This window comes from Athene noctua, chromosome 5, assembly GCF_965140245.1.
Source record: "Athene noctua chromosome 5, bAthNoc1.hap1.1, whole genome shotgun sequence".
Lineage (NCBI taxonomy): Eukaryota > Metazoa > Chordata > Aves > Strigiformes > Strigidae > Athene > Athene noctua.
Window position 1 is genome coordinate 26,178,849 of NC_134041.1, and position 520,030 is coordinate 26,698,878.

A 520,030-nucleotide genomic window follows, 5' to 3' on the forward strand; every position below is an offset into this window, starting at 1 on the left:
CGGCACTAGTATCTACTGCCTTGGTACAATTCTGGCCAGTTGCTGAGAACATTCCTCTAACCAGGTAGCCTTAAACTACCCCCTCACTTGCCTCTTTGCTATTTACATGGTCAATCATTTTCTTCCTGCCTTACTGTCTTACCCCATTCCTTCTTTTCTCTTTCCACTAACGTAAGGCCCATTCTGCTAGCCCCTAGCTGTGGTTCATCTTCAGTGTATGCATCCACTGGCATACGGCACAAACACAACCACCAGGCCAAGCATCTTCAAGAGAAAGGCCTTTTTTCCATCCCTCCTATCTTCAACTGTGTCCCCTCCACAGTCAAGCAGTTTCAGTATTTCAATTCAATCTCATTCCACACCTGCAGTCCCAGCTCCTCAAATTCTCCAGCCCTTGTTCCTCCTTGCAAAGGAACCCTTGAACAATTCTCATTTCTATCATTTCACAAATGCAGAAGTTTCTTTCCCGTCGTCGTCCTCTAATCCTTTCATTTGTCCAGTGGATCCCATCCACATCATACACTTTCTCTTGCCCCTTTTGCCCTCCACAGTCCCATCCCTCAGCTAATCAAAATCTCTTTCAGTCTCTCACCTCTTAAACATTCCCCCCATCTCTCCACTTCCTTCTCTACCTGCTGCTTTTTCCTTTCTCTGCCAACTAACTGTTTACTTTTCAGTTTACTATTTACATAAAACCACTGACTGGAGTTCACCTCTCCCGACGCCACTCATACTCTGTCAGCATACTGCTCCTGGCAACAGAAATTCAGGTGTTCAGCAGCTAATCTACTTTTACAGCCACTGCTCTACTGTTCTTATCTGCTTCTGGCTAAGCTATGATTCAGCTTGTCCTTGGTTCATTTCATGGGTACCTGGCTGTCAGTTCAAGACCAACAAACACCACAGAACTCTAAATTTTTCACCCGTCTTTTCTGCTTTGCTGTCTTTGCTTCATGGACAATAGCACCATCCGGTTCAACACACAGGTGCCAGCCTCCCTATAGGCTGCCTTTACAGCCTCGGGAGTAAGCTGAACCTCATACAACCTTCTCTTTCTAGCCACGTCATTCAAATGCCTTGCTACTCCTCTTAAAACTTTTATTCCAGTTACCAATATGCCTTTTTCTCTAGCCTGATCTATTTACAGGAGCTCGTAAATACTTCCTACTATTTTTTCCTGGGAAAAACAGGAGGCACAGGTGGGAAATCTGACACTCGAAGGAAGCAGATTTGAAATTATCTGTTCTGACTGGAACTCTATGTACTTCTTGGAAACATAGGAAGGGGAGCTTCTAAGCACTATCTCTATGCAGGACAGAATTTGCTTATCTTTCTTGACTGTGGGTTCAGCACCGCTGCATTGCTTTATGTCATGGAACTTCACAAGAACACGATTTGATGTAAGTCTCGGGGCAGTTTTAAAAGTCTTTAAAACATCAATCTGGATACTACATCAAACCAAGTTCTTACATCATTGCCTCTGATCCTGAAGAAAATATAGAAACATAACAAAACAATACGAAAGCTAGAGCCAGCTCCTGAAGATCTGGCTCAAACTGCCACAGCTGCACTGATTCCAATGAAGTGAGGACATTTTCTATCAGCTGGGGACTTGGCCTGACAGAGGTGAAGCACTGGGCAGCATGCCAAATTGAGTGCGTGTGCATTTAAGCTCAATCTACTTACCACTAAAGCCTTCATGCTTTGAAATGTACCTTTGACAAACAGTACAGGGCTGGAATTCCTGCAGACATGCAGACAAGTAATTTCTAACCTAGCTGAGAAAGCACTACAAAAATAAGACCCAAACCTATATTCACTTAACTTCTCAGGAAGTTTCCGCTAACTTCCGACAGATCTTCATTAGTCAAAATACTATGACTACTAATTTGGAAGACCTGAGATAGGTTCCTAGCAGCAGAAACAAGCCATAGCCCAGTCTGAAACAACTGCTAAATGTTCAGCTTCTCAGGCCATAAGCTAAGATCCTTACTCCTGCACTAAGTATCATCCGACCCCTCGCCACAACTGGTCAAAGCTTGTCTGCATGTCAAGAAAAGAGTCAACACAAGGAGAGAGTTATTTCAGATGACCCAGGCAGTCAACTTCAGCGTTTTGGGTTTTTTCAACAGTGAGAGCAGTCAGTGCTAAAAGTTACTATCCTAGCGATTCGTGTGGAATTCAGCTCCCTGGAGCAGGCTCCAAAGCCCATGAGCAGCCTTCCAAAACGCCACCGCGCCAGCTTTACTTACGCCTATCCAGTTTGCTCCTTCCTTGGCAGCGTGCTGAACCTGCACTCGTTTCAGGGTGACATGGAAAACGGCTCCCTCTTCCACCTCTTCATCCACATCCTGAATTGCGCTCTGCCAGGGAAAGGAGAAAGGGGGAAAAAAAACAAAACAAAACAAAACAAAAAGAGAGAGAGAAAAAGAACATTTTCACTCCTCTGCTAACCGCACTCTACCCCAGGTGCTGTACTGCTTCACACAGACCTGAGGGCAGAAGATGGGCTGCACAAAGTAAATACAACAATCAAAGCAATACGGGATACTTTCAGATTGAGGATATGTTCTGGAGATACTCTTGGCAAACTGTCCTCTCCTGTGGTATCAAGATACCTTGACTTCCCATTCAACTGTTTTTCCTAGACTAGCACGTACTTTAAATAGTTGTATAAAGTCTTTTCTAAGGAAACGGTTTGGGTTTGATTAGCAATCTTCTCTTCCCTCCCCTCCCCCCTTTCCCAAAGCAATTAATCTCTTTGGCCTTTCATTTATGGAAGGAATTGCACTTTTTAAAACTGCAGAATTACTTAGGCAGGCAGCCTTTAAATGCTTGTTAGCTTCGAAGTTTAAAATACACCAACCTTTTATTTCTTTTGACAGGACGGATCCAAAGAGCCGGTGGTTTGCTTTTCAAAACCTATTATTCCAAGCTACGAAAAACTTTACGGAGTCGAGGCTTTAAAACTCACAAACACTAGAAAGCGGGTTAAAAAAAATAACAAGGATAACAGAAAAAGAAGTAGCGCAACGTCCTCCAAACTTGAAGCGAACAGGTGCTGCAATGACTCCTCGTTCCCCAGCTGATTACCCGGACAAAAGCGCAGGCAGAGCCCCCGCGTCCCCGCTTCTCCCGGGGGTGGGGGACTCCCCCCCTCCGGAGCACCCTCCCGGCCCCAGGCACGGGCTCACGGTTCCTGGGGAAGGCAGCATCGCTCCGAGCGGCGACGAGCAGGGAGGCGGCAGCGCGCTGCGGCTCCGGCGAGGCTGCGGGGAGCGGCGCGCCCGGGCCACCCCGCCGGCACCGGCACCCCGCGGGCAGGGCAAGGGGCGGACGGGACGCCCGGTTACCATTTTCGCTTTCCACAGCAATTTCATTCTCGGCGCCTTCCCGGGCGCCTCGACGGGGCACGCCGCCGCCGCCGCGGGCCGGGCCGGGCCGAGCCGTGCGGCCCCTCGGCTCCGCGGCGCGGGAGGCGGGAGGGCGGGCGGCCGCGCCAGGCCCCGCCTCGGCCCGGCCCCGGCCCCGCCGAGGGGCTTCCTGTTTACCGCCGGCCGACAAGTTGCGGCGGATTCAGTCGTCCCTGCCCGGCGCCGCGCCGGGAGCGGCCGCGGGGCTGCCGCTCGCCGGGGCTCCGCCGCCCGGAGCGGGGCGTTCACCCGCCCCCAGCTCCCTGGAAGAGGGACAAGGTGCGGCGCGTCCCGCTCGGCTTCCAGCGGGGACGGGGCCGGCGGGCAGCGCCTCCTTCCCGCCGCCGCCCGGGTGCAGCCGCACCGGCAGCGCCCGGTGCCCGCGGGCGGCCGGGGCAGGTGCCCAGCGCGCAGGGCCGGGCCGGGCCGCCCGGGGGGCTCCCTGCCCGCTCCTGACGGGGTTGGAACTGTTCTAGCACTTAGAAAGGCAAACGGCCAGAAGGGGGATTTTAGGGCAAGCTCAAGCTGGACAAGCTTACTTCCCCAAGCTTGCAAGGAAGGAAGTCAGAGGCTGTAGGGAACCCCAGCCCTGCTGCGAGCGGCGGCACTCCAGGTTGTCGCGGCCCTGCTCTGCGCTCGCCCGCCGGGCAATTCAGGTGGCTCAGACAGGGGCAGAGCAAGGGCCTTCCTCCTCCTCCTCCTCCTCCTCTTCCTGCCCACCCCAGGCAGGCCGTGCCAGGGCAGGCAGTCCCCACCATGCTGGCTCTTTACATAGACTAAACCCACAATATCCTTATTTTTTTTCTGTGGGAGCCCCTTGCTCACACACAAGCCCCTCTGAACCATGACCATCCTCTTACGCAAGCACTAGCTGCAGAGATCAGCATGCTAACACAAGGATCTCGACCACCTTAAAAACACTGACTTAAGTTGCCTATTGAGCTGTCTTTAGTTACCGGGATTTTTGGACTTACAAAGGAAAGCAGAGAGGAGCTGAAGGCACCAATTACTGTGCAAGGCAATGAAAGCAGTGAGACCTGAACCAGAAAGCTCAGACCTCCTGAACCTCAGCACTAACAGCCAGTGTATTCACGTATTTACACACAAGTGTTACTGGCAAGTCTCTCAGGAGCAGTGCTGGTTCGGAGAGACTGTTACCACTTGCAGCTGTTAACGTGAAGCAGCACATGAAAGCAAGGAACATTATTTTAAGCTACGAAACCAAGATTGCATTGTGTTGTCACGGTTGAAGTGATCAGAGGATTTGCCAGGCGGAGCATTGAGTTTATTTGTGTAACACCAAAGTGATCCAGAATATGCTGAGGCAGATACAAACTTCAATAATCTGACCAGAAACCCCCAACCCAATATTAAAGAGTCTGTGTTTCGTAGAAACTTTCAGTATTTACTTGATTGAAATCTTAATCTAGTTATTTTGTTTACTTATCCCTTAAATGAGTTGACATGAGTAAGCTTCTAGAAGCTGTTTCCGTTACCTAGTTTAGCTGCAAGAGGAAAACTGCAAGATGGCCAGGGCAATACACAGTGCAACTTAGTCTGACAAATTAATTTCATCTTTCTTTAGCCCCTACCTAGGATGCTAGTTCAGAAAAGCACGTAAGCAGGAGCTTTACTTCAGCATGAGCCTAAACCATCCACATCAAAGCAACTAAATTCTTAAGATTCTTTGATGAACTGGAGCCTAGACCCTGGAATCAGAATGAGTTGCAGGCTCAAACCTCCACGGGACTGAGTCTTGTCCCCACAAGAATTCCGTCAGACATTGCATTGCGTAGAGCCCTGCAGTCACATTTGCAACAGATTTTCAGTGCAAAAGTGTTTATCCAAATCCTCTGCCAATTCTCATATTTGCAGTTTTCTAGTTCCTTGGAAGTCTGGATTCTGTTGCTAACGGCCTCACTTGGGAGAGGGATAGGTGTAGGTTGGGGTGGTTTGCTCATCAAAGCAGCTGCCAGGGGATGGGATAGTGTTTTCCAACATCGTGTGCCTTTCTTATGCCGCAGTATTTGCTTGCTTTCCAGCTAACCAAAGAGGTCAATTCAAATATACTCCCTCTTGCAACGGACGTCGTCCATATTTATATCCTCAGATGTCATCGCTACAACCGTGTTGTTACATGGAATACAAGAAATTTCTCTCAGACTGGTAGAACCTTTCAAAGTGAATGGAACATGCTGTACTGACTACAAATTTAACAGAAGGACCCAACTCCTGTTATTAACTTTTACCAAAACATGCGTGTCTGTGTATGTGTACATAACATATATGTGTTTATTTGATCTTTGAGAGAGAAAGGATTGTGCTCAGTCTGGGCTCCTAAAAATCTGATTTCTATCCAGATACTGATTATTTCATACTGAAAAGGAGGAAAAGCGTATGTAATGCTTAACTTCCCTTTAGTTGCATTCTAAGACCATTATGTAGTGTTCAGCCCCTTATGTAGACCAAGAGACAGGATCAGAAGGCACAGGAGAACATGAAGACAAAGCAGGCTCTGATTAGTCTAAAAGATGTTCTGTAAAGATTTCAAGGACTGAGAACAGCATGAAAAAGCATGAGAACAGTCTGCAACTCGGTTTAGTGGAACTTCTGGTTTGCTCTTTTAACAGACTTTAATCACAAACTCGATCTACACCAATGAGCCACACTCGTGGTTAACTTTGTGTTAAATATTTGGTTCCTTCCCAATCATGTTCACATGCGATAGCTACATTCCTGCCATAATCAAGGTCTGTGCCTGCCCTTTCTACTGAATCAGAGTTGTTCCTCTAAATACATCTGAGCACGTATTCCTTCCCCCTTGCACCAAGAAGGAAATGCAAATCCACTTGTTAATGCAACCTTACGCTTCTCACAGTGAAATGTTATCTAAGAAGATCCTTTGTGGTCTGGAAAGTTCTCAAACAGCAGATCATTGACCACTTAAGCCCAGTGAGAACTTGCTGACTGTCCACAGAGAAATAAGTTAGTCACAGAGTGATGATTTTTCCTTGTTTTCAACTGTTGCTACAGCTGGCATGCAGACACTTTCATGAGCAGATAAAGCAAAAGACCTATAAACCAGCTGGAAATAAAGAACAGCTAGTCCTACTGCCTCTGCTAGGGGCCCAGCGGAAGGAGAAGAGGAAACAGAAGCCAGCGGTACCCAAATAAGGGAAATATTTGGGAGAGCAAAGGAAAAGGACAAAGTAACCAGGCGATGTAAGAATCGTCGCAGACAGCTTCTCTATGAGAGAAGGGCATCGCGCAGCCTAAAAGGAAAGAAGCCAGGTACCAGAGCGCTGCATGCAAATTAGCCTTACTGGGAAGGGCTGCTCAGTGGGAGACAGGAAAGGAAAACACACAACTGCCTCCTTATTTTTTTTCCAAAAAAGGGAGAACGCTCCTTGCATTACAGAAACCATAAGTTAGGCCGTGGTTTCAAGATGTTCCTTTCAATGGCAGTACCAGCTCAAGCAGTTTCCACTGTCTGGTGCTTGATCGCGCCAGGGGCTAGACCTGTTTGCATGTTGGAAATGCTAGACATTTCCTAGTAACCCTGCCTTTGCATTAAGTGTTTTTCCAATATTACATAGTTTTCTTTTTTTCTGTTTTGGGGTTTCTGTTTAAGAAGCAGTGGCTACCACCTCAAGGGCACTACCTGTACATGTGCACCTGTTAACTGGAAGAGAGGATTCCACGAGACAGGCTGTCTGTTCATCCTGTAGAAAATAGGAGAATCTATCGTATAGAATAAAGCCTGTCCAAAGAGACGCCCCCTGCAGTGGATGATGCATTAGAAGGGCATGCTTACAAAAGGAAATAAATACTGTTTCTATTCATACTATCTCATTAATTATTATTTGTCTGGTTTCTTTATAACCACATCTAGTTCCCGCTTTCTGTTTATGGCATATGCCCTCAATTTGATAACTAACAGGTGCTGCAGACTACAGTTCTTGAGATTGAAACTATTAAAAAAATCACACACAGGTGAGCCACAAAAGCTACAGAATTTAAGCAGACTATAGAAATGCAAACACGTATCGGTTTGATATTGTGATTTACTGGCTGTGGACTCTGGCCTGTAGCTTGGCTGCAGAGAGCTCTTTGCCACAGTTACTGTAGGAGAACCACCTGGTAGTACTCCTTTACATTGTGCACGCCTGAGTTCCTGCTTTCCACTCAATTGCACAGTTAGTTTGTCAGAGAGTGCTTTAGACCTGCTTAACATTCAGCGTGCTGCAATCTCTGTAAAGGACTAAAGGTCCTTTACAGCACAAAGCACCTCACAGGCACTTACCTCATGCAGTCTGTTCCATCAGCACAGGGGCAATACGTTTACGTGCTGCGTGCTGATGTGGAGGGTAACAGAGGGGAGGCAGGTCCTCCATGTTCCTCTTTTGGAAATAAATTAACTTGGAGATTTATATTCTTTAGATGAACGGGTGCCCTGTCAGTACATGTCAGCCAGTAAGAAAAATTGTTGGGATCAAAAATTAAATTTGAATTTCAAACCACTAACTAATCAAAGCACAAGCAATGTTACATTATACACTGTATGTCTGATCTTCCACTGTCTGCAACCTTTGCGATCCTTATTCCTGTGCAAAAAAGGAAAAAACGTGTTCCCCGCTCGCTCTGAACAGCGTTGAAAGATGTGGCAATGCAGTAGCAGCTCAGTAAAGAACCAGATAACCAAGTTCATCATAATCTGTCTTGGCTGACACTAGAACTAAATAGGTGCCTTTGAGTAATCGGAAGTATTAACCAGCTTCATTGTAAAATGCCAGAGGAAATGCAACAGAGCTCCCATACAAAAAAAAAAAAAAAAAATTACTGATTCATAAGGCTGCATAATTAGCAATGCTAATTCAAAAAATTATGTAGTTAAGGAAGCAGATCCAGCCTTCCCTTGACCTCTCATTTCAGATGTGATTGCAGTTAGATAGGCATGCACTGTTTCACAAACTGTGCAGTCCAAGAGGAGATGGCATGCTTTTGTATAGTCTCAGATCTAGGGGGCATATCTCCTTCAGGAACAGCAAGTCCTTGGCCTGCCGTTTGTTAAGACTTCAAAGCAATGCTGCTTGCAAAACCGTGGTCACATCACTGGTAAACTGCACCGCCTGCAACGTCATATGGAGAAACAACAGCGTGTTTTACTCCCTGTCCCCTGAGCCTTTTCACTCAAGAGGAGGGTAAGTAGTGCCAGCGTACCTCAGGGTCTGCTCTCATACCCGCCCCCTACTCAGTCTGCAGAAACCTCTCTTGGTTCTTTGGAAACAACCTGGAGGAGCAGAGACAGCGGGTCCTAGGAACTGGAGTCTCAGTCGCACATATCGCAAAACACCCAGAAACTTTTCTTAGGCCTTAAGCGCTTTACCAGCTCCTCTGTTCTTTTTCCAGCCACATGTGTCCCTGCTGCTTCAAAGCAGTATCTTTCTCTAGTTTCGTGCTCTATAGCTACTCAGGTGTTTGCAGCAAATCCTCTTGGCTGCCCCCTTCACAAGCTTTGAAGGAAGAAACAAAACCCTGAAGTGCATGCTGAGTACGTGGTTTTCTAAGGCTTGTAACTCAGTCAAATCAAAGCCATATTAACAAAGGGAAAGTTGCCTATGCTGTTGAGATCGTTCCGTTTGTAAACAGTGGGACCGTGCTTCTTTACCTTACTACGCTTCACAGAGGAATAAGCAAGTGTTCATGTAAAGGAGAGGACAGGGAGATGGAGTTCACTGATTTCTTCCTTTTTCAAAGAAAGGACTGATTTTCCCGCCTGTTACGCACACACACACACACACTTCCATTTGGTATCATCACTGTTGTAACCACAGAGTTTTCTGCCACAGCAGAAAATTCCGATGCACATTGTGATATAAAGAGGTCATTTTGATTGCATCAGCTGAATTAAGGAAAAAAAACCTTTCCTGATTTGTGAATCAAGTGGCTCTCATATACAAGTGTCACTCAAAAGATTGCCTTCTTTTTTGCACAAACAGATATTGGGTTGATTTAGCACAGTTCTCGTTTTCCCTAATTGCTCTCTCATCTCCATAAACAGGCTGGTTGTCCATAAGAAGCTTCTTGCTTCCAATACATCTACAAATTTGTTATTTATGTTATTGGCTAGTTGGTAGTCAATCCTCCCCCTCATTCCCAAATTACTTGCCATAGTTCATGTTCTTTTCTAGCAAGCTTCAGTTTCCAGAACAAGAAGTGTAACTATTTGATTAGTTGATGAGCTCTCAGAACTTCCCATTTACAAACATAACTTTCTTTTTCCCTCTGCCCAGTTTCAGTTTGCTTTGGTTACAGGTATGCACATATGCCTTTTATGGCCCTGTTGCTGTCTGCTTCGACAGTATAAATCTCTGTTGACTATGAGGATTTTCATCTCCTTAATTTTCACTCTAGAGTCTTTTTCATTTTTCCTCTTAAAAAAGAAATATTTCCTTCCCTAGAAGACTGTATCACTCTGGTATCCTTTAATCCAAGCACTCCCCAGAGGACTCTGGGTTTAATAATTATATTGGAGTGCCTGTTACTTAAGATACTGGGAGTACTTCCCACTCTATCCAGGGCCTTCCCTTCCTCTGAGCAGACTTTTGCCAGGCAGCTCTGTATTTATATCTAACTAGTTCAAAGCCCAAGGGCTTTGTCCCTCCCACCCACTGAGTTATAATCAGAGGGCATGTCTTCAGTTTGACGCATTCATTTCATGCATACATAGTTTCCAGAAAGAGTAAATGTAGAGTTTCAGTTTAAATGCTGTTCCTACAACAAATCCTAGTAATCGTGTGTTTTCAATGGCATGATACATGTTAGAGGTCACAACTAACATGTCCAAAAGTAACTCCATGGCTTAGACTTAAAGCATGAGGAAAATCTGCACAAAGTAGTCTTGTGAACTGTGAACCCCAAAACAAAGTGTGGCATTTCCGAACGTTGTGCACAGACTCAACACTCTTAACCTCTAAGAGATGGTTAAAGTAACAGGGATAAATTAATCATAAATCCTTGTATTACTATCATAGTTGATCCTATTTGCTTTTTTATTCTAAATGACCCATATTAAACTTGAAAACTGTGTCCTCCTTTCTTGCAGGACATATTTCAAACTACTCAGAAATTCCTAGACCCCATTTCAAGAAGCCAGTCATATATATAAGAGAGCTCTTTTGGATGCTGAAGACTCTTGAACACCAGGGACAGATTTCTCAATCAGATCTAAGACCAATTCTTCCAAGCGCTCAGGTAAGATGGGCACTCGCTGCAGTTCTCTGCTCTCAGATCTCAATGCTGTGAGTCTAAGCCAACAAAGGATTCCCACTAGCGTAACAGAAAGCAGAACATAGGCTTCAATTCAGCTGAGAGTGAAGACACGAGAAAGAGCCTCATTTTCCAGTTGGCTTGGGACCCTAACTTTTCCCCAGTGCTCAAGTAACAACAGTAAGACATAGCTGTCATCTTTTTTCTTCTCTTCATTCAGTTAAAAGGCAAATAGCTGCAGTGAAGCAAGAATTCGGCTTATCTATGGGGTACTTTAGTATTTATTTAGTATTTAGTTTTTTGTTTAATGCTACATTCGTTCTATCTGATTTCACCAAATCCCACAAGGATTTTATTGCCCTCTTAGAGCCCTGCTACAGAGCCAAGTAGGCACCATTAAATCAGATGCCTACTCCATAGCTTTCTTTTGAGCTCTGTTTAGATTTGCAGGGAGGAGCAATGAACAGGAGAATTGCAAACAAATATGTAACCGTTAACTTTAGAAATATATATATATACTAGTCCCTCTGTAACCATGTAATGAGTTTTCATTATACATACCACTTGAACAATTAAAATTTCAGGGCTTTACTAACTACCACAGCCTTGAACACAGCAATCTCTAAATTAGAAAGGGTATCTTTCAAGTGCCGCGCAATAAAATCCAGGTTTGCGGAGGCTGGGGTTTGGGGGTTTTGAGTTGTTTTTCTGTTTGTTTTTACACCATCTCTAAAATATCCCATAGTCAGCTATAACCGCCTGTACACCAGTGACTTGCCTCCTGCACACTCTCTGCATCTTCTGCAGGCTGCACCTGTGTCTCGGTTTCGGCTACGTGTTGCTCAGGTGAGCTTCTATTTCGTCTTCTCCAAAATCTCCGAAACAGGTTCCTGAAGAACAAATGTCATACTTGTTTGGAAACAACAGAAAGGCAGTTTTGAAACGCAGATAGCAATACATTTACTATTAATGTCCATTGTGTTTCTCTCTCTCTTGTGAGTCACGACAATTGACTAAAATCCTTACACAGCTAAGGAAGATGCTCAGGCATGTTGAGTAGATGCAGTGCATCTAACCCATGGCATGGTTACATGCACCCAAGCCCCCTTCCTAGCTCACTTAAATTTCTGCTTTCTCTGACACTAGAGTAAGTACCGCTCTTGCAGTGGCCTAAACCAGTAACCTAGACAGCACATCTACTTCTCCCTCTTTACACTGCATACACTTTGAGCTCCACCAAACCATTTGGAAATGTGCACCTCATAGTCCTGCGTATTGGTTCTCTGATGAACATTCTTGTAAATAACCCCAAAAGTCACAAGGGCTTTAGAGACTGCTTGGGGTGTCCAGGCTCAAAGCCCACAGTTAAACATCCCCCGGCGTCTCTAAGTATTCCAAAGAACACCATATTCTGGCCTCCTCTTTCTTCTTGTTGACATACAGCCAGCACTCGTCAGTCCGTTTGATCTGAATCACCAGGCAGCTAGTTGGGGAGGCAAGAGTAACTTTCTTCTTCATCACAGGATTTTGAAAAGAAAGCTTGCCACATCCCTGGAGTGGAAACTCTGGACCAGTCCTAAAAGGCCAGTGAAGGAAATCAGACGAGTATTTACTGAGCTGGAGCTGCTGAGATGGTAATTATACCTTTTGGGTTTTGGTGGTGTTTTCTTGTTTGCTTTGCCAGATTTCATAAGGCTCATCTGCTAATCAATTCCTGAAAATCATGGCTGGTTTTATTATACAGTTTGTCCTGTCTAGGGTAAGGGAGCAGAGCCGGAGAAATATTTTCAACTTATGTTTTTAGCAAAAAGGCTAGTTTGTGGAAAGGAAAAATGTTCCTAGGCTGCAAGGGCGCTTCGTTCTGTGTGTCACTAAGTTGCTATACGCTGCTACAAGTTTCAGTACGTTTTTGAGGAGACTGTCCCCTACTGTTTTTGGGGTTCAAGTGCCAAATAAATCGAAGGGTTGACTTAAGCTAATACTTCCCCTTTTCACTCAGGACTGTCGGCTATGTAGCTCATAAACGGGGAGATTTTTCAACAGAACATGAATCCAGGAGAGAAAACAATTTTCCAAGAATACCTGACAAATCAGGGGACTGTGGTAAAGCCCTATTGCTGGCAGAGACAGAACCACACCTGCGCTAAGTGTCCCTACCACATGCGGGCTGGTGAAGAAGCGAGAGTCCCTTACGCAGAATTTGACAGGGTCTTTGGCTTCCCTTACAGATCAACAGCAACTCTCCGAAACAAACACCTCCTCTTCTGTGAACTGAGGAGTTCCTCAGGCAGCATAGTCCAAAAAGGCCATGCTACAGACTGTACTGAGCGAGGCTACCATCCCGAATCTGTGCTGTTTGGGGTGGGTGGTTATCTGGATGCAGTTACAGATGCCCATGCAAACATCGGAGGCATCGTCCTCTATGCAAATTACTCTCCTTGTAACGAGGTTTACCACTGCTGCGTAAGTAAAATCTACAACCTTTTGTGGAAGTATCCAGAAATCACGCTCTGCATCTATTTCTCTCAGTTTTGTCTCACTGAGGACGGTTTCCCCACGGCTGCGTGGAACGGCGAAGCTTTGCGGAGCCTCCCCCAGCCTGTGGCCTGGGGTGACTCTGCAGAGACTGCCTGGGGGGGCACGGTGTTACCTCCTCTGCAATTTTGTGTATGGCATCCCAGGGTCAGCCCTTCATCACTCAACTCCACCATCAAGAACCCTAGCAGATCAACAAAATCTGCATCCAGTTAACAACTTAACAGGAATTACACCCTATTTTAGGAAAGCCTTTCCACAGGCGAGGCAGGGAAACCCTGCTGTGCAGCAGAAATGAAAGGCCTTTTCTTCTCCTAGTCTGGCTTCCCAGCAGCCTTTCCAAGCGATGAAAGGCAGACTGCTACCTCCCATGTCTCAAAGCCCCTTGGTGCTTTTCCCAGGCATGTTTCTGCCCTTTCAGAGGGAACATCTATACCCCAGACCTAAAAATATCGTAAGGCATTTAAAAATGCCAAAGGAATAATTCAGTGACACTCATAATCCTGAATTTTTTCCAAGCAGCAGGCACCTGCTCTAAAGACGATACTAGCTGAACTGCTATCAGGCTATCAAACTGAGATCACAGATGGAAAAAAGGAAAAAAAAAAAATCAATAAAGTCACCTCCTACAAAAGTTAACCCACAGAATAACTGGTGGTCTCGAATAGCTGATTCTGAAGATAGTATACTTTTATTTTATCCCTGTTCCTTTCAAACATAATTCTATCGCACTAAAACCAAAACCTTGGTATCTTCTGATTACCTCCTGGGAGTAATTTGTTTGTTGCCCTTAAGCCAATTGCTACCAGAAACATGTGAACAGTCCACAAGCTACCGCCACAGCCAGACTTGTAGCTTCCCAGCTGAGGCAACTTTGGGGGAACACATGACATGTCCTAGATTCCTCCTCTGTCAAGAAGGTGGTTCTGCAGGTAAGGCTGATCTATCGATAAAGTTTTCCCACCGGCCGTTTCCTTAATAGGAGAGGGGTTTATAGACACTTATTTATGTGTGTGTGTGCGTGTACTTTACCCCCCCCCCGTCTTGGGTTCCTCCCTTCCATTAAGAGGAAGCTCACAAAGCTGTGTAATTTTGTAATTGATAGCAAGTATCTGATAGGACAATAGAGATAACAGATCTACACAGTCCAAGCGTAACTCGAAAAAGAAAAACAAAGTTTCTATCATTTAGAGCAGTGTTTTCACTGTGTGATTGAGTACATTTGTTATGACACTAAAGGTCTTGAAGAAGGGAGCAGCTGAAGTCAAGATCATGCTGTTGCCTGGGGAAACCGGGGTTCCTTCCTAGGTAACAGCCATTGCCAAACACACACACTGGCTAATTTTGTGAGGCAGTGCTGCTGCTCCTTTTTGACTCTTTTTGTGGCATCTCTTACTTAGTTACGCATATCCGAGTAGAAAAAAAGAGGTTGCTTCCCCGTGTGACCTTAACCACCCTTGACTTCAGCAGAGGTGATCCCCCTTGGAAACGCAGAGGTTCTTCTGAGCCTCAAACGACGTTAGAGAGGCAGCACTGCGCTAAAACCCGCCAGATCCCTTACTTTTACAACGCCTAGGCGCGTTTTTAGGAAAGCTTTCTTGCATGAGACGGAATCCCTCTGCACCTTCCGATTAAGTATTAGCTAGCACGGCCACAAGCAGGCGCCTGTGCTGTAGCATCGGGGCGATTACTTTTCTTTCGCTAGATTTTGGAGAGCCGCTGCTCTTTTCGAACTCTTGTGGTAAGCAGGCGGCGTTTGAGCTTGGACTTCCAAGCTCAGCACCAAAGCCTGTTCCCCAGTGCCGGAGCACGCCGCGTGGGCACTACCTGGCGCCACCCGCGCTCCGTGTCCCCCCCCCAGGCCCGTTGGAGGGGGCGGCGGGCTCTCGCTTCGGCCAGAGCCGTCTGAGAACGCTCCCTAGGCTGAACCCGCACGGCATCGCGCCCTGTCGCTGTGTTCGCAGCACCAGCTCGCTGTCGGGGCTCGGCAGGAGCGCGCTTGCCCGGAGCCCGAAGGCGATGGCCACTCCGCGTCCCGCGGCGCCCGTCCGCGAATGACGCGGTAACCACAGCAACCGGGCGCCCTGGCACGCAGCCGACCAATGGCAGCTCGCTTCCCGCGTGGCTCCACCCCCTCGCGCCCAACGGCCGGCGCCTGCGCAGAGCTCGCGCCCCGGCGGAGGGCGCGTGCATAGCGCTCGCGCCCAACGGCCGGCGCCTGCGCAGAGCTCGCGCCCCGGCGGAGGGCGCGTGCATAGCGCTCGCGCCCCGGCGGCGCCTGCGCCTGCGCGTGCGCGGGGCGGGGCGGGGCGGGGCGCGGCGGCCATGGCGAAGCACGCGGTGTCCTCGGCGCGGTTCCGCCGGGTGGATGTGGACGAGTACGACGAGAACAAGTTCGTGGCTGAGGAGGAAGGAGGCGACGGGCGAGCGGGGCCCGATGAGGGCGAGGAGGACTCGTGGCTGCGGCAATATCCTTCCGCCGCCGGGCGGGAAGTAGTGCCGGCAGGAGCGGGCGCGGCGGGGAGGGCTGCGGGGAGCGGCGGCCGCCGGCGCTGCCTTTTGCGGGAACATCCGTGCCCGGCGCTCCCGCCGAGGGGCGACCCGGCCCCGAACCGACCGGAGGGCGGGCAGGGGCTGCGGGGCGGCCGGGAGAAACTGCGAGGGAGCGCCGTGTGCAGTGAGATCATTCTTGCCAGCCACGGCAGACAGAGAAGGAAACGCCCAAGTCAAGTCAATCAGATAACAGGAGCCACTTTACTGCCGGGGTGGTCCAGGGGTGGGCACACAAGGCATCGAGTGGGTGTTTCATACACCGTGTTACCCTCAAGCTGATGGCATGGTTGAGCGAATTAATGGCTTGATCGAGAGGCATGCCGGTGTTTCACGACCTACCCGGGATGTAAGGTTGGCGTAAGCAGTTGTTATTGTTAATAACTGCCAGGGACATTACGTGAACCCAAGAAGACGAGCATTTTGTCCTACGGGATTATCAGGTGACGATGCTCCTATATTTGACAATCATAAGGGCCGGTTCCCCCTGGAAATACATGCGGGCCAGCCTGCCGTGGGGAAGTTGCCCTCTTGTGGCATTGTGCTTGTGACCTTGTTAAAATCTAGGGGGTTTCCATGCCTGGGAGGCCTTAGATAAAGGTGGAAAAACTCACCAAAGCAGTGCCTGATGGATAATCCCTGATTTCCAACTTGATGCCCGGGTTCTGACCCCAGGCCTAGTTCAGTTTCTTTTGTTAAGAAAACACCTTCCCCAGGCTGCAGGCGCAGCTTGGCTGCAGCTGGGCTTTCCTTGGTGGGCACAGGGCTGCTGAAGTCTCTTGGAGAACGGCTTGCAGAGAGCAAGGCCACGGGTCTCTGCAGGAGCTGATTGCAGCCATCTGAGGTAAACAAAGGAAAAAACCCAGGGTACAGTTATGCTTACAAAGGACTGTTACGTTAACAAAGAGAGAAACTGAGGTACACAATGGCCTTGAGTGTGATGGTAAACAACCCTGGCAAAGAGGGCAGGCCAGAAGAAGGAAGGTGTTGTGACATGCCTGAGATGCCACAAGGGGCTGGGACATTATAATGTAGCCTTTTACATGTATCCAATAGATTTGTGAGTAGTATGCATGATTATTGTAGAGTGCTTAGGTAAGGGGTGATTTCTTTCAATAAAGTTGAAGCTTGCTCTGTCATTCACATTGAATCGGCTGCTTGCTTCCTCCGCCCGCCGCAGAAGTCAAACTCCCTTTAACGGCCGCAGCTGACTGAGAATGATGGACACAACAGCAGGCTGCTAACAGCAGAATAATTCATCAGACCTGAGGTACTGGAGGAGGAAATGTCTAGCTGTTGAGCTTACTCCTCTTCAGCTGATCCCATCTCCCATTTCAGTTGGTTTTGGTTGGGGGGGGCTCACAAATCCTCTTGTCCGTGTCACTGCTAACGTCATGCTGCCACGTGCTCCTCACCCCGCTTCCCGCAGGTAGAAAAATGCTGCCCGCTAGCCTGCCCCATCCCTCTCAAAAAGCACAACGAGGGACTGAAAGAAAAATTAACCTCGTGCAGTTCCACTAACAGGCACCACAAGACAATCTGGTTTCAGGGAAGGAGAGCTTCAGTCTGCCTTGTATCTCAGCAACACAGAGGGAACTGTGCAAAAATCCTGACTGGGTTGCTTTCATTTTTACACATTTATATCTAGAGTCTCTCCGTTCCTCTAAAAGCAATGCTCTCGACACGACAAGCAGGCTTGGGCCCTGCTGGCAGTGTCAACAGTCTCTCTCAGGCTACTTCTGGCAACAAGGCACAGACTGTACCTTTTTCTGAGACACATCAGCGGTTCCTACGGGAGCGATGCAGGCGTCTTCAGGCTCAGGGTGATTAAACTCGCATGATGGAACACTGGCCGAGTCTGTGCTGTCACCAGAGCCCCCACTCGGAGCAGATTTGGGTTGCTCCCTGAGGGGTGTGTTATGGGCCAGTGGATCACTGGTTCCTGGGGGGGTGAAAGAGGATTGGGCACTGCTTTCCGACTTGTGCCCTTTGCACGAGGCAAGGGAAGTGAATCAGTACAGGTACATGACTTGTACATGATCAGTACAAATGAATTAATGGCCAAACTCTAGGGCAACCCGTGCAGAAAGACTGACGTTAAATCTTTCTGATAGTATCAGTTTGGAGTTAAACTCTATTAGTGCTGGACCTGTTACGGGCGGCAAAGTAAAAATACCTCCCATGCAGATTCCAGCTGCAACTAAGTTAGTTGCAAAAGTTAGAGATTTAGGTGTAGGAGTTGAAAGCCAACCACCCCAGAAATCCATCTCATTTCTCCCAGACAACCTGTCTTAGTTGAACTGCCAACAGTGGGAGCGGTATCATTGGTATTGGATACACCAATAAACAAGCATACCTGGAAAGCCAAAGATGCTCATGGAAAGGAGCACAAAATTAATACAAGGTGGATTGCCCCATCTTTCTAATTATAACCCACTCCCGGTTCACAAAACAAACCAAGAAGCTTTTCCTTCCTTTTTCCTGCAGGCCAACGCTCCTGGAGACAGATGCCCTGAGGCACGAGGAGGGATCCTTATGTAAATCTAAATTTTTGTGCAGTGCCGATGTTCATTGCCTTACTAACGCTTTTAGGATGTATTGTCTATCATTGCAAAAATTGCTTTGGGTGACCATTCTCCTCTCCCTTGGTTCCGAGGGAAGGTCCCTTTGCTAATGGGGCCTGCACTTTAAAAGGTCATTACTGGACCCATGAAGGCGAGGTGGAAGTACCAAGGCCTAAACCACGCCTGCGCGCTAGGCTGGGGGTGTGGAATTTCATTTTCCTGCTGCGTAGGCAGACAACCCGCGCCCCCCCCCCGCGAGTCAGAGTGCCATCTTCAGCCACAACAGCCACCGGAATATATACCCTGTTGATACTTAATTGTGTGGCAGGTGCTCTGTTAGCTCTTGCTGTATTTTTCCCTTGTGGTATGTATGTGGTCATCCTGTAAGCGTCCGTGTAAACCGTCTTGCAGTTGTACCTGTTCGTGTGAACCACCACCTTCTCCCCCCAGTTCCCAAAGGCTGGAAGCACATCCCTCGGCCCGGCCTGGGACACATTTTGTTTGAATATGTCTGCTTAAAAACTGTTAATCGATAGTGTTGTTATTACTGTTGCCTTTATCACGTGCTTGGTTAGGACTGTGCTTTATTTGTTATTTGCAGTGTTGCTGGTGGTTTACCTTTGTTTGACTCTAGGATAGAACTCCACCTGCACACACGCTCTGCCACAATAATTCTTAATACCCCCTCGTGTTAGAGGAGGTTATAGAATCAGGATGCAGGAAGGGAGCTGCGTACTCGGCCGGGTTCAGAGGGCGGCTTTGCCACTGGTTTGTATGAAGCCCTCCGGCAGGACTGACAGGCTCAGGCACTCCCTGCAGCCCGGGACCTGCACCGCTGCGTGTTTGCGTGGCAGCTCCGTCTGGGTCGCCACGTTCTTTCTGGTGGTGGTTTTGACGCGAGTGGAGACCATGGTTCAGTCTACTCGGGGAGGACGATAAGATGAAACTGGCTCGGGTAAGTTCCAGACCCAGGAGATGGACTGCGCCCTGTCCGCTGGCCCTGCCTGCGCAAACTGAGGCGCCAGGCTCGGGTTGGTGTGCGTGACTGATGCACCGGGATGGCTTTTGCTTTGCCCTGGAGCTCTCGGCAAGCTCACCGCACTCCTGCAATGTGTGACTGGACTACGTATGGCTCGTGGTGAGCTGCTGCCCCTCCGTGGGTAACGTGGGTGAGAGACTGGTTTACTTGGACAGCCCTTCCAGCCACCGTGCGGAAGAAACACAGAAGCCGTCCTCATAGAAACTTTTAGGAATTCAAAAGAAAATGCACGATTGCAGAGTAAAAAAAGGTATAGGAAGGTTGCAGCTGAAGGGTTACGGCTAAAATATGGCATTTCAAGTTCTCTGGGTGGCAGGGGAGATGAGTTGTGGGAGCTGGAAGAAGTTGAGAACAGTTAAAACAGTAAAAGTGATGAAGTTGGAAAGAGTGGCAGTGAGGGAAGTGGTGTGAGGTAGGAAAAAACCCCACAACTGACATGCAGTAATAAAGTCTTAAGAGAAGAAAACAGATTCACTCCAGGCAAATATTAGTGGAAAAAAAGTTTATATACTTATTGTATAAAGATTACAGGGAAGCAATTAAAAAAATCTTTTTCATATACAACATTTTGGAGGGTGTAATTTTAAAATCAAGAACATTCACCTTTCAGCTTAGTACAGACATACCCCCTCTGAGTGAGCAGTGCTGTGCTTTGCAAATGGTACTGCACAGACATCAGTGCACGCTTACACTGAAACGCAAAGAAAACTGAACTTCTGTGGTAATCTTATCCTAACTCTGGGCAAAGTTTAAGGCTCAGTTACAAACTCGCTTCCTTCACCCTCCTAACAGGGAAACAGTGGGAGTTCTTAAACTATTCAGACTAGGACCTACATGGTGCTACTTGTAAACAGAGGTGATAAAACTTCACGCAGAACATAGTAAAGCAAACACTGCGTCATGAGTTTATCGCTAATTGCGCACAGTTTTGAAAATCTCTGCTACAGAACCGGTGGGGAAAAAAAAGACCCAGGCATGTATATAATTAAGTATTTGAGTTTGTTTTAACTCAGACTAATGTATCTCAAAGACAGCCTATTCAGTAAGAGCTGCTTACAATCCAATGTCTCATTTATGGCTTTTAAAAATAAAACTTCTAACTATCCTTTCAAGGAAGGCTGTATTCTGGTAAGAGACTCAAGAAATATGTTCTTTAAAGTCTCACAGAGAACAGATGATAGCATGCCAGCTGAATTCTTTATTGCAGCTGAAAGGATGTACCGTTCAGGAAACTCATTTAACAGACATACATCAAGAGCAAGGGAGGTGCCTGTAGATGGCCCATAATAATGCTACGAGTGTATCAAAATCTCTGGGGGGTTGGGGTAATGTTTAAGACCCGGTTATCTCCTCTCAATACCCACTTTTAAAATAAAAGGTCATGTAGTTGCCCCTCATGAAGGAAAACGTGAGTTAAAAGTTTTGCTCTTGAAGAGTGATTGCACGTTACAAAGAGGTACATCGGTCCTTCCAGAGTACAGGCAAAAGGCATCGATTTCTGTTCAACGGGTTAGCAAAGTGAAAGAAAAACCGCCCTGTAGTGGCATTAAGACCAGACCTAAATCCAGACAAGTAGTGGTTCTTTGCCTTGTTCATGAACAAACCATGACATTCATCCCAAAGCAAGTGCAGTCCATTCTTTTAAAGGTCTTTGGAAAAAAAATCCCAAATAGGTAATTTTCTGGCATGGAACAAGCGCAAAAAGAAGTTTGCCAGCTGTGTGAAAGCAACAGACCCACTTGCAGTTTCTACTGTCTCCAGGGATGAGTGTTTTGGGGATGCACCCGCCCTGCTTTTTCATGAATGTAAATCCCTCCTGAAGGCAGCAACTGCTTGTGGCACTTGGCTCACCCACACCTCCTGCAAACCAGTGTTCCCGTCAGTCAGCTGGAGGCGGCTGGGACCTCCTCCTTGGTTCAGGCAGAACTGTATCGAAACTTTTCTTCTCCAGTTTTATAAAAATAAATTCAGACCTTCTTCTGTGTAATACTGGCACAAAGGAAAATGTTTTCTCGCAAAGAGAGTTGGCTTGTGTGGTGTTCTTAAGACAAACGTTGCAGTCCCGTTTTCCCCTCTAGGTGGGGCTGTCACCTTCCTCGGCTCATGTGCAAAACAAACCCCCCAAAAATTCCAGTCTGTACCGTTGTGGAGAAATTGTTGGAAGATAACAGTCACATGGTCCTTGATACTGAAATGAACAATTCTCTGCTGTTTGCCTCTGTAGAAAGAACTGTTGTTCAGCATTCCTCTCTGACTTGCCACTGCATAGAGAGCTATTGTTCAGCAAATTCTTTTAACTAGAGATAAGGCGTGATGTTGAAACCTCAAGTAGTAGGTCCACGGCTCACGCCTCTCGCGTGTGCTTCTTACGTTGTACCAATGAAATATGAATAATAGCGTGTGGACAGTAGCATAGAACCAATCACAGTTTGTTTGCCTTCGCATAGTCACTCTCTAACAGTACGTAAGGTGCTCTGTACTTAATAAAATTGGATCGAGCTTGCAAACCCTATTGGTATTATTCTTGATATCCGGGCTCTATCCATCGGCAGATGGCGCCCGAACAGGGACCTCGTTATTCTTAACACATCGACCGAGACGTGGCGATGAACGGAGAACTTCGGATAGAAACGGCGCAGAGAAACACAGAAGCCGGCACATAGACGCACTTCTGGAGTTAGGAGACGGTTCTGCAGGCTGTCCTCTGCGAAGGTAAGCTGCTATGGCACAAGAAGTGGAAGCAGCGATATGGCTCCTCACAAGTATACTCTCCAAGAGAGGTAGTGATATGAGCCAGTCCAAGCTAAAAGACTTGGTGCAACGGGCGCAGGAGCCACAGCTTTGCCTCAGCGCCTCTATGTTATTTAATCCCTCTGAATGGAGGGCTGTAGGAGATTTACTGTGGAATTTTACTATAGAGGGTGGAAAAGCAGGAAAAAAAGCAAAGGAACTTGGATCGGTGTGGCGGGAAGTGATTAATGCTTTACAAGAGATGAAAGCTGAGCGGAAGGTGGCCGCTGCAGCAATAGAGGTGGTACAACCAGATAAAGCAGAAGTAAATAAAGCAACCACCCCACGTCGTCCGGTAGCGAAATTTTTTGGTCTCGATGTCACTAAGCTGCCTGTTCGTGGTACGTCGGGTTCCGTTGCTGCATCCGCAGCAGAAGTTGCGGCTCGTGCAGAAGGGGGTGGTACAAGCAGCAAAGTTTCAGTTTCAACTGAGAGTAAAGCGCAAGTGAAAGAGATTGCCCCTCAGATGAGGGAAATGACAAAAGAAGAGGCGGAGCAAAGCGGATCTAGTTGCCGCCCACGATCATATTCGTCCCTTCCAGTTTCACACTCCTCCTCCTCTTCTTGGTCATCATCCAACAACTCTGGCAGTAACACGCCTCCAACAGTTCCTGCTGCAGGCGATTTAGAAAATGACCAACTGTTACATCAACTAATGAAAAAGCTGGAGGAGCTACATCCCTGTATTGACACAAAAAAGGACTCTTTAAAATCTACCACTTGGTGGCACTCCAACTCAGGCCCTGCACTTCCTTCTGCACCACCACCACCACTGCCACCACCACCAACCACAACAAATACAGCTCCGACTATACAACGACCTCCATCCTATCCAACCTCCGACACTGATCCTGTGCAGCGACGATGGACTGGAGTAGTCCGAGATGCTATTTTAGAAGGAGACTGGCAGACAGTTGGATCTTTAGCCTGCCCCGTGGTCACTGAAGGGGGAGTCGGGAAGTGGGAACCACGTGATTGGAAAATTTTACAGCAAGCAAAACAAACAGTAACCACTTAGGGATTAAAATCAGAAGCGGCAAAGAACATTATAAAATATATACTTACAGCGGATTTGATGGTACCTGCTGATTGTCAGAACATTGCTTCACTTTTATTGACTCCTTCTCAATATTTAATTTGGGAAAGAACATGGAAACAACTTGTAATTACTGAACTCAATAAGCATCAACGTGATCAGAACGATCCCTTTTATGCTGTGACTGTAGATACGTTAACGGGTCAGGGCGCATATGCCACCACGGCCGTACAGGTGACTTTCCCTCCAATTTTTCACCACATGTCACAACAGCTAGCCCACCGGGCTCTTCTGCAGATACCTGAAGGGAAAAAAAAAACAGCTCCATTTGCGGCTGTTCGACAAGGACCTGTATTGATCGACTATCTCAAGCTATAAAAGATCAAGCGCACTTACCTGATGAAATGAAAGACTATGTTTCGGTTGTTTGCTTTTGAAAATGCCAATACCAGAACAAGGACTATACTAGCAGGTTTACTAAATGGAGCTCCTGCTGATGAAATGCTACTACCTGCTTCCAGGGCAGAACAGAATGCCCAAGCAGCTATGACTGCCTCTGCTGTAAAAGGTGTTTTACTAGCAGAAAAAGAAAAACCAGTAGTTGCTGCTGTCACTAAGATAAGTAACAAAATGCCAGAAAAGAAAAAAATCATTCAGAACATGAGACCATGTTATCATTGTGGAGAGAGTGGACACTTTAGGAAGAATTGCCAAAAAATAGAGCGGAAAGGCTAGCCACAGCTTGTTTGAACTTAATAGATCAGCTCCAGCAGCAGGCCTTTGATGTCGAGTTGCCTAAAACAGTCTAGTATAGAAAAGAAAGCATAAAAGCCAGTAAGTGAAAGCAGAACAGAGCTGGCCTGAGCAAGGCGGTCACTTGGTTCAAAGTTCTTATGCACTGTTTCATTGTTTTGCTTTCCTATCTTGAGTGGCCTGTTGTTTCCGTTTCCTCTATGCTGTCCATACGGTTTGTCAAGAGAGTTTGTTACACCCTAACACAATACCTTCTTGACCTGGCATACCCACCAGCTGCAAGGCCAAAAGCTGAGCTAATGCCCAAGTACCACAAACAAGACTCTTCGGTCTGCTGAATTTTCAGCCTCACTTGCTAGGAAATGACAGCTTGTAAACCTGATGTGTTTACAACCCAAGGGATGAGGAGGGGCGAGTTAGAGGCGTGGCAGCTGGCTGCACCTTACGCGGTCCTGCACACTGCTGTCACACCCGGGTCCCACTGACACAAGACCTGCTCAGTCGCCATGAGCGCATGAAAGGTAACACATGGCCAAACACCAGGCAAAGGTCTGCCAAAGGCCAATTCCTCCCCGCTGCAAATTCTTTCCCTCAGTAAAGGTGCCACGGATACCAGTTTCTCTCTAAGAGTCTGAATGGAGATGTACACAACGAGAAGATCAGGAGAAAGTGTAAATTATAGGCTCTGCCTCTCCAAGACTCATTTCTAAATGCAGGTCAAGTAAATTTAAAGGAGTGTCAAAGGAAACAAACTTGTATAAGACAAAAAGTAAAGAAGCCAGGTGAATTAGATGCTCTGTCAGCATGCAGTTAACGATTTAAAACAATTTAAAGAGGTGTCACCCACTGTTGCCGGGGTGAATTATGCCAGTCTTTTCTACAGTATTAATTTGCAAAATACATTCAGAGTGCAGATGAAACAATTCTTTAGACAAAGGCTGCACAGTGCAAACAAACTCCATGCAGTAAATTACAATACTGCAGCACTGAAACGCCGTCAGAAACAAGAGAATAAAGCCTGTGCTCCGCAGCGACAGTTCTTACGCGCAGCTTAGGCACGTGCCGAGGGAGACACCCATGACAGGCCACCGAGAGCTCAGGCACTGTCATCTTCAAAGCTCACGTTCTCACAGCCAGATGGACTACGCAAAATGGAACTCAGATGGACTAACTGAAACTCCTTCCAAACAGCTGCCTGGACTTTTTTTTCTTGCATATCAGAACTCAAAACTCTAGATTGAAAACATCCATTCATTCTTCTTTCAGACCCTAGCCTGCAGTGGTGCTGATGTGAAGTGAATGGCTACTGCCTGTTCTGAGGAAACTGGCCACAAGAACCGAGCAGGAAAGGACAGTTAAGAGCTGATAGTGCTCTTAAATTCATCATCTCCCCACCTCATCTTGATCATGCCACTGGTATGCGGGAGTCCTGTCGTATCTCCTCTCGCATCAGGTTCAAATTTCTCACCTTTAAGTTAGTTTTACTTCCGCCCTTGATCTCTGCTTTCATTTCCTGCAGCTTGCCATGAATTCCTGCTAGTCTGTTCTTTCCTGTGTCTGCTTAGCTGCATGTCCCTGTTCTCCACCGCCTCCTGCTCGAACCTTTGCAGTATTAAACTCAATTGAACCATGTCCCCATGATTATTTTCCTTCTCTAACCTGAAGGCAGCTGGGCAGATTGTTTCTATTATCAAATGCCCTTTTGCTAACCTTAATTTTCACATTAAAATCCTGCAAGGAATTTTTGCAAGTGTGAGCAAATGAGACTAATAATAGGCCAGACTTTATCCTCATTTACTCTGTTTTGCCTCTGCATTCAGGGAAGTTATTACACAATAGATATTGAATTTATAATCCAGCCCTACAATTATTCCTTTTTCTGACACCTTAGGAAGGCTTTTTTGTTTCTCTAATCTCTTTCCTCATTAATAATCCTCATGACTACTTATAACAATAGCAGCAGCAAGGACAGCTTCAGACAGAAGTCTGCATTTCTAGCTGATGGTGTCTCCTTAATGTACTGCAGTGGTCTGCATCCCCAGCCAGGTTTTTCAGCTGGTAAAACAAGCACTGCTTGTTTGATTTATTCAGGTTCATATTAACACACCAGATACCCTTTGCCCCATCGTACTCACAGGCTCAACCTCTTCACCACGCTTTTCCGAGGTTTCGGCGGTGGGGTGCCAGTGTCAGCAGCTGCTTCAATCTCGCGTGCAAGGTTGTAACTGCAGAACAGAGGGCACCAGGTTAATTTTGACAGACAAGACGATGAGTTATGTATCTCAAAGCAGTAATATTCAAGATATTTGAGAAGCCTTCAGTTATTCCCACTTCACCGAAGGTTGCAACCCCACAAAGAGGAACACAGCGCTCTCTACACTTTACCCCGATGAAGGGGAGATTTCACTTCTTTACAATAATTTTAAAAATTAGTGCTTTTTTGGATAACATTCATCATTTTATTTTAAAAAAATAGTCAAGAAAATACTTAGCATGTGAATCTTGGATAAGCTGACTTTTTTTCACTATGACTCAGTACAATGCAGTATGTATCTATGCTTACACTCTTAGTGCAGCAGAGTGGTATTCAGATACCTAGTGGAAATATTAGAGTGCAGAAAATAAATTGCCTTGCGTTGGTCTAGCAGCATGTACCGTAGCACAGAACTCAGCAGGGCTGCAAAACCCACCCCAAACACCCGGGAGATGTTTATCTGATGAGCGCTCAGCCAGCTCTGCGTTGCCTTGGCTACCTGCTGCCTGCATCCACCAGCCCAACGCTCAGTGCCTGCATCTCGACCTCCCCTAGGATCGGCCTCTGAGCGTGCCTCTGGGCATACAGACAGCCCAGACACAACAGACTATCAGATTTCAAAGTCAGAAGCTTCATTTCCAATCTCAAAAAAAAAAAAAAAAAAAAATCCAGTCTCCAAAAACCCCTGCTAAATGTTTAACAGGGTTTCTACAGCTGGTTAGCAGAAGACAGAGGTACTTCCACTCTCCTGGAGCAGCAGTACATGTAAGTCCCTGTAAGAGGACAGCTCAAGGCTGACACAACCTCCCTGCAGGGGGGTGTGGGCTAAGAAAAGCCTGCTTCACCGGCTGGACTAAGAACCTACCTCTCCTCCTCAGTTAAATGCTCTTGTCTGCTCCACCACCGGAGGAATTTTGGGTCTGGTGTCAAGCAGTAGCTGTTACATGCCGACTGCAAGAGCATAATTTCGGCAATTACTTCAAATTCCTAAAAAAAAATAATCAAATGGGAATTCTAATTAAAAACCAACACAAACCCAAATTCACTCATTCATATACTAAGCACAGGCAACAACAGATCCAGGACAAACTTCGTTTGACCTGAAGTTCAGTTTCAGTTGAGTGACTATTTCCAGAACCAGTTTTTCAAACAAAGAAGTCTTTTTTTTTTCCCCCCAGCATCCAAAATGTTTACTGAAGTGTGACATTTTCAGAGAAGCACAAATCAGAAGACAAGCACAAGGAATCGCACTTCACCACAGCGCTTTTCCCAAGTACTAACTGAAGTGCAATGCCAGTGCAAACCCACCGAACGGCAGCACTGCTGGTTGTTCCTCTAGGAACGAGGGTAGCAAAGGGTCATAAAGTCTTCAGATTACCCCACCTGCTGACCCCTGCTCGGGCCAGACCAGTTGTGAGAGACAAACCATGCCCTGTGCTTAGGTGGTTCTCAGACAGCAAGCGAGGGTAAATAATTAGGGGTGCCTGCGACGAAAGCAGAGAGTCTGATTCTCCCCGGCTTTTCACGTTGTGCACTCACACTTGCACCAGAGGAACGTGAAATGCTACCCGTAACACGTGTGACTAGAACGTGCAGCTCTTCTCTAACTCCACCTGCACACACGCTCTGCCAGAATAATTCTTAACACCCCCTCGTGTTAGAGGAGGTTATAGAATCAGGATGCAGGAATGCAGCTGAGTACTCGGCCTGGTTCAGAGGGCGGCTTTGCCACTGGTTTGTATGAAGCTGGACCGATGACCAACCAGAAGCTCCCGTATCCCGTTATTAGTACCCTGAGCCATGCAGCTGTACATGCAAGGCAAGTCCAAGAAGTGGTTTGTAGAGCTGGGAGCAGTTAAGGGGAGGAAATGGCTCCATCACAGCCAACTCCCAAGACTGCTTTCAGACCCCAGAATGGAGATTTGGCATGACTTCATTCAGACAGAACCTTTAACTCCTACATAACATAACTCATCTCTGACCAACGAGGATCAGGCTGAACAGAAAGACTGACAGCTTTTATTTCTCTGCCTCATCTGCAGCCTTCACCTACAAATAGTTTACTGCAGCAGAAGGAAGATATTTACAAACTGTATCTTCTGGAAAGCAAAGGTCTCATGCCGCCAGCTCTGTTTCAACACACAGGTCATACACATCTGTCACATTCCCATGAACACCATAGGGAGGGAATGGGCATGCCCCGCATGTAATTCCCACGGAAGTAAGTGGCCTGCAGCTCCTCTTCCCCTACTGCACACATCCAAAAAGTAGGTTCTCGTTCTGCAGTTTGTTCACAGTTCGGCAGAAGCTCGCAGCATTTCAGGGGTCTATTCTTTCCTTGTGAACTTGCATTAAAATTCACAGCTGTTGTATATGCCCGAGCAATGACAAACGGCCTCGCCAAGAGAACGCTCCAGAAGAGGGTATCAGTAAACTAAAAATCACAGAACATTCAACTTACCCTTCGTCTCTTCTCAAAATTGATCAGGCCGCCCTGTTGGAAGGAAAGAGCAGGGATCAGAATAGAAGAACACAAGCTTAGTTGAACTTAATCACAAACAGCATGAAGTAGCAAGGCTAATGTAAAGCGCAGACGTGCCCCGAGCAAGGACCTTCTCAAAATACCTGTTTCCAGATCTGGTATAAACCACAGCACTCATACATCTGAGTCTCCAAGGGACAGCTGTCCTCACGGCCTATAGGGCAATCTGCCCCAGAAAAAAAGCCCAATGCAAGAATGCTCATAAAAGCTGTGTTGAGATCCGCTCTGAAGAATGCCAGTGGGATTTTGCACGGCAGAAACAAACTTGGCTCTTGCCTGTGCTGTGACTTTAGCAGTGTTCCCAGGGAGTTTCAGAAACACCAAGTAAACACAAAGCACGGACAGGAGGGAAACTGCCCAAAAGAAAATGGATGTACAGCAACCTTACGCAGGCCTGCTTCTGTGCAGTTCTGCCAAACAAACCACCACTAAAAACCCCAGCAACCACTGCCAGCCCAGGGAGAACTGCATTTGCCCATTCTTATCATAAATACCAACACCAGCACAACAAAGGCTGCAGTGTCTCTACTAATGGTTTCAAACACCTTTGAAAACTGGCCCCATCCTCAGTCTCCGTTAAACAACCAGACTCTCTTGCAGTCCTTTTTCCCTTCCTATGCTAAATTGGTTCCCCCTGCTTGTTCAGCTAAAGAGAAACGAAAAAAACCCAAGTCTTCAATCACTTTAGGGCTCAGACACACCCAAGTCAATACCAAAGCTCTTCAGTGATCAGTCTGCAGTGCTGAATTTGTGATTGTGTGTATTTTACCAGTTATTCACATAAATCTGCATGCCTAAAACGTTGTTTTCGGAAAAATGAAACAGAATAATGGAAAGCCTACTTTCTTCACGTTTTCTAACCTAAGAAAACAAGACAAAATACAACGCTAAGCTTGTCCCTTCAGATAACAGCACTCCAATTCACACAAGAGTCTTGTTGCTGATAAAACTGCATATGGCTTCCTTTTTTTTGAAAACAGATTCCTCCATTTTTAAGAGCTGCAGAAGAACCCGGTAGAAGATACAGGAACAGACACGCTCAGTGCTGGGAAGGCAGGGAGGATATTTAGGATTCAAGAAATTGCCTTAATTTACCTCGATATAGTCCTGAAGGGCTGTGTCAAGCTTGATGAGATCAGTGAGGAAGGTACCAAGAAAAGGTACCGTGCCTTGCATTACTGCCTGCAAATGATCAGAGCAACGTTGGATTAAATGATTGAGAAACGGTAATAATCAGAATGCTAGAATAGGCCTGTATAGGAGAATGAAATAAAAGCAGTCTGCTTAACCAAACAGTGGTCTTACCTTTTCTTTCATGGCATCCTCCTCAGTATCTAATCTACAATTCAAATCAAACTCGAATGACAGTGGGATGCTCTCACAGACATTGCCAAGTGGTTTTCCATTACCATACTGCCACCACACCCTGGTTTCTAACAGTGGGACACCAGGAAACCCCGCCTGTGGAAGCAGCATCGAGCAGCAGGGACAGGGTCCCTCGGCTACCTGCTACAAGAGAAGGAGCCGGGGCATGCTCCCGGCTAGCCTGTTGAAGCAGTTTCTCTCTCTGCCTCATTCCAGTGGATTTTTACTTAATGGTGCATGCCACCTGACAGTCCAGTCAAATCAAGTCACAGTTATCCTCCTCTAAGAAGGGACCATCTTCCTCAGCCATTCCTTTCATTTTGAGAGTAATTATTCACATTTTAAACTTCCTAGGCTGCTAGCAGTTGTAGAATTCAGGCTGCTTCTACACTTGTGAAGGAAACGCTTGTTTCTCCCATCCAAGGGATCCATACTTTCTCCAGTCAAACAAATAGACAAAAAAAAAAAAATCACATTCAGCACTTTTGCCTCCCTATCCCAGATTTCTCTCCCCCTGTCCTTTTAAATCTTTGCCACCTTTGAGACAAAAGGCATTTTCAGCAGCAGACTGGAAACTGGACACGTTTTACAAAGCAATCTCTGTAAAAGTCTGTGCAATTTTCAAGCTGGCATGTCAGAAGCTTCATGAGCTTGCTTCAAAGTAAATGCAATTGCTGCTCTGCCAGAGCTAATTTTCTTTTATCACAAGAATTCCAGTACTTACATTAGGTATCTTACTACATGAAAAAGTTTCCCTGTATTTCTCTCTAAAGGGTAACGAGAGTAGTTAACAGAATTAATTTCTTGTAGGACAGAAACAAGGCAGTTGAAAACGAAGAACACATGTCTGTATTCACCAATCTTTTTTACTCTTCTATGTGACAGATTTAGTAAACTTCTGGAAGACCTGAAACTGAGGCCAAACCCTTGTCTCAGGGCCCACCCCCAACAGCTGGTTGGGATGTGAAGCAAATGCAAGCGGGAGCAGCAAACCTGCCCACCCAGTTATCCCCTTGCAGGGGGCAGGGGAAGATTGGTGCCAGGGAACATGACGCGGCCCCTGCGTACAACCACCGAATCCTGAAATCTCGGAGCGTTCCCAGCATCAGATCTCTGAACACACTGGCTATGCTGAAGCTTTGCATATCCGTTTCCTCCGGCCTTTCAGTACACAGGCGGGTGTTACTGGAGTAGGAGGACAGCTGGGCTGCACTAAAAACCACAGCGGTTACAGCGTGGCAGCTCAGCGTAGGCCATACGGCTTGAGCGGGGTGCAGCACGGATCCCGCTTTGGAACCATCTTTATATACAGATGTATGGGGCGGGGGGGGGGATATCATCTATACATATCTGCACTTTATATACACGCACACAGAGTATTACCTGCTTACTGCGACCCACAGCATAAGTGAAATACAGCTTTGCACAGGAACAAACGCTCTGACTGCCTATTCAGTCTCCACCTTTCGCTTCCCTCGCTTTGCATCAGCTAATCTATAGCACCGATGTGATTGTTTTTCTTGACAGAGGCACTCTCAAGGTCTTTACCTACTGCACGCTCTCTTTGTTAAATACCTTTCTAGTTTTTGCTTCTTATATCATTCACCACTCAGGGTTAATCACGTTATCAGGTCAAAAAGGGCAGGAAAAGGACCCCAAACGCACCATATCTTTTTGAAGTTGCAGCCGCCTCCGTGTGCTTTCCTGATTTTCTTTCACACCGCTGTCCAGGTTGGCAAATTTGGATGTTCCTTCCTGTGAGTTACAAGAGAATTAAAGGCAATTAACAAAGGATCTAAGCGATAAGCTGGCAACTATGTTTGTGTAAAATAATTGCAAATACATTTAATGGGGCAAGCAAAAATATTTGCTGTATAGGTACATGCACGTGTACATACATGTGCTAATTTTCTGGGACTTGTACACTGACTGGGAATTGTGGACAAAATCCCACAAAATTACTAGAAGGGAGTTTTTCAGCAAAGTGGCTCTACGCTGGTCAAAGCTAAGTGCTGTTGAAAATCTCCTGGGAGTTTAAATCAGAGAAGCTTAGATGCACCTTCAGGTGGCCAGATGCTTCTCTGAACTCTATCCTGACACTCTCGACCTCAGGATTTCTGTTTAATTTCCTAATCAGGACTGCTACAAGTAAACATCTCTATCTTATGTAATGCTTTCTTGTTTTTCTCATGCCGCAACAGAGATGCAGCAACTACCCTCTGTAGCTTATTGACTAATCCAAAACCACGCAGGAAAACAAAGTAATAGGTTTTCATCTCCACAAGTCAAGCTCTCCTGTGAATGGAGGAGCTATTTCACAATAGATCTGTAGCCTTTATTTCCCTGGATCCCTACGGGGTGCTGGGAGTTACTGTTACTGTCTCCAGTGGTTGGACAGATGGGGCATGAATGATTATCAGTCTTTTTAAGAGGCACAAAACAACAGCCTGCACTTGGAAAGATCCTTTCATCACAACGTTTACTTCTCTCAGTCACAGTGAAGGAACAGATCAAACTCAAACTGTATTTCCTTCCTCGGCTGGAAAACAAGAGCAAATGACAAACGAGTGTCGTCTCAGTGTCTTCAAGATACTGAAAGATAAACTGGAGATCCTCTAACAGCAGCCGGCGGGCAGGCACAGAACCTGAAACTGCAGCTTGCAGCAGAGCCATTGTTCGGGGAGGAGAGAACACAGCGATCCCTCTCCGTGCCAAACAACCTGTGTCATGTGCCATTTGGTCTGCTTTACACTTACATTTGTAGGATGGATAGGCAAGGGCAAAGACAGCTTCCCTACAGACACTATTGACAGTGAAAGGAAACAAAGACTTTAGGGATTCAGTGGACATTCATCCTCCAATCGTTACAAAACGGTCCAAAAGGAGGAGTAGGAGAGAGGTTCTAGCTATTCTGTGGAATTTTTCTCCTCTCACTGCTTTCAAAATGTTTTGCAGATCTCCATACGGCAGCTGGAGAGGGTGATTTGCTAGGAGCCAGAAGGTCTGGGCTCAGATTGAGTTGCTGTTGTGTCTTTTTAGTACTTAGGTTAACAAGCTGTTGTGAACACACATTTTCCCTCTATGCCTATTATTATCTCACCTGCTTTAAGATTTAGCTACAGGTGTTGATAAACGGATGATAAACAAAAGAGATTGACAGGTTTGAATGTGTTCACCCACCACTCCTGAGCAAAACACTGTGTCAAATAACAAGGCAAGGGGGTAAGGTACAAATGCCAGACTGACTGGATAGAACTGCCAAAAAATCAACTGGTCGGGAGGCAGTCTATAGAAACATTTTCATGCAGACAGAAAAAACAGCCACAAACATTCCATAGTTTCTACAGAATATAACCTTTCCCTGCTATTCTTCCTCACCCCTCTCAAGATCCTGAGCTTGTTGGGGTTCGCCCAGGAGAGTGCTCCGGTCAAACTGCTTCAGACAGAGCCTGCTTTGTTGTCCATCTGGCCACACACAGAGCAGGAAGCCTGTTCCTTCGAAATTCCCAGCCCTGTTTTCCAGTTCCAAGAAAGGTATGGGATAGTCGGATAAACATCTTGGTTTAATTCCTCAGCTGAAGCCGAGTGGCATTGTTCCAGTGAAGTCAAGAGCACTACAGCGGTGCAGCCCAGTTGAGAATCTCATTGGGAGCTGCTCTGCACTCACCAGTGCAAACCAGAGCCTTTCCAGGTCTGCTCAGAGGGTGCACCAGCTAGCAGTTCGGACAATCACCCTGCCCAAGAGACGTCGAACTCCAGCAGCAGTGGGGGCTCCAAGGCTCCTGACCTGCTGTCCTGTGAACAAGCCCTCACAGAAACTGTGCTGCTGCACCCTGCTCTGTGGGGGTATCCAAGCTCAGCAGGCTAACAGGAGCGTAGGTGCTTTCAGGAACAACAAAATCACCTCTCATCCCAGCAGAAAAGCACAGGTTTTACAGACCTCTCTTCCCTGAAGCACTGCATACCGTAGTTCGGGGAGAGACGAGCTTTGACGGCTCCTTAGAAAAAGGGCTAACCTCAGCTTTGATTGAGATCACAAGCCTTGCAACTCAAGCTAATTCTCACCTTCAGCAGCAGCTGCCTGCTTGTCAAATAATTGTCGTGGTCTGAGAAGGTATCACACAGCTCTTCGAACATCAGCATCATGTCCCTGTACAGGAAAAGATTAAATCTTTTAGGTTATCAGAAAGCACTCTAATACAGATCAGATTACTGGTTTTTTCCTCATGAATCGTTAACAGTTGGGCATGTAAGAGATACCACCACCAAAACGCATCCAGTGAGATGCTGCACATCAACTAGGAACTTTCCTGGGATCTCCTGGTGCTCCCCGGTAACGCCAGCCTTATTTGACGGCAGCACAAGGAATGCCACAGGTACGCCGATCCTGGGCAGGGCTTTCAGTCACACTGAGGGGTATCAGATTGTTGTAAGGAAGCGGGTAAATGGATACAAAGCAACAGAAAAATAGCTGTGAGAGGTATCCCAAGTACTGTGTTTTTGCCCTGTGCCACGCACTCAGGAAAGCCAGAAGCCTGTAATTGTGTGAGCCCCTTTCTATTACCCCACACTATAAACACAAGATGGCAACATCCTGATCAGGAACAGGAACACAGGGCAGCAGAAGGAAAGACCCACCTCTCCTAGTGGAAATGCAGAAGTATGCTGTGTGGCAGAGCAACGTTTCTCTTTTGTTTATCAAAGACAAAGGAAAAAACCATAAATCTGTTTGTCACCAACTGAATGAGCAGAACACCATCTTTCCTACACAGCTTTCTGGTGTCTGTCTGGCATGCAGTAAATATGCCAGTTGCACAAAAAGGTATTTCCCTGTAAGAAACACCATCTTCAATACAGGCTTGGATTTTGTAGTTTGGGGATATGTTTTAAGGAAATGTCAGGACCAAGAGAGGATTAATGAAGGTTTGTGGCAACGTTGACCTCCTCCAACTTCACAGTAGAGGAGACAACTGGCAAGCATCATGGTGGCCTTTTGCTGACCTTCCAAGAACCGTGTGCTTGTGCTGAGTCAGTAGGTAGTCCCATAGTTCTTCAAAATAGGTTGTGGAAGATCCAGGACAGAAGAGACCCAGTACCCCTGAGGGCAGGTAGTCCCGTCAGTATGAAAGAAGAGCTCACAGCAGCCAGACCCAAAAAAAGGGGTCTGAGCCTCACAGGAATGAGAGTATCTTCTAAGAGAACACTTGTCCATGAAGGAGCAGAATAGGAAGACTGAGAAGAACAAGATGGAAAGAAAGAGCACGGAGCTTTTTGTCTTTGTTTGGGGCTAGCCACAGGGGCAGAGGGGGATGCTTACTTTGAAACACACGCCCAGGTCTTCTTCAGCCGATAGATGGAGCTGGATTGCAGTGCTGAAACGATGGCCCTCAAGGAGGAAAAATTCTTCAGGATCCTACATTCCTGTGAAAGGAGTGGTTAGAAATACAGGAGCATGTAATGTCAGCATAACGAATATGTTAGTGCTCTTCTGTTTGACCGGTGTCATGCTCGCTACACATTCTCACTGCTAAGCAGGCAGCTGTACAAATATGGAGCATCAAAAATACCACTCCCCCCCGCCACCCCCCCAGCCAACAAACACTTTATGGGCTTTGGCATTTATATCTTGCTTTCCTCACTTTCATGTATTTGTGGTGATGTTGCAGTGGTACAGCTTCCAGTTGTCCCAGTAAAAATAAAAGTGGAACTGAGTCCATGAAGCCAGGCTAAAAAGCACAAATCTTACACTTCTTAAAAAACTCTTTAGAGTTACCAATCCCTTTTACCCTTTAGAGGAAAAAACAGGCTTTGCCTCTTTATAGGTGGTATTTAAAATGTAAACCCTCAATCATCTAAGCGTCAATTAAAAATGAAGACATGCAAAGGAATAACCTGTTATTCAAGTACGTGCACACTGTTCAAGAGAAAAAAACTTCCCAGCTTTTCCAGAGTCAGTACCAAATCCTAACAGAGGGACTGGTTCATAGGCATTTCTTACAGTTTCTCTGGGGGAAAAGGTTGGATGGAAAAGGATACTGAAAAACCTAGTTCTCAAAAAGACAGCACAGATTCCTGGTAAAGCAGATGCAAGCAAGGAGGAGAGGGAAAGTCTGGCCTGAGACTCTTCAAGGAACTCCTGTAAATCTGTTGGTGGCTCATGAACTAGAACGCCCGGGCACCACAGACTTAAACTCTTGCAAATACAAGCTCTCACTAACAGGTGTCTGTACAGGCAAATTAACAGACAAAACACGTGCCCATTTGACTGTTGCATGTAGATGAGAATATATCCAAATCCAAACTACAATTCCACTTTGCAAATTTTGACGGGACTCATTATTACACTAATAATGCTGAATATGTAAAGGATCCTTACAGTGAAAATAGACATACTTTATTTCCTTTGTAGGACTGAATCAATGTAAAGCAACCTTAACATAAACAGAAGTCAGACCTTGGTATATCAGCAACTCTGTTCACAAGTTGCATTAAAATTGACTGCACGACTAAGGCAAGTACATTTACTCCCATTTATTTACCTAAAAAAAAATATAAAAATCTTTGGGCAACTTAGGAGGCTACATTTAACAAAGCGTGGTTTAAGAAGACTGACTAGGCACACAGCAGCACTTGAAGCAGGTTAGCAGTTAGGCTAGATGAAGACCAAGTTCACAATCACGTGGTAGGACATGCAAGACCTGAAAGCTCTTCTTGCAAACTTTGCAGCCAAAGGAACCACGTAACGGCTCTTCTTCAGAGACCGACACATTTAAGAACAAGACCCTGCTTTCTTTAAGTTCAACTTGAAATTCAGACCGGGGAGAACATGGATCGAGAGGCACAAATTCTCAGCACTGAGATTTCTCAAACACAACAGGAGTTTGCACTGGAAGATCCAATTTGGAACCATCTTGACTTAACTGCACGTTGCATAATCTAAAGCATATTGTTGCAGGACGAGGTTGTGGGACAAGACACACACCAATATGGTTAACAGTCAAGCTCCAAAGTTTATTAGAAAAACAAGTCCTTATATATTCTTGTACATTCTAAAAATAACGGTAAATGCGTGTGCTGCTCTAGCGCATGCTCATTTCAAAAACTAGTTCCTGTCAGCACTTTCAATAAGGACTACTAACCGCGGGCAGCCGGTAGATAAGTTTCTGCTTTGCTATTTTAAAGGAATCCCTTCTTATCTGTTTCTTCCATAACAAGCACAAATTCTTTTGCTTTTAGCCATCATCAATCTAGACGCCATTAGTCTTCCAACACAAGTGCATCACTAATTCAGACGTCGTTAATCTCCTAACCCAAATACTGATGATACATCTACATTGTCAGTGACGCAGAAGGTTCACGACCAGGCATACGCACCCACAGCACATTAGGAATTCAATCCTGGATTTGGTGTTCTCAATGATTTAACTGATTGCAGACTAAACTTTAGCAAGCTTTCATTTATATATAGGAAGAATTTTTAAGACTGCTCTGAATAACATTGTTTCATGCTGTGCCCTTCACAGGGCGGAAACCAGAAAGAATACTGCGCAGAAGCAACTTTGATTTTAAAAGATTAAGCATAACAGGGTATTAACGATTTCAATGTTCCTTTTCAGTTTTAAAGAAAAAATCGTGTGAGTAAAATTGGCTGCTCCTGCTCAGGAACCCCAGATCTAGGTGGAGCAGAGAGGGCTGGCAGTTCAGAAAAGTATTCAGTTTATCCTGTAAACCAAGAAACTGGATCCAAAAGTCACGAACAAATAACAAACGTGGAACTCCACGCTGCTTAGTTACAGAGTCAGCAGTCCGTGAATAACTGCACTTTAATGAGTGGATTATTTTCTAATTCAGACATCTAACTATTCAAAACATTCATTTGCACGCAAAAAGCAAGCAGCTTTCTTCAGAAGTGGGCAGCTAAGCAGATATGCAACTAGCTGTTCGACATGTGCAATTATTTTGTAGAGCGTGCTCCTGCATTTTTCACGTGCTTAGCTAAGACTGAGCATTGAATTATGTGTATGAACTAAGTACAGGGAGAAGCACTGAAGCAACAGAGGTGGAGATCAAAGTGCTCCATCCACAGAACAAGTATGCCGAGAGCGGTCCCTGTCCTGGCTTCCCGGGCCTCCCTGCTCCCTGGGACCAGCAGGAAGCTGCTTCGTACTTGCTCGCCCAGGCTGCAGCCCAGGCTGCCCCACGAAGGCCCCTTCAGCTGGTACCCTCTGCAGCTTAAAGATCTGCCCACAGACAATAGGAATCAAACTTCCTAATCCATTCACAGGGGCTATAAAGCAGCCATCAGACGAGAACAATGAGTCAAGGGAAGTGCCAAAAGAGGTGAAAGACTTCTTCCCCACACCAGCCTCCTGAACCATGCAGCTGCCAAAGCTCAGGTGCCAGGACTAACAACGCTGCCGCTGGGAGCATACAAGTGCAGGGTCAAGGTTGGAAAGCCTCTGCTTGGCTTGAGCTTTTTATGACTGCTTATTTTGTATAGCTCAGAAAGAATCCACGTGATTCTTAAAACACAAGGCAACGCACATCCATATGAAAGTGCTTTAGATGTTCTCTTCAAGAGAGATCCGGTTTGCTGCCAGCTGCCCAGTGCTCTGAGGGGAGTTAAAAAGCTTACAGTAAAATGTTAAAGATAAGATCTAAGAAATTAGCGAACTGGAGTTATGTAAAGAAGTCATGAAAAACCCTTTCGCACAAAGATTAAGAAACACACAATCTGCTACAAGACAAAGGAATCGAAGCCAAGAGTATAAACGGGTTAGAGAAACACGCGAGACAATGATGAACCAGAAAGGTAAGATGAGGAGGAGTCTGGTACCATATTGTAACTCATTTTTTCTGGTCACTGCTTGCACCCCTCACCCCCTCCAAACTCAGCTGGTTTGCATACATGATGGGAACCATGAATAACTCAGTAGGCAAATGACCTTTCAGCCTCAAGAAATTTCAAAACAAGAGAGTACAAACGGTAATTTCATTTTTTCCATGTTGAAGAGGCTACTACTTCCTAGAAGTGTTAGCTTTCTCTGCACTTACTTCAAACCTTGTATTTGCTTTACTTTCACATGTACACACACACATATGTAAAGGTATAAGGCACAAACAGTTGTGCTGTCTTCCACCACATCTGATTTCAAGTCCCATGGCGTTCATCGACGCAGGAGAGGGAGCATGATGCTCACCGGCTGAACACGAATGGCCAAAGGCAGGCAAGTGCAAAGCTTATCCTGACTGTGCCTGCTGCTTGCACCGCTGCCAGTCCGACTCCTTTCTTGTTAGACTTTCTTCTGCAAACAAGTCTAACCTTTGGATGGTATCAACCATCACTTCTCTTCCTTCCCTGATACGAGCAGCATTTAGTTCCAGGGAAGTGAACTGGTTGAATTTATACCCATCTTCCCATAAATGTTGCATCATCAAGTACGTGGCACTCCCCATCTGCAAGACACAGGACCTGCCTCACCCATTAATTAGCACTCCCCAACCAAAGAGACAAGCACCAACCCCACTTCCATGGTGGGGAAGCAACTGAGGAAGGGCAACACTTCATCTACTGTTACAAAGAAAGGCAGTCAAAAATAAAAAGCATTAGAGCTAAGATGGCCTGGGACCAACGCATCCAACACCTTCCTCCCCTTCCAACTCCCCCACTCCAAGGCACCCACACGAGAAACATTAAACAGTCTAGAATAAATGCCTTACATGTGCAGTATGAATCCATTTCTCAATGATCTTGGCTCTTTGCTGTGATTTGAGCTCCTTGTCCTTCAGGATAGTGCTGACCACACATTTGGTAACGACATTGAACTGTGAGATGGTAGCCCTGATGGTCAGCGCCAGGTGCTTATATTCTTTCTTATTCCTTCGAGACCAGATGCATCCCAAACAGTGGTAGGGCACAACCTTCTTGAAGAGTTCCTAGAGGGAAATAGAGGTGTCTAGGTCAGCAGGGTTCTCCTAAATCTCTACTATCCACAAGAAGAAATGCATGTTTACACGGATCTAAATCTAATATGGCATTAAAAGGTAAATATTTGTTTTCCGTTAGTTTGAAATACACGCTTTGGCAGTATGTACACTTTCTATTTTTTATACATAAAGTGTATATACTTTAATATATATATATATGTCTATTGTATATTTGGCAGAAATAGACACTTTATAGGCTTGATGCCCTAAAAGAACTGACAGCTAAACACTCCTGGGAAAACCAAGGGGAAATTCTTTTCTATCGTGATATTTTGAAGGAGATTGATACAGACAAATCATATCAGAGCACTGCATTTAAGAGTACCTATACATCTTTAGTATACGTCATAAAAATGTGCTATTTCTCCGGTGTACAAATACTGAGCTTTGCAGAAAAGGCTACACAGTATACATTCACGCTTATTTTAATTTAAAAAAAAATAATCTTTGGAATGACTGAAGGAAAAAGCCCAATGAATGAAGCAAGTTTGGATAACCAAGCAGAGCTGTGTTCTGTGTCCCAACAACAGACCTTTTCTGGAACACTATACTTACATTGACATATCTTTAAAAAAAATTTTTAGAAGCCCCACACTATTTACCCCAGCATTTCAAGTAGTACATATACTCTACATACTGCATCCATGTACGTCAACTGTTCTGCCACAAGGTCTGCCTGGAAAAAAGAGAATTCTTCTGGCCTGCTGATGTCCATTTCCTCTTCATCACGTAGGTTACAGAGGGAAGCAACACGGAACCCATCTGTCCAGGATGGAAAACACGACTTGGTAAATTTATACAGCAAACAGTGAATCAAAGCAGATGTTTGTTTATTTTAAACCACCACTCTCTATATTATAGCAGAACACACAAAGGGTCCTGCCTGACCTAATAGCCCCACTGTGCTGCATATTTTTGTGAGAAAGATGATGACCAGAAGATTAAATTGGCAAAGAAAAGGTGGAAGGAAAAGAGAACTGAGCTGTTCAGGGTCTCTTAGCAGAGAAGTGACTTAACCCATTCACTAAACATTCTTCTGAAAGAAGAATGCCCCAACAAAAATTTCTTATTAACATTGCAGAATTCTGTTAATCTACCTTTTAGTATTAATGCATCTTATAATCTGAAACACCAAAAGTAAACCAAACTGAAAAAGAACAAGACTGCAGTTATATCCCCAAAATATTGCATTAGGAGTGCTCTTATATCCAGATTCCAGCTCCCATGCGGGGAACTAAAAGGAGAGATCAGATTTCTTGGCACCATTTGTGCTTACATAAACTACACTGAAGAGAGTTTATTCCAGCATCCCTCACCTTCCCTCTCTGGGATTTCTGCCCAGAAAAGGGAGAACAGTGAGCACCTACAGCATTCAGCTGAATGCTGCTTCTAAATCTGCCCTGGGCAGCAATGAAGAGGTGAGAGAGGAGAGCTGTCCTCATCAAGGGACCAGATCCAGTGCAGAAGGGAAAGGATTTCACAGATGTTCCCATGTCACCTTTTGGCTCCCACAGGTTGAGAACAAAGCCACATTAAAACACAAAGAAATATGCCCTTGTTTCCCATGGTAGAGGAGGAAGCCAAACAGAAAATCTCTGAAAAGAAATCCTCTTCCTAATCCCTTTTACTGTAAGGTGACAGTAACTCCATGAGAAGGGAGGGAAAAAAAATGGACTTGTTGAAGACTAACAGTGAAAGTGCTGAGTTTACTACTAGTGAGATTTCATTAACAAAAACAACCAGTGCATTTCAGAGTGTGTTGTGCAATACTTCATAACCAGTTAAAGCAGAACAGATATTAAAGCGACAAAAGCAGACTGCGATATTTTATCATTGTTTTTTGAAATACTTCAGTTTTCCTTTCTTTGTTTATTAGCAAAACCTAATCATCAATGTAAATTGCTACAGTTCTGATGTGACAAATTATTAACTAGAGGCTCTATCCAGACTTCCATCTGCACATTCCAACTGCACAATTTATTGACAGAGCTAAACGCAATAAAGGGAGACCTCTGTTCCACCATTATTTTTCCGTGACTGTTTTGTAACACTGCGCATAATTAAATGGATTTCTACCAAACTGTTACGAGAGTTACACCTTCTTCTCCCTCTTTCTGGCTGTGTAACTCCTCATTTTCCCTTCCGCCTTGAAATTCAGTGAAAATCCTCATCGCAAAGTTGCAACCCTACTCAAAATCTCCCAGTGCCTTTAAAATCAGGTCCTGGAGTGCAAGGCAAGAATTTGCCTTTGCTTTTTTCATGCCTTTTTTTCTCTTTTCTCCTTCACCTTCATAAATGTGTAACCAGTCTTTTCCCTGCTGTCCAAGAAGCTGGAATTCTCTCGTACTCAAGTATCTCATCATCTTCAAATCGCTGATCCGTTTAGGTCCCCCTCAAAGCCCAGCTGCCCTCTTGACTTCACTGACAGCAACCACGTGCCCCTTTTGAATTTGCAGTCTCTGACTCACCTTGATTTGCATTGCTCAAGCAGCAAGAATTGAGGCCAGAAATGGCTTTTATCTACATATCTGATACTGCAGTCTAATCTACCGGCATGGCTGATGGCAGCGCTGAATGGAGGTCTGATTACGCCAATCAAACTGTAGGATTAGGACCCAAATTTGTAAATTCATAGCACAATATGAATGCTTTGGGACAATAATTATCAGCAAGCCTTGATGCCAGACCACACATTAAGAGTTTTGCAAGAAATCGCAGAAATAAACAAAGATGGAGCTCTGATAAAGTAAGCGACAAGTCTAAAACTCTTCTAACCCCACAGGTTACTTGCGGTCTCCTCCTCTTATTTTATTCTATAATTAACAGCCTCTATTCTGCTGCAATTTGGAAACTGCTATCATTCAAACTCACCCATCTGTAACTCAGAAAAGAACCTTTTCAGCTGTTATGTGAGGAAACAAATGCAGAAGCAGGGCTACTGGGAACTTCTGTTCACTTTGAACTACAGTCAAACCCAAATATAGCTCTCGTGAGCTTTCCTTGTTTGACCAGGGGGAATCAAACCCAGGAAAGGACACAAATAGGCACCTATCAGCAATCCTGTTCATTTACCCATGTCCAATAAGGAAAACGCCTGGGCTCTCCGCAGTACTTCTTTTCATGTATGAGTTAATGACCGAGTTAATTTGGCATTTCACAGTATTACGCTTTGACATGGTATTTCTGGAACATCCGTCAGACGTGATTTTCGTGGGATGAAATGGGGTTTTTTGCTCTCATTTCCTTTAGCCTTTAGTACATGAATCATTCCCTCTTGCCCCTCTATGAAAGCTGGAAGTGGGTCTAGTTCTCATTCTATGTGAGCTCCTAGGATTTTTCGGCTTATGCCACAGGAAGCTTTCTGACCGGGATAAGGGTATGTGTCAAGCTTGACGCTGCACGCAGCGTATTTGTGTTACTACAGTTCACTATTGTTTCAGCGTCTGTGACCCCCGATAACGTCAGTTTTTCCTCTGTCCTTGGATACCAGCAGCCGACCACTCAAACTGGAAAAAAACAGCCACAGACACTTCCTTTGTCATGATGGTACCTAGGAAGAAAAGCTGCACGACAACAAGGTTTGCGACTCAAGCTGTCTTTTGTCACAGCTCTGTATTTTTCTTTCTGCTGGTTTGGGCTTTTCTTGGTGCATGTGTGTTGAAATGAAAAAAACAGCTAGAGACCTGCTGTGTGTTTTAATTCCATGACATGGGAAGGGCGCTGACAATTAACGACTTAGTTGCTGCAGTAATCTCAAAGTTTTGGCTAAATATTAGACAAGTGCTGGATTTCCCAATCCACCCCACAATGAACAGGCATAGGCACCTACACTATAGGACTCTTTCATCCCGCACAGAACCTGCAGCCTCACAGAGATTTTTTTTTAAAGAAAGAAACAAGAAAAAAGTCCCTGGTGAGCCTCACAATATAATCAATTAGCCTACGAGTTAGTGAAGTGTACTCCACACAAACCCCTGTGTCACCATACAGTCCGGGAGAACAGGAAGGCAGAAGGGAAAGGTAACTTACCGTCCTTTTCCACTTCTTGGTTCTGGAACTTCTCCAAGAGGTTCTGCGCCCTCCTCTCCAGGTCAGAGCCAGGGATATTCTTCTTCAAGTAATCCAACAGCTTCATCAAACATGGGTAGTCAGGCGGCTCTCTGAAATCCTCCGTACACTGATCAAGCCAGGCTCCTAAGATTGATGCTACTTCACTAAGAGCAAATACACAAGAACGCACTGGTTGTAAACAGCATGTATTGATGCAACCACAGGTGTCTGTGTCTAATACAACAATAAAAACACAGGCATTCATACCCCACATGAAGGCAGTATGAAGACTTTTTTGAGCACAGAATTTAATTTTTATACATGGAATCTTATTAAGATATCACTCAGATTTTGCCAGGGACCTCATGAAGTTGCTCCTGATTTGCCCTCCCCCAAGTGGATCTGATTATAGTCCCCAAATGAAAACGAATAAAGAATCAAATCCACTTAAGCTATATGGAGACTCTTCTATTAAATTCAGGACATCAAAAATTGATAGAATAGAACAGATTATTTCAGTTGGAAGGGACCTACAACGATCATCTAAGTCCGACTGCCTGACCACTTCAGGGCTGACCAAAAGTTACGGCACGTTGTTAAGGGCATGGTCCAAATGCCTCTCAAACACTGACAGCCTTGGGGCGTTGACCACCTCTCTGGGAAGTCTGTTCCAGGGTTTGACCACTCTCTCAGTAAAGAAATGCTTCCTAATGCCCAGCCTGAACCTCCCCTGGCACAGCCCTGAACCATTCCCATGCGTCCTGTCCCTGGATCCCAGGGAGAAGAGCTCAGCACCTCCCTCTCCACGTCCCCTCCTCAGGAAGCTGCAGAGAGCCATGAGGTCGCCCCTCAGCCTCCTTTTCTCCAAACCAGACAAGCCCAAGGTCCTCAGCCGCTCCTCACAGGACATGCCTCCAGCCCTGCCACCACCTTGGTTGACCTCCTCTGGACGCATTCAGGGTGGCAGCTTCCCCGTGGAAGCGCTAAATCAAACGCTTCCTTTGCTGCCCTTCCTCCCATCAATTGCTGCTGCCAAGTCTAGGGACCAAGCTGAAGCTGCATTGTCCTCCAACCCATACTACTCACGATCTGCTGTCTTAGGAGAAAGACTGAAGGAAACCTTGGCTTCTGTGAAAAAGCCATCTAAGCCTGAACCTAACCCCCATGAACATACACAGTGAGATTGCCTCATCTGTGAAGATAACACCCTAACCGTGACATGTGCAGCACGGGCAGCGCCCAGTATCGAGCTTGAAGCGCCAAGACAGCTGAACCCAGAAGACAGACTGGCCTTGCTAATCTCAGGATGAAATGCGTTTAACAAAAAAATGTATCAGCAGAACCTTGAGTTTACCCTTAGCTCAAAGACAGGGAGGGTTTGTCAAATTACACCATGCAAAAAGGTTATGCTCGGTTATGCTGGAAGAGGAACGCTTAAGGAGTTAGAGGAGCACTGGATCTTGTTCAGGAAAGTTATCGCACGCCTTCTTGGACACATGTAGCTAAAAAGACACCAACTGCAGAGAACTGCCCATGGACAAGCCTAACACAGACTGAGAGGGATGAGGGGAAACCAGAGCTGATGCATCAATGCGGTTTCAACCCTGCCTGAAACGGAGGGAAGCGATCTGTTTATCTCCTTTTCCTGGTTTATGCAGGTTTTAACCCACACCCACCTATTGGGATCGGTACATAGATACTCCACAAATGGATGCTTATGGGAAATTCTTTAAATCCTGTCTTTGCAGGGACTTCCCATCATTTCAACTTGATTTTGTAACAAGATGTAAAATTCATGCTATGGATTTCCAGAGATAACTCACAATGCTGTTGACAAATTTCAACTGAGTGTGAAAAAAACAAAACAAAGTCTGCCGAAATAATCAAATTACTTCAAGTTTTAAGAAACTTCAAGCCTGGATAAAAAAAGTAACTATCAACTTTTCTTTTTTTCTGCTGCATTTTCTGTGAGATCTGTGGTTCGTCACAGCAACGTGCCGGTAGCTCACCATGTCTATGTTGGTGCACTACGACCACGGGCCACAGCACATATTACAGGCTGGGAAGACACAGACAGCATCTCAAAAAACGATGTAAAGAGAATTTTATTCGCATGAGCTGACAGAGGGATTAGGGAAAAGGACTTTTGTGTGCAGTCACATAACATGACACACTGTCCACAGCCACTGCCTCATAATCACCTACTGTGACAGAGTAGGACATAACGTGAAAGGGAAAAAAGCCCCTTGTTCCAGAGTAAAAGGCAAAAGAAACCTCTAAATTTCCTGAGAAAAGGAAGTCCTGAAAATTTCCCCCTTGACAAGGAAGCCATCCCTGTATTTCAAATCTCTTCCAGCCAGTAGTCACATAAATGGTGCTAGGAGGATAAGCAAACCCGTTCTTTACCCCTTTAACTGCACTTCAGAACAGATTTGCTCTTTTTCTTGCAAATTTGGATGACTTCAGAATTTAAATCTCACTCTAAAAGCAACACTGTAGATCACAGGGGCACTAGTGGCAAAGAAACACGCATACACACGCTGCCTGAAACAACCCCAGCTTCGGTCTGCAGACACTGCTGTCATGCACAATGAAATCAGTCACAAGCCATAACCATTTACCACCAGAGGTAAAGCAGGGGAAACAAACACTCCTCCTTTGTTGAATCAACTAACTCTTGGCCTAGATGTGTTCGTCTCATGTTGAATTCTGAGACAATTTCCCTGACAGAAAGATCTCTGCGTTATAGGGCTGGATATCTTACCAGACCGGTGATATGTGGCCTTTACACAAGCCTCTTTAAGCAAGCCAACAGTGCTCTGAAATTTCAAAGGAAGCAACATCTATGCTGCCCACAGCCTCCCCCAGTACCGAATCCTGACTGGGGCTTCCTGTGCAAAATAACAGTGAAGAAACACACTTACGTCCCCAGGACTGGTTTGGATTCAGAGGAATCCTGGCTTACATCCTCTTCACAGCCTGAGGGCTCTGGGTTTCCGCACCTGAAAAAATGAGACGGGTGTTTAGAGGAACTCCTACTGAATAAAAGCAAAATCCTAAATAGCATAATTCATATACAAGTCTCATCAACAACTAAAAAGCTCAAACTACAAATATGGAATCTAACACTTGGGCAAAACTAAGGAGCTTGAAGATTATTTCACTTAGGAGGAAACAAGTCCTCAAGAGACAGACAGTTCACTTACATGAAGCAGCCTGCACACAGGAGGAATCAACCAAAACATTTTCCTTGCTCACAGGTCCAAGACCCTTTCTGCCTGTTTGCACTCCATCCTTGCCCAGAGCAATATTCCAGGGCGCAATGAGGCTGCAACACAACCACTTTCTCCAACGCAGCTTCTCTTTCTCTAGTAGTTGCCATTTCTTCCTACTCCAAGAGGGATTTCCCACAAAGTTCTCGAGGTGACAAGTGCCCACTTGTGCCAAAACTACTGACACACTTGTCACGAGTGGGAAGGGCCCACGGCACTCTGAAAATTACCACTGGGAAAGAGGAAACCATGGGCACGACTCCAAAAGTGCAAAGCAAAATCTCTCACCTACACAGGCAGCGCATGTGCCTCGAAGGCAGGATTATGCCCTTCATTCTCAACGGCAGTGCCCCCTGTTTCAGACATACAGCTCCATAACGGAGTTCATGGTTCCTTACAGCCAGCTTTCATGAATGAAAGCGGACAATTACGCACAGTCCAGAATAAGGCAAGCTGATTTTACGCATTCTGTGCCCAACTAAGGGTGTCAGGCACCTGAAATTAATCTGAACAGTCAGAGGAGAGTAAGTGCATCTTTAAGTGCTTGTGCTACAACATCCTCGTAACATCAGATAGAGAACACCTAGCGGGCTGCCAGTTTGTGTCCAGGAGGTTCATGTCAGAACTCTTAACAAAGTCATCCAAAATGTTTCAAAGGACAAAAAGAAGAGGTGGAAGTATCAGTCTAAGGCTTCACACGCAAGAATCCCAGGTCTGTACAGATAGCGTTTGCAATTCAAAGAAAAATTCCATTCAATTCAACTCACTATTTATTTATTCCAACTTTTTCTGTTAAAAACGTGTCTTTTATAAAAGTCAGTAAAATAAATCATACACAAAATATTACTGGCTAAAAGGGACAATCTATACGCACACAGCTGTTGGCTCCTCTGATAAATCTGTGCCTCTTTGGCAATTTACAGGCCTAGGAAGCAAGACACTCTCACGACACACTGTCACTTGGCAAGTCAGCTCCTCTTTAAAGTTACTAGCACCCCCACAAACTTGCTGTCCTTTCGTATTTTATTCTTCAAAGATACCTGTGCCCGAAACATAGAATCCAAAACTGAGGGTATAGGAAGAATTACCCATTCAGAAGAATGAATTCCTCAACAGTTTTACATTCTTGGATACGTGCACTGTCAATTTGTATTGCTCCCCGTGCTCTATGTCAGAATTAGTACAGACTGAGAGGTAAAGCTCACGGTAGTAAATCTAACTGTACGGTCTGCTCCCCAGGGTGGCTGCTCTTTCCTCGTCTGACTTCTTACCTGGCTGCAAAGTTACTGCACTTGAGCAACCACAGCTATTATCACAATCACAGCAGGACTGGCACTTAGGCATTTCAACATCGCTATTAATTGAGCCACATAACGTCCCTACAAAGCAAGTAGGATCATACCCCTTTCCTGACACAAAAGAAAAGCACAGATGGCTTATCCGTGCCTTGTTCCTTACCTACCTAAGCGGGAGAGCCAAAATCAAAAGCTAGGAGTTCTTACGCTACTCCTCTGTTCTGATTACTATAGGCCAGAACAACTGATTCTGTACATCATGGAGTCATAAGTGCTGCTGCGGGCACGAGGGGTGGTGACTTACAGGTATTGCTGTCAGGGAAAGCGGGGGAAGATGTTCAGGAAAGAAGAAACCGTCTTCTAGAGAAGCCGATCTCATGAGCTCCACTGCCATCAGAAAAACAGCTGAGATGACCAAGTGACAACAGCCCTGGTTTGCAGCAGGTCCTATCCACTTCACCAAACGCTTAGGGCCGCGCTCTGTAGTTAGCTGTGAGAGCTTAGCCCTCCAATGGCCGTATTTTTCACATCTACAGAAACCTTCCCTGATACCTGTTCCAATAACCCCACTTCACAAAACCCTCGTGCAATAACGGTATCCCACACTCCCACTGATATTCCATGAAGGGCCATGCTCTCAGTAAAAACCTCTGACCACAAGCATCCAGCCAGACACACTGATGTGTCAGCTCAAAGAACATCTGTACTCTGTGCTCCTGACAACCAGGCACTTGGCTTTTAAAGTTCAAATCCTCAAAAAGACAGATATAGTGGCTCAGGTCTATCCTGTTAATAGCTGCAAAATGGACAAGCATACCAGGAGGACCTCTCCTTCCTCAAGTTACGAGATCACGAGAGGAGTTCAAATATGAACACAGATTTCACATGTAGACAATGAGCTCCCACAAGGCTCTCAAACGAGGCTGTGCCACAAGCGCACTCAAGCCCTGGCACGGGACTTGCAGGTCTATTCTGAGATACATAAACACACTGAGTGTTCTCCATCTCATAACCAAGCTCCTTTGGGTCCATGACACGGCAGTTGGGGGACTAATCCCAACCTGATTTACACTGGTGAAATTATTCTCCTCATCCCCAGTACAAATGCTTCATCTATTCTGCAGGAAGGGTACTGCTGTAGCTCATATTCTGTGCCTGGACTGACTGGGAAAGGGGAAAGTCAAATGGGTTGCCCAAAGCTGGAAGAGACCCTGGAGCTCATTTTGCATGGCAGTGTGGGAACCTGCTGGCTGCCTACTACTGCCTCTACCCATTACAGAACACTGCCTTCTTGGTGCTTGTGATGAATTTTTAACTACCAGCTGTTCTTTGATGACTTCTCATGGCAAAGGGGAGGAAAATACTGATAGCTCTCTGTCACAGCAGCCAGGAAAAAAAATCAGAGAATTGAGCTCCCACGTTGAGTCTCATGGGGCAAGAGGAACAGCCCAAATCAGTAGAGCTTCTAGCTTGCTGTCCTTGCTAAGTGCTAAAAAAAACCAAACCTAACAAGCGATAACATGTGTTTCTAACTAAAGCCTCAGAGAGTCCTGTGTCATTTACAGACATTAATTAAGCTCTACATCTCTTCTTGTCAGAGACAGCTACTGAAATGCTCACAGCCAAGGAGCTTTTACCAATTTATCTCTGGTGCTTAAGCAAAACAGTTGCTGCGTGAGTGACGGAAGGCAAAGCGACCTCACTGTCCAACCAATCCATTCAGACAACGGAGGACAGGAAGGTGTTCAGTATGTTAACGGCACATTTCTGGACTGGGGATGCTTGAACCCTTTTAAGCCAGACTCAAAACCCCCCTAATCCCAACACACAAGCCATCAGAAAAGCAGGGAGGTAAGCAGTGGGAAGACCACGCTCGGTATTGTAGAACAGAATTGAATCGACAGTCTGCCTGAATCTCAGGAATTAAAACAGTGCAGCGTATTTCTCAGTCTTGATCGGACTGTGTGACATGTGGACATGACAGAAGAGTTCCACATTTTTCTTCCACCTCAAAACAAAAGGAAGCTAAAGGCTTCTTCTTCAGTGACGCCTTGAGAAGTCAGTGCACTGATAAAAAAAACTAAGGTCTTCTTAACTGGTGGAAGCTGAGACATTCATAGAAAAACAATCCTCAGTAACGCTGACAAGAATAGAGCATCTTCATACTGTAATCAAATATAACGTTGCAGCTACTCTTCACCGCCACAATGCATGCAAACCACAGATCACACCGCTGTCAAAGAACAAATGCTGAAGACCTAAGGCACATTTTTACACCCGACATCTACAGATAAAATCCACGTTCATATGGTGCTAGGAGGATAAGAAAACCCCTTTTTCACCCCTTTAACTGCACTTCAAAACAGCTTTGCTCTTTTACTTGCAAATTCAGATGACTTCAGAATCTAAATCTCACTCTAAAAGCAACACTGTAGATCACAGGGGCACTAGTGGCAAAGAAACACGCATACACACGCTGCCTGAAACAACCCCAGCTTCGGTCTGCAGACACTGCTGTCATGCACAATGAAATCAGTCACAAGCCATAACCATTTACCACCAGAGGTAAAGCAGGGGAAACAAACACTCCTCCTTTGTTGAATCAACTAACTCTTGGCCTAGATGTGTTCGTCTCATGTTGAATTCTGAGACAATTTCCCTGACAGAAAGATCTCTGCGTTATAGGGCTGGATATCTTACCAGACCGGTGATATGTGGCCTTTACACAAGCCTCTTTAAGCAAGCCAACAGTGCTCTGAAATTTCAAAGGAAGCAACATCTATGCTGCCCACAGCCTCCCCCAGTACCGAATCCTGACTGGGGCTTCCTGTGCAAAATAACAGTGAAGAAACACACTTACGTCCCCAGGACTGGTTTGGATTCAGAGGAATCCTGGCTTACATCTTCTTCACAGCCTGAGGGCTCTGGGTTTCCGCACCTGAAAAAATGAGACGGGTGTTTAGAGGAACTCCTACTGAATAAAAGCAAAATCCTAAATAGCATAATTCATATACAAGTCTCATCAACAACTAAAAAGCTCAAACTACAAATATGGAATCTAACACTTGGGCAAAACTAAGGAGCTTGAAGATTATTTCACTTAGGAGGAAACAAGTCCTCAAGAGACAGACAGTTCACTTACATGAAGCAGCCTGCACACAGGAGGAATCAACCAAAACATTTTCCTTGCTCACAGGTCCAAGACCCTTTCTGCCTGTTTGCACTCCATCCTTGCCCAGAGCAATATTCCAGGGCGCAATGAGGCTGCAACACAACCACTTTCTCCAACGCAGCTTCTCTTTCTCTAGTAGTTGCCATTTCTTCCTACTCCAAGAGGGATTTCCCACAAAGTTCTCGAGGTGACAAGTGCCCACTTGTGCCAAAACTACTGACACACTTGTCACGAGTGGGAAGGGCCCACGGCACTCTGAAAATTACCACTGGGAAAGAGGAAACCATGGGCACGACTCCAAAAGTGCAAAGCAAAATCTCTCACCTACACAGGCAGCGCATGTGCCTCGAAGGCAGGATTATGCCCTTCATTCTCAACGGCAGTGCCCCCTGTTTCAGACATACAGCTCCATAACGGAGTTCATGGTTCCTTACAGCCAGCTTTCATGAATGAAAGCGGACAATTACGCACAGTCCAGAATAAGGCAAGCTGATTTTACGCATTCTGTGCCCAACTAAGGGTGTCAGGCACCTGAAATTAATCTGAACAGTCAGAGGAGAGTAAGTGCATCTTTAAGTGCTTGTGCTACAACATCCTCGTAACATCAGATAGAGAACACCTAGCGGGCTGCCAGTTTGTGTCCAGGAGGTTCATGTCAGAACTCTTAACAAAGTCATCCAAAATGTTTCAAAGGACAAAAAGAAGAGGTGGAAGTATCAGTCTAAGGCTTCACACGCAAGAATCCCAGGTCTGTACAGATAGCGTTTGCAATTCAAAGAAAAATTCCATTCAATTCAACTCACTATTTATTTATTCCAACTTTTTCTGTTAAAAACGTGTCTTTTATAAAAGTCAGTAAAATAAATCATACACAAAATATTACTGGCTAAAAGGGACAATCTATACGCACACAGCTGTTGGCTCCTCTGATAAATCTGTGCCTCTTTGGCAATTTACAGGCCTAGGAAGCAAGACACTCTCACGACACACTGTCACTTGGCAAGTCAGCTCCTCTTTAAAGTTACTAGCACCCCCACAAACTTGCTGTCCTTTCGTATTTTATTCTTCAAAGATACCTGTGCCCGAAACATAGAATCCAAAACTGAGGGTATAGGAAGAATTACCCGTTCAGAAGAATGAATTCCTCAACAGTTTTACATTCTTGGATACGTGCACTGTCAATTTGTATTGCTCCCCGTGCTCTATGTCAGAATTAGTACAGACTGAGAGGTAAAGCTCACGGTAGTAAATCTAACTGTACGGTCTGCTCCCCAGGGTGGCTGCTCTTTCCTCGTCTGACTTCTTACCTGGCTGCAAAGTTACTGCACTTGAGCAACCACAGCTATTATCACAATCACAGCAGGACTGGCACTTAGGCATTTCAACATCGCTATTAATTGAGCCACATAACGTCCCTACAAAGCAAGTAGGATCATACCCCTTTCCTGACACAAAAGAAAAGCACAGATGGCTTATCCGTGCCTTGTTCCTTACCTACCTAAGCGGGAGAGCCAAAATCAAAAGCTAGGAGTTCTTACGCTACTCCTCTGTTCTGATTACTATAGGCCAGAACAACTGATTCTGTACATCATGGAGTCATAAGTGCTGCTGCGGGCACGAGGGGTGGTGACTTACAGGTATTGCTGTCAGGGAAAGCGGGGGAAGATGTTCAGGAAAGAAGAAACCGTCTTCTAGAGAAGCCGATCTCATGAGCTCCACTGCCATCAGAAAAACAGCTGAGATGACCAAGTGACAACAGCCCTGGTTTGCAGCAGGTCCTATCCACTTCACCAAACGCTTAGGGCCGCGCTCTGTAGTTAGCTGTGAGAGCTTAGCCCTCCAATGGCCGTATTTTTCACATCTACAGAAACCTTCCCTGATACCTGTTCCAATAACCCCACTTCACAAAACCCTCGTGCAATAACGGTATCCCACACTCCCACTGATATTCCATGAAGGGCCATGCTCTCAGTAAAAACCTCTGACCACAAGCATCCAGCCAGACACACTGATGTGTCAGCTCAAAGAACATCTGTACTCTGTGCTCCTGACAACCAGGCACTTGGCTTTTAAAGTTCAAATCCTCAAAAAGACAGATATAGTGGCTCAGGTCTATCCTGTTAATAGCTGCAAAATGGACAAGCATACCAGGAGGACCTCTCCTTCCTCAAGTTACGAGATCACGAGAGGAGTTCAAATATGAACACAGATTTCACATGTAGACAATGAGCTCCCACAAGGCTCTCAAACGAGGCTGTGCCACAAGCGCACTCAAGCCCTGGCACGGGACTTGCAGGTCTATTCTGAGATACATAAACACACTGAGTGTTCTCCATCTCATAACCAAGCTCCTTTGGGTCCATGACACGGCAGTTGGGGGACTAATCCCAACCTGATTTACACTGGTGAAATTATTCTCCTCATCCCCAGTACAAATGCTTCATCTATTCTGCAGGAAGGGTACTGCTGTAGCTCATATTCTGTGCCTGGACTGACTGGGAAAGGGGAAAGTCAAATGGGTTGCCCAAAGCTGGAAGAGACCCTGGAGCTCATTTTGCATGGCAGTGTGGGAACCTGCTGGCTGCCTACTACTGCCTCTACCCATTACAGAACACTGCCTTCTTGGTGCTTGTGATGAATTTTTAACTACCAGCTGTTCTTTGATGACTTCTCATGGCAAAGGGGAGGAAAATACTGATAGCTCTCTGTCACAGCAGCCAGGAAAAAAAATCAGAGAATTGAGCTCCCACGTTGAGTCTCATGGGGCAAGAGGAACAGCCCAAATCAGTAGAGCTTCTAGCTTGCTGTCCTTGCTAAGTGCTAAAAAAAACCAAACCTAACAAGCGATAACATGTGTTTCTAACTAAAGCCTCAGAGAGTCCTGTGTCATTTACAGACATTAATTAAGCTCTACATCTCTTCTTGTCAGAGACAGCTACTGAAATGCTCACAGCCAAGGAGCTTTTACCAATTTATCTCTGGTGCTTAAGCAAAACAGTTGCTGCGTGAGTGACGGAAGGCAAAGCGACCTCACTGTCCAACCAATCCATTCAGACAACGGAGGACAGGAAGGTGTTCAGTATGTTAACGGCACATTTCTGGACTGGGGATGCTTGAACCCTTTTAAGCCAGACTCAAAACCCCCCTAATCCCAACACACAAGCCATCAGAAAAGCAGGGAGGTAAGCAGTGGGAAGACCACGCTCGGTATTGTAGAACAGAATTGAATCGACAGTCTGCCTGAATCTCAGGAATTAAAACAGTGCAGCGTATTTCTCAGTCTTGATCGGACTGTGTGACATGTGGACATGACAGAAGAGTTCCACATTTTTCTTCCACCTCAAAACAAAAGGAAGCTAAAGGCTTCTTCTTCAGTGACGCCTTGAGAAGTCAGTGCACTGATAAAAAAAACTAAGGTCTTCTTAACTGGTGGAAGCTGAGACATTCATAGAAAAACAATCCTCAGTAACGCTGACAAGAATAGAGCATCTTCATACTGTAATCAAATATAACGTTGCAGCTACTCTTCACCGCCACAATGCATGCAAACCACAGATCACACCGCTGTCAAAGAACAAATGCTGAAGACCTAAGGCACATTTTTACACCCGACATCTACAGATAAAATCCACGTTCATATGGTGCTAGGAGGATAAGAAAACCCCTTTTTCACCCCTTTAACTGCACTTCAAAACAGCTTTGCTCTTTTACTTGCAAATTCAGATGACTTCAGAATCTAAATCTCACTCTAAAAGCAACACTGTAGATCACAGGGGCACTAGTGGCAAAGAAACACGCATACACACGCTGCCTGAAACAACCCCAGCTTCGGTCTGCAGACACTGCTGTCATGCACAATGAAATCAGTCACAAGCCATAACCATTTACCACCAGAGGTAAAGCAGGGGAAACAAACACTCCTCCTTTGTTGAATCAACTAACTCTTGGCCTAGATGTGTTCGTCTCATGTTGAATTCTGAGACAATTTCCCTGACAGAAAGATCTCTGCGTTATAGGGCTGGATATCTTACCAGACCGGTGATATGTGGCCTTTACACAAGCCTCTTTAAGCAAGCCAACAGTGCTCTGAAATTTCAAAGGAAGCAACATCTATGCTGCCCACAGCCTCCCCCAGTACCGAATCCTGACTGGGGCTTCCTGTGCAAAATAACAGTGAAGAAACACACTTACGTCCCCAGGACTGGTTTGGATTCAGAGGAATCCTGGCTTACATCTTCTTCACAGCCTGAGGGCTCTGGGTTTCCGCACCTGAAAAAATGAGACGGGTGTTTAGAGGAACTCCTACTGAATAAAAGCAAAATCCTAAATAGCATAATTCATATACAAGTCTCATCAACAACTAAAAAGCTCAAACTACAAATATGGAATCTAACACTTGGGCAAAACTAAGGAGCTTGAAGATTATTTCACTTAGGAGGAAACAAGTCCTCAAGAGACAGACAGTTCACTTACATGAAGCAGCCTGCACACAGGAGGAATCAACCAAAACATTTTCCTTGCTCACAGGTCCAAGACCCTTTCTGCCTGTTTGCACTCCATCCTTGCCCAGAGCAATATTCCAGGGCGCAATGAGGCTGCAACACAACCACTTTCTCCAACGCAGCTTCTCTTTCTCTAGTAGTTGCCATTTCTTCCTACTCCAAGAGGGATTTCCCACAAAGTTCTCGAGGTGACAAGTGCCCACTTGTGCCAAAACTACTGACACACTTGTCACGAGTGGGAAGGGCCCACGGCACTCTGAAAATTACCACTGGGAAAGAGGAAACCATGGGCACGACTCCAAAAGTGCAAAGCAAAATCTCTCACCTACACAGGCAGCGCATGTGCCTCGAAGGCAGGATTATGCCCTTCATTCTCAACGGCAGTGCCCCCTGTTTCAGACATACAGCTCCATAACGGAGTTCATGGTTCCTTACAGCCAGCTTTCATGAATGAAAGCGGACAATTACGCACAGTCCAGAATAAGGCAAGCTGATTTTACGCATTCTGTGCCCAACTAAGGGTGTCAGGCACCTGAAATTAATCTGAACAGTCAGAGGAGAGTAAGTGCATCTTTAAGTGCTTGTGCTACAACATCCTCGTAACATCAGATAGAGAACACCTAGCGGGCTGCCAGTTTGTGTCCAGGAGGTTCATGTCAGAACTCTTAACAAAGTCATCCAAAATGTTTCAAAGGACAAAAAGAAGAGGTGGAAGTATCAGTCTAAGGCTTCACACGCAAGAATCCCAGGTCTGTACAGATAGCGTTTGCAATTCAAAGAAAAATTCCATTCAATTCAACTCACTATTTATTTATTCCAACTTTTTCTGTTAAAAACGTGTCTTTTATAAAAGTCAGTAAAATAAATCATACACAAAATATTACTGGCTAAAAGGGACAATCTATACGCACACAGCTGTTGGCTCCTCTGATAAATCTGTGCCTCTTTGGCAATTTACAGGCCTAGGAAGCAAGACACTCTCACGACACACTGTCACTTGGCAAGTCAGCTCCTCTTTAAAGTTACTAGCACCCCCACAAACTTGCTGTCCTTTCGTATTTTATTCTTCAAAGATACCTGTGCCCGAAACATAGAATCCAAAACTGAGGGTATAGGAAGAATTACCCGTTCAGAAGAATGAATTCCTCAACAGTTTTACATTCTTGGATACGTGCACTGTCAATTTGTATTGCTCCCCGTGCTCTATGTCAGAATTAGTACAGACTGAGAGGTAAAGCTCACGGTAGTAAATCTAACTGTACGGTCTGCTCCCCAGGGTGGCTGCTCTTTCCTCGTCTGACTTCTTACCTGGCTGCAAAGTTACTGCACTTGAGCAACCACAGCTATTATCACAATCACAGCAGGACTGGCACTTAGGCATTTCAACATCGCTATTAATTGAGCCACATAACGTCCCTACAAAGCAAGTAGGATCATACCCCTTTCCTGACACAAAAGAAAAGCACAGATGGCTTATCCGTGCCTTGTTCCTTACCTACCTAAGCGGGAGAGCCAAAATCAAAAGCTAGGAGTTCTTACGCTACTCCTCTGTTCTGATTACTATAGGCCAGAACAACTGATTCTGTACATCATGGAGTCATAAGTGCTGCTGCGGGCACGAGGGGTGGTGACTTACAGGTATTGCTGTCAGGGAAAGCGGGGGAAGATGTTCAGGAAAGAAGAAACCATCTTCTAGAGAAGCCGATCTCATGAGCTCCACTGCCATCAGAAAAACAGCTGAGATGACCAAGTGACAACAGCCCTGGTTTGCAGCAGGTCCTATCCACTTCACCAAACGCTTAGGGCCGCGCTCTGTAGTTAGCTGTGAGAGCTTAGCCCTCCAATGGCCGTATTTTTCACATCTACAGAAACCTTCCCTGATACCTGTTCCAATAACCCCACTTCACAAAACCCTCGTGCAATAACGGTATCCCACACTCCCACTGATATTCCATGAAGGGCCATGCTCTCAGTAAAAACCTCTGACCACAAGCATCCAGCCAGACACACTGATGTGTCAGCTCAAAGAACATCTGTACTCTGTGCTCCTGACAACCAGGCACTTGGCTTTTAAAGTTCAAATCCTCAAAAAGACAGATATAGTGGCTCAGGTCTATCCTGTTAATAGCTGCAAAATGGACAAGCATACCAGGAGGACCTCTCCTTCCTCAAGTTACGAGATCACGAGAGGAGTTCAAATATGAACACAGATTTCACATGTAGACAATGAGCTCCCACAAGGCTCTCAAACGAGGCTGTGCCACAAGCGCACTCAAGCCCTGGCACGGGACTTGCAGGTCTATTCTGAGATACATAAACACACTGAGTGTTCTCCATCTCATAACCAAGCTCCTTTGGGTCCATGACACGGCAGTTGGGGGACTAATCCCAACCTGATTTACACTGGTGAAATTATTCTCCTCATCCCCAGTACAAATGCTTCATCTATTCTGCAGGAAGGGTACTGCTGTAGCTCATATTCTGTGCCTGGACTGACTGGGAAAGGGGAAAGTCAAATGGGTTGCCCAAAGCTGGAAGAGACCCTGGAGCTCATTTTGCATGGCAGTGTGGGAACCTGCTGGCTGCCTACTACTGCCTCTACCCATTACAGAACACTGCCTTCTTGGTGCTTGTGATGAATTTTTAACTACCAGCTGTTCTTTGATGACTTCTCATGGCAAAGGGGAGGAAAATACTGATAGCTCTCTGTCACAGCAGCCAGGAAAAAAAATCAGAGAATTGAGCTCCCACGTTGAGTCTCATGGGGCAAGAGGAACAGCCCAAATCAGTAGAGCTTCTAGCTTGCTGTCCTTGCTAAGTGCTAAAAAAAACCAAACCTAACAAGCGATAACATGTGTTTCTAACTAAAGCCTCAGAGAGTCCTGTGTCATTTACAGACATTAATTAAGCTCTACATCTCTTCTTGTCAGAGACAGCTACTGAAATGCTCACAGCCAAGGAGCTTTTACCAATTTATCTCTGGTGCTTAAGCAAAACAGTTGCTGCGTGAGTGACGGAAGGCAAAGCGACCTCACTGTCCAACCAATCCATTCAGACAACGGAGGACAGGAAGGTGTTCAGTATGTTAACGGCACATTTCTGGACTGGGGATGCTTGAACCCTTTTAAGCCAGACTCAAAACCCCCCTAATCCCAACACACAAGCCATCAGAAAAGCAGGGAGGTAAGCAGTGGGAAGATCACGCTCGGTATTGTAGAACAGAATTGAATCGACAGTCTGCCTGAATCTCAGGAATTAAAACAGTGCAGCGTATTTCTCAGTCTTGATCGGACTGTGTGACATGTGGACATGACAGAAGAGTTCCACATTTTTCTTCCACCTCAAAACAAAAGGAAGCTAAAGGCTTCTTCTTCAGTGACGCCTTGAGAAGTCAGTGCACTGATAAAAAAAACTAAGGTCTTCTTAACTGGTGGAAGCTGAGACATTCATAGAAAAACAATCCTCAGTAACGCTGACAAGAATAGAGCATCTTCATACTGTAATCAAATATAACGTTGCAGCTACTCTTCACCGCCACAATGCATGCAAACCACAGATCACACCGCTGTCAAAGAACAAATGCTGAAGACCTAAGGCACATTTTTACACCCGACATCTACAGATAAAATCCACGTTCATATGGTGCTAGGAGGATAAGAAAACCCCTTTTTCACCCCTTTAACTGCACTTCAAAACAGCTTTGCTCTTTTACTTGCAAATTCAGATGACTTCAGAATCTAAATCTCACTCTAAAAGCAACACTGTAGATCACAGGGGCACTAGTGGCAAAGAAACACGCATACACACGCTGCCTGAAACAACCCCAGCTTCGGTCTGCAGACACTGCTGTCATGCACAATGAAATCAGTCACGAGCCATAACCATTTACCACCAGAGGTAAAGGAGGGGAAACAAACACTCCTCCTTTGTTGAATCAACTAACTCTTGGCCTAGATGTGTTCGTCTCATGTTGAATTCTGAGACAATTTCCCTGACAGAAAGATCTCTGCGTTATAGGGCTGGATATCTTACCAGACCGGTGATATGTGGCCTTTACACAAGCCTCTTTAAGCAAGCCAACAGTGCTCTGAAATTTCAAAGGAAGCAACATCTATGCTGCCCACAGCCTCCCCCAGTACCGAATCCTGACTGGGGCTTCCTGTGCAAAATAACAGTGAAGAAACACACTTACGTCCCCAGGACTGGTTTGGATTCAGAGGAATCCTGGCTTACATCCTCTTCACAGCTTGAGGGCTCTGGGTTTCCGCACCTGAAAAAATGAGACGGGTGTTTAGAGGAACTCCTACTGAATAAAAGCAAAATCCTAAATAGCATAATTCATACACAAGTCTCATCAACAACTAAAAAGCTCAAACTACAAATATGGAATCTAACACTTGGGCAAAACTAAGGAGCTTGAAGATTATTTCACTTAGGAGGAAACAAGTCCTCAAGAGACAGACAGTTCACTTACATGAAGCAGCCTGCACACAGGAGGAATCAACCAAAACATTTTCCTTGCTCACAGGTCCAAGACCCTTTCTGCCTGTTTGCACTCCATCCTTGCCCAGAGCAATATTCCAGGGCGCAATGAGGCTGCAACACAACCACTTTCTCCAACGCAGCTTCTCTTTCTCTAGTAGTTGCCATTTCTTCCTACTCCAAGAGGGATTTCCCACAAAGTTCTCGAGGTGACAAGTGCCCACTTGTGCCAAAACTACTGACACACTTGTCACGAGTGGGAAGGGCCCACGGCACTCTGAAAATTACCACTGGGAAAGAGGAAACCATGGGCACGACTCCAAAAGTGCAAAGCAAAATCTCTCACCTACACAGGCAGCGCATGTGCCTCGAAGGCAGGATTATGCCCTTCATTCTCAACGGCAGTGCCCCCTGTTTCAGACATACAGCTCCATAACGGAGTTCATGGTTCCTTACAGCCAGCTTTCATGAATGAAAGCGGACAATTACGCACAGTCCAGAATAAGGCAAGCTGATTTTACGCATTCTGTGCCCAACTAAGGGTGTCAGGCACCTGAAATTAATCTGAACAGTCAGAGGAGAGTAAGTGCATCTTTAAGTGCTTGTGCTACAACATCCTCGTAACATCAGGTAGAGAACACCTAGCGGGCTGCCAGTTTGTGTCCAGGAGGTTCATGTCAGAACTCTTAACAAAGTCATCCAAAATGTTTCAAAGGACAAAAAGAAGAGGTGGAAGTATCAGTCTAAGGCTTCACACGCAAGAATCCCAGGTCTGTACAGATAGCGTTTGCAATTCAAAGAAAAATTCCATTCAATTCAACTCACTATTTATTTATTCCAACATTTTCTGTTAAAAATGTGTCTTTTATAAAAGTCAGTAAAATAAATCATACACAAAATATTACTGGCTAAAAGGGACAATCTATATGCACACAGCTATTGGCTCCTCTGATAAATCTGTGCCTCTCTGGCAATTTACAGGCTTAGGAAGCAAGACACTCTCACGACACACTGTCACTTGGCAAGTCAGCTCCTCTTTAAAGTAAATATAATCTACACAAACTTGACTGGGAAAATGCAGTAAATATTCTCCTCCCAAAATAAGATCACCTCCGATCTAATCATGTCCCAATTAGAATTCAGTGTGAGAAAACTAATCTTGTGGGTTCTAAGCATTTATACAGATACAGCAGATGTGATTTAACAGTCTTACCCTAAGCTATTCCTAGAATATCATCCAGTTCTTCTGCTGTCTGCAAATACTTATGACTGCATGTTCACGTGAAGTACTAGAAGGGGACAGTGAATTCTTTCTTATGTTTGTACAATCCCTGTCTCAAATCAGCAGCTCCCAAACAGGAGAGTGTAGGTCCAAAAATATCAGTATCCAGAAAAACATACTAATCTATTCTAGGTATGACTTTGCAGCCCATGCATTCTTTTTTTTTTTTTGAGGGGTGGGTAGAGGGAAGCTGTACTAATTTTCTTGCGTTGGTCCTAGTTTGGATCCTTAGCAGTCAGACACGGCACACTTTTGCTGCCTGATGACTACGCTTTAATGACAGCTGGGATGTGGGCAGCATGCATTTACACATTTTATCTTTATGCTGAAATTCTGAATTTTGCAGGACTCTTGACATCTTTCCATTGGGTTATTACGTCCATGTCCTCTAAAAGTAATGGGAGAAATTGCTGAGCACATCCCCCTATCATGTAAATGATGGCTCAGTTCCCATTGTATACTGGCTCTTACCTCTCAAGAATTTCCAGTACTTCCTTAGCAGAAGCAAAGGCACGGTATGTAGACAGAAATATACTGGTGTAGGTGAAATCCCTGTCTCCAAAAGCTGTCAGAAGATTCTTCACAAGTCTGTCCAGAGTCCCAGCTTTTATTGTCCGGATTTTGCAGGTTTCATACTGGCTGACAGTATGTTCTGGAGGGAACTCGTCCCCTCCAGCCTACAAAGTTGAAACAAAACAATCACAAAAATCAGACAGAAGCCAGATCCCGGACACAGCTTTCACAATGAAACAAAGATTAAATTCCATCTTTCACCTCAATACTCCATCTTTAGTTACTACGTGATTTTGTCACTTTTGGCTAAATGAACACCAAATGCCGTATCGAATAGCAGAGGTTTTCAGTAAGTTTATCTTGAAGATAACTTCTACGCTCCACACAATCTTTTACAGTCCAACTGCTATTAAGTTAGCTTATGATCCCATCAGATATTATCATCTGAAAGAAAATCCATCACACCACAAATAATATTATTACTGGGAGGAACAATAGTGGTAACTCAGTGCCCCATTAACTTCTGAATAAACACGAAAACTGACCACAACTTTGGCATCAGCACTTGTGATTCCCTTTCTGAAAATACCAACTTTGGGTTGCCACACAGAACCCAAGGTCATGAACACATCTGGATGTGAAACATTTCATGATACTTTTGCAAGGAGGGTGCCAACGTCATCTTGCAAACTTACCATTAGAACATTTCCATCTTCTCTTACAGTTTTCATTTGGCACAAGATTTGTCAACAAATTTGGGGTTTGGTGTTGGGGGGAGGGGCTTAGACAGCATTTGGTTGTCATGCTTACAGACTGGTTTAAGTCTGAAATAACTAGAAACATTCCCTTCAATTCTGCCATTATTTAGAGGACGGTTCAGAAAATTATTTTTGTGACTACTTTAAATACTGATTTGTTAAGTATGTGGGATAAAAACTTTAAAATGAGATTATAAATCAAATACATCAACAAGAGCAATCAAACAGAAGATTTCCCTCTACCTCTTGAGTTGACTGTCTCTGGGAAGGAATGTTCAGATCACTAACCTAAGAAAGGCCGAACTACAGAGGCAGCATGGGGAGGTGTACAGTTCTCTTTCTGTTGCTGCTGTTTAATGGGGACCAAACTGACTGATGGACTGCATCCTCAGCTTGAGGAAAACATGCCGTGACACACCTGCTCTTTTACCTCAGTCACAGTTACATGACGTGCATAATCACATATCACCAGCACTAATGGAACTCCAGTAACAAAAAAGTAATTTTCCTTGAGAGAAAGAAATGGCTTGAGCCCATTCGAGTGTCCGCAACCATGAGTGAAATGAAAAATCCTGTCAAAAATCCCCAGACATCACTATGATTTATGTAAATAAACTATTGGAAGATCATCTGAACGAATGAAATACCTTTTTGAAGTAGTTACTTTTATTCACTTCCACTGACTTTACAAAGTCAAATCCTAGCTAGGATTAATGGCATTATGCAAAGGAGAAATCAAGCCGTCATGAAATATTTCAAGGGGGGGGGGGAGGGAATCTTAAATCTTCTTAGGTTAGATTAGATATATCAGTAGAAGAATACTACAGGAAACAAACTTGCACTGGACATGAACACACAACACTCTAGTACTTAGTCTTTGCATCATCAACTCTCCTGCAACCTCAGGATAAAAACTAAGGAGTTCAACCATTTTCATCGCAGCATTATTCCGCTGCAGATTTCCTCCTTACATACTCACCCACAGCATGTCTTCAGCTGGGACTGCTGTGATGGTTCTCTTCGGAATCACAGCCTCCCCTCCTAGTAAGAGCTTCTGCTGTATCATGAGATCACGCAGTAACAGCATATCATTAGGTCACATTTCACAGCCTTACAGTAACGGTTTATAATTTAACAGCTCTTCTGAGTTTGGAATATCGAGTCGGTTATTTGTACAGACTGAGAGGCTCCCCTAAGTAACAAGACAATCCATATTCTGAGTTTCTCCATGGTTCCTTGATGTGTCTCAAATTCATCCCGACCAACCACCACCAGGACTGAATATGAAGTTCATGGACAGTTTGACCAGACGTTTTGCTCCAGAAACTGCCTGCTAAGGTATGAGTTAGAAACAACAAGGCTAACGATATTCCAACATTAACACAACACCTTGGGACTAGACTGAGGACATGAAGACGGCATCTTAATGACTTAGAGTCACTACCAACTCTGGCTTGGTATATTGACAAAAGCACAAAGAAAAAAGTTAACCTATTCATAAAATAATTAGGAACGGATCACCCATCCACTTCATATTTACATCACGACCTTCCATTGCTTTTGAATTATTTACAATAGACACCCTTTTTTGTTTAAAACAAGATAGAGGTCTTTAATATTAGTCTAAAGCCCTGCTACTCTGGCACGAGGACATCTCATTTCCCAGCTTAAACAAGGTCCAACAAACTCTTACTGCTACATTAAAATACAACCTCCTGTATTAAAAAACAAAAACAAAACCCCAAAACCAAAACCAAACAAACAGACCAGACAGGAAAAGAAAAATCAGGAATAACAGCAGTATCCCACAGTGTTCTGGGCTTTCTAACAAGAAGTGGGCCCAGGCACAGATTTTTGGCAGAAAAGTGCCTCTGTGTCTGTAGGAAGGCCTGGAAGAGCCAGGATCATCTTGCACCATCAAGACACAAAGACCTGTCAACAGCCCGTAAAGAGTATAGATGCAGTAGGTAAGCAGAGGCCCTAGGAGACTTGCAGCCACATCTCAACTGCAAAATGGCACCATTCCACCCTGAGTTTAAGACACTGAAAGAAGCCATTCCCAGAGGCCCTTTTCTGTCCACCTGCTGCAGCCAAGTGGGCTGGGAAAGTGGTCCAGCCAAAACAGAGCCCTTTATTTCACCTCGTAGGCTCAGGTTTAACCCGCACAAGTTCACCCCACGGCTGCAGAAACACACAGGCTGATGCAGGGAACACAATCTTGGGTGCAAGCTGTAAGAATTTCTGGAAGCACTGTGGGTTTACATCTGCTCAAACAGACTGGCAACTTGGGCTTGTGTCATGAACCCATTCATACCTCTTATAAATAGACAAGGCAACACACAGTACTACTGCACCAAACCCCACTGTTACCCCAAACGCAACCCCACAGGGAATGAGTGAAATTACACCAGAATAACTTGAAAAACTTTGTTCCGTGGATCTCATGGCTGATATAAAGGTGTATAATCTGTTATACACCTGACTTAAAGGTACATATAGAATTATATATGGCATCACCATTACAGAAACACTATAAGAATACTGTTTGTTATTGGTGCTATACATCGCCCGCCTCCATTCAAATTTTCCCGAAGCAAAACTTGCTCAGGAGAAAAAAAAACACTACATTTTCTTGCTGACTTTTCATCGTACAATTAAAATAGACTTTTGACAATAACCACTTATACAATGCAACCACTTTCAAACAGGGAAGAACGCCTGCACCACCGTATTTAACTATTAATTTTCTATCCAGCAGATTGTCCAAACCATGATGTACTGATTTACGGCCATATTCTACTCAGCGTGTGTAAAGGCGTCTCATTCACTAAGGTGAATGTGTACCAAACAAGGGCTGAATCTGCTCCCAAGTACGATACGCGCACAAATTTCTCTGCTAATTGCAACACTGCAACTTCCCCAAGATATCATACTGGGAGAAAGTTAAAAAAAAAATAAAAACAAACCCCACACCAAAAACCAAAGCAAACCAAAAAACCAACACCAAACCCTGAAAATCTAAAACTGAGTTTGTCAGCAAAACATTAAACTGCTAGAAATCATTTTAAGAGACTTGTAGGGATTGTTCGTGCTTATATTATTTCACATATTAAAGCTGCAGCAGCAGCTCCTCTTCAACAGGTACTTAAAAATATTTTATCATCCCTAATTTTTTTCAGTGATTTCAAGATTCAAGATGAGCAGATTTTCAAACAGTTTAAGCCCACAGCTTTTTTAAATCAGAGCAGTTATCTTCATGAGATCACTGTCTCCTACCCACCTAAATCACACCTTCCCCACGCCAAATACAGGCACCGCTGCTGTTCTCCAGCCATACAACAGCATTTCTGACTTGATCGATGAATTAAAACTTCTTGCTGCTTGACTATCATTTCTTACACCCGTTCCTTGGTAGTTTGGGGCTGGACACTACCAGATGCCCAGCATGGGCACATTAAGCTCTCGGAGACAAAGCTTGAAGACATGAAAAAGCCCCACGCGCCATCATTACCATCAACCTCTAGGTTGACCTTTGTCATCCTTATAGAAAACAGGTAAAAATTCATTTGGTTTTTTGGGTTATATATAGATTAATTTTAATTCCTATCTCATTCTCTCTAGGAAGCAGACTTATTCTTTTGTTGTTCTCATATGGCTGACAAAACTTGATCTGTTTGTGTTCACTTCCTTTGTGAGGCTTGACTTCACCAACTCTTAGTTTAACTCTTAGATACAGCTTTCTCTGCTGACAAGAGCTTTTCTCTATTTCTCAAAGTCTAACTCCTAAAAAAAAAAAATAAAATCTTTCTTAGATCATTATTCATGCACCCTGGTCTGAAAGGTTTTTTCCCTTATTCAAACTAGAAGTCAAGGTAGTGTTTGCAGTTTGGTCTCTCCAACTTCCAAGCTCATACATTCAACTATCTGAACTTCCTACCTTACTTGACTTCACCAAACACATTCCACAGTTTCCAAGTGTGCCACTGTAAAGCTAAGCATCTCACAGACCTACTCTACTTACCTTTCTACAGAACTTAAGGCAAATCGCACTGACACAGCATCACCTCATACTGGATGAAAGAACTGGCCGGCACTAGTATCTACTGCCTTGGTACAATTCTGGCCAGTTGCTGAGAACATTCCTCTAACCAGGTAGCCTTAAACTACCCCCTCACTTGCCTCTTTGCTATTTACATGGTCAATCATTTTCTTCCTGCCTTACTGTCTTACCCCATTCCTTCTTTTCTCTTTCCACTAACGTAAGGCCCATTCTGCTAGCCCCTAGCTGTGGTTCATCTTCAGTGTATGCATCCACTGGCATACGGCACAAACACAACCACCAGGCCAAGCATCTTCAAGAGAAAGGCCTTTTTTCCATCCCTCCTATCTTCAACTGTGTCCCCTCCACAGTCAAGCAGTTTCAGTATTTCAATTCAATCTCATTCCACACCTGCAGTCCCAGCTCCTCAAATTCTCCAGCCCTTGTTCCTCCTTGCAAAGGAACCCTTGAACAATTCTCATTTCTATCATTTCACAAATGCAGAAGTTTCTTTCCCGTCGTCGTCCTCTAATCCTTTCATTTGTCCAGTGGATCCCATCCACATCATACACTTTCTCTTGCCCCTTTTGCCCTCCACAGTCCCATCCCTCAGCTAATCAAAATCTCTTTCAGTCTCTCACCTCTTAAACATTCCCCCCATCTCTCCACTTCCTTCTCTACCTGCTGCTTTTTCCTTTCTCTGCCAACTAACTGTTTACTTTTCAGTTTACTATTTACATAAAACCACTGACTGGAGTTCACCTCTCCCGACGCCACTCATACTCTGTCAGCATACTGCTCCTGGCAACAGAAATTCAGGTGTTCAGCAGCTAATCTACTTTTACAGCCACTGCTCTACTGTTCTTATCTGCTTCTGGCTAAGCTATGATTCAGCTTGTCCTTGGTTCATTTCATGGGTACCTGGCTGTCAGTTCAAGACCAACAAACACCACAGAACTCTAAATTTTTCACCCGTCTTTTCTGCTTTGCTGTCTTTGCTTCATGGACAATAGCACCATCCGGTTCAACACACAGGTGCCAGCCTCCCTATAGGCTGCCTTTACAGCCTCGGGAGTAAGCTGAACCTCATACAACCTTCTCTTTCTAGCCACGTCATTCAAATGCCTTGCTACTCCTCTTAAAACTTTTATTCCAGTTACCAATATGCCTTTTTCTCTAGCCTGATCTATTTACAGGAGCTCGTAAATACTTCCTACTATTTTTTCCTGGGAAAAACAGGAGGCACAGGTGGGAAATCTGACACTCGAAGGAAGCAGATTTGAAATTATCTGTTCTGACTGGAACTCTATGTACTTCTTGGAAACATAGGAAGGGGAGCTTCTAAGCACTATCTCTATGCAGGACAGAATTTGCTTATCTTTCTTGACTGTGGGTTCAGCACCGCTGCATTGCTTTATGTCATGGAACTTCACAAGAACACGATTTGATGTAAGTCTCGGGGCAGTTTTAAAAGTCTTTAAAACATCAATCTGGATACTACATCAAACCAAGTTCTTACATCATTGCCTCTGATCCTGAAGAAAATATAGAAACATAACAAAACAATACGAAAGCTAGAGCCAGCTCCTGAAGATCTGGCTCAAACTGCCACAGCTGCACTGATTCCAATGAAGTGAGGACATTTTCTATCAGCTGGGGACTTGGCCTGACAGAGGTGAAGCACTGGGCAGCATGCCAAATTGAGTGCGTGTGCATTTAAGCTCAATCTACTTACCACTAAAGCCTTCATGCTTTGAAATGTACCTTTGACAAACAGTACAGGGCTGGAATTCCTGCAGACATGCAGACAAGTAATTTCTAACCTAGCTGAGAAAGCACTACAAAAATAAGACCCAAACCTATATTCACTTAACTTCTCAGGAAGTTTCCGCTAACTTCCGACAGATCTTCATTAGTCAAAATACTATGACTACTAATTTGGAAGACCTGAGATAGGTTCCTAGCAGCAGAAACAAGCCATAGCCCAGTCTGAAACAACTGCTAAATGTTCAGCTTCTCAGGCCATAAGCTAAGATCCTTACTCCTGCACTAAGTATCATCCGACCCCTCGCCACAACTGGTCAAAGCTTGTCTGCATGTCAAGAAAAGAGTCAACACAAGGAGAGAGTTACTTCAGATGACCCAGGCAGTCAACTTCAGCGTTTTGGGTTTTTTCAACAGTGAGAGCAGTCAGTGCTAAAAGTTACTATCCTAGCGATTCGTGTGGAATTCAGCTCCCTGGAGCAGGCTCCAAAGCCCATGAGCAGCCTTCCAAAACGCCACCGCGCCAGCTTTACTTACGCCTATCCAGTTTGCTCCTTCCTTGGCAGCGTGCTGAACCTGCACTCGTTTCAGGGTGACATGGAAAACGGCTCCCTCTTCCACCTCTTCATCCACATCCTGAATTGCGCTCTGCCAGGGAAAGGAGAAAGGGGGAAAAAAAACAAAACAAAACAAAACAAAAAGAGAGAGAGAAAAAGAACATTTTCACTCCTCTGCTAACCGCACTCTACCCCAGGTGCTGTACTGCTTCACACAGACCTGAGGGCAGAAGATGGGCTGCACAAAGTAAATACAACAATCAAAGCAATACGGGATACTTTCAGATTGAGGATATGTTCTGGAGATACTCTTGGCAAACTGTCCTCTCCTGTGGTATCAAGATACCTTGACTTCCCATTCAACTGTTTTTCCTAGACTAGCACGTACTTTAAATAGTTGTATAAAGTCTTTTCTAAGGAAACGGTTTGGGTTTGATTAGCAATCTTCTCTTCCCTCCCCTCCCCCCTTTCCCAAAGCAATTAATCTCTTTGGCCTTTCATTTATGGAAGGAATTGCACTTTTTAAAACTGCAGAATTACTTAGGCAGGCAGCCTTTAAATGCTTGTTAGCTTCGAAGTTTAAAATACACCAACCTTTTATTTCTTTTGACAGGACGGATCCAAAGAGCCGGTGGTTTGCTTTTCAAAACCTATTATTCCAAGCTACGAAAAACTTTACGGAGTCGAGGCTTTAAAACTCACAAACACTAGAAAGCGGGTTAAAAAAAATAACAAGGATAACAGAAAAAGAAGTAGCGCAACGTCCTCCAAACTTGAAGCGAACAGGTGCTGCAATGACTCCTCGTTCCCCAGCTGATTACCCGGACAAAAGCGCAGGCAGAGCCCCCGCGTCCCCGCTTCTCCCGGGGGTGGGGGACTGCCCCCCTCCGGAGCACCCTCCCGGCCCCAGGCACGGGCTCACGGTTCCTGGGGAAGGCAGCATCGCTCCGAGCGGCGACGAGCAGGGAGGCGGCAGCGCGCTGCGGCTCCGGCGAGGCTGCGGGGAGCGGCGCGCCCGGGCCACCCCGCCGGCACCGGCACCCCGCGGGCAGGGCAAGGGGCGGACGGGACGCCCGGTTACCATTTTCGCTTTCCACAGCAATTTCATTCTCGGCGCCTTCCCGGGCGCCTCGACGGGGCACGCCGCCGCCGCCGCGGGCCGGGCCGGGCCGAGCCGTGCGGCCCCTCGGCTCCGCGGCGCGGGAGGCGGGAGGGCGGGCGGCCGCGCCAGGCCCCGCCTCGGCCCGGCCCCGGCCCCGCCGAGGGGCTTCCTGTTTACCGCCGGCCGACAAGTTGCGGCGGATTCAGTCGTCCCTGCCCGGCGCCGCGCCGGGAGCGGCCGCGGGGCTGCCGCTCGCCGGGGCTCCGCCGCCCGGAGCGGGGCGTTCACCCGCCCCCAGCTCCCTGGAAGAGGGACAAGGTGCGGCGCGTCCCGCTCGGCTTCCAGCGGGGACGGGGCCGGCGGGCAGCGCCTCCTTCCCGCCGCCGCCCGGGTGCAGCCGCACCGGCAGCGCCCGGTGCCCGCGGGCGGCCGGGGCAGGTGCCCAGCGCGCAGGGCCGGGCCGGGCCGCCCGGGGGGCTCCCTGCCCGCTCCTGACGGGGTTGGAACTGTTCTAGCACTTAGAAAGGCAAACGGCCAGAAGGGGGATTTTAGGGCAAGCTCAAGCTGGACAAGCTTACTTCCCCAAGCTTGCAAGGAAGGAAGTCAGAGGCTGTAGGGAACCCCAGCCCTGCTGCGAGCGGCGGCACTCCAGGTTGTCGCGGCCCTGCTCTGCGCTCGCCCGCCGGGCAATTCAGGTGGCTCAGACAGGGGCAGAGCAAGGGCCTTCCTCCTCCTCCTCCTCCTCCTCTTCCTGCCCACCCCAGGCAGGCCGTGCCAGGGCAGGCAGTCCCCACCATGCTGGCTCTTTACATAGACTAAACCCACAATATCCTTATTTTTTTTCTGTGGGAGCCCCTTGCTCACACACAAGCCCCTCTGAACCATGACCATCCTCTTACGCAAGCACTAGCTGCAGAGATCAGCATGCTAACACAAGGATCTCGACCACCTTAAAAACACTGACTTAAGTTGCCTATTGAGCTGTCTTTAGTTACCGGGATTTTTGGACTTACAAAGGAAAGCAGAGAGGAGCTGAAGGCACCAATTACTGTGCAAGGCAATGAAAGCAGTGAGACCTGAACCAGAAAGCTCAGACCTCCTGAACCTCAGCACTAACAGCCAGTGTATTCACGTATTTACACACAAGTGTTACTGGCAAGTCTCTCAGGAGCAGTGCTGGTTCGGAGAGACTGTTACCACTTGCAGCTGTTAACGTGAAGCAGCACATGAAAGCAAGGAACATTATTTTAAGCTACGAAACCAAGATTGCATTGTGTTGTCACGGTTGAAGTGATCAGAGGATTTGCCAGGCGGAGCATTGAGTTTATTTGTGTAACACCAAAGTGATCCAGAATATGCTGAGGCAGATACAAACTTCAATAATCTGACCAGAAACCCCCAACCCAATATTAAAGAGTCTGTGTTTCGTAGAAACTTTCAGTATTTACTTGATTGAAATCTTAATCTAGTTATTTTGTTTACTTATCCCTTAAATGAGTTGACATGAGTAAGCTTCTAGAAGCTGTTTCCGTTACCTAGTTTAGCTGCAAGAGGAAAACTGCAAGATGGCCAGGGCAATACACAGTGCAACTTAGTCTGACAAATTAATTTCATCTTTCTTTAGCCCCTACCTAGGATGCTAGTTCAGAAAAGCACGTAAGCAGGAGCTTTACTTCAGCATGAGCCTAAACCATCCACATCAAAGCAACTAAATTCTTAAGATTCTTTGATGAACTGGAGCCTAGACCCTGGAATCAGAATGAGTTGCAGGCTCAAACCTCCACGGGACTGAGTCTTGTCCCCACAAGAATTCCGTCAGACATTGCATTGCGTAGAGCCCTGCAGTCACATTTGCAACAGATTTTCAGTGCAAAAGTGTTTATCCAAATCCTCTGCCAATTCTCATATTTGCAGTTTTCTAGTTCCTTGGAAGTCTGGATTCTGTTGCTAACGGTCTCACTTGGGAGAGGGATAGGTGTAGGTTGGGGTGGTTTGCTCATCAAAGCAGCTGCCAGGGGATGGGATAGTGTTTTCCAACATCGTGTGCCTTTCTTATGCCGCAGTATTTGCTTGCTTTCCAGCTAACCAAAGAGGTCAATTCAAATATACTCCCTCTTGCAACGGACGTCGTCCATATTTATATCCTCAGATGTCATCGCTACAACCGTGTTGTTACATGGAATACAAGAAATTTCTCTCAGACTGGTAGAACCTTTCAAAGTGAATGGAACATGCTGTACTGACTACAAATTTAACAGAAGGACCCAACTCCTGTTATTAACTTTTACCAAAACATGCGTGTCTGTGTATGTGTACATAACATATATGTGTTTATTTGATCTTTGAGAGAGAAAGGATTGTGCTCAGTCTGGGCTCCTAAAAATCTGATTTCTATCCAGATACTGATTATTTCATACTGAAAAGGAGGAAAAGCGTATGTAATGCTTAACTTCCCTTTAGTTGCATTCTAAGACCATTATGTAGTGTTCAGCCCCTTATGTAGACCAAGAGACAGGATCAGAAGGCACAGGAGAACATGAAGACAAAGCAGGCTCTGATTAGTCTAAAAGATGTTCTGTAAAGATTTCAAGGACTGAGAACAGCATGAAAAAGCATGAGAACAGTCTGCAACTCGGTTTAGTGGAACTTCTGGTTTGCTCTTTTAACAGACTTTAATCACAAACTCGATCTACACCAATGAGCCACACTCGTGGTTAACTTTGTGTTAAATATTTGGTTCCTTCCCAATCATGTTCACATGCGATAGCTACATTCCTGCCATAATCAAGGTCTGTGCCTGCCCTTTCTACTGAATCAGAGTTGTTCCTCTAAATACATCTGAGCACGTATTCCTTCCCCCTTGCACCAAGAAGGAAATGCAAATCCACTTGTTAATGCAACCTTACGCTTCTCACAGTGAAATGTTATCTAAGAAGATCCTTTGTGGTCTGGAAAGTTCTCAAACAGCAGATCATTGACCACTTAAGCCCAGTGAGAACTTGCTGACTGTCCACAGAGAAATAAGTTAGTCACAGAGTGATGATTTTTCCTTGTTTTCAACTGTTGCTACAGCTGGCATGCAGACACTTTCATGAGCAGATAAAGCAAAAGACCTATAAACCAGCTGGAAATAAAGAACAGCTAGTCCTACTGCCTCTGCTAGGGGCCCAGCGGAAGGAGAAGAGGAAACAGAAGCCAGCGGTACCCAAATAAGGGAAATATTTGGGAGAGCAAAGGAAAAGGACAAAGTAACCAGGCGATGTAAGAATCGTCGCAGACAGCTTCTCTATGAGAGAAGGGCATCGCGCAGCCTAAAAGGAAAGAAGCCAGGTACCAGAGCGCTGCATGCAAATTAGCCTTACTGGGAAGGGCTGCTCAGTGGGAGACAGGAAAGGAAAACACACAACTGCCTCCTTATTTTTTTTCCAAAAAAGGGAGAACGCTCCTTGCATTACAGAAACCATAAGTTAGGCCGTGGTTTCAAGATGTTCCTTTCAATGGCAGTACCAGCTCAAGCAGTTTCCACTGTCTGGTGCTTGATCGCGCCAGGGGCTAGACCTGTTTGCATGTTGGAAATGCTAGACATTTCCTAGTAACCCTGCCTTTGCATTAAGTGTTTTTCCAATATTACATAGTTTTCTTTTTTTCTGTTTTGGGGTTTCTGTTTAAGAAGCAGTGGCTACCACCTCAAGGGCACTACCTGTACATGTGCACCTGTTAACTGGAAGAGAGGATTCCACGACACAGGCTGTCTGTTCATCCTGTAGAAAATAGGAGAATCTATCGTATAGAATAAAGCCTGTCCAAAGAGACGCCCCCTGCAGTGGATGATGCATTAGAAGGGCATGCTTACAAAAGGAAATAAATACTGTTTCTATTCATACTATCTCATTAATTATTATTTGTCTGGTTTCTTTATAACCACATCTAGTTCCCGCTTTCTGTTTATGGCATATGCCCTCAATTTGATAACTAACAGGTGCTGCAGACTACAGTTCTTGAGATTGAAACTATTAAAAAAATCACACACAGGTGAGCCACAAAAGCTACAGAATTTAAGCAGACTATAGAAATGCAAACACGTATCGGTTTGATATTGTGATTTACTGGCTGTGGACTCTGGCCTGTAGCTTGGCTGCAGAGAGCTCTTTGCCACAGTTACTGTAGGAGAACCACCTGGTAGTACTCCTTTACATTGTGCACGCCTGAGTTCCTGCTTTCCACTCAATTGCACAGTTAGTTTGTCACAGAGTGCTTTAGACCTGCTTAACATTCAGCGTGCTGCAATCTCTGTAAAGGACTAAAGGTCCTTTACAGCACAAAGCACCTCACAGGCACTTACCTCATGCAGTCTGTTCCATCAGCACAGGGGCAATACGTTTACGTGCTGCGTGCTGATGTGGAGGGTAACAGAGGGGAGGCAGGTCCTCCATGTTCCTCTTTTGGAAATAAATTAACTTGGAGATTTATATTCTTTAGATGAACGGGTGCCCTGTCAGTACATGTCAGCCAGTAAGAAAAATTGTTGGGATCAAAAATTAAATATGAATTTCAAACCACTAACTAATCAAAGCACAAGCAATGTTACATTATACACTGTATGTCTGATCTTCCACTGTCTGCAACCTTTGCGATCCTTATTCCTGTGCAAAAAAGGAAAAAACGTGTTCCCCGCTCGCTCTGAACAGCGTTGAAAGATGTGGCAATGCAGTAGCAGCTCAGTAAAGAACCAGATAACCAAGTTCATCATAATCTGTCTTGGCTGACACTAGAACTAAATAGGTGCCTTTGAGTAATCGGAAGTATTAACCAGCTTCATTGTAAAATGCCAGAGGAAATGCAACAGAGCTCCCATACAAAAAAAAAATAAAAATTACTGATTCATAAGGCTGCATAATTAGCAATGCTAATTCAAAAAATTATGTAGTTAAGGAAGCAGATCCAGCCTTTCCTTGACCTCTCATTTCAGATGTGATTGCAGTTAGATAGGCATGCACTGTTTCACAAACTGTGCAGTCCAAGAGGAGATGGCATGCTTTTGTATAGTCTCAGATCTAGGGGGCATATCTCCTTCAGGAACAGCAAGTCCTTGGCCTGCCGTTTGTTAAGACTTCAAAGCAATGCTGCTTGCAAAACCGTGGTCACATCACTGGTAAACTGCACCGCCTGCAACGTCATATGGAGAAACAACAGCGTGTTTTACTCCCTGTCCCCTGAGCCTTTTCACTCAAGAGGAGGGTAAGTAGTGCCAGCGTACCTCAGGGTCTGCTCTCATACCCGCCCCCTACTCAGTCTGCAGAAACCTCTCTTGGTTCTTTGGAAACAACCTGGAGGAGCAGAGACAGCGGGTCCTAGGAACTGGAGTCTCAGTCGCACATATCGCAAAACACCCAGAAACTTTTCTTAGGCCTTAAGCACTTTACCAGCTCCTCTGTTCTTTTTCCAGCCACATGTGTCCCTGCTGCTTCAAAGCAGTATCTTTCTCTAGTTTCGTGCTCTATAGCTACTCAGGTGTTTGCAGCAAATCCTCTTGGCTGCCCCCTTCACAAGCTTTGAAGGAAGAAACAAAACCCTGAAGTGCATGCTGAGTACGTGGTTTTCTAAGGCTTGTAACTCAGTCAAATCAAAGCCATATTAACAAAGGGAAAGTTGCCTATGCTGTTGAGATCGTTCCGTTTGTAAACAGTGGGACCGTGCTTCTTTACCTTACTACGCTTCACAGAGGAATAAGCAAGTGTTCATGTAAAGGAGAGGACAGGGAGATGGAGTTCACTGATTTCTTCCTTTTTCAAAGAAAGGACTGATTTTCCCGCCTGTTACGCACACACACACACACTTCCATTTGGTATCATCACTGTTGTAACCACAGAGTTTTCTGCCACAGCAGAAAATTCCGATGCACATTGTGATATAAAGAGGTCATTTTGATTGCATCAGCTGAATTAAGGAAAAAAAACCTTTCCTGATTTGTGAATCAAGTGGCTCTCATATACAAGTGTCACTCAAAAGATTGCCTTCTTTTTTGCACAAACAGATATTGGGTTGATTTAGCACAGTTCTCGTTTTCCCTAATTGCTCTCTCATCTCCATAAACAGGCTGGTTGTCCATAAGAAGCTTCTTGCTTCCAATACATTTACAAATTTGTTATTTATGTTATTGGCTAGTTGGTAGTCAATCCTCCCCCTCATTCCCAAATTACTTGCCATAGTTCATGTTCTTTTCTAGCAAGCTTCAGTTTCCAGAACAAGAAGTGTAACTATTTGATTAGTTGATGAGCTCTCAGAACTTCCCATTTACAAACATAACTTTCTTTTTCCCTCTGCCCTGTTTCAGTTTGCTTTGGTTACAGGTATGCACATATGCCTTTTATGGCCCTGTTGCTGTCTGCTTCGACAGTATAAATCTCTGTTGACTATGAGGATTTTCATATCCTTAATTTTCACTCTAGAGTCTTTTTCATTTTTCCTCTTAAAAAAGAAATATTTCCTTCCCTAGAAGACTGTATCACTCTGGTATCCTTTAATCCAAGCACTCCCCAGAGGACTCTGGGTTTAATAATTATATTGGAGTGCCTGTTACTTAAGATACTGGGAGTACTTCCCACTCTATCCAGGGCCTTCCCTTCCTCTGAGCAGACTTTTGCCAGGCAGCTCTGTATTTATATCTAACTAGTTCAAAGCCCAAGGGCTTTGTCCCTCCCACCCACTGAGTTATAATCAGAGGGCATGTCTTCAGTTTGACGCATTCATTTCATGCATACATAGTTTCCAGAAAGAGTAAATGTAGAGTTTCAGTTTAAATGCTGTTCCTACAACAAATCCTAGTAATCGTGTGTTTTCAATGGCATGATACATGTTAGAGGTCACAACTAACATGTCCAAAAGTAACTCCATGGCTTAGACTTAAAGCATGAGGAAAATCTGCACAAAGTAGTCTTGTGAACTGTGAACCCCAAAACAAAGTGTGGCATTTCCGAACGTTGTGCACAGACTCAACACTCTTAACCTCTAAGAGATGGTTAAAGTAACAGGGATAAATTAATCATAAATCCTTGTATTACTATCATAGTTGATCCTATTTGCTTTTTTATTCTAAATGACCCATATTAAACTTGAAAACTGTGTCCTCCTTTCTTGCAGGACATATTTCAAACTACTCAGAAATTCCTAGACCCCATTTCAAGAAGCCAGTCATATATATAAGAGAGCTCTTTTGGATGCTGAAGACTCTTGAACACCAGGGACAGATTTCTCAATCAGATCTAAGACCAATTCTTCCAAGCGCTCAGGTAAGATGGGCACTCGCTGCAGTTCTCTGCTCTCAGATCTCAATGCTGTGAGTCTAAGCCAACAAAGGATTCCCACTAGCGTAACAGAAAGCAGAACATAGGCTTCAATTCAGCTGAGAGTGAAGACACGAGAAAGAGCCTCGTTTTCCAGTTGGCTTGGGACCCTAACTTTTCCCCAGTGCTCAAGTAACAACAGTAAGACATAGCTGTCATCTTTTTTCTTCTCTTCATTCAGTTAAAAGGCAAATAGCTGCAGTGAAGCAAGAATTCGGCTTATCTATGGGGTACTTTAGTATTTATTTAGTATTTAGTTTTTTGTTTAATGCTACATTCGTTCTATCTGATTTCACCAAATCCCACAAGGATTTTATTGCCCTCTTAGAGCCCTGCTACAGAGCCAAGTAGGCACCATTAAATCAGATGCCTACTCCATAGCTTTCTTTTGAGCTCTGTTTAGATTTGCAGGGAGGAGCAATGAACAGGAGAATTGCAAACAAATATGTAACCGTTAACTTTAGAAATATATATATATACTAGTCCCTCTGTAACCATGTAATGAGTTTTCATTATACATACCACTTGAACAATTAAAATTTCAGGGCTTTACTAACTACCACAGCCTTGAACACAGCAATCTCTAAATTAGAAAGGGTATCTTTCAAGTGCCTGCAATAAAATCCAGGTTTGGGGAGGCTGGGGTTTGGGGGTTTTGAGTTGTTTTTCTGTTTGTTTTTACACCATCTCTAAAATATCCCATAGTCAGCTATAACCGCCTGTACACCAGTGACTTGCCTCCTGCACACTCTCTGCATCTTCTGCAGGCTGCACCTGTGTCTCGGTTTCGGCTACGTGTTGCTCAGGTGAGCTTCTATTTCGTCTTCTCCAAAATCTCCGAAACAGGTTCCTGAAGAACAAATGTCATACTTGTTTGGAAACAACAGAAAGGCAGTTTTGAAACGCAGATAGCAATACATTTACTATTAATGTCCATTGTGTTTCTCTCTCTCTTGTGAGTCACGACAATTGACTAAAATCCTTACACAGCTAAGGAAGATGCTCAGGCATGTTGAGTAGATGCAGTGCATCTAACCCATGGCATGGTTACATGCACCCAAGCCCCCTTCCTAGCTCACTTAAATTTCTGCTTTCTCTGACACTAGAGTAAGTACCGCTCTTGCAGTGGCCTAAACCAGTAACCTAGACAGCACATCTACTTCTCCCTCTTTACACTGCATACACTTTGAGCTCCACCAAACCATTTGGAAATGTGCACCTCATAGTCCTGTGTATTGGTTCTCTGATGAACATTCTTGTAAATAACCCCAAAAGTCACAAGGGCTTTAGAGACTGCTTGGGGTGTCCAGGCTCAAAGCCCACAGTTAAACATCCCCCGGCGTCTCTAAGTATTCCAAAGAACACCATATTCTGGCCTCCTCTTTCTTCTTGTTGACATACAGCCAGCACTCGTCAGTCCGTTTGATCTGAATCACCAGGCAGCTAGTTGGGGAGGCAAGAGTAACTTTCTTCTTCATCATAGGATTTTGAAAAGAAAGCTTGCCACATCACTGGAGTGGATACTCTGGACCAGTCCTAAAAGGCCAGTGAAGGAAATCAGACGAGTATTTACTGAGCTGGAGCTGCTGAGATGGTAATTATACCTTTTGGGTTTTGGTGGTGTTTTCTTGTTTGCTTTGCCAGATTTCATAAGGCTCATCTGCTAATCAATTCCTGAAAATCATGGCTGGTTTTATTATACAGTTTGTCCTGTCTAGGGTAAGGGAGCAGAGCCGGAGAAATATTTTCAACTTATGTTTTTAGCAAAAAGGCTAGTTTGTGGAAAGGAAAAATGTTCCTAGGCTGCAAGGGCGCTTCGTTCTGTGTGTCACTAAGTTGCTATACGCTGCTACAAGTTTCAGTACGTTTTTGAGGAGACTGTCCCCTACTGTTTTTGGGGTTCAAGTGCCAAATAAATCGAAGGGTTGACTTAAGCTAATACTTCCCCTTTTCACTCAGGACTGTCGGCTATGTAGCTCATAAACGGGGAGATTTTTCAACAGAACATGAATCCAGGAGAGAAAACAATTTTCCAAGAATACCTGACAAATCAGGGGACTGTGGTAAAGCCCTATTGCTGGCAGAGACAGAACCACACCTGCGCTAAGTGTCCCTACCACATGCGGGCTGGTGAAGAAGCGAGAGTCCCTTACGCAGAATTTGACAGGGTCTTTGGCTTCCCTTACAGATCAACAGCAACTCTCCGAAACAAACACCTCCTCTTCTGTGAACTGAGGAGTTCCTCAGGCAGCATAGTCCAAAAAGGCCATGCTACAGACTGTACTGAGCGAGGCTACCATCCCGAATCTGTGCTGTTTGGGGTGGGTGGTTATCTGGATGCAGTTACAGATGCCCATGCAAACATCGGAGGCATCGTCCTCTATGCAAATTACTCTCCTTGTAACGAGGTTTACCACTGCTGCGTAAGTAAAATCTACAACCTTTTGTGGAAGTATCCAGAAATCACGCTCTGCATCTATTTCTCTCAGTTTTGTCTCACTGAGGACGGTTTCCCCACGGCTGCGTGGAACGGCGAAGCTTTGCGGAGCCTCCCCCAGCCTGTGGCCTGGGGTGACTCTGCAGAGACTGCCTGGGGGGGCACGGTGTTACCTCCTCTGCAATTTTGTGTATGGCATCCCAGGGTCAGCCCTTCATCACTCAACTCCACCATCAAGAACCCTAGCAGATCAACAAAATCTGCATCCAGTTAACAACTTAACAGGAATTACACCCTATTTTAGGAAAGCCTTTCCACAGGCGAGGCAGGGAAACCCTGCTGTGCAGCAGAAATGAAAGGCCTTTTCTTCTCCTAGTCTGGCTTCCCAGCAGCCTTTCCAAGCGATGAAAGGCAGACTGCTACCTCCCATGTCTCAAAGCCCCTTGGTGCTTTTCCCAGGCATGTTTCTGCCCTTTCAGAGGGAACATCTATACCCCAGACCTAAAAATATCGTAAGGCATTTAAAAATGCCAAAGGAATAATTCAGTGACACTCATAATCCTGAATTTTTTCCAAGCAGCAGGCACCTGCTCTAAAGACGATACTAGCTGAACTGCTATCAGGCTATCAAACTGAGATCACAGATGGAAAAAAGGAAAAAAAAAAAATCAATAAAGTCACCTCCTACAAAAGTTAACCCACAGAATAACTGGTGGTCTCGAATAGCTGATTCTGAAGATAGTATACTTTTATTTTATCCCTGTTCCTTTCAAACATAATTCTATCGCACTAAAACCAAAACCTTGGTATCTTCTGATTACCTCCTGGGAGTAATTTGTTTGTTGCCCTTAAGCCAATTGCTACCAGAAACATGTGAACAGTCCACAAGCTACCGCCACAGCCAGACTTGTAGCTTCCCAGCTGAGGCAACTTTGGGGGAACACATGACATGTCCTAGATTCCTCCTCTGTCAAGAAGGTGGTTCTGCAGGTAAGGCTGATCTATCGATAAAGTTTTCCCACCGGCCGTTTCCTTAATAGGAGAGGGGTTTATAGACACTTATTTATGTGTGTGTGTGCGTGTACTTTACCCCCCCCCCGTCTTGGGTTCCTCCCTTCCATTAAGAGGAAGCTCACAAAGCTGTGTAATTTTGTAATTGATAGCAAGTATCTGATAGGACAATAGAGATAACAGATCTACACAGTCCAAGCGTAACTCGAAAAAGAAAAACAAAGTTTCTATCATTTAGAGCAGTGTTTTCACTGTGTGATTGAGTACATTTGTTATGACACTAAAGGTCTTGAAGAAGGGAGCAGCTGAAGTCAAGATCATGCTGTTGCCTGGGGAAACCGGGGTTCCTTCCTAGGTAACAGCCATTGCCAAACACACACACTGGCTAATTTTGTGAGGCAGTGCTGCTGCTCCTTTTTGACTCTTTTTGTGGCATCTCTTACTTAGTTACGCATATCCGAGTAGAAAAAAAGAGGTTGCTTCCCCGTGTGACCTTAACCACCCTTGACTTCAGCAGAGGTGATCCCCCTTGGAAACGCAGAGGTTCTTCTGAGCCTCAAACGACGTTAGAGAGGCAGCACTGCGCTAAAACCCGCCAGATCCCTTACTTTTACAACGCCTAGGCGCGTTTTTAGGAAAGCTTTCTTGCATGAGACGGAATCCCTCTGCACCTTCCGATTAAGTATTAGCTAGCACGGCCACAAGCAGGCGCCTGTGCTGTAGCATCGGGGCGATTACTTTTCTTTCGCTAGATTTTGGAGAGCCGCTGCTCTTTTCGAACTCTTGTGGTAAGCAGGCGGCGTTTGAGCTTGGACTTCCAAGCTCAGCACCAAAGCCTGTTCCCCAGTGCCGGAGCACGCCGCGTGGGCACTACCTGGCGCCACCCGCGCTCCGTGTCCCCCCCCCAGGCCCGTTGGAGGGGGCGGCGGGCTCTCGCTTCGGCCAGAGCCGTCTGAGAACGCTCCCTAGGCTGAACCCGCACGGCATCGCGCCCTGTCGCTGTGTTCGCAGCACCAGCTCGCTGTCGGGGCTCGGCAGGAGCGCGCTTGCCCGGAGCCCGAAGGCGATGGCCACTCCGCGTCCCGCGGCGCCCGTCCGCGAATGACGCGGTAACCACAGCAACCGGGCGCCCTGGCACGCAGCCGACCAATGGCAGCTCGCTTCCCGCGTGGCTCCACCCCCTCGCGCCCAACGGCCGGCGCCTGCGCAGAGCTCGCGCCCCGGCGGAGGGCGCGTGCATAGCGCTCGCGCCCAACGGCCGGCGCCTGCGCAGAGCTCGCGCCCCGGCGGAGGGCGCGTGCATAGCGCTCGCGCCCCGGCGGCGCCTGCGCCTGCGCGGGGCGGGGCGGGGCGGGGCGGGGCGCGGCGCGGCGGCCATGGCGAAGCACGCGGTGTCCTCGGCGCGGTTCCGCCGGGTGGATGTGGACGAGTACGACGAGAACAAGTTCGTGGCTGAGGAGGAAGGAGGCGACGGGCGAGCGGGGCCCGATGAGGGCGAGGAGGACTCGTGGCTGCGGCAATATCCTTCCGCCGCCGGGCGGGAAGTAGTGCCGGCAGGAGCGGGCGCGGCGGGGAGGGCTGCGGGGAGCGGCGGCCGCCGGCGCTGCCTTTTGCGGGAACATCCGTGCCCGGCGCTCCCGCCGAGGGGCGACCCGGCCCCGAACCGACCGGAGGGCGGGCAGGGGCTGCGGGGCGGCCGGGAGAAACTGCGAGGGAGCGCCGTGTGCAGTGAGATCATTCTTGCCAGCCACGGCAGACAGAGAAGGAAACGCCCAAGTCAAGTCAATCAGATAACAGGAGCCACTTTACTGCCGGGGTGGTCCAGGGGTGGGCACACAAGGCATCGAGTGGGTGTTCCATACACCGTGTTACCCTCAAGCTGATGGCATGGTTGAGCGAATTAATGGCTTGATCGAGAGGCATGCCGGTGTTTCACGACCTACCCGGGATGTAAGGTTGGCGTAAGCAGTTGTTATTGTTAATAACTGCCAGGGACATTACGTGAACCCAAGAAGACGAGCATTTTGTCCTACGGGATTATCAGGTGACGATGCTCCTATATTTGACAATCATAAGGGCCGGTTCCCCCTGGAAATACATGCGGGCCAGCCTGCCGTGGGGAAGTTGCCCTCTTGTGGCATTGTGCTTGTGACCTTGTTAAAATCTAGGGGGTTTCCATGCCTGGGAGGCCTTAGATAAAGGTGGAAAAACTCACCAAAGCAGTGCCTGATGGATAATCCCTGATTTCCAACTTGATGCCCGGGTTCTGACCCCAGGCCTAGTTCAGTTTCTTTTGTTAAGAAAACACCTTCCCCAGGCTGCAGGCGCAGCTTGGCTGCAGCTGGGCTTTCCTTGGTGGGCACAGGGCTGCTGAAGTCTCTTGGAGAACGGCTTGCAGAGAGCAAGGCCACGGGTCTCTGCAGGAGCTGATTGCAGCCATCTGAGGTAAACAAAGGAAAAAACCCAGGGTACAGTTATGCTTACAAAGGACTGTTACGTTAACAAAGAGAGAAACTGAGGTACACAATGGCCTTGAGTGTGATGGTAAACAACCCTGGCAAAGAGGGCAGGCCAGAAGAAGGAAGGTGTTGTGACATGCCTGAGATGCCACAAGGGGCTGGGATATTATAATGTAGCCTTTTACATGTATCCAATAGATTTGTGAGTAGTATGCATGATTATTGTAGAGTGCTTAGGTAAGGGGTGATTTCTTTCAATAAAGTTGAAGCTTGCTCTATCATTCACGTTGAATCGGCTGCTTGCTTCCTCCGCCCGCCGCAGAAGTCAAACTCCCTTTAACGGCCGCAGCTGACTGAGAATGATGGACACAACAGCAGGCTGCTAACAGCAGAATAATTCATCAGACCTGAGGTACTGGAGGAGGAAATGTCTAGCTGTTGAGCTTACTCCTCTTCAGCTGATCCCATCTCCCATTTCAGTTGGTTTTGGTTGGGGGGGGCTCACAAATCCTCTTGTCTGTGTCACTGCTAACGTCATGCTGCCACGTGCTCCTCACCCCGCTTCCCGCAGGTAGAAAAATGCTGCCCGTTAGCCTGCCCCATCCCTCTCAAAAAGCACAACGAGGGACTGAAAGAAAAATTAACCTCGTGCAGTTCCACTAACAGGCACCACAAGACAATCTGGTTTCAGGGAAGGAGAGCTTCAGTCTGCCTTGTATCTCAGCAACACAGAGGGAACTGTGCAAAAATCCTGACTGGGTTGCTTTCATTTTTACACATTTATATCTAGAGTCTCTCCGTTCCTCTAAAAGCAATGCTCTCGACACGACAAGCAGGCTTGGGCCCTGCTGGCAGTGTCAACAGTCTCTCTCAGGCTACTTCTGGCAACAAGGCACAGACTGTACCTTTTTCTGAGACACATCAGCGGTTCCTACGGGAGCGATGCAGGCGTCTTCAGGCTCAGGGTGATTAAACTCGCATGATGGAACACTGGCCGAGTCTGTGCTGTCACCAGAGCCCCCACTCGGAGCAGATTTGGGTTGCTCCCTGAGGGGTGTGTTATGGGCCAGTGGATCACTGGTTCCTGGGGGGGTGAAAGAGGATTGGGCACTGCTTTCCGACTTGTGCCCTTTGCACGAGGCAAGGGAAGTGAATCAGTACAGGTACATGACTTGTACATGATCAGTACAAATGAATTAATGGCCAAACTCTAGGGCAACCCGTGCAGAAAGACTGACGTTAAATCTTTCTGATAGTATCAGTTTGGAGTTAAACTCTATTAGTGCTGGACCTGTTACGGGCGGCAAAGTAAAAATACCTCCCATGCAGATTCCAGCTGCAACTAAGTTAGTTGCAACAGTTAGAGATTTAGGTGTAGGAGTTGAAAGCCAACCACCCCAGAAATCCATCTCATTTCTCCCAGACAACCTGTCTTAGTTGAACTGCCAACAGTGGGAGCGGTATCATTGGTATTGGATACACCAATAAACAAGCATACCTGGAAAGCCAAAGATGCTCATGGAAAGGAGCACAAAATTAATACAAGGTGGATTGCCCCATCTTTCTAATTATAACCCACTCCCGGTTCACAAAACAAACCAAGAAGCTTTTCCTTCCTTTTTCCTGCAGGCCAACGCTCCTGGAGACAGATGCCCTGAGGCACGAGGAGGGATCCTTATGTAAATCTAAATTTTTGTGCAGTGCCGATGTTCATTGCCTTACTAACGCTTTTAGGATGTATTGTCTATCATTGCAAAAATTGCTTTGGGTGACCATTCTCCTCTCCCTTGGTTCCGAGGGAAGGTCCCTTTGCTAACGGGGCCTGCACTTTAAAAGGTCATTACTGGACCCATGAAGGCGAGGTGGAAGTACCAAGGCCTAAACCACGCCTGCGCGCTAGGCTGGGGGTGTGGAATTTCATTTTCCTGCTGCGTAGGCAGACAACCCGCGCCCCCCCCCCGCGAGTCAGAGTGCCATCTTCAGCCACAACAGCCACCGGAATATATACCCTGTTGATACTTAATTGTGTGGCAGGTGCTCTGTTAGCTCTTGCTGTATTTTTCCCTTGTGGTATGTATGTGGTCATCCTGTAAGCGTCCGTGTAAACCGTCTTGCAGTTGTACCTGTTCGTGTGAACCACCACCTTCTCCCCCCAGTTCCCAAAGGCTGGAAGCACATCCCTCGGCCCGGCCTGGGACACATTTTGTTTGAATATGTCTGCTTAAAAACTGTTAATCGATAGTGTTGTTATTACTGTTGCCTTTATCACGTGCTTGGTTAGGACTGTGCTTTATTTGTTATTTGCAGTGTTGCTGGTGGTTTACCTTTGTTTGACTCTAGGATAGAACTCCACCTGCACACACGCTCTGCCACAATAATTCTTAATACCCCCTCGTGTTAGAGGAGGTTATAGAATCAGGATGCAGGAAGGGAGCTGCGTACTCGGCCGGGTTCAGAGGGCGGCTTTGCCACTGGTTTGTATGAAGCCCTCCGGCAGGACTGACAGGCTCAGGCACTCCCTGCAGCCCGGGACCTGCACCGCTGCGTGTTTGCGTGGCAGCTCCGTCTGGGTCGCCACGTTCTTTCTGGTGGTGGTTTTGACGCGAGTGGAGACCATGGTTCAGTCTACTCGGGGAGGACGATAAGATGAAACTGGCTCGGGTAAGTTCCAGACCCAGGAGATGGACTGCGCCCTGTCCGCTGGCCCTGCCTGCGCAAACTGAGGCGCCAGGCTCGGGTTGGTGTGCGTGACTGATGCACCGGGATGGCTTTTGCTTTGCCCTGGAGCTCTCGGCAAGCTCGCCGCACTCCTGCAATGTGTGACTGGACTACGTATGGCTCGTGGTGAGCTGCTGCCCCTCCGTGGGTAACGTGGGTGAGAGACTGGTTTACTTGGACAGCCCTTCCAGCCACCGTGCGGAAGAAACACAGAAGCCGTCCTCATAGAAACTTTTAGGAATTCAAAAGAAAATGCACGATTGCAGAGTAAAAAAAGGTATAGGAAGGTTGCAGCTGAAGGGTTACGGCTAAAATATGGCATTTCAAGTTCTCTGGGTGGCAGGGGAGATGAGTTGTGGGAGCTGGAAGAAGTTGAGAACAGTTAAAACAGTAAAAGTGATGAAGTTGGAAAGAGTGGCAGTGAGGGAAGTGGTGTGAGGTAGGAAAAAACCCCACAACTGACATGCAGTAATAAAGTCTTAAGAGAAGAAAACAGATTCACTCCAGGCAAATATTAGTGGAAAAAAAGTTTATATACTTATTGTATAAAGATTACAGGGAAGCAATTAAAAAAATCTTTTTCATATACAACATTTTGGAGGGTGTAATTTTAAAATCAAGAACATTCACCTTTCAGCTTAGTACAGACATACCCCCTCTGAGTGAGCAGTGCTGTGCTTTGCAAATGGTACTGCACAGACATCAGTGCACGCTTACACTGAAACGCAAAGAAAACTGAACTTCTGTGGTAATCTTATCCTAACTCTGGGCAAAGTTTAAGGCTCAGTTACAAACTCGCTTCCTTCACCCTCCTAACAGGGAAACAGTGGGAGTTCTTAAACTATTCAGACTAGGACCTACATGGTGCTACTTGTAAACAGAGGTGATAAAACTTCACGCAGAACATAGTAAAGCAAACACTGCGTCATGAGTTTATCGCTAATTGCGCACAGTTTTGAAAATCTCTGCTACAGAACCGGTGGGGAAAAAAAAGACCCAGGCATGTATATAATTAAGTATTTGAGTTTGTTTTAACTCAGACTAATGTATCTCAAAGACAGCCTATTCAGTAAGAGCTGCTTACAATCCAATGTCTCATTTATGGCTTTTAAAAATAAAACTTCTAACTATCCTTTCAAGGAAGGCTGTATTCTGGTAAGAGACTCAAGAAATATGTTCTTTAAAGTCTCACAGAGAACAGATGATAGCATGCCAGCTGAATTCTTTATTGCAGCTGAAAGGATGTACCGTTCAGGAAACTCATTTAACAGACATACATCAAGAGCAAGGGAGGTGCCTGTAGATGGCCCATAATAATGCTACGAGTGTATCAAAATCTCTGGGGGGTTGGGGTAATGTTTAAGACCCGGTTATCTCCTCTCAATACCCACTTTTAAAATAAAAGGTCATGTAGTTGCCCCTCATGAAGGAAAACGTGAGTTAAAAGTTTTGCTCTTGAAGAGTGATTGCACGTTACAAAGAGGTACATCGGTCCTTCCAGAGTACAGGCAAAAGGCATCGATTTCTGTTCAACGGGTTAGCAAAGTGAAAGAAAAACCGCCCTGTAGTGGCATTAAGACCAGACCTAAATCCAGACAAGTAGTGGTTCTTTGCCTTGTTCATGAACAAACCATGACATTCATCCCAAAGCAAGTGCAGTCCATTCTTTTAAAGGTCTTTGGAAAAAAAATCCCAAATAGGTAATTTTCTGGCATGGAACAAGCGCAAAAAGAAGTCTGCCAGCTGTGTGAAAGCAACAGACCCACTTGCAGTTTCTACTGTCTCCAGGGATGAGTGTTTTGGGGATGCACCCGCCCTGCTTTTTCATGAATGTAAATCCCTCCTGAAGGCAGCAACTGCTTGTGGCACTTGGCTCACCCACACCTCCTGCAAACCAGTGTTCCCGTCAGTCAGCTGGAGGCGGCTGGGACCTCCTCCTTGGTTCAGGCAGAACTGTATCGAAACTTTTCTTCTCCAGTTTTATAAAAATAAATTCAGACCTTCTTCTGTGTAATACTGGCACAAAGGAAAATGTTTTCTCGCAAAGAGAGTTGGCTTGTGTGGTGTTCTTAAGACAAACGTTGCAGTCCCGTTTTCCCCTCTAGGTGGGGCTGTCACCTTCCTCGGCTCATGTGCAAAACAAACCCCCCAAAAATTCCAGTCTGTACCGTTGTGGAGAAATTGTTGGAAGATAACAGTCACATGGTCCTTGATACTGAAATGAACAATTCTCTGCTGTTTGCCTCTGTAGAAAGAACTGTTGTTCAGCATTCCTCTCTGACTTGCCACTGCATAGAGAGCTATTGTTCAGCAAATTCTTTTAACTAGAGATAAGGCGTGATGTTGAAACCTCAAGTAGTAGGTCCACGGCTCACGCCTCTCGCGTGTGCTTCTTACGTTGTACCAATGAAATATGAATAATAGCGTGTGGACAGTAGCATAGAACCAATCACAGTTTGTTTGCCTTCGCATAGTCACTCTCTAACAGTACGTAAGGTGCTCTGTACTTAATAAAATTGGATCGAGCTTGCAAACCCTATTGGTATTATTCTTGATATCCGGGCTCTATCCATCGGCAGATGGCGCCCGAACAGGGACCTCGTTATTCTTAACACATCGACCGAGACGTGGCGATGAACGGAGAACTTCGGATAGAAACGGCGCAGAGAAACACAGAAGCCGGCACATAGACGCACTTCTGGAGTTAGGAGACGGTTCTGCAGGCTGTCCTCTGCGAAGGTAAGCTGCTATGGCACAAGAAGTGGAAGCAGCGATATGGCTCCTCACAAGTATACTCTCCAAGAGAGGTAGTGATATGAGCCAGTCCAAGCTAAAAGACTTGGTGCAACGGGCGCAGGAGCCACAGCTTTGCCTCAGCGCCTCTATGTTATTTAATCCCTCTGAATGGAGGGCTGTAGGAGATTTACTGTGGAATTTTACTATAGAGGGTGGAAAAGCAGGAAAAAAAGCAAAGGAACTTGGATCGGTGTGGCGGGAAGTGATTAATGCTTTACAAGAGATGAAAGCTGAGCGGAAGGTGGCCGCTGCAGCAATAGAGGTGGTACAACCAGATAAAGCAGAAGTAAATAAAGCAACCACCCCACGTCGTCCGGTAGCGAAATTTTTTGGTCTCGATGTCACTAAGCTGCCTGTTCGTGGTACGTCGGGTTCCGTTGCTGCATCCGCAGCAGAAGTTGCGGCTCGTGCAGAAGGGGGTGGTACAAGCAGCAAAGTTTCAGTTTCAACTGAGAGTAAAGCGCAAGTGAAAGAGATTGCCCCTCAGATGAGGGAAATGACAAAAGAAGAGGCGGAGCAAAGCGGATCTAGTTGCCGCCCACGATCATATTCGTCCCTTCCAGTTTCACACTCCTCCTCCTCTTCTTGGTCATCATCCAACAACTCTGGCAGTAACACGCCTCCAACAGTTCCTGCTGCAGGCGATTTAGAAAATGACCAACTGTTACATCAACTAATGAAAAAGCTGGAGGAGCTACATCCCTGTATTGACACAAAAAAGGACTCTTTAAAATCTACCACTTGGTGGCACTCCAACTCAGGCCCTGCACTTCCTTCTGCACCACCACCACCACTGCCACCACCACCAACCACAACAAATACAGCTCCGACTATACAACGACCTCCATCCTATCCAACCTCCGACACTGATCCTGTGCAGCGACGATGGACTGGAGTAGTCCGAGATGCTATTTTAGAAGGAGACTGGCAGACAGTTGGATCTTTAGCCTGCCCCGTGGTCACTGAAGGGGGAGTCGGGAAGTGGGAACCATGTGATTGGAAAATTTTACAGCAAGCAAAACAAACAGTAACCACTTAGGGATTAAAATCAGAAGCGGCAAAGAACATTATAAAATATATACTTACAGCGGATTTGATGGTACCTGCTGATTGTCAGAACATTGCTTCACTTTTATTGACTCCTTCTCAATATTTAATTTGGGAAAGAACATGGAAACAACTTGTAATTACTGAACTCAATAAGCATCAACGTGATCAGAACGATCCCTTTTATGCTGTGACTGTAGATACGTTAACGGGTCAGGGCGCATATGCCACCACGGCCGTACAGGTGACTTTCCCTCCAATTTTTCACCAAATGCCACAACAGCTAGCCCACCGGGCTCTTCTGCAGATACCTGAAGGGAAAAAAAAAACAGCTCCATTTGCGGCTGTTCGACAAGGACCTGTATTGATCGACTATCTCAAGCTATAAAAGATCAAGCGGACTTACCTGATGAAATGAAAGACTATGTTTCGGTTGTTTGCTTTTGAAAATGCCAATACCAGAACAAGGACTATACTAGCAGGTTTACTAAATGGAGCTCCTGCTGATGAAATGCTACTGCCTGCTTCCAGGGCAGAACAGAATGCCTAAGCAGCTATGACTGCCTCTGCTGTAAAAGGTGTTTTACTAGCAGAAAAAGAAAAACCAGTAGTTGCTGCTGTCACTAAGATAAGTAACAAAATGCCAGAAAAGAAAAAAATCATTCAGAACATGAGACCATGTTATCATTGTGGAGAGAGTGGACACTTTAGGAAGAATTGCCAAAAAATAGAGCGGAAAGGCTAGCCACAGCTTGTTTGAACTTAATAGATCAGCTCCAGTAGCAGGCCTTTGATGTCGAGTTGCCTAAAACAGTCTAGTATAGAAAAGAAAGCATAAAAGCCAGTAAGTGAAAGCAGAACAGAGCTGGCCTGAGCAAGGCGGTCACTTGGTTCAAAGTTCTTATGCACTGTTTCATTGTTTTGCTTTCCTATCTTGAGTGGCCTGTTGTTTCCGTTTCCTCTATGCTGTCCATACGGTTTGTCAAGAGAGTTTGTTACACCCTAACACAATACCTTCTTGACCTGGCATACCCACCAGCTGCAAGGCCAAAAGCTGAGCTAATGCCCAAGTACCACAAACAAGACTCTTCGGTCTGCTGAATTTTCAGCCTCACTTGCTAGGAAATGACAGCTTGTAAACCTGATGTGTTTACAACCCAAGGGATGAGGAGGGGCGAGTTAGAGGCGTGGCAGCTGGCTGCACCTTACGCGGTCCTGCACACTGCTGTCACACCCGGGTCCCACTGACACAAGACCTGCTCAGTCGCCATGAGCGCATGAAAGGTAACACATGGCCAAACACCAGGCAAAGGTCTGCCAAAGGCCAATTCCTCCCCGCTGCAAATTCTTTCCCTCAGTAAAGGTGCCACGGATACCAGTTTCTCTCTAAGAGTCTGAATGGAGATGTACACAACGAGAAGATCAGGAGAAAGTGTAAATTATAGGCTCTGCCTCTCCAAGACTCATTTCTAAATGCAGGTCAAGTAAATTTAAAGGAGTGTCAAAGGAAACAAACTTGTATAAGACAAAAAGTAAAGAAGCCAGGTGAATTAGATGCTCTGTCAGCATGCAGTTAACGATTTAAAACAATTTAAAGAGGTGTCACCCACTGTTGCCGGGGTGAATTATGCCAGTCTTTTCTACAGTATTAATTTGCAAAATACATTCAGAGTGCAGATGAAACAATTCTTTAGACAAAGGCTGCACAGTGCAAACAAACTCCATGCAGTAAATTACAATACTGCAGCACTGAAACGCCGTCAGAAACAAGAGAATAAAGCCTGTGCTCCGCAGCGACAGTTCTTACGCGCAGCTTAGGCACGTGCCGAGGGAGACACCCATGACAGGCCACCGAGAGCTCAGGCACTGTCATCTTCAAAGCTCACGTTCTCACAGCCAGATGGACTACGCAAAATGGAACTCAGATGGACTAACTGAAACTCCTTCCAAACAGCTGCCTGGACTTTTTTTTCTTGCATATCAGAACTCAAAACTCTAGATTGAAAACATCCATTCATTCTTCTTTCAGACCCTAGCCTGCAGTGGTGCTGATGTGAAGTGAATGGCTACTGCCTGTTCTGAGGAAACTGGCCACAAGAACCGAGCAGGAAAGGACAGTTAAGAGCTGATAGTGCTCTTAAATTCATCATCTCCCCACCTCATCTTGATCATGCCACTGGTATGCGGGAGTCCTGTCGTATCTCCTCTCGCATCAGGTTCAAATTTCTCACCTTTAAGTTAGTTTTACTTCCGCCCTTGATCTCTGCTTTCATTTCCTGCAGCTTGCCATGAATTCCTGCTAGTCTGTTCTTTCCTGTGTCTGCTTAGCTGCATGCCCCTGTTCTCCACCGCCTCCTGCTCGAACCTTTGCAGTATTAAACTCAATTGAACCATGTCCCCATGATTATTTTCCTTCTCTAACCTGAAGGCAGCTGGGCAGATTGTTTCTATTATCAAATGCCCTTTTGCTAACCTTAATTTTCACATTAAAATCCTGCAAGGAATTTTTGCAAGTGTGAGCAAATGAGACTAATAATAGGCCAGACTTTATCCTCATTTACTCTGTTTTGCCTCTGCATTCAGGGAAGTTATTACACAATAGATATTGAATTTATAATCCAGCCCTACAATTATTCCTTTTTCTGACACCTTAGGAAGGCTTTTTTGTTTCTCTAATCTCTTTCCTCATTAATAATCCTCATGACTACTTATAACAATAGCAGCAGCAAGGACAGCTTCAGACAGAAGTCTGCATTTCTAGCTGATGGTGTCTCCTTAATGTACTGCAGTGGTCTGCATCCCCAGCCAGGTTTTTCAGCTGGTAAAACAAGCACTGCTTGTTTGATTTATTCAGGTTCATATTAACACACCAGATACCCTTTGCCCCATCGTACTCACAGGCTCAACCTCTTCACCACGCTTTTCCGAGGTTTCGGCGGTGGGGTGCCAGTGTCAGCAGCTGCTTCAATCTCGCGTGCAAGGTTGTAACTGCAGAACAGAGGGCACCAGGTTAATTTTGACAGACAAGACGATGAGTTATGTATCTCAAAGCAGTAATATTCAAGATATTTGAGAAGCCTTCAGTTATTCCCACTTCACCGAAGGTTGCAACCCCACAAAGAGGAACACAGCGCTCTCTACACTTTACCCCGATGAAGGGGAGATTTCACTTCTTTACAATAATTTTAAAAATTAGTGCTTTTTTGGATAACATTCATCATTTTATTTTAAAAAAATAGTCAAGAAAATACTTAGCATGTGAATCTTGGATAAGCTGACTTTTTTTCACTATGACTCAGTACAATGCAGTATGTATCTATGCTTACACTCTTAGTGCAGCAGAGTGGTATTCAGATACCTAGTGGAAATATTAGAGTGCAGAAAATAAATTGCCTTGCGTTGGTCTAGCAGCATGTACCGTAGCACAGAACTCAGCAGGGCTGCAAAACCCACCCCAAACACCCGGGAGACGTTTATCTGATGAGCGCTCAGCCAGCTCTGCGTTGCCTTGGCTACCTGCTGCCTGCATCCACCAGCCCAACGCTCAGTGCCTGCATCTCGACCTCCCCTAGGATCGGCCTCTGAGCGTGCCTCTGGGCATACAGACAGCCCAGACACAACAGACTATCAGATTTCAAAGTCAGAAGCTTCATTTCCAATCTCAAAAAAAAAAAAAAAAAAAAATCCAGTCTCCAAAAACCCCTGCTAAATGTTTAACAGGGTTTCTACAGCTGGTTAGCAGAAGACAGAGGTACTTCCACTCTCCTGGAGCAGCAGTACATGTAAGTCCCTGTAAGAGGACAGCTCAAGGCTGACACAACCTCCCTGCAGGGGGGTGTGGGCTAAGAAAAGCCTGCTTCGCCGGCTGGACTAAGAACCTACCTCTCCTCCTCAGTTAAATGCTCTTGTCTGCTCCACCACCAGAGGAATTTTGGGTCTGGTGTCAAGCAGTAGCTGTTACATGCCGACTGCAAGAGCATAATTTCGGCAATTACTTCAAATTCCTAAAAAAAAATAATCAAATGGGAATTCTAATTAAAAACCAACACAAACCCAAATTCACTCATTCATATACTAAGCACAGGCAACAACAGATCCAGGACAAACTTCGTTTGACCTGAAGTTCAGTTTCAGTTGAGTGACTATTTCCAGAACCAGTTTTTCAAACAAAGAAGTCTTTTTTTTTCCCCCCAGCATCCAAAATGTTTACTGAAGTGTGACATTTTCAGAGAAGCACAAATCAGAAGACAAGCACAAGGAATCGCACTTCACCACAGCGCTTTTCCCAAGTACTAACTGAAGTGCAATGCCAGTGCAAACCCACCGAACGGCAGCACTGCTGGTTGTTCCTCTAGGAACGAGGGTAGCAAAGGGTCATAAAGTCTTCAGATTACCCCACCTGCTGACCCCTGCTCGGGCCAGACCAGTTGTGAGAGACAAACCATGCCCTGTGCTTAGGTGGTTCTCAGACAGCAAGCGAGGGTAAATAATTAGGGGTGCCTGCGACGAAAGCAGAGAGTCTGATTCTCCCCGGCTTTTCACGTTGTGCACTCACACTTGCACCAGAGGAACGTGAAATGCTACCCGTAACACGTGTGACTAAAACGTGCAGCTCTTCTCTAACTCCACCTGCACACACGCTCTGCCAGAATAATTCTTAATACCCCCTCGTGTTAGAGGAGGTTATAGAATCAGGATGCAGGAATGCAGCTGAGTACTCGGCCTGGTTCAGAGGGCGGCTTTGCCACTGGTTTGTATGAAGCTGGACCGATGACCAACCAGAAGCTCCCGTATCCCGTTATTAGTACCCTGAGCCATGCAGCTGTACATGCAAGGCAAGTCCAAGAAGTGGTTTGTAGAGCTGGGAGCAGTTAAGGGGAGGAAATGGCTCCATCACAGCCAACTCCCAAGACTGCTTTCAGACCCCAGAATGGAGATTTGGCATGACTTCATTCAGACAGAACCTTTAACTCCTACATAACATAACTCATCTCTGACCAACGAGGATCAGGCTGAACAGAAAGACTGACAGCTTTTATTTCTCTGCCTCATCTGCAGCCTTTCACCTACAAATAGTTTACTGCAGCAGAAGGAAGATATTTACAAACTGTATCTTCTGGAAAGCAAAGGTCTCATGCCACCAGCTCTGTTTCAACACACAGGTCATACACATCTGTCACATTCCCATGAACACCAAAGGGAGGGAATGGGCATGCCCCGCATGTAATTCCCACGGAAGTAAGTGGCCTGCAGCTCCTCTTCCCCTACTGCACACATCCAAAAAGTAGGTTCTCGTTCTGCAGTTTGTTCACAGTTCGGCAGAAGCTCGCAGCATTTCAGGGGTCTATTCTTTCCTTGTGAACTTGCATTAAAATTCACAGCTGTTGTATATGCCCGAGCAATGACAAACGGCCTCGCCAAGAGAACGCTCCAGAAGAGGGTATCAGTAAACTAAAAATCACAGAACATTCAACTTACCCTTCGTCTCTTCTCAAAATTGATCAGGCCGCCCTGTTGGAAGGAAAGAGCAGGGATCAGAATAGAAGAACACAAGCTTAGTTGAACTTAATCACAAACAGCATGAAGTAGCAAGGCTAATGTAAAGCGCAGACGTGCCCCGAGCAAGGACCTTCTCAAAATACCTGTTTCCAGATCTGGTATAAACCACAGCACTCATACATCTGAGTCTCCAAGGGACAGCTGTCCTCACGGCCTATAGGGCAATCTGCCCCAGAAAAAAAGCCCAATGCAAGAATGCTCATAAAAGCTGTGTTGAGATCCGCTCTGAAGAATGCCAGTGGGATTTTGCACGGCAGAAACAAACTTGGCTCTTGCCTGTGCTGTGACTTTAGCAGTGTTCCCAGGGAGTTTCAGAAACACCAAGTAAACACAAAGCACGGACAGGAGGGAAACTGCCCAAAAGAAAATGGATGTACAGCAACCTTACGCAGGCCTGCTTCTGTGCAGTTCTGCCAAACAAACCACCACTAAAAACCCCAGCAACCACTGCCAGCCCAGGGAGAACTGTATTTGCCCATTCTTATCATAAATACCAACACCAGCACAACAAAGGCTGCAGTGTCTCTACTAATGGTTTCAAACACCTTTGAAAACTGGCCCCATCCTCAGTCTCCGTTAAACAACCAGACTCTCTTGCAGTCCTTTTTCCCTTCCTATGCTAAATTGGTTCCCCCTGCTTGTTCAGCTAAAGAGAAACGAAAAAAACCCAAGTCTTCAATCACTTTAGGGCTCAGACACACCCAAGTCAATACCAAAGCTCTTCAGTGATCAGTCTGCAGTGCTGAATTTGTGATTGTGTGTATTTTACCAGTTATTCACATAAATCTGCATGCCTAAAACGTTGTTTTCGGAAAAATGAAACAGAATAATGGAAAGCCTACTTTCTTCACGTTTTCTAACCTAAGAAAACAAGACAAAATACAACGCTAAGCTTGTCCCTTCAGATAACAGCACTCCAATTCACACAAGAGTCTTGTTGCTGATAAAACTGCATATGGCTTCCTTTTTTTTGAAAACAGATTCCTCCATTTTTAAGAGCTGCAGAAGAACCCGGTAGAAGATACAGGAACAGACACGCTCAGTGCTGGGAAGGCAGGGAGGATATTTAGGATTCAAGAAATTGCCTTAATTTACCTCGATATAGTCCTGAAGGGCTGTGTCAAGCTTGATGAGATCAGTGAGGAAGGTACCAAGAAAAGGTACCGTGCCTTGCATTACTGCCTGCAAATGATCAGAGCAACGTTGGATTAAATGATTGAGAAACGGTAATAATCAGAATGCTAGAATAGGCCTGTATAGGAGAATGAAATAAAAGCAGTCTGCTTAACCAAACAGTGGTCTTACCTTTTCTTTCATGGCATCCTCCTCAGTATCTAATCTACAATTCAAATCAAACTCGAATGACAGTGGGATGCTCTCACAGACATTGCCAAGTGGTTTTCCATTACCATACTGCCACCACACCCTGGTTTCTAACAGTGGGACACCAGGAAACCCCGCCTGTGGAAGCAGCATCGAGCAGCAGGGACAGGGTCCCTCGGCTACCTGCTACAAGAGAAGGAGCCGGGGCATGCTCCCGGCTAGCCTGTTGAAGCAGTTTCTCTCTCTGCCTCATTCCAGTGGATTTTTACTTAATGGTGCATGCCACCTGACAGTCCAGTCAAATCAAGTCACAGTTATCCTCCTCTAAGAAGGGACCATCTTCCTCAGCCATTCCTTTCATTTTGAGAGTAATTATTCACATTTTAAACTTCCTAGGCTGCTAGCAGTTGTAGAATTCAGGCTGCTTCTACACTTGTGAAGGAAACGCTTGTTTCTCCCATCCAAGGGATCCATACTTTCTCCAGTCAAACAAATAGACAAAAAAAAAAAAAATCACATTCAGCACTTTTGCCTCCCTATCCCAGATTTCTCTCCCCCTGTCCTTTTAAATCTTTGCCACCTTTGAGACAAAAGGCATTTTCAGCAGCAGACTGGAAACTGGACACGTTTTACAAAGCAATCTCTGTAAAAGTCTGTGCAATTTTCAAGCTGGCATGTCAGAAGCTTCATGAGCTTGCTTCAAAGTAAATGCAATTGCTGCTCTGCCAGAGCTAATTTTCTTTTATCACAAGAATTCCAGTACTTACATTAGGTATCTTACTACATGAAAAAGTTTCCCTGTATTTCTCTCTAAAGGGTAACGAGAGTAGTTAACAGAATTAATTTCTTGTAGGACAGAAACAAGGCAGTTGAAAACGAAGAACACATGTCTGTATTCACCAATCTTTTTTACTCTTCTATGTGACAGATTTAGTAAACTTCTGGAAGACCTGAAACTGAGGCCAAACCCTTGTCTCAGGGCCCACCCCCAACAGCTGGTTGGGATGTGAAGCAAATGCAAGCGGGAGCAGCAAACCTGCCCACCCAGTTATCCCCTTGCAGGGGGCAGGGGAAGATTGGTGCCAGGGAACATGACGCGGCCCCTGCGTACAACCACCGAATCCTGAAATCTCGGAGCGTTCCCAGCATCAGATCTCTGAACACACTGGCTATGCTGAAGCTTTGCATATCCGTTTCCTCCGGCCTTTCAGTACACAGGCGGGTGTTACTGGAGTAGGAGGACAGCTGGGCTGCACTAAAAACCACAGCGGTTACAGCGTGGCAGCTCAGCGTAGGCCATACGGCTTGAGCGGGGTGCAGCACGGATCCCGCTTTGGAACCATCTTTATATACAGATGTATGGGGCGGGGGGGGGGATATCATCTATACATATCTGCACTTTATATACACGCACACAGAGTATTACCTGCTTACTGCGACCCACAGCATAAGTGAAATACAGCTTTGCACAGGAACAAACGCTCTGACTGCCTATTCAGTCTCCACCTTTCGCTTCCCTCGCTTTGCATCAGCTAATCTATAGCACCGATGTGATTGTTTTTCTTGACAGAGGCACTCTCAAGGTCTTTACCTACTGCACGCTCTCTTTGTTAAATACCTTTCTAGTTTTTGCTTCTTATATCATTCACCACTCAGGGTTAATCACGTTATCAGGTCAAAAAGGGCAGGAAAAGGACCCCAAACGCACCATATCTTTTTGAAGTTGCAGCCGCCTCCGTGTGCTTTCCTGATTTTCTTTCACACCGCTGTCCAGGTTGGCAAATTTGGATGTTCCTTCCTGTGAGTTACAAGAGAATTAAAGGCAATTAACAAAGGATCTAAGCGATAAGCTGGCAACTATGTTTGTGTAAAATAATTGCAAATACATTTAATGGGGCAAGCAAAAATATTTGCTGTATAGGTACATGCACGTGTACATACATGTGCTAATTTTCTGGGACTTGTACACTGACTGGGAATTGTGGACAAAATCCCACAAAATTACTAGAAGGGAGTTTTTCAGCAAAGTGGCTCTACGCTGGTCAAAGCTAAGTGCTGTTGAAAATCTCCTGGGAGTTTAAATCAGAGAAGCTTAGATGCACCTTCAGGTGGCCAGATGCTTCTCTGAACTCTATCCTGACACTCTCGACCTCAGGATTTCTGTTTAATTTCCTAATCAGGACTGCTACAAGTAAACATCTCTATCTTATGTAATGCTTTCTTGTTTTTCTCATGCCGCAACAGAGATGCAGCAACTACCCTCTGTAGCTTATTGACTAATCCAAAACCACGCAGGAAAACAAAGTAATAGGTTTTCATCTCCACAAGTCAAGCTCTCCTGTGAATGGAGGAGCTATTTCACAATAGATCTGTAGCCTTTATTTCCCTGGATCCCTACGGGGTGCTGGGAGTTACTGTTACTGTCTCCAGTGGTTGGACAGATGGGGCATGAATGATTATCAGTCTTTTTAAGAGGCACAAAACAACAGCCTGCACTTGGAAAGATCCTTTCATCACAACGTTTACTTCTCTCAGTCACAGTGAAGGAACAGATCAAACTCAAACTGTATTTCCTTCCTCGGCTGGAAAACAAGAGCAAATGACAAACGAGTGTCGTCTCAGTGTCTTCAAGATACTGAAAGATAAACTGGAGATCCTCTAACAGCAGCCGGCGGGCAGGCACAGAACCTGAAACTGCAGCTTGCAGCAGAGCCATTGTTCGGGGAGGAGAGAACACAGCGATCCCTCTCCGTGCCAAACAACCTGTGTCATGTGCCATTTGGTCTGCTTTACACTTACATTTGTAGGATGGATAGGCAAGGGCAAAGACAGCTTCCCTACAGACACTATTGACAGTGAAAGGAAACAAAGACTTTAGGGATTCAGTGGACATTCATCCTCCAATCGTTACAAAACGGTCCAAAAGGAGGAGTAGGAGAGAGGTTCTAGCTATTCTGTGGAATTTTTCTCCTCTCACTGCTTTCAAAATGTTTTGCAGATCTCCATACGGCAGCTGGAGAGGGTGATTTGCTAGGAGCCAGAAGGTCTGGGCTCAGATTGAGTTGCTGTTGTGTCTTTTTAGTACTTAGGTTAACAAGCTGTTGTGAACACACATTTTCCCTCTATGCCTATTATTATCTCACCTGCTTTAAGATTTAGCTACAGGTGTTGATAAACGGATGATAAACAAAAGAGATTGACAGGTTTGAATGTGTTCACCCACCACTCCTGAGCAAAACACTGTGTCAAATAACAAGGCAAGGGGGTAAGGTACAAATGCCAGACTGACTGGATAGAACTGCCAAAAAATCAACTGGTCGGGAGGCAGTCTATAGAAACATTTTCATGCAGACAGAAAAAACAGCCACAAACATTCCATAGTTTCTACAGAATATAACCTTTCCCTGCTATTCTTCCTCACCCCTCTCAAGATCCTGAGCTTGTTGGGGTTCGCCCAGGAGAGTGCTCCGGTCAAACTGCTTCAGACAGAGCCTGCTTTGTTGTCCATCTGGCCACACACAGAGCAGGAAGCCTGTTCCTTCGAAATTCCCAGCCCTGTTTTCCAGTTCCAAGAAAGGTATGGGATAGTCGGATAAACATCTTGGTTTAATTCCTCAGCTGAAGCCGAGTGGCATTGTTCCAGTGAAGTCAAGAGCACTACAGCGGTGCAGCCCAGTTGAGAATCTCATTGGGAGCTGCTCTGCACTCACCAGTGCAAACCAGAGCCTTTCCAGGTCTGCTCAGAGGGTGCACCAGCTAGCAGTTCGGACAATCACCCTGCCCAAGAGACGTCGAACTCCAGCAGCAGTGGGGGCTCCAAGGCTCCTGACCTGCTGTCCTGTGAACAAGCCCTCACAGAAACTGTGCTGCTGCACCCTGCTCTGTGGGGGTATCCAAGCTCAGCAGGCTAACAGGAGCGTAGGTGCTTTCAGGAACAACAAAATCACCTCTCATCCCAGCAGAAAAGCACAGGTTTTACAGACCTCTCTTCCCTGAAGCACTGCATACCGTAGTTCGGGGAGAGACGAGCTTTGACGGCTCCTTAGAAAAAGGGCTAACCTCAGCTTTGATTGAGATCACAAGCCTTGCAACTCAAGCTAATTCTCACCTTCAGCAGCAGCTGCCTGCTTGTCAAATAATTGTCGTGGTCTGAGAAGGTATCACACAGCTCTTCGAACATCAGCATCATGTCCCTGTACAGGAAAAGATTAAATCTTTTAGGTTATCAGAAAGCACTCTAATACAGATCAGATTACTGGTTTTTTCCTCATGAATCGTTAACAGTTGGGCATGTAAGAGATACCACCACCAAAACGCATCCAGTGAGATGCTGCACATCAACTAGGAACTTTCCTGGGATCTCCTGGTGCTCCCCGGTAACGCCAGCCTTATTTGACGGCAGCACAAGGAATGCCACAGGTACGCCGATCCTGGGCAGGGCTTTCAGTCACACTGAGGGGTATCAGATTGTTGTAAGGAAGCGGGTAAATGGATACAAAGCAACAGAAAAATAGCTGTGAGAAGTATCCCAAGTACTGTGTTTTTGCCCTGTGCCACGCACTCAGGAAAGCCAGAAGCCTGTAATTGTGTGAGCCCCTTTCTATTACCCCACACTATAAACACAAGATGGCAACATCCTGATCAGGAACAGGAACACAGGGCAGCAGAAGACCCACCTCTCCTAGTGGAAATGCAGAAGTATGCTGTGTGGCAGAGCAACGTTTCTCTTTTGTTTATCAAAGACAAAGGAAAAAACCATAAATCTGTTTGTCACCAACTGAATGAGCAGAACACCATCTTTCCTACACAGCTTTCTGGTGTCTGTCTGGCATGCAGTAAATATGCCAGTTGCACAAAAAGGTATTTCCCTGTAAGAAATACCATCTTCAATACAGGCTTGGATTTTGTAGTTTGGGGATATGTTTTAAGGAAATGTCAGGACCAAGAGAGGATTAGTGAAGGTTTGTGGCAACGTTGACCTCCTCCAACTTCACAGTAGAGGAGACAACTGGCAAGCATCATGGTGGCCTTTTGCTGACCTTCCAAGAACCGTGTGCTTGTGCTGAGTCAGTAGGTAGTCCCATAGTTCTTCAAAATAGGTTGTGGAAGATCCAATACGCTATAAAGGACAGAAGAGACCCAGTACCCCTGAGGGCAGGTGGTCCCGTCAATATGAAAGAAGAGCTCACAGCAGCCAGACCCAAAAAAAGGGGTCTGAGCCTCACAGGAATGAGAGTATCTTCTAAGAGAACACTTGTCCATGAAGGAGCAGAATAGGAAGACTGAGAAGAACAAGATGGAAAGAAAGAGCACGGAGCTTTTTGTCTTTGTTTGGGGCTAGCCACAGGGGCAGAGGGGGATGCTTACTTTGAAACACACGCCCAGGTCTTCTTCAGCCGATAGATGGAGCTGGATTGCAGTGCTGAAACGATGGCCCTCAAGGAGGAAAAATTCTTCAGGATCCTACATTCCTGTGAAAGGAGTGGTTAGAAATACAGGAGCATGTAATGTCAGCATAACGAATATGTTAGTGCTCTTCTGTTTGACCGGTGTCATGCTCGCTACACATTCTCACTGCTAAGCAGGCAGCTGTACAAATATGGAGCATCAAAAATACCACTCCCCCCCGCCACCCCCCCAGCCAACAAACACTTTATGGGCTTTGGCATTTATATCTTGCTTTCCTCACTTTCATGTATTTGTGGTGATGTTGCAGTGGTACAGCTTCCAGTTGTCCCAGTAAAAATAAAAGTGGAACTGAGTCCATGAAGCCAGGCTAAAAAGCACAAATCTTACACTTCTTAAAAAACTCTTTAGAGTTACCAATCCCTTTTACCCTTTAGAGGAAAAAACAGGCTTTGCCTCTTTATAGGTGGTATTTAAAATGTAAACCCTCAATCATCTAAGCGTCAATTAAAAATGAAGACATGCAAAGGAATAACCTGTTATTCAAGTACGTGCACACTGTTCAAGAGAAAAAAACTTCCCAGCTTTTCCAGAGTCAGTACCAAATCCTAACAGAGGGACTGGTTCATAGGCATTTCTTACAGTTTCTCTGGGGGAAAAGGTTGGATGGAAAAGGATACTGAAAAACCTAGTTCTCAAAAAGACAGCACAGATTCCTGGTAAAGCAGATGCAAGCAAGGAGGAGAGGGAAAGTCTGGCCTGAGACTCTTCAAGGAACTCCTGTAAATCTGTTGGTGGCTCATGAACTAGAACGCCCGGGCACCACAGACTTAAACTCTTGCAAATACAAGCTCTCACTAACAGGTGTCTGTACAGGCAAATTAACAGACAAAACACGTGCCCATTTGACTGTTGCATGTAGATGAGAATATATCCAAATCCAAACTACAATTCCACTTTGCAAATTTTGACGGGACTCATTATTACACTAATAATGCTGAATATGTAAAGGATCCTTACAGTGAAAATAGACATACTTTATTTCCTTTGTAGGACTGAATCAATGTAAAGCAACCTTAACATAAACAGAAGTCAGACCTTGGTATATCAGCAACTCTGTTCACAAGTTGCATTAAAATTGACTGCACGACTAAGGCAAGTACATTTACTCCCATTTATTTACCTAAAAAAAAATATAAAAATCTTTGGGCAACTTAGGAGGCTACATTTAACAAAGCGTGGTTTAAGAAGACTGACTAGGCACACAGCAGCACTTGAAGCAGGTTAGCAGTTAGGCTAGATGAAGACCAAGTTCACAATCACGTGGTAGGACATGCAAGACCTGAAAGCTCTTCTTGCAAACTTTGCAGCCAAAGGAACCACGTAACGGCTCTTCTTCAGAGACCGACACATTTAAGAACAAGACCCTGCTTTCTTTAAGTTCAACTTGAAATTCAGACCGGGGAGAACATGGATGGAGAGGCACAAATTCTCAGCACTGAGATTTCTCAAACACAACAGGAGTTTGCACTGGAAGATCCAATTTGGAACCATCTTGACTTAACTGCACGTTGCATAATCTAAAGCATATTGTTGCAGGACGAGGTTGTGGGACAAGACACACACCAATATGGTTAACAGTCAAGCTCCAAAGTTTATTAGAAAAACAAGTCCTTATATATTCTTGTACATTCTAAAAATAACGGTAAATGCGTGTGCTGCTCTAGCGCATGCTCATTTCAAAAACTAGTTCCTGTCAGCACTTTCAATAAGGACTACTAACCGCGGGCAGCCGGTAGATAAGTTTCTGCTTTGCTATTTTAAAGGAATCCCTTCTTATCTGTTTCTTCCATAACAAGCACAAATTCTTTTGCTTTTAGCCATCATCAATCTAGACGCCATTAGTCTTCCAACACAAGTGCATCACTAATTCAGACGTCGTTAATCTCCTAACCCAAATACTGATGATACATCTACATTGTCAGTGACGCAGAAGGTTCACGACCAGGCATACGCACCCACAGCACATTAGGAATTCAATCCTGGATTTGGTGTTCTCAATGATTTAACTGATTGCAGACTAAACTTTAGCAAGCTTTCATTTATATATAGGAAGAATTTTTAAGACTGCTCTGAATAACATTGTTTCATGCTGTGCCCTTCACAGGGCGGAAACCAGAAAGAATACTGCGCAGAAGCAACTTTGATTTTAAAAGATTAAGCATAACAGGGTATTAACGATTTCAATGTTCCTTTTCAGTTTTAAAGAAAAAATCGTGTGAGTAAAATTGGCTGCTCCTGCTCAGGAACCCCAGATCTAGGTGGAGCAGAGAGGGCTGGCAGTTCAGAAAAGTATTCAGTTTATCCTGTAAACCAAGAAACTGGATCCAAAAGTCACGAACAAATAACAAACGTGGAACTCCACGCTGCTTAGTTACAGAGTCAGCAGTCCGTGAATAACTGCACTTTAATGAGTGGATTATTTTCTAATTCAGACATCTAACTATTCAAAACATTCATTTGCACGCAAAAAGCAAGCAGCTTTCTTCAGAAGTGGGCAGCTAAGCAGATATGCAACTAGCTGTTCGACATGTGCAATTATTTTGTAGAGCGTGCTCCTGCATTTTTCACGTGCTTAGCTAAGACTGAGCATTGAATTATGTGTATGAACTAAGTACAGGGAGAAGCACTGAAGCAACAGAGGTGGAGATCAAAGTGCTCCATCCACAGAACAAGTATGCCGAGAGCGGTCCCTGTCCTGGCTTCCCGGGCCTCCCTGCTCCCTGGGACCAGCAGGAAGCTGCTTCGTACTTGCTCGCCCAGGCTGCAGCCCAGGCTGCCCCACGAAGGCCCCTTCAGCTGGTACCCTCTGCAGCTTAAAGATCTGCCCACAGACAATAGGAATCAAACTTCCTAATCCATTCACAGGGGCTATAAAGCAGCCATCAGACGAGAACAATGAGTCAAGGGAAGTGCCAAAAGAGGTGAAAGACTTCTTCCCCACACCAGCCTCCTGAACCATGCAGCTGCCAAAGCTCAGGTGCCAGGACTAACAACGCTGCCGCTGGGAGCATACAAGTGCAGGGTCAAGGTTGGAAAGCCTCTGCTTGGCTTGAGCTTTTTATGACTGCTTATTTTGTATAGCTCAGAAAGAATCCACGTGATTCTTAAAACACAAGGCAACGCACATCCATATGAAAGTGCTTTAGATGTTCTCTTCAAGAGAGATCCGGTTTGCTGCCAGCTGCCCAGTGCTCTGAGGGGAGTTAAAAAGCTTACAGTAAAATGTTAAAGATAAGATCTAAGAAATTAGCGAACTGGAGTTATGTAAAGAAGTCATGAAAAACCCTTTCGCACAAAGATTAAGAAACACACAATCTGCTACAAGACAAAGGAATCGAAGCCAAGAGTATAAACGGGTTAGAGAAACACGCGAGACAATGATGAACCAGAAAGGTAAGATGAGGAGGAGTCTGGTACCATATTGTAACTCATTTTTTCTGGTCACTGCTTGCACCCCTCACCCCCTCCAAACTCAGCTGGTTTGCATACATGATGGGAACCATGAATAACTCAGTAGGCAAATGACCTTTCAGCCTCAAGAAATTTCAAAACAAGAGAGTACAAACGGTAATTTCATTTTTTCCATGTTGAAGAGGCTACTACTTCCTAGAAGTGTTAGCTTTCTCTGCACTTACTTCAAACCTTGTATTTGCTTTACTTTCACATGTACACACACACATATGTAAAGGTATAAGGCACAAACAGTTGTGCTGTCTTCCACCACATCTGATTTCAAGTCCCATGGCGTTCATCGACGCAGGAGAGGGAGCATGATGCTCACCGGCTGAACACGAATGGCCAAAGGCAGGCAAGTGCAAAGCTTATCCTGACTGTGCCTGCTGCTTGCACCGCTGCCAGTCCGACTCCTTTCTTGTTAGACTTTCTTCTGCAAACAAGTCTAACCTTTGGATGGTATCAACCATCACTTCTCTTCCTTCCCTGATACGAGCAGCATTTAGTTCCAGGGAAGTGAACTGGTTGAATTTATACCCATCTTCCCATAAATGTTGCATCATCAAGTACGTGGCACTCCCCATCTGCAAGACACAGGACCTGCCTCACCCATTAATTAGCACTCCCCAACCAAAGAGACAAGCACCAACCCCACTTCCATGGTGGGGAAGCAACTGAGGAAGGGCAACACTTCATCTACTGTTACAAAGAAAGGCAGTCAAAAATAGAAAGCATTAGAGCTAAGATGGCCTGGGACCAACGCATCCAACACCTTCCTCCCCTTCCAACTCCCCCACTCCAAGGCACCCACACGAGAAACATTAAACAGTCTAGAATAAATGCCTTACATGTGCAGTATGAATCCATTTCTCAATGATCTTGGCTCTTTGCTGTGATTTGAGCTCCTTGTCCTTCAGGATAGTGCTGACCACACATTTGGTAACGACATTGAACTGTGAGATGGTAGCCCTGATGGTCAGCGCCAGGTGCTTATATTCTTTCTTATTCCTTCGAGACCAGATGCATCCCAAACAGTGGTAGGGCACAACCTTCTTGAAGAGTTCCTAGAGGGAAATAGAGGTGTCTAGGTCAGCAGGGTTCTCCTAAATCTCTACTATCCACAAGAAGAAATGCATGTTTACACGGATCTAAATCTCATATGGCATTAAAAGGTAAATATTTGTTTTCCGTTAGTTTGAAATACACGCTTTGGCAGTATGTACACTTTCTATTTTTTATACATAAAGTGTATATACTTTAATATATATATATATGTCTATTGTATATTTGGCAGAAATAGACACTTTATAGGCTTGATGCCCTAAAAGAACTGACAGCTAAACACTCCTGGGAAAACCAAGGGGAAATTCTTTTCTATCGTGATATTTTGAAGGAGATTGATACAGACAAATCATATCAGAGCACTGCATTTAAGAGTACCTATACATCTTTAGTATACGTCATAAAAATGTGCTATTTCTCCGGTGTACAAATACTGAGCTTTGCAGAAAAGGCTACACAGTATACATTCACGCTTATTTTAATTTAAAAAAAAATAATCTTTGGAATGACTGAAGGAAAAAGCCCAATGAATGAAGCAAGTTTGGATAACCAAGCAGAGCTGTGTTCTGTGTCCCAACAACAGACCTTTTCTGGAACACTATACTTACATTGACATATCTTTAAAAAAAATTTTTAGAAGCCCCACACTATTTACCCCAGCATTTCAAGTAGTACATATACTCTACATACTGCATCCATGTACGTCAACTGTTCTGCCACAAGGTCTGCCTGGAAAAAAGAGAATTCTTCTGGCCTGCTGATGTCCATTTCCTCTTCATCACGTAGGTTACAGAGGGAAGCAACACGGAACCCATCTGTCCAGGATGGAAAACACGACTTGGTAAATTTATACAGCAAACAGTGAATCAAAGCAGATGTTTGTTTATTTTAAACCACCACTCTCTATATTATAGCAGAACACACAAAGGGTCCTGCCTGACCTAATAGCCCCACTGTGCTGCATATTTTTGTGAGAAAGATGATGACCAGAAGATTAAATTGGCAAAGAAAAGGTGGAAGGAAAAGAGAACTGAGCTGTTCAGGGTCTCTTAGCAGAGAAGTGACTTAACCCATTCACTAAACATTCTTCTGAAAGAAGAATGCCCCAACAAAAATTTCTTATTAACATTGCAGAATTCTGTTAATCTACCTTTTAGTATTAATGCATCTTATAATCTGAAACACCAAAAGTAAACCAAACTGAAAAAGAACAAGACTGCAGTTATATCCCCAAAATATTGCATTAGGAGTGCTCTTATATCCAGATTCCAGCTCCCATGCGGGGAACTAAAAGGAGAGATCAGATTTCTTGGCATCATTTGTGCTTACATAAACTACACTGAAGAGAGTTTATTCCAGCATCCCTCACCTTCCCTCTCTGGGATTTCTGCCCAGAAAAGGGAGAACAGTGAGCACCTACAGCATTCAGCTGAATGCTGCTTCTAAATCTGCCCTGGGCAGCAATGAAGAGGTGAGAGAGGAGAGCTGTCCTCATCAAGGGACCAGATCCAGTGCAGAAGGGAAAGGATTTCACAGATGTTCCCATGTCACCTTTTGGCTCCCACAGGTTGAGAACAAAGCCACATTAAAACACAAAGAAATATGCCCTTGTTTCCCATGGTAGAGGAGGAAGCCAAACAGAAAATCTCTGAAAAGAAATCCTCTTCCTAATCCCTTTTACTGTAAGGTGACAGTAACTCCATGAGAAGGGAGGGAAAAAAAATGGACTTGTTGAAGACTAACAGTGAAAGTGCTGAGTTTACTACTAGTGAGATTTCATTAACAAAAACAACCAGTGCATTTCAGAGTGTGTTGTGCAATACTTCATAACCAGTTAAAGCAGAACAGATATTAAAGCGACAAAAGCAGACTGCGATATTTTATCATTGTTTTTTGAAATACTTCAGTTTTCCTTTCTTTGTTTATTAGCAAAACCTAATCATCAATGTAAATTGCTACAGTTCTGATGTGACAAATTATTAACTAGAGGCTCTATCCAGACTTCCATCTGCACATTCCAACTGCACAATTTATTGACAGAGCTAAACGCAATAAAGGGAGACCTCTGTTCCACCATTATTTTTCCGTGACTGTTTTGTAACACTGCGCATAATTAAATGGATTTCTACCAAACTGTTACGAGAGTTACACCTTCTTCTCCCTCTTTCTGGCTGTGTAACTCCTCATTTTCCCTTCCGCCTTGAAATTCAGTGAAAATCCTCATCGCAAAGTTGCAACCCTACTCAAAATCTCCCAGTGCCTTTAAAATCAGGTCCTGGAGTGCAACGCAAGAATTTGCCTTTGCTTTTTTCATGCCTTTTTTTCTCTTTTCTCCTTCACCTTCATAAATGTGTAACCAGTCTTTTCCCTGCTGTCCAAGAAGCTGGAATTCTCTCGTACTCAAGTATCTCATCATCTTCAAATCGCTGATCCGTTTAGGTCCCCCTCAAAGCCCAGCTGCCCTCTTGACTTCACTGACAGCAACCACGTGCCCCTTTTGAATTTGCAGTCTCTGACTCACCTTGATTTGCATTGCTCAAGCAGCAAGAATTGAGGCCAGAAATGGCTTTTATCTACGTATCTGATACTGCAGTCTAATCTACCGGCATGGCTGATGGCAGCGCTGAATGGAGGTCTGATTACGCCAATCAAACTGTAGGATTAGGACCCAAATTTGTAAATTCATAGCACAATATGAATGCTTTGGGACAATAATTATCAGCAAGCCTTGATGCCAGACCACACATTAAGAGTTTTGCAAGAAATCGCAGAAATAAACAAAGATGGAGCTCTGATAAAGTAAGCGACAAGTCTAAAACTCTTCTAACCCCACAGGTTACTTGCGGTCTCCTCCTCTTATTTTATTCTATAATTAACAGCCTCTATTCTGCTGCAATTTGGAAACTGCTATCATTCAAACTCACCCATCTGTAACTCAGAAAAGAACCTTTTCAGCTGTTATGTGAGGAAACAAATGCAGAAGCAGGGCTACTGGGAACTTCTGTTCACTTTGAACTACAGTCAAACCCAAATATAGCTCTCGTGAGCTTTCCTTGTTTGACCAGGGGGAATCAAACCCAGGAAAGGACACAAATAGGCACCTATCAGCAATCCTGTTCATTTACCCATGTCCAATAAGGAAAACGCCTGGGCTCTCCGCAGTACTTCTTTTCATGTATGAGTTAATGACCGAGTTAATTTGGCATTTCACAGTATTACGCTTTGACATGGTATTTCTGGAACATCCGTCAGACGTGATTTTCGTGGGATGAAATGGGGTTTTTTGCTCTCATTTCCTTTAGCCTTTAGTACATGAATCATTCCCTCTTGCCCCTCTATGAAAGCTGGAAGTGGGTCTAGTTCTCATTCTATGTGAGCTCCTAGGATTTTTCGGCTTATGCCACAGGAAGCTTTCTGACCGGGATAAGGGTATGTGTCAAGCTTGACGCTGCACGCAGCGTATTTGTGTTACTACAGTTCACTATTGTTTCAGCGTCTGTGACCCCCGATAACGTCAGTTTTTCCTCTGTCCTTGGATACCAGCAGCCGACCACTCAAACTGGAAAAAAACAGCCACAGACACTTCCTTTGTCATGATGGTACCTAGGAAGAAAAGCTGCACGACAACAAGGTTTGCGACTCAAGCTGTCTTTTGTCACAGCTCTGTATTTTTCTTTCTGCTGGTTTGGGCTTTTCTTGGTGCATGTGTGTTGAAATGAAAAAAACAGCTAGAGACCTGCTGTGTGTTTTAATTCCATGACATGGGAAGGGCGCTGACAATTAACGACTTAGTTGCTGCAGTAATCTCAAAGTTTTGGCTAAATATTAGACAAGTGCTGGATTTCCCAATCCACCCCACAATGAACAGGCATAGGCACCTACACTATAGGACTCTTTCATCCCGCACAGAACCTGCAGCCTCACAGAGATTTTTTTTTAAAGAAAGAAACAAGAAAAAAGTCCCTGGTGAGCCTCACAATATAATCAATTAGCCTACGAGTTAGTGAAGTGTACTCCACACAAACCCCTGTGTCACCATACAGTCCGGGAGAACAGGAAGGCAGAAGGGAAAGGTAACTTACCGTCCTTTTCCACTTCTTGGTTCTGGAACTTCTCCAAGAGGTTCTGCGCCCTCCTCTCCAGGTCAGAGCCAGGGATATTCTTCTTCAAGTAATCCAACAGCTTCATCAAACATGGGTAGTCAGGCGGCTCTCTGAAATCCTCCGTACACTGATCAAGCCAGGCTCCTAAGATTGATGCTACTTCACTAAGAGCAAATACACAAGAACGCACTGGTTGTAAACAGCATGTATTGATGCAACCACAGGTGTCTGTGTCTAATACAACAATAAAAACACAGGCATTCATACCCCACATGAAGGCAGTATGAAGACTTTTTTGAGCACAGAATTTAATTTTTATACATGGAATCTTATTAAGATATCACTCAGATTTTGCCAGGGACCTCATGAAGTTGCTCCTGATTTGCCCTCCCCCAAGTGGATCTGATTATAGTCCCCAAATGAAAACGAATAAAGAATCAAATCCACTTAAGCTATATGGAGACTCTTCTATTAAATTCAGGACATCAAAAATTGATAGAATAGAACAGATTATTTCAGTTGGAAGGGACCTACAACGATCATCTAAGTCCGACTGCCTGACCACTTCAGGGCTGACCAAAAGTTACGGCACGTTGTTAAGGGCATGGTCCAAATGCCTCTCAAACACTGACAGCCTTGGGGCGTTGACCACCTCTCTGGGAAGTCTGTTCCAGGGTTTGACCACTCTCTCAGTAAAGAAATGCTTCCTAATGCCCAGCCTGAACCTCCCCTGGCACAGCCCTGAACCATTCCCATGCGTCCTGTCCCTGGATCCCAGGGAGAAGAGCTCAGCACCTCCCTCTCCACGTCCCCTCCTCAGGAAGCTGCAGAGAGCCATGAGGTCGCCCCTCAGCCTCCTTTTCTCCAAACCAGACAAGCCCAAGGTCCTCAGCCGCTCCTCACAGGACATGCCTCCAGCCCTGCCACCACCTTGGTTGACCTCCTCTGGACGCATTCAGGGTGGCAGCTTCCCCGTGGAAGCGCTAAATCAAACGCTTCCTTTGCTGCCCTTCCTCCCATCAATTGCTGCTGCCAAGTCTAGGGACCAAGCTGAAGCTGCATTGTCCTCCAACCCATACTACTCACGATCTGCTGTCTTAGGAGAAAGACTGAAGGAAACCTTGGCTTCTGTGAAAAAGCCATCTAAGCCTGAACCTAACCCCCATGAACATACACAGTGAGATTGCCTCATCTGTGAAGATAACACCCTAACCGTGACATGTGCAGCACGGGCAGCGCCCAGTATCGAGCTTGAAGCGCCAAGACAGCTGAACCCAGAAGACAGACTGGCCTTGCTAATCTCAGGATGAAATGCGTTTAACAAAAAAATGTATCAGCAGAACCTTGAGTTTACCCTTAGCTCAAAGACAGGGAGGGTTTGTCAAATTACACCATGCAAAAAGGTTATGCTCGGTTATGCTGGAAGAGGAACGCTTAAGGAGTTAGAGGAGCACTGGATCTTGTTCAGGAAAGTTATCGCACGCCTTCTTGGACACATGTAGCTAAAAAGACACCAACTGCAGAGAACTGCCCATGGACAAGCCTAACACAGACTGAGAGGGATGAGGGGAAACCAGAGCTGATGCATCAATGCGGTTTCAACCCTGCCTGAAACGGAGGGAAGCGATCTGTTTATCTCCTTTTCCTGGTTTATGCAGGTTTTAACCCACACCCACCTATTGGGATCGGTACATAGATACTCCACAAATGGATGCTTATGGGAAATTCTTTAAATCCTGTCTTTGCAGGGACTTCCCATCATTTCAACTTGATTTTGTAACAAGATGTAAAATTCATGCTATGGATTTCCAGAGATAACTCACAATGCTGTTGACAAATTTCAACTGAGTGTGAAAAAAACAAAACAAAGTCTGCCGAAATAATCAAATTACTTCAAGTTTTAAGAAACTTCAAGCCTGGATAAAAAAAGTAACTATCAACTTTTCTTTTTTTCTGCTGCATTTTCTGTGAGATCTGTGGTTCGTCACAGCAACGTGCCGGTAGCTCACCATGTCTATGTTGGTGCACTACGACCACGGGCCACAGCACATATTACAGGCTGGGAAGACACAGACAGCATCTCAAAAAACGATGTAAAGAGAATTTTATTCGCATGAGCTGACAGAGGGATTAGGGAAAAGGACTTTTGTGTGCAGTCACATAACATGACACACTGTCCACAGCCACTGCCTCATAATCACCTACTGTGACAGAGTAGGACATAACGTGAAAGGGAAAAAAGCCCCTTGTTCCAGAGTAAAAGGCAAAAGAAACCTCTAAATTTCCTGAGAAAAGGAAGTCCTGAAAATTTCCCCCTTGACAAGGAAGCCATCCCTGTATTTCAAATCTCTTCCAGCCAGTAGTCACATAAATGGTGCTAGGAGGATAAGCAAACCCGTTCTTTACCCCTTTAACTGCACTTCAGAACAGATTTGCTCTTTTTCTTGCAAATTTGGATGACTTCAGAATTTAAATCTCACTCTAAAAGCAACACTGTAGATCACAGGGGCACTAGTGGCAAAGAAACACGCATACACACGCTGCCTGAAACAACCCCAGCTTCGGTCTGCAGACACTGCTGTCATGCACAATGAAATCAGTCACAAGCCATAACCATTTACCACCAGAGGTAAAGCAGGGGAAACAAACACTCCTCCTTTGTTGAATCAACTAACTCTTGGCCTAGATGTGTTCGTCTCATGTTGAATTCTGAGACAATTTCCCTGACAGAAAGATCTCTGCGTTATAGGGCTGGATATCTTACCAGACCGGTGATATGTGGCCTTTACACAAGCCTCTTTAAGCAAGCCAACAGTGCTCTGAAATTTCAAAGGAAGCAACATCTATGCTGCCCACAGCCTCCCCCAGTACCGAATCCTGACTGGGGCTTCCTGTGCAAAATAACAGTGAAGAAACACACTTACGTCCCCAGGACTGGTTTGGATTCAGAGGAATCCTGGCTTACATCCTCTTCACAGCCTGAGGGCTCTGGGTTTCCGCACCTGAAAAAATGAGACGGGTGTTTAGAGGAACTCCTACTGAATAAAAGCAAAATCCTAAATAGCATAATTCATATACAAGTCTCATCAACAACTAAAAAGCTCAAACTACAAATATGGAATCTAACACTTGGGCAAAACTAAGGAGCTTGAAGATTATTTCACTTAGGAGGAAACAAGTCCTCAAGAGACAGACAGTTCACTTACATGAAGCAGCCTGCACACAGGAGGAATCAACCAAAACATTTTCCTTGCTCACAGGTCCAAGACCCTTTCTGCCTGTTTGCACTCCATCCTTGCCCAGAGCAATATTCCAGGGCGCAATGAGGCTGCAACACAACCACTTTCTCCAACGCAGCTTCTCTTTCTCTAGTAGTTGCCATTTCTTCCTACTCCAAGAGGGATTTCCCACAAAGTTCTCGAGGTGACAAGTGCCCACTTGTGCCAAAACTACTGACACACTTGTCACGAGTGGGAAGGGCCCACGGCACTCTGAAAATTACCACTGGGAAAGAGGAAACCATGGGCACGACTCCAAAAGTGCAAAGCAAAATCTCTCACCTACACAGGCAGCGCATGTGCCTCGAAGGCAGGATTATGCCCTTCATTCTCAACGGCAGTGCCCCCTGTTTCAGACATACAGCTCCATAACGGAGTTCATGGTTCCTTACAGCCAGCTTTCATGAATGAAAGCGGACAATTACGCACAGTCCAGAATAAGGCAAGCTGATTTTACGCATTCTGTGCCCAACTAAGGGTGTCAGGCACCTGAAATTAATCTGAACAGTCAGAGGAGAGTAAGTGCATCTTTAAGTGCTTGTGCTACAACATCCTCGTAACATCAGATAGAGAACACCTAGCGGGCTGCCAGTTTGTGTCCAGGAGGTTCATGTCAGAACTCTTAACAAAGTCATCCAAAATGTTTCAAAGGACAAAAAGAAGAGGTGGAAGTATCAGTCTAAGGCTTCACACGCAAGAATCCCAGGTCTGTACAGATAGCGTTTGCAATTCAAAGAAAAATTCCATTCAATTCAACTCACTATTTATTTATTCCAACTTTTTCTGTTAAAAACGTGTCTTTTATAAAAGTCAGTAAAATAAATCATACACAAAATATTACTGGCTAAAAGGGACAATCTATACGCACACAGCTGTTGGCTCCTCTGATAAATCTGTGCCTCTTTGGCAATTTACAGGCCTAGGAAGCAAGACACTCTCACGACACACTGTCACTTGGCAAGTCAGCTCCTCTTTAAAGTTACTAGCACCCCCACAAACTTGCTGTCCTTTCGTATTTTATTCTTCAAAGATACCTGTGCCCGAAACATAGAATCCAAAACTGAGGGTATAGGAAGAATTACCCATTCAGAAGAATGAATTCCTCAACAGTTTTACATTCTTGGATACGTGCACTGTCAATTTGTATTGCTCCCCGTGCTCTATGTCAGAATTAGTACAGACTGAGAGGTAAAGCTCACGGTAGTAAATCTAACTGTACGGTCTGCTCCCCAGGGTGGCTGCTCTTTCCTCGTCTGACTTCTTACCTGGCTGCAAAGTTACTGCACTTGAGCAACCACAGCTATTATCACAATCACAGCAGGACTGGCACTTAGGCATTTCAACATCGCTATTAATTGAGCCACATAACGTCCCTACAAAGCAAGTAGGATCATACCCCTTTCCTGACACAAAAGAAAAGCACAGATGGCTTATCCGTGCCTTGTTCCTTACCTACCTAAGCGGGAGAGCCAAAATCAAAAGCTAGGAGTTCTTACGCTACTCCTCTGTTCTGATTACTATAGGCCAGAACAACTGATTCTGTACATCATGGAGTCATAAGTGCTGCTGCGGGCACGAGGGGTGGTGACTTACAGGTATTGCTGTCAGGGAAAGCGGGGGAAGATGTTCAGGAAAGAAGAAACCGTCTTCTAGAGAAGCCGATCTCATGAGCTCCACTGCCATCAGAAAAACAGCTGAGATGACCAAGTGACAACAGCCCTGGTTTGCAGCAGGTCCTATCCACTTCACCAAACGCTTAGGGCCGCGCTCTGTAGTTAGCTGTGAGAGCTTAGCCCTCCAATGGCCGTATTTTTCACATCTACAGAAACCTTCCCTGATACCTGTTCCAATAACCCCACTTCACAAAACCCTCGTGCAATAACGGTATCCCACACTCCCACTGATATTCCATGAAGGGCCATGCTCTCAGTAAAAACCTCTGACCACAAGCATCCAGCCAGACACACTGATGTGTCAGCTCAAAGAACATCTGTACTCTGTGCTCCTGACAACCAGGCACTTGGCTTTTAAAGTTCAAATCCTCAAAAAGACAGATATAGTGGCTCAGGTCTATCCTGTTAATAGCTGCAAAATGGACAAGCATACCAGGAGGACCTCTCCTTCCTCAAGTTACGAGATCACGAGAGGAGTTCAAATATGAACACAGATTTCACATGTAGACAATGAGCTCCCACAAGGCTCTCAAACGAGGCTGTGCCACAAGCGCACTCAAGCCCTGGCACGGGACTTGCAGGTCTATTCTGAGATACATAAACACACTGAGTGTTCTCCATCTCATAACCAAGCTCCTTTGGGTCCATGACACGGCAGTTGGGGGACTAATCCCAACCTGATTTACACTGGTGAAATTATTCTCCTCATCCCCAGTACAAATGCTTCATCTATTCTGCAGGAAGGGTACTGCTGTAGCTCATATTCTGTGCCTGGACTGACTGGGAAAGGGGAAAGTCAAATGGGTTGCCCAAAGCTGGAAGAGACCCTGGAGCTCATTTTGCATGGCAGTGTGGGAACCTGCTGGCTGCCTACTACTGCCTCTACCCATTACAGAACACTGCCTTCTTGGTGCTTGTGATGAATTTTTAACTACCAGCTGTTCTTTGATGACTTCTCATGGCAAAGGGGAGGAAAATACTGATAGCTCTCTGTCACAGCAGCCAGGAAAAAAAATCAGAGAATTGAGCTCCCACGTTGAGTCTCATGGGGCAAGAGGAACAGCCCAAATCAGTAGAGCTTCTAGCTTGCTGTCCTTGCTAAGTGCTAAAAAAAACCAAACCTAACAAGCGATAACATGTGTTTCTAACTAAAGCCTCAGAGAGTCCTGTGTCATTTACAGACATTAATTAAGCTCTACATCTCTTCTTGTCAGAGACAGCTACTGAAATGCTCACAGCCAAGGAGCTTTTACCAATTTATCTCTGGTGCTTAAGCAAAACAGTTGCTGCGTGAGTGACGGAAGGCAAAGCGACCTCACTGTCCAACCAATCCATTCAGACAACGGAGGACAGGAAGGTGTTCAGTATGTTAACGGCACATTTCTGGACTGGGGATGCTTGAACCCTTTTAAGCCAGACTCAAAACCCCCCTAATCCCAACACACAAGCCATCAGAAAAGCAGGGAGGTAAGCAGTGGGAAGACCACGCTCGGTATTGTAGAACAGAATTGAATCGACAGTCTGCCTGAATCTCAGGAATTAAAACAGTGCAGCGTATTTCTCAGTCTTGATCGGACTGTGTGACATGTGGACATGACAGAAGAGTTCCACATTTTTCTTCCACCTCAAAACAAAAGGAAGCTAAAGGCTTCTTCTTCAGTGACGCCTTGAGAAGTCAGTGCACTGATAAAAAAAACTAAGGTCTTCTTAACTGGTGGAAGCTGAGACATTCATAGAAAAACAATCCTCAGTAACGCTGACAAGAATAGAGCATCTTCATACTGTAATCAAATATAACGTTGCAGCTACTCTTCACCGCCACAATGCATGCAAACCACAGATCACACCGCTGTCAAAGAACAAATGCTGAAGACCTAAGGCACATTTTTACACCCGACATCTACAGATAAAATCCACGTTCATATGGTGCTAGGAGGATAAGAAAACCCCTTTTTCACCCCTTTAACTGCACTTCAAAACAGCTTTGCTCTTTTACTTGCAAATTCGGATGACTTCAGAATCTAAATCTCACTCTAAAAGCAACACTGTAGATCACAGGGGCACTAGTGGCAAAGAAACACGCATACACACGCTGCCTGAAACAACCCCAGCTTCGGTCTGCAGACACTGCTGTCATGCACAATGAAATCAGTCACAAGCCATAACCATTTACCACCAGAGGTAAAGCAGGGGAAACAAACACTCCTCCTTTGTTGAATCAACTAACTCTTGGCCTAGATGTGTTCGTCTCATGTTGAATTCTGAGACAATTTCCCTGACAGAAAGATCTCTGCGTTATAGGGCTGGATATCTTACCAGACCGGTGATATGTGGCCTTTACACAAGCCTCTTTAAGCAAGCCAACAGTGCTCTGAAATTTCAAAGGAAGCAACATCTATGCTGCCCACAGCCTCCCCCAGTACCGAATCCTGACTGGGGCTTCCTGTGCAAAATAACAGTGAAGAAACACACTTACGTCCCCAGGACTGGTTTGGATTCAGAGGAATCCTGGCTTACATCTTCTTCACAGCCTGAGGGCTCTGGGTTTCCGCACCTGAAAAAATGAGACGGGTGTTTAGAGGAACTCCTACTGAATAAAAGCAAAATCCTAAATAGCATAATTCATATACAAGTCTCATCAACAACTAAAAAGCTCAAACTACAAATATGGAATCTAACACTTGGGCAAAACTAAGGAGCTTGAAGATTATTTCACTTAGGAGGAAACAAGTCCTCAAGAGACAGACAGTTCACTTACATGAAGCAGCCTGCACACAGGAGGAATCAACCAAAACATTTTCCTTGCTCACAGGTCCAAGACCCTTTCTGCCTGTTTGCACTCCATCCTTGCCCAGAGCAATATTCCAGGGCGCAATGAGGCTGCAACACAACCACTTTCTCCAACGCAGCTTCTCTTTCTCTAGTAGTTGCCATTTCTTCCTACTCCAAGAGGGATTTCCCACAAAGTTCTCGAGGTGACAAGTGCCCACTTGTGCCAAAACTACTGACACACTTGTCACGAGTGGGAAGGGCCCACGGCACTCTGAAAATTACCACTGGGAAAGAGGAAACCATGGGCACGACTCCAAAAGTGCAAAGCAAAATCTCTCACCTACACAGGCAGCGCATGTGCCTCGAAGGCAGGATTATGCCCTTCATTCTCAACGGCAGTGCCCCCTGTTTCAGACATACAGCTCCATAACGGAGTTCATGGTTCCTTACAGCCAGCTTTCATGAATGAAAGCGGACAATTACGCACAGTCCAGAATAAGGCAAGCTGATTTTACGCATTCTGTGCCCAACTAAGGGTGTCAGGCACCTGAAATTAATCTGAACAGTCAGAGGAGAGTAAGTGCATCTTTAAGTGCTTGTGCTACAACATCCTCGTAACATCAGATAGAGAACACCTAGCGGGCTGCCAGTTTGTGTCCAGGAGGTTCATGTCAGAACTCTTAACAAAGTCATCCAAAATGTTTCAAAGGACAAAAAGAAGAGGTGGAAGTATCAGTCTAAGGCTTCACACGCAAGAATCCCAGGTCTGTACAGATAGCGTTTGCAATTCAAAGAAAAATTCCATTCAATTCAACTCACTATTTATTTATTCCAACTTTTTCTGTTAAAAACGTGTCTTTTATAAAAGTCAGTAAAATAAATCATACACAAAATATTACTGGCTAAAAGGGACAATCTATACGCACACAGCTGTTGGCTCCTCTGATAAATCTGTGCCTCTTTGGCAATTTACAGGCCTAGGAAGCAAGACACTCTCACGACACACTGTCACTTGGCAAGTCAGCTCCTCTTTAAAGTTACTAGCACCCCCACAAACTTGCTGTCCTTTCGTATTTTATTCTTCAAAGATACCTGTGCCCGAAACATAGAATCCAAAACTGAGGGTATAGGAAGAATTACCCGTTCAGAAGAATGAATTCCTCAACAGTTTTACATTCTTGGATACGTGCACTGTCAATTTGTATTGCTCCCCGTGCTCTATGTCAGAATTAGTACAGACTGAGAGGTAAAGCTCACGGTAGTAAATCTAACTGTACGGTCTGCTCCCCAGGGTGGCTGCTCTTTCCTCGTCTGACTTCTTACCTGGCTGCAAAGTTACTGCACTTGAGCAACCACAGCTATTATCACAATCACAGCAGGACTGGCACTTAGGCATTTCAACATCGCTATTAATTGAGCCACATAACGTCCCTACAAAGCAAGTAGGATCATACCCCTTTCCTGACACAAAAGAAAAGCACAGATGGCTTATCCGTGCCTTGTTCCTTACCTACCTAAGCGGGAGAGCCAAAATCAAAAGCTAGGAGTTCTTACGCTACTCCTCTGTTCTGATTACTATAGGCCAGAACAACTGATTCTGTACATCATGGAGTCATAAGTGCTGCTGCGGGCACGAGGGGTGGTGACTTACAGGTATTGCTGTCAGGGAAAGCGGGGGAAGATGTTCAGGAAAGAAGAAACCGTCTTCTAGAGAAGCCGATCTCATGAGCTCCACTGCCATCAGAAAAACAGCTGAGATGACCAAGTGACAACAGCCCTGGTTTGCAGCAGGTCCTATCCACTTCACCAAACGCTTAGGGCCGCGCTCTGTAGTTAGCTGTGAGAGCTTAGCCCTCCAATGGCCGTATTTTTCACATCTACAGAAACCTTCCCTGATACCTGTTCCAATAACCCCACTTCACAAAACCCTCGTGCAATAACGGTATCCCACACTCCCACTGATATTCCATGAAGGGCCATGCTCTCAGTAAAAACCTCTGACCACAAGCATCCAGCCAGACACACTGATGTGTCAGCTCAAAGAACATCTGTACTCTGTGCTCCTGACAACCAGGCACTTGGCTTTTAAAGTTCAAATCCTCAAAAAGACAGATATAGTGGCTCAGGTCTATCCTGTTAATAGCTGCAAAATGGACAAGCATACCAGGAGGACCTCTCCTTCCTCAAGTTACGAGATCACGAGAGGAGTTCAAATATGAACACAGATTTCACATGTAGACAATGAGCTCCCACAAGGCTCTCAAACGAGGCTGTGCCACAAGCGCACTCAAGCCCTGGCACGGGACTTGCAGGTCTATTCTGAGATACATAAACACACTGAGTGTTCTCCATCTCATAACCAAGCTCCTTTGGGTCCATGACACGGCAGTTGGGGGACTAATCCCAACCTGATTTACACTGGTGAAATTATTCTCCTCATCCCCAGTACAAATGCTTCATCTATTCTGCAGGAAGGGTACTGCTGTAGCTCATATTCTGTGCCTGGACTGACTGGGAAAGGGGAAAGTCAAATGGGTTGCCCAAAGCTGGAAGAGACCCTGGAGCTCATTTTGCATGGCAGTGTGGGAACCTGCTGGCTGCCTACTACTGCCTCTACCCATTACAGAACACTGCCTTCTTGGTGCTTGTGATGAATTTTTAACTACCAGCTGTTCTTTGATGACTTCTCATGGCAAAGGGGAGGAAAATACTGATAGCTCTCTGTCACAGCAGCCAGGAAAAAAAATCAGAGAATTGAGCTCCCACGTTGAGTCTCATGGGGCAAGAGGAACAGCCCAAATCAGTAGAGCTTCTAGCTTGCTGTCCTTGCTAAGTGCTAAAAAAAACCAAACCTAACAAGCGATAACATGTGTTTCTAACTAAAGCCTCAGAGAGTCCTGTGTCATTTACAGACATTAATTAAGCTCTACATCTCTTCTTGTCAGAGACAGCTACTGAAATGCTCACAGCCAAGGAGCTTTTACCAATTTATCTCTGGTGCTTAAGCAAAACAGTTGCTGCGTGAGTGACGGAAGGCAAAGCGACCTCACTGTCCAACCAATCCATTCAGACAACGGAGGACAGGAAGGTGTTCAGTATGTTAACGGCACATTTCTGGACTGGGGATGCTTGAACCCTTTTAAGCCAGACTCAAAACCCCCCTAATCCCAACACACAAGCCATCAGAAAAGCAGGGAGGTAAGCAGTGGGAAGACCACGCTCGGTATTGTAGAACAGAATTGAATCGACAGTCTGCCTGAATCTCAGGAATTAAAACAGTGCAGCGTATTTCTCAGTCTTGATCGGACTGTGTGACATGTGGACATGACAGAAGAGTTCCACATTTTTCTTCCACCTCAAAACAAAAGGAAGCTAAAGGCTTCTTCTTCAGTGACGCCTTGAGAAGTCAGTGCACTGATAAAAAAAACTAAGGTCTTCTTAACTGGTGGAAGCTGAGACATTCATAGAAAAACAATCCTCAGTAACGCTGACAAGAATAGAGCATCTTCATACTGTAATCAAATATAACGTTGCAGCTACTCTTCACCGCCACAATGCATGCAAACCACAGATCACACCGCTGTCAAAGAACAAATGCTGAAGACCTAAGGCACATTTTTACACCCGACATCTACAGATAAAATCCACGTTCATATGGTGCTAGGAGGATAAGAAAACCCCTTTTTCACCCCTTTAACTGCACTTCAAAACAGCTTTGCTCTTTTACTTGCAAATTCGGATGACTTCAGAATCTAAATCTCACTCTAAAAGCAACACTGTAGATCACAGGGGCACTAGTGGCAAAGAAACACGCATACACACGCTGCCTGAAACAACCCCAGCTTCGGTCTGCAGACACTGCTGTCATGCACAATGAAATCAGTCACAAGCCATAACCATTTACCACCAGAGGTAAAGCAGGGGAAACAAACACTCCTCCTTTGTTGAATCAACTAACTCTTGGCCTAGATGTGTTCGTCTCATGTTGAATTCTGAGACAATTTCCCTGACAGAAAGATCTCTGCGTTATAGGGCTGGATATCTTACCAGACCGGTGATATGTGGCCTTTACACAAGCCTCTTTAAGCAAGCCAACAGTGCTCTGAAATTTCAAAGGAAGCAACATCTATGCTGCCCACAGCCTCCCCCAGTACCGAATCCTGACTGGGGCTTCCTGTGCAAAATAACAGTGAAGAAACACACTTACGTCCCCAGGACTGGTTTGGATTCAGAGGAATCCTGGCTTACATCTTCTTCACAGCCTGAGGGCTCTGGGTTTCCGCACCTGAAAAAATGAGACGGGTGTTTAGAGGAACTCCTACTGAATAAAAGCAAAATCCTAAATAGCATAATTCATATACAAGTCTCATCAACAACTAAAAAGCTCAAACTACAAATATGGAATCTAACACTTGGGCAAAACTAAGGAGCTTGAAGATTATTTCACTTAGGAGGAAACAAGTCCTCAAGAGACAGACAGTTCACTTACATGAAGCAGCCTGCACACAGGAGGAATCAACCAAAACATTTTCCTTGCTCACAGGTCCAAGACCCTTTCTGCCTGTTTGCACTCCATCCTTGCCCAGAGCAATATTCCAGGGCGCAATGAGGCTGCAACACAACCACTTTCTCCAACGCAGCTTCTCTTTCTCTAGTAGTTGCCATTTCTTCCTACTCCAAGAGGGATTTCCCACAAAGTTCTCGAGGTGACAAGTGCCCACTTGTGCCAAAACTACTGACACACTTGTCACGAGTGGGAAGGGCCCACGGCACTCTGAAAATTACCACTGGGAAAGAGGAAACCATGGGCACGACTCCAAAAGTGCAAAGCAAAATCTCTCACCTACACAGGCAGCGCATGTGCCTCGAAGGCAGGATTATGCCCTTCATTCTCAACGGCAGTGCCCCCTGTTTCAGACATACAGCTCCATAACGGAGTTCATGGTTCCTTACAGCCAGCTTTCATGAATGAAAGCGGACAATTACGCACAGTCCAGAATAAGGCAAGCTGATTTTACGCATTCTGTGCCCAACTAAGGGTGTCAGGCACCTGAAATTAATCTGAACAGTCAGAGGAGAGTAAGTGCATCTTTAAGTGCTTGTGCTACAACATCCTCGTAACATCAGATAGAGAACACCTAGCGGGCTGCCAGTTTGTGTCCAGGAGGTTCATGTCAGAACTCTTAACAAAGTCATCCAAAATGTTTCAAAGGACAAAAAGAAGAGGTGGAAGTATCAGTCTAAGGCTTCACACGCAAGAATCCCAGGTCTGTACAGATAGCGTTTGCAATTCAAAGAAAAATTCCATTCAATTCAACTCACTATTTATTTATTCCAACTTTTTCTGTTAAAAACGTGTCTTTTATAAAAGTCAGTAAAATAAATCATACACAAAATATTACTGGCTAAAAGGGACAATCTATACGCACACAGCTGTTGGCTCCTCTGATAAATCTGTGCCTCTTTGGCAATTTACAGGCCTAGGAAGCAAGACACTCTCACGACACACTGTCACTTGGCAAGTCAGCTCCTCTTTAAAGTTACTAGCACCCCCACAAACTTGCTGTCCTTTCGTATTTTATTCTTCAAAGATACCTGTGCCCGAAACATAGAATCCAAAACTGAGGGTATAGGAAGAATTACCCGTTCAGAAGAATGAATTCCTCAACAGTTTTACATTCTTGGATACGTGCACTGTCAATTTGTATTGCTCCCCGTGCTCTATGTCAGAATTAGTACAGACTGAGAGGTAAAGCTCACGGTAGTAAATCTAACTGTACGGTCTGCTCCCCAGCGTGGCTGCTCTTTCCTCGTCTGACTTCTTACCTGGCTGCAAAGTTACTGCACTTGAGCAACCACAGCTATTATCACAATCACAGCAGGACTGGCACTTAGGCATTTCAACATCGCTATTAATTGAGCCACATAACGTCCCTACAAAGCAAGTAGGATCATACCCCTTTCCTGACACAAAAGAAAAGCACAGATGGCTTATCCGTGCCTTGTTCCTTACCTACCTAAGCGGGAGAGCCAAAATCAAAAGCTAGGAGTTCTTACGCTACTCCTCTGTTCTGATTACTATAGGCCAGAACAACTGATTCTGTACATCATGGAGTCATAAGTGCTGCTGCGGGCACGAGGGGTGGTGACTTACAGGTATTGCTGTCAGGGAAAGCGGGGGAAGATGTTCAGGAAAGAAGAAACCGTCTTCTAGAGAAGCCGATCTCATGAGCTCCACTGCCATCAGAAAAACAGCTGAGATGACCAAGTGACAACAGCCCTGGTTTGCAGCAGGTCCTATCCACTTCACCAAACGCTTAGGGCCGCGCTCTGTAGTTAGCTGTGAGAGCTTAGCCCTCCAATGGCCGTATTTTTCACATCTACAGAAACCTTCCCTGATACCTGTTCCAATAACCCCACTTCACAAAACCCTCGTGCAATAACGGTATCCCACACTCCCACTGATATTCCATGAAGGGCCATGCTCTCAGTAAAAACCTCTGACCACAAGCATCCAGCCAGACACACTGATGTGTCAGCTCAAAGAACATCTGTACTCTGTGCTCCTGACAACCAGGCACTTGGCTTTTAAAGTTCAAATCCTCAAAAAGACAGATATAGTGGCTCAGGTCTATCCTGTTAATAGCTGCAAAATGGACAAGCATACCAGGAGGACCTCTCCTTCCTCAAGTTACGAGATCACGAGAGGAGTTCAAATATGAACACAGATTTCACATGTAGACAATGAGCTCCCACAAGGCTCTCAAACGAGGCTGTGCCACAAGCGCACTCAAGCCCTGGCACGGGACTTGCAGGTCTATTCTGAGATACATAAACACACTGAGTGTTCTCCATCTCATAACCAAGCTCCTTTGGGTCCATGACACGGCAGTTGGGGGACTAATCCCAACCTGATTTACACTGGTGAAATTATTCTCCTCATCCCCAGTACAAATGCTTCATCTATTCTGCAGGAAGGGTACTGCTGTAGCTCATATTCTGTGCCTGGACTGACTGGGAAAGGGGAAAGTCAAATGGGTTGCCCAAAGCTGGAAGAGACCCTGGAGCTCATTTTGCATGGCAGTGTGGGAACCTGCTGGCTGCCTACTACTGCCTCTACCCATTACAGAACACTGCCTTCTTGGTGCTTGTGATGAATTTTTAACTACCAGCTGTTCTTTGATGACTTCTCATGGCAAAGGGGAGGAAAATACTGATAGCTCTCTGTCACAGCAGCCAGGAAAAAAAATCAGAGAATTGAGCTCCCACGTTGAGTCTCATGGGGCAAGAGGAACAGCCCAAATCAGTAGAGCTTCTAGCTTGCTGTCCTTGCTAAGTGCTAAAAAAAAACAAACCTAACAAGCGATAACATGTGTTTCTAACTAAAGCCTCAGAGAGTCCTGTGTCATTTACAGACATTAATTAAGCTCTACATCTCTTCTTGTCAGAGACAGCTACTGAAATGCTCACAGCCAAGGAGCTTTTACCAATTTATCTCTGGTGCTTAAGCAAAACAGTTGCTGCGTGAGTGACGGAAGGCAAAGCGACCTCACTGTCCAACCAATCCATTCAGACAACGGAGGACAGGAAGGTGTTCAGTATGTTAACGGCACAGTTCTGGACTGGGGATGCTTGAACCCTTTTAAGCCAGACTCAAAACCCCCCTAATCCCAACACACAAGCCATCAGAAAAGCAGGGAGGTAAGCAGTGGGAAGACCACGCTCGGTATTGTAGAACAGAATTGAATCGACAGTCTGCCTGAATCTCAGGAATTAAAACAGTGCAGCGTATTTCTCAGTCTTGATCGGACTGTGTGACATGTGGACATGACAGAAGAGTTCCACATTTTTCTTCCACCTCAAAACAAAAGGAAGCTAAAGGCTTCTTCTTCAGTGACGCCTTGAGAAGTCAGTGCACTGATAAAAAAAACTAAGGTCTTCTTAACTGGTGGAAGCTGAGACATTCATAGAAAAACAATCCTCAGTAACGCTGACAAGAATAGAGCATCTTCATACTGTAATCAAATATAACGTTGCAGCTACTCTTCACCGCCACAATGCATGCAAACCACAGATCACACCGCTGTCAAAGAACAAATGCTGAAGACCTAAGGCACATTTTTACACCCGACATCTACAGATAAAATCCACGTTCATATGGTGCTAGGAGGATAAGAAAACCCCTTTTTCACCCCTTTAACTGCACTTCAAAACAGCTTTGCTCTTTTACTTGCAAATTCAGATGACTTCAGAATCTAAATCTCACTCTAAAAGCAACACTGTAGATCACAGGGGCACTAGTGGCAAAGAAACACGCATACACACGCTGCCTGAAACAACCCCAGCTTCGGTCTGCAGACACTGCTGTCATGCACAATGAAATCAGTCACAAGCCATAACCATTTACCACCAGAGGTAAAGCAGGGGAAACAAACACTCCTCCTTTGTTGAATCAACTAACTCTTGGCCTAGATGTGTTCGTCTCATGTTGAATTCTGAGACAATTTCCCTGACAGAAAGATCTCTGCGTTATAGGGCTGGATATCTTACCAGACCGGTGATATGTGGCCTTTACACAAGCCTCTTTAAGCAAGCCAACAGTGCTCTGAAATTTCAAAGGAAGCAACATCTATGCTGCCCACAGCCTCCCCCAGTACCGAATCCTGACTGGGGCTTCCTGTGCAAAATAACAGTGAAGAAACACACTTACGTCCCCAGGACTGGTTTGGATTCAGAGGAATCCTGGCTTACATCTTCTTCACAGCCTGAGGGCTCTGGGTTTCCGCACCTGAAAAAATGAGACGGGTGTTTAGAGGAACTCCTACTGAATAAAAGCAAAATCCTAAATAGCATAATTCATATACAAGTCTCATCAACAACTAAAAAGCTCAAACTACAAATATGGAATCTAACACTTGGGCAAAACTAAGGAGCTTGAAGATTATTTCACTTAGGAGGAAACAAGTCCTCAAGAGACAGACAGTTCACTTACATGAAGCAGCCTGCACACAGGAGGAATCAACCAAAACATTTTCCTTGCTCACAGGTCCAAGACCCTTTCTGCCTGTTTGCACTCCATCCTTGCCCAGAGCAATATTCCAGGGCGCAATGAGGCTGCAACACAACCACTTTCTCCAACGCAGCTTCTCTTTCTCTAGTAGTTGCCATTTCTTCCTACTCCAAGAGGGATTTCCCACAAAGTTCTCGAGGTGACAAGTGCCCACTTGTGCCAAAACTACTGACACACTTGTCACGAGTGGGAAGGGCCCACGGCACTCTGAAAATTACCACTGGGAAAGAGGAAACCATGGGCACGACTCCAAAAGTGCAAAGCAAAATCTCTCACCTACACAGGCAGCGCATGTGCCTCGAAGGCAGGATTATGCCCTTCATTCTCAACGGCAGTGCCCCCTGTTTCAGACATACAGCTCCATAACGGAGTTCATGGTTCCTTACAGCCAGCTTTCATGAATGAAAGCGGACAATTACGCACAGTCCAGAATAAGGCAAGCTGATTTTACGCATTCTGTGCCCAACTAAGGGTGTCAGGCACCTGAAATTAATCTGAACAGTCAGAGGAGAGTAAGTGCATCTTTAAGTGCTTGTGCTACAACATCCTCGTAACATCAGATAGAGAACACCTAGCGGGCTGCCAGTTTGTGTCCAGGAGGTTCATGTCAGAACTCTTAACAAAGTCATCCAAAATGTTTCAAAGGACAAAAAGAAGAGGTGGAAGTATCAGTCTAAGGCTTCACACGCAAGAATCCCAGGTCTGTACAGATAGCGTTTGCAATTCAAAGAAAAATTCCATTCAATTCAACTCACTATTTATTTATTCCAACTTTTTCTGTTAAAAACGTGTCTTTTATAAAAGTCAGTAAAATAAATCATACACAAAATATTACTGGCTAAAAGGGACAATCTATACGCACACAGCTGTTGGCTCCTCTGATAAATCTGTGCCTCTTTGGCAATTTACAGGCCTAGGAAGCAAGACACTCTCACGACACACTGTCACTTGGCAAGTCAGCTCCTCTTTAAAGTTACTAGCACCCCCACAAACTTGCTGTCCTTTCGTATTTTATTCTTCAAAGATACCTGTGCCCGAAACATAGAATCCAAAACTGAGGGTATAGGAAGAATTACCCGTTCAGAAGAATGAATTCCTCAACAGTTTTACATTCTTGGATACGTGCACTGTCAATTTGTATTGCTCCCCGTGCTCTATGTCAGAATTAGTACAGACTGAGAGGTAAAGCTCACGGTAGTAAATCTAACTGTACGGTCTGCTCCCCAGCGTGGCTGCTCTTTCCTCGTCTGACTTCTTACCTGGCTGCAAAGTTACTGCACTTGAGCAACCACAGCTATTATCACAATCACAGCAGGACTGGCACTTAGGCATTTCAACATCGCTATTAATTGAGCCACATAACGTCCCTACAAAGCAAGTAGGATCATACCCCTTTCCTGACACAAAAGAAAAGCACAGATGGCTTATCCGTGCCTTGTTCCTTACCTACCTAAGCGGGAGAGCCAAAATCAAAAGCTAGGAGTTCTTACGCTACTCCTCTGTTCTGATTACTATAGGCCAGAACAACTGATTCTGTACATCATGGAGTCATAAGTGCTGCTGCGGGCACGAGGGGTGGTGACTTACAGGTATTGCTGTCAGGGAAAGCGGGGGAAGATGTTCAGGAAAGAAGAAACCGTCTTCTAGAGAAGCCGATCTCATGAGCTCCACTGCCATCAGAAAAACAGCTGAGATGACCAAGTGACAACAGCCCTGGTTTGCAGCAGGTCCTATCCACTTCACCAAACGCTTAGGGCCGCGCTCTGTAGTTAGCTGTGAGAGCTTAGCCCTCCAATGGCCGTATTTTTCACATCTACAGAAACCTTCCCTGATACCTGTTCCAATAACCCCACTTCACAAAACCCTCGTGCAATAACGGTATCCCACACTCCCACTGATATTCCATGAAGGGCCATGCTCTCAGTAAAAACCTCTGACCACAAGCATCCAGCCAGACACACTGATGTGTCAGCTCAAAGAACATCTGTACTCTGTGCTCCTGACAACCAGGCACTTGGCTTTTAAAGTTCAAATCCTCAAAAAGACAGATATAGTGGCTCAGGTCTATCCTGTTAATAGCTGCAAAATGGACAAGCATACCAGGAGGACCTCTCCTTCCTCAAGTTACGAGATCACGAGAGGAGTTCAAATATGAACACAGATTTCACATGTAGACAATGAGCTCCCACAAGGCTCTCAAACGAGGCTGTGCCACAAGCGCACTCAAGCCCTGGCACGGGACTTGCAGGTCTATTCTGAGATACATAAACACACTGAGTGTTCTCCATCTCATAACCAAGCTCCTTTGGGTCCATGACACGGCAGTTGGGGGACTAATCCCAACCTGATTTACACTGGTGAAATTATTCTCCTCATCCCCAGTACAAATGCTTCATCTATTCTGCAGGAAGGGTACTGCTGTAGCTCATATTCTGTGCCTGGACTGACTGGGAAAGGGGAAAGTCAAATGGGTTGCCCAAAGCTGGAAGAGACCCTGGAGCTCATTTTGCATGGCAGTGTGGGAACCTGCTGGCTGCCTACTACTGCCTCTACCCATTACAGAACACTGCCTTCTTGGTGCTTGTGATGAATTTTTAACTACCAGCTGTTCTTTGATGACTTCTCATGGCAAAGGGGAGGAAAATACTGATAGCTCTCTGTCACAGCAGCCAGGAAAAAAAATCAGAGAATTGAGCTCCCACGTTGAGTCTCATGGGGCAAGAGGAACAGCCCAAATCAGTAGAGCTTCTAGCTTGCTGTCCTTGCTAAGTGCTAAAAAAAACCAAACCTAACAAGCGATAACATGTGTTTCTAACTAAAGCCTCAGAGAGTCCTGTGTCATTTACAGACATTAATTAAGCTCTACATCTCTTCTTGTCAGAGACAGCTACTGAAATGCTCACAGCCAAGGAGCTTTTACCAATTTATCTCTGGTGCTTAAGCAAAACAGTTGCTGCGTGAGTGACGGAAGGCAAAGCGACCTCACTGTCCAACCAATCCATTCAGACAACGGAGGACAGGAAGGTGTTCAGTATGTTAACGGCACATTTCTGGACTGGGGATGCTTGAACCCTTTTAAGCCAGACTCAAAACCCCCCTAATCCCAACACACAAGCCATCAGAAAAGCAGGGAGGTAAGCAGTGGGAAGACCACGCTCGGTATTGTAGAACAGAATTGAATCGACAGTCTGCCTGAATCTCAGGAATTAAAACAGTGCAGCGTATTTCTCAGTCTTGATCGGACTGTGTGACATGTGGACATGACAGAAGAGTTCCACATTTTTCTTCCACCTCAAAACAAAAGGAAGCTAAAGGCTTCTTCTTCAGTGACGCCTTGAGAAGTCAGTGCACTGATAAAAAAAACTAAGGTCTTCTTAACTGGTGGAAGCTGAGACATTCATAGAAAAACAATCCTCAGTAACGCTGACAAGAATAGAGCATCTTCATACTGTAATCAAATATAACGTTGCAGCTACTCTTCACCGCCACAATGCATGCAAACCACAGATCACACCGCTGTCAAAGAACAAATGCTGAAGACCTAAGGCACATTTTTACACCCGACATCTACAGATAAAATCCACGTTCATATGGTGCTAGGAGGATAAGAAAACCCCTTTTTCACCCCTTTAACTGCACTTCAAAACAGCTTTGCTCTTTTACTTGCAAATTCGGATGACTTCAGAATCTAAATCTCACTCTAAAAGCAACACTGTAGATCACAGGGGCACTAGTGGCAAAGAAACACGCATACACACGCTGCCTGAAACAACCCCAGCTTCGGTCTGCAGACACTGCTGTCATGCACAATGAAATCAGTCACAAGCCATAACCATTTACCACCAGAGGTAAAGCAGGGGAAACAAACACTCCTCCTTTGTTGAATCAACTAACTCTTGGCCTAGATGTGTTCGTCTCATGTTGAATTCTGAGACAATTTCCCTGACAGAAAGATCTCTGCGTTATAGGGCTGGATATCTTACCAGACCGGTGATATGTGGCCTTTACACAAGCCTCTTTAAGCAAGCCAACAGTGCTCTGAAATTTCAAAGGAAGCAACATCTATGCTGCCCACAGCCTCCCCCAGTACCGAATCCTGACTGGGGCTTCCTGTGCAAAATAACAGTGAAGAAACACACTTACGTCCCCAGGACTGGTTTGGATTCAGAGGAATCCTGGCTTACATCTTCTTCACAGCCTGAGGGCTCTGGGTTTCCGCACCTGAAAAAATGAGACGGGTGTTTAGAGGAACTCCTACTGAATAAAAGCAAAATCCTAAATAGCATAATTCATATACAAGTCTCATCAACAACTAAAAAGCTCAAACTACAAATATGGAATCTAACACTTGGGCAAAACTAAGGAGCTTGAAGATTATTTCACTTAGGAGGAAACAAGTCCTCAAGAGACAGACAGTTCACTTACATGAAGCAGCCTGCACACAGGAGGAATCAACCAAAACATTTTCCTTGCTCACAGGTCCAAGACCCTTTCTGCCTGTTTGCACTCCATCCTTGCCCAGAGCAATATTCCAGGGCGCAATGAGGCTGCAACACAACCACTTTCTCCAACGCAGCTTCTCTTTCTCTAGTAGTTGCCATTTCTTCCTACTCCAAGAGGGATTTCCCACAAAGTTCTCGAGGTGACAAGTGCCCACTTGTGCCAAAACTACTGACACACTTGTCACGAGTGGGAAGGGCCCACGGCACTCTGAAAATTACCACTGGGAAAGAGGAAACCATGGGCACGACTCCAAAAGTGCAAAGCAAAATCTCTCACCTACACAGGCAGCGCATGTGCCTCGAAGGCAGGATTATGCCCTTCATTCTCAACGGCAGTGCCCCCTGTTTCAGACATACAGCTCCATAACGGAGTTCATGGTTCCTTACAGCCAGCTTTCATGAATGAAAGCGGACAATTACGCACAGTCCAGAATAAGGCAAGCTGATTTTACGCATTCTGTGCCCAACTAAGGGTGTCAGGCACCTGAAATTAATCTGAACAGTCAGAGGAGAGTAAGTGCATCTTTAAGTGCTTGTGCTACAACATCCTCGTAACATCAGATAGAGAACACCTAGCGGGCTGCCAGTTTGTGTCCAGGAGGTTCATGTCAGAACTCTTAACAAAGTCATCCAAAATGTTTCAAAGGACAAAAAGAAGAGGTGGAAGTATCAGTCTAAGGCTTCACACGCAAGAATCCCAGGTCTGTACAGATAGCGTTTGCAATTCAAAGAAAAATTCCATTCAATTCAACTCACTATTTATTTATTCCAACTTTTTCTGTTAAAAACGTGTCTTTTATAAAAGTCAGTAAAATAAATCATACACAAAATATTACTGGCTAAAAGGGACAATCTATACGCACACAGCTGTTGGCTCCTCTGATAAATCTGTGCCTCTTTGGCAATTTACAGGCCTAGGAAGCAAGACACTCTCACGACACACTGTCACTTGGCAAGTCAGCTCCTCTTTAAAGTTACTAGCACCCCCACAAACTTGCTGTCCTTTCGTATTTTATTCTTCAAAGATACCTGTGCCCGAAACATAGAATCCAAAACTGAGGGTATAGGAAGAATTACCCGTTCAGAAGAATGAATTCCTCAACAGTTTTACATTCTTGGATACGTGCACTGTCAATTTGTATTGCTCCCCGTGCTCTATGTCAGAATTAGTACAGACTGAGAGGTAAAGCTCACGGTAGTAAATCTAACTGTACGGTCTGCTCCCCAGCGTGGCTGCTCTTTCCTCGTCTGACTTCTTACCTGGCTGCAAAGTTACTGCACTTGAGCAACCACAGCTATTATCACAATCACAGCAGGACTGGCACTTAGGCATTTCAACATCGCTATTAATTGAGCCACATAACGTCCCTACAAAGCAAGTAGGATCATACCCCTTTCCTGACACAAAAGAAAAGCACAGATGGCTTATCCGTGCCTTGTTCCTTACCTACCTAAGCGGGAGAGCCAAAATCAAAAGCTAGGAGTTCTTACGCTACTCCTCTGTTCTGATTACTATAGGCCAGAACAACTGATTCTGTACATCATGGAGTCATAAGTGCTGCTGCGGGCACGAGGGGTGGTGACTTACAGGTATTGCTGTCAGGGAAAGCGGGGGAAGATGTTCAGGAAAGAAGAAACCGTCTTCTAGAGAAGCCGATCTCATGAGCTCCACTGCCATCAGAAAAACAGCTGAGATGACCAAGTGACAACAGCCCTGGTTTGCAGCAGGTCCTATCCACTTCACCAAACGCTTAGGGCCGCGCTCTGTAGTTAGCTGTGAGAGCTTAGCCCTCCAATGGCCGTATTTTTCACATCTACAGAAACCTTCCCTGATACCTGTTCCAATAACCCCACTTCACAAAACCCTCGTGCAATAACGGTATCCCACACTCCCACTGATATTCCATGAAGGGCCATGCTCTCAGTAAAAACCTCTGACCACAAGCATCCAGCCAGACACACTGATGTGTCAGCTCAAAGAACATCTGTACTCTGTGCTCCTGACAACCAGGCACTTGGCTTTTAAAGTTCAAATCCTCAAAAAGACAGATATAGTGGCTCAGGTCTATCCTGTTAATAGCTGCAAAATGGACAAGCATACCAGGAGGACCTCTCCTTCCTCAAGTTACGAGATCACGAGAGGAGTTCAAATATGAACACAGATTTCACATGTAGACAATGAGCTCCCACAAGGCTCTCAAACGAGGCTGTGCCACAAGCGCACTCAAGCCCTGGCACGGGACTTGCAGGTCTATTCTGAGATACATAAACACACTGAGTGTTCTCCATCTCATAACCAAGCTCCTTTGGGTCCATGACACGGCAGTTGGGGGACTAATCCCAACCTGATTTACACTGGTGAAATTATTCTCCTCATCCCCAGTACAAATGCTTCATCTATTCTGCAGGAAGGGTACTGCTGTAGCTCATATTCTGTGCCTGGACTGACTGGGAAAGGGGAAAGTCAAATGGGTTGCCCAAAGCTGGAAGAGACCCTGGAGCTCATTTTGCATGGCAGTGTGGGAACCTGCTGGCTGCCTACTACTGCCTCTACCCATTACAGAACACTGCCTTCTTGGTGCTTGTGATGAATTTTTAACTACCAGCTGTTCTTTGATGACTTCTCATGGCAAAGGGGAGGAAAATACTGATAGCTCTCTGTCACAGCAGCCAGGAAAAAAAATCAGAGAATTGAGCTCCCACGTTGAGTCTCATGGGGCAAGAGGAACAGCCCAAATCAGTAGAGCTTCTAGCTTGCTGTCCTTGCTAAGTGCTAAAAAAAACCAAACCTAACAAGCGATAACATGTGTTTCTAACTAAAGCCTCAGAGAGTCCTGTGTCATTTACAGACATTAATTAAGCTCTACATCTCTTCTTGTCAGAGACAGCTACTGAAATGCTCACAGCCAAGGAGCTTTTACCAATTTATCTCTGGTGCTTAAGCAAAACAGTTGCTGCGTGAGTGACGGAAGGCAAAGCGACCTCACTGTCCAACCAATCCATTCAGACAACGGAGGACAGGAAGGTGTTCAGTATGTTAACGGCACAGTTCTGGACTGGGGATGCTTGAACCCTTTTAAGCCAGACTCAAAACCCCCCTAATCCCAACACACAAGCCATCAGAAAAGCAGGGAGGTAAGCAGTGGGAAGACCACGCTCGGTATTGTAGAACAGAATTGAATCGACAGTCTGCCTGAATCTCAGGAATTAAAACAGTGCAGCGTATTTCTCAGTCTTGATCGGACTGTGTGACATGTGGACATGACAGAAGAGTTCCACATTTTTCTTCCACCTCAAAACAAAAGGAAGCTAAAGGCTTCTTCTTCAGTGACGCCTTGAGAAGTCAGTGCACTGATAAAAAAAACTAAGGTCTTCTTAACTGGTGGAAGCTGAGACATTCATAGAAAAACAATCCTCAGTAACGCTGACAAGAATAGAGCATCTTCATACTGTAATCAAATATAACGTTGCAGCTACTCTTCACCGCCACAATGCATGCAAACCACAGATCACACCGCTGTCAAAGAACAAATGCTGAAGACCTAAGGCACATTTTTACACCCGACATCTACAGATAAAATCCACGTTCATATGGTGCTAGGAGGATAAGAAAACCCCTTTTTCACCCCTTTAACTGCACTTCAAAACAGCTTTGCTCTTTTACTTGCAAATTCAGATGACTTCAGAATCTAAATCTCACTCTAAAAGCAACACTGTAGATCACAGGGGCACTAGTGGCAAAGAAACACGCATACACACGCTGCCTGAAACAACCCCAGCTTCGGTCTGCAGACACTGCTGTCATGCACAATGAAATCAGTCACGAGCCATAACCATTTACCACCAAAAAAGTGCATGGGAAACAAACACTCCTCCTTTGTTGAATCAACTAACTCTTGGCCTAGATGTGTTCGTCTCATGTTGAATTCTGAGACAATTTCCCTGACAGAAAGATCTCTGCGTTATAGGGCTGGATATCTTACCAGACCGGTGATATGTGGCCTTTACACAAGCCTCTTTAAGCAAGCCAACAGTGCTCTGAAATTTCAAAGGAAGCAACATCTATGCTGCCCACAGCCTCCCCCAGTACCGAATCCTGACTGGGGCTTCCTGTGCAAAATAACAGTGAAGAAACACACTTACGTCCCCAGGACTGGTTTGGATTCAGAGGAATCCTGGCTTACATCCTCTTCACAGCTTGAGGGCTCTGGGTTTCCGCACCTGAAAAAATGAGACGGGTGTTTAGAGGAACTCCTACTGAATAAAAGCAAAATCCTAAATAGCATAATTCATACACAAGTCTCATCAACAACTAAAAAGCTCAAACTACAAATATGGAATCTAACACTTGGGCAAAACTAAGGAGCTTGAAGATTATTTCACTTAGGAGGAAACAAGTCCTCAAGAGACAGACAGTTCACTTACATGAAGCAGCCTGCACACAGGAGGAATCAACCAAAACATTTTCCTTGCTCACAGCTCCAAGACCCTTTCTGCCTGTTTGCACTCCATCCTTGCCCAGAGCAATATTCCAGGGCGCAATGAGGCTGCAACACAACCACTTTCTCCAACGCAGCTTCTCTTTCTCTAGTAGTTGCCATTTCTTCCTACTCCAAGAGGGATTTCCCACAAAGTTCTCGAGGTGACAAGTGCCCACTTGTGCCAAAACTACTGACACACTTGTCACGAGTGGGAAGGGCCCACGGCACTCTGAAAATTACCACTGGGAAAGAGGAAACCATGGGCACGACTCCAAAAGTGCAAAGCAAAATCTCTCACCTACACAGGCAGCGCATGTGCCTCGAAGGCAGGATTATGCCCTTCAGTCTCAACGGCAGTGCCCCCTGTTTCAGACATACAGCTCCATAACGGAGTTCATGGTTCCTTACAGCCAGCTTTCATGAATGAAAGCGGACAATTACGCACAGTCCAGAATAAGGCAAGCTGATTTTACGCATTCTGTGCCCAACTAAGGGTGTCAGGCACCTGAAATTAATCTGAACAGTCAGAGGAGAGTAAGTGCATCTTTAAGTGCTTGTGCTACAACATCCTCGTAACATCAGGTAGAGAACACCTAGCGGGCTGCCAGTTTGTGTCCAGGAGGTTCATGTCAGAACTCTTAACAAAGTCATCCAAAATGTTTCAAAGGACAAAAAGAAGAGGTGGAAGTATCAGTCTAAGGCTTCACACGCAAGAATCCCAGGTCTGTACAGATAGCGTTTGCAATTCAAAGAAAAATTCCATTCAATTCAACTCACTATTTATTTATTCCAACTTTTTCTGTTAAAAATGTGTCTTTTATAAAAGTCAGTAAAATAAATCATACACAAAATATTACTGGCTAAAAGGGACAATCTATATGCACACAGCTATTGGCTCCTCTGATAAATCTGTGCCTCTCTGGCAATTTACAGGCTTAGGAAGCAAGACACTCTCACGACACACTGTCACTTGGCAAGTCAGCTCCTCTTTAAAGTAAATATAATCTACACAAACTTGACTGGGAAAATGCAGTAAATATTCTCCTCCCAAAATAAGATCACCTCCGATCTAATCATGTCCCAATTAGAATTCAGTGTGAGAAAACTAATCTTGTGGGTTCTAAGCATTTATACAGATACAGCAGATGTGATTTAACAGTCTTACCCTAAGCTATTCCTAGAATATCATCCAGTTCTTCTGCTGTCTGCAAATACTTATGACTGCATGTTCACGTGAAGTACTAGAAGGGGACAGTGAATTCTTTCTTATGTTTGTACAATCCCTGTCTCAAATCAGCAGCTCCCAAACAGGAGAGTGTAGGTCCAAAAATATCAGTATCCAGAAAAACATACTAATCTATTCTAGGTATGACTTTGCAGCCCATGCATTCTTTTTTTTTTTTTGAGGGGTGGGTAGAGGGAAGCTGTACTAATTTTCTTGCGTTGGTCCTAGTTTGGATCCTTAGCAGTCAGACACGGCACACTTTTGCTGCCTGATGACTACGCTTTAATGACAGCTGGGATGTGGGCAGCATGCATTTACACATTTTATCTTTATGCTGAAATTCTGAATTTTGCAGGACTCTTGACATCTTTCCATTGGGTTATTACGTCCATGTCCTCTAAAAGTAATGGGAGAAATTGCTGAGCACATCCCCCTATCATGTAAATGATGGCTCAGTTCCCACTGTATACTGGCTCTTACCTCTCAAGAATTTCCAGTACTTCCTTAGCAGAAGCAAAGGCACGGTATGTAGACAGAAATATACTGGTGTAGGTGAAATCCCGGTCTCCAAAAGCTGTCAGAAGATTCTTCACAAGTCTGTCCAGAGTCCCAGCTTTTATTGTCCGGATTTTGCAGGTTTCATACTGGCTGACAGTATGTTCTGGAGGGAACTCGTCCCCTCCAGCCTACAAAGTTGAAACAAAACAATCACAAAAATCAGACAGAAGCCAGATCCCGGACACAGCTTTCACAATGAAACAAAGATTAAATTCCATCTTTCACCTCAATACTCCATCTTTAGTTACTACGTGATTTTGTCACTTTTGGCTAAATGAACACCAAATGCCGTATCGAATAGCAGAGGTTTTCAGTAAGTTTATCTTGAAGATAACTTCTACGCTCCACACAATCTTTTACAGTCCAACTGCTATTAAGTTAGCTTATGATCCCATCAGATATTATCATCTAAAAGAAAATCCATCACACCACAAATAATATTATTACTGGGAGGAACAATAGTGGTAACTCAGTGCCCCATTAACTTCTGAATAAACACGAAAACTGACCACAACTTTGGCATCAGCACTTGTGATTCCCTTTCTGAAAATACCAACTTTGGGTTGCCACACAGAACCCAAGGTCATGAACACATCTGGATGTGAAACATTTCATGATACTTTTGCAAGGAGGGTGCCAACGTCATCTTGCAAACTTACCATTAGAACATTTCCATCTTCTCTTACAGTTTTCATTTGGCACAAGATTTGTCAACAAATTTGGGGTTTGGTGTTGGGGGGAGGGGCTTAGACAGCATTTGGTTGTCATGCTTACAGACTGGTTTAAGTCTGAAATAACTAGAAACATTCCCTTCAATTCTGCCATTATTTAGAGGACGGTTCAGAAAATTATTTTTGTGACTACTTTAAATACTGATTTGTTAAGTATGTGGGATAAAAACTTTAAAATGAGATTATAAATCAAATACATCAACAAGAGCAATCAAACAGAAGATTTCCCTCTACCTCTTGAGTTGACTGTCTCTGGGAAGGAATGTTCAGATCACTAACCTAAGAAAGGCCGAACTACAGAGGCAGCATGGGGAGGTGTACAGTTCTCTTTCTGTTGCTGCTGTTTAATGGGGACCAAACTGACTGATGGACTGCATCCTCAGCTTGAGGAAAACATGCCGTGACACACCTGCTCTTTTACCTCAGTCACAGTTACATGACGTGCATAATCACATATCACCAGCACTAATGGAACTCCAGTAACAAAAAAGTAATTTTCCTTGAGAGAAAGAAATGGCTTGAGCCCATTCGAGTGTCCGCAACCATGAGTGAAATGAAAAATCCTGTCAAAAATCCCCAGACATCACTATGATTTATGTAAATAAACTATTGGAAGATCATCTGAACGAATGAAATACCTTTTTGAAGTAGTTACTTTTATTCACTTCCACTGACTTTACAAAGTCAAATCCTAGCTAGGATTAATGGCATTATGCAAAGGAGAAATCAAGCCGTCATGAAATATTTCAAGGGGGGGGGGGAGGGAATCTTAAATCTTCTTAGGTTAGATTAGATATATCAGTAGAAGAATACTACAGGAAACAAACTTGCACTGGACATGAACACACAACACTCTAGTACTTAGTCTTTGCATCATCAACTCTCCTGCAACCTCAGGATAAAAACTAAGGAGTTCAACCATTTTCATCGCAGCATTATTCCGCTGCAGATTTCCTCCTTACATACTCACCCACAGCATGTCTTCAGCTGGGACTGCTGTGATGGTTCTCTTCGGAATCACAGCCTCCCCTCCTAGTAAGAGCTTCTGCTGTATCATGAGATCACGCAGTAACAGCATATCATTAGGTCACATTTCACAGCCTTACAGTAACGGTTTATAATTTAACAGCTCTTCTGAGTTTGGAATATCGAGTCGGTTATTTGTACAGACTGAGAGGCTCCCCTAAGTAACAAGACAATCCATATTCTGAGTTTCTCCATGGTTCCTTGATGTGTCTCAAATTCATCCCGACCAACCACCACCAGGACTGAATATGAAGTTCATGGACAGTTTGACCAGACGTTTTGCTCCAGAAACTGCCTGCTAAGGTATGAGTTAGAAACAACAAGGCTAACGATATTCCAACATTAACACAACACCTTGGGACTAGACTGAGGACATGAAGACGGCATCTTAATGACTTAGAGTCACTACCAACTCTGGCTTGGTATATTGACAAAAGCACAAAGAAAAAAGTTAACCTATTCATAAAATAATTAGGAACGGATCACCCATCCACTTCATATTTACATCACGACCTTCCATTGCTTTTGAATTATTTACAATAGACACCCTTTTTTGTTTAAAACAAGATAGAGGTCTTTAATATTAGTCTAAAGCCCTGCTACTCTGGCACGAGGACATCTCATTTCCCAGCTTAAACAAGGTCCAACAAACTCTTACTGCTACATTAAAATACAACCTCCTGTATTAAAAAACAAAAACAAAACCCCAAAACCAAAACCAAACAAACAGACCAGACAGGAAAAGAAAAATCAGGAATAACAGCAGTATCCCACAGTGTTCTGGGCTTTCTAACAAGAAGTGGGCCCAGGCACAGATTTTTGGCAGAAAAGTGCCTCTGTGTCTGTAGGAAGGCCTGGAAGAGCCAGGATCATCTTGCACCATCAAGACACAAAGACCTGTCAACAGCCCGTAAAGAGTATAGATGCAGTAGGTAAGCAGAGGCCCTAGGAGACTTGCAGCCACATCTCAACTGCAAAATGGCACCATTCCACCCTGAGTTTAAGACACTGAAAGAAGCCATTCCCAGAGGCCCTTTTCTGTCCACCTGCTGCAGCCAAGTGGGCTGGGAAAGTGGTCCAGCCAAAACAGAGCCCTTTATTTCACCTCGTAGGCTCAGGTTTAACCCGCACAAGTTCACCCCACGGCTGCAGAAACACACAGGCTGATGCAGGGAACACAATCTTGGGTGCAAGCTGTAAGAATTTCTGGAAGCACTGTGGGTTTACATCTGCTCAAACAGACTGGCAACTTGGGCTTGTGTCATGAACCCATTCATACCTCTTATAAATAGACAAGGCAACACACAGTACTACTGCACCAAACCCCACTGTTACCCCAAACGCAACCCCACAGGGAATGAGTGAAATTACACCAGAATAACTTGAAAAACTTTGTTCCGTGGATCTCATGGCTGATATAAAGGTGTATAATCTGTTATACACCTGACTTAAAGGTACATATAGAATTATATATGGCATCACCATTACAGAAACACTATAAGAATACTGTTTGTTATTGGTGCTATACATCGCCCGCCTCCATTCAAATTTTCCCGAAGCAAAACTTGCTCAGGAGAAAAAAAAACACTACATTTTCTTGCTGACTTTTCATCGTACAATTAAAATAGACTTTTGACAATAACCACTTATACAATGCAACCACTTTCAAACAGGGAAGAACGCCTGCACCACCGTATTTAACTATTAATTTTCTATCCAGCAGATTGTCCAAACCATGATGTACTGATTTACGGCCATATTCTACTCAGCGTGTGTAAAGGCGTCTCATTCACTAAGGTGAATGTGTACCAAACAAGGGCTGAATCTGCTCCCAAGTACGATACGCGCACAAATTTCTCTGCTAATTGCAACACTGCAACTTCCCCAAGATATCATACTGGGAGAAAGTTAAAAAAAAAATAAAAACAAACCCCACACCAAAAACCAAAGCAAACCAAAAAACCAACACCAAACCCTGAAAATCTAAAACTGAGTTTGTCAGCAAAACATTAAACTGCTAGAAATCATTTTAAGAGACTTGTAGGGATTGTTCGTGCTTATATTATTTCACATATTAAAGCTGCAGCAGCAGCTCCTCTTCAACAGGTACTTAAAAATATTTTATCATCCCTAATTTTTTTCAGTGATTTCAAGATTCAAGATGAGCAGATTTTCAAACAGTTTAAGCCCACAGCTTTTTTAAATCAGAGCAGTTATCTTCATGAGATCACTGTCTCCTACCCACCTAAATCACACCTTCCCCACGCCAAATACAGGCACCGCTGCTGTTCTCCAGCCATACAACAGCATTTCTGACTTGATCGATGAATTAAAACTTCTTGCTGCTTGACTATCATTTCTTACACCCGTTCCTTGGTAGTTTGGGGCTGGACACTACCAGATGCCCAGCATGGGCACATTAAGCTCTCGGAGACAAAGCTTGAAGACATGAAAAAGCCCCACGCGCCATCATTACCATCAACCTCTAGGTTGACCTTTGTCATCCTTATAGAAAACAGGTAAAAATTCATTTGGTTTTTTGGGTTATATATAGATTAATTTTAATTCCTATCTCATTCTCTCTAGGAAGCAGACTTATTCTTTTGTTGTTCTCATATGGCTGACAAAACTTGATCTGTTTGTGTTCACTTCCTTTGTGAGGCTTGACTTCACCAACTCTTAGTTTAACTCTTAGATACAGCTTTCTCTGCTGACAAGAGCTTTTCTCTATTTCTCAAAGTCTAACTCCTAAAAAAAAAAAATAAAATCTTTCTTAGATCATTATTCATGCACCCTGGTCTGAAAGGTTTTTTCCCTTATTCAAACTAGAAGTCAAGGTAGTGTTTGCAGTTTGGTCTCTCCAACTTCCAAGCTCATACATTCAACTATCTGAACTTCCTACCTTACTTGACTTCACCAAACACATTCCACAGTTTCCAAGTGTGCCACTGTAAAGCTAAGCATCTCACAGACCTACTCTACTTACCTTTCTACAGAACTTAAGGCAAATCGCACTGACACAGCATCACCTCATACTGGATGAAAGAACTGGCCGGCACTAGTATCTACTGCCTTGGTACAATTCTGGCCAGTTGCTGAGAACATTCCTCTAACCAGGTAGCCTTAAACTACCCCCTCACTTGCCTCTTTGCTATTTACATGGTCAATCATTTTCTTCCTGCCTTACTGTCTTACCCCATTCCTTCTTTTCTCTTTCCACTAACGTAAGGCCCATTCTGCTAGCCCCTAGCTGTGGTTCATCTTCAGTGTATGCATCCACTGGCATACGGCACAAACACAACCACCAGGCCAAGCATCTTCAAGAGAAAGGCCTTTTTTCCATCCCTCCTATCTTCAACTGTGTCCCCTCCACAGTCAAGCAGTTTCAGTATTTCAATTCAATCTCATTCCACACCTGCAGTCCCAGCTCCTCAAATTCTCCAGCCCTTGTTCCTCCTTGCAAAGGAACCCTTGAACAATTCTCATTTCTATCATTTCACAAATGCAGAAGTTTCTTTCCCGTCGTCGTCCTCTAATCCTTTCATTTGTCCAGTGGATCCCATCCACATCATACACTTTCTCTTGCCCCTTTTGCCCTCCACAGTCCCATCCCTCAGCTAATCAAAATCTCTTTCAGTCTCTCACCTCTTAAACATTCCCCCCATCTCTCCACTTCCTTCTCTACCTGCTGCTTTTTCCTTTCTCTGCCAACTAACTGTTTACTTTTCAGTTTACTATTTACATAAAACCACTGACTGGAGTTCACCTCTCCCGACGCCACTCATACTCTGTCAGCATACTGCTCCTGGCAACAGAAATTCAGGTGTTCAGCAGCTAATCTACTTTTACAGCCACTGCTCTACTGTTCTTATCTGCTTCTGGCTAAGCTATGATTCAGCTTGTCCTTGGTTCATTTCATGGGTACCTGGCTGTCAGTTCAAGACCAACAAACACCACAGAACTCTAAATTTTTCACCCGTCTTTTCTGCTTTGCTGTCTTTGCTTCATGGACAATAGCACCATCCGGTTCAACACACAGGTGCCAGCCTCCCTATAGGCTGCCTTTACAGCCTCGGGAGTAAGCTGAACCTCATACAACCTTCTCTTTCTAGCCACGTCATTCAAATGCCTTGCTACTCCTCTTAAAACTTTTATTCCAGTTACCAATATGCCTTTTTCTCTAGCCTGATCTATTTACAGGAGCTCGTAAATACTTCCTACTATTTTTTCCTGGGAAAAACAGGAGGCACAGGTGGGAAATCTGACACTCGAAGGAAGCAGATTTGAAATTATCTGTTCTGACTGGAACTCTATGTACTTCTTGGAAACATAGGAAGGGGAGCTTCTAAGCACTATCTCTATGCAGGACAGAATTTGCTTATCTTTCTTGACTGTGGGTTCAGCACCGCTGCATTGCTTTATGTCATGGAACTTCACAAGAACACGATTTGATGTAAGTCTCGGGGCAGTTTTAAAAGTCTTTAAAACATCAATCTGGATACTACATCAAACCAAGTTCTTACATCATTGCCTCTGATCCTGAAGAAAATATAGAAACATAACAAAACAATACGAAAGCTAGAGCCAGCTCCTGAAGATCTGGCTCAAACTGCCACAGCTGCACTGATTCCAATGAAGTGAGGACATTTTCTATCAGCTGGGGACTTGGCCTGACAGAGGTGAAGCACTGGGCAGCATGCCAAATTGAGTGCGTGTGCATTTAAGCTCAATCTACTTACCACTAAAGCCTTCATGCTTTGAAATGTACCTTTGACAAACAGTACAGGGCTGGAATTCCTGCAGACATGCAGACAAGTAATTTCTAACCTAGCTGAGAAAGCACTACAAAAATAAGACCCAAACCTATATTCACTTAACTTCTCAGGAAGTTTCCGCTAACTTCCGACAGATCTTCATTAGTCAAAATACTATGACTACTAATTTGGAAGACCTGAGATAGGTTCCTAGCAGCAGAAACAAGCCATAGCCCAGTCTGAAACAACTGCTAAATGTTCAGCTTCTCAGGCCATAAGCTAAGATCCTTACTCCTGCACTAAGTATCATCCGACCCCTCGCCACAACTGGTCAAAGCTTGTCTGCATGTCAAGAAAAGAGTCAACACAAGGAGAGAGTTACTTCAGATGACCCAGGCAGTCAACTTCAGCGTTTTGGGTTTTTTCAACAGTGAGAGCAGTCAGTGCTAAAAGTTACTATCCTAGCGATTCGTGTGGAATTCAGCTCCCTGGAGCAGGCTCCAAAGCCCATGAGCAGCCTTCCAAAACGCCACCGCGCCAGCTTTACTTACGCCTATCCAGTTTGCTCCTTCCTTGGCAGCGTGCTGAACCTGCACTCGTTTCAGGGTGACATGGAAAACGGCTCCCTCTTCCACCTCTTCATCCACATCCTGAATTGCGCTCTGCCAGGGAAAGGAGAAAGGGGGAAAAAAAACAAAACAAAACAAAACAAAAAGAGAGAGAGAAAAAGAACATTTTCACTCCTCTGCTAACCGCACTCTACCCCAGGTGCTGTACTGCTTCACACAGACCTGAGGGCAGAAGATGGGCTGCACAAAGTAAATACAACAATCAAAGCAATACGGGATACTTTCAGATTGAGGATATGTTCTGGAGATACTCTTGGCAAACTGTCCTCTCCTGTGGTATCAAGATACCTTGACTTCCCATTCAACTGTTTTTCCTAGACTAGCACGTACTTTAAATAGTTGTATAAAGTCTTTTCTAAGGAAACGGTTTGGGTTTGATTAGCAATCTTCTCTTCCCTCCCCTCCCCCCTTTCCCAAAGCAATTAATCTCTTTGGCCTTTCATTTATGGAAGGAATTGCACTTTTTAAAACTGCAGAATTACTTAGGCAGGCAGCCTTTAAATGCTTGTTAGCTTCGAAGTTTAAAATACACCAACCTTTTATTTCTTTTGACAGGACGGATCCAAAGAGCCGGTGGTTTGCTTTTCAAAACCTATTATTCCAAGCTACGAAAAACTTTACGGAGTCGAGGCTTTAAAACTCACAAACACTAGAAAGCGGGTTAAAAAAAATAACAAGGATAACAGAAAAAGAAGTAGCGCAACGTCCTCCAAACTTGAAGCGAACAGGTGCTGCAATGACTCCTCGTTCCCCAGCTGATTACCCGGACAAAAGCGCAGGCAGAGCCCCCGCGTCCCCGCTTCTCCCGGGGGTGGGGGACTGCCCCCCTCCGGAGCACCCTCCCGGCCCCAGGCACGGGCTCACGGTTCCTGGGGAAGGCAGCATCGCTCCGAGCGGCGACGAGCAGGGAGGCGGCAGCGCGCTGCGGCTCCGGCGAGGCTGCGGGGAGCGGCGCGCCCGGGCCACCCCGCCGGCACCGGCACCCCGCGGGCAGGGCAAGGGGCGGACGGGACGCCCGGTTACCATTTTCGCTTTCCACAGCAATTTCATTCTCGGCGCCTTCCCGGGCGCCTCGACGGGGCACGCCGCCGCCGCCGCGGGCCGGGCCGGGCCGAGCCGTGCGGCCCCTCGGCTCCGCGGCGCGGGAGGCGGGAGGGCGGGCGGCCGCGCCAGGCCCCGCCTCGGCCCGGCCCCGGCCCCGCCGAGGGGCTTCCTGTTTACCGCCGGCCGACAAGTTGCGGCGGATTCAGTCGTCCCTGCCCGGCGCCGCGCCGGGAGCGGCCGCGGGGCTGCCGCTCGCCGGGGCTCCGCCGCCCGGAGCGGGGCGTTCACCCGCCCCCAGCTCCCTGGAAGAGGGACAAGGTGCGGCGCGTCCCGCTCGGCTTCCAGCGGGGACGGGGCCGGCGGGCAGCGCCTCCTTCCCGCCGCCGCCCGGGTGCAGCCGCACCGGCAGCGCCCGGTGCCCGCGGGCGGCCGGGGCAGGTGCCCAGCGCGCAGGGCCGGGCCGGGCCGCCCGGGGGGCTCCCTGCCCGCTCCTGACGGGGTTGGAACTGTTCTAGCACTTAGAAAGGCAAACGGCCAGAAGGGGGATTTTAGGGCAAGCTCAAGCTGGACAAGCTTACTTCCCCAAGCTTGCAAGGAAGGAAGTCAGAGGCTGTAGGGAACCCCAGCCCTGCTGCGAGCGGCGGCACTCCAGGTTGTCGCGGCCCTGCTCTGCGCTCGCCCGCCGGGCAATTCAGGTGGCTCAGACAGGGGCAGAGCAAGGGCCTTCCTCCTCCTCCTCCTCCTCCTCTTCCTGCCCACCCCAGGCAGGCCGTGCCAGGGCAGGCAGTCCCCACCATGCTGGCTCTTTACATAGACTAAACCCACAATATCCTTATTTTTTTTCTGTGGGAGCCCCTTGCTCACACACAAGCCCCTCTGAACCATGACCATCCTCTTACGCAAGCACTAGCTGCAGAGATCAGCATGCTAACACAAGGATCTCGACCACCTTAAAAACACTGACTTAAGTTGCCTATTGAGCTGTCTTTAGTTACCGGGATTTTTGGACTTACAAAGGAAAGCAGAGAGGAGCTGAAGGCACCAATTACTGTGCAAGGCAATGAAAGCAGTGAGACCTGAACCAGAAAGCTCAGACCTCCTGAACCTCAGCACTAACAGCCAGTGTATTCACGTATTTACACACAAGTGTTACTGGCAAGTCTCTCAGGAGCAGTGCTGGTTCGGAGAGACTGTTACCACTTGCAGCTGTTAACGTGAAGCAGCACATGAAAGCAAGGAACATTATTTTAAGCTACGAAACCAAGATTGCATTGTGTTGTCACGGTTGAAGTGATCAGAGGATTTGCCAGGCGGAGCATTGAGTTTATTTGTGTAACACCAAAGTGATCCAGAATATGCTGAGGCAGATACAAACTTCAATAATCTGACCAGAAACCCCCAACCCAATATTAAAGAGTCTGTGTTTCGTAGAAACTTTCAGTATTTACTTGATTGAAATCTTAATCTAGTTATTTTGTTTACTTATCCCTTAAATGAGTTGACATGAGTAAGCTTCTAGAAGCTGTTTCCGTTACCTAGTTTAGCTGCAAGAGGAAAACTGCAAGATGGCCAGGGCAATACACAGTGCAACTTAGTCTGACAAATTAATTTCATCTTTCTTTAGCCCCTACCTAGGATGCTAGTTCAGAAAAGCACGTAAGCAGGAGCTTTACTTCAGCATGAGCCTAAACCATCCACATCAAAGCAACTAAATTCTTAAGATTCTTTGATGAACTGGAGCCTAGACCCTGGAATCAGAATGAGTTGCAGGCTCAAACCTCCACGGGACTGAGTCTTGTCCCCACAAGAATTCCGTCAGACATTGCATTGCGTAGAGCCCTGCAGTCACATTTGCAACAGATTTTCAGTGCAAAAGTGTTTATCCAAATCCTCTGCCAATTCTCATATTTGCAGTTTTCTAGTTCCTTGGAAGTCTGGATTCTGTTGCTAACGGTCTCACTTGGGAGAGGGATAGGTGTAGGTTGGGGTGGTTTGCTCATCAAAGCAGCTGCCAGGGGATGGGATAGTGTTTTCCAACATCGTGTGCCTTTCTTATGCCGCAGTATTTGCTTGCTTTCCAGCTAACCAAAGAGGTCAATTCAAATATACTCCCTCTTGCAACGGACGTCGTCCATATTTATATCCTCAGATGTCATCGCTACAACCGTGTTGTTACATGGAATACAAGAAATTTCTCTCAGACTGGTAGAACCTTTCAAAGTGAATGGAACATGCTGTACTGACTACAAATTTAACAGAAGGACCCAACTCCTGTTATTAACTTTTACCAAAACATGCGTGTCTGTGTATGTGTACATAACATATATGTGTTTATTTGATCTTTGAGAGAGAAAGGATTGTGCTCAGTCTGGGCTCCTAAAAATCTGATTTCTATCCAGATACTGATTATTTCATACTGAAAAGGAGGAAAAGCGTATGTAATGCTTAACTTCCCTTTAGTTGCATTCTAAGACCATTATGTAGTGTTCAGCCCCTTATGTAGACCAAGAGACAGGATCAGAAGGCACAGGAGAACATGAAGACAAAGCAGGCTCTGATTAGTCTAAAAGATGTTCTGTAAAGATTTCAAGGACTGAGAACAGCATGAAAAAGCATGAGAACAGTCTGCAACTCGGTTTAGTGGAACTTCTGGTTTGCTCTTTTAACAGACTTTAATCACAAACTCGATCTACACCAATGAGCCACACTCGTGGTTAACTTTGTGTTAAATATTTGGTTCCTTCCCAATCATGTTCACATGCGATAGCTACATTCCTGCCATAATCAAGGTCTGTGCCTGCCCTTTCTACTGAATCAGAGTTGTTCCTCTAAATACATCTGAGCACGTATTCCTTCCCCCTTGCACCAAGAAGGAAATGCAAATCCACTTGTTAATGCAACCTTACGCTTCTCACAGTGAAATGTTATCTAAGAAGATCCTTTGTGGTCTGGAAAGTTCTCAAACAGCAGATCATTGACCACTTAAGCCCAGTGAGAACTTGCTGACTGTCCACAGAGAAATAAGTTAGTCACAGAGTGATGATTTTTCCTTGTTTTCAACTGTTGCTACAGCTGGCATGCAGACACTTTCATGAGCAGATAAAGCAAAAGACCTATAAACCAGCTGGAAATAAAGAACAGCTAGTCCTACTGCCTCTGCTAGGGGCCCAGCGGAAGGAGAAGAGGAAACAGAAGCCAGCGGTACCCAAATAAGGGAAATATTTGGGAGAGCAAAGGAAAAGGACAAAGTAACCAGGCGATGTAAGAATCGTCGCAGACAGCTTCTCTATGAGAGAAGGGCATCGCGCAGCCTAAAAGGAAAGAAGCCAGGTACCAGAGCGCTGCATGCAAATTAGCCTTACTGGGAAGGGCTGCTCAGTGGGAGACAGGAAAGGAAAACACACAACTGCCTCCTTATTTTTTTTCCAAAAAAGGGAGAACGCTCCTTGCATTACAGAAACCATAAGTTAGGCCGTGGTTTCAAGATGTTCCTTTCAATGGCAGTACCAGCTCAAGCAGTTTCCACTGTCTGGTGCTTGATCGCGCCAGGGGCTAGACCTGTTTGCATGTTGGAAATGCTAGACATTTCCTAGTAACCCTGCCTTTGCATTAAGTGTTTTTCCAATATTACATAGTTTTCTTTTTTTCTGTTTTGGGGTTTCTGTTTAAGAAGCAGTGGCTACCACCTCAAGGGCACTACCTGTACATGTGCACCTGTTAACTGGAAGAGAGGATTCCACGACACAGGCTGTCTGTTCATCCTGTAGAAAATAGGAGAATCTATCGTATAGAATAAAGCCTGTCCAAAGAGACGCCCCCTGCAGTGGATGATGCATTAGAAGGGCATGCTTACAAAAGGAAATAAATACTGTTTCTATTCATACTATCTCATTAATTATTATTTGTCTGGTTTCTTTATAACCACATCTAGTTCCCGCTTTCTGTTTATGGCATATGCCCTCAATTTGATAACTAACAGGTGCTGCAGACTACAGTTCTTGAGATTGAAACTATTAAAAAAATCACACACAGGTGAGCCACAAAAGCTACAGAATTTAAGCAGACTATAGAAATGCAAACACGTATCGGTTTGATATTGTGATTTACTGGCTGTGGACTCTGGCCTGTAGCTTGGCTGCAGAGAGCTCTTTGCCACAGTTACTGTAGGAGAACCACCTGGTAGTACTCCTTTACATTGTGCACGCCTGAGTTCCTGCTTTCCACTCAATTGCACAGTTAGTTTGTCACAGAGTGCTTTAGACCTGCTTAACATTCAGCGTGCTGCAATCTCTGTAAAGGACTAAAGGTCCTTTACAGCACAAAGCACCTCACAGGCACTTACCTCATGCAGTCTGTTCCATCAGCACAGGGGCAATACGTTTACGTGCTGCGTGCTGATGTGGAGGGTAACAGAGGGGAGGCAGGTCCTCCATGTTCCTCTTTTGGAAATAAATTAACTTGGAGATTTATATTCTTTAGATGAACGGGTGCCCTGTCAGTACATGTCAGCCAGTAAGAAAAATTGTTGGGATCAAAAATTAAATATGAATTTCAAACCACTAACTAATCAAAGCACAAGCAATGTTACATTATACACTGTATGTCTGATCTTCCACTGTCTGCAACCTTTGCGATCCTTATTCCTGTGCAAAAAAGGAAAAAACGTGTTCCCCGCTCGCTCTGAACAGCGTTGAAAGATGTGGCAATGCAGTAGCAGCTCAGTAAAGAACCAGATAACCAAGTTCATCATAATCTGTCTTGGCTGACACTAGAACTAAATAGGTGCCTTTGAGTAATCGGAAGTATTAACCAGCTTCATTGTAAAATGCCAGAGGAAATGCAACAGAGCTCCCATACAAAAAAAAAAAAAAAATTACTGATTCATAAGGCTGCATAATTAGCAATGCTAATTCAAAAAATTATGTAGTTAAGGAAGCAGATCCAGCCTTTCCTTGACCTCTCATTTCAGATGTGATTGCAGTTAGATAGGCATGCACTGTTTCACAAACTGTGCAGTCCAAGAGGAGATGGCATGCTTTTGTATAGTCTCAGATCTAGGGGGCATATCTCCTTCAGGAACAGCAAGTCCTTGGCCTGCCGTTTGTTAAGACTTCAAAGCAATGCTGCTTGCAAAACCGTGGTCACATCACTGGTAAACTGCACCGCCTGCAACGTCATATGGAGAAACAACAGCGTGTTTTACTCCCTGTCCCCTGAGCCTTTTCACTCAAGAGGAGGGTAAGTAGTGCCAGCGTACCTCAGGGTCTGCTCTCATACCCGCCCCCTACTCAGTCTGCAGAAACCTCTCTTGGTTCTTTGGAAACAACCTGGAGGAGCAGAGACAGCGGGTCCTAGGAACTGGAGTCTCAGTCGCACATATCGCAAAACACCCAGAAACTTTTCTTAGGCCTTAAGCGCTTTACCAGCTCCTCTGTTCTTTTTCCAGCCACATGTGTCCCTGCTGCTTCAAAGCAGTATCTTTCTCTAGTTTCGTGCTCTATAGCTACTCAGGTGTTTGCAGCAAATCCTCTTGGCTGCCCCCTTCACAAGCTTTGAAGGAAGAAACAAAACCCTGAAGTGCATGCTGAGTACGTGGTTTTCTAAGGCTTGTAACTCAGTCAAATCAAAGCCATATTAACAAAGGGAAAGTTGCCTATGCTGTTGAGATCGTTCCGTTTGTAAACAGTGGGACCGTGCTTCTTTACCTTACTACGCTTCACAGAGGAATAAGCAAGTGTTCATGTAAAGGAGAGGACAGGGAGATGGAGTTCACTGATTTCTTCCTTTTTCAAAGAAAGGACTGATTTTCCCGCCTGTTACGCACACACACACACACTTCCATTTGGTATCATCACTGTTGTAACCACAGAGTTTTCTGCCACAGCAGAAAATTCCGATGCACATTGTGATATAAAGAGGTCATTTTGATTGCATCAGCTGAATTAAGGAAAAAAAACCTTTCCTGATTTGTGAATCAAGTGGCTCTCATATACAAGTGTCACTCAAAAGATTGCCTTCTTTTTTGCACAAACAGATATTGGGTTGATTTAGCACAGTTCTCGTTTTCCCTAATTGCTCTCTCATCTCCATAAACAGGCTGGTTGTCCATAAGAAGCTTCTTGCTTCCAATACATTTACAAATTTGTTATTTATGTTATTGGCTAGTTGGTAGTCAATCCTCCCCCTCATTCCCAAATTACTTGCCATAGTTCATGTTCTTTTCTAGCAAGCTTCAGTTTCCAGAACAAGAAGTGTAACTATTTGATTAGTTGATGAGCTCTCAGAACTTCCCATTTACAAACATAACTTTCTTTTTCCCTCTGCCCTGTTTCAGTTTGCTTTGGTTACAGGTATGCACATATGCCTTTTATGGCCCTGTTGCTGTCTGCTTCGACAGTATAAATCTCTGTTGACTATGAGGATTTTCATCTCCTTAATTTTCACTCTAGAGTCTTTTTCATTTTTCCTCTTAAAAAAGAAATATTTCCTTCCCTAGAAGACTGTATCACTCTGGTATCCTTTAATCCAAGCACTCCCCAGAGGACTCTGGGTTTAATAATTATATTGGAGTGCCTGTTACTTAAGATACTGGGAGTACTTCCCACTCTATCCAGGGCCTTCCCTTCCTCTGAGCAGACTTTTGCCAGGCAGCTCTGTATTTATATCTAACTAGTTCAAAGCCCAAGGGCTTTGTCCCTCCCACCCACTGAGTTATAATCAGAGGGCATGTCTTCAGTTTGACGCATTCATTTCATGCATACATAGTTTCCAGAAAGAGTAAATGTAGAGTTTCAGTTTAAATGCTGTTCCTACAACAAATCCTAGTAATCGTGTGTTTTCAATGGCATGATACATGTTAGAGGTCACAACTAACATGTCCAAAAGTAACTCCATGGCTTAGACTTAAAGCATGAGGAAAATCTGCACAAAGTAGTCTTGTGAACTGTGAACCCCAAAACAAAGTGTGGCATTTCCGAACGTTGTGCACAGACTCAACACTCTTAACCTCTAAGAGATGGTTAAAGTAACAGGGATAAATTAATCATAAATCCTTGTATTACTATCATAGTTGATCCTATTTGCTTTTTTATTCTAAATGACCCATATTAAACTTGAAAACTGTGTCCTCCTTTCTTGCAGGACATATTTCAAACTACTCAGAAATTCCTAGACCCCATTTCAAGAAGCCAGTCATATATATAAGAGAGCTCTTTTGGATGCTGAAGACTCTTGAACACCAGGGACAGATTTCTCAATCAGATCTAAGACCAATTCTTCCAAGCGCTCAGGTAAGATGGGCACTCGCTGCAGTTCTCTGCTCTCAGATCTCAATGCTGTGAGTCTAAGCCAACAAAGGATTCCCACTAGCGTAACAGAAAGCAGAACATAGGCTTCAATTCAGCTGAGAGTGAAGACACGAGAAAGAGCCTCGTTTTCCAGTTGGCTTGGGACCCTAACTTTTCCCCAGTGCTCAAGTAACAACAGTAAGACATAGCTGTCATCTTTTTTCTTCTCTTCATTCAGTTAAAAGGCAAATAGCTGCAGTGAAGCAAGAATTCGGCTTATCTATGGGGTACTTTAGTATTTATTTAGTATTTAGTTTTTTGTTTAATGCTACATTCGTTCTATCTGATTTCACCAAATCCCACAAGGATTTTATTGCCCTCTTAGAGCCCTGCTACAGAGCCAAGTAGGCACCATTAAATCAGATGCCTACTCCATAGCTTTCTTTTGAGCTCTGTTTAGATTTGCAGGGAGGAGCAATGAACAGGAGAATTGCAAACAAATATGTAACCGTTAACTTTAGAAATATATATATATACTAGTCCCTCTGTAACCATGTAATGAGTTTTCATTATACATACCACTTGAACAATTAAAATTTCAGGGCTTTACTAACTACCACAGCCTTGAACACAGCAATCTCTAAATTAGAAAGGGTATCTTTCAAGTGCCTGCAATAAAATCCAGGTTTGGGGAGGCTGGGGTTTGGGGGTTTTGAGTTGTTTTTCTGTTTGTTTTTACACCATCTCTAAAATATCCCATAGTCAGCTATAACCGCCTGTACACCAGTGACTTGCCTCCTGCACACTCTCTGCATCTTCTGCAGGCTGCACCTGTGTCTCGGTTTCGGCTACGTGTTGCTCAGGTGAGCTTCTATTTCGTCTTCTCCAAAATCTCCGAAACAGGTTCCTGAAGAACAAATGTCATACTTGTTTGGAAACAACAGAAAGGCAGTTTTGAAACGCAGATAGCAATACATTTACTATTAATGTCCATTGTGTTTCTCTCTCTCTTGTGAGTCACGACAATTGACTAAAATCCTTACACAGCTAAGGAAGATGCTCAGGCATGTTGAGTAGATGCAGTGCATCTAACCCATGGCATGGTTACATGCACCCAAGCCCCCTTCCTAGCTCACTTAAATTTCTGCTTTCTCTGACACTAGAGTAAGTACCGCTCTTGCAGTGGCCTAAACCAGTAACCTAGACAGCACATCTACTTCTCCCTCTTTACACTGCATACACTTTGAGCTCCACCAAACCATTTGGAAATGTGCACCTCATAGTCCTGCGTATTGGTTCTCTGATGAACATTCTTGTAAATAACCCCAAAAGTCACAAGGGCTTTAGAGACTGCTTGGGGTGTCCAGGCTCAAAGCCCACAGTTAAACATCCCCCGGCGTCTCTAAGTATTCCAAAGAACACCATATTCTGGCCTCCTCTTTCTTCTTGTTGACATACAGCCAGCACTCGTCAGTCCGTTTGATCTGAATCACCAGGCAGCTAGTTGGGGAGGCAAGAGTAACTTTCTTCTTCATCATAGGATTTTGAAAAGAAAGCTTGCCACATCACTGGAGTGGATACTCTGGACCAGTCCTAAAAGGCCAGTGAAGGAAATCAGACGAGTATTTACTGAGCTGGAGCTGCTGAGATGGTAATTATACCTTTTGGGTTTTGGTGGTGTTTTCTTGTTTGCTTTGCCAGATTTCATAAGGCTCATCTGCTAATCAATTCCTGAAAATCATGGCTGGTTTTATTATACAGTTTGTCCTGTCTAGGGTAAGGGAGCAGAGCCGGAGAAATATTTTCAACTTATGTTTTTAGCAAAAAGGCTAGTTTGTGGAAAGGAAAAATGTTCCTAGGCTGCAAGGGCGCTTCGTTCTGTGTGTCACTAAGTTGCTATACGCTGCTACAAGTTTCAGTACGTTTTTGAGGAGACTGTCCCCTACTGTTTTTGGGGTTCAAGTGCCAAATAAATCGAAGGGTTGACTTAAGCTAATACTTCCCCTTTTCACTCAGGACTGTCGGCTATGTAGCTCATAAACGGGGAGATTTTTCAACAGAACATGAATCCAGGAGAGAAAACAATTTTCCAAGAATACCTGACAAATCAGGGGACTGTGGTAAAGCCCTATTGCTGGCAGAGACAGAACCACACCTGCGCTAAGTGTCCCTACCACATGCGGGCTGGTGAAGAAGCGAGAGTCCCTTACGCAGAATTTGACAGGGTCTTTGGCTTCCCTTACAGATCAACAGCAACTCTCCGAAACAAACACCTCCTCTTCTGTGAACTGAGGAGTTCCTCAGGCAGCATAGTCCAAAAAGGCCATGCTACAGACTGTACTGAGCGAGGCTACCATCCCGAATCTGTGCTGTTTGGGGTGGGTGGTTATCTGGATGCAGTTACAGATGCCCATGCAAACATCGGAGGCATCGTCCTCTATGCAAATTACTCTCCTTGTAACGAGGTTTACCACTGCTGCGTAAGTAAAATCTACAACCTTTTGTGGAAGTATCCAGAAATCACGCTCTGCATCTATTTCTCTCAGTTTTGTCTCACTGAGGACGGTTTCCCCACGGCTGCGTGGAACGGCGAAGCTTTGCGGAGCCTCCCCCAGCCTGTGGCCTGGGGTGACTCTGCAGAGACTGCCTGGGGGGGCACGGTGTTACCTCCTCTGCAATTTTGTGTATGGCATCCCAGGGTCAGCCCTTCATCACTCAACTCCACCATCAAGAACCCTAGCAGATCAACAAAATCTGCATCCAGTTAACAACTTAACAGGAATTACACCCTATTTTAGGAAAGCCTTTCCACAGGCGAGGCAGGGAAACCCTGCTGTGCAGCAGAAATTAAAGGCCTTTTCTTCTCCTAGTCTGGCTTCCCAGCAGCCTTTCCAAGCGATGAAAGGCAGACTGCTACCTCCCATGTCTCAAAGCCCCTTGGTGCTTTTCCCAGGCATGTTTCTGCCCTTTCAGAGGGAACATCTATACCCCAGACCTAAAAATATCGTAAGGCATTTAAAAATGCCAAAGGAATAATTCAGTGACACTCATAATCCTGAATTTTTTCCAAGCAGCAGGCACCTGCTCTAAAGACGATACTAGCTGAACTGCTATCAGGCTATCAAACTGAGATCACAGATGGAAAAAAGGAAAAAAAAAAAATCAATAAAGTCACCTCCTACAAAAGTTAACCCACAGAATAACTGGTGGTCTCGAATAGCTGATTCTGAAGATAGTATACTTTTATTTTATCCCTGTTCCTTTCAAACATAATTCTATCGCACTAAAACCAAAACCTTGGTATCTTCTGATTACCTCCTGGGAGTAATTTGTTTGTTGCCCTTAAGCCAATTGCTACCAGAAACATGTGAACAGTCCACAAGCTACCGCCACAGCCAGACTTGTAGCTTCCCAGCTGAGGCAACTTTGGGGGAACACATGACATGTCCTAGATTCCTCCTCTGTCAAGAAGGTGGTTCTGCAGGTAAGGCTGATCTATCGATAAAGTTTTCCCACCGGCCGTTTCCTTAATAGGAGAGGGGTTTATAGACACTTATTTATGTGTGTGTGTGCGTGTACTTTACCCCCCCCCCGTCTTGGGTTCCTCCCTTCCATTAAGAGGAAGCTCACAAAGCTGTGTAATTTTGTAATTGATAGCAAGTATCTGATAGGACAATAGAGATAACAGATCTACACAGTCCAAGCGTAACTCGAAAAAGAAAAACAAAGTTTCTATCATTTAGAGCAGTGTTTTCACTGTGTGATTGAGTACATTTGTTATGACACTAAAGGTCTTGAAGAAGGGAGCAGCTGAAGTCAAGATCATGCTGTTGCCTGGGGAAACCGGGGTTCCTTCCTAGGTAACAGCCATTGCCAAACACACACACTGGCTAATTTTGTGAGGCAGTGCTGCTGCTCCTTTTTGACTCTTTTTGTGGCATCTCTTACTTAGTTACGCATATCCGAGTAGAAAAAAAGAGGTTGCTTCCCCGTGTGACCTTAACCACCCTTGACTTCAGCAGAGGTGATCCCCCTTGGAAACGCAGAGGTTCTTCTGAGCCTCAAACGACGTTAGAGAGGCAGCACTGCGCTAAAACCCGCCAGATCCCTTACTTTTACAACGCCTAGGCGCGTTTTTAGGAAAGCTTTCTTGCATGAGACGGAATCCCTCTGCACCTTCCGATTAAGTATTAGCTAGCACGGCCACAAGCAGGCGCCTGTGCTGTAGCATCGGGGCGATTACTTTTCTTTCGCTAGATTTTGGAGAGCCGCTGCTCTTTTCGAACTCTTGTGGTAAGCAGGCGGCGTTTGAGCTTGGACTTCCAAGCTCAGCACCAAAGCCTGTTCCCCAGTGCCGGAGCACGCCGCGTGGGCACTACCTGGCGCCACCCGCGCTCCGTGTCCCCCCCCCAGGCCCGTTGGAGGGGGCGGCGGGCTCTCGCTTCGGCCAGAGCCGTCTGAGAACGCTCCCTAGGCTGAACCCGCACGGCATCGCGCCCTGTCGCTGTGTTCGCAGCACCAGCTCGCTGTCGGGGCTCGGCAGGAGCGCGCTTGCCCGGAGCCCGAAGGCGATGGCCACTCCGCGTCCCGCGGCGCCCGTCCGCGAATGACGCGGTAACCACAGCAACCGGGCGCCCTGGCACGCAGCCGACCAATGGCAGCTCGCTTCCCGCGTGGCTCCACCCCCTCGCGCCCAACGGCCGGCGCCTGCGCAGAGCTCGCGCCCCGGCGGAGGGCGCGTGCATAGCGCTCGCGCCCAACGGCCGGCGCCTGCGCAGAGCTCGCGCCCCGGCGGAGGGCGCGTGCATAGCGCTCGCGCCCCGGCGGCGCCTGCGCCTGCGCGTGCGCGGGGCGGGGCGGGGCGGGGCGCGGCGCGGCGGCCATGGCGAAGCACGCGGTGTCCTCGGCGCGGTTCCGCCGGGTGGATGTGGACGAGTACGACGAGAACAAGTTCGTGGCTGAGGAGGAAGGAGGCGACGGGCGAGCGGGGCCCGATGAGGGCGAGGAGGACTCGTGGCTGCGGCAATATCCTTCCGCCGCCGGGCGGGAAGTAGTGCCGGCAGGAGCGGGCGCGGCGGGGAGGGCTGCGGGGAGCGGCGGCCGCCGGCGCTGCCTTTTGCGGGAACATCCGTGCCCGGCGCTCCCGCCGAGGGGCGACCCGGCCCCGAACCGACCGGAGGGCGGGCAGGGGCTGCGGGGCGGCCGGGAGAAACTGCGAGGGAGCGCCGTGTGCAGTGAGATCATTCTTGCCAGCCACGGCAGACAGAGAAGGAAACGCCCAAGTCAAGTCAATCAGATAACAGGAGCCACTTTACTGCCGGGGTGGTCCAGGGGTGGGCACACAAGGCATCGAGTGGGTGTTCCATACACCGTGTTACCCTCAAGCTGATGGCATGGTTGAGCGAATTAATGGCTTGATCGAGAGGCATGCCGGTGTTTCACGACCTACCCGGGATGTAAGGTTGGCGTAAGCAGTTGTTATTGTTAATAACTGCCAGGGACATTACGTGAACCCAAGAAGACGAGCATTTTGTCCTACGGGATTATCAGGTGACGATGCTCCTATATTTGACAATCATAAGGGCCGGTTCCCCCTGGAAATACATGCGGGCCAGCCTGCCGTGGGGAAGTTGCCCTCTTGTGGCATTGTGCTTGTGACCTTGTTAAAATCTAGGGGGTTTCCATGCCTGGGAGGCCTTAGATAAAGGTGGAAAAACTCACCAAAGCAGTGCCTGATGGATAATCCCTGATTTCCAACTTGATGCCCGGGTTCTGACCCCAGGCCTAGTTCAGTTTCTTTTGTTAAGAAAACACCTTCCCCAGGCTGCAGGCGCAGCTTGGCTGCAGCTGGGCTTTCCTTGGTGGGCACAGGGCTGCTGAAGTCTCTTGGAGAACGGCTTGCAGAGAGCAAGGCCACGGGTCTCTGCAGGAGCTGATTGCAGCCATCTGAGGTAAACAAAGGAAAAAACCCAGGGTACAGTTATGCTTACAAAGGACTGTTACGTTAACAAAGAGAGAAACTGAGGTACACAATGGCCTTGAGTGTGATGGTAAACAACCCTGGCAAAGAGGGCAGGCCAGAAGAAGGAAGGTGTTGTGACATGCCTGAGATGCCACAAGGGGCTGGGATATTATAATGTAGCCTTTTACATGTATCCAATAGATTTGTGAGTAGTATGCATGATTATTGTAGAGTGCTTAGGTAAGGGGTGATTTCTTTCAATAAAGTTGAAGCTTGCTCTATCATTCACGTTGAATCGGCTGCTTGCTTCCTCCGCCCGCCGCAGAAGTCAAACTCCCTTTAACGGCCGCAGCTGACTGAGAATGATGGACACAACAGCAGGCTGCTAACAGCAGAATAATTCATCAGACCTGAGGTACTGGAGGAGGAAATGTCTAGCTGTTGAGCTTACTCCTCTTCAGCTGATCCCATCTCCCATTTCAGTTGGTTTTGGTTGGGGGGGGCTCACAAATCCTCTTGTCTGTGTCACTGCTAACGTCATGCTGCCACGTGCTCCTCACCCCGCTTCCCGCAGGTAGAAAAATGCTGCCCGTTAGCCTGCCCCATCCCTCTCAAAAAGCACAACGAGGGACTGAAAGAAAAATTAACCTCGTGCAGTTCCACTAACAGGCACCACAAGACAATCTGGTTTCAGGGAAGGAGAGCTTCAGTCTGCCTTGTATCTCAGCAACACAGAGGGAACTGTGCAAAAATCCTGACTGGGTTGCTTTCATTTTTACACATTTATATCTAGAGTCTCTCCGTTCCTCTAAAAGCAATGCTCTCGACACGACAAGCAGGCTTGGGCCCTGCTGGCAGTGTCAACAGTCTCTCTCAGGCTACTTCTGGCAACAAGGCACAGACTGTACCTTTTTCTGAGACACATCAGCGGTTCCTACGGGAGCGATGCAGGCGTCTTCAGGCTCAGGGTGATTAAACTCGCATGATGGAACACTGGCCGAGTCTGTGCTGTCACCAGAGCCCCCACTCGGAGCAGATTTGGGTTGCTCCCTGAGGGGTGTGTTATGGGCCAGTGGATCACTGGTTCCTGGGGGGGTGAAAGAGGATTGGGCACTGCTTTCCGACTTGTGCCCTTTGCACGAGGCAAGGGAAGTGAATCAGTACAGGTACATGACTTGTACATGATCAGTACAAATGAATTAATGGCCAAACTCTAGGGCAACCCGTGCAGAAAGACTGACGTTAAATCTTTCTGATAGTATCAGTTTGGAGTTAAACTCTATTAGTGCTGGACCTGTTACGGGCGGCAAAGTAAAAATACCTCCCATGCAGATTCCAGCTGCAACTAAGTTAGTTGCAAAAGTTAGAGATTTAGGTGTAGGAGTTGAAAGCCAACCACCCCAGAAATCCATCTCATTTCTCCCAGACAACCTGTCTTAGTTGAACTGCCAACAGTGGGAGCGGTATCATTGGTATTGGATACACCAATAAACAAGCATACCTGGAAAGCCAAAGATGCTCATGGAAAGGAGCACAAAATTAATACAAGGTGGATTGCCCCATCTTTCTAATTATAACCCACTCCCGGTTCACAAAACAAACCAAGAAGCTTTTCCTTCCTTTTTCCTGCAGGCCAACGCTCCTGGAGACAGATGCCCTGAGGCACGAGGAGGGATCCTTATGTAAATCTAAATTTTTGTGCAGTGCCGATGTTCATTGCCTTACTAACGCTTTTAGGATGTATTGTCTATCATTGCAAAAATTGCTTTGGGTGACCATTCTCCTCTCCCTTGGTTCCGAGGGAAGGTCCCTTTGCTAATGGGGCCTGCACTTTAAAAGGTCATTACTGGACCCATGAAGGCGAGGTGGAAGTACCAAGGCCTAAACCACGCCTGCGCGCTAGGCTGGGGGTGTGGAATTTCATTTTCCTGCTGCGTAGGCAGACAACCCGCGCCCCCCCCCCGCGAGTCAGAGTGCCATCTTCAGCCACAACAGCCACCGGAATATATACCCTGTTGATACTTAATTGTGTGGCAGGTGCTCTGTTAGCTCTTGCTGTATTTTTCCCTTGTGGTATGTATGTGGTCATCCTGTAAGCGTCCGTGTAAACCGTCTTGCAGTTGTACCTGTTCGTGTGAACCACCACCTTCTCCCCCCAGTTCCCAAAGGCTGGAAGCACATCCCTCGGCCCGGCCTGGGACACATTTTGTTTGAATATGTCTGCTTAAAAACTGTTAATCGATAGTGTTGTTATTACTGTTGCCTTTATCACGTGCTTGGTTAGGACTGTGCTTTATTTGTTATTTGCAGTGTTGCTGGTGGTTTACCTTTGTTTGACTCTAGGATAGAACTCCACCTGCACACACGCTCTGCCACAATAATTCTTAATACCCCCTCGTGTTAGAGGAGGTTATAGAATCAGGATGCAGGAAGGGAGCTGCGTACTCGGCCGGGTTCAGAGGGCGGCTTTGCCACTGGTTTGTATGAAGCCCTCCGGCAGGACTGACAGGCTCAGGCACTCCCTGCAGCGTGTTTGCGTGGCAGCTCCGTCTGGGTCGCCACGTTCTTTCTGGTGGTGGTTTTGACGCGAGTGGAGACCATGGTTCAGTCTACTCGGGGAGGACGATAAGATGAAACTGGCTCGGGTAAGTTCCAGACCCAGGAGATGGACTGCGCCCTGTCCGCTGGCCCTGCCTGCGCAAACTGAGGCGCCAGGCTCGGGTTGGTGTGCGTGACTGATGCACCGGGATGGCTTTTGCTTTGCCCTGGAGCTCTCGGCAAGCTCGCCGCACTCCTGCAATGTGTGACTGGACTACGTATGGCTCGTGGTGAGCTGCTGCCCCTCCGTGGGTAACGTGGGTGAGAGACTGGTTTACTTGGACAGCCCTTCCAGCCACCGTGCGGAAGAAACACAGAAGCCGTCCTCATAGAAACTTTTAGGAATTCAAAAGAAAATGCACGATTGCAGAGTAAAAAAAGGTATAGGAAGGTTGCAGCTGAAGGGTTACGGCTAAAATATGGCATTTCAAGTTCTCTGGGTGGCAGGGGAGATGAGTTGTGGGAGCTGGAAGAAGTTGAGAACAGTTAAAACAGTAAAAGTGATGAAGTTGGAAAGAGTGGCAGTGAGGGAAGTGGTGTGAGGTAGGAAAAAACCCCACAACTGACATGCAGTAATAAAGTCTTAAGAGAAGAAAACAGATTCACTCCAGGCAAATATTAGTGGAAAAAAAGTTTATATACTTATTGTATAAAGATTACAGGGAAGCAATTAAAAAAATCTTTTTCATATACAACATTTTGGAGGGTGTAATTTTAAAATCAAGAACATTCACCTTTCAGCTTAGTACAGACATACCCCCTCTGAGTGAGCAGTGCTGTGCTTTGCAAATGGTACTGCACAGACATCAGTGCACGCTTACACTGAAACGCAAAGAAAACTGAACTTCTGTGGTAATCTTATCCTAACTCTGGGCAAAGTTTAAGGCTCAGTTACAAACTCGCTTCCTTCACCCTCCTAACAGGGAAACAGTGGGAGTTCTTAAACTATTCAGACTAGGACCTACATGGTGCTACTTGTAAACAGAGGTGATAAAACTTCACGCAGAACATAGTAAAGCAAACACTGCGTCATGAGTTTATCGCTAATTGCGCACAGTTTTGAAAATCTCTGCTACAGAACCGGTGGGGAAAAAAAAGACCCAGGCATGTATATAATTAAGTATTTGAGTTTGTTTTAACTCAGACTAATGTATCTCAAAGACAGCCTATTCAGTAAGAGCTGCTTACAATCCAATGTCTCATTTATGGCTTTTAAAAATAAAACTTCTAACTATCCTTTCAAGGAAGGCTGTATTCTGGTAAGAGACTCAAGAAATATGTTCTTTAAAGTCTCACAGAGAACAGATGATAGCATGCCAGCTGAATTCTTTATTGCAGCTGAAAGGATGTACCGTTCAGGAAACTCATTTAACAGACATACATCAAGAGCAAGGGAGGTGCCTGTAGATGGCCCATAATAATGCTACGAGTGTATCAAAATCTCTGGGGGGTTGGGGTAATGTTTAAGACCCGGTTATCTCCTCTCAATACCCACTTTTAAAATAAAAGGTCATGTAGTTGCCCCTCATGAAGGAAAACGTGAGTTAAAAGTTTTGCTCTTGAAGAGTGATTGCACGTTACAAAGAGGTACATCGGTCCTTCCAGAGTACAGGCAAAAGGCATCGATTTCTGTTCAACGGGTTAGCAAAGTGAAAGAAAAACCGCCCTGTAGTGGCATTAAGACCAGACCTAAATCCAGACAAGTAGTGGTTCTTTGCCTTGTTCATGAACAAACCATGACATTCATCCCAAAGCAAGTGCAGTCCATTCTTTTAAAGGTCTTTGGAAAAAAAATCCCAAATAGGTAATTTTCTGGCATGGAACAAGCGCAAAAAGAAGTTTGCCAGCTGTGTGAAAGCAACAGACCCACTTGCAGTTTCTACTGTCTCCAGGGATGAGTGTTTTGGGGATGCACCCGCCCTGCTTTTTCATGAATGTAAATCCCTCCTGAAGGCAGCAACTGCTTGTGGCACTTGGCTCACCCACACCTCCTGCAAACCAGTGTTCCCGTCAGTCAGCTGGAGGCGGCTGGGACCTCCTCCTTGGTTCAGGCAGAACTGTATCGAAACTTTTCTTCTCCAGTTTTATAAAAATAAATTCAGACCTTCTTCTGTGTAATACTGGCACAAAGGAAAATGTTTTCTCGCAAAGAGAGTTGGCTTGTGTGGTGTTCTTAAGACAAACGTTGCAGTCCCGTTTTCCCCTCTAGGTGGGGCTGTCACCTTCCTCGGCTCATGTGCAAAACAAACCCCCCAAAAATTCCAGTCTGTACCGTTGTGGAGAAATTGTTGGAAGATAACAGTCACATGGTCCTTGATACTGAAATGAACAATTCTCTGCTGTTTGCCTCTGTAGAAAGAACTGTTGTTCAGCATTCCTCTCTGACTTGCCACTGCATAGAGAGCTATTGTTCAGCAAATTCTTTTAACTAGAGATAAGGCGTGATGTTGAAACCTCAAGTAGTAGGTCCACGGCTCACGCCTCTCGCGTGTGCTTCTTACGTTGTACCAATGAAATATGAATAATAGCGTGTGGACAGTAGCATAGAACCAATCACAGTTTGTTTGCCTTCGCATAGTCACTCTCTAACAGTACGTAAGGTGCTCTGTACTTAATAAAATTGGATCGAGCTTGCAAACCCTATTGGTATTATTCTTGATATCCGGGCTCTATCCATCGGCAGATGGCGCCCGAACAGGGACCTCGTTATTCTTAACACATCGACCGAGACGTGGCGATGAACGGAGAACTTCGGATAGAAACGGCGCAGAGAAACACAGAAGCCGGCACATAGACGCACTTCTGGAGTTAGGAGACGGTTCTGCAGGCTGTCCTCTGCGAAGGTAAGCTGCTATGGCACAAGAAGTGGAAGCAGCGATATGGCTCCTCACAAGTATACTCTCCAAGAGAGGTAGTGATATGAGCCAGTCCAAGCTAAAAGACTTGGTGCAACGGGCGCAGGAGCCACAGCTTTGCCTCAGCGCCTCTATGTTATTTAATCCCTCTGAATGGAGGGCTGTAGGAGATTTACTGTGGAATTTTACTATAGAGGGTGGAAAAGCAGGAAAAAAAGCAAAGGAACTTGGATCGGTGTGGCGGGAAGTGATTAATGCTTTACAAGAGATGAAAGCTGAGCGGAAGGTGGCCGCTGCAGCAATAGAGGTGGTACAACCAGATAAAGCAGAAGTAAATAAAGCAACCACCCCACGTCGTCCGGTAGCGAAATTTTTTGGTCTCGATGTCACTAAGCTGCCTGTTCGTGGTACGTCGGGTTCCGTTGCTGCATCCGCAGCAGAAGTTGCGGCTCGTGCAGAAGGGGGTGGTACAAGCAGCAAAGTTTCAGTTTCAACTGAGAGTAAAGCGCAAGTGAAAGAGATTGCCCCTCAGATGAGGGAAATGACAAAAGAAGAGGCGGAGCAAAGCGGATCTAGTTGCCGCCCACGATCATATTCGTCCCTTCCAGTTTCACACTCCTCCTCCTCTTCTTGGTCATCATCCAACAACTCTGGCAGTAACACGCCTCCAACAGTTCCTGCTGCAGGCGATTTAGAAAATGACCAACTGTTACATCAACTAATGAAAAAGCTGGAGGAGCTACATCCCTGTATTGACACAAAAAAGGACTCTTTAAAATCTACCACTTGGTGGCACTCCAACTCAGGCCCTGCACTTCCTTCTGCACCACCACCACCACTGCCACCACCACCAACCACAACAAATACAGCTCCGACTATACAACGACCTCCATCCTATCCAACCTCCGACACTGATCCTGTGCAGCGACGATGGACTGGAGTAGTCCGAGATGCTATTTTAGAAGGAGACTGGCAGACAGTTGGATCTTTAGCCTGCCCCGTGGTCACTGAAGGGGGAGTCGGGAAGTGGGAACCACGTGATTGGAAAATTTTACAGCAAGCAAAACAAACAGTAACCACTTAGGGATTAAAATCAGAAGCGGCAAAGAACATTATAAAATATATACTTACAGCGGATTTGATGGTACCTGCTGATTGTCAGAACATTGCTTCACTTTTATTGACTCCTTCTCAATATTTAATTTGGGAAAGAACATGGAAACAACTTGTAATTACTGAACTCAATAAGCATCAACGTGATCAGAACGATCCCTTTTATGCTGTGACTGTAGATACGTTAACGGGTCAGGGCGCATATGCCACCACGGCCGTACAGGTGACTTTCCCTCCAATTTTTCACCAAATGCCACAACAGCTAGCCCACCGGGCTCTTCTGCAGATACCTGAAGGGAAAAAAAAAACAGCTCCATTTGCGGCTGTTCGACAAGGACCTGTATTGATCGACTATCTCAAGCTATAAAAGATCAAGCGGACTTACCTGATGAAATGAAAGACTATGTTTCGGTTGTTTGCTTTTGAAAATGCCAATACCAGAACAAGGACTATACTAGCAGGTTTACTAAATGGAGCTCCTGCTGATGAAATGCTACTGCCTGCTTCCAGGGCAGAACAGAATGCCTAAGCAGCTATGACTGCCTCTGCTGTAAAAGGTGTTTTACTAGCAGAAAAAGAAAAACCAGTAGTTGCTGCTGTCACTAAGATAAGTAACAAAATGCCAGAAAAGAAAAAATTCATTCAGAACATGAGACCATGTTATCATTGTGGAGAGAGTGGACACTTTAGGAAGAATTGCCAAAAAATAGAGCGGAAAGGCTAGCCACAGCTTGTTTGAACTTAATAGATCAGCTCCAGTAGCAGGCCTTTGATGTCGAGTTGCCTAAAACAGTCTAGTATAGAAAAGAAAGCATAAAAGCCAGTAAGTGAAAGCAGAACAGAGCTGGCCTGAGCAAGGCGGTCACTTGGTTCAAAGTTCTTATGCACTGTTTCATTGTTTTGCTTTCCTATCTTGAGTGGCCTGTTGTTTCCGTTTCCTCTATGCTGTCCATACGGTTTGTCAAGAGAGTTTGTTACACCCTAACACAATACCTTCTTGACCTGGCATACCCACCAGCTGCAAGGCCAAAAGCTGAGCTAATGCCCAAGTACCACAAACAAGACTCTTCGGTCTGCTGAATTTTCAGCCTCACTTGCTAGGAAATGACAGCTTGTAAACCTGATGTGTTTACAACCCAAGGGATGAGGAGGGGCGAGTTAGAGGCGTGGCAGCTGGCTGCACCTTACGCGGTCCTGCACACTGCTGTCACACCCGGGTCCCACTGACACAAGACCTGCTCAGTCGCCATGAGCGCATGAAAGGTAACACATGGCCAAACACCAGGCAAAGGTCTGCCAAAGGCCAATTCCTCCCCGCTGCAAATTCTTTCCCTCAGTAAAGGTGCCACGGATACCAGTTTCTCTCTAAGAGTCTGAATGGAGATGTACACAACGAGAAGATCAGGAGAAAGTGTAAATTATAGGCTCTGCCTCTCCAAGACTCATTTCTAAATGCAGGTCAAGTAAATTTAAAGGAGTGTCAAAGGAAACAAACTTGTATAAGACAAAAAGTAAAGAAGCCAGGTGAATTAGATGCTCTGTCAGCATGCAGTTAACGATTTAAAACAATTTAAAGAGGTGTCACCCACTGTTGCCGGGGTGAATTATGCCAGTCTTTTCTACAGTATTAATTTGCAAAATACATTCAGAGTGCAGATGAAACAATTCTTTAGACAAAGGCTGCACAGTGCAAACAAACTCCATGCAGTAAATTACAATACTGCAGCACTGAAACGCCGTCAGAAACAAGAGAATAAAGCCTGTGCTCCGCAGCGACAGTTCTTACGCGCAGCTTAGGCACGTGCCGAGGGAGACACCCATGACAGGCCACCGAGAGCTCAGGCACTGTCATCTTCAAAGCTCACGTTCTCACAGCCAGATGGACTACGCAAAATGGAACTCAGATGGACTAACTGAAACTCCTTCCAAACAGCTGCCTGGACTTTTTTTTCTTGCATATCAGAACTCAAAACTCTAGATTGAAAACATCCATTCATTCTTCTTTCAGACCCTAGCCTGCAGTGGTGCTGATGTGAAGTGAATGGCTACTGCCTGTTCTGAGGAAACTGGCCACAAGAACCGAGCAGGAAAGGACAGTTAAGAGCTGATAGTGCTCTTAAATTCATCATCTCCCCACCTCATCTTGATCATGCCACTGGTATGCGGGAGTCCTGTCGTATCTCCTCTCGCATCAGGTTCAAATTTCTCACCTTTAAGTTAGTTTTACTTCCGCCCTTGATCTCTGCTTTCATTTCCTGCAGCTTGCCATGAATTCCTGCTAGTCTGTTCTTTCCTGTGTCTGCTTAGCTGCATGCCCCTGTTCTCCACCGCCTCCTGCTCGAACCTTTGCAGTATTAAACTCAATTGAACCATGTCCCCATGATTATTTTCCTTCTCTAACCTGAAGGCAGCTGGGCAGATTGTTTCTATTATCAAATGCCCTTTTGCTAACCTTAATTTTCACATTAAAATCCTGCAAGGAATTTTTGCAAGTGTGAGCAAATGAGACTAATAATAGGCCAGACTTTATCCTCATTTACTCTGTTTTGCCTCTGCATTCAGGGAAGTTATTACACAATAGATATTGAATTTATAATCCAGCCCTACAATTATTCCTTTTTCTGACACCTTAGGAAGGCTTTTTTGTTTCTCTAATCTCTTTCCTCATTAATAATCCTCATGACTACTTATAACAATAGCAGCAGCAAGGACAGCTTCAGACAGAAGTCTGCATTTCTAGCTGATGGTGTCTCCTTAATGTACTGCAGTGGTCTGCATCCCCAGCCAGGTTTTTCAGCTGGTAAAACAAGCACTGCTTGTTTGATTTATTCAGGTTCATATTAACACACCAGATACCCTTTGCCCCATCGTACTCACAGGCTCAACCTCTTCACCACGCTTTTCCGAGGTTTCGGCGGTGGGGTGCCAGTGTCAGCAGCTGCTTCAATCTCGCGTGCAAGGTTGTAACTGCAGAACAGAGGGCACCAGGTTAATTTTGACAGACAAGACGATGAGTTATGTATCTCAAAGCAGTAATATTCAAGATATTTGAGAAGCCTTCAGTTATTCCCACTTCACCGAAGGTTGCAACCCCACAAAGAGGAACACAGCGCTCTCTACACTTTACCCCGATGAAGGGGAGATTTCACTTCTTTACAATAATTTTAAAAATTAGTGCTTTTTTGGATAACATTCATCATTTTATTTTAAAAAAATAGTCAAGAAAATACTTAGCATGTGAATCTTGGATAAGCTGACTTTTTTTCACTATGACTCAGTACAATGCAGTATGTATCTATGCTTACACTCTTAGTGCAGCAGAGTGGTATTCAGATACCTAGTGGAAATATTAGAGTGCAGAAAATAAATTGCCTTGCGTTGGTCTAGCAGCATGTACCGTAGCACAGAACTCAGCAGGGCTGCAAAACCCACCCCAAACACCCGGGAGACGTTTATCTGATGAGCGCTCAGCCAGCTCTGCGTTGCCTTGGCTACCTGCTGCCTGCATCCACCAGCCCAACGCTCAGTGCCTGCATCTCGACCTCCCCTAGGATCGGCCTCTGAGCGTGCCTCTGGGCATACAGACAGCCCAGACACAACAGACTATCAGATTTCAAAGTCAGAAGCTTCATTTCCAATCTCAAAAAAAAAAAAAAAAAAAAATCCAGTCTCCAAAAACCCCTGCTAAATGTTTAACAGGGTTTCTACAGCTGGTTAGCAGAAGACAGAGGTACTTCCACTCTCCTGGAGCAGCAGTACATGTAAGTCCCTGTAAGAGGACAGCTCAAGGCTGACACAACCTCCCTGCAGGGGGGTGTGGGCTAAGAAAAGCCTGCTTCGCCGGCTGGACTAAGAACCTACCTCTCCTCCTCAGTTAAATGCTCTTGTCTGCTCCACCACCAGAGGAATTTTGGGTCTGGTGTCAAGCAGTAGCTGTTACATGCCGACTGCAAGAGCATAATTTCGGCAATTACTTCAAATTCCTAAAAAAAAATAATCAAATGGGAATTCTAATTAAAAACCAACACAAACCCAAATTCACTCATTCATATACTAAGCACAGGCAACAACAGATCCAGGACAAACTTCGTTTGACCTGAAGTTCAGTTTCAGTTGAGTGACTATTTCCAGAACCAGTTTTTCAAACAAAGAAGTCTTTTTTTTTCCCCCCAGCATCCAAAATGTTTACTGAAGTGTGACATTTTCAGAGAAGCACAAATCAGAAGACAAGCACAAGGAATCGCACTTCACCACAGCGCTTTTCCCAAGTACTAACTGAAGTGCGATGCCAGTGCAAACCCACCGAACGGCAGCACTGCTGGTTGTTCCTCTAGGAACGAGGGTAGCAAAGGGTCATAAAGTCTTCAGATTACCCCACCTGCTGACCCCTGCTCGGGCCAGACCAGTTGTGAGAGACAAACCATGCCCTGTGCTTAGGTGGTTCTCAGACAGCAAGCGAGGGTAAATAATTAGGGGTGCCTGCGACGAAAGCAGAGAGTCTGATTCTCCCCGGCTTTTCACGTTGTGCACTCACACTTGCACCAGAGGAACGTGAAATGCTACCCGTAACACGTGTGACTAAAACGTGCAGCTCTTCTCTAACTCCACCTGCACACACGCTCTGCCAGAATAATTCTTAATACCCCCTCGTGTTAGAGGAGGTTATAGAATCAGGATGCAGGAATGCAGCTGAGTACTCGGCCTGGTTCAGAGGGCGGCTTTGCCACTGGTTTGTATGAAGCTGGACCGATGACCAACCAGAAGCTCCCGTATCCCGTTATTAGTACCCTGAGCCATGCAGCTGTACATGCAAGGCAAGTCCAAGAAGTGGTTTGTAGAGCTGGGAGCAGTTAAGGGGAGGAAATGGCTCCATCACAGCCAACTCCCAAGACTGCTTTCAGACCCCAGAATGGAGATTTGGCATGACTTCATTCAGACAGAACCTTTAACTCCTACATAACATAACTCATCTCTGACCAACGAGGATCAGGCTGAACAGAAAGACTGACAGCTTTTATTTCTCTGCCTCATCTGCAGCCTTTCACCTACAAATAGTTTACTGCAGCAGAAGGAAGATATTTACAAACTGTATCTTCTGGAAAGCAAAGGTCTCATGCCACCAGCTCTGTTTCAACACACAGGTCATACACATCTGTCACATTCCCATGAACACCAAAGGGAGGGAATGGGCATGCCCCGCATGTAATTCCCACGGAAGTAAGTGGCCTGCAGCTCCTCTTCCCCTACTGCACACATCCAAAAAGTAGGTTCTCGTTCTGCAGTTTGTTCACAGTTCGGCAGAAGCTCGCAGCATTTCAGGGGTCTATTCTTTCCTTGTGAACTTGCATTAAAATTCACAGCTGTTGTATATGCCCGAGCAATGACAAACGGCCTCGCCAAGAGAACGCTCCAGAAGAGGGTATCAGTAAACTAAAAATCACAGAACATTCAACTTACCCTTCGTCTCTTCTCAAAATTGATCAGGCCGCCCTGTTGGAAGGAAAGAGCAGGGATCAGAATAGAAGAACACAAGCTTAGTTGAACTTAATCACAAACAGCATGAAGTAGCAAGGCTAATGTAAAGCGCAGACGTGCCCCGAGCAAGGACCTTCTCAAAATACCTGTTTCCAGATCTGGTATAAACCACAGCACTCATACATCTGAGTCTCCAAGGGACAGCTGTCCTCACGGCCTATAGGGCAATCTGCCCCAGAAAAAAAGCCCAATGCAAGAATGCTCATAAAAGCTGTGTTGAGATCCGCTCTGAAGAATGCCAGTGGGATTTTGCACGGCAGAAACAAACTTGGCTCTTGCCTGTGCTGTGACTTTAGCAGTGTTCCCAGGGAGTTTCAGAAACACCAAGTAAACACAAAGCACGGACAGGAGGGAAACTGCCCAAAAGAAAATGGATGTACAGCAACCTTACGCAGGCCTGCTTCTGTGCAGTTCTGCCAAACAAACCACCACTAAAAACCCCAGCAACCACTGCCAGCCCAGGGAGAACTGCATTTGCCCATTCTTATCATAAATACCAACAACAGCACAACAAAGGCTGCAGTGTCTCTACTAATGGTTTCAAACACCTTTGAAAACTGGCCCCATCCTCAGTCTCCGTTAAACAACCAGACTCTCTTGCAGTCCTTTTTCCCTTCCTATGCTAAATTGGTTCCCCCTGCTTGTTCAGCTAAAGAGAAACGAAAAAAACCCAAGTCTTCAATCACTACCAATACCAAATCAATACCAAAGCTCTTCAGTGATCAGTCTGCAGTGCTGAATTTGTGATTGTGTGTATTTTACCAGTTATTCACATAAATCTGCATGCCTAAAACGTTGTTTTCGGAAAAATGAAACAGAATAATGGAAAGCCTACTTTCTTCACGTTTTCTAACCTAAGAAAACAAGACAAAATACAACGCTAAGCTTGTCCCTTCAGATAACAGCACTCCAATTCACACAAGAGTCTTGTTGCTGATAAAACTGCATATGGCTTCCTTTTTTTTGAAAACAGATTCCTCCATTTTTAAGAGCTGCAGAAGAACCCGGTAGAAGATACAGGAACAGACACGCTCAGTGCTGGGAAGGCAGGGAGGATATTCAGGATTCAAGAAATTGCCTTAATTTACCTCGATATAGTCCTGAAGGGCTGTGTCAAGCTTGATGAGATCAGTGAGGAAGGTACCAAGAAAAGGTACCGTGCCTTGCATTACTGCCTGCAAATGATCAGAGCAACGTTGGATTAAATGATTGAGAAACAGTAATAATCAGAATGCTAGAATAGGCCTGTATAGGAGAATGAAATAAAAGCAGTCTGCTTAACCAAACAGTGGTCTTATCTTTTCTTTCATGGCATCCTCCTCAGTATCTAATCTACAATTCAAATCAAACTCGAATGACAGTGGGATGCTCTCACAGACATTGCCAAGTGGTTTTCCATTACCATACTGCCACCACACCCTGGTTTCTAACAGTGGGACACCAGGAAACCCCGCCTGTGGAAGCAGCATCGAGCAGCAGGGACAGGGTCCCTCGGCTACCTGCTACAAGAGAAGGAGCCGGGGCATGCTCCCGGCTAGCCTGTTGAAGCAGTTTCTCTCTCTGCCTCATTCCAGTGGATTTTTACTTAATGGTGTATGCCACCTGACAGTCCAGTCAAATCAAGTCGCAGTTGTCCTCCTCTAAGAAGGGACCATCTTCCTCAGCCATTCCTTTCATTTTGAGAGTAATTATTCACATTTTAAACTTCCTAGGCTGCTAGCAGTTGTAGAATTCAGGCTGCTTCTACACTTGTGAAGGAAACGCTTGTTTCTCCCATCCAAGGGATCCATACTTTCTCCAGTCAAACAAATAGACAAAAAAAAAAAAATCACATTCAGCACTTTTGCCTCCCTATCCCAGATTTCTCTCCCCCTGTCCTTTTAAATCTTTGCCAACTTTGAGACAAAAGGCATTTTCAGCAGCAGACTGGAAACTGGACACGTTTTACAAAGCAATCTCTGTAAAAGTCTGTGCAATTTTCAAGCTGGCATGTCAGAAGCTTCATGAGCTTGCTTCAAAGTAAATGCAATTGCTGCTCTGCCAGAGCTAATTTTCTTTTATCACAAGAATTCCAGTACTTACATTAGGTATCTTACTACATGAAAAAGTTTCCCTGTATTTCTCTCTAAAGGGTAACGAGAGTAGTTAACAGAATTAATTTCTTGTAGGACAGAAACAAGGCAGTTGAAAACGAAGAACACATGTCTGTATTCACCAATCTTTTTTTACTCTTCTATGTGACAGATTTAGTAAACTTCTGGAAGACCTGAAACTGAGGCCAAACCCTTGTCTCAGGGCCCACCCCCAACAGCTGGTTGGGATGTGAAGCAAATGCAAGCGGGAGCAGCAAACCTGCCCACCCAGTTATCCCCTTGCAGGGGGCAGGGGAAGATTGGTGCCAGGGAACATGACGCGGCCCCTGCGTACAACCACCGAATCCTGAAATCTCGGAGCGTTCCCAGCATCAGATCTCTGAACACACTGGCTATGCTGAAGCTTTGCATATCCGTTTCCTCCGGCCTTTCAGTACACAGGCGGGTGTTACTGGAGTAGGAGGACAGCTGGGCTGCACTAAAAACCACAGCGGTTACAGCGTGGCAGCTCAGCGTAGGCCATACGGCTTGAGCGGGGTGCAGCACGGATCCCGCTTTGGAACCATCTTTATATACAGATGTATGGGGCGGGGGGGGGGATATCATCTATACATATCTGCACTTTATATACACGCACACAGAGTATTACCTGCTTACTGCGACCCACAGCATAAGTGAAATACAGCTTTGCACAGGAACAAACGCTCTGACTGCCTATTCAGTCTCCACCTTTCGCTTCCCTCGCTTTGCATCAGCTAATCTATAGCACTGATGTGATTGTTTTTCTTGACAGAGGCACTCTCAAGGTCTTTACCTACTGCACGCTCTCTTTGTTAAATACCTTTCTAGTTTTTGCTTCTTATATCATTCACCACTCAGGGTTAATCACGTTATCAGGTCAAAAAGGGCAGGAAAAGGACCCCAAACGCACCATATCTTTTTGAAGTTGCAGCCGCCTCCGTGTGCTTTCCTGATTTTCTTTCACACCGCTGTCCAGGTTGGCAAATTTGGATGGTCCTTCCTGTGAGTTACAAGAGAATTAAAGGCAATTAACAAAGGATCTAAGCGATAAGCTGGCAACTATGTTTGTGTAAAATAATTGCAAATACATTTAATGGGGCAAGCAAAAATATTTGCTGTATAGGTACATGCACGTGTACATACATGTGCTAATTTTCTGGGACTTGTACACTGACTGGGACTTGTGGACAAAATCCCACAAAATTACTAGAAGGGAGTTTTTCAGCAAAGTGGCTCTACGCTGGTCAAAGCTAAGTGCTGTTGAAAATCTCCTGGGAGTTTAAATCAGAGAAGCTTAGATGCACCTTCAGGTGGCCAGATGCTTCTCTGAACTCTATCCTGACACTCTCGACCTCAGGATTTCTGTTTAATTTCCTAATCAGGACTGCTACAAGTAAACATCTCTATCTTATGTAATGCTTTCTTGTTTTTCTCATGCCGCAACAGAGATGCAGCAACTACCCTCTGTAGCTTATTGACTAATCCAAAACCACGCAGAAAAACAAAGTAATAGGTTTTCATCTCCACAAGTCAAGCTCTCCTGTGAATGGAGGAGCTATTTCACAATAGATCTGTAGCCTTTATTTCCCTGGATCCCTACGGGGTGCTGGGAGTTACTGTTACTGTCTCCAGTGGTTGGACAGATGGGGCATGAATGATTATCAGTCTTTTTAAGAGGCACAAAACAACAGCCTGCACTTGGAAAGATCCTTTCATCACAACGTTTACTTCTCTCAGTCACAGTGAAGGAACAGATCAAACTCAAACTGTATTTCCTTCCTCGGCTGGAAAACAAGAGCAAATGACAAACGAGTGTCGTCTCAGTGTCTTCAAGATACTGAAAGATAAACTGGAGATCCTCTAACAGCAGCCGGCGGGCAGGCACAGAACCTGAAACTGCAGCTTGCAGCAGAGCCATTGTTCGGGGAGGAGAGAACACAGCGATCCCTCTCCGTGCCAAACAACCTGTGTCATGTGCCATTTGGTCTGCTTTACACTTACATTTGTAGGATGGATAGGCAAGGGCAAAGACAGCTTCCCTACAGACACTATTGACAGTGAAAGGAAACAAAGACTTTAGGGATTCAGTGGACATTCATCCTCCAATCGTTACAAAACGGTCCAAAAGGAGGAGTAGGAGAGAGGTTCTAGCTATTCTGTGGAATTTTTCTCCTCTCACTGCTTTCAAAATGTTTTGCAGATCTCCATACGGCAGCTGGAGAGGGTGATTTGCTAGGAGCCAGAAGGTCTGGGCTCAGATTGAGTTGCTGTTGTGTCTTTTTAGTACTTAGGTTAACAAGCTGTTGTGAACACACATTTTCCCTCTATGCCTATTATTATCTCACCTGCTTTAAGATTTAGCTACAGGTGTTGATAAACGGATGATAAACAAAAGAGATTGACAGGTTTGAATGTGTTCACCCACCACTCCTGAGCAAAACACTGTGTCAAATAACAAGGCAAGGGGGTAAGGTACAAATGCCAGACTGACTGGATAGAACTGCCAAAAAATCAACTGGTCGGGAGGCAGTCTATAGAAACATTTTCATGCAGACAGAAAAAACAGCCACAAACATTCCATAGTTTCTACAGAATATAACCTTTCCCTGCTATTCTTCCTCACCCCTCTCAAGATCCTGAGCTTGTTGGGGTTCGCCCAGGAGAGTGCTCCGGTCAAACTGCTTCAGACAGAGCCTGCTTTGTTGTCCATCTGGCCACACACAGAGCAGGAAGCCTGTTCCTTCGAAATTCCCAGCCCTGTTTTCCAGTTCCAAGAAAGGTATGGGATAGTCGGATAAACATCTTGGTTTAATTCCTCAGCTGAAGCCGAGTGGCATTGTTCCAGTGAAGTCAAGAGCACTACAGCGGTGCAGCCCAGTTGAGAATCTCATTGGGAGCTGCTCTGCACTCACCAGTGCAAACCAGAGCCTTTCCAGGTCTGCTCAGAGGGTGCACCAGCTAGCAGTTCGGACAATCACCCTGCCCAAGAGACGTCGAACTCCAGCAGCAGTGGGGGCTCCAAGGCTCCTGACCTGCTGTCCTGTGAACAAGCCCTCACAGAAACTGTGCTGCTGCACCCTGCTCTGTGGGGGTATCCAAGCTCAGCAGGCTAACAGGAGCGTAGGTGCTTTCAGGAACAACAAAATCACCTCTCATCCCAGCAGAAAAGCACAGGTTTTACAGACCTCTCTTCCCTGAAGCACTGCATACCGTAGTTCGGGGAGAGACGAGCTTTGACGGCTCCTTAGAAAAAGGGCTAACCTCAGCTTTGATTGAGATCACAAGCCTTGCAACTCAAGCTAATTCTCACCTTCAGCAGCAGCTGCCTGCTTGTCAAATAATTGTCGTGGTCTGAGAAGGTATCACACAGCTCTTCGAACATCAGCATCATGTCCCTGTACAGGAAAAGATTAAATCTTTTAGGTTATCAGAAAGCACTCTAATACAGATCAGATTACTGGTTTTTTCCTCATGAATCGTTAACAGTTGGGCATGTAAGAGATACCACCACCAAAACGCATCCAGTGAGATGCTGCACATCAACTAGGAACTTTCCTGGGATCTCCTGGTGCTCCCCGGTAACGCCAGCCTTATTTGACGGCAGCACAAGGAATGCCACAGGTACGCCGATCCTGGGCAGGGCTTTCAGTCACACTGAGGGGTATCAGATTGTTGTAAGGAAGCGGGTAAATGGATACAAAGCAACAGAAAAATAGCTGTGAGAAGTATCCCAAGTACTGTGTTTTTGCCCTGTGCCACGCACTCAGGAAAGCCAGAAGCCTGTAATTGTGTGAGCCCCTTTCTATTACCCCACACTATAAACACAAGATGGCAACATCCTGATCAGGAACAGGAACACAGGGCAGCAGAAGGAAAGACCCACCTCTCCTAGTGGAAATGCAGAAGTATGCTGTGTGGCAGAGCAACGTTTCTCTTTTGTTTATCAAAGACAAAGGAAAAAACCATAAATCTGTTTGTCACCAACTGAATGAGCAGAACACCATCTTTCCTACACAGCTTTCTGGTGTCTGTCTGGCATGCAGTAAATATGCCAGTTGCACAAAAAGGTATTTCCCTGTAAGAAATACCATCTTCAATACAGGCTTGGATTTTGTAGTTTGGGGATATGTTTTAAGGAAATGTCAGGACCAAGAGAGGATTAGTGAAGGTTTGTGGCAACGTTGACCTCCTCCAACTTCACAGTAGAGGAGACAACTGGCAAGCATCATGGTGGCCTTTTGCTGACCTTCCAAGAACCGTGTGCTTGTGCTGAGTCAGTAGGTAGTCCCATAGTTCTTCAAAATAGGTTGTGGAAGATCCAATACGCTATAAAGGACAGAAGAGACCCAGTACCCCTGAGGGCAGGTGGTCCCGTCAATATGAAAGAAGAGCTCACAGCAGCCAGACCCAAAAAAAGGGGTCTGAGCCTCACAGGAATGAGAGTATCTTCTAAGAGAACACTTGTCCATGAAGGAGCAGAATAGGAAGACTGAGAAGAACAAGATGGAAAGAAAGAACACGGAGCTTTTTGTCTTTGTTTGGGGCTAGCCACAGGGGCAGAGGGGGATGCTTACTTTGAAACACACGCCCAGGTCTTCTTCAGCCGATAGATGGAGCTGGATTGCAGTGCTGAAACGATGGCCCTCAAGGAGGAAAAATTCTTCAGGATCCTACATTCCTGTGAAAGGAGTGGTTAGAAATACAGGAGCATGTAATGTCAGCATAACGAATATGTTAGTGCTCTTCTGTTTGACCGGTGTCATGCTCGCTACACATTCTCACTGCTAAGCAGGCAGCTGTACAAATATGGAGCATCAAAAATACCACTCCCCCCCGCCACCCCCCCAGCCAACAAACACTTTATGGGCTTTGGCATTTATATCTTGCTTTCCTCACTTTCATGTATTTGTGGTGATGTTGCAGTGGTACAGCTTCCAGTTGTCCCAGTAAAAATAAAAGTGGAACTGAGTCCATGAAGCCAGGCTAAAAAGCACAAATCTTACACTTCTTAAAAAACTCTTTAGAGTTACCAATCCCTTTTACCCTTTAGAGGAAAAAACAGGCTTTGCCTCTTTATAGGTGGTATTTAAAATGTAAACCCTCAATCATCTAAGCGTCAATTAAAAATGAAGACATGCAAAGGAATAACCTGTTATTCAAGTACGTGCACACTGTTCAAGAGAAAAAAAATTCCCAGCTTTTCCAGAGTCAGTACCAAATCCTAACAGAGGGACTGGTTCATAGGCATTTCTTACAGTTTCTCTGGGGGAAAAGGTTGGATGGAAAAGGATACTGAAAAACCTAGTTCTCAAAAAGACAGCACAGATTCCTGGTAAAGCAGGTGCAAGCAAGGAGGAGAGGGAAAGTCTGGCCTGAGACTCTTCAAGGAACTCCTGTAAATCTGTTGGTGGCTCATGAACTAGAACGCCCGGGCACCACAGACTTAAACTCTTGCAAATACAAGCTCTCACTAACAGGTGTCTGTACAGGCAAATTAACAGACAAAACACGTGCCCATTTGACTGTTGCATGTAGATGAGAATATATCCAAATCCAAACTACAATTCCACTTTGCAAATTTTGACGGGACTCATTATTACACTAATAATGCTGAATATGTAAAGGATCCTTACAGTGAAAATAGACATACTTTATTTCCTTTGTAGGACTGAATCAATGTAAAGCAACCTTAACATAAACAGAAGTCAGACCTTGGTATATCAGCAACTCTGTTCACAAGTTGCATTAAAATTGACTGCACGACTAAGGCAAGTACATTTACTCCCATTTATTTACCTAAAAAAAAATATAAAAATCTTTGGGCAACTTAGGAGGCTACATTTAACAAAGCGTGGTTTAAGAAGACTGACTAGGCACACAGCAGCACTTGAAGCAGGTTAGCAGTTAGGCTAGATGAAGACCAAGTTCACAATCACGTGGTAGGACATGCAAGACCTGAAAGCTCTTCTTGCAAACTTTGCAGCCAAAGGAACCACGTAACGGCTCTTCTTCAGAGACCGACACATTTAAGAACAAGACCCTGCTTTCTTTAAGTTCAACTTGAAATTCAGACCGGGGAGAACATGGATCGAGAGGCACAAATTCTCAGCACTGAGATTTCTCAAACACAACAGGAGTTTGCACTGGAAGATCCAATTTGGAACCATCTTGACTTAACTGCACGTTGCATAATCTAAAGCATATTGTTGCAGGACGAGGTTGTGGGACAAGACACACACCAATATGGTTAACAGTCAAGCTCCAAAGTTTATTAGAAAAACAAGTCCTTATATATTCTTGTACATTCTAAAAATAACGGTAAATGCGTGTGCTGCTCTAGCGCATGCTCATTTCAAAAACTAGTTCCTGTCAGCACTTTCAATAAGGACTACTAACCGCGGGCAGCCGGTAGATAAGTTTCTGCTTTGCTATTTTAAAGGAATCCCTTCTTATCTGTTTCTTCCATAACAAGCACAAATTCTTTTGCTTTTAGCCATCATCAATCTAGACGCCATTAGTCTTCCAACACAAGTGCATCACTAATTCAGACGTCGTTAATCTCCTAACCCAAATACTGATGATACATCTACATTGTCAGTGACGCAGAAGGTTCACGACCAGGCATACGCACCCACAGCACATTAGGAATTCAATCCTGGATTTGGTGTTCTCAATGATTTAACTGATTGCAGACTAAACTTTAGCAAGCTTTCATTTATATATAGGAAGAATTTTTAAGACTGCTCTGAATAACATTGTTTCATGCTGTGCCCTTCACAGGGCGGAAACCAGAAAGAATACTGCGCAGAAGCAACTTTGATTTTAAAAGATTAAGCATAACAGGGTATTAACGATTTCAATGTTCCTTTTCAGTTTTAAAGAAAAAATCGTGTGAGTAAAATTGGCTGCTCCTGCTCAGGAACCCCAGATCTAGGTGGAGCAGAGAGGGCTGGCAGTTCAGAAAAGTATTCAGTTTATCCTGTAAACCAAGAAACTGGATCCAAAAGTCACGAACAAATAACAAACGTGGAACTCCACGCTGCTTAGTTACAGAGTCAGCAGTCCGTGAATAACTGCACTTTAATGAGTGGATTATTTTCTAATTCAGACATCTAACTATTCAAAACATTCATTTGCACGCAAAAAGCAAGCAGCTTTCTTCAGAAGTGGGCAGCTAAGCAGATATGCAACTAGCTGTTCGACATGTGCAATTATTTTGTAGAGCGTGCTCCTGCATTTTTCACGTGCTTAGCTAAGACTGGAGCATTGAATTATGTGTATGAACTAAGTACAGGGAGAAGCACTGAAGCAACAGAGGTGGAGATCAAAGTGCTCCATCCACAGAACAAGTATGCCGAGAGCGGTCCCTGTCCTGGCTTCCCGGGCCTCCCTGCTCCCTGGGACCAGCAGGAAGCTGCTTCGTACTTGCTCGCCCAGGCTGCAGCCCAGGCTGCCCCACGAAGGCCCCTTCAGCTGGTACCCTCTGCAGCTTAAAGATCTGCCCACAGACAATAGGAATCAAACTTCCTAATCCATTCACAGGGGCTATAAAGCAGCCATCAGACGAGAACAATGAGTCAAGGGAAGTGCCAAAAGAGGTGAAAGACTTCTTCCCCACACCAGCCTCCTGAACCATGCAGCTGCCAAAGCTCAGGTGCCAGGACTAACAACGCTGCCGCTGGGAGCATACAAGTGCAATTGTACAAGTGTTGAAGAGGCTACTACTTCCTAGAAGTGTTAGCTTTCTCTGCACTTACTTCAAACCTTGTATTTGCTTTACTTTCACATGTACACACACATATGTAAAGGTATAAGACACAAACAGTTGTGCTGTCTTCCACCACATCTGATTTCAAGTCCCATGGCGTTCATCGACGCAGGAGAGGGAGCATGATGCTCACCGGCTGAACACGAATGGCCAAAGGCAGGCAAGTGCAAAGCTTATCCTGACTGTGCCTGCTGCTTGCACCGCTGCCAGTCCGACTCCTTTCTTGTTAGACTTTCTTCTGCAAACAAGTCTAACCTTTGGATGGTATCAACCATCACTTCTCTTCCTTCCCTGATACGAGCAGCATTTAGTTCCAGGGAAGTGAACTGGTTGAATTTATACCCATCTTCCCATAAATGTTGCATCATCAAGTACGTGGCACTCCCCATCTGCAAGACACAGGACCTGCCTCACCCATTAATTAGCACTCCCCAACCAAAGAGACAAGCACCAACCCCACTTCCATGGTGGGGAAGCAACTGAGGAAGGGCAACACTTCATCTACTGTTACAAAGAAAGGCAGTCAAAAATAGAAAGCATTAGAGCTAAGATGGCCTGGGACCAACGCATCCAACACCTTCCTCCCCTTCCAACTCCCCCACTCCAAGGCACCCACACGAGAAACATTAAACAGTCTAGAATAAATGCCTTACATGTGCAGTATGAATCCATTTCTCAATGATCTTGGCTCTTTGCTGTGATTTGAGCTCCTTGTCCTTCAGGATAGTGCTGACCACACATTTGGTAACGACATTGAACTGTGAGATGGTAGCCCTGATGGTCAGCGCCAGGTGCTTATATTCTTTCTTATTCCTTCGAGACCAGATGCATCCCAAACAGTGGTAGGGCACAACCTTCTTGAAGAGTTCCTAGAGGGAAATAGAGGTGTCTAGGTCAGCAGGGTTCTCCTAAATCTCTACTATCCACAAGAAGAAATGCATGTTTACACGGATCTAAATCTAATATGGCATTAAAAGGTAAATATTTGTTTTCCGTTAGTTTGAAATACACGCTTTGGCAGTATGTACACTTTCTATTTTTTATACATAAAGTGTATATACTTTAATATATATATATATGTCTATTGTATATTTGGCAGAAATAGACACTTTATAGGCTTGATGCCCTAAAAGAACTGACAGCTAAACACTCCTGGGAAAACCAAGGGGAAATTCTTTTCTATCATGATATTTTGAAGGAGATTGATACAGACAAATCATATCAGAGCACTGCATTTAAGAGTACCTATACATCTTTAGTATACGTCATAAAAATGTGCTATTTCTCCGGTGTACAAATACTGAGCTTTGCAGAAAAGGCTACACAGTATACATTCACGCTTATTTTAATTTAAAAAAAAATAATCTTTGGAATGACTGAAGGAAAAAGCCCAATGAATGAAGCAAGTTTGGATAACCAAGCAGAGCTGTGTTCTGTGTCCCAACAACAGACCTTTTCTGGAACACTATACTTACATTGACATATCTTTAAAAAAAATTTTTAGAAGCCCCACACTATTTACCCCAGCATTTCAAGTAGTACATATACTCTACATACTGCATCCATGTACGTCAACTGTTCTGCCACAAGGTCTGCCTGGAAAAAAGAGAATTCTTCTGGCCTGCTGATGTCCATTTCCTCTTCATCACGTAGGTTACAGAGGGAAGCAACACGGAACCCATCTGTCCAGGATGGAAAACACGACTTGGTAAATTTATACAGCAAACAGTGAATCAAAGCAGATGTTTGTTTATTTTAAACCACCACTCTCTATATTATAGCAGAACACACAAAGGGTCCTGCCTGACCTAATAGCCCCACTGTGCTGCATATTTTTGTGAGAAAGATGATGACCAGAAGATTAAATTGGCAAAGAAAAGGTGGAAGGAAAAGAGAACTGAGCTGTTCAGGGTCTCTTAGCAGAGAAGTGACTTAACCCATTCACTAAACATTCTTCTGAAAGAAGAATGCCCCAACAAAAATTTCTTATTAACATTGCAGAATTCTGTTAATCTACCTTTTAGTATTAATGCATCTTATAATCTGAAACACCAAAAGTAAACCAAACTGAAAAAGAACAAGACTGCAGTTATATCCCCAAAATATTGCATTAGGAGTGCTCTTATATCCAGATTCCAGCTCCCATGCGGGGAACTAAAAGGAGAGATCAGATTTCTTGGCACCATTTGTGCTTACATAAACTACACTGAAGAGAGTTTATTCCAGCATCCCTCACCTTCCCTCTCTGGGATTTCTGCCCAGAAAAGGGAGAACAGTGAGCACCTACAGCATTCAGCTGAATGCTGCTTCTAAATCTGCCCTGGGCAGCAATGAAGAGGTGAGAGAGGAGAGCTGTCCTCATCAAGGGACCAGATCCAGTGCAGAAGGGAAAGGATTTCACAGATGTTCCCATGTCACCTTTTGGCTCCCACAGGTTGAGAACAAAGCCACATTAAAACACAAAGAAATATGCCCTTGTTTCCCATGGTAGAGGAGGAAGCCAAACAGAAAATCTCTGAAAAGAAATCCTCTTCCTAATCCCTTTTACTGTAAGGTGACAGTAACTCCATGAGAAGGGAGGGAAAAAAAATGGACTTGTTGAAGACTAACAGTGAAAGTGCTGAGTTTACTACTAGTGAGATTTCATTAACAAAAACAACCAGTGCATTTCAGAGTGTGTTGTGCAATACTTCATAACCAGTTAAAGCAGAACAGATATTAAAGCGACAAAAGCAGACTGCGATATTTTATCATTGTTTTTTGAAATACTTCAGTTTTCCTTTCTTTGTTTATTAGCAAAACCTAATCATCAATGTAAATTGCTACAGTTCTGATGTGACAAATTATTAACTAGAGGCTCTATCCAGACTTCCATCTGCACATTCCAACTGCACAATTTATTGACAGAGCTAAACGCAATAAAGGGAGACCTCTGTTCCACCATTATTTTTCCGTGACTGTTTTGTAACACCGCGCATAATTAAATGGATTTCTACCAAACTGTTACGAGAGTTACACCTTCTTCTCCCTCTTTCTGGCTGTGTAACTCCTCATTTTCCCTTCCGCCTTGAAATTCAGTGAAAATCCTCATCGCAAAGTTGCAACCCTACTCAAAATCTCCCAGTGCCTTTAAAATCAGGTCCTGGAGTGCAACGCAAGAATTTGCCTTTGCTTTTTTCATGCCTTTTTTTCTCTTTTCTCCTTCACCTTCATAAATGTGTAACCAGTCTTTTCCCTGCTGTCCAAGAAGCTGGAATTCTCTCGTACTCAAGTATCTCATCATCTTCAAATCGCTGATCCGTTTAGGTCCCCCTCAAAGCCCAGCTGCCCTCTTGACTTCACTGACAGCAACCACGTGCCCCTTTTGAATTTGCAGTCTCTGACTCACCTTGATTTGCATTGCTCAAGCAGCAAGAATTGAGGCCAGAAATGGCTTTTATCTACGTATCTGATACTGCAGTCTAATCTACCGGCATGGCTGATGGCAGCGCTGAATGGAGGTCTGATTACGCCAATCAAACTGTAGGATTAGGACCCAAATTTGTAAATTCATAGCACAATATGAATGCTTTGGGACAATAATTATCAGCAAGCCTTGATGCCAGACCACACATTAAGAGTTTTGCAAGAAATCGCAGAAATAAACAAAGATGGAGCTCTGATAAAGTAAGCGACAAGTCTAAAACTCTTCTAACCCCACAGGTTACTTGCGGTCTCCTCCTCTTATTTTATTCTGTAATTAACAGCCTCTATTCTGCTGCAATTTGGAAACTGCTATCATTCAAACTCACCCATCTGTAACTCAGAAAAGAACCTTTTCAGCTGTTATGTGAGGAAACAAATGCAGAAGCAGGGCTACTGGGAACTTCTGTTCACTTTGAACTACAGTCAAACCCAAATATAGCTCTCGCGAGCTTTCCTTGTTTGACCAGGGGGAATCAAACCCAGGAAAGGACACAAATAGGCACCTATCAGCAATCCTGTTCATTTACCCATGTCCAATAAGGAAAACGCCTGGGCTCTCCGCAGTACTTCTTTTCATGTATGAGTTAATGACCGAGTTAATTTGGCATTTCACAGTATTACGCTTTGACATGGTATTTCTGGAACATCCGTCAGACGTGATTTTCATGGGATGAAATGGGGTTTTTTGCTCTCATTTCCTTTAGCCTTTAGTACATGAATCATTCCCTCTTGCCCCTCTATGAAAGCTGGAAGTGGGTCTAGTTCTCATTCTATGTGAGCTCCTAGGATTTTTCGGCTTATGCCACAGGAAGCTTTCTGACCGGGATAAGGGTATGTGTCAAGCTTGACGCTGCACGCAGCGTATTTGTGTTACTACAGTTCACTATTGTTTCAGCGTCTGTGACCCCCGATAACGTCAGTTTTTCCTCTGTCCTTGGATACCAGCAGCCGACCACTCAAACTGGAAAAAAACAGCCACAGACACTTCCTTTGTCATGATGGTACCTAGGAAGAAAAGCTGCACGACAACAAGGTTTGCGACTCAAGCTGTCTTTTGTCACAGCTCTGTATTTTTCTTTCTGCTGGTTTGGGCTTTTCTTGGTGCATGTGTGTTGAAATGAAAAAAACAGCTAGAGACCTGCTGTGTGTTTTAATTCCATGACATGGGAAGGGCGCTGACAATTAACGACTTAGTTGCTGCAGTAATCTCAAAGTTTTGGCTAAATATTAGACAAGTGCTGGATTTCCCAATCCACCCCACAATGAACAGGCATAGGCACCTACACTATAGGACTCTTTCATCCCGCACAGAACCTGCAGCCTCACAGAGATTTTTTTTTAAAGAAAGAAACAAGAAAAAAGTCCCTGGTGAGCCTCACAATATAATCAATTAGCCTACGAGTTAGTGAAGTGTACTCCACACAAACCCCTGTGTCACCATACAGTCCGGGAGAACAGGAAGGCAGAAGGGAAAGGTAACTTACCGTCCTTTTCCACTTCTTGGTTCTGGAACTTCTCCAAGAGGTTCTGCGCCCTCCTCTCCAGGTCAGAGCCAGGGATATTCTTCTTCAAGTAATCCAACAGCTTCATCAAACATGGGTAGTCAGGCGGCTCTCTGAAATCCTCCGTACACTGATCAAGCCAGGCTCCTAAGATTGATGCTACTTCACTAAGAGCAAATACACAAGAACGCACTGGTTGTAAACAGCATGTATTGATGCAACCACAGGTGTCTGTGTCTAATACAACAATAAAAACACAGGCATTCATACCCCACATGAAGGCAGTATGAAGACTTTTTTGAGCACAGAATTTAATTTTTATACATGGAATCTTATTAAGATATCACTCAGATTTTGCCAGGGACCTCATGAAGTTGCTCCTGATTTGCCCTCCCCCAAGTGGATCTGATTATAGTCCCCAAATGAAAACGAATAAAGAATCAAATCCACTTAAGCTATATGGAGACTCTTCTATTAAATTCAGGACATCAAAAATTGATAGAATAGAACAGATTATTTCAGTTGGAAGGGACCTACAACGATCATCTAAGTCCGACTGCCTGACCACTTCAGGGCTGACCAAAAGTTACGGCACGTTGTTAAGGGCATGGTCCAAATGCCTCTCAAACACTGACAGCCTTGGGGCGTTGACCACCTCTCTGGGAAGTCTGTTCCAGGGTTTGACCACTCTCTCAGTAAAGAAATGCTTCCTAATGCCCAGCCTGAACCTCCCCTGGCACAGCCCTGAACCATTCCCATGCGTCCTGTCCCTGGATCCCAGGGAGAAGAGCTCAGCACCTCCCTCTCCACGTCCCCTCCTCAGGAAGCTGCAGAGAGCCATGAGGTCGCCCCTCAGCCTCCTTTTCTCCAAACCAGACAAGCCCAAGGTCCTCAGCCGCTCCTCACAGGACATGCCTCCAGCCCTGCCACCACCTTGGTTGACCTCCTCTGGACGCATTCAGGGTGGCAGCTTCCCCGTGGAAGCGCTAAATCAAACGCTTCCTTTGCTGCCCTTCCTCCCATCAATTGCTGCTGCCAAGTCTAGGGACCAAGCTGAAGCTGCATTGTCCTCCAACCCATACTACTCACGATCTGCTGTCTTAGGAGAAAGACTGAAGGAAACCTTGGCTTCTGTGAAAAAGCCATCTAAGCCTGAACCTAACCCCCATGAACATACACAGTGAGATTGCCTCATCTGTGAAGATAACACCCTAACCGTGACATGTGCAGCACGGGCAGCGCCCAGTATCGAGCTTGAAGCGCCAAGACAGCTGAACCCAGAAGACAGACTGGCCTTGCTAATCTCAGGATGAAATGCGTTTAACAAAAAAATGTATCAGCAGAACCTTGAGTTTACCCTTAGCTCAAAGACAGGGAGGGTTTGTCAAATTACACCATGCAAAAAGGTTATGCTCGGTTATGCTGGAAGAGGAACGCTTAAGGAGTTAGAGGAGCACTGGATCTTGTTCAGGAAAGTTATCGCACGCCTTCTTGGACACATGTAGCTAAAAAGACACCAACTGCAGAGAACTGCCCATGGACAAGCCTAACACAGACTGAGAGGGATGAGGGGAAACCAGAGCTGATGCATCAATGCGGTTTCAACCCTGCCTGAAACGGAGGGAAGCGATCTGTTTATCTCCTTTTCCTGGTTTATGCAGGTTTTAACCCACACCCACCTATTGGGATCGGTACATAGATACTCCACAAATGGATGCTTATGGGAAATTCTTTAAATCCTGTCTTTGCAGGGACTTCCCATCATTTCAACTTGATTTTGTAACAAGATGTAAAATTCATGCTATGGATTTCCAGAGATAACTCACAATGCTGTTGACAAATTTCAACTGAGTGTGAAAAAAACAAAACAAAGTCTGCCGAAATAATCAAATTACTTCAAGTTTTAAGAAACTTCAAGCCTGGATAAAAAAAGTAACTATCAACTTTTCTTTTTTTCTGCTGCATTTTCTGTTGAGATCTGTGGTTCGTCACAGCAACGTGCCGGTAGCTCACCATGTCTATGTTGGTGCACTACGACCACGGGCCACAGCACATATTACAGGCTGGGAAGACACAGACAGCATCTCAAAAAACGATGTAAAGAGAATTTTATTCGCATGAGCTGACAGAGGGATTAGGGAAAAGGACTTTTGTGTGCAGTCACATAACATGACACACTGTCCACAGCCACTGCCTCATAATCACCTACTGTGACAGAGTAGGACATAACGTGAAAGGGAAAAAAGCCCCTTGTTCCAGAGTAAAAGGCAAAAGAAACCTCTAAATTTCCTGAGAAAAGGAAGTCCTGAAAATTTCCCCCTTGACAAGGAAGCCATCCCTGTATTTCAAATCTCTTCCAGCCAGTAGTCACATAAATGGTGCTAGGAGGATAAGCAAACCCGTTCTTTACCCCTTTAACTGCACTTCAGAACAGCTTTGCTCTTTTTCTTGCAAATTCGGATGACTTCAGAATTTAAATCTCACTCTAAAAGCAACACTGTAGATCACAGGGGCACTAGTGGCAAAGAAACACGCATACACACGCTGCCTGAAACAACCCCAGCTTCGGTCTGCAGACACTGCTGTCATGCACAATGAAATCAGTCACAAGCCATAACCATTTACCACCAGAGGTAAAGCAGGGGAAACAAACACTCCTCCTTTGTTGAATCAACTAACTCTTGGCCTAGATGTGTTCGTCTCATGTTGAATTCTGAGACAATTTCCCTGACAGAAAGATCTCTGCATTATAGGGCTGGATATCTTACCAGACCGGTGATATGTGGCCTTTACACAAGCCTCTTTAAGCAAGCCAACAGTGCTCTGAAATTTCAAAGGAAGCAACATCTATGCTGCCCACAGCCTCCCCCAGTACCGAATCCTGACTGGGGCTTCCTGTGCAAAATAACAGTGAAGAAACACACTTACGTCCCCAGGACTGGTTTGGATTCAGAGGAATCCTGGCTTACATCCTCTTCACAGCCTGAGGGCTCTGGGTTTCCGCACCTGAAAAAATGAGACGGGTGTTTAGAGGAACTCCTACTGAATAAAAGCAAAATCCTAAATAGCATAATTCATACACAAGTCTCATCAACAACTAAAAAGCTCAAACTACAAATATGGAATCTAACACTTGGGCAAAACTAAGGAGCTTGAAGATTATTTCACTTAGGAGGAAACAAGTCCTCAAGAGACAGACAGTTCACTTACATGAAGCAGCCTGCACACAGGAGGAATCAACCAAAACATTTTCCTTGCTCACAGCTCCAAGACCCTTTCTGCCTGTTTGCACTCCATCCTTGCCCAGAGCAATATTCCAGGGCGCAATGAGGCTGCAACACAACCACTTTCTCCAACGCAGCTTCTCTTTCTCTAGTAGTTGCCATTTCTTCCTACTCCAAGAGGGATTTCCCACAAAGTTCTCGAGGTGACAAGTGCCCACTTGTGCCAAAACTACTGACACACTTGTCACGAGTGGGAAGGGCCCACGGCACTCTGAAAATTACCACTGGGAAAGAGGAAACCATGGGCACGACTCCAAAAGTGCAAAGCAAAATCTCTCACCTACACAGGCAGCGCATGTGCCTCGAAGGCAGGATTATGCCCTTCATTCTCAACGGCAGTGCCCCCTGTTTCAGACATACAGCTCCATAACGGAGTTCATGGTTCCTTACAGCCAGCTTTCATGAATGAAAGCGGACAATTACGCACAGTCCAGAATAAGGCAAGCTGATTTTACGCATTCTGTGCCCAACTAAGGGTGTCAGGCACCTGAAATTAATCTGAACAGTCAGAGGAGAGTAAGTGCATCTTTAAGTGCTTGTGCTACAACATCCTCGTAACATCAGATAGAGAACACCTAGCGGGCTGCCAGTTTGTGTCCAGGAGGTTCATGTCAGAACTCTTAACAAAGTCATCCAAAATGTTTCAAAGGACAAAAAGAAGAGGTGGAAGTATCAGTCTAAGGCTTCACACGCAAGAATCCCAGGTCTGTACAGATAGCGTTTGCAATTCAAAGAAAAATTCCATTCAATTCAACTCACTATTTATTTATTCCAACTTTTTCTGTTAAAAACGTGTCTTTTATAAAAGTCAGTAAAATAAATCATACACAAAATATTACTGGCTAAAAGGGACAATCTATACGCACACAGCTGTTGGCTCCTCTGATAAATCTGTGCCTCTTTGGCAATTTACAGGCCTAGGAAGCAAGACACTCTCACGACACACTGTCACTTGGCAAGTCAGCTCCTCTTTAAAGTTACTAGCACCCCCACAAACTTGCTGTCCTTTCGTATTTTATTCTTCAAAGATACCTGTGCCCGAAACATAGAATCCAAAACTGAGGGTATAGGAAGAATTACCCGTTCAGAAGAATGAATTCCTCAACAGTTTTACATTCTTGGATACGTGCACTGTCAATTTGTATTGCTCCCCGTGCTCTATGTCAGAATTAGTACAGACTGAGAGGTAAAGCTCACGGTAGTAAATCTAACTGTACGGTCTGCTCCCCAGGGTGGCTGCTCTTTCCTCGTCTGACTTCTTACCTGGCTGCAAAGTTACTGCACTTGAGCAACCACAGCTATTATCACAATCACAGCAGGACTGGCACTTAGGCATTTCAACATCGCTATTAATTGAGCCACATAACGTCCCTACAAAGCAAGTAGGATCATACCCCTTTCCTGACACAAAAGAAAAGCACAGATGGCTTATCCGTGCCTTGTTCCTTACCTACCTAAGCGGGAGAGCCAAAATCAAAAGCTAGGAGTTCTTACGCTACTCCTCTGTTCTGATTACTATAGGCCAGAACAACTGATTCTGTACATCATGGAGTCATAAGTGCTGCTGCGGGCACGAGGGGTGGTGACTTACAGGTATTGCTGTCAGGGAAAGCGGGGGAAGATGTTCAGGAAAGAAGAAACCGTCTTCTAGAGAAGCCGATCTCATGAGCTCCACTGCCATCAGAAAAACAGCTGAGATGACCAAGTGACAACAGCCCTGGTTTGCAGCAGGTCCTATCCACTTCACCAAACGCTTAGGGCCGCGCTCTGTAGTTAGCTGTGAGAGCTTAGCCCTCCAATGGCCGTATTTTTCACATCTACAGAAACCTTCCCTGATACCTGTTCCAATAACCCCACTTCACAAAACCCTCGTGCAATAACGGTATCCCACACTCCCACTGATATTCCATGAAGGGCCATGCTCTCAGTAAAAACCTCTGACCACAAGCATCCAGCCAGACACACTGATGTGTCAGCTCAAAGAACATCTGTACTCTGTGCTCCTGACAACCAGGCACTTGGCTTTTAAAGTTCAAATCCTCAAAAAGACAGATATAGTGGCTCAGGTCTATCCTGTTAATAGCTGCAAAATGGACAAGCATACCAGGAGGACCTCTCCTTCCTCAAGTTACGAGATCACGAGAGGAGTTCAAATATGAACACAGATTTCACATGTAGACAATGAGCTCCCACAAGGCTCTCAAACGAGGCTGTGCCACAAGCGCACTCAAGCCCTGGCACGGGACTTGCAGGTCTATTCTGAGATACATAAACACACTGAGTGTTCTCCATCTCATAACCAAGCTCCTTTGGGTCCATGACACGGCAGTTGGGGGACTAATCCCAACCTGATTTACACTGGTGAAATTATTCTCCTCATCCCCAGTACAAATGCTTCATCTATTCTGCAGGAAGGGTACTGCTGTAGCTCATATTCTGTGCCTGGACTGACTGGGAAAGGGGAAAGTCAAATGGGTTGCCCAAAGCTGGAAGAGACCCTGGAGCTCATTTTGCATGGCAGTGTGGGAACCTGCTGGCTGCCTACTACTGCCTCTACCCATTACAGAACACTGCCTTCTTGGTGCTTGTGATGAATTTTTAACTACCAGCTGTTCTTTGATGACTTCTCATGGCAAAGGGGAGGAAAATACTGATAGCTCTCTGTCACAGCAGCCAGGAAAAAAAATCAGAGAATTGAGCTCCCACGTTGAGTCTCATGGGGCAAGAGGAACAGCCCAAATCAGTAGAGCTTCTAGCTTGCTGTCCTTGCTAAGTGCTAAAAAAAACCAAACCTAACAAGCGATAACATGTGTTTCTAACTAAAGCCTCGGAGAGTCCTGTGTCATTTACAGACATTAATTAAGCTCTACATCTCTTCTTGTCAGAGACAGCTACTGAAATGCTCACAGCCAAGGAGCTTTTACCAATTTATCTCTGGTGCTTAAGCAAAACAGTTGCTGCGTGAGTGACAGAAGGCAAAGCGACCTCACTGTCCAACCAATCCATTCAGACAACGGAGGACAGGAAGGTGTTCAGTATGTTAACGGCACAGTTCTGGACTGGGGATGCTTGAACCCTTTTAAGCCAGACTCAAAACCCCCCTAATCCCAACACACAAGCCATCAGAAAAGCAGGGAGGTAAGCAGTGGGAAGACCACGCTCGGTATTGTAGAACAGAATTGAATCGACAGTCTGCCTGAATCTCAGGAATTAAAACAGTGCAGCGTATTTCTCAGTCTTGATTGGACTGTGTGACATGTGGACATGACAGAAGAGTTCCACATTTTTCTTCCACCTCAAAACAAAAGGAAGCTAAAGGCTTCTTCTTCAGTGACGCCTTGAGAAGTCAGTGCACTGATAAAAAAAACTAAGGTCTTCTTAACTGGTGGAAGCTGAGACATTCATAGAAAAACAATCCTCAGTAACGCTGACAAGAATAGAGCATCTTCATACTGTAATCAAATATAACGTTGCAGCTACTCTTCACCACCACAATGCATGCAAACCACAGATCACACCGCTGTCAAAGAACAAATGCTGAAGACCTAAGGCACATTTTTACACCCGACATCTACAGATAAAATCCACGTTCATATGGTGCTAGGAGGATAAGAAAACCCCTTTTTCACCCCTTTAACTGCACTTCAAAACAGCTTTGCTCTTTTTCTTGCAAATTCGGATGACTTCAGAATCTAAATCTCACTCTAAAAGCAACACTGTAAATCACAGGGGCACTAGTGGCAAAGAAACACGCATACACACGCTGCCTGAAACAACCCCAGCTTCGGTCTGCAGACACTGCTGTCATGCACAATGAAATCAGTCACGAGCCATAACCATTTACCACCAAAAAAGTGCAGGGGAAACAAACACTCCTCCTTTGTTGAATCAACTAACTCTTGGCCTAGATGTGTTCGTCTCATGTTGAATTCTGAGACAATTTCCCTGACAGAAAGATCTCTGCGTTATAGGGCTGGATATCTTACCAGACCGGTGATATGTGGCCTTTACACAAGCCTCTTTAAGCAAGCCAACAGTGCTCTGAAATTTCAAAGGAAGCAACATCTATGCTGCCCACAGCCTCCCCCAGTACCGAATCCTGACTGGGGCTTCCTGTGCAAAATAACAGTGAAGAAACACACTTACGTCCCCAGGACTGGTTTGGATTCAGAGGAATCCTGGCTTACATCCTCTTCACAGCTTGAGGGCTCTGGGTTTCCGCACCTGAAAAAATGAGACGGGTGTTTAGAGGAACTCCTACTGAATAAAAGCAAAATCCTAAATAGCATAATTCATACACAAGTCTCATCAACAACTAAAAAGCTCAAACTACAAATATGGAATCTAACACTTGGGCAAAACTAAGGAGCTTGAAGATTATTTCACTTAGGAGGAAACAAGTCCTCAAGAGACAGACAGTTCACTTACATGAAGCAGCCTGCACACAGGAGGAATCAACCAAAACATTTTCCTTGCTCACAGGTCCAAGACCCTTTCTGCCTGTTTGCACTCCATCCTTGCCCAGAGCAATATTCCAGGGCGCAATGAGGCTGCAACACAACCACTTTCTCCAACGCAGCTTCTCTTTCTCTAGTAGTTGCCATTTCTTCCTACTCCAAGAGGGATTTCCCACAAAGTTCTCGAGGTGACAAGTGCCCACTTGTGCCAAAACTACTGACACACTTGTCACGAGTGGGAAGGGCCCACGGCACTCTGAAAATTACCACTGGGAAAGAGGAAACCATGGGCACGACTCCAAAAGTGCAAAGCAAAATCTCTCACCTACACAGGCAGCGCATGTGCCTCGAAGGCAGGATTATGCCCTTCATTCTCAACGGCAGTGCCCCCTGTTTCAGACATACAGCTCCATAACGGAGTTCATGGTTCCTTACAGCCAGCTTTCATGAATGAAAGCGGACAATTACGCACAGTCCAGAATAAGGCAAGCTGATTTTACGCATTCTGTGCCCAACTAAGGGTGTCAGGCACCTGAAATTAATCTGAACAGTCAGAGGAGAGTAAGTGCATCTTTAAGTGCTTGTGCTACAACATCCTCGTAACATCAGGTAGAGAACACCTAGCGGGCTGCCAGTTTGTGTCCAGGAGGTTCATGTCAGAACTCTTAACAAAGTAATCCAAAATGTTTCAAAGGACAAAAAGAAGAGGTGGAAGTATCAGTCTAAGGCTTCACATGCAAGAATCCCAGGTCTGTACAGATAGCGTTTGCAATTCAAAGAAAAATTCCATTCAATTCAACTCACTATTTATTTATTCCAACTTTTTCTGTTAAAAATGTGTCTTTTATAAAAGTCAGTAAAATAAATCATACACAAAATGTTACTGGCTAAAAGGGACAATCTATATGCACACAGCTATTGGCTCCTCTGATAAATCTGTGCCTCTCTGGCAATTTACAGGCTTAGGAAGCAAGACACTCTCACGACACACTGTCACTTGGCAAGTCAGCTCCTCTTTAAAGTAAATATAATCTACACAAACTTGACTGGGAAAATGCAGTAAATATTCTCCTCCCAAAATAAGATCACCTCCGATCTAATCATGTCCCAATTAGAATTCAGTGTGAGAAAACTAATCTTGTGGGTTCTAAGCATTTATACAGATACAGCAGATGTGATTTAACAGTCTTACCCTAAGCTATTCCTAGAATATCATCCAGTTCTTCTGCTGTCTGCAAATACTTATGACTGCATGTTCACGTGAAGTACTAGAAGGGGACATTGAATTCTTTCTTATGTTTGTACAATCCCTGTCTCAAATCAGCAGCTCCCAAACAGGAGAGTGTAGGTCCAAAAATATCAGTATCCAGAAAAACATACTAATCTATTCTAGGTATGACTTTGCAGCCCATGCATTCTTTTTTTTTTTTTGAGGGGTGGGTAGAGGGAAGCTGTACTAATTTTCTTGCGTTGGTCCTAGTTTGGATCCTTAGCAGTCAGACACGGCACACTTTTGCTGCCTGATGACTACGCTTTAATGACAGCTGGGATGTGGGCAGCATGCATTTACACATTTTATCTTTATGCTGAAATTCTGAATTTTGCAGGACTCTTGATATCTTTCCATTGGGTTATTAAGTCCATGTCCTCTAAAAGTAATGGGAGAAATTGCTGAGCACATCCCCCTATCATGTAAATGATGGCTCAGTTCCCACTGTATACTGGCTCTTACCTCTCAAGAATTTCCAGTACTTCCTTAGCAGAAGCAAAGGCACGGTATGTAGACAGAAATATACTGGTGTAGGTGAAATCCCTGTCTCCAAAAGCTGTCAGAAGATTCTTCACAAGTCTGTCCAGAGTCCCAGCTTTTATTGTCCGGATTTTGCAGGTTTCATACTGGCTGACAGTATGTTCTGGAGGGAACTCGTCCCCTCCAGCCTACAAAGTTGAAACAAAACAATCACAAAAATCAGACAGAAGCCAGATCCCGGACACAGCTTTCACAATGAAACAAAGATTAAATTCCATCTTTCACCTCAATACTCCATCTTTAGTTACTACGTGATTTTGTCACTTTTGGCTAAATGAACACCAAATGCCGTATCGAATAGCAGAGGTTTTCAGTAAGTTTATCTTGAAGATAACTTCTACGCTCCACACAATCTTTTACAGTCCAACTGCTATTAAGTTGGCTTATGATCCCATCAGATATTATCATCTAAAAGAAAATCCATCACACCACAAATAATATTATTACTGGGAGGAACAATAGTGGTAACTCAGTGCCCCATTAACTTCTGAATAAACATGAAAACTGACCACAACTTTGGCATCAGCACTTGTGATTCCCTTTCTGAAAATACCAACTTTGGGTTGCCACACAGAACCCAAGGTCATGAACACATCTGGATGTGAAACATTTCATGATACTTTTGCAAGGAGGGTGCCAACGTCATCTTGCAAACTTACCATTAGAACATTTCCATCTTCTCTTACAGTTTTCATTTGGCACAAGATTTGTCAACAAATTTAGGGTTTGGTGTTGGGGGGAGGGGCTTAGACAGCATTTGGTTGTCATGCTTACAGACTGGTTTAAGTCTGAAATAACTAGAAACATTCCCTTCAATTCTGCCATTATTTAGAGGACGGTTCAGAAAATTATTTTTGTGACTACTTTAAATACTGATTTGTTAAGTATGTGGGATAAAAACTTTAAAATGAGATTATAAATCAAATACATCAACAAGAGCAATCAAACAGAAGATTTCCCTCTACCTCTTGAGTTGACTGTCTCTGGGAAGGAATGTTCAGATCACTAACCTAAGAAAGGCCGAACTACAGAGGCAGCATGGGGAGGTGTACAGTTCTCTTTCTGTTGCTGCTGTTTAATGGGGACCAAACTGACTGATGGACTGCATCCTCAGCTTGAGGAAAACATGCCGTGACACACCTGCTCTTTTACCTCAGTCACAGTTACATGACGTGCATAATCACATATCACCAGCACTAATGGAACTCCAGTAACAAAAAAGTAATTTTCCTTGAGAGAAAGAAATGGCTTGAGCCCATTCGAGTGTCCGCAACCATGAGTGAAATGAAAAATCCTGTCAAAAATCCCCAGACATCACTATGATTTATGTTAATAAACTATTGGAAGATCATCTGAACGAATGAAATACCTTTTTGAAGTAGTTACTTTTATTCACTTCCACTGACTTTACAAAGTCAAATCCTAGCTAGGATTAATGGCATTATGCAAAGGAGAAATCAAGCCGTCATGAAATATTTCAAGGGGGGGGGGAGGGAATCTTAAATCTTCTTAGGTTAGATTAGATATATCAGTAGAAGAATACTACAGGAAACAAACTTGCACTGGACATGAACACACAACACTCTAGTACTTAGTCTTTGCATCATCAACTCTCCTGCAACCTCAGGATAAAAACTAAGGAGTTCAACCATTTTCATCGCAGCATTATTCCGCTGCAGATTTCCTCCTTACATACTCACCCACAGCATGTCTTCAGCTGGGACTGCTGTGATGGTTCTCTTCGGAATCACAGCCTCCCCTCCTAGTAAGAGCTTCTGCTGTATCATGAGATCACGCAGTAACAGCATATCATTAGGTCACATTTCACAGCCTTACAGTAACGGTTTATAATTTAACAGCTCTTCTGAGTTTGGAATATCGAGTCGGTTATTTGTACAGACTGAGAGGCTCCCCTAAGTAACAAGACAATCCATATTCTGAGTTTCTCCATGGTTCCTTGACGTGTCTCAAATTCATCCCGACCAACCACCACCAGGACTGAATATGAAGTTCATGGACAGTTTGACCAGACGTTTTGCTCCAGAAACTGCCTGCTAAGGTATGAGTTAGAAACAACAAGGCTAACGATATTCCAACATTAACACAACACCTTGGGACTAGACTGAGGACATGAAGACGGCATCTTAATGACTTAGAGTCACTACCAACTCTGGCTTGGTATATTGACAAAAGCACAAAGAAAAAAGTTAACCTATTCATAAAATAATTAGGAACGGATCACCCATCCACTTCATATTTACATCACGACCTTCCATTGCTTTTGAATTATTTACAATAGACACCCTTTTTTGTTTAAAACAAGATAGAGGTCTTTAATATTAGTCTAAAGCCCTGCTACTCTGGCACGAGGACATCTCATTTCCCAGCTTAAACAAGGTCCAACAAACTCTTACTGCTACATTAAAATACAACCTCCTGTATTAAAAAACAAAAACAAAACCCCAAAACCAAAACCAAACAAACAGACCAGACAGGAAAAGAAAAATCAGGAATAACAGCAGTATCCCACAGTGTTCTGGGCTTTCTAACAAGAAGTGGGCCCAGGCACAGATTTTTGGCAGAAAAGTGCCTCTGTGTCTGTAGGAAGGCCTGGAAGAGCCAGGATCATCTTGCACCATCAAGACACAAAGACCTGTCAACAGCCTGTAAAGAGTATAGATGCAGTAGGTAAGCAGAGGCCCTAGGAGACTTGCAGCCACATCTCAACTGCAAAATGGCACCATTTCACCCTGAGTTTAAGCCACTGAAAGAAGCCATTCCCAGAGGCCCTTTTCTGTCCACCTGCTGCAGCCAAGTGGGCTGGGAAAGTGGTCCAGCCAAAACAGAGCCCTTTATTTCACCTCGTAGGCTCAGGTTTAACCCGCACAAGTTCACCCCACGGCTGCAGAAACACACAGGCTGATGCAGGGAACACAAGCTTGGGTGCAAGCTGTAAGAATTTCTGGAAGCACTGTGGGTTTACATCTGCTCAAACAGACTGGCAACTTGGGCTTGTGTCATGAACCCATTCATACCTCTTATAAATAGACAAGGCAACACACAGTACTACTGCACCAAACCCCACTGTTACCCCAAACGCAACCCCACAGGGAATGAGTGAAATTACACCAGAATAACTTGAAAAACTTTGTTCCGTGGATCTCATGGCTGATATAAAGGTGTATAATCTGTTATACACCTGACTTAAAGGTACATATAGAATTATATATGGCATCACCATTACAGAAACACTATAAGAATACTGTTTGTTATTGGTGCTATACATCACCCGCCTCCATTCAAATTTTCCCGAAGCAAAACTTGCTCAGGAGAAAAAAAACCACTACATTTTCTTGCTGACTTTTCATCGTACAATTAAAATAGACTTTTGACAATAACCACTTATACAATGCAACCACTTTCAAACAGGGAAGAACGCCTGCACCACCGTATTTAACTATTAATTTTCTATCCAGCAGATTGTCCAAACCATGATGTACTGATTTACGGCCATATTCTACTCAGCGTGTGTAAAGGCGTCTCATTCACTAAGGTGAATGTGTACCAAACAAGGGCTGAATCTGCTCCCAAGTACGATACGCGCACAAATTTCTCTGCTAATTGCAACACTGCAACTTCCCCAAGATATCATACTGGGAGAAAGTTAAAAAAAAAATAAAAACAAACCCCACACCAAAAACCAAAGCAAACCAAAAAACCAACACCAAACCCTGAAAATCTAAAACTGAGTTTGTCAGCAAAACATTAAACTGCTAGAAATCATTTTAAGAGACTTGTAGGGATTGTTCGTGCTTATATTATTTCACATATTAAAGCTGCAGCAGCAGCTCCTCTTCAACAGGTACTTAAAAATATTTTATCATCCCTAATTTTTTTCAGTGATTTCAAGATTCAAGATGAGCAGATTTTCAAACAGTTTAAGCCCACAGCTTTTTTAAATCAGAGCAGTTATCTTCATGAGATCACTGTCTCCTACCCACCTAAATCACACCTTCCCCACGCCAAATACAGGCACCGCTGCTGTTCTCCAGCCATACAACAGCATTTCTGACTTGATCGATGAATTAAAACTTCTTGCTGCTTGACTATCATTTCTTACACCCGTTCCTTGGTAGTTTGGGGCTGGACACTACCAGATGCCCAGCATGGGCACATTAAGCTCTCGGAGACAAAGCTTGAAGACATGAAAAAGCCCCACGCGCCATCATTACCATCAACCTCTAGGTTGACCTTTGTCATCCTTATAGAAAACAGGTAAAAATTCATTTGGTTTTTTGGGTTATATATAGATTAATTTTAATTCCTATCTCATTCTCTCTAGGAAGCAGACTTATTCTTTTGTTGTTCTCATATGGCTGACAAAACTTGATCTGTTTGTGTTCACTTCCTTTGTGAGGCTTGACTTCACCAACTCTTAGTTTAACTCTTAGATACAGCTTTCTCTGCTGACAAGAGCTTTTCTCTATTTCTCAAAGTCTAACTCCTAAAAAAAAAAAATAAAATCTTTCTTAGATCATTATTCATGCACCCTGGTCTGAAAGGTTTTTTCCCTTATTCAAACTAGAAGTCAAGGTAGTGTTTGCAGTTTGGTCTCTCCAACTTCCAAGCTCATACATTCAACTATCTGAACTTCCTACCTTACTTGACTTCACCAAACACATTCCACAGTTTCCAAGTGTGCCACTGTAAAGCTAAGCATCTCACAGACCTACTCTACTTACCTTTCTACAGAACTTAAGGCAAATCGCACTGACACAGCATCACCTCATACTGGATGAAAGAACTGGCCGGCACTAGTATCTACTGCCTTGGTACAATTCTGGCCAGTTGCTGAGAACATTCCTCTAACCAGGTAGCCTTAAACTACCCCCTCACTTGCCTCTTTGCTATTTACATGGTCAATCATTTTCTTCCTGCCTTACTGTCTTACCCCATTCCTTCTTTTCTCTTTCCACTAACGTAAGGCCCATTCTGCTAGCCCCTAGCTGTGGTTCATCTTCAGTGTATGCATCCACTGGCATACGGCACAAACACAACCACCAGGCCAAGCATCTTCAAGAGAAAGGCCTTTTTTCCATCCCTCCTATCTTCAACTGTGTCCCCTCCACAGTCAAGCAGTTTCAGTATTTCAATTCAATCTCATTCCACACCTGCAGTCCCAGCTCCTCAAATTCTCCAGCCCTTGTTCCTCCTTGCAAAGGAACCCTTGAACAATTCTCATTTCTATCATTTCACAAATGCAGAAGTTTCTTTCCCGTCGTCGTCCTCTAATCCTTTCATTTGTCCAGTGGATGCCATCCACATCATACACTTTCTCTTGCCCCTTTTGCCCTCCACAGTCCCATCCCTCAGCTAATCAAAATCTCTTTCAGTCTCTCACCTCTTAAACATTCCCCCCATCTCTCCACTTCCTTCTCTACCTGCTGCTTTTTCCTTTCTCTGCCAACTAACTGTTTACTTTTCAGTTTACTATTTACATAAAACCACTGACTGGAGTTCACCTCTCCCGACGCCACTCATACTCTGTCAGCATACTGCTCCTGGCAACAGAAATTCAGGTGTTCAGCAGCTAATCTACTTTTACAGCCACTGCTCTACTGTTCTTATCTGCTTCTGGCTAAGCTATGATTCAGCTTGTCCTTGGTTCATTTCATGGGTACCTGGCTGTCAGTTCAAGACCAACAAACACCACAGAACTCTAAATTTTTCACCCGTCTTTTCTGCTTTGCTGTCTTTGCTTCATGGACAATAGCACCATCCGGTTCAACACACAGGTGCCAGCCTCCCTATAGGCTGCCTTTACAGCCTCGGGAGTAAGCTGAACCTCATACAACCTTCTCTTTCTAGCCACGTCATTCAAATGCCTTGCTACTCCTCTTAAAACTTTTATTCCAGTTACCAATATGCCTTTTTCTCTAGCCTGATCTATTTACAGGAGCTCGTAAATACTTCCTACTATTTTTTCCTGGGAAAAACAGGAGGCACAGGTGGGAAATCTGACACTCGAAGGAAGCAGATTTGAAATTATCTGTTCTGACTGGAACTCTATGTACTTCTTGGAAACATAGGAAGGGGAGCTTCTAAGCACTATCTCTATGCAGGACAGAATTTGCTTATCTTTCTTGACTGTGGGTTCAGCACCGCTGCATTGCTTTATGTCATGGAACTTCACAAGAACACGATTTGATGTAAGTCTCGGGGCAGTTTTAAAAGTCTTTAAAACATCAATCTGGATACTACATCAAACCAAGTTCTTACATCATTGCCTCTGATCCTGAAGAAAATATAGAAACATAACAAAACAATACGAAAGCTAGAGCCAGCTCCTGAAGATCTGGCTCAAACTGCCACAGCTGCACTGATTCCAATGAAGTGAGGACATTTTCTATCAGCTGGGGACTTGGCCTGACAGAGGTGAAGCACTGGGCAGCATGCCAAATTGAGTGCGTGTGCATTTAAGCTCAATCTACTTACCACTAAAGCCTTCATGCTTTGAAATGTACCTTTGACAAACAGTACAGGGCTGGAATTCCTGCAGACATGCAGACAAGTAATTTCTAACCTAGCTGAGAAAGCACTACAAAAATAAGACCCAAACCTATATTCACTTAACTTCTCAGGAAGTTTCCGCTAACTTCCGACAGATCTTCATTAGTCAAAATACTATGACTACTAATTTGGAAGACCTGAGATAGGTTCCTAGCAGCAGAAACAAGCCATAGCCCAGTCTGAAACAACTGCTAAATGTTCAGCTTCTCAGGCCATAAGCTAAGATCCTTACTCCTGCACTAAGTATCATCCGACCCCTCGCCACAACTGGTCAAAGCTTGTCTGCATGTCAAGAAAAGAGTCAACACAAGGAGAGAGTTATTTCAGATGACCCAGGCAGTCAACTTCAGCGTTTTGGGTTTTTTCAACAGTGAGAGCAGTCAGTGCTAAAAGTTACTATCCTAGCGATTCGTGTGGAATTCAGCTCCCTGGAGCAGGCTCCAAAGCCCATGAGCAGCCTTCCAAAACGCCACCGCGCCAGCTTTACTTACGCCTATCCAGTTTGCTCCTTCCTTGGCAGCGTGCTGAACCTGCACTCGTTTCAGGGTGACATGGAAAACGGCTCCCTCTTCCACCTCTTCATCCACATCCTGAATTGCGCTCTGCCAGGGAAAGGAGAAAGGGGGAAAAAAACCAAACCAAACCAAAACAAAAACAAAAAGAGAGAGAGAAAAAGAACATTTTCACTCCTCTGCTAACCGCACTCTACCCCAGGTGCTGTACTGCTTCACACAGACCTGAGGGCAGAAGATGGGCTGCACAAAGTAAATACAACAATCAAAGCAATACGGGATACTTTCAGATTGAGGATATGTTCTGGAGATACTCTTGGCAAACTGTCCTCTCCTGTGGTATCAAGATACCTTGACTTCCCATTCAACTGTTTTTCCTAGACTAGCACGTACTTTAAATAGTTGTATAAAGTCTTTTCTAAGGAAACGGTTTGGGTTTGATTAGCAATCTTCTCTTCCCTCCCCTCCCCCCTTTCCCAAAGCAATTAATCTCTTTGGCCTTTCATTTATGGAAGGAATTGCACTTTTTAAAACTGCAGAATTACTTAGGCAGGCAGCCTTTAAATGCTTGTTAGCTTCGAAGTTTAAAATACACCAACCTTTTATTTCTTTTGACAGGACGGATCCAAAGAGCCGGTGGTTTGCTTTTCAAAACCTATTATTCCAAGCTACGAAAAACTTTACGGAGTCGAGGCTTTAAAACTCACAAACACTAGAAAGCGGGTTAAAAAAAATAACAAGGATAACAGAAAAAGAAGTAGCGCAACGTCCTCCAAACTTGAAGCGAACAGGTGCTGCAATGACTCCTCGTTCCCCAGCTGATTACCCGGACAAAAGCGCAGGCAGAGCCCCCGCGTCCCCGCTTCTCCGGGGGGTGGGGGACTGCCCCCCTCCGGAGCACCCTCCCGGCCCCAGGCACGGGCTCACGGTTCCTGGGGAAGGCAGCATCGCTCCGAGCGGCGACGAGCAGGGAGGCGGCAGCGCGCTGCGGCTCCGGCGAGGCTGCGGGGAGCGGCGCGCCCGGGCCACCCCGCCGGCACCGGCACCCCGCGGGCAGGGCAAGGGGCGGACGGGACGCCCGGTTACCATTTTCGCTTTCCACAGCAATTTCATTCTCGGCGCCTTCCCGGGCGCCTCGACGGGGCACGCCGCCGCCGCCGCGGGCCGGGCCGGGCCGAGCCGTGCGGCCCCTCGGCTCCGCGGCGCGGGAGGCGGGAGGGCGGGCGGCCGCGCCAGGCCCCGCCTCGGCCCGGCCCCGGCCCCGCCGAGGGGCTTCCTGTTTACCGCCGGCCGACAAGTTGCGGCGGATTCAGTCGTCCCTGCCCGGCGCCGCGCCGGGAGCGGCCGCGGGGCTGCCGCTCGCCGGGGCTCCGCCGCCCGGAGCGGGGCGTTCACCCGCCCCCAGCTCCCTGGAAGAGGGACAAGGTGCGGCGCGTCCCGCTCGGCTTCCAGCGGGGACGGGGCCGGCGGGCAGCGCCTCCTTCCCGCCGCCGCCCGGGTGCAGCCGCACCGGCAGCGCCCGGTGCCCGCGGGCGGCCGGGGCAGGTGCCCAGCGCGCAGGGCCGGGCCGGGCCGCCCGGGGGGCTCCCTGCCCGCTCCTGACGGGGTTGGAACTGTTCTAGCACTTAGAAAGGCAAACGGCCAGAAGGGGGATTTTAGGGCAAGCTCAAGCTGGACAAGCTTACTTCCCCAAGCTTGCAAGGAAGGAAGTCAGAGGCTGTAGGGAACCCCAGCCCTGCTGCGAGCGGCGGCACTCCAGGTTGTCGCGGCCCTGCTCTGCGCTCGCCCGCCGGGCAATTCAGGTGGCTCAGACAGGGGCAGAGCAAGGGCCTTCCTCCTCCTCCTCCTCCTCCTCTTCCTGCCCACCCCAGGCAGGCCGTGCCAGGGCAGGCAGTCCCCACCATGCTGGCTCTTTACATAGACTAAACCCACAATATCCTTATTTTTTTTCTGTGGGAGCCCCTTGCTCACACACAAGCCCCTCTGAACCATGACCATCCTCTTACGCAAGCACTAGCTGCAGAGATCAGCATGCTAACACAAGGATCTCGACCACCTTAAAAACACTGACTTAAGTTGCCTATTGAGCTGTCTTTAGTTACCGGGATTTTTGGACTTACAAAGGAAAGCAGAGAGGAGCTGAAGGCACCAATTACTGTGCAAGGCAATGAAAGCAGTGAGACCTGAACCAGAAAGCTCAGACCTCCTGAACCTCAGCACTAACAGCCAGTGTATTCACGTATTTACACACAAGTGTTACTGGCAAGTCTCTCAGGAGCAGTGCTGGTTCGGAGAGACTGTTACCACTTGCAGCTGTTAACGTGAAGCAGCACATGAAAGCAAGGAACATTATTTTAAGCTACGAAACCAAGATTGCATTGTGTTGTCACGGTTGAAGTGATCAGAGGATTTGCCAGGCGGAGCATTGAGTTTATTTGTGTAACACCAAAGTGATCCAGAATATGCTGAGGCAGATACAAACTTCAATAATCTGACCAGAAACCCCCAACCCAATATTAAAGAGTCTGTGTTTCGTAGAAACTTTCAGTATTTACTTGATTGAAATCTTAATCTAGTTATTTTGTTTACTTATCCCTTAAATGAGTTGACATGAGTAAGCTTCTAGAAGCTGTTTCCGTTACCTAGTTTAGCTGCAAGAGGAAAACTGCAAGATGGCCAGGGCAATACACAGTGCAACTTAGTCTGACAAATTAATTTCATCTTTCTTTAGCCCCTACCTAGGATGCTAGTTCAGAAAAGCACGTAAGCAGGAGCTTTACTTCAGCATGAGCCTAAACCATCCACATCAAAGCAACTAAATTCTTAAGATTCTTTGATGAACTGGAGCCTAGACCCTGGAATCAGAATGAGTTGCAGGCTCAAACCTCCACGGGACTGAGTCTTGTCCCCACAAGAATTCCGTCAGACATTGCATTGCGTAGAGCCCTGCAGTCACATTTGCAACAGATTTTCAGTGCAAAAGTGTTTATCCAAATCCTCTGCCAATTCTCATATTTGCAGTTTTCTAGTTCCTTGGAAGTCTGGATTCTGTTGCTAACGGTCTCACTTGGGAGAGGGATAGGTGTAGGTTGGGGTGGTTTGCTCATCAAAGCAGCTGCCAGGGGATGGGATAGTGTTTTCCAACATCGTGTGCCTTTCTTATGCCGCAGTATTTGCTTGCTTTCCAGCTAACCAAAGAGGTCAATTCAAATATACTCCCTCTTGCAACGGACGTCGTCCATATTTATATCCTCAGATGTCATCGCTACAACCGTGTTGTTACATGGAATACAAGAAATTTCTCTCAGACTGGTAGAACCTTTCAAAGTGAATGGAACATGCTGTACTGACTACAAATTTAACAGAAGGACCCAACTCCTGTTATTAACTTTTACCAAAACATGCGTGTCTGTGTATGTGTACATAACATATATGTGTTTATTTGATCTTTGAGAGAGAAAGGATTGTGCTCAGTCTGGGCTCCTAAAAATCTGATTTCTATCCAGATACTGATTATTTCATACTGAAAAGGAGGAAAAGCGTATGTAATGCTTAACTTCCCTTTAGTTGCATTCTAAGACCATTATGTAGTGTTCAGCCCCTTATGTAGACCAAGAGACAGGATCAGAAGGCACAGGAGAACATGAAGACAAAGCAGGCTCTGATTAGTCTAAAAGATGTTCTGTAAAGATTTCAAGGACTGAGAACAGCATGAAAAAGCATGAGAACAGTCTGCAACTCGGTTTAGTGGAACTTCTGGTTTGCTCTTTTAACAGACTTTAATCACAAACTCGATCTACACCAATGAGCCACACTCGTGGTTAACTTTGTGTTAAATATTTGGTTCCTTCCCAATCATGTTCACATGCGATAGCTACATTCCTGCCATAATCAAGGTCTGTGCCTGCCCTTTCTACTGAATCAGAGTTGTTCCTCTAAATACATCTGAGCACGTATTCCTTCCCCCTTGCACCAAGAAGGAAATGCAAATCCACTTGTTAATGCAACCTTACGCTTCTCACAGTGAAATGTTATCTAAGAAGATCCTTTGTGGTCTGGAAAGTTCTCAAACAGCAGATCATTGACCACTTAAGCCCAGTGAGAACTTGCTGACTGTCCACAGAGAAATAAGTTAGTCACAGAGTGATGATTTTTCCTTGTTTTCAACTGTTGCTACAGCTGGCATGCAGACACTTTCATGAGCAGATAAAGCAAAAGACCTATAAACCAGCTGGAAATAAAGAACAGCTAGTCCTACTGCCTCTGCTAGGGGCCTAGCGGAAGGAGAAGAGGAAACAGAAGCCAGCGGTACCCAAATAAGGGAAATATTTGGGAGAGCAAAGGAAAAGGACAAAGTAACCAGGCGATGTAAGAATCGTCGCAGACAGCTTCTCTATGAGAGAAGGGCATCGCGCAGCCTAAAAGGAAAGAAGCCAGGTACCAGAGCGCTGCATGCAAATTAGCCTTACTGGGAAGGGCTGCTCAGTGGGAGACAGGAAAGGAAAACACACAACTGCCTCCTTATTTTTTTTCCAAAAAAGGGAGAACGCTCCTTGCATTACAGAAACCATAAGTTAGGCCGTGGTTTCAAGATGTTCCTTTCAATGGCAGTACCAGCTCAAGCAGTTTCCACTGTCTGGTGCTTGATCGCGCCAGGGGCTAGACCTGTTTGCATGTTGGAAATGCTAGACATTTCCTAGTAACCCTGCCTTTGCATTAAGTGTTTTTCCAATATTACATAGTTTTCTTTTTTTCTGTTTTGGGGTTTCTGTTTAAGAAGCAGTGGCTACCACCTCAAGGGCACTACCTGTACATGTGCACCTGTTAACTGGAAGAGAGGATTCCACGAGACAGGCTGTCTGTTCATCCTGTAGAAAATAGGAGAATCTATCGTATAGAATAAAGCCTGTCCAAAGAGACGCCCCCTGCAGTGGATGATGCATTAGAAGGGCATGCTTACAAAAGGAAATAAATACTGTTTCTATTCATACTATCTCATTAATTATTATTTGTCTGGTTTCTTTATAACCACATCTAGTTCCCGCTTTCTGTTTATGGCATATGCCCTCAATTTGATAACTAACAGGTGCTGCAGACTACAGTTCTTGAGATTGAAACTATTAAAAAAATCACACACAGGTGAGCCACAAAAGCTACAGAATTTAAGCAGACTATAGAAATGCAAACACGTATCGGTTTGATATTGTGATTTACTGGCTGTGGACTCTGGCCTGTAGCTTGGCTGCAGAGAGCTCTTTGCCACAGTTACTGTAGGAGAACCACCTGGTAGTACTCCTTTACATTGTGCACGCCTGAGTTCCTGCTTTCCACTCAATTGCACAGTTAGTTTGTCAGAGAGTGCTTTAGACCTGCTTAACATTCAGCGTGCTGCAATCTCTGTAAAGGACTAAAGGTCCTTTACAGCACAAAGCACCTCACAGGCACTTACCTCATGCAGTCTGTTCCATCAGCACAGGGGCAATACGTTTACGTGCTGCGTGCTGATGTGGAGGGTAACAGAGGGGAGGCAGGTCCTCCATGTTCCTCTTTTGGAAATAAATTAACTTGGAGATTTATATTCTTTAGATGAACGGGTGCCCTGTCAGTACATGTCAGCCAGTAAGAAAAATTGTTGGGATCAAAAATTAAATATGAATTTCAAACCACTAACTAATCAAAGCACAAGCAATGTTACATTATACACTGTATGTCTGATCTTCCACTGTCTGCAACCTTTGCGATCCTTATTCCTGTGCAAAAAAGGAAAAAACGTGTTCCCCGCTCGCTCTGAACAGCGTTGAAAGATGTGGCAATGCAGTAGCAGCTCAGTAAAGAACCAGATAACCAAGTTCATCATAATCTGTCTTGGCTGACACTAGAACTAAATAGGTGCCTTTGAGTAATCGGAAGTATTAACCAGCTTCATTGTAAAATGCCAGAGGAAATGCAACAGAGCTCCCATACAAAAAAAAAATAAAAATTACTGATTCATAAGGCTGCATAATTAGCAATGCTAATTCAAAAAATTATGTAGTTAAGGAAGCAGATCCAGCCTTTCCTTGACCTCTCATTTCAGATGTGATTGCAGTTAGATAGGCATGCACTGTTTCACAAACTGTGCAGTCCAAGAGGAGATGGCATGCTTTTGTATAGTCTCAGATCTAGGGGGCATATCTCCTTCAGGAACAGCAAGTCCTTGGCCTGCCGTTTGTTAAGACTTCAAAGCAATGCTGCTTGCAAAACCGTGGTCACATCACTGGTAAACTGCACCGCCTGCAACGTCATATGGAGAAACAACAGCGTGTTTTACTCCCTGTCCCCTGAGCCTTTTCACTCAAGAGGAGGGTAAGCAGTGCCAGCGTACCTCAGGGTCTGCTCTCATACCCGCCCCCTACTCAGTCTGCAGAAACCTCTCTTGGTTCTTTGGAAACAACCTGGAGGAGCAGAGACAGCGGGTCCTAGGAACTGGAGTCTCAGTCGCACATATCGCAAAACACCCAGAAACTTTTCTTAGGCCTTAAGCGCTTTACCAGCTCCTCTGTTCTTTTTCCAGCCACATGTGTCCCTGCTGCTTCAAAGCAGTATCTTTCTCTAGTTTCGTGCTCTATAGCTACTCAGGTGTTTGCAGCAAATCCTCTTGGCTGCCCCCTTCACAAGCTTTGAAGGAAGAAACAAAACCCTGAAGTGCATGCTGAGTACGTGGTTTTCTAAGGCTTGTAACTCAGTCAAATCAAAGCCATATTAACAAAGGGAAAGTTGCCTATGCTGTTGAGATCGTTCCGTTTGTAAACAGTGGGACCGTGCTTCTTTACCTTACTACGCTTCACAGAGGAATAAGCAAGTGTTCATGTAAAGGAGAGGACAGGGAGATGGAGTTCACTGATTTCTTCCTTTTTCAAAGAAAGGACTGATTTTCCCGCCTGTTACGCACACACACACACACTTCCATTTGGTATCATCACTGTTGTAACCACAGAGTTTTCTGCCACAGCAGAAAATTCCGATGCACATTGTGATATAAAGAGGTCATTTTGATTGCATCAGCTGAATTAAGGAAAAAAAACCTTTCCTGATTTGTGAATCAAGTGGCTCTCATATACAAGTGTCACTCAAAAGATTGCCTTCTTTTTTGCACAAACAGATATTGGGTTGATTTAGCACAGTTCTCGTTTTCCCTAATTGCTCTCTCATCTCCATAAACAGGCTGGTTGTCCATAAGAAGCTTCTTGCTTCCAATACATTTACAAATTTGTTATTTATGTTATTGGCTAGTTGGTAGTCAATCCTCCCCCTCATTCCCAAATTACTTGCCATAGTTCATGTTCTTTTCTAGCAAGCTTCAGTTTCCAGAACAAGAAGTGTAACTATTTGATTAGTTGATGAGCTCTCAGAACTTCCCATTTACAAACATAACTTTCTTTTTCCCTCTGCCCTGTTTCAGTTTGCTTTGGTTACAGGTATGCACATATGCCTTTTATGGCCCTGTTGCTGTCTGCTTCGACAGTATAAATCTCTGTTGACTATGAGGATTTTCATCTCCTTAATTTTCACTCTAGAGTCTTTTTCATTTTTCCTCTTAAAAAAGAAATATTTCCTTCCCTAGAAGACTGTATCACTCTGGTATCCTTTAATCCAAGCACTCCCCAGAGGACTCTGGGTTTAATAATTATATTGGAGTGCCTGTTACTTAAGATACTGGGAGTACTTCCCACTCTATCCAGGGCCTTCCCTTCCTCTGAGCAGACTTTTGCCAGGCAGCTCTGTATTTATATCTAACTAGTTCAAAGCCCAAGGGCTTTGTCCCTCCCACCCACTGAGTTATAATCAGAGGGCATGTCTTCAGTTTGACGCATTCATTTCATGCATACATAGTTTCCAGAAAGAGTAAATGTAGAGTTTCAGTTTAAATGCTGTTCCTACAACAAATCCTAGTAATCGTGTGTTTTCAATGGCATGATACATGTTAGAGGTCACAACTAACATGTCCAAAAGTAACTCCATGGCTTAGACTTAAAGCATGAGGAAAATCTGCACAAAGTAGTCTTGTGAACTGTGAACCCCAAAACAAAGTGTGGCATTTCCGAACGTTGTGCACAGACTCAACACTCTTAACCTCTAAGAGATGGTTAAAGTAACAGGGATAAATTAATCATAAATCCTTGTATTACTATCATAGTTGATCCTATTTGCTTTTTTATTCTAAATGACCCATATTAAACTTGAAAACTGTGTCCTCCTTTCTTGCAGGACATATTTCAAACTACTCAGAAATTCCTAGACCCCATTTCAAGAAGCCAGTCATATATATAAGAGAGCTCTTTTGGATGCTGAAGACTCTTGAACACCAGGGACAGATTTCTCAATCAGATCTAAGACCAATTCTTCCAAGCGCTCAGGTAAGATGGGCACTCGCTGCAGTTCTCTGCTCTCAGATCTCAATGCTGTGAGTCTAAGCCAACAAAGGATTCCCACTAGCGTAACAGAAAGCAGAACATAGGCTTCAATTCAGCTGAGAGTGAAGACACGAGAAAGAGCCTCGTTTTCCAGTTGGCTTGGGACCCTAACTTTTCCCCAGTGCTCAAGTAACAACAGTAAGACATAGCTGTCATCTTTTTTCTTCTCTTCATTCAGTTAAAAGGCAAATAGCTGCAGTGAAGCAAGAATTCGGCTTATCTATGGGGTACTTTAGTATTTATTTAGTATTTAGTTTTTTGTTTAATGCTACATTCGTTCTATCTGATTTCACCAAATCCCACAAGGATTTTATTGCCCTCTTAGAGCCCTGCTACAGAGCCAAGTAGGCACCATTAAATCAGATGCCTACTCCATAGCTTTCTTTTGAGCTCTGTTTAGATTTGCAGGGAGGAGCAATGAACAGGAGAATTGCAAACAAATATGTAACCGTTAACTTTAGAAATATATATATATACTAGTCCCTCTGTAACCATGTAATGAGTTTTCATTATACATACCACTTGAACAATTAAAATTTCAGGGCTTTACTAACTACCACAGCCTTGAACACAGCAATCTCTAAATTAGAAAGGGTATCTTTCAAGTGCCTGCAATAAAATCCAGGTTTGGGGAGGCTGGGGTTTGGGGGTTTTGAGTTGTTTTTCTGTTTGTTTTTACACCATCTCTAAAATATCCCATAGTCAGCTATAACCGCCTGTACACCAGTGACTTGCCTCCTGCACACTCTCTGCATCTTCTGCAGGCTGCACCTGTGTCTCGGTTTCGGCTACGTGTTGCTCAGGTGAGCTTCTATTTCGTCTTCTCCAAAATCTCCGAAACAGGTTCCTGAAGAACAAATGTCATACTTGTTTGGAAACAACAGAAAGGCAGTTTTGAAACGCAGATAGCAATACATTTACTATTAATGTCCATTGTGTTTCTCTCTCTCTTGTGAGTCACGACAATTGACTAAAATCCTTACACAGCTAAGGAAGATGCTCAGGCATGTTGAGTAGATGCAGTGCATCTAACCCATGGCATGGTTACATGCACCCAAGCCCCCTTCCTAGCTCACTTAAATTTCTGCTTTCTCTGACACTAGAGTAAGTACCGCTCTTGCAGTGGCCTAAACCAGTAACCTAGACAGCACATCTACTTCTCCCTCTTTACACTGCATACACTTTGAGCTCCACCAAACCATTTGGAAATGTGCACCTCATAGTCCTGTGTATTGGTTCTCTGATGAACATTCTTGTAAATAACCCCAAAAGTCACAAGGGCTTTAGAGACTGCTTGGGGTGTCCAGGCTCAAAGCCCACAGTTAAACATCCCCCGGCGTCTCTAAGTATTCCAAAGAACACCATATTCTGGCCTCCTCTTTCATCTTGTTGACATACAGCCAGCACTCGTCAGTCCGTTTGATCTGAATCACCAGGCAGCTAGTTGGGGAGGCAAGAGTAACTTTCTTCTTCATCATAGGATTTTGAAAAGAAAGCTTGCCACATCACTGGAGTGGATACTCTGGACCAGTCCTAAAAGGCCAGTGAAGGAAATCAGACGAGTATTTACTGAGCTGGAGCTGCTGAGATGGTAATTATACCTTTTGGGTTTTGGTGGTGTTTTCTTGTTTGCTTTGCCAGATTTCATAAGGCTCATCTGCTAATCAATTCCTGAAAATCATGGCTGGTTTTATTATACAGTTTGTCCTGTCTAGGGTAAGGGAGCAGAGCCGGAGAAATATTTTCAACTTATGTTTTTAGCAAAAAGGCTAGTTTGTGGAAAGGAAAAATGTTCCTAGGCTGCAAGGGCGCTTCGTTCTGTGTGTCACTAAGTTGCTATACGCTGCTACAAGTTTCAGTACGTTTTTGAGGAGACTGTCCCCTACTGTTTTTGGGGTTCAAGTGCCAAATAAATCGAAGGGTTGACTTAAGCTAATACTTCCCCTTTTCACTCAGGACTGTCGGCTATGTAGCTCATAAACGGGGAGATTTTTCAACAGAACATGAATCCAGGAGAGAAAACAATTTTCCAAGAATACCTGACAAATCAGGGGACTGTGGTAAAGCCCTATTGCTGGCAGAGACAGAACCACACCTGCGCTAAGTGTCCCTACCACATGCGGGCTGGTGAAGAAGCGAGAGTCCCTTACGCAGAATTTGACAGGGTCTTTGGCTTCCCTTACAGATCAACAGCAACTCTCCGAAACAAACACCTCCTCTTCTGTGAACTGAGGAGTTCCTCAGGCAGCATAGTCCAAAAAGGCCATGCTACAGACTGTACTGAGCGAGGCTACCATCCCGAATCTGTGCTGTTTGGGGTGGGTGGTTATCTGGATGCAGTTACAGATGCCCATGCAAACATCGGAGGCATCGTCCTCTATGCAAATTACTCTCCTTGTAACGAGGTTTACCACTGCTGCGTAAGTAAAATCTACAACCTTTTGTGGAAGTATCCAGAAATCACGCTCTGCATCTATTTCTCTCAGTTTTGTCTCACTGAGGACGGTTTCCCCACGGCTGCGTGGAACGGCGAAGCTTTGCGGAGCCTCCCCCAGCCTGTGGCCTGGGGTGACTCTGCAGAGACTGCCTGGGGGGGCACGGTGTTACCTCCTCTGCAATTTTGTGTATGGCATCCCAGGGTCAGCCCTTCATCACTCAACTCCACCATCAAGAACCCTAGCAGATCAACAAAATCTGCATCCAGTTAACAACTTAACAGGAATTACACCCTATTTTAGGAAAGCCTTTCCACAGGCGAGGCAGGGAAACCCTGCTGTGCAGCAGAAATGAAAGGCCTTTTCTTCTCCTAGTCTGGCTTCCCAGCAGCCTTTCCAAGCGATGAAAGGCAGACTGCTACCTCCCATGTCTCAAAGCCCCTTGGTGCTTTTCCCAGGCATGTTTCTGCCCTTTCAGAGGGAACATCTATACCCCAGACCTAAAAATATCGTAAGGCATTTAAAAATGCCAAAGGAATAATTCAGTGACACTCATAATCCTGAATTTTTTCCAAGCAGCAGGCACCTGCTCTAAAGACGATACTAGCTGAACTGCTATCAGGCTATCAAACTGAGATCACAGATGGAAAAAAGGAAAAAAAAAAATCAATAAAGTCACCTCCTACAAAAGTTAACCCACAGAATAACTGGTGGTCTCGAATAGCTGATTCTGAAGATAGTATACTTTTATTTTATCCCTGTTCCTTTCAAACATAATTCTATCGCACTAAAACCAAAACCTTGGTATCTTCTGATTACCTCCTGGGAGTAATTTGTTTGTTGCCCTTAAGCCAATTGCTACCAGAAACATGTGAACAGTCCACAAGCTACCGCCACAGCCAGACTTGTAGCTTCCCAGCTGAGGCAACTTTGGGGGAACACATGACATGTCCTAGATTCCTCCTCTGTCAAGAAGGTGGTTCTGCAGGTAAGGCTGATCTATCGATAAAGTTTTCCCACCGGCCGTTTCCTTAATAGGAGAGGGGTTTATAGACACTTATTTATGTGTGTGTGTGCGTGTACTTTACCCCCCCCCCGTCTTGGGTTCCTCCCTTCCATTAAGAGGAAGCTCACAAAGCTGTGTAATTTTGTAATTGATAGCAAGTATCTGATAGGACAATAGAGATAACAGATCTACACAGTCCAAGCGTAACTCGAAAAAGAAAAACAAAGTTTCTATCATTTAGAGCAGTGTTTTCACTGTGTGATTGAGTACATTTGTTATGACACTAAAGGTCTTGAAGAAGGGAGCAGCTGAAGTCAAGATCATGCTGTTGCCTGGGGAAACCGGGGTTCCTTCCTAGGTAACAGCCATTGCCAAACACACACACTGGCTAATTTTGTGAGGCAGTGCTGCTGCTCCTTTTTGACTCTTTTTGTGGCATCTCTTACTTAGTTACGCATATCCGAGTAGAAAAAAAGAGGTTGCTTCCCCGTGTGACCTTAACCACCCTTGACTTCAGCAGAGGTGATCCCCCTTGGAAACGCAGAGGTTCTTCTGAGCCTCAAACGACGTTAGAGAGGCAGCACTGCGCTAAAACCCGCCAGATCCCTTACTTTTACAACGCCTAGGCGCGTTTTTAGGAAAGCTTTCTTGCATGAGACGGAATCCCTCTGCACCTTCCGATTAAGTATTAGCTAGCACGGCCACAAGCAGGCGCCTGTGCTGTAGCATCGGGGCGATTACTTTTCTTTCGCTAGATTTTGGAGAGCCGCTGCTCTTTTCGAACTCTTGTGGTAAGCAGGCGGCGTTTGAGCTTGGACTTCCAAGCTCAGCACCAAAGCCTGTTCCCCAGTGCCGGAGCACGCCGCGTGGGCACTACCTGGCGCCACCCGCGCTCCGTGTCCCCCCCCCAGGCCCGTTGGAGGGGGCGGCGGGCTCTCGCTTCGGCCAGAGCCGTCTGAGAACGCTCCCTAGGCTGAACCCGCACGGCATCGCGCCCTGTCGCTGTGTTCGCAGCACCAGCTCGCTGTCGGGGCTCGGCAGGAGCGCGCTTGCCCGGAGCCCGAAGGCGATGGCCACTCCGCGTCCCGCGGCGCCCGTCCGCGAATGACGCGGTAACCACAGCAACCGGGCGCCCTGGCACGCAGCCGACCAATGGCAGCTCGCTTCCCGCGTGGCTCCACCCCCTCGCGCCCAACGTCCGGCGCCTGCGCAGAGCTCGCGCCCCGGCGGAGGGCGCGTGCATAGCGCTCGCGCCCCGGCGGCGCCTGCGCCTGCGCGTGCGCGGGGCGGGGCGGGGCGCGGCGGCCATGGCGAAGCACGCGGTGTCCTCGGCGCGGTTCCGCCGGGTGGATGTGGACGAGTACGACGAGAACAAGTTCGTGGCTGAGGAGGAAGGAGGCGACGGGCGAGCGGGGCCCGATGAGGGCGAGGAGGACTCGTGGCTGCGGCAATATCCTTCCGCCGCCGGGCGGGAAGTAGTGCCGGCAGGAGCGGGCGCGGCGGGGAGGGCTGCGGGGAGCGGCGGCCGCCGGCGCTGCCTTTTGCGGGAACATCCGTGCCCGGCGCTCCCGCCGAGGGGCGACCCGGCCCCGAACCGACCGGAGGGCGGGCAGGGGCTGCGGGGCGGCCGGGAGAAACTGCGAGGGAGCGCCGTGTGCAGTGAGATCATTCTTGCCAGCCACGGCAGACAGAGAAGGAAACGCCCAAGTCAAGTCAATCAGATAACAGGAGCCACTTTACTGCCGGGGTGGTCCAGGGGTGGGCACACAAGGCATCGAGTGGGTGTTTCATACACCGTGTTACCCTCAAGCTGATGGCATGGTTGAGCGAATTAATGGCTTGATCGAGAGGCATGCCGGTGTTTCACGACCTACCCGGGATGTAAGGTTGGCGTAAGCAGTTGTTATTGTTAATAACTGCCAGGGACATTACGTGAACCCAAGAAGACGAGCATTTTGTCCTACGGGATTATCAGGTGACGATGCTCCTATATTTGACAATCATAAGGGCCGGTTCCCCCTGGAAATACATGCGGGCCAGCCTGCCGTGGGGAAGTTGCCCTCTTGTGGCATTGTGCTTGTGACCTTGTTAAAATCTAGGGGGTTTCCATGCCTGGGAGGCCTTAGATAAAGGTGGAAAAACTCACCAAAGCAGTGCCTGATGGATAATCCCTGATTTCCAACTTGATGCCCGGGTTCTGACCCCAGGCCTAGTTCAGTTTCTTTTGTTAAGAAAACACCTTCCCCAGGCTGCAGGCGCAGCTTGGCTGCAGCTGGGCTTTCCTTGGTGGGCACAGGGCTGCTGAAGTCTCTTGGAGAACGGCTTGCAGAGAGCAAGGCCACGGGTCTCTGCAGGAGCTGATTGCAGCCATCTGAGGTAAACAAAGGAAAAAACCCAGGGTACAGTTATGCTTACAAAGGACTGTTACGTTAACAAAGAGAGAAACTGAGGTACACAATGGCCTTGAGTGTGATGGTAAACAACCCTGGCAAAGAGGGCAGGCCAGAAGAAGGAAGGTGTTGTGACATGCCTGAGATGCCACAAGGGGCTGGGATATTATAATGTAGCCTTTTACATGTATCCAATAGATTTGTGAGTAGTATGCATGATTATTGTAGAGTGCTTAGGTAAGGGGTGATTTCTTTCAATAAAGTTGAAGCTTGCTCTATCATTCACGTTGAATCGGCTGCTTGCTTCCTCCGCCCGCCGCAGAAGTCAAACTCCCTTTAACGGCCGCAGCTGACTGAGAATGATGGACACAACAGCAGGCTGCTAACAGCAGAATAATTCATCAGACCTGAGGTACTGGAGGAGGAAATGTCTAGCTGTTGAGCTTACTCCTCTTCAGCTGATCCCATCTCCCATTTCAGTTGGTTTTGGTTGGGGGGGGCTCACAAATCCTCTTGTCTGTGTCACTGCTAACGTCATGCTGCCACGTGCTCCTCACCCCGCTTCCCGCAGGTAGAAAAATGCTGCCCGTTAGCCTGCCCCATCCCTCTCAAAAAGCACAACGAGGGACTGAAAGAAAAATTAACCTCGTGCAGTTCCACTAACAGGCACCACAAGACAATCTGGTTTCAGGGAAGGAGAGCTTCAGTCTGCCTTGTATCTCAGCAACACAGAGGGAACTGTGCAAAAATCCTGACTGGGTTGCTTTCATTTTTACACATTTATATCTAGAGTCTCTCCGTTCCTCTAAAAGCAATGCTCTCGACACGACAAGCAGGCTTGGGCCCTGCTGGCAGTGTCAACAGTCTCTCTCAGGCTACTTCTGGCAACAAGGCACAGACTGTACCTTTTTCTGAGACACATCAGCGGTTCCTACGGGAGCGATGCAGGCGTCTTCAGGCTCAGGGTGATTAAACTCGCATGATGGAACACTGGCCGAGTCTGTGCTGTCACCAGAGCCCCCACTCGGAGCAGATTTGGGTTGCTCCCTGAGGGGTGTGTTATGGGCCAGTGGATCACTGGTTCCTGGGGGGGTGAAAGAGGATTGGGCACTGCTTTCCGACTTGTGCCCTTTGCACGAGGCAAGGGAAGTGAATCAGTACAGGTACATGACTTGTACATGATCAGTACAAATGAATTAATGGCCAAACTCTAGGGCAACCCGTGCAGAAAGACTGACGTTAAATCTTTCTGATAGTATCAGTTTGGAGTTAAACTCTATTAGTGCTGGACCTGTTACGGGCGGCAAAGTAAAAATACCTCCCATGCAGATTCCAGCTGCAACTAAGTTAGTTGCAAAAGTTAGAGATTTAGGTGTAGGAGTTGAAAGCCAACCACCCCAGAAATCCATCTCATTTCTCCCAGACAACCTGTCTTAGTTGAACTGCCAACAGCGGGAGCGGTATCATTGGTATTGGATACACCAATAAACAAGCATACCTGGAAAGCCAAAGATGCTCATGGAAAGGAGCACAAAATTAATACAAGGTGGATTGCCCCATCTTTCTAATTATAACCCACTCCCGGTTCACAAAACAAACCAAGAAGCTTTTCCTTCCTTTTTCCTGCAGGCCAACGCTCCTGGAGACAGATGCCCTGAGGCACGAGGAGGGATCCTTATGTAAATCTAAATTTTTGTGCAGTGCCGATGTTCATTGCCTTACTAACGCTTTTAGGATGTATTGTCTATCATTGCAAAAATTGCTTTGGGTGACCATTCTCCTCTCCCTTGGTTCCGAGGGAAGGTCCCTTTGCTAATGGGGCCTGCACTTTAAAAGGTCATTACTGGACCCATGAAGGCGAGGTGGAAGTACCAAGGCCTAAACCACGCCTGCGCGCTAGGCTGGGGGTGTGGAATTTCATTTTCCTGCTGCGTAGGCAGACAACCCGCGCCCCCCCCCCGCGAGTCAGAGTGCCATCTTCAGCCACAACAGCCACCGGAATATATACCCTGTTGATACTTAATTGTGTGGCAGGTGCTCTGTTAGCTCTTGCTGTATTTTTCCCTTGTGGTATGTATGTGGTCATCCTGTAAGCGTCCGTGTAAACCGTCTTGCAGTTGTACCTGTTCGTGTGAACCACCACCTTCTCCCCCCAGTTCCCAAAGGCTGGAAGCACATCCCTCGGCCCGGCCTGGGACACATTTTGTTTGAATATGTCTGCTTAAAAACTGTTAATCGATAGTGTTGTTATTACTGTTGCCTTTATCACGTGCTTGGTTAGGACTGTGCTTTATTTGTTATTTGCAGTGTTGCTGGTGGTTTACCTTTGTTTGACTCTAGGATAGAACTCCACCTGCACACACGCTCTGCCACAATAATTCTTAATACCCCCTCGTGTTAGAGGAGGTTATAGAATCAGGATGCAGGAAGGGAGCTGCGTACTCGGCCGGGTTCAGAGGGCGGCTTTGCCACTGGTTTGTATGAAGCCCTCCGGCAGGACTGACAGGCTCAGGCACTCCCTGCAGCCCGGGACCTGCACCGCTGCGTGTTTGCGTGGCAGCTCCGTCTGGGTCGCCACGTTCTTTCTGGTGGTGGTTTTGACGCGAGTGGAGACCATGGTTCAGTCTACTCGGGGAGGACGATAAGATGAAACTGGCTCGGGTAAGTTCCAGACCCAGGAGATGGACTGCGCCCTGTCCGCTGGCCCTGCCTGCGCAAACTGAGGCGCCAGGCTCGGGTTGGTGTGCGTGACTGATGCACCGGGATGGCTTTTGCTTTGCCCTGGAGCTCTCGGCAAGCTCGCCGCACTCCTGCAATGTGTGACTGGACTACGTATGGCTCGTGGTGAGCTGCTGCCCCTCCGTGGGTAACGTGGGTGAGAGACTGGTTTACTTGGACAGCCCTTCCAGCCACCGTGCGGAAGAAACACAGAAGCCGTCCTCATAGAAACTTTTAGGAATTCAAAAGAAAATGCACGATTGCAGAGTAAAAAAAGGTATAGGAAGGTTGCAGCTGAAGGGTTACGGCTAAAATATGGCATTTCAAGTTCTCTGGGTGGCAGGGGAGATGAGTTGTGGGAGCTGGAAGAAGTTGAGAACAGTTAAAACAGTAAAAGTGATGAAGTTGGAAAGAGTGGCAGTGAGGGAAGTGGTGTGAGGTAGGAAAAAACCCCACAACTGACATGCAGTAATAAAGTCTTAAGAGAAGAAAACAGATTCACTCCAGGCAAATATTAGTGGAAAAAAAGTTTATATACTTATTGTATAAAGATTACAGGGAAGCAATTAAAAAAATCTTTTTCATATACAACATTTTGGAGGGTGTAATTTTAAAATCAAGAACATTCACCTTTCAGCTTAGTACAGACATACCCCCTCTGAGTGAGCAGTGCTGTGCTTTGCAAATGGTACTGCACAGACATCAGTGCACGCTTACACTGAAACGCAAAGAAAACTGAACTTCTGTGGTAATCTTATCCTAACTCTGGGCAAAGTTTAAGGCTCAGTTACAAACTCGCTTCCTTCACCCTCCTAACAGGGAAACAGTGGGAGTTCTTAAACTATTCAGACTAGGACCTACATGGTGCTACTTGTAAACAGAGGTGATAAAACTTCACGCAGAACATAGTAAAGCAAACACTGCGTCATGAGTTTATCGCTAATTGCGCACAGTTTTGAAAATCTCTGCTACAGAACCGGTGGGGAAAAAAAAGACCCAGGCATGTATATAATTAAGTATTTGAGTTTGTTTTAACTCAGACTAATGTATCTCAAAGACAGCCTATTCAGTAAGAGCTGCTTACAATCCAATGTCTCATTTATGGCTTTTAAAAATAAAACTTCTAACTATCCTTTCAAGGAAGGCTGTATTCTGGTAAGAGACTCAAGAAATATGTTCTTTAAAGTCTCACAGAGAACAGATGATAGCATGCCAGCTGAATTCTTTATTGCAGCTGAAAGGATGTACCGTTCAGGAAACTCATTTAACAGACATACATCAAGAGCAAGGGAGGTGCCTGTAGATGGCCCATAATAATGCTACGAGTGTATCAAAATCTCTGGGGGGTTGGGGTAATGTTTAAGACCCGGTTATCTCCTCTCAATACCCACTTTTAAAATAAAAGGTCATGTAGTTGCCCCTCATGAAGGAAAACGTGAGTTAAAAGTTTTGCTCTTGAAGAGTGATTGCACGTTACAAAGAGGTACATCGGTCCTTCCAGAGTACAGGCAAAAGGCATCGATTTCTGTTCAACGGGTTAGCAAAGTGAAAGAAAAACCGCCCTGTAGTGGCATTAAGACCAGACCTAAATCCAGACAAGTAGTGGTTCTTTGCCTTGTTCATGAACAAACCATGACATTCATCCCAAAGCAAGTGCAGTCCATTCTTTTAAAGGTCTTTGGAAAAAAAATCCCAAATAGGTAATTTTCTGGCATGGAACAAGCGCAAAAAGAAGTTTGCCAGCTGTGTGAAAGCAACAGACCCACTTGCAGTTTCTACTGTCTCCAGGGATGAGTGTTTTGGGGATGCACCCGCCCTGCTTTTTCATGAATGTAAATCCCTCCTGAAGGCAGCAACTGCTTGTGGCACTTGGCTCACCCACACCTCCTGCAAACCAGTGTTCCCGTCAGTCAGCTGGAGGCGGTTGGGACCTCCTCCTTGGTTCAGGCAGAACTGTATCGAAACTTTTCTTCTCCAGTTTTATAAAAATAAATTCAGACCTTCTTCTGTGTAATACTGGCACAAAGGAAAATGTTTTCTCGCAAAGAGAGTTGGCTTGTGTGGTGTTCTTAAGACAAACGTTGCAGTCCCGTTTTCCCCTCTAGGTGGGGCTGTCACCTTCCTCGGCTCATGTGCAAAACAAACCCCCCAAAAATTCCAGTCTGTACCGTTGTGGAGAAATTGTTGGAAGATAACAGTCACATGGTCCTTGATACTGAAATGAACAATTCTCTGCTGTTTGCCTCTGTAGAAAGAACTGTTGTTCAGCATTCCTCTCTGACTTGCCACTGCATAGAGAGCTATTGTTCAGCAAATTCTTTTAACTAGAGATAAGGCGTGATGTTGAAACCTCAAGTAGTAGGTCCACGGCTCACGCCTCTCGCGTGTGCTTCTTACGTTGTACCAATGAAATATGAATAATAGCGTGTGGACAGTAGCATAGAACCAATCACAGTTTGTTTGCCTTCGCATAGTCACTCTCTAACAGTACGTAAGGTGCTCTGTACTTAATAAAATTGGATCGAGCTTGCAAACCCTATTGGTATTATTCTTGATATCCGGGCTCTATCCATCGGCAGATGGCGCCCGAACAGGGACCTCGTTATTCTTAACACATCGACCGAGACGTGGCGATGAACGGAGAACTTCGGATAGAAACGGCGCAGAGAAACACAGAAGCCGGCACATAGACGCACTTCTGGAGTTAGGAGACGGTTCTGCAGGCTGTCCTCTGCGAAGGTAAGCTGCTATGGCACAAGAAGTGGAAGCAGCGATATGGCTCCTCACAAGTATACTCTCCAAGAGAGGTAGTGATATGAGCCAGTCCAAGCTAAAAGACTTGGTGCAACGGGCGCAGGAGCCACAGCTTTGCCTCAGCACCTCTATGTTATTTAATCCCTCTGAATGGAGGGCTGTAGGAGATTTACTGTGGAATTTTACTATAGAGGGTGGAAAAGCAGGAAAAAAAGCAAAGGAACTTGGATCGGTGTGGCGGGAAGTGATTAATGCTTTACAAGAGATGAAAGCTGAGCGGAAGGTGGCCGCTGCAGCAATAGAGGTGGTACAACCAGATAAAGCAGAAGTAAATAAAGCAACCACCCCACGTCGTCCGGTAGCGAAATTTTTTGGTCTCGATGTCACTAAGCTGCCTGTTCGTGGTACGTCGGGTTCCGTTGCTGCATCCGCAGCAGAAGTTGCGGCTCGTGCAGAAGGGGGTGGTACAAGCAGCAAAGTTTCAGTTTCAACTGAGAGTAAAGCGCAAGTGAAAGAGATTGCCCCTCAGATGAGGGAAATGACAAAAGAAGAGGCGGAGCAAAGCGGATCTAGTTGCCGCCCACGATCATATTCGTCCCTTCCAGTTTCACACTCCTCCTCCTCTTCTTGGTCATCATCCAACAACTCTGGCAGTAACACGCCTCCAACAGTTCCTGCTGCAGGCGATTTAGAAAATGACCAACTGTTACATCAACTAATGAAAAAGCTGGAGGAGCTACATCCCTGTATTGACACAAAAAAGGACTCTTTAAAATCTACCACTTGGTGGCACTCCAACTCAGGCCCTGCACTTCCTTCTGCACCACCACCACCACTGCCACCACCACCAACCACAACAAATACAGCTCCGACTATACAACGACCTCCATCCTATCCAACCTCCGACACTGATCCTGTGCAGCGACGATGGACTGGAGTAGTCCGAGATGCTATTTTAGAAGGAGACTGGCAGACAGTTGGATCTTTAGCCTGCCCCGTGGTCACTGAAGGGGGAGTCGGGAAGTGGGAACCACGTGATTGGAAAATTTTACAGCAAGCAAAACAAACAGTAACCACTTAGGGATTAAAATCAGAAGCGGCAAAGAACATTATAAAATATATACTTACAGCGGATTTGATGGTACCTGCTGATTGTCAGAACATTGCTTCACTTTTATTGACTCCTTCTCAATATTTAATTTGGGAAAGAACATGGAAACAACTTGTAATTACTGAACTCAATAAGCATCAACGTGATCAGAACGATCCCTTTTATGCTGTGACTGTAGATACGTTAACGGGTCAGGGCGCATATGCCACCACGGCCGTACAGGTGACTTTCCCTCCAATTTTTCACCACATGTCACAACAGCTAGCCCACCGGGCTCTTCTGCAGATACCTGAAGGGAAAAAAAAAACAGCTCCATTTGCGGCTGTTCGACAAGGACCTGTATTGATCGACTATCTCAAGCTATAAAAGATCAAGCGCACTTACCTGATGAAATGAAAGACTATGTTTCGGTTGTTTGCTTTTGAAAATGCCAATACCAGAACAAGGACTATACTAGCAGGTTTACTAAATGGAGCTCCTGCTGATGAAATGCTACTACCTGCTTCCAGGGCAGAACAGAATGCCCAAGCAGCTATGACTGCCTCTGCTGTAAAAGGTGTTTTACTAGCAGAAAAAGAAAAACCAGTAGTTGCTGCTGTCACTAAGATAAGTAACAAAATGCCAGAAAAGAAAAAAATCATTCAGAACATGAGACCATGTTATCATTGTGGAGAGAGTGGACACTTTAGGAAGAATTGCCAAAAAATAGAGCGGAAAGGCTAGCCACAGCTTGTTTGAACTTAATAGATCAGCTCCAGCAGCAGGCCTTTGATGTCGAGTTGCCTAAAACAGTCTAGTATAGAAAAGAAAGCATAAAAGCCAGTAAGTGAAAGCAGAACAGAGCTGGCCTGAGCAAGGCGGTCACTTGGTTCAAAGTTCTTATGCACTGTTTCATTGTTTTGCTTTCCTATCTTGAGTGGCCTGTTGTTTCCGTTTCCTCTATGCTGTCCATACGGTTTGTCAAGAGAGTTTGTTACACCCTAACACAATACCTTCTTGACCTGGCATACCCACCAGCTGCAAGGCCAAAAGCTGAGCTAATGCCCAAGTACCACAAACAAGACTCTTCGGTCTGCTGAATTTTCAGCCTCACTTGCTAGGAAATGACAGCTTGTAAACCTGATGTGTTTACAACCCAAGGGATGAGGAGGGGCGAGTTAGAGGCGTGGCAGCTGGCTGCACCTTACGCGGTCCTGCACACTGCTGTCACACCCGGGTCCCACTGACACAAGACCTGCTCAGTCGCCATGAGCGCATGAAAGGTAACACATGGCCAAACACCAGGCAAAGGTCTGCCAAAGGCCAATTCCTCCCCGCTGCAAATTCTTTCCCTCAGTAAAGGTGCCACGGATACCAGTTTCTCTCTAAGAGTCTGAATGGAGATGTACACAACGAGAAGATCAGGAGAAAGTGTAAATTATAGGCTCTGCCTCTCCAAGACTCATTTCTAAATGCAGGTCAAGTAAATTTAAAGGAGTGTCAAAGGAAACAAACTTGTATAAGACAAAAAGTAAAGAAGCCAGGTGAATTAGATGCTCTGTCAGCATGCAGTTAACGATTTAAAACAATTTAAAGAGGTGTCACCCACTGTTGCCGGGGTGAATTATGCCAGTCTTTTCTACAGTATTAATTTGCAAAATACATTCAGAGTGCAGATGAAACAATTCTTTAGACAAAGGCTGCACAGTGCAAACAAACTCCATGCAGTAAATTACAATACTGCAGCACTGAAACGCCGTCAGAAACAAGAGAATAAAGCCTGTGCTCCGCAGCGACAGTTCTTACGCGCAGCTTAGGCACGTGCCGAGGGAGACACCCATGACAGGCCACCGAGAGCTCAGGCACTGTCATCTTCAAAGCTCACGTTCTCACAGCCAGATGGACTACGCAAAATGGAACTCAGATGGACTAACTGAAACTCCTTCCAAACAGCTGCCTGGACTTTTTTTTCTTGCATATCAGAACTCAAAACTCTAGATTGAAAACATCCATTCATTCTTCTTTCAGACCCTAGCCTGCAGTGGTGCTGATGTGAAGTGAATGGCTACTGCCTGTTCTGAGGAAACTGGCCACAAGAACCGAGCAGGAAAGGACAGTTAAGAGCTGATAGTGCTCTTAAATTCATCATCTCCCCACCTCATCTTGATCATGCCACTGGTATGCGGGAGTCCTGTCGTATCTCCTCTCGCATCAGGTTCAAATTTCTCACCTTTAAGTTAGTTTTACTTCCGCCCTTGATCTCTGCTTTCATTTCCTGCAGCTTGCCATGAATTCCTGCTAGTCTGTTCTTTCCTGTGTCTGCTTAGCTGCATGTCCCTGTTCTCCACCGCCTCCTGCTCGAACCTTTGCAGTATTAAACTCAATTGAACCATGTCCCCATGATTATTTTCCTTCTCTAACCTGAAGGCAGCTGGGCAGATTGTTTCTATTATCAAATGCCCTTTTGCTAACCTTAATTTTCACATTAAAATCCTGCAAGGAATTTTTGCAAGTGTGAGCAAATGAGACTAATAATAGGCCAGACTTTATCCTCATTTACTCTGTTTTGCCTCTGCATTCAGGGAAGTTATTACACAATAGATATTGAATTTATAATCCAGCCCTACAATTATTCCTTTTTCTGACACCTTAGGAAGGCTTTTTTGTTTCTCTAATCTCTTTCCTCATTAATAATCCTCATGACTACTTATAACAATAGCAGCAGCAAGGACAGCTTCAGACAGAAGTCTGCATTTCTAGCTGATGGTGTCTCCTTAATGTACTGCAGTGGTCTGCATCCCCAGCCAGGTTTTTCAGCTGGTAAAACAAGCACTGCTTGTTTGATTTATTCAGGTTCATATTAACACACCAGATACCCTTTGCCCCATCGTACTCACAGGCTCAACCTCTTCACCACGCTTTTCCGAGGTTTCGGCGGTGGGGTGCCAGTGTCAGCAGCTGCTTCAATCTCGCGTGCAAGGTTGTAACTGCAGAACAGAGGGCACCAGGTTAATTTTGACAGACAAGACGATGAGTTATGTATCTCAAAGCAGTAATATTCAAGATATTTGAGAAGCCTTCAGTTATTCCCACTTCACCGAAGGTTGCAACCCCACAAAGAGGAACACAGCGCTCTCTACACTTTACCCCGATGAAGGGGAGATTTCACTTCTTTACAATAATTTTAAAAATTAGTGCTTTTTTGGATAACATTCATCATTTTATTTTAAAAAAATAGTCAAGAAAATACTTAGCATGTGAATCTTGGATAAGCTGACTTTTTTTCACTATGACTCAGTACAATGCAGTATGTATCTATGCTTACACTCTTAGTGCAGCAGAGTGGTATTCAGATACCTAGTGGAAATATTAGAGTGCAGAAAATAAATTGCCTTGCGTTGGTCTAGCAGCATGTACCGTAGCACAGAACTCAGCAGGGCTGCAAAACCCACCCCAAACACCCGGGAGACGTTTATCTGATGAGCGCTCAGCCAGCTCTGCGTTGCCTTGGCTACCTGCTGCCTGCATCCACCAGCCCAACGCTCAGTGCCTGCATCTCGACCTCCCCTAGGATCGGCCTCTGAGCGTGCCTCTGGGCATACAGACAGCCCAGACACAACAGACTATCAGATTTCAAAGTCAGAAGCTTCATTTCCAATCTCAAAAAAAAAAAAAAAAAAAAATCCAGTCTCCAAAAACCCCTGCTAAATGTTTAACAGGGTTTCTACAGCTGGTTAGCAGAAGACAGAGGTACTTCCACTCTCCTGGAGCAGCAGTACATGTAAGTCCCTGTAAGAGGACAGCTCAAGGCTGACACAACCTCCCTGCAGGGGGGTGTGGGCTAAGAAAAGCCTGCTTCACCGGCTGGACTAAGAACCTACCTCTCCTCCTCAGTTAAATGCTCTTGTCTGCTCCACCACCGGAGGAATTTTGGGTCTGGTGTCAAGCAGTAGCTGTTACATGCCGACTGCAAGAGCATAATTTCGGCAATTACTTCAAATTCCTAAAAAAAAATAATCAAATGGGAATTCTAATTAAAAACCAACACAAACCCAAATTCACTCATTCATATACTAAGCACAGGCAACAACAGATCCAGGACAAACTTCGTTTGACCTGAAGTTCAGTTTCAGTTGAGTGACTATTTCCAGAACCAGTTTTTCAAACAAAGAAGTCTTTTTTTTTTCCCCCCAGCATCCAAAATGTTTACTGAAGTGTGACATTTTCAGAGAAGCACAAATCAGAAGACAAGCACAAGGAATCGCACTTCACCACAGCGCTTTTCCCAAGTACTAACTGAAGTGCAATGCCAGTGCAAACCCACCGAACGGCAGCACTGCTGGTTGTTCCTCTAGGAACGAGGGTAGCAAAGGGTCATAAAGTCTTCAGATTACCCCACCTGCTGACCCCTGCTCGGGCCAGACCAGTTGTGAGAGACAAACCATGCCCTGTGCTTAGGTGGTTCTCAGACAGCAAGCGAGGGTAAATAATTAGGGGTGCCTGCGACGAAAGCAGAGAGTCTGATTCTCCCCGGCTTTTCACGTTGTGCACTCACACTTGCACCAGAGGAACGTGAAATGCTACCCGTAACACGTGTGACTAGAACGTGCAGCTCTTCTCTAACTCCACCTGCACACACGCTCTGCCAGAATAATTCTTAACACCCCCTCGTGTTAGAGGAGGTTATAGAATCAGGATGCAGGAATGCAGCTGAGTACTCGGCCTGGTTCAGAGGGCGGCTTTGCCACTGGTTTGTATGAAGCTGGACCGATGACCAACCAGAAGCTCCCGTATCCCGTTATTAGTACCCTGAGCCATGCAGCTGTACATGCAAGGCAAGTCCAAGAAGTGGTTTGTAGAGCTGGGAGCAGTTAAGGGGAGGAAATGGCTCCATCACAGCCAACTCCCAAGACTGCTTTCAGACCCCAGAATGGAGATTTGGCATGACTTCATTCAGACAGAACCTTTAACTCCTACATAACATAACTCATCTCTGACCAACGAGGATCAGGCTGAACAGAAAGACTGACAGCTTTTATTTCTCTGCCTCATCTGCAGCCTTCACCTACAAATAGTTTACTGCAGCAGAAGGAAGATATTTACAAACTGTATCTTCTGGAAAGCAAAGGTCTCATGCCGCCAGCTCTGTTTCAACACACAGGTCATACACATCTGTCACATTCCCATGAACACCATAGGGAGGGAATGGGCATGCCCCGCATGTAATTCCCACGGAAGTAAGTGGCCTGCAGCTCCTCTTCCCCTACTGCACACATCCAAAAAGTAGGTTCTCGTTCTGCAGTTTGTTCACAGTTCGGCAGAAGCTCGCAGCATTTCAGGGGTCTATTCTTTCCTTGTGAACTTGCATTAAAATTCACAGCTGTTGTATATGCCCGAGCAATGACAAACGGCCTCGCCAAGAGAACGCTCCAGAAGAGGGTATCAGTAAACTAAAAATCACAGAACATTCAACTTACCCTTCGTCTCTTCTCAAAATTGATCAGGCCGCCCTGTTGGAAGGAAAGAGCAGGGATCAGAATAGAAGAACACAAGCTTAGTTGAACTTAATCACAAACAGCATGAAGTAGCAAGGCTAATGTAAAGCGCAGACGTGCCCCGAGCAAGGACCTTCTCAAAATACCTGTTTCCAGATCTGGTATAAACCACAGCACTCATACATCTGAGTCTCCAAGGGACAGCTGTCCTCACGGCCTATAGGGCAATCTGCCCCAGAAAAAAAGCCCAATGCAAGAATGCTCATAAAAGCTGTGTTGAGATCCGCTCTGAAGAATGCCAGTGGGATTTTGCACGGCAGAAACAAACTTGGCTCTTGCCTGTGCTGTGACTTTAGCAGTGTTCCCAGGGAGTTTCAGAAACACCAAGTAAACACAAAGCACGGACAGGAGGGAAACTGCCCAAAAGAAAATGGATGTACAGCAACCTTACGCAGGCCTGCTTCTGTGCAGTTCTGCCAAACAAACCACCACTAAAAACCCCAGCAACCACTGCCAGCCCAGGGAGAACTGCATTTGCCCATTCTTATCATAAATACCAACACCAGCACAACAAAGGCTGCAGTGTCTCTACTAATGGTTTCAAACACCTTTGAAAACTGGCCCCATCCTCAGTCTCCGTTAAACAACCAGACTCTCTTGCAGTCCTTTTTCCCTTCCTATGCTAAATTGGTTCCCCCTGCTTGTTCAGCTAAAGAGAAACGAAAAAAACCCAAGTCTTCAATCACTACCAATACCAAATCAATACCAAAGCTCTTCAGTGATCAGTCTGCAGTGCTGAATTTGTGATTGTGTGTATTTTACCAGTTATTCACATAAATCTGCATGCCTAAAACGTTGTTTTCGGAAAAATGAAACAGAATAATGGAAAGCCTACTTTCTTCACGTTTTCTAACCTAAGAAAACAAGACAAAATACAACGCTAAGCTTGTCCCTTCAGATAACAGCACTCCAATTCACACAAGAGTCTTGTTGCTGATAAAACTGCATATGGCTTCCTTTTTTTTGAAAACAGATTCCTCCATTTTTAAGAGCTGCAGAAGAACCCGGTAGAAGATACAGGAACAGACACGCTCAGTGCTGGGAAGGCAGGGAGGATATTTAGGATTCAAGAAATTGCCTTAATTTACCTCGATATAGTCCTGAAGGGCTGTGTCAAGCTTGATGAGATCAGTGAGGAAGGTACCAAGAAAAGGTACCGTGCCTTGCATTACTGCCTGCAAATGATCAGAGCAACGTTGGATTAAATGATTGAGAAACGGTAATAATCAGAATGCTAGAATAGGCCTGTATAGGAGAATGAAATAAAAGCAGTCTGCTTAACCAAACAGTGGTCTTACCTTTTCTTTCATGGCATCCTCCTCAGTATCTAATCTACAATTCAAATCAAACTCGAATGACAGTGGGATGCTCTCACAGACATTGCCAAGTGGTTTTCCATTACCATACTGCCACCACACCCTGGTTTCTAACAGTGGGACACCAGGAAACCCCGCCTGTGGAAGCAGCATCGAGCAGCAGGGACAGGGTCCCTCGGCTACCTGCTACAAGAGAAGGAGCCGGGGCGTGCTCCCGGCTAGCCTGTTGAAGCAGTTTCTCTCTCTGCCTCATTCCAGTGGATTTTTACTTAATGGTGCATGCCACCTGACAGTCCAGTCAAATCAAGTCACAGTTATCCTCCTCTAAGAAGGGACCATCTTCCTCAGCCATTCCTTTCATTTTGAGAGTAATTATTCACATTTTAAACTTCCTAGGCTGCTAGCAGTTGTAGAATTCAGGCTGCTTCTACACTTGTGAAGGAAACGCTTGTTTCTCCCATCCAAGGGATCCATACTTTCTCCAGTCAAACAAATAGACAAAAAAAAAAAAATCACATTCAGCACTTTTGCCTCCCTATCCCAGATTTCTCTCCCCCTGTCCTTTTAAATCTTTGCCACCTTTGAGACAAAAGGCATTTTCAGCAGCAGACTGGAAACTGGACACGTTTTACAAAGCAATCTCTGTAAAAGTCTGTGCAATTTTCAAGCTGGCATGTCAGAAGCTTCATGAGCTTGCTTCAAAGTAAATGCAATTGCTGCTCTGCCAGAGCTAATTTTCTTTTATCACAAGAATTCCAGTACTTACATTAGGTATCTTACTACATGAAAAAGTTTCCCTGTATTTCTCTCTAAAGGGTAACGAGAGTAGTTAACAGAATTAATTTCTTGTAGGACAGAAACAAGGCAGTTGAAAACGAAGAACACATGTCTGTATTCACCAATCTTTTTTTACTCTTCTATGTGACAGATTTAGTAAACTTCTGGAAGACCTGAAACTGAGGCCAAACCCTTGTCTCAGGGCCCACCCCCAACAGCTGGTTGGGATGTGAAGCAAATGCAAGCGGGAGCAGCAAACCTGCCCACCCAGTTATCCCCTTGCAGGGGGCAGGGGAAGATTGGTGCCAGGGAACATGACGCGGCCCCTGCGTACAACCACCGAATCCTGAAATCTCGGAGCGTTCCCAGCATCAGATCTCTGAACACACTGGCTATGCTGAAGCTTTGCATATCCGTTTCCTCCGGCCTTTCAGTACACAGGCGGGTGTTACTGGAGTAGGAGGACAGCTGGGCTGCACTAAAAACCACAGCGGTTACAGCGTGGCAGCTCAGCGTAGGCCATACGGCTTGAGCGGGGTGCAGCACGGATCCCGCTTTGGAACCATCTTTATATACAGATGTATGGGGCGGGGGGGGGGATATCATCTATACATATCTGCACTTTATATACACGCACACAGAGTATTACCTGCTTACTGCGACCCACAGCATAAGTGAAATACAGCTTTGCACAGGAACAAACGCTCTGACTGCCTATTCAGTCTCCACCTTTCGCTTCCCTCGCTTTGCATCAGCTAATCTATAGCACTGATGTGATTGTTTTTCTTGACAGAGGCACTCTCAAGGTCTTTACCTACTGCACGCTCTCTTTGTTAAATACCTTTCTAGTTTTTGCTTCTTATATCATTCACCACTCAGGGTTAATCACGTTATCAGGTCAAAAAGGGCAGGAAAAGGACCCCAAACGCACCATATCTTTTTGAAGTTGCAGCCGCCTCCGTGTGCTTTCCTGATTTTCTTTCACACCGCTGTCCAGGTTGGCAAATTTGGATGTTCCTTCCTGTGAGTTACAAGAGAATTAAAGGCAATTAACAAAGGATCTAAGCGATAAGCTGGCAACTATGTTTGTGTAAAATAATTGCAAATACATTTAATGGGGCAAGCAAAAATATTTGCTGTATAGGTACATGCACGTGTACATACATGTGCTAATTTTCTGGGACTTGTACACTGACTGGGACTTGTGGACAAAATCCCACAAAATTACTAGAAGGGAGTTTTTCAGCAAAGTGGCTCTACGCTGGTCAAAGCTAAGTGCTGTTGAAAATCTCCTGGGAGTTTAAATCAGAGAAGCTTAGATGCACCTTCAGGTGGCCAGATGCTTCTCTGAACTCTATCCTGACACTCTCGACCTCAGGATTTCTGTTTAATTTCCTAATCAGGACTGCTACAAGTAAACATCTCTATCTTATGTAATGCTTTCTTGTTTTTCTCATGCCGCAACAGAGATGCAGCAACTACCCTCTGTAGCTTATTGACTAATCCAAAACCACGCAGGAAAACAAAGTAATAGGTTTTCATCTCCACAAGTCAAGCTCTCCTGTGAATGGAGGAGCTATTTCACAATAGATCTGTAGCCTTTATTTCCCTGGATCCCTACGGGGTGCTGGGAGTTACTGTTACTGTCTCCAGTGGTTGGACAGATGGGGCATGAATGATTATCAGTCTTTTTAAGAGGCACAAAACAACAGCCTGCACTTGGAAAGATCCTTTCATCACAACGTTTACTTCTCTCAGTCACAGTGAAGGAACAGATCAAACTCAAACTGTATTTCCTTCCTCGGCTGGAAAACAAGAGCAAATGACAAACGAGTGTCGTCTCAGTGTCTTCAAGATACTGAAAGATAAACTGGAGATCCTCTAACAGCAGCCGGCGGGCAGGCACAGAACCTGAAACTGCAGCTTGCAGCAGAGCCATTGTTCGGGGAGGAGAGAACACAGCGATCCCTCTCCGTGCCAAACAACCTGTGTCATGTGCCATTTGGTCTGCTTTACACTTACATTTGTAGGATGGATAGGCAAGGGCAAAGACAGCTTCCCTACAGACACTATTGACAGTGAAAGGAAACAAAGACTTTAGGGATTCAGTGGACATTCATCCTCCAATCGTTACAAAACGGTCCAAAAGGAGGAGTAGGAGAGAGGTTCTAGCTATTCTGTGGAATTTTTCTCCTCTCACTGCTTTCAAAATGTTTTGCAGATCTCCATACGGCAGCTGGAGAGGGTGATTTGCTAGGAGCCAGAAGGTCTGGGCTCAGATTGAGTTGCTGTTGTGTCTTTTTAGTACTTAGGTTAACAAGCTGTTGTGAACACACATTTTCCCTCTATGCCTATTATTATCTCACCTGCTTTAAGATTTAGCTACAGGTGTTGATAAACGGATGATAAACAAAAGAGATTGACAGGTTTGAATGTGTTCACCCACCACTCCTGAGCAAAACACTGTGTCAAATAACAAGGCAAGGGGGTAAGGTACAAATGCCAGACTGACTGGATAGAACTGCCAAAAAATCAACTGGTCGGGAGGCAGTCTATAGAAACATTTTCATGCAGACAGAAAAAACAGCCACAAACATTCCATAGTTTCTACAGAATATAACCTTTCCCTGCTATTCTTCCTCACCCCTCTCAAGATCCTGAGCTTGTTGGGGTTCGCCCAGGAGAGTGCTCCGGTCAAACTGCTTCAGACAGAGCCTGCTTTGTTGTCCATCTGGCCACACACAGAGCAGGAAGCCTGTTCCTTCGAAATTCCCAGCCCTGTTTTCCAGTTCCAAGAAAGGTATGGGATAGTCGGATAAACATCTTGGTTTAATTCCTCAGCTGAAGCCGAGTGGCATTGTTCCAGTGAAGTCAAGAGCACTACAGCGGTGCAGCCCAGTTGAGAATCTCATTGGGAGCTGCTCTGCACTCACCAGTGCAAACCAGAGCCTTTCCAGGTCTGCTCAGAGGGTGCACCAGCTAGCAGTTCGGACAATCACCCTGCCCAAGAGACGTCGAACTCCAGCAGCAGTGGGGGCTCCAAGGCTCCTGACCTGCTGTCCTGTGAACAAGCCCTCACAGAAACTGTGCTGCTGCACCCTGCTCTGTGGGGGTATCCAAGCTCAGCAGGCTAACAGGAGCGTAGGTGCTTTCAGGAACAACAAAATCACCTCTCATCCCAGCAGAAAAGCACAGGTTTTACAGACCTCTCTTCCCTGAAGCACTGCATACCGTAGTTCGGGGAGAGACGAGCTTTGACGGCTCCTTAGAAAAAGGGCTAACCTCAGCTTTGATTGAGATCACAAGCCTTGCAACTCAAGCTAATTCTCACCTTCAGCAGCAGCTGCCTGCTTGTCAAATAATTGTCGTGGTCTGAGAAGGTATCACACAGCTCTTCGAACATCAGCATCATGTCCCTGTACAGGAAAAGATTAAATCTTTTAGGTTATCAGAAAGCACTCTAATACAGATCAGATTACTGGTTTTTTCCTCATGAATCGTTAACAGTTGGGCATGTAAGAGATACCACCACCAAAACGCATCCAGTGAGATGCTGCACATCAACTAGGAACTTTCCTGGGATCTCCTGGTGCTCCCCGGTAACGCCAGCCTTATTTGACGGCAGCACAAGGAATGCCACAGGTACGCCGATCCTGGGCAGGGCTTTCAGTCACACTGAGGGGTATCAGATTGTTGTAAGGAAGCGGGTAAATGGATACAAAGCAACAGAAAAATAGCTGTGAGAAGTATCCCAAGTACTGTGTTTTTGCCCTGTGCCACGCACTCAGGAAAGCCAGAAGCCTGTAATTGTGTGAGCCCCTTTCTATTACCCCACACTATAAACACAAGATGGCAACATCCTGATCAGGAACAGGAACACAGGGCAGCAGAAGGAAAGACCCACCTCTCCTAGTGGAAATGCAGAAGTATGCTGTGTGGCAGAGCAACGTTTCTCTTTTGTTTATCAAAGACAAAGGAAAAAACCATAAATCTGTTTGTCACCAACTGAATGAGCAGAACACCATCTTTCCTACACAGCTTTCTGGTGTCTGTCTGGCATGCAGTAAATACGCCAGTTGCACAAAAAGGTATTTCCCTGTAAGAAACACCATCTTCAATACAGGCTTGGATTTTGTAGTTTGGGGATATGTTTTAAGGAAATGTCAGGACCAAGAGAGGATTAGTGAAGGTTTGTGGCAACGTTGACCTCCTCCAACTTCACAGTAGAGGAGACAACTGGCAAGCATCATGGTGGCCTTTTGCTGACCTTCCAAGAACCGTGTGCTTGTGCTGAGTCAGTAGGTAGTCCCATAGTTCTTCAAAATAGGTTGTGGAAGATCCAATACGCTATAAAGGACAGAAGAGACCCAGTACCCCTGAGGGCAGGTGGTCCCGTCAATATGAAAGAAGAGCTCACAGCAGCCAGACCCAAAAAAAGGGGTCTGAGCCTCACAGGAATGAGAGTATCTTCTAAGAGAACACTTGTCCATGAAGGAGCAGAATAGGAAGACTGAGAAGAACAAGATGGAAAGAAAGAGCACGGAGCTTTTTGTCTTTGTTTGGGGCTAGCCACAGGGGCAGAGGGGGATGCTTACTTTGAAACACACGCCCAGGTCTTCTTCAGCCGATAGATGGAGCTGGATTGCAGTGCTGAAACGATGGCCCTCAAGGAGGAAAAATTCTTCAGGATCCTACATTCCTGTGAAAGGAGTGGTTAGAAATACAGGAGCATGTAATGTCAGCATAACGAATATGTTAGTGCTCTTCTGTTTGACCGGTGTCATGCTCGCTACACATTCTCACTGCTAAGCAGGCAGCTGTACAAATATGGAGCATCAAAAATACCACTCCCCCCCGCCACCCCCCCAGCCAACAAACACTTTATGGGCTTTGGCATTTATATCTTGCTTTCCTCACTTTCATGTATTTGTGGTGATGCTGCAGTGGTACAGCTTCCAGTTGTCCCAGTAAAAATAAAAGTGGAACTGAGTCCATGAAGCCAGGCTAAAAAGCACAAATCTTACACTTCTTAAAAAACTCTTTAGAGTTACCAATCCCTTTTACCCTTTAGAGGAAAAAACAGGCTTTGCCTCTTTATAGGTGGTATTTAAAATGTAAACCCTCAATCATCTAAGCGTCAATTAAAAATGAAGACATGCAAAGGAATAACCTGTTATTCAAGTACGTGCACACTGTTCAAGAGAAAAAAAATTCCCAGCTTTTCCAGAGTCAGTACCAAATCCTAACAGAGGGACTGGTTCATAGGCATTTCTTACAGTTTCTCTGGGGGAAAAGGTTGGATGGAAAAGGATACTGAAAAACCTAGTTCTCAAAAAGACAGCACAGATTCCTGGTAAAGCAGGTGCAAGCAAGGAGGAGAGGGAAAGTCTGGCCTGAGACTCTTCAAGGAACTCCTGTAAATCTGTTGGTGGCTCATGAACTAGAACGCCCGGGCACCACAGACTTAAACTCTTGCAAATACAAGCTCTCACTAACAGGTGTCTGTACAGGCAAATTAACAGACAAAACACGTGCCCATTTGACTGTTGCATGTAGATGAGAATATATCCAAATCCAAACTACAATTCCACTTTGCAAATTTTGACGGGACTCATTATTACACTAATAATGCTGAATATGTAAAGGATCCTTACAGTGAAAATAGACATACTTTATTTCCTTTGTAGGACTGAATCAATGTAAAGCAACCTTAACATAAACAGAAGTCAGACCTTGGTATATCAGCAACTCTGTTCACAAGTTGCATTAAAATTGACTGCACGACTAAGGCAAGTACATTTACTCCCATTTATTTACCTAAAAAAAAATATAAAAATCTTTGGGCAACTTAGGAGGCTACATTTAACAAAGCGTGGTTTAAGAAGACTGACTAGGCACACAGCAGCACTTGAAGCAGGTTAGCAGTTAGGCTAGATGAAGACCAAGTTCACAATCACGTGGTAGGACATGCAAGACCTGAAAGCTCTTCTTGCAAACTTTGCAGCCAAAGGAACCACGTAACGGCTCTTCTTCAGAGACCGACACATTTAAGAACAAGACCCTGCTTTCTTTAAGTTCAACTTGAAATTCAGACCGGGGAGAACATGGATGGAGAGGCACAAATTCTCAGCACTGAGATTTCTCAAACACAACAGGAGTTTGCACTGGAAGATCCAATTTGGAACCATCTTGACTTAACTGCACGTTGCATAATCTAAAGCATATTGTTGCAGGACGAGGTTGTGGGACAAGACACACACCAATATGGTTAACAGTCAAGCTCCAAAGTTTATTAGAAAAACAAGTCCTTATATATTCTTGTACATTCTAAAAATAACGGTAAATGCGTGTGCTGCTCTAGCGCATGCTCATTTCAAAAACTAGTTCCTGTCAGCACTTTCAATAAGGACTACTAACCGCGGGCAGCCGGTAGATAAGTTTCTGCTTTGCTATTTTAAAGGAATCCCTTCTTATCTGTTTCTTCCATAACAAGCACAAATTCTTTTGCTTTTAGCCATCATCAATCTAGACGCCATTAGTCTTCCAACACAAGTGCATCACTAATTCAGACGTCGTTAATCTCCTAACCCAAATACTGATGATACATCTACATTGTCAGTGACGCAGAAGGTTCACGACCAGGCATACGCACCCACAGCACATTAGGAATTCAATCCTGGATTTGGTGTTCTCAATGATTTAACTGATTGCAGACTAAACTTTAGCAAGCTTTCATTTATATATAGGAAGAATTTTTAAGACTGCTCTGAATAACATTGTTTCATGCTGTGCCCTTCACAGGGCGGAAACCAGAAAGAATACTGCGCAGAAGCAACTTTGATTTTAAAAGATTAAGCATAACAGGGTATTAACGATTTCAATGTTCCTTTTCAGTTTTAAAGAAAAAATCGTGTGAGTAAAATTGGCTGCTCCTGCTCAGGAACCCCAGATCTAGGTGGAGCAGAGAGGGCTGGCAGTTCAGAAAAGTATTCAGTTTATCCTGTAAACCAAGAAACTGGATCCAAAAGTCACGAACAAATAACAAACGTGGAACTCCACGCTGCTTAGTTACAGAGTCAGCAGTCCGTGAATAACTGCACTTTAATGAGTGGATTATTTTCTAATTCAGACATCTAACTATTCAAAACATTCATTTGCACGCAAAAAGCAAGCAGCTTTCTTCAGAAGTGGGCAGCTAAGCAGATATGCAACTAGCTGTTCGACATGTGCAATTATTTTGTAGAGCGTGCTCCTGCATTTTTCACGTGCTTAGCTAAGACTGGAGCATTGAATTATGTGTATGAACTAAGTACAGGGAGAAGCACTGAAGCAACAGAGGTGGAGATCAAAGTGCTCCATCCACAGAACAAGTATGCCGAGAGCGGTCCCTGTCCTGGCTTCCCGGGCCTCCCTGCTCCCTGGGACCAGCAGGAAGCTGCTTCGTACTTGCTCGCCCAGGCTGCAGCCCAGGCTGCCCCACGAAGGCCCCTTCAGCTGGTACCCTCTGCAGCTTAAAGATCTGCCCACAGACAATAGGAATCAAACTTCCTAATCCATTCACAGGGGCTATAAAGCAGCCATCAGACGAGAACAATGAGTCAAGGGAAGTGCCAAAAGAGGTGAAAGACTTCTTCCCCACACCAGCCTCCTGAACCATGCAGCTGCCAAAGCTCAGGTGCCAGGACTAACAACGCTGCCGCTGGGAGCATACAAGTGCAGGGTCAAGGTTGGAAAGCCTCTGCTTGGCTTGAGCTTTTTATGACTGCTTATTTTGTATAGCTCAGAAAGAATCCACGTGATTCTTAAAACACAAGGCAACGCACATCCATATGAAAGTGCTTTAGATGTTCTCTTCAAGAGAGATCCGGTTTGCTGCCAGCTGCCCAGTGCTCTGAGGGGAGTTAAAAAGCTTACAGTAAAATGTTAAAGATAAGATCTAAGAAATTAGCGAACTGGAGTTATGTAAAGAAGTCATGAAAAACCCTTTCGCACAAAGATTAAGAAACACACAATCTGCTACAAGACAAAGGAATCGAAGCCAAGAGTATAAACGGGTTAGAGAAACACGCGAGACAATGATGAACCAGAAAGGTAAGATGAGGAGGAGTCTGGTACCATATTGTAACTCATTTTTTCTGGTCACTGCTTGCACCCCTCACCCCCTCCAAACTCAGCTGGTTTGCATACATGATGGGAACCATGAATAACTCAGTAGGCAAATGACCTTTCAGCCTCAAGAAATTTCAAAACAAGAGAGTACAAACGGTAATTTCATTTTTTCCATGTTGAAGAGGCTACTACTTCCTAGAAGTGTTAGCTTTCTCTGCACTTACTTCAAACCTTGTATTTGCTTTACTTTCACATGTACACACACACATATGTAAAGGTATAAGGCACAAACAGTTGTGCTGTCTTCCACCACATCTGATTTCAAGTCCCATGGCGTTCATCGACGCAGGAGAGGGAGCATGATGCTCACCGGCTGAACACGAATGGCCAAAGGCAGGCAAGTGCAAAGCTTATCCTGACTGTGCCTGCTGCTTGCACCGCTGCCAGTCCGACTCCTTTCTTGTTAGACTTTCTTCTGCAAACAAGTCTAACCTTTGGATGGTATCAACCATCACTTCTCTTCCTTCCCTGATACGAGCAGCATTTAGTTCCAGGGAAGTGAACTGGTTGAATTTATACCCATCTTCCCATAAATGTTGCATCATCAAGTACGTGGCACTCCCCATCTGCAAGACACAGGACCTGCCTCACCCATTAATTAGCACTCCCCAACCAAAGAGACAAGCACCAACCCCACTTCCATGGTGGGGAAGCAACTGAGGAAGGGCAACACTTCATCTACTGTTACAAAGAAAGGCAGTCAAAAATAGAAAGCATTAGAGCTAAGATGGCCTGGGACCAACGCATCCAACACCTTCCTCCCCTTCCAACTCCCCCACTCCAAGGCACCCACACGAGAAACATTAAACAGTCTAGAATAAATGCCTTACATGTGCAGTATGAATCCATTTCTCAATGATCTTGGCTCTTTGCTGTGATTTGAGCTCCTTGTCCTTCAGGATAGTGCTGACCACACATTTGGTAACGACATTGAACTGTGAGATGGTAGCCCTGATGGTCAGCGCCAGGTGCTTATATTCTTTCTTATTCCTTCGAGACCAGATGCATCCCAAACAGTGGTAGGGCACAACCTTCTTGAAGAGTTCCTAGAGGGAAATAGAGGTGTCTAGGTCAGCAGGGTTCTCCTAAATCTCTACTATCCACAAGAAGAAATGCATGTTTACACGGATCTAAATCTCATATGGCATTAAAAGGTAAATATTTGTTTTCCGTTAGTTTGAAATACACGCTTTGGCAGTATGTACACTTTCTATTTTTTATACATAAAGTGTATATACTTTAATATATATATATATGTCTATTGTATATTTGGCAGAAATAGACACTTTATAGGCTTGATGCCCTAAAAGAACTGACAGCTAAACACTCCTGGGAAAACCAAGGGGAAATTCTTTTCTATCGTGATATTTTGAAGGAGATTGATACAGACAAATCATATCAGAGCACTGCATTTAAGAGTACCTATACATCTTTAGTATACGTCATAAAAATGTGCTATTTCTCCGGTGTACAAATACTGAGCTTTGCAGAAAAGGCTACACAGTATACATTCACGCTTATTTTAATTTAAAAAAAAATAATCTTTGGAATGACTGAAGGAAAAAGCCCAATGAATGAAGCAAGTTTGGATAACCAAGCAGAGCTGTGTTCTGTGTCCCAACAACAGACCTTTTCTGGAACACTATACTTACATTGACATATCTTTAAAAAAAATTTTTAGAAGCCCCACACTATTTACCCCAGCATTTCAAGTAGTACATATACTCTACATACTGCATCCATGTACGTCAACTGTTCTGCCACAAGGTCTGCCTGGAAAAAAGAGAATTCTTCTGGCCTGCTGATGTCCATTTCCTCTTCATCACGTAGGTTACAGAGGGAAGCAACACGGAACCCATCTGTCCAGGATGGAAAACACGACTTGGTAAATTTATACAGCAAACAGTGAATCAAAGCAGATGTTTGTTTATTTTAAACCACCACTCTCTATATTATAGCAGAACACACAAAGGGTCCTGCCTGACCTAATAGCCCCACTGTGCTGCATATTTTTGTGAGAAAGATGATGACCAGAAGATTAAATTGGCAAAGAAAAGGTGGAAGGAAAAGAGAACTGAGCTGTTCAGGGTCTCTTAGCAGAGAAGTGACTTAACCCATTCACTAAACATTCTTCTGAAAGAAGAATGCCCCAACAAAAATTTCTTATTAACATTGCAGAATTCTGTTAATCTACCTTTTAGTATTAATGCATCTTATAATCTGAAACACCAAAAGTAAACCAAACTGAAAAAGAACAAGACTGCAGTTATATCCCCAAAATATTGCATTAGGAGTGCTCTTATATCCAGATTCCAGCTCCCATGCGGGGAACTAAAAGGAGAGATCAGATTTCTTGGCATCATTTGTGCTTACATAAACTACACTGAAGAGAGTTTATTCCAGCATCCCTCACCTTCCCTCTCTGGGATTTCTGCCCAGAAAAGGGAGAACAGTGAGCACCTACAGCATTCAGCTGAATGCTGCTTCTAAATCTGCCCTGGGCAGCAATGAAGAGGTGAGAGAGGAGAGCTGTCCTCATCAAGGGACCAGATCCAGTGCAGAAGGGAAAGGATTTCACAGATGTTCCCATGTCACCTTTTGGCTCCCACAGGTTGAGAACAAAGCCACATTAAAACACAAAGAAATATGCCCTTGTTTCCCATGGTAGAGGAGGAAGCCAAACAGAAAATCTCTGAAAAGAAATCCTCTTCCTAATCCCTTTTACTGTAAGGTGACAGTAACTCCATGAGAAGGGAGGGAAAAAAAATGGACTTGTTGAAGACTAACAGTGAAAGTGCTGAGTTTACTACTAGTGAGATTTCATTAACAAAAACAACCAGTGCATTTCAGAGTGTGTTGTGCAATACTTCATAACCAGTTAAAGCAGAACAGATATTAAAGCGACAAAAGCAGACTGCGATATTTTATCATTGTTTTTTGAAATACTTCAGTTTTCCTTTCTTTGTTTATTAGCAAAACCTAATCATCAATGTAAATTGCTACAGTTCTGATGTGACAAATTATTAACTAGAGGCTCTATCCAGACTTCCATCTGCACATTCCAACTGCACAATTTATTGACAGAGCTAAACGCAATAAAGGGAGACCTCTGTTCCACCATTATTTTTCCGTGACTGTTTTGTAACACTGCGCATAATTAAATGGATTTCTACCAAACTGTTACGAGAGTTACACCTTCTTCTCCCTCTTTCTGGCTGTGTAACTCCTCATTTTCCCTTCCGCCTTGAAATTCAGTGAAAATCCTCATCGCAAAGTTGCAACCCTACTCAAAATCTCCCAGTGCCTTTAAAATCAGGTCCTGGAGTGCAACGCAAGAATTTGCCTTTGCTTTTTTCATGCCTTTTTTTCTCTTTTCTCCTTCACCTTCATAAATGTGTAACCAGTCTTTTCCCTGCTGTCCAAGAAGCTGGAATTCTCTCGTACTCAAGTATCTCATCATCTTCAAATCGCTGATCCGTTTAGGTCCCCCTCAAAGCCCAGCTGCCCTCTTGACTTCACTGACAGCAACCACGTGCCCCTTTTGAATTTGCAGTCTCTGACTCACCTTGATTTGCATTGCTCAAGCAGCAAGAATTGAGGCCAGAAATGGCTTTTATCTACATATCTGATACTGCAGTCTAATCTACCGGCATGGCTGATGGCAGCGCTGAATGGAGGTCTGATTACGCCAATCAAACTGTAGGATTAGGACCCAAATTTGTAAATTCATAGCACAATATGAATGCTTTGGGACAATAATTATCAGCAAGCCTTGATGCCAGACCACACATTAAGAGTTTTGCAAGAAATCGCAGAAATAAACAAAGATGGAGCTCTGATAAAGTAAGCGACAAGTCTAAAACTCTTCTAACCCCACAGGTTACTTGCGGTCTCCTCCTCTTATTTTATTCTATAATTAACAGCCTCTATTCTGCTGCAATTTGGAAACTGCTATCATTCAAACTCACCCATCTGTAACTCAGAAAAGAACCTTTTCAGCTGTTATGTGAGGAAACAAATGCAGAAGCAGGGCTACTGGGAACTTCTGTTCACTTTGAACTACAGTCAAACCCAAATATAGCTCTCGTGAGCTTTCCTTGTTTGACCAGGGGGAATCAAACCCAGGAAAGGACACAAATAGGCACCTATCAACAATCCTGTTCATTTACCCATGTCCAATAAGGAAAACGCCTGGGCTCTCCGCAGTACTTCTTTTCATGTATGAGTTAATGACCGAGTTAATTTGGCATTTCACAGTATTACGCTTTGACATGGTATTTCTGGAACATCCGTCAGACGTGATTTTCGTGGGATGAAATGGGGTTTTTTGCTCTCATTTCCTTTAGCCTTTAGTACATGAATCATTCCCTCTTGCCCCTCTATGAAAGCTGGAAGTGGGTCTAGTTCTCATTCTATGTGAGCTCCTAGGATTTTTCGGCTTATGCCACAGGAAGCTTTCTGACCGGGATAAGGGTATGTGTCAAGCTTGACGCTGCACGCAGCGTATTTGTGTTACTACAGTTCACTATTGTTTCAGCGTCTGTGACCCCCGATAACGTCAGTTTTTCCTCTGTCCTTGGATACCAGCAGCCGACCACTCAAACTGGAAAAAAACAGCCACAGACACTTCCTTTGTCATGATGGTACCTAGGAAGAAAAGCTGCACGACAACAAGGTTTGCGACTCAAGCTGTCTTTTGTCACAGCTCTGTATTTTTCTTTCTGCTGGTTTGGGCTTTTCTTGGTGCATGTGTGTTGAAATGAAAAAAACAGCTAGAGACCTGCTGTGTGTTTTAATTCCATGACATGGGAAGGGCGCTGACAATTAACGACTTAGTTGCTGCAGTAATCTCAAAGTTTTGGCTAAATATTAGACAAGTGCTGGATTTCCCAATCCACCCCACAATGAACAGGCATAGGCACCTACACTATAGGACTCTTTCATCCCGCACAGAACCTGCAGCCTCACAGAGATTTTTTTTTAAAGAAAGAAACAAGAAAAAAGTCCCTGGTGAGCCTCACAATATAATCAATTAGCCTACGAGTTAGTGAAGTGTACTCCACACAAACCCCTGTGTCACCATACAGTCCGGGAGAACAGGAAGGCAGAAGGGAAAGGTAACTTACCGTCCTTTTCCACTTCTTGGTTCTGGAACTTCTCCAAGAGGTTCTGCGCCCTCCTCTCCAGGTCAGAGCCAGGGATATTCTTCTTCAAGTAATCCAACAGCTTCATCAAACATGGGTAGTCAGGCGGCTCTCTGAAATCCTCCGTACACTGATCAAGCCAGGCTCCTAAGATTGATGCTACTTCACTAAGAGCAAATACACAAGAACGCACTGGTTGTAAACAGCATGTATTGATGCAACCACAGGTGTCTGTGTCTAATACAACAATAAAAACACAGGCATTCATACCCCACGTGAAGGCAGTATGAAGACTTTTTTGAGCACAGAATTTAATTTTTATACATGGAATCTTATTAAGATATCACTCAGATTTTGCCAGGGACCTCATGAAGTTGCTCCTGATTTGCCCTCCCCCAAGTGGATCTGATTATAGTCCCCAAATGAAAACGAATAAAGAATCAAATCCACTTAAGCTATATGGAGACTCTTCTATTAAATTCAGGACATCAAAAATTGATAGAATAGAACAGATTATTTCAGTTGGAAGGGACCTACAACGATCATCTAAGTCCGACTGCCTGACCACTTCAGGGCTGACCAAAAGTTACGGCACGTTGTTAAGGGCATGGTCCAAATGCCTCTCAAACACTGACAGCCTTGGGGCGTTGACCACCTCTCTGGGAAGTCTGTTCCAGGGTTTGACCACTCTCTCAGTAAAGAAATGCTTCCTAATGCCCAGCCTGAACCTCCCCTGGCACAGCCCTGAACCATTCCCATGCGTCCTGTCCCTGGATCCCAGGGAGAAGAGCTCAGCACCTCCCTCTCCACGTCCCCTCCTCAGGAAGCTGCAGAGAGCCATGAGGTCGCCCCTCAGCCTCCTTTTCTCCAAACCAGACAAGCCCAAGGTCCTCAGCCGCTCCTCACAGGACATGCCTCCAGCCCTGCCACCACCTTGGTTGACCTCCTCTGGACGCATTCAGGGTGGCAGCTTCCCCGTGGAAGCGCTAAATCAAACGCTTCCTTTGCTGCCCTTCCTCCCATCAATTGCTGCTGCCAAGTCTAGGGACCAAGCTGAAGCTGCATTGTCCTCCAACCCATACTACTCACGATCTGCTGTCTTAGGAGAAAGACTGAAGGAAACCTTGGCTTCTGTGAAAAAGCCATCTAAGCCTGAACCTAACCCCCATGAACATACACAGTGAGATTGCCTCATCTGTGAAGATAACACCCTAACCGTGACATGTGCAGCACGGGCAGCGCCCAGTATCGAGCTTGAAGCGCCAAGACAGCTGAACCCAGAAGACAGACTGGCCTTGCTAATCTCAGGATGAAATGCGTTTAACAAAAAAATGTATCAGCAGAACCTTGAGTTTACCCTTAGCTCAAAGACAGGGAGGGTTTGTCAAATTACACCATGCAAAAAGGTTATGCTCGGTTATGCTGGAAGAGGAACGCTTAAGGAGTTAGAGGAGCACTGGATCTTGTTCAGGAAAGTTATCGCACGCCTTCTTGGACACATGTAGCTAAAAAGACACCAACTGCAGAGAACTGCCCATGGACAAGCCTAACACAGACTGAGAGGGATGAGGGGAAACCAGAGCTGATGCATCAATGCGGTTTCAACCCTGCCTGAAACGGAGGGAAGCGATCTGTTTATCTCCTTTTCCTGGTTTATGCAGGTTTTAACCCACACCCACCTATTGGGATCGGTACATAGATACTCCACAAATGGATGCTTATGGGAAATTCTTTAAATCCTGTCTTTGCAGGGACTTCCCATCATTTCAACTTGATTTTGTAACAAGATGTAAAATTCATGCTATGGATTTCCAGAGATAACTCACAATGCTGTTGACAAATTTCAACTGAGTGTGAAAAAAACAAAACAAAGTCTGCCGAAATAATCAAATTACTTCAAGTTTTAAGAAACTTCAAGCCTGGATAAAAAAAGTAACTATCAACTTTTCTTTTTTTCTGCTGCATTTTCTGTGAGATCTGTGGTTCGTCACAGCAACGTGCCGGTAGCTCACCATGTCTATGTTGGTGCACTACGACCACGGGCCACAGCACATATTACAGGCTGGGAAGACACAGACAGCATCTCAAAAAACGATGTAAAGAGAATTTTATTCGCATGAGCTGACAGAGGGATTAGGGAAAAGGACTTTTGTGTGCAGTCACATAACATGACACACTGTCCACAGCCACTGCCTCATAATCACCTACTGTGACAGAGTAGGACATAACGTGAAAGGGAAAAAAGCCCCTTGTTCCAGAGTAAAAGGCAAAAGAAACCTCTAAATTTCCTGAGAAAATGAAGTCCTGAAAATTTCCCCCTTGACAAGGAAGCCATCCCTGTATTTCAAATCTCTTCCAGCCAGTAGTCACATAAATGGTGCTAGGAGGATAAGCAAACCCGTTCTTTACCCCTTTAACTGCACTTCAGAACAGATTTGCTCTTTTTCTTGCAAATTTGGATGACTTCAGAATTTAAATCTCACTCTAAAAGCAACACTGTAGATCACAGGGGCACTAGTGGCAAAGAAACACGCATACACACGCTGCCTGAAACAACCCCAGCTTCGGTCTGCAGACACTGCTGTCATGCACAATGAAATCAGTCACAAGCCATAACCATTTACCACCAGAGGTAAAGCAGGGGAAACAAACACTCCTCCTTTGTTGAATCAACTAACTCTTGGCCTAGATGTGTTCGTCTCATGTTGAATTCTGAGACAATTTCCCTGACAGAAAGATCTCTGCGTTATAGGGCTGGATATCTTACCAGACCGGTGATATGTGGCCTTTACACAAGCCTCTTTAAGCAAGCCAACAGTGCTCTGAAATTTCAAAGGAAGCAACATCTATGCTGCCCACAGCCTCCCCCAGTACCGAATCCTGACTGGGGCTTCCTGTGCAAAATAACAGTGAAGAAACACACTTACGTCCCCAGGACTGGTTTGGATTCAGAGGAATCCTGGCTTACATCCTCTTCACAGCCTGAGGGCTCTGGGTTTCCGCACCTGAAAAAATGAGACGGGTGTTTAGAGGAACTCCTACTGAATAAAAGCAAAATCCTAAATAGCATAATTCATATACAAGTCTCATCAACAACTAAAAAGCTCAAACTACAAATATGGAATCTAACACTTGGGCAAAACTAAGGAGCTTGAAGATTATTTCACTTAGGAGGAAACAAGTCCTCAAGAGACAGACAGTTCACTTACATGAAGCAGCCTGCACACAGGAGGAATCAACCAAAACATTTTCCTTGCTCACAGGTCCAAGACCCTTTCTGCCTGTTTGCACTCCATCCTTGCCCAGAGCAATATTCCAGGGCGCAATGAGGCTGCAACACAACCACTTTCTCCAACGCAGCTTCTCTTTCTCTAGTAGTTGCCATTTCTTCCTACTCCAAGAGGGATTTCCCACAAAGTTCTCGAGGTGACAAGTGCCCACTTGTGCCAAAACTACTGACACACTTGTCACGAGTGGGAAGGGCCCACGGCACTCTGAAAATTACCACTGGGAAAGAGGAAACCATGGGCACGACTCCAAAAGTGCAAAGCAAAATCTCTCACCTACACAGGCAGCGCATGTGCCTCGAAGGCAGGATTATGCCCTTCATTCTCAACGGCAGTGCCCCCTGTTTCAGACATACAGCTCCATAACGGAGTTCATGGTTCCTTACAGCCAGCTTTCATGAATGAAAGCGGACAATTACGCACAGTCCAGAATAAGGCAAGCTGATTTTACGCATTCTGTGCCCAACTAAGGGTGTCAGGCACCTGAAATTAATCTGAACAGTCAGAGGAGAGTAAGTGCATCTTTAAGTGCTTGTGCTACAACATCCTCGTAACATCAGATAGAGAACACCTAGCGGGCTGCCAGTTTGTGTCCAGGAGGTTCATGTCAGAACTCTTAACAAAGTCATCCAAAATGTTTCAAAGGACAAAAAGAAGAGGTGGAAGTATCAGTCTAAGGCTTCACACGCAAGAATCCCAGGTCTGTACAGATAGCGTTTGCAATTCAAAGAAAAATTCCATTCAATTCAACTCACTATTTATTTATTCCAACTTTTTCTGTTAAAAACGTGTCTTTTATAAAAGTCAGTAAAATAAATCATACACAAAATATTACTGGCTAAAAGGGACAATCTATACGCACACAGCTGTTGGCTCCTCTGATAAATCTGTGCCTCTTTGGCAATTTACAGGCCTAGGAAGCAAGACACTCTCACGACACACTGTCACTTGGCAAGTCAGCTCCTCTTTAAAGTTACTAGCACCCCCACAAACTTGCTGTCCTTTCGTATTTTATTCTTCAAAGATACCTGTGCCCGAAACATAGAATCCAAAACTGAGGGTATAGGAAGAATTACCCGTTCAGAAGAATGAATTCCTCAACAGTTTTACATTCTTGGATACGTGCACTGTCAATCTGTATTGCTCCCCGTGCTCTATGTCAGAATTAGTACAGACTGAGAGGTAAAGCTCACGGTAGTAAATCTAACTGTACGGTCTGCTCCCCAGGGTGGCTGCTCTTTCCTCGTCTGACTTCTTACCTGGCTGCAAAGTTACTGCACTTGAGCAACCACAGCTATTATCACAATCACAGCAGGACTGGCACTTAGGCATTTCAACATCGCTATTAATTGAGCCACATAACGTCCCTACAAAGCAAGTAGGATCATACCCCTTTCCTGACACAAAAGAAAAGCACAGATGGCTTATCCGTGCCTTGTTCCTTACCTACCTAAGCGGGAGAGCCAAAATCAAAAGCTAGGAGTTCTTACGCTACTCCTCTGTTCTGATTACTATAGGCCAGAACAACTGATTCTGTACATCATGGAGTCATAAGTGCTGCTGCGGGCACGAGGGGTGGTGACTTACAGGTATTGCTGTCAGGGAAAGCGGGGGAAGATGTTCAGGAAAGAAGAAACCGTCTTCTAGAGAAGCCGATCTCATGAGCTCCACTGCCATCAGAAAAACAGCTGAGATGACCAAGTGACAACAGCCCTGGTTTGCAGCAGGTCCTATCCACTTCACCAAACGCTTAGGGCCGCGCTCTGTAGTTAGCTGTGAGAGCTTAGCCCTCCAATGGCCGTATTTTTCACATCTACAGAAACCTTCCCTGATACCTGTTCCAATAACCCCACTTCACAAAACCCTCGTGCAATAACGGTATCCCACACTCCCACTGATATTCCATGAAGGGCCATGCTCTCAGTAAAAACCTCTGACCACAAGCATCCAGCCAGACACACTGATGTGTCAGCTCAAAGAACATCTGTACTCTGTGCTCCTGACAACCAGGCACTTGGCTTTTAAAGTTCAAATCCTCAAAAAGACAGATATAGTGGCTCAGGTCTATCCTGTTAATAGCTGCAAAATGGACAAGCATACCAGGAGGACCTCTCCTTCCTCAAGTTACGAGATCACGAGAGGAGTTCAAATATGAACACAGATTTCACATGTAGACAATGAGCTCCCACAAGGCTCTCAAACGAGGCTGTGCCACAAGCGCACTCAAGCCCTGGCACGGGACTTGCAGGTCTATTCTGAGATACATAAACACACTGAGTGTTCTCCATCTCATAACCAAGCTCCTTTGGGTCCATGACACGGCAGTTGGGGGACTAATCCCAACCTGATTTACACTGGTGAAATTATTCTCCTCATCCCCAGTACAAATGCTTCATCTATTCTGCAGGAAGGGTACTGCTGTAGCTCATATTCTGTGCCTGGACTGACTGGGAAAGGGGAAAGTCAAATGGGTTGCCCAAAGCTGGAAGAGACCCTGGAGCTCATTTTGCATGGCAGTGTGGGAACCTGCTGGCTGCCTACTACTGCCTCTACCCATTACAGAACACTGCCTTCTTGGTGCTTGTGATGAATTTTTAACTACCAGCTGTTCTTTGATGACTTCTCATGGCAAAGGGGAGGAAAATACTGATAGCTCTCTGTCACAGCAGCCAGGAAAAAAAATCAGAGAATTGAGCTCCCACGTTGAGTCTCATGGGGCAAGAGGAACAGCCCAAATCAGTAGAGCTTCTAGCTTGCTGTCCTTGCTAAGTGCTAAAAAAAACCAAACCTAACAAGCGATAACATGTGTTTCTAACTAAAGCCTCAGAGAGTCCTGTGTCATTTACAGACATTAATTAAGCTCTACATCTCTTCTTGTCAGAGACAGCTACTGAAATGCTCACAGCCAAGGAGCTTTTACCAATTTATCTCTGGTGCTTAAGCAAAACAGTTGCTGCGTGAGTGACGGAAGGCAAAGCGACCTCACTGTCCAACCAATCCATTCAGACAACGGAGGACAGGAAGGTGTTCAGTATGTTAACGGCACATTTCTGGACTGGGGATGCTTGAACCCTTTTAAGCCAGACTCAAAACCCCCCTAATCCCAACACACAAGCCATCAGAAAAGCAGGGAGGTAAGCAGTGGGAAGACCACGCTCGGTATTGTAGAACAGAATTGAATCGACAGTCTGCCTGAATCTCAGGAATTAAAACAGTGCAGCGTATTTCTCAGTCTTGATTGGACTGTGTGACATGTGGACATGACAGAAGAGTTCCACATTTTTCTTCCACCTCAAAACAAAAGGAAGCTAAAGGCTTCTTCTTCAGTGACGCCTTGAGAAGTCAGTGCACTGATAAAAAAAACTAAGGTCTTCTTAACTGGTGGAAGCTGAGACATTCATAGAAAAACAATCCTCAGTAACGCTGACAAGAATAGAGCATCTTCATACTGTAATCAAATATAACGTTGCAGCTACTCTTCACCGCCACAATGCATGCAAACCACAGATCACACCGCTGTCAAAGAACAAATGCTGAAGACCTAAGGCACATTTTTACACCCGACATCTACAGATAAAATCCACGTTCATATGGTGCTAGGAGGATAAGAAAACCCCTTTTTCACCCCTTTAACTGCACTTCAAAACAGCTTTGCTCTTTTTCTTGCAAATTCGGATGACTTCAGAATCTAAATCTCACTCTAAAAGCAACACTGTAGATCACAGGGGCACTAGTGGCAAAGAAACACGCATACACACGCTGCCTGAAACAACCCCAGCTTCGGTCTGCAGACACTGCTGTCATGCACAATGAAATCAGTCACGAGCCATAACCATTTACCACCAAAAAAGTGCATGGGAAACAAACACTCCTCCTTTGTTGAATCAACTAACTCTTGGCCTAGATGTGTTCGTCTCATGTTGAATTCTGAGACAATTTCCCTGACAGAAAGATCTCTGCGTTATAGGGCTGGATATCTTACCAGACCGGTGATATGTGGCCTTTACACAAGCCTCTTTAAGCAAGCCAACAGTGCTCTGAAATTTCAAAGGAAGCAACATCTATGCTGCCCACAGCCTCCCCCAGTACCGAATCCTGACTGGGGCTTCCTGTGCAAAATAACAGTGAAGAAACACACTTACGTCCCCAGGACTGGTTTGGATTCAGAGGAATCCTGGCTTACATCCTCTTCACAGCCTGAGGGCTCTGGGTTTCCGCACCTGAAAAAATGAGACGGGTGTTTAGAGGAACTCCTACTGAATAAAAGCAAAATCCTAAATAGCATAATTCATATACAAGTCTCATCAACAACTAAAAAGCTCAAACTACAAATATGGAATCTAACACTTGGGCAAAACTAAGGAGCTTGAAGATTATTTCACTTAGGAGGAAACAAGTCCTCAAGAGACAGACAGTTCACTTACATGAAGCAGCCTGCACACAGGAGGAATCAACCAAAACATTTTCCTTGCTCACAGGTCCAAGACCCTTTCTGCCTGTTTGCACTCCATCCTTGCCCAGAGCAATATTCCAGGGCGCAATGAGGCTGCAACACAACCACTTTCTCCAACGCAGCTTCTCTTTCTCTAGTAGTTGCCATTTCTTCCTACTCCAAGAGGGATTTCCCACAAAGTTCTCGAGGTGACAAGTGCCCACTTGTGCCAAAACTACTGACACACTTGTCACGAGTGGGAAGGGCCCACGGCACTCTGAAAATTACCACTGGGAAAGAGGAAACCATGGGCACGACTCCAAAAGTGCAAAGCAAAATCTCTCACCTACACAGGCAGCGCATGTGCCTCGAAGGCAGGATTATGCCCTTCATTCTCAACGGCAGTGCCCCCTGTTTCAGACATACAGCTCCATAACGGAGTTCATGGTTCCTTACAGCCAGCTTTCATGAATGAAAGCGGACAATTACGCACAGTCCAGAATAAGGCAAGCTGATTTTACGCATTCTGTGCCCAACTAAGGGTGTCAGGCACCTGAAATTAATCTGAACAGTCAGAGGAGAGTAAGTGCATCTTTAAGTGCTTGTGCTACAACATCCTCGTAACATCAGGTAGAGAACACCTAGCGGGCTGCCAGTTTGTGTCCAGGAGGTTCATGTCAGAACTCTTAACAAAGTCATCCAAAATGTTTCAAAGGACAAAAAGAAGAGGTGGAAGTATCAGTCTAAGGCTTCACACGCAAGAATCCCAGGTCTGTACAGATAGCGTTTGCAATTCAAAGAAAAATTCCATTCAATTCAACTCACTATTTATTTATTCCAACTTTTTCTGTTAAAAACGTGTCTTTTATAAAAGTCAGTAAAATAAATCATACACAAAATATTACTGGCTAAAAGGGACAATCTATATGCACACAGCTATTGGCTCCTCTGATAAATCTGTGCCTCTCTGGCAATTTACAGGCTTAGGAAGCAAGACACTCTCACGACACACTGTCACTTGGCAAGTCAGCTCCTCTTTAAAGTAAATATAATCTACACAAACTTGAATGGGAAAATGCAGTAAATATTCTCCTCCCAAAATAAGATCACCTCCGATCTAATCATGTCCCAATTAGAATTCAGTGTGAGAAAACTAATCTTGTGGGTTCTAAGCATTTATACAGATACAGCAGATGTGATTTAACAGTCTTACCCTAAGCTATTCCTAGAATATCATCCAGTTCTTCTGCTGTCTGCAAATACTTATGACTGCATGTTCACGTGAAGTACTAGAAGGGGACAGTGAATTCTTTCTTATGTTTGTACAATCCCTGTCTCAAATCAGCAGCTCCCAAACAGGAGAGTGTAGGTCCAAAAATATCAGTATCCAGAAAAACATACTAATCTATTCTAGGTATGACTTTGCAGCCCATGCATTCTTTTTTTTTTTTTGAGGGGTGGGTAGAGGGAAGCTGTACTAATTTTCTTGCGTTGGTCCTAGTTTGGATCCTTAGCAGTCAGACACGGCACACTTTTGCTGCCTGATGACTACGCTTTAATGACAGCTGGGATGTGGGCAGCATGCATTTACACATTTTATCTTTATGCTGAAATTCTGAATTTTGCAGGACTCTTGACATCTTTCCATTGGGTTATTACGTCCATGTCCTCTAAAAGTAATGGGAGAAATTGCTGAGCACATCCCCCTATCATGTAAATGATGGCTCAGTTCCCATTGTATACTGGCTCTTACCTCTCAAGAATTTCCAGTACTTCCTTAGCAGAAGCAAAGGCACGGTATGTAGACAGAAATATACTGGTGTAGGTGAAATCCCGGTCTCCAAAAGCTGTCAGAAGATTCTTCACAAGTCTGTCCAGAGTCCCAGCTTTTATTGTCCGGATTTTGCAGGTTTCATACTGGCTGACAGTATGTTCTGGAGGGAACTCGTCCCCTCCAGCCTACAAAGTTGAAACAAAACAATCACAAAAATCAGACAGAAGCCAGATCCCGGACACAGCTTTCACAATGAAACAAAGATTAAATTCCATCTTTCACCTCAATACTCCATCTTTAGTTACTACGTGATTTTGTCACTTTTGGCTAAATGAACACCAAATGCCGTATCGAATAGCAGAGGTTTTCAGTAAGTTTATCTTGAAGATAACTTCTACGCTCCACACAATCTTTTACAGTCCAACTGCTATTAAGTTAGCTTATGATCCCATCAGATATTATCATCTAAAAGAAAATCCATCACACCACAAATAATATTATTACTGGGAGGAACAATAGTGGTAACTCAGTGCCCCATTAACTTCTGAATAAACACGAAAACTGACCACAACTTTGGCATCAGCACTTGTGATTCCCTTTCTGAAAATACCAACTTTGGGTTGCCACACAGAACCCAAGGTCATGAACACATCTGGATGTGAAACATTTCATGATACTTTTGCAAGGAGGGTGCCAACGTCATCTTGCAAACTTACCATTAGAACATTTCCATCTTCTCTTACAGTTTTCATTTGGCACAAGATTTGTCAACAAATTTAGGGTTTGGTGTTGGGGGGAGGGGCTTAGACAGCATTTGGTTGTCATGCTTACAGACTGGTTTAAGTCTGAAATAACTAGAAACATTCCCTTCAATTCTGCCATTATTTAGAGGACGGTTCAGAAAATTATTTTTGTGACTACTTTAAATACTGATTTGTTAAGTATGTGGGATAAAAACTTTAAAATGAGATTATAAATCAAATACATCAACAAGAGCAATCAAACAGAAGATTTCCCTCTACCTCTTGAGTTGACTGTCTCTGGGAAGGAATGTTCAGATCACTAACCTAAGAAAGGCCGAACTACAGAGGCAGCATGGGGAGGTGTACAGTTCTCTTTCTGTTGCTGCTGTTTAATGGGGACCAAACTGACTGATGGACTGCATCCTCAGCTTGAGGAAAACATGCCGTGACACACCTGCTCTTTTACCTCAGTCACAGTTACATGACGTGCATAATCACATATCACCAGCACTAATGGAACTCCAGTAACAAAAAAGTAATTTTCCTTGAGAGAAAGAAATGGCTTGAGCCCATTCGAGTGTCCGCAACCATGAGTGAAATGAAAAATCCTGTCAAAAATCCCCAGACATCACTATGATTTATGTAAATAAACTATTGGAAGATCATCTGAACGAATGAAATACCTTTTTGAAGTAGTTACTTTTATTCACTTCCACTGACTTTACAAAGTCAAATCCTAGCTAGGATTAATGGCATTATGCAAAGGAGAAATCAAGCCGTCATGAAATATTTCAAGGGGGGGGGGGAGGGAATCTTAAATCTTCTTAGGTTAGATTAGATATATCAGTAGAAGAATACTACAGGAAACAAACTTGCACTGGACATGAACACACAACACTCTAGTACTTAGTCTTTGCATCATCAACTCTCCTGCAACCTCAGGATAAAAACTAAGGAGTTCAACCATTTTCATCGCAGCATTATTCCGCTGCAGATTTCCTCCTTACATACTCACCCACAGCATGTCTTCAGCTGGGACTGCTGTGATGGTTCTCTTCGGAATCACAGCCTCCCCTCCTAGTAAGAGCTTCTGCTGTATCATGAGATCACGCAGTAACAGCATATCATTAGGTCACATTTCACAGCCTTACAGTAACGGTTTATAATTTAACAGCTCTTCTGAGTTTGGAATATCGAGTCGGTTATTTGTACAGACTGAGAGGCTCCCCTAAGTAACAAGACAATCCATATTCTGAGTTTCTCCATGGTTCCTTGATGTGTCTCAAATTCATCCCGACCAACCACCACCAGGACTGAATATGAAGTTCATGGACAGTTTGACCAGACGTTTTGCTCCAGAAACTGCCTGCTAAGGTATGAGTTAGAAACAACAAGGCTAACGATATTCCAACATTAACACAACACCTTGGGACTAGACTGAGGACATGAAGACGGCATCTTAATGACTTAGAGTCACTACCAACTCTGGCTTGGTATATTGACAAAAGCACAAAGAAAAAAGTTAACCTATTCATAAAATAATTAGGAACGGATCACCCATCCACTTCATATTTACATCACGACCTTCCATTGCTTTTGAATTATTTACAATAGACACCCTTTTTTGTTTAAAACAAGATAGAGGTCTTTAATATTAGTCTAAAGCCCTGCTACTCTGGCACGAGGACATCTCATTTCCCAGCTTAAACAAGGTCCAACAAACTCTTACTGCTACATTAAAATACAACCTCCTGTATTAAAAAACAAAAACAAAACCCCAAAACCAAAACCAAACAAACAGACCAGACAGGAAAAGAAAAATCAGGAATAACAGCAGTATCCCACAGTGTTCTGGGCTTTCTAACAAGAAGTGGGCCCAGGCACAGATTTTTGGCAGAAAAGTGCCTCTGTGTCTGTAGGAAGGCCTGGAAGAGCCAGGATCATCTTGCACCATCAAGACACAAAGACCTGTCAACAGCCCGTAAAGAGTATAGATGCAGTAGGTAAGCAGAGGCCCTAGGAGACTTGCAGCCACATCTCAACTGCAAAATGGCACCATTCCACCCTGAGTTTAAGACACTGAAAGAAGCCATTCCCAGAGGCCCTTTTCTGTCCACCTGCTGCAGCCAAGTGGGCTGGGAAAGTGGTCCAGCCAAAACAGAGCCCTTTATTTCACCTCGTAGGCTCAGGTTTAACCCGCACAAGTTCACCCCACGGCTGCAGAAACACACAGGCTGATGCAGGGAACACAATCTTGGGTGCAAGCTGTAAGAATTTCTGGAAGCACTGTGGGTTTACATCTGCTCAAACAGACTGGCAACTTGGGCTTGTGTCATGAACCCATTCATACCTCTTATAAATAGACAAGGCAACACACAGTACTACTGCACCAAACCCCACTGTTACCCCAAACGCAACCCCACAGGGAATGAGTGAAATTACACCAGAATAACTTGAAAAACTTTGTTCCGTGGATCTCATGGCTGATATAAAGGTGTATAATCTGTTATACACCTGACTTAAAGGTACATATAGAATTATATATGGCATCACCATTACAGAAACACTATAAGAATACTGTTTGTTATTGGTGCTATACATCGCCCGCCTCCATTCAAATTTTCCCGAAGCAAAACTTGCTCAGGAGAAAAAAAAACACTACATTTTCTTGCTGACTTTTCATCGTACAATTAAAATAGACTTTTGACAATAACCACTTATACAATGCAACCACTTTCAAACAGGGAAGAACGCCTGCACCACCGTATTTAACTATTAATTTTCTATCCAGCAGATTGTCCAAACCATGATGTACTGATTTACGGCCATATTCTACTCAGCGTGTGTAAAGGCGTCTCATTCACTAAGGTGAATGTGTACCAAACAAGGGCTGAATCTGCTCCCAAGTACGATACGCGCACAAATTTCTCTGCTAATTGCAACACTGCAACTTCCCCAAGATATCATACTGGGAGAAAGTTAAAAAAAAAATAAAAACAAACCCCACACCAAAAACCAAAGCAAACCAAAAAACCAACACCAAACCCTGAAAATCTAAAACTGAGTTTGTCAGCAAAACATTAAACTGCTAGAAATCATTTTAAGAGACTTGTAGGGATTGTTCGTGCTTATATTATTTCACATATTAAAGCTGCAGCAGCAGCTCCTCTTCAACAGGTACTTAAAAATATTTTATCATCCCTAATTTTTTTCAGTGATTTCAAGATTCAAGATGAGCAGATTTTCAAACAGTTTAAGCCCACAGCTTTTTTAAATCAGAGCAGTTATCTTCATGAGATCCCTGTCTCCTACCCACCTAAATCACACCTTCCCCACGCCAAATACAGGCACCGCTGCTGTTCTCCAGCCATACAACAGCATTTCTGACTTGATCGATGAATTAAAACTTCTTGCTGCTTGACTATCATTTCTTACACCCGTTCCTTGGTAGTTTGGGGCTGGACACTACCAGATGCCCAGCATGGGCACATTAAGCTCTCGGAGACAAAGCTTGAAGACATGAAAAAGCCCCACGCGCCATCATTACCATCAACCTCTAGGTTGACCTTTGTCATCCTTATAGAAAACAGGTAAAAATTCATTTGGTTTTTTGGGTTATATATAGATTAATTTTAATTCCTATCTCATTCTCTCTAGGAAGCAGACTTATTCTTTTGTTGTTCTCATATGGCTGACAAAACTTGATCTGTTTGTGTTCACTTCCTTTGTGAGGCTTGACTTCACCAACTCTTAGTTTAACTCTTAGATACAGCTTTCTCTGCTGACAAGAGCTTTTCTCTATTTCTCAAAGTCTAACTCCTAAAAAAAAAAAATAAAATCTTTCTTAGATCATTATTCATGCACCCTGGTCTGAAAGGTTTTTTCCCTTATTCAAACTAGAAGTCAAGGTAGTGTTTGCAGTTTGGTCTCTCCAACTTCCAAGCTCATACATTCAACTATCTGAACTTCCTACCTTACTTGACTTCACCAAACACATTCCACAGTTTCCAAGTGTGCCACTGTAAAGCTAAGCATCTCACAGACCTACTCTACTTACCTTTCTACAGAACTTAAGGCAAATCGCACTGACACAGCATCACCTCATACTGGATGAAAGAACTGGCCGGCACTAGTATCTACTGCCTTGGTACAATTCTGGCCAGTTGCTGAGAACATTCCTCTAACCAGGTAGCCTTAAACTACCCCCTCACTTGCCTCTTTGCTATTTACATGGTCAATCATTTTCTTCCTGCCTTACTGTCTTACCCCATTCCTTCTTTTCTCTTTCCACTAACGTAAGGCCCATTCTGCTAGCCCCTAGCTGTGGTTCATCTTCAGTGTATGCATCCACTGGCATACGGCACAAACACAACCACCAGGCCAAGCATCTTCAAGAGAAAGGCCTTTTTTCCATCCCTCCTATCTTCAACTGTGTCCCCTCCACAGTCAAGCAGTTTCAGTATTTCAATTCAATCTCATTCCACACCTGCAGTCCCAGCTCCTCAAATTCTCCAGCCCTTGTTCCTCCTTGCAAAGGAACCCTTGAACAATTCTCATTTCTATCATTTCACAAATGCAGAAGTTTCTTTCCCGTCGTCGTCCTCTAATCCTTTCATTTGTCCAGTGGATGCCATCCACATCATACACTTTCTCTTGCCCCTTTTGCCCTCCACAGTCCCATCCCTCAGCTAATCAAAATCTCTTTCAGTCTCTCACCTCTTAAACATTCCCCCCATCTCTCCACTTCCTTCTCTACCTGCTGCTTTTTCCTTTCTCTGCCAACTAACTGTTTACTTTTCAGTTTACTATTTACATAAAACCACTGACTGGAGTTCACCTCTCCCGACGCCACTCATACTCTGTCAGCATACTGCTCCTGGCAACAGAAATTCAGGTGTTCAGCAGCTAATCTACTTTTACAGCCACTGCTCTACTGTTCTTATCTGCTTCTGGCTAAGCTATGATTCAGCTTGTCCTTGGTTCATTTCATGGGTACCTGGCTGTCAGTTCAAGACCAACAAACACCACAGAACTCTAAATTTTTCACCCGTCTTTTCTGCTTTGCTGTCTTTGCTTCATGGACAATAGCACCATCCGGTTCAACACACAGGTGCCAGCCTCCCTATAGGCTGCCTTTACAGCCTCGGGAGTAAGCTGAACCTCATACAACCTTCTCTTTCTAGCCACGTCATTCAAATGCCTTGCTACTCCTCTTAAAACTTTTATTCCAGTTACCAATATGCCTTTTTCTCTAGCCTGATCTATTTACAGGAGCTCGTAAATACTTCCTACTATTTTTTCCTGGGAAAAACAGGAGGCACAGGTGGGAAATCTGACACTCGAAGGAAGCAGATTTGAAATTATCTGTTCTGACTGGAACTCTATGTACTTCTTGGAAACATAGGAAGGGGAGCTTCTAAGCACTATCTCTATGCAGGACAGAATTTGCTTATCTTTCTTGACTGTGGGTTCAGCACCGCTGCATTGCTTTATGTCATGGAACTTCACAAGAACACGATTTGATGTAAGTCTCGGGGCAGTTTTAAAAGTCTTTAAAACATCAATCTGGATACTACATCAAACCAAGTTCTTACATCATTGCCTCTGATCCTGAAGAAAATATAGAAACATAACAAAACAATACGAAAGCTAGAGCCAGCTCCTGAAGATCTGGCTCAAACTGCCACAGCTGCACTGATTCCAATGAAGTGAGGACATTTTCTATCAGCTGGGGACTTGGCCTGACAGAGGTGAAGCACTGGGCAGCATGCCAAATTGAGTGCGTGTGCATTTAAGCTCAATCTACTTACCACTAAAGCCTTCATGCTTTGAAATGTACCTTTGACAAACAGTACAGGGCTGGAATTCCTGCAGACATGCAGACAAGTAATTTCTAACCTAGCTGAGAAAGCACTACAAAAATAAGACCCAAACCTATATTCACTTAACTTCTCAGGAAGTTTCCGCTAACTTCCGACAGATCTTCATTAGTCAAAATACTATGACTACTAATTTGGAAGACCTGAGATAGGTTCCTAGCAGCAGAAACAAGCCATAGCCCAGTCTGAAACAACTGCTAAATGTTCAGCTTCTCAGGCCATAAGCTAAGATCCTTACTCCTGCACTAAGTATCATCCGACCCCTCGCCACAACTGGTCAAAGCTTGTCTGCATGTCAAGAAAAGAGTCAACACAAGGAGAGAGTTACTTCAGATGACCCAGGCAGTCAACTTCAGCGTTTTGGGTTTTTTCAACAGTGAGAGCAGTCAGTGCTAAAAGTTACTATCCTAGCGATTCGTGTGGAATTCAGCTCCCTGGAGCAGGCTCCAAAGCCCATGAGCAGCCTTCCAAAACGCCACCGCGCCAGCTTTACTTACGCCTATCCAGTTTGCTCCTTCCTTGGCAGCGTGCTGAACCTGCACTCGTTTCAGGGTGACATGGAAAACGGCTCCCTCTTCCACCTCTTCATCCACATCCTGAATTGCGCTCTGCCAGGGAAAGGAGAAAGGGGGAAAAAAAACAAAACAAAACAAAACAAAAAGAGAGAGAGAAAAAGAACATTTTCACTCCTCTGCTAACCGCACTCTACCCCAGGTGCTGTACTGCTTCACACAGACCTGAGGGCAGAAGATGGGCTGCACAAAGTAAATACAACAATCAAAGCAATACGGGATACTTTCAGATTGAGGATATGTTCTGGAGATACTCTTGGCAAACTGTCCTCTCCTGTGGTATCAAGATACCTTGACTTCCCATTCAACTGTTTTTCCTAGACTAGCACGTACTTTAAATAGTTGTATAAAGTCTTTTCTAAGGAAACGGTTTGGGTTTGATTAGCAATCTTCTCTTCCCTCCCCTCCCCCCTTTCCCAAAGCAATTAATCTCTTTGGCCTTTCATTTATGGAAGGAATTGCACTTTTTAAAACTGCAGAATTACTTAGGCAGGCAGCCTTTAAATGCTTGTTAGCTTCGAAGTTTAAAATACACCAACCTTTTATTTCTTTTGACAGGACGGATCCAAAGAGCCGGTGGTTTGCTTTTCAAAACCTATTATTCCAAGCTACGAAAAACTTTACGGAGTCGAGGCTTTAAAACTCACAAACACTAGAAAGCGGGTTAAAAAAAATAACAAGGATAACAGAAAAAGAAGTAGCGCAACGTCCTCCAAACTTGAAGCGAACAGGTGCTGCAATGACTCCTCGTTCCCCAGCTGATTACCCGGACAAAAGCGCAGGCAGAGCCCCCGCGTCCCCGCTTCTCCCGGGGGTGGGGGACTCCCCCCCTCCGGAGCACCCTCCCGGCCCCAGGCACGGGCTCACGGTTCCTGGGGAAGGCAGCATCGCTCCGAGCGGCGACGAGCAGGGAGGCGGCAGCGCGCTGCGGCTCCGGCGAGGCTGCGGGGAGCGGCGCGCCCGGGCCACCCCGCCGGCACCGGCACCCCGCGGGCAGGGCAAGGGGCGGACGGGACGCCCGGTTACCATTTTCGCTTTCCACAGCAATTTCATTCTCGGCGCCTTCCCGGGCGCCTCGACGGGGCACGCCGCCGCCGCCGCGGGCCGGGCCGGGCCGAGCCGTGCGGCCCCTCGGCTCCGCGGCGCGGGAGGCGGGAGGGCGGGCGGCCGCGCCAGGCCCCGCCTCGGCCCGGCCCCGGCCCCGCCGAGGGGCTTCCTGTTTACCGCCGGCCGACAAGTTGCGGCGGATTCAGTCGTCCCTGCCCGGCGCCGCGCCGGGAGCGGCCGCGGGGCTGCCGCTCGCCGGGGCTCCGCCGCCCGGAGCGGGGCGTTCACCCGCCCCCAGCTCCCTGGAAGAGGGACAAGGTGCGGCGCGTCCCGCTCGGCTTCCAGCGGGGACGGGGCCGGCGGGCAGCGCCTCCTTCCCGCCGCCGCCCGGGTGCAGCCGCACCGGCAGCGCCCGGTGCCCGCGGGCGGCCGGGGCAGGTGCCCAGCGCGCAGGGCCGGGCCGGGCCGCCCGGGGGGCTCCCTGCCCGCTCCTGACGGGGTTGGAACTGTTCTAGCACTTAGAAAGGCAAACGGCCAGAAGGGGGATTTTAGGGCAAGCTCAAGCTGGACAAGCTTACTTCCCCAAGCTTGCAAGGAAGGAAGTCAGAGGCTGTAGGGAACCCCAGCCCTGCTGCGAGCGGCGGCACTCCAGGTTGTCGCGGCCCTGCTCTGCGCTCGCCCGCCGGGCAATTCAGGTGGCTCAGACAGGGGCAGAGCAAGGGCCTTCCTCCTCCTCCTCCTCCTCCTCTTCCTGCCCACCCCAGGCAGGCCGTGCCAGGGCAGGCAGTCCCCACCATGCTGGCTCTTTACATAGACTAAACCCACAATATCCTTATTTTTTTTCTGTGGGAGCCCCTTGCTCACACACAAGCCCCTCTGAACCATGACCATCCTCTTACGCAAGCACTAGCTGCAGAGATCAGCATGCTAACACAAGGATCTCGACCACCTTAAAAACACTGACTTAAGTTGCCTATTGAGCTGTCTTTAGTTACCGGGATTTTTGGACTTACAAAGGAAAGCAGAGAGGAGCTGAAGGCACCAATTACTGTGCAAGGCAATGAAAGCAGTGAGACCTGAACCAGAAAGCTCAGACCTCCTGAACCTCAGCACTAACAGCCAGTGTATTCACGTATTTACACACAAGTGTTACTGGCAAGTCTCTCAGGAGCAGTGCTGGTTCGGAGAGACTGTTACCACTTGCAGCTGTTAACGTGAAGCAGCACATGAAAGCAAGGAACATTATTTTAAGCTACGAAACCAAGATTGCATTGTGTTGTCACGGTTGAAGTGATCAGAGGATTTGCCAGGCGGAGCATTGAGTTTATTTGTGTAACACCAAAGTGATCCAGAATATGCTGAGGCAGATACAAACTTCAATAATCTGACCAGAAACCCCCAACCCAATATTAAAGAGTCTGTGTTTCGTAGAAACTTTCAGTATTTACTTGATTGAAATCTTAATCTAGTTATTTTGTTTACTTATCCCTTAAATGAGTTGACATGAGTAAGCTTCTAGAAGCTGTTTCCGTTACCTAGTTTAGCTGCAAGAGGAAAACTGCAAGATGGCCAGGGCAATACACAGTGCAACTTAGTCTGACAAATTAATTTCATCTTTCTTTAGCCCCTACCTAGGATGCTAGTTCAGAAAAGCACGTAAGCAGGAGCTTTACTTCAGCATGAGCCTAAACCATCCACATCAAAGCAACTAAATTCTTAAGATTCTTTGATGAACTGGAGCCTAGACCCTGGAATCAGAATGAGTTGCAGGCTCAAACCTCCACGGGACTGAGTCTTGTCCCCACAAGAATTCCGTCAGACATTGCATTGCGTAGAGCCCTGCAGTCACATTTGCAACAGATTTTCAGTGCAAAAGTGTTTATCCAAATCCTCTGCCAATTCTCATATTTGCAGTTTTCTAGTTCCTTGGAAGTCTGGATTCTGTTGCTAACGGCCTCACTTGGGAGAGGGATAGGTGTAGGTTGGGGTGGTTTGCTCATCAAAGCAGCTGCCAGGGGATGGGATAGTGTTTTCCAACATCGTGTGCCTTTCTTATGCCGCAGTATTTGCTTGCTTTCCAGCTAACCAAAGAGGTCAATTCAAATATACTCCCTCTTGCAACGGACGTCGTCCATATTTATATCCTCAGATGTCATCGCTACAACCGTGTTGTTACATGGAATACAAGAAATTTCTCTCAGACTGGTAGAACCTTTCAAAGTGAATGGAACATGCTGTACTGACTACAAATTTAACAGAAGGACCCAACTCCTGTTATTAACTTTTACCAAAACATGCGTGTCTGTGTATGTGTACATAACATATATGTGTTTATTTGATCTTTGAGAGAGAAAGGATTGTGCTCAGTCTGGGCTCCTAAAAATCTGATTTCTATCCAGATACTGATTATTTCATACTGAAAAGGAGGAAAAGCGTATGTAATGCTTAACTTCCCTTTAGTTGCATTCTAAGACCATTATGTAGTGTTCAGCCCCTTATGTAGACCAAGAGACAGGATCAGAAGGCACAGGAGAACATGAAGACAAAGCAGGCTCTGATTAGTCTAAAAGATGTTCTGTAAAGATTTCAAGGACTGAGAACAGCATGAAAAAGCATGAGAACAGTCTGCAACTCGGTTTAGTGGAACTTCTGGTTTGCTCTTTTAACAGACTTTAATCACAAACTCGATCTACACCAATGAGCCACACTCGTGGTTAACTTTGTGTTAAATATTTGGTTCCTTCCCAATCATGTTCACATGCGATAGCTACATTCCTGCCATAATCAAGGTCTGTGCCTGCCCTTTCTACTGAATCAGAGTTGTTCCTCTAAATACATCTGAGCACGTATTCCTTCCCCCTTGCACCAAGAAGGAAATGCAAATCCACTTGTTAATGCAACCTTACGCTTCTCACAGTGAAATGTTATCTAAGAAGATCCTTTGTGGTCTGGAAAGTTCTCAAACAGCAGATCATTGACCACTTAAGCCCAGTGAGAACTTGCTGACTGTCCACAGAGAAATAAGTTAGTCACAGAGTGATGATTTTTCCTTGTTTTCAACTGTTGCTACAGCTGGCATGCAGACACTTTCATGAGCAGATAAAGCAAAAGACCTATAAACCAGCTGGAAATAAAGAACAGCTAGTCCTACTGCCTCTGCTAGGGGCCTAGCGGAAGGAGAAGAGGAAACAGAAGCCAGCGGTACCCAAATAAGGGAAATATTTGGGAGAGCAAAGGAAAAGGACAAAGTAACCAGGCGATGTAAGAATCGTCGCAGACAGCTTCTCTATGAGAGAAGGGCATCGCGCAGCCTAAAAGGAAAGAAGCCAGGTACCAGAGCGCTGCATGCAAATTAGCCTTACTGGGAAGGGCTGCTCAGTGGGAGACAGGAAAGGAAAACACACAACTGCCTCCTTATTTTTTTTCCAAAAAAGGGAGAACGCTCCTTGCATTACAGAAACCATAAGTTAGGCCGTGGTTTCAAGATGTTCCTTTCAATGGCAGTACCAGCTCAAGCAGTTTCCACTGTCTGGTGCTTGATTGCGCCAGGGGCTAGACCTGTTTGCATGTTGGAAATGCTAGACATTTCCTAGTAACCCTGCCTTTGCATTAAGTGTTTTTCCAATATTACATAGTTTTCTTTTTTTCTGTTTTGGGGTTTCTGTTTAAGAAGCAGTGGCTACCACCTCAAGGGCACTACCTGTACATGTGCACCTGTTAACTGGAAGAGAGGATTCCACGAGACAGGCTGTCTGTTCATCCTGTAGAAAATAGGAGAATCTATCGTATAGAATAAAGCCTGTCCAAAGAGACGCCCCCTGCAGTGGATGATGCATTAGAAGGGCATGCTTACAAAAGGAAATAAATACTGTTTCTATTCATACTATCTCATTAATTATTATTTGTCTGGTTTCTTTATAACCACATCTAGTTCCCGCTTTCTGTTTATGGCATATGCCCTCAATTTGATAACTAACAGGTGCTGCAGACTACAGTTCTTGAGATTGAAACTATTAAAAAAATCACACACAGGTGAGCCACAAAAGCTACAGAATTTAAGCAGACTATAGAAATGCAAACACGTATCGGTTTGATATTGTGATTTACTGGCTGTGGACTCTGGCCTGTAGCTTGGCTGCAGAGAGCTCTTTGCCACAGTTACTGTAGGAGAACCACCTGGTAGTACTCCTTTACATTGTGCACGCCTGAGTTCCTGCTTTCCACTCAATTACACAGTTAGTTTGTCACAGAGTGCTTTAGACCTGCTTAACATTCAGCGTGCTGCAATCTCTGTAAAGGACTAAAGGTCCTTTACAGCACAAAGCACCTCACAGGCACTTACCTCATGCAGTCTGTTCCATCAGCACAGGGGCAATACGTTTACGTGCTGCGTGCTGATGTGGAGGGTAACAGAGGGGAGGCAGGTCCTCCATGTTCCTCTTTTGGAAATAAATTAACTTGGAGATTTATATTCTTTAGATGAACGGGTGCCCTGTCAGTACATGTCAGCCAGTAAGAAAAATTGTTGGGATCAAAAATTAAATTTGAATTTCAAACCACTAACTAATCAAAGCACAAGCAATGTTACATTATACACTGTATGTCTGATCTTCCACTGTCTGCAACCTTTGCGATCCTTATTCCTGTGCAAAAAAGGAAAAAACGTGTTCCCCGCTCGCTCTGAACAGCGTTGAAAGATGTGGCAATGCAGTAGCAGCTCAGTAAAGAACCAGATAACCAAGTTCATCATAATCTGTCTTGGCTGACACTAGAACTAAATAGGTGCCTTTGAGTAATCGGAAGTATTAACCAGCTTCATTGTAAAATGCCAGAGGAAATGCAACAGAGCTCCCATACAAAAAAAAAATAAAAAATTACTGATTCATAAGGCTGCATAATTAGCAATGCTAATTCAAAAAATTATGTAGTTAAGGAAGCAGATCCAGCCTTCCCTTGACCTCTCATTTCAGATGTGATTGCAGTTAGATAGGCATGCACTGTTTCACAAACTGTGCAGTCCAAGAGGAGATGGCATGCTTTTGTATAGTCTCAGATCTAGGGGGCATATCTCCTTCAGGAACAGCAAGTCCTTGGCCTGCCGTTTGTTAAGACTTCAAAGCAATGCTGCTTGCAAAACCGTGGTCACATCACTGGTAAACTGCACCGCCTGCAACGTCATATGGAGAAACAACAGCGTGTTTTACTCCCTGTCCCCTGAGCCTTTTCACTCAAGAGGAGGGTAAGTAGTGCCAGCGTACCTCAGGGTCTGCTCTCATACCCGCCCCCTACTCAGTCTGCAGAAACCTCTCTTGGTTCTTTGGAAACAACCTGGAGGAGCAGAGACAGCGGGTCCTAGGAACTGGAGTCTCAGTCGCACATATCGCAAAACACCCAGAAACTTTTCTTAGGCCTTAAGCGCTTTACCAGCTCCTCTGTTCTTTTTCCAGCCACATGTGTCCCTGCTGCTTCAAAGCAGTATCTTTCTCTAGTTTCGTGCTCTATAGCTACTCAGGTGTTTGCAGCAAATCCTCTTGGCTGCCCCCTTCACAAGCTTTGAAGGAAGAAACAAAACCCTGAAGTGCATGCTGAGTACGTGGTTTTCTAAGGCTTGTAACTCAGTCAAATCAAAGCCATATTAACAAAGGGAAAGTTGCCTATGCTGTTGAGATCGTTCCGTTTGTAAACAGTGGGACCGTGCTTCTTTACCTTACTACGCTTCACAGAGGAATAAGCAAGTGTTCATGTAAAGGAGAGGACAGGGAGATGGAGTTCACTGATTTCTTCCTTTTTCAAAGAAAGGACTGATTTTCCCGCCTGTTACGCACACACACACACACTTCCATTTGGTATCATCACTGTTGTAACCACAGAGTTTTCTGCCACAGCAGAAAATTCCGATGCACATTGTGATATAAAGAGGTCATTTTGATTGCATCAGCTGAATTAAGGAAAAAAAACCTTTCCTGATTTGTGAATCAAGTGGCTCTCATATACAAGTGTCACTCAAAAGATTGCCTTCTTTTTTGCACAAACAGATATTGGGTTGATTTAGCACAGTTCTCGTTTTCCCTAATTGCTCTCTCATCTCCATAAACAGGCTGGTTGTCCATAAGAAGCTTCTTGCTTCCAATACATTTACAAATTTGTTATTTATGTTATTGGCTAGTTGGTAGTCAATCCTCCCCCTCATTCCCAAATTACTTGCCATAGTTCATGTTCTTTTCTAGCAAGCTTCAGTTTCCAGAACAAGAAGTGTAACTATTTGATTAGTTGATGAGCTCTCAGAACTTCCCATTTACAAACATAACTTTCTTTTTCCCTCTGCCCTGTTTCAGTTTGCTTTGGTTACAGGTATGCACATATGCCTTTTATGGCCCTGTTGCTGTCTGCTTCGACAGTATAAATCTCTGTTGACTATGAGGATTTTCATCTCCTTAATTTTCACTCTAGAGTCTTTTTCATTTTTCCTCTTAAAAAAGAAATATTTCCTTCCCTAGAAGACTGTATCACTCTGGTATCCTTTAATCCAAGCACTCCCCAGAGGACTCTGGGTTTAATAATTATATTGGAGTGCCTGTTACTTAAGATACTGGGAGTACTTCCCACTCTATCCAGGGCCTTCCCTTCCTCTGAGCAGACTTTTGCCAGGCAGCTCTGTATTTATATCTAACTAGTTCAAAGCCCAAGGGCTTTGTCCCTCCCACCCACTGAGTTATAATCAGAGGGCATGTCTTCAGTTTGACGCATTCATTTCATGCATACATAGTTTCCAGAAAGAGTAAATGTAGAGTTTCAGTTTAAATGCTGTTCCTACAACAAATCCTAGTAATCGTGTGTTTTCAATGGCATGATACATGTTAGAGGTCACAACTAACATGTCCAAAAGTAACTCCATGGCTTAGACTTAAAGCATGAGGAAAATCTGCACAAAGTAGTCTTGTGAACTGTGAACCCCAAAACAAAGTGTGGCATTTCCGAACGTTGTGCACAGACTCAACACTCTTAACCTCTAAGAGATGGTTAAAGTAACAGGGATAAATTAATCATAAATCCTTGTATTACTATCATAGTTGATCCTATTTGCTTTTTTATTCTAAATGACCCATATTAAACTTGAAAACTGTGTCCTCCTTTCTTGCAGGACATATTTCAAACTACTCAGAAATTCCTAGACCCCATTTCAAGAAGCCAGTCATATATATAAGAGAGCTCTTTTGGATGCTGAAGACTCTTGAACACCAGGGACAGATTTCTCAATCAGATCTAAGACCAATTCTTCCAAGCGCTCAGGTAAGATGGGCACTCGCTGCAGTTCTCTGCTCTCAGATCTCAATGCTGTGAGTCTAAGCCAACAAAGGATTCCCACTAGCGTAACAGAAAGCAGAACATAGGCTTCAATTCAGCTGAGAGTGAAGACACGAGAAAGAGCCTCGTTTTCCAGTTGGCTTGGGACCCTAACTTTTCCCCAGTGCTCAAGTAACAACAGTAAGACATAGCTGTCATCTTTTTTCTTCTCTTCATTCAGTTAAAAGGCAAATAGCTGCAGTGAAGCAAGAATTCGGCTTATCTATGGGGTACTTTAGTATTTATTTAGTATTTAGTTTTTTGTTTAATGCTACATTCGTTCTATCTGATTTCACCAAATCCCACAAGGATTTTATTGCCCTCTTAGAGCCCTGCTACAGAGCCAAGTAGGCACCATTAAATCAGATGCCTACTCCATAGCTTTCTTTTGAGCTCTGTTTAGATTTGCAGGGAGGAGCAATGAACAGGAGAATTGCAAACAAATATGTAACCGTTAACTTTAGAAATATATATATATACTAGTCCCTCTGTAACCATGTAATGAGTTTTCATTATACATACCACTTGAACAATTAAAATTTCAGGGCTTTACTAACTACCACAGCCTTGAACACAGCAATCTCTAAATTAGAAAGGGTATCTTTCAAGTGCCTGCAATAAAATCCAGGTTTGGGGAGGCTGGGGTTTGGGGGTTTTGAGTTGTTTTTCTGTTTGTTTTTACACCATCTCTAAAATATCCCATAGTCAGCTATAACCGCCTGTACACCAGTGACTTGCCTCCTGCACACTCTCTGCATCTTCTGCAGGCTGCACCTGTGTCTCGGTTTCGGCTACGTGTTGCTCAGGTGAGCTTCTATTTCGTCTTCTCCAAAATCTCCGAAACAGGTTCCTGAAGAACAAATGTCATACTTGTTTGGAAACAACAGAAAGGCAGTTTTGAAACGCAGATAGCAATACATTTACTATTAATGTCCATTGTGTTTCTCTCTCTCTTGTGAGTCACGACAATTGACTAAAATCCTTACACAGCTAAGGAAGATGCTCAGGCATGTTGAGTAGATGCAGTGCATCTAACCCATGGCATGGTTACATGCACCCAAGCCCCCTTCCTAGCTCACTTAAATTTCTGCTTTCTCTGACACTAGAGTAAGTACCGCTCTTGCAGTGGCCTAAACCAGTAACCTAGACAGCACATCTACTTCTCCCTCTTTACACTGCATACACTTTGAGCTCCACCAAACCATTTGGAAATGTGCACCTCATAGTCCTGTGTATTGGTTCTCTGATGAACATTCTTGTAAATAACCCCAAAAGTCACAAGGGCTTTAGAGACTGCTTGGGGTGTCCAGGCTCAAAGCCCACAGTTAAACATCCCCCGGCGTCTCTAAGTATTCCAAAGAACACCATATTCTGGCCTCCTCTTTCTTCTTGTTGACATACAGCCAGCACTCGTCAGTCCGTTTGATCTGAATCACCAGGCAGCTAGTTGGGGAGGCAAGAGTAACTTTCTTCTTCATCATAGGATTTTGAAAAGAAAGCTTGCCACATCACTGGAGTGGATACTCTGGACCAGTCCTAAAAGGCCAGTGAAGGAAATCAGACGAGTATTTACTGAGCTGGAGCTGCTGAGATGGTAATTATACCTTTTGGGTTTTGGTGGTGTTTTCTTGTTTGCTTTGCCAGATTTCATAAGGCTCATCTGCTAATCAATTCCTGAAAATCATGGCTGGTTTTATTATACAGTTTGTCCTGTCTAGGGTAAGGGAGCAGAGCCGGAGAAATATTTTCAACTTATGTTTTTAGCAAAAAGGCTAGTTTGTGGAAAGGAAAAATGTTCCTAGGCTGCAAGGGCGCTTCGTTCTGTGTGTCACTAAGTTGCTATACGCTGCTACAAGTTTCAGTACGTTTTTGAGGAGACTGTCCCCTACTGTTTTTGGGGTTCAAGTGCCAAATAAATCGAAGGGTTGACTTAAGCTAATACTTCCCCTTTTCACTCAGGACTGTCGGCTATGTAGCTCATAAACGGGGAGATTTTTCAACAGAACATGAATCCAGGAGAGAAAACAATTTTCCAAGAATACCTGACAAATCAGGGGACTGTGGTAAAGCCCTATTGCTGGCAGAGACAGAACCACACCTGCGCTAAGTGTCCCTACCACATGCGGGCTGGTGAAGAAGCGAGAGTCCCTTACGCAGAATTTGACAGGGTCTTTGGCTTCCCTTACAGATCAACAGCAACTCTCCGAAACAAACACCTCCTCTTCTGTGAACTGAGGAGTTCCTCAGGCAGCATAGTCCAAAAAGGCCATGCTACAGACTGTACTGAGCGAGGCTACCATCCCGAATCTGTGCTGTTTGGGGTGGGTGGTTATCTGGATGCAGTTACAGATGCCCATGCAAACATCGGAGGCATCGTCCTCTATGCAAATTACTCTCCTTGTAACGAGGTTTACCACTGCTGCGTAAGTAAAATCTACAACCTTTTGTGGAAGTATCCAGAAATCACGCTCTGCATCTATTTCTCTCAGTTTTGTCTCACTGAGGACGGTTTCCCCACGGCTGCGTGGAACGGCGAAGCTTTGCGGAGCCTCCCCCAGCCTGTGGCCTGGGGTGACTCTGCAGAGACTGCCTGGGGGGGCACGGTGTTACCTCCTCTGCAATTTTGTGTATGGCATCCCAGGGTCAGCCCTTCATCACTCAACTCCACCATCAAGAACCCTAGCAGATCAACAAAATCTGCATCCAGTTAACAACTTAACAGGAATTACACCCTATTTTAGGAAAGCCTTTCCACAGGCGAGGCAGGGAAACCCTGCTGTGCAGCAGAAATTAAAGGCCTTTTCTTCTCCTAGTCTGGCTTCCCAGCAGCCTTTCCAAGCGATGAAAGGCAGACTGCTACCTCCCATGTCTCAAAGCCCCTTGGTGCTTTTCCCAGGCATGTTTCTGCCCTTTCAGAGGGAACATCTATACCCCAGACCTAAAAATATCGTAAGGCATTTAAAAATGCCAAAGGAATAATTCAGTGACACTCATAATCCTGAATTTTTTCCAAGCAGCAGGCACCTGCTCTAAAGACGATACTAGCTGAACTGCTATCAGGCTATCAAACTGAGATCACAGATGGAAAAAAGGAAAAAAAAAAAATCAATAAAGTCACCTCCTACAAAAGTTAACCCACAGAATAACTGGTGGTCTCGAATAGCTGATTCTGAAGATAGTATACTTTTATTTTATCCCTGTTCCTTTCAAACATAATTCTATCGCACTAAAACCAAAACCTTGGTATCTTCTGATTACCTCCTGGGAGTAATTTGTTTGTTGCCCTTAAGCCAATTGCTACCAGAAACATGTGAACAGTCCACAAGCTACCGCCACAGCCAGACTTGTAGCTTCCCAGCTGAGGCAACTTTGGGGGAACACATGACATGTCCTAGATTCCTCCTCTGTCAAGAAGGTGGTTCTGCAGGTAAGGCTGATCTATCGATAAAGTTTTCCCACCGGCCGTTTCCTTAATAGGAGAGGGGTTTATAGACACTTATTTATGTGTGTGTGTGCGTGTACTTTACCCCCCCCCCGTCTTGGGTTCCTCCCTTCCATTAAGAGGAAGCTCACAAAGCTGTGTAATTTTGTAATTGATAGCAAGTATCTGATAGGACAATAGAGATAACAGATCTACACAGTCCAAGCGTAACTCGAAAAAGAAAAACAAAGTTTCTATCATTTAGAGCAGTGTTTTCACTGTGTGATTGAGTACATTTGTTATGACACTAAAGGTCTTGAAGAAGGGAGCAGCTGAAGTCAAGATCATGCTGTTGCCTGGGGAAACCGGGGTTCCTTCCTAGGTAACAGCCATTGCCAAACACACACACTGGCTAATTTTGTGAGGCAGTGCTGCTGCTCCTTTTTGACTCTTTTTGTGGCATCTCTTACTTAGTTACGCATATCCGAGTAGAAAAAAAGAGGTTGCTTCCCCGTGTGACCTTAACCACCCTTGACTTCAGCAGAGGTGATCCCCCTTGGAAACGCAGAGGTTCTTCTGAGCCTCAAACGACGTTAGAGAGGCAGCACTGCGCTAAAACCCGCCAGATCCCTTACTTTTACAACGCCTAGGCGCGTTTTTAGGAAAGCTTTCTTGCATGAGACGGAATCCCTCTGCACCTTCCGATTAAGTATTAGCTAGCACGGCCACAAGCAGGCGCCTGTGCTGTAGCATCGGGGCGATTACTTTTCTTTCGCTAGATTTTGGAGAGCCGCTGCTCTTTTCGAACTCTTGTGGTAAGCAGGCGGCGTTTGAGCTTGGACTTCCAAGCTCAGCACCAAAGCCTGTTCCCCAGTGCCGGAGCACGCCGCGTGGGCACTACCTGGCGCCACCCGCGCTCCGTGTCCCCCCCCCAGGCCCGTTGGAGGGGGCGGCGGGCTCTCGCTTCGGCCAGAGCCGTCTGAGAACGCTCCCTAGGCTGAACCCGCACGGCATCGCGCCCTGTCGCTGTGTTCGCAGCACCAGCTCGCTGTCGGGGCTCGGCAGGAGCGCGCTTGCCCGGAGCCCGAAGGCGATGGCCACTCCGCGTCCCGCGGCGCCCGTCCGCGAATGACGCGGTAACCACAGCAACCGGGCGCCCTGGCACGCAGCCGACCAATGGCAGCTCGCTTCCCGCGTGGCTCCACCCCCTCGCGCCCAACGTCCGGCGCCTGCGCAGAGCTCGCGCCCCGGCGGAGGGCGCGTGCATAGCGCTCGCGCCCCGGCGGCGCCTGCGCCTGCGCGGGGCGGGGCGGGGCGGGGCGGGGCGCGGCGGCCATGGCGAAGCACGCGGTGTCCTCGGCGCGGTTCCGCCGGGTGGATGTGGACGAGTACGACGAGAACAAGTTCGTGGCTGAGGAGGAAGGAGGCGACGGGCGAGCGGGGCCCGATGAGGGCGAGGAGGACTCGTGGCTGCGGCAATATCCTTCCGCCGCCGGGCGGGAAGTAGTGCCGGCAGGAGCGGGCGCGGCGGGGAGGGCTGCGGGGAGCGGCGGCCGCCGGCGCTGCCTTTTGCGGGAACATCCGTGCCCGGCGCTCCCGCCGAGGGGCGACCCGGCCCTGAACCGACCGGAGGGCGGGCAGGGGCTGCGGGGCGGCCGGGAGAAACTGCGAGGGAGCGCCGTGTGCAGTGAGATCATTCTTGCCAGCCACGGCAGACAGAGAAGGAAACGCCCAAGTCAAGTCAATCAGATAACAGGAGCCACTTTACTGCCGGGGTGGTCCAGGGGTGGGCACACAAGGCATCGAGTGGGTGTTTCATACACCGTGTTACCCTCAAGCTGATGGCATGGTTGAGCGAATTAATGGCTTGATCGAGAGGCATGCCGGTGTTTCACGACCTACCCGGGATGTAAGGTTGGCGTAAGCAGTTGTTATTGTTAATAACTGCCAGGGACATTACGTGAACCCAAGAAGACGAGCATTTTGTCCTACGGGATTATCAGGTGACGATGCTCCTATATTTGACAATCATAAGGGCCGGTTCCCCCTGGAAATACATGCGGGCCAGCCTGCCGTGGGGAAGTTGCCCTCTTGTGGCATTGTGCTTGTGACCTTGTTAAAATCTAGGGGGTTTCCATGCCTGGGAGGCCTTAGATAAAGGTGGAAAAACTCACCAAAGCAGTGCCTGATGGATAATCCCTGATTTCCAACTTGATGCCCGGGTTCTGACCCCAGGCCTAGTTCAGTTTCTTTTGTTAAGAAAACACCTTCCCCAGGCTGCAGGCGCAGCTTGGCTGCAGCTGGGCTTTCCTTGGTGGGCACAGGGCTGCTGAAGTCTCTTGGAGAACGGCTTGCAGAGAGCAAGGCCACGGGTCTCTGCAGGAGCTGATTGCAGCCATCTGAGGTAAACAAAGGAAAAAACCCAGGGTACAGTTATGCTTACAAAGGACTGTTACGTTAACAAAGAGAGAAACTGAGGTACACAATGGCCTTGAGTGTGATGGTAAACAACCCTGGCAAAGAGGGCAGGCCAGAAGAAGGAAGGTGTTGTGACATGCCTGAGATGCCACAAGGGGCTGGGATATTATAATGTAGCCTTTTACATGTATCCAATAGATTTGTGAGTAGTATGCATGATTATTGTAGAGTGCTTAGGTAAGGGGTGATTTCTTTCAATAAAGTTGAAGCTTGCTCTATCATTCACGTTGAATCGGCTGCTTGCTTCCTCCGCCCGCCGCAGAAGTCAAACTCCCTTTAACGGCCGCAGCTGACTGAGAATGATGGACACAACAGCAGGCTGCTAACAGCAGAATAATTCATCAGACCTGAGGTACTGGAGGAGGAAATGTCTAGCTGTTGAGCTTACTCCTCTTCAGCTGATCCCATCTCCCATTTCAGTTGGTTTTGGTTGGGGGGGGCTCACAAATCCTCTTGTCTGTGTCACTGCTAACGTCATGCTGCCACGTGCTCCTCACCCCGCTTCCCGCAGGTAGAAAAATGCTGCCCGTTAGCCTGCCCCATCCCTCTCAAAAAGCACAACGAGGGACTGAAAGAAAAATTAACCTCGTGCAGTTCCACTAACAGGCACCACAAGACAATCTGGTTTCAGGGAAGGAGAGCTTCAGTCTGCCTTGTATCTCAGCAACACAGAGGGAACTGTGCAAAAATCCTGACTGGGTTGCTTTCATTTTTACACATTTATATCTAGAGTCTCTCCGTTCCTCTAAAAGCAATGCTCTCGACACGACAAGCAGGCTTGGGCCCTGCTGGCAGTGTCAACAGTCTCTCTCAGGCTACTTCTGGCAACAAGGCACAGACTGTACCTTTTTCTGAGACACATCAGCGGTTCCTACGGGAGCGATGCAGGCGTCTTCAGGCTCAGGGTGATTAAACTCGCATGATGGAACACTGGCCGAGTCTGTGCTGTCACCAGAGCCCCCACTCGGAGCAGATTTGGGTTGCTCCCTGAGGGGTGTGTTATGGGCCAGTGGATCACTGGTTCCTGGGGGGGTGAAAGAGGATTGGGCACTGCTTTCCGACTTGTGCCCTTTGCACGAGGCAAGGGAAGTGAATCAGTACAGGTACATGACTTGTACATGATCAGTACAAATGAATTAATGGCCAAACTCTAGGGCAACCCGTGCAGAAAGACTGACGTTAAATCTTTCTGATAGTATCAGTTTGGAGTTAAACTCTATTAGTGCTGGACCTGTTACGGGCGGCAAAGTAAAAATACCTCCCATGCAGATTCCAGCTGCAACTAAGTTAGTTGCAAAAGTTAGAGATTTAGGTGTAGGAGTTGAAAGCCAACCACCCCAGAAATCCATCTCATTTCTCCCAGACAACCTGTCTTAGTTGAACTGCCAACAGTGGGAGCGGTATCATTGGTATTGGATACACCAATAAACAAGCATACCTGGAAAGCCAAAGATGCTCATGGAAAGGAGCACAAAATTAATACAAGGTGGATTGCCCCATCTTTCTAATTATAACCCACTCCCGGTTCACAAAACAAACCAAGAAGCTTTTCCTTCCTTTTTCCTGCAGGCCAACGCTCCTGGAGACAGATGCCCTGAGGCACGAGGAGGGATCCTTATGTAAATCTAAATTTTTGTGCAGTGCCGATGTTCATTGCCTTACTAACGCTTTTAGGATGTATTGTCTATCATTGCAAAAATTGCTTTGGGTGACCATTCTCCTCTCCCTTGGTTCCGAGGGAAGGTCCCTTTGCTAATGGGGCCTGCACTTTAAAAGGTCATTACTGGACCCATGAAGGCGAGGTGGAAGTACCAAGGCCTAAACCACGCCTGCGCGCTAGGCTGGGGGTGTGGAATTTCATTTTCCTGCTGCGTAGGCAGACAACCCGCGCCCCCCCCCCGCGAGTCAGAGTGCCATCTTCAGCCACAACAGCCACCGGAATATATACCCTGTTGATACTTAATTGTGTGGCAGGTGCTCTGTTAGCTCTTGCTGTATTTTTCCCTTGTGGTATGTATGTGGTCATCCTGTAAGCGTCCGTGTAAACCGTCTTGCAGTTGTACCTGTTCGTGTGAACCACCACCTTCTCCCCCCAGTTCCCAAAGGCTGGAAGCACATCCCTCGGCCCGGCCTGGGACACATTTTGTTTGAATATGTCTGCTTAAAAACTGTTAATCGATAGTGTTGTTATTACTGTTGCCTTTATCACGTGCTTGGTTAGGACTGTGCTTTATTTGTTATTTGCAGTGTTGCTGGTGGTTTACCTTTGTTTGACTCTAGGATAGAACTCCACCTGCACACACGCTCTGCCACAATAATTCTTAATACCCCCTCGTGTTAGAGGAGGTTATAGAATCAGGATGCAGGAAGGGAGCTGCGTACTCGGCCGGGTTCAGAGGGCGGCTTTGCCACTGGTTTGTATGAAGCCCTCCGGCAGGACTGACAGGCTCAGGCACTCCCTGCAGCCCGGGACCTGCACCGCTGCGTGTTTGCGTGGCAGCTCCGTCTGGGTCGCCACGTTCTTTCTGGTGGTGGTTTTGACGCGAGTGGAGACCATGGTTCAGTCTACTCGGGGAGGACGATAAGATGAAACTGGCTCGGGTAAGTTCCAGACCCAGGAGATGGACTGCGCCCTGTCCGCTGGCCCTGCCTGCGCAAACTGAGGCGCCAGGCTCGGGTTGGTGTGCGTGACTGATGCACCGGGATGGCTTTTGCTTTGCCCTGGAGCTCTCGGCAAGCTCGCCGCACTCCTGCAATGTGTGACTGGACTACGTATGGCTCGTGGTGAGCTGCTGCCCCTCCGTGGGTAACGTGGGTGAGAGACTGGTTTACTTGGACAGCCCTTCCAGCCACCGTGCGGAAGAAACACAGAAGCCGTCCTCATAGAAACTTTTAGGAATTCAAAAGAAAATGCACGATTGCAGAGTAAAAAAAGGTATAGGAAGGTTGCAGCTGAAGGGTTACGGCTAAAATATGGCATTTCAAGTTCTCTGGGTGGCAGGGGAGATGAGTTGTGGGAGCTGGAAGAAGTTGAGAACAGTTAAAACAGTAAAAGTGATGAAGTTGGAAAGAGTGGCAGTGAGGGAAGTGGTGTGAGGTAGGAAAAAACCCCACAACTGACATGCAGTAATAAAGTCTTAAGAGAAGAAAACAGATTCACTCCAGGCAAATATTAGTGGAAAAAAAGTTTATATACTTATTGTATAAAGATTACAGGGAAGCAATTAAAAAAATCTTTTTCATATACAACATTTTGGAGGGTGTAATTTTAAAATCAAGAACATTCACCTTTCAGCTTAGTACAGACATACCCCCTCTGAGTGAGCAGTGCTGTGCTTTGCAAATGGTACTGCACAGACATCAGTGCACGCTTACACTGAAACGCAAAGAAAACTGAACTTCTGTGGTAATCTTATCCTAACTCTGGGCAAAGTTTAAGGCTCAGTTACAAACTCGCTTCCTTCACCCTCCTAACAGGGAAACAGTGGGAGTTCTTAAACTATTCAGACTAGGACCTACATGGTGCTACTTGTAAACAGAGGTGATAAAACTTCACACAGAACATAGTAAAGCAAACACTGCGTCATGAGTTTATCGCTAATTGCGCACAGTTTTGAAAATCTCTGCTACAGAACCGGTGGGGAAAAAAAAGACCCAGGCATGTATATAATTAAGTATTTGAGTTTGTTTTAACTCAGACTAATGTATCTCAAAGACAGCCTATTCAGTAAGAGCTGCTTACAATCCAATGTCTCATTTATGGCTTTTAAAAATAAAACTTCTAACTATCCTTTCAAGGAAGGCTGTATTCTGGTAAGAGACTCAAGAAATATGTTCTTTAAAGTCTCACAGAGAACAGATGATAGCATGCCAGCTGAATTCTTTATTGCAGCTGAAAGGATGTACCGTTCAGGAAACTCATTTAACAGACATACATCAAGAGCAAGGGAGGTGCCTGTAGATGGCCCATAATAATGCTACGAGTGTATCAAAATCTCTGGGGGGTTGGGGTAATGTTTAAGACCCGGTTATCTCCTCTCAATACCCACTTTTAAAATAAAAGGTCATGTAGTTGCCCCTCATGAAGGAAAACGTGAGTTAAAAGTTTTGCTCTTGAAGAGTGATTGCACGTTACAAAGAGGTACATCGGTCCTTCCAGAGTACAGGCAAAAGGCATCGATTTCTGTTCAACGGGTTAGCAAAGTGAAAGAAAAACCGCCCTGTAGTGGCATTAAGACCAGACCTAAATCCAGACAAGTAGTGGTTCTTTGCCTTGTTCATGAACAAACCATGACATTCATCCCAAAGCAAGTGCAGTCCATTCTTTTAAAGGTCTTTGGAAAAAAAATCCCAAATAGGTAATTTTCTGGCATGGAACAAGCGCAAAAAGAAGTTTGCCAGCTGTGTGAAAGCAACAGACCCACTTGCAGTTTCTACTGTCTCCAGGGATGAGTGTTTTGGGGATGCACCCGCCCTGCTTTTTCATGAATGTAAATCCCTCCTGAAGGCAGCAACTGCTTGTGGCACTTGGCTCACCCACACCTCCTGCAAACCAGTGTTCCCGTCAGTCAGCTGGAGGCGGCTGGGACCTCCTCCTTGGTTCAGGCAGAACTGTATCGAAACTTTTCTTCTCCAGTTTTATAAAAATAAATTCAGACCTTCTTCTGTGTAATACTGGCACAAAGGAAAATGTTTTCTCGCAAAGAGAGTTGGCTTGTGTGGTGTTCTTAAGACAAACGTTGCAGTCCCGTTTTCCCCTCTAGGTGGGGCTGTCACCTTCCTCGGCTCATGTGCAAAACAAACCCCCCAAAAATTCCAGTCTGTACCGTTGTGGAGAAATTGTTGGAAGATAACAGTCACATGGTCCTTGATACTGAAATGAACAATTCTCTGCTGTTTGCCTCTGTAGAAAGAACTGTTGTTCAGCATTCCTCTCTGACTTGCCACTGCATAGAGAGCTATTGTTCAGCAAATTCTTTTAACTAGAGATAAGGCGTGATGTTGAAACCTCAAGTAGTAGGTCCACGGCTCACGCCTCTCGCGTGTGCTTCTTACGTTGTACCAATGAAATATGAATAATAGCGTGTGGACAGTAGCATAGAACCAATCACAGTTTGTTTGCCTTCGCATAGTCACTCTCTAACAGTACGTAAGGTGCTCTGTACTTAATAAAATTGGATCGAGCTTGCAAACCCTATTGGTATTATTCTTGATATCCGGGCTCTATCCATCGGCAGATGGCGCCCGAACAGGGACCTCGTTATTCTTAACACATCGACCGAGACGTGGCGATGAACGGAGAACTTCGGATAGAAACGGCGCAGAGAAACACAGAAGCCGGCACATAGACGCACTTCTGGAGTTAGGAGACGGTTCTGCAGGCTGTCCTCTGCGAAGGTAAGCTGCTATGGCACAAGAAGTGGAAGCAGCGATATGGCTCCTCACAAGTATACTCTCCAAGAGAGGTAGTGATATGAGCCAGTCCAAGCTAAAAGACTTGGTGCAACGGGCGCAGGAGCCACAGCTTTGCCTCAGCGCCTCTATGTTATTTAATCCCTCTGAATGGAGGGCTGTAGGAGATTTACTGTGGAATTTTACTATAGAGGGTGGAAAAGCAGGAAAAAAAGCAAAGGAACTTGGATCGGTGTGGCGGGAAGTGATTAATGCTTTACAAGAGATGAAAGCTGAGCGGAAGGTGGCCGCTGCAGCAATAGAGGTGGTACAACCAGATAAAGCAGAAGTAAATAAAGCAACCACCCCACGTCGTCCGGTAGCGAAATTTTTTGGTCTCGATGTCACTAAGCTGCCTGTTCGTGGTACGTCGGGTTCCGTTGCTGCATCCGCAGCAGAAGTTGCGGCTCGTGCAGAAGGGGGTGGTACAAGCAGCAAAGTTTCAGTTTCAACTGAGAGTAAAGCGCAAGTGAAAGAGATTGCCCCTCAGATGAGGGAAATGACAAAAGAAGAGGCGGAGCAAAGCGGATCTAGTTGCCGCCCACGATCATATTCGTCCCTTCCAGTTTCACACTCCTCCTCCTCTTCTTGGTCATCATCCAACAACTCTGGCAGTAACACGCCTCCAACAGTTCCTGCTGCAGGCGATTTAGAAAATGACCAACTGTTACATCAACTAATGAAAAAGCTGGAGGAGCTACATCCCTGTATTGACACAAAAAAGGACTCTTTAAAATCTACCACTTGGTGGCACTCCAACTCAGGCCCTGCACTTCCTTCTGCACCACCACCACCACTGCCACCACCACCAACCACAACAAATACAGCTCCGACTATACAACGACCTCCATCCTATCCAACCTCCGACACTGATCCTGTGCAGCGACGATGGACTGGAGTAGTCCGAGATGCTATTTTAGAAGGAGACTGGCAGACAGTTGGATCTTTAGCCTGCCCCGTGGTCACTGAAGGGGGAGTCGGGAAGTGGGAACCACGTGATTGGAAAATTTTACAGCAAGCAAAACAAACAGTAACCACTTAGGGATTAAAATCAGAAGCGGCAAAGAACATTATAAAATATATACTTACAGCGGATTTGATGGTACCTGCTGATTGTCAGAACATTGCTTCACTTTTATTGACTCCTTCTCAATATTTAATTTGGGAAAGAACATGGAAACAACTTGTAATTACTGAACTCAATAAGCATCAACGTGATCAGAACGATCCCTTTTATGCTGTGACTGTAGATACGTTAACGGGTCAGGGCGCATATGCCACCACGGCCGTACAGGTGACTTTCCCTCCAATTTTTCACCAAATGCCACAACAGCTAGCCCACCGGGCTCTTCTGCAGATACCTGAAGGGAAAAAAAAAACAGCTCCATTTGCGGCTGTTCGACAAGGACCTGTATTGATCGACTATCTCAAGCTATAAAAGATCAAGCGGACTTACCTGATGAAATGAAAGACTATGTTTCGGTTGTTTGCTTTTGAAAATGCCAATACCAGAACAAGGACTATACTAGCAGGTTTACTAAATGGAGCTCCTGCTGATGAAATGCTACTGCCTGCTTCCAGGGCAGAACAGAATGCCTAAGCAGCTATGACTGCCTCTGCTGTAAAAGGTGTTTTACTAGCAGAAAAAGAAAAACCAGTAGTTGCTGCTGTCACTAAGATAAGTAACAAAATGCCAGAAAAGAAAAAATTCATTCAGAACATGAGACCATGTTATCATTGTGGAGAGAGTGGACACTTTAGGAAGAATTGCCAAAAAATAGAGCGGAAAGGCTAGCCACAGCTTGTTTGAACTTAATAGATCAGCTCCAGCAGCAGGCCTTTGATGTCGAGTTGCCTAAAACAGTCTAGTATAGAAAAGAAAGCATAAAAGCCAGTAAGTGAAAGCAGAACAGAGCTGGCCTGAGCAAGGCGGTCACTTGGTTCAAAGTTCTTATGCACTGTTTCATTGTTTTGCTTTCCTATCTTGAGTGGCCTGTTGTTTCCGTTTCCTCTATGCTGTCCATACGGTTTGTCAAGAGAGTTTGTTACACCCTAACACAATACCTTCTTGACCTGGCATACCCACCAGCTGCAAGGCCAAAAGCTGAGCTAATGCCCAAGTACCACAAACAAGACTCTTCGGTCTGCTGAATTTTCAGCCTCACTTGCTAGGAAATGACAGCTTGTAAACCTGATGTGTTTACAACCCAAGGGATGAGGAGGGGCGAGTTAGAGGCGTGGCAGCTGGCTGCACCTTACGCGGTCCTGCACACTGCTGTCACACCCGGGTCCCACTGACACAAGACCTGCTCAGTCGCCATGAGCGCATGAAAGGTAACACATGGCCAAACACCAGGCAAAGGTCTGCCAAAGGCCAATTCCTCCCCGCTGCAAATTCTTTCCCTCAGTAAAGGTGCCACGGATACCAGTTTCTCTCTAAGAGTCTGAATGGAGATGTACACAACGAGAAGATCAGGAGAAAGTGTAAATTATAGGCTCTGCCTCTCCAAGACTCATTTCTAAATGCAGGTCAAGTAAATTTAAAGGAGTGTCAAAGGAAACAAACTTGTATAAGACAAAAAGTAAAGAAGCCAGGTGAATTAGATGCTCTGTCAGCATGCAGTTAACGATTTAAAACAATTTAAAGAGGTGTCACCCACTGTTGCCGGGGTGAATTATGCCAGTCTTTTCTACAGTATTAATTTGCAAAATACATTCAGAGTGCAGATGAAACAATTCTTTAGACAAAGGCTGCACAGTGCAAACAAACTCCATGCAGTAAATTACAATACTGCAGCACTGAAACGCCGTCAGAAACAAGAGAATAAAGCCTGTGCTCCGCAGCGACAGTTCTTACGCGCAGCTTAGGCACGTGCCGAGGGAGACACCCATGACAGGCCACCGAGAGCTCAGGCACTGTCATCTTCAAAGCTCACGTTCTCACAGCCAGATGGACTACGCAAAATGGAACTCAGATGGACTAACTGAAACTCCTTCCAAACAGCTGCCTGGACTTTTTTTTCTTGCATATCAGAACTCAAAACTCTAGATTGAAAACATCCATTCATTCTTCTTTCAGACCCTAGCCTGCAGTGGTGCTGATGTGAAGTGAATGGCTACTGCCTGTTCTGAGGAAACTGGCCACAAGAACCGAGCAGGAAAGGACAGTTAAGAGCTGATAGTGCTCTTAAATTCATCATCTCCCCACCTCATCTTGATCATGCCACTGGTATGCGGGAGTCCTGTCGTATCTCCTCTCGCATCAGGTTCAAATTTCTCACCTTTAAGTTAGTTTTACTTCCGCCCTTGATCTCTGCTTTCATTTCCTGCAGCTTGCCATGAATTCCTGCTAGTCTGTTCTTTCCTGTGTCTGCTTAGCTGCATGTCCCTGTTCTCCACCGCCTCCTGCTCGAACCTTTGCAGTATTAAACTCAATTGAACCATGTCCCCATGATTATTTTCCTTCTCTAACCTGAAGGCAGCTGGGCAGATTGTTTCTATTATCAAATGCCCTTTTGCTAACCTTAATTTTCACATTAAAATCCTGCAAGGAATTTTTGCAAGTGTGAGCAAATGAGACTAATAATAGGCCAGACTTTATCCTCATTTACTCTGTTTTGCCTCTGCATTCAGGGAAGTTATTACACAATAGATATTGAATTTATAATCCAGCCCTACAATTATTCCTTTTTCTGACACCTTAGGAAGGCTTTTTTGTTTCTCTAATCTCTTTCCTCATTAATAATCCTCATGACTACTTATAACAATAGCAGCAGCAAGGACAGCTTCAGACAGAAGTCTGCATTTCTAGCTGATGGTGTCTCCTTAATGTACTGCAGTGGTCTGCATCCCCAGCCAGGTTTTTCAGCTGGTAAAACAAGCACTGCTTGTTTGATTTATTCAGGTTCATATTAACACACCAGATACCCTTTGCCCCATCGTACTCACAGGCTCAACCTCTTCACCACGCTTTTCCGAGGTTTCGGCGGTGGGGTGCCAGTGTCAGCAGCTGCTTCAATCTCGCGTGCAAGGTTGTAACTGCAGAACAGAGGGCACCAGGTTAATTTTGACAGACAAGACGATGAGTTATGTATCTCAAAGCAGTAATATTCAAGATATTTGAGAAGCCTTCAGTTATTCCCACTTCACCGAAGGTTGCAACCCCACAAAGAGGAACACAGCGCTCTCTACACTTTACCCCGATGAAGGGGAGATTTCACTTCTTTACAATAATTTTAAAAATTAGTGCTTTTTTGGATAACATTCATCATTTTATTTTAAAAAAATAGTCAAGAAAATACTTAGCATGTGAATCTTGGATAAGCTGACTTTTTTTCACTATGACTCAGTACAATGCAGTATGTATCTATGCTTACACTCTTAGTGCAGCAGAGTGGTATTCAGATACCTAGTGGAAATATTAGAGTGCAGAAAATAAATTGCCTTGCGTTGGTCTAGCAGCATGTACCGTAGCACAGAACTCAGCAGGGCTGCAAAACCCACCCCAAACACCCGGGAGACGTTTATCTGATGAGCGCTCAGCCAGCTCTGCGTTGCCTTGGCTACCTGCTGCCTGCATCCACCAGCCCAACGCTCAGTGCCTGCATCTCGACCTCCCCTAGGATCGGCCTCTGAGCGTGCCTCTGGGCATACAGACAGCCCAGACACAACAGACTATCAGATTTCAAAGTCAGAAGCTTCATTTCCAATCTCAAAAAAAAAAAAAAAAAAAAATCCAGTCTCCAAAAACCCCTGCTAAATGTTTAACAGGGTTTCTACAGCTGGTTAGCAGAAGACAGAGGTACTTCCACTCTCCTGGAGCAGCAGTACATGTAAGTCCCTGTAAGAGGACAGCTCAAGGCTGACACAACCTCCCTGCAGGGGGGTGTGGGCTAAGAAAAGCCTGCTTCGCCGGCTGGACTAAGAACCTACCTCTCCTCCTCAGTTAAATGCTCTTGTCTGCTCCACCACCAGAGGAATTTTGGGTCTGGTGTCAAGCAGTAGCTGTTACATGCCGACTGCAAGAGCATAATTTCGGCAATTACTTCAAATTCCTAAAAAAAAATAATCAAATGGGAATTCTAATTAAAAACCAACACAAACCCAAATTCACTCATTCATATACTAAGCACAGGCAACAACAGATCCAGGACAAACTTCGTTTGACCTGAAGTTCAGTTTCAGTTGAGTGACTATTTCCAGAACCAGTTTTTCAAACAAAGAAGTCTTTTTTTTTCCCCCCAGCATCCAAAATGTTTACTGAAGTGTGACATTTTCAGAGAAGCACAAATCAGAAGACAAGCACAAGGAATCGCACTTCACCACAGCGCTTTTCCCAAGTACTAACTGAAGTGCGATGCCAGTGCAAACCCACCGAACGGCAGCACTGCTGGTTGTTCCTCTAGGAACGAGGGTAGCAAAGGGTCATAAAGTCTTCAGATTACCCCACCTGCTGACCCCTGCTCGGGCCAGACCAGTTGTGAGAGACAAACCATGCCCTGTGCTTAGGTGGTTCTCAGACAGCAAGCGAGGGTAAATAATTAGGGGTGCCTGCGACGAAAGCAGAGAGTCTGATTCTCCCCGGCTTTTCACGTTGTGCACTCACACTTGCACCAGAGGAACGTGAAATGCTACCCGTAACACGTGTGACTAAAACGTGCAGCTCTTCTCTAACTCCACCTGCACACACGCTCTGCCAGAATAATTCTTAATACCCCCTCGTGTTAGAGGAGGTTATAGAATCAGGATGCAGGAATGCAGCTGAGTACTCGGCCTGGTTCAGAGGGCGGCTTTGCCACTGGTTTGTATGAAGCTGGACCGATGACCAACCAGAAGCTCCCGTATCCCGTTATTAGTACCCTGAGCCATGCAGCTGTACATGCAAGGCAAGTCCAAGAAGTGGTTTGTAGAGCTGGGAGCAGTTAAGGGGAGGAAATGGCTCCATCACAGCCAACTCCCAAGACTGCTTTCAGACCCCAGAATGGAGATTTGGCATGACTTCATTCAGACAGAACCTTTAACTCCTACATAACATAACTCATCTCTGACCAACGAGGATCAGGCTGAACAGAAAGACTGACAGCTTTTATTTCTCTGCCTCATCTGCAGCCTTTCACCTACAAATAGTTTACTGCAGCAGAAGGAAGATATTTACAAACTGTATCTTCTGGAAAGCAAAGGTCTCATGCCACCAGCTCTGTTTCAACACACAGGTCATACACATCTGTCACATTCCCATGAACACCAAAGGGAGGGAATGGGCATGCCCCGCATGTAATTCCCACGGAAGTAAGTGGCCTGCAGCTCCTCTTCCCCTACTGCACACATCCAAAAAGTAGGTTCTCGTTCTGCAGTTTGTTCACAGTTCGGCAGAAGCTCGCAGCATTTCAGGGGTCTATTCTTTCCTTGTGAACTTGCATTAAAATTCACAGCTGTTGTATATGCCCGAGCAATGACAAACGGCCTCGCCAAGAGAACGCTCCAGAAGAGGGTATCAGTAAACTAAAAATCACAGAACATTCAACTTACCCTTCGTCTCTTCTCAAAATTGATCAGGCCGCCCTGTTGGAAGGAAAGAGCAGGGATCAGAATAGAAGAACACAAGCTTAGTTGAACTTAATCACAAACAGCATGAAGTAGCAAGGCTAATGTAAAGCGCAGACGTGCCCCGAGCAAGGACCTTCTCAAAATACCTGTTTCCAGATCTGGTATAAACCACAGCACTCATACATCTGAGTCTCCAAGGGACAGCTGTCCTCACGGCCTATAGGGCAATCTGCCCCAGAAAAAAAGCCCAATGCAAGAATGCTCATAAAAGCTGTGTTGAGATCCGCTCTGAAGAATGCCAGTGGGATTTTGCACGGCAGAAACAAACTTGGCTCTTGCCTGTGCTGTGACTTTAGCAGTGTTCCCAGGGAGTTTCAGAAACACCAAGTAAACACAAAGCACGGACAGGAGGGAAACTGCCCAAAAGAAAATGGATGTACAGCAACCTTATGCAGGCCTGCTTCTTTGCAGTTCTGCCAAACAAACCACCACTAAAAACCCCAGCAACCACTGCCAGCCCAGGGAGAACTGCATTTGCCCATTCTTATCATAAATACCAACAACAGCACAACAAAGGCTGCAGTGTCTCTACTAATGGTTTCAAACACCTTTGAAAACTGGCCCCATCCTCAGTCTCCGTTAAACAACCAGACTCTCTTGCAGTCCTTTTTCCCTTCCTATGCTAAATTGGTTCCCCCTGCTTGTTCAGCTAAAGAGAAACGAAAAAAACCCAAGTCTTCAATCACTACCAATACCAAATCAATACCAAAGCTCTTCAGTGATCAGTCTGCAGTGCTGAATTTGTGATTGTGTGTATTTTACCAGTTATTCACATAAATCTGCATGCCTAAAACGTTGTTTTCGGAAAAATGAAACAGAATAATGGAAAGCCTACTTTCTTCACGTTTTCTAACCTAAGAAAACAAGACAAAATACAACGCTAAGCTTGTCCCTTCAGATAACAGCACTCCAATTCACACAAGAGTCTTGTTGCTGATAAAACTGCATATGGCTTCCTTTTTTTTGAAAACAGATTCCTCCATTTTTAAGAGCTGCAGAAGAACCCGGTAGAAGATACAGGAACAGACACGCTCAGTGCTGGGAAGGCAGGGAGGATATTCAGGATTCAAGAAATTGCCTTAATTTACCTCGATATAGTCCTGAAGGGCTGTGTCAAGCTTGATGAGATCAGTGAGGAAGGTACCAAGAAAAGGTACCGTGCCTTGCATTACTGCCTGCAAATGATCAGAGCAACGTTGGATTAAATGATTGAGAAACGGTAATAATCAGAATGCTAGAATAGGCCTGTATAGGAGAATGAAATAAAAGCAGTCTGCTTAACCAAACAGTGGTCTTATCTTTTCTTTCATGGCATCCTCCTCAGTATCTAATCTACAATTCAAATCAAACTCGAATGACAGTGGGATGCTCTCACAGACATTGCCAAGTGGTTTTCCATTACCATACTGCCACCACACCCTGGTTTCTAACAGTGGGACACCAGGAAACCCCGCCTGTGGAAGCAGCATCGAGCAGCAGGGACAGGGTCCCTCGGCTACCTGCTACAAGAGAAGGAGCCGGGGCATGCTCCCGGCTAGCCTGTTGAAGCAGTTTCTCTCTCTGCCTCATTCCAGTGGATTTTTACTTAATGGTGTATGCCACCTGACAGTCCAGTCAAATCAAGTCGCAGTTGTCCTCCTCTAAGAAGGGACCATCTTCCTCAGCCATTCCTTTCATTTTGAGAGTAATTATTCACATTTTAAACTTCCTAGGCTGCTAGCAGTTGTAGAATTCAGGCTGCTTCTACACTTGTGAAGGAAACGCTTGTTTCTCCCATCCAAGGGATCCATACTTTCTCCAGTCAAACAAATAGACAAAAAAAAAAAAATCACATTCAGCACTTTTGCCTCCCTATCCCAGATTTCTCTCCCCCTGTCCTTTTAAATCTTTGCCAACTTTGAGACAAAAGGCATTTTCAGCAGCAGACTGGAAACTGGACACGTTTTACAAAGCAATCTCTGTAAAAGTCTGTGCAATTTTCAAGCTGGCATGTCAGAAGCTTCATGAGCTTGCTTCAAAGTAAATGCAATTGCTGCTCTGCCAGAGCTAATTTTCTTTTATCACAAGAATTCCAGTACTTACATTAGGTATCTTACTACATGAAAAAGTTTCCCTGTATTTCTCTCTAAAGGGTAACGAGAGTAGTTAACAGAATTAATTTCTTGTAGGACAGAAACAAGGCAGTTGAAAACGAAGAACACATGTCTGTATTCACCAATCTTTTTTTACTCTTCTATGTGACAGATTTAGTAAACTTCTGGAAGACCTGAAACTGAGGCCAAACCCTTGTCTCAGGGCCCACCCCCAACAGCTGGTTGGGATGTGAAGCAAATGCAAGCGGGAGCAGCAAACCTGCCCACCCAGTTATCCCCTTGCAGGGGGCAGGGGAAGATTGGTGCCAGGGAACATGACGCGGCCCCTGCGTACAACCACCGAATCCTGAAATCTCGGAGCGTTCCCAGCATCAGATCTCTGAACACACTGGCTATGCTGAAGCTTTGCATATCCGTTTCCTCCGGCCTTTCAGTACACAGGCGGGTGTTACTGGAGTAGGAGGACAGCTGGGCTGCACTAAAAACCACAGCGGTTACAGCGTGGCAGCTCAGCGTAGGCCATACGGCTTGAGCGGGGTGCAGCACGGATCCCGCTTTGGAACCATCTTTATATACAGATGTATGGGGCGGGGGGGGGGATATCATCTATACATATCTGCACTTTATATACACGCACACAGAGTATTACCTGCTTACTGCGACCCACAGCATAAGTGAAATACAGCTTTGCACAGGAACAAACGCTCTGACTGCCTATTCAGTCTCCACCTTTCGCTTCCCTCGCTTTGCATCAGCTAATCTATAGCACTGATGTGATTGTTTTTCTTGACAGAGGCACTCTCAAGGTCTTTACCTACTGCACGCTCTCTTTGTTAAATACCTTTCTAGTTTTTGCTTCTTATATCATTCACCACTCAGGGTTAATCACGTTATCAGGTCAAAAAGGGCAGGAAAAGGACCCCAAACGCACCATATCTTTTTGAAGTTGCAGCCGCCTCCGTGTGCTTTCCTGATTTTCTTTCACACCGCTGTCCAGGTTGGCAAATTTGGATGTTCCTTCCTGTGAGTTACAAGAGAATTAAAGGCAATTAACAAAGGATCTAAGCGATAAGCTGGCAACTATGTTTGTGTAAAATAATTGCAAATACATTTAATGGGGCAAGCAAAAATATTTGCTGTATAGGTACATGCACGTGTACATACATGTGCTAATTTTCTGGGACTTGTACACTGACTGGGACTTGTGGACAAAATCCCACAAAATTACTAGAAGGGAGTTTTTCAGCAAAGTGGCTCTACGCTGGTCAAAGCTAAGTGCTGTTGAAAATCTCCTGGGAGTTTAAATCAGAGAAGCTTAGATGCACCTTCAGGTGGCCAGATGCTTCTCTGAACTCTATCCTGACACTCTCGACCTCAGGATTTCTGTTTAATTTCCTAATCAGGACTGCTACAAGTAAACATCTCTATCTTATGTAATGCTTTCTTGTTTTTCTCATGCCGCAACAGAGATGCAGCAACTACCCTCTGTAGCTTATTGACTAATCCAAAACCACGCAGGAAAACAAAGTAATAGGTTTTCATCTCCACAAGTCAAGCTCTCCTGTGAATGGAGGAGCTATTTCACAATAGATCTGTAGCCTTTATTTCCCTGGATCCCTACGGGGTGCTGGGAGTTACTGTTACTGTCTCCAGTGGTTGGACAGATGGGGCATGAATGATTATCAGTCTTTTTAAGAGGCACAAAACAACAGCCTGCACTTGGAAAGATCCTTTCATCACAACGTTTACTTCTCTCAGTCACAGTGAAGGAACAGATCAAACTCAAACTGTATTTCCTTCCTCGGCTGGAAAACAAGAGCAAATGACAAACGAGTGTCGTCTCAGTGTCTTCAAGATACTGAAAGATAAACTGGAGATCCTCTAACAGCAGCCGGCGGGCAGGCACAGAACCTGAAACTGCAGCTTGCAGCAGAGCCATTGTTCGGGGAGGAGAGAACACAGCGATCCCTCTCCGTGCCAAACAACCTGTGTCATGTGCCATTTGGTCTGCTTTACACTTACATTTGTAGGATGGATAGGCAAGGGCAAAGACAGCTTCCCTACAGACACTATTGACAGTGAAAGGAAACAAAGACTTTAGGGATTCAGTGGACATTCATCCTCCAATCGTTACAAAACGGTCCAAAAGGAGGAGTAGGAGAGAGGTTCTAGCTATTCTGTGGAATTTTTCTCCTCTCACTGCTTTCAAAATGTTTTGCAGATCTCCATACGGCAGCTGGAGAGGGTGATTTGCTAGGAGCCAGAAGGTCTGGGCTCAGATTGAGTTGCTGTTGTGTCTTTTTAGTACTTAGGTTAACAAGCTGTTGTGAACACACATTTTCCCTCTATGCCTATTATTATCTCACCTGCTTTAAGATTTAGCTACAGGTGTTGATAAACGGATGATAAACAAAAGAGACTGACAGGTTTGAATGTGTTCACCCACCACTCCTGAGCAAAACACTGTGTCAAATAACAAGGCAAGGGGGTAAGGTACAAATGCCAGACTGACTGGATAGAACTGCCAAAAAATCAACTGGTCGGGAGGCAGTCTATAGAAACATTTTCATGCAGACAGAAAAAACAGCCACAAACATTCCATAGTTTCTACAGAATATAACCTTTCCCTGCTATTCTTCCTCACCCCTCTCAAGATCCTGAGCTTGTTGGGGTTCGCCCAGGAGAGTGCTCCGGTCAAACTGCTTCAGACAGAGCCTGCTTTGTTGTCCATCTGGCCACACACAGAGCAGGAAGCCTGTTCCTTCGAAATTCCCAGCCCTGTTTTCCAGTTCCAAGAAAGGTATGGGATAGTCGGATAAACATCTTGGTTTAATTCCTCAGCTGAAGCCGAGTGGCATTGTTCCAGTGAAGTCAAGAGCACTACAGCGGTGCAGCCCAGTTGAGAATCTCATTGGGAGCTGCTCTGCACTCACCAGTGCAAACCAGAGCCTTTCCAGGTCTGCTCAGAGGGTGCACCAGCTAGCAGTTCGGACAATCACCCTGCCCAAGAGACGTCGAACTCCAGCAGCAGTGGGGGCTCCAAGGCTCCTGACCTGCTGTCCTGTGAACAAGCCCTCACAGAAACTGTGCTGCTGCACCCTGCTCTGTGGGGGTATCCAAGCTCAGCAGGCTAACAGGAGCGTAGGTGCTTTCAGGAACAACAAAATCACCTCTCATCCCAGCAGAAAAGCACAGGTTTTACAGACCTCTCTTCCCTGAAGCACTGCATACCGTAGTTCGGGGAGAGACGAGCTTTGACGGCTCCTTAGAAAAAGGGCTAACCTCAGCTTTGATTGAGATCACAAGCCTTGCAACTCAAGCTAATTCTCACCTTCAGCAGCAGCTGCCTGCTTGTCAAATAATTGTCGTGGTCTGAGAAGGTATCACACAGCTCTTCGAACATCAGCATCATGTCCCTGTACAGGAAAAGATTAAATCTTTTAGGTTATCAGAAAGCACTCTAATACAGATCAGATTACTGGTTTTTTCCTCATGAATCGTTAACAGTTGGGCATGTAAGAGATACCACCACCAAAACGCATCCAGTGAGATGCTGCACATCAACTAGGAACTTTCCTGGGATCTCCTGGTGCTCCCCGGTAACGCCAGCCTTATTTGACGGCAGCACAAGGAATGCCACAGGTACGCCGATCCTGGGCAGGGCTTTCAGTCACACTGAGGGGTATCAGATTGTTGTAAGGAAGCGGGTAAATGGATACAAAGCAACAGAAAAATAGCTGTGAGAGGTATCCCAAGTACTGTGTTTTTGCCCTGTGCCACGCACTCAGGAAAGCCAGAAGCCTGTAATTGTGTGAGCCCCTTTCTATTACCCCACACTATAAACACAAGATGGCAACATCCTGATCAGGAACAGGAACACAGGGCAGCAGAAGGAAAGACCCACCTCTCCTAGTGGAAATGCAGAAGTATGCTGTGTGGCAGAGCAACGTTTCTCTTTTGTTTATCAAAGACAAAGGAAAAAACCATAAATCTGTTTGTCACCAACTGAATGAGCAGAACACCATCTTTCCTACACAGCTTTCTGGTGTCTGTCTGGCATGCAGTAAATACGCCAGTTGCACAAAAAGGTATTTCCCTGTAAGAAACACCATCTTCAATACAGGCTTGGATTTTGTAGTTTGGGGATATGTTTTAAGGAAATGTCAGGACCAAGAGAGGATTAGTGAAGGTTTGTGGCAACGTTGACCTCCTCCAACTTCACAGTAGAGGAGACAACTGGCAAGCATCATGGTGGCCTTTTGCTGACCTTCCAAGAACCGTGTGCTTGTGCTGAGTCAGTAGGTAGTCCCATAGTTCTTCAAAATAGGTTGTGGAAGATCCAATACGCTATAAAGGACAGAAGAGACCCAGTACCCCTGAGGGCAGGTGGTCCCGTCAATATGAAAGAAGAGCTCACAGCAGCCAGACCCAAAAAAAGGGGTCTGAGCCTCACAGGAATGAGAGTATCTTCTAAGAGAACACTTGTCCATGAAGGAGCAGAATAGGAAGACTGAGAAGAACAAGATGGAAAGAAAGAGCACGGAGCTTTTTGTCTTTGTTTGGGGCTAGCCACAGGGGCAGAGGGGGATGCTTACTTTGAAACACACGCCCAGGTCTTCTTCAGCCGATAGATGGAGCTGGATTGCAGTGCTGAAACGATGGCCCTCAAGGAGGAAAAATTCTTCAGGATCCTACATTCCTGTGAAAGGAGTGGTTAGAAATACAGGAGCATGTAATGTCAGCATAACGAATATGTTAGTGCTCTTCTGTTTGACCGGTGTCATGCTCGCTACACATTCTCACTGCTAAGCAGGCAGCTGTACAAATATGGAGCATCAAAAATACCACTCCCCCCCGCCACCCCCCCAGCCAACAAACACTTTATGGGCTTTGGCATTTATATCTTGCTTTCCTCACTTTCATGTATTTGTGGTGATGCTGCAGTGGTACAGCTTCCAGTTGTCCCAGTAAAAATAAAAGTGGAACTGAGTCCATGAAGCCAGGCTAAAAAGCACAAATCTTACACTTCTTAAAAAACTCTTTAGAGTTACCAATCCCTTTTACCCTTTAGAGGAAAAAACAGGCTTTGCCTCTTTATAGGTGGTATTTAAAATGTAAACCCTCAATCATCTAAGCGTCAATTAAAAATGAAGACATGCAAAGGAATAACCTGTTATTCAAGTACGTGCACACTGTTCAAGAGAAAAAAAATTCCCAGCTTTTCCAGAGTCAGTACCAAATCCTAACAGAGGGACTGGTTCATAGGCATTTCTTACAGTTTCTCTGGGGGAAAAGGTTGGATGGAAAAGGATACTGAAAAACCTAGTTCTCAAAAAGACAGCACAGATTCCTGGTAAAGCAGGTGCAAGCAAGGAGGAGAGGGAAAGTCTGGCCTGAGACTCTTCAAGGAACTCCTGTAAATCTGTTGGTGGCTCATGAACTAGAACGCCCGGGCACCACAGACTTAAACTCTTGCAAATACAAGCTCTCACTAACAGGTGTCTGTACAGGCAAATTAACAGACAAAACACGTGCCCATTTGACTGTTGCATGTAGATGAGAATATATCCAAATCCAAACTACAATTCCACTTTGCAAATTTTGACGGGACTCATTATTACACTAATAATGCTGAATATGTAAAGGATCCTTACAGTGAAAATAGACATACTTTATTTCCTTTGTAGGACTGAATCAATGTAAAGCAACCTTAACATAAACAGAAGTCAGACCTTGGTATATCAGCAACTCTGTTCACAAGTTGCATTAAAATTGACTGCACGACTAAGGCAAGTACATTTACTCCCATTTATTTACCTAAAAAAAAATATAAAAATCTTTGGGCAACTTAGGAGGCTACATTTAACAAAGCGTGGTTTAAGAAGACTGACTAGGCACACAGCAGCACTTGAAGCAGGTTAGCAGTTAGGCTAGATGAAGACCAAGTTCACAATCACGTGGTAGGACATGCAAGACCTGAAAGCTCTTCTTGCAAACTTTGCAGCCAAAGGAACCACGTAACGGCTCTTCTTCAGAGACCGACACATTTAAGAACAAGACCCTGCTTTCTTTAAGTTCAACTTGAAATTCAGACCGGGGAGAACATGGATGGAGAGGCACAAATTCTCAGCACTGAGATTTCTCAAACACAACAGGAGTTTGCACTGGAAGATCCAATTTGGAACCATCTTGACTTAACTGCACGTTGCATAATCTAAAGCATATTGTTGCAGGACGAGGTTGTGGGACAAGACACACACCAATATGGTTAACAGTCAAGCTCCAAAGTTTATTAGAAAAACAAGTCCTTATATATTCTTGTACATTCTAAAAATAACGGTAAATGCGTGTGCTGCTCTAGCGCATGCTCATTTCAAAAACTAGTTCCTGTCAGCACTTTCAATAAGGACTACTAACCGCGGGCAGCCGGTAGATAAGTTTCTGCTTTGCTATTTTAAAGGAATCCCTTCTTATCTGTTTCTTCCATAACAAGCACAAATTCTTTTGCTTTTAGCCATCATCAATCTAGACGCCATTAGTCTTCCAACACAAGTGCATCACTAATTCAGACGTCGTTAATCTCCTAACCCAAATACTGATGATACATCTACATTGTCAGTGACGCAGAAGGTTCACGACCAGGCATACGCACCCACAGCACATTAGGAATTCAATCCTGGATTTGGTGTTCTCAATGATTTAACTGATTGCAGACTAAACTTTAGCAAGCTTTCATTTATATATAGGAAGAATTTTTAAGACTGCTCTGAATAACATTGTTTCATGCTGTGCCCTTCACAGGGCGGAAACCAGAAAGAATACTGCGCAGAAGCAACTTTGATTTTAAAAGATTAAGCATAACAGGGTATTAACGATTTCAATGTTCCTTTTCAGTTTTAAAGAAAAAATCGTGTGAGTAAAATTGGCTGCTCCTGCTCAGGAACCCCAGATCTAGGTGGAGCAGAGAGGGCTGGCAGTTCAGAAAAGTATTCAGTTTATCCTGTAAACCAAGAAACTGGATCCAAAAGTCACGAACAAATAACAAACGTGGAACTCCACGCTGCTTAGTTACAGAGTCAGCAGTCCGTGAATAACTGCACTTTAATGAGTGGATTATTTTCTAATTCAGACATCTAACTATTCAAAACATTCATTTGCACGCAAAAAGCAAGCAGCTTTCTTCAGAAGTGGGCAGCTAAGCAGATATGCAACTAGCTGTTCGACATGTGCAATTATTTTGTAGAGCGTGCTCCTGCATTTTTCACGTGCTTAGCTAAGACTGGAGCATTGAATTATGTGTATGAACTAAGTACAGGGAGAAGCACTGAAGCAACAGAGGTGGAGATCAAAGTGCTCCATCCACAGAACAAGTATGCCGAGAGCGGTCCCTGTCCTGGCTTCCCGGGCCTCCCTGCTCCCTGGGACCAGCAGGAAGCTGCTTCGTACTTGCTCGCCCAGGCTGCAGCCCAGGCTGCCCCACGAAGGCCCCTTCAGCTGGTACCCTCTGCAGCTTAAAGATCTGCCCACAGACAATAGGAATCAAACTTCCTAATCCATTCACAGGGGCTATAAAGCAGCCATCAGACGAGAACAATGAGTCAAGGGAAGTGCCAAAAGAGGTGAAAGACTTCTTCCCCACACCAGCCTCCTGAACCATGCAGCTGCCAAAGCTCAGGTGCCAGGACTAACAACGCTGCCGCTGGGAGCATACAAGTGCAGGGTCAAGGTTGGAAAGCCTCTGCTTGGCTTGAGCTTTTTATGACTGCTTATTTTGTATAGCTCAGAAAGAATCCACGTGATTCTTAAAACACAAGGCAACGCACATCCATATGAAAGTGCTTTAGATGTTCTCTTCAAGAGAGATCCGGTTTGCTGCCAGCTGCCCAGTGCTCTGAGGGGAGTTAAAAAGCTTACAGTAAAATGTTAAAGATAAGATCTAAGAAATTAGCAAACTGGAGTTATGTAAAGAAGTCATGAAAAACCCTTTCGCACAAAGATTAAGAAACACACAATCTGCTACAAGACAAAGGAATCGAAGCCAAGAGTATAAACGGGTTAGAGAAACACGCGAGACAATGATGAACCAGAAAGGTAAGATGAGGAGGAGTCTGGTACCATATTGTAACTCATTTTTTCTGGTCACTGCTTGCACCCCTCACCCCCTCCAAACTCAGCTGGTTTGCATACATGATGGGAACCATGAATAACTCAGTAGGCAAATGACCTTTCAGCCTCAAGAAATTTCAAAACAAGAGAGTACAAACGGTAATTTCATTTTTTCCATGTTGAAGAGGCTACTACTTCCTAGAAGTGTTAGCTTTCTCTGCACTTACTTCAAACCTTGTATTTGCTTTACTTTCACATGTACACACACATATGTAAAGGTATAAGGCACAAACAGTTGTGCTGTCTTCCACCACATCTGATTTCAAGTCCCATGGCGTTCATCGACGCAGGAGAGGGAGCATGATGCTCACCGGCTGAACACGAATGGCCAAAGGCAGGCAAGTGCAAAGCTTATCCTGACTGTGCCTGCTGCTTGCACCGCTGCCAGTCCGACTCCTTTCTTGTTAGACTTTCTTCTGCAAACAAGTCTAACCTTTGGATGGTATCAACCATCACTTCTCTTCCTTCCCTGATACGAGCAGCATTTAGTTCCAGGGAAGTGAACTGGTTGAATTTATACCCATCTTCCCATAAATGTTGCATCATCAAGTACGTGGCACTCCCCATCTGCAAGACACAGGACCTGCCTCACCCATTAATTAGCACTCCCCAACCAAAGAGACAAGCACCAACCCCACTTCCATGGTGGGGAAGCAACTGAGGAAGGGCAACACTTCATCTACTGTTACAAAGAAAGGCAGTCAAAAATAGAAAGCATTAGAGCTAAGATGGCCTGGGACCAACGCATCCAACACCTTCCTCCCCTTCCAACTCCCCCACTCCAAGGCACCCACACGAGAAACATTAAACAGTCTAGAATAAATGCCTTACATGTGCAGTATGAATCCATTTCTCAATGATCTTGGCTCTTTGCTGTGATTTGAGCTCCTTGTCCTTCAGGATAGTGCTGACCACACATTTGGTAACGACATTGAACTGTGAGATGGTAGCCCTGATGGTCAGCGCCAGGTGCTTATATTCTTTCTTATTCCTTCGAGACCAGATGCATCCCAAACAGTGGTAGGGCACAACCTTCTTGAAGAGTTCCTAGAGGGAAATAGAGGTGTCTAGGTCAGCAGGGTTCTCCTAAATCTCTACTATCCACAAGAAGAAATGCATGTTTACACGGATCTAAATCTAATATGGCATTAAAAGGTAAATATTTGTTTTCCGTTAGTTTGAAATACACGCTTTGGCAGTATGTACACTTTCTATTTTTTATACATAAAGTGTATATACTTTAATATATATATATATGTCTATTGTATATTTGGCAGAAATAGACACTTTATAGGCTTGATGCCCTAAAAGAACTGACAGCTAAACACTCCTGGGAAAACCAAGGGGAAATTCTTTTCTATCATGATATTTTGAAGGAGATTGATACAGACAAATCATATCAGAGCACTGCATTTAAGAGTACCTATACATCTTTAGTATACGTCATAAAAATGTGCTATTTCTCCGGTGTACAAATACTGAGCTTTGCAGAAAAGGCTACACAGTATACATTCACGCTTATTTTAATTTAAAAAAAAATAATCTTTGGAATGACTGAAGGAAAAAGCCCAATGAATGAAGCAAGTTTGGATAACCAAGCAGAGCTGTGTTCTGTGTCCCAACAACAGACCTTTTCTGGAACACTATACTTACATTGACATATCTTTAAAAAAAATTTTTAGACGCCCCACACTATTTACCCCAGCATTTCAAGTAGTACATATACTCTACATACTGCATCCATGTACGTCAACTGTTCTGCCACAAGGTCTGCCTGGAAAAAAGAGAATTCTTCTGGCCTGCTGATGTCCATTTCCTCTTCATCACGTAGGTTACAGAGGGAAGCAACACGGAACCCATCTGTCCAGGATGGAAAACACGACTTGGTAAATTTATACAGCAAACAGTGAATCAAAGCAGATGTTTGTTTATTTTAAACCACCACTCTCTATATTATAGCAGAACACACAAAGGGTCCTGCCTGACCTAATAGCCCCACTGTGCTGCATATTTTTGTGAGAAAGATGATGACCAGAAGATTAAATTGGCAAAGAAAAGGTGGAAGGAAAAGAGAACTGAGCTGTTCAGGGTCTCTTAGCAGAGAAGTGACTTAACCCATTCACTAAACATTCTTCTGAAAGAAGAATGCCCCAACAAAAATTTCTTATTAACATTGCAGAATTCTGTTAATCTACCTTTTAGTATTAATGCATCTTATAATCTGAAACACCAAAAGTAAACCAAACTGAAAAAGAACAAGACTGCAGTTATATCCCCAAAATATTGCATTAGGAGTGCTCTTATATCCAGATTCCAGCTCCCATGCGGGGAACTAAAAGGAGATCAGATTTCTTGGCACCATTTGTGCTTACATAAACTACACTGAAGAGAGTTTATTCCAGCATCCCTCACCTTCCCTCTCTGGGATTTCTGCCCAGAAAAGGGAGAACAGTGAGCACCTACAGCATTCAGCTGAATGCTGCTTCTAAATCTGCCCTGGGCAGCAATGAAGAGGTGAGAGAGGAGAGCTGTCCTCATCAAGGGACCAGATCCAGTGCAGAAGGGAAAGGATTTCACAGATGTTCCCATGTCACCTTTTGGCTCCCACAGGTTGAGAACAAAGCCACATTAAAACACAAAGAAATATGCCCTTGTTTCCCATGGTAGAGGAGGAAGCCAAACAGAAAATCTCTGAAAAGAAATCCTCTTCCTAATCCCTTTTACTGTAAGGTGACAGTAACTCCATGAGAAGGGAGGGAAAAAAAATGGACTTGTTGAAGACTAACAGTGAAAGTGCTGAGTTTACTACTAGTGAGATTTCATTAACAAAAACAACCAGTGCATTTCAGAGTGTGTTGTGCAATACTTCATAACCAGTTAAAGCAGAACAGATATTAAAGCGACAAAAGCAGACTGCGATATTTTATCACTGTTTTTTGAAATACTTCAGTTTTCCTTTCTTTGTTTATTAGCAAAACCTAATCATCAATGTAAATTGCTACAGTTCTGATGTGACAAATTATTAACTAGAGGCTCTATCCAGACTTCCATCTGCACATTCCAACTGCACAATTTATTGACAGAGCTAAACGCAATAAAGGGAGACCTCTGTTCCACCATTATTTTTCCGTGACTGTTTTGTAACACTGCGCATAATTAAATGGATTTCTACCACACTGTTACGAGAGTTACACCTTCTTCACCCTCTTTCTGGCTGTGTAACTCCTCATTTTCCCTTCCGCCTTGAAATTCAGTGAAAATCCTCATCGCAAAGTTGCAACCCTACTCAAAATCTCCCAGTGCCTTTAAAATCAGGTCCTGGAGTGCAACGCAAGAATTTGCCTTTGCTTTTTTCATGCCTTTTTTTCTCTTTTCTCCTTCACCTTCATAAATGTGTAACCAGTCTTTTCCCTGCTGTCCAAGAAGCTGGAATTCTCTCGTACTCAAGTATCTCATCATCTTCAAATCGCTGATCCGTTTAGGTCCCCCTCAAAGCCCAGCTGCCCTCTTGACTTCACTGACAGCAACCACGTGCCCCTTTTGAATTTGCAGTCTCTGACTCACCTTGATTTGCATTGCTCAAGCAGCAAGAATTGAGGCCAGAAATGGCTTTTATCTACGTATCTGATACTGCAGTCTAATCTACCGGCATGGCTGATGGCAGCGCTGAATGGAGGTCTGATTACGCCAATCAAACTGTAGGATTAGGACCCAAATTTGTAAATTCATAGCACAATATGAATGCTTTGGGACAATAATTATCAGCAAGCCTTGATGCCAGACCACACATTAAGAGTTTTGCAAGAAATCGCAGAAATAAACAAAGATGGAGCTCTGATAAAGTAAGCGACAAGTCTAAAACTCTTCTAACCCCACAGGTTACTTGCGGTCTCCTCCTCTTATTTTATTCTATAATTAACAGCCTCTATTCTGCTGCAATTTGGAAACTGCTATCATTCAAACTCACCCATCTGTAACTCAGAAAAGAACCTTTTCAGCTGTTATGTGAGGAAACAAATGCAGAAGCAGGGCTACTGGGAACTTCTGTTCACTTTGAACTACAGTCAAACCCAAATATAGCTCTCGTGAGCTTTCCTTGTTTGACCAGGGGGAATCAAACCCAGGAAAGGACACAAATAGGCACCTATCAGCAATCCTGTTCATTTACCCATGTCCAATAAGGAAAACGCCTGGGCTCTCCGCAGTACTTCTTTTCATGTATGAGTTAATGACCGAGTTAATTTGGCATTTCACAGTATTACGCTTTGACATGGTATTTCTGGAACATCCGTCAGACGTGATTTTCGTGGGATGAAATGGGGTTTTTTGCTCTCATTTCCTTTAGCCTTTAGTACATGAATCATTCCCTCTTGCCCCTCTATGAAAGCTGGAAGTGGGTCTAGTTCTCATTCTATGTGAGCTCCTAGGATTTTTCGGCTTATGCCACAGGAAGCTTTCTGACCGGGATAAGGGTATGTGTCAAGCTTGACGCTGCACGCAGCGTATTTGTGTTACTACAGTTCACTATTGTTTCAGCGTCTGTGACCCCCGATAACGTCAGTTTTTCCTCTGTCCTTGGATACCAGCAGCCGACCACTCAAACTGGAAAAAAACAGCCACAGACACTTCCTTTGTCATGATGGTACCTAGGAAGAAAAGCTGCACGACAACAAGGTTTGCGACTCAAGCTGTCTTTTGTCACAGCTCTGTATTTTTCTTTCTGCTGGTTTGGGCTTTTCTTGGTGCATGTGTGTTGAAATGAAAAAAACAGCTAGAGACCTGCTGTGTGTTTTAATTCCATGACATGGGAAGGGCGCTGACAATTAACGACTTAGTTGCTGCAGTAATCTCAAAGTTTTGGCTAAATATTAGACAAGTGCTGGATTTCCCAATCCACCCCACAATGAACAGGCATAGGCACCTACACTATAGGACTCTTTCATCCCGCACAGAACCTGCAGCCTCACAGAGATTTTTTTTTAAAGAAAGAAACAAGAAAAAAGTCCCTGGTGAGCCTCACAATATAATCAATTAGCCTACGAGTTAGTGAAGTGTACTCCACACAAACCCCTGTGTCACCATACAGTCCGGGAGAACAGGAAGGCAGAAGGGAAAGGTAACTTACCGTCCTTTTCCACTTCTTGGTTCTGGAACTTCTCCAAGAGGTTCTGCGCCCTCCTCTCCAGGTCAGAGCCAGGGATATTCTTCTTCAAGTAATCCAACAGCTTCATCAAACATGGGTAGTCAGGCGGCTCTCTGAAATCCTCCGTACACTGATCAAGCCAGGCTCCTAAGATTGATGCTACTTCACTAAGAGCAAATACACAAGAACGCACTGGTTGTAAACAGCATGTATTGATGCAACCACAGGTATCTGTGTCTAATACAACAATAAAAACACAGGCATTCATACCCCACGTGAAGGCAGTATGAAGACTTTTTTGAGCACAGAATTTAATTTTTATACATGGAATCTTATTAAGATATCACTCAGATTTTGCCAGGGACCTCATGAAGTTGCTCCTGATTTGCCCTCCCCCAAGTGGATCTGATTATAGTCCCCAAATGAAAACGAATAAAGAATCAAATCCACTTAAGCTATATGGAGACTCTTCTATTAAATTCAGGACATCAAAAATTGATAGAATAGAACAGATTATTTCAGTTGGAAGGGACCTACAACGATCATCTAAGTCCGACTGCCTGACCACTTCAGGGCTGACCAAAAGTTACGGCACGTTGTTAAGGGCATGGTCCAAATGCCTCTCAAACACTGACAGCCTTGGGGCGTTGACCACCTCTCTGGGAAGTCTGTTCCAGGGTTTGACCACTCTCTCAGTAAAGAAATGCTTCCTAATGCCCAGCCTGAACCTCCCCTGGCACAGCCCTGAACCATTCCCATGCGTCCTGTCCCTGGATCCCAGGGAGAAGAGCTCAGCACCTCCCTCTCCACGTCCCCTCCTCAGGAAGCTGCAGAGAGCCATGAGGTCGCCCCTCAGCCTCCTTTTCTCCAAACCAGACAAGCCCAAGGTCCTCAGCCGCTCCTCACAGGACATGCCTCCAGCCCTGCCACCACCTTGGTTGACCTCCTCTGGACGCATTCAGGGTAGCAGCTTCCCCGTGGAAGCGCTAAATCAAACGCTTCCTTTGCTGCCCTTCCTCCCATCAATTGCTGCTGCCAAGTCTAGGGACCAAGCTGAAGCTGCATTGTCCTCCAACCCATACTACTCACGATCTGCTGTCTTAGGAGAAAGACTGAAGGAAACCTTGGCTTCTGTGAAAAAGCCATCTAAGCCTGAACCTAACCCCCATGAACATACACAGTGAGATTGCCTCATCTGTGAAGATAACACCCTAACCGTGACATGTGCAGCACGGGCAGCGCCCAGTATCGAGCTTGAAGCGCCAAGACAGCTGAACCCAGAAGACAGACTGGCCTTGCTAATCTCAGGATGAAATGCGTTTAACAAAAAAATGTATCAGCAGAACCTTGAGTTTACCCTTAGCTCAAAGACAGGGAGGGTTTGTCAAATTACACCATGCAAAAAGGTTATGCTCGGTTATGCTGGAAGAGGAACGCTTGAGGAGTTAGAGGAGCACTGGATCTTGTTCAGGAAAGTTATCACACGCCTTCTTGGACACATGTAGCTAAAAAGACACCAACTGCAGAGAACTGCCCATGGACAAGCCTAACACAGACTGAGAGGGATGAGGGGAAACCAGAGCTGATGCATCAATGCGGTTTCCACCCTGCCTGAAACGGAGGGAAGCGATCTGTTTATCTCCTTTTCCTGGTTTATGCAGGTTTTAACCCACACCCACCTATTGGGATCGGTACATAGATACTCCACAAATGGATGCTTATGGGAAATTCTTTAAATCCTGTCTTTGCAGGGACTTCCCATCATTTCAACTTGATTTTGTAACAAGATGTAAAATTCATGCTATGGATTTCCAGAGATAACTCACAATGCTGTTGACAAATTTCAACTGAGTGTGAAAAAACCAAAACAAAGTCTGCCAAAATAATCAAATTACTTCAAGTTTTAAGAAACTTCAAGCCTGGATAAAAAAAGTAACTATCAACTTTTCTTTTTTTTCTGCTGCATTTTCTGTGAGATCTGTGGTTCGTCACAGCAACGTGCCGGTAGCTCACCATGTCTATGTTGGTGCACTACGACCACGGGCCACAGCACATATTACAGGCTGGGAAGACACAGACAGCATCTCAAAAAACGATGTAAAGAGAATTTTATTCGCATGAGCTGACAGAGGGATTAGGGAAAAGGACTTTTGTGTGCAGTCACATAACATGACACACTGTCCACAGCCACTGCCTCATAATCACCTACTGTGACAGAGTAGGACATAACGTGAAAGGGAAAAAAGCCCCTTGTTCCAGAGTAAAAGGCAAAAGAAACCTCTAAATTTCCTGAGAAAAGGAAGTCCTGAAAATTTCCCCCTTGACAAGGAAGCCATCCCTGTATTTCAAATCTCTTCCAGCCAGTAGTCACATAAATGGTGCTAGGAGGATAAGCAAACCCGTTCTTTACCCCTTTAACTGCACTTCAGAACAGATTTGCTCTTTTTCTTGCAAATTTGGATGACTTCAGAATTTAAATCTCACTCTAAAAGCAACACTGTAGATCACAGGGGCACTAGTGGCAAAGAAACACGCATACACACGCTGCCTGAAACAACCCCAGCTTCGGTCTGCAGACACTGCTGTCATGCACAATGAAATCAGTCACAAGCCATAACCATTTACCACCAGAGGTAAAGCAGGGGAAACAAACACTCCTCCTTTGTTGAATCAACTAACTCTTGGCCTAGATGTGTTCGTCTCATGTTGAATTCTGAGACAATTTCCCTGACAGAAAGATCTCTGCGTTATAGGGCTGGATATCTTACCAGACCGGTGATATGTGGCCTTTACACAAGCCTCTTTAAGCAAGCCAACAGTGCTCTGAAATTTCAAAGGAAGCAACATCTATGCTGCCCACAGCCTCCCCCAGTACCGAATCCTGACTGGGGCTTCCTGTGCAAAATAACAGTGAAGAAACACACTTACGTCCCCAGGACTGGTTTGGATTCAGAGGAATCCTGGCTTACATCCTCTTCACAGCCTGAGGGCTCTGGGTTTCCGCACCTGAAAAAATGAGACGGGTGTTTAGAGGAACTCCTACTGAATAAAAGCAAAATCCTAAATAGCATAATTCATATACAAGTCTCATCAACAACTAAAAAGCTCAAACTACAAATATGGAATCTAACACTTGGGCAAAACTAAGGAGCTTGAAGATTATTTCACTTAGGAGGAAACAAGTCCTCAAGAGACAGACAGTTCACTTACATGAAGCAGCCTGCACACAGGAGGAATCAACCAAAACATTTTCCTTGCTCACAGCTCCAAGACCCTTTCTGCCTGTTTGCACTCCATCCTTGCCCAGAGCAATATTCCAGGGCGCAATGAGGCTGCAACACAACCACTTTCTCCAACGCAGCTTCTCTTTCTCTAGTAGTTGCCATTTCTTCCTACTCCAAGAGGGATTTCCCACAAAGTTCTTGAGGTGACAAGTGCCCACTTGTGCCAAAACTACTGACACACTTGTCACGAGTGGGAAGGGCCCACGGCACTCTGAAAATTACCACTGGGAAAGAGGAAACCATGGGCACGACTCCAAAAGTGCAAAGCAAAATCTCTCACCTACACAGGCAGCGCATGTGCCTCGAAGGCAGGATTATGCCCTTCATTCTCAACGGCAGTGCCCCCTGTTTCAGACATACAGCTCCATAACGGAGTTCATGGTTCCTTACAGCCAGCTTTCATGAATGAAAGCGGACAATTACGCACAGTCCAGAATAAGGCAAGCTGATTTTACGCATTCTGTGCCCAACTAAGGGTGTCAGGCACCTGAAATTAATCTGAACAGTCAGAGGAGAGTAAGTGCATCTTTAAGTGCTTGTGCTACAACATCCTCGTAACATCAGGTAGAGAACACCTAGCGGGCTGCCAGTTTGTGTCCAGGAGGTTCATGTCAGAACTCTTAACAAAGTCATCCAAAATGTTTCAAAGGACAAAAAGAAGAGGTGGAAGTATCAGTCTAAGGCTTCACACGCAAGAATCCCAGGTCTGTACAGATAGCGTTTGCAATTCAAAGAAAAATTCCATTCAATTCAACTCACTATTTATTTATTCCAACTTTTTCTGTTAAAAATGTGTCTTTTATAAAAGTCAGTAAAATAAATCATACACAAAATGTTACTGGCTAAAAGGGACAATCTATACGCACACAGCTGTTGGCTCCTCTGATAAATCTGTGCCTCTTTGGCAATTTACAGGCTTAGGAAGCAAGACACTCTCACGACACACTGTCACTTGGCAAGTCAGCTCCTCTTTAAAGTTACTAGCACCCCCACAAACTTGCTGTCCTTTCGTATTTTATTCTTCAAAGATACCTGTGCCCGAAACATAGAATCCAAAACTGAGGGTATAGGAAGAATTACCCGTTCAGAAGAATGAATTCCTCAACAGTTTTACATTCTTGGATACGTGCACTGTCAATTTGTATTGCTCCCCGTGCTCTATGTCAGAATTAGTACAGACTGAGAGGTAAAGCTCACGGTAGTAAATCTAACTGTACGGTCTGCTCCCCAGGGTGGCTGCTCTTTCCTCGTCTGACTTCTTACCTGGCTGCAAAGTTACTGCACTTGAGCAACCACAGCTATTATCACAATCACAGCAGGACTGGCACTTAGGCATTTCAACATCGCTATTAATTGAGCCACATAACGTCCCTACAAAGCAAGTAGGATCATACCCCTTTCCTGACACAAAAGAAAAGCACAGATGGCTTATCCGTGCCTTGTTCCTTACCTACCTAAGCGGGAGAGCCAAAATCAAAAGCTAGGAGTTCTTACGCTACTCCTCTGTTCTGATTACTATAGGCCAGAACAACTGATTCTGTACATCATGGAGTCATAAGTGCTGCTGCGGGCACGAGGGGTGGTGACTTACAGGTATTGCTGTCAGGGAAAGCGGGGGAAGATGTTCAGGAAAGAAGAAACCGTCTTCTAGAGAAGCCGATCTCATGAGCTCCACTGCCATCAGAAAAACAGCTGAGATGACCAAGTGACAACAGCCCTGGTTTGCAGCAGGTCCTATCCACTTCACCAAACGCTTAGGGCCGCGCTCTGTAGTTAGCTGTGAGAGCTTAGCCCTCCAATGGCCGTATTTTTCACATCTACAGAAACCTTCCCTGATACCTGTTCCAATAACCCCACTTCACAAAACCCTCGTGCAATAACGGTATCCCACACTCCCACTGATATTCCATGAAGGGCCATGCTCTCAGTAAAAACCTCTGACCACAAGCATCCAGCCAGACACACTGATGTGTCAGCTCAAAGAACATCTGTACTCTGTGCTCCTGACAACCAGGCACTTGGCTTTTAAAGTTCAAATCCTCAAAAAGACAGATATAGTGGCTCAGGTCTATCCTGTTAATAGCTGCAAAATGGACAAGCATACCAGGAGGACCTCTCCTTCCTCAAGTTACGAGATCACGAGAGGAGTTCAAATATGAACACAGATTTCACATGTAGACAATGAGCTCCCACAAGGCTCTCAAACGAGGCTGTGCCACAAGCGCACTCAAGCCCTGGCACGGGACTTGCAGGTCTATTCTGAGATACATAAACACACTGAGTGTTCTCCATCTCATAACCAAGCTCCTTTGGGTCCATGACACGGCAGTTGGGGGACTAATCCCAACCTGATTTACACTGGTGAAATTATTCTCCTCATCCCCAGTACAAATGCTTCATCTATTCTGCAGGAAGGGTACTGCTGTAGCTCATATTCTGTGCCTGGACTGACTGGGAAAGGGGAAAGTCAAATGGGTTGCCCAAAGCTGGAAGAGACCCTGGAGCTCATTTTGCATGGCAGTGTGGGAACCTGCTGGCTGCCTACTACTGCCTCTACCCATTACAGAACACTGCCTTCTTGGTGCTTGTGATGAATTTTTAACTACCAGCTGTTCTTTGATGACTTCTCATGGCAAAGGGGAGGAAAATACTGATAGCTCTCTGTCACAGCAGCCAGGAAAAAAAATCAGAGAATTGAGCTCCCACGTTGAGTCTCATGGGGCAAGAGGAACAGCCCAAATCAGTAGAGCTTCTAGCTTGCTGTCCTTGCTAAGTGCTAAAAAAAACCAAACCTAACAAGCGATAACATGTGTTTCTAACTAAAGCCTCGGAGAGTCCTGTGTCATTTACAGACATTAATTAAGCTCTACATCTCTTCTTGTCAGAGACAGCTACTGAAATGCTCACAGCCAAGGAGCTTTTACCAATTTATCTCTGGTGCTTAAGCAAAACAGTTGCTGCGTGAGTGACGGAAGGCAAAGCGACCTCACTGTCCAACCAATCCATTCAGACAACGGAGGACAGGAAGGTGTTCAGTATGTTAACGGCACAGTTCTGGACTGGGGATGCTTGAACCCTTTTAAGCCAGACTCAAAACCCCCCTAATCCCAACACACAAGCCATCAGAAAAGCAGGGAGGTAAGCAGTGGGAAGACCACGCTCGGTATTGTAGAACAGAATTGAATCGACAGTCTGCCTGAATCTCAGGAATTAAAACAGTGCAGCGTATTTCTCAGTCTTGATGGGACTGTGTGACATGTGGACATGACAGAAGAGTTCCACATTTTTCTTCCACCTCAAAACAAAAGGAAGCTAAAGGCTTCTTCTTCAGTGACGCCTTGAGAAGTCAGTGCACTGATAAAAAAAACTAAGGTCTTCTTAACTGGTGGAAGCTGAGACATTCATAGAAAAACAATCCTCAGTAACGCTGACAAGAATAGAGCATCTTCATACTGTAATCAAATATAACGTTGCAGCTACTCTTCACCACCACAATGCATGCAAACCACAGATCACACCGCTGTCAAAGAACAAATGCTGAAGACCTAAGGCACATTTTTACACCCGACATCTACAGATAAAATCCACGTTCATATGGTGCTAGGAGGATAAGAAAACCCCTTTTTCACCCCTTTAACTGCACTTCAAAACAGCTTTGCTCTTTTTCTTGCAAATTCGGATGACTTCAGAATCTAAATCTCACTCTAAAAGCAACACTGTAAATCACAGGGGCACTAGTGGCAAAGAAACACGCATACACACGCTGCCTGAAACAACCCCAGCTTCGGTCTGCAGACACTGCTGTCATGCACAATGAAATCAGTCACGAGCCATAACCATTTACCACCAAAAAAGTGCAGGGGAAACAAACACTCCTCCTTTGTTGAATCAACTAACTCTTGGCCTAGATGTGTTCGTCTCATGTTGAATTCTGAGACAATTTCCCTGACAGAAAGATCTCTGCGTTATAGGGCTGGATATCTTACCAGACCGGTGATATGTGGCCTTTACACAAGCCTCTTTAAGCAAGCCAACAGTGCTCTGAAATTTCAAAGGAAGCAACATCTATGCTGCCCACAGCCTCCCCCAGTACCGAATCCTGACTGGGGCTTCCTGTGCAAAATAACAGTGAAGAAACACACTTACGTCCCCAGGACTGGTTTGGATTCAGAGGAATCCTGGCTTACATCCTCTTCACAGCTTGAGGGCTCTGGGTTTCCGCACCTGAAAAAATGAGACGGGTGTTTAGAGGAACTCCTACTGAATAAAAGCAAAATCCTAAATAGCATAATTCATACACAAGTCTCATCAACAACTAAAAAGCTCAAACTACAAATATGGAATCTAACACTTGGGCAAAACTAAGGAGCTTGAAGATTATTTCACTTAGGAGGAAACAAGTCCTCAAGAGACAGACAGTTCACTTACATGAAGCAGCCTGCACACAGGAGGAATCAACCAAAACATTTTCCTTGCTCACAGCTCCAAGACCCTTTCTGCCTGTTTGCACTCCATCCTTGCCCAGAGCAATATTCCAGGGCGCAATGAGGCTGCAACACAACCACTTTCTCCAACGCAGCTTCTCTTTCTCTAGTAGTTGCCATTTCTTCCTACTCCAAGAGGGATTTCCCACAAAGTTCTCGAGGTGACAAGTGCCCACTTGTGCCAAAACTACTGACACACTTGTCACGAGTGGGAAGGGCCCACGGCACTCTGAAAATTACCACTGGGAAAGAGGAAACCATGGGCACGACTCCAAAAGTGCAAAGCAAAATCTCTCACCTACACAGGCAGCGCATGTGCCTCGAAGGCAGGATTATGCCCTTCATTCTCAACGGCAGTGCCCCCTGTTTCAGACATACAGCTCCATAACGGAGTTCATGGTTCCTTACAGCCAGCTTTCATGAATGAAAGCGGACAATTACGCACAGTCCAGAATAAGGCAAGCTGATTTTACGCATTCTGTGCCCAACTAAGGGTGTCAGGCACCTGAAATTAATCTGAACAGTCAGAGGAGAGTAAGTGCATCTTTAAGTGCTTGTGCTACAACATCCTCGTAACATCAGGTAGAGAACACCTAGCGGGCTGCCAGTTTGTGTCCAGGATGTTAAGAGTTCTGACATGAACCAAGTCATCCAAAATGTTTCAAAGGACAAAAAGAAGAGGTGGAAGTATCAGTCTAAGGCTTCACACGCAAGAATCCCAGGTCTGTACAGATAGCGTTTGCAATTCAAAGAAAAATTCCATTCAATTCAACTCACTATTTATTTATTCCAACTTTTTCTGTTAAAAACGTGTCTTTTATAAAAGTCAGTAAAATAAATCATACACAAAATATTACTGGCTAAAAGGGACAATCTATATGCACACAGCTATTGGCTCCTCTGATAAATCTGTGCCTCTTTGGCAATTTACAGGCTTAGGAAGCAAGACACTCTCACGACACACTGTCACTTGGCAAGTCAGCTCCTCTTTAAAGTTACTAGCACCCCCACAAACTTGCTGTCCTTTCGTATTTTATTCTTCAAAGATACCTGTGCCCGAAACATAGAATCCAAAACTGAGGGTATAGGAAGAATTACCCGTTCAGAAGAATGAATTCCTCAACAGTTTTACATTCTTGGATACGTGCACTGTCAATTTGTATTGCTCCCCGTGCTCTATGTCAGAATTAGTACAGACTGAGAGGTAAAGCTCACGGTAGTAAATCTAACTGTACGGTCTGCTCCCCAGGGTGGCTGCTCTTTCCTCGTCTGACTTCTTACCTGGCTGCAAAGTTACTGCACTTGAGCAACCACAGCTATTATCACAATCACAGCAGGACTGGCACTTAGGCATTTCAACATCGCTATTAATTGAGCCACATAACGTCCCTACAAAGCAAGTAGGATCATACCCCTTTCCTGACACAAAAGAAAAGCACAGATGGCTTATCCGTGCCTTGTTCCTTACCTACCTAAGCGGGAGAGCCAAAATCAAAAGCTAGGAGTTCTTACGCTACTCCTCTGTTCTGATTACTATAGGCCAGAACAACTGATTCTGTACATCATGGAGTCATAAGTGCTGCTGCGGGCACGAGGGGTGGTGACTTACAGGTATTGCTGTCAGGGAAAGCGGGGGAAGATGTTCAGGAAAGAAGAAACCGTCTTCTAGAGAAGCCGATCTCATGAGCTCCACTGCCATCAGAAAAACAGCTGAGATGACCAAGTGACAACAGCCCTGGTTTGCAGCAGGTCCTATCCACTTCACCAAACGCTTAGGGCCGCGCTCTGTAGTTAGCTGTGAGAGCTTAGCCCTCCAATGGCCGTATTTTTCACATCTACAGAAACCTTCCCTGATACCTGTTCCAATAACCCCACTTCACAAAACCCTCGTGCAATAACGGTATCCCACACTCCCACTGATATTCCATGAAGGGCCATGCTCTCAGTAAAAACCTCTGACCACAAGCATCCAGCCAGACACACTGATGTGTCAGCTCAAAGAACATCTGTACTCTGTGCTCCTGACAACCAGGCACTTGGCTTTTAAAGTTCAAATCCTCAAAAAGACAGATATAGTGGCTCAGGTCTATCCTGTTAATAGCTGCAAAATGGACAAGCATACCAGGAGGACCTCTCCTTCCTCAAGTTACGAGATCACGAGAGGAGTTCAAATATGAACACAGATTTCACATGTAGACAATGAGCTCCCACAAGGCTCTCAAACGAGGCTGTGCCACAAGCGCACTCAAGCCCTGGCACGGGACTTGCAGGTCTATTCTGAGATACATAAACACACTGAGTGTTCTCCATCTCATAACCAAGCTCCTTTGGGTCCATGACACGGCAGTTGGGGGACTAATCCCAACCTGATTTACACTGGTGAAATTATTCTCCTCATCCCCAGTACAAATGCTTCATCTATTCTGCAGGAAGGGTACTGCTGTAGCTCATATTCTGTGCCTGGACTGACTGGGAAAGGGGAAAGTCAAATGGGTTGCCCAAAGCTGGAAGAGACCCTGGAGCTCATTTTGCATGGCAGTGTGGGAACCTGCTGGCTGCCTACTACTGCCTCTACCCATTACAGAACACTGCCTTCTTGGTGCTTGTGATGAATTTTTAACTACCAGCTGTTCTTTGATGACTTCTCATGGCAAAGGGGAGGAAAATACTGATAGCTCTCTGTCACAGCAGCCAGGAAAAAAAATCAGAGAATTGAGCTCCCACGTTGAGTCTCATGGGGCAAGAGGAACAGCCCAAATCAGTAGAGCTTCTAGCTTGCTGTCCTTGCTAAGTGCTAAAAAAAACCAAACCTAACAAGCGATAACATGTGTTTCTAACTAAAGCCTCGGAGAGTCCTGTGTCATTTACAGACATTAATTAAGCTCTACATCTCTTCTTGTCAGAGACAGCTACTGAAATGCTCACAGCCAAGGAGCTTTTACCAATTTATCTCTGGTGCTTAAGCAAAACAGTTGCTGCGTGAGTGACGGAAGGCAAAGCGACCTCACTGTCCAACCAATCCATTCAGACAACGGAGGACAGGAAGGTGTTCAGTATGTTAACGGCACAGTTCTGGACTGGGGATGCTTGAACCCTTTTAAGCCAGACTCAAAACCCCCCTAATCCCAACACACAAGCCATCAGAAAAGCAGGGAGGTAAGCAGTGGGAAGACCACGCTCGGTATTGTAGAACAGAATTGAATCGACAGTCTGCCTGAATCTCAGGAATTAAAACAGTGCAGCGTATTTCTCAGTCTTGATGGGACTGTGTGACATGTGGACATGACAGAAGAGTTCCACATTTTTCTTCCACCTCAAAACAAAAGGAAGCTAAAGGCTTCTTCTTCAGTGACGCCTTGAGAAGTCAGTGCACTGATAAAAAAAACTAAGGTCTTCTTAACTGGTGGAAGCTGAGACATTCATAGAAAAACAATCCTCAGTAACGCTGACAAGAATAGAGCATCTTCATACTGTAATCAAATATAACGTTGCAGCTACTCTTCACCACCACAATGCATGCAAACCACAGATCACACCGCTGTCAAAGAACAAATGCTGAAGACCTAAGGCACATTTTTACACCCGACATCTACAGATAAAATCCACGTTCATATGGTGCTAGGAGGATAAGAAAACCCCTTTTTCACCCCTTTAACTGCACTTCAAAACAGCTTTGCTCTTTTTCTTGCAAATTCGGATGACTTCAGAATCTAAATCTCACTCTAAAAGCAACACTGTAAATCACAGGGGCACTAGTGGCAAAGAAACACGCATACACACGCTGCCTGAAACAACCCCAGCTTCGGTCTGCAGACACTGCTGTCATGCACAATGAAATCAGTCACGAGCCATAACCATTTACCACCAAAAAAGTGCAGGGGAAACAAACACTCCTCCTTTGTTGAATCAACTAACTCTTGGCCTAGATGTGTTCGTCTCATGTTGAATTCTGAGACAATTTCCCTGACAGAAAGATCTCTGCGTTATAGGGCTGGATATCTTACCAGACCGGTGATATGTGGCCTTTACACAAGCCTCTTTAAGCAAGCCAACAGTGCTCTGAAATTTCAAAGGAAGCAACATCTATGCTGCCCACAGCCTCCCCCAGTACCGAATCCTGACTGGGGCTTCCTGTGCAAAATAACAGTGAAGAAACACACTTACGTCCCCAGGACTGGTTTGGATTCAGAGGAATCCTGGCTTACATCCTCTTCACAGCTTGAGGGCTCTGGGTTTCCGCACCTGAAAAAATGAGACGGGTGTTTAGAGGAACTCCTACTGAATAAAAGCAAAATCCTAAATAGCATAATTCATACACAAGTCTCATCAACAACTAAAAAGCTCAAACTACAAATATGGAATCTAACACTTGGGCAAAACTAAGGAGCTTGAAGATTATTTCACTTAGGAGGAAACAAGTCCTCAAGAGACAGACAGTTCACTTACATGAAGCAGCCTGCACACAGGAGGAATCAACCAAAACATTTTCCTTGCTCACAGCTCCAAGACCCTTTCTGCCTGTTTGCACTCCATCCTTGCCCAGAGCAATATTCCAGGGCGCAATGAGGCTGCAACACAACCACTTTCTCCAACGCAGCTTCTCTTTCTCTAGTAGTTGCCATTTCTTCCTACTCCAAGAGGGATTTCCCACAAAGTTCTCGAGGTGACAAGTGCCCACTTGTGCCAAAACTACTGACACACTTGTCACGAGTGGGAAGGGCCCACGGCACTCTGAAAATTACCACTGGGAAAGAGGAAACCATGGGCACGACTCCAAAAGTGCAAAGCAAAATCTCTCACCTACACAGGCAGCGCATGTGCCTCGAAGGCAGGATTATGCCCTTCATTCTCAACGGCAGTGCCCCCTGTTTCAGACATACAGCTCCATAACGGAGTTCATGGTTCCTTACAGCCAGCTTTCATGAATGAAAGCGGACAATTACGCACAGTCCAGAATAAGGCAAGCTGATTTTACGCATTCTGTGCCCAACTAAGGGTGTCAGGCACCTGAAATTAATCTGAACAGTCAGAGGAGAGTAAGTGCATCTTTAAGTGCTTGTGCTACAACATCCTCGTAACATCAGGTAGAGAACACCTAGCGGGCTGCCAGTTTGTGTCCAGGAGGTTCATGTCAGAACTCTTAACAAAGTCATCCAAAATGTTTCAAAGGACAAAAAGAAGAGGTGGAAGTATCAGTCTAAGGCTTCACATGCAAGAATCCCAGGTCTGTACAGATAGCGTTTGCAATTCAAAGAAAAATTCCATTCAATTCAACTCACTATTTATTTATTCCAACTTTTTCTGTTAAAAATGTGTCTTTTATAAAAGTCAGTAAAATAAATCATACACAAAATGTTACTGGCTAAAAGGGACAATCTATATGCACACAGCTATTGGCTCCTCTGATAAATCTGTGCCTCTCTGGCAATTTACAGGCTTAGGAAGCAAGACACTCTCACGACACACTGTCACTTGGCAAGTCAGCTCCTCTTTAAAGTAAATATAATCTACACAAACTTGACTGGGAAAATGCAGTAAATATTCTCCTCCCAAAATAAGATCACCTCCGATCTAATCATGTCCCAATTAGAATTCAGTGTGAGAAAACTAATCTTGTGGGTTCTAAGCATTTATACAGATACAGCAGATGTGATTTAACAGTCTTACCCTAAGCTATTCCTAGAATATCATCCAGTTCTTCTGCTGTCTGCAAATACTTATGACTGCATGTTCACGTGAAGTACTAGAAGGGGACATTGAATTCTTTCTTATGTTTGTACAATCCCTGTCTCAAATCAGCAGCTCCCAAACAGGAGAGTGTAGGTCCAAAAATATCAGTATCCAGAAAAACATACTAATCTATTCTAGGTATGACTTTGCAGCCCATGCATTCTTTTTTTTTTTTTGAGGGGTGGGTAGAGGGAAGCTGTACTAATTTTCTTGCGTTGGTCCTAGTTTGGATCCTTAGCAGTCAGACACGGCACACTTTTGCTGCCTGATGACTACGCTTTAATGACAGCTGGGATGTGGGCAGCATGCATTTACACATTTTATCTTTATGCTGAAATTCTGAATTTTGCAGGACTCTTGATATCTTTCCATTGGGTTATTAAGTCCATGTCCTCTAAAAGTAATGGGAGAAATTGCTGAGCACATCCCCCTATCATGTAAATGATGGCTCAGTTCCCACTGTATACTGGCTCTTACCTCTCAAGAATTTCCAGTACTTCCTTAGCAGAAGCAAAGGCACGGTATGTAGACAGAAATATACTGGTGTAGGTGAAATCCCTGTCTCCAAAAGCTGTCAGAAGATTCTTCACAAGTCTGTCCAGAGTCCCAGCTTTTATTGTCCGGATTTTGCAGGTTTCATACTGGCTGACAGTATGTTCTGGAGGGAACTCGTCCCCTCCAGCCTACAAAGTTGAAACAAAACAATCACAAAAATCAGACAGAAGCCAGATCCCGGACACAGCTTTCACAATGAAACAAAGATTAAATTCCATCTTTCACCTCAATACTCCATCTTTAGTTACTACGTGATTTTGTCACTTTTGGCTAAATGAACACCAAATGCCGTATCGAATAGCAGAGGTTTTCAGTAAGTTTATCTTGAAGATAACTTCTACGCTCCACACAATCTTTTACAGTCCAACTGCTATTAAGTTGGCTTATGATCCCATCAGATATTATCATCTAAAAGAAAATCCATCACACCACAAATAATATTATTACTGGGAGGAACAATAGTGGTAACTCAGTGCCCCATTAACTTCTGAATAAACATGAAAACTGACCACAACTTTGGCATCAGCACTTGTGATTCCCTTTCTGAAAATACCAACTTTGGGTTGCCACACAGAACCCAAGGTCATGAACACATCTGGATGTGAAACATTTCATGATACTTTTGCAAGGAGGGTGCCAACGTCATCTTGCAAACTTACCATTAGAACATTTCCATCTTCTCTTACAGTTTTCATTTGGCACAAGATTTGTCAACAAATTTAGGGTTTGGTGTTGGGGGGAGGGGCTTAGACAGCATTTGGTTGTCATGCTTACAGACTGGTTTAAGTCTGAAATAACTAGAAACATTCCCTTCAATTCTGCCATTATTTAGAGGACGGTTCAGAAAATTATTTTTGTGACTACTTTAAATACTGATTTGTTAAGTATGTGGGATAAAAACTTTAAAATGAGATTATAAATCAAATACATCAACAAGAGCAATCAAACAGAAGATTTCCCTCTACCTCTTGAGTTGACTGTCTCTGGGAAGGAATGTTCAGATCACTAACCTAAGAAAGGCCGAACTACAGAGGCAGCATGGGGAGGTGTACAGTTCTCTTTCTCCTGCTGCTGTTTAATGGGGACCAAACTGACTGATGGACTGCATCCTCAGCTTGAGGAAAACATGCCGTGACACACCTGCTCTTTTACCTCAGTCACAGTTACATGACGTGCATAATCACATATCACCAGCACTAATGGAACTCCAGTAACAAAAAAGTAATTTTCCTTGAGAGAAAGAAATGGCTTGAGCCCATTCGAGTGTCCGCAACCATGAGTGAAATGAAAAATCCTGTCAAAAATCCCCAGACATCACTATGATTTATGTTAATAAACTATTGGAAGATCATCTGAACGAATGAAATACCTTTTTGAAGTAGTTACTTTTATTCACTTCCACTGACTTTACAAAGTCAAATCCTAGCTAGGATTAATGGCATTATGCAAAGGAGAAATCAAGCCGTCATGAAATATTTCAAGGGGGGGGGGAGGGAATCTTAAATCTTCTTAGGTTAGATTAGATATATCAGTAGAAGAATACTACAGGAAACAAACTTGCACTGGACATGAACACACAACACTCTAGTACTTAGTCTTTGCATCATCAACTCTCCTGCAACCTCAGGATAAAAACTAAGGAGTTCAACCATTTTCATCGCAGCATTATTCCGCTGCAGATTTCCTCCTTACATACTCACCCACAGCATGTCTTCAGCTGGGACTGCTGTGATGGTTCTCTTCGGAATCACAGCCTCCCCTCCTAGTAAGAGCTTCTGCTGTATCATGAGATCACGCAGTAACAGCATATCATTAGGTCACATTTCACAGCCTTACAGTAACGGTTTATAATTTAACAGCTCTTCTGAGTTTGGAATATCGAGTCGGTTATTTGTACAGACTGAGAGGCTCCCCTAAGTAACAAGACAATCCATATTCTGAGTTTCTCCATGGTTCCTTGACGTGTCTCAAATTCATCCCGACCAACCACCACCAGGACTGAATATGAAGTTCATGGACAGTTTGACCAGACGTTTTGCTCCAGAAACTGCCTGCTAAGGTATGAGTTAGAAACAACAAGGCTAACGATATTCCAACATTAACACAACACCTTGGGACTAGACTGAGGACATGAAGACGGCATCTTAATGACTTAGAGTCACTACCAACTCTGGCTTGGTATATTGACAAAAGCACAAAGAAAAAAGTTAACCTATTCATAAAATAATTAGGAACGGATCACCCATCCACTTCATATTTACATCACGACCTTCCATTGCTTTTGAATTATTTACAATAGACACCCTTTTTTGTTTAAAACAAGATAGAGGTCTTTAATATTAGTCTAAAGCCCTGCTACTCTGGCACGAGGACATCTCATTTCCCAGCTTAAACAAGGTCCAACAAACTCTTACTGCTACATTAAAATACAACCTCCTGTATTAAAAAACAAAAACAAAACCCCAAAACCAAAACCAAACAAACAGACCAGACAGGAAAAGAAAAATCAGGAATAACAGCAGTATCCCACAGTGTTCTGGGCTTTCTAACAAGAAGTGGGCCCAGGCACAGATTTTTGGCAGAAAAGTGCCTCTGTGTCTGTAGGAAGGCCTGGAAGAGCCAGGATCATCTTGCACCATCAAGACACAAAGACCTGTCAACAGCCCGTAAAGAGTATAGATGCAGTAGGTAAGCAGAGGCCCTAGGAGACTTGCAGCCACATCTCAACTGCAAAATGGCACCATTCCACCCTGAGTTTAAGACACTGAAAGAAGCCATTCCCAGAGGCCCTTTTCTGTCCACCTGCTGCAGCCAAGTGGGCTGGGAAAGTGGTCCAGCCAAAACAGAGCCCTTTATTTCACCTCGTAGGCTCAGGTTTAACCCGCACAAGTTCACCCCACGGCTGCAGAAACACACAGGCTGATGCAGGGAACACAAGCTTGGGTGCAAGCTGTAAGAATTTCTGGAAGCACTGTGGGTTTACATCTGCTCAAACAGACTGGCAACTTGGGCTTGTGTCATGAACCCATTCATACCTCTTATAAATAGACAAGGCAACACACAGTACTACTGCACCAAACCCCACTGTTACCCCAAACGCAACCCCACAGGGAATGAGTGAAATTACACCAGAATAACTTGAAAAACTTTGTTCCGTGGATCTCATGGCTGATATAAAGGTGTATAATCTGTTATACACCTGACTTAAAGGTACATATAGAATTATATATGGCATCACCATTACAGAAACACTATAAGAATACTGTTTGTTATTGGTGCTATACATCGCCCGCCTCCATTCAAATTTTCCCGAAGCAAAACTTGCTCAGGAGAAAAAAAACCACTACATTTTCTTGCTGACTTTTCATCGTACAATTAAAATAGACTTTTGACAATAACCACTTATACAATGCAACCACTTTCAAACAGGGAAGAACGCCTGCACCACCGTATTTAACTATTAATTTTCTATCCAGCAGATTGTCCAAACCATGATGTACTGATTTACGGCCATATTCTACTCAGCGTGTGTAAAGGCGTCTCATTCACTAAGGTGAATGTGTACCAAACAAGGGCTGAATCTGCTCCCAAGTACGATACGCGCACAAATTTCTCTGCTAATTGCAACACTGCAACTTCCCCAAGATATCATACTGGGAGAAAGTTAAAAAAAAAATAAAAACAAACCCCACACCAAAAACCAAAGCAAACCAAAAAACCAACACCAAACCCTGAAAATCTAAAACTGAGTTTGTCAGCAAAACATTAAACTGCTAGAAATCATTTTAAGAGACTTGTAGGGATTGTTCGTGCTTATATTATTTCACATATTAAAGCTGCAGCAGCAGCTCCTCTTCAACAGGTACTTAAAAATATTTTATCATCCCTAATTTTTTTCAGTGATTTCAAGATTCAAGATGAGCAGATTTTCAAACAGTTTAAGCCCACAGCTTTTTTAAATCAGAGCAGTTATCTTCATGAGATCACTGTCTCCTACCCACCTAAATCACACCTTCCCCACGCCAAATACAGGCACCGCTGCTGTTCTCCAGCCATACAACAGCATTTCTGACTTGATCGATGAATTAAAACTTCTTGCTGCTTGACTATCATTTCTTACACCCGTTCCTTGGTAGTTTGGGGCTGGACACTACCAGATGCCCAGCATGGGCACATTAAGCTCTCGGAGACAAAGCTTGAAGACATGAAAAAGCCCCACGCGCCATCATTACCATCAACCTCTAGGTTGACCTTTGTCATCCTTATAGAAAACAGGTAAAAATTCATTTGGTTTTTTGGGTTATATATAGATTAATTTTAATTCCTATCTCATTCTCTCTAGGAAGCAGACTTATTCTTTTGTTGTTCTCATATGGCTGACAAAACTTGATCTGTTTGTGTTCACTTCCTTTGTGAGGCTTGACTTCACCAACTCTTAGTTTAACTCTTAGATACAGCTTTCTCTGCTGACAAGAGCTTTTCTCTATTTCTCAAAGTCTAACTCCTAAAAAAAAAAAATAAAATCTTTCTTAGATCATTATTCATGCACCCTGGTCTGAAAGGTTTTTTCCCTTATTCAAACTAGAAGTCAAGGTAGTGTTTGCAGTTTGGTCTCTCCAACTTCCAAGCTCATACATTCAACTATCTGAACTTCCTACCTTACTTGACTTCACCAAACACATTCCACAGTTTCCAAGTGTGCCACTGTAAAGCTAAGCATCTCACAGACCTACTCTACTTACCTTTCTACAGAACTTAAGGCAAATCGCACTGACACAGCATCACCTCATACTGGATGAAAGAACTGGCCGGCACTAGTATCTACTGCCTTGGTACAATTCTGGCCAGTTGCTGAGAACATTCCTCTAACCAGGTAGCCTTAAACTACCCCCTCACTTGCCTCTTTGCTATTTACATGGTCAATCATTTTCTTCCTGCCTTACTGTCTTACCCCATTCCTTCTTTTCTCTTTCCACTAACGTAAGGCCCATTCTGCTAGCCCCTAGCTGTGGTTCATCTTCAGTGTATGCATCCACTGGCATACGGCACAAACACAACCACCAGGCCAAGCATCTTCAAGAGAAAGGCCTTTTTTCCATCCCTCCTATCTTCAACTGTGTCCCCTCCACAGTCAAGCAGTTTCAGTATTTCAATTCAATCTCATTCCACACCTGCAGTCCCAGCTCCTCAAATTCTCCAGCCCTTGTTCCTCCTTGCAAAGGAACCCTTGAACAATTCTCATTTCTATCATTTCACAAATGCAGAAGTTTCTTTCCCGTCGTCGTCCTCTAATCCTTTCATTTGTCCAGTGGATGCCATCCACATCATACACTTTCTCTTGCCCCTTTTGCCCTCCACAGTCCCATCCCTCAGCTAATCAAAATCTCTTTCAGTCTCTCACCTCTTAAACATTCCCCCCATCTCTCCACTTCCTTCTCTACCTGCTGCTTTTTCCTTTCTCTGCCAACTAACTGTTTACTTTTCAGTTTACTATTTACATAAAACCACTGACTGGAGTTCACCTCTCCCGACGCCACTCATACTCTGTCAGCATACTGCTCCTGGCAACAGAAATTCAGGTGTTCAGCAGCTAATCTACTTTTACAGCCACTGCTCTACTGTTCTTATCTGCTTCTGGCTAAGCTATGATTCAGCTTGTCCTTGGTTCATTTCATGGGTACCTGGCTGTCAGTTCAAGACCAACAAACACCACAGAACTCTAAATTTTTCACCCGTCTTTTCTGCTTTGCTGTCTTTGCTTCATGGACAATAGCACCATCCGGTTCAACACACAGGTGCCAGCCTCCCTATAGGCTGCCTTTACAGCCTCGGGAGTAAGCTGAACCTCATACAACCTTCTCTTTCTAGCCACGTCATTCAAATGCCTTGCTACTCCTCTTAAAACTTTTATTCCAGTTACCAATATGCCTTTTTCTCTAGCCTGATCTATTTACAGGAGCTCGTAAATACTTCCTACTATTTTTTCCTGGGAAAAACAGGAGGCACAGGTGGGAAATCTGACACTCGAAGGAAGCAGATTTGAAATTATCTGTTCTGACTGGAACTCTATGTACTTCTTGGAAACATAGGAAGGGGAGCTTCTAAGCACTATCTCTATGCAGGACAGAATTTGCTTATCTTTCTTGACTGTGGGTTCAGCACCGCTGCATTGCTTTATGTCATGGAACTTCACAAGAACACGATTTGATGTAAGTCTCGGGGCAGTTTTAAAAGTCTTTAAAACATCAATCTGGATACTACATCAAACCAAGTTCTTACATCATTGCCTCTGATCCTGAAGAAAATATAGAAACATAACAAAACAATACGAAAGCTAGAGCCAGCTCCTGAAGATCTGGCTCAAACTGCCACAGCTGCACTGATTCCAATGAAGTGAGGACATTTTCTATCAGCTGGGGACTTGGCCTGACAGAGGTGAAGCACTGGGCAGCATGCCAAATTGAGTGCGTGTGCATTTAAGCTCAATCTACTTACCACTAAAGCCTTCATGCTTTGAAATGTACCTTTGACAAACAGTACAGGGCTGGAATTCCTGCAGACATGCAGACAAGTAATTTCTAACCTAGCTGAGAAAGCACTACAAAAATAAGACCCAAACCTATATTCACTTAACTTCTCAGGAAGTTTCCGCTAACTTCCGACAGATCTTCATTAGTCAAAATACTATGACTACTAATTTGGAAGACCTGAGATAGGTTCCTAGCAGCAGAAACAAGCCATAGCCCAGTCTGAAACAACTGCTAAATGTTCAGCTTCTCAGGCCATAAGCTAAGATCCTTACTCCTGCACTAAGTATCATCCGACCCCTCGCCACAACTGGTCAAAGCTTGTCTGCATGTCAAGAAAAGAGTCAACACAAGGAGAGAGTTATTTCAGATGACCCAGGCAGTCAACTTCAGCGTTTTGGGTTTTTTCAACAGTGAGAGCAGTCAGTGCTAAAAGTTACTATCCTAGCGATTCGTGTGGAATTCAGCTCCCTGGAGCAGGCTCCAAAGCCCATGAACAGCCTTCCAAAACGCCACCGCGCCAGCTTTACTTACGCCTATCCAGTTTGCTCCTTCCTTGGCAGCGTGCTGAACCTGCACTCGTTTCAGGGTGACATGGAAAACGGCTCCCTCTTCCACCTCTTCATCCACATCCTGAATTGCGCTCTGCCAGGGAAAGGAGAAAGGGGGAAAAAAAACAAAACAAAACAAAACAAAAAGAGAGAGAGAAAAAGAACATTTTCACTCCTCTGCTAACCGCACTCTACCCCAGGTGCTGTACTGCTTCACACAGACCTGAGGGCAGAAGATGGGCTGCACAAAGTAAATACAACAATCAAAGCAATACGGGATACTTTCAGATTGAGGATATGTTCTGGAGATACTCTTGGCAAACTGTCCTCTCCTGTGGTATCAAGATACCTTGACTTCCCATTCAACTGTTTTTCCTAGACTAGCACGTACTTTAAATAGTTGTATAAAGTCTTTTCTAAGGAAACGGTTTGGGTTTGATTAGCAATCTTCTCTTCCCTCCCCTCCCCCCTTTCCCAAAGCAATTAATCTCTTTGGCCTTTCATTTATGGAAGGAATTGCACTTTTTAAAACTGCAGAATTACTTAGGCAGGCAGCCTTTAAATGCTTGTTAGCTTCGAAGTTTAAAATACACCAACCTTTTATTTCTTTTGACAGGACGGATCCAAAGAGCCGGTGGTTTGCTTTTCAAAACCTATTATTCCAAGCTACGAAAAACTTTACGGAGTCGAGGCTTTAAAACTCACAAACACTAGAAAGCGGGTTAAAAAAAATAACAAGGATAACAGAAAAAGAAGTAGCGCAACGTCCTCCAAACTTGAAGCGAACAGGTGCTGCAATGACTCCTCGTTCCCCAGCTGATTACCCGGACAAAAGCGCAGGCAGAGCCCCCGCGTCCCCGCTTCTCCCGGGGGTGGGGGACTGCCCCCCTCCGGAGCACCCTCCCGGCCCCAGGCACGGGCTCACGGTTCCTGGGGAAGGCAGCATCGCTCCGAGCGGCGACGAGCAGGGAGGCGGCAGCGCGCTGCGGCTCCGGCGAGGCTGCGGGGAGCGGCGCGCCCGGGCCACCCCGCCGGCACCGGCACCCCGCGGGCAGGGCAAGGGGCGGACGGGACGCCCGGTTACCATTTTCGCTTTCCACAGCAATTTCATTCTCGGCGCCTTCCCGGGCGCCTCGACGGGGCACGCCGCCGCCGCCGCGGGCCGGGCCGGGCCGAGCCGTGCGGCCCCTCGGCTCCGCGGCGCGGGAGGCGGGAGGGCGGGCGGCCGCGCCAGGCCCCGCCTCGGCCCGGCCCCGGCCCCGCCGAGGGGCTTCCTGTTTACCGCCGGCCGACAAGTTGCGGCGGATTCAGTCGTCCCTGCCCGGCGCCGCGCCGGGAGCGGCCGCGGGGCTGCCGCTCGCCGGGGCTCCGCCGCCCGGAGCGGGGCGTTCACCCGCCCCCAGCTCCCTGGAAGAGGGACAAGGTGCGGCGCGTCCCGCTCGGCTTCCAGCGGGGACGGGGCCGGCGGGCAGCGCCTCCTTCCCGCCGCCGCCCGGGTGCAGCCGCACCGGCAGCGCCCGGTGCCCGCGGGCGGCCGGGGCAGGTGCCCAGCGCGCAGGGCCGGGCCGGGCCGCCCGGGGGGCTCCCTGCCCGCTCCTGACGGGGTTGGAACTGTTCTAGCACTTAGAAAGGCAAACGGCCAGAAGGGGGATTTTAGGGCAAGCTCAAGCTGGACAAGCTTACTTCCCCAAGCTTGCAAGGAAGGAAGTCAGAGGCTGTAGGGAACCCCAGCCCTGCTGCGAGCGGCGGCACTCCAGGTTGTCGCGGCCCTGCTCTGCGCTCGCCCGCCGGGCAATTCAGGTGGCTCAGACAGGGGCAGAGCAAGGGCCTTCCTCCTCCTCCTCCTCCTCCTCTTCCTGCCCACCCCAGGCAGGCCGTGCCAGGGCAGGCAGTCCCCACCATGCTGGCTCTTTACATAGACTAAACCCACAATATCCTTATTTTTTTTCTGTGGGAGCCCCTTGCTCACACACAAGCCCCTCTGAACCATGACCATCCTCTTACGCAAGCACTAGCTGCAGAGATCAGCATGCTAACACAAGGATCTCGACCACCTTAAAAACACTGACTTAAGTTGCCTATTGAGCTGTCTTTAGTTACCGGGATTTTTGGACTTACAAAGGAAAGCAGAGAGGAGCTGAAGGCACCAATTACTGTGCAAGGCAATGAAAGCAGTGAGACCTGAACCAGAAAGCTCAGACCTCCTGAACCTCAGCACTAACAGCCAGTGTATTCACGTATTTACACACAAGTGTTACTGGCAAGTCTCTCAGGAGCAGTGCTGGTTCGGAGAGACTGTTACCACTTGCAGCTGTTAACGTGAAGCAGCACATGAAAGCAAGGAACATTATTTTAAGCTACGAAACCAAGATTGCATTGTGTTGTCACGGTTGAAGTGATCAGAGGATTTGCCAGGCGGAGCATTGAGTTTATTTGTGTAACACCAAAGTGATCCAGAATATGCTGAGGCAGATACAAACTTCAATAATCTGACCAGAAACCCCCAACCCAATATTAAAGAGTCTGTGTTTCGTAGAAACTTTCAGTATTTACTTGATTGAAATCTTAATCTAGTTATTTTGTTTACTTATCCCTTAAATGAGTTGACATGAGTAAGCTTCTAGAAGCTGTTTCCGTTACCTAGTTTAGCTGCAAGAGGAAAACTGCAAGATGGCCAGGGCAATACACAGTGCAACTTAGTCTGACAAATTAATTTCATCTTTCTTTAGCCCCTACCTAGGATGCTAGTTCAGAAAAGCACGTAAGCAGGAGCTTTACTTCAGCATGAGCCTAAACCATCCACATCAAAGCAACTAAATTCTTAAGATTCTTTGATGAACTGGAGCCTAGACCCTGGAATCAGAATGAGTTGCAGGCTCAAACCTCCACGGGACTGAGTCTTGTCCCCACAAGAATTCCGTCAGACATTGCATTGCGTAGAGCCCTGCAGTCACATTTGCAACAGATTTTCAGTGCAAAAGTGTTTATCCAAATCCTCTGCCAATTCTCATATTTGCAGTTTTCTAGTTCCTTGGAAGTCTGGATTCTGTTGCTAACGGTCTCACTTGGGAGAGGGATAGGTGTAGGTTGGGGTGGTTTGCTCATCAAAGCAGCTGCCAGGGGATGGGATAGTGTTTTCCAACATCGTGTGCCTTTCTTATGCCGCAGTATTTGCTTGCTTTCCAGCTAACCAAAGAGGTCAATTCAAATATACTCCCTCTTGCAACGGACGTCGTCCATATTTATATCCTCAGATGTCATCGCTACAACCGTGTTGTTACATGGAATACAAGAAATTTCTCTCAGACTGGTAGAACCTTTCAAAGTGAATGGAACATGCTGTACTGACTACAAATTTAACAGAAGGACCCAACTCCTGTTATTAACTTTTACCAAAACATGCGTGTCTGTGTATGTGTACATAACATATATGTGTTTATTTGATCTTTGAGAGAGAAAGGATTGTGCTCAGTCTGGGCTCCTAAAAATCTGATTTCTATCCAGATACTGATTATTTCATACTGAAAAGGAGGAAAAGCGTATGTAATGCTTAACTTCCCTTTAGTTGCATTCTAAGACCATTATGTAGTGTTCAGCCCCTTATGTAGACCAAGAGACAGGATCAGAAGGCACAGGAGAACATGAAGACAAAGCAGGCTCTGATTAGTCTAAAAGATGTTCTGTAAAGATTTCAAGGACTGAGAACAGCATGAAAAAGCATGAGAACAGTCTGCAACTCGGTTTAGTGGAACTTCTGGTTTGCTCTTTTAACAGACTTTAATCACAAACTCGATCTACACCAATGAGCCACACTCGTGGTTAACTTTGTGTTAAATATTTGGTTCCTTCCCAATCATGTTCACATGCGATAGCTACATTCCTGCCATAATCAAGGTCTGTGCCTGCCCTTTCTACTGAATCAGAGTTGTTCCTCTAAATACATCTGAGCACGTATTCCTTCCCCCTTGCACCAAGAAGGAAATGCAAATCCACTTGTTAATGCAACCTTACGCTTCTCACAGTGAAATGTTATCTAAGAAGATCCTTTGTGGTCTGGAAAGTTCTCAAACAGCAGATCATTGACCACTTAAGCCCAGTGAGAACTTGCTGACTGTCCACAGAGAAATAAGTTAGTCACAGAGTGATGATTTTTCCTTGTTTTCAACTGTTGCTACAGCTGGCATGCAGACACTTTCATGAGCAGATAAAGCAAAAGACCTATAAACCAGCTGGAAATAAAGAACAGCTAGTCCTACTGCCTCTGCTAGGGGCCTAGCGGAAGGAGAAGAGGAAACAGAAGCCAGCGGTACCCAAATAAGGGAAATATTTGGGAGAGCAAAGGAAAAGGACAAAGTAACCAGGCGATGTAAGAATCGTCGCAGACAGCTTCTCTATGAGAGAAGGGCATCGCGCAGCCTAAAAGGAAAGAAGCCAGGTACCAGAGCGCTGCATGCAAATTAGCCTTACTGGGAAGGGCTGCTCAGTGGGAGACAGGAAAGGAAAACACACAACTGCCTCCTTATTTTTTTTCCAAAAAAGGGAGAACGCTCCTTGCATTACAGAAACCATAAGTTAGGCCGTGGTTTCAAGATGTTCCTTTCAATGGCAGTACCAGCTCAAGCAGTTTCCACTGTCTGGTGCTTGATCGCGCCAGGGGCTAGACCTGTTTGCATGTTGGAAATGCTAGACATTTCCTAGTAACCCTGCCTTTGCATTAAGTGTTTTTCCAATATTACATAGTTTTCTTTTTTTCTGTTTTGGGGTTTCTGTTTAAGAAGCAGTGGCTACCACCTCAAGGGCACTACCTGTACATGTGCACCTGTTAACTGGAAGAGAGGATTCCACGAGACAGGCTGTCTGTTCATCCTGTAGAAAATAGGAGAATCTATCGTATAGAATAAAGCCTGTCCAAAGAGACGCCCCCTGCAGTGGATGATGCATTAGAAGGGCATGCTTACAAAAGGAAATAAATACTGTTTCTATTCATACTATCTCATTAATTATTATTTGTCTGGTTTCTTTATAACCACATCTAGTTCCCGCTTTCTGTTTATGGCATATGCCCTCAATTTGATAACTAACAGGTGCTGCAGACTACAGTTCTTGAGATTGAAACTATTAAAAAAATCACACACAGGTGAGCCACAAAAGCTACAGAATTTAAGCAGACTATAGAAATGCAAACACGTATCGGTTTGATATTGTGATTTACTGGCTGTGGACTCTGGCCTGTAGCTTGGCTGCAGAGAGCTCTTTGCCACAGTTACTGTAGGAGAACCACCTGGTAGTACTCCTTTACATTGTGCACGCCTGAGTTCCTGCTTTCCACTCAATTGCACAGTTAGTTTGTCACAGAGTGCTTTAGACCTGCTTAACATTCAGCGTGCTGCAATCTCTGTAAAGGACTAAAGGTCCTTTACAGCACAAAGCACCTCACAGGCACTTACCTCATGCAGTCTGTTCCATCAGCACAGGGGCAATACGTTTACGTGCTGCGTGCTGATGTGGAGGGTAACAGAGGGGAGGCAGGTCCTCCATGTTCCTCTTTTGGAAATAAATTAACTTGGAGATTTATATTCTTTAGATGAACGGGTGCCCAGTCAGTACATGTCAGCCAGTAAGAAAAATTGTTGGGATCAAAAATTAAATTTGAATTTCAAACCACTAACTAATCAAAGCACAAGCAATGTTACATTATACACTGTATGTCTGATCTTCCACTGTCTGCAACCTTTGCGATCCTTATTCCTGTGCAAAAAAGGAAAAAACGTGTTCCCCGCTCGCTCTGAACAGCGTTGAAAGATGTGGCAATGCAGTAGCAGCTCAGTAAAGAACCAGATAACCAAGTTCATCATAATCTGTCTTGGCTGACACTAGAACTAAATAGGTGCCTTTGAGTAATCGGAAGTATTAACCAGCTTCATTGTAAAATGCCAGAGGAAATGCAACAGAGCTCCCATACAAAAAAAAAATAAAAATTACTGATTCATAAGGCTGCATAATTAGCAATGCTAATTCAAAAAATTATGTAGTTAAGGAAGCAGATCCAGCCTTCCCTTGACCTCTCATTTCAGATGTGATTGCAGTTAGATAGGCATGCACTGTTTCACAAACTGTGCAGTCCAAGAGGAGATGGCATGCTTTTGTATAGTCTCAGATCTAGGGGGCATATCTCCTTCAGGAACAGCAAGTCCTTGGCCTGCCGTTTGTTAAGACTTCAAAGCAATGCTGCTTGCAAAACCGTGGTCACATCACTGGTAAACTGCACCGCCTGCAACGTCATATGGAGAAACAACAGCGTGTTTTACTCCCTGTCCCCTGAGCCTTTTCACTCAAGAGGAGGGTAAGTAGTGCCAGCGTACCTCAGGGTCTGCTCTCATACCCGCCCCCTACTCAGTCTGCAGAAACCTCTCTTGGTTCTTTGGAAACAACCTGGAGGAGCAGAGACAGCGGGTCCTAGGAACTGGAGTCTCAGTCGCACATATCGCAAAACACCCAGAAACTTTTCTTAGGCCTTAAGCGCTTTACCAGCTCCTCTGTTCTTTTTCCAGCCACATGTGTCCCTGCTGCTTCAAAGCAGTATCTTTCTCTAGTTTCGTGCTCTATAGCTACTCAGGTGTTTGCAGCAAATCCTCTTGGCTGCCCCCTTCACAAGCTTTGAAGGAAGAAACAAAACCCTGAAGTGCATGCTGAGTACGTGGTTTTCTAAGGCTTGTAACTCAGTCAAATCAAAGCCATATTAACAAAGGGAAAGTAGCCTATGCTGTTGAGATCGTTCCGTTTGTAAACAGTGGGACCGTGCTTCTTTACCTTACTACGCTTCACAGAGGAATAAGCAAGTGTTCATGTAAAGGAGAGGACAGGGAGATGGAGTTCACTGATTTCTTCCTTTTTCAAAGAAAGGACTGATTTTCCCGCCTGTTACGCACACACACACACACTTCCATTTGGTATCATCACTGTTGTAACCACAGAGTTTTCTGCCACAGCAGAAAATTCCGATGCACATTGTGATATAAAGAGGTCATTTTGATTGCATCAGCTGAATTAAGGAAAAAAAACCTTTCCTGATTTGTGAATCAAGTGGCTCTCATATACAAGTGTCACTCAAAAGATTGCCTTCTTTTTTGCACAAACAGATATTGGGTTGATTTAGCACAGTTCTCGTTTTCCCTAATTGCTCTCTCATCTCCATAAACAGGCTGGTTGTCCATAAGAAGCTTCTTGCTTCCAATACATCTACAAATTTGTTATTTATGTTATTGGCTAGTTGGTAGTCAATCCTCCCCCTCATTCCCAAATTACTTGCCATAGTTCATGTTCTTTTCTAGCAAGCTTCAGTTTCCAGAACAAGAAGTGTAACTATTTGATTAGTTGATGAGCTCTCAGAACTTCCCATTTACAAACATAACTTTCTTTTTCCCTCTGCCCTGTTTCAGTTTGCTTTGGTTACAGGTATGCACATATGCCTTTTATGGCCCTGTTGCTGTCTGCTTCGACAGTATAAATCTCTGTTGACTATGAGGATTTTCATCTCCTTAATTTTCACTCTAGAGTCTTTTTCATTTTTCCTCTTAAAAAAGAAATATTTCCTTCCCTAGAAGACTGTATCACTCTGGTATCCTTTAATCCAAGCACTCCCCAGAGGACTCTGGGTTTAATAATTATATTGGAGTGCCTGTTACTTAAGATACTGGGAGTACTTCCCACTCTATCCAGGGCCTTCCCTTCCTCTGAGCAGACTTTTGCCAGGCAGCTCTGTATTTATATCTAACTAGTTCAAAGCCCAAGGGCTTTGTCCCTCCCACCCACTGAGTTATAATCAGAGGGCATGTCTTCAGTTTGACGCATTCATTTCATGCATACATAGTTTCCAGAAAGAGTAAATGTAGAGTTTCAGTTTAAATGCTGTTCCTACAACAAATCCTAGTAATCGTGTGTTTTCAATGGCATGATACATGTTAGAGGTCACAACTAACATGTCCAAAAGTAACTCCATGGCTTAGACTTAAAGCATGAGGAAAATCTGCACAAAGTAGTCTTGTGAACTGTGAACCCCAAAACAAAGTGTGGCATTTCCGAACGTTGTGCACAGACTCAACACTCTTAACCTCTAAGAGATGGTTAAAGTAACAGGGATAAATTAATCATAAATCCTTGTATTACTATCATAGTTGATCCTATTTGCTTTTTTATTCTAAACGACCCATATTAAACTTGAAAACTGTGTCCTCCTTTCTTGCAGGACATATTTCAAACTACTCAGAAATTCCTAGACCCCATTTCAAGAAGCCAGTCATATATATAAGAGAGCTCTTTTGGATGCTGAAGACTCTTGAACACCAGGGACACATTTCTCAATCAGATCTAAGACCAATTCTTCCAAGCGCTCAGGTAAGATGGGCACTCGCTGCAGTTCTCTGCTCTCAGATCTCAATGCTGTGAGTCTAAGCCAACAAAGGATTCCCACTAGCGTAACAGAAAGCAGAACATAGGCTTCAATTCAGCTGAGAGTGAAGACACGAGAAAGAGCCTCATTTTCCAGTTGGCTTGGGACCCTAACTTTTCCCCAGTGCTCAAGTAACAACAGTAAGACATAGCTGTCATCTTTTTTCTTCTCTTCATTCAGTTAAAAGGCAAATAGCTGCAGTGAAGCAAGAATTCGGCTTATCTATGGGGTACTTTAGTATTTATTTAGTATTTAGTTTTTTGTTTAATGCTACATTCGTTCTATCTGATTTCACCAAATCCCACAAGGATTTTATTGCCCTCTTAGAGCCCTGCTACAGAGCCAAGTAGGCACCATTAAATCAGATGCCTACTCCATAGCTTTCTTTTGAGCTCTGTTTAGATTTGCAGGGAGGAGCAATGAACAGGAGAATTGCAAACAAATATGTAACCGTTAACTTTAGAAATATATATATATACTAGTCCCTCTGTAACCATGTAATGAGTTTTCATTATACATACCACTTGAACAATTAAAATTTCAGGGCTTTACTAACTACCACAGCCTTGAACACAGCAATCTCTAAATTAGAAAGGGTATCTTTCAAGTGCCTGCAATAAAATCCAGGTTTGGGGAGGCTGGGGTTTGGGGGTTTTGAGTTGTTTTTCTGTTTGTTTTTACACCATCTCTAAAATATCCCATAGTCAGCTATAACCGCCTGTACACCAGTGACTTGCCTCCTGCACACTCTCTGCATCTTCTGCAGGCTGCACCTGTGTCTCGGTTTCGGCTACGTGTTGCTCAGGTGAGCTTCTATTTCGTCTTCTCCAAAATCTCCGAAACAGGTTCCTGAAGAACAAATGTCATACTTGTTTGGAAACAACAGAAAGGCAGTTTTGAAACGCAGATAGCAATACATTTACTATTAATGTCCATTGTGTTTCTCTCTCTCTTGTGAGTCACGACAATTGACTAAAATCCTTACACAGCTAAGGAAGATGCTCAGGCATGTTGAGTAGATGCAGTGCATCTAACCCATGGCATGGTTACATGCACCCAAGCCCCCTTCCTAGCTCACTTAAATTTCTGCTTTCTCTGACACTAGAGTAAGTACCGCTCTTGCAGTGGCCTAAACCAGTAACCTAGACAGCACATCTACTTCTCCCTCTTTACACTGCATACACTTTGAGCTCCACCAAACCATTTGGAAATGTGCACCTCATAGTCCTGCGTATTGGTTCTCTGATGAACATTCTTGTAAATAACCCCAAAAGTCACAAGGGCTTTAGAGACTGCTTGGGGTGTCCAGGCTCAAAGCCCACAGTTAAACATCCCCCGGCGTCTCTAAGTATTCCAAAGAACACCATATTCTGGCCTCCTCTTTCTTCTTGTTGACATACAGCCAGCACTCGTCAGTCCGTTTGATCTGAATCACCAGGCAGCTAGTTGGGGAGGCAAGAGTAACTTTCTTCTTCATCATAGGATTTTGAAAAGAAAGCTTGCCACATCACTGGAGTGGATACTCTGGACCAGTCCTAAAAGGCCAGTGAAGGAAATCAGACGAGTATTTACTGAGCTGGAGCTGCTGAGATGGTAATTATACCTTTTGGGTTTTGGTGGTGTTTTCTTGTTTGCTTTGCCAGATTTCATAAGGCTCATCTGCTAATCAATTCCTGAAAATCATGGCTGGTTTTATTATACAGTTTGTCCTGTCTAGGGTAAGGGAGCAGAGCCGGAGAAATATTTTCAACTTATGTTTTTAGCAAAAAGGCTAGTTTGTGGAAAGGAAAAATGTTCCTAGGCTGCAAGGGCGCTTCGTTCTGTGTGTCACTAAGTTGCTATACGCTGCTACAAGTTTCAGTACGTTTTTGAGGAGACTGTCCCCTACTGTTTTTGGGGTTCAAGTGCCAAATAAATCGAAGGGTTGACTTAAGCTAATACTTCCCCTTTTCACTCAGGACTGTCGGCTATGTAGCTCATAAACGGGGAGATTTTTCAACAGAACATGAATCCAGGAGAGAAAACAATTTTCCAAGAATACCTGACAAATCAGGGGACTGTGGTAAAGCCCTATTGCTGGCAGAGACAGAACCACACCTGCGCTAAGTGTCCCTACCACATGCGGGCTGGTGAAGAAGCGAGAGTCCCTTACGCAGAATTTGACAGGGTCTTTGGCTTCCCTTACAGATCAACAGCAACTCTCCGAAACAAACACCTCCTCTTCTGTGAACTGAGGAGTTCCTCAGGCAGCATAGTCCAAAAAGGCCATGCTACAGACTGTACTGAGCGAGGCTACCATCCCGAATCTGTGCTGTTTGGGGTGGGTGGTTATCTGGATGCAGTTACAGATGCCCATGCAAACATCGGAGGCATCGTCCTCTATGCAAATTACTCTCCTTGTAACGAGGTTTACCACTGCTGCGTAAGTAAAATCTACAACCTTTTGTGGAAGTATCCAGAAATCACGCTCTGCATCTATTTCTCTCAGTTTTGTCTCACTGAGGACGGTTTCCCCACGGCTGCGTGGAACGGCGAAGCTTTGCGGAGCCTCCCCCAGCCTGTGGCCTGGGGTGACTCTGCAGAGACTGCCTGGGGGGGCACGGTGTTACCTCCTCTGCAATTTTGTGTATGGCATCCCAGGGTCAGCCCTTCATCACTCAACTCCACCATCAAGAACCCTAGCAGATCAACAAAATCTGCATCCAGTTAACAACTTAACAGGAATTACACCCTATTTTAGGAAAGCCTTTCCACAGGTGAGGCAGGGAAACCCTGCTGTGCAGCAGAAATGAAAGGCCTTTTCTTCTCCTAGTCTGGCTTCCCAGCAGCCTTTCCAAGCGATGAAAGGCAGACTGCTACCTCCCATGTCTCAAAGCCCCTTGGTGCTTTTCCCAGGCATGTTTCTGCCCTTTCAGAGGGAACATCTATACCCCAGACCTAAAAATATCGTAAGGCATTTAAAAATGCCAAAGGAATAATTCAGTGACACTCATAATCCTGAATTTTTTCCAAGCAGCAGGCACCTGCTCTAAAGACGATACTAGCTGAACTGCTATCAGGCTATCAAACTGAGATCACAGATGGAAAAAAGGAAAAAAAAAAAATCAATAAAGTCACCTCCTACAAAAGTTAACCCACAGAATAACTGGTGGTCTCGAATAGCTGATTCTGAAGATAGTATACTTTTATTTTATCCCTGTTCCTTTCAAACATAATTCTATCGCACTAAAACCAAAACCTTGGTATCTTCTGATTACCTCCTGGGAGTAATTTGTTTGTTGCCCTTAAGCCAATTGCTACCAGAAACATGTGAACAGTCCACAAGCTACCGCCACAGCCAGACTTGTAGCTTCCCAGCTGAGGCAACTTTGGGGGAACACATGACATGTCCTAGATTCCTCCTCTGTCAAGAAGGTGGTTCTGCAGGTAAGGCTGATCTATCGATAAAGTTTTCCCACCGGCCGTTTCCTTAATAGTAGAGGGGTTTATAGACACTTATTTATGTGTGTGTGTGCGTGTACTTTACCCCCCCCCCGTCTTGGGTTCCTCCCTTCCATTAAGAGGAAGCTCACAAAGCTGTGTAATTTTGTAATTGATAGCAAGTATCTGATAGGACAATAGAGATAACAGATCTACACAGTCCAAGCGTAACTCGAAAAAGAAAAACAAAGTTTCTATCATTTAGAGCAGTGTTTTCACTGTGTGATTGAGTACATTTGTTATGACACTAAAGGTCTTGAAGAAGGGAGCAGCTGAAGTCAAGATCATGCTGTTGCCTGGGGAAACCGGGGTTCCTTCCTAGGTAACAGCCATTGCCAAACACACACACTGGCTAATTTTGTGAGGCAGTGCTGCTGCTCCTTTTTGACTCTTTTTGTGGCATCTCTTACTTAGTTACGCATATCCGAGTAGAAAAAAAGAGGTTGCTTCCCCGTGTGACCTTAACCACCCTTGACTTCAGCAGAGGTGATCCCCCTTGGAAACGCAGAGGTTCTTCTGAGCCTCAAACGACGTTAGAGAGGCAGCACTGCGCTAAAACCCGCCAGATCCCTTACTTTTACAACGCCTAGGCGCGTTTTTAGGAAAGCTTTCTTGCATGAGACGGAATCCCTCTGCACCTTCCGATTAAGTATTAGCTAGCACGGCCACAAGCAGGCGCCTGTGCTGTAGCATCGGGGCGATTACTTTTCTTTCGCTAGATTTTGGAGAGCCGCTGCTCTTTTCGAACTCTTGTGGTAAGCAGGCGGCGTTTGAGCTTGGACTTCCAAGCTCAGCACCAAAGCCTGTTCCCCAGTGCCGGAGCACGCCGCGTGGGCACTACCTGGCGCCACCCGCGCTCCGTGTCCCCCCCCCAGGCCCGTTGGAGGGGGCGGCGGGCTCTCGCTTCGGCCAGAGCCGTCTGAGAACGCTCCCTAGGCTGAACCCGCACGGCATCGCGCCCTGTCGCTGTGTTCGCAGCACCAGCTCGCTGTCGGGGCTCGGCAGGAGCGCGCTTGCCCGGAGCCCGAAGGCGATGGCCACTCCGCGTCCCGCGGCGCCCGTCCGCGAATGACGCGGTAACCACAGCAACCGGGCGCCCTGGCACGCAGCCGACCAATGGCAGCTCGCTTCCCGCGTGGCTCCACCCCCTCGCGCCCAACGGCCGGCGCCTGCGCAGAGCTCGCGCCCCGGCGGAGGGCGCGTGCATAGCGCTCGCGCCCAACGGCCGGCGCCTGCGCAGAGCTCGCGCCCCGGCGGAGGGCGCGTGCATAGCGCTCGCGCCCCGGCGGCGCCTGCGCCTGCGCGTGCGCGGGGCGGGGCGGGGCGGGGCGCGGCGGCCATGGCGAAGCACGCGGTGTCCTCGGCGCGGTTCCGCCGGGTGGATGTGGACGAGTACGACGAGAACAAGTTCGTGGCTGAGGAGGAAGGAGGCGACGGGCGAGCGGGGCCCGATGAGGGCGAGGAGGACTCGTGGCTGCGGCAATATCCTTCCGCCGCCGGGCGGGAAGTAGTGCCGGCAGGAGCGGGCGCGGCGGGGAGGGCTGCGGGGAGCGGCGGCCGCCGGCGCTGCCTTTTGCGGGAACATCCGTGCCCGGCGCTCCCGCCGAGGGGCGACCCGGCCCTGAACCGACCGGAGGGCGGGCAGGGGCTGCGGGGCGGCCGGGAGAAACTGCGAGGGAGCGCCGTGTGCAGTGAGATCATTCTTGCCAGCCACGGCAGACAGAGAAGGAAACGCCCAAGTCAAGTCAATCAGATAACAGGAGCCACTTTACTGCCGGGGTGGTCCAGGGGTGGGCACACAAGGCATCGAGTGGGTGTTTCATACACCGTGTTACCCTCAAGCTGATGGCATGGTTGAGCGAATTAATGGCTTGATCGAGAGGCATGCCGGTGTTTCACGACCTACCCGGGATGTAAGGTTGGCGTAAGCAGTTGTTATTGTTAATAACTGCCAGGGACATTACGTGAACCCAAGAAGACGAGCGTTTTGTCCTACGGGATTATCAGGTGACGATGCTCCTATATTTGACAATCATAAGGGCCGGTTCCCCCTGGAAATACATGCGGGCCAGCCTGCCGTGGGGAAGTTGCCCTCTTGTGGCATTGTGCTTGTGACCTTGTTAAAATCTAGGGGGTTTCCATGCCTGGGAGGCCTTAGATAAAGGTGGAAAAACTCACCAAAGCAGTGCCTGATGGATAATCCCTGATTTCCAACTTGATGCCCGGGTTCTGACCCCAGGCCTAGTTCAGTTTCTTTTGTTAAGAAAACACCTTCCCCAGGCTGCAGGCGCAGCTTGGCTGCAGCTGGGCTTTCCTTGGTGGGCACAGGGCTGCTGAAGTCTCTTGGAGAACGGCTTGCAGAGAGCAAGGCCACGGGTCTCTGCAGGAGCTGATTGCAGCCATCTGAGGTAAACAAAGGAAAAAACCCAGGGTACAGTTATGCTTACAAAGGACTGTTACGTTAACAAAGAGAGAAACTGAGGTACACAATGGCCTTGAGTGTGATGGTAAACAACCCTGGCAAAGAGGGCAGGCCAGAAGAAGGAAGGTGTTGTGACATGCCTGAGATGCCACAAGGGGCTGGGATATTATAATGTAGCCTTTTACATGTATCCAATAGATTTGTGAGTAGTATGCATGATTATTGTAGAGTGCTTAGGTAAGGGGTGATTTCTTTCAATAAAGTTGAAGCTTGCTCTGTCATTCACGTTGAATCGGCTGCTTGCTTCCTCTGCCCGCCGCAGAAGTCAAACTCCCTTTAACGGCCGCAGCTGACTGAGAATGATGGACACAACAGCAGGCTGCTAACAGCAGAATAATTCATCAGACCTGAGGTACTGGAGGAGGAAATGTCTAGCTGTTGAGCTTACTCCTCTTCAGCCGATCCCATCTCCCATTTCAGTTGGTTTTGGTTGGGGGGGGCTCACAAATCCTCTTGTCTGTGTCACTGCTAACGTCATGCTGCCACGTGCTCCTCACCCCGCTTCCCGCAGGTAGAAAAATGCTGCCCGCTAGCCTGCCCCATCCCTCTCAAAAAGCACAATGAGGGACTGAAAGAAAAATTAACCTCGTGCAGTTCCACTAACAGGCACCACAAGACAATCTGGTTTCAGGGAAGGAGAGCTTCAGTCTGCCTTGTATCTCAGCAACACAGAGGGAACTGTGCAAAAATCCTGACTGGGTTGCTTTCATTTTTACACATTTATATCTAGAGTCTCTCCGTTCCTCTAAAAGCAATGCTCTCGACACGACAAGCAGGCTTGGGCCCTGCTGGCAGTGTCAACAGTCTCTCTCAGGCTACTTCTTCTGGCAACAAGGCACAGACTGTACCTTTTTCTGAGACACATCAGCGGTTCCCACGGGAGCGATGCAGGCGTCTTCAGGCTCAGGGTGATTAAACTCGCATGATGGAACACTGGCCGAGTCTGTGCTGTCACCAGAGCCCCCACTCGGAGCAGATTTGGGTTGCTCCCTGAGGGGTGTGTTATGGGCCAGTGGATCACTGGTTCCTGGGGGGGTGAAAGAGGATTGGGCACTGCTTTCCGACTTGTGCCCTTTGCACGAGGCAAGGGAAGTGAATCAGTACAGGTACATGACTTGTACATGATCAGTACAAATGAATTAATGGCCAAACTCTAGGGCAACCCGTGCAGAAAGACTGACGTTAAATCTTTCTGATAGTCAGTATCAGTTTGGAGTTAAACTCTATTAGTGCTGGACCTGTTACGGGCGGCAAAGTAAAAATACCTCCCATGCAGATTCCAGCTGCAACTAAGTTAGTTGCAACAGTTAGAGATTTAGGTGTAGGAGTTGAAAGCCAACCACCCCAGAAATCCATCTCATTTCTCCCAGACAACCTGTCTTAGTTGAACTGCCAACAGTGGGAGCGGTATCATTGGTATTGGATACACCAATAAACAAGCATACCTGGAAAGCCAAAGATGCTCATGGAAAGGAGCACAAAATTAATACAAGGTGGATTGCCCCATCTTTCTAATTATAACCCACTCCCGGTTCACAAAACGAACCAAGAAGCTTTTCCTTCCTTTTTCCTGCAGGCCAACGCTCCTGGAGACAGATGCCCTGAGGCATGAGGAGGGATCCTTATGTAAATCTAAATTTTTGTGCAGTGCCGATGTTCATTGCCTTACTAACGCTTTTAGGATGTATTGTCTATCATTGCAAAAATTGCTTTGGGTGACCATTCTCCTCTCCCTTGGTTCCGAGGGAAGGTCCCTTTGCTAATGGGGCCTGCACTTTAAAAGGTCATTACTGGACCCATGAAGGCGAGGTGGAAGTACCAAGGCCTAAACCACGCCTGCGCGCTAGGCTGGGGGTGTGGAATTTCATTTTCCTGCTGCGTAGGCAGACAACCCGCGCCCCCCCCCGCGAGTCAGAGTGCCATCTTCAGCCACAACAGCCACCGGAATATATACCCTGTTGATACTTAATTGTGTGGCAGGTGCTCTGTTAGCTCTTGCTGTATTTTTCCCTTGTGGTATGTATGTGGTCATCCTGTAAGCGTCCGTGTAAACCGTCTTGCAGTTGTACCTGTTCGTGTGAACCACCACCTTCTCCCCCCAGTTCCCAAAGGCTGGAAGCACATCCCTCGGCCCGGCCTGGGACACATTTTGTTTGAATATGTCTGCTTAAAAACTGTTAATCGATAGTGTTGTTATTACTGTTGCCTTTATCACGTGCTTGGTTAGGACTGTGCTTTATTTGTTATTTGCAGTGTTGCTGGTGGTTTACCTTTGTTTGACTCTAGGATAGAACTCCACCTGCACACACGCTCTGCCACAATAATTCTTAATACCCCCTCGTGTTAGAGGAGGTTATAGAATCAGGATGCAGGAAGGGAGCTGCGTACTCGGCCGGGTTCAGAGGGCGGCTTTGCCACTGGTTTGTATGAAGCCCTCCGGCAGGACTGACAGGCTCAGGCACTCCCTGCAGCGTGTTTGCGTGGCAGCTCCGTCTGGGTCGCCACGTTCTTTCTGGTGGTGGTTTTGACGCGAGTGGAGACCATGGTTCAGTCTACTCGGGGAGGACGATAAGATGAAACTGGCTCGGGTAAGTTCCAGACCCAGGAGATGGACTGCGCCCTGTCCGCTGGCCCTGCCTGCGCAAACTGAGGCGCCAGGCTCGGGTTGGTGTGCGTGACTGATGCACCGGGATGGCTTTTGCTTTGCCCTGGAGCTCTCGGCAAGCTCGCCGCACTCCTGCAATGTGTGACTGGACTACGTATGGCTCGTGGTGAGCTGCTGCCCCTCCGTGGGTAACGTGGGTGAGAGACTGGTTTACTTGGACAGCCCTTCCAGCCACCGTGCGGAAGAAACACAGAAGCCGTCCTCATAGAAACTTTTAGGAATTCAAAAGAAAATGCACGATTGCAGAGTAAAAAAAGGTATAGGAAGGTTGCAGCTGAAGGGTTACGGCTAAAATATGGCATTTCAAGTTCTCTGGGTGGCAGGGGAGATGAGTTGTGGGAGCTGGAAGAAGTTGAGAACAGTTAAAACAGTAAAAGTGATGAAGTTGGAAAGAGTGGCAGTGAGGGAAGTGGTGTGAGGTAGGAAAAAACCCCACAACTGACATGCAGTAATAAAGTCTTAAGAGAAGAAAACAGATTCACTCCAGGCAAATATTAGTGGAAAAAAAGTTTATATACTTATTGTATAAAGATTACAGGGAAGCAATTAAAAAAATCTTTTTCATATACAACATTTTGGAGGGTGTAATTTTAAAATCAAGAACATTCACCTTTCAGCTTAGTACAGACATACCCCCTCTGAGTGAGCAGTGCTGTGCTTTGCAAATGGTACTGCACAGACATCAGTGCACGCTTACACTGAAACGCAAAGAAAACTGAACTTCTGTGGTAATCTTATCCTAACTCTGGGCAAAGTTTAAGGCTCAGTTACAAACTCGCTTCCTTCACCCTCCTAACAGGGAAACAGTGGGAGTTCTTAAACTATTCAGACTAGGACCTACATGGTGCTACTTGTAAACAGAGGTGATAAAACTTCACGCAGAACATAGTAAAGCAAACACTGCGTCATGAGTTTATCGCTAATTGCGCACAGTTTTGAAAATCTCTGCTACAGAACCGGTGGGGAAAAAAAAGACCCAGGCATGTATATAATTAAGTATTTGAGTTTGTTTTAACTCAGACTAATGTATCTCAAAGACAGCCTATTCAGTAAGAGCTGCTTACAATCCAATGTCTCATTTATGGCTTTTAAAAATAAAACTTCTAACTATCCTTTCAAGGAAGGCTGTATTCTGGTAAGAGACTCAAGAAATATGTTCTTTAAAGTCTCACAGAGAACAGATGATAGCATGCCAGCTGAATTCTTTATTGCAGCTGAAAGGATGTACCGTTCAGGAAACTCATTTAACAGACATACATCAAGAGCAAGGGAGGTGCCTGTAGATGGCCCATAATAATGCTACGAGTGTATCAAAATCTCTGGGGGGTTGGGGTAATGTTTAAGACCCGGTTATCTCCTCTCAATACCCACTTTTAAAATAAAAGGTCATGTAGTTGCCCCTCATGAAGGAAAACGTGAGTTAAAAGTTTTGCTCTTGAAGAGTGATTGCACGTTACAAAGAGGTACATCGGTCCTTCCAGAGTACAGGCAAAAGGCATCGATTTCTGTTCAACGGGTTAGCAAAGTGAAAGAAAAACCGCCCTGTAGTGGCATTAAGACCAGACCTAAATCCAGACAAGTAGTGGTTCTTTGCCTTGTTCATGAACAAACCATGACATTCATCCCAAAGCAAGTGCAGTCCATTCTTTTAAAGGTCTTTGGAAAAAAAATCCCAAATAGGTAATTTTCTGGCATGGAACAAGCGCAAAAAGAAGTTTGCCAGCTGTGTGAAAGCAACAGACCCACTTGCAGTTTCTACTGTCTCCAGGGATGAGTGTTTTGGGGATGCACCCGCCCTGCTTTTTCATGAATGTAAATCCCTCCTGAAGGCAGCAACTGCTTGTGGCACTTGGCTCACCCACACCTCCTGCAAACCAGTGTTCCCGTCAGTCAGCTGGAGGCGGCTGGGACCTCCTCCTTGGTTCAGGCAGAACTGTATCGAAACTTTTCTTCTCCAGTTTTATAAAAATAAATTCAGACCTTCTTCTGTGTAATACTGGCACAAAGGAAAATGTTTTCTCGCAAAGAGAGTTGGCTTGTGTGGTGTTCTTAAGACAAACGTTGCAGTCCCGTTTTCCCCTCTAGGTGGGGCTGTCACCTTCCTCGGCTCATGTGCAAAACAAACCCCCCAAAAATTCCAGTCTGTACCGTTGTGGAGAAATTGTTGGAAGATAACAGTCACATGGTCCTTGATACTGAAATGAACAATTCTCTGCTGTTTGCCTCTGTAGAAAGAACTGTTGTTCAGCATTCCTCTCTGACTTGCCACTGCATAGAGAGCTATTGTTCAGCAAATTCTTTTAACTAGAGATAAGGCGTGATGTTGAAACCTCAAGTAGTAGGTCCACGGCTCACGCCTCTCGCGTGTGCTTCTTACGTTGTACCAATGAAATATGAATAATAGCGTGTGGACAGTAGCATAGAACCAATCACAGTTTGTTTGCCTTCGCATAGTCACTCTCTAACAGTACGTAAGGTGCTCTGTACTTAATAAAATTGGATCGAGCTTGCAAACCCTATTGGTATTATTCTTGATATCCGGGCTCTATCCATCGGCAGATGGCGCCCGAACAGGGACCTCGTTATTCTTAACACATCGACCGAGACGTGGCGATGAACGGAGAACTTCGGATAGAAACGGCGCAGAGAAACACAGAAGCCGGCACATAGACGCACTTCTGGAGTTAGGAGACGGTTCTGCAGGCTGTCCTCTGCGAAGGTAAGCTGCTATGGCACAAGAAGTGGAAGCAGCGATATGGCTCCTCACAAGTATACTCTCCAAGAGAGGTAGTGATATGAGCCAGTCCAAGCTAAAAGACTTGGTGCAACGGGCGCAGGAGCCACAGCTTTGCCTCAGCGCCTCTATGTTATTTAATCCCTCTGAATGGAGGGCTGTAGGAGATTTACTGTGGAATTTTACTATAGAGGGTGGAAAAGCAGGAAAAAAAGCAAAGGAACTTGGATCGGTGTGGCGGGAAGTGATTAATGCTTTACAAGAGATGAAAGCTGAGCGGAAGGTGGCCGCTGCAGCAATAGAGGTGGTACAACCAGATAAAGCAGAAGTAAATAAAGCAACCACCCCACGTCGTCCGGTAGCGAAATTTTTTGGTCTCGATGTCACTAAGCTGCCTGTTCGTGGTACGTCGGGTTCCGTTGCTGCATCCGCAGCAGAAGTTGCGGCTCGTGCAGAAGGGGGTGGTACAAGCAGCAAAGTTTCAGTTTCAACTGAGAGTAAAGCGCAAGTGAAAGAGATTGCCCCTCAGATGAGGGAAATGACAAAAGAAGAGGCGGAGCAAAGCGGATCTAGTTGCCGCCCACGATCATATTCGTCCCTTCCAGTTTCACACTCCTCCTCCTCTTCTTGGTCATCATCCAACAACTCTGGCAGTAACACGCCTCCAACAGTTCCTGCTGCAGGCGATTTAGAAAATGACCAACTGTTACATCAACTAATGAAAAAGCTGGAGGAGCTACATCCCTGTATTGACACAAAAAAGGACTCTTTAAAATCTACCACTTGGTGGCACTCCAACTCAGGCCCTGCACTTCCTTCTGCACCACCACCACCACTGCCACCACCACCAACCACAACAAATACAGCTCCGACTATACAACGACCTCCATCCTATCCAACCTCCGACACTGATCCTGTGCAGCGACGATGGACTGGAGTAGTCCGAGATGCTATTTTAGAAGGAGACTGGCAGACAGTTGGATCTTTAGCCTGCCCCGTGGTCACTGAAGGGGGAGTCGGGAAGTGGGAACCACGTGATTGGAAAATTTTACAGCAAGCAAAACAAACAGTAACCACTTAGGGATTAAAATCAGAAGCGGCAAAGAACATTATAAAATATATACTTACAGCGGATTTGATGGTACCTGCTGATTGTCAGAACATTGCTTCACTTTTATTGACTCCTTCTCAATATTTAATTTGGGAAAGAACATGGAAACAACTTGTAATTACTGAACTCAATAAGCATCAACGTGATCAGAACGATCCCTTTTATGCTGTGACTGTAGATACGTTAACGGGTCAGGGCGCATATGCCACCACGGCCGTACAGGTGACTTTCCCTCCAATTTTTCACCAAATGCCACAACAGCTAGCCCACCGGGCTCTTCTGCAGATACCTGAAGGGAAAAAAAAAACAGCTCCATTTGCGGCTGTTCGACAAGGACCTGTATTGATCGACTATCTCAAGCTATAAAAGATCAAGCGGACTTACCTGATGAAATGAAAGACTATGTTTCGGTTGTTTGCTTTTGAAAATGCCAATACCAGAACAAGGACTATACTAGCAGGTTTACTAAATGGAGCTCCTGCTGATGAAATGCTACTGCCTGCTTCCAGGGCAGAACAGAATGCCCAAGCAGCTATGACTGCCTCTGCTGTAAAAGGTGTTTTACTAGCAGAAAAAGAAAAACCAGTAGTTGCTGCTGTCACTAAGATAAGTAACAAAATGCCAGAAAAGAAAAAATTCATTCAGAACATGAGACCATGTTATCATTGTGGAGAGAGTGGACACTTTAGGAAGAATTGCCAAAAAATAGAGCGGAAAGGCTAGCCACAGCTTGTTTGAACTTAATAGATCAGCTCCAGTAGCAGGCCTTTGATGTCGAGTTGCCTAAAACAGTCTAGTATAGAAAAGAAAGCATAAAAGCCAGTAAGTGAAAGCAGAACAGAGCTGGCCTGAGCAAGGCGGTCACTTGGTTCAAAGTTCTTATGCACTGTTTCATTGTTTTGCTTTCCTATCTTGAGTGGCCTGTTGTTTCCGTTTCCTCTATGCTGTCCATACGGTTTGTCAAGAGAGTTTGTTACACCCTAACACAATACCTTCTTGACCTGGCATACCCACCAGCTGCAAGGCCAAAAGCTGAGCTAATGCCCAAGTACCACAAACAAGACTCTTCGGTCTGCTGAATTTTCAGCCTCACTTGCTAGGAAATGACAGCTTGTAAACCTGATGTGTTTACAACCCAAGGGATGAGGAGGGGCGAGTTAGAGGCGTGGCAGCTGGCTGCACCTTACGCGGTCCTGCACACTGCTGTCACACCCGGGTCCCACTGACACAAGACCTGCTCAGTCGCCATGAGCGCATGAAAGGTAACACATGGCCAAACACCAGGCAAAGGTCTGCCAAAGGCCAATTCCTCCCCGCTGCAAATTCTTTCCCTCAGTAAAGGTGCCACGGATACCAGTTTCTCTCTAAGAGTCTGAATGGAGATGTACACAACGAGAAGATCAGGAGAAAGTGTAAATTATAGGCTCTGCCTCTCCAAGACTCATTTCTAAATGCAGGTCAAGTAAATTTAAAGGAGTGTCAAAGGAAACAAACTTGTATAAGACAAAAAGTAAAGAAGCCAGGTGAATTAGATGCTCTGTCAGCATGCAGTTAACGATTTAAAACAATTTAAAGAGGTGTCACCCACTGTTGCCGGGGTGAATTATGCCAGTCTTTTCTACAGTATTAATTTGCAAAATACATTCAGAGTGCAGATGAAACAATTCTTTAGACAAAGGCTGCACAGTGCAAACAAACTCCATGCAGTAAATTACAATACTGCAGCACTGAAACGCCGTCAGAAACAAGAGAATAAAGCCTGTGCTCCGCAGCGACAGTTCTTACGCGCAGCTTAGGCACGTGCCGAGGGAGACACCCATGACAGGCCACCGAGAGCTCAGGCACTGTCATCTTCAAAGCTCACGTTCTCACAGCCAGATGGACTACGCAAAATGGAACTCAGATGGACTAACTGAAACTCCTTCCAAACAGCTGCCTGGACTTTTTTTTCTTGCATATCAGAACTCAAAACTCTAGATTGAAAACATCCATTCATTCTTCTTTCAGACCCTAGCCTGCAGTGGTGCTGATGTGAAGTGAATGGCTACTGCCTGTTCTGAGGAAACTGGCCACAAGAACCGAGCAGGAAAGGACAGTTAAGAGCTGATAGTGCTCTTAAATTCATCATCTCCCCACCTCATCTTGATCATGCCACTGGTATGCGGGAGTCCTGTCGTATCTCCTCTCGCATCAGGTTCAAATTTCTCACCTTTAAGTTAGTTTTACTTCCGCCCTTGATCTCTGCTTTCATTTCCTGCAGCTTGCCATGAATTCCTGCTAGTCTGTTCTTTCCTGTGTCTGCTTAGCTGCATGCCCCTGTTCTCCACCGCCTCCTGCTCGAACCTTTGCAGTATTAAACTCAATTGAACCATGTCCCCATGATTATTTTCCTTCTCTAACCTGAAGGCAGCTGGGCAGATTGTTTCTATTATCAAATGCCCTTTTGCTAACCTTAATTTTTACATTAAAATCCTGCAAGGAATTTTTGCAAGTGTGAGCAAATGAGACTAATAATAGGCCAGACTTTATCCTCATTTACTCTGTTTTGCCTCTGCATTCAGGGAAGTTATTACACAATAGATATTGAATTTATAATCCAGCCCTACAATTATTCCTTTTTCTGACACCTTAGGAAGGCTTTTTTGTTTCTCTAATCTCTTTCCTCATTAATAATCCTCATGACTACTTATAACAATAGCAGCAGCAAGGACAGCTTCAGACAGAAGTCTGCATTTCTAGCTGATGGTGTCTCCTTAATGTACTGCAGTGGTCTGCATCCCCAGCCAGGTTTTTCAGCTGGTAAAACAAGCACTGCTTGTTTGATTTATTCAGGTTCATATTAACACACCAGATACCCTTTGCCCCATCGTACTCACAGGCTCAACCTCTTCACCACGCTTTTCCGAGGTTTCGGCGGTGGGGTGCCAGTGTCAGCAGCTGCTTCAATCTCGCGTGCAAGGTTGTAACTGCAGAACAGAGGGCACCAGGTTAATTTTGACAGACAAGACGATGAGTTATGTATCTCAAAGCAGTAATATTCAAGATATTTGAGAAGCCTTCAGTTATTCCCACTTCACCGAAGGTTGCAACCCCACAAAGAGGAACACAGCGCTCTCTACACTTTACCCCGATGAAGGGGAGATTTCACTTCTTTACAATAATTTTAAAAATTAGTGCTTTTTTGGATAACATTCATCATTTTATTTTAAAAAAATAGTCAAGAAAATACTTAGCATGTGAATCTTGGATAAGCTGACTTTTTTTCACTATGACTCAGTACAATGCAGTATGTATCTATGCTTACACTCTTAGTGCAGCAGAGTGGTATTCAGATACCTAGTGGAAATATTAGAGTGCAGAAAATAAATTGCCTTGCGTTGGTCTAGCAGCATGTACCGTAGCACAGAACTCAGCAGGGCTGCAAAACCCACCCCAAACACCCGGGAGACGTTTATCTGATGAGCGCTCAGCCAGCTCTGCGTTGCCTTGGCTACCTGCTGCCTGCATCCACCAGCCCAACGCTCAGTGCCTGCATCTCGACCTCCCCTAGGATCGGCCTCTGAGCGTGCCTCTGGGCATACAGACAGCCCAGACACAACAGACTATCAGATTTCAAAGTCAGAAGCTTCATTTCCAATCTCAAAAAAAAAAAAAAAAAAAATTCCAGTCTCCAAAAACCCCTGCTAAATGTTTAACAGGGTTTCTACAGCTGGTTAGCAGAAGACAGAGGTACTTCCACTCTCCTGGAGCAGCAGTACATGTAAGTCCCTGTAAGAGGACAGCTCAAGGCTGACACAACCTCCCTGCAGGGGGGTGTGGGCTAAGAAAAGCCTGCTTCGCCGGCTGGACTAAGAACCTACCTCTCCTCCTCAGTTAAATGCTCTTGTCTGCTCCACCACCAGAGGAATTTTGGGTCTGGTGTCAAGCAGTAGCTGTTACATGCCGACTGCAAGAGCATAATTTCGGCAATTACTTCAAATTCCTAAAAAAAAATAATCAAATGGGAATTCTAATTAAAAACCAACACAAACCCAAATTCACTCATTCATATACTAAGCACAGGCAACAACAGATCCAGGACAAACTTCGTTTGACCTGAAGTTCAGTTTCAGTTGAGTGACTATTTCCAGAACCAGTTTTTCAAACAAAGAAGTCTTTTTTTTTCCCCCCAGCATCCAAAATGTTTACTGAAGTGTGACATTTTCAGAGAAGCACAAATCAGAAGACAAGCACAAGGAATCGCACTTCACCACAGCGCTTTTCCCAAGTACTAACTGAAGTGCGATGCCAGTGCAAACCCACCGAACGGCAGCACTGCTGGTTGTTCCTCTAGGAACGAGGGTAGCAAAGGGTCATAAAGTCTTCAGATTACCCCACCTGCTGACCCCTGCTCGGGCCAGACCAGTTGTGAGAGACAAACCATGCCCTGTGCTTAGGTGGTTCTCAGACAGCAAGCGAGGGTAAATAATTAGGGGTGCCTGCGACGAAAGCAGAGAGTCTGATTCTCCCCGGCTTTTCACGTTGTGCACTCACACTTGCACCAGAGGAACGTGAAATGCTACCCGTAACACGTGTGACTAAAACGTGCAGCTCTTCTCTAACTCCACCTGCACACACGCTCTGCCAGAATAATTCTTAATACCCCCTCGTGTTAGAGGAGGTTATAGAATCAGGATGCAGGAATGCAGCTGAGTACTCGGCCTGGTTCAGAGGGCGGCTTTGCCACTGGTTTGTATGAAGCTGGACCGATGACCAACCAGAAGCTCCCGTATCCCGTTATTAGTACCCTGAGCCATGCAGCTGTACATGCAAGGCAAGTCCAAGAAGTGGTTTGTAGAGCTGGGAGCAGTTAAGGGGAGGAAATGGCTCCATCACAGCCAACTCCCAAGACTGCTTTCAGACCCCAGAATGGAGATTTGGCATGACTTCATTCAGACAGAACCTTTAACTCCTACATAACATTACTCATCTCTGACCAACGAGGATCAGGCTGAACAGAAAGACTGACAGCTTTTATTTCTCTGCCTCATCTGCAGCCTTTCACCTACAAATAGTTTACTGCAGCAGAAGGAAGATATTTACAAACTGTATCTTCTGGAAAGCAAAGGTCTCATGCCACCAGCTCTGTTTCAACACACAGGTCATACACATCTGTCACATTCCCATGAACACCAAAGGGAGGGAATGGGCATGCCCCGCATGTAATTCCCACGGAAGTAAGTGGCCTGCAGCTCCTCTTCCCCTACTGCACACATCCAAAAAGTAGGTTCTCGTTCTGCAGTTTGTTCACAGTTCGGCAGAAGCTCGCAGCATTTCAGGGGTCTATTCTTTCCTTGTGAACTTGCATTAAAATTCACAGCTGTTGTATATGCCCGAGCAATGACAAACGGCCTCGCCAAGAGAACGCTCTAGAAGAGGGTATCAGTAAACTAAAAATCACAGAACATTCAACTTACCCTTCGTCTCTTCTCAAAATTGATCAGGCCGCCCTGTTGGAAGGAAAGAGCAGGGATCAGAATAGAAGAACACAAGCTTAGTTGAACTTAATCACAAACAGCATGAAGTAGCAAGGCTAATGTAAAGCGCAGACGTGCCCCGAGCAAGGACCTTCTCAAAATACCTGTTTCCAGATCTGGTATAAACCACAGCACTCATACATCTGAGTCTCCAAGGGACAGCTGTCCTCACGGCCTATAGGGCAATCTGCCCCAGAAAAAAAGCCCAATGCAAGAATGCTCATAAAAGCTGTGTTGAGATCCGCTCTGAAGAATGCCAGTGGGATTTTGCACGGCAGAAACAAACTTGGCTCTTGCCTGTGCTGTGACTTTAGCAGTGTTCCCAGGGAGTTTCAGAAACACCAAGTAAACACAAAGCACGGACAGGAGGGAAACTGCCCAAAAGAAAATGGATGTACAGCAACCTTATGCAGGCCTGCTTCTTTGCAGTTCTGCCAAACAAACCACCACTAAAAACCCCAGCAACCACTGCCAGCCCAGGGAGAACTGCATTTGCCCATTCTTATCATAAATACCAACAACAGCACAACAAAGGCTGCAGTGTCTCTACTAATGGTTTCAAACACCTTTGAAAACTGGCCCCATCCTCAGTCTCCGTTAAACAACCAGACTCTCTTGCAGTCCTTTTTCCCTTCCTATGCTAAATTGGTTCCCCCTGCTTGTTCAGCTAAAGAGAAACGAAAAAAACCCAAGTCTTCAATCACTACCAATACCAAATCAATACCAAAGCTCTTCAGTGATCAGTCTGCAGTGCTGAATTTGTGATTGTGTGTATTTTACCAGTTATTCACATAAATCTGCATGCCTAAAACGTTGTTTTCGGAAAAATGAAACAGAATAATGGAAAGCCTACTTTCTTCACGTTTTCTAACCTAAGAAAACAAGACAAAATACAACGCTAAGCTTGTCCCTTCAGATAACAGCACTCCAATTCACACAAGAGTCTTGTTGCTGATAAAACTGCATATGGCTTCCTTTTTTTTGAAAACAGATTCCTCCATTTTTAAGAGCTGCAGAAGAACCCGGTAGAAGATACAGGAACAGACACGCTCAGTGCTGGGAAGGCAGGGAGGATATTCAGGATTCAAGAAATTGCCTTAATTTACCTCGATATAGTCCTGAAGGGCTGTGTCAAGCTTGATGAGATCAGTGAGGAAGGTACCAAGAAAAGGTACCGTGCCTTGCATTACTGCCTGCAAATGATCAGAGCAACGTTGGATTAAATGATTGAGAAACGGTAATAATCAGAATGCTAGAATAGGCCTGTATAGGAGAATGAAATAAAAGCAGTCTGCTTAACCAAACAGTGGTCTTATCTTTTCTTTCATGGCATCCTCCTCAGTATCTAATCTACAATTCAAATCAAACTCGAATGACAGTGGGATGCTCTCACAGACATTGCCAAGTGGTTTTCCATTACCATACTGCCACCACACCCTGGTTTCTAACAGTGGGACACCAGGAAACCCCGCCTGTGGAAGCAGCATCGAGCAGCAGGGACAGGGTCCCTCGGCTACCTGCTACAAGAGAAGGAGCCGGGGCATGCTCCCGGCTAGCCTGTTGAAGCAGTTTCTCTCTCTGCCTCATTCCAGTGGATTTTTACTTAATGGTGTATGCCACCTGACAGTCCAGTCAAATCAAGTCGCAGTTGTCCTCCTCTAAGAAGGGACCATCTTCCTCAGCCATTCCTTTCATTTTGAGAGTAATTATTCACATTTTAAACTTCCTAGGCTGCTAGCAGTTGTAGAATTCAGGCTGCTTCTACACTTGTGAAGGAAACGCTTGTTTCTCCCATCCAAGGGATCCATACTTTCTCCAGTCAAACAAATAGACAAAAAAAAAAAAATCACATTCAGCACTTTTGCCTCCCTATCCCAGATTTCTCTCCCCCTGTCCTTTTAAATCTTTGCCAACTTTGAGACAAAAGGCATTTTCAGCAGCAGACTGGAAACTGGACACGTTTTACAAAGCAATCTCTGTAAAAGTCTGTGCAATTTTCAAGCTGGCATGTCAGAAGCTTCATGAGCTTGCTTCAAAGTAAATGCAATTGCTGCTCTGCCAGAGCTAATTTTCTTTTATCACAAGAATTCCAGTACTTACATTAGGTATCTTACTACATGAAAAAGTTTCCCTGTATTTCTCTCTAAAGGGTAACGAGAGTAGTTAACAGAATTAATTTCTTGTAGGACAGAAACAAGGCAGTTGAAAACGAAGAACACATGTCTGTATTCACCAATCTTTTTTTACTCTTCTATGTGACAGATTTAGTAAACTTCTGGAAGACCTGAAACTGAGGCCAAACCCTTGTCTCAGGGCCCACCCCCAACAGCTGGTTGGGATGTGAAGCAAATGCAAGCGGGAGCAGCAAACCTGCCCACCCAGTTATCCCCTTGCAGGGGGCAGGGGAAGATTGGTGCCAGGGAACATGACGCGGCCCCTGCGTACAACCACCGAATCCTGAAATCTCGGAGCGTTCCCAGCATCAGATCTCTGAACACACTGGCTATGCTGAAGCTTTGCATATCCGTTTCCTCCGGCCTTTCAGTACACAGGCGGGTGTTACTGGAGTAGGAGGACAGCTGGGCTGCACTAAAAACCACAGCGGTTACAGCGTGGCAGCTCAGCGTAGGCCATACGGCTTGAGCGGGGTGCAGCACGGATCCCGCTTTGGAACCATCTTTATATACAGATGTATGGGGCGGGGGGGGGGATATCATCTATACATATCTGCACTTTATATACACGCACACAGAGTATTACCTGCTTACTGCGACCCACAGCATAAGTGAAATACAGCTTTGCACAGGAACAAACGCTCTGACTGCCTATTCAGTCTCCACCTTTCGCTTCCCTCGCTTTGCATCAGCTAATCTATAGCACTGATGTGATTGTTTTTCTTGACAGAGGCACTCTCAAGGTCTTTACCTACTGCACGCTCTCTTTGTTAAATACCTTTCTAGTTTTTGCTTCTTATATCATTCACCACTCAGGGTTAATCACGTTATCAGGTCAAAAAGGGCAGGAAAAGGACCCCAAACGCACCATATCTTTTTGAAGTTGCAGCCGCCTCCGTGTGCTTTCCTGATTTTCTTTCACACCGCTGTCCAGGTTGGCAAATTTGGATGTTCCTTCCTGTGAGTTACAAGAGAATTAAAGGCAATTAACAAAGGATCTAAGCGATAAGCTGGCAACTATGTTTGTGTAAAATAATTGCAAATACATTTAATGGGGCAAGCAAAAATATTTGCTGTATAGGTACATGCACGTGTACATACATGTGCTAATTTTCTGGGACTTGTACACTGACTGGGACTTGTGGACAAAATCCCACAAAATTACTAGAAGGGAGTTTTTCAGCAAAGTGGCTCTACGCTGGTCAAAGCTAAGTGCTGTTGAAAATCTCCTGGGAGTTTAAATCAGAGAAGCTTAGATGCACCTTCAGGTGGCCAGATGCTTCTCTGAACTCTATCCTGACACTCTCGACCTCAGGATTTCTGTTTAATTTCCTAATCAGGACTGCTACAAGTAAACATCTCTATCTTATGTAATGCTTTCTTGTTTTTCTCATGCCGCAACAGAGATGCAGCAACTACCCTCTGTAGCTTATTGACTAATCCAAAACCACGCAGGAAAACAAAGTAATAGGTTTTCATCTCCACAAGTCAAGCTCTCCTGTGAATGGAGGAGCTATTTCACAATAGATCTGTAGCCTTTATTTCCCTGGATCCCTACGGGGTGCTGGGAGTTACTGTTACTGTCTCCAGTGGTTGGACAGATGGGGCATGAATGATTATCAGTCTTTTTAAGAGGCACAAAACAACAGCCTGCACTTGGAAAGATCCTTTCATCACAACGTTTACTTCTCTCAGTCACAGTGAAGGAACAGATCAAACTCAAACTGTATTTCCTTCCTCGGCTGGAAAACAAGAGCAAATGACAAACGAGTGTCGTCTCAGTGTCTTCAAGATACTGAAAGATAAACTGGAGATCCTCTAACAGCAGCCGGCGGGCAGGCACAGAACCTGAAACTGCAGCTTGCAGCAGAGCCATTGTTCGGGGAGGAGAGAACACAGCGATCCCTCTCCGTGCCAAACAACCTGTGTCATGTGCCATTTGGTCTGCTTTACACTTACATTTGTAGGATGGATAGGCAAGGGCAAAGACAGCTTCCCTACAGACACTATTGACAGTGAAAGGAAACAAAGACTTTAGGGATTCAGTGGACATTCATCCTCCAATCGTTACAAAACGGTCCAAAAGGAGGAGTAGGAGAGAGGTTCTAGCTATTCTGTGGAATTTTTCTCCTCTCACTGCTTTCAAAATGTTTTGCAGATCTCCATACGGCAGCTGGAGAGGGTGATTTGCTAGGAGCCAGAAGGTCTGGGCTCAGATTGAGTTGCTGTTGTGTCTTTTTAGTACTTAGGTTAACAAGCTGTTGTGAACACACATTTTCCCTCTATGCCTATTATTATCTCACCTGCTTTAAGATTTAGCTACAGGTGTTGATAAACGGATGATAAACAAAAGAGACTGACAGGTTTGAATGTGTTCACCCACCACTCCTGAGCAAAACACTGTGTCAAATAACAAGGCAAGGGGGTAAGGTACAAATGCCAGACTGACTGGATAGAACTGCCAAAAAATCAACTGGTCGGGAGGCAGTCTATAGAAACATTTTCATGCAGACAGAAAAAACAGCCACAAACATTCCATAGTTTCTACAGAATATAACCTTTCCCTGCTATTCTTCCTCACCCCTCTCAAGATCCTGAGCTTGTTGGGGTTCGCCCAGGAGAGTGCTCCGGTCAAACTGCTTCAGACAGAGCCTGCTTTGTTGTCCATCTGGCCACACACAGAGCAGGAAGCCTGTTCCTTCGAAATTCCCAGCCCTGTTTTCCAGTTCCAAGAAAGGTATGGGATAGTCGGATAAACATCTTGGTTTAATTCCTCAGCTGAAGCCGAGTGGCATTGTTCCAGTGAAGTCAAGAGCACTACAGCGGTGCAGCCCAGTTGAGAATCTCATTGGGAGCTGCTCTGCACTCACCAGTGCAAACCAGAGCCTTTCCAGGTCTGCTCAGAGGGTGCACCAGCTAGCAGTTCGGACAATCACCCTGCCCAAGAGACGTCGAACTCCAGCAGCAGTGGGGGCTCCAAGGCTCCTGACCTGCTGTCCTGTGAACAAGCCCTCACAGAAACTGTGCTGCTGCACCCTGCTCTGTGGGGGTATCCAAGCTCAGCAGGCTAACAGGAGCGTAGGTGCTTTCAGGAACAACAAAATCACCTCTCATCCCAGCAGAAAAGCACAGGTTTTACAGACCTCTCTTCCCTGAAGCACTGCATACCGTAGTTCGGGGAGAGACGAGCTTTGACGGCTCCTTAGAAAAAGGGCTAACCTCAGCTTTGATTGAGATCACAAGCCTTGCAACTCAAGCTAATTCTCACCTTCAGCAGCAGCTGCCTGCTTGTCAAATAATTGTCGTGGTCTGAGAAGGTATCACACAGCTCTTCGAACATCAGCATCATGTCCCTGTACAGGAAAAGATTAAATCTTTTAGGTTATCAGAAAGCACTCTAATACAGATCAGATTACTGGTTTTTTCCTCATGAATCGTTAACAGTTGGGCATGTAAGAGATACCACCACCAAAACGCATCCAGTGAGATGCTGCACATCAACTAGGAACTTTCCTGGGATCTCCTGGTGCTCCCCGGTAACGCCAGCCTTATTTGACGGCAGCACAAGGAATGCCACAGGTACGCCGATCCTGGGCAGGGCTTTCAGTCACACTGAGGGGTATCAGATTGTTGTAAGGAAGCGGGTAAATGGATACAAAGCAACAGAAAAATAGCTGTGAGAGGTATCCCAAGTACTGTGTTTTTGCCCTGTGCCACGCACTCAGGAAAGCCAGAAGCCTGTAATTGTGTGAGCCCCTTTCTATTACCCCACACTATAAACACAAGATGGCAACATCCTGATCAGGAACAGGAACACAGGGCAGCAGAAGGAAAGACCCACCTCTCCTAGTGGAAATGCAGAAGTATGCTGTGTGGCAGAGCAACGTTTCTCTTTTGTTTATCAAAGACAAAGGAAAAAACCATAAATCTGTTTGTCACCAACTGAATGAGCAGAACACCATCTTTCCTACACAGCTTTCTGGTGTCTGTCTGGCATGCAGTAAATACGCCAGTTGCACAAAAAGGTATTTCCCTGTAAGAAACACCATCTTCAATACAGGCTTGGATTTTGTAGTTTGGGGATATGTTTTAAGGAAATGTCAGGACCAAGAGAGGATTAGTGAAGGTTTGTGGCAACGTTGACCTCCTCCAACTTCACAGTAGAGGAGACAACTGGCAAGCATCATGGTGGCCTTTTGCTGACCTTCCAAGAACCGTGTGCTTGTGCTGAGTCAGTAGGTAGTCCCATAGTTCTTCAAAATAGGTTGTGGAAGATCCAATACGCTATAAAGGACAGAAGAGACCCAGTACCCCTGAGGGCAGGTGGTCCCGTCAATATGAAAGAAGAGCTCACAGCAGCCAGACCCAAAAAAAGGGGTCTGAGCCTCACAGGAATGAGAGTATCTTCTAAGAGAACACTTGTCCATGAAGGAGCAGAATAGGAAGACTGAGAAGAACAAGATGGAAAGAAAGAGCACGGAGCTTTTTGTCTTTGTTTGGGGCTAGCCACAGGGGCAGAGGGGGATGCTTACTTTGAAACACACGCCCAGGTCTTCTTCAGCCGATAGATGGAGCTGGATTGCAGTGCTGAAACGATGGCCCTCAAGGAGGAAAAATTCTTCAGGATCCTACATTCCTGTGAAAGGAGTGGTTAGAAATACAGGAGCATGTAATGTCAGCATAACGAATATGTTAGTGCTCTTCTGTTTGACCGGTGTCATGCTCGCTACACATTCTCACTGCTAAGCAGGCAGCTGTACAAATATGGAGCATCAAAAATACCACTCCCCCCCGCCACCCCCCCAGCCAACAAACACTTTATGGGCTTTGGCATTTATATCTTGCTTTCCTCACTTTCATGTATTTGTGGTGATGCTGCAGTGGTACAGCTTCCAGTTGTCCCAGTAAAAATAAAAGTGGAACTGAGTCCATGAAGCCAGGCTAAAAAGCACAAATCTTACACTTCTTAAAAAACTCTTTAGAGTTACCAATCCCTTTTACCCTTTAGAGGAAAAAACAGGCTTTGCCTCTTTATAGGTGGTATTTAAAATGTAAACCCTCAATCATCTAAGCGTCAATTAAAAATGAAGACATGCAAAGGAATAACCTGTTATTCAAGTACGTGCACACTGTTCAAGAGAAAAAAAATTCCCAGCTTTTCCAGAGTCAGTACCAAATCCTAACAGAGGGACTGGTTCATAGGCATTTCTTACAGTTTCTCTGGGGGAAAAGGTTGGATGGAAAAGGATACTGAAAAACCTAGTTCTCAAAAAGACAGCACAGATTCCTGGTAAAGCAGGTGCAAGCAAGGAGGAGAGGGAAAGTCTGGCCTGAGACTCTTCAAGGAACTCCTGTAAATCTGTTGGTGGCTCATGAACTAGAACGCCCGGGCACCACAGACTTAAACTCTTGCAAATACAAGCTCTCACTAACAGGTGTCTGTACAGGCAAATTAACAGACAAAACACGTGCCCATTTGACTGTTGCATGTAGATGAGAATATATCCAAATCCAAACTACAATTCCACTTTGCAAATTTTGACGGGACTCATTATTACACTAATAATGCTGAATATGTAAAGGATCCTTACAGTGAAAATAGACATACTTTATTTCCTTTGTAGGACTGAATCAATGTAAAGCAACCTTAACATAAACAGAAGTCAGACCTTGGTATATCAGCAACTCTGTTCACAAGTTGCATTAAAATTGACTGCACGACTAAGGCAAGTACATTTACTCCCATTTATTTACCTAAAAAAAAATATAAAAATCTTTGGGCAACTTAGGAGGCTACATTTAACAAAGCGTGGTTTAAGAAGACTGACTAGGCACACAGCAGCACTTGAAGCAGGTTAGCAGTTAGGCTAGATGAAGACCAAGTTCACAATCACGTGGTAGGACATGCAAGACCTGAAAGCTCTTCTTGCAAACTTTGCAGCCAAAGGAACCACGTAACGGCTCTTCTTCAGAGACCGACACATTTAAGAACAAGACCCTGCTTTCTTTAAGTTCAACTTGAAATTCAGACCGGGGAGAACATGGATGGAGAGGCACAAATTCTCAGCACTGAGATTTCTCAAACACAACAGGAGTTTGCACTGGAAGATCCAATTTGGAACCATCTTGACTTAACTGCACGTTGCATAATCTAAAGCATATTGTTGCAGGACGAGGTTGTGGGACAAGACACACACCAATATGGTTAACAGTCAAGCTCCAAAGTTTATTAGAAAAACAAGTCCTTATATATTCTTGTACATTCTAAAAATAACGGTAAATGCGTGTGCTGCTCTAGCGCATGCTCATTTCAAAAACTAGTTCCTGTCAGCACTTTCAATAAGGACTACTAACCGCGGGCAGCCGGTAGATAAGTTTCTGCTTTGCTATTTTAAAGGAATCCCTTCTTATCTGTTTCTTCCATAACAAGCACAAATTCTTTTGCTTTTAGCCATCATCAATCTAGACGCCATTAGTCTTCCAACACAAGTGCATCACTAATTCAGACGTCGTTAATCTCCTAACCCAAATACTGATGATACATCTACATTGTCAGTGACGCAGAAGGTTCACGACCAGGCATACGCACCCACAGCACATTAGGAATTCAATCCTGGATTTGGTGTTCTCAATGATTTAACTGATTGCAGACTAAACTTTAGCAAGCTTTCATTTATATATAGGAAGAATTTTTAAGACTGCTCTGAATAACATTGTTTCATGCTGTGCCCTTCACAGGGCGGAAACCAGAAAGAATACTGCGCAGAAGCAACTTTGATTTTAAAAGATTAAGCATAACAGGGTATTAACGATTTCAATGTTCCTTTTCAGTTTTAAAGAAAAAATCGTGTGAGTAAAATTGGCTGCTCCTGCTCAGGAACCCCAGATCTAGGTGGAGCAGAGAGGGCTGGCAGTTCAGAAAAGTATTCAGTTTATCCTGTAAACCAAGAAACTGGATCCAAAAGTCACGAACAAATAACAAACGTGGAACTCCACGCTGCTTAGTTACAGAGTCAGCAGTCCGTGAATAACTGCACTTTAATGAGTGGATTATTTTCTAATTCAGACATCTAACTATTCAAAACATTCATTTGCACGCAAAAAGCAAGCAGCTTTCTTCAGAAGTGGGCAGCTAAGCAGATATGCAACTAGCTGTTCGACATGTGCAATTATTTTGTAGAGCGTGCTCCTGCATTTTTCACGTGCTTAGCTAAGACTGGAGCATTGAATTATGTGTATGAACTAAGTACAGGGAGAAGCACTGAAGCAACAGAGGTGGAGATCAAAGTGCTCCATCCACAGAACAAGTATGCCGAGAGCGGTCCCTGTCCTGGCTTCCCGGGCCTCCCTGCTCCCTGGGACCAGCAGGAAGCTGCTTCGTACTTGCTCGCCCAGGCTGCAGCCCAGGCTGCCCCACGAAGGCCCCTTCAGCTGGTACCCTCTGCAGCTTAAAGATCTGCCCACAGACAATAGGAATCAAACTTCCTAATCCATTCACAGGGGCTATAAAGCAGCCATCAGACGAGAACAATGAGTCAAGGGAAGTGCCAAAAGAGGTGAAAGACTTCTTCCCCACACCAGCCTCCTGAACCATGCAGCTGCCAAAGCTCAGGTGCCAGGACTAACAACGCTGCCGCTGGGAGCATACAAGTGCAGGGTCAAGGTTGGAAAGCCTCTGCTTGGCTTGAGCTTTTTATGACTGCTTATTTTGTATAGCTCAGAAAGAATCCACGTGATTCTTAAAACACAAGGCAACGCACATCCATATGAAAGTGCTTTAGATGTTCTCTTCAAGAGAGATCCGGTTTGCTGCCAGCTGCCCAGTGCTCTGAGGGGAGTTAAAAAGCTTACAGTAAAATGTTAAAGATAAGATCTAAGAAATTAGCAAACTGGAGTTATGTAAAGAAGTCATGAAAAACCCTTTCGCACAAAGATTAAGAAACACACAATCTGCTACAAGACAAAGGAATCGAAGCCAAGAGTATAAACGGGTTAGAGAAACACGCGAGACAATGATGAACCAGAAAGGTAAGATGAGGAGGAGTCTGGTACCATATTGTAACTCATTTTTTCTGGTCACTGCTTGCACCCCTCACCCCCTCCAAACTCAGCTGGTTTGCATACATGATGGGAACCATGAATAACTCAGTAGGCAAATGACCTTTCAGCCTCAAGAAATTTCAAAACAAGAGAGTACAAACGGTAATTTCATTTTTTCCATGTTGAAGAGGCTACTACTTCCTAGAAGTGTTAGCTTTCTCTGCACTTACTTCAAACCTTGTATTTGCTTTACTTTCACATGTACACACACATATGTAAAGGTATAAGGCACAAACAGTTGTGCTGTCTTCCACCACATCTGATTTCAAGTCCCATGGCGTTCATCGACGCAGGAGAGGGAGCATGATGCTCACCGGCTGAACACGAATGGCCAAAGGCAGGCAAGTGCAAAGCTTATCCTGACTGTGCCTGCTGCTTGCACCGCTGCCAGTCCGACTCCTTTCTTGTTAGACTTTCTTCTGCAAACAAGTCTAACCTTTGGATGGTATCAACCATCACTTCTCTTCCTTCCCTGATACGAGCAGCATTTAGTTCCAGGGAAGTGAACTGGTTGAATTTATACCCATCTTCCCATAAATGTTGCATCATCAAGTACGTGGCACTCCCCATCTGCAAGACACAGGACCTGCCTCACCCATTAATTAGCACTCCCCAACCAAAGAGACAAGCACCAACCCCACTTCCATGGTGGGGAAGCAACTGAGGAAGGGCAACACTTCATCTACTGTTACAAAGAAAGGCAGTCAAAAATAGAAAGCATTAGAGCTAAGATGGCCTGGGACCAACGCATCCAACACCTTCCTCCCCTTCCAACTCCCCCACTCCAAGGCACCCACACGAGAAACATTAAACAGTCTAGAATAAATGCCTTACATGTGCAGTATGAATCCATTTCTCAATGATCTTGGCTCTTTGCTGTGATTTGAGCTCCTTGTCCTTCAGGATAGTGCTGACCACACATTTGGTAACGACATTGAACTGTGAGATGGTAGCCCTGATGGTCAGCGCCAGGTGCTTATATTCTTTCTTATTCCTTCGAGACCAGATGCATCCCAAACAGTGGTAGGGCACAACCTTCTTGAAGAGTTCCTAGAGGGAAATAGAGGTGTCTAGGTCAGCAGGGTTCTCCTAAATCTCTACTATCCACAAGAAGAAATGCATGTTTACACGGATCTAAATCTAATATGGCATTAAAAGGTAAATATTTGTTTTCCGTTAGTTTGAAATACACGCTTTGGCAGTATGTACACTTTCTATTTTTTATACATAAAGTGTATATACTTTAATATATATATATATGTCTATTGTATATTTGGCAGAAATAGACACTTTATAGGCTTGATGCCCTAAAAGAACTGACAGCTAAACACTCCTGGGAAAACCAAGGGGAAATTCTTTTCTATCATGATATTTTGAAGGAGATTGATACAGACAAATCATATCAGAGCACTGCATTTAAGAGTACCTATACATCTTTAGTATACGTCATAAAAATGTGCTATTTCTCCGGTGTACAAATACTGAGCTTTGCAGAAAAGGCTACACAGTATACATTCACGCTTATTTTAATTTAAAAAAAAATAATCTTTGGAATGACTGAAGGAAAAAGCCCAATGAATGAAGCAAGTTTGGATAACCAAGCAGAGCTGTGTTCTGTGTCCCAACAACAGACCTTTTCTGGAACACTATACTTACATTGACATATCTTTAAAAAAAATTTTTAGACGCCCCACACTATTTACCCCAGCATTTCAAGTAGTACATATACTCTACATACTGCATCCATGTACGTCAACTGTTCTGCCACAAGGTCTGCCTGGAAAAAAGAGAATTCTTCTGGCCTGCTGATGTCCATTTCCTCTTCATCACGTAGGTTACAGAGGGAAGCAACACGGAACCCATCTGTCCAGGATGGAAAACACGACTTGGTAAATTTATACAGCAAACAGTGAATCAAAGCAGATGTTTGTTTATTTTAAACCACCACTCTCTATATTATAGCAGAACACACAAAGGGTCCTGCCTGACCTAATAGCCCCACTGTGCTGCATATTTTTGTGAGAAAGATGATGACCAGAAGATTAAATTGGCAAAGAAAAGGTGGAAGGAAAAGAGAACTGAGCTGTTCAGGGTCTCTTAGCAGAGAAGTGACTTAACCCATTCACTAAACATTCTTCTGAAAGAAGAATGCCCCAACAAAAATTTCTTATTAACATTGCAGAATTCTGTTAATCTACCTTTTAGTATTAATGCATCTTATAATCTGAAACACCAAAAGTAAACCAAACTGAAAAAGAACAAGACTGCAGTTATATCCCCAAAATATTGCATTAGGAGTGCTCTTATATCCAGATTCCAGCTCCCATGCGGGGAACTAAAAGGAGATCAGATTTCTTGGCACCATTTGTGCTTACATAAACTACACTGAAGAGAGTTTATTCCAGCATCCCTCACCTTCCCTCTCTGGGATTTCTGCCCAGAAAAGGGAGAACAGTGAGCACCTACAGCATTCAGCTGAATGCTGCTTCTAAATCTGCCCTGGGCAGCAATGAAGAGGTGAGAGAGGAGAGCTGTCCTCATCAAGGGACCAGATCCAGTGCAGAAGGGAAAGGATTTCACAGATGTTCCCATGTCACCTTTTGGCTCCCACAGGTTGAGAACAAAGCCACATTAAAACACAAAGAAATATGCCCTTGTTTCCCATGGTAGAGGAGGAAGCCAAACAGAAAATCTCTGAAAAGAAATCCTCTTCCTAATCCCTTTTACTGTAAGGTGACAGTAACTCCATGAGAAGGGAGGGAAAAAAAATGGACTTGTTGAAGACTAACAGTGAAAGTGCTGAGTTTACTACTAGTGAGATTTCATTAACAAAAACAACCAGTGCATTTCAGAGTGTGTTGTGCAATACTTCATAACCAGTTAAAGCAGAACAGATATTAAAGCGACAAAAGCAGACTGCGATATTTTATCACTGTTTTTTGAAATACTTCAGTTTTCCTTTCTTTGTTTATTAGCAAAACCTAATCATCAATGTAAATTGCTACAGTTCTGATGTGACAAATTATTAACTAGAGGCTCTATCCAGACTTCCATCTGCACATTCCAACTGCACAATTTATTGACAGAGCTAAACGCAATAAAGGGAGACCTCTGTTCCACCATTATTTTTCCGTGACTGTTTTGTAACACTGCGCATAATTAAATGGATTTCTACCACACTGTTACGAGAGTTACACCTTCTTCACCCTCTTTCTGGCTGTGTAACTCCTCATTTTCCCTTCCGCCTTGAAATTCAGTGAAAATCCTCATCGCAAAGTTGCAACCCTACTCAAAATCTCCCAGTGCCTTTAAAATCAGGTCCTGGAGTGCAACGCAAGAATTTGCCTTTGCTTTTTTCATGCCTTTTTTTCTCTTTTCTCCTTCACCTTCATAAATGTGTAACCAGTCTTTTCCCTGCTGTCCAAGAAGCTGGAATTCTCTCGTACTCAAGTATCTCATCATCTTCAAATCGCTGATCCGTTTAGGTCCCCCTCAAAGCCCAGCTGCCCTCTTGACTTCACTGACAGCAACCACGTGCCCCTTTTGAATTTGCAGTCTCTGACTCACCTTGATTTGCATTGCTCAAGCAGCAAGAATTGAGGCCAGAAATGGCTTTTATCTACGTATCTGATACTGCAGTCTAATCTACCGGCATGGCTGATGGCAGCGCTGAATGGAGGTCTGATTACGCCAATCAAACTGTAGGATTAGGACCCAAATTTGTAAATTCATAGCACAATATGAATGCTTTGGGACAATAATTATCAGCAAGCCTTGATGCCAGACCACACATTAAGAGTTTTGCAAGAAATCGCAGAAATAAACAAAGATGGAGCTCTGATAAAGTAAGCGACAAGTCTAAAACTCTTCTAACCCCACAGGTTACTTGCGGTCTCCTCCTCTTATTTTATTCTATAATTAACAGCCTCTATTCTGCTGCAATTTGGAAACTGCTATCATTCAAACTCACCCATCTGTAACTCAGAAAAGAACCTTTTCAGCTGTTATGTGAGGAAACAAATGCAGAAGCAGGGCTACTGGGAACTTCTGTTCACTTTGAACTACAGTCAAACCCAAATATAGCTCTCGTGAGCTTTCCTTGTTTGACCAGGGGGAATCAAACCCAGGAAAGGACACAAATAGGCACCTATCAGCAATCCTGTTCATTTACCCATGTCCAATAAGGAAAACGCCTGGGCTCTCCGCAGTACTTCTTTTCATGTATGAGTTAATGACCGAGTTAATTTGGCATTTCACAGTATTACGCTTTGACATGGTATTTCTGGAACATCCGTCAGACGTGATTTTCGTGGGATGAAATGGGGTTTTTTGCTCTCATTTCCTTTAGCCTTTAGTACATGAATCATTCCCTCTTGCCCCTCTATGAAAGCTGGAAGTGGGTCTAGTTCTCATTCTATGTGAGCTCCTAGGATTTTTCGGCTTATGCCACAGGAAGCTTTCTGACCGGGATAAGGGTATGTGTCAAGCTTGACGCTGCACGCAGCGTATTTGTGTTACTACAGTTCACTATTGTTTCAGCGTCTGTGACCCCCGATAACGTCAGTTTTTCCTCTGTCCTTGGATACCAGCAGCCGACCACTCAAACTGGAAAAAAACAGCCACAGACACTTCCTTTGTCATGATGGTACCTAGGAAGAAAAGCTGCACGACAACAAGGTTTGCGACTCAAGCTGTCTTTTGTCACAGCTCTGTATTTTTCTTTCTGCTGGTTTGGGCTTTTCTTGGTGCATGTGTGTTGAAATGAAAAAAACAGCTAGAGACCTGCTGTGTGTTTTAATTCCATGACATGGGAAGGGCGCTGACAATTAACGACTTAGTTGCTGCAGTAATCTCAAAGTTTTGGCTAAATATTAGACAAGTGCTGGATTTCCCAATCCACCCCACAATGAACAGGCATAGGCACCTACACTATAGGACTCTTTCATCCCGCACAGAACCTGCAGCCTCACAGAGATTTTTTTTTAAAGAAAGAAACAAGAAAAAAGTCCCTGGTGAGCCTCACAATATAATCAATTAGCCTACGAGTTAGTGAAGTGTACTCCACACAAACCCCTGTGTCACCATACAGTCCGGGAGAACAGGAAGGCAGAAGGGAAAGGTAACTTACCGTCCTTTTCCACTTCTTGGTTCTGGAACTTCTCCAAGAGGTTCTGCGCCCTCCTCTCCAGGTCAGAGCCAGGGATATTCTTCTTCAAGTAATCCAACAGCTTCATCAAACATGGGTAGTCAGGCGGCTCTCTGAAATCCTCCGTACACTGATCAAGCCAGGCTCCTAAGATTGATGCTACTTCACTAAGAGCAAATACACAAGAACGCACTGGTTGTAAACAGCATGTATTGATGCAACCACAGGTATCTGTGTCTAATACAACAATAAAAACACAGGCATTCATACCCCACGTGAAGGCAGTATGAAGACTTTTTTGAGCACAGAATTTAATTTTTATACATGGAATCTTATTAAGATATCACTCAGATTTTGCCAGGGACCTCATGAAGTTGCTCCTGATTTGCCCTCCCCCAAGTGGATCTGATTATAGTCCCCAAATGAAAACGAATAAAGAATCAAATCCACTTAAGCTATATGGAGACTCTTCTATTAAATTCAGGACATCAAAAATTGATAGAATAGAACAGATTATTTCAGTTGGAAGGGACCTACAACGATCATCTAAGTCCGACTGCCTGACCACTTCAGGGCTGACCAAAAGTTACGGCACGTTGTTAAGGGCATGGTCCAAATGCCTCTCAAACACTGACAGCCTTGGGGCGTTGACCACCTCTCTGGGAAGTCTGTTCCAGGGTTTGACCACTCTCTCAGTAAAGAAATGCTTCCTAATGCCCAGCCTGAACCTCCCCTGGCACAGCCCTGAACCATTCCCATGCGTCCTGTCCCTGGATCCCAGGGAGAAGAGCTCAGCACCTCCCTCTCCACGTCCCCTCCTCAGGAAGCTGCAGAGAGCCATGAGGTCGCCCCTCAGCCTCCTTTTCTCCAAACCAGACAAGCCCAAGGTCCTCAGCCGCTCCTCACAGGACATGCCTCCAGCCCTGCCACCACCTTGGTTGACCTCCTCTGGACGCATTCAGGGTAGCAGCTTCCCCGTGGAAGCGCTAAATCAAACGCTTCCTTTGCTGCCCTTCCTCCCATCAATTGCTGCTGCCAAGTCTAGGGACCAAGCTGAAGCTGCATTGTCCTCCAACCCATACTACTCACGATCTGCTGTCTTAGGAGAAAGACTGAAGGAAACTTTGGCTTCTGTGAAAAAGCCATCTAAGCCTGAACCTAACCCCCATGAACATACACAGTGAGATTGCCTCATCTGTGAAGATAACACCCTAACCGTGACATGTGCAGCACGGGCAGCGCCCAGTATCGAGCTTGAAGCGCCAAGACAGCTGAACCCAGAAGACAGACTGGCCTTGCTAATCTCAGGATGAAATGCGTTTAACAAAAAAATGTATCAGCAGAACCTTGAGTTTACCCTTAGCTCAAAGACAGGGAGGGTTTGTCAAATTACACCATGCAAAAAGGTTATGCTCGGTTATGCTGGAAGAGGAACGCTTGAGGAGTTAGAGGAGCACTGGATCTTGTTCAGGAAAGTTATCACACGCCTTCTTGGACACATGTAGCTAAAAAGACACCAACTGCAGAGAACTGCCCATGGACAAGCCTAACACAGACTGAGAGGGATGAGGGGAAACCAGAGCTGATGCATCAATGCGGTTTCCACCCTGCCTGAAACGGAGGGAAGCGATCTGTTTATCTCCTTTTCCTGGTTTATGCAGGTTTTAACCCACACCCACCTATTGGGATCGGTACATAGATACTCCACAAATGGATGCTTATGGGAAATTCTTTAAATCCTGTCTTTGCAGGGACTTCCCATCATTTCAACTTGATTTTGTAACAAGATGTAAAATTCATGCTATGGATTTCCAGAGATAACTCACAATGCTGTTGACAAATTTCAACTGAGTGTGAAAAAACCAAAACAAAGTCTGCCAAAATAATCAAATTACTTCAAGTTTTAAGAAACTTCAAGCCTGGATAAAAAAAGTAACTATCAACTTTTCTTTTTTTTCTGCTGCATTTTCTGTGAGATCTGTGGTTCGTCACAGCAACGTGCCGGTAGCTCACCATGTCTATGTTGGTGCACTACGACCACGGGCCACAGCACATATTACAGGCTGGGAAGACACAGACAGCATCTCAAAAAACGATGTAAAGAGAATTTTATTCGCATGAGCTGACAGAGGGATTAGGGAAAAGGACTTTTGTGTGCAGTCACATAACATGACACACTGTCCACAGCCACTGCCTCATAATCACCTACTGTGACAGAGTAGGACATAACGTGAAAGGGAAAAAAGCCCCTTGTTCCAGAGTAAAAGGCAAAAGAAACCTCTAAATTTCCTGAGAAAAGGAAGTCCTGAAAATTTCCCCCTTGACAAGGAAGCCATCCCTGTATTTCAAATCTCTTCCAGCCAGTAGTCACATAAATGGTGCTAGGAGGATAAGCAAACCCGTTCTTTACCCCTTTAACTGCACTTCAGAACAGATTTGCTCTTTTTCTTGCAAATTTGGATGACTTCAGAATTTAAATCTCACTCTAAAAGCAACACTGTAGATCACAGGGGCACTAGTGGCAAAGAAACACGCATACACACGCTGCCTGAAACAACCCCAGCTTCGGTCTGCAGACACTGCTGTCATGCACAATGAAATCAGTCACAAGCCATAACCATTTACCACCAGAGGTAAAGCAGGGGAAACAAACACTCCTCCTTTGTTGAATCAACTAACTCTTGGCCTAGATGTGTTCGTCTCATGTTGAATTCTGAGACAATTTCCCTGACAGAAAGATCTCTGCGTTATAGGGCTGGATATCTTACCAGACCGGTGATATGTGGCCTTTACACAAGCCTCTTTAAGCAAGCCAACAGTGCTCTGAAATTTCAAAGGAAGCAACATCTATGCTGCCCACAGCCTCCCCCAGTACCGAATCCTGACTGGGGCTTCCTGTGCAAAATAACAGTGAAGAAACACACTTACGTCCCCAGGACTGGTTTGGATTCAGAGGAATCCTGGCTTACATCCTCTTCACAGCCTGAGGGCTCTGGGTTTCCGCACCTGAAAAAATGAGACGGGTGTTTAGAGGAACTCCTACTGAATAAAAGCAAAATCCTAAATAGCATAATTCATATACAAGTCTCATCAACAACTAAAAAGCTCAAACTACAAATATGGAATCTAACACTTGGGCAAAACTAAGGAGCTTGAAGATTATTTCACTTAGGAGGAAACAAGTCCTCAAGAGACAGACAGTTCACTTACATGAAGCAGCCTGCACACAGGAGGAATCAACCAAAACATTTTCCTTGCTCACAGGTCCAAGACCCTTTCTGCCTGTTTGCACTCCATCCTTGCCCAGAGCAATATTCCAGGGCGCAATGAGGCTGCAACACAACCACTTTCTCCAACGCAGCTTCTCTTTCTCTAGTAGTTGCCATTTCTTCCTACTCCAAGAGGGATTTCCCACAAAGTTCTTGAGGTGACAAGTGCCCACTTGTGCCAAAACTACTGACACACTTGTCACGAGTGGGAAGGGCCCACGGCACTCTGAAAATTACCACTGGGAAAGAGGAAACCATGGGCACGACTCCAAAAGTGCAAAGCAAAATCTCTCACCTACACAGGCAGCGCATGTGCCTCGAAGGCAGGATTATGCCCTTCATTCTCAACGGCAGTGCCCCCTGTTTCAGACATACAGCTCCATAACGGAGTTCATGGTTCCTTACAGCCAGCTTTCATGAATGAAAGCGGACAATTACGCACAGTCCAGAATAAGGCAAGCTGATTTTACGCATTCTGTGCCCAACTAAGGGTGTCAGGCACCTGAAATTAATCTGAACAGTCAGAGGAGAGTAAGTGCATCTTTAAGTGCTTGTGCTACAACATCCTCGTAACATCAGGTAGAGAACACCTAGCGGGCTGCCAGTTTGTGTCCAGGAGGTTCATGTCAGAACTCTTAACAAAGTCATCCAAAATGTTTCAAAGGACAAAAAGAAGAGGTGGAAGTATCAGTCTAAGGCTTCACACGCAAGAATCCCAGGTCTGTACAGATAGCGTTTGCAATTCAAAGAAAAATTCCATTCAATTCAACTCACTATTTATTTATTCCAACTTTTTCTGTTAAAAACGTGTCTTTTATAAAAGTCAGTAAAATAAATCATACACAAAATGTTACTGGCTAAAAGGGACAATCTATACGCACACAGCTGTTGGCTCCTCTGATAAATCTGTGCCTCTTTGGCAATTTACAGGCTTAGGAAGCAAGACACTCTCACGACACACTGTCACTTGGCAAGTCAGCTCCTCTTTAAAGTTACTAGCACCCCCACAAACTTGCTGTCCTTTCGTATTTTATTCTTCAAAGATACCTGTGCCCGAAACATAGAATCCAAAACTGAGGGTATAGGAAGAATTACCCGTTCAGAAGAATGAATTCCTCAACAGTTTTACATTCTTGGATACGTGCACTGTCAATTTGTATTGCTCCCCGTGCTCTATGTCAGAATTAGTACAGACTGAGAGGTAAAGCTCACGGTAGTAAATCTAACTGTACGGTCTGCTCCCCAGCGTGGCTGCTCTTTCCTCGTCTGACTTCTTACCTGGCTGCAAAGTTACTGCACTTGAGCAACCACAGCTATTATCACAATCACAGCAGGACTGGCACTTAGGCATTTCAACATCGCTATTAATTGAGCCACATAACGTCCCTACAAAGCAAGTAGGATCATACCCCTTTCCTGACACAAAAGAAAAGCACAGATGGCTTATCCGTGCCTTGTTCCTTACCTACCTAAGCGGGAGAGCCAAAATCAAAAGCTAGGAGTTCTTACGCTACTCCTCTGTTCTGATTACTATAGGCCAGAACAACTGATTCTGTACATCATGGAGTCATAAGTGCTGCTGCGGGCACGAGGGGTGGTGACTTACAGGTATTGCTGTCAGGGAAAGCGGGGGAAGATGTTCAGGAAAGAAGAAACCGTCTTCTAGAGAAGCCGATCTCATGAGTTCCACTGCCATCAGAAAAACAGCTGAGATGACCAAGTGACAACAGCCCTGGTTTGCAGCAGGTCCTATCCACTTCACCAAACGCTTAGGGCCGCGCTCTGTAGTTAGCTGTGAGAGCTTAGCCCTCCAATGGCCGTATTTTTCACATCTACAGAAACCTTCCCTGATACCTGTTCCAATAACCCCACTTCACAAAACCCTCGTGCAATAACGGTATCCCACACTCCCACTGATATTCCATGAAGGGCCATGCTCTCAGTAAAAACCTCTGACCACAAGCATCCAGCCAGACACACTGATGTGTCAGCTCAAAGAACATCTGTACTCTGTGCTCCTGACAACCAGGCACTTGGCTTTTAAAGTTCAAATCCTCAAAAAGACAGATATAGTGGCTCAGGTCTATCCTGTTAATAGCTGCAAAATGGACAAGCATACCAGGAGGACCTCTCCTTCCTCAAGTTACGAGATCACGAGAGGAGTTCAAATATGAACACAGATTTCACATGTAGACAATGAGCTCCCACAAGGCTCTCAAACGAGGCTGTGCCACAAGCGCACTCAAGCCCTGGCACGGGACTTGCAGGTCTATTCTGAGATACATAAACACACTGAGTGTTCTCCATCTCATAACCAAGCTCCTTTGGGTCCATGACACGGCAGTTGGGGGACTAATCCCAACCTGATTTACACTGGTGAAATTATTCTCCTCATCCCCAGTACAAATGCTTCATCTATTCTGCAGGAAGGGTACTGCTGTAGCTCATATTCTGTGCCTGGACTGACTGGGAAAGGGGAAAGTCAAATGGGTTGCCCAAAGCTGGAAGAGACCCTGGAGCTCATTTTGCATGGCAGTGTGGGAACCTGCTGGCTGCCTACTACTGCCTCTACCCATTACAGAACACTGCCTTCTTGGTGCTTGTGATGAATTTTTAACTACCAGCTGTTCTTTGATGACTTCTCATGGCAAAGGGGAGGAAAATACTGATAGCTCTCTGTCACAGCAGCCAGGAAAAAAAATCAGAGAATTGAGCTCCCACGTTGAGTCTCATGGGGCAAGAGGAACAGCCCAAATCAGTAGAGCTTCTAGCTTGCTGTCCTTGCTAAGTGCTAAAAAAAACCAAACCTAACAAGCGATAACATGTGTTTCTAACTAAAGCCTCGGAGAGTCCTGTGTCATTTACAGACATTAATTAAGCTCTACATCTCTTCTTGTCAGAGACAGCTACTGAAATGCTCACAGCCAAGGAGCTTTTACCAATTTATCTCTGGTGCTTAAGCAAAACAGTTGCTGCGTGAGTGACGGAAGGCAAAGCGACCTCACTGTCCAACCAATCCATTCAGACAACGGAGGACAGGAAGGTGTTCAGTATGTTAACGGCACAGTTCTGGACTGGGGATGCTTGAACCCTTTTAAGCCAGACTCAAAACCCCCCTAATCCCAACACACAAGCCATCAGAAAAGCAGGGAGGTAAGCAGTGGGAAGACCACGCTCGGTATTGTAGAACAGAATTGAATCGACAGTCTGCCTGAATCTCAGGAATTAAAACAGTGCAGCGTATTTCTCAGTCTTGATTGGACTGTGTGACATGTGGACATGACAGAAGAGTTCCACATTTTTCTTCCACCTCAAAACAAAAGGAAGCTAAAGGCTTCTTCTTCAGTGACGCCTTGAGAAGTCAGTGCACTGATAAAAAAAACTAAGGTCTTCTTAACTGGTGGAAGCTGAGACATTCATAGAAAAACAATCCTCAGTAACGCTGACAAGAATAGAGCATCTTCATACTGTAATCAAATATAACGTTGCAGCTACTCTTCACCACCACAATGCATGCAAACCACAGATCACACCGCTGTCAAAGAACAAATGCTGAAGACCTAAGGCACATTTTTACACCCGACATCTACAGATAAAATCCACGTTCATATGGTGCTAGGAGGATAAGAAAACCCCTTTTTCACCCCTTTAACTGCACTTCAAAACAGCTTTGCTCTTTTTCTTGCAAATTCGGATGACTTCAGAATCTAAATCTCACTCTAAAAGCAACACTGTAAATCACAGGGGCACTAGTGGCAAAGAAACACGCATACACACGCTGCCTGAAACAACCCCAGCTTCGGTCTGCAGACACTGCTGTCATGCACAATGAAATCAGTCACGAGCCATAACCATTTACCACCAAAAAAGTGCAGGGGAAACAAACACTCCTCCTTTGTTGAATCAACTAACTCTTGGCCTAGATGTGTTCGTCTCATGTTGAATTCTGAGACAATTTCCCTGACAGAAAGATCTCTGCGTTATAGGGCTGGATATCTTACCAGACCGGTGATATGTGGCCTTTACACAAGCCTCTTTAAGCAAGCCAACAGTGCTCTGAAATTTCAAAGGAAGCAACATCTATGCTGCCCACAGCCTCCCCCAGTACCGAATCCTGACTGGGGCTTCCTGTGCAAAATAACAGTGAAGAAACACACTTACGTCCCCAGGACTGGTTTGGATTCAGAGGAATCCTGGCTTACATCCTCTTCACAGCTTGAGGGCTCTGGGTTTCCGCACCTGAAAAAATGAGACGGGTGTTTAGAGGAACTCCTACTGAATAAAAGCAAAATCCTAAATAGCATAATTCATATACAAGTCTCATCAACAACTAAAAAGCTCAAACTACAAATATGGAATCTAACACTTGGGCAAAACTAAGGAGCTTGAAGATTATTTCACTTAGGAGGAAACAAGTCCTCAAGAGACAGACAGTTCACTTACATGAAGCAGCCTGCACACAGGAGGAATCAACCAAAACATTTTCCTTGCTCACAGCTCCAAGACCCTTTCTGCCTGTTTGCACTCCATCCTTGCCCAGAGCAATATTCCAGGGCGCAATGAGGCTGCAACACAACCACTTTCTCCAACGCAGCTTCTCTTTCTCTAGTAGTTGCCATTTCTTCCTACTCCAAGAGGGATTTCCCACAAAGTTCTTGAGGTGACAAGTGCCCACTTGTGCCAAAACTACTGACACACTTGTCACGAGTGGGAAGGGCCCACGGCACTCTGAAAATTACCACTGGGAAAGAGGAAACCATGGGCACGACTCCAAAAGTGCAAAGCAAAATCTCTCACCTACACAGGCAGCGCATGTGCCTCGAAGGCAGGATTATGCCCTTCATTCTCAACGGCAGTGCCCCCTGTTTCAGACATACAGCTCCATAACGGAGTTCATGGTTCCTTACAGCCAGCTTTCATGAATGAAAGCGGACAATTACGCACAGTCCAGAATAAGGCAAGCTGATTTTACGCATTCTGTGCCCAACTAAGGGTGTCAGGCACCTGAAATTAATCTGAACAGTCAGAGGAGAGTAAGTGCATCTTTAAGTGCTTGTGCTACAACATCCTCGTAACATCAGATAGAGAACACCTAGCGGGCTGCCAGTTTGTGTCCAGGATGTTAAGAGTTCTGACATGAACCAAGTCATCCAAAATGTTTCAAAGGACAAAAAGAAGAGGTGGAAGTATCAGTCTAAGGCTTCACACGCAAGAATCCCAGGTCTGTACAGATAGCGTTTGCAATTCAAAGAAAAATTCCATTCAATTCAACTCACTATTTATTTATTCCAACTTTTTCTGTTAAAAACGTGTCTTTTATAAAAGTCAGTAAAATAAATCATACACAAAATATTACTGGCTAAAAGGGACAATCTATACGCACACAGCTGTTGGCTCCTCTGATAAATCTGTGCCTCTTTGGCAATTTACAGGCTTAGGAAGCAAGACACTCTCACGACACACTGTCACTTGGCAAGTCAGCTCCTCTTTAAAGTTACTAGCACCCCCACAAACTTGCTGTCCTTTCGTATTTTATTCTTCAAAGATACCTGTGCCCGAAACATAGAATCCAAAACTGAGGGTATAGGAAGAATTACCCGTTCAGAAGAATGAATTCCTCAACAGTTTTACATTCTTGGATACGTGCACTGTCAATTTGTATTGCTCCCCGTGCTCTATGTCAGAATTAGTACAGACTGAGAGGTAAAGCTCACGGTAGTAAATCTAACTGTACGGTCTGCTCCCCAGGGTGGCTGCTCTTTCCTCGTCTGACTTCTTACCTGGCTGCAAAGTTACTGCACTTGAGCAACCACAGCTATTATCACAATCACAGCAGGACTGGCACTTAGGCATTTCAACATCGCTATTAATTGAGCCACATAACGTCCCTACAAAGCAAGTAGGATCATACCCCTTTCCTGACACAAAAGAAAAGCACAGATGGCTTATCCGTGCCTTGTTCCTTACCTACCTAAGCGGGAGAGCCAAAATCAAAAGCTAGGAGTTCTTACGCTACTCCTCTGTTCTGATTACTATAGGCCAGAACAACTGATTCTGTACATCATGGAGTCATAAGTGCTGCTGCGGGCACGAGGGGTGGTGACTTACAGGTATTGCTGTCAGGGAAAGCGGGGGAAGATGTTCAGGAAAGAAGAAACCGTCTTCTAGAGAAGCCGATCTCATGAGCTCCACTGCCATCAGAAAAACAGCTGAGATGACCAAGTGACAACAGCCCTGGTTTGCAGCAGGTCCTATCCACTTCACCAAACGCTTAGGGCCGCGCTCTGTAGTTAGCTGTGAGAGCTTAGCCCTCCAATGGCCGTATTTTTCACATCTACAGAAACCTTCCCTGATACCTGTTCCAATAACCCCACTTCACAAAACCCTCGTGCAATAACGGTATCCCACACTCCCACTGATATTCCATGAAGGGCCATGCTCTCAGTAAAAACCTCTGACCACAAGCATCCAGCCAGACACACTGATGTGTCAGCTCAAAGAACATCTGTACTCTGTGCTCCTGACAACCAGGCACTTGGCTTTTAAAGTTCAAATCCTCAAAAAGACAGATATAGTGGCTCAGGTCTATCCTGTTAATAGCTGCAAAATGGACAAGCATACCAGGAGGACCTCTCCTTCCTCAAGTTACGAGATCACGAGAGGAGTTCAAATATGAACACAGATTTCACATGTAGACAATGAGCTCCCACAAGGCTCTCAAACGAGGCTGTGCCACAAGCGCACTCAAGCCCTGGCACGGGACTTGCAGGTCTATTCTGAGATACATAAACACACTGAGTGTTCTCCATCTCATAACCAAGCTCCTTTGGGTCCATGACACGGCAGTTGGGGGACTAATCCCAACCTGATTTACACTGGTGAAATTATTCTCCTCATCCCCAGTACAAATGCTTCATCTATTCTGCAGGAAGGGTACTGCTGTAGCTCATATTCTGTGCCTGGACTGACTGGGAAAGGGGAAAGTCAAATGGGTTGCCCAAAGCTGGAAGAGACCCTGGAGCTCATTTTGCATGGCAGTGTGGGAACCTGCTGGCTGCCTACTACTGCCTCTACCCATTACAGAACACTGCCTTCTTGGTGCTTGTGATGAATTTTTAACTACCAGCTGTTCTTTGATGACTTCTCATGGCAAAGGGGAGGAAAATACTGATAGCTCTCTGTCACAGCAGCCAGGAAAAAAAATCAGAGAATTGAGCTCCCACGTTGAGTCTCATGGGGCAAGAGGAACAGCCCAAATCAGTAGAGCTTCTAGCTTGCTGTCCTTGCTAAGTGCTAAAAAAAACCAAACCTAACAAGCGATAACATGTGTTTCTAACTAAAGCCTCGGAGAGTCCTGTGTCATTTACAGACATTAATTAAGCTCTACATCTCTTCTTGTCAGAGACAGCTACTGAAATGCTCACAGCCAAGGAGCTTTTACCAATTTATCTCTGGTGCTTAAGCAAAACAGTTGCTGCGTGAGTGACGGAAGGCAAAGCGACCTCACTGTCCAACCAATCCATTCAGACAACGGAGGACAGGAAGGTGTTCAGTATGTTAACGGCACAGTTCTGGACTGGGGATGCTTGAACCCTTTTAAGCCAGACTCAAAACCCCCCTAATCCCAACACACAAGCCATCAGAAAAGCAGGGAGGTAAGCAGTGGGAAGACCACGCTCGGTATTGTAGAACAGAATTGAATCGACAGTCTGCCTGAATCTCAGGAATTAAAACAGTGCAGCGTATTTCTCAGTCTTGATTGGACTGTGTGACATGTGGACATGACAGAAGAGTTCCACATTTTTCTTCCACCTCAAAACAAAAGGAAGCTAAAGGCTTCTTCTTCAGTGACGCCTTGAGAAGTCAGTGCACTGATAAAAAAAACTAAGGTCTTCTTAACTGGTGGAAGCTGAGACATTCATAGAAAAACAATCCTCAGTAACGCTGACAAGAATAGAGCATCTTCATACTGTAATCAAATATAACGTTGCAGCTACTCTTCACCACCACAATGCATGCAAACCACAGATCACACCGCTGTCAAAGAACAAATGCTGAAGACCTAAGGCACATTTTTACACCCGACATCTACAGATAAAATCCACGTTCATATGGTGCTAGGAGGATAAGAAAACCCCTTTTTCACCCCTTTAACTGCACTTCAAAACAGCTTTGCTCTTTTTCTTGCAAATTCGGATGACTTCAGAATCTAAATCTCACTCTAAAAGCAACACTGTAAATCACAGGGGCACTAGTGGCAAAGAAACACGCATACACACGCTGCCTGAAACAACCCCAGCTTCGGTCTGCAGACACTGCTGTCATGCACAATGAAATCAGTCACGAGCCATAACCATTTACCACCAAAAAAGTGCAGGGGAAACAAACACCCCTCCTTTGTTGAATCAACTAACTCTTGGCCTAGATGTGTTCGTCTCATGTTGAATTCTGAGACAATTTCCCTGACAGAAAGATCTCTGCGTTATAGGGCTGGATATCTTACCAGACCGGTGATATGTGGCCTTTACACAAGCCTCTTTAAGCAAGCCAACAGTGCTCTGAAATTTCAAAGGAAGCAACATCTATGCTGCCCACAGCCTCCCCCAGTACCGAATCCTGACTGGGGCTTCCTGTGCAAAATAACAGTGAAGAAACACACTTACGTCCCCAGGACTGGTTTGGATTCAGAGGAATCCTGGCTTACATCCTCTTCACAGCTTGAGGGCTCTGGGTTTCCGCACCTGAAAAAATGAGACGGGTGTTTAGAGGAACTCCTACTGAATAAAAGCAAAATCCTAAATAGCATAATTCATACACAAGTCTCATCAACAACTAAAAAGCTCAAACTACAAATATGGAATCTAACACTTGGGCAAAACTAAGGAGCTTGAAGATTATTTCACTTAGGAGGAAACAAGTCCTCAAGAGACAGACAGTTCACTTACATGAAGCAGCCTGCACACAGGAGGAATCAACCAAAACATTTTCCTTGCTCACAGCTCCAAGACCCTTTCTGCCTGTTTGCACTCCATCCTTGCCCAGAGCAATATTCCAGGGCGCAATGAGGCTGCAACACAACCACTTTCTCCAACGCAGCTTCTCTTTCTCTAGTAGTTGCCATTTCTTCCTACTCCAAGAGGGATTTCCCACAAAGTTCTTGAGGTGACAAGTGCCCACTTGTGCCAAAACTACTGACACACTTGTCACGAGTGGGAAGGGCCCACGGCACTCTGAAAATTACCACTGGGAAAGAGGAAACCATGGGCACGACTCCAAAAGTGCAAAGCAAAATCTCTCACCTACACAGGCAGCGCATGTGCCTCGAAGGCAGGATTATGCCCTTCATTCTCAACGGCAGTGCCCCCTGTTTCAGACATACAGCTCCATAACGGAGTTCATGGTTCCTTACAGCCAGCTTTCATGAATGAAAGCGGACAATTACGCACAGTCCAGAATAAGGCAAGCTGATTTTACGCATTCTGTGCCCAACTAAGGGTGTCAGGCACCTGAAATTAATCTGAACAGTCAGAGGAGAGTAAGTGCATCTTTAAGTGCTTGTGCTACAACATCCTCGTAACATCAGATAGAGAACACCTAGCGGGCTGCCAGTTTGTGTCCAGGATGTTAAGAGTTCTGACATGAACCAAGTCATCCAAAATGTTTCAAAGGACAAAAAGAAGAGGTGGAAGTATCAGTCTAAGGCTTCACACGCAAGAATCCCAGGTCTGTACAGATAGCGTTTGCAATTCAAAGAAAAATTCCATTCAATTCAACTCACTATTTATTTATTCCAACTTTTTCTGTTAAAAACGTGTCTTTTATAAAAGTCAGTAAAATAAATCATACACAAAATATTACTGGCTAAAAGGGACAATCTATATGCACACAGCTATTGGCTCCTCTGATAAATCTGTGCCTCTTTGGCAATTTACAGGCTTAGGAAGCAAGACACTCTCACGACACACTGTCACTTGGCAAGTCAGCTCCTCTTTAAAGTTACTAGCACCCCCACAAACTTGCTGTCCTTTCGTATTTTATTCTTCAAAGATACCTGTGCCCGAAACATAGAATCCAAAACTGAGGGTATAGGAAGAATTACCCGTTCAGAAGAATGAATTCCTCAACAGTTTTACATTCTTGGATACGTGCACTGTCAATTTGTATTGCTCCCCGTGCTCTATGTCAGAATTAGTACAGACTGAGAGGTAAAGCTCACGGTAGTAAATCTAACTGTACGGTCTGCTCCCCAGCGTGGCTGCTCTTTCCTCGTCTGACTTCTTACCTGGCTGCAAAGTTACTGCACTTGAGCAACCACAGCTATTATCACAATCACAGCAGGACTGGCACTTAGGCATTTCAACATCGCTATTAATTGAGCCACATAACGTCCCTACAAAGCAAGTAGGATCATACCCCTTTCCTGACACAAAAGAAAAGCACAGATGGCTTATCCGTGCCTTGTTCCTTACCTACCTAAGCGGGAGAGCCAAAATCAAAAGCTAGGAGTTCTTACGCTACTCCTCTGTTCTGATTACTATAGGCCAGAACAACTGATTCTGTACATCATGGAGTCATAAGTGCTGCTGCGGGCACGAGGGGTGGTGACTTACAGGTATTGCTGTCAGGGAAAGCGGGGGAAGATGTTCAGGAAAGAAGAAACCGTCTTCTAGAGAAGCCGATCTCATGAGCTCCACTGCCATCAGAAAAACAGCTGAGATGACCAAGTGACAACAGCCCTGGTTTGCAGCAGGTCCTATCCACTTCACCAAACGCTTAGGGCCGCGCTCTGTAGTTAGCTGTGAGAGCTTAGCCCTCCAATGGCCGTATTTTTCACATCTACAGAAACCTTCCCTGATACCTGTTCCAATAACCCCACTTCACAAAACCCTCGTGCAATAACGGTATCCCACACTCCCACTGATATTCCATGAAGGGCCATGCTCTCAGTAAAAACCTCTGACCACAAGCATCCAGCCAGACACACTGATGTGTCAGCTCAAAGAACATCTGTACTCTGTGCTCCTGACAACCAGGCACTTGGCTTTTAAAGTTCAAATCCTCAAAAAGACAGATATAGTGGCTCAGGTCTATCCTGTTAATAGCTGCAAAATGGACAAGCATACCAGGAGGACCTCTCCTTCCTCAAGTTACGAGATCACGAGAGGAGTTCAAATATGAACACAGATTTCACATGTAGACAATGAGCTCCCACAAGGCTCTCAAACGAGGCTGTGCCACAAGCGCACTCAAGCCCTGGCACGGGACTTGCAGGTCTATTCTGAGATACATAAACACACTGAGTGTTCTCCATCTCATAACCAAGCTCCTTTGGGTCCATGACACGGCAGTTGGGGGACTAATCCCAACCTGATTTACACTGGTGAAATTATTCTCCTCATCCCCAGTACAAATGCTTCATCTATTCTGCAGGAAGGGTACTGCTGTAGCTCATATTCTGTGCCTGGACTGACTGGGAAAGGGGAAAGTCAAATGGGTTGCCCAAAGCTGGAAGAGACCCTGGAGCTCATTTTGCATGGCAGTGTGGGAACCTGCTGGCTGCCTACTACTGCCTCTACCCATTACAGAACACTGCCTTCTTGGTGCTTGTGATGAATTTTTAACTACCAGCTGTTCTTTGATGACTTCTCATGGCAAAGGGGAGGAAAATACTGATAGCTCTCTGTCACAGCAGCCAGGAAAAAAAATCAGAGAATTGAGCTCCCACGTTGAGTCTCATGGGGCAAGAGGAACAGCCCAAATCAGTAGAGCTTCTAGCTTGCTGTCCTTGCTAAGTGCTAAAAAAAACCAAACCTAACAAGCGATAACATGTGTTTCTAACTAAAGCCTCGGAGAGTCCTGTGTCATTTACAGACATTAATTAAGCTCTACATCTCTTCTTGTCAGAGACAGCTACTGAAATGCTCACAGCCAAGGAGCTTTTACCAATCTATCTCTGGTGCTTAAGCAAAACAGTTGCTGCGTGAGTGACGGAAGGCAAAGCGACCTCACTGTCCAACCAATCCATTCAGACAACGGAGGACAGGAAGGTGTTCAGTATGTTAACGGCACAGTTCTGGACTGGGGATGCTTGAACCCTTTTAAGCCAGACTCAAAACCCCCCTAATCCCAACACACAAGCCATCAGAAAAGCAGGGAGGTAAGCAGTGGGAAGACCACGCTCGGTATTGTAGAACAGAATTGAATCGACAGTCTGCCTGAATCTCAGGAATTAAAACAGTGCAGCGTATTTCTCAGTCTTGATTGGACTGTGTGACATGTGGACATGACAGAAGAGTTCCACATTTTTCTTCCACCTCAAAACAAAAGGAAGCTAAAGGCTTCTTCTTCAGTGACGCCTTGAGAAGTCAGTGCACTGATAAAAAAACCTAAGGTCTTCTTAACTGGTGGAAGCTGAGACATTCATAGAAAAACAATCCTCAGTAACGCTGACAAGAATAGAGCATCTTCATACTGTAATCAAATATAACGTTGCAGCTACTCTTCACCACCACAATGCATGCAAACCACAGATCACACCGCTGTCAAAGAACAAATGCTGAAGACCTAAGGCACATTTTTACACCCGACATCTACAGATAAAATCCACGTTCATATGGTGCTAGGAGGATAAGAAAACCCCTTTTTCACCCCTTTAACTGCACTTCAAAACAGCTTTGCTCTTTTTCTTGCAAATTCGGATGACTTCAGAATCTAAATCTCACTCTAAAAGCAACACTGTAAATCACAGGGGCACTAGTGGCAAAGAAACACGCATACACACGCTGCCTGAAACAACCCCAGCTTCGGTCTGCAGACACTGCTGTCATGCACAATGAAATCAGTCACGAGCCATAACCATTTACCACCAAAAAAGTGCAGGGGAAACAAACACCCCTCCTTTGTTGAATCAACTAACTCTTGGCCTAGATGTGTTCGTCTCATGTTGAATTCTGAGACAATTTCCCTGACAGAAAGATCTCTGCGTTATAGGGCTGGATATCTTACCAGACCGGTGATATGTGGCCTTTACACAAGCCTCTTTAAGCAAGCCAACAGTGCTCTGAAATTTCAAAGGAAGCAACATCTATGCTGCCCACAGCCTCCCCCAGTACCGAATCCTGACTGGGGCTTCCTGTGCAAAATAACAGTGAAGAAACACACTTACGTCCCCAGGACTGGTTTGGATTCAGAGGAATCCTGGCTTACATCCTCTTCACAGCTTGAGGGCTCTGGGTTTCCGCACCTGAAAAAATGAGACGGGTGTTTAGAGGAACTCCTACTGAATAAAAGCAAAATCCTAAATAGCATAATTCATACACAAGTCTCATCAACAACTAAAAAGCTCAAACTACAAATATGGAATCTAACACTTGGGCAAAACTAAGGAGCTTGAAGATTATTTCACTTAGGAGGAAACAAGTCCTCAAGAGACAGACAGTTCACTTACATGAAGCAGCCTGCACACAGGAGGAATCAACCAAAACATTTTCCTTGCTCACAGCTCCAAGACCCTTTCTGCCTGTTTGCACTCCATCCTTGCCCAGAGCAATATTCCAGGGCGCAATGAGGCTGCAACACAACCACTTTCTCCAACGCAGCTTCTCTTTCTCTAGTAGTTGCCATTTCTTCCTACTCCAAGAGGGATTTCCCACAAAGTTCTCGAGGTGACAAGTGCCCACTTGTGCCAAAACTACTGACACACTTGTCACGAGTGGGAAGGGCCCACGGCACTCTGAAAATTACCACTGGGAAAGAGGAAACCATGGGCACGACTCCAAAAGTGCAAAGCAAAATCTCTCACCTACACAGGCAGCGCATGTGCCTCGAAGGCAGGATTATGCCCTTCATTCTCAACGGCAGTGCCCCCTGTTTCAGACATACAGCTCCATAACGGAGTTCATGGTTCCTTACAGCCAGCTTTCATGAATGAAAGCGGACAATTACGCACAGTCCAGAATAAGGCAAGCTGATTTTACGCATTCTGTGCCCAACTAAGGGTGTCAGGCACCTGAAATTAATCTGAACAGTCAGAGGAGAGTAAGTGCATCTTTAAGTGCTTGTGCTACAACATCCTCGTAACATCAGATAGAGAACACCTAGCGGGCTGCCAGTTTGTGTCCAGGATGTTAAGAGTTCTGACATGAACCAAGTCATCCAAAATGTTTCAAAGGACAAAAAGAAGAGGTGGAAGTATCAGTCTAAGGCTTCACACGCAAGAATCCCAGGTCTGTACAGATAGCGTTTGCAATTCAAAGAAAAATTCCATTCAATTCAACTCACTATTTATTTATTCCAACTTTTTCTGTTAAAAACGTGTCTTTTATAAAAGTCAGTAAAATAAATCATACACAAAATATTACTGGCTAAAAGGGACAATCTATATGCACACAGCTATTGGCTCCTCTGATAAATCTGTGCCTCTTTGGCAATTTACAGGCTTAGGAAGCAAGACACTCTCACGACACACTGTCACTTGGCAAGTCAGCTCCTCTTTAAAGTTACTAGCACCCCCACAAACTTGCTGTCCTTTCGTATTTTATTCTTCAAAGATACCTGTGCCCGAAACATAGAATCCAAAACTGAGGGTATAGGAAGAATTACCCGTTCAGAAGAATGAATTCCTCAACAGTTTTACATTCTTGGATACGTGCACTGTCAATTTGTATTGCTCCCCGTGCTCTATGTCAGAATTAGTACAGACTGAGAGGTAAAGCTCACGGTAGTAAATCTAACTGTACGGTCTGCTCCCCAGCGTGGCTGCTCTTTCCTCGTCTGACTTCTTACCTGGCTGCAAAGTTACTGCACTTGAGCAACCACAGCTATTATCACAATCACAGCAGGACTGGCACTTAGGCATTTCAACATCGCTATTAATTGAGCCACATAACGTCCCTACAAAGCAAGTAGGATCATACCCCTTTCCTGACACAAAAGAAAAGCACAGATGGCTTATCCGTGCCTTGTTCCTTACCTACCTAAGCGGGAGAGCCAAAATCAAAAGCTAGGAGTTCTTACGCTACTCCTCTGTTCTGATTACTATAGGCCAGAACAACTGATTCTGTACATCATGGAGTCATAAGTGCTGCTGCGGGCACGAGGGGTGGTGACTTACAGGTATTGCTGTCAGGGAAAGCGGGGGAAGATGTTCAGGAAAGAAGAAACCGTCTTCTAGAGAAGCCGATCTCATGAGCTCCACTGCCATCAGAAAAACAGCTGAGATGACCAAGTGACAACAGCCCTGGTTTGCAGCAGGTCCTATCCACTTCACCAAACGCTTAGGGCCGCGCTCTGTAGTTAGCTGTGAGAGCTTAGCCCTCCAATGGCCGTATTTTTCACATCTACAGAAACCTTCCCTGATACCTGTTCCAATAACCCCACTTCACAAAACCCTCGTGCAATAACGGTATCCCACACTCCCACTGATATTCCATGAAGGGCCATGCTCTCAGTAAAAACCTCTGACCACAAGCATCCAGCCAGACACACTGATGTGTCAGCTCAAAGAACATCTGTACTCTGTGCTCCTGACAACCAGGCACTTGGCTTTTAAAGTTCAAATCCTCAAAAAGACAGATATAGTGGCTCAGGTCTATCCTGTTAATAGCTGCAAAATGGACAAGCATACCAGGAGGACCTCTCCTTCCTCAAGTTACGAGATCACGAGAGGAGTTCAAATATGAACACAGATTTCACATGTAGACAATGAGCTCCCACAAGGCTCTCAAACGAGGCTGTGCCACAAGCGCACTCAAGCCCTGGCACGGGACTTGCAGGTCTATTCTGAGATACATAAACACACTGAGTGTTCTCCATCTCATAACCAAGCTCCTTTGGGTCCATGACACGGCAGTTGGGGGACTAATCCCAACCTGATTTACACTGGTGAAATTATTCTCCTCATCCCCAGTACAAATGCTTCATCTATTCTGCAGGAAGGGTACTGCTGTAGCTCATATTCTGTGCCTGGACTGACTGGGAAAGGGGAAAGTCAAATGGGTTGCCCAAAGCTGGAAGAGACCCTGGAGCTCATTTTGCATGGCAGTGTGGGAACCTGCTGGCTGCCTACTACTGCCTCTACCCATTACAGAACACTGCCTTCTTGGTGCTTGTGATGAATTTTTAACTACCAGCTGTTCTTTGATGACTTCTCATGGCAAAGGGGAGGAAAATACTGATAGCTCTCTGTCACAGCAGCCAGGAAAAAAAATCAGAGAATTGAGCTCCCACGTTGAGTCTCATGGGGCAAGAGGAACAGCCCAAATCAGTAGAGCTTCTAGCTTGCTGTCCTTGCTAAGTGCTAAAAAAAACCAAACCTAACAAGCGATAACATGTGTTTCTAACTAAAGCCTCGGAGAGTCCTGTGTCATTTACAGACATTAATTAAGCTCTACATCTCTTCTTGTCAGAGACAGCTACTGAAATGCTCACAGCCAAGGAGCTTTTACCAATTTATCTCTGGTGCTTAAGCAAAACAGTTGCTGCGTGAGTGACGGAAGGCAAAGCGACCTCACTGTCCAACCAATCCATTCAGACAACGGAGGACAGGAAGGTGTTCAGTATGTTAACGGCACAGTTCTGGACTGGGGATGCTTGAACCCTTTTAAGCCAGACTCAAAACCCCCCTAATCCCAACACACAAGCCATCAGAAAAGCAGGGAGGTAAGCAGTGGGAAGACCACGCTCGGTATTGTAGAACAGAATTGAATCGACAGTCTGCCTGAATCTCAGGAATTAAAACAGTGCAGCGTATTTCTCAGTCTTGATTGGACTGTGTGACATGTGGACATGACAGAAGAGTTCCACATTTTTCTTCCACCTCAAAACAAAAGGAAGCTAAAGGCTTCTTCTTCAGTGACGCCTTGAGAAGTCAGTGCACTGATAAAAAAAACTAAGGTCTTCTTAACTGGTGGAAGCTGAGACATTCATAGAAAAACAATCCTCAGTAACGCTGACAAGAATAGAGCATCTTCATACTGTAATCAAATATAACGTTGCAGCTACTCTTCACCACCACAATGCATGCAAACCACAGATCACACCGCTGTCAAAGAACAAATGCTGAAGACCTAAGGCACATTTTTACACCCGACATCTACAGATAAAATCCACGTTCATATGGTGCTAGGAGGATAAGAAAACCCCTTTTTCACCCCTTTAACTGCACTTCAAAACAGCTTTGCTCTTTTTCTTGCAAATTCGGATGACTTCAGAATCTAAATCTCACTCTAAAAGCAACACTGTAAATCACAGGGGCACTAGTGGCAAAGAAACACGCATACACACGCTGCCTGAAACAACCCCAGCTTCGGTCTGCAGACACTGCTGTCATGCACAATGAAATCAGTCACGAGCCATAACCATTTACCACCAAAAAAGTGCAGGGGAAACAAACACTCCTCCTTTGTTGAATCAACTAACTCTTGGCCTAGATGTGTTCGTCTCATGTTGAATTCTGAGACAATTTCCCTGACAGAAAGATCTCTGCGTTATAGGGCTGGATATCTTACCAGACCGGTGATATGTGGCCTTTACACAAGCCTCTTTAAGCAAGCCAACAGTGCTCTGAAATTTCAAAGGAAGCAACATCTATGCTGCCCACAGCCTCCCCCAGTACCGAATCCTGACTGGGGCTTCCTGTGCAAAATAACAGTGAAGAAACACACTTACGTCCCCAGGACTGGTTTGGATTCAGAGGAATCCTGGCTTACATCCTCTTCACAGCTTGAGGGCTCTGGGTTTCCGCACCTGAAAAAATGAGACGGGTGTTTAGAGGAACTCCTACTGAATAAAAGCAAAATCCTAAATAGCATAATTCATACACAAGTCTCATCAACAACTAAAAAGCTCAAACTACAAATATGGAATCTAACACTTGGGCAAAACTAAGGAGCTTGAAGATTATTTCACTTAGGAGGAAACAAGTCCTCAAGAGACAGACAGTTCACTTACATGAAGCAGCCTGCACACAGGAGGAATCAACCAAAACATTTTCCTTGCTCACAGCTCCAAGACCCTTTCTGCCTGTTTGCACTCCATCCTTGCCCAGAGCAATATTCCAGGGCGCAATGAGGCTGCAACACAACCACTTTCTCCAACGCAGCTTCTCTTTCTCTAGTAGTTGCCATTTCTTCCTACTCCAAGAGGGATTTCTCACAAAGTTCTCGAGGTGACAAGTGCCCACTTGTGCCAAAACTACTGACACACTTGTCACGAGTGGGAAGGGCCCACGGCACTCTGAAAATTACCACTGGGAAAGAGGAAACCATGGGCACGACTCCAAAAGTGCAAAGCAAAATCTCTCACCTACACAGGCAGCGCATGTGCCTCGAAGGCAGGATTATGCCCTTCATTCTCAACGGCAGTGCCCCCTGTTTCAGACATACAGCTCCATAACGGAGTTCATGGTTCCTTACAGCCAGCTTTCATGAATGAAAGCGGACAATTACGCACAGTCCAGAATAAGGCAAGCTGATTTTACGCATTCTGTGCCCAACTAAGGGTGTCAGGCACCTGAAATTAATCTGAACAGTCAGAGGAGAGTAAGTGCATCTTTAAGTGCTTGTGCTACAACATCCTCGTAACATCAGGTAGAGAACACCTAGCGGGCTGCCAGTTTGTGTCCAGGAGGTTCATGTCAGAACTCTTAACAAAGTCATCCAAAATGTTTCAAAGGACAAAAAGAAGAGGTGGAAGTATCAGTCTAAGGCTTCACATGCAAGAATCCCAGGTCTGTACAGATAGCGTTTGCAATTCAAAGAAAAATTCCATTCAATTCAACTCACTATTTATTTATTCCAACTTTTTCTGTTAAAAATGTGTCTTTTATAAAAGTCAGTAAAATAAATCATACACAAAATGTTACTGGCTAAAAGGGACAATCTATATGCACACAGCTATTGGCTCCTCTGATAAATCTGTGCCTCTCTGGCAATTTACAGGCTTAGGAAGCAAGACACTCTCACGACACACTGTCACTTGGCAAGTCAGCTCCTCTTTAAAGTAAATATAATCTACACAAACTTGACTGGGAAAATGCAGTAAATATTCTCCTCCCAAAATAAGATCACCTCCGATCTAATCATGTCCCAATTAGAATTCAGTGTGAGAAAACTAATCTTGTGGGTTCTAAGCATTTATACAGATACAGCAGATGTGATTTAACAGTCTTACCCTAAGCTATTCCTAGAATATCATCCAGTTCTTCTGCTGTCTGCAAATACTTATGACTGCATGTTCACGTGAAGTACTAGAAGGGGACATTGAATTCTTTCTTATGTTTGTACAATCCCTGTCTCAAATCAGCAGCTCCCAAACAGGAGAGTGTAGGTCCAAAAATATCAGTATCCAGAAAAACATACTAATCTATTCTAGGTATGACTTTGCAGCCCATGCATTCTTTTTTTTTTTTTGAGGGGTGGGTAGAGGGAAGCTGTACTAATTTTCTTGCGTTGGTCCTAGTTTGGATCCTTAGCAGTCAGACACGGCACACTTTTGCTGCCTGATGACTACGCTTTAATGACAGCTGGGATGTGGGCAGCATGCATTTACACATTTTATCTTTATGCTGAAATTCTGAATTTTGCAGGACTCTTGATATCTTTCCATTGGGTTATTAAGTCCATGTCCTCTAAAAGTAATGGGAGAAATTGCTGAGCACATCCCCCTATCATGTAAATGATGGCTCAGTTCCCACTGTATACTGGCTCTTACCTCTCAAGAATTTCCAGTACTTCCTTAGCAGAAGCAAAGGCACGGTATGTAGACAGAAATATACTGGTGTAGGTGAAATCCCTGTCTCCAAAAGCTGTCAGAAGATTCTTCACAAGTCTGTCCAGAGTCCCAGCTTTTATTGTCCGGATTTTGCAGGTTTCATACTGGCTGACAGTATGTTCTGGAGGGAACTCGTCCCCTCCAGCCTACAAAGTTGAAACAAAACAATCACAAAAATCAGACAGAAGCCAGATCCCGGACACAGCTTTCACAATGAAACAAAGATTAAATTCCATCTTTCACCTCAATACTCCATCTTTAGTTACTACGTGATTTTGTCACTTTTGGCTAAATGAACACCAAATGCCGTATCGAATAGCAGAGGTTTTCAGTAAGTTTATCTTGAAGATAACTTCTACGCTCCACACAATCTTTTACAGTCCAACTGCTATTAAGTTGGCTTATGATCCCATCAGATATTATCATCTAAAAGAAAATCCATCACACCACAAATAATATTATTACTGGGAGGAACAATAGTGGTAACTCAGTGCCCCATTAACTTCTGAATAAACATGAAAACTGACCACAACTTTGGCATCAGCACTTGTGATTCCCTTTCTGAAAATACCAACTTTGGGTTGCCACACAGAACCCAAGGTCATGAACACATCTGGATGTGAAACATTTCATGATACTTTTGCAAGGAGGGTGCCAACGTCATCTTGCAAACTTACCATTAGAACATTTCCATCTTCTCTTACAGTTTTCATTTGGCACAAGATTTGTCAACAAATTTAGGGTTTGGTGTTGGGGGGAGGGGCTTAGACAGCATTTGGTTGTCATGCTTACAGACTGGTTTAAGTCTGAAATAACTAGAAACATTCCCTTCAATTCTGCCATTATTTAGAGGACGGTTCAGAAAATTATTTTTGTGACTACTTTAAATACTGATTTGTTAAGTATGTGGGATAAAAACTTTAAAATGAGATTATAAATCAAATACATCAACAAGAGCAATCAAACAGAAGATTTCCCTCTACCTCTTGAGTTGACTGTCTCTGGGAAGGAATGTTCAGATCACTAACCTAAGAAAGGCCGAACTACAGAGGCAGCATGGGGAGGTGTACAGTTCTCTTTCTGTTGCTGCTGTTTAATGGGGACCAAACTGACTGATGGACTGCATCCTCAGCTTGAGGAAAACATGCCGTGACACACCTGCTCTTTTACCTCAGTCACAGTTACATGACGTGCATAATCACATATCACCAGCACTAATGGAACTCCAGTAACAAAAAAGTAATTTTCCTTGAGAGAAAGAAATGGCTTGAGCCCATTCGAGTGTCCGCAACCATGAGTGAAATGAAAAATCCTGTCAAAAATCCCCAGACATCACTATGATTTATGTTAATAAACTATTGGAAGATCATCTGAACGAATGAAATACCTTTTTGAAGTAGTTACTTTTATTCACTTCCACTGACTTTAGAAAGTCAAATCCTAGCTAGGATTAATGGCATTATGCAAAGGAGAAATCAAGCCGTCATGAAATATTTCAAGGGGGGGGGGAGGGAATCTTAAATCTTCTTAGGTTAGATTAGATATATCAGTAGAAGAATACTACAGGAAACAAACTTGCACTGGACATGAACACACAACACTCTAGTACTTAGTCTTTGCATCATCAAGTCTCCTGCAACCTCAGGATAAAAACTAAGGAGTTCAACCATTTTCATCGCAGCATTATTCCGCTGCAGATTTCCTCCTTACATACTCACCCACAGCATGTCTTCAGCTGGGACTGCTGTGATGGTTCTCTTCGGAATCACAGCCTCCCCTCCTAGTAAGAGCTTCTGCTGTATCATGAGATCACGCAGTAACAGCATATCATTAGGTCACATTTCACAGCCTTACAGTAACGGTTTATAATTTAACAGCTCTTCTGAGTTTGGAATATCGAGTCGGTTATTTGTACAGACTGAGAGGCTCCCCTAAGTAACAAGACAATCCATATTCTGAGTTTCTCCATGGTTCCTTGACGTGTCTCAAATTCATCCCGACCAACCACCACCAGGACTGAATATGAAGTTCATGGACAGTTTGACCAGACGTTTTGCTCCAGAAACTGCCTGCTAAGGTATGAGTTAGAAACAACAAGGCTAACGATATTCCAACATTAACACAACACCTTGGGACTAGACTGAGGACATGAAGACGGCATCTTAATGACTTAGAGTCACTACCAACTCTGGCTTGGTATATTGACAAAAGCACAAAGAAAAAAGTTAACCTATTCATAAAATAATTAGGAACGGATCACCCATCCACTTCATATTTACATCACGACCTTCCATTGCTTTTGAATTATTTACAATAGACACCCTTTTTTGTTTAAAACAAGATAGAGGTCTTTAATATTAGTCTAAAGCCCTGCTACTCTGGCACGAGGACATCTCATTTCCCAGCTTAAACAAGGTCCAACAAACTCTTACTGCTACATTAAAATACAACCTCCTGTATTAAAAAACAAAAACAAAACCCCAAAACCAAAACCAAACAAACAGACCAGACAGGAAAAGAAAAATCAGGAATAACAGCAGTATCCCACAGTGTTCTGGGCTTTCTAACAAGAAGTGGGCCCAGGCACAGATTTTTGGCAGAAAAGTGCCTCTGTGTCTGTAGGAAGGCCTGGAAGAGCCAGGATCATCTTGCACCATCAAGACACAAAGACCTGTCAACAGCCTGTAAAGAGTATAGATGCAGTAGGTAAGCAGAGGCCCTAGGAGACTTGCAGCCACATCTCAACTGCAAAATGGCACCATTTCACCCTGAGTTTAAGCCACTGAAAGAAGCCATTCCCAGAGGCCCTTTTCTGTCCACCTGCTGCAGCCAAGTGGGCTGGGAAAGTGGTCCAGCCAAAACAGAGCCCTTTATTTCACCTCGTAGGCTCAGGTTTAACCCGCACAAGTTCACCCCACGGCTGCAGAAACACACAGGCTGATGCAGGGAACACAAGCTTGGGTGCAAGCTGTAAGAATTTCTGGAAGCACTGTGGGTTTACATCTGCTCAAACAGACTGGCAACTTGGGCTTGTGTCATGAACCCATTCATACCTCTTATAAATAGACAAGGCAACACACAGTACTACTGCACCAAACCCCACTGTTACCCCAAACGCAACCCCACAGGGAATGAGTGAAATTACACCAGAATAACTTGAAAAACTTTGTTCCGTGGATCTCATGGCTGATATAAAGGTGTATAATCTGTTATACACCTGACTTAAAGGTACATATAGAATTATATATGGCATCACCATTACAGAAACACTATAAGAATACTGTTTGTTATTGGTGCTATACATCACCCGCCTCCATTCAAATTTTCCCGAAGCAAAACTTGCTCAGGAGAAAAAAAACCACTACATTTTCTTGCTGACTTTTCATCGTACAATTAAAATAGACTTTTGACAATAACCACTTATACAATGCAACCACTTTCAAACAGGGAAGAACGCCTGCACCACCGTATTTAACTATTAATTTTCTATCCAGCAGATTGTCCAAACCATGATGTACTGATTTACGGCCATATTCTACTCAGCGTGTGTAAAGGCGTCTCATTCACTAAGGTGAATGTGTACCAAACAAGGGCTGAATCTGCTCCCAAGTACGATACGCGCACAAATTTCTCTGCTAATTGCAACACTGCAACTTCCCCAAGATATCATACTGGGAGAAAGTTAAAAAAAAAATAAAAACAAACCCCACACCAAAAACCAAAGCAAACCAAAAAACCAACACCAAACCCTGAAAATCTAAAACTGAGTTTGTCAGCAAAACATTAAACTGCTAGAAATCATTTTAAGAGACTTGTAGGGATTGTTCGTGCTTATATTATTTCACATATTAAAGCTGCAGCAGCAGCTCCTCTTCAACAGGTACTTAAAAATATTTTATCATCCCTAATTTTTTTCAGTGATTTCAAGATTCAAGATGAGCAGATTTTCAAACAGTTTAAGCCCACAGCTTTTTTAAATCAGAGCAGTTATCTTCATGAGATCACTGTCTCCTACCCACCTAAATCACACCTTCCCCACGCCAAATACAGGCACCGCTGCTGTTCTCCAGCCATACAACAGCATTTCTGACTTGATCGATGAATTAAAACTTCTTGCTGCTTGACTATCATTTCTTACACCCGTTCCTTGGTAGTTTGGGGCTGGACACTACCAGATGCCCAGCATGGGCACATTAAGCTCTCGGAGACAAAGCTTGAAGACATGAAAAAGCCCCACGCGCCATCATTACCATCAACCTCTAGGTTGACCTTTGTCATCCTTATAGAAAACAGGTAAAAATTCATTTGGTTTTTTGGGTTATATATAGATTAATTTTAATTCCTATCTCATTCTCTCTAGGAAGCAGACTTATTCTTTTGTTGTTCTCATATGGCTGACAAAACTTGATCTGTTTGTGTTCACTTCCTTTGTGAGGCTTGACTTCACCAACTCTTAGTTTAACTCTTAGATACAGCTTTCTCTGCTGACAAGAGCTTTTCTCTATTTCTCAAAGTCTAACTCCTAAAAAAAAAAAATAAAATCTTTCTTAGATCATTATTCATGCACCCTGGTCTGAAAGGTTTTTTCCCTTATTCAAACTAGAAGTCAAGGTAGTGTTTGCAGTTTGGTCTCTCCAACTTCCAAGCTCATACATTCAACTATCTGAACTTCCTACCTTACTTGACTTCACCAAACACATTCCACAGTTTCCAAGTGTGCCACTGTAAAGCTAAGCATCTCACAGACCTACTCTACTTACCTTTCTACAGAACTTAAGGCAAATCGCACTGACACAGCATCACCTCATACTGGATGAAAGAACTGGCCGGCACTAGTATCTACTGCCTTGGTACAATTCTGGCCAGTTGCTGAGAACATTCCTCTAACCAGGTAGCCTTAAACTACCCCCTCACTTGCCTCTTTGCTATTTACATGGTCAATCATTTTCTTCCTGCCTTACTGTCTTACCCCATTCCTTCTTTTCTCTTTCCACTAACGTAAGGCCCATTCTGCTAGCCCCTAGCTGTGGTTCATCTTCAGTGTATGCATCCACTGGCATACGGCACAAACACAACCACCAGGCCAAGCATCTTCAAGAGAAAGGCCTTTTTTCCATCCCTCCTATCTTCAACTGTGTCCCCTCCACAGTCAAGCAGTTTCAGTATTTCAATTCAATCTCATTCCACACCTGCAGTCCCAGCTCCTCAAATTCTCCAGCCCTTGTTCCTCCTTGCAAAGGAACCCTTGAACAATTCTCATTTCTATCATTTCACAAATGCAGAAGTTTCTTTCCCGTCGTCGTCCTCTAATCCTTTCATTTGTCCAGTGGATCCCATCCACATCATACACTTTCTCTTGCCCCTTTTGCCCTCCACAGTCCCATCCCTCAGCTAATCAAAATCTCTTTCAGTCTCTCACCTCTTAAACATTCCCCCCATCTCTCCACTTCCTTCTCTACCTGCTGCTTTTTCCTTTCTCTGCCAACTAACTGTTTACTTTTCAGTTTACTATTTACATAAAACCACTGACTGGAGTTCACCTCTCCCGACGCCACTCATACTCTGTCAGCATACTGCTCCTGGCAACAGAAATTCAGGTGTTCAGCAGCTAATCTACTTTTACAGCCACTGCTCTACTGTTCTTATCTGCTTCTGGCTAAGCTATGATTCAGCTTGTCCTTGGTTCATTTCATGGGTACCTGGCTGTCAGTTCAAGACCAACAAACACCACAGAACTCTAAATTTTTCACCCGTCTTTTCTGCTTTGCTGTCTTTGCTTCATGGACAATAGCACCATCCGGTTCAACACACAGGTGCCAGCCTCCCTATAGGCTGCCTTTACAGCCTCGGGAGTAAGCTGAACCTCATACAACCTTCTCTTTCTAGCCACGTCATTCAAATGCCTTGCTACTCCTCTTAAAACTTTTATTCCAGTTACCAATATGCCTTTTTCTCTAGCCTGATCTATTTACAGGAGCTCGTAAATACTTCCTACTATTTTTTCCTGGGAAAAACAGGAGGCACAGGTGGGAAATCTGACACTCGAAGGAAGCAGATTTGAAATTATCTGTTCTGACTGGAACTCTATGTACTTCTTGGAAACATAGGAAGGGGAGCTTCTAAGCACTATCTCTATGCAGGACAGAATTTGCTTATCTTTCTTGACTGTGGGTTCAGCACCGCTGCATTGCTTTATGTCATGGAACTTCACAAGAACACGATTTGATGTAAGTCTCGGGGCAGTTTTAAAAGTCTTTAAAACATCAATCTGGATACTACATCAAACCAAGTTCTTACATCATTGCCTCTGATCCTGAAGAAAATATAGAAACATAACAAAACAATACGAAAGCTAGAGCCAGCTCCTGAAGATCTGGCTCAAACTGCCACAGCTGCACTGATTCCAATGAAGTGAGGACATTTTCTATCAGCTGGGGACTTGGCCTGACAGAGGTGAAGCACTGGGCAGCATGCCAAATTGAGTGCGTGTGCATTTAAGCTCAATCTACTTACCACTAAAGCCTTCATGCTTTGAAATGTACCTTTGACAAACAGTACAGGGCTGGAATTCCTGCAGACATGCAGACAAGTAATTTCTAACCTAGCTGAGAAAGCACTACAAAAATAAGACCCAAACCTATATTCACTTAACTTCTCAGGAAGTTTCCGCTAACTTCCGACAGATCTTCATTAGTCAAAATACTATGACTACTAATTTGGAAGACCTGAGATAGGTTCCTAGCAGCAGAAACAAGCCATAGCCCAGTCTGAAACAACTGCTAAATGTTCAGCTTCTCAGGCCATAAGCTAAGATCCTTACTCCTGCACTAAGTATCATCCGACCCCTCGCCACAACTGGTCAAAGCTTGTCTGCATGTCAAGAAAAGAGTCAACACAAGGAGAGAGTTATTTCAGATGACCCAGGCAGTCAACTTCAGCGTTTTGGGTTTTTTCAACAGTGAGAGCAGTCAGTGCTAAAAGTTACTATCCTAGCGATTCGTGTGGAATTCAGCTCCCTGGAGCAGGCTCCAAAGCCCATGAGCAGCCTTCCAAAACGCCACCGCGCCAGCTTTACTTACGCCTATCCAGTTTGCTCCTTCCTTGGCAGCGTGCTGAACCTGCACTCGTTTCAGGGTGACATGGAAAACGGCTCCCTCTTCCACCTCTTCATCCACATCCTGAATTGCGCTCTGCCAGGGAAAGGAGAAAGGGGGAAAAAAACCAAACCAAACCAAAACAAAAACAAAAAGAGAGAGAGAAAAAGAACATTTTCACTCCTCTGCTAACCGCACTCTACCCCAGGTGCTGTACTGCTTCACACAGACCTGAGGGCAGAAGATGGGCTGCACAAAGTAAATACAACAATCAAAGCAATACGGGATACTTTCAGATTGAGGATATGTTCTGGAGATACTCTTGGCAAACTGTCCTCTCCTGTGGTATCAAGATACCTTGACTTCCCATTCAACTGTTTTTCCTAGACTAGCACGTACTTTAAATAGTTGTATAAAGTCTTTTAAGGAAACGGTTTGGGTTTGATTAGCAATCTTCTCTTCCCTCCCCTCCCCCCTTTCCCAAAGCAATTAATCTCTTTGGCCTTTCATTTATGGAAGGAATTGCACTTTTTAAAACTGCAGAATTACTTAGGCAGGCAGCCTTTAAATGCTTGTTAGCTTCGAAGTTTAAAATACACCAACCTTTTATTTCTTTTGACAGGACGGATCCAAAGAGCCGGTGGTTTGCTTTTCAAAACCTATTATTCCAAGCTACGAAAAACTTTACGGAGTCGAGGCTTTAAAACTCACAAACACTAGAAAGCGGGTTAAAAAAAATAACAAGGATAACAGAAAAAGAAGTAGCGCAACGTCCTCCAAACTTGAAGCGAACAGGTGCTGCAATGACTCCTCGTTCCCCAGCTGATTACCCGGACAAAAGCGCAGGCAGAGCCCCCGCGTCCCCGCTTCTCCCGGGGGTGGGGGACTGCCCCCCTCCGGAGCACCCTCCCGGCCCCAGGCACGGGCTCACGGTTCCTGGGGAAGGCAGCATCGCTCCGAGCGGCGACGAGCAGGGAGGCGGCAGCGCGCTGCGGCTCCGGCGAGGCTGCGGGGAGCGGCGCGCCCGGGCCACCCCGCCGGCACCGGCACCCCGCGGGCAGGGCAAGGGGCGGACGGGACGCCCGGTTACCATTTTCGCTTTCCACAGCAATTTCATTCTCGGCGCCTTCCCGGGCGCCTCGACGGGGCACGCCGCCGCCGCCGCGGGCCGGGCCGGGCCGAGCCGTGCGGCCCCTCGGCTCCGCGGCGCGGGAGGCGGGAGGGCGGGCGGCCGCGCCAGGCCCCGCCTCGGCCCGGCCCCGGCCCCGCCGAGGGGCTTCCTGTTTACCGCCGGCCGACAAGTTGCGGCGGATTCAGTCGTCCCTGCCCGGCGCCGCGCCGGGAGCGGCCGCGGGGCTGCCGCTCGCCGGGGCTCCGCCGCCCGGAGCGGGGCGTTCACCCGCCCCCAGCTCCCTGGAAGAGGGACAAGGTGCGGCGCGTCCCGCTCGGCTTCCAGCGGGGACGGGGCCGGCGGGCAGCGCCTCCTTCCCGCCGCCGCCCGGGTGCAGCCGCACCGGCAGCGCCCGGTGCCCGCGGGCGGCCGGGGCAGGTGCCCAGCGCGCAGGGCCGGGCCGGGCCGCCCGGGGGGCTCCCTGCCCGCTCCTGACGGGGTTGGAACTGTTCTAGCACTTAGAAAGGCAAACGGCCAGAAGGGGGATTTTAGGGCAAGCTCAAGCTGGACAAGCTTACTTCCCCAAGCTTGCAAGGAAGGAAGTCAGAGGCTGTAGGGAACCCCAGCCCTGCTGCGAGCGGCGGCACTCCAGGTTGTCGCGGCCCTGCTCTGCGCTCGCCCGCCGGGCAATTCAGGTGGCTCAGACAGGGGCAGAGCAAGGGCCTTCCTCCTCCTCCTCCTCCTCCTCTTCCTGCCCACCCCAGGCAGGCCGTGCCAGGGCAGGCAGTCCCCACCATGCTGGCTCTTTACATAGACTAAACCCACAATATCCTTATTTTTTTTCTGTGGGAGCCCCTTGCTCACACACAAGCCCCTCTGAACCATGACCATCCTCTTACGCAAGCACTAGCTGCAGAGATCAGCATGCTAACACAAGGATCTCGACCACCTTAAAAACACTGACTTAAGTTGCCTATTGAGCTGTCTTTAGTTACCGGGATTTTTGGACTTACAAAGGAAAGCAGAGAGGAGCTGAAGGCACCAATTACTGTGCAAGGCAATGAAAGCAGTGAGACCTGAACCAGAAAGCTCAGACCTCCTGAACCTCAGCACTAACAGCCAGTGTATTCACGTATTTACACACAAGTGTTACTGGCAAGTCTCTCAGGAGCAGTGCTGGTTCGGAGAGACTGTTACCACTTGCAGCTGTTAACGTGAAGCAGCACATGAAAGCAAGGAACATTATTTTAAGCTACGAAACCAAGATTGCATTGTGTTGTCACGGTTGAAGTGATCAGAGGATTTGCCAGGCGGAGCATTGAGTTTATTTGTGTAACACCAAAGTGATCCAGAATATGCTGAGGCAGATACAAACTTCAATAATCTGACCAGAAACCCCCAACCCAATATTAAAGAGTCTGTGTTTCGTAGAAACTTTCAGTATTTACTTGATTGAAATCTTAATCTAGTTATTTTGTTTACTTATCCCTTAAATGAGTTGACATGAGTAAGCTTCTAGAAGCTGTTTCCGTTACCTAGTTTAGCTGCAAGAGGAAAACTGCAAGATGGCCAGGGCAATACACAGTGCAACTTAGTCTGACAAATTAATTTCATCTTTCTTTAGCCCCTACCTAGGATGCTAGTTCAGAAAAGCACGTAAGCAGGAGCTTTACTTCAGCATGAGCCTAAACCATTCACATCAAAGCAACTAAATTCTTAAGATTCTTTGATGAACTGGAGCCTAGACCCTGGAATCAGAATGAGTTGCAGGCTCAAACCTCCACGGGACTGAGTCTTGTCCCCACAAGAATTCCGTCAGACATTGCATTGCGTAGAGCCCTGCAGTCACATTTGCAACAGATTTTCAGTGCAAAAGTGTTTATCCAAATCCTCTGCCAATTCTCATATTTGCAGTTTTCTAGTTCCTTGGAAGTCTGGATTCTGTTGCTAACGGCCTCACTTGGGAGAGGGATAGGTGTAGGTTGGGGTGGTTTGCTCATCAAAGCAGCTGCCAGGGGATGGGATAGTGTTTTCCAACATCGTGTGCCTTTCTTATGCCGCAGTATTTGCTTGCTTTCCAGCTAACCAAAGAGGTCAATTCAAATATACTCCCTCTTGCAACGGACGTCGTCCATATTTATATCCTCAGATGTCATCGCTACAACCGTGTTGTTACATGGAATACAAGAAATTTCTCTCAGACTGGTAGAACCTTTCAAAGTGAATGGAACATGCTGTACTGACTACAAATTTAACAGAAGGACCCAACTCCTGTTATTAACTTTTACCAAAACATGCGTGTCTGTGTATGTGTACATAACATATATGTGTTTATTTGATCTTTGAGAGAGAAAGGATTGTGCTCAGTCTGGGCTCCTAAAAATCTGATTTCTATCCAGATACTGATTATTTCATACTGAAAAGGAGGAAAAGCGTATGTAATGCTTAACTTCCCTTTAGTTGCATTCTAAGACCATTATGTAGTGTTCAGCCCCTTATGTAGACCAAGAGACAGGATCAGAAGGCACAGGAGAACATGAAGACAAAGCAGGCTCTGATTAGTCTAAAAGATGTTCTGTAAAGATTTCAAGGACTGAGAACAGCATGAAAAAGCATGAGAACAGTCTGCAACTCGGTTTAGTGGAACTTCTGGTTTGCTCTTTTAACAGACTTTAATCACAAACTCGATCTACACCAATGAGCCACACTCGTGGTTAACTTTGTGTTAAATATTTGGTTCCTTCCCAATCATGTTCACATGCGATAGCTACATTCCTGCCATAATCAAGGTCTGTGCCTGCCCTTTCTACTGAATCAGAGTTGTTCCTCTAAATACATCTGAGCACGTATTCCTTCCCCCTTGCACCAAGAAGGAAATGCAAATCCACTTGTTAATGCAACCTTACGCTTCTCACAGTGAAATGTTATCTAAGAAGATCCTTTGTGGTCTGGAAAGTTCTCAAACAGCAGATCATTGACCACTTAAGCCCAGTGAGAACTTGCTGACTGTCCACAGAGAAATAAGTTAGTCACAGAGTGATGATTTTTCCTTGTTTTCAACTGTTGCTACAGCTGGCATGCAGACACTTTCATGAGCAGATAAAGCAAAAGACCTATAAACCAGCTGGAAATAAAGAACAGCTAGTCCTACTGCCTCTGCTAGGGGCCTAGCGGAAGGAGAAGAGGAAACAGAAGCCAGCGGTACCCAAATAAGGGAAATATTTGGGAGAGCAAAGGAAAAGGACAAAGTAACCAGGCGATGTAAGAATCGTCGCAGACAGCTTCTCTATGAGAGAAGGGCATCGCGCAGCCTAAAAGGAAAGAAGCCAGGTACCAGAGCGCTGCATGCAAATTAGCCTTACTGGGAAGGGCTGCTCAGTGGGAGACAGGAAAGGAAAACACACAACTGCCTCCTTATTTTTTTTCCAAAAAAGGGAGAACGCTCCTTGCATTACAGAAACCATAAGTTAGGCCGTGGTTTCAAGATGTTCCTTTCAATGGCAGTACCAGCTCAAGCAGTTTCCACTGTCTGGTGCTTGATTGCGCCAGGGGCTAGACCTGTTTGCATGTTGGAAATGCTAGACATTTCCTAGTAACCCTGCCTTTGCATTAAGTGTTTTTCCAATATTACATAGTTTTCTTTTTTTCTGTTTTGGGGTTTCTGTTTAAGAAGCAGTGGCTACCACCTCAAGGGCACTACCTGTACATGTGCACCTGTTAACTGGAAGAGAGGATTCCACGAGACAGGCTGTCTGTTCATCCTGTAGAAAATAGGAGAATCTATCGTATAGAATAAAGCCTGTCCAAAGAGACGCCCCCTGCAGTGGATGATGCATTAGAAGGGCATGCTTACAAAAGGAAATAAATACTGTTTCTATTCATACTATCTCATTAATTATTATTTGTCTGGTTTCTTTATAACCACATCTAGTTCCCGCTTTCTGTTTATGGCATATGCCCTCAATTTGATAACTAACAGGTGCTGCAGACTACAGTTCTTGAGATTGAAACTATTAAAAAAATCACACACAGGTGAGCCACAAAAGCTACAGAATTTAAGCAGACTATAGAAATGCAAACACGTATCGGTTTGATATTGTGATTTACTGGCTGTGGACTCTGGCCTGTAGCTTGGCTGCAGAGAGCTCTTTGCCACAGTTACTGTAGGAGAACCACCTGGTAGTACTCCTTTACATTGTGCACGCCTGAGTTCCTGCTTTCCACTCAATTGCACAGTTAGTTTGTCAGAGAGTGCTTTAGACCTGCTTAACATTCAGCGTGCTGCAATCTCTGTAAAGGACTAAAGGTCCTTTACAGCACAAAGCACCTCACAGGCACTTACCTCATGCAGTCTGTTCCATCAGCACAGGGGCAATACGTTTACGTGCTGCGTGCTGATGTGGAGGGTAACAGAGGGGAGGCAGGTCCTCCATGTTCCTCTTTTGGAAATAAATTAACTTGGAGATTTATATTCTTTAGATGAACGGGTGCCCAGTCAGTACATGTCAGCCAGTAAGAAAAATTGTTGGGATCAAAAATTAAATTTGAATTTCAAACCACTAACTAATCAAAGCACAAGCAATGTTACATTATACACTGTATGTCTGATCTTCCACTGTCTGCAACCTTTGCGATCCTTATTCCTGTGCAAAAAAGGAAAAAACGTGTTCCCCGCTCGCTCTGAACAGCGTTGAAAGATGTGGCAATGCAGTAGCAGCTCAGTAAAGAACCAGATAACCAAGTTCATCATAATCTGTCTTGGCTGACACTAGAACTAAATAGGTGCCTTTGAGTAATCGGAAGTATTAACCAGCTTCATTGTAAAATGCCAGAGGAAATGCAACAGAGCTCCCATACAAAAAAAAAAAAAAAATTACTGATTCATAAGGCTGCATAATTAGCAATGCTAATTCAAAAAATTATGTAGTTAAGGAAGCAGATCCAGCCTTCCCTTGACCTCTCATTTCAGATGTGATTGCAGTTAGATAGGCATGCACTGTTTCACAAACTGTGCAGTCCAAGAGGAGATGGCATGCTTTTGTATAGTCTCAGATCTAGGGGGCATATCTCCTTCAGGAACAGCAAGTCCTTGGCCTGCCGTTTGTTAAGACTTCAAAGCAATGCTGCTTGCAAAACCGTGGTCACATCACTGGTAAACTGCACCGCCTGCAACGTCATATGGAGAAACAACAGCGTGTTTTACTCCCTGTCCCCTGAGCCTTTTCACTCAAGAGGAGGGTAAGTAGTGCCAGCGTACCTCAGGGTCTGCTCTCATACCCGCCCCCTACTCAGTCTGCAGAAACCTCTCTTGGTTCTTTGGAAACAACCTGGAGGAGCAGAGACAGCGGGTCCTAGGAACTGGAGTCTCAGTCGCACATATCGCAAAACACCCAGAAACTTTTCTTAGGCCTTAAGCGCTTTACCAGCTCCTCTGTTCTTTTTCCAGCCACATGTGTCCCTGCTGCTTCAAAGCAGTATCTTTCTCTAGTTTCGTGCTCTATAGCTACTCAGGTGTTTGCAGCAAATCCTCTTGGCTGCCCCCTTCACAAGCTTTGAAGGAAGAAACAAAACCCTGAAGTGCATGCTGAGTACGTGGTTTTCTAAGGCTTGTAACTCAGTCAAATCAAAGCCATATTAACAAAGGGAAAGTAGCCTATGCTGTTGAGATCGTTCCGTTTGTAAACAGTGGGACCGTGCTTCTTTACCTTACTACGCTTCACAGAGGAATAAGCAAGTGTTCATGTAAAGGAGAGGACAGGGAGATGGAGTTCACTGATTTCTTCCTTTTTCAAAGAAAGGACTGATTTTCCCGCCTGTTACGCACACACACACACACTTCCATTTGGTATCATCACTGTTGTAACCACAGAGTTTTCTGCCACAGCAGAAAATTCCGATGCACATTGTGATATAAAGAGGTCATTTTGATTGCATCAGCTGAATTAAGGAAAAAAAACCTTTCCTGATTTGTGAATCAAGTGGCTCTCATATACAAGTGTCACTCAAAAGATTGCCTTCTTTTTTGCACAAACAGATATTGGGTTGATTTAGCACAGTTCTCGTTTTCCCTAATTGCTCTCTCATCTCCATAAACAGGCTGGTTGTCCATAAGAAGCTTCTTGCTTCCAATACATCTACAAATTTGTTATTTATGTTATTGGCTAGTTGGTAGTCAATCCTCCCCCTCATTCCCAAATTACTTGCCATAGTTCATGTTCTTTTCTAGCAAGCTTCAGTTTCCAGAACAAGAAGTGTAACTATTTGATTAGTTGATGAGCTCTCAGAACTTCCCATTTACAAACATAACTTTCTTTTTCCCTCTGCCCTGTTTCAGTTTGCTTTGGTTACAGGTATGCACATATGCCTTTTATGGCCCTGTTGCTGTCTGCTTCGACAGTATAAATCTCTGTTGACTATGAGGATTTTCATCTCCTTAATTTTCACTCTAGAGTCTTTTTCATTTTTCCTCTTAAAAAAGAAATATTTCCTTCCCTAGAAGACTGTATCACTCTGGTATCCTTTAATCCAAGCACTCCCCAGAGGACTCTGGGTTTAATAATTATATTGGAGTGCCTGTTACTTAAGATACTGGGAGTACTTCCCACTCTATCCAGGGCCTTCCCTTCCTCTGAGCAGACTTTTGCCAGGCAGCTCTGTATTTATATCTAACTAGTTCAAAGCCCAAGGGCTTTGTCCCTCCCACCCACTGAGTTATAATCAGAGGGCATGTCTTCAGTTTGACGCATTCATTTCATGCATACATAGTTTCCAGAAAGAGTAAATGTAGAGTTTCAGTTTAAATGCTGTTCCTACAACAAATCCTAGTAATCGTGTGTTTTCAATGGCATGATACATGTTAGAGGTCACAACTAACATGTCCAAAAGTAACTCCATGGCTTAGACTTAAAGCATGAGGAAAATCTGCACAAAGTAGTCTTGTGAACTGTGAACCCCAAAACAAAGTGTGGCATTTCCGAACGTTGTGCACAGACTCAACACTCTTAACCTCTAAGAGATGGTTAAAGTAACAGGGATAAATTAATCATAAATCCTTGTATTACTATCATAGTTGATCCTATTTGCTTTTTTATTCTAAACGACCCATATTAAACTTGAAAACTGTGTCCTCCTTTCTTGCAGGACATATTTCAAACTACTCAGAAATTCCTAGACCCCATTTCAAGAAGCCAGTCATATATATAAGAGAGCTCTTTTGGATGCTGAAGACTCTTGAACACCAGGGACACATTTCTCAATCAGATCTAAGACCAATTCTTCCAAGCGCTCAGGTAAGATGGGCACTCGCTGCAGTTCTCTGCTCTCAGATCTCAATGCTGTGAGTCTAAGCCAACAAAGGATTCCCACTAGCGTAACAGAAAGCAGAACATAGGCTTCAATTCAGCTGAGAGTGAAGACACGAGAAAGAGCCTCATTTTCCAGTTGGCTTGGGACCCTAACTTTTCCCCAGTGCTCAAGTAACAACAGTAAGACATAGCTGTCATCTTTTTTCTTCTCTTCATTCAGTTAAAAGGCAAATAGCTGCAGTGAAGCAAGAATTCGGCTTATCTATGGGGTACTTTAGTATTTATTTAGTATTTAGTTTTTTGTTTAATGCTACATTCGTTCTATCTGATTTCACCAAATCCCACAAGGATTTTATTGCCCTCTTAGAGCCCTGCTACAGAGCCAAGTAGGCACCATTAAATCAGATGCCTACTCCATAGCTTTCTTTTGAGCTCTGTTTAGATTTGCAGGGAGGAGCAATGAACAGGAGAATTGCAAACAAATATGTAACCGTTAACTTTAGAAATATATATATATACTAGTCCCTCTGTAACCATGTAATGAGTTTTCATTATACATACCACTTGAACAATTAAAATTTCAGGGCTTTACTAACTACCACAGCCTTGAACACAGCAATCTCTAAATTAGAAAGGGTATCTTTCAAGTGCCTGCAATAAAATCCAGGTTTGGGGAGGCTGGGGTTTGGGGGTTTTGAGTTGTTTTTCTGTTTGTTTTTACACCATCTCTAAAATATCCCATAGTCAGCTATAACCGCCTGTACACCAGTGACTTGCCTCCTGCACACTCTCTGCATCTTCTGCAGGCTGCACCTGTGTCTCGGTTTCGGCTACGTGTTGCTCAGGTGAGCTTCTATTTCGTCTTCTCCAAAATCTCCGAAACAGGTTCCTGAAGAACAAATGTCATACTTGTTTGGAAACAACAGAAAGGCAGTTTTGAAACGCAGATAGCAATACATTTACTATTAATGTCCATTGTGTTTCTCTCTCTCTTGTGAGTCACGACAATTGACTAAAATCCTTACACAGCTAAGGAAGATGCTCAGGCATGTTGAGTAGATGCAGTGCATCTAACCCATGGCATGGTTACATGCACCCAAGCCCCCTTCCTAGCTCACTTAAATTTCTGCTTTCTCTGACACTAGAGTAAGTACCGCTCTTGCAGTGGCCTAAACCAGTAACCTAGACAGCACATCTACTTCTCCCTCTTTACACTGCATACACTTTGAGCTCCACCAAACCATTTGGAAATGTGCACCTCATAGTCCTGCGTATTGGTTCTCTGATGAACATTCTTGTAAATAACCCCAAAAGTCACAAGGGCTTTAGAGACTGCTTGGGGTGTCCAGGCTCAAAGCCCACAGTTAAACATCCCCCGGCGTCTCTAAGTATTCCAAAGAACACCATATTCTGGCCTCCTCTTTCTTCTTGTTGACATACAGCCAGCACTCGTCAGTCCGTTTGATCTGAATCACCAGGCAGCTAGTTGGGGAGGCAAGAGTAACTTTCTTCTTCATCATAGGATTTTGAAAAGAAAGCTTGCCACATCACTGGAGTGGATACTCTGGACCAGTCCTAAAAGGCCAGTGAAGGAAATCAGACGAGTATTTACTGAGCTGGAGCTGCTGAGATGGTAATTATACCTTTTGGGTTTTGGTGGTGTTTTCTTGTTTGCTTTGCCAGATTTCATAAGGCTCATCTGCTAATCAATTCCTGAAAATCATGGCTGGTTTTATTATACAGTTTGTCCTGTCTAGGGTAAGGGAGCAGAGCCGGAGAAATATTTTCAACTTATGTTTTTAGCAAAAAGGCTAGTTTGTGGAAAGGAAAAATGTTCCTAGGCTGCAAGGGCGCTTCGTTCTGTGTGTCACTAAGTTGCTATACGCTGCTACAAGTTTCAGTACGTTTTTGAGGAGACTGTCCCCTACTGTTTTTGGGGTTCAAGTGCCAAATAAATCGAAGGGTTGACTTAAGCTAATACTTCCCCTTTTCACTCAGGACTGTCGGCTATGTAGCTCATAAACGGGGAGATTTTTCAACAGAACATGAATCCAGGAGAGAAAACAATTTTCCAAGAATACCTGACAAATCAGGGGACTGTGGTAAAGCCCTATTGCTGGCAGAGACAGAACCACACCTGCGCTAAGTGTCCCTACCACATGCGGGCTGGTGAAGAAGCGAGAGTCCCTTACGCAGAATTTGACAGGGTCTTTGGCTTCCCTTACAGATCAACAGCAACTCTCCGAAACAAACACCTCCTCTTCTGTGAACTGAGGAGTTCCTCAGGCAGCATAGTCCAAAAAGGCCATGCTACAGACTGTACTGAGCGAGGCTACCATCCCGAATCTGTGCTGTTTGGGGTGGGTGGTTATCTGGATGCAGTTACAGATGCCCATGCAAACATCGGAGGCATCGTCCTCTATGCAAATTACTCTCCTTGTAACGAGGTTTACCACTGCTGCGTAAGTAAAATCTACAACCTTTTGTGGAAGTATCCAGAAATCACGCTCTGCATCTATTTCTCTCAGTTTTGTCTCACTGAGGACGGTTTCCCCACGGCTGCGTGGAACGGCGAAGCTTTGCGGAGCCTCCCCCAGCCTGTGGCCTGGGGTGACTCTGCAGAGACTGCCTGGGGGGGCACGGTGTTACCTCCTCTGCAATTTTGTGTATGGCATCCCAGGGTCAGCCCTTCATCACTCAACTCCACCATCAAGAACCCTAGCAGATCAACAAAATCTGCATCCAGTTAACAACTTAACAGGAATTACACCCTATTTTAGGAAAGCCTTTCCACAGGCGAGGCAGGGAAACCCTGCTGTGCAGCAGAAATTAAAGGCCTTTTCTTCTCCTAGTCTGGCTTCCCAGCAGCCTTTCCAAGCGATGAAAGGCAGACTGCTACCTCCCATGTCTCAAAGCCCCTTGGTGCTTTTCCCAGGCATGTTTCTGCCCTTTCAGAGGGAACATCTATACCCCAGACCTAAAAATATCGTAAGGCATTTAAAAATGCCAAAGGAATAATTCAGTGACACTCATAATCCTGAATTTTTTCCAAGCAGCAGGCACCTGCTCTAAAGACGATACTAGCTGAACTGCTATCAGGCTATCAAACTGAGATCACAGATGGAAAAAAGGAAAAAAAAAAAATCAATAAAGTCACCTCCTACAAAAGTTAACCCACAGAATAACTGGTGGTCTCGAATAGCTGATTCTGAAGATAGTATACTTTTATTTTATCCCTGTTCCTTTCAAACATAATTCTATCGCACTAAAACCAAAACCTTGGTATCTTCTGATTACCTCCTGGGAGTAATTTGTTTGTTGCCCTTAAGCCAATTGCTACCAGAAACATGTGAACAGTCCACAAGCTACCGCCACAGCCAGACTTGTAGCTTCCCAGCTGAGGCAACTTTGGGGGAACACATGACATGTCCTAGATTCCTCCTCTGTCAAGAAGGTGGTTCTGCAGGTAAGGCTGATCTATCGATAAAGTTTTCCCACCGGCCGTTTCCTTAATAGGAGAGGGGTTTATAGACACTTATTTATGTGTGTGTGTGCGTGTACTTTACCCCCCCCCCGTCTTGGGTTCCTCCCTTCCATTAAGAGGAAGCTCACAAAGCTGTGTAATTTTGTAATTGATAGCAAGTATCTGATAGGACAATAGAGATAACAGATCTACACAGTCCAAGCGTAACTCGAAAAAGAAAAACAAAGTTTCTATCATTTAGAGCAGTGTTTTCACTGTGTGATTGAGTACATTTGTTATGACACTAAAGGTCTTGAAGAAGGGAGCAGCTGAAGTCAAGATCATGCTGTTGCCTGGGGAAACCGGGGTTCCTTCCTAGGTAACAGCCATTGCCAAACACACACACTGGCTAATTTTGTGAGGCAGTGCTGCTGCTCCTTTTTGACTCTTTTTGTGGCATCTCTTACTTAGTTACGCATATCCGAGTAGAAAAAAAGAGGTTGCTTCCCCGTGTGACCTTAACCACCCTTGACTTCAGCAGAGGTGATCCCCCTTGGAAACGCAGAGGTTCTTCTGAGCCTCAAACGACGTTAGAGAGGCAGCACTGCGCTAAAACCCGCCAGATCCCTTACTTTTACAACGCCTAGGCGCGTTTTTAGGAAAGCTTTCTTGCATGAGACGGAATCCCTCTGCACCTTCCGATTAAGTATTAGCTAGCACGGCCACAAGCAGGCGCCTGTGCTGTAGCATCGGGGCGATTACTTTTCTTTCGCTAGATTTTGGAGAGCCGCTGCTCTTTTCGAACTCTTGTGGTAAGCAGGCGGCGTTTGAGCTTGGACTTCCAAGCTCAGCACCAAAGCCTGTTCCCCAGTGCCGGAGCACGCCGCGTGGGCACTACCTGGCGCCACCCGCGCTCCGTGTCCCCCCCCCAGGCCCGTTGGAGGGGGCGGCGGGCTCTCGCTTCGGCCAGAGCCGTCTGAGAACGCTCCCTAGGCTGAACCCGCACGGCATCGCGCCCTGTCGCTGTGTTCGCAGCACCAGCTCGCTGTCGGGGCTCGGCAGGAGCGCGCTTGCCCGGAGCCCGAAGGCGATGGCCACTCCGCGTCCCGCGGCGCCCGTCCGCGAATGACGCGGTAACCACAGCAACCGGGCGCCCTGGCACGCAGCCGACCAATGGCAGCTCGCTTCCCGCGTGGCTCCACCCCCTCGCGCCCAACGGCCGGCGCCTGCGCAGAGCTCGCGCCCCGGCGGAGGGCGCGTGCATAGCGCTCGCGCCCAACGGCCGGCGCCTGCGCAGAGCTCGCGCCCCGGCGGAGGGCGCGTGCATAGCGCTCGCGCCCCGGCGGCGCCTGCGCCTGCGCGTGCGCGGGGCGGGGCGGGGCGGGGCGCGGCGGCCATGGCGAAGCACGCGGTGTCCTCGGCGCGGTTCCGCCGGGTGGATGTGGACGAGTACGACGAGAACAAGTTCGTGGCTGAGGAGGAAGGAGGCGACGGGCGAGCGGGGCCCGATGAGGGCGAGGAGGACTCGTGGCTGCGGCAATATCCTTCCGCCGCCGGGCGGGAAGTAGTGCCGGCAGGAGCGGGCGCGGCGGGGAGGGCTGCGGGGAGCGGCGGCCGCCGGCGCTGCCTTTTGCGGGAACATCCGTGCCCGGCGCTCCCGCCGAGGGGCGACCCGGCCCTGAACCGACCGGAGGGCGGGCAGGGGCTGCGGGGCGGCCGGGAGAAACTGCGAGGGAGCGCCGTGTGCAGTGAGATCATTCTTGCCAGCCACGGCAGACAGAGAAGGAAACGCCCAAGTCAAGTCAATCAGATAACAGGAGCCACTTTACTGCCGGGGTGGTCCAGGGGTGGGCACACAAGGCATCGAGTGGGTGTTTCATACACCGTGTTACCCTCAAGCTGATGGCATGGTTGAGCGAATTAATGGCTTGATCGAGAGGCATGCCGGTGTTTCACGACCTACCCGGGATGTAAGGTTGGCGTAAGCAGTTGTTATTGTTAATAACTGCCAGGGACATTACGTGAACCCAAGAAGACGAGCATTTTGTCCTACGGGATTATCAGGTGACGATGCTCCTATATTTGACAATCATAAGGGCCGGTTCCCCCTGGAAATACATGCGGGCCAGCCTGCCGTGGGGAAGTTGCCCTCTTGTGGCATTGTGCTTGTGACCTTGTTAAAATCTAGGGGGTTTCCATGCCTGGGAGGCCTTAGATAAAGGTGGAAAAACTCACCAAAGCAGTGCCTGATGGATAATCCCTGATTTCCAACTTGATGCCCGGGTTCTGACCCCAGGCCTAGTTCAGTTTCTTTTGTTAAGAAAACACCTTCCCCAGGCTGCAGGCGCAGCTTGGCTGCAGCTGGGCTTTCCTTGGTGGGCACAGGGCTGCTGAAGTCTCTTGGAGAACGGCTTGCAGAGAGCAAGGCCACGGGTCTCTGCAGGAGCTGATTGCAGCCATCTGAGGTAAACAAAGGAAAAAACCCAGGGTACAGTTATGCTTACAAAGGACTGTTACGTTAACAAAGAGAGAAACTGAGGTACACAATGGCCTTGAGTGTGATGGTAAACAACCCTGGCAAAGAGGGCAGGCCAGAAGAAGGAAGGTGTTGTGACATGCCTGAGATGCCACAAGGGGCTGGGATATTATAATGTAGCCTTTTACATGTATCCAATAGATTTGTGAGTAGTATGCATGATTATTGTAGAGTGCTTAGGTAAGGGGTGATTTCTTTCAATAAAGTTGAAGCTTGCTCTATCATTCACGTTGAATCGGCTGCTTGCTTCCTCCGCCCGCCGCAGAAGTCAAACTCCCTTTAACGGCCGCAGCTGACTGAGAATGATGGACACAACAGCAGGCTGCTAACAGCAGAATAATTCATCAGACCTGAGGTACTGGAGGAGGAAATGTCTAGCTGTTGAGCTTACTCCTCTTCAGCTGATCCCATCTCCCATTTCAGTTGGTTTTGGTTGGGGGGGGCTCACAAATCCTCTTGTCTGTGTCACTGCTAACGTCATGCTGCCACGTGCTCCTCACCCCGCTTCCCGCAGGTAGAAAAATGCTGCCCGCTAGCCTGCCCCATCCCTCTCAAAAAGCACAACGAGGGACTGAAAGAAAAATTAACCTCGTGCAGTTCCACTAACAGGCACCACAAGACAATCTGGTTTCAGGGAAGGAGAGCTTCAGTCTGCCTTGTATCTCAGCAACACAGAGGGAACTGTGCAAAAATCCTGACTGGGTTGCTTTCATTTTTACACATTTATATCTAGAGTCTCTCCGTTCCTCTAAAAGCAATGCTCTCGACACGACAAGCAGGCTTGGGCCCTGCTGGCAGTGTCAACAGTCTCTCTCAGGCTACTTCTTCTGGCAACAAGGCACAGACTGTACCTTTTTCTGAGACACATCAGCGGTTCCCACGGGAGCGATGCAGGCGTCTTCAGGCTCAGGGTGATTAAACTCGCATGATGGAACACTGGCCGAGTCTGTGCTGTCACCAGAGCCCCCACTCGGAGCAGATTTGGGTTGCTCCCTGAGGGGTGTGTTATGGGCCAGTGGATCACTGGTTCCTGGGGGGGTGAAAGAGGATTGGGCACTGCTTTCCGACTTGTGCCCTTTGCACGAGGCAAGGGAAGTGAATCAGTACAGGTACATGACTTGTACATGATCAGTACAAATGAATTAATGGGCAAACTCTAGGGCAACCCGTGCAGAAAGACTGACGTTAAATCTTTCTGATAGTCAGTATCAGTTTGGAGTTAAACTCTATTAGTGCTGGACCTGTTACGGGCGGCAAAGTAAAAATACCTCCCATGCAGATTCCAGCTGCAACTAAGTTAGTTGCAAAAGTTAGAGATTTAGGTGTAGGAGTTGAAAGCCAACCACCCCAGAAATCCATCTCATTTCTCCCAGACAACCTGTCTTAGTTGAACTGCCAACAGTGGGAGCGGTATCATTGGTATTGGATACACCAATAAACAAGCATACCTGGAAAGCCAAAGATGCTCATGGAAAGGAGCACAAAATTAATACAAGGTGGATTGCCCCATCTTTCTAATTATAACCCACTCCCGGTTCACAAAACGAACCAAGAAGCTTTTCCTTCCTTTTTCCTGCAGGCCAACGCTCCTGGAGACAGATGCCCTGAGGCACGAGGAGGGATCCTTATGTAAATCTAAATTTTTGTGCAGTGCCGATGTTCATTGCCTTACTAACGCTTTTAGGATGTATTGTCTATCATTGCAAAAATTGCTTTGGGTGACCATTCTCCTCTCCCTTGGTTCCGAGGGAAGGTCCCTTTGCTAATGGGGCCTGCACTTTAAAAGGTCATTACTGGACCCATGAAGGCGAGGTGGAAGTACCAAGGCCTAAACCACGCCTGCGCGCTAGGCTGGGGGTGTGGAATTTCATTTTCCTGCTGCGTAGGCAGACAACCCGCGCCCCCCCCCCGCGAGTCAGAGTGCCATCTTCAGCCACAACAGCCACCGGAATATATACCCTGTTGATACTTAATTGTGTGGCAGGTGCTCTGTTAGCTCTTGCTGTATTTTTCCCTTGTGGTATGTATGTGGTCATCCTGTAAGCGTCCGTGTAAACCGTCTTGCAGTTGTACCTGTTCGTGTGAACCACCACCTTCTCCCCCCAGTTCCCAAAGGCTGGAAGCACATCCCTCGGCCCGGCCTGGGACACATTTTGTTTGAATATGTCTGCTTAAAAACTGTTAATCGATAGTGTTGTTATTACTGTTGCCTTTATCACGTGCTTGGTTAGGACTGTGCTTTATTTGTTATTTGCAGTGTTGCTGGTGGTTTACCTTTGTTTGACTCTAGGATAGAACTCCACCTGCACACACGCTCTGCCACAATAATTCTTAATACCCCCTCGTGTTAGAGGAGGTTATAGAATCAGGATGCAGGAAGGGAGCTGCGTACTCGGCCGGGTTCAGAGGGCGGCTTTGCCACTGGTTTGTATGAAGCCCTCCGGCAGGACTGACAGGCTCAGGCACTCCCTGCAGCCCGGGACCTGCACCGCTGCGTGTTTGCGTGGCAGCTCCGTCTGGGTCGCCACGTTCTTTCTGGTGGTGGTTTTGACGCGAGTGGAGACCATGGTTCAGTCTACTCGGGGAGGACGATAAGATGAAACTGGCTCGGGTAAGTTCCAGACCCAGGAGATGGACTGCGCCCTGTCCGCTGGCCCTGCCTGCGCAAACTGAGGCGCCAGGCTCGGGTTGGTGTGCGTGACTGATGCACCGGGATGGCTTTTGCTTTGCCCTGGAGCTCTCGGCAAGCTCGCCGCACTCCTGCAATGTGTGACTGGACTACGTATGGCTCGTGGTGAGCTGCTGCCCCTCCGTGGGTAACGTGGGTGAGAGACTGGTTTACTTGGACAGCCCTTCCAGCCACCGTGCGGAAGAAACACAGAAGCCGTCCTCATAGAAACTTTTAGGAATTCAAAAGAAAATGCACGATTGCAGAGTAAAAAAAGGTATAGGAAGGTTGCAGCTGAAGGGTTACGGCTAAAATATGGCATTTCAAGTTCTCTGGGTGGCAGGGGAGATGAGTTGTGGGAGCTGGAAGAAGTTGAGAACAGTTAAAACAGTAAAAGTGATGAAGTTGGAAAGAGTGGCAGTGAGGGAAGTGGTGTGAGGTAGGAAAAAACCCCACAACTGACATGCAGTAATAAAGTCTTAAGAGAAGAAAACAGATTCACTCCAGGCAAATATTAGTGGAAAAAAAGTTTATATACTTATTGTATAAAGATTACAGGGAAGCAATTAAAAAAATCTTTTTCATATACAACATTTTGGAGGGTGTAATTTTAAAATCAAGAACATTCACCTTTCAGCTTAGTACAGACATACCCCCTCTGAGTGAGCAGTGCTGTGCTTTGCAAATGGTACTGCACAGACATCAGTGCACGCTTACACTGAAACGCAAAGAAAACTGAACTTCTGTGGTAATCTTATCCTAACTCTGGGCAAAGTTTAAGGCTCAGTTACAAACTCGCTTCCTTCACCCTCCTAACAGGGAAACAGTGGGAGTTCTTAAACTATTCAGACTAGGACCTACATGGTGCTACTTGTAAACAGAGGTGATAAAACTTCACGCAGAACATAGTAAAGCAAACACTGCGTCATGAGTTTATCGCTAATTGCGCACAGTTTTGAAAATCTCTGCTACAGAACCGGTGGGGAAAAAAAAGACCCAGGCATGTATATAATTAAGTATTTGAGTTTGTTTTAACTCAGACTAATGTATCTCAAAGACAGCCTATTCAGTAAGAGCTGCTTACAATCCAATGTCTCATTTATGGCTTTTAAAAATAAAACTTCTAACTATCCTTTCAAGGAAGGCTGTATTCTGGTAAGAGACTCAAGAAATATGTTCTTTAAAGTCTCACAGAGAACAGATGATAGCATGCCAGCTGAATTCTTTATTGCAGCTGAAAGGATGTACCGTTCAGGAAACTCATTTAACAGACATACATCAAGAGCAAGGGAGGTGCCTGTAGATGGCCCATAATAATGCTACGAGTGTATCAAAATCTCTGGGGGGTTGGGGTAATGTTTAAGACCCGGTTATCTCCTCTCAATACCCACTTTTAAAATAAAAGGTCATGTAGTTGCCCCTCATGAAGGAAAACGTGAGTTAAAAGTTTTGCTCTTGAAGAGTGATTGCACGTTACAAAGAGGTACATCGGTCCTTCCAGAGTACAGGCAAAAGGCATCGATTTCTGTTCAACGGGTTAGCAAAGTGAAAGAAAAACCGCCCTGTAGTGGCATTAAGACCAGACCTAAATCCAGACAAGTAGTGGTTCTTTGCCTTGTTCATGAACAAACCATGACATTCATCCCAAAGCAAGTGCAGTCCATTCTTTTAAAGGTCTTTGGAAAAAAAATCCCAAATAGGTAATTTTCTGGCATGGAACAAGCGCAAAAAGAAGTTTGCCAGCTGTGTGAAAGCAACAGACCCACTTGCAGTTTCTACTGTCTCCAGGGATGAGTGTTTTGGGGATGCACCCGCCCTGCTTTTTCATGAATGTAAATCCCTCCTGAAGGCAGCAACTGCTTGTGGCACTTGGCTCACCCACACCTCCTGCAAACCAGTGTTCCCGTCAGTCAGCTGGAGGCGGCTGGGACCTCCTCCTTGGTTCAGGCAGAACTGTATCGAAACTTTTCTTCTCCAGTTTTATAAAAATAAATTCAGACCTTCTTCTGTGTAATACTGGCACAAAGGAAAATGTTTTCTCGCAAAGAGAGTTGGCTTGTGTGGTGTTCTTAAGACAAACGTTGCAGTCCCGTTTTCCCCTCTAGGTGGGGCTGTCACCTTCCTCGGCTCATGTGCAAAACAAACCCCCCAAAAATTCCAGTCTGTACCGTTGTGGAGAAATTGTTGGAAGATAACAGTCACATGGTCCTTGATACTGAAATGAACAATTCTCTGCTGTTTGCCTCTGTAGAAAGAACTGTTGTTCAGCATTCCTCTCTGACTTGCCACTGCATAGAGAGCTATTGTTCAGCAAATTCTTTTAACTAGAGATAAGGCGTGATGTTGAAACCTCAAGTAGTAGGTCCACGGCTCACGCCTCTCGCGTGTGCTTCTTACGTTGTACCAATGAAATATGAATAATAGCGTGTGGACAGTAGCATAGAACCAATCACAGTTTGTTTGCCTTCGCATAGTCACTCTCTAACAGTACGTAAGGTGCTCTGTACTTAATAAAATTGGATCGAGCTTGCAAACCCTATTGGTATTATTCTTGATATCCGGGCTCTATCCATCGGCAGATGGCGCCCGAACAGGGACCTCGTTATTCTTAACACATCGACCGAGACGTGGCGATGAACGGAGAACTTCGGATAGAAACGGCGCAGAGAAACACAGAAGCCGGCACATAGACGCACTTCTGGAGTTAGGAGACGGTTCTGCAGGCTGTCCTCTGCGAAGGTAAGCTGCTATGGCACAAGAAGTGGAAGCAGCGATATGGCTCCTCACAAGTATACTCTCCAAGAGAGGTAGTGATATGAGCCAGTCCAAGCTAAAAGACTTGGTGCAACGGGCGCAGGAGCCACAGCTTTGCCTCAGCGCCTCTATGTTATTTAATCCCTCTGAATGGAGGGCTGTAGGAGATTTACTGTGGAATTTTACTATAGAGGGTGGAAAAGCAGGAAAAAAAGCAAAGGAACTTGGATCGGTGTGGCGGGAAGTGATTAATGCTTTACAAGAGATGAAAGCTGAGCGGAAGGTGGCCGCTGCAGCAATAGAGGTGGTACAACCAGATAAAGCAGAAGTAAATAAAGCAACCACCCCACGTCGTCCGGTAGCGAAATTTTTTGGTCTCGATGTCACTAAGCTGCCTGTTCGTGGTACGTCGGGTTCCGTTGCTGCATCCGCAGCAGAAGTTGCGGCTCGTGCAGAAGGGGGTGGTACAAGCAGCAAAGTTTCAGTTTCAACTGAGAGTAAAGCGCAAGTGAAAGAGATTGCCCCTCAGATGAGGGAAATGACAAAAGAAGAGGCGGAGCAAAGCGGATCTAGTTGCCGCCCACGATCATATTCGTCCCTTCCAGTTTCACACTCCTCCTCCTCTTCTTGGTCATCATCCAACAACTCTGGCAGTAACACGCCTCCAACAGTTCCTGCTGCAGGCGATTTAGAAAATGACCAACTGTTACATCAACTAATGAAAAAGCTGGAGGAGCTACATCCCTGTATTGACACAAAAAAGGACTCTTTAAAATCTACCACTTGGTGGCACTCCAACTCAGGCCCTGCACTTCCTTCTGCACCACCACCACCACTGCCACCACCACCAACCACAACAAATACAGCTCCGACTATACAACGACCTCCATCCTATCCAACCTCCGACACTGATCCTGTGCAGCGACGATGGACTGGAGTAGTCCGAGATGCTATTTTAGAAGGAGACTGGCAGACAGTTGGATCTTTAGCCTGCCCCGTGGTCACTGAAGGGGGAGTCGGGAAGTGGGAACCACGTGATTGGAAAATTTTACAGCAAGCAAAACAAACAGTAACCACTTAGGGATTAAAATCAGAAGCGGCAAAGAACATTATAAAATATATACTTACAGCGGATTTGATGGTACCTGCTGATTGTCAGAACATTGCTTCACTTTTATTGACTCCTTCTCAATATTTAATTTGGGAAAGAACATGGAAACAACTTGTAATTACTGAACTCAATAAGCATCAACGTGATCAGAACGATCCCTTTTATGCTGTGACTGTAGATACGTTAACGGGTCAGGGCGCATATGCCACCACGGCCGTACAGGTGACTTTCCCTCCAATTTTTCACCAAATGCCACAACAGCTAGCCCACCGGGCTCTTCTGCAGATACCTGAAGGGAAAAAAAAAACAGCTCCATTTGCGGCTGTTCGACAAGGACCTGTATTGATCGACTATCTCAAGCTATAAAAGATCAAGCGGACTTACCTGATGAAATGAAAGACTATGTTTCGGTTGTTTGCTTTTGAAAATGCCAATACCAGAACAAGGACTATACTAGCAGGTTTACTAAATGGAGCTCCTGCTGATGAAATGCTACTGCCTGCTTCCAGGGCAGAACAGAATGCCTAAGCAGCTATGACTGCCTCTGCTGTAAAAGGTGTTTTACTAGCAGAAAAAGAAAAACCAGTAGTTGCTGCTGTCACTAAGATAAGTAACAAAATGCCAGAAAAGAAAAAATTCATTCAGAACATGAGACCATGTTATCATTGTGGAGAGAGTGGACACTTTAGGAAGAATTGCCAAAAAATAGAGCGGAAAGGCTAGCCACAGCTTGTTTGAACTTAATAGATCAGCTCCAGTAGCAGGCCTTTGATGTCGAGTTGCCTAAAACAGTCTAGTATAGAAAAGAAAGCATAAAAGCCAGTAAGTGAAAGCAGAACAGAGCTGGCCTGAGCAAGGCGGTCACTTGGTTCAAAGTTCTTATGCACTGTTTCATTGTTTTGCTTTCCTATCTTGAGTGGCCTGTTGTTTCCGTTTCCTCTATGCTGTCCATACGGTTTGTCAAGAGAGTTTGTTACACCCTAACACAATACCTTCTTGACCTGGCATACCCACCAGCTGCAAGGCCAAAAGCTGAGCTAATGCCCAAGTACCACAAACAAGACTCTTCGGTCTGCTGAATTTTCAGCCTCACTTGCTAGGAAATGACAGCTTGTAAACCTGATGTGTTTACAACCCAAGGGATGAGGAGGGGCGAGTTAGAGGCGTGGCAGCTGGCTGCACCTTACGCGGTCCTGCACACTGCTGTCACACCCGGGTCCCACTGACACAAGACCTGCTCAGTCGCCATGAGCGCATGAAAGGTAACACATGGCCAAACACCAGGCAAAGGTCTGCCAAAGGCCAATTCCTCCCCGCTGCAAATTCTTTCCCTCAGTAAAGGTGCCACGGATACCAGTTTCTCTCTAAGAGTCTGAATGGAGATGTACACAACGAGAAGATCAGGAGAAAGTGTAAATTATAGGCTCTGCCTCTCCAAGACTCATTTCTAAATGCAGGTCAAGTAAATTTAAAGGAGTGTCAAAGGAAACAAACTTGTATAAGACAAAAAGTAAAGAAGCCAGGTGAATTAGATGCTCTGTCAGCATGCAGTTAACGATTTAAAACAATTTAAAGAGGTGTCACCCACTGTTGCCGGGGTGAATTATGCCAGTCTTTTCTACAGTATTAATTTGCAAAATACATTCAGAGTGCAGATGAAACAATTCTTTAGACAAAGGCTGCACAGTGCAAACAAACTCCATGCAGTAAATTACAATACTGCAGCACTGAAACGCCGTCAGAAACAAGAGAATAAAGCCTGTGCTCCGCAGCGACAGTTCTTACGCGCAGCTTAGGCACGTGCCGAGGGAGACACCCATGACAGGCCACCGAGAGCTCAGGCACTGTCATCTTCAAAGCTCACGTTCTCACAGCCAGATGGACTACGCAAAATGGAACTCAGATGGACTAACTGAAACTCCTTCCAAACAGCTGCCTGGACTTTTTTTTCTTGCATATCAGAACTCAAAACTCTAGATTGAAAACATCCATTCATTCTTCTTTCAGACCCTAGCCTGCAGTGGTGCTGATGTGAAGTGAATGGCTACTGCCTGTTCTGAGGAAACTGGCCACAAGAACCGAGCAGGAAAGGACAGTTAAGAGCTGATAGTGCTCTTAAATTCATCATCTCCCCACCTCATCTTGATCATGCCACTGGTATGCGGGAGTCCTGTCGTATCTCCTCTCGCATCAGGTTCAAATTTCTCACCTTTAAGTTAGTTTTACTTCCGCCCTTGATCTCTGCTTTCATTTCCTGCAGCTTGCCATGAATTCCTGCTAGTCTGTTCTTTCCTGTGTCTGCTTAGCTGCATGCCCCTGTTCTCCACCGCCTCCTGCTCGAACCTTTGCAGTATTAAACTCAATTGAACCATGTCCCCATGATTATTTTCCTTCTCTAACCTGAAGGCAGCTGGGCAGATTGTTTCTATTATCAAATGCCCTTTTGCTAACCTTAATTTTCACATTAAAATCCTGCAAGGAATTTTTGCAAGTGTGAGCAAATGAGACTAATAATAGGCCAGACTTTATCCTCATTTACTCTGTTTTGCCTCTGCATTCAGGGAAGTTATTACACAATAGATATTGAATTTATAATCCAGCCCTACAATTATTCCTTTTTCTGACACCTTAGGAAGGCTTTTTTGTTTCTCTAATCTCTTTCCTCATTAATAATCCTCATGACTACTTATAACAATAGCAGCAGCAAGGACAGCTTCAGACAGAAGTCTGCATTTCTAGCTGATGGTGTCTCCTTAATGTACTGCAGTGGTCTGCATCCCCAGCCAGGTTTTTCAGCTGGTAAAACAAGCACTGCTTGTTTGATTTATTCAGGTTCATATTAACACACCAGATACCCTTTGCCCCATCGTACTCACAGGCTCAACCTCTTCACCACGCTTTTCCGAGGTTTCGGCGGTGGGGTGCCAGTGTCAGCAGCTGCTTCAATCTCGCGTGCAAGGTTGTAACTGCAGAACAGAGGGCACCAGGTTAATTTTGACAGACAAGACGATGAGTTATGTATCTCAAAGCAGTAATATTCAAGATATTTGAGAAGCCTTCAGTTATTCCCACTTCACCGAAGGTTGCAACCCCACAAAGAGGAACACAGCACTCTCTACACTTTACCCCGATGAAGGGGAGATTTCACTTCTTTACAATAATTTTAAAAATTAGTGCTTTTTTGGATAACATTCATCATTTTATTTTAAAAAAATAGTCAAGAAAATACTTAGCATGTGAATCTTGGATAAGCTGACTTTTTTTCACTATGACTCAGTACAATGCAGTATGTATCTATGCTTACACTCTTAGTGCAGCAGAGTGGTATTCAGATACCTAGTGGAAATATTAGAGTGCAGAAAATAAATTGCCTTGCGTTGGTCTAGCAGCATGTACCGTAGCACAGAACTCAGCAGGGCTGCAAAACCCACCCCAAACACCCGGGAGACGTTTATCTGATGAGCGCTCAGCCAGCTCTGCGTTGCCTTGGCTACCTGCTGCCTGCATCCACCAGCCCAACGCTCAGTGCCTGCATCTCGACCTCCCCTAGGATCGGCCTCTGAGCGTGCCTCTGGGCATACAGACAGCCCAGACACAACAGACTATCAGATTTCAAAGTCAGAAGCTTCATTTCCAATCTCAAAAAAAAAAAAAAAAAAAAATCCAGTCTCCAAAAACCCCTGCTAAATGTTTAACAGGGTTTCTACAGCTGGTTAGCAGAAGACAGAGGTACTTCCACTCTCCTGGAGCAGCAGTACATGTAAGTCCCTGTAAGAGGACAGCTCAAGGCTGACACAACCTCCCTGCAGGGGGGTGTGGGCTAAGAAAAGCCTGCTTCACCGGCTGGACTAAGAACCTACCTCTCCTCCTCAGTTAAATGCTCTTGTCTGCTCCACCACCGGAGGAATTTTGGGTCTGGTGTCAAGCAGTAGCTGTTACATGCCGACTGCAAGAGCATAATTTCGGCAATTACTTCAAATTCCTAAAAAAAAATAATCAAATGGGAATTCTAATTAAAAACCAACACAAACCCAAATTCACTCATTCATATACTAAGCACAGGCAACAACAGATCCAGGACAAACTTCGTTTGACCTGAAGTTCAGTTTCAGTTGAGTGACTATTTCCAGAACCAGTTTTTCAAACAAAGAAGTCTTTTTTTTTTCCCCCCAGCATCCAAAATGTTTACTGAAGTGTGACATTTTCAGAGAAGCACAAATCAGAAGACAAGCACAAGGAATCGCACTTCACCACAGCGCTTTTCCCAAGTACTAACTGAAGTGCAATGCCAGTGCAAACCCACCGAACGGCAGCACTGCTGGTTGTTCCTCTAGGAACGAGGGTAGCAAAGGGTCATAAAGTCTTCAGATTACCCCACCTGCTGACCCCTGCTCGGGCCAGACCAGTTGTGAGAGACAAACCATGCCCTGTGCTTAGGTGGTTCTCAGACAGCAAGCGAGGGTAAATAATTAGGGGTGCCTGCGACGAAAGCAGAGAGTCTGATTCTCCCCGGCTTTTCACGTTGTGCACTCACACTTGCACCAGAGGAACGTGAAATGCTACCCGTAACACGTGTGACTAAAACGTGCAGCTCTTCTCTAACTCCACCTGCACACACGCTCTGCCAGAATAATTCTTAATACCCCCTCGTGTTAGAGGAGGTTATAGAATCAGGATGCAGGAATGCAGCTGAGTACTCGGCCTGGTTCAGAGGGCGGCTTTGCCACTGGTTTGTATGAAGCTGGACCGATGACCAACCAGAAGCTCCCGTATCCCGTTATTAGTACCCTGAGCCATGCAGCTGTACATGCAAGGCAAGTCCAAGAAGTGGTTTGTAGAGCTGGGAGCAGTTAAGGGGAGGAAATGGCTCCATCACAGCCAACTCCCAAGACTGCTTTCAGACCCCAGAATGGAGTTTTGGCATGACTTCATTCAGACAGAACCTTTAACTCCTACATAACATAACTCATCTCTGACCAACGAGGATCAGGCTGAACAGAAAGACTGACAGCTTTTATTTCTCTGCCTCATCTGCAGCCTTTCACCTACAAATAGTTTACTGCAGCAGAAGGAAGATATTTACAAACTGTATCTTCTGGAAAGCAAAGGTCTCATGCCACCAGCTCTGTTTCAACACACAGGTCATACACATCTGTCACATTCCCATGAACACCAAAGGGAGGGAATGGGCATGCCCCGCATGTAATTCCCACGGAAGTAAGTGGCCTGCAGCTCCTCTTCCCCTACTGCACACATCCAAAAAGTAGGTTCTCGTTCTGCAGTTTGTTCACAGTTCGGCAGAAGCTCGCAGCATTTCAGGGGTCTATTCTTTCCTTGTGAACTTGCATTAAAATTCACAGCTGTTGTATATGCCCGAGCAATGACAAACGGCCTCGCCAAGAGAACGCTCTAGAAGAGGGTATCAGTAAACTAAAAATCACAGAACATTCAACTTACCCTTCGTCTCTTCTCAAAATTGATCAGGCCGCCCTGTTGGAAGGAAAGAGCAGGGATCAGAATAGAAGAACACAAGCTTAGTTGAACTTAATCACAAACAGCATGAAGTAGCAAGGCTAATGTAAAGCGCAGACGTGCCCCGAGCAAGGACCTTCTCAAAATACCTGTTTCCAGATCTGGTATAAACCACAGCACTCATACATCTGAGTCTCCAAGGGACAGCTGTCCTCACGGCCTATAGGGCAATCTGCCCCAGAAAAAAAGCCCAATGCAAGAATGCTCATAAAAGCTGTGTTGAGATCCGCTCTGAAGAATGCCAGTGGGATTTTGCACGGCAGAAACAAACTTGGCTCTTGCCTGTGCTGTGACTTTAGCAGTGTTCCCAGGGAGTTTCAGAAACACCAAGTAAACACAAAGCACGGACAGGAGGGAAACTGCCCAAAAGAAAATGGATGTACAGCAACCTTATGCAGGCCTGCTTCTTTGCAGTTCTGCCAAACAAACCACCACTAAAAACCCCAGCAACCACTGCCAGCCCAGGGAGAACTGCATTTGCCCATTCTTATCATAAATACCAACAACAGCACAACAAAGGCTGCAGTGTCTCTACTAATGGTTTCAAACACCTTTGAAAACTGGCCCCATCCTCAGTCTCCGTTAAACAACCAGACTCTCTTGCAGTCCTTTTTCCCTTCCTATGCTAAATTGGTTCCCCCTGCTTGTTCAGCTAAAGAGAAACGAAAAAAACCCAAGTCTTCAATCACTACCAATACCAAATCAATACCAAAGCTCTTCAGTGATCAGTCTGCAGTGCTGAATTTGTGATTGTGTGTATTTTACCAGTTATTCACATAAATCTGCATGCCTAAAACGTTGTTTTCGGAAAAATGAAACAGAATAATGGAAAGCCTACTTTCTTCACGTTTTCTAACCTAAGAAAACAAGACAAAATACAACGCTAAGCTTGTCCCTTCAGATAACAGCACTCCAATTCACACAAGAGTCTTGTTGCTGATAAAACTGCATATGGCTTCCTTTTTTTTGAAAACAGATTCCTCCATTTTTAAGAGCTGCAGAAGAACCCGGTAGAAGATACAGGAACAGACACGCTCAGTGCTGGGAAGGCAGGGAGGATATTCAGGATTCAAGAAATTGCCTTAATTTACCTCGATATAGTCCTGAAGGGCTGTGTCAAGCTTGATGAGATCAGTGAGGAAGGTACCAAGAAAAGGTACCGTGCCTTGCATTACTGCCTGCAAATGATCAGAGCAACGTTGGATTAAATGATTGAGAAACGGTAATAATCAGAATGCTAGAATAGGCCTGTATAGGAGAATGAAATAAAAGCAGTCTGCTTAACCAAACAGTGGTCTTATCTTTTCTTTCATGGCATCCTCCTCAGTATCTAATCTACAATTCAAATCAAACTCGAATGACAGTGGGATGCTCTCACAGACATTGCCAAGTGGTTTTCCATTACCATACTGCCACCACACCCTGGTTTCTAACAGTGGGACACCAGGAAACCCCGCCTGTGGAAGCAGCATCGAGCAGCAGGGACAGGGTCCCTCGGCTACCTGCTACAAGAGAAGGAGCCGGGGCATGCTCCCGGCTAGCCTGTTGAAGCAGTTTCTCTCTCTGCCTCATTCCAGTGGATTTTTACTTAATGGTGTATGCCACCTGACAGTCCAGTCAAATCAAGTCGCAGTTGTCCTCCTCTAAGAAGGGACCATCTTCCTCAGCCATTCCTTTCATTTTGAGAGTAATTATTCACATTTTAAACTTCCTAGGCTGCTAGCAGTTGTAGAATTCAGGCTGCTTCTACACTTGTGAAGGAAACGCTTGTTTCTCCCATCCAAGGGATCCATACTTTCTCCAGTCAAACAAATAGACAAAAAAAAAAAAAATCACATTCAGCACTTTTGCCTCCCTATCCCAGATTTCTCTCCCCCTGTCCTTTTAAATCTTTGCCAACTTTGAGACAAAAGGCATTTTCAGCAGCAGACTGGAAACTGGACACGTTTTACAAAGCAATCTCTGTAAAAGTCTGTGCAATTTTCAAGCTGGCATGTCAGAAGCTTCATGAGCTTGCTTCAAAGTAAATGCAATTGCTGCTCTGCCAGAGCTAATTTTCTTTTATCACAAGAATTCCAGTACTTACATTAGGTATCTTACTACATGAAAAAGTTTCCCTGTATTTCTCTCTAAAGGGTAACGAGAGTAGTTAACAGAATTAATTTCTTGTAGGACAGAAACAAGGCAGTTGAAAACGAAGAACACATGTCTGTATTCACCAATCTTTTTTTACTCTTCTATGTGACAGATTTAGTAAACTTCTGGAAGACCTGAAACTGAGGCCAAACCCTTGTCTCAGGGCCCACCCCCAACAGCTGGTTGGGATGTGAAGCAAATGCAAGCGGGAGCAGCAAACCTGCCCACCCAGTTATCCCCTTGCAGGGGGCAGGGGAAGATTGGTGCCAGGGAACATGACGCGGCCCCTGCGTACAACCACCGAATCCTGAAATCTCGGAGCGTTCCCAGCATCAGATCTCTGAACACACTGGCTATGCTGAAGCTTTGCATATCCGTTTCCTCCGGCCTTTCAGTACACAGGCGGGTGTTACTGGAGTAGGAGGACAGCTGGGCTGCACTAAAAACCACAGCGGTTACAGCGTGGCAGCTCAGCGTAGGCCATACGGCTTGAGCGGGGTGCAGCACGGATCCCGCTTTGGAACCATCTTTATATACAGATGTATGGGGCGGGGGGGGGGATATCATCTATACATATCTGCACTTTATATACACGCACACAGAGTATTACCTGCTTACTGCGACCCACAGCATAAGTGAAATACAGCTTTGCACAGGAACAAACGCTCTGACTGCCTATTCAGTCTCCACCTTTCGCTTCCCTCGCTTTGCATCAGCTAATCTATAGCACTGATGTGATTGTTTTTCTTGACAGAGGCACTCTCAAGGTCTTTACCTACTGCACGCTCTCTTTGTTAAATACCTTTCTAGTTTTTGCTTCTTATATCATTCACCACTCAGGGTTAATCACGTTATCAGGTCAAAAAGGGCAGGAAAAGGACCCCAAACGCACCATATCTTTTTGAAGTTGCAGCCGCCTCCGTGTGCTTTCCTGATTTTCTTTCACACCGCTGTCCAGGTTGGCAAATTTGGATGGTCCTTCCTGTGAGTTACAAGAGAATTAAAGGCAATTAACAAAGGATCTAAGCGATAAGCTGGCAACTATGTTTGTGTAAAATAATTGCAAATACATTTAATGGGGCAAGCAAAAATATTTGCTGTATAGGTACATGCACGTGTACATACATGTGCTAATTTTCTGGGACTTGTACACTGACTGGGACTTGTGGACAAAATCCCACAAAATTACTAGAAGGGAGTTTTTCAGCAAAGTGGCTCTACGCTGGTCAAAGCTAAGTGCTGTTGAAAATCTCCTGGGAGTTTAAATCAGAGAAGCTTAGATGCACCTTCAGGTGGCCAGATGCTTCTCTGAACTCTATCCTGACACTCTCGACCTCAGGATTTCTGTTTAATTTCCTAATCAGGACTGCTACAAGTAAACATCTCTATCTTATGTAATGCTTTCTTGTTTTTCTCATGCCGCAACAGAGATGCAGCAACTACCCTCTGTAGCTTATTGACTAATCCAAAACCACGCAGGAAAACAAAGTAATAGGTTTTCATCTCCACAAGTCAAGCTCTCCTGTGAATGGAGGAGCTATTTCACAATAGATCTGTAGCCTTTATTTCCCTGGATCCCTACGGGGTGCTGGGAGTTACTGTTACTGTCTCCAGTGGTTGGACAGATGGGGCATGAATGATTATCAGTCTTTTTAAGAGGCACAAAACAACAGCCTGCACTTGGAAAGATCCTTTCATCACAACGTTTACTTCTCTCAGTCACAGTGAAGGAACAGATCAAACTCAAACTGTATTTCCTTCCTCGGCTGGAAAACAAGAGCAAATGACAAACGAGTGTCGTCTCAGTGTCTTCAAGATACTGAAAGATAAACTGGAGATCCTCTAACAGCAGCCGGCGGGCAGGCACAGAACCTGAAACTGCAGCTTGCAGCAGAGCCATTGTTCGGGGAGGAGAGAACACAGCGATCCCTCTCCGTGCCAAACAACCTGTGTCATGTGCCATTTGGTCTGCTTTACACTTACATTTGTAGGATGGATAGGCAAGGGCAAAGACAGCTTCCCTACAGACACTATTGACAGTGAAAGGAAACAAAGACTTTAGGGATTCAGTGGACATTCATCCTCCAATCGTTACAAAACGGTCCAAAAGGAGGAGTAGGAGAGAGGTTCTAGCTATTCTGTGGAATTTTTCTCCTCTCACTGCTTTCAAAATGTTTTGCAGATCTCCATACGGCAGCTGGAGAGGGTGATTTGCTAGGAGCCAGAAGGTCTGGGCTCAGATTGAGTTGCTGTTGTGTCTTTTTAGTACTTAGGTTAACAAGCTGTTGTGAACACACATTTTCCCTCTATGCCTATTATTATCTCACCTGCTTTAAGATTTAGCTACAGGTGTTGATAAACGGATGATAAACAAAAGAGACTGACAGGTTTGAATGTGTTCACCCACCACTCCTGAGCAAAACACTGTGTCAAATAACAAGGCAAGGGGGTAAGGTACAAATGCCAGACTGACTGGATAGAACTGCCAAAAAATCAACTGGTCGGGAGGCAGTCTATAGAAACATTTTCATGCAGACAGAAAAAACAGCCACAAACATTCCATAGTTTCTACAGAATATAACCTTTCCCTGCTATTCTTCCTCACCCCTCTCAAGATCCTGAGCTTGTTGGGGTTCGCCCAGGAGAGTGCTCCGGTCAAACTGCTTCAGACAGAGCCTGCTTTGTTGTCCATCTGGCCACACACAGAGCAGGAAGCCTGTTCCTTCGAAATTCCCAGCCCTGTTTTCCAGTTCCAAGAAAGGTATGGGATAGTCGGATAAACATCTTGGTTTAATTCCTCAGCTGAAGCCGAGTGGCATTGTTCCAGTGAAGTCAAGAGCACTACAGCGGTGCAGCCCAGTTGAGAATCTCATTGGGAGCTGCTCTGCACTCACCAGTGCAAACCAGAGCCTTTCCAGGTCTGCTCAGAGGGTGCACCAGCTAGCAGTTCGGACAATCACCCTGCCCAAGAGACGTCGAACTCCAGCAGCAGTGGGGGCTCCAAGGCTCCTGACCTGCTGTCCTGTGAACAAGCCCTCACAGAAACTGTGCTGCTGCACCCTGCTCTGTGGGGGTATCCAAGCTCAGCAGGCTAACAGGAGCGTAGGTGCTTTCAGGAACAACAAAATCACCTCTCATCCCAGCAGAAAAGCACAGGTTTTACAGACCTCTCTTCCCTGAAGCACTGCATACCGTAGTTCGGGGAGAGACGAGCTTTGACGGCTCCTTAGAAAAAGGGCTAACCTCAGCTTTGATTGAGATCACAAGCCTTGCAACTCAAGCTAATTCTCACCTTCAGCAGCAGCTGCCTGCTTGTCAAATAATTGTCGTGGTCTGAGAAGGTATCACACAGCTCTTCGAACATCAGCATCATGTCCCTGTACAGGAAAAGATTAAATCTTTTAGGTTATCAGAAAGCACTCTAATACAGATCAGATTACTGGTTTTTTCCTCATGAATCGTTAACAGTTGGGCATGTAAGAGATACCACCACCAAAACGCATCCAGTGAGATGCTGCACATCAACTAGGAACTTTCCTGGGATCTCCTGGTGCTCCCCGGTAACGCCAGCCTTATTTGACGGCAGCACAAGGAATGCCACAGGTACGCCGATCCTGGGCAGGGCTTTCAGTCACACTGAGGGGTATCAGATTGTTGTAAGGAAGCGGGTAAATGGATACAAAGCAACAGAAAAATAGCTGTGAGAAGTATCCCAAGTACTGTGTTTTTGCCCTGTGCCACGCACTCAGGAAAGCCAGAAGCCTGTAATTGTGTGAGCCCCTTTCTATTACCCCACACTATAAACACAAGATGGCAACATCCTGATCAGGAACAGGAACACAGGGCAGCAGAAGGAAAGACCCACCTCTCCTAGTGGAAATGCAGAAGTATGCTGTGTGGCAGAGCAACGTTTCTCTTTTGTTTATCAAAGACAAAGGAAAAAACCATAAATCTGTTTGTCACCAACTGAATGAGCAGAACACCATCTTTCCTACACAGCTTTCTGGTGTCTGTCTGGCATGCAGTAAATACGCCAGTTGCACAAAAAGGTATTTCCCTGTAAGAAACACCATCTTCAATACAGGCTTGGATTTTGTAGTTTGGGGATATGTTTTAAGGAAATGTCAGGACCAAGAGAGGATTAGTGAAGGTTTGTGGCAACGTTGACCTCCTCCAACTTCACAGTAGAGGAGACAACTGGCAAGCATCATGGTGGCCTTTTGCTGACCTTCCAAGAACCGTGTGCTTGTGCTGAGTCAGTAGGTAGTCCCATAGTTCTTCAAAATAGGTTGTGGAAGATCCAATACGCTATAAAGGACAGAAGAGACCCAGTACCCCTGAGGGCAGGTGGTCCCGTCAATATGAAAGAAGAGCTCACAGCAGCCAGACCCAAAAAAAGGGGTCTGAGCCTCACAGGAATGAGAGTATCTTCTAAGAGAACACTTGTCCATGAAGGAGCAGAATAGGAAGACTGAGAAGAACAAGATGGAAAGAAAGAGCACGGAGCTTTTTGTCTTTGTTTGGGGCTAGCCACAGGGGCAGAGGGGGATGCTTACTTTGAAACACACGCCCAGGTCTTCTTCAGCCGATAGATGGAGCTGGATTGCAGTGCTGAAACGATGGCCCTCAAGGAGGAAAAATTCTTCAGGATCCTACATTCCTGTGAAAGGAGTGGTTAGAAATACAGGAGCATGTAATGTCAGCATAACGAATATGTTAGTGCTCTTCTGTTTGACCGGTGTCATGCTCGCTACACATTCTCACTGCTAAGCAGGCAGCTGTACAAATATGGAGCATCAAAAATACCACTCCCCCCCGCCACCCCCCCAGCCAACAAACACTTTATGGGCTTTGGCATTTATATCTTGCTTTCCTCACTTTCATGTATTTGTGGTGATGCTGCAGTGGTACAGCTTCCAGTTGTCCCAGTAAAAATAAAAGTGGAACTGAGTCCATGAAGCCAGGCTAAAAAGCACAAATCTTACACTTCTTAAAAAACTCTTTAGAGTTACCAATCCCTTTTACCCTTTAGAGGAAAAAACAGGCTTTGCCTCTTTATAGGTGGTATTTAAAATGTAAACCCTCAATCATCTAAGCGTCAATTAAAAATGAAGACATGCAAAGGAATAACCTGTTATTCAAGTACGTGCACACTGTTCAAGAGAAAAAAACTTCCCAGCTTTTCCAGAGTCAGTACCAAATCCTAACAGAGGGACTGGTTCATAGGCATTTCTTACAGTTTCTCTGGGGGAAAAGGTTGGATGGAAAAGGATACTGAAAAACCTAGTTCTCAAAAAGACAGCACAGATTCCTGGTAAAGCAGGTGCAAGCAAGGAGGAGAGGGAAAGTCTGGCCTGAGACTCTTCAAGGAACTCCTGTAAATCTGTTGGTGGCTCATGAACTAGAACGCCCGGGCACCACAGACTTAAACTCTTGCAAATACAAGCTCTCACTAACAGGTGTCTGTACAGGCAAATTAACAGACAAAACACGTGCCCATTTGACTGTTGCATGTAGATGAGAATATATCCAAATCCAAACTACAATTCCACTTTGCAAATTTTGACGGGACTCATTATTACACTAATAATGCTGAATATGTAAAGGATCCTTACAGTGAAAATAGACATACTTTATTTCCTTTGTAGGACTGAATCAATGTAAAGCAACCTTAACATAAACAGAAGTCAGACCTTGGTATATCAGCAACTCTGTTCACAAGTTGCATTAAAATTGACTGCACGACTAAGGCAAGTACATTTACTCCCATTTATTTACCTAAAAAAAAATATAAAAATCTTTGGGCAACTTAGGAGGCTACATTTAACAAAGCGTGGTTTAAGAAGACTGACTAGGCACACAGCAGCACTTGAAGCAGGTTAGCAGTTAGGCTAGATGAAGACCAAGTTCACAATCACGTGGTAGGACATGCAAGACCTGAAAGCTCTTCTTGCAAACTTTGCAGCCAAAGGAACCACGTAACGGCTCTTCTTCAGAGACCGACACATTTAAGAACAAGACCCTGCTTTCTTTAAGTTCAACTTGAAATTCAGACCGGGGAGAACATGGATGGAGAGGCACAAATTCTCAGCACTGAGATTTCTCAAACACAACAGGAGTTTGCACTGGAAGATCCAATTTGGAACCATCTTGACTTAACTGCACGTTGCATAATCTAAAGCATATTGTTGCAGGACGAGGTTGTGGGACAAGACACACACCAATATGGTTAACAGTCAAGCTCCAAAGTTTATTAGAAAAACAAGTCCTTATATATTCTTGTACATTCTAAAAATAACGGTAAATGCGTGTGCTGCTCTAGCGCATGCTCATTTCAAAAACTAGTTCCTGTCAGCACTTTCAATAAGGACTACTAACCGCGGGCAGCCGGTAGATAAGTTTCTGCTTTGCTATTTTAAAGGAATCCCTTCTTATCTGTTTCTTCCATAACAAGCACAAATTCTTTTGCTTTTAGCCATCATCAATCTAGACGCCATTAGTCTTCCAACACAAGTGCATCACTAATTCAGACGTCGTTAATCTCCTAACCCAAATACTGATGATACATCTACATTGTCAGTGACGCAGAAGGTTCACGACCAGGCATACGCACCCACAGCACATTAGGAATTCAATCCTGGATTTGGTGTTCTCAATGATTTAACTGATTGCAGACTAAACTTTAGCAAGCTTTCATTTATATATAGGAAGAATTTTTAAGACTGCTCTGAATAACATTGTTTCATGCTGTGCCCTTCACAGGGCGGAAACCAGAAAGAATACTGCGCAGAAGCAACTTTGATTTTAAAAGATTAAGCATAACAGGGTATTAACGATTTCAATGTTCCTTTTCAGTTTTAAAGAAAAAATCGTGTGAGTAAAATTGGCTGCTCCTGCTCAGGAACCCCAGATCTAGGTGGAGCAGAGAGGGCTGGCAGTTCAGAAAAGTATTCAGTTTATCCTGTAAACCAAGAAACTGGATCCAAAAGTCACGAACAAATAACAAACGTGGAACTCCACGCTGCTTAGTTACAGAGTCAGCAGTCCGTGAATAACTGCACTTTAATGAGTGGATTATTTTCTAATTCAGACATCTAACTATTCAAAACATTCATTTGCACGCAAAAAGCAAGCAGCTTTCTTCAGAAGTGGGCAGCTAAGCAGATATGCAACTAGCTGTTCGACATGTGCAATTATTTTGTAGAGCGTGCTCCTGCATTTTTCACGTGCTTAGCTAAGACTGGAGCATTGAATTATGTGTATGAACTAAGTACAGGGAGAAGCACTGAAGCAACAGAGGTGGAGATCAAAGTGCTCCATCCACAGAACAAGTATGCCGAGAGCGGTCCCTGTCCTGGCTTCCCGGGCCTCCCTGCTCCCTGGGACCAGCAGGAAGCTGCTTCGTACTTGCTCGCCCAGGCTGCAGCCCAGGCTGCCCCACGAAGGCCCCTTCAGCTGGTACCCTCTGCAGCTTAAAGATCTGCCCACAGACAATAGGAATCAAACTTCCTAATCCATTCACAGGGGCTATAAAGCAGCCATCAGACGAGAACAATGAGTCAAGGGAAGTGCCAAAAGAGGTGAAAGACTTCTTCCCCACACCAGCCTCCTGAACCATGCAGCTGCCAAAGCTCAGGTGCCAGGACTAACAACGCTGCCGCTGGGAGCATACAAGTGCAGGGTCAAGGTTGGAAAGCCTCTGCTTGGCTTGAGCTTTTTATGACTGCTTATTTTGTATAGCTCAGAAAGAATCCACGTGATTCTTAAAACACAAGGCAACGCACATCCATATGAAAGTGCTTTAGATGTTCTCTTCAAGAGAGATCCGGTTTGCTGCCAGCTGCCCAGTGCTCTGAGGGGAGTTAAAAAGCTTACAGTAAAATGTTAAAGATAAGATCTAAGAAATTAGCAAACTGGAGTTATGTAAAGAAGTCATGAAAAACCCTTTCGCACAAAGATTAAGAAACACACAATCTGCTACAAGACAAAGGAATCGAAGCCAAGAGTATAAACGGGTTAGAGAAACACGCGAGACAATGATGAACCAGAAAGGTAAGATGAGGAGGAGTCTGGTACCATATTGTAACTCATTTTTTCTGGTCACTGCTTGCACCCCTCACCCCCTCCAAACTCAGCTGGTTTGCATACATGATGGGAACCATGAATAACTCAGTAGGCAAATGACCTTTCAGCCTCAAGAAATTTCAAAACAAGAGAGTACAAACGGTAATTTCATTTTTTCCATGTTGAAGAGGCTACTACTTCCTAGAAGTGTTAGCTTTCTCTGCACTTACTTCAAACCTTGTATTTGCTTTACTTTCACATGTACACACACACATATGTAAAGGTATAAGGCACAAACAGTTGTGCTGTCTTCCACCACATCTGATTTCAAGTCCCATGGCGTTCATCGACGCAGGAGAGGGAGCATGATGCTCACCGGCTGAACACGAATGGCCAAAGGCAGGCAAGTGCAAAGCTTATCCTGACTGTGCCTGCTGCTTGCACCGCTGCCAGTCCGACTCCTTTCTTGTTAGACTTTCTTCTGCAAACAAGTCTAACCTTTGGATGGTATCAACCATCACTTCTCTTCCTTCCCTGATACGAGCAGCATTTAGTTCCAGGGAAGTGAACTGGTTGAATTTATACCCATCTTCCCATAAATGTTGCATCATCAAGTACGTGGCACTCCCCATCTGCAAGACACAGGACCTGCCTCACCCATTAATTAGCACTCCCCAACCAAAGAGACAAGCACCAACCCCACTTCCATGGTGGGGAAGCAACTGAGGAAGGGCAACACTTCATCTACTGTTACAAAGAAAGGCAGTCAAAAATAGAAAGCATTAGAGCTAAGATGGCCTGGGACCAACGCATCCAACACCTTCCTCCCCTTCCAACTCCCCCACTCCAAGGCACCCACACGAGAAACATTAAACAGTCTAGAATAAATGCCTTACATGTGCAGTATGAATCCATTTCTCAATGATCTTGGCTCTTTGCTGTGATTTGAGCTCCTTGTCCTTCAGGATAGTGCTGACCACACATTTGGTAACGACATTGAACTGTGAGATGGTAGCCCTGATGGTCAGCGCCAGGTGCTTATATTCTTTCTTATTCCTTCGAGACCAGATGCATCCCAAACAGTGGTAGGGCACAACCTTCTTGAAGAGTTCCTAGAGGGAAATAGAGGTGTCTAGGTCAGCAGGGTTCTCCTAAATCTCTACTATCCACAAGAAGAAATGCATGTTTACACGGATCTAAATCTCATATGGCATTAAAAGGTAAATATTTGTTTTCCGTTAGTTTGAAATACACGCTTTGGCAGTATGTACACTTTCTATTTTTTATACATAAAGTGTATATACTTTAATATATATATATGTCTATTGTATATTTGGCAGAAATAGACACTTTATAGGCTTGATGCCCTAAAAGAACTGACAGCTAAACACTCCTGGGAAAACCAAGGGGAAATTCTTTTCTATCATGATATTTTGAAGGAAATTGATACAGACAAATCATATCAGAGCACTGCATTTAAGAGTACCTATACATCTTTAGTATACGTCATAAAAATGTGCTATTTCTCCGGTGTACAAATACTGAGCTTTGCAGAAAAGGCTACACAGTATACATTCACGCTTATTTTAATTTAAAAAAAAATAATCTTTGGAATGACTGAAGGAAAAAGCCCAATGAATGAAGCAAGTTTGGATAACCAAGCAGAGCTGTGTTCTGTGTCCCAACAACAGACCTTTTCTGGAACACTATACTTACATTGACATATCTTTAAAAAAAATTTTTAGACGCCCCACACTATTTACCCCAGCATTTCAAGTAGTACATATACTCTACATACTGCATCCATGTACGTCAACTGTTCTGCCACAAGGTCTGCCTGGAAAAAAGAGAATTCTTCTGGCCTGCTGATGTCCATTTCCTCTTCATCACGTAGGTTACAGAGGGAAGCAACACGGAACCCATCTGTCCAGGATGGAAAACACGACTTGGTAAATTTATACAGCAAACAGTGAATCAAAGCAGATGTTTGTTTATTTTAAACCACCACTCTCTATATTATAGCAGAACACACAAAGGGTCCTGCCTGACCTAATAGCCCCACTGTGCTGCATATTTTTGTGAGAAAGATGATGACCAGAAGATTAAATTGGCAAAGAAAAGGTGGAAGGAAAAGAGAACTGAGCTGTTCAGGGTCTCTTAGCAGAGAAGTGACTTAACCCATTCACTAAACATTCTTCTGAAAGAAGAATGCCCCAACAAAAATTTCTTATTAACATTGCAGAATTCTGTTAATCTACCTTTTAGTATTAATGCATCTTATAATCTGAAACACCAAAAGTAAACCAAACTGAAAAAGAACAAGACTGCAGTTATATCCCCAAAATATTGCATTAGGAGTGCTCTTATATCCAGATTCCAGCTCCCATGCGGGGAACTAAAAGGAGACCAGATTTCTTGGCACCATTTGTGCTTACATAAACTACACTGAAGAGAGTTTATTCCAGCATCCCTCACCTTCCCTCTCTGGGATTTCTGCCCAGAAAAGGGAGAACAGTGAGCACCTACAGCATTCAGCTGAATGCTGCTTCTAAATCTGCCCTGGGCAGCAATGAAGAGGTGAGAGAGGAGAGCTGTCCTCATCAAGGGACCAGATCCAGTGCAGAAGGGAAAGGATTTCACAGATGTTCCCATGTCACCTTTTGGCTCCCACAGGTTGAGAACAAAGCCACATTAAAACACAAAGAAATATGCCCTTGTTTCCCATGGTAGAGGAGGAAGCCAAACAGAAAATCTCTGAAAAGAAATCCTCTTCCTAATCCCTTTTACTGTAAGGTGACAGTAACTCCATGAGAAGGGAGGGAAAAAAAATGGACTTGTTGAAGACTAACAGTGAAAGTGCTGAGTTTACTACTAGTGAGATTTCATTAACAAAAACAACCAGTGCATTTCAGAGTGTGTTGTGCAATACTTCATAACCAGTTAAAGCAGAACAGATATTAAAGCGACAAAAGCAGACTGCGATATTTTATCACTGTTTTTTGAAATACTTCAGTTTTCCTTTCTTTGTTTATTAGCAAAACCTAATCATCAATGTAAATTGCTACAGTTCTGATGTGACAAATTATTAACTAGAGGCTCTATCCAGACTTCCATCTGCACATTCCAACTGCACAATTTATTGACAGAGCTAAACGCAATAAAGGGAGACCTCTGTTCCACCATTATTTTTCCGTGACTGTTTTGTAACACTGCGCATAATTAAATGGATTTCTACCACACTGTTACGAGAGTTACACCTTCTTCACCCTCTTTCTGGCTGTGTAACTCCTCATTTTCCCTTCCGCCTTGAAATTCAGTGAAAATCCTCATCGCAAAGTTGCAACCCTACTCAAAATCTCCCAGTGCCTTTAAAATCAGGTCCTGGAGTGCAACGCAAGAATTTGCCTTTGCTTTTTTCATGCCTTTTTTTCTCTTTTCTCCTTCACCTTCATAAATGTGTAACCAGTCTTTTCCCTGCTGTCCAAGAAGCTGGAATTCTCTCGTACTCAAGTATCTCATCATCTTCAAATCGCTGATCCGTTTAGGTCCCCCTCAAAGCCCAGCTGCCCTCTTGACTTCACTGACAGCAACCACGTGCCCCTTTTGAATTTGCAGTCTCTGACTCACCTTGATTTGCATTGCTCAAGCAGCAAGAATTGAGGCCAGAAATGGCTTTTATCTACGTATCTGATACTGCAGTCTAATCTACCGGCATGGCTGATGGCAGCGCTGAATGGAGGTCTGATTACGCCAATCAAACTGTAGGATTAGGACCCAAATTTGTAAATTCATAGCACAATATGAATGCTTTGGGACAATAATTATCAGCAAGCCTTGATGCCAGACCACACATTAAGAGTTTTGCAAGAAATCGCAGAAATAAACAAAGATGGAGCTCTGATAAAGTAAGCGACAAGTCTAAAACTCTTCTAACCCCACAGGTTACTTGCGGTCTCCTCCTCTTATTTTATTCTATAATTAACAGCCTCTATTCTGCTGCAATTTGGAAACTGCTATCATTCAAACTCACCCATCTGTAACTCAGAAAAGAACCTTTTCAGCTGTTATGTGAGGAAACAAATGCAGAAGCAGGGCTACTGGGAACTTCTGTTCACTTTGAACTACAGTCAAACCCAAATATAGCTCTCGTGAGCTTTCCTTGTTTGACCAGGGGGAATCAAACCCAGGAAAGGACACAAATAGGCACCTATCAGCAATCCTGTTCATTTACCCATGTCCAATAAGGAAAACGCCTGGGCTCTCCGCAGTACTTCTTTTCATGTATGAGTTAATGACCGAGTTAATTTGGCATTTCACAGTATTACGCTTTGACATGGTATTTCTGGAACATCCGTCAGACGTGATTTTCGTGGGATGAAATGGGGTTTTTTGCTCTCATTTCCTTTAGCCTTTAGTACATGAATCATTCCCTCTTGCCCCTCTATGAAAGCTGGAAGTGGGTCTAGTTCTCATTCTATGTGAGCTCCTAGGATTTTTCGGCTTATGCCACAGGAAGCTTTCTGACCGGGATAAGGGTATGTGTCAAGCTTGACGCTGCACGCAGCGTATTTGTGTTACTACAGTTCACTATTGTTTCAGCGTCTGTGACCCCCGATAACGTCAGTTTTTCCTCTGTCCTTGGATACCAGCAGCCGACCACTCAAACTGGAAAAAAACAGCCACAGACACTTCCTTTGTCATGATGGTACCTAGGAAGAAAAGCTGCACGACAACAAGGTTTGCGACTCAAGCTGTCTTTTGTCACAGCTCTGTATTTTTCTTTCTGCTGGTTTGGGCTTTTCTTGGTGCATGTGTGTTGAAATGAAAAAAACAGCTAGAGACCTGCTGTGTGTTTTAATTCCATGACATGGGAAGGGCGCTGACAATTAACGACTTAGTTGCTGCAGTAATCTCAAAGTTTTGGCTAAATATTAGACAAGTGCTGGATTTCCCAATCCACCCCACAATGAACAGGCATAGGCACCTACACTATAGGACTCTTTCATCCCGCACAGAACCTGCAGCCTCACAGAGATTTTTTTTTAAAGAAAGAAACAAGAAAAAAGTCCCTGGTGAGCCTCACAATATAATCAATTAGCCTACGAGTTAGTGAAGTGTACTCCACACAAACCCCTGTGTCACCATACAGTCCGGGAGAACAGGAAGGCAGAAGGGAAAGGTAACTTACCGTCCTTTTCCACTTCTTGGTTCTGGAACTTCTCCAAGAGGTTCTGCGCCCTCCTCTCCAGGTCAGAGCCAGGGATATTCTTCTTCAAGTAATCCAACAGCTTCATCAAACATGGGTAGTCAGGCGGCTCTCTGAAATCCTCCGTACACTGATCAAGCCAGGCTCCTAAGATTGATGCTACTTCACTAAGAGCAAATACACAAGAACGCACTGGTTGTAAACAGCATGTATTGATGCAACCACAGGTATCTGTGTCTAATACAACAATAAAAACACAGGCATTCATACCCCACGTGAAGGCAGTATGAAGACTTTTTTGAGCACAGAATTTAATTTTTATACATGGAATCTTATTAAGATATCACTCAGATTTTGCCAGGGACCTCATGAAGTTGCTCCTGATTTGCCCTCCCCCAAGTGGATCTGATTATAGTCCCCAAATGAAAACGAATAAAGAATCAAATCCACTTAAGCTATATGGAGACTCTTCTATTAAATTCAGGACATCAAAAATTGATAGAATAGAACAGATTATTTCAGTTGGAAGGGACCTACAACGATCATCTAAGTCCGACTGCCTGACCACTTCAGGGCTGACCAAAAGTTACGGCACGTTGTTAAGGGCATGGTCCAAATGCCTCTCAAACACTGACAGCCTTGGGGCGTTGACCACCTCTCTGGGAAGTCTGTTCCAGGGTTTGACCACTCTCTCAGTAAAGAAATGCTTCCTAATGCCCAGCCTGAACCTCCCCTGGCACAGCCCTGAACCATTCCCATGCGTCCTGTCCCTGGATCCCAGGGAGAAGAGCTCAGCACCTCCCTCTCCACGTCCCCTCCTCAGGAAGCTGCAGAGAGCCATGAGGTCGCCCCTCAGCCTCCTTTTCTCCAAACCAGACAAGCCCAAGGTCCTCAGCCGCTCCTCACAGGACATGCCTCCAGCCCTGCCACCACCTTGGTTGACCTCCTCTGGACGCATTCAGGGTAGCAGCTTCCCCGTGGAAGCGCTAAATCAAACGCTTCCTTTGCTGCCCTTCCTCCCATCAATTGCTGCTGCCAAGTCTAGGGACCAAGCTGAAGCTGCATTGTCCTCCAACCCATACTACTCACGATCTGCTGTCTTAGGAGAAAGACTGAAGGAAACTTTGGCTTCTGTGAAAAAGCCATCTAAGCCTGAACCTAACCCCCATGAACATACACAGTGAGATTGCCTCATCTGTGAAGATAACACCCTAACCGTGACATGTGCAGCACGGGCAGCGCCCAGTATCGAGCTTGAAGCGCCAAGACAGCTGAACCCAGAAGACAGACTGGCCTTGCTAATCTCAGGATGAAATGCGTTTAACAAAAAAATGTATCAGCAGAACCTTGAGTTTACCCTTAGCTCAAAGACAGGGAGGGTTTGTCAAATTACACCATGCAAAAAGGTTATGCTCGGTTATGCTGGAAGAGGAACGCTTGAGGAGTTAGAGGAGCACTGGATCTTGTTCAGGAAAGTTATCACACGCCTTCTTGGACACATGTAGCTAAAAAGACACCAACTGCAGAGAACTGCCCATGGACAAGCCTAACACAGACTGAGAGGGATGAGGGGAAACCAGAGCTGATGCATCAATGCGGTTTCCACCCTGCCTGAAACGGAGGGAAGCGATCTGTTTATCTCCTTTTCCTGGTTTATGCAGGTTTTAACCCACACCCACCTATTGGGATCGGTACATAGATACTCCACAAATGGATGCTTATGGGAAATTCTTTAAATCCTGTCTTTGCAGGGACTTCCCATCATTTCAACTTGATTTTGTAACAAGATGTAAAATTCATGCTATGGATTTCCAGAGATAACTCACAATGCTGTTGACAAATTTCAACTGAGTGTGAAAAAACCAAAACAAAGTCTGCCAAAATAATCAAATTACTTCAAGTTTTAAGAAACTTCAAGCCTGGATAAAAAAAGTAACTATCAACTTTTCTTTTTTTTCTGCTGCATTTTCTGTGAGATCTGTGGTTCGTCACAGCAACGTGCCGGTAGCTCACCATGTCTATGTTGGTGCACTACGACCACGGGCCACAGCACATATTACAGGCTGGGAAGACACAGACAGCATCTCAAAAAACGATGTAAAGAGAATTTTATTCGCATGAGCTGACAGAGGGATTAGGGAAAAGGACTTTTGTGTGCAGTCACATAACATGACACACTGTCCACAGCCACTGCCTCATAATCACCTACTGTGACAGAGTAGGACATAACGTGAAAGGGAAAAAAGCCCCTTGTTCCAGAGTAAAAGGCAAAAGAAACCTCTAAATTTCCTGAGAAAAGGAAGTCCTGAAAATTTCCCCCTTGACAAGGAAGCCATCCCTGTATTTCAAATCTCTTCCAGCCAGTAGTCACATAAATGGTGCTAGGAGGATAAGCAAACCCGTTCTTTACCCCTTTAACTGCACTTCAGAACAGATTTGCTCTTTTTCTTGCAAATTTGGATGACTTCAGAATTTAAATCTCACTCTAAAAGCAACACTGTAGATCACAGGGGCACTAGTGGCAAAGAAACACGCATACACACGCTGCCTGAAACAACCCCAGCTTCGGTCTGCAGACACTGCTGTCATGCACAATGAAATCAGTCACAAGCCATAACCATTTACCACCAGAGGTAAAGCAGGGGAAACAAACACTCCTCCTTTGTTGAATCAACTAACTCTTGGCCTAGATGTGTTCGTCTCATGTTGAATTCTGAGACAATTTCCCTGACAGAAAGATCTCTGCGTTATAGGGCTGGATATCTTACCAGACCGGTGATATGTGGCCTTTACACAAGCCTCTTTAAGCAAGCCAACAGTGCTCTGAAATTTCAAAGGAAGCAACATCTATGCTGCCCACAGCCTCCCCCAGTACCGAATCCTGACTGGGGCTTCCTGTGCAAAATAACAGTGAAGAAACACACTTACGTCCCCAGGACTGGTTTGGATTCAGAGGAATCCTGGCTTACATCCTCTTCACAGCCTGAGGGCTCTGGGTTTCCGCACCTGAAAAAATGAGACGGGTGTTTAGAGGAACTCCTACTGAATAAAAGCAAAATCCTAAATAGCATAATTCATATACAAGTCTCATCAACAACTAAAAAGCTCAAACTACAAATATGGAATCTAACACTTGGGCAAAACTAAGGAGCTTGAAGATTATTTCACTTAGGAGGAAACAAGTCCTCAAGAGACAGACAGTTCACTTACATGAAGCAGCCTGCACACAGGAGGAATCAACCAAAACATTTTCCTTGCTCACAGGTCCAAGACCCTTTCTGCCTGTTTGCACTCCATCCTTGCCCAGAGCAATATTCCAGGGCGCAATGAGGCTGCAACACAACCACTTTCTCCAACGCAGCTTCTCTTTCTCTAGTAGTTGCCATTTCTTCCTACTCCAAGAGGGATTTCTCACAAAGTTCTTGAGGTGACAAGTGCCCACTTGTGCCAAAACTACTGACACACTTGTCACGAGTGGGAAGGGCCCACGGCACTCTGAAAATTACCACTGGGAAAGAGGAAACCATGGGCACGACTCCAAAAGTGCAAAGCAAAATCTCTCACCTACACAGGCAGCGCATGTGCCTCGAAGGCAGGATTATGCCCTTCATTCTCAACGGCAGTGCCCCCTGTTTCAGACATACAGCTCCATAACGGAGTTCATGGTTCCTTACAGCCAGCTTTCATGAATGAAAGCGGACAATTACGCACAGTCCAGAATAAGGCAAGCTGATTTTACGCATTCTGTGCCCAACTAAGGGTGTCAGGCACCTGAAATTAATCTGAACAGTCAGAGGAGAGTAAGTGCATCTTTAAGTGCTTGTGCTACAACATCCTCGTAACATCAGGTAGAGAACACCTAGCGGGCTGCCAGTTTGTGTCCAGGATGTTAAGAGTTCTGACATGAACCAAGTCATCCAAAATGTTTCAAAGGACAAAAAGAAGAGGTGGAAGTATCAGTCTAAGGCTTCACATGCAAGAATCCCAGGTCTGTACAGATAGCGTTTGCAATTCAAAGAAAAATTCCATTCAATTCAACTCACTATTTATTTATTCCAACTTTTTCTGTTAAAAACGTGTCTTTTATAAAAGTCAGTAAAATAAATCATACACAAAATATTACTGGCTAAAAGGGACAATCTATATGCACACAGCTATTGGCTCCTCTGATAAATCTGTGCCTCTTTGGCAATTTACAGGCTTAGGAAGCAAGACACTCTCACGACACACTGTCACTTGGCAAGTCAGCTCCTCTTTAAAGTTACTAGCACCCCCACAAACTTGCTGTCCTTTCGTATTTTATTCTTCAAAGATACCTGTGCCCGAAACATAGAATCCAAAACTGAGGGTATAGGAAGAATTACCCGTTCAGAAGAATGAATTCCTCAACAGTTTTACATTCTTGGATACGTGCACTGTCAATTTGTATTGCTCCCCGTGCTCTATGTCAGAATTAGTACAGACTGAGAGGTAAAGCTCACGGTAGTAAATCTAACTGTACGGTCTGCTCCCCAGGGTGGCTGCTCTTTCCTCGTCTGACTTCTTACCTGGCTGCAAAGTTACTGCACTTGAGCAACCACAGCTATTATCACAATCACAGCAGGACTGGCACTTAGGCATTTCAACATCGCTATTAATTGAGCCACATAACGTCCCTACAAAGCAAGTAGGATCATACCCCTTTCCTGACACAAAAGAAAAGCACAGATGGCTTATCCGTGCCTTGTTCCTTACCTACCTAAGCGGGAGAGCCAAAATCAAAAGCTAGGAGTTCTTACGCTACTCCTCTGTTCTGATTACTATAGGCCAGAACAACTGATTCTGTACATCATGGAGTCATAAGTGCTGCTGCGGGCACGAGGGGTGGTGACTTACAGGTATTGCTGTCAGGGAAAGCGGGGGAAGATGTTCAGGAAAGAAGAAACCATCTTCTAGAGAAGCCGATCTCATGAGCTCCACTGCCATCAGAAAAACAGCTGAGATGACCAAGTGACAACAGCCCTGGTTTGCAGCAGGTCCTATCCACTTCACCAAACGCTTAGGGCCGCGCTCTGTAGTTAGCTGTGAGAGCTTAGCCCTCCAATGGCCGTATTTTTCACATCTACAGAAACCTTCCCTGATACCTGTTCCAATAACCCCACTTCACAAAACCCTCGTGCAATAACGGTATCCCACACTCCCACTGATATTCCATGAAGGGCCATGCTCTCAGTAAAAACCTCTGACCACAAGCATCCAGCCAGACACACTGATGTGTCAGCTCAAAGAACATCTGTACTCTGTGCTCCTGACAACCAGGCACTTGGCTTTTAAAGTTCAAATCCTCAAAAAGACAGATATAGTGGCTCAGGTCTATCCTGTTAATAGCTGCAAAATGGACAAGCATACCAGGAGGACCTCTCCTTCCTCAAGTTACGAGATCACGAGAGGAGTTCAAATATGAACACAGATTTCACATGTAGACAATGAGCTCCCACAAGGCTCTCAAACGAGGCTGTGCCACAAGCGCACTCAAGCCCTGGCACGGGACTTGCAGGTCTATTCTGAGATACATAAACACACTGAGTGTTCTCCATCTCATAACCAAGCTCCTTTGGGTCCATGACACGGCAGTTGGGGGACTAATCCCAACCTGATTTACACTGGTGAAATTATTCTCCTCATCCCCAGTACAAATGCTTCATCTATTCTGCAGGAAGGGTACTGCTGTAGCTCATATTCTGTGCCTGGACTGACTGGGAAAGGGGAAAGTCAAATGGGTTGCCCAAAGCTGGAAGAGACCCTGGAGCTCATTTTGCATGGCAGTGTGGGAACCTGCTGGCTGCCTACTACTGCCTCTACCCATTACAGAACACTGCCTTCTTGGTGCTTGTGATGAATTTTTAACTACCAGCTGTTCTTTGATGACTTCTCATGGCAAAGGGGAGGAAAATACTGATAGCTCTCTGTCACAGCAGCCAGGAAAAAAAATCAGAGAATTGAGCTCCCACGTTGAGTCTCATGGGGCAAGAGGAACAGCCCAAATCAGTAGAGCTTCTAGCTTGCTGTCCTTGCTAAGTGCTAAAAAAAACCAAACCTAACAAGCGATAACATGTGTTTCTAACTAAAGCCTCGGAGAGTCCTGTGTCATTTACAGACATTAATTAAGCTCTACATCTCTTCTTGTCAGAGACAGCTACTGAAATGCTCACAGCCAAGGAGCTTTTACCAATTTATCTCTGGTGCTTAAGCAAAACAGTTGCTGCGTGAGTGACGGAAGGCAAAGCGACCTCACTGTCCAACCAATCCATTCAGACAACGGAGGACAGGAAGGTGTTCAGTATGTTAACGGCACAGTTCTGGACTGGGGATGCTTGAACCCTTTTAAGCCAGACTCAAAACCCCCCTAATCCCAACACACAAGCCATCAGAAAAGCAGGGAGGTAAGCAGTGGGAAGACCACGCTCGGTATTGTAGAACAGAATTGAATCGACAGTCTGCCTGAATCTCAGGAATTAAAACAGTGCAGCGTATTTCTCAGTCTTGATGGGACTGTGTGACATGTGGACATGACAGAAGAGTTCCACATTTTTCTTCCACCTCAAAACAAAAGGAAGCTAAAGGCTTCTTCTTCAGTGACGCCTTGAGAAGTCAGTGCACTGATAAAAAAAACTAAGGTCTTCTTAACTGGTGGAAGCTGAGACATTCATAGAAAAACAATCCTCAGTAACGCTGACAAGAATAGAGCATCTTCATACTGTAATCAAATATAACGTTGCAGCTACTCTTCACCACCACAATGCATGCAAACCACAGATCACACCGCTGTCAAAGAACAAATGCTGAAGACCTAAGGCACATTTTTACACCCGACATCTACAGATAAAATCCACGTTCATATGGTGCTAGGAGGATAAGAAAACCCCTTTTTCACCCCTTTAACTGCACTTCAAAACAGCTTTGCTCTTTTTCTTGCAAATTCGGATGACTTCAGAATCTAAATCTCACTCTAAAAGCAACACTGTAAATCACAGGGGCACTAGTGGCAAAGAAACACGCATACACACGCTGCCTGAAACAACCCCAGCTTCGGTCTGCAGACACTGCTGTCATGCACAATGAAATCAGTCACGAGCCATAACCATTTACCACCAAAAAAGTGCAGGGGAAACAAACACTCCTCCTTTGTTGAATCAACTAACTCTTGGCCTAGATGTGTTCGTCTCATGTTGAATTCTGAGACAATTTCCCTGACAGAAAGATCTCTGCGTTATAGGGCTGGATATCTTACCAGACCGGTGATATGTGGCCTTTACACAAGCCTCTTTAAGCAAGCCAACAGTGCTCTGAAATTTCAAAGGAAGCAACATCTATGCTGCCCACAGCCTCCCCCAGTACCGAATCCTGACTGGGGCTTCCTGTGCAAAATAACAGTGAAGAAACACACTTACGTCCCCAGGACTGGTTTGGATTCAGAGGAATCCTGGCTTACATCTTCTTCACAGCCTGAGGGCTCTGGGTTTCCGCACCTGAAAAAATGAGACGGGTGTTTAGAGGAACTCCTACTGAATAAAAGCAAAATCCTAAATAGCATAATTCATATACAAGTCTCATCAACAACTAAAAAGCTCAAACTACAAATATGGAATCTAACACTTGGGCAAAACTAAGGAGCTTGAAGATTATTTCACTTAGGAGGAAACAAGTCCTCAAGAGACAGACAGTTCACTTACATGAAGCAGCCTGCACACAGGAGGAATCAACCAAAACATTTTCCTTGCTCACAGGTCCAAGACCCTTTCTGCCTGTTTGCACTCCATCCTTGCCCAGAGCAATATTCCAGGGCGCAATGAGGCTGCAACACAACCACTTTCTCCAACGCAGCTTCTCTTTCTCTAGTAGTTGCCATTTCTTCCTACTCCAAGAGGGATTTCCCACAAAGTTCTCGAGGTGACAAGTGCCCACTTGTGCCAAAACTACTGACACACTTGTCACGAGTGGGAAGGGCCCACGGCACTCTGAAAATTACCACTGGGAAAGAGGAAACCATGGGCACGACTCCAAAAGTGCAAAGCAAAATCTCTCACCTACACAGGCAGCGCATGTGCCTCGAAGGCAGGATTATGCCCTTCATTCTCAACGGCAGTGCCCCCTGTTTCAGACATACAGCTCCATAACGGAGTTCATGGTTCCTTACAGCCAGCTTTCATGAATGAAAGCGGACAATTACGCACAGTCCAGAATAAGGCAAGCTGATTTTACGCATTCTGTGCCCAACTAAGGGTGTCAGGCACCTGAAATTAATCTGAACAGTCAGAGGAGAGTAAGTGCATCTTTAAGTGCTTGTGCTACAACATCCTCGTAACATCAGATAGAGAACACCTAGCGGGCTGCCAGTTTGTGTCCAGGATGTTAAGAGTTCTGACATGAACCAAGTCATCCAAAATGTTTCAAAGGACAAAAAGAAGAGGTGGAAGTATCAGTCTAAGGCTTCACACGCAAGAATCCCAGGTCTGTACAGATAGCGTTTGCAATTCAAAGAAAAATTCCATTCAATTCAACTCACTATTTATTTATTCCAACTTTTTCTGTTAAAAACGTGTCTTTTATAAAAGTCAGTAAAATAAATCATACACAAAATATTACTGGCTAAAAGGGACAATCTATATGCACACAGCTATTGGCTCCTCTGATAAATCTGTGCCTCTTTGGCAATTTACAGGCTTAGGAAGCAAGACACTCTCACGACACACTGTCACTTGGCAAGTCAGCTCCTCTTTAAAGTTACTAGCACCCCCACAAACTTGCTGTCCTTTCGTATTTTATTCTTCAAAGATACCTGTGCCCGAAACATAGAATCCAAAACTGAGGGTATAGGAAGAATTACCCGTTCAGAAGAATGAATTCCTCAACAGTTTTACATTCTTGGATACGTGCACTGTCAATTTGTATTGCTCCCCGTGCTCTATGTCAGAATTAGTACAGACTGAGAGGTAAAGCTCACGGTAGTAAATCTAACTGTACGGTCTGCTCCCCAGGGTGGCTGCTCTTTCCTCGTCTGACTTCTTACCTGGCTGCAAAGTTACTGCACTTGAGCAACCACAGCTATTATCACAATCACAGCAGGACTGGCACTTAGGCATTTCAACATCGCTATTAATTGAGCCACATAACGTCCCTACAAAGCAAGTAGGATCATACCCCTTTCCTGACACAAAAGAAAAGCACAGATGGCTTATCCGTGCCTTGTTCCTTACCTACCTAAGCGGGAGAGCCAAAATCAAAAGCTAGGAGTTCTTACGCTACTCCTCTGTTCTGATTACTATAGGCCAGAACAACTGATTCTGTACATCATGGAGTCATAAGTGCTGCTGCGGGCACGAGGGGTGGTGACTTACAGGTATTGCTGTCAGGGAAAGCGGGGGAAGATGTTCAGGAAAGAAGAAACCGTCTTCTAGAGAAGCCGATCTCATGAGCTCCACTGCCATCAGAAAAACAGCTGAGATGACCAAGTGACAACAGCCCTGGTTTGCAGCAGGTCCTATCCACTTCACCAAACGCTTAGGGCCGCGCTCTGTAGTTAGCTGTGAGAGCTTAGCCCTCCAATGGCCGTATTTTTCACATCTACAGAAACCTTCCCTGATACCTGTTCCAATAACCCCACTTCACAAAACCCTCGTGCAATAACGGTATCCCACACTCCCACTGATATTCCATGAAGGGCCATGCTCTCAGTAAAAACCTCTGACCACAAGCATCCAGCCAGACACACTGATGTGTCAGCTCAAAGAACATCTGTACTCTGTGCTCCTGACAACCAGGCACTTGGCTTTTAAAGTTCAAATCCTCAAAAAGACAGATATAGTGGCTCAGGTCTATCCTGTTAATAGCTGCAAAATGGACAAGCATACCAGGAGGACCTCTCCTTCCTCAAGTTACGAGATCACGAGAGGAGTTCAAATATGAACACAGATTTCACATGTAGACAATGAGCTCCCACAAGGCTCTCAAACGAGGCTGTGCCACAAGCGCACTCAAGCCCTGGCACGGGACTTGCAGGTCTATTCTGAGATACATAAACACACTGAGTGTTCTCCATCTCATAACCAAGCTCCTTTGGGTCCATGACACGGCAGTTGGGGGACTAATCCCAACCTGATTTACACTGGTGAAATTATTCTCCTCATCCCCAGTACAAATGCTTCATCTATTCTGCAGGAAGGGTACTGCTGTAGCTCATATTCTGTGCCTGGACTGACTGGGAAAGGGGAAAGTCAAATGGGTTGCCCAAAGCTGGAAGAGACCCTGGAGCTCATTTTGCATGGCAGTGTGGGAACCTGCTGGCTGCCTACTACTGCCTCTACCCATTACAGAACACTGCCTTCTTGGTGCTTGTGATGAATTTTTAACTACCAGCTGTTCTTTGATGACTTCTCATGGCAAAGGGGAGGAAAATACTGATAGCTCTCTGTCACAGCAGCCAGGAAAAAAAATCAGAGAATTGAGCTCCCACGTTGAGTCTCATGGGGCAAGAGGAACAGCCCAAATCAGTAGAGCTTCTAGCTTGCTGTCCTTGCTAAGTGCTAAAAAAACCCAAACCTAACAAGCGATAACATGTGTTTCTAACTAAAGCCTCGGAGAGTCCTGTGTCATTTACAGACATTAATTAAGCTCTACATCTCTTCTTGTCAGAGACAGCTACTGAAATGCTCACAGCCAAGGAGCTTTTACCAATTTATCTCTGGTGCTTAAGCAAAACAGTTGCTGCGTGAGTGACGGAAGGCAAAGCGACCTCACTGTCCAACCAATCCATTCAGACAACGGAGGACAGGAAGGTGTTCAGTATGTTAACGGCACAGTTCTGGACTGGGGATGCTTGAACCCTTTTAAGCCAGACTCAAAACCCCCCTAATCCCAACACACAAGCCATCAGAAAAGCAGGGAGGTAAGCAGTGGGAAGACCACGCTCGGTATTGTAGAACAGAATTGAATCGACAGTCTGCCTGAATCTCAGGAATTAAAACAGTGCAGCGTATTTCTCAGTCTTGATGGGACTGTGTGACATGTGGACATGACAGAAGAGTTCCACATTTTTCTTCCACCTCAAAACAAAAGGAAGCTAAAGGCTTCTTCTTCAGTGACGCCTTGAGAAGTCAGTGCACTGATAAAAAAAACTAAGGTCTTCTTAACTGGTGGAAGCTGAGACATTCATAGAAAAACAATCCTCAGTAACGCTGACAAGAATAGAGCATCTTCATACTGTAATCAAATATAACGTTGCAGCTACTCTTCACCACCACAATGCATGCAAACCACAGATCACACCGCTGTCAAAGAACAAATGCTGAAGACCTAAGGCACATTTTTACACCCGACATCTACAGATAAAATCCACGTTCATATGGTGCTAGGAGGATAAGAAAACCCCTTTTTCACCCCTTTAACTGCACTTCAAAACAGCTTTGCTCTTTTTCTTGCAAATTCGGATGACTTCAGAATCTAAATCTCACTCTAAAAGCAACACTGTAGATCACAGGGGCACTAGTGGCAAAGAAACACGCATACACACGCTGCCTGAAACAACCCCAGCTTCGGTCTGCAGACACTGCTGTCATGCACAATGAAATCAGTCACGAGCCATAACCATTTACCACCAAAAAAGTGCAGGGGAAACAAACACTCCTCCTTTGTTGAATCAACTAACTCTTGGCCTAGATGTGTTCGTCTCATGTTGAATTCTGAGACAATTTCCCTGACAGAAAGATCTCTGCGTTATAGGGCTGGATATCTTACCAGACCGGTGATATGTGGCCTTTACACAAGCCTCTTTAAGCAAGCCAACAGTGCTCTGAAATTTCAAAGGAAGCAACATCTATGCTGCCCACAGCCTCCCCCAGTACCGAATCCTGACTGGGGCTTCCTGTGCAAAATAACAGTGAAGAAACACACTTACGTCCCCAGGACTGGTTTGGATTCAGAGGAATCCTGGCTTACATCCTCTTCACAGCTTGAGGGCTCTGGGTTTCCGCACCTGAAAAAATGAGACGGGTGTTTAGAGGAACTCCTACTGAATAAAAGCAAAATCCTAAATAGCATAATTCATACACAAGTCTCATCAACAACTAAAAAGCTCAAACTACAAATATGGAATCTAACACTTGGGCAAAACTAAGGAGCTTGAAGATTATTTCACTTAGGAGGAAACAAGTCCTCAAGAGACAGACAGTTCACTTACATGAAGCAGCCTGCACACAGGAGGAATCAACCAAAACATTTTCCTTGCTCACAGGTCCAAGACCCTTTCTGCCTGTTTGCACTCCATCCTTGCCCAGAGCAATATTCCAGGGCGCAATGAGGCTGCAACACAACCACTTTCTCCAACGCAGCTTCTCTTTCTCTAGTAGTTGCCATTTCTTCCTACTCCAAGAGGGATTTCTCACAAAGTTCTTGAGGTGACAAGTGCCCACTTGTGCCAAAACTACTGACACACTTGTCACGAGTGGGAAGGGCCCACGGCACTCTGAAAATTACCACTGGGAAAGAGGAAACCATGGGCACGACTCCAAAAGTGCAAAGCAAAATCTCTCACCTACACAGGCAGCGCATGTGCCTCGAAGGCAGGATTATGCCCTTCATTCTCAACGGCAGTGCCCCCTGTTTCAGACATACAGCTCCATAACGGAGTTCATGGTTCCTTACAGCCAGCTTTCATGAATGAAAGCGGACAATTACGCACAGTCCAGAATAAGGCAAGCTGATTTTACGCATTCTGTGCCCAACTAAGGGTGTCAGGCACCTGAAATTAATCTGAACAGTCAGAGGAGAGTAAGTGCATCTTTAAGTGCTTGTGCTACAACATCCTCGTAACATCAGGTAGAGAACACCTAGCGGGCTGCCAGTTTGTGTCCAGGAGGTTCATGTCAGAACTCTTAACAAAGTCATCCAAAATGTTTCAAAGGACAAAAAGAAGAGGTGGAAGTATCAGTCTAAGGCTTCACATGCAAGAATCCCAGGTCTGTACAGATAGCGTTTGCAATTCAAAGAAAAATTCCATTCAATTCAACTCACTATTTATTTATTCCAACTTTTTCTGTTAAAAATGTGTCTTTTATAAAAGTCAGTAAAATAAATCATACACAAAATGTTACTGGCTAAAAGGGACAATCTATATGCACACAGCTATTGGCTCCTCTGATAAATCTGTGCCTCTCTGGCAATTTACAGGCTTAGGAAGCAAGACACTCTCACGACACACTGTCACTTGGCAAGTCAGCTCCTCTTTAAAGTAAATATAATCTACACAAACTTGACTGGGAAAATGCAGTAAATATTCTCCTCCCAAAATAAGATCACCTCCGATCTAATCATGTCCCAATTAGAATTCAGTGTGAGAAAACTAATCTTGTGGGTTCTAAGCATTTATACAGATACAGCAGATGTGATTTAACAGTCTTACCCTAAGCTATTCCTAGAATATCATCCAGTTCTTCTGCTGTCTGCAAATACTTATGACTGCATGTTCACGTGAAGTACTAGAAGGGGACATTGAATTCTTTCTTATGTTTGTACAATCCCTGTCTCAAATCAGCAGCTCCCAAACAGGAGAGTGTAGGTCCAAAAATATCAGTATCCAGAAAAACATACTAATCTATTCTAGGTATGACTTTGCAGCCCATGCATTCTTTTTTTTTTTTTGAGGGGTGGGTAGAGGGAAGCTGTACTAATTTTCTTGCGTTGGTCCTAGTTTGGATCCTTAGCAGTCAGACACGGCACACTTTTGCTGCCTGATGACTACGCTTTAATGACAGCTGGGATGTGGGCAGCATGCATTTACACATTTTATCTTTATGCTGAAATTCTGAATTTTGCAGGACTCTTGATATCTTTCCATTGGGTTATTAAGTCCATGTCCTCTAAAAGTAATGGGAGAAATTGCTGAGCACATCCCCCTATCATGTAAATGATGGCTCAGTTCCCACTGTATACTGGCTCTTACCTCTCAAGAATTTCCAGTACTTCCTTAGCAGAAGCAAAGGCACGGTATGTAGACAGAAATATACTGGTGTAGGTGAAATCCCTGTCTCCAAAAGCTGTCAGAAGATTCTTCACAAGTCTGTCCAGAGTCCCAGCTTTTATTGTCCGGATTTTGCAGGTTTCATACTGGCTGACAGTATGTTCTGGAGGGAACTCGTCCCCTCCAGCCTACAAAGTTGAAACAAAACAATCACAAAAATCAGACAGAAGCCAGATCCCGGACACAGCTTTCACAATGAAACAAAGATTAAATTCCATCTTTCACCTCAATACTCCATCTTTAGTTACTACGTGATTTTGTCACTTTTGGCTAAATGAACACCAAATGCCGTATCGAATAGCAGAGGTTTTCAGTAAGTTTATCTTGAAGATAACTTCTACGCTCCACACAATCTTTTACAGTCCAACTGCTATTAAGTTGGCTTATGATCCCATCAGATATTATCATCTAAAAGAAAATCCATCACACCACAAATAATATTATTACTGGGAGGAACAATAGTGGTAACTCAGTGCCCCATTAACTTCTGAATAAACATGAAAACTGACCACAACTTTGGCATCAGCACTTGTGATTCCCTTTCTGAAAATACCAACTTTGGGTTGCCACACAGAACCCAAGGTCATGAACACATCTGGATGTGAAACATTTCATGATACTTTTGCAAGGAGGGTGCCAACGTCATCTTGCAAACTTACCATTAGAACATTTCCATCTTCTCTTACAGTTTTCATTTGGCACAAGATTTGTCAACAAATTTAGGGTTTGGTGTTGGGGGGAGGGGCTTAGACAGCATTTGGTTGTCATGCTTACAGACTGGTTTAAGTCTGAAATAACTAGAAACATTCCCTTCAATTCTGCCATTATTTAGAGGACGGTTCAGAAAATTATTTTTGTGACTACTTTAAATACTGATTTGTTAAGTATGTGGGATAAAAACTTTAAAATGAGATTATAAATCAAATACATCAACAAGAGCAATCAAACAGAAGATTTCCCTCTACCTCTTGAGTTGACTGTCTCTGGGAAGGAATGTTCAGATCACTAACCTAAGAAAGGCCGAACTACAGAGGCAGCATGGGGAGGTGTACAGTTCTCTTTCTGTTGCTGCTGTTTAATGGGGACCAAACTGACTGATGGACTGCATCCTCAGCTTGAGGAAAACATGCCGTGACACACCTGCTCTTTTACCTCAGTCACAGTTACATGACGTGCATAATCACATATCACCAGCACTAATGGAACTCCAGTAACAAAAAAGTAATTTTCCTTGAGAGAAAGAAATGGCTTGAGCCCATTCGAGTGTCCGCAACCATGAGTGAAATGAAAAATCCTGTCAAAAATCCCCAGACATCACTATGATTTATGTTAATAAACTATTGGAAGATCATCTGAACGAATGAAATACCTTTTTGAAGTAGTTACTTTTATTCACTTCCACTGACTTTAGAAAGTCAAATCCTAGCTAGGATTAATGGCATTATGCAAAGGAGAAATCAAGCCGTCATGAAATATTTCAAGGGGGGGGGGAGGGAATCTTAAATCTTCTTAGGTTAGATTAGATATATCAGTAGAAGAATACTACAGGAAACAAACTTGCACTGGACATGAACACACAACACTCTAGTACTTAGTCTTTGCATCATCAAGTCTCCTGCAACCTCAGGATAAAAACTAAGGAGTTCAACCATTTTCATCGCAGCATTATTCCGCTGCAGATTTCCTCCTTACATACTCACCCACAGCATGTCTTCAGCTGGGACTGCTGTGATGGTTCTCTTCGGAATCACAGCCTCCCCTCCTAGTAAGAGCTTCTGCTGTATCATGAGATCACGCAGTAACAGCATATCATTAGGTCACATTTCACAGCCTTACAGTAACGGTTTATAATTTAACAGCTCTTCTGAGTTTGGAATATCGAGTCGGTTATTTGTACAGACTGAGAGGCTCCCCTAAGTAACAAGACAATCCATATTCTGAGTTTCTCCATGGTTCCTTGACGTGTCTCAAATTCATCCCGACCAACCACCACCAGGACTGAATATGAAGTTCATGGACAGTTTGACCAGACGTTTTGCTCCAGAAACTGCCTGCTAAGGTATGAGTTAGAAACAACAAGGCTAACGATATTCCAACATTAACACAACACCTTGGGACTAGACTGAGGACATGAAGACGGCATCTTAATGACTTAGAGTCACTACCAACTCTGGCTTGGTATATTGACAAAAGCACAAAGAAAAAAGTTAACCTATTCATAAAATAATTAGGAACGGATCACCCATCCACTTCATATTTACATCACGACCTTCCATTGCTTTTGAATTATTTACAATAGACACCCTTTTTTGTTTAAAACAAGATAGAGGTCTTTAATATTAGTCTAAAGCCCTGCTACTCTGGCACGAGGACATCTCATTTCCCAGCTTAAACAAGGTCCAACAAACTCTTACTGCTACATTAAAATACAACCTCCTGTATTAAAAAACAAAAACAAAACCCCAAAACCAAAACCAAACAAACAGACCAGACAGGAAAAGAAAAATCAGGAATAACAGCAGTATCCCACAGTGTTCTGGGCTTTCTAACAAGAAGTGGGCCCAGGCACAGATTTTTGGCAGAAAAGTGCCTCTGTGTCTGTAGGAAGGCCTGGAAGAGCCAGGATCATCTTGCACCATCAAGACACAAAGACCTGTCAACAGCCTGTAAAGAGTATAGATGCAGTAGGTAAGCAGAGGCCCTAGGAGACTTGCAGCCACATCTCAACTGCAAAATGGCACCATTTCACCCTGAGTTTAAGCCACTGAAAGAAGCCATTCCCAGAGGCCCTTTTCTGTCCACCTGCTGCAGCCAAGTGGGCTGGGAAAGTGGTCCAGCCAAAACAGAGCCCTTTATTTCACCTCGTAGGCTCAGGTTTAACCCGCACAAGTTCACCCCACGGCTGCAGAAACACACAGGCTGATGCAGGGAACACAAGCTTGGGTGCAAGCTGTAAGAATTTCTGGAAGCACTGTGGGTTTACATCTGCTCAAACAGACTGGCAACTTGGGCTTGTGTCATGAACCCATTCATACCTCTTATAAATAGACAAGGCAACACACAGTACTACTGCACCAAACCCCACTGTTACCCCAAACGCAACCCCACAGGGAATGAGTGAAATTACACCAGAATAACTTGAAAAACTTTGTTCCGTGGATCTCATGGCTGATATAAAGGTGTATAATCTGTTATACACCTGACTTAAAGGTACATATAGAATTATATATGGCATCACCATTACAGAAACACTATAAGAATACTGTTTGTTATTGGTGCTATACATCGCCCGCCTCCATTCAAATTTTCCCGAAGCAAAACTTGCTCAGGAGAAAAAAAACCACTACATTTTCTTGCTGACTTTTCATCGTACAATTAAAATAGACTTTTGACAATAACCACTTATACAATGCAACCACTTTCAAACAGGGAAGAACGCCTGCACCACCGTATTTAACTATTAATTTTCTATCCAGCAGATTGTCCAAACCATGATGTACTGATTTACGGCCATATTCTACTCAGCGTGTGTAAAGGCGTCTCATTCACTAAGGTGAATGTGTACCAAACAAGGGCTGAATCTGCTCCCAAGTACGATACGCGCACAAATTTCTCTGCTAATTGCAACACTGCAACTTCCCCAAGATATCATACTGGGAGAAAGTTAAAAAAAAAATAAAAACAAACCCCACACCAAAAACCAAAGCAAACCAAAAAACCAACACCAAACCCTGAAAATCTAAAACTGAGTTTGTCAGCAAAACATTAAACTGCTAGAAATCATTTTAAGAGACTTGTAGGGATTGTTCGTGCTTATATTATTTCACATATTAAAGCTGCAGCAGCAGCTCCTCTTCAACAGGTACTTAAAAATATTTTATCATCCCTAATTTTTTTCAGTGATTTCAAGATTCAAGATGAGCAGATTTTCAAACAGTTTAAGCCCACAGCTTTTTTAAATCAGAGCAGTTATCTTCATGAGATCCCTGTCTCCTACCCACCTAAATCACACCTTCCCCACGCCAAATACAGGCACCGCTGCTGTTCTCCAGCCATACAACAGCATTTCTGACTTGATCGATGAATTAAAACTTCTTGCTGCTTGACTATCATTTCTTACACCCGTTCCTTGGTAGTTTGGGGCTGGACACTACCAGATGCCCAGCATGGGCACATTAAGCTCTCGGAGACAAAGCTTGAAGACATGAAAAAGCCCCACGCGCCATCATTACCATCAACCTCTAGGTTGACCTTTGTCATCCTTATAGAAAACAGGTAAAAATTCATTTGGTTTTTTGGGTTATATATAGATTAATTTTAATTCCTATCTCATTCTCTCTAGGAAGCAGACTTATTCTTTTGTTGTTCTCATATGGCTGACAAAACTTGATCTGTTTGTGTTCACTTCCTTTGTGAGGCTTGACTTCACCAACTCTTAGTTTAACTCTTAGATACAGCTTTCTCTGCTGACAAGAGCTTTTCTCTATTTCTCAAAGTCTAACTCCTAAAAAAAAAAAATAAAATCTTTCTTAGATCATTATTCATGCACCCTGGTCTGAAAGGTTTTTTCCCTTATTCAAACTAGAAGTCAAGGTAGTGTTTGCAGTTTGGTCTCTCCAACTTCCAAGCTCATACATTCAACTATCTGAACTTCCTACCTTACTTGACTTCACCAAACACATTCCACAGTTTCCAAGTGTGCCACTGTAAAGCTAAGCATCTCACAGACCTACTCTACTTACCTTTCTACAGAACTTAAGGCAAATCGCACTGACACAGCATCACCTCATACTGGATGAAAGAACTGGCCGGCACTAGTATCTACTGCCTTGGTACAATTCTGGCCAGTTGCTGAGAACATTCCTCTAACCAGGTAGCCTTAAACTACCCCCTCACTTGCCTCTTTGCTATTTACATGGTCAATCATTTTCTTCCTGCCTTACTGTCTTACCCCATTCCTTCTTTTCTCTTTCCACTAACGTAAGGCCCATTCTGCTAGCCCCTAGCTGTGGTTCATCTTCAGTGTATGCATCCACTGGCATACGGCACAAACACAACCACCAGGCCAAGCATCTTCAAGAGAAAGGCCTTTTTTCCATCCCTCCTATCTTCAACTGTGTCCCCTCCACAGTCAAGCAGTTTCAGTATTTCAATTCAATCTCATTCCACACCTGCAGTCCCAGCTCCTCAAATTCTCCAGCCCTTGTTCCTCCTTGCAAAGGAACCCTTGAACAATTCTCATTTCTATCATTTCACAAATGCAGAAGTTTCTTTCCCGTCGTCGTCCTCTAATCCTTTCATTTGTCCAGTGGATCCCATCCACATCATACACTTTCTCTTGCCCCTTTTGCCCTCCACAGTCCCATCCCTCAGCTAATCAAAATCTCTTTCAGTCTCTCACCTCTTAAACATTCCCCCCATCTCTCCACTTCCTTCTCTACCTGCTGCTTTTTCCTTTCTCTGCCAACTAACTGTTTACTTTTCAGTTTACTATTTACATAAAACCACTGACTGGAGTTCACCTCTCCCGACGCCACTCATACTCTGTCAGCATACTGCTCCTGGCAACAGAAATTCAGGTGTTCAGCAGCTAATCTACTTTTACAGCCACTGCTCTACTGTTCTTATCTGCTTCTGGCTAAGCTATGATTCAGCTTGTCCTTGGTTCATTTCATGGGTACCTGGCTGTCAGTTCAAGACCAACAAACACCACAGAACTCTAAATTTTTCACCCGTCTTTTCTGCTTTGCTGTCTTTGCTTCATGGACAATAGCACCATCCGGTTCAACACACAGGTGCCAGCCTCCCTATAGGCTGCCTTTACAGCCTCGGGAGTAAGCTGAACCTCATACAACCTTCTCTTTCTAGCCACGTCATTCAAATGCCTTGCTACTCCTCTTAAAACTTTTATTCCAGTTACCAATATGCCTTTTTCTCTAGCCTGATCTATTTACAGGAGCTCGTAAATACTTCCTACTATTTTTTCCTGGGAAAAACAGGAGGCACAGGTGGGAAATCTGACACTCGAAGGAAGCAGATTTGAAATTATCTGTTCTGACTGGAACTCTATGTACTTCTTGGAAACATAGGAAGGGGAGCTTCTAAGCACTATCTCTATGCAGGACAGAATTTGCTTATCTTTCTTGACTGTGGGTTCAGCACCGCTGCATTGCTTTATGTCATGGAACTTCACAAGAACACGATTTGATGTAAGTCTCGGGGCAGTTTTAAAAGTCTTTAAAACATCAATCTGGATACTACATCAAACCAAGTTCTTACATCATTGCCTCTGATCCTGAAGAAAATATAGAAACATAACAAAACAATACGAAAGCTAGAGCCAGCTCCTGAAGATCTGGCTCAAACTGCCACAGCTGCACTGATTCCAATGAAGTGAGGACATTTTCTATCAGCTGGGGACTTGGCCTGACAGAGGTGAAGCACTGGGCAGCATGCCAAATTGAGTGCGTGTGCATTTAAGCTCAATCTACTTACCACTAAAGCCTTCATGCTTTGAAATGTACCTTTGACAAACAGTACAGGGCTGGAATTCCTGCAGACATGCAGACAAGTAATTTCTAACCTAGCTGAGAAAGCACTACAAAAATAAGACCCAAACCTATATTCACTTAACTTCTCAGGAAGTTTCCGCTAACTTCCGACAGATCTTCATTAGTCAAAATACTATGACTACTAATTTGGAAGACCTGAGATAGGTTCCTAGCAGCAGAAACAAGCCATAGCCCAGTCTGAAACAACTGCTAAATGTTCAGCTTCTCAGGCCATAAGCTAAGATCCTTACTCCTGCACTAAGTATCATCCGACCCCTCGCCACAACTGGTCAAAGCTTGTCTGCATGTCAAGAAAAGAGTCAACACAAGGAGAGAGTTATTTCAGATGACCCAGGCAGTCAACTTCAGCGTTTTGGGTTTTTTCAACAGTGAGAGCAGTCAGTGCTAAAAGTTACTATCCTAGCGATTCGTGTGGAATTCAGCTCCCTGGAGCAGGCTCCAAAGCCCATGAGCAGCCTTCCAAAACGCCACCGCGCCAGCTTTACTTACGCCTATCCAGTTTGCTCCTTCCTTGGCAGCGTGCTGAACCTGCACTCGTTTCAGGGTGACATGGAAAACGGCTCCCTCTTCCACCTCTTCATCCACATCCTGAATTGCGCTCTGCCAGGGAAAGGAGAAAGGGGGAAAAAAAACAAAACAAAACAAAACAAAAAGAGAGAGAGAAAAAGAACATTTTCACTCCTCTGCTAACCGCACTCTACCCCAGGTGCTGTACTGCTTCACACAGACCTGAGGGCAGAAGATGGGCTGCACAAAGTAAATACAACAATCAAAGCAATACGGGATACTTTCAGATTGAGGATATGTTCTGGAGATACTCTTGGCAAACTGTCCTCTCCTGTGGTATCAAGATACCTTGACTTCCCATTCAACTGTTTTTCCTAGACTAGCACGTACTTTAAATAGTTGTATAAAGTCTTTTCTAAGGAAACGGTTTGGGTTTGATTAGCAATCTTCTCTTCCCTCCCCTCCCCCCTTTCCCAAAGCAATTAATCTCTTTGGCCTTTCATTTATGGAAGGAATTGCACTTTTTAAAACTGCAGAATTACTTAGGCAGGCAGCCTTTAAATGCTTGTTAGCTTCGAAGTTTAAAATACACCAACCTTTTATTTCTTTTGACAGGACGGATCCAAAGAGCCGGTGGTTTGCTTTTCAAAACCTATTATTCCAAGCTACGAAAAACTTTACGGAGTCGAGGCTTTAAAACTCACAAACACTAGAAAGCGGGTTAAAAAAAATAACAAGGATAACAGAAAAAGAAGTAGCGCAACGTCCTCCAAACTTGAAGCGAACAGGTGCTGCAATGACTCCTCGTTCCCCAGCTGATTACCCGGACAAAAGCGCAGGCAGAGCCCCCGCGTCCCCGCTTCTCCCGGGGGTGGGGGACTCCCCCCCTCCGGAGCACCCTCCCGGCCCCAGGCACGGGCTCACGGTTCCTGGGGAAGGCAGCATCGCTCCGAGCGGCGACGAGCAGGGAGGCGGCAGCGCGCTGCGGCTCCGGCGAGGCTGCGGGGAGCGGCGCGCCCGGGCCACCCCGCCGGCACCGGCACCCCGCGGGCAGGGCAAGGGGCGGACGGGACGCCCGGTTACCATTTTCGCTTTCCACAGCAATTTCATTCTCGGCGCCTTCCCGGGCGCCTCGACGGGGCACGCCGCCGCCGCCGCGGGCCGGGCCGGGCCGAGCCGTGCGGCCCCTCGGCTCCGCGGCGCGGGAGGCGGGAGGGCGGGCGGCCGCGCCAGGCCCCGCCTCGGCCCGGCCCCGGCCCCGCCGAGGGGCTTCCTGTTTACCGCCGGCCGACAAGTTGCGGCGGATTCAGTCGTCCCTGCCCGGCGCCGCGCCGGGAGCGGCCGCGGGGCTGCCGCTCGCCGGGGCTCCGCCGCCCGGAGCGGGGCGTTCACCCGCCCCCAGCTCCCTGGAAGAGGGACAAGGTGCGGCGCGTCCCGCTCGGCTTCCAGCGGGGACGGGGCCGGCGGGCAGCGCCTCCTTCCCGCCGCCGCCCGGGTGCAGCCGCACCGGCAGCGCCCGGTGCCCGCGGGCGGCCGGGGCAGGTGCCCAGCGCGCAGGGCCGGGCCGGGCCGCCCGGGGGGCTCCCTGCCCGCTCCTGACGGGGTTGGAACTGTTCTAGCACTTAGAAAGGCAAACGGCCAGAAGGGGGATTTTAGGGCAAGCTCAAGCTGGACAAGCTTACTTCCCCAAGCTTGCAAGGAAGGAAGTCAGAGGCTGTAGGGAACCCCAGCCCTGCTGCGAGCGGCGGCACTCCAGGTTGTCGCGGCCCTGCTCTGCGCTCGCCCGCCGGGCAATTCAGGTGGCTCAGACAGGGGCAGAGCAAGGGCCTTCCTCCTCCTCCTCCTCCTCCTCTTCCTGCCCACCCCAGGCAGGCCGTGCCAGGGCAGGCAGTCCCCACCATGCTGGCTCTTTACATAGACTAAACCCACAATATCCTTATTTTTTTTCTGTGGGAGCCCCTTGCTCACACACAAGCCCCTCTGAACCATGACCATCCTCTTACGCAAGCACTAGCTGCAGAGATCAGCATGCTAACACAAGGATCTCGACCACCTTAAAAACACTGACTTAAGTTGCCTATTGAGCTGTCTTTAGTTACCGGGATTTTTGGACTTACAAAGGAAAGCAGAGAGGAGCTGAAGGCACCAATTACTGTGCAAGGCAATGAAAGCAGTGAGACCTGAACCAGAAAGCTCAGACCTCCTGAACCTCAGCACTAACAGCCAGTGTATTCACGTATTTACACACAAGTGTTACTGGCAAGTCTCTCAGGAGCAGTGCTGGTTCGGAGAGACTGTTACCACTTGCAGCTGTTAACGTGAAGCAGCACATGAAAGCAAGGAACATTATTTTAAGCTACGAAACCAAGATTGCATTGTGTTGTCACGGTTGAAGTGATCAGAGGATTTGCCAGGCGGAGCATTGAGTTTATTTGTGTAACACCAAAGTGATCCAGAATATGCTGAGGCAGATACAAACTTCAATAATCTGACCAGAAACCCCCAACCCAATATTAAAGAGTCTGTGTTTCGTAGAAACTTTCAGTATTTACTTGATTGAAATCTTAATCTAGTTATTTTGTTTACTTATCCCTTAAATGAGTTGACATGAGTAAGCTTCTAGAAGCTGTTTCCGTTACCTAGTTTAGCTGCAAGAGGAAAACTGCAAGATGGCCAGGGCAATACACAGTGCAACTTAGTCTGACAAATTAATTTCATCTTTCTTTAGCCCCTACCTAGGATGCTAGTTCAGAAAAGCACGTAAGCAGGAGCTTTACTTCAGCATGAGCCTAAACCATTCACATCAAAGCAACTAAATTCTTAAGATTCTTTGATGAACTGGAGCCTAGACCCTGGAATCAGAATGAGTTGCAGGCTCAAACCTCCACGGGACTGAGTCTTGTCCCCACAAGAATTCCGTCAGACATTGCATTGCGTAGAGCCCTGCAGTCACATTTGCAACAGATTTTCAGTGCAAAAGTGTTTATCCAAATCCTCTGCCAATTCTCATATTTGCAGTTTTCTAGTTCCTTGGAAGTCTGGATTCTGTTGCTAACGGCCTCACTTGGGAGAGGGATAGGTGTAGGTTGGGGTGGTTTGCTCATCAAAGCAGCTGCCAGGGGATGGGATAGTGTTTTCCAACATCGTGTGCCTTTCTTATGCCGCAGTATTTGCTTGCTTTCCAGCTAACCAAAGAGGTCAATTCAAATATACTCCCTCTTGCAACGGACGTCGTCCATATTTATATCCTCAGATGTCATCGCTACAACCGTGTTGTTACATGGAATACAAGAAATTTCTCTCAGACTGGTAGAACCTTTCAAAGTGAATGGAACATGCTGTACTGACTACAAATTTAACAGAAGGACCCAACTCCTGTTATTAACTTTTACCAAAACATGCGTGTCTGTGTATGTGTACATAACATATATGTGTTTATTTGATCTTTGAGAGAGAAAGGATTGTGCTCAGTCTGGGCTCCTAAAAATCTGATTTCTATCCAGATACTGATTATTTCATACTGAAAAGGAGGAAAAGCGTATGTAATGCTTAACTTCCCTTTAGTTGCATTCTAAGACCATTATGTAGTGTTCAGCCCCTTATGTAGACCAAGAGACAGGATCAGAAGGCACAGGAGAACATGAAGACAAAGCAGGCTCTGATTAGTCTAAAAGATGTTCTGTAAAGATTTCAAGGACTGAGAACAGCATGAAAAAGCATGAGAACAGTCTGCAACTCGGTTTAGTGGAACTTCTGGTTTGCTCTTTTAACAGACTTTAATCACAAACTCGATCTACACCAATGAGCCACACTCGTGGTTAACTTTGTGTTAAATATTTGGTTCCTTCCCAATCATGTTCACATGCGATAGCTACATTCCTGCCATAATCAAGGTCTGTGCCTGCCCTTTCTACTGAATCAGAGTTGTTCCTCTAAATACATCTGAGCACGTATTCCTTCCCCCTTGCACCAAGAAGGAAATGCAAATCCACTTGTTAATGCAACCTTACGCTTCTCACAGTGAAATGTTATCTAAGAAGATCCTTTGTGGTCTGGAAAGTTCTCAAACAGCAGATCATTGACCACTTAAGCCCAGTGAGAACTTGCTGACTGTCCACAGAGAAATAAGTTAGTCACAGAGTGATGATTTTTCCTTGTTTTCAACTGTTGCTACAGCTGGCATGCAGACACTTTCATGAGCAGATAAAGCAAAAGACCTATAAACCAGCTGGAAATAAAGAACAGCTAGTCCTACTGCCTCTGCTAGGGGCCTAGCGGAAGGAGAAGAGGAAACAGAAGCCAGCGGTACCCAAATAAGGGAAATATTTGGGAGAGCAAAGGAAAAGGACAAAGTAACCAGGCGATGTAAGAATCGTCGCAGACAGCTTCTCTATGAGAGAAGGGCATCGCGCAGCCTAAAAGGAAAGAAGCCAGGTACCAGAGCGCTGCATGCAAATTAGCCTTACTGGGAAGGGCTGCTCAGTGGGAGACAGGAAAGGAAAACACACAACTGCCTCCTTATTTTTTTTCCAAAAAAGGGAGAACGCTCCTTGCATTACAGAAACCATAAGTTAGGCCGTGGTTTCAAGATGTTCCTTTCAATGGCAGTACCAGCTCAAGCAGTTTCCACTGTCTGGTGCTTGATTGCGCCAGGGGCTAGACCTGTTTGCATGTTGGAAATGCTAGACATTTCCTAGTAACCCTGCCTTTGCATTAAGTGTTTTTCCAATATTACATAGTTTTCTTTTTTTCTGTTTTGGGGTTTCTGTTTAAGAAGCAGTGGCTACCACCTCAAGGGCACTACCTGTACATGTGCACCTGTTAACTGGAAGAGAGGATTCCACGAGACAGGCTGTCTGTTCATCCTGTAGAAAATAGGAGAATCTATCGTATAGAATAAAGCCTGTCCAAAGAGACGCCCCCTGCAGTGGATGATGCATTAGAAGGGCATGCTTACAAAAGGAAATAAATACTGTTTCTATTCATACTATCTCATTAATTATTATTTGTCTGGTTTCTTTATAACCACATCTAGTTCCCGCTTTCTGTTTATGGCATATGCCCTCAATTTGATAACTAACAGGTGCTGCAGACTACAGTTCTTGAGATTGAAACTATTAAAAAAATCACACACAGGTGAGCCACAAAAGCTACAGAATTTAAGCAGACTATAGAAATGCAAACACGTATCGGTTTGATATTGTGATTTACTGGCTGTGGACTCTGGCCTGTAGCTTGGCTGCAGAGAGCTCTTTGCCACAGTTACTGTAGGAGAACCACCTGGTAGTACTCCTTTACATTGTGCACGCCTGAGTTCCTGCTTTCCACTCAATTACACAGTTAGTTTGTCACAGAGTGCTTTAGACCTGCTTAACATTCAGCGTGCTGCAATCTCTGTAAAGGACTAAAGGTCCTTTACAGCACAAAGCACCTCACAGGCACTTACCTCATGCAGTCTGTTCCATCAGCACAGGGGCAATACGTTTACGTGCTGCGTGCTGATGTGGAGGGTAACAGAGGGGAGGCAGGTCCTCCATGTTCCTCTTTTGGAAATAAATTAACTTGGAGATTTATATTCTTTAGATGAACGGGTGCCCTGTCAGTACATGTCAGCCAGTAAGAAAAATTGTTGGGATCAAAAATTAAATTTGAATTTCAAACCACTAACTAATCAAAGCACAAGCAATGTTACATTATACACTGTATGTCTGATCTTCCACTGTCTGCAACCTTTGCGATCCTTATTCCTGTGCAAAAAAGGAAAAAACGTGTTCCCCGCTCGCTCTGAACAGCGTTGAAAGATGTGGCAATGCAGTAGCAGCTCAGTAAAGAACCAGATAACCAAGTTCATCATAATCTGTCTTGGCTGACACTAGAACTAAATAGGTGCCTTTGAGTAATCGGAAGTATTAACCAGCTTCATTGTAAAATGCCAGAGGAAATGCAACAGAGCTCCCATACAAAAAAAAAATAAAAAATTACTGATTCATAAGGCTGCATAATTAGCAATGCTAATTCAAAAAATTATGTAGTTAAGGAAGCAGATCCAGCCTTCCCTTGACCTCTCATTTCAGATGTGATTGCAGTTAGATAGGCATGCACTGTTTCACAAACTGTGCAGTCCAAGAGGAGATGGCATGCTTTTGTATAGTCTCAGATCTAGGGGGCATATCTCCTTCAGGAACAGCAAGTCCTTGGCCTGCCGTTTGTTAAGACTTCAAAGCAATGCTGCTTGCAAAACCGTGGTCACATCACTGGTAAACTGCACCGCCTGCAACGTCATATGGAGAAACAACAGCGTGTTTTACTCCCTGTCCCCTGAGCCTTTTCACTCAAGAGGAGGGTAAGTAGTGCCAGCGTACCTCAGGGTCTGCTCTCATACCCGCCCCCTACTCAGTCTGCAGAAACCTCTCTTGGTTCTTTGGAAACAACCTGGAGGAGCAGAGACAGCGGGTCCTAGGAACTGGAGTCTCAGTCGCACATATCGCAAAACACCCAGAAACTTTTCTTAGGCCTTAAGCGCTTTACCAGCTCCTCTGTTCTTTTTCCAGCCACATGTGTCCCTGCTGCTTCAAAGCAGTATCTTTCTCTAGTTTCGTGCTCTATAGCTACTCAGGTGTTTGCAGCAAATCCTCTTGGCTGCCCCCTTCACAAGCTTTGAAGGAAGAAACAAAACCCTGAAGTGCATGCTGAGTACGTGGTTTTCTAAGGCTTGTAACTCAGTCAAATCAAAGCCATATTAACAAAGGGAAAGTTGCCTATGCTGTTGAGATCGTTCCGTTTGTAAACAGTGGGACCGTGCTTCTTTACCTTACTACGCTTCACAGAGGAATAAGCAAGTGTTCATGTAAAGGAGAGGACAGGGAGATGGAGTTCACTGATTTCTTCCTTTTTCAAAGAAAGGACTGATTTTCCCACCTGTTACGCACACACACACACACTTCCATTTGGTATCATCACTGTTGTAACCACAGAGTTTTCTGCCACAGCAGAAAATTCCGATGCACATTGTGATATAAAGAGGTCATTTTGATTGCATCAGCTGAATTAAGGAAAAAAAACCTTTCCTGATTTGTGAATCAAGTGGCTCTCATATACAAGTGTCACTCAAAAGATTGCCTTCTTTTTTGCACAAACAGATATTGGGTTGATTTAGCACAGTTCTCGTTTTCCCTAATTGCTCTCTCATCTCCATAAACAGGCTGGTTGTCCATAAGAAGCTTCTTGCTTCCAATACATCTACAAATTTGTTATTTATGTTATTGGCTAGTTGGTAGTCAATCCTCCCCCTCATTCCCAAATTACTTGCCATAGTTCATGTTCTTTTCTAGCAAGCTTCAGTTTCCAGAACAAGAAGTGTAACTATTTGATTAGTTGATGAGCTCTCAGAACTTCCCATTTACAAACATAACTTTCTTTTTCCCTCTGCCCTGTTTCAGTTTGCTTTGGTTACAGGTATGCACATATGCCTTTTATGGCCCTGTTGCTGTCTGCTTCGACAGTATAAATCTCTGTTGACTATGAGGATTTTCATCTCCTTAATTTTCACTCTAGAGTCTTTTTCATTTTTCCTCTTAAAAAAGAAATATTTCCTTCCCTAGAAGACTGTATCACTCTGGTATCCTTTAATCCAAGCACTCCCCAGAGGACTCTGGGTTTAATAATTATATTGGAGTGCCTGTTACTTAAGATACTGGGAGTACTTCCCACTCTATCCAGGGCCTTCCCTTCCTCTGAGCAGACTTTTGCCAGGCAGCTCTGTATTTATATCTAACTAGTTCAAAGCCCAAGGGCTTTGTCCCTCCCACCCACTGAGTTATAATCAGAGGGCATGTCTTCAGTTTGACGCATTCATTTCATGCATACATAGTTTCCAGAAAGAGTAAATGTAGAGTTTCAGTTTAAATGCTGTTCCTACAACAAATCCTAGTAATCGTGTGTTTTCAATGGCATGATACATGTTAGAGGTCACAACTAACATGTCCAAAAGTAACTCCATGGCTTAGACTTAAAGCATGAGGAAAATCTGCACAAAGTAGTCTTGTGAACTGTGAACCCCAAAACAAAGTGTGGCATTTCCGAACGTTGTGCACAGACTCAACACTCTTAACCTCTAAGAGATGGTTAAAGTAACAGGGATAAATTAATCATAAATCCTTGTATTACTATCATAGTTGATCCTATTTGCTTTTTTATTCTAAACGACCCATATTAAACTTGAAAACTGTGTCCTCCTTTCTTGCAGGACATATTTCAAACTACTCAGAAATTCCTAGACCCCATTTCAAGAAGCCAGTCATATATATAAGAGAGCTCTTTTGGATGCTGAAGACTCTTGAACACCAGGGACACATTTCTCAATCAGATCTAAGACCAATTCTTCCAAGCGCTCAGGTAAGATGGGCACTCGCTGCAGTTCTCTGCTCTCAGATCTCAATGCTGTGAGTCTAAGCCAACAAAGGATTCCCACTAGCGTAACAGAAAGCAGAACATAGGCTTCAATTCAGCTGAGAGTGAAGACACGAGAAAGAGCCTCATTTTCCAGTTGGCTTGGGACCCTAACTTTTCCCCAGTGCTCAAGTAACAACAGTAAGACATAGCTGTCATCTTTTTTCTTCTCTTCATTCAGTTAAAAGGCAAATAGCTGCAGTGAAGCAAGAATTCGGCTTATCTATGGGGTACTTTAGTATTTATTTAGTATTTAGTTTTTTGTTTAATGCTACATTCGTTCTATCTGATTTCACCAAATCCCACAAGGATTTTATTGCCCTCTTAGAGCCCTGCTACAGAGCCAAGTAGGCACCATTAAATCAGATGCCTACTCCATAGCTTTCTTTTGAGCTCTGTTTAGATTTGCAGGGAGGAGCAATGAACAGGAGAATTGCAAACAAATATGTAACCGTTAACTTTAGAAATATATATATATACTAGTCCCTCTGTAACCATGTAATGAGTTTTCATTATACATACCACTTGAACAATTAAAATTTCAGGGCTTTACTAACTACCACAGCCTTGAACACAGCAATCTCTAAATTAGAAAGGGTATCTTTCAAGTGCCTGCAATAAAATCCAGGTTTGGGGAGGCTGGGGTTTGGGGGTTTTGAGTTGTTTTTCTGTTTGTTTTTACACCATCTCTAAAATATCCCATAGTCAGCTATAACTGCCTGTACACCAGTGACTTGCCTCCTGCACACTCTCTGCATCTTCTGCAGGCTGCACCTGTGTCTTGGTTTCGGCTACGTGTTGCTCAGGTGAGCTTCTATTTCGTCTTCTCCAAAATCTCCGAAACAGGTTCCTGAAGAACAAATGTCATACTTGTTTGGAAACAACAGAAAGGCAGTTTTGAAACGCAGATAGCAATACATTTACTATTAATGTCCATTGTGTTTCTCTCTCTCTTGTGAGTCACGACAATTGACTAAAATCCTTACACAGCTAAGGAAGATGCTCAGGCATGTTGAGTAGATGCAGTGCATCTAACCCATGGCATGGTTACATGCACCCAAGCCCCCTTCCTAGCTCACTTAAATTTCTGCTTTCTCTGACACTAGAGTAAGTACCGCTCTTGCAGTGGCCTAAACCAGTAACCTAGACAGCACATCTACTTCTCCCTCTTTACACTGCATACACTTTGAGCTCCACCAAACCATTTGGAAATGTGCACCTCATAGTCCTGTGTATTGGTTCTCTGATGAACATTCTTGTAAATAACCCCAAAAGTCACAAGGGCTTTAGAGACTGCTTGGGGTGTCCAGGCTCAAAGCCCACAGTTAAACATCCCCCGGCGTCTCTAAGTATTCCAAAGAACACCATATTCTGGCCTCCTCTTTCTTCTTGTTGACATACAGCCAGCACTCGTCAGTCCGTTTGATCTGAATCACCAGGCAGCTAGTTGGGGAGGCAAGAGTAACTTTCTTCTTCATCATAGGATTTTGAAAAGAAAGCTTGCCACATCACTGGAGTGGATACTCTGGACCAGTCCTAAAAGGCCAGTGAAGGAAATCAGACGAGTATTTACTGAGCTGGAGCTGCTGAGATGGTAATTATACCTTTTGGGTTTTGGTGGTGTTTTCTTGTTTGCTTTGCCAGATTTCATAAGGCTCATCTGCTAATCAATTCCTGAAAATCATGGCTGGTTTTATTATACAGTTTGTCCTGTCTAGGGTAAGGGAGCAGAGCCGGAGAAATATTTTCAACTTATGTTTTTAGCAAAAAGGCTAGTTTGTGGAAAGGAAAAATGTTCCTAGGCTGCAAGGGCGCTTCGTTCTGTGTGTCACTAAGTTGCTATACGCTGCTACAAGTTTCAGTACGTTTTTGAGGAGACTGTCCCCTACTGTTTTTGGGGTTCAAGTGCCAAATAAATCGAAGGGTTGACTTAAGCTAATACTTCCCCTTTTCACTCAGGACTGTCGGCTATGTAGCTCATAAACGGGGAGATTTTTCAACAGAACATGAATCCAGGAGAGAAAACAATTTTCCAAGAATACCTGACAAATCAGGGGACTGTGGTAAAGCCCTATTGCTGGCAGAGACAGAACCACACCTGCGCTAAGTGTCCCTACCACATGCGGGCTGGTGAAGAAGCGAGAGTCCCTTACGCAGAATTTGACAGGGTCTTTGGCTTCCCTTACAGATCAACAGCAACTCTCCGAAACAAACACCTCCTCTTCTGTGAACTGAGGAGTTCCTCAGGCAGCATAGTCCAAAAAGGCCATGCTACAGACTGTACTGAGCGAGGCTACCATCCCGAATCTGTGCTGTTTGGGGTGGGTGGTTATCTGGATGCAGTTACAGATGCCCATGCAAACATCGGAGGCATCGTCCTCTATGCAAATTACTCTCCTTGTAACGAGGTTTACCACTGCTGCGTAAGTAAAATCTACAACCTTTTGTGGAAGTATCCAGAAATCACGCTCTGCATCTATTTCTCTCAGTTTTGTCTCACTGAGGACGGTTTCCCCACGGCTGCGTGGAACGGCGAAGCTTTGCGGAGCCTCCCCCAGCCTGTGGCCTGGGGTGACTCTGCAGAGACTGCCTGGGGGGGCACGGTGTTACCTCCTCTGCAATTTTGTGTATGGCATCCCAGGGTCAGCCCTTCATCACTCAACTCCACCATCAAGAACCCTAGCAGATCAACAAAATCTGCATCCAGTTAACAACTTAACAGGAATTACACCCTATTTTAGGAAAGCCTTTCCACAGGCGAGGCAGGGAAACCCTGCTGTGCAGCAGAAATGAAAGGCCTTTTCTTCTCCTAGTCTGGCTTCCCAGCAGCCTTTCCAAGCGATGAAAGGCAGACTGCTACCTCCCATGTCTCAAAGCCCCTTGGTGCTTTTCCCAGGCATGTTTCTGCCCTTTCAGAGGGAACATCTATACCCCAGACCTAAAAATATCGTAAGGCATTTAAAAATGCCAAAGGAATAATTCAGTGACACTCATAATCCTGAATTTTTTCCAAGCAGCAGGCACCTGCTCTAAAGACGATACTAGCTGAACTGCTATCAGGCTATCAAACTGAGATCACAGATGGAAAAAAGGAAAAAAAAAAATCAATAAAGTCACCTCCTACAAAAGTTAACCCACAGAATACCTGGTGGTCTCGAATAGCTGATTCTGAAGATAGTATACTTTTATTTTATCCCTGTTCCTTTCAAACATAATTCTATCGCACTAAAACCAAAACCTTGGTATCTTCTGATTACCTCCTGGGAGTAATTTGTTTGTTGCCCTTAAGCCAATTGCTACCAGAAACATGTGAACAGTCCACAAGCTACCGCCACAGCCAGACTTGTAGCTTCCCAGCTGAGGCAACTTTGGGGGAACACATGACATGTCCTAGATTCCTCCTCTGTCAAGAAGGTGGTTCTGCAGGTAAGGCTGATCTATCGATAAAGTTTTCCCACCGGCCGTTTCCTTAATAGTAGAGGGGTTTATAGACACTTATTTATGTGTGTGTGTGCGTGTACTTTACCCCCCCCCCCGTCTTGGGTTCCTCCCTTCCATTAAGAGGAAGCTCACAAAGCTGTGTAATTTTGTAATTGATAGCAAGTATCTGATAGGACAATAGAGATAACAGATCTACACAGTCCAAGCGTAACTCGAAAAAGAAAAACAAAGTTTCTATCATTTAGAGCAGTGTTTTCACTGTGTGATTGAGTACATTTGTTATGACACTAAAGGTCTTGAAGAAGGGAGCAGCTGAAGTCAAGATCATGCTGTTGCCTGGGGAAACCGGGGTTCCTTCCTAGGTAACAGCCATTGCCAAACACACACACTGGCTAATTTTGTGAGGCAGTGCTGCTGCTCCTTTTTGACTCTTTTTGTGGCATCTCTTACTTAGTTACGCATATCCGAGTAGAAAAAAAGAGGTTGCTTCCCCGTGTGACCTTAACCACCCTTGACTTCAGCAGAGGTGATCCCCCTTGGAAACGCAGAGGTTCTTCTGAGCCTCAAACGACGTTAGAGAGGCAGCACTGCGCTAAAACCCGCCAGATCCCTTACTTTTACAACGCCTAGGCGCGTTTTTAGGAAAGCTTTCTTGCATGAGACGGAATCCCTCTGCACCTTCCGATTAAGTATTAGCTAGCACGGCCACAAGCAGGCGCCTGTGCTGTAGCATCGGGGCGATTACTTTTCTTTCGCTAGATTTTGGAGAGCCGCTGCTCTTTTCGAACTCTTGTGGTAAGCAGGCGGCGTTTGAGCTTGGACTTCCAAGCTCAGCACCAAAGCCTGTTCCCCAGTGCCGGAGCACGCCGCGTGGGCACTACCTGGCGCCACCCGCGCTCCGTGTCCCCCCCCCAGGCCCGTTGGAGGGGGCGGCGGGCTCTCGCTTCGGCCAGAGCCGTCTGAGAACGCTCCCTAGGCTGAACCCGCACGGCATCGCGCCCTGTCGCTGTGTTCGCAGCACCAGCTCGCTGTCGGGGCTCGGCAGGAGCGCGCTTGCCCGGAGCCCGAAGGCGATGGCCACTCCGCGTCCCGCGGCGCCCGTCCGCGAATGACGCGGTAACCACAGCAACCGGGCGCCCTGGCACGCAGCCGACCAATGGCAGCTCGCTTCCCGCGTGGCTCCACCCCCTCGCGCCCAACGGCCGGCGCCTGCGCAGAGCTCGCGCCCCGGCGGAGGGCGCGTGCATAGCGCTCGCGCCCAACGGCCGGCGCCTGCGCAGAGCTCGCGCCCCGGCGGAGGGCGCGTGCATAGCGCTCGCGCCCCGGCGGCGCCTGCGCCTGCGCGTGCGCGGGGCGGGGCGGGGCGGGGCGCGGCGGCCATGGCGAAGCACGCGGTGTCCTCGGCGCGGTTCCGCCGGGTGGATGTGGACGAGTACGACGAGAACAAGTTCGTGGCTGAGGAGGAAGGAGGCGACGGGCGAGCGGGGCCCGATGAGGGCGAGGAGGACTCGTGGCTGCGGCAATATCCTTCCGCCGCCGGGCGGGAAGTAGTGCCGGCAGGAGCGGGCGCGGCGGGGAGGGCTGCGGGGAGCGGCGGCCGCCGGCGCTGCCTTTTGCGGGAACATCCGTGCCCGGCGCTCCCGCCGAGGGGCGACCCGGCCCTGAACCGACCGGAGGGCGGGCAGGGGCTGCGGGGCGGCCGGGAGAAACTGCGAGGGAGCGCCGTGTGCAGTGAGATCATTCTTGCCAGCCACGGCAGACAGAGAAGGAAACGCCCAAGTCAAGTCAATCAGATAACAGGAGCCACTTTACTGCCGGGGTGGTCCAGGGGTGGGCACACAAGGCATCGAGTGGGTGTTTCATACACCGTGTTACCCTCAAGCTGATGGCATGGTTGAGCGAATTAATGGCTTGATCGAGAGGCATGCCGGTGTTTCACGACCTACCCGGGATGTAAGGTTGGCGTAAGCAGTTGTTATTGTTAATAACTGCCAGGGACATTACGTGAACCCAAGAAGACGAGCATTTTGTCCTACGGGATTATCAGGTGACGATGCTCCTATATTTGACAATCATAAGGGCCGGTTCCCCCTGGAAATACATGCGGGCCAGCCTGCCGTGGGGAAGTTGCCCTCTTGTGGCATTGTGCTTGTGACCTTGTTAAAATCTAGGGGGTTTCCATGCCTGGGAGGCCTTAGATAAAGGTGGAAAAACTCACCAAAGCAGTGCCTGATGGATAATCCCTGATTTCCAACTTGATGCCCGGGTTCTGACCCCAGGCCTAGTTCAGTTTCTTTTGTTAAGAAAACACCTTCCCCAGGCTGCAGGCGCAGCTTGGCTGCAGCTGGGCTTTCCTTGGTGGGCACAGGGCTGCTGAAGTCTCTTGGAGAACGGCTTGCAGAGAGCAAGGCCACGGGTCTCTGCAGGAGCTGATTGCAGCCATCTGAGGTAAACAAAGGAAAAAACCCAGGGTACAGTTATGCTTACAAAGGACTGTTACGTTAACAAAGAGAGAAACTGAGGTACACAATGGCCTTGAGTGTGATGGTAAACAACCCTGGCAAAGAGGGCAGGCCAGAAGAAGGAAGGTGTTGTGACATGCCTGAGATGCCACAAGGGGCTGGGATATTATAATGTAGCCTTTTACATGTATCCAATAGATTTGTGAGTAGTATGCATGATTATTGTAGAGTGCTTAGGTAAGGGGTGATTTCTTTCAATAAAGTTGAAGCTTGCTCTGTCATTCACGTTGAATCGGCTGCTTGCTTCCTCCATCTGCTGCACATGAGTCCATAGGACCTGACAAGATGAATCCATAGGTCCTGAGGGAACTGGCAGATGAAGTGGCTAAGCCACTATCCATCATATTTGAGAAGTCATGGCAGTCTGGTGAATTTCCTGCTGACTGGAAAAGGGGAAATAACCCCCATTTTTAAAAGAGGAAATAGAGAGAACCTGGAGAACCACAGGCCAGTCAGTCTCACCTCTGTGCCCACCAAGATCATGGTGTGAATCCTCCTGGAAACTCTGTCGGGGCACATGGAAAATAAGGAGGTGATTTGTGACAGCCAACATGGCTTCACTAAGGGCAAATCATGCCTGACAAATTTGGTGGCCTTCTACAGTGGGGGTACAGTGTTGGTGGATAAAGGAAGAGCAACTGATGTCATCTACCTGGACTTGTGAATAGGATTTCACACTGTCCACACAACATCCTTCTCTCTAAATTGGACAGTCATGTATTTGGCAAATGGATCACTCAGTGGATAAGGAATTGGCTGGATGGTCGCACTCAAAGATTTGCGGTGAACGGCTCAATATCCAAGTGGGGAGCAGTGATGAGTGGCGTTCCTCAGGGGTCGGTGTTGGGACTGGTGCTGTTTAACATCTTTGTTGGGGACATGGACAGTGGGATTCAGTGCACCCTCAGCAAGTTCACTGACAACACCAAGCTGTGTGGTGCAGTCGACACGCTGGAGGGAAGGGATGTGCCATCCAGAGGGACCTGGACAGGCTGGAGAGGTGGGTCTGTGCAAACCTCATGAAGTTCAACAGGGACAAGTGCAAGGTCCTGCACATGGATTGGGGCAATCCCAAGCACAAACACAGGCTGGGTGAGGAGTGGATTGAGAGGAGCTCTGTGGAGAAGGACTTGGGAGTAGTAGTGGATGAAAAACTGACTATGAGCCAGGAATTATGCGCTCACAGCCTAGAAAGCCAACCGTGTCCTGGGCTGCATCAAGAGAAGTGTGGCCAGCAGGTCGAGGGAGGGGATTCTCCCCCTCTACACAGCTCTCATGAGACCCCACCTGGAGTCCTGTGTCCAGCTCTGGGGCCCCTAATATCAGAAGGACACGGACCTGCTCGAGGTGGTCCAGAGGAGGCCAGAAAGATGATCAGGGGGCTGGAGCACCTCCCCTGTGAGGATGGCCTGAGAGACATGTTGCCCAGAGCAGCGGTGGCTGCCCCCTCCGTGGCAGTGTTCAAGGCCAGGTTGGACGGGGCTTTGAGCAACCTGGGCTAGAGTAAGGTGTCCCTGCCCGTGGCAGGGGTTTTGGAACTAGATGAGCGTTAAAGGTCCCCTCCAACCCAAACCATTCCATAATTCTGTGATTTGGACATCTATATTTCTGTGAGATTAGGGAAAATAATATTGTCAGATAAAATGCTGGCCAATGCAGAGACCTACGAGGTAGGCTTGGCTTGGATTATGATCTGGTAATCTGATTGCTAATTTTATTACCACAGAAGAAGAGATAACTTAAATAGCTGTACTGGGTCTGGCTGAGCTGGAATTGGGTTTCCCCTATAGCAGCTCTCACGGTGCTGTGTTTTATGTCGGGAGCTGGCAGGGTGTTTGTTGATAGCACCCTGGTGTTGTGGGTACTGCTGAGCAGTGCTTACACAGCACCAAGGCTCTTTCTGACATTTTCCATCCCCCAGTGGGCAAGATCTTGGTAGGGGATACAACTAGGACAGCTGACCCCAACTGACCAAAGGGATATTCCGTACCATATGACGTCTGCTCAGTATAAAGCTGGGAGAAAGGAGGAAGGGGGTGGGGTCACCCTTGGTCCTCCGAGGCAACTACTACGCGTATTGGAGCCCTGCTTCCTGAGAAGGCCCGACATCGCCTCTTCATGAGAAGTAGAGAATAAATCTGTTTTCTGTTTTTGCTTCCGCATGCAGACATTTGCTTCTCTTTGCTTATATTAAAACTGCTTTTGTTTTACCCACAAGGCTTGGTTTTTTTTTCCTACCTTATTTTTCTTTCCCCTCTTTGCCCTGTTGAGAAATAAAAGGGGAAGGGGGGAAAGTGATAGAGCGACTTGGTGGGTAGCTGGCATTTAGCCAAGGTCAAAACACCAAATTAGCCTTTTTTTTTTTTTTTTTTCCCTCTGCTTATTTGACATGCATCCTCACTAGATACAGAGAGACACAACACTAAGCTAGAACAAATTTCAAAGAGTGCAAATGGTTTTGGGGCCCAAGAGTGCATTCCCTATGAATGTTATGTCCCCAGCACTGAATCAGTGCCACAGCAAAATGGCTTTACTAGTTCTCAATAAACGTGGCCAAAACTCCAAGGTGCTTTTGTGCCTGCCCACACTTCCTATAGAAATATGCATAATGCTGGACGTTTGTCTGTGAGAGGAGGACAGAATGTGGTGGATTACAGAAATTAAGAAAGTATCTTGCTGATGAACACTGGAACAAAGAATGGATTGAGTACTTCAGCGTCATGTGGGGCAGCTGTCACTAATCCACCTACCCCACTGAATGACAGGCCAGATTTTTCTTCTTTACTGCTTTAATGCCTGTGTGGTAGTAGAATATCCTCTTCTGACCCTTGGTGTCCCTTACAAGTGTCACTCTGGGTGAGCTTCAGCTTTCCTAACCCTGTCCATACATGCCAAATCAATGCCACAGACAGGTCCCCTTGTAGCCTGGTTTTGTCTCACTCTCCTAATCACAGTGATTTCTTTTCTGCTTCAGAGATCTATGTGAAGTCCCTGATCAGTGAAGCCAGAGTTCTGCTAAATGTGTTTTTCCTCCTGAACACCAGAACTGAATATTCTTGCACTTGGGAGATTCTGTCCTTCAAGACCTGTAAGATTTTCTGGCTTGTCTACCATTCCCAAGCAATCCCAGCTACTAGTTTCCCAAGTAAGCAAAAATCTGGTTTGTCCTCTGCTACTTGCTTTTCTCTCTCCCGTCGGAATCGTGAACTCCGTTAGTACATGCTCACCACATCCAAGATTGATTGCCATTGATTTCCACAACCCCAGACAGTTCTTCCTTGTTAGTGAACAGCAGATGGAGCTGTGCACTGTGCAGGCTGGCCCATCCAGGACCTGGACGAGGAAGTCATCCTCGCCTCCATCCAGAAATCACCATTACTTGCATCTCAACATCTTGTCATCAAGATGAGGCTCAAGTCCCCCATAAGAACTGGGTCTGTGATCTAGAGACTTCCTGGAGTTGCTTAAAGGAGACTCTGCTCACTCACTCATCCTGATCAGGCTGTCAGGACACTCACCTCTGCCATGACCTCAGGGTAGTTTCCAGGCAAGGGCATGGAGAGGAAGCTAGGAGCAGACAAGGCCAAACACATGCCACTTGTTGATGATCAAAGTACCTGCAGGCTTTAATTCTCATCTCAGAATGCCACCAAAGCCAGCCCTATTTCAGGACACAATTGTTAATAAAAGTAACAGTGAGATCAATATACATTGGATAAAATGCAAGCACAACCATTCAGACGGAGAAAATGTAAATACATTTATGAAAATGGATAAAATGTAAACACAAGCAGCCAATAATAAAAAGAAAAAGCAGTAACAAATTCCAAGGCAGAAAGTTGGCTAAACTGCAAACAAAGCACAGCAAAACAGGACATGCCAGGAAAAACTGAGCTCCAATCACTGGTCGGTTGAGGGATCTTTCATTTCCACAGCTGGGCTCCTTCATGCCACTGCCATTTATTAATATGCCTCTGCAGTGTAAATAGAAAAAAAGGGAAAAGGCATGAAGACCAAGCCTGACACTGCAGTGGTTCCTCAGAGTAGCGGACAGGCAATTTCAGTAAAGCTGCCTCCTACAGCCCCCACCGTGTCCTCGGCACCCAGCACTTACATTCACATGTAGGATACGTAATCGCTCCATCCCGGCACTCTGCTCTAAATTTCTCAGGGTGTGAAACTTCTCGGTACCACCGTTTGCATTCAAAGAGAATATAATCCCCAGTGTGATAGGTGGAAGTGCTCAACCAGCTTGATGACTGTAGCTGAATATTGTTCCTTTCCATAATCCTCTTATGCACTGTACAGTTCTCTGCAGAAAAGTACTTTCATTATTTGTCTGTAGACCTCCCACTGGACAACTGATGCTCTGAAACTGTTGGGACCAGCTGAGAGCCCCTGAGAGGCCTTTCCCCAGCTGCCTTTCCAGCTGGGGGGTACGGCAGTCAATGGCTTCTTGGGGACACTGCCCCTCACGACCTGCAGCATAAGGATGCTCCCACATTCCCTGGCTCCTCCCCAGGCGCTCTCCCAGGATACCTAAAGGTCTTCCCCCCAGCTTCAGCACTAAAAATGCAACAACACAGGGGCTAAGCTGTGGCCAAAGTGGAGACGACTTACTTCCTGGCTTGCATTGTGGATATTCTAACGTTCCCTTTATACACTGTGCTCGGAAAGGGGGAGATGCTGGGTCCTCCATATATCCTCTTTTACACCGAAATTCAATGAAGTCACCCGATCTGGAATACAGCTTTCTTGCTGTGACCCATTTCAGCTCAATATTGTTTCTGACCATGTTTTCTTCAGATGCTGTACAGGCCACTTGAAAAAGGCAAGAGAAGAGGGTCATCGCTTTATACAGACTCAACACAGGTACATTTTTTTCCCCTAGAGACTATAAATCTTTGCAGATTTTCCCCTAGCACCTACAGAACCTTCTATGCATCAAAACCCAGTTCCAGCTATTTGCTCTGACCCTCTGTTATCAGTGACAGGAAAGACATTCACATCCAAGCTAAAGGGAAAGAAGACCATGGCTGGGACCCCAGGTGCCCACACAGAGCTATGAAGAAGCCTTTTCACGCTGACAAGGCTTTCACACAGGGCAAGTCACGGGTGGGGAAGTCAGCAGGCACCAAAGAACTTCCCCGTGTCTTTTTTGAGATGCATCCTTCCCTTCTGCTCAGCACTTCTCGCAATTTGTTTCCTCATGGCCATGTCACAGATGCAGACCCAGATTTCCCCAGCACTGCCATGTGCTCTGAACTATCCTCACCATTCACAGCCTGTTGATCAGCAGCATCCCTAACTTGGGAGCACTTGGGAGCCTGGCATGGCGATGGAGATCCCCTCACACTACGGGCTTCACACAAACTCCCCTCCTCCCAAACCCACTGTGGTGGCAAGAGACAACAGGCAGCAGAGGGACTACATGAGCAAACTTCAAGAATAAACAAAGGAAAAAAAAAAAACCAAACAACAGGAGCAGTGACACAGTGTTTGGCCACAGAGCACATGCTTCAACCTACCTAGGCAAACTGGGGGGCTTGTCCACTGCCCATCAGTACAGGTGATATGTCGAGATCCTTCCAGGACGTAGAGACTTGGGCATTTGTATTCCAGAGTGGAACCTTGTGGATATTCTTGCACAGGGAAGGAAAGAAGGTCTCCATTTTCAATAACTGGAGGTGGGCCACATTTCCCACCTTTCCCTGGAAGAAAATTCCCAATCAGAGAGAAAGCCACAAGAGTTTAATTGCAATGGAGGCCTGGCTACAAATGCTACTGGACAGTATGTTGGCACTACTCTGAGAGACCTGGAGGAAAGCAGAGAGAAAACCAAATACTTGGCAGGTGAAAAAGAGCAAGAGTTTCTCATTTCTCCAGTGCTGGGACTCACAAGTGCCAGTTCACCCCATTTGTCCACAGCTGAAGCACTTACAGCTGTCTGCAGGACTTCCTCTCATCCTGCATAACAGTGTAGTGTTTGTCACAGCTCTTTCTGCAGAAGAGCCTGACACCCACCTCCTCCCTACACTGCCTGAGCAGTGACAAAAACGGATCTGACTGCAAACAGCAACAACTGTCACCAAACTGCACCACTGTGATCACTGATGGGATAATAGTCCCTGGGCTCTGTGTGCCTCTCACAGTGCTGAGCAGCTCACACATGCCAATTCTGAACTGCTGCTGCCTCATGGATTAATTCAAGCACCACGCTGCTGCCAAGTCTGGCCTTACAATGGACCTTGTGCTGGGAAATCTTCAGAGAAGACTCAGATCCGTTGGTACCAGCAGTGAGCCTCGCTGCACTTGGCATTGCGTTCTGGAGCCACAATACGGAGCCTGGCCTTAAGTCACCTGCTGTTTCTGCAGATGCTTCCAGATGGGTGCTGGCTGAGTGAAATGCTGCTGCATTGGTCCCTGTGCTGAAACTTTCTGTATGTCTAGTGAAGACAAATGAGATTATTCAGTGCGCTCATGAAACCCTAGGAGGCACCAACACAGTAGGTAGGTATTGGCTCACACATCACATTCTACCCTCAGTTGGTTTAACAGTTTATTTGACTCCACAGCATTCAGTATAGCAATGCATCATCTGCACTTTCTGGATGTCAACTAGCAGGGAAGCTGTGGGTCACTGTTGAATAGTGACAACAAAATCTCTCACTCTCTTCTCATCAGGCAGGCACAGAAAGTAGATTCTAAGAAGTCCAAGGGCTGCGTCTCACCCACCACCCAAGATTACCAGACCTGAGACAATGCTGGATCCAGGGGTGGTGACTGGATTTCTTTGACTCTTTCTCTCCTTTCTTTTTTCTTTCCTGTCCTTATTTTTCTTTCTCATGGATTTGTAAGAGACCACATTGCTTATTATCCTTTTCCAAACTAAAGTTGTTTTTACCTCAAGTAAAACACTTTAACTGGTCGTTTGGTGTTGTTTCACCTTGATTTAACCTGAGGTGATCACAGAACCTTTATGACTCCCTGGGCTCCCAGTCCAGGTTGTAACAGGCCCTTTTGAGTGATGCCACCTGTCTCACTCAGCTGGTAAACTCGCCTGAATTGATACTTGGGAAAATGGCTTTTTCCCGAGGGCACCAGCTATGCTGTGTTTGCGCACAGTAATGGGAGTGAAATTTGGAGAAGTAAATGCCACTAAGTCACCTTCATGATATCTCACTGACAGGCAATTGTTTGAAGAGAGAGAGAAATTACCTTTGCACTTTGGCAGCTTTGTCCAGGTCCCATTCTGACACACTATGGTGGAGTCCCCAGCCATCACAAAACCTTGCCAGCACTGATAGTGAGCACTTTCCCCAGGCAAATACCTTGACTTTTTAACACCTTCAACTTTACCACCGGCAATTTCTGGAGGAGGTTCACACGTCACATCTGAAAAAGAGACACTGCTGCAGTCACGTCTGCAGTCACTGAGGTGTTCCCCTATACAGCCAACAGTTAAAGGAATCAACCTTGTTACAATTTCTGTCCAGCTCTTCTGCCTCAAGTGGGTCACAGCTCCAAGAGTTTGTCATGGAGAAAGCAATGAGGTGTGACAGTGGCAGCAGAACTCTCTTTCTGGGACTCTAAGGAGATGGCAGGGTCAATGACAGCTTCCAGAAAAAGCCAGTGTTTCTGCAGCTACACCTTACATCACAAGAAGCCACACTGGCCTTCCTGCATGCCCATGTCCCTCCTCCGCGAGCCCTGGCATTCCTGGAAATCATAAGGGTAGCAGCCAAACTGGCGTTCTGCTGAATCGCAGAGCTCTGGAGGACCGGCAGCGCGGGAGGAGATTGTCAGTCTGCACTGCCCAGGGACCGGATAGTGCCGTCCGCTCCAGGGAGGTGTGGGAAGCCAGGTAGCACTTGTTTGCCCTGCAGCCACGGATTTGGGCAGGGGACAGGAGCACAGCTCCTGACAGTTCCCTGTCACAGGAATGCTATTCCCACTTCATGGCCCCAGCAGAGCGTACATGGTCTAGATCCGAGTCTCTGCTGGGATCTGCATCGGTCAGAGTGCAGCCCTGGAGAAGAACGGCTGTTTCTCTCCTGTACTGCTTCTTCCATTCAGAAACTCCCGGACAGGTTTGAACAGAACAGAGGAGCCTGTACATCTCTTTCTACTGGAGGTTGCTGAAGTGGCAGAGTCTGGGGAAATACCAGCACTACTCTGGAGAATGACAGAGCAGCACCTTTTAGGCATGGCTTTTTCAAGACGTCTTTGCTGCTGCTGAACATATCCCCAGCATTTTGAGAGGCATCAAGCTAAATTAAAGTGCTGTGCAAAGAAGCAATTGCGAATACCAAGTTGGGATACACAAAGAAAGCAGAAGTAGAAAAAGTAAAGCCTTTAGAGTGTGTAGGTAAACAAACCATGCCCCCTATGCTACAGGCAAGATGAAAGCACAGATTCCTACCTCTGCAGGTTGGTGCCTGGGACCACTCTCCATTTGTACAAGTGACATAATTTCCACCCATCATTTGGAAATTGCTTTCACATTCATACTGCAGTCTGGCACCGGGCAGGTACCTCTCCTGTTGAGTGCTTGTAATATAAGCATTGGGAATTTCAGGTGCAGCTCCACAGCTAACATCTGAAGAGAGAGGGGCGTGTAAGAACAGCAGTGCAGCAATATGACGATCACAGAACATTGCATTGCAGAGCACCATTGCTCCTGATGAGCAAAAATGGTTTGCGTAATGCAGATCATTTTCTACAGGTAGAAAAGGAAGATATAATGGTCTTTACTCTGCAGTGCTTCACCACATAATACTAGTTTTGCCTAGAGTGACTAAAAAGAGCAAAGGAGTTGCAGAGATCAGCCGAATGTGCAGATGGGTGTTGTGCAGCACTGTGTGCCAAAGGGTTGGAGAGTTGAAGTGGTTTCTCTAATATCTGAAGGCAACTTTCAGCAACTGACACTCTTTGTGATATGAAAAGAAGATACATTACTCTACCAGTTATCTCTGCCTTTGCAGCCAGCATCCATTCTTCCATAACCCTCTGCCTACTTGATTTCAGCAGAGAGATAAGTTTCACCTACAAGCTTCAGCCCATAGGAGAAATGATGTCTTGGCTGATCTACCCTGCTGCTTGTTTCTCAGGAGCCAGAAAAACACGGGTTGTCGGACCCATTCAAAGCAAGTCACGCGTTGGCTCTATTGGCCTGACCCACCTGCATGCCTGAGCTGACATTTTAATTCACAACCTGTAAGACTAAGAAGGGTCATAGACTTCTTAGGAGTAGAACCTATACCTTCACAGAACGGCGGTGCTGTCCAGTTTCCTTCCCTGCAAATAATTTCTGGAGGACCAACAATCAGGAACCCTGCATCACACTGGTAGTGAACTGTTTCACCAGGCTCATAAATTTCCTTGTTTCTGCCTTCAGTTTGAGCATTGGCAACTTTTGGAATGCTTTCACATGGCATTTCTGAAAAGATACAGAAAGCTGATGCCTGTGCTAATGTGATACACATAGAATGAGTGTATGTTTATACAAACAGTTGCTTTAGAGAGCTTTCTCTATCATCAGCATCGTCACCTGCTGACAGTGGATTTTACATAAAAGGTAGCGTACGGAAAATTAAATAAGGCATTCCTTTATATAGGCACGGACGTCCATCTCTGGAATATTTAGATCCTGTTTCTAACCATGCTTGAAAATGTCAATAAAGGCTTCTGTCCCTTACTACCACAAAGTGGTTTCCATCACTGAAGCACCAAAGCGACTCCTAGTCCCTAGCGTGCTCTGTAGAAAACAGATGCTTGGATTAATGACTATGTGCACAGGACTCACCTGGCAGAGATATGAACAGAACAAAGATTGCAAGAACACAAAGGAATATTTAAAAACTAAGCTGCATTCAAAAAGTCAGTCCTGCATCCAATCAGGATTACTCTGAACACACCCATGAGGGATAAGATTCCACAGCAAAATAGGGAGTTACTGGCCCTTACTAGTCAAGATCTGGTTTAAAATTCGTTCAATTTCATTGCTTAATGCACTCAGAAAAAGTATTTTTTTATATTACCGAAGCATGCAGGAGCTGGAGTCCAGTTTCCCTTAGAACAAGTTATCTCTGATAGTCCATTGAACTTGTATCCGGGACGAGAAACATACTTAAATTTAGCACCAGACAGATAAAATGTTTTCCCTTCTCTATTAACTTTTAAGTTTGCATTTTCCAGCCTAGGAACATCAGCACATTCTACAGGTTGCGGTGGCAAACATGGTCTTTCTAAAAAATACAGAAGACACAGAAAAAAAATAATGCAAGACAATTAATATTCCAGTGACATATGCTATCTAAAACTGAAAAGAAAAAAAACAATCATCCAAACATAAATTAAATGACTTGAAAGAAAGATGAAGAAATGTCTAAGATAAACAAAGCAAAGCTTCTCTCCCCTTTCCCTCCTACATGGGGTTGCTCTCTCTTCATTTGAACCAAATTAAAGCCATTTTCTAGTTCATACCAAGGAGTTACAGATACAGTTTAGCATCAAGAACAGGGAAAATTTCCTAGGCAGAGAAATAGAAGAGACATTGTCTTGCTTTGGGATATTGAAAGTGAGTTTTTAGCATGTTAGCTACTAAATTTTTCCACTATTAATAAAGTGGTACCAATGTCCTGACGGACAATGGATTACTCTATGAAGCCCTCCTGAGCCAGAGCTGTCCAATGCTTTCTTCTCCTATGCTACTGAAGAGTGGGTGGACCTCAGTTATATTTTATATGCATTCTTAGTTGTTAATAAATTAGGTTTTATTAGTTGACACATCAAGTTGAAAGCATATGTTTGCTCCAAATTCCACAATACAAAAGATCTAGTTACAGTCAAAGTTCCTGTTCTGTAACTGGGACTGGGAGTTTTATTTCAGTAAAAGTTGTTTTATGAACAGCTCAAACAGGTTTTTTTTGTTATCCTTCTCTATGTCTGTCACTTATCACCAAAAATAGGAACTCAGAGGCAATGCAGAAGAAAAGGAACCACGTGGCATGAGAATCTTTCAGTTTAAGAACACACGCGGTTGGCATGTTGTGCACATCAGTCACCAGCTGGCACCTCATTTGCCCTGTGCTTGGCTATTTCCTATTCATTTCTGAAAACACTTTATCTGAGCGTTTAATGAACTTCTGCTTACAAGATATGACCTGCATAGTTAATATTAATGCAGAAAGGTGCTGGGGACATCAGCCCATCTGAAGTGCATGTGTACCAATGCACACAGCATGGGTAACAAACAGGAGGAGCTTGAAGCCATGATGCAACAGGAAAATTATGACATAGTGGCTATCACAGAGACATGGTGGGATGCCTCCCATGACTGGAGTGTGCCAATTGATGGCTACAAGCTCTTGAGGGGGGATAGACAAGGAAGGAGAGATGGTGGGGTGGTGCTGTATGTTAGGGACTGTTATGATTGCTTCGAGCACAGGTGTAGTGAAGACAGGGTGGAGTGTCTTTGTGTTAGAATCAGGGGAAAGGCCAACAGGGCAGATGTTGTAGTACAAGTCTACTATAGGCCACCCAACCAGGACAGAGAGGTGGATGAAATATTCTAGAGACACTTAGCAGAACTATCATGATCGCTTGCCCTTGTTGTTGTGGGAGACTTTAACTTCCCAGACATTGCTGGAAATACAACACTGCAGAGCGGGACCAGTCCCAGAGATTCCTGGAATGTGAGGAAAATAACTTCCTGACACAGCTGGTGAGTGAACTGACCAGAGAACGTGCCCTGCTGGATCTCCCCTTTGTGAACACAGAAGAACTGGTGGATGATGTGGTGGTTGGAGGCCAACTAGGACGCAGCGATCATGAAAACATAAGAGTTCTCTATTCTTAGAGAGGCCAGGAGGGGGAGGCAGAACTGCCACCCTGGACTTATAAAGGGCTGGCTTTGACTTGTTTAGGCACCTGCTTGACAGGATTCCTTGGGAGATGGTCCTGAAGAGTACAGGGGTCCAGCAAGGCTGAGGACTCTTTAAGAAGAAAGTCTTAATGGCAGAGGAGCAGGTGGTCCCCAGGTGCTGTAAGAGAAGCCAGCGGCAGAGAAGACCACCCTGGCTAAACAGGGAGCTTTGGATGCAACTCAGGGAGAAAATGAGGGTATATGGCCTTTGGAAGAAGGGGCTAGCCACTTGCAGTGATTACAAAGATGCTGTGAGACTGTGCAGGGCAGAAGGCAGGAGGTCTAAACCCCAGCTAGAAATGAATCTGGCTTCAGCAGTTAGAGTAAAAGGAATGTTTGTATAAGTACTTCAACAGCAAAACAAAGATCAGGGAGAACCTCCATCCCCTGTTAGACGCAGGAGGAAATATGGCAACAAGTAATGAGGAAAAGGCTGAGGTACTTAATGCCTTCTTTCCTCAGTCTTTAACAACAAGACTAGTTGTACTGAGGGAATCCAGCCCCCTCAGCCAGAAGACAGAGACTGGGAGAACAACCTGCCCACAATCCAGGAGGAGATAGTTTCAATAAGGCCAAATCCCAGGGGCTGCACTTGGGCCACAACAACCCCCAGCAGCGCTACAGGCTTGGGGAGGAGTGGCTGGAGAGCTGCCAGTCAGAGAGGGACCTGGGGGTGTGACTGACAGCCAGATGAACAGGAGCCAGCAGTGTGCCCAGGTGGCCAAGAAGGCCAATGGCATCCTGGCTTGTGTCAGCAATAGCATGGCCAGCAGGGACAGGGAAGGGATACCCCTGGACTCCGCACTGGTGAGGCCGCACCTCGATGACTGTGTTCAGTTTTGGGCCCTTCACTACAAAAAGGACATTGAATGACTCAAGTGTGTCCAGAGAAGGGCAACAAAGCTGGTGCAGGGTCTGGAGCACAGGTCGTACGAGGAGTGGCTGAGGGAACTGGGGGTGTTTAGTCTGGAGAAGAGGAGGCTGAGGGGAGACCTTGTCACCCTCTACAACTACTTGGAAGGAGGTTGCGGAGATCTGGGGATGAGCCTCTTTAACCAAGTACCAAGCGATAGGACAAGAGGTAATGGCTTCAAGTTGCACCCGGGAAGGTTTAGACTGGATATTAGGAAGCATTTCTTTCCAGAAGGGGTTGTTAGGCGTTGGAATGGGCTTCCCAGGGAGGTGGTGGAGTCCCCATCCCTGGAGGTGTTTAAGAGTTGGGTCGACATAGCGCTGAGGGATATGGTGTAGTTGAGAACAGTCAGTGTTAGGTCACTGGTTGGACTGGATGATCTTCAAGGTCTTTTCCAACCTAGATGATTCTGTGATTCTATTTTAGTATTTTAGTAATTGGATTACAGATTCCTCAGCATTTCTATTCTAAGTAAGCCTGAGTTATGCCATATCGTTTATATCTCTATTACAGGAAGAAGCCACAAAAAGAAAAGGGGAAAAATCAAGAAAGAATAAAATTTAAAAAACCCAAAGATTGCTACTACTACAACTAAATAATTTTTTTTTTTTTTTTTTTTGTAGAATACTATTAAAGGCTCCCAGTCAAATCTGAGACTCTCTTCTGCAACATACTAACCAAACACAGAGATCTTGAGGGACTACCTGAAATTTTTATATGCCATCTTAGATAAGTCTGTGTAAATAAAAGGATTTACTGTCCAGCAGCGAGTTAACTGCATTTTCTTTAGTCACTTATATGCTATTGCTTTTATGCAGTTACCTATTCATGATAATCTTAACATAAATAATATCATCCCCCTGGTAATGATGACTGTAAATGCATAACACAGAAATTAATAATAAAATACATTTAAAAAAAATACACTACTGACCCACACAGTAAGGTGGTGATTGCCATTTCCCTTCTATACATGTTATTTCATTTACACCGATGAGCTGGAAACCGTTCAGACATGAAAAAGATATTTTACTCCCATTCTTGTAATTTCTTCCAACACTTATCTGTTGAGCATCAGGAAGCTGAGGCGGAGGTGGGCATGCACTCTCTTCAGCTAAGAACATGTTATAAGAGATCATAAGATAAAGTGTAACAGTTCATTACTGATTACAACATGAACAACCAACAAAACACTGGCGTTAGATAATTCTTCAGTAGTTAACTCAAGCTTGAATTAATATCATGATCATTATGTTCCACTTTAGAAACACCAGACCTGCCTTCAGATGCTCATACACTTTCAAACTCATAGAAAAGACAGTCACAATTGCCTACACCAATCTAAGATGGAGCTGCTTGCAGTCCCTCCTTTCCCTTACACACAGCTGCACACGCTTGTGTGCTTTCCCAGTTCCCCTCTGTATGGTGAACTACTTTAGGAAAACTGGACCAACTTCTGGGGTTCTTGGTTTGTTTTGTTGTTTTTTCTTCAGATGTAGCTGGTAACAGAGCTAAATGAGGATGAAAAAAGGAAACAAAGAAATAAACTTCAGTTTTGTCACTCAAGGAACAAAGGGCTGCTCCTGTCAAAGGAAAGAAAAACAGAAGGAAGGAGGTAGATCTAGGAAGGAGGAGACCTCCAGAGCTTGATTTATTGGTTCTAGTGGTTCCAGAAAACTGAGAAGGTAGAGACACTTGATTTTGAGAAGGAATGTTCCCTTGAGTGATTGCCACTCTGTGTACTTCTCCCACTTCCACGCATCATTGCCCATGAATCTGACATAATCAAAGCAGGCATTGAGATAATGATTGTTTTACAATCATGCCTTCTACAGGTAATACCCTGCTCTGCTATACGTAAAGGCAGTCCTGCAGGCATCCGACCTTTGGTGTGTATTACATGAGGGCAGTCTCCTCTAGGTCTGTGCTTTTGAATTGGCCAACCCAGCTTTTTTCTTCTTGTTTCACTAGGAAGCAATTGGAAAAAATGGAAGGTAAAAAAAGAAAAGTCAGGAATAGAGAAACTTTGAATGTTTACAGGAAATAAAGGAACTCAGATAAGCTTGAGCTATGTCTACTCTCATTTGCACCAGGGTAAAGCCGTTTTGATGAACCAAGCTTAAATTTTTCATTGCATCTTTTCTCACATCAGAAATGACAGTGAAAACTGCTCCAGTTGTCAGAGTAGAGGTCATTAAGTCTGCCTCACTAAAATAGTGTGTTTCCAAACCTAGTTCAAATGATTCCCATAATTATTCATGACTATCCTTTAGCAGATAATTGAGTAAGCACGTATATAAGCATGTAAGCGTTTCTATTTCAGAATAGTGACAATGCTAAGAAGCTTTAATAATGAGCATTTATCACTCCTATGTTAAAAAAAAAAAAAAAAGAAATTGTATGCAAATCTGAAAACATACCTGAACATTCAATCTCTGGTGACCATTTTCCAGACACACAAGTTGCCTGTTTAACATTTCTGTCAGCTGATGTACACATATAACGTATAACTTTATTGAACCCAGTCTTCTTTTTTGGCTTGGGAAGTTGACCATTCTGCACAAGCTCAACATCCACTGGAAGCACACACTGAGGAGATGGATCTGAAAAAAATCAACAAAAAGAGCTAAAAAATAGATTTAATTCGGATGATATGTACATACGCATCCACTGACAAAGAGGTCCTCGGTTTCCTAATGGATGTCCATGTTAAAGTGGTTTTTGATTTACTGTAGTTTGAAGTAACTCGATAGATTCCTAGATTACAGAAACAGGATGATTTTTTGTTCCAGCTATCTAAAGCAGGGACTGTTTTCACTCACAAAGCAATTATTTTTTTATTGACAGGATCCCTTTTGTTGAGTGTAGGAAATAATATAAAAACTAAGCATTCTTTTCTTCCCTAAAACTATCAAAAAGGTAGCAAGATGAGAAACCTTTTGCTCGTAGAAACAGAAGCATAAAGAAAGTACTACTACACACTGAGTATATATCAGGTATCAATCTCACGTAGAAGGATCTTGTGGCCCTGACTGGTGATTTGCTGAGCCAGAACACAAGCTACTTGTGAAAGCTAAGCAGTCTGTGGTTTGTGCCAGATGAAATCCTCAACATAACTGTAAATAAAGGTACAGTGTACTGAAATCACAGATGAATATAGAACCACTTCTGAAGAAAGGGGGAACCAAGAATTTGCTATAATATAAACCGTACTCTGATAAAGGTAAGTGAAGTGCTGGAGTAATTGATCCTAAACTAGACTCCTTGTTCAGTATTGCTTTTTTCTTAAATTACTGACTCAAATGCAATTTTTTCTTTCTCTTAGGAAAAGGCTTTGATTTATATCTTTTAAAAGGACATCACTTTTGTTCAATGTATGCACTGCAAAACTAAATGGGAAGATGAGAAAACTACTGATCAGAAATGAAAAGGGCTAATCCACATACAAATGGTGAGGATGAGATAAACCTAGTACGTTGTGGCTATTAATACTATTTTTAATTCCCAGTAGGATTTTAAAAAAACAAAGTAGCATACGGAGACATAAAAAAAGGATAAGAATAGGAGCATATCTTCCCTTCTGCATGAGTTTGTTCATTCTACTGGATGAAGCTGAGGAATTTCACAGGGAAAACCCTTCACTGAGTTTCTTTTGCTTGGGTCTAGCTCTGTGTCATCTCCCAAACAGTTTTTTTTCCTTCAACATCATGTGATCAGAAAAAGGTACATAGAGTACGCTATCAGATGTGTATCAACATTAGGCAGTGGCAAAACTTAGGACATTTAGGATACAGTAAGAGAGGACATTACTCAAATTAATCACTCCTAGCTGCCATATTGCACCTTATTTATGTCTTTTTGAATAAGAAATAATTTTTCATACATTACAGTGAATAACCTAATGAAATTTTGCACAAGCTATTTACCAGCTCACTTTCAGTTATTGCAGAACTCCATCTAGCACAACTAAAGCTAACAAAGTTCAGCACTGAAAGTTCAACCATTCAGAATCTTTCACATGAAACAGCAAAACACTCTGAAATGATTCAAAGAGGATCAGTTCCTGTCCTTTTAGAAACGAAGATGGGATAGTTGTTCTTGCGAGTAATACTAGCTTATAGAAGGTGTCCATAGAAGTTTCCAGGACCCAGGCATTTTCATCTATTTCCTGCTACAGTAAAGTTAACAGAAGAATTACCTTTACACACTGGTGGTGATGGAAACCATCCAAAGTAATAGCACTGAGTAGAGGCAGGTCCCACTCTTACGTAATTGTTTGCACAGGTAAATTTCACAACATGTCCATTGCGGTATTTACCTTCCTTGGGAGAAAAATCTCCATTGGGCAATTCCAGCATTTCACATTCTATTGCTACAAAGACAAAAAATTTTAAGATACAGTGTATGTCCTACATACACAAAATACATGAAATGCTACAGATTAGAACAAAACCAAAGAAAGTCTTAAAGAATAAAGCTTCACACAGTGTATACACAGTTACGCTGATTGGCAAACGCAAACATAACAATATTCACCAAGACACTGGGGCGTTGGACTCCATTCACCATTTATGCCACATCTCGTGGTACCAGTTGGCATCTTATCTGCAGTTTGATATCCCTCCAAACATGCATACTCAATTGTATCTCCAGGCATGAACATAGTTTTATTTGTGTGGTAAATCAAAATGTCCAAATGAGATGTTTTACATGATTCTGTAGAATAAAACAAAGTTAGTGCATTTTGTGATCCAGAAACACTGCCCTTTGGAAGCATAATTTCTGTAGATGCTTTAGTGGGTGCCAGTCTACTGACTATATTTGAAACTAAAAGTTCTGCATTGCCAGAATATGAACACAGAATATCCTGTGTAGCATATACACCTAATATCTATTGTGTTAATCTTCAGCAATATGCATCAAGAAGTAATATCTAGCATAAGTATTTCTTCCTTAGATTCACTTCCTTTCCTTCTGCTACACATTATTACTATCAGTGTCATAACAAACAGTTTGTACTCCTGTTTCCCATTGTCGTCTGTGAGGGCGTCAGGAAAGTGCTGCAAAATACTAGGTAAAGGCAGACTGAAATAAAAGGACAAGATAAAATATCAGCTAAAGTGGTCAATATTACGAGCCTCAGCATCATAACACTGGAAGGTTAAGGCTCCTCTTTTACTATCTGACACTGTCTGACTATCTGTTCAGGAGATGAAGGAGCTTTTAAGATGAGAAAGGCAACAGCAGTATGGAGGTATTTTCAGGAAAAAGTACATTCAGGAAAAAGCACATTTGTTTTTCACAAATGTACTTTTTAACATCAGAGCAGACATATGCATAGTGCTTTTTATGCATAGTGATAATATCACTCCAATTACCAATCCATTTTTCTCTATTTTGGGCACTTTTAAAGTTCTTGGCAAAATCCCTTGGTTCACAAGCATTTCTTCAAAAATCTTCCCTCACATGCGTGAAAGGCGGGAGAACTGGGAGTGAATTTGGGCACAGGCACCTTGTATCAGGTAAGAATCACTGGGGAGGTCAGTGATTACCATCTCCTTCTTGCTGTGGAGGCCCAAAAAGATAGCTCACCTAGAAGAAAGTAAATATTTTCCCACCTCACTCACTTCCTTTATGTTTTCTCTATTTCTTGGAGCCCCAGAAAGGTTAATCTCTGGAGGATCAGTTCTGTGTTTGAATTTCCCTCTGCCCAGTAAGAAAACTCTACCAATCTAGATGTCAAAAATCTGAGAACATAGCACAACATGTCTGCTCCAGTGACAATGATAGGGAGCTCCGAAGCCTCTATGCTACTCACTGATGCACTTTGGAGGTGGAGTCCAGCCATTCTCTTGACACTGTATCACTCCTGTTTCTTGGCCTTCTGGAGTTACAAAGCCAGTAATACAATTATAGGTGACCTTCTCCTGTAAATTAAATGTTGTCTTTCTCAAGGTGAAAAAACCATTTTCAAAATTGATATTCTGGCATTTTTCTGAAAGAGACAGACAGAATTTACTCCAAGTAAAACACTGCTAAACTACATGCTTATAATACATGGAAGAAGAAGGACAAATGAAGCAGCAGCGGGATTTAGGACATTTTTAGGAGCACATGAATTTCTGCTTCTGCATTGAACTTTCTTCCTGAGGGGACAACTGGAAAGTGAACAGTCAAAGTTCAGTTACCAACTCGTGCAGCACAAACAGGGATGGACAGGAGTTTGATTTGCAGCAGTCCTGCAAGTTTCCAGAACTGTATGTCCATATCTGGTCTTCACTAGAAATGAAATTCACGTTGGGCATGCACAGCACTGTGCATGCATAAAGAGGACCTTCTGTCCATATTGCATCACCATGGTGATCCAGAGCTCACCATGGTGTGCAGGTACCACCTCAGTTCTACCAAAGAGAAATCATTCAGGGTGCACATACTGCAGGGCTAAAGGAAATTTGTAGCAAAGGACCCCTTCTTGCACACTAAAACACTAGTACAGACAGACCAAATATTGCAACTGATTTCACATCACTTGGAATACCTTGTTTAAGACAGTCTAAATGGATGGAAATCAGTAGTCTTGGTTGGAGGTTATGGTCTGTTATTCTGAAAGAAAACTTCCATAGTATACTAAATTCTTTACTAAGAGATCACTCTGTGAAGGAGTTTCTTCATTTTAAGAAATTAACACTACAACAAAGAGCAATATTTGCACATTAGAGAGTCAAGTAAATAAAGATATAAAAAAAACCCCAAATAAATTTGAGGGTGTATTTGAATGATGGGAGCAGAGTTAATGATACTTCAGTGCAACAGCTTCAGAAGTTTAAATTTCACATCAAATTTTTTGGTGTTTATACCAGTGATAACCATAATTGCCCAATACTAGGCATCATAAAATTTTATTTTGCTTCCTTATTGCTATGTCAAAATCTCAGTGGGTGGTGGTCCAAAACATGCTATGGTTAATGTCTCCATCAGGGTGGAATTGTTAAAAAGTATTTTTACAGTTCAAGAAAAGTTAGGTTAAATTATTTCTTTTGTCCATATGAAATCATTATCTAAGGTATTTAAAGTTCCTGTGAGACATTCTAGCAACTTCAGGCTTGGTGCAAGTCAGGAACAACAGCTAGAAACAGAGTTGGGAGAGGTAACCTTGCTATTCGTCCCCCCTTCCAGTATGATGCCAACTGGAAAGGAAGAAAGAGAAAAAAGGACCAGGTGGCATAGTGAGAGGCTGAAAGGAGACAAATTACACATAGGCTGTGCAAGGGGAAGGATTACTATTTATTACATTACCGCACAGCTATAATAAGATTTCACCACTGAAGACAAAGGGACCATGACTCCCATCCCAGAGCTTACATTCTAGGGGATCTGAATGAGCCACACGTGGACATTTGAACAGGGTTACATTCTGCAATTTGTATAGCAGCTGACCCCAGCGGCAGACAGAGACATGAGAGCTGTGTGGGACAGTTCAGAGAATCACAGCATTGTGTTTCATTTGTAGGGCACTTAGACTTAGATTTACTAAGCAGTGGTGACAGATTAATGTAGGCGATGTGATGATGGATTTACTGGTTTTAGCTAGAAACCTCAACAAAATGCAAGCACACTCACTTTTACGGATGCATCTCGGAGGAGGTGACCAGCCATCCTTTGTGCATGTGACTTCCCCACCTTCATGTTCAGTTAGATAGTCAGTGTCACAGACATATTTAACACTTTCACCTTCTTTGTAAGAACTCTTCCATCTCTGTGAGAAATAACCATTCTCCAGCTGCCTGGTATGACATATTTCTAAAGAAAGAAGATAAGTACATTTAACCACAGTAATTTGTACAGCTACAACTGAGATAAACCGTTAAGAAAACAGTTACTAAAAAATGGGCCTCCAAGGACCTTTCTGTAGATTTCTATCCCAAAAAGACATTCATGTTGAAACCTGAATGAAAGCATGTTTTGTTTCACTGCCCTAAGATTAACAAATTGCATGAACAAGAGCACAAGTCACTACATAAAGTGCTAAGAAGTGGTCTACTAAACAATACTGCTTACCTAGTCTCCATAAGCAAGACTGGCTAACTTCTGTGCGTCTAGCATCATGTACACCAGCTCTGCTTTGGACTGCTACATCTCTAAAATGTTGGCTCTACAACATCCTGCACCCCCAAGAGCCCAGAAACAAGGAATACGGCTGTAGGAATTCTACAGCTGCGTTACTTGAGTAACTGGTCCTTTCCTCTGGGCAGGACTCCACTCATGTCCTGCACTGGGCACCACTCCACTAGAGGGCAACAGGGAAGGATCAACCTTCTGTAATCCACTTCCAAGCCCTACCAGTAGGTAGGAACTTTACTGTGACTGAAGATGTGTGTTAGGAGAGAAAGCCTCAGCTCAATGCCTCATATCTATTTTAAATTTATTTTAAATCTAAGTCAGTGTATCTGGATCTTTTTTGATGCTATGCTCACTTTCAGCTTATTGCAAGAGAGTGCCACCTTCTCAGCTCCAAATGTTATCCAAAGGGATCAGGCAATGGATCTCAGAAAGGAACCTCTAGAACAGGTGCCCAAGCCACCGAAGGAAGAATACATTTACATGGAGTAGAAACCCTCTGTTTGCATGTGCAGATTAAAGTAGATGCATGCATGTGACCTAGAAGCTGGAGAAACATTTCCTACGTATTTCTTAATCTCATTAATAGTTTCATGAATAAAGAAGCTCCAAAATCCAAAAGCACTGTTTCAGCCTTACTCATTTCAGAGTGTCACTTTCCAGCTGACAGGTTTGAGCTCTGCAGATAGGATGATGGTCTGGGTGCAGTTCCAGGGGTCAACTAAACAAATTGTTCTTTGCTCCGTCTTGTGCTCCATCGGCACAATTTCTGTTGCACAGACCTTTGATAATTATAACAGAATTGAGCACGTAGTGGAAGTATACTTACTGAGGCATTTTGGCTCTGGAGACCAGCCCCTTCCAGAACAGGCTATTCGAACCCAGTAGTGTCCACTTGGGGTTGAATAACCATTAGCGCAGTGGTAATCAGCATGCTGCCCAACCCTCATTGGAAAGTAATAGTTTTTGTGGTACTCCAGTGAATCACTTAACTTGCCATTTTCTATAGCTGGGTAGTCACATGGTTTCTCTTGAAACAGAATTTAACAGCAACAATATCAACACCTGCATGACAAAAAACTCAGGACACAATTAATTCAGCTTCAGCTTCATCTGAGTGTTTTCTGAATGTGACAGAATCAGGACACCTTGGCAGATCCTAAGGAACAAGAACAACTGCACTCTGCTTCTGGTGTCTTTGTTAGTGCTTATACCTGTGTTGCTTCCCTCCAATTTTATTGCAACCAACAACAATCCAGTCAATATTCTCACTGTCCAAAGGCTGATTCATGAGACCAAATGTTTATTCTAAGGTGAGATGACTCTGCCTTTGTAGAGTGTCTCAACTAAATCTAATACACTGACCATGAGACGGGAGCCCAGACAGCTACCTTAGATAAATACACCGAACTGTGAACTCTTAAAACTGAGATGACTCTGTCACCGCTTTAATTTGTAACTTTTGGGATACTGCACCAAGGGCTCTTTCTAGCTCTTCTCATTTGTATTTTAAAACTGTACGCACTGTAGTTCTTTTGTTTTCTCAGTTCCTCAAAAGAACTGACCCTTTCCAGGGACAAGTACAAGGATAGAAGGAGGAGATTCCCAGAAGCTTTCATTCAAGTTTACCCAGGGTGTCCTACTTAGTCATGGCAAGAAGGTTCCTCTCAAATTGCTCTGACCCATAGCCTACATGCTGGAGCAGGGGAGATCACCCCCCAGACAGACCATTCAGTAACGACTGCAGCGATCTCAGAATGATACCTGAATTTTAGAACCCACTGGGCAAAATTATCTTTGTAGTTATGGGAAGTTTAAGCCAAGAAAGAACTCGTCAACAAACAAGAATACCTTGTTTGGTTGACAGGTTATAATAGGTAGAATAAAACTGTGATTGTTCATAAGATACCAACACATAACTGCAAGTAAAAATCTAAAGCTGTGATAACTATGATGAAAGATACCTTCTAACCGTTCCCTATGGTTTGGATACTTTAACACTATGTCCTCTTGACTGCCATGCTGCTCCTCAGGTGCACCACAAACCTTCCTGACAGGTTGCTGACTGTAGCACATTCTAACACGTACTTTCACAAATACAATAATAGATAATACCTGTGTTCATAAACATAATTTAAATGTATATTATATCATTGTTCTTTTAGCTGATTTTTCCAAACTATCAAATTAAGCTTTACATCACCAAGAAAGACAATGAATAAGCATCTCTCGTTTCTCATTCTTTGTAAGTTTTTCTCATTACCTTTTTTTCACTGAGATATTTCAACAACTCTACATGTTGCATCTTCAATCATGAGAGCTACTTACGTACACAACCTGGATCAGGCACCCAGCCATCCCTGGTGCACTCAGCTGTGTTTTTGCCAGTCAATGTTTTAAAATGATATCCAGTATTACACTGTACTGTGATTATATCACCTACTACGTAGTTGTCTTCCTGAGGTCTAAAGTTTCCGTTGCGAATTATTGGAGGAGAGCATACAATTTCTAAATAAAAAGAGAAAAAAATGGATGCTAATTTGAAGAATACATTTATATTTATTACATAAATTCTTATTTTCATAGTATATTAATAATACCTGAATAAAATTATTAAACATGTTACTTAGGGCAAATAAAAGGTTACATTTCTCTCCCACTCTTAGAAATGTGCAGTTCTGCAAGAGGAGAGTGACAGCTGTTACTGATGTCATGCTAATTAGAAGATTAAAAGCTAATTGCAATGAGAATGGTTGGAACAAGAACTTGGTCAAACTGAATTTGACTAATCTCTTCCAGCAGGTCATTCCACAGCTGGAGCTCAGAATGACCTATACTGGGCTCACTCACAGCTCTCCTGGGCTGGTTTATGGACACTGTCCCAAAGGAAGGCACGTTCACCAGCAGGTCCTAAATGGAGAAATAACTACACTTGACTAGGAACTGATCATTCAAAGGCTGTGTCATTAAGGTCAGGGTCTTGCACTGGCACTGGAAGTATTTCAACAACCAAGAAGGGACAAGAATGCTATTCTAAAAAGCTCACGATACCTTTATGCTCAGAAAAGCCTGGCAAACATATTATTCGTAAACCAGAGCCTGTCTTTTCCTTTTTTTTGTATTCTATTTCCAGTTCAGAAAATCCTACCAACACACTCAGGGCTGGGAGGGGATGACTAAAGGTTGGTCCTGCTGTGCAGTAAGGGTGGGCGAATCAGCTGTATACATGTACTGCTGAACCATGTAGGTTCAGTGATAAGTCAAGTAGGATCCAGAATCACTTTTTGGGGTATCTGAATATGCCCCCAAGTATCAGAGCCCAATATCAGTGTCTGTAAGAATATTTTATTTGGCACGTCTCAAAAGCAGTATGTTGCTAAACTGTAGGCAATGCATATTAATTAGTATCATTACTAATATTGAAGCAGAAAGGTCAAGAATTGAGTGGGCACTAAAGACTGACTACTCTTTTTTCTAAAGGAGCCTTTCTGGAATTGGTTGCAGGAAGGTGGGTGGTACATAACATCCTACAACGTTGCCCTGTTGCCAACAATTTTTCCCCGTTTCAAGTTTTTGGCAATTTCTTGAAAACAATTCAAGGCACTAATGATTTCCCCCAAGTTTACATCAAACTGCTTCAACTGGGACATAACATGCATATTTATGTTTGTGGGATTTGGAGATTTTAAATATAGTCTTTAAATGCTATAGTTGTATTAAACTAAAGCAAAATCCACGATCCAGAGGGCTGGAACTAGCCTCAGAAATTACGGATTTGTCAACTTAACTGCTCAGAAGACATTTGGGAGTTAGAAAGCAACAGGGAGTTTCTGCATCATAAATATATTAATTGTAGAGATTCTCAGACAATTTCTGATAGGAAGTTTGGACACCATGGATAATGTGGTTGTGCAATTACAGCTCTGATGACATTAAACAAATTGCTGTCTTCATCCCAGACTAAGGGTCATGGACAGTGGCAGGATGCATGCATACCATGTTACTTTGGTCTCTGTTTAAACACCACTTCATGTACATGGTTCTTGGGGTTAGTGAACTTAAAATCTGTTGTACACAATTCTTGACATAATGACTGTGTAGAAATCACTATTATTTTCAGCTTTATATATAATCAAGCACTACAACTCCATTGTAATTTTCAATTGGCCACTTATGGTCATCAATGGACTACTTATTCTTCTGAAATTGGACTACTTCACATTTGCTCAAACTCCTTTGGAAATGGCCATGTCAACTTCAGACTCTTCTTCCTACAACATTATTTTCCTATTTCAGAAGAACTCTTGAAAAGCAGTTTACAAACTTAAATCAGGATTTTAATTTGAAAGGTACTTTTGTAATTCCAGTCATTTCTGAAAGGTTGCACAGTACACTGTATCTGACTGAAGTTCCATCAGTGAAATAGGGATCATTTTTTAACTGTTCCTCTTTGGTTGGAACTGGTTGATCAGCACTAGTAGTCTGGAAATTTAAAGAATGGATATAATGACTAGCAACAAGGTGCTTAGTCTGCTCAAATTACAGTAAGGCTCATCAGGAGAAAATGCAGAGGTCAGTACAGTAGGTCAAATGTCTCAAATGTTCATACAGGGTGAGATGTTTAGTAATATTTTACTGAGTGGTTAGTCCTATGATTATAAATAGCAGAGTCTTGGCTATGGTGACATGCCATCACAGCTACTGAATTCAGAAGACCTGAAGATGGATTAACTTGTATTTCCCCCTCAAAGAACTGCTTGTGATTCCTAAGTACGTCATCAAGCTAATATTATTAGCTTTCCCTAATTTTCTTCATACTGCTGCAGTTCATATGGTATCAAACAGATACTTCTTTACCCAGTCTTCCAACATACAGCACAGTCACTGACTTTTATGTTCATGTTAAACACACTTAAAGAGGTATTAGGACTTGATGTGAAGAAAATAGGACTTCAAAAACTATACCACTTCTCTAAGAAGCTGGTTTCAAATGTTAATTTTCCCATGTCATTAAAAATATCAGATTCCTTTTGTAGTTTGATTTTCGTTGATAATAATACTTTTTTTCCTGCTTTCTGATTTTTCCACTCCTTAGATAAAACATTTTCACCATATTTTGTAGAAGGTAAAGAGATTCAGGTTTATACTTCCGATTTGTCCCAATTAGGATTTTTTTTCTAACTGAAGAAATCTGTTTCCTATGTTCTCCCACTAATTAAGAATTATATAAAAAACCCCCCCAACAACATCACTTACTAATGGTGCATTAAGTATTTTATCATCAATCTCATTTATGCAGTGTACTAGAACAACTGTTGCTTCATGGACCTATTTACCTACACTCAAGTAACAAAACACTGAATTAACTGGTTTTGCTACTGCTCTCCATGAAAAACTCTTATCCAGTTGTTTGGTCTCTTTAACAATCCTACCATATCTTCATGGGATATTGGTCAGATGTGGATGGATTTCTTGTTATGAATAAACTAACTTTTGTCTCTGAAATTACTTAAAAATACAACAAATGCAGAAAATAACTTTAGGCAAGGCTAACCAGTGCAATAGGGGATTGGATTCCATCCTGATTCAGTACATTGTGTATCTGCTCTTTCACCGTGTCTGTATCCTTCATCACAGGCATAATGTAGTTGTTCATATTCCTTGTACGACCCCTTTGGAGAACGTATAAATCCATGTGGAATTTTTGGCACATCACAGATAATCTCTGAAATTAAGAAAGACAAAATCCATATATTTTTGTTTATTTTTATTTGCTAAGAGTAAGTGCCTAGTTGAATAAAATTTAGGGTGTGGTTTTTTTTTTTTTTTCATTTGACTTCACAAAAACATTTGCATTTGGAAACTGTCTGAAATTCATTTGAGAATTCTTCAGTGACCTGGTTGTGGGTGCCGGGTAGAAAATATGGTGCAGCACGACATCAATAGAAAACTGGTCCATGAGACAGATTTCAGGGCTTTGCTTTGGATTTTATTGGATCTCAGAATCAGTATATGAGGTAGGGGACATACTGTAATAAGAAACTAGGCTATCTGAAATTTAGGGTTTCCATTTTTCAGAAAATATAATGTCATTGTAATTTCCAGCAACCTAAAGCTCACTCATAGCCAGTAGACGATTAGTTAAATCAGGGCATCAACAGGAAAAAAGAACTAAACTGCCTGGAAAACTGACACTGGAACGCTTAACTATCTATAAAATAACTTCAGCATCCCCAGCTCCTTGACAAACCCAATAAAACCACTGAGATCTTGTAGTTTCCAAAAACTGCATTCATAAAGCCAGAAAACAGTCAAGGCTTTGCTGCCTAGGCCACAGAGCCAGCCACCAAAGAGTTCTCTAGGATTCCTTCGCTGGATTTACTTTGCGTTTAGGATGAAATATAGCTCAGTGGAATTATTGTTTAATAAAATTCACTGTATTTTGCAAATGTTACAAGCGCATGTGTTTAATCCCACATTATGCTGTTCAAACTATAATAAATGGGGGTTTCAAAGCAGCAAAATGCAGCCCTGACATTGTGAACAAACCATACATGTATCTGACATCCTGACACATGTACTCTGCTCTTCTAAACACATACTTCCCAACTGGATAACATATAAATAATCTAAGAAACTTGATGGACTGAATATTTAACAATGACTGTTACCATAAGGTTCCTGGGATTCATTCTTACATACTGACAATCCAATCCCATACAATCTCTGTTTGCAAAATGGAAAAATAATCCCATCCACCAGTATAAACTGCAGGTGGGGCAGGGTGGGGTCAACTAGCGGAAAAGTAGTTTTGCAAAAATACTGGGCAGTCCTGATGGACAAGTTGAACAGCAGTCAGCAATGTGCATTTGCAGCAAACAAAACAGCATCCTGGGCTCCACTGGGAAGAGTGCTGCCAGCAGGTCAAAAGAGGTGATCTTTCCCCTCTGCTCAGCACTGATAAGACCACATCTGGAATGCTGTGTCTAGGTCTGAGCTCCCCAGTACAGGGAAGACATGGACAAACTGGAGCAGGTTCAGTGAAGCTAATTAAGGAACTGAAAAAGCTGACAGATAAAAAGAGGCTTAAGAGAGTCTAGAGAAAAGAACCTTGGTGGGGAGGGAGGATCTTATTTGTATGTATAAATTCCTGACTGTGATGTCACTGGCACCCAGTGACAAGATGAGAAACAATGGGCACAAATTGAAGTACAGGAAATGCCACTTAAACATAAGAAAAAACATTTTTACTTAAGAATGGTCAAACATTGGAATGGGTTAGAGAGGCTGTGGAGTCTTCATCCTTGGAGATGTTCGAAAGACAACTTGACATGGTCTTGAGGAACTTGACCTAGCTGACTGCTTTGAGGTCCCTTCCAACCTCACCTATTCTGTGATGCTGTGGTTCTGTAAAAACTAAACATGAATTAACCTTCTAAGTTGTCAGAACACATTAGTCTGAAGAAAGAAAAATCCTTCATGATTTCTTATATTTTATACCCTAAGAATATGAGTGTATTAAAATCATACTTTTTTTTCAAACTTGGTTCACATAGATTCAAAATTGTTTGCAATTACTGTGGTTAAATCAACACTGAAGTGATCAAATCTTATGTAGACATACCAAAGCTAGTTTCAAAGAAATTGACTGCAGACTGGCAAAACATACAGCTTGTAGTGAAAATGTGGGACAAACAGATGGTTCATTAAGACTATATTAGCATCCAATATTCTCTGATTTCTCTTTCTTACCTTACTTCTTTTGCATATATGCAATGGAGATTGTTTACAGACAAACTCTGCTTAATTGCTGTGGAATAAAGTAAAAGCTTTGTAGTTTACCATATGGTAACCAGTCCTTAGAAGTCTGTGAGAATAAAGCTTCTTAATTACAGATAATAAATAGTGTTCTTTTTACCTTGGCACTGAGGTACATCACTACTCCATTTTCCATTAGAAGAGCACATTATTTCTTTAGATCCAACAAGCCTGTGTTTTGCATTACATTCAAAATTTACAACCTGGCCAAAGGAATATTCTCGGCCTAGCTCAAATGCACCAGTTATAATTATTTTTCCATTTTCTGGTGCTTGTATAGGTAAACACTTTGCCACTGGAAAACAAAACAAAACAAAATGAGTGAAAAAAAGCAGCCATTCTGAGGTCTATTCTGTAAAACAAATTGACAAACAAAAATGCCAAAATACAGAAAACTCACTGTAATTTCCTTACACATTTAAAAAATATACACTTTTGTTATGTATTCAGATACCATTTGCAACAGATGATATAATGTGAAACCCTTAGCAAAAAGACAGGCTGACACAGGAGGAAGCTTGTAGACTGGCTCTCATCATCCTCTTCTCTGCCCTTGAAGGCTAAAGACCCACTGAACTAGACGATCTCCTGCGGTCTCACACAATACAAATTAGCCTATGATCCTCTGAATTCTGTGGATGGTTAGATGAGCCTTGACTGACATATAGGGCCATTAAGCTTTGTCAAAATATAGGTTAATTTACTTCAGAGCTATGGCAAACTGAATTTGCTGTAGACAAATATCTAGGAAAGTGCTGTGTTATAGACTGACTACAGCAGTTTAGTTGCTAACTGAAAATCCTAGTTAAGGATATCAGAACAATTATATTACTAAACAAACACAATGTCAGCCATGAGTTTAGACCTCTTGTATCTCCTAAATTTGTAACTGCAGAAAAAGGAGAATTAATGTATGTCATGAGATATTTCTTATTAAGGGGGAAATGACTATCAAAGCTCATTCTTAAAATGTTCACATAGATATCACTGGGCATGTACGAAGGTGACTGCTGCTTTGCTCCAGCTTCTCTCTGAAAATATTCTCAATGTTATAAGCCATCTGCCTTTGCTATGAGGTCACATTCTGTCTTCTAGGTTCCTCACAATTATGACATTATACACACACGTTTTTTCATAGGCAGTCATAATTCAGCCTAATGAAAACTCCTCAGTCATGAAAGAAAAATCTTATGAGGACTTTGAAATTGTAGTATCCTGGTGACATCTGGCACAAAAATGTTGGAAACCATTCCTGTATACTGTGCAGACAGAGACCTGTATGTCTAAAATTGAGGACACTTAAAATCCAGTAAATGAAATGTGAAATATCTGAGACCAAGGAAATGTCAAAATACAGACAACAAACTTCAGACAAGAGAAAGACATCTACTTTCATTTGTGATTCTTAGAGAACCTTTCCTGGCATAAGATGCTTTACCTAAAGAGAAATTTCGCTACTGCACACATATGTTAAAATAGTTAAAATTTATCTTTGGGAAGAAAGGAATCTTATTTTCATGATCATGCAGGTTTGAAACTGGTGAAAAGGGAATTTTCATCTGAGCCATCCAGTTTATTAAGTCTTGAGGTCTGAGTCTCTTGCTCTCATTCTTACTTACTGAAGTTCTTCCACAGTATGCTAACAGGGAGAAGAACTTATAACAAAATCTCCATGGTTAGGATATTCACAAGGGTGGAGGAGGAAACTAGCTAAAAACACACATGCTTTCAACTTCAACATAGATCCGAAATGCCTCGTCCCAGGTGTCTTTTGTAACCGTGTTTTGCAGGCATCTACTCTATCGGGGCCTTTAGGTGAGGCAGAGCTTTAAGCCAGGCTGGGGGTGACAAGACTCTGTTTTGTGAATGCTTTTAACAAAAGCTTGAGAGCTTATTGGGCTAAAATGGTTGAGCAGTCATTGTAAGAGTTTCACTGCTGCATAACTTGAACTTTAACATATGTGAATTAATAATAGTAGAGAGATCACAGTCTATTTCTAGATAGTATCAAACAGATAAAAAAAAAATCACTTTGAGAAAGAATTAAATGTCAAACTCTATTTACCTTCACAGTGAGGGACGTCATTGCTCCATCCATCTGCCTGACACTCACGGTAATTTCTTTGGCTGAGCATCCAGTATCTTACCAAACAAAAAGTAAACAATGCTAAAATACAGTCTCATTATGTGACAGAAACAGCAGTGCTGCTGTTTTTGAAGCAAAGGAAGTAGGTTTCATATATTCTAGCCCAGACTAAACAAAATGTGAAAAAACTGAGTAGTTTTTTGGCCTGTGTCTCCTCTATTTTGTTTATTTTAATTGCATATGGCAAAAAGTACAAAAAAAATCAGAAAGTAGGACGTAATCAGTAAGATGGCTTCCTCATTACAGAAAGAGCAAGCTCATAACAAATAACCTAGGCATAATTTACACAGTCAATAGCAAGCAGAGTAAAACTCCTGTTGCCTGTGCTCTGAAAGCCATGTGACAACATCAAAAGAGGACTTAATCCAAACCATACATATCTCATGCATTGATAAGCTAGTATTATCTTAGGTTTGAAGGCAAGATGGCCACAATGCCATGGCTTCTGCTTTGTCTGAAATGTAGTCAGAGGGTACAGGTAGTCTGAAAAACACTGAAGTACTGTCTGAATTTAAGGGATTAAGGAGAATATTGATTTTGAAATGCTTTTTGTGGAACTCAGACTAGATTACAGCAATACAAAGACTGCAAAAGCATGGCCAAACCACTGTACCATGCTTATAGATGAATTGCAAGAGGAAAAAAATCCACTCATAGGCATACTTAACTAAGTACGATATATTTGCCATGCTGCAGTTTTCATTGGAGATGAATAGAGGAGGAAGAGAGAAGAATTACTTCCAATTAGTTAGTGAAAACATGTTAGTAAGTATACCAGAAATGTCTTCCATCAAACATTTTTGCAATACATTTTACTTCATAATGCACAAAAATGATTTAAGCAGGACTGATGAGTTGTGGTTCTGAATGAGAATCTGTTGTACAGCCTAATGACTTCGCTAACATAACTGCGTCATGACTGTCTACTGAGAGCACTGATTCCAGCATAAAAAGTTGCATTTCCATATGAACCGGCCGGCTGGTAGAGTCATGAGGCAGCTTTACAGACAGATCACTATTTTTGTTTTCTACTTGGACAGCCATGATTTCAAGTTAGCTATAGCTTTACAGATTTTAGACCCTTTGGATGACACCTTCACATTCATGAGTTCAGTTACTCCAGTAGCACCAGAGAAGAGAGTTATCTTTAGTACTACTGTAACTGCAAAAATGTAACAATAATCAAGCATTAAATATTAGTAAATCGCAGCTGCATTACAGACAACAAATCTATAACTGACACTTCTTTTAACATTAACACCCTATGTTAACTCCTATGTATTGAATTAAATAAGTATTACCCATCATTACATCTGTATTCAACTCTGGCACCAAATACAAATTCAGTTCCACTGGTAAGTTCAAATGAACCAAACTCAATATCTCCAGGATGTCCACAGGGCTTATCTGGTAAAAAAAAGAAGAAAAAATTACTTACACCATACACAAGAATGTCAAAGCGTGAAAGACAGCACTTTTTCTAGTAATCAATAGCAGTATGGGCCTTTCAAAAACTCAAAAATACTCAGCTCAATCCCCTCTTTTGTTAATCATGGTCTTCAACAAGAACATATTGGAGTAAGGATCTGCTGATTTTCTAAAAGAAATTAACTAATTAGCAGGTTTTATTTCTTTACAAATGCTGAGCATATTTTAAGTTTTATGACAAATTTAATGGCAGAATGTAACTTCAGATTTTCATACAATTTGTGACATAGTGTCCTGGTTTGAGTGAGTGGCAGGGGTTTTGGTAGCAGGGGAAGGGGCTACAGCAGTGGCCCCCATGAGAAGTTTCTTGAAGCTCCCCCAGCTCCAAGTCAGACCCACCTTTGCACCAAGGCCGGGCCAAGTAGCTGCACCTCTGCAATAACATATTTAAGAAGGGGAACCTGGGAGGAGTTGTGGGAGTTGTGAGGTTCACATCTGTGCTAACATGGAGGTCAGTGGAAGAACGGGGGAGAAGGGGGAGGTGTGCTGGAGCAGACACTCACCTGTATCCCGTGGTGGGACGGCAGGGCCACCCCCCACCACCCATGGGGGTCACCGGAGGAGCAGATACCGATCTGTGGCCTGCGGAGGGCCCACACCAGGACAGGTGACTGTGCCTGAAGAAGGCCAGACCTCACGGGAGAAGCCCCCACTGTTGTAGTTCAGTGCTGGGAGGATTGCAACACGCGGGGGTGACCCACGCACCCAACACGCGGGAGTGACTCATGTCGGAGCTGGTTTGGGGCGGACTGTCTCCTGTGAGGGGGGCACCGAATTGGGACAGGGGAGGAATGCCAGAGGTGCCCCCCACCCCGGCCCAAGGTGGAAGAAGCAGCAGGACTGACCGCACCCCCCCTTCCCTGTCCCCTGCGCTGCTGAGGGGAGGAGGTAGAGATATCGGGAGCAGAGCTGAGCCCGGAGAGAAGGGAGGGGTGGGGAGAGGTGATTTCAGGATGTGATAATGCTTCTCCCAGTCCTACTCTGTCTGTTACATGTTGGTGTTGTTAGTGTCTGTATTAAATTTATGCTCTTTTTTTTTCTTCTCCTAACAAGTCTGGATTTTGCCTGTGCCTTAATGGATAAGATCATCTCTCCCTGTTCTTATCTCAAAGGCGGAAGGGGGGTGTGAGAGGCACCTTTGCTTTATTTTTCCCTTCTCAGTGCTGGGGGGGGAAGGGGGGAGTAAGCAGCTGCATGGTGCTCAGATGCCCTCTGAGCTCAAATCACAACACATAAACTGGTCTGAAGATTCCACTACAGAATCCATCCACGACTGGAATAAATTTTCTCAATCTGATAGGGGTTGTGCTGAGTCTTTAAAGAGGGATGATCTAAGGCCACAGGAGTCTTTTGGTCCTCAGTCCCTTCTGCTCAAAGTTCCCCATAGGACTTTTCTTATGGTCTGGGCCTAACAAGTTGCCCTAAATTCCCCAAATAATTGCAAAGATGAACACACCATTCCTCTCATTCATCCATTTTTGATGTTAAAATATAGACTGCAAAATAAACTGCATAGTTACAACCTATTAGGCCTCCTCAGAAGAAATCTTTCCTGGTCCTCATCAACCTAGGCAATTTCATTATTTGGAGAGTATCAACATCCTTGTTTTTTCCAAGGAAAAGGTGTCTGAGTCATGATCAATTTTGCTGTTTAGTGTGGCCTGAAAAGAGAATGGGATCACTTAACCTGGGGCAGATCATCCCTTTCCTCCTTCTACCTGCACCTTGGCAGTGTCAGTATCTATTCACTGGATGGCAGTATTTACTTAAATATGTTACTAAAAAGCAACATCAAATTTTGTATAATTGGAAAAATCCATGCTCACTGAGTAGTTATACAAATACATATAAAAATTGAGAAAGTGACTAAACAAAAAATGTAAAAGAAACTATTAACAACTTTATTAATTTTTTTTTTTAATGATTTGTATTTATCTCTGTTTGAAAGACACCTGGGACTTAATTTTATATTATCAAACCAAACATTTATATTCTACTAGTAAAAATTTTCTATGTTAGATCGCTAAGAAAAAAAGCTTGTGTTTAAAATTTGTGTTTAAAACTCATTTATTACAGAAAAGAAGTATGGGCTGACTAACAATAATAAACTTCAATTTCTTCACTAGTGAATTCTGCATGACGGTGTGAGATATTTCTAAATTCTTAACCCAGTATACTAGAGATAATAAATAGAAGCTCTCATCCTAATCATGAATTTTCCTTCAGAGTTTAAAAGAGAAGGCAGGAAATACAAATTTCCCGCTTCCAATAAATTTTCTTTCATAGAGCTAGTTGAATAAACTGAAAAGAAGACAATGCTGTCTCTTCACTTGCATTCAGAAGCTAGGTTAGTGCTTTACTCTGCTTAGATTGCAAGTTTCATCTGCATTAGACTTTTTTAAAAATTTTGGAAGCAAGCTCACGATATCTTAATAACATAAATTGGTTAATAAGGCTGGCCCAGAGTAAGATCTTCTCCTGTAAAGAAAGAAAATGGTAATACTTTTACCTGGAGAAAAGGAACTTCCAAAAATGTTTACTTATACATACATACATACCTTTTAGGATGGTATTTTAAAGGATGCTGAAATAAGTTACAGGTAAAGATACAATAGTAATTTCACATTGACATCACTGGCAAGGAATGTGATCTGTCAGATCAAATGTTTGCACATATTTTTCATAGATACTTACTTCTGCATTCTATTGCTGGGAGGCGTTGCTCCCACACTCCATCAGCACACTCAAATGCAATTCGTCCAAGTTTTATATATCCAGGTCGACATCTGTATGTTACTTGAGTACCATGTGGATAGGGAGGTTTGTCCCATCTTTCAGTAGGCACTTCTTTAACCCTCCTAGGAGGAGGTTCTTGACAAGCTAAAAGTTGTAAATAAAAAACTGGTGACTGAAGCACATTCTACAAATGCCAAAATAATTATACAATAGAAAATGTAGCACAAAATCCTGGGGACACGTGATCAAACGAGCACATGTTTTCTACTTAATCATCACAAAACAGGAAACTGCCAAGAATTCACATTTTGTAGGAATACAAATAGACATTTAGAAGGACATAAGAATAGTCAAGTAAGTGCCAAGAAACCACACAGGACAGTCATAATTCATGAAATAGATTTTAGTTACAATGACTGAGATGAGATTAGTAGCCTGGTTATAACCACAGGCATCTCTTTTACCTTTCCATCTGCAGGAGCTCCTTCATGACTGTCCTTCCATTGCCACAGAGAACAACTGCACTCTGTAGTTTCATTTCAAACTGACATTAACTTCATGTGTCATTTGATCAAGTTTTGTCAAATCTCCCCTCACCCTTACATTACCTAAACTTTCTCTCCAGGCTGACATCACCTGATATTCCAAAATTTATTTCCTCCTGTCCATGAGATTAGTTCTTATGACAAGTTACTTATTACATGATGTAATTAACTCTGAGTATTCACTTAGACCTTTGTTAGCTTCAAAGCATTCTGAGTCAATTTTTGGGGTGGACAGTGGTGTCTTATATTTCTCATTACCTCAGTATTATACAGTCCTTCCCCAAACACTCCACTCCTGGGCCCTCTTCAGTGTCCCTACCAGGGAAGGAAATTTCTTGGTGAGTAAGAGAGCTGGCACAAAAGCCCTCCCACCAGTTTAGCTGTAAGGCCATAGGTTTGAGGAAGCAGCAATACTCTCACTGAAGCTCTCTTACAGGTTGTCCAGGTGCTGCCTAAAAGTGGGACTACAGAAAAAATATTTAGCATCTTTCCTCATGCGAGGGATGTGGAGTTATGGCTTGCTGAACTAAACTGTGGAGAGCAGAACCACAGATTAAGTAACAGTGATTTCTAATACAAAGTGAACAGACTAAATACACATTCTTCCACATCAAAGCGTAAAGAGTGAATTTTACTTTAGTTATACAAAGATGTACCCTTGAACACTCACCGTTTTTATTTCAGTCAGTGGACTACATACCAAATTAGAGGCATATTTATAAAATTGTTCAGAAATCAGGAAAAGATTTGTTATAAGAAAAAAACCCTGTATAATTTTAAGAGTTCTGTCGCCACGTAATTTTTAAAATATAAATAAAAGAATGTTAATTGTGAGATCTAATAACTTTATTTTGGCTGTCTTAAATAGCCAGAAGTAGTAAACAAGTTTTGAAGATACTTCTGAGGTGCTGAAGGAAGAGTATGCCCACACATTCAAATTTTTTCCAACTACTTTAATAAAGTATGTTTCTCCCTGTGAATGATTACATCTGAGTAAAAGTTATTGCTTCTGTCCACTAGAGGTTACTACCCTTCTATTAAAAAAGGTAGCAGGGACTACTTTTCTTAGCAAGATTAAGACACATTCACTTTTTAACAACGTTTTTGCAAAATGCAGGAATAAGTGAAATGAACAAGACTCCTCTAGTTAGTTCTGTCTTTCAAAAGTTTTAAAAATGGTTAATTTACCCCGAAAATTTCTTTGTAATGGGAAAAGTAATTTTTCTAATTCTACATATTTTTCATTAGAGTTTATTAAAGTTAGTGCTTTCAGATTGCAAGCTGAGAAAGCACACTCCAAATTCCATGATCTAAACAATAGGCTATTTAGCACAGGGAGAGCTTCTCTGCTCTATTCCTCGCTTACTTCTATTTATATTTACATTGCCTGTTGTGCAGAATGGGGTCTCTTAACTCCTCCTGGTTTACCTTTAAAAAAAAAAAGCACAAAACTAATCTCCTGATAGACTTTTCATCACTACTAAGATGTTTTTCTTTCTGGGTTTTATTTCAGCTCTGATTGTTCTTTACCACTCCTGCCCTGATGTTAAACTATGTGTTACCATCAAGTGTCACATTATGTACATGTATTTCTGACTGCTGCTAATTCTTCTTTTTTTTTTTTTTTTAAAAATGCAGTTTCTTATTAGCTTGAGAAGAAATGTGCTGACAGATGTACTTCAAAACTCTATTAATTACATCATTCACTCACCATGTGTATTTGACAAATTGGGAGGGCTTTATTTTTATGTTAGAGAGCATGCACTAAATGCATACCTTCAAATCCTTTAGTGAGAGACTAGAAGAGCTGGAATTAATAATTCAGTATTTATATGTGATGTCCTCAGTTAGAAATAGCTCAAATTGCTTTCTTGATGTCATTATGTTGGTAGCAACTTCGATAAAGTGAAGCACAAACTATGAATTCAGTAGAAGTGTTTTTCAGTTCTTGCCCCAAAACCCAGCTCTTGAACAACTCACATAGACTTTCAATATGAAGTTTGAACTAAGAACCCCGCATGACCCATGGTAATAGTTGTCCTGGTTAAATCAAATATTGCTACATTCACATTCCTTTGCAATCTCTCTGATCTAAAGAAAGCATTGCGAAAAGGAAGTGCAAATTCAGGCAAACTTTCTTTTCAAATGCCAGGACTTTTCTGGACTTCTTTGCAAACAAATTAGACTTCATTAGTTGCTTTGGAGCAGTATTTATTATAAGTATATATTAAAAAGATAATACATTTCGTGAATGCCCTGATTTTTCAGTTTTTCAAAGTAAAATCCATCAGATGTTTTGATTAATAAGGTCTTCAAAATCTTCACCTAAATTTACAAACAACCAGAACCGAGCAAAGACACACTAGCTTAAAAGCACATAGCCCCCTTTCTGCAAGTCTATGTAAAGGAACCCAGACAGAAAGCAAAAAAATTAAAATTACTGAACATACATTAAACAATGTAAATACAATATCAAGAAAACTAAATCGAACAGAGAAGCAGAAAATACCAGTGGCTTCTGAAAAGATACTCAGAAAACTAGCTACCTCTTTCAACATGTACGAAAGCATACCTGTATACCTTTATCTCATTCAATGGAATAGAAACAGTCTGTCAGTTAACAGATACTTTATAAGCTTCTCAGTCAATTTAGTAATCATTCCTCTTTCTCAGATTATCTCACAGATTATTCCAGACTGAAAGAAATGCATGTTTATTGAATATTTGCTATTTTAATCTACCAGCTATTTACAGGTTTTAGATGTTAGAACAAACAAACATAATTGAGACAAATAAGTTGTCTCCTCTAGTTCTAGGGATACTAACCATCACAAAAGTTGTGCAACAGATTAGTAACAGCAGTAGCTATTTAAATAAATAGGTGAAATAATACCTATGACAGGACACTAAATACTAAAGGTACTAAATACTGCCAGAAGAAATCTCAATTATCATTGTCAGAAGTTCACTAAAATCAGCTACAATGCAAACATTTTATTTACATATTGGTTTTGTTACTGTCTTCACACACACATTAAGAAAGGGGGTATTTTTCTCACATTAAAGCTTACCTCTTTCTGCAGTACAATATATCCAACATAAGAACAGAGCTGTATAGCCCAGGAATGACATCCTAGAGATTCAGAAACTCAGCAAACACATTTAGTATCGTAGCCTACGTTTCTTTATTACTTTGTGTTATTTCGGCTCCTATTTTACTCACTAACTGCTCCAGAGACTGACCTTGTAAAGTATTTATACTCTGATTTCAGCAGTCACTTCCCCTATCCTCTTGCCAACACAAGTGTGGGGTTTTTTTGTTTGTTTTTTTGTTTGTTTTTTTTTTTTTTTCCACTCCAAACTTTGCAAAACGACTACTACATAAATGTCTGGCAATTTTAGTTGACACAGTTCTTCCCTGTGGTCTGCTTGTTTTTACATTGTACCTATTTTTTTTTTCTTATTAACGCTTTCCATACTTAGATAAGGTTATTTCTTTTGGTATCCAAAAGAATTTGCACAAATAAATTATTTTGTGATTCCTTGTGTCTTACATGCTTAGTTAAAACCCAGAAATTCATACTAAATGTGTGTGAAAATGAACTTCTCTACTATATGCATATCATTCAAGATCTATGTTGAAAACAACTGAAATTAAAAGACAAAAATACAAACTGACTTACTAACCCACTGGCTCTTGTACAAGACAACTAACTAGCCAGTGCAAAGGAAATGTACTTGATCAAATACTTCATGAAGTAAACCTAGGTGATGTTGAAACACTTGTTTCAGTATCACATGAGAAATGATGAAGATATGAATGAATTGTAAGATGGATAATGAACTATCCAAAGCAAAGTAATAAACACTGTGCTAAAGAACTGTGTGTCAAACTGGGCTAACAGAGAACTCCTCATGGATTCATGTAAGCAAGAGTCTTATTAATATCTTCATTAAATGTCTTGGCTTTATAAGAAGTACACTCCAGTTGAAATGTGGATCATATGAAGAAAAATATTTGATATTGAAATTTAGGGAAAAAAATATAGGAGTACAAACTACTCTCAGGAGTTGGACACAAAACAGCTGCACACCAGATACCCCATAGTGGTGATGTCTGACTGGCATGGAGTATACACAGATCAATCTTGTGTATGCTCCAAAAGATCACTTAACATACCCTTAAAATCAATAGCTTAGTTATCCTACTGATGTAGGATAAAACCCAGTCTCTTCAGACAACACATCTCAAGTCAAGTCTGAATTCCAAAGCAGTTAAAACTTTTTTCTTCTCAAAATGCAGCTGGAATTATTTTTTTTTTCTTTTGTTTTTAACCTGGGCTGTTTTTTCAGTTACCAGTTCTAAGGAATGGTCTTAGTGAAAATTGGCATTCACCTGTTTCACCTACAAGAACTCCTCCAGAGAGCATTACATTTCTTCCTTTCCCTCTCCCTTTCTCTTGCCAAGTGACTCATATGTGGAGAATGAACACTCACTCTGCTCCATGACCCTGTGATGATCGGTCTACATCCATTTTGCAGGTACTGGTGCATACCTGATCAGTAAAAATAATTTTTGCACCTGTCTAAGTTGAGTTGTAAGAAACAGCTCCTCACACAACTTCACTGCCCAGATCTTTAATTCCTGTTGTGATAGAGAACAGTGTGCTGCTGCAGATAGCAGTGCTCTAATGGCACTAAGACAGTTGCACTTGTCTTCTTCGCACCAGTCTTACTGCATTACTATATGTGCCTGCATGCTGTTGTACCAGTGGACTGCTGGGTGCAAAAGTGCACTTTGCAGTGTTGAGGAACTTAGGATGGTTTAACCTTCACTGCCACAGCAGTGGTATTAACTGCTTTTCAAATGTAGCAGTGTTACTGCTGCTTTCCAATTCCTTAACTGCTGCAGGAAGCTCAAAGAACGGGAAAAACATTGAGGCAGAGTGCGAGGAGGCACTCAGATTGCAACCCAGAGACAGTGGCTCAAACCAATTAGCTGTAAAAATCCATGCTGCGGGCATGGGTCCTGTAATTTCTCAATTTTTTAGTGTTGTATCTTCTGATGTCATGAAGCTCAAAGTGGTTCAGGCTTTATCAAACTGCTTTTTGGGTTATTAAACTACTTGCCAAATCATTACAGGCTTGAAACACAGTCAAAGATACTTTCAGCTACAACTGAACCAAAACTGGAACTGAATTGACAGTTTTCTATAAATTTCCTGACTGTTCTCCATGAATACAGGCAATGTTAAAACTATTTAAGCTAAAATATAACATCAGCACACAAGAACAGATAGGTATGAACTTCCTATGAATAAATTTTAGCTGAAAACTAGAAGAGTTACCTAAGTAGTGAGGCTTTGAAGTAATCTTTGTATAGGCATAATGTAGGCCTGTACAAAGAAACCATCTTTGATCACAAAGCAAGGGAGCAGACTCAGTTCTTTCCAGTCTTGTGGTTGTGGTCATGTTAAGTCACTGATTAAATAAACTTATCCTAACTAAGTGGAAATAAAATCAGGAACTTACATCATTCTTTCCTTCTTCACCTCTTTCATGGGCTATCAGCTGATTCAAAAACTAATGTCTTTAACCATGTCTGACTGTCATCTCCAGCCTCTAACAAAGCAGAGTGCATATGGAAACTGTACTCAGGATCTCTAAGGCACGCAGAAAAAGTAATCTGTACAGTACCCTTACCTCATATTGAGAAGAAAGCCAGAAACATCTAAGTAGTTAGGCAACCAAAGGCAGCTGGATTATACCTATGGAAGCAGAGCGTGTGACCACACTCAAATATTGCTGTGGGCACAGCCAGACAGCCAAAATATCACCACATATTTGCTGTACTAGCAAAACTGAATGTCAAGATAGAGGTTCATAGGAAAGTTCAGGTTGGAAGGGATGTCAGGAAGTTATCTTGTCCAAAACTCCTGCAGCCCCCTCCTTACTTCTCTGAGAACTGAAAACTATCGTTTTGTGATCACTCTGCCCAAGACGGCTTTCAATCATCACATCACCCACAAGTCCTTCTCTGTTCATAAACAGCAGGTCTAGTGGGGTGCCTTCCCTAGTTGTCTCACTTACCAGCTGTGTCAGGAAGTTATCTTCCACACACTCCAGGAACCTCCTGGACTGTTTCCTCTCTGTTGTATTCTAAAACTATTTGTACCACACTTCTGATTACTCTTGTTTAAGTACCATCTCACTCTCCTGCCTTGGTGCTCTGTATTCAAAAGCGTAAAGAAAATTACTTGAAAACGTGATCTTCACAAAAAAAAAAGATGCTCTCCTATATAAAAGGAGCTGTCAGTATCTCTAGTTTTAAATTAAGTCCTCCTACTCACAGCCAAGCAGGGATTTACTGGAAGGCAATTCAGAGGTTATCACCATTTCCCACCAGCTCGCTCTCCCCTGCTGCAGTGCTGCTATTCCTCTTGTCCCTACAGTTTTTTTCCAGGTCACCACAGACGTCAGAGGACTGTGATGCACTGTGACCACGGGTAGCCCTGAAGTGGATGTTGTTTGGTTTTGGAACTGTGCTATGATGATTTAGCATGTAAGAATACATAGATCAGGTCATATTTCATGCCCTGTGTCTGAAACAGACTTATAAGGATCACGCCAGCAGTAGAGTCACGCTCACCGGGCTTTGGAAAACATGCCCTCTACCTACCAAGATTTCAGTTTAATTAGAAACATGACAAAAACCCCAAAATCACCTCCAGTTTCTTTTAATCCTTTCAGAGGAATTATCAAAATGGAGATTCTTCATATTTCTCCTTCTGCCCTAGCTTTGCAGCTTTACCGTGACCTTAAAACTGTTCTCACTTTGGACTATTTCAGTCTGTTACTGTTTCTGAATCATTATCAAACCTTTTGTGCCAGCAGAACAGTCTGCTGCTCCACAGCCATTTAAAAAATAGGCACCAAATAGAATGATAGGAGGACTCCAAGAATGCTTTTTCCCCGAAGTGTAAATAATTCCAAACATTGCAACATTGTACTCTGGAACATGTATCAGACAGTAAATGAAGAGATATGTAAAATCAGAATGCAAAATGCACAACAAAAAGTAAATAGGATCATTAAAGTTTTAAAGGTATGTAAGAATAGCAATATTTGTTTGGAAATAAATACTTCATTTGGAAAAAACACATGGAGCAGTCTGGAGCTTGTGCTGCAACTTATAGAAAATTATGATTATAATTTTTTAAAAAGTTTCATTATGTATTAGGACTATTCTCCCAACGGCTGTGCTTTCTTAAAGGACAGTTAAAATTATAATCAGCTATTCCTGTTACTATTCCAGCACATAACACAGCTACCCAGCAATGAGGTGACATAAGTATTTCTTTCTGCAGAAACACTGCAGAAATTTACTGGACAACATAATTACTATTTATGCTATGGTAGTACTCAGACTCTCTCCCCGCCCCCAGACTGTACTGAAAGATTCAGAACGAACCAAAAATGGGCCTCATCCCTAGCAGCCAAGAATCTAGTAAGCTGTAACAAATGTAAACTAACAAACAAAAAAGGGGACAAAACCGATATGCTCATGTTGACCTAACTCACTAGCAAGTTCTTTTTAAGAAAAGGATGTGAAAGAGAAGAGTGGCATTGCAGTGGCAACTCCTTTGCAGCAAGGGAGAAGTAAGAAAATGATGACGCTTTCAAATTATAATGTTTGGGAATGGAGAGTTTAGGGAAAGATTCAAGACAAACTTAATCAGCTGAACAGGAAATGACACAAAAGAATAAGACAAAATTCAGGCAACCCTTAGAATTGAAATGGAAATAAGTAGTTGATCTTTGATCTAACAGATATGGTGTTATGGCCACATCACACTGATACAGTTTTTAATCATATCCTCCATATCACTGAATAACAGTTTTGTATCATGGTAGGCAAAGAAGGAGAGTTCTCAAAATACACCTCTCACCAGTTTTTGCTATTGGTGATTTAGCCTCTCGGATCCATTCAGACTGCTGGATGTTGTGACTCAGTCCAGCACACCCAATTTTAGTCCTATAAAGCACCTTTGTCCTGCACTTCAGATTTGAGATTGCTTTTTGAGTTGATGGTCCGAAAACAAGGAAAAAAAAAGATACTGTCAGGTTTCTTAAAAAAAATAAAAAATGTTGTCTTATAACTGAGGAGTATACCTTTTTCAACACTGAAACTACTTTCTGAATACACTATTTGTCAGCAAGGACTCTTCAATTCAGAATTTTGTCTGGGCACAATTTAACAGATGTCATTATGCTGCAGACTATTTTGGAAGTGAAATTGCAGCTAAAGTGAATCAAATCTTGTTTAAGTATAGTTTACTAATCTAAACCTCAATTTTGTGAACTGTGAATGCTGAGTCTGTAAATATTCTATACAGCTAGCAAAATTGCAGAACTACCTCGTGCGCTTTCCAATGCTGTCAGTACTCTAGTCCCCCATTCTAGTCTTAAACCCAAAAACCACACAGAGATGTTCCAGTGAGAATGGATCGACTTGCAGAAATGTGAGAGTTCCAAAAGCTCTCATTAGTGACATAAACATCCAGATACTTTTTAATTATGGGGAAAAAAAAAAAAAATTGAGCACCTGAGAAAGAGCCTCAAAATGAGCTTGAGTTTTATTAATCTATTTTTTCAGTCAATCAATTTTTCAGCCTGCCTACCCCTTTACTAGTACCAACATACAAATAGCAGAAAGCATGTAAAACTCTGCAAAGAAGGTATTTCCACTCACTGTTTTTCACTGCAGCCTAGACTGCTCCTTACAGTCAGTGTCTTATGTATGTCTGCTTAGTAACTGAATCCCATTCAGACAACGTTAGTCACATTACAGACTGTTTAAAAGGATTTAGCGTGCATTTGCTTCATAAATGCCCCATCCTTCACCTTTTGTTTTAAAAGTTTATCTTTACCAGTGTTCTTTCTTAACCCAACCACAATCTCATAATATTTAGGAGAATAAACACAATAGTTAGGATGATAATCTTATCAGCTGGGGACAATAACTCTGAGTCGTGATATACAATTGAAAAGTAATGGAGGGAACAGGAGTAAGAACTGTGTCTGGTAGGACTATTGCAGCACCACAATGCAGAGGACCATTAGCACTTCAAGAGGGTAAAACTCAGGTTTATCATGGGCAAGATTCTTCTCTAACTCCTTGCAGTCACGTTTGGCTTTGATTTACCTGAATAATTTTAGGTATCAATACCAACAGCAAAGAATGTCCCAGTGAGTGTCAAAAATTAAACTGATTAATAATAAAGAAAAACTTACAAGCTTTTTTTGAGA

At 44.8% G+C, this 520,030-nt stretch overlaps 12 protein-coding genes and 5 pseudogenes across 12 annotated transcripts in view; 8 read left to right on the forward strand and 9 right to left on the reverse strand.

The window, feature by feature from the left end:
• LOC141960986 (ral guanine nucleotide dissociation stimulator-like 1) overlaps nt 1-3,475 on the reverse strand; it is a 56,147-nt gene extending 52,672 nt beyond the window's left edge. Inside the window, exons 1-2 of the mRNA XM_074907417.1 lie at nt 3,354-3,475; nt 2,253-2,363 (exon numbers count right to left, since the gene is read on the reverse strand). Of these exons, the coding sequence (XP_074763518.1) occupies nt 2,253-2,363; nt 3,354-3,380 (138 nt within the window). The 5' untranslated portion in view covers nt 3,381-3,475. The remainder of the gene's footprint in view (nt 1-2,252; nt 2,364-3,353) is intronic.
• A 9,253-nt stretch (nt 3,476-12,728) lies between these two features.
• LOC141961366 (putative C->U-editing enzyme APOBEC-4) lies at nt 12,729-13,895 on the forward strand (annotated as a pseudogene).
• Nucleotides 13,896-17,500: 3,605 nt separating this feature from the next.
• LOC141960987 (ral guanine nucleotide dissociation stimulator-like 1) lies at nt 17,501-70,986 on the reverse strand. Its single transcript, XM_074907420.1, has 16 exons — nt 70,865-70,986; nt 69,764-69,874; nt 62,624-62,829; nt 56,078-56,155; nt 44,127-44,311; nt 40,735-40,859; nt 39,831-40,046; nt 35,428-35,531; nt 34,176-34,260; nt 31,776-31,865; nt 29,841-29,927; nt 28,665-28,697; nt 27,069-27,190; nt 26,085-26,174; nt 25,552-25,566; nt 17,501-17,702 (listed from the first exon to the last, which is right to left on the reverse strand). Exons 1-16 carry the CDS (start codon nt 70,889-70,891, stop codon nt 17,501-17,503), a joined length of 1,776 nt encoding a protein of 591 aa, XP_074763521.1. The 5' UTR covers nt 70,892-70,986.
• Nucleotides 70,987-80,234: 9,248 nt separating this feature from the next.
• On the forward strand, nt 80,235-81,401 carry LOC141961367 (putative C->U-editing enzyme APOBEC-4; annotated as a pseudogene).
• A 3,609-nt stretch (nt 81,402-85,010) lies between these two features.
• LOC141960990 (ral guanine nucleotide dissociation stimulator-like 1) lies at nt 85,011-147,509 on the reverse strand. The gene is made up of 16 exons (XM_074907425.1): nt 147,388-147,509; nt 146,287-146,397; nt 139,147-139,352; nt 132,602-132,679; nt 111,645-111,829; nt 108,253-108,377; nt 107,349-107,564; nt 102,946-103,049; nt 101,687-101,771; nt 99,287-99,376; nt 97,351-97,437; nt 96,175-96,207; nt 94,579-94,700; nt 93,595-93,684; nt 93,062-93,076; nt 85,011-85,212 (listed from the first exon to the last, which is right to left on the reverse strand). Exons 1-16 carry the CDS (start codon nt 147,412-147,414, stop codon nt 85,011-85,013), a joined length of 1,776 nt encoding a protein of 591 aa, XP_074763526.1. The 5' UTR covers nt 147,415-147,509.
• Nucleotides 147,510-156,757: 9,248 nt separating this feature from the next.
• LOC141961368 (putative C->U-editing enzyme APOBEC-4) lies at nt 156,758-157,924 on the forward strand. Its single transcript, XM_074908226.1, is given in 2 exon segments — nt 156,758-157,303; nt 157,305-157,924. Coding segments are annotated over 2 exon segments (972 nt in total). The 3' UTR covers nt 157,731-157,924.
• Nucleotides 157,925-161,534: 3,610 nt separating this feature from the next.
• LOC141960991 (ral guanine nucleotide dissociation stimulator-like 1) lies at nt 161,535-205,447 on the reverse strand. Its single transcript, XM_074907426.1, has 16 exons — nt 205,326-205,447; nt 204,219-204,329; nt 197,080-197,285; nt 190,535-190,612; nt 187,589-187,773; nt 184,197-184,321; nt 183,293-183,508; nt 179,446-179,549; nt 178,182-178,266; nt 175,782-175,871; nt 173,846-173,932; nt 172,680-172,712; nt 171,084-171,205; nt 170,100-170,189; nt 169,567-169,581; nt 161,535-161,736 (listed from the first exon to the last, which is right to left on the reverse strand). The coding sequence occupies exons 1-16, from the start codon at nt 205,350-205,352 to the stop codon at nt 161,535-161,537; spliced, it is 1,776 nt and encodes a 591-aa protein (XP_074763527.1). The 5' UTR covers nt 205,353-205,447.
• A 9,248-nt stretch (nt 205,448-214,695) lies between these two features.
• LOC141961369 (putative C->U-editing enzyme APOBEC-4) lies at nt 214,696-215,720 on the forward strand (annotated as a pseudogene).
• Nucleotides 215,721-219,398: 3,678 nt separating this feature from the next.
• Nucleotides 219,399-263,881, reverse strand: LOC141960994 (ral guanine nucleotide dissociation stimulator-like 1). Its single transcript, XM_074907433.1, has 16 exons — nt 263,760-263,881; nt 262,659-262,769; nt 255,519-255,724; nt 253,476-253,553; nt 246,029-246,213; nt 242,637-242,761; nt 241,733-241,948; nt 237,329-237,432; nt 236,065-236,149; nt 233,665-233,754; nt 231,729-231,815; nt 230,563-230,595; nt 228,967-229,088; nt 227,983-228,072; nt 227,450-227,464; nt 219,399-219,600 (listed from the first exon to the last, which is right to left on the reverse strand). Exons 1-16 carry the CDS (start codon nt 263,784-263,786, stop codon nt 219,399-219,401), a joined length of 1,776 nt encoding a protein of 591 aa, XP_074763534.1. The 5' UTR covers nt 263,787-263,881.
• Nucleotides 263,882-273,130: 9,249 nt separating this feature from the next.
• LOC141961370 (putative C->U-editing enzyme APOBEC-4) lies at nt 273,131-274,297 on the forward strand. The gene is given in 2 exon segments (XM_074908227.1): nt 273,131-273,676; nt 273,678-274,297. Coding segments are annotated over 2 exon segments (972 nt in total). The 3' UTR covers nt 274,104-274,297.
• Nucleotides 274,298-283,718: 9,421 nt separating this feature from the next.
• Nucleotides 283,719-326,700, reverse strand: LOC141960996 (ral guanine nucleotide dissociation stimulator-like 1). The gene is made up of 16 exons (XM_074907436.1): nt 326,539-326,700; nt 325,597-325,707; nt 318,458-318,663; nt 316,415-316,492; nt 311,913-311,990; nt 304,465-304,649; nt 301,075-301,199; nt 300,171-300,386; nt 295,769-295,872; nt 294,505-294,589; nt 292,105-292,194; nt 290,169-290,255; nt 289,003-289,035; nt 287,407-287,528; nt 286,423-286,512; nt 283,719-283,835 (listed from the first exon to the last, which is right to left on the reverse strand). Exons 1-16 carry the CDS (start codon nt 326,698-326,700, stop codon nt 283,808-283,810), a joined length of 1,800 nt encoding a protein of 599 aa, XP_074763537.1. The 3' UTR covers nt 283,719-283,807.
• Nucleotides 326,701-336,067: 9,367 nt separating this feature from the next.
• LOC141961371 (putative C->U-editing enzyme APOBEC-4) lies at nt 336,068-337,234 on the forward strand (annotated as a pseudogene).
• Nucleotides 337,235-346,706: 9,472 nt separating this feature from the next.
• Nucleotides 346,707-383,976, reverse strand: LOC141960756 (ral guanine nucleotide dissociation stimulator-like 1). Its single transcript, XM_074906765.1, has 14 exons — nt 383,905-383,976; nt 379,403-379,480; nt 374,901-374,978; nt 367,453-367,637; nt 364,063-364,187; nt 363,159-363,374; nt 358,757-358,860; nt 357,493-357,577; nt 355,093-355,182; nt 353,157-353,243; nt 351,991-352,023; nt 350,395-350,516; nt 349,411-349,500; nt 346,707-346,823 (listed from the first exon to the last, which is right to left on the reverse strand). Exons 4-14 carry the CDS (start codon nt 367,556-367,558, stop codon nt 346,796-346,798), a joined length of 1,086 nt encoding a protein of 361 aa, XP_074762866.1. The 5' UTR covers nt 367,559-367,637; nt 374,901-374,978; nt 379,403-379,480; nt 383,905-383,976; the 3' UTR covers nt 346,707-346,795.
• A 24,087-nt stretch (nt 383,977-408,063) lies between these two features.
• On the forward strand, nt 408,064-409,230 carry LOC141961372 (putative C->U-editing enzyme APOBEC-4). The gene is given in 2 exon segments (XM_074908229.1): nt 408,064-408,609; nt 408,611-409,230. Coding segments are annotated over 2 exon segments (972 nt in total). The 3' UTR covers nt 409,037-409,230.
• A 3,605-nt stretch (nt 409,231-412,835) lies between these two features.
• Nucleotides 412,836-461,825, reverse strand: LOC141961000 (ral guanine nucleotide dissociation stimulator-like 1). The gene is made up of 16 exons (XM_074907443.1): nt 461,704-461,825; nt 460,603-460,713; nt 453,464-453,669; nt 446,919-446,996; nt 439,471-439,655; nt 436,081-436,205; nt 435,179-435,394; nt 430,775-430,878; nt 429,511-429,595; nt 427,111-427,200; nt 425,174-425,260; nt 424,008-424,040; nt 422,411-422,532; nt 421,427-421,516; nt 420,894-420,908; nt 412,836-413,040 (listed from the first exon to the last, which is right to left on the reverse strand). Exons 1-16 carry the CDS (start codon nt 461,728-461,730, stop codon nt 412,836-412,838), a joined length of 1,779 nt encoding a protein of 592 aa, XP_074763544.1. The 5' UTR covers nt 461,731-461,825.
• Nucleotides 461,826-471,074: 9,249 nt separating this feature from the next.
• Nucleotides 471,075-472,047, forward strand: LOC141961373 (putative C->U-editing enzyme APOBEC-4; annotated as a pseudogene).
• Nucleotides 472,048-478,770: 6,723 nt separating this feature from the next.
• Nucleotides 478,771-513,927, reverse strand: CFH (complement factor H). The gene is made up of 22 exons (XM_074908231.1): nt 513,793-513,927; nt 510,135-510,320; nt 507,254-507,359; nt 505,872-505,948; nt 503,907-504,101; nt 501,543-501,713; nt 498,317-498,496; nt 496,818-497,018; nt 495,491-495,670; nt 493,689-493,865; nt 492,407-492,586; nt 492,069-492,242; nt 490,291-490,473; nt 488,805-488,984; nt 485,072-485,278; nt 484,294-484,470; nt 483,454-483,630; nt 482,250-482,426; nt 480,560-480,742; nt 479,652-479,852; nt 479,146-479,343; nt 478,771-479,005 (listed from the first exon to the last, which is right to left on the reverse strand). Coding segments are annotated over exons 1-22 (3,573 nt in total). The 5' UTR covers nt 513,854-513,927; the 3' UTR covers nt 478,771-479,003.
• Between the last annotated feature and the right edge of the window lie 6,103 nt (nt 513,928-520,030).

Excerpts from the sequence above, each read along its gene's own strand:
- LOC141960987 (XM_074907420.1), bottom strand. The coding sequence starts at position 70,891 with ATGAAATTGCTGTGGAAAGCGAAAATG. Across the intron at positions 40,860-44,126 it reads CCAAGAAGTGGAAAAGGACG|ATGGGTTCCGTGTTGCTTCC; the intron begins GTAAGTTACCTT and ends CATCCTGGACAG. Across the intron at positions 26,175-27,068 it reads CATTTAACTGAGGAGGAGAG|TTACAACCTTGCACGCGAGA; the intron begins GTAGGTTCTTAG and ends TCTGTTCTGCAG.
- LOC141960990 (XM_074907425.1), bottom strand. The coding sequence starts at position 147,414 with ATGAAATTGCTGTGGAAAGCGAAAATG. Across the intron at positions 139,353-146,286 it reads AAGGAGCAAACTGGATAGGC|GCTGGAGGGGACGAGTTCCC; the intron begins GTAAGTAAAGCT and ends TCAACTTTGTAG. Across the intron at positions 93,685-94,578 it reads CATTTAACTGAGGAGGAGAG|TTACAACCTTGCACGCGAGA; the intron begins GTAGGTTCTTAG and ends TCTGTTCTGCAG.
- LOC141960991 (XM_074907426.1), bottom strand. The coding sequence starts at position 205,352 with ATGAAATTGCTGTGGAAAGCGAAAATG. Across the intron at positions 184,322-187,588 it reads CCAAGAAGTGGAAAAGGACG|ATGGGTTCCGTGTTGCTTCC; the intron begins GTAAGTTACCTT and ends CATCCTGGACAG. Across the intron at positions 179,550-183,292 it reads AATGGATTCATACTGCACAT|GAATGTAGGATCCTGAAGAA; the intron begins GTAAGGCATTTA and ends CTCCTTTCACAG.
- LOC141960994 (XM_074907433.1), bottom strand. The coding sequence starts at position 263,786 with ATGAAATTGCTGTGGAAAGCGAAAATG. Across the intron at positions 262,770-263,759 it reads TGCTGTGGAAAGCGAAAATG|AGCGCAATTCAGGATGTGGA; the intron begins GTAACCGGGCGT and ends TTTCCCTGGCAG. Across the intron at positions 228,073-228,966 it reads CATTTAACTGAGGAGGAGAG|TTACAACCTTGCACGCGAGA; the intron begins GTAGGTTCTTAG and ends TCTGTTCTGCAG.
- LOC141960996 (XM_074907436.1), bottom strand. The coding sequence starts at position 326,700 with ATGGTAACCGGGCGTCCCGTCCGCCCCTTGCCCTGCCCGCGGGGTGCC. Across the intron at positions 290,256-292,104 it reads TGCAACTTCAAAAAGATATG|GCAGTAATGCAAGGCACGGT; the intron begins GTGCGTTTGGGG and ends GATCATTTGCAG. Across the intron at positions 289,036-290,168 it reads CCCTTCAGGACTATATCGAG|GGCGGCCTGATCAATTTTGA; the intron begins GTAAATTAAGGC and ends TCCTTCCAACAG.
- LOC141960756 (XM_074906765.1), bottom strand. The coding sequence starts at position 367,558 with ATGAAGCTGTTGGATTACTTGAAGAAGAATATCCCTGGCTCTGACCTG. Across the intron at positions 363,375-364,062 it reads AGTTGACGTACATGGATGCA|GAACTCTTCAAGAAGGTTGT; the intron begins GTATGTAGAGTA and ends ATTTCCCTCTAG. Across the intron at positions 358,861-363,158 it reads AATGGATTCATACTGCACAT|GAATGTAGGATCCTGAAGAA; the intron begins GTAAGGCATTTA and ends CTCCTTTCACAG.
- LOC141961000 (XM_074907443.1), bottom strand. The coding sequence starts at position 461,730 with ATGAAATTGCTGTGGAAAGCGAAAATG. Across the intron at positions 430,879-435,178 it reads AATGGATTCATACTGCACAT|GAATGTAGGATCCTGAAGAA; the intron begins GTAAGGCATTTA and ends CTCCTTTCACAG. Across the intron at positions 421,517-422,410 it reads CATTTAACTGAGGAGGAGAG|TTACAACCTTGCACGCGAGA; the intron begins GTAGGTTCTTAG and ends TCTGTTCTGCAG.
- CFH (XM_074908231.1), bottom strand. The coding sequence starts at position 513,853 with ATGTCATTCCTGGGCTATACAGCTCTGTTCTTATGTTGGATATATTGT. Across the intron at positions 492,243-492,406 it reads TCCAACGCCCCAGTGTCTTG|CAATAGAATGTGAAATGCTG; the intron begins GTGAATATTGTT and ends TTGTCTTTGTAG. Across the intron at positions 485,279-488,804 it reads ATCACCACCTTACTGTGTGG|AAAGACCATGTTTGCCACCG; the intron begins GTCAGTAGTGTA and ends TGTATTTTTTAG.